General features: G+C 39.7%; 18 protein-coding genes across 61 annotated transcripts; 8 read left to right on the top strand and 10 right to left on the bottom strand.

Moving 5' to 3' along the window:
- Nucleotides 1-35,437: 35,437 nt before the first annotated feature.
- On the top strand, nucleotides 35,438-48,076 carry LOC127941882 (myosin heavy chain, fast skeletal muscle-like). Its single transcript, XM_052537329.1, has 39 exons — nucleotides 35,438-35,650; nucleotides 35,737-35,880; nucleotides 35,945-36,101; nucleotides 36,492-36,519; nucleotides 36,623-36,734; nucleotides 36,824-36,916; nucleotides 37,010-37,073; nucleotides 37,168-37,266; nucleotides 37,349-37,452; nucleotides 37,622-37,760; nucleotides 37,843-37,961; nucleotides 38,065-38,214; nucleotides 38,302-38,472; nucleotides 38,547-38,847; nucleotides 39,117-39,184; nucleotides 39,265-39,352; nucleotides 39,432-39,549; nucleotides 39,638-39,761; nucleotides 40,232-40,368; nucleotides 40,453-40,708; nucleotides 40,793-41,035; nucleotides 41,118-41,294; nucleotides 41,392-41,537; nucleotides 41,624-41,714; nucleotides 41,819-42,208; nucleotides 42,286-42,412; nucleotides 42,500-42,618; nucleotides 44,580-44,776; nucleotides 44,868-45,051; nucleotides 45,135-45,300; nucleotides 45,398-45,522; nucleotides 45,725-46,033; nucleotides 46,140-46,343; nucleotides 46,437-46,562; nucleotides 46,705-46,875; nucleotides 47,327-47,431; nucleotides 47,521-47,616; nucleotides 47,727-47,858; nucleotides 47,974-48,076. Exons 1-39 carry the CDS (start codon nucleotides 35,450-35,452, stop codon nucleotides 47,989-47,991), a joined length of 5,799 nt encoding a protein of 1,932 aa, XP_052393289.1. The 5' UTR covers nucleotides 35,438-35,449; the 3' UTR covers nucleotides 47,992-48,076.
- A 26,080-nt stretch (nucleotides 48,077-74,156) lies between these two features.
- Nucleotides 74,157-86,791, bottom strand: LOC127941821 (myosin heavy chain, fast skeletal muscle-like). The gene is made up of 39 exons (XM_052537263.1): nucleotides 86,579-86,791; nucleotides 86,349-86,492; nucleotides 86,128-86,284; nucleotides 85,710-85,737; nucleotides 85,495-85,606; nucleotides 85,313-85,405; nucleotides 85,156-85,219; nucleotides 84,963-85,061; nucleotides 84,777-84,880; nucleotides 84,469-84,607; nucleotides 84,268-84,386; nucleotides 84,015-84,164; nucleotides 83,757-83,927; nucleotides 83,382-83,682; nucleotides 83,045-83,112; nucleotides 82,877-82,964; nucleotides 82,680-82,797; nucleotides 82,468-82,591; nucleotides 81,861-81,997; nucleotides 81,521-81,776; nucleotides 81,194-81,436; nucleotides 80,935-81,111; nucleotides 80,694-80,839; nucleotides 80,517-80,607; nucleotides 80,023-80,412; nucleotides 79,819-79,945; nucleotides 79,613-79,731; nucleotides 77,455-77,651; nucleotides 77,180-77,363; nucleotides 76,931-77,096; nucleotides 76,709-76,833; nucleotides 76,198-76,506; nucleotides 75,888-76,091; nucleotides 75,669-75,794; nucleotides 75,356-75,526; nucleotides 74,800-74,904; nucleotides 74,615-74,710; nucleotides 74,373-74,504; nucleotides 74,157-74,256 (listed from the first exon to the last, which is right to left on the bottom strand). Exons 1-39 carry the CDS (start codon nucleotides 86,777-86,779, stop codon nucleotides 74,239-74,241), a joined length of 5,799 nt encoding a protein of 1,932 aa, XP_052393223.1. The 5' UTR covers nucleotides 86,780-86,791; the 3' UTR covers nucleotides 74,157-74,238.
- Nucleotides 86,792-99,938: 13,147 nt separating this feature from the next.
- On the bottom strand, nucleotides 99,939-117,833 carry LOC127941505 (la-related protein 1). 2 transcript variants are annotated; one of them, XM_052536586.1, is made up of 19 exons: nucleotides 117,320-117,833; nucleotides 113,684-113,745; nucleotides 112,800-112,865; nucleotides 112,452-112,599; nucleotides 112,222-112,356; nucleotides 111,406-111,558; nucleotides 110,607-110,769; nucleotides 109,553-109,697; nucleotides 109,297-109,471; nucleotides 109,069-109,226; nucleotides 108,242-108,610; nucleotides 106,246-106,369; nucleotides 105,490-105,677; nucleotides 105,306-105,412; nucleotides 102,980-103,137; nucleotides 102,758-102,902; nucleotides 101,710-101,819; nucleotides 101,493-101,620; nucleotides 99,939-101,378 (listed from the first exon to the last, which is right to left on the bottom strand). In XM_052536586.1, exons 1-19 carry the CDS (start codon nucleotides 117,567-117,569, stop codon nucleotides 101,178-101,180), a joined length of 2,985 nt encoding a protein of 994 aa, XP_052392546.1. In that variant the 5' UTR covers nucleotides 117,570-117,833; the 3' UTR covers nucleotides 99,939-101,177. The 2 variants fall into 2 exon arrangements, with proteins under 2 accessions (XP_052392546.1, XP_052392547.1); XM_052536587.1 differs by having other exon boundaries at nucleotides 108,242-108,607; nucleotides 117,320-117,804.
- Nucleotides 116,557-125,538, top strand: wdr55 (WD repeat domain 55). The gene is made up of 9 exons (XM_052536588.1): nucleotides 116,557-116,630; nucleotides 122,852-122,950; nucleotides 123,086-123,228; nucleotides 123,938-124,038; nucleotides 124,127-124,214; nucleotides 124,311-124,490; nucleotides 124,581-124,680; nucleotides 124,847-125,016; nucleotides 125,119-125,538. The coding sequence occupies exons 2-9, from the start codon at nucleotides 122,912-122,914 to the stop codon at nucleotides 125,462-125,464; spliced, it is 1,167 nt and encodes a 388-aa protein (XP_052392548.1). The 5' UTR covers nucleotides 116,557-116,630; nucleotides 122,852-122,911; the 3' UTR covers nucleotides 125,465-125,538.
- Nucleotides 125,539-126,161: 623 nt separating this feature from the next.
- LOC127941507 (15-hydroxyprostaglandin dehydrogenase [NAD(+)]-like) lies at nucleotides 126,162-131,870 on the bottom strand. Its single transcript, XM_052536589.1, has 7 exons — nucleotides 131,726-131,870; nucleotides 131,046-131,169; nucleotides 130,429-130,535; nucleotides 128,815-128,911; nucleotides 126,884-126,960; nucleotides 126,620-126,783; nucleotides 126,162-126,529 (listed from the first exon to the last, which is right to left on the bottom strand). Exons 1-7 carry the CDS (start codon nucleotides 131,816-131,818, stop codon nucleotides 126,379-126,381), a joined length of 813 nt encoding a protein of 270 aa, XP_052392549.1. The 5' UTR covers nucleotides 131,819-131,870; the 3' UTR covers nucleotides 126,162-126,378.
- Nucleotides 131,871-133,777: 1,907 nt separating this feature from the next.
- Nucleotides 133,778-141,626, bottom strand: kif20a (kinesin family member 20A). Its single transcript, XM_052537731.1, has 19 exons — nucleotides 141,456-141,626; nucleotides 141,002-141,186; nucleotides 139,629-139,742; nucleotides 139,425-139,544; nucleotides 139,209-139,347; nucleotides 138,959-139,134; nucleotides 138,704-138,809; nucleotides 138,328-138,540; nucleotides 138,139-138,250; nucleotides 137,914-137,988; nucleotides 137,657-137,800; nucleotides 137,414-137,582; nucleotides 137,189-137,332; nucleotides 136,708-136,847; nucleotides 136,537-136,639; nucleotides 135,876-136,125; nucleotides 135,716-135,807; nucleotides 135,475-135,612; nucleotides 133,778-134,740 (listed from the first exon to the last, which is right to left on the bottom strand). Exons 2-19 carry the CDS (start codon nucleotides 141,173-141,175, stop codon nucleotides 134,414-134,416), a joined length of 2,736 nt encoding a protein of 911 aa, XP_052393691.1. The 5' UTR covers nucleotides 141,176-141,186; nucleotides 141,456-141,626; the 3' UTR covers nucleotides 133,778-134,413.
- Nucleotides 141,627-143,582: 1,956 nt separating this feature from the next.
- On the top strand, nucleotides 143,583-148,287 carry si:dkey-71d15.2 (SH3 domain-containing kinase-binding protein 1). 4 transcript variants are annotated; one of them, XM_052536318.1, is made up of 6 exons: nucleotides 143,583-143,891; nucleotides 144,164-144,246; nucleotides 144,572-144,679; nucleotides 147,019-147,194; nucleotides 147,267-147,330; nucleotides 147,662-148,287. In XM_052536318.1, the coding sequence occupies exons 1-6, from the start codon at nucleotides 143,867-143,869 to the stop codon at nucleotides 147,698-147,700; spliced, it is 495 nt and encodes a 164-aa protein (XP_052392278.1). In that variant the 5' UTR covers nucleotides 143,583-143,866; the 3' UTR covers nucleotides 147,701-148,287. The 4 variants fall into 4 exon arrangements, with proteins under 4 accessions (XP_052392278.1, XP_052392281.1, XP_052392280.1 ...); XM_052536321.1 differs by having other exon boundaries at nucleotides 143,584-143,891; nucleotides 144,118-144,250; XM_052536320.1 differs by having other exon boundaries at nucleotides 143,585-143,891; nucleotides 144,164-144,250.
- Nucleotides 148,288-148,327: 40 nt separating this feature from the next.
- lipia (lipase, member Ia) lies at nucleotides 148,328-158,189 on the bottom strand. The gene is made up of 11 exons (XM_052536313.1): nucleotides 158,051-158,189; nucleotides 155,465-155,513; nucleotides 153,950-154,320; nucleotides 150,567-150,675; nucleotides 150,374-150,475; nucleotides 150,148-150,237; nucleotides 149,731-149,898; nucleotides 149,563-149,652; nucleotides 149,364-149,472; nucleotides 149,111-149,284; nucleotides 148,328-148,773 (listed from the first exon to the last, which is right to left on the bottom strand). Exons 1-11 carry the CDS (start codon nucleotides 158,051-158,053, stop codon nucleotides 148,686-148,688), a joined length of 1,353 nt encoding a protein of 450 aa, XP_052392273.1. The 5' UTR covers nucleotides 158,054-158,189; the 3' UTR covers nucleotides 148,328-148,685.
- A 1,096-nt stretch (nucleotides 158,190-159,285) lies between these two features.
- Nucleotides 159,286-161,637, top strand: rbm11 (RNA binding motif protein 11). Its single transcript, XM_052537999.1, has 5 exons — nucleotides 159,286-159,516; nucleotides 160,402-160,558; nucleotides 161,163-161,254; nucleotides 161,394-161,525; nucleotides 161,614-161,637. Exons 1-5 carry the CDS (start codon nucleotides 159,379-159,381, stop codon nucleotides 161,635-161,637), a joined length of 543 nt encoding a protein of 180 aa, XP_052393959.1. The 5' UTR covers nucleotides 159,286-159,378.
- A 3,310-nt stretch (nucleotides 161,638-164,947) lies between these two features.
- Nucleotides 164,948-267,712, top strand: tmprss15 (transmembrane serine protease 15). Of its 29 annotated transcripts, none has more exons than XM_052536301.1 (26): nucleotides 164,948-167,021; nucleotides 239,250-239,653; nucleotides 239,745-239,884; nucleotides 241,190-241,257; nucleotides 242,053-242,201; nucleotides 242,329-242,370; nucleotides 248,096-248,224; nucleotides 248,323-248,431; nucleotides 248,518-248,627; nucleotides 248,701-248,838; nucleotides 249,320-249,469; nucleotides 251,390-251,495; nucleotides 254,080-254,227; nucleotides 254,312-254,453; nucleotides 254,543-254,632; nucleotides 254,741-254,866; nucleotides 255,403-255,543; nucleotides 255,626-255,736; nucleotides 255,814-255,946; nucleotides 259,816-259,911; nucleotides 259,994-260,043; nucleotides 260,131-260,335; nucleotides 260,422-260,603; nucleotides 261,324-261,419; nucleotides 261,504-261,643; nucleotides 265,979-267,712. In XM_052536301.1, exons 2-26 carry the CDS (start codon nucleotides 239,533-239,535, stop codon nucleotides 266,156-266,158), a joined length of 3,102 nt encoding a protein of 1,033 aa, XP_052392261.1. In that variant the 5' UTR covers nucleotides 164,948-167,021; nucleotides 239,250-239,532; the 3' UTR covers nucleotides 266,159-267,712. The 29 variants fall into 29 exon arrangements, with proteins under 29 accessions (XP_052392261.1, XP_052392260.1, XP_052392241.1 ...); XM_052536300.1 differs by having other exon boundaries at nucleotides 164,948-167,220; nucleotides 239,473-239,653; XM_052536290.1 differs by lacking the exons at nucleotides 239,250-239,653; nucleotides 239,745-239,884; nucleotides 241,190-241,257; ... (16 more) ...; nucleotides 259,994-260,043; nucleotides 260,131-260,335 and adding exons at nucleotides 167,493-167,632; nucleotides 167,848-167,915; nucleotides 168,680-168,828; ... (16 more) ...; nucleotides 200,842-201,046; nucleotides 201,130-201,226 and having other exon boundaries at nucleotides 165,640-167,401; nucleotides 260,519-260,603.
- On the top strand, nucleotides 212,410-220,536 carry LOC127941336 (uncharacterized). 4 transcript variants are annotated; one of them, XM_052536317.1, is made up of 8 exons: nucleotides 212,599-212,731; nucleotides 215,023-215,122; nucleotides 216,862-217,014; nucleotides 217,352-217,508; nucleotides 217,599-217,662; nucleotides 218,636-218,732; nucleotides 220,174-220,305; nucleotides 220,394-220,536. In XM_052536317.1, exons 3-8 carry the CDS (start codon nucleotides 216,958-216,960, stop codon nucleotides 220,490-220,492), a joined length of 606 nt encoding a protein of 201 aa, XP_052392277.1. In that variant the 5' UTR covers nucleotides 212,599-212,731; nucleotides 215,023-215,122; nucleotides 216,862-216,957; the 3' UTR covers nucleotides 220,493-220,536. The 4 variants fall into 4 exon arrangements, with proteins under 4 accessions (XP_052392275.1, XP_052392274.1, XP_052392277.1 ...); XM_052536315.1 differs by lacking the exons at nucleotides 215,023-215,122; nucleotides 216,862-217,014 and having other exon boundaries at nucleotides 212,410-212,731; nucleotides 220,174-220,277; XM_052536314.1 differs by lacking the exons at nucleotides 215,023-215,122; nucleotides 216,862-217,014 and having other exon boundaries at nucleotides 212,410-212,731.
- Nucleotides 267,713-268,220: 508 nt separating the features above from the next.
- cct6a (chaperonin containing TCP1, subunit 6A (zeta 1)) lies at nucleotides 268,221-275,359 on the bottom strand. Its single transcript, XM_052536311.1, has 14 exons — nucleotides 275,108-275,359; nucleotides 274,244-274,307; nucleotides 273,434-273,568; nucleotides 273,185-273,358; nucleotides 272,955-273,058; nucleotides 272,723-272,833; nucleotides 272,468-272,627; nucleotides 272,225-272,307; nucleotides 271,453-271,549; nucleotides 271,218-271,365; nucleotides 269,436-269,569; nucleotides 269,230-269,332; nucleotides 268,755-268,827; nucleotides 268,221-268,494 (listed from the first exon to the last, which is right to left on the bottom strand). Exons 1-14 carry the CDS (start codon nucleotides 275,242-275,244, stop codon nucleotides 268,422-268,424), a joined length of 1,596 nt encoding a protein of 531 aa, XP_052392271.1. The 5' UTR covers nucleotides 275,245-275,359; the 3' UTR covers nucleotides 268,221-268,421.
- Nucleotides 275,360-276,779: 1,420 nt separating this feature from the next.
- Nucleotides 276,780-285,949, bottom strand: rnf14 (ring finger protein 14). Of its 3 annotated transcripts, none has more exons than XM_052537836.1 (8): nucleotides 285,803-285,949; nucleotides 284,339-284,499; nucleotides 284,125-284,255; nucleotides 283,023-283,520; nucleotides 281,996-282,224; nucleotides 281,730-281,902; nucleotides 278,757-278,887; nucleotides 276,780-277,249 (listed from the first exon to the last, which is right to left on the bottom strand). In XM_052537836.1, the coding sequence occupies exons 2-8, from the start codon at nucleotides 284,487-284,489 to the stop codon at nucleotides 277,189-277,191; spliced, it is 1,374 nt and encodes a 457-aa protein (XP_052393796.1). In that variant the 5' UTR covers nucleotides 284,490-284,499; nucleotides 285,803-285,949; the 3' UTR covers nucleotides 276,780-277,188. The 3 variants fall into 3 exon arrangements, with proteins under 3 accessions (XP_052393796.1, XP_052393798.1, XP_052393795.1); XM_052537838.1 differs by lacking the exon at nucleotides 285,803-285,949 and adding an exon at nucleotides 285,639-285,725; XM_052537835.1 differs by lacking the exon at nucleotides 285,803-285,949 and adding an exon at nucleotides 285,373-285,526.
- A 9,011-nt stretch (nucleotides 285,950-294,960) lies between these two features.
- LOC127942048 (gamma-aminobutyric acid receptor subunit gamma-2-like) lies at nucleotides 294,961-340,911 on the bottom strand. 4 transcript variants are annotated; one of them, XM_052537576.1, is made up of 10 exons: nucleotides 340,535-340,911; nucleotides 333,969-334,111; nucleotides 331,688-331,755; nucleotides 328,156-328,376; nucleotides 325,788-325,870; nucleotides 319,239-319,376; nucleotides 301,144-301,296; nucleotides 299,257-299,462; nucleotides 297,933-297,956; nucleotides 294,961-296,428 (listed from the first exon to the last, which is right to left on the bottom strand). In XM_052537576.1, the coding sequence occupies exons 1-10, from the start codon at nucleotides 340,648-340,650 to the stop codon at nucleotides 296,150-296,152; spliced, it is 1,431 nt and encodes a 476-aa protein (XP_052393536.1). In that variant the 5' UTR covers nucleotides 340,651-340,911; the 3' UTR covers nucleotides 294,961-296,149. The 4 variants fall into 4 exon arrangements, with proteins under 4 accessions (XP_052393536.1, XP_052393535.1, XP_052393537.1 ...); XM_052537575.1 differs by having other exon boundaries at nucleotides 294,961-296,431; nucleotides 340,535-340,909; XM_052537577.1 differs by lacking the exon at nucleotides 297,933-297,956 and having other exon boundaries at nucleotides 294,961-296,431.
- LOC127942047 (uncharacterized) lies at nucleotides 313,332-316,483 on the top strand. Its single transcript, XM_052537574.1, has 2 exons — nucleotides 313,332-315,731; nucleotides 316,274-316,483. The coding sequence occupies exon 1, from the start codon at nucleotides 313,429-313,431 to the stop codon at nucleotides 315,391-315,393; it is 1,965 nt and encodes a 654-aa protein (XP_052393534.1). The 5' UTR covers nucleotides 313,332-313,428; the 3' UTR covers nucleotides 315,394-315,731; nucleotides 316,274-316,483.
- Nucleotides 340,912-356,367: 15,456 nt separating the features above from the next.
- LOC127941317 (gamma-aminobutyric acid receptor subunit alpha-1-like) lies at nucleotides 356,368-380,223 on the bottom strand. 3 transcript variants are annotated; one of them, XM_052536261.1, is made up of 10 exons: nucleotides 379,620-380,223; nucleotides 377,702-377,802; nucleotides 375,173-375,279; nucleotides 373,701-373,768; nucleotides 372,206-372,426; nucleotides 371,271-371,353; nucleotides 370,783-370,926; nucleotides 369,612-369,764; nucleotides 361,487-361,689; nucleotides 356,368-359,954 (listed from the first exon to the last, which is right to left on the bottom strand). In XM_052536261.1, exons 2-10 carry the CDS (start codon nucleotides 377,779-377,781, stop codon nucleotides 359,637-359,639), a joined length of 1,377 nt encoding a protein of 458 aa, XP_052392221.1. In that variant the 5' UTR covers nucleotides 377,782-377,802; nucleotides 379,620-380,223; the 3' UTR covers nucleotides 356,368-359,636. The 3 variants fall into 3 exon arrangements, with proteins under 3 accessions (XP_052392221.1, XP_052392219.1, XP_052392220.1); XM_052536259.1 differs by lacking the exon at nucleotides 379,620-380,223 and adding an exon at nucleotides 378,972-379,321; XM_052536260.1 differs by lacking the exon at nucleotides 379,620-380,223 and adding an exon at nucleotides 378,855-379,083.
- Nucleotides 380,224-399,066: 18,843 nt separating this feature from the next.
- Nucleotides 399,067-424,097, bottom strand: gabra6b (gamma-aminobutyric acid type A receptor subunit alpha6b). Its single transcript, XM_052536232.1, has 10 exons — nucleotides 423,881-424,097; nucleotides 423,659-423,777; nucleotides 423,386-423,453; nucleotides 422,688-422,908; nucleotides 420,997-421,079; nucleotides 420,768-420,911; nucleotides 420,445-420,597; nucleotides 413,260-413,495; nucleotides 410,935-411,185; nucleotides 399,067-401,737 (listed from the first exon to the last, which is right to left on the bottom strand). Exons 1-10 carry the CDS (start codon nucleotides 423,913-423,915, stop codon nucleotides 401,728-401,730), a joined length of 1,320 nt encoding a protein of 439 aa, XP_052392192.1. The 5' UTR covers nucleotides 423,916-424,097; the 3' UTR covers nucleotides 399,067-401,727.
- A 14,632-nt stretch (nucleotides 424,098-438,729) lies between these two features.
- On the top strand, nucleotides 438,730-508,567 carry LOC127941325 (gamma-aminobutyric acid receptor subunit beta-2-like). 2 transcript variants are annotated; one of them, XM_052536271.1, is made up of 10 exons: nucleotides 438,731-438,913; nucleotides 439,028-439,119; nucleotides 439,621-439,688; nucleotides 463,731-463,951; nucleotides 475,666-475,748; nucleotides 489,584-489,721; nucleotides 491,887-492,039; nucleotides 497,801-498,045; nucleotides 500,960-501,100; nucleotides 503,382-508,567. In XM_052536271.1, the coding sequence occupies exons 1-10, from the start codon at nucleotides 438,831-438,833 to the stop codon at nucleotides 503,727-503,729; spliced, it is 1,572 nt and encodes a 523-aa protein (XP_052392231.1). In that variant the 5' UTR covers nucleotides 438,731-438,830; the 3' UTR covers nucleotides 503,730-508,567. The 2 variants fall into 2 exon arrangements, with proteins under 2 accessions (XP_052392232.1, XP_052392231.1); XM_052536272.1 differs by lacking the exon at nucleotides 500,960-501,100 and having other exon boundaries at nucleotides 438,730-438,913.
- Nucleotides 508,568-509,002: the final 435 nt, after the last annotated feature.

The following is a 509,002-nucleotide window of genomic DNA, read 5'->3' as shown; positions in this document are numbered from 1 at the left end:
ACCTTCCCAGCCCTGTGTGTGTGTTAATTAGAGAGCTCTCTGTTACAGTGAGTCAGGTTCTCCTTCAGAATAATTAAAGGTGAAAAGGCTTGAGAAAAGAGCTTCACAATCGGAGACTTTCCTTTCTGTCTTGGTTCCTGATGGAACGCCCACTGCGGTCACTCATTGTTCACTGCTATGACAAGCAAACACTTTGTAGGGGCATGTAGACACACCTGGTGCAGTTATGTTGGCTGAGAAGTGTTTGGTGCTTTTCTCTGTGGCTCGTATGAGGGGTGGGAGCCTCGGCTCTTCTGCTCATCAATGGAGCTCCGGAGCTCAGTCAAAACAAAAGTGGGCCTCGAGCGAATCTGGCTTCAAGACAGGTAAAACCTGAAGACCAGCTGAGCTGTCAGTCACGCTGAGACATCTGCCCTTCGTCAGTCTGACAGCTGGATAATCTCCCCTCTCCGGTAGCTCCTTCCTTTCGCATTACAATCTCGGCCCATTATCCAGCCTCGCACATGAGCACCTTTCCTCCAGTGACATTTCACTCAGATGCCGTTAGGAGATGCGTCCTGGGATTCTTTTGAACCCTACTAAAGGAGTTCACATGTGTGCGCATGTATGTTTGGTAAGACTTTATTTCAATAGTCCTTTTTAGACAATCTCAAAAAAACAAAAAATGTTTATTTATTGGCATAAATGGTTCCAGAAGAACCTTTAACAACCATGGAATCTTTCAATTATACCATAGGTTCTGGTGGAAAAATGTTCTTCAGAAAACGTATTCTTTGAACAACCTTTACTGAAAGGTTCTTTGAGGAACCAAAATGGTTCTATGGCATCACTGTAAAAACGTGGGTACATTATTTCATTTGAAGTTCTTAAAGGTACAGTACATCTATTAAACACAAAAAAGATTTTCTTGAAGATCTCAGTGGGGTCTGAATGGGGTTTATGCAGAAGGCTTTTAGGATGATGAGAAACATAAATTCAGGTGATCAGATTTATAGTGAAGGGCTGTATGAATGCGACCGAACGTTTCCCACATGCAGCGCTGCAGTAGAATGCGTTCATTCATGCACTACATGCCGTTTTAATCAGGTCACACGAAGAGTCTTCATCAGCAGAGGTGATTGAATGAACTTGAAAAGTGAGCTGGCTTACAGTAAATGCCTGATGAATGTACTTTTAAGACGTGGAAAAGAAAACACTGCACTCTTTCACTGTGACCGCACCTAGTTTTGTGAAAGACCTCCCGTAGAGTCTGCGCTCCACTAGATCCCATAATCCCTCAGTTTGCACTTTAAGTAAATTATGAGCTGAGTTGCCAAATTGACCATATGAGAGTTTTGTCTCTATCTGCTTAAGAACGTCAAGACATCGCGGCTTATATAGTCATGCATGCGTGATTATGTCAAATGCCAAAGTAGCACCAAAGTGTTTAGATATCTGTGGCACCTGTACAAATGCAACATTTTTATTCCACATATCCCGTCAGGATTTACATCCAAGATCATGCTAAACACCATCAAAGAGAGTCACGTTTGACGTTTTCATTTCAGTCTTGCTTTTCGGAGGTCTGTATGTTCGGTGTTTGATTGACAGCAATAAAAGTGGGGGGAAAACAAGTCAAATGTTATATCAAATTGCATTTGTTAGCCGGAGCGGGGCCATGCCTGACCGTCCCCGCAGGGATTTGGGATAAATATACATGAGAGGTGCAGCTCCAGTCTTTCCATCTAATTTGTGAGAAAAGGTGTGGATGTGCGGGGAACGATGAGCCGTGGATCTGTAATGGGGGCCGCTGTCCTAACAAGCTGCTTCTGAAGGCTTACGCTGGGGTAAATCCCACCGTCCCGCTCTCTTTACCTGAATCTCCTCCTGCCGTAGGCCGGCTCACGTCAGTTTTTCTCATTTGTGAAACGCTGTTGGGTTTTACATGCTTTGCTCGCCCTGCTCCCACATTAGGTTGCTGCCAGTCGTCGTCCGACTCTTTTTGACATTCACTTGTATTCACACAAAGCAAAGCACGTCCGTCTACAAGAAGCCCACGGGTTTTCAGCATGTGTGTTGTTTAGTGTAAATTGGGTGGGAGATTCAGCATTGTGTTGGTACTAATGTCAACTCACCAGCTGTACTGCTCCAGATTCAGGTCTTGGCCCTTGGTTTTCTGAGCATCTCTCATGCATATTTCACAGATTAACATGCACATCAGTCTCCAGATAAGACAGCTGCAGGTTGCATCCATCCATAAAACAAGCCTTGTTTGATGAGCTACATTTCAAACGGTTCTCAATACAAAGGTGAGATTATGCTTTGCATAAACCGTTAAATCCAACGATACGAGCTTCTCTACAGGACTCTGTGACTCACGTCTATCTGCAGTTCTCTCAAATACCTGGACGACTTTTCTACTCAAACTGTTATGCTATTCTATTCAAGAAGACTTTGTTAATGAGATGATTGCCAAACAGAAGGATTTTCTGTGGTGGTCTCAGACCCTGTGTCATGTGCAGCAGGTCAAACATGTCACGTAATACAAGCGTCTGTCTCTCACGCATCAATCTCAAGCAGCAGAAGGGCCACCAGGAAAACGTTATGAAAAAAACAATTACATGGCAACAATATCCTTCGCGTTTACAGTCGAGTGGACATGCATGCGGCTGGAGTTTGTTCGTTTCAATGGACAGGACAAATGCATATACAGACGCAATCACATTTATTTACACTCAGACATAAAGCACACATTTGTCAGCCGGAGGTATTGCTACCAAGAGAAAGTAAACGAAAGGAGAACGTCGTTTGTTGAATGGGTGGGCAAGCTCACACACGGCTCTCAGCCAACACAAGCCACTCAATAGACTGCTGAGGTATTTCTTGAAACGCCAAGCTCAATGATCTTTCATCATCCAGCTCTGATGAACACTCCACGCCGGCCAAACTCACTTGTGAAAGAAACATCAACACTATCTTACGTTTATACATGAACAGTAAGGAAGCTGAACATCTCATGTGTGATGTTACTCTCATTGCTCTCATTACTTTAGCTTAAAGGGGATGGTGGATGGTACATCCATAGGTTGATTTCCCTAAAAAGCACAAACACTTGCTATCGAAACATCATTCTGTCTGTTTCAATGTTCACGACACTGCAGCAGTGTCTTGACCTTGGCACTTTTTACTTTCGTAATTGATTGAATCCAAACAATTCATAGAATTAAATACAATCAATTGCACAAAGCTGGTTTGCCACAGTCAGTCGGCAGCTTTCTCATGAATTCAGTTGACATCTCAGGAACTTCAGTTCTGTTGCCACTAGACCATGACGTTTCAAAGTCCACACCTTAACCTAACACACAAAAACAACATCCTCCATCTTTGCAAATGTCATCAGCCTGAAACTTCAACTTCAATGTGTGATAAATGTCATGTTTTCATAGTCCTGAAGTGCACATGTTGAGTCAGGCTGTCTGATGGGCTTCTTAATTATCCTGTTGTGCGATCGCTTGTGTGACTGCCGTCCTCATCGGTGGATAGGCTATGTCTGTAATTTGTTTACTAGACATCTCTGAATTAATATGAAAGACATTTGACAGGTAATGAGGCATGACTGCTTTGAGAATGAACTGTTGTCAGCAGGTATTGTTAGTCACAGCCATTCAAAGATTCAACTTGTGCCAACGTTCATTGCTTAATTTCATACACTATGAATGGCTACAAATTACAGAAAGAGAATAAAAACTACCATATAACCTCTTTAACAGGCTCAATACTGAAAGAAGAAATCTGCAGACCTTGGAAAGTATGTAGACACAGAATTCCTGTTAGTCTACAAAAAAATAAGCTTAATTTATTTCCCAGACATAACACTGAAAATATCGCAGGTAGTTGTGCTTGCAGATGTCTAGTTTACTTCTTTAATCGTCATCTTAAACAAAACTCTTCAATTATTACTTTTTATGGTAATAATTTCTTATTATTTTTATGGTGCTTATAGGTACTTTTAGCCTGAGCTGTGAAAATATGGTTTCTACAGGTTAACCTATTAAAATCTTCTGGAGAAATGATCCTCTCCCACCTCAGGTTAGGATTATTATTGTTAACTAAAACTTTAACTGAAACCACAAATAAAAAATGTGGGTAGTACTTGAAATAATATAAGTCTTAGCTGAGATAAAAAAAATATTTTTCCTTCCAGCTAGTTAGCAACAAAACATTTCTTTTTCTCCAGTTTTTATTTTGTTGGGTAACACTTTAGAATAGGGAACACTTATTCACTATTATCTATGACTTTTCCCTCAATAAATTTGCTGCTTATTAATAGTTAGTAAGGTAGTTGTTAATTTTAGGGTAGGATTATATAAAATAAGGCAGTAATATGTGCTTAATTAATTCTGACTCACAGCCCAGCACCCTGCAGCTCAACTCAACTCTAGAACTGGCAGATCCACCACTGGCAGAGGTGGGTAGAGTACCCAAAAACTTTACTCAAGTAAAAGTAAAAGTAATTATAGAAATATTTACTCAAGTAAAAGTAAAAGTACTAGTCTTGAATAGTTACTTGAGTAAGAGTAAAAGAGTATCGGATAAAAAATCTACTCAAGTAGTTAGTTACTAGTTACTTTGGGTCATATATACGGAGCCTTTTTTTATATAGATATATAGACAAAAAATGTATGTAATGTATGTGTGTGTGTATAAATGTATATATTTCATCAGCCTTTAATCCAATTTATGTAATTTATTATAAAACCCTGTCTGTTTATTTAAGTAACAAATATAGGTGTCATGCCATAACATATTTTTAATACGACTGACTTTATTTTAAATGTGAATTTAACATTGAAAGTTAATGTGATATAAATATTGCTACTAATCTTTCATTGTTCAGAAAGAGAGCAAATAACATTTACATTATTAAACATAATTTTCACTGACAGTCTAGATTTCATTCACTCTCAGAAACTACCATTAAAATCACTGAAACTGTTAACACTGTGAAATCAATATCTTAATTATAGATTCGTACACACATCTGCACTTTGTTGTTTCTGACGAGAGAATTCGGCAGAAAGAGGTATTCAGTAAGTGAGCGAGTGAAGGAAGCACCGGCATTTCAGCGATGACACATCGAACACCTCTGATTGGCCATTGCATTCAAAAGCTCAACAGAACCGTGTGTGATTGGTTAATGCGCAGCGCTGTAAAAACGCGTCTGTCTCTGGCTCAGCGCCAGCAAGCGATCACAGATCTGAATTTAGCAGCTGATGATATGACTTGCTGAACGTACTCGCACTGGTGTGATTGTATTAAAATTAATAAAATCTTAATCGACTCTAGTCTTTTGGAAGCTGCATTCAACCTGTTATAAGCCACACACGTACAACAAACTAATGTCACAGTGGTATCGTGTACTGTAATCGAATGTAGCCCAAGTTATTACCTGTTAAACAGTAGACAGCACACGCGTTCATCTAATAAGGATCTCCATCGCAAGCAAAGAATAGCCTTTGCAGATTAGCTTTCAATTCAGTGCAGTTCCATAGCCCCGTTTTCAACGCTGCTAATATTCTTAAACGTTACAACTCAGAGTGAACCGCTTCAGAGCTCAGCGCGTGCAGCATGGAACTGAACGACTCAATCAAACTGATTCATGAACCAATTCACTCGTTTGCCAATTGGTTTGATCAAGCCTTTGAACAGAGTTGACTCAAAAGAATGAATCATTCGCGAATGGGCATCGCTCATTGTCCAGAGAAAAGTAGACGGCGCGTTTGGAATAAACTGAAGCATTTATTGCATTAAGATAAAGTAACGAGAGGGGCGTCGCCCACAGTAACGAAGTAAAAGTACAGATTTTTCCCAAAAAATGTACTCAAGTAAGAGTATAAAGTACCCATCTTTAAATATACTCCGAAAAGTATTCGTTACCCCGAAAAATTACTCAAGTAAATGTAACGAAGTAAATGTAACTCGTTACTACCCACCTCTGACCACTGGTGACCCGTTCTCTTCATAGATGATGATGCAGAAACGTTAATTCATGCGTTCATGTTCTGCACAGTTAATAAACAATCTCCGGCTAGACCAAAATGCGGAAGCTAGAGTTCTTACTAGAACCAGGAAGGTGTGTTGAGTACTCGAGACTCTGTCTTGAACTCGGTCTCAAGACCATATTTTAATAGTCTTGGTCTTTTCTTTTGACTCAGTATTGACTCGGACTCGAACATATAAGGAATCGGACTAATTCCCGAGTCTACTCGAGTCCCAATCAAAATATTTAATGATTATTACTGTATGTTAATATTTCTATAAATTGATGTATGTTCAATGACTGGTGATTTTCTTGTGACGTGAGATGTAAGCGTAACGACAGGACTCATGACTCAGGATGTCTCATGAACTTAACACATTAACTTTTTAAACCATCTGTTACATCATCTATTATTCAGTTTGCATATAAGAGCCACAAAGAGTTTGTGTGCATTAAGAATCTCAAAAAGAAACATATGTGGCCCTTTTACCCTTAACTGATAATATTTTAAATGTAAAATTTTACATTCTCTTGAAGACTTCTTTAGGTCTTGTCTCAGACCCAATCTCTCTGGTCTCGGTCTTGACTTGGTCTGAATGAGCTGGTCTCGAATACAACACTGCCAGGAAGTGTGACCATATTAGCCCGGTCCTGTCAACGCTGCACTGGCTAATAATGAATACTGGTAATGAATACATTTTAAAATCTTGCTAATTAATTATAAAGCCCTGAATGGTTTAGCTCCACAGTACTTGAGCAAGCTCTTGTTACATTATAATCCTCCATGTCCACTGCGTTCTCAAAACTATTTGATTACACCTAGAATATAAAAATCAACGGCAGGCAGCAGATCCTCTTCCTATTTAGCGCCAAACTGGATTCACTAATTCACGCTTACATATAATTAGCTGAAGTATGGTAATGAATATTTGGAGGGATGCTGATAAACCATCAGTGGATAGAGGTGAGTCAGCTGTATTTATACCATGGTGTTGATTAACTTGAGTGTGCTCCACCAGTGTTAATTAGGCTAAGTACCTGACACACTCCTCCCGAACCTTGTTAATAAAACATTGTATAACCTACCTAACATTGTTCAGGAGGCAGACACAATGTGTCAGTTGAAAGACCCATCTCTTTAAGCTGGCATACACATAGCATACTAATATGCTTTTAATATCCAAATCCATTAAATAATTTTTAGGCTTCATTAATTAGGTAAACTGGAACCGGGAACACTTCCCATAACACCCTATGTACTTGCTACATCATTAGAAGAATGGCATCTACGCTAAGATTAGTCTGTTTCTCTGCAGTCACCCGGATCCAGTACGTATCCAGACCAGATGGTGGTTTGTGAACTGGTCCCCAGACTGAGCCTGGTTTCTCCCAAGATTTCTTCTTCATTTCTGTCACGAAAGGAGTTTTGATTCCTTTGTCTTGCTTAGCTGTGGACGTTTGACTGATTGCAGAGACACTATTAGAAGAGAGCTTAGCTGGATGATGACATCACTGGATCATCAATGAACTGACTTTAACTAGAAAAATTACTCTTTGTTATCATCTTCTTGCATCATTGACAAACTATTTTCCTGTTTAACACTGTAAAGCTGCTTTGACACAACCAGTATTGTATAAAGCGCTATAAAAATAAAGGTGACTTGACTTGACATGAGAGCTGGTTCACACTGTGCATGTGTGAAAGACGAGAGAAAGACTCTGGAGATACCGTGGAGAAAGTTATGCTGCATTGTTGAATGTTGCCACATTATTTTATTGTCAGCAAATTACATAAATACAAGTAAAGATTTTCAACTTAAATATTTGGTTCATCAGAATTCCCATAATTTGTTTGAGAAATACATCTATACTGTAAAATGCTACTTACAATGCTAAATTTTTAAAATAAATTCATGAACATTTCATGATGAATAATTATTAATTTCACAAGAATAAGAGCAAAGGTTTTTGGGTTCAAGTTTATTCACCTACGCCAAACAGGATCTGACCTGACTAGTTTTTACGAGGCTGTTTGCCCCACTCCTGCCAGCAAGATTCATGCAGCACTTGTAATGCAGTACACAATATTCAATCTTTGGCATTATGGCCTTTCTCTTTTTGATTTCCTGTTCTGTTTCTGTTCAGATCTGTTTTGAAGAAACACTCTGATGTAGGCCTGATCGCTTCTCTCCTTCTTTACTATAACAGACAGTCACATATAGCTGTCTAACGCATGTTTTCATGCATGAAAATGGCTGCGCTACACTAAACTGAAGGCACGGTCTCTCCTGCAGCATGACCGAGGCAGGAAAGTGAGTAGTTTTCCACTCAGCCTGAAGTTCCCAATGGTTTTCCAGGAGGAGTGAGTAAGACAGATGGTGTTTAAAGAGGCTAATCCTGAGTCCCCGCTGTGCAGGAGTCATGATCTGTAGATCTAAATGAGATGGAGACACGTATGATCTGAGGATGATGCTCCTGTGTGCTTGTGAGCAGATAATGGTAGAAGACCAAACTGCTGAGAGTATGGTGTGAACTGTACATCAGTTTTGCAAATGCATGCTTTAATATTTCATGCTTACAGTTTTCAGGTCTGACTTTACTCAGATCAGTTGTTTATCTGCCATGTTAGAACTAATGCATGTGGAGATCATTGTGCACTTTCTATTTTATAGAGTGTGAGTGTTAATTATATGCTACAAATGCATTATATTTTGACAGTGAGAGAAGCTGGAAACCCCTCAGTCTGACCTGAAATCAAACAGACTAGTGATCTAAATTAACTGTATTTGATTGAGATAATGAGTTCAGAACACACCAAATGTATTATCAAGAAATTACTTTGGATTCATCTTTTTGACATGTGGAGGTATTAATTACATTTCTCTTCAAACTCCCAATTCTATTTTCTCACAAAATGTGTTTTCTTTGCCTGTAATATACAAGCATGTCACTGTCTGTACAAGCATGCTGTTTACTGTCAAATGAAATGGTTATTAAAAGAACTGACAGATAACTTAAGAATACAGGATGTTTTTAAACAGGTTTTGTAACTGTGTTCTGGTTAATCACTCATCTTGTATACAGTAGCAGTTTGTTTTTCTGGAGCTGCTGCTGATTGGATGTTTTCATTGTGTGACAGTGTTGACATACATGTTGGTGAATGTCAGCATAATTATCTATTTCTAATTAACTAATTACCTAAATACTACACTTATATTGTACTATAATTATATTGTATCATGACATCATTTATAGTTGGTGCAATATGGAAAGATGATCTTGACAGCAAGTAGGGACACTGTAATGTCAATTTAAGCAACTATTGAATCAGTTTTATTTTCAGCACTTTTCATAATGCACTTTGATTCAAAGCAGCTTTACAAAAATATTATGTTTAAACTTGATATCTATGATATCTTCCCACCTATAATATTTTGATGTCAGGGTCGAGGAAGCAAGAAGAGCTGAGTACAGGTTTTTAAAGATAGAAAACAAAACTAAAGGAAAACAGGAACACATTGAACAAATCAGAAGAAAACACAGGGCTTAAATGCACAAGAGTAAATAGGTTAACAAGACACAGGTGTGAACAATGAGAGAGTAATGAGGGACACCACTATAAATCAAACAACCAGAAGTTTAGAGTCCAAAACAACACAGAACATATATAACCCATAAAGCAGTTGAGGTTTGCTATGTATATGTATAGTATATATGGCTTTATGAGAGTGTACTGTACGAATGGAGGTGAAGTTGGACATGTTTACATATGATACTGGTATAAGGTTTACTTGTGACCGGAAGTGCGTGTGGCCATACTGGAATACTGTACAATACAGTTGGGACACTGTACAAACTGTTAATAAAAAAGGAATGGAATGATTTACAAATCTCATAAACTTATATTTTATTCACAATTGAATATAGAGAACATATCAAATGTTGAAAGTGAGATATTTTGAAATATCATGCCAAATATTTGCTCATTTTGGATTTCATGAGAGCTACACATTCCAAAAAAGTTGGGACAGGTAGCAATAAGAGGCCGGGAAAGTTAAATGCACTTATAAGGAACAGCTGGAGGACCAATTTGAAACTTATTAGGTCATTGGGAACATGATTGGGTATAAAAAGAGCCTCTCAGAGTGACAGTGTCTCTCAGAAGTCAAGATGTGCAGAGGATCACCAATTCCCCCAATGCTGCGGCGAAAAATAGTGGAGCAATATCAGAAAGGAGTTTCTCAGAGAAATATTGCAAAGAGTTTGAAGTTATCATCATCTACAGTGCATAATATCATCCAAAGATTCAGAGAATCTGGAACAATCTCTGTGTGTAAGGGTCAAGGCTGGAAAACCATACTGGATGCCCGTGATCTTCTGAAATGACCAGCCTGCAGTCCAGATCTTTCACCCATAGAAAGAATTTGGTGCATCATAAAGAGGAAGATGTGACAAAGAAGACCTAAGACAGTTGAGCAACTAGAAGCCTGTATTAGACAGGAATGGGACAACATTCCTATTCCTAAACTTGAGCAGCTTGTCTCCTCAGTCCCCAGACGTTTGCAGACTGTTATAAAAAGAAGAGGAGATGCCACACAGTGCTAAACATGGCCTTGTCCCAACTTTTCTGAGATGTGTTGATGCCACGAAACTTAAAATCAATTTTCCCTTAAAATTATACATTTTCTCAATTTAAACATTTGATAAATCATCTATGTTGTATTCTGAGTAAAATATTGAAATTTGAAACTTCGACATCATTGCATTCTGTTTTTATTCACAATTTGTAGTGTCCCAACTTTTTTGGAATTGGGGATGTATAAGCACTGAAGAAGCGTCTGTAAACATTTTGGGACATGAAAAGTGTGACAGAGCATGGGATTTTAACTTTGCCAATTGTAAACAATTGTACCAGTGGATTTGTGGTTGGACAGCCAGTGAAATCAGCTTCAGCTGAAGACTGTAATATCACTGTGTTGCAGATGCTGTGTTGACAGACCTCAGACACTCCCCACGCCCACACGAACACACACATGCATGTTAATACCACGCTGATCAATAATTCAATCATCTGAGAGCATTATGATCCTTCAGTGTCATATTTTTACATTCTAATGAACTCACTGAAGATCTTCTGAGCGAACGACTGGATGCTGCTTCTGTTCTCCTGTTGTTTCACCAGTGTGTGTTTCAAATGTGTCTGTCCCTGCATGTGAAAACAATCTCGTTCCTGTAACAACTGTTTCTTTGATGAACCTGTCATGGCTTGCAGCGCTCAGATATTCAGAATAAGTAGTGAAACTGCAAACAGAAGCGGAAGGACAGCAGATGAGTCACAGTCTGTTACAGAGTCGCAGAGAGCTTTCTTCTCCTTCTACAAGAAGATCTGAAGCTGCTGCACGTGTCGACAAGCACTTACAAGGAGCTGGTTAAAATGCGACCGACAAGCAAGGGTTAAAATATAAGTTACATTTAACCTAGTGTGTGTTTCTGCCCAGCGTTGTTTTGACATGACAGCTTTATACTTTGTTCTGAACATTTCAGATGTACCAAAAATGTTGGTGACTGTCACTTTCTACTCTAGCAGTGTTTCAGAGAGAAGGTATGGTTAAGTGCTGCATTTACACGGTGTTCACTTATAAAAGCTTCCTATTTAAAAAGCGCAATAAAACAGCCCTGATTAAATCATTCGAGCAGTGGCCTGATCCCGTAGAGCTTGACCTCTAATTGAACTGAGCCTGTTTTACACCTTCAGATTATACATAATTGATCTGGTACGCTGTCTAATTGTTTGCCCTTCCACATTCAGGCTTTAGCTAAATGCGACGGTAGATTGGCCACATTTCTCTCTCAGTAGGTGCTAAGCCCTTTCCTTGCTTAGCAGTGCACTTTCTGAGCTCCACACTTCAGCTATTGTGCAGTTAGCATGAGCGTGTAGCGGTTATTCGTCTATTTCTGAGCGTGACATAGGATGCAAACAAGTTTGTCTCTTTCTCAACACATATATAATATAATAATCAGCATTTGTTGCTTTATTCTACTTCATTTGTTGATTTATTTGATCTCGTTTATTATGTCTTCAGGTTCTTTCACACAGAAGCACCGTATGGAAATAATCCAGCTGCAGTTCATGACTCGCGGCTCTTTTCCACTTTAACATAAAAAATAATAACATTTGTGTTTGAATGCAACTACATTTTAGCATTAACAATTTGAAGTGCCATATCAAAATAATCTCTTTAAATGATTGTTGCATGCAGGACAAAAACAGCATTTAAAAAAAGAATGTAGTTCTTTTAATGACTTCACACAAGGGCAGTTTGAGAGTTATTCTGATTCTCTCTTCTACATTTACTACAGAACATTCAGCATAAAGAGCTGCAGACACTTCATTCTTCTAGATGTGTGGATGTGTTTAAAAGCTAATTCTGTGATGGTATAATATAGAAACGGCTCTCAGCAAGCTCTGCTTTATTGGTGCTTTGCTTTGTTTCTTCTATAGACTCTCCTTCAGCTGCAGGTCTGGAGCTCATTAAAGCAGGAACATCTGTGCCAGGACCAAACCTCCATTTTATCCCCTAAAAGTTTGGAGATTAATTCTAATTACCAGATATGTATGCATTTAATATTATGGTACAAAAACATTCCCAAACAACTGCTTTTACTATTGCAACAACAGCCAGAGACGATATTCAGTCTTGTTTTCTGATGTATCGAAACAAAACATGAACAAATAGCAGTCATCGGGGGCAGAAGAATCAAATCTTAATTCAAAAGGAAAACAAGTTTGTGTTTCTAAGACCACTCACACGGCTTTTTTCTTGTTTTAAGCAAAAACTTAATTTATTTTGATACATTTTTCAGAAAACAGGACTCTATATCCAGTAAATGTCTCTTGATTTAACACTTTAACATTAACCGATGGAACCAAGTGTTAACCTTGTTTTCTGAGAAATTGATCAAAATTTTGTTTGTTTTCTTACACCACTGGTAGATATTTTTTTTAATGACTTATTTAATTTTTATTGTCAAGTATGTGCTATTCTAGAATTTGTATTTGTATTTTTTTATTTTATTTTTTTGTTGCAGTGTATGAACTTGAGGCGTAATGAATGAATAAATTAAAGTGATGTCTGATGTGTTTAACAAAGATTTCACGACTGATGAACCCAAACGCTAGCGACTATTAATTACAACAGCATTTAGTAGTAACAAATACAAGCTATAAGTTACATGCTAAAAACAAGAGCCTTTCAATCCACATTGTGTTAACATATGGAAATGTCAAAGGATTAGTTGATCGTTGCTAATGCAATATTAATGTTTATTGAAGAAAAAGTGCATGTGTCCATTTGCACGACTAAACCCGGAGCTCAGAGAAGAGCTGATGATTACAGGCCAGGAGAAGCTTGTGACAGCTGGACAGAGTTTGATCATGATTCGGTGAGAGAAACACCGATAGAGCCGCAGGTAAGGGCTTCTCTGCTCATTTACTCAGCCGCTGCAGTCTCTCAAAGCTGCGCGCCATTTTGTGATTATAATAAGACTCTAAATCCCTGTGTAGATCTGACCTCTGCTCTTTCTATTTTAAGCGCTGGTGTGAGGTATAAATGGTGAGCTGTGTGTTTGGACTGAAGTGAGTGTGAGGAACTGAGGAAACACACAGACGGTGCTGGAAAACCAATCACACGGTTCTTGAACATATTCAGTGATTCAGTCAGACGGAAGGTTATGAAAACATTTGTAGTCTTTTCTTGGTTGTGTTTGGTTTATTATACGAAGCTTTCTTTCAGAATCACGCACTAATCAAACATTTGCTTTAGCTGTAAATATGACCTGAATGTTCACATCACAAATCAAACCAGAATCATCCGAGTGCACTCACAATGCTGTAAACACTGGGGTTAACTCGTTCACTCGTTCACTCATTATTTCACTCGTTCATTCACTCACTCGTTCACTCATTCACTCATTATCTCACTCATTCACTCACTCACTCATTCACTCACTCATTCACTAATTCACTCATTCTTTCACTCATTCACTCGTTCACTCGTTCTTTCACTCATTCACTCGTTCACTCGTACACTCATTCACTCATTCACTCATTCACTCACTCACTTGTTCACTCGTTCACTCATTCACTAACTCATTCAATCGTTCACTCACTCACTCATTCTTTCACTCATTCACTCATTCACTCATTCTCTGGCCCTAGCCGAGTATAAGTCTCAGACAAACTGTCTGCTGTCGCCATCTGTTGGTTGTCTGATTCTGCCTTGGCTTGAAAACTTCAGAGACGCAAAATACTAGAATAAAGTTCTGATACAATTCAAATGTGTGTGTATCAAGGCCCCAAATTCAAATATAAAGAGAATATATTCCCAAAAAATATTATTGTTAAAACATCATAAGAATAGAAGTAGTGTCTCTCAAACACACACACACACACACACACACACTCACAGTGTCTGAGGTCTGTTCACTACAAACACTGCATGAGCAGATCTGAAGCGGTTCCTTGATTTACACGGCCGAGGTCAGAGAGAATGCATTAGAGAGAGAGAGAGAGAGATGGGCCTTCATAACAGTCACAGGAAGAGTCACACACACACACACACACACACACACCTCAGCTCGCATGCACCAGCTCATTTCAAACTGAACAAATATCCACATTCTCATGAGAATTCATTTAGAGATTTATTGAGGCACAAAGTAAAAAAAAAATCAGGGTGATACTTGGAAGAAAGCTAACAAAAGTGCCTCCCTGCGCATTCATTTGACAAACATGCCAAATCATATTTCTGTCTATTAAATAAATGTCAAACGGGATGATTTGACTGAGAGAAACTCCTCTGAAAACCTCACAACATTTCCACCGCAGGATAACAGAACTGGAAACACATATTCACTATTAAGAGTTTTCCTCAGTAAAGTAAGTGAGCTAGTTGTTGAGCTAGTTAGGGTTATGGGCTCAGGTTCAGGGATCTTAGCATATGCTCATGCATTAATATGTGCTTAATAAGTACTAGTAAACAGCCATGTGCTAGTAATATGCATGCTAATGGACAACTAGTTAATAGTGAACAGTGTTCCCTAATCTAAAGTGCTTCTACAAAAATAAAATAGATTATAGAACATTTTTGAAAAATAAGAACGGCAAGATTTAAACTCTGAATTGTTAGAAAAAATAAAAAAATGTTAAATGTAAAAAAAATAAGAATTGTTAGATAAAAAACTTTTTTTATTTTTTATTTTAAAAGTCAGAGAAAAAGAATTCAGAGAAAAAAAAGGCAGAATAATCTCTCAAAATGATGAATTATATTATGACTAGTTATGAGATAAAAGGCACCATTAGCTGATTTCGTTCTTTATTGGATGGCATGGCTTCCACGGTGTGACAGTCCTGTGAGCGCTTTCCAAAACCTTAAAGACATTTATGAATGAATAATTTACAGTTTTAAAAAACATCCTTAGGAATATATTTAAATACTTTTCTCTCATATAATGACTTGGGATGTTTCCAATCGTGTTCAAGGTGGACAGAAAACATGCTCTTTCTTTTCACACGTGAGCCTTGACTGGAATGTGTTAGTTTTTGAAATCATGTGTTCTTTCTTCATTTAGTCACTGACTTCCCCTCAGCATTTGTTGAGAGTCAATCAGCAGATGTTTGTTAGAGTTTCCTCACAGTGAGCGTGAGCAGCGTAACGAGGTGAGTCTGGATGATTCCTCACTCGTGTTTTACAGCTGGAGTCTGACAGGCTCCGGAGAGCACAGATCTGGACAGAATCAACATTTACTGACCACATTAGAGCCACATCAAAGCAGCGCAACACTTCAGACCAACGCTTATCTCTCCCACACACACTCACACTCAAACAAATACAGAAAGATAGATTTATTTTCAGCTTTAATAACTCTTTAGCCTTAATAATTCATATTCATTTCTGCTTTCTTCTGTATAGTGAAGACCGTTAACTATTAAAATGATACTGTGCCATCTGGATCATGTTAAAAAAGCCCTATAATAAATGTTCAGAAAGTGTCCCATTTTCCATATATTCACCTAAGAGAGATATCAGCAGCCTACTGAGAAAAAACAACTCTAAGCAGATGAAGCACTGCAAAAGATCTTGTATTTGTCCTCATCAGGTGTTTAAAACATATCTAGCATCTGCAGCCTTTTTTCAGATTACATTCATATGTATTTACTGTATGTTAATAATATTCATTTGAACAATAAGCAAAAAGATACATTCTTGTGGTGCTTTAATGCTCAAAGCAAGAAAAACTGAATTAGTCTTTCTCAAAAACGTACTCCAATAAGTTTATGTTTTAATTACAGCTAAATGTATATATATATATATATATATATATATATATATATATATATATATATATATATATATATATATATATATTAGGGATGGGAAGATTCCCCGATTCGCTCGGTGCATCGGCTTAAAAAGTTAAAGATGCGATGCATCTGTTTAAAAAGTGTGCATCGGATTCAAATTGGCTTTTGTATCGCGATGCATCGTTTCTAACATATCTGCATCGGTAAACCCAGATTTATTTCTTTATAATTATTAGTAGATAACTATACTTTCATTATTTAGAAAAGGAATAATATTTTTAGATTGTTTTCACCCTTCTAAACTGTTTTTCAAGCACGTCTCTCTTCACTGTTGCGTGATGACGTAGCCTTTCACAACACCACAGAGACCGGGGCGTGTCAAGAAAGTCACATAGATTAACATGGCAGAGGTAGAGCAGTTGCATCCTCCACCAAGTAATTATAAATCCAGTGTGTGGAAACACTTTGGCTTTAATAAGAAAGCTGGAAATCTTGATAAAACCCATGCAATTTGTAAAATATGTCGTGCCGCTATAAAATATACAGGCAGCACGACAAATCTGCCAATGAACCAATGGGAACTAAGCTACTTAAACGTTGGGCTGTTGTTATGCATGTTTACATTAATGGGATTCGTAATTTTTGACGATGAGTAATTTTCAGATCGTATCAAATCATTTAGCAGCATTAGAAGCGCTTTGGCTGGAAATGTTAACTTATAGTAACAGTAAAATTGGATTTTGGCTTGCAAACAGAGGTCACAAGTTAACACGGTCACAGTTCCTTGATTCAGCCCGTTTCACGATGTGACGCCGAGAGTCCTGTGTTGAATCCAGAGATCTGGAGCTGCTTATGTGAAGATCGATGGCTCGGTGGTTCGTGAGTGTCGTCTCGCGGCGCGTCGTATTTTAGCGCGTGTTCGAAACCCGTGCCAACACAGATGTACTTTATTTTATTTTTTTGTTTATCCTACTTACTTCAGCCGCTACGGGCGATCATACCTATAACTTGTTATCTCTGCAAGAATATCAAAATCATGCAATGAGCAAGTCTGCGTTTATTAGACACTTAATATCACGTCAGTTTGTGCTTTCAGAATCGGCGAATCTGCTGCCGTCGTTCCAGCACATCTGCAGCGGAGACCTAAACAGGAAGTTGGTCACCAGATAACACGGTAACCAGTTAAACCGTAACACCGGCCGCCTCCTCCTCCTCTTACTCGGATTTAGCTGAACCTGCCACTGCTAGTGGGACGCCGGGTGAGCAAACGATCAAAACTTTTTTTCAATCGAAGTTGCCTAACAGTTCTGCTCGGATCAACTGATATTTCTTAAGAAAAACCTTAAAAGAGCATATTTAAGTTCAATTTAATCTGATGAGTCTGGTTTACAGCAGCCTGTGACTGCCTATACTAGTTTATTTTATTTTCATTATTTTTTTTTTTTTTACATTTGAATACAGTTATGAAATAACTGACAAATTTTTTTTTTTTTTTGGTACTTCATATTATTATTGGTTATGTCAAAATAGCACCTGTTTTCTGTTCACTGAGTAAGCCTGTCTGCTGAAAGCACATTCATCTGCTAGCATGTTATGGAACATTTCTTCAGTTTACCTCTGAGCAGCATCCTTAAATTGTTTCACTGTTAAATGTTTGAGCTTTTAAAAGTTTAAGTAGGGACAAAACAGGAAAAAAACATTTGGTTTTATTTAATATTTTTTTGCACTACCAAAGCCTATTTGTATAAGGGTCATGCACTACAAATCAGAAGGCACTTAAGTTAATTTATGATTTGTTGTCTGAAACAAAGAAATAAAAGTATCTGTAACATAATGAAATGCATATCATGATTTGTTTCATTGCATCATACCGCATCGAATCGTGTTGAATCGAATCGAAATCGGATCGCACTGCATTGTAACAGAGGTGTATCGTATCGTATCGCATCGCTAGCTGCTTCATGTATCTTTAATGTATCGTATCGTTGGCTATGCATCGAGATGCGTATCGCATCGGCCTCAGTTATGGAGATGCACATCCCTAATATATATATATATATATATATATATATATATATATATATTGTTTTTTTTTTTTTTGGTCACACTTTATTTTAGGGTCCAATTCTCACTATTAACTAACCATTAACTATGACTTTTGCCTCAATTAACTCCTTGTATGCTGCTTATTAATAGTTTATAAGGTAGTTGTTAAGTTTAGGGTATTGGGATTATGGATGTCATGCATTATATGTACTTTATAAGCACTAATAAACAGCCAATATGTTAATAATAGACATGCTAATAAGCAACTAGTTATGATTGTGAATTGGACACTATACTAAAGTGTTACCATTTTTTTTTACAGTACACTATTCATTTTACAGTTATCATTTTTACATTTTCTTTCTGTCTGAAGTCATGTTCTGTGCATTATGATTGAGTGTTCAACCTGAAAATGTAGTTTGTAGAAAAAAAGTTTCCCTTCCTTCTTAATTACAGCATACATTATATAGATGACATATTTGTTTAAGAAGCATACTTATGATTGTACTATTTATTGTGTTCCAAAAATAATTGATATAAAACTGAGACCATGTTGTTTTAAAGGTTTGTTTGATCCTGCTTTGAGTTATAAAATATTCTCCTTAAAAAGTGAGAGCTCAGAAAGTCATGTCTGATTTTTACTAGAAAATAAAAATGCAAAATATATATATATATATATATATATATATATATATATATATATATTGTAAACTAAGATATTGCTATTATAAAAATCATCAGTGCATCAGCATCAAGCAATTATTAAGAGCTAAATGTCTGCAGGGATGGACAGCTTTCCAAATACATGTATCTGACATTTAAATACGTTTAATCTTAGTTTTTTTATATATATATATTCAGAATACAAAAATACTAAGATTAAATGTATTTCAATACAAAATAGTATTCCAAATACATGTACTTGAAATACTGAAATACTCTCTTTGATCAGGTGATTAATCAGTATAACATGAAAATAGAGTGTGATATTCCCAGATCCAGGAGGAGATGGGTCAGCTGTGTCACTCTTAGGTCCACAGTAAACATCACTTCAGCTCCTTCAGACTGATCCAGGGTCAGATCTCTAACATCCATCAGCTTCACACACATGTTCTCAATAGAATCACACACAAACATCTGATGATTGCAGCCGTCGAGAGGTGGGGAATGAAACAGATCTTCTGAATACTCTCATTGAGCGAATCTACCTTAACTAGGAAACTCAAGACGCCACAATTCAGAGCAGCTGGACTCTCTAATCCATTAACTAGTGCAGATCCAGTCAAATTGAGCATTAATCATACACAATATCATTTCCAGCTAGACGTGATTGCGGCCTGATTCCGTGGCGGTCTTTGTTTAATGCTCTTGATTAGCGACTGCACATTTGTGTCTGATCATTGTTATTACAGTTAAGCCAATGAGACGAGCGGCGTGCAGAACTCACATCAGCTCTCATGAGATCTAACCCTTCCAAACACATCCGTGCATCAACACTTCACTTTAACACAGCAGTGTGCCGTCAGAGACTCATGCTGGTTTGTGCTGGTTCACACCGCATCAGAACGGTCCACTTCACCTGAATGTGCACGGTTAGGGTTAGAGTCGGGCTCGTTCACTTCTAGTTATGTTTAGCTGTATGAAACAGCATGTTATGCTGCAAATTATTTTAAATTGTATTGTATTGTTGTAATAATAAGAATGGCAGGTTATTCTTCTAGTTATTTACCTACAGTGGCTGATGAACTTCTGCATAATAAGGTGGATTTCTATCTTACGTTAGTGTACTTCAGCTATAAACACGACTCCATGACATGTACCTTTGCTCATGTTTCTGAGTTTGTATGTTGTTTTTCATGCATTGGTTTTTACTGGTCAGTAAATCCCTCACTGCTCAGTATGGTGCAAAAGCTTCAGAACGTGTACACCGAACCACAAACAATAGGATCCGACTGTAAGCGCTCTTCAAAGATTTCTACTGGAGTCGATTCTGTGATTCTCCTGTTTATTTCTGTGAAGCTGCTCTGGCGTGATCTGTATTGTTTAAAGTGCTTCGGAGATAAAGCTGATGTGACGTGTAGGAATTCTGTAGATCTTCGTATTCTAACACATGTGTTGTGCTTCCTGAAGGATGAACCGCCGCGGGAGAAAAGCGCAGGAGATTTATACACTCACAGATATACGTGTTTGACCCCGCGTCTGTGTTCATAACCCTAAACCCAATCCAAACACGATCCCAATCAAATGCTTCTGCATTATGATGGAATGCACAGTAATCTAAGGTACATTTATCAAAACAGATATTGCCGGCATTTCAGTCGTGGAGTCATAAAGCTCAAGAGAAAACAGTCCAGGCCGGCTGTACCAGAATATTTCAGAAAGAAGTTCGATTAGATTATGATGTTTTAATAATGTTGTAATGTGTATAATACAATGACTATGTTACATTTCTTTTTTTATGTTTTGTTCTAACCCTGTACAAATGTTTTGAGGCTGAATGTTAATGTTACAGAGCAGAACAGAAACAGAAAGAGTTAGTTTTGCTCTTAATTAGAGTATATTTGAGTAAAACAGATGTCAAGGGTTTCCTGAGAAGGACGTCACACAAAACATTTCAAAATTCAGACAATGAACTCCTCATTCCTTTCCAAAACTAATAAAAGAACTTGAGTCCGGCTCAGAATCCCTGCCTCCTTTATTACCAAGCAAAAGAAAAGAATAAAACAACAACAACAAAAAACTAAAAATAAAGCTCAAATAAATCAAGCTCTCAAACACACACAAAAACAGTAAGGACGTAACACACAAAAGTACTGACTCATCATTTCCCCTCTTAATTAAAATAGATTTTTATATCATTCCTAGTACAAAATTCATCCTTAATTTCAGCATCATCTGTCTACACCTGCGATGTGGAAACAATGACTGCACAAAAAGGACATTTTTAAAGGAATCATCGAAATGTAAATGTAAAAAAGAAGCAACAGAAGCAACTCTTTTTACAATGGCGTTGTGACAGAATGCATCGCAATGTCTCCGGTGTTTTGAGTAGCTTCAGCGGGGATCAGAGGACATTGTGACATTAATCCATGGAAGCCAAAGCCACCCTGAGAACTGTAGCACATCTCAGGTTTCAGACTGATATTACTGGGATTACTGGCTCTAGCCTCTCAGTCTAGACAGTGTTTGAGTTCTGCTCCACACAGCACATGACTCTACAGCAAGTCCCACGTTTGGAAAAAGTCTGCATCAGTGTCAAAATTTTTATAAAGTAAAAGCTGAAGAAATGTAAAATATTTACTCAAAAAATGCCTGTGCATGTGACTGATAAATATGCATTGATCAGCTTTACTGCAGATCACTACAGACTCTATGTTGTGTATCTGCTTTGGACTCGGATGACACACTGCAAGCTCATATTCTCCTATAAGCTTTTAATCATCCTCCATTGTTCCTGTGCACTCTGAACTCTGTGACATGCATGAGTCTTCTCCTGCATACCGTAGACAGGGAAAAGTCTTTGTCATTCCCCGTCAGATTCCCAGCGCTTTAGCAGGAGCTGAAGACACATAACCTACATTCAAACAGCATCGATCTGTTCAGCATTAAAGGAATAGTTCGTCCAAAAATGAAAATGCTCTAATCATTTTCTCTCAAGTTGTTCCAAACCTGTTTGCCTACACACATTCTTCAAAATTCACTCTTCTTTTCTCTGTTCAGCAGAAGAAAGAAACTCATGCAGGTTTGGGTCTTCTATCGAGGAACGCTTCACTAGATGTTGGTGGTTCCTTCATAACAGAACCGTTCTGTGTTGAGATCTGCAGAGCATACAACCTCTCAGCCAGCACCTAAACCACAGCCATAAGCCATCTAGCTTAAAAAATAAATTAAAATAAAATAAAAAATACAGTAGTAATGTTTGACCTTTTTTTTTTTTTTTTTTTTTTTTTTTTTTTTTTTTTTACAAAATCTGATATTCAAAAAAAAAACATATTTAAAATGTTTCAATGTTTAAATTATTATTAGATAAGAATAATCTCTATCACTTAAAATAAATTAATTAATTCATTTGAAAAAAAGTGTTTCCACTGCTTTGGGATTTCATGTTACTGGGATGAGCTCAGTGCAATAGTGTTGAACAGTTCAGTTTAACCTGAATATGATGAAACACAGATAACTGTAAAAGACCATGTGATCAAGCAGATGTACAGTGAATGTAATGATGATTAAAATGTTGGTTGATATTCCAGTGAATAAAAACATTTAGGAAATCTAAAATATTCTTGTTCTTATGCATTAAATTCAATAATCTAAGTTCAGTGTTCAACTGATTACTTCATGGGTCACAAATGGCACTATTTGCTTGCTGTTTTTTTATTATTTAAACGCTTGAAACGGAGCTGTTCAGCCTAAACACAGGCTGCCATTTGTTCTGCTGAATTTCCTCTCTGCATTACACACAGTCTTTACTTCCTGATGTCACTGCGTCATTCTATACACCATAACCTGATGTTTATTTCAATTCAGAGTCTGATTTCCGGCACCAATAACAGCCGAAAGGAAGCAGAATGAAGCATTCCTGTAACACACACGAGCTCAGAGACTCCTGCAGGAAACACACAGTCACAGGAAGAGATGAGCGGCTTCAGTCACTGCAAGTCCTGAACGGCCCCCAGGCAAATGTACATACAGCTCTTCTGTTTGTCTGTGTGTGTGTGTGTGTGTGTGTGTGAGGTTGAGCTGGAGGTGTCGGGCTTCCTAATGAAGGACGTGGACAGTCACACCATTACAGACGACACAATGCTGTAGACTCTCTGGATTAACGCGGGTCGTCCTGATCCACCGAATCCCTCAGCAGACGGACTCATCATGATGGCACAAATCTACTTCCACAGACTCCACAGATGATGTTTAGCTTTACACAATGGTTTAGTGTGAGGAACAGACCCATGTGAGCGGTTATCTCCTCCTCTCTGCAGCTCTCGAACGTCTCTTGTGCGTTCACGTGTTCAGACTTGCTGTGTGAAGATGCATTGGTTCCTCTGCAGTCAATCACATTGTGTTTAACCATTTGCAGATAGCAGGGAAAAGCTGAGGGGTCAGGCCTTATCTGTGGAGCTGACCCTTAGATCTGGCCTACAGATTAACCCCTGACGCACAGAGACCCCAGAATCACCTCCAGACCCTCGCAGCCCAATAAAAGCTCACCGGACCAGGAGGATTGTGCAAGCTGTGGTCTCCTGCAGCAGGATAAGGTCCACCGATGAAGCATCGCCGACACTGAATGACTCTGAGAGATGTGTGACCGTGTTCCTAACTTCCAAAACAACATTCAGTTACTGCAGGAATGTGCCAGTGAAATTATATTCAGTGTTTTTAATGTAACTCTTGAGTAAAGTGGTGTGTTTTCTGTGATAACCCAGCATTTGAAAAACAACTGAGCTTCCGTTTTTTAGACAAATAAACCATACAACAAAACCAAACACATAGTGTAAGTGGCAAAAGCAATGAGTTTGAAAACTGCAGAAAATTAAATAACAGCTTGGTTGCAACTTTCAATTTTCTTGATCCCATTTTCTCCAACTACAAGTTTTGAAAATTGATGAAATTTGGTGTGCATCTTAAAATGTTCCTGGTGTGGATGTGTACCAAGCTGTGCAAGTTCTCCTGAATGCATCAAATGCCTTACAGCAATCCTCATGTATAATTATTCAACCCCAGAATCAAGATAATAAGGTTGCATCATGTGTTCCTTCAGGACAAATACTCTCTATTCTATGGTTGCCTGTAATGAACTAGTCTGAAGACTGAACAAGGGTATGTTACGAAATATATGGGATGCTCAAAGTGCAAAAATGTACATATTGAGTAAATCACCATAGTTTCACCAAAAGGAGGTTTACAGTTTTTTGGAGAATGATTATATGCTCGTCCACCCCAGCGTTCATCCATCAAGCTGCTGTGTGTTTTTCATGAGCACAGCTTCAGATTTGAGCTTTAACACTACAAGTGCCCTATATGAGTACATATAGTTTAAGAAGTGAATTCATACCACATGAGGATTTTCTCTGTTTGCTGTGAGTATATTGGGTCGACATTCTTCACGATTATGAGCGATCAACAAACAGATTCACCTCTGAGACCGAGCATCCACTCAAAATGACGGATATATTGCGCTCCTTTCATGTAGACTGGCATGATCTTTGATGACTGGCTATTTACCCTCCCTGATCCCGCTGATGTTTGCTTTAATTTCATGTAGTCCTCTGCCCCTCTGGGCTAACTTTCTACATGCAAAGAAAAAAACATCATCTGCTAGAGCTCTGGGAAAGTGGCCCTTTTCCAGCCCGTGCCTACAGATGCTTTGAATTTAGGGAGATTTTCCAGCGAGGAGACGAGGAGAGAGCTGCCCGTGTTTCCTGTGGATTAGTCGTCAGATGGTGGAGGTCTGTGCTGGGAAACTGACCCGCTGCTGACTGCAATAACCCCGGGATAAGAGCTGAGAAACTGAGCTACCCAACATACAGAGGACTCTAGTGTTCATCTCTGATCAGTCCAGAGCTATGATTCACACCGAGAAACATCACAGGAGCTGAAAGAGGATGTAGGAAATAAACTAACTAACTTATACAAATGTTTCCTTCATAAGTTCCTCTTTTGTCCATATTGAATGTAACTGAGCCTCACTTTAAATATAATACTGGTCAGTGGGCTCCATCTGCTGGCAACAGTCACAAATTACACAAGTTATACAGTTCATATATATATGCTGCACATTATGCTTTCACAACCACCTGATGGCAGTGCAGTAAAAAAAAAATAAAAAAATTAGCATTTAGCAATTAGGAATGACTTTGTATTTCTTGATCTCAAATGTATGAGAAAACTACCTAGTATATTATTTTCAAACTTACCATTCTGTACATTTTCCCATTTCCCCCTTATATTATTAATGAACTAAAAAAAAAAAATTCTGCACGACATGCATTTCTTTAAAACACTAACCTATTTAATAAAACCAACCTAATATATATATTCTTTGTTTAGTAATTTTTTTCCTATATTGTGATGTACATTCAAATGAAAAACAAAAATCTAGGGCGGGACTTGGTTCTATGCATCAGTTGTTGATTGGATGTTGCAGGAGTGGGCGTAGCTCTTAACGGGCGGAGTTTAAGATGACAACTGTGGTCAAAAAAGAGAAAAGATTATTGACAGTAAAATGCATTTAAATAATCGGTTGTATTGAATTTAGTGAATTTTTCATTTGCATTTCACGTCACCTTTAATATCAGGCCAGTGTATTACTTATATTTCTATATTTATTATGACTAAAGTTTTACCTGCTGAATGTAAGGGAAGGCCACGAGCCAGACAATGCTTCACAGTCGTATTACACAGATTACACAGAAAACTGTGTAGTGCATGATGGACTTGATCTTTTAGCATCCAGACTGTGACTGTGAGGACATCAAGTCTAGGTTACTTATCTTAGGTAAAGTACTCTGACTACTTTTTAGAATACTTTTTTTTTTTTATCTAACTTGTTTTAAACTTACCATTATCAAAAATAAAGAAAATATATTCCATTTTTTTAAATCAACATCATAAAAACATTACATTACAGCAAGGTTTCCCAAACTGGGGTTAATGTAAGAACTGTGATCGGTTTGTGAGTTGATAAAAAGATAATAATTAAATCATGACAATGTAAACAATTATTTAGACATTTGATATGGATCTAAATCAGCCTAAAAAAAATACATTTACAAAACAAAATTAATAAATGCACAGCACAATTAACATTGACAAATTCTGATTCGTAAATTCAAAACACAATTCAATAAAAATGTAATTGTGTTTTGAATTTACTAATCAGATTCGCAGTAACCTTTGATCAGGCATTAAAAACAGCTACCACCAATCACCGAAGGGAGATTTCAAACACGGTTTAACACACACTGAGAGATTTCAGCATGTACGATGAAAACCAGACTCAACGAGTGACTATCTGAACATTTTCCACATTGGCAGAATTTTCCCTGGACCACCTCTGTTACACTCCTCTCCGTGACCATTGTATTCTGTGGCACTAGTAGCACTGTTGTCTCTCTTTGGCCTGAACTCGATCACATACTAGTGCAACAAGATTTAAAATGCAGCACAATGGAACACACACACACACACACACACACACACACACAAAATCTATCCTTTCCACCCTCAGGCCATTAAATAAATATATGACTTTCATTTATCAGACGAACACAAAGTGTTATTCTTAAGCGAACAGATAAATACAAAAAATACAGATAAACTTGACCGTCGTGTTGACTTTGTGTGGTTTATGGAGTGGTCCTGTCCCTTTGCACCATGAGAAGAGGGTAACACTTTAGAATAAGTTCCATTAGTTAATGAAAATACAGTTATTCATTGTTAGTTCATGGTAATTCACAGTGCATTAACTAATGTTAACAAGCACAACTTTTGATTTAAATAATGCATTAGTAAATGTTGAAGTTAACATGAACTAAGACTTATAAATGCTGTAGAAGGATTGTTCTTGCTTAGTTCATGTTAACGAAAGTAGTTAACTAACATTAACTAATGGAACCTTATTCTAAAGTGTTACAGAGAAGAGTCTTAAACTGAAGTAGAAGTGTGTGTGTGCTTGATGTGTGAAACAATGATCTGTGGTTCTCACGTCAAGCGCACGCATCTGAACTTCTGTTCACCATATTTATTGTGCATAAGATAAAATAAAAATGTAATGTACTTTTTAAGATGAAATAGAATCGTACAGAGATTTTTCTCCAGAAATGTAAGCAAGTAAAAGTACAAGTAACCAGTTTAAATGTACTTGAATAAAGTACAAATCCCCCAAAATAATACTTAAGTAAATGAATCAAGTAAAATTACTCAGCAACAAAGAGTACAGGTCATTTTCTTTTATTGTGGGAGCGTTCAGGTCATTTTCACTGAAATATCACATCACAGGCTTAGTGACTTTAGCCTAACAAAATAAAAATGAATAAAAATACAGGCATCTTCCCTGTATTCCTGCCTGCTCCAAAACACAAGAAAATAATAATTCCTTCAGAAAATATACAAAAAAAAAAAAATACAAGGTGAATAAAAAGGTTCCTGTGTGGAATGTTTCTGTTGAAATGCTGATTACTCATCAGGATTATTAAACTAAATAAAAATCATAGCATGAGAATAAACAGTGTAGTTGTTTGCAGAATAGCCTGTTTTTGTTTCAAAATGCAAAAACCATAATAATTCTTCACGAAGCTAACATCACACAAGAAGCAGTTAAAGCTTTCACATTATAAGTCAGAGAAGAAATAGAATGCAGATCAAGCATTTATTGATATATTTTGTTGTATAACTGTGCAAATTTCTCCAAAATGTTCCAATTCATAGACTATTTTGATGGGAAGCACATATTTATTCACATGACTGAGACATTATTTAAATAATAAACCCTTTAGTTCTTGATATATTTCAGTGTTGTATTTCAATATGTATATTTTTTGAGAAGAGAAGTTTAACTGAAATGGTTTGATTGTCCTGTCAGGAATTATTACTGTACATAACACATTAAATGCACTGAAATAAGATGAAGCAGGTCTATAATATTTTAAATTCATTGGTAACACTTTACAATAAGATCACATCGGTTAATGTTAGTTTAATGTATTGACTAACATGAACAAACCATGAACAGGACATTTATTACAGTATTTATTAATATTTGTTAATGTTAGTTAATGAAAATACAGTCATTCATTGTTAGTTAATGTTAATTTTCAGTGCATTAGTTCATGTTAACATGTTAACTTTTGATTTTAAAAATGCATTTATAGATGTTGAAATGAACTTTAACTGACATTACTAAATGTTGTAGAAGTATTTTTCCTTCTTAGTTTATGTTAACTAAAGTAGCTCACTAATGTTAACTAATGAACCTTGTTGTAAAGTGTTACCAGTTAATTTAATTCAAATACATAGTGATCATACGAGAGGGAAGGAAAGCAGTCATTTACTAACAAACTGTCACAGGACTGCAAAAGACACTACATTACTTCATCAGTTAAAGACACTTGGTACTGAGTCCTCTACATGTGATCACAGATGTGTAGATCCTGAGGTATTATTAATGAACAAAACACAATCATATGAGGAAACAAGGGCTTACATGTAAAGTATTTTAGAATCTGTACTAATTCGTTAATTTGTCTTTTGAGCCGTTTAAGTTAACTGTCTTTAGTGAGCTATTTGAGTTTCTTTGTTCATGTCTATGGAAATCAAAACTTGGAAGAAAAGACAAGAGATGGGTTGTTTTTGCATCTGGTTTTAAACTCTTGGTCTGCTTTCATTTTAAAAGGGTTTGTCGTTAATTCCCAAGGTTTTGTAAGATTACTTTTTATAAAAGTGGATTCAGAAGTTAACATACAGTGTTTCATAAATAAATAAATTATATATATATATATATATATATAATAGGACATCACACACTATATCAATCAATTCTGTTCCTATACTAACACATGCAGAAACACACAGCATCAGTTCTTGTGTTTGAACTGGAAATAAAGTCAAGTCTAACATTAGCTAGTGATATCATTATTCATTTCATTAATCATTCACAGTGCTTCCTCCAAGTGCAATAAAGAGATGTAAAGCTGCTTTGGAACAAAATGCATGTATCCATAATTCAATTATTTAATATAAATGCATGCAGAGTTGCTGTTCTCAGATAACACCTAAGCCTATTAGTTTTTATTCATGTATAGTAAAGCTGTTTGAATGATTAAACACTGACCTGTTTGGTTGATGTATTGTTCAGATGAGAGTGTTGAATTTTTCACAGTCTTTTTACAGTTTGAGAGCAAGTAATATACAGTAATAACCTGGCAGCGTAGACAGTGTTTCCTCTGGATGTCCTCAAGAGCAGGAAGTGGTTTCCCTGTGATGCGTTGGGCAGTTTTCAGCACCTCTGCAGTGTCTCGCGGTCAGCCACTGAGCAGTTCTGTCAGTGTCCACATTCAACACTCCTTATATTCTGTGTCTAGTTTTATGAATTTCCAGTGACACAATAAATGTTCTCAAATCGGGATCGACCTGAATCGAGAAATCTGTGTTAATACCCAGCTCTATATGAACTAGAGTCATGTTTTGTGTATATAGGTATATATTTGTTTATGCAATGATGTCTAACAAACTTAAAACACATCCTGATGTTCACTATAGATCAAGTCTGTACTCGATATACATTATGTGTCCTTTTGTTCCTGGAGGCCACCCAACAGAAAACTTTTTGGAAGTCTCCCTGATCTGAAACAGGTCTTGAAATGTTCAGCTATCAAGATGATGAAACCCTAGAAAGCTCTATGTGATTAGGCAGACTGTGTTTAAATGTTGATAATTGAACAGTTGCTGGTCCTCATTTACTTCCACAGAATGAAACAACTCTCCGCACAGTATTGTCTGGCTGCTCTTCACGCTGCTTCACTAAAGATAGGCGCCATGTCTGTTTTTGACACATGCCGTGTCCAAACCGCACAGCAAATACAAGATGGAAGTAAAAAAATAATGTACATTTAAAACTAAACACTCTGTTTCCTAATCATATTTCACATATTCTTGCTAGACGACCAGAAATAGATGACGAGAGGCTCATCCTCAAAGTTGAAAGATTACTAAAGATCCTTTTAATTAAGACAATTAAAAAAGGGTGTGGTGTGAAGTTTAATTGTAGGATTTGTCGGAGTGAAATAAACAGAATTAAACCGGATAAAACATTAAAGGGTACATAACACTCCAACCTCTCTCATTAGATCCACGAGAAAAAAAAAAACGGCCGAAACTTGTACCAACCCGGAAGTATGATTTTCGGCACAGAAATTCTCAGTCATTTTTCTATATTATTTTTTAAAACTTTGGCCATGTGTAGCATGAAAATCCATCTCTTTAACACTGTGAACAACTTTACACAAAACACCATTGTACCCCCCCCCCCCTTTAACATTTAGCCAGCAATGTTTGAAAAGGCAAATCATGTGCCTCTGATCCGTTTCTGGTGTGAGTTGGCACCATGTGGAGGACAAAGCAAAACTCTTCGGAGCCGTAATGCATAACAGATGCATGCAGTGGAATGCATGTGTAACAAGTGCGTTACATCATCGCTACAGTGTTACTCTGCACAACCTGGAATCCAGTTAGCTTGAAGAAATCCCAAAGCAACTGAGTTTAAAGCATGTCTTTCTTGATGCTTGTGTTTGTGCGCTGACATTTCATCATTTGATCGAAACAAACATCAGACAAATAATTATGCTATTGTGAATAAGTCTAAAAGCTAATTATCTAATTATGTAATAATAAGTCAGGAACAATAATTTTCAAAATTTTTCTAAATTAATCACCTGTAGTTTCTGTTCCTTGTTCAAGCTCTTGTTCTGTGGCTGGACTATTGCAATGCCCTCTTGGCAGGTCTTCCAGCCAATTCTATCAAACCTTTACAATTAATCCAGAACACAGCTGCAAGATTAATTTTTAATGAGCCAAAAAGAATACACGTCACACCTCTGTTTATCAATTGTCACTGGCTTCCAATAGCTGCTCGCATAAAATTCAAGGCATTGATGTTTGCCTACAAAACTACCACTGGCTCTGCACCCATTTACCTAAATTTGTTACTTCAGATTTATGTGCCTCTAGAAGCTTGTGTTCTGCAAGTGAACGTCGCTTGATTGTTCATCCCAAAGAAACATAAAGTCACTTTTACGGACTTTAAATTAAATTAAATGTTCCCTTCTGGTGGAATGACCTTCCCAACTCAATCTGAGCAGCTGAGTCCTTAGCCATCTTCAAGAATCGGCTTAAAACACATCTCTTCCATCTTTATTTGACTATCTAACTTTAACACTCACTATTCTAATTCTATTTCTTAAAAAAAGACCTCTAACACTAGCTTGCTATATTCTTTTTCTATTACATCTGTTTTCTTTTTATTTATTATATTATTTAAAATCCCATTCTATGTGTTCTGTGTTTAAGCTAACTGAGACTTGTTATAGCACTTATATATCATTGCTCTTTTTGTTGTTTTTGATTGCTCCTACTGTTCTCATTTGTAAGTTGCTTTGGATAAAAGCGTCTGCTAAATGAATAAATGTAAATGTAATGTCAGGAAGGTTGTGTTATTTCATAGTGTTGATGACTTTACTCTGTTATTATGTGAAAAGTAGAATATATAAGTGTGTACAAGCCTTTCACTGCTTGTGTAAAAGTGCAAAAACCAGTTCGATTATAAAGGCTCCAATGATCAAACATTATGCATTAGTTGAATTTTAATCACAAGCATGTTTAGACTAGATGGGGATGGGTTAAATTCAGAGTAGATTTCCCTACATGGATCAGTAACAGTAATCCATCTATATACAGGTCACTATGAACATTCACTTCACTCTAAAATGACCACAGCAGCAGAACTGTACAAATACTGGACATCCACACACCACACCACAGTATTATCACCATACACCTCCATAACAATATGCATGATTCAATACTCGTCAAATAATAAAGCACTCACCTGTCACTTGTAAATAAAGTCCATGCGTCTGTCAGTCCATGTCCCTTTCCTCATATATAAACAAATAATAATAACTTGATGTGCTCAGTGCTAGCTGTTAGCCACCCGTAGATGCAATCTTTGAAATGGCTCAAAAAAATGTTGTTAGCTAGTTCAGTTTAAGTAGTTTATCCTTCAGTTATTCCTCTTTTGTCTGCCACAGAGCATCTTGAAAAAGGAAGATCGGCAACAAGATCCTGTGTAGAGGCGCCGGTGACAGTGGCTTGGATATTCCCAACTAAACGATGGACACAGTTTTGCCAAATTGGGCTACTTTACCAATGTTGCAGTGTGCTGTTTTTCATGTCTGCTGGTTGAAGTGACTTCAGTGACGTGACATGTAGCCTCTGGAATGTGAATTTTACCAGGAGAACCCTGCCAAAAACTTGTTTTTAACTCCTGGAACACGATTTTTAATGGGGAACACCTCGAAACGCGATTGGGTGGTTTTTGTAGAGAAAACCTGGCAACCCTAGCTGGGGGAAGCACTGGGCACGTAGCTGGTCCCAGAGGACGTGCTGTCATGGAACGTCAAACTTTGATTGGCTGATGATTCTGTCACTAAAGGGAAGCACTATCTGTAGAGCTGGTCCTGTTATTACAGTATACAGGCTGGATGCAGACCTTTTTTTAAAGTTGGATATTCCAGTTCAATCTCAACTAAACTAATCATAGGCCATTTTTGGACATTACACAAATGAAAATTATACCTAAATAATAATAATAATAATAATAATAATAATAATAATAATAATAATAATAATAATAATAATAATATATATATATATATATATATATATATATATATATATATATATATATATATATATATATATATATATAATTTTACATAATTTTATTTTTTATAGGGCAATAAGAGAAGGCCCTGCTGGCCCACCACTGCTAATGTTAAATAATGAACCTTATTATACAGTGTTATTGAATCCTTCTTTGATTTTAATGTATTTATTATTTGAATGGTAAATTTCCTTGAAGCCTTGTAATTACATTAAAAAAGTTTTGTGACTCACAAGCATTAATGCAGACATAATTTAATAACATCTGTTTAAACATGAAAAGGATTAGATTATTATTAGTTTTGGTAAATTAAATTCATTTTGGCAGATATTTTTGTTTTTAAAATAGTTTTTAGTAAACAAGGCTCAATATCTGAAGTAATTTTGTTTCTCAAGTAAATACATCTTAATGCAAGAATGTTCAGATATTTGTTCTAAGAAACAAGACAGAAATACTGAGAAAATATCACTTCCCTAAATCCTGGATCAACAATCCAAAAACTGTATTCAAGACAAGTCAATGATTTTGTGGTTGGATGCTTCATATTTGTCTTGATGCACTTAGGACAGACGGGTGTGATTACAAACCTTACAATATTGGTTAATGTAGAAATGGATCTGGCGATGTAACTCACCACGCTCAGAAGATGAATAAGTACTACTCCACATGTTGACTGTTGTCTGTAAATTTATATTTAAATCGAGCTAAATTCTCAGGTTTTTGACTGTAACACAAAGTCTGTTAATAATCTACAACAATACTAAACTGGAGCAGCTGATAAATGTTAACATATAAACATAAATCTAGAGAGTCTAGAGCAAGTCAAAAACATTGTTTAATAGTTTTTATTTATTCATTTATTTCAAAGTTACAGTAAACTGAAAAAGCAGTGTACTTACTGAGAAATCTTACAGTAATGTGATGATAGGTCAGATAAGTCTCGTTGAGTAACCTAAACTTCATGATTCAAACATGAGGTCTCTCTGTGCTATATTTATGATTTGTCCATATATGAACATGCTGTTTATAACTTTGAGAGTCATTATATGACCATGAAATAAGATTCATATCTGGAGTGATCACTGAGCTTTAATTGCCCAATAAAAATCTGACAGAGAGGATTTTATTTTATTTTTTCTTTCATTTGAAAGGACTGTTTCAGTCCATCTTTGGTAATTCATCTAAGTTTTTAAGTGTTCCTGTGATTGAACTAGATATTACATACAGAAAGCTCTTTGTGATTTTGAAAAACATTTACATATGTCAAGGTCAAGGTCAAGGTCAAGTTGATTTATTATGTGTCCAGAAGTTACAGTGTCCATTAAATGTGAAAACTGTAACTTTCCTCAGTTTGCAATTGAAGAGGAAATAATAGAGATGCTAAATGTCCAAAAAGAAATGTTGGAAGTGGCTGAACACAGGAATGTATCTGGTAAAACAGAGGAAAGAATGATAAATTACATCATGTGATTTAGAAATATCAATCGTTATATGACAGAAAGTTGCCCAAACATAAGTTGTATATGACCTTTTATCAAAAGTACAAACTTACAGTCATCACATTGTTTCCGTCTTGCTGTCACCTCTAAAATGAAAGAGCAGAGACAGCTGACTGCTTCTTCACATCTCAAACAAGTTCCTTCTCTTTGCCAAGATTAAAATAAGAAGCAACATTGAAATAAGATCTCAGTGAAATCAAATGAAATATTGTAAACAAACACACACACTCAGCAAGAAAGCCGACATTAAAAAGAAGAGACACAACATAAGAAAACAGGCTGGATCATCCAAATATCTATGATTGATATGTTATTGCTTTAAAATTAAAACATACAGTATCAATATCATGATTTTTTGACTGATTTTTGAAAGTAGCTTTGACTGCTTTTATTGTCCTCGTTTGTAAGTCGCTTTGGATAAAAGCATCTGCTAAATGACTAAATGTAAATGTAAATGAATGTAAGTATAGAAAAGCTGTTCAGTTGATGTAACCCATGAGAATAATTAAAATACGACATGCCCCAGCAAACCAAAAAAACAAATGAAGGTCAAATGAAGGCCAACATGTTGCTATTTTCCACCAGGACTGAGATGCATCATCATAAACCATGTAGAATAACATTACCAAATCCAGCCGGACAGTTCAGCTGAGTCTTCAGTAAAGATACTATATAAATGACAAGCTCTGATTGAAGCACAGTTGACACCAAAACTGGTGAGTCACTGTCTATCTATCTATCTATCTATCTATCTATCTATCTATCTATCTATCTATCTATCTATCTATCTATCTATCTATCTATCTATCTGTATAATTATTATTTAGTATATAGTCATTTATCTTTCTTATCTTATTCTTTTTCTTCAGAATCCTGAACTGGACAGCTGAGATTTCTATCTGAGTGTAACAGAAGGTAAAGAAGTTCCCAACTGATGGTGACATTATGATCTGTTTGGAGGTTTCACTGATTTGAATGTTTTAGGAGCGTTAGAGTTGACAGTTAGACATTGAGAATCAGAAAGTGAATCTAATGAAGTTTATCATCATGGTGATGTCTGTTGTGCTCCACAGTGAAGTACAATCATGGGAGATGGTGAAATGGAGTGTTTCGGCCCGGCGGCCATTTACCTCCGGAAGCCAGAGAAAGAGCGAATCGAGGCTCAGACCGCCCCCTTCGACGCCAAAACAGCATTCTTCGTGACAGATGCAGCGGAGATGTACTTGAAAAGTACTCTTGTTAGTAGAGAGGGTGGCAAAGCTACCGTCAAAACTCACTGTGGGAAAGTAAGTATCATAGATTGAAAAAAAACGTTTTGATATGTTACAGTGCTTGTGTTTTCTCTTAAATAATGAAACAATGTTCATTACAGACTGTCACAGTAAAAGAAGATGATATCTTCCAAATGAATCCTCCCAAGTTTGACAAAATGGAGGACATGGCCATGATGACCCACCTCAATGAGCCTTCTGTGCTGTTTAACCTCAAAGAGCGTTACGCAGCATGGATGATCTATGTAAGTACATCATCATTTATTCCTGGAATAGGGCAGCAACACTGTAAAACGATCTCCATTTCAGACCTACTCTGGCTTGTTCTGTGCCACTGTCAATCCATACAAATGGCTCCCAGTGTACGACGCAGTTGTTGTGGCTGGATACAGAGGCAAAAAGAGGATTGAAGCCCCACCTCACATCTTCTCCATCTCTGACAACGCCTACCAGTTCATGCTCACTGGTGAGTGGACTCCAGCAGTCACTGAGAAAATACACTTTATAATATCTAGTGTGAAGCAATAACTCATTGTCTATAAATTGCTGTTTTGGCAGAATTCATAGAAAAGCTAAATCCAAATCATATGTATATATGAAAGACTTTAGTTAACAACTTCTCAGTAAACGATACCTAAATTAAGTTTACAAGCTGAGGAAACTGAGTGGTAAAGTTCAAATTAATGTTCATTTAGTGAGTGCTTCATAACCATTATTTTACATTATTGTATTAAAAGTTACCTTCTTCTATATGCACTTATATGAATATATAAAAAAAATGGTGACACCTATTAAAATAATACCAATGCTAAAAGGAAAAAGTTAATCCTGTTAACATTTCACGGTTTAATTTCAGATCGTGAGAATCAGTCTATCCTGATTACGTGAGTAAATATTCTTCTGCTGACACAACCTGAAGTTTTTCAGTTATAATTGTAAATCAGTAAAAGATTCATGATTAAATGATGATCTGGTATATATCTCCAGTGGAGAATCCGGTGCAGGAAAGACTGTGAACACAAAACGTGTCATTCAGTATTTTGCAACCGTTGCGATGTCTGGTCCAAAGAAGACAGAGTCCGCCTCTGGAAAAATGCAGGTTAGTGAATCTCTATTCTAGACGATGTTATTGATGACAGTGTTTGTGATTCACCTCCTGACTCTCCACTGTGCTACAATTACATCTAGGGATCTCTGGAGGACCAGATCATTGCAGCCAACCCTCTGCTGGAGGCTTATGGTAACGCCAAGACTATAAGGAACGACAACTCCTCTCGTTTTGTAAGTTGCACCTATGAATCATCATTTATAACATCATACATACAATTTCAAAGCAGGCAAACAGTTGAGCTTTTATCAATGATTTCAATCTAGGGTAAATTCATCAGGATTCACTTTGGGACCACTGGTAAACTGGCCAAAGCAGATATTGAAACTTGTGAGTCAACACTGTTTTAAGACAAACATTTTATTTGGAGGCTAAGATGTGGGTTAATCAATTAAATACAATGTCTTTTTTTTTTCTTGTAAAGATCTGCTAGAAAAGTCAAGGGTAACATTCCAGCTGTGTGCTGAGAGGAGCTATCACATCTTCTACCAGCTCATGACTGGACACAAGCCAGAGCTGCTCGGTGAGGAATCTACACGATTGTGTTTTCACTTATTTCTATGTTTGAGAGCACTGGCAACATACTGCACATCAATTCTTTACAGAGGCCCTGCTCATCTCCACCAACCCTTACGACTATCCAATGATCAGCCAGGGTGAAATCACTGTCAAGAGCATTGATGATGTGGAGGAGTTCATTGCCACAGATGTATGTGGACAACTGCAATATCATTATTAGTAGTAGTATTTTTTTGATTTTATGCAACATTTCTGAGCAAACAAACATCAGAAAATCACCAGTTCGAACTGAATACTGCATGACACATTATAAAATACTTCAATAAACCATATGATTTATTTGGTCTGTGTAAAAACAGACTGCTATTGACATTCTGGGCTTCACTGCTGATGAGAAAACCAGCATCTACAAGCTGACAGGTGCTGTGATGCATCATGGGGCCATGAAGTTCAAACAGAAGCAGAGAGAGGAGCAGGCCGAACCTGACGGCAATGAGGGTAAGATCACATTTTAGCACAAATGAACATATAATCAGTGACTTAATTATCAACAATAATGCATAAAACTCTGCTTCCTTAGCGGCTGATAAAATCGCCTACCTCATGGGCATCAACTCCTCTGACATGCTGAAAGCTCTGTGTTACCCCAGAGTGAAGGTCGGGAATGAGATGGTGACCAAAGGCCAGACAGTACCACAGGTGAAGACTTCATCAACACATTTAAATGTGGATACAGTGAGAAATGTCATAGTCATCGTGAGAAGTAAGGGTCAAAATATAATCTACAATGACCTTTTCTCAGGTGAACAATTCAGTCTCTGCACTCTGCAAGTCTGTCTATGAGAAAATGTTCTTGTGGATGGTCGTCCGCATCAATGAGATGTTGAACACGACGAATCCTAGAGAGTTCTACATCGGTGTGCTGGACATCGCTGGATTTGAGATCTTTGATGTGAGCATCAGTCATTAATGTGTCTGAAAGAATCAAGACATACAAGATAACAGTCAGTTGCAATAATTGCCTCTGTTGAATTATCAGTATAACAGCTTGGAGCAGCTTTGCATTAACTTCACAAATGAGAAACTGCAACAGTTCTTCAACCACACCATGTTTGTTCTGGAGCAAGAGGAGTACAAGAAAGAAGGCATTGAATGGGCGTTCATTGACTTTGGTATGGACTTGGCTGCCTGCATTGAGCTCATTGAGAAGGTAAGAGGATATTCAGTCAATTAAAACAACAATCTCACTGTGCCTGTACTTGAGTGTGAATATTTCTTCAACAGCCAATGGGCATCTTCTCCATCCTTGAAGAGGAGTGTATGTTCCCAAAGGCTACAGACTCAAGCTTCAAAAACAAGCTGCATGACCAGCATCTGGGCAAATGTGCAGCTTTCCAGAAGCCCAAGCCTGCCAAAGGCAAGGCAGAGGCCCACTTCTCTCTGGTGCACTACGCCGGCACTGTGGACTACAACATTACTGGCTGGCTGGAAAAGAACAAGGATCCACTGAACGACTCTGTCGTGCAACTTTACCAAAAGTCAGCACTCAAAGTGCTGGCCTTGCTGTATGTCACTGTGCCAGAAGGTATAAACATCTGCATTTCCTCAGTTCCTTTGTGTTTGAATGATGTACAAGACACCTCCTTATGCAAAACCTTAAAAAAATAATGAGATAATCAGAATGCAACAAACTATGTGATCAAGGGTTTTGGAGTTTCAAAATAAGAAGTGTATATATGCAAGAGAACAGTTAGATTCAACAAGAGGTAAACAGAGATTTATTGAAGGGGTTAATGGAAAGCAACACAAGATTAACAAAAAAACAAAAAACTTTCTGTCATTGATATAAAACAGAGGGAGGTGGAAAGAAAGCAGGCAAGAAGAAGGGTGGTTCCTTCCAGACGGTGTCTGCACTTTTTAGGGTAAACAGATTTTCTCTCTTATTGAAGTTTCTTAATTGTTTCACCGTTACAGATTAGAATAATTATAAATGTTTCCACAGGAGAACTTGGCTAAGCTGATGTCTAACCTGAGGAGCACCCACCCTCACTTTGTGCGCTGCTTGATTCCTAATGAATCCAAGACTCCAGGTAATCTTGATCCCTGAAGACTCAAATGCATCACAGTTTTGAAACAACACCTGAAACCTTAAGAATATTTGCATTTCAGGTCTGATGGAGAACTTCCTGGTTATCCACCAGCTCAGGTGTAATGGTGTGCTGGAGGGCATCAGAATCTGCAGGAAGGGTTTCCCCAGCAGAATCCACTACGGTGACTTCAAGCAGAGGTAAAGATACTTAGAGATGATGTATCATCTAATCTTCACTTCCTTACATATTTCACAAGAATACTACTCTCCCCTAAATGTCCTCTAGATACAAAATATTAAACGCTAGCGTCATCCCTGAGGGACATTTCATTGACAACAAAAAGGCTACAGAGAAACTCTTGGGCTCTATTGATGTTGACCACACCCAATACAAATTTGGACATACCAAGGTGAGCTGTTCACCAAATACACCATGTGGACAAAACTATTTCAGTGCTTTCCTTCTAAATTTTGACTCTGCTACAGTACAATGACATTGTAGAAGATTCAGTCCATCCAATTGTCCTGCAACATTCTTAGGAAGGAAGGTGTGAAGCTTTTGAATAGGCGTTCAAGTCTAGGCTTTGTGCCAGTGAAGTTATTCCACACCAGATTACACCAAAAATTCCTAGATGGACCCCTCTTTGTGTACTGGACACTGTCATACCTCCTCAAACTGTGACATCAAAAAAGAAAGGACATAATTCTCTCAAATGTCATTCTATACTATAGTATAAAACATAATAGATTTTTCCCCATTGAAATTACTAGAACAGTCAAATTCAATTATTATTAGGGCCATATAGTGTCATCTACTCTGAAAATGATGTATTAGCTTCTTCAACACTACGTCTGTAATATTTTCCAAATGTTCTTGTAGGTGTTCTTCAAAGCTGGTCTGTTGGGTACTCTTGAGGAGATGAGAGATGAGAAACTAGTAAATCTGGTTACCATGACTCAGGCTCTGGCCCGAGGATATGTCACGAGGAAGGAGTTTGTCAAAATGATGGAGAGGAGGTACAACTTACAATAATGTTTGGAACACAACTGTCTAGTAGCACAGCGTGATAAAGGCTGATATACTGATTACAATCTACACAGGGAGTCAGTTTTTGCCATCCAATACAACATCCGCTCATTCATGAATGTGAAACATTGGCCATGGATGAAGGTGTACTTCAAGATCAAGCCTCTTCTGAAGAGTGCAGAGAGTGAAAAAGAAATGGCATCAATGAAGGAGAACTTTGAGAAAATGAAAGAAGATTTAACAAAGGCATTAGCTAAAAAGAAGGAGCTTGAGGAGAAAATGGTGTCAATTGTTCAGGAGAAAAACGATCTTCTACAGCAAGTAACGTCTGTGAGTATTTCAGCTCTTATTTATCCCAATATGATCCTACAGCTATGAACATAAGTCATTAACTATATCCATGTCAATGAACAGGAATCTGAAAACCTCTCTGATGCTGAGGAGAGATGTGAAGGGCTCATCAAAAGCAAGATCCAGCTCGAGGGCAAACTCAAAGAGACAAACGAGAGACTGGAGGATGAGGAGGAAATCAATGCTGAACTGACTGCCAAGAAGAGGAAACTGGAGGACGAATGCTCCGAGCTGAAGAAAGACATCGATGACCTGGAGCTCACCTTGGCCAAAGTGGAGAAGGAGAAACATGCAACAGAGAATAAAGTCAGTCTTTTATATATGTATATATTGCAGATTGTGATTTGGGCTCTTGATAATGAAAGCATTAATCAATGTTTCCATTTAGGTGAAAAACCTGACGGAGGAGATGGCCTCTCAGGATGAGAGCATTGCTAAGCTGACCAAAGAGAAGAAAGCCCTCCAAGAGGCACACCAGCAGACTCTTGATGACCTTCAGGCAGAGGAAGACAAAGTCAACACTCTGACTAAAGCTAAGACCAAGCTTGAGCAGCAAGTGGACGATGTAAGATGTTTGGCATAAGAATAAGACCGTGAATCAATAAGAAATCAAATGTATTGCTCTATACCAGATTTTAATGTTCCAGTTTCTGTAACAATAGCTTGAGGGCTCATTGGAGCAAGAGAAGAAGCTCCGTATGGACCTTGAGAGAGTCAAGAGGAAGCTTGAGGGTGATCTGAAACTGGCCCAGGAGTCCATAATGGACCTGGAGAATGAAAAACAGCTATCAGATGAGAAGATCAAAAAGTGAGTGGCCATCAGATTTTGAACTTTACACAATTACACAAAATAAGTATTTGGCACATTTTAAAAAACAACACTTTAATAAACAGGAAGGACTTTGAGATAAGTCAGTTTCTCAGCAAGATAGAGGATGAACAGTCTTTGGGAGCACAGCTTCAGAAGAAGATCAAAGAACTTCAGGTAACACTAGCTCTAATCTTTCTGATGTGAAATGGTGAAGTGGACGCATAGCTGGAAAAATCCACGTTACAAATATCAGTAAAGAAGTCTTTTTTTACATTCAGGCCCGTATCGAGGAGCTGGAAGAGGAAATTGAGGCAGAGCGATCTGCTCGTGCCAAAGTGGAGAAGCAGAGAGCTGATCTTTCCAGGGAACTTGAAGAGATCAGCGAGAGGCTTGAGGAAGCTGGTGGTGCCACTGCTGCTCAGATTGAGATGAACAAGAAGCGTGAAGCTGAGTTCCAGAAGATGCGTCGTGATCTGGAAGAGTCCACCTTGCAGCATGAAGCTACAGCTGCAGCTCTCCGAAAGAAGCAGGCAGACAGTGTGTCTGAGCTCGGAGAACAGATCGACAACCTCCAGCGGGTCAAGCAGAAGCTGGAGAAGGAGAAGAGTGAATACAAGATGGAGATTGATGATTTGTCAAGCAACATGGAGGCTGTGGCTAAAGCAAAGGTAATGTCACTAGATGATTATTAATAAGTACAAAATCATCTTTACAAACATATTCATATAATCTCTAATCTATTTAGGGTAATTTAGAGAAGATGTGCCGCACTCTTGAAGACCAGCTGAGTGAAATCAAGGCCAAAAGTGATGAAAATAGTCGCCAATTGAACGACATGAATGCACAACGAGCCAGACTTCAGACTGAAAATGGTAAGAGAGTAATCTACACTTTAAAAATCTTAAAACAAAATTGAGTTAAAAGATTCTGTTATTATATATCTGTAACCTGTTTCTAAGGTGAATTTAGCCGTCAGCTGGAAGAGAAAGAAGCACTTGTTTCACAGCTAACTAGAGGAAAACAGGCTTTTACTCAGCAAATTGAGGACCTCAAAAGACATGTTGAGGAAGAAGTCAAGGTAGAGTTGCAAATATTGAAATTTGCTTCTGAAAGGGTGTGGCGCAAGTCCAAAAATACTACTGACCTTATTGTGTATCAGTCACTCCTATCTTCTTTCTCTGGTAATGTCTCGTCTGCTAAAATGACATACTACCATAACAAAATTAGCAATTCATCTAACTCTCGAATGCTTTTTAAAACATTTTCCTCACTTCTTTGTCCTCCTCCTCCCCCTCCTGTTTTATCTCTAATAGCTGACGACTTTGCCACGTTTTTCATTAATAAAATTAAACACATTAGTGCACAATTTTCCACACCACAATCAGTCAAGCTCATATCACCAGCAAACATACACTCATTTACATCCTTCTCTTCACTCTCTGAGGCAGAAGTGTCAAAGCTCATCCTTTCTAATCACCCTACAACTTGCCCACTTGATCCTATTCCATCTCATCTCCTTCGAGCCATTTCTCCTGAATTGTACCTGCACTCACTCACATCATCAACACTTCCCTCCAAACTGGTGTTTTTCCCTCATCATTTAGACAGGCACGTATAACTCCACTACTTAAGAAACCCAACGTCAACACATCTCTTTTATAGAACTACAGACCAGTTTCCCTTCTTCCTTTTTTTGCAAAAACACTTGAACGAGCTGTGTTCAAACAAGTCTCTACATTTCTCACACACAACAATCTCCTTGACAGCAACCAATCTGGCTTCAGAAGTGGACATTCAACTGAGACGGCCTTGCTCTCAGTTGTTGAAGCTCTAAGACTGGCAAGAGCAGAATCCAAATCTTCAGTACTTATCCTGCTTGATCTGTCCGCTGTCCGCTTGATCTCCCGCTTCCATCACAATTTCACCATCAAGTTAGGCACATCAACCATAACTCCTTCAAAAACAGCTAGAAGCCTTGGAGTTATGATTGATGATCGGCTGACTTTCTCAGACCACATTGCTAAAACTGTCCGATCCTGCAGATTTGCTTTTTTCAACATCAAGAAGATCAAGCCCTTTCTTTCGGAACATGCTGCACAACTCCTTGTTCAAGCTCTTGTTCTGTCCAGGCTGGACTATTGCAATGCCCTCTTGGCAGGTCTTCCAGCCAATTCTATCTAACCTTTACAATTAATTCAGAACGCGGCAGCAAGATTAATTTTTAATGAGCCAAAAAGAATACACGTCACACCTCTGTTTATCAATTTGCACTGGCTTCCAATAGCTGCCCGCATAAAATTCAAGGCATTGATGTTTGCCTACAAAACTACCTCTGGCTCTGCACCCATTTACCTAAATTTGTTACTTCAGACTTATGTGCCTTCTAGAAGCTTGCGTTCTGCAAGTGAACGTCGCTTGATTGTGCCATCCCAAAGAAGCACAAAGTCACTTTTACAGACTTTTAAATTAAATGTTCCCTTCTGGTGGAATGAACTCCCCAACTCAATCCGAGCAGCTGAGTCCTTAGCCATCTTCAAGTATCGGCTTAAAACACATCTCTTGCATCTTTATTTGACCCTCTAACTTTAACACTCACTATTCTAATTTTATTCTTTAAAAAATCGAACTACCTTTCTAATCTTTTTGTATTCTATTTTCTTTTCATTTATTATGCAATTGTATATGTATGTGTGTGTGTATGTGTAAAGACCTCTAACTAGCTTGCTCTATTCTTTTTTTTTATTCTATCTGTTTACATTTTATTTATTATATTATTTAAAATCCCATGCTACATGTACTGTGTTAACCTAACTAAGACTTATATATCATTGCTCTTTTTGTTGTTTTTGATTGCTTCCACTGTCTTCATCTGTAAGTCGCTTTGGATAAAGCCTCTGCTAAATGAATGAATGTAATGTAATGTAAATGTAAATATTACTTTGTTTTGATAATGAAATTATGCTTAAAGTTTTTTTTTTATATCTAAGCCATCGTGTAGATGGTAGAGTGTTTAAAATCCCCAAATGTGCCACCCTACAGGCCAAGAATGCTCTGGCCCATGCGGTTCAGTCTGCCCGTCATGACTGTGATTTGCTCAGAGAGCAGTATGAGGAGGAGCAGGAGGCCAAAACTGAACTCCAGCGGGGAATGTCTAAAGCCAACAGTGAGGTGGCCCAGTGGAGAGCCAAATATGAGACTGATGCCATTCAACGCACTGAAGAGCTTGAGGAAGCCAAGTAAATACAGCAAAGAAAAAAGTCTTCAGTACCCTACATTTCATATCACAAATTTTAGTAAGATTTCATCATTTAATACTCCTTTCTTCAGGAAAAAGCTGGCAATGCGTCTGCAGGATGCTGAAGAATCCATTGAGGCAATGAACTCCAAGTGTGCCTCTCTGGAAAAGACCAAACAGAGGCTTCAGGGTGAAGTGGAGGACCTCATGATTGATGGGGAGAGGGCAAATGCACTGGCTGCCAACCTTGACAAGAAGCAGAGAAACTTTGATAAGGTAAGAAAGATGTGGATAATCTTCAAATCCAAACCTTGAACCATGGACTTGGCTAGTTAACAATGACTACATTTCTTCTTCAGGTCCTAGCAGAGTGGAAGCAGAAGTATGAGGAAAGCCAGGCTGAACTAGAAGCTGCTCAGAAAGAAGCTCGTTCTCTCAGCACTGAGCTTTTCAAAATGAAGAACTCCTATGAAGAAGCTCTTGACCACCTCGAGACCCTGAAGAGGGAGAACAAGAATCTGCAACGTAAATGGCACTTTTATTTTTACAGCAAGGATTTTAAAGAACAGAGATGCATTTAAAAACAGAAAATGATGTACAATTGATTTTTAAATACTTTCAGAGGAGATTTCTGACCTCTCTGAGCAGCTTGGAGAGACCGGAAAGTGCATTCATGAGTTAGAGAAAGCCAAGAAGACAGTGGAGTCTGAGAAAGTTGAGATCCAGACTGCACTCGAAGAAGCAGAGGTGACATTCCTTTGCTACAATAACATCACACCAGTGCTTTGAACAATATTAAAATATTGTACATGTAGTGGTTCAAAAACTTAAAGGAATGTAATTATTTCCTTCTTAAACAATCACAGATGTACTCCCATAACTCTGGAGGCATAAAGTACATTTTGACAAGTTTTAAATTTGAGTCAATTATTTCCTTTTTGCCTTGCAGGCCACCCTGGAGCATGAAGAGTCCAAGATTCTCCGTGTGCAGCTGGAGCTGAACCAGGTGAAGAGCGAGATTGACAGGAAGCTGGCAGAGAAGGATGAGGAGATAGAACAGATCAAGAGGAACAGCCAAAGAGTGATGGATTCCATGCAGAGCACTCTGGACTCTGAGATCAGGAGCAGAAATGATGCCCTGAGAGTCAAAAAGAAGATGGAGGGAGATCTGAATGAGATGGAGGTCCAGTTGAGTCATGCCAACCGCCAGGCTGCTGAGGCCCAGAAACAGCTCAGGAACGTCCAAGGACAGCTCAAGGTATCTCTCTGTAGAATGAGGAGTTTAAATGTTTCATAATATGAATATGATACACAAAATAACTGAAGCATGACATGCAACTAACAAAGAAAGAACATTGCCACAGGATGCCCAACTGCACCTTGATGAAGCTGTCAGAGGACAGGAGGACATGAAGGAGCAGTTGGCCATGGTGGAGCGCAGGAATGGCCTGATGCAAGCAGAGATTGAGGAGCTGAGAGCTGCACTGGAGCAAACAGAGAGAGGCCGCAAAGTGGCTGAGCAGGAGCTGGTGGATGCCAGCGAACGCGTGGGACTGCTGCACTCACAAGTACTAAAGATGATTAAATACTAACAACAAATTCAGGTAACATGATAATGTTTTAGTTAAATATACACTAAACTATCTGCTTAAATCCTGCAGAATACGAGTCTTATTAACACCAAGAAGAAGCTTGAGACTGATCTGATCCAGGTTCAAGGTGAGGTGGATGATGCAGTCCAGGAGGCCAGAAATGCAGAGGAGAAGGCCAAGAAGGCCATCACTGATGTGGGTGTTTGCAGTCTGTTGCTCTCTTCTAATTTAAACAGTTATTTGACTTTGTTTAGCTGCATGTGGTAGCAAAGAGAACATTCATGGAAGCTAATTCTATCTATATTGGTAAGCTGATTTCCATTGTCTTATATTTCAGGCTGCCATGATGGCTGAGGAGCTGAAGAAGGAGCAGGACACCAGTGCTCACCTGGAGAGGATGAAGAAGAACATGGAGGTGACTGTCAAAGACCTGCAGCACCGTCTGGATGAAGCTGAGAGTCTGGCCATGAAGGGTGGAAAGAAGCAGCTCCAGAAACTGGAGTCCAGGGTAAATTACAGACTAAATACAGACTTAGGGTGAACTCATACTAGGAACGGTTGCCTTGTGATGAACCAGAGTGCGATTATAACAGGTGACAGTGATGGAGGAATTTGCAGCTATACTCACAAAGTATAAATACTGTTTATCAATAAGGTGAAAACTGGACCTGTTATAAACCTACTATACTCAATACTCAAATTAACTTTCCAAGTAGTTATAAATGTTATTTGTAGAAAATATGACCCAACTGAACCATGCTCTGGCTGACCTCTTCAAGCGGGCCAGGACAGGGTTCAGTGTACCGTGCTCAGATATGGTACAGAGTGATCACACTAGTCAAACAAACCAGGGGGTGGTTTGGGGGTGCTCGGGCATGGTTCACCTAGAGAGGGAAACCTTTCGATGAACTGGCCATGGTAGAGATTTGACAGGTGATAACAATAACTCTCTACTGAAGGTGCATGAGTTGGAGGCTGAAGTTGAAGCTGAACAGAGACGTGGTGCAGAAGCTGTGAAAGGAGTGCGCAAATATGAAAGGAGAGTGAAGGAGCTCACCTACCAGGTAAAACTACACAAGAATTAGATATTTAACACCTTTCATGATGATATACATAGATTAACCAAGACCATGAACAATTATTACTCACAAAGACTGAGGAAGACAAGAAGAATGTGACTCGACTGCAGGATCTGGTAGACAAGCTGCAGCTGAAAGTGAAGGCCTACAAACGCCAAGCTGAAGAATCTGTAAGTCTAATGTCAATGTTTTGAGTGTTTTGACATTTTCTATTCAATACACTCAGTGCCATGAGAACAATGCTCTGAAAGGGGTTGGATATCTTGTGTAATCCTAACAGGAGGAGCAGGCCAACACTCACCTGTCCAGATACAGGAAGGTGCAGCATGAGCTGGAGGAGTCTCATGAGCGCGCTGACATCGCCGAGTCCCAGGTCAACAAGCTGAGAACCAAGAGCCGTGAAGCTGGGAAGGTAACAACAGATGATGATTATTTAGAGAAAAATGACTTATATATATATAATCTATTAAATATTTTCAATAAAATCTAATTTTTTTAATAAATTGATCTTTTTTTTCATTTTCAAGACTAAAGCTGAAGAATGAAGACAAGACAAAACACCTACAAGCAAGCATATGACTGACTTGTCCTGAGTTCTTCTGTGTCCATTAAATGGCAAATTAATTGAAAGCTTTATTGTCCATTATTTTTTCCGCTTTCAAACTTTTATCATATACTCTATCACTATTTTAAAAGACAACTATGAGGCATGATGTGGTACAGAACAAAAAAAGAGTTTACTGAAATTGTGATAGTAACATTAAGAAACCAGAATAAAAAAGCAGGGGGGGAAAATGAAAACCGGAAACAGCCTGAACTTTTTAACAAAAATGTGAACTTATCTGTGTCTGTCGCTTTGGATAAAAGTGTCTTCAAAATGCATGAATGTAAATGTCCTGGAATAAAACAAAAGTCACTGGAAAATAAAAACACAGAACACAAAATCCTCAAGGAGACAAATAGAAAATGGGTATATTTCCCACTGTAAAAAGACATTAGATGAAACAACAGAGGAAATACTAGAATACACAGGGGGGAAATGTGAACATAGAAAAAGCAAGACCAAAACAGTCAAGCATATCACCCTGCAGCCCAAGACTGGTTGCCCGCTGAAGCTGAGCAGGGTTGAGCTGGTCAGTACCTAGATGGGAGGCTTCCTGGTGTTAGGGAGTCCAGCAAGGGGTGCTCACCCTGTGCTCTGTGTGGGTTTTAGCACCCCAGTATAGTGACGGGGACACTATAATATAAAAAGCACCATCCTTCGCCTGAGACTGAGGTCCTGATTCTCTGTAGTCATTCAAAATCCCATGGCACTTCTCGTAAAGAGTAGGGGTGTACCCTGGTGTTCTGGCCTTAATACCCTCCACTAACCCTTGTCTATCATGGCCTCCTAATAATCTCTATCCACAGAATTGGCTCTATCTCTCTCTCCTCTCCACCTGTAGCTGGTGTGTGGTGAGCGCACTGATGCCATTGGCCTGTGGCTGCTGTCACATCATTCAGGTGGAAGCTTCAAACTGTTGAAGAGAGACCCCCTCATACGATTTTTTTTAGTGCTTTGGGTGCACAGCAATACACAGTAAAGTGTTATATAAATGCCTCATTCATTCATTCATTCACAACAATTCTTCAAAATAAGTTTGCTTTCAAAAGGCAGCATTCCAAAGCATGCCAAAATGTATCTATATGTTAAATGCATAGCCATTTAAAAAGTTGCTACATGCTTTCTGCTCTTGCTCTTGAGAACACTTTATGATAATTTTTAGGTAAATTGAACTGTGTTATAACCAGCAGACTATTGAGAACGCTTGGGCCAAAGTCTGTGTCTAATATTAAAAAAAAAAACAAATTCTGTGAAGTAACTCTGTAGTTTTTTATTTTGGTGCCCATTTGACCAAAAGATTTTGACACAGGTTGCATAGTATTTTCTTTTCTGAATTTTGCCAGTGTACCCACCTTGTAGTTTATTTTGGTCCCTTATTTTGCCCAAAGAAATTGAGACAGGCTAAATAGTGTTCTCATTTTTTATTTTTTACATTTCACAATTGACCATTGCCACACTCACACATACATTCCAACCATGGCCCATACCCCTCAATCACAATCCACTTTTGTGGCAATTGATCCTCCAGATATTGCAACCCCCAAATGGCCCCTGATGCAACGAACTCTGCAGCAACCCAGACAACCGCCTTCTGTTGCCACTTTCTGCTCCACTCCTACACAGTTACACCCTCTTACTCCAAGAACCCATGTACGATTTTCTCCTCCACAAACAGTAGAAAGGGCTCCTCGTCCACCGACTAGTGACATACAGTTGTGCACTTCCCCGGAACTTACACCTCCTTCAGAAACACAGCATGACTTGCCTGGATTTCTCCCGACCCCTGGAAGAGGAATGTATCAATTATCCGAGTAAGTACAAGGGAACTGGGATATTCTGTTTAATTGCCTCAAACAGCAGGACACAGCTTTGAAAGTACTCACCCATGAACTGGCAACTACCACTTCAGTATACATTACAGTATAATGCCAAGATTGAAACCTTGACTGCTTAGATTAAAACCAACCATCAGCAGATTCAGGCCTCGATCACTGATAAAAAACGACATGATGAAGAGTACACTGATCAGCTGACAAAAGCCATGATGGTGATGGTGACAGGAGAACTGGAGAAAAATGAGCACACAATAATCTCTGAAGTCCGCAAACTGAATCTCTGAAAATTGCAACTAGAGGTGCAGAAAGACATCCAGGTCAAATCCAGGAAAGACAAATGCAGCACAGTACTCAAAAGGATCGTGGTCAACTTTTCCAGGACATCAGTCAATGTAGCTTCTAATTGAATACCGTAAGCTACTCCTTGAAAGAGCTGAAATCAGAAATATGCAGTTACTTCAAATTTCCTGGGAAAACAGTGACTGACTTTCCCTCGATGACAGTAAAATCACCTCCTCATTCCACTGCTGCAGAAGGTGAAACGTCAACACCCCAAACATCCGTGTCTGTACATCCACCTCCTTTGCACCCAACATCTGTGGTCAAGACTGATCATTTGAAACTAACCTTCCCAACCTTTGGCAGATCATCAGATGATAGTGACCCTCTGTTATTTCTGTTATTTAACTAGACGTCATGACTTTCTGGCATTACACCCCTTAGAGGATACAGTTCTGGCAACCTTTCGCAATGTCCTTTATGGAACAGCAAGGGACTGGTGGGAGGTGGCCAGATCCTCTGTTCGAACCTGGAATGAGTTTGATACTGCATTTCTCGCAGCGTTTCTTTCAGAGGATTATGAAGACGAGCTAGCTGAGTGTGTCCGTACCCGAATTCAAGGGGAAAAGGAGTCCATTAGAGACTGACAGAGTATGAGTTAGTTAAATTGATACTAAAAAACATTAAACCATACCTTGTCAGTCAACTTCGCAGCAGAGTAAATACAGTTGATGAACTGGTAAAACTTGGGCATCAGTTAGAAAAAGACTATGTTCATCAGCTGTATTATGAAGGGCAGACAATGACTTCACTTATACCACAAAAACCTACCTTTAACCATCAAGGTGAAAGACCCACTGTCCAATGCTGGAGATGTAAAGGTCAGCATCCACCTGGAAACTGTCCACAATACTCCACTTCGCCTCACACATCGCCTCAAAGTCTTTTCAACCTGCAGGAAACAAGCAAAATTTCCCAGCACGAAAAACAGGAGGAGCACCATCAAATAACGCCCTGTCTGTTACACCTCCATCCCAACCATCTATTGTAACTGCATCTTTTACTTCTAAACGTGAGTCTATACCTCAACTGTTGGTCATCCCGATTCCCATTGGCAGTTGGACAGGAAAGGCTATAGTTGACACCGGGGCAAGCTATAATCTTTTACAAGAAAGCTTATGGACGGAGCTTGCATTCTCTGATCCACTCCAGACTTGGGCTCTTGGTCCACTCTACTTGGCAAATGGGGAGACCACTGTACCAGTAGGATGGACAGACATCGAAATAACACTCCATAAAGTTTTTTTCTACCGGTAGCCATCCTTTCTACCAAAGCTCTAGCATACTCTGTGGTTTTAGGATTGGATTTTATATTTACCAGTGGTCTCCAGATTAATGTTGCAGATAGAAACTATTCTTTCAAGTCAATTCCTAACCAGAATTATCCTTTTCAGCCTGGACAAGCTAGTACTCCCATTAGATGTATCCAGCAACTGAAAAAGAAAGCACAACATAAAAATGCAGAGCAAACTCTCACATTGTTCAGTTCTATTCCTCCAAAGCAAATGCCACTGGTGGTGTCTCAATCCCCAGATAATCTGGATGGAAAAACTTTAATGAAAACCCTGGTAGACTCAGCACACTTACCACCCGAAGGAAAGTGCCATCTGTTCCACCTCTTGGAGAACAATCCTCAAGTCTTTACCCTCCAGCTTGAAAGAACAACAGTACTCCAGTATTGTCTTTATCCTGTCCATCCTGTAACCATCAAACAGCATCCATACATATTAACACCAGAGAAACAAGATATGGTAAAAGAACAATTTAAAGAAATGTTGAGGAATGGTATAATCAAACCATTACACTCTGCTTGTGCCTCCCTTATTGTCCTCGTCCCAAAGAAGGACGGCAGCCAGAGATTCTGTGTGGATTATAGGATGGTCAATGCTATCACTGAGAGAGATGCCTATCCTCTGCCTAATATCACAGAGATCTTGGAATCCTCCAGCATTGATCTCAACAGTGGGTACTGGCAGGTGACAATGGAACCTGAGAGCAAGTCAAAGACTGCATTCATTGCCCCATCTGGCTTATACCAATTTAATGTCATGCCGTTTGGGCTGAAAAAATGCTCCAGCAACATTTCAGTGGTTAAAGGAGACTGTCCTAGGTGAGCTCCGAGGAAGAATTTGTTTTGTGTATATCAATGATATTATAATTTATTCCCCCTCTGTCACCCAAGACTTCAAGGATCTTCAGACGGTCTTCGACTGATTGCACACAGCTGGTTTAACCATAAACCTAAAAAAGAGTAAATTCTTCCTTCATAAGTTAACCTTTCTGGGACATGTGGTAAACACAAAAGGCATCTCGGCTGACCCCAGCAAGTAGAGGCCATTCGCTCCTACCCTGTTCCCAAGAATGTTAAAGAAGTTCAATGATTTATCGGGTTGGCGGGATGGTACCATTGGTTTGTGCCCAATTTCTCTCTGATAGCTGAACCTATAAATGCTTTTAAGAAAAAGGGACGCCAATTCCAGTGGTCACCACAGAGTCAACAATCCTTTGAGAAACTGAAGACATGTCTTACCTTACCCCCCATCCTAGGTCATCCTGACCTTCAACATCCTTTTGTTGTCTACACTGATGCCAGTGACCCAGGGCTCGGTGCAGTGTTGACACAAAGAAAATTGCATGATTTGGAAGAAGTCAAAGCCCATGGAAGCCGAACGTTAACCAAAGCAGAGATTAATTATTCGGCTATAGATAAAGAGTGTCTGGCAATAGTATGGGCGCTAGAAAAATGGCAATATTACCTTGAACCAAAACTCTTCACAGTACTCACAGATCATTCAGCTCTACAGTGGGTCATGAATTCCACAAAAACCACGGGACATCTAATCCATTGGGCACTCCGACAAAAGCAAAAGGCTCTCTACTCAATGCATCAGCTACAAGGTTTTTCAATCCGGTTATGTATTGTATGTCAAATTCAAAAGGGGCCAGCTTCACAACCTATCACTGCTCACGGCATCAAGCTTCAGTTAGGTCAAGATATACTTTAGCGGGTTGTTAGCCGTTCAAACCATAAACCTGTGGCCATGAAGCCAATGACTGAATTTATTGCAAATGGCCCATTTCATAGCCAATAATTTGAGCCTATGACCCGGATATTAGACTGAGCATGATTAAGTGACTTTGATGCAAAGACAGTTGGCCTTGCAAACCGCATGACCCTCCTGAACTTGGGAGAGCATGGCTCCGAGTCCACTCGTCGAAGCATCAACTGACAGTATAAATGGTCTTGAAAAGTTGGGGTGAGAAAGTAAGACCTGATTTACCAGCACAGTCTTAAGATTCTCAAATGTCCCTCTGCATTCATCTGTCCAATCAGCAGGGGTGAGTTTACGGATAGCCCCCGGCCTTTTTCCAAAACCCCTCCCTTTCCTAGGTCTCTTCTGACTGGTCATCAGCTGAAAGAGAGGCTCACATTCATAGAACAATTTTCAATGAAATATTGATAGTATATTATCATGCCCAGAAATGACCTGATTTTTTCCACAGATGGGTTAACACCATAAACTTACATCAAGTTTTTCTCTGACACATTTACGATAGCCTCTACCTTCATAGGATCACTAGTCATCCCGTCTTGTTAAATAATGTAACACAAAGATTTGACTGATCTACGCAGAAACCTACACAAGTTTTGATCTCAGAGACATTTAAACACCAACTCCAGTCTCTGTAAACTTTTTTCCTCAGTCTTACCAAAAATGAAGAGATCATCCAGGTAACAGAGCAAACTCATAAAATTTTCATCACCGAAAATGGTCAACATCATTCTCATGAACATCGCAGGACTGTTGCAGAGCCTTTGCGGTAACTGGTTGTACTCATGCAAACCAAGAGGGGAACTAAAACTGTAAATTTCCTATCCTCCTCATGCAGAGGAATGTTGTAGTATGCAGATGTTAAATCCATGGTACAAAAAGCATTCCCCCCAATGCACTAGAACATTTGCTTGGTGAGGGAGAGGATGTCCTCCACCATATGAGCGTTAAGCCACCAAAAGTCAGTGCACATTTGTTAATCATCATTCTTCTTCCAAAACTAAAACTAACAGTGAGGAAAACTCACTGGATGATTTCTTGGTTGTTTCCATCTGTTCCATCTTACTGAGCATCTCCTTCCACTTTTGATAGTGTGCCAGGGAAACTCTATGATACGGTAACCAGAAGGGTCTGTCATCAGTCAACCGAATGCGGTGACAGAACGCCTTTGCTTCACTGCAATCCAATAAGTGCCTAGAAAAAACACACTAATATTTCTTTATCAGATCAATGAGTTTGCTTCTCCAAAAAGGCAACACCTCACAGTCATTTAAGTTTAAGTCTTTGAGGCTCATCTCATCCAACCGAATATCACTGTGCTTAGCACTAGACACTGAGCTCTTGGCTGATAAACTACCACAATAACTGTCGCTACTCATTGCTACATTCTGGAAAACTCTTTGTTCTTGCACATGATCAAAACCTTCTAAAGTGATGCATGGGGTAGACATCAGCCAATTTCGCATTCTTGCGTAGCACAATTTCAGATTTCGTCGGGTTTATAATTTTCACCTGGAGCCAACCTTCACCCCACAAAGGCGAGATCACTCTACCGATTAGTACATTACTATGGATGCAGCAAGAAGTACTAGTTTCAATCATAACTGTGCTGCCCACTGTGATTTAGTTTCAGCCCTGGTGGCAGCCGACCCCAGACAAGGTGCTCACTCATTGGCTGCAAAACCACAGCAGACTTGGACTTAAAGTACCAATCATGTCAGGGATAGTACTACCCCTCCACCTCTAGATGCATGAAAGCATACGCAGAAACTGACAGTCTTCACTATGATTTAATTGGTCTGGTTCATCTAGAACTCTCCAGAATCCCTCATTTGATTTCATTTCTCTGATTAGAGGTTTCAACACATTGGTACCAATGATAAGCTGGTCCACCTGTCCACTCACAATAAGGACTGGGACACTAAAACTAAATCCATACACCTCAAGTTTCAGATGACACATACCTTCAGGACTAGTCTGCTTCCCAATGCACCCAACCAGGACAATGTCTGATGGGGGAATAAACTCCTGATCCAGGACTCCAGCTTCTCTCAGTTGAGGTACCACATTGGCACTCAAAGTAGTCAGCCATAGAGCCACTGTCCAGCATCCAGTAGTATTGTGAAACTTCATCAAATATAACATGGGCGAGGATGAAGTTAAAGCCCAGTAAGTGCAGAAGCATCTCCATCGTGAAAGGACAAGTCAAAGACCAAAGATTTCATGTCGGTGGAATACCTGTACCAACAGTCTTAGAAATGCCAGTAAAGAGCTTGGGGAGATGGTATGATACAAAACTCAGAGACACCAGGCAGTTTGGACATCTAAAAAATGATATCAACATGTATATGGAGCGCATTAACAAGACATTGTTACCAGGAAAACTTAAGGTGTGGTGCTGTCAGTTTGGCATACTCCCAAGACTCTTGTGGCCGTTAACTGTGTATGAGATCCCCATCACAAAAGTTGAAAAGTTGGAACGGCTGATAAGCACACAGTTGAAGCAGTGGCTGGGAATTCCACGTTGTCTAAGTTCCGTCGGACTTTATGGACATGGCAAGCTGGAATTACCAATCACAGGGCTTGTGGAAGAGTTCGAATGCACCAAGGCAAGGCTCATCATGACCCTGACCGAATCCGAGGATGCAGTCATTTGAGCAGCGGCCCCCCGAGTGGTAGCAGGGAGGAAGTGGACTCCATCAGAAGCTGTTCAAAGTGCAAAGTCTATGCTTCACTTCAGAGATGTGGTTGGACAAGTACAGCATGGGAGGGCAGGGTTCGGACTCATCCCAAAAACTCCTCTGTGGCACAAAGCAACATCAGTGCAGAAGAGACAGCTAGTGGTAGAAGAAGTTAGGAGACAGGAGGAGGATGAGCGACATGCCAAAGCTGTCTCAATGGCCAAGCAGGGGAAATGGACCAGCTGGGAGGGCCTTGAGAAGAAAAGGTTAAGTTGGCGTGACATCTGGCAAATGGATGGAGCACGGCTGAGTTTTGTCATTAGAGCCACATACGACCTGCTACCATCCCCTCAAAATATGAAACAGTGGTATGGAGAAGATCCCGCCTGTTCCCTGTGTCAAGTACCTGCATCCCTAAGGCACATTCTATCAGGGTGCACTACAAGTCTCACCCAAGGGCGCTATACTTGGCGACATAACCAAGTACTTAGAGAACTGGCATCAATACTTGAACAGAAATTAACCACCACAAACAACCTCCCACAAACATTGGCAGGACAGGTCTACTTAAAAAAATTTGTACCAGCTGGCCAACATCTAGAGCATCCTATAACACCAAAAGTTGCAAGCTTCCTGCAATCAGCACGGGATTGGAAATTGGAAGTGGACCTTGATAATAAGCATGTGTTTCCCCCAGAAATAGTGGCTACAACACTCCGGCCAGACATGGTCCTGTGGTCTCTAACATCAAAGCTGGTATATGTTGTCGAATTAACAGTACCATGGGAAGAGGGGGTCGAAGAGGCTTATGAGAGGAAAAAGAGCAAATATTCTGACTTGGCAGCTGAAGCATCCCAGAACGGCTGGAAGACTAGCATCTTTCCAGTAGAGGTGGGATGCAGGGGATTTGTTGCAACATCTACCACCAGTTTGCTAAAAAAAAATAGGGGTGAAGGGTCGCTCTCTCCAACAGGCCATCAAGTCCATATCAAGTGCTGCTGAAAAAAACAGTAACTGGCTCTGGATCAAGCGCAAGGATCCCATCTGGGCAGTAAGGTAGCGACAGATGGTATGCGGTCAGGTTTAGGCCCAACTCAGGGAGAAGGACGCCCCTGCCATGCAGAGCCCATCAGGGACATAGAGGGTATGGCATGGAGGGGGGTGTACCTGGGACGCTGCGTACACTGTTGAGCCTTCTGGAGATGTTGTGGGCTTAAATCAATTAAACGTTGATGAAGCAGGGATCCCACCTGATGACCCCAATGACATACCTTACCCTCCCTTTGTTTTTGTTTTTTACAACTCAACACCGATTGCTACTATCAAGAGTTTCCTTCTAAAGGGATTGAAACATCTAGTTCTATTAGCTTTACTGATCTTCTGGAAGAAAACCAGCTTTACAAACTCTAAATTCACTGCTCTGTTTGTTAGAATTCTTGGGCCAACCACTACGCACAGATTGTGCATTGCACACAAGAGCCTTTTCCAATATGATCAGACTTTGTCTAAAGTACTATTATCAGTTGCTGGTTTGGCTGTTTTTGACCTGTTTTGGATAATCAATGGGCTCCAGAATCTTGACTGTTTGTTGACATGCAACTCGCTTTGTCATTTCTGATCCCTTAGCATCTCATCCAATCTCTCTTGGACCTCAGAAGCTGTCCATGCCTTTGCAGGTTTGGTTTTGAACACAAAAGACAGTTCCTTATCAGGACAATGTCATATAATGTCATATAGTTACTGTTACCTACCCTCTTGAAATACATTACATAGTTGTCTATCAACCCCCAGGACCACTGGGTAACTTTTTGGATGAATTACATGTGCTGCTCTCAACCTTTCCTGAGGATGGTACTCCCCTAGTTATGCTTGGAGATTTCAACATCCACCCAGATAAACCTCTATCTTCTGATTTCCACACTCTGGTTGCCTCATTTGATCTCAACTGAATATCAACTACTGCTATTCACAATTCACGGAACCAACTGGACCTTATTTATAGATGACACTGCTCCACTGATCATGTACTGGTTACTCCACTGCACACCTCGTATCACTTCCTCCTCACTCTTTACCTCAACATGGTCCCCTCCACATCACTTACCCCTCCACATGTCATTTTTCGACAAAACCTAGGCTCAATCTCACCCTCTCGGCTATCTGCAATTATTTCATCTTTACTTCCTTCCCCTAAACTACAGTGCTACAGCGTTTGGAAGCTGTGACATTACCGTGAGGGAAAAACCATCATCCAAAACAAACCATGGCTTACAGTCAGATTTAGCCATTTATTTATGATCCAGAATCAGATCCCGAGGCTGAAACTGAACGAGACCAGCAGCAGCAACGACTCGCTCTGAGCGGGGCTCGAACCTGGGTCTCTGGCATAGGAGGCAGACGCACTAACAAGGAGGAAAAGATATTTTAAGCAGTTTTACTCACCGCCTGCGGTTCCAACACATGATCGTGACCCTTTTTCGTTGGGATTGCATCATCCTTAAGAAATAAACGATATGCAAATCCGTCGTCAAACTGGGCCTTGTTTGTAAAACAAGCATCTTCGAAATGCAGGGGAACAAACACAAACACTTGCACAGCTCCGTTGATGCTCTGTAAAAATAAACTCCATCCACTGGTCCCTTAATGCTGTTTTTTTTTTTGGTAATCTGTGCAGGGTTGTCTTGCCCTGGCAACCAAAAACACACTCCTTTTGTGACATTTCATGACGCTCTCGCTCTGATCAGTGAATGCCTGTTGTGCTCTCAGTGCTCTGCTCTACGGGAGCGTGCGCTCTTCCGGCAGACGTGCCCTTAGGACCCATATAAGGAAATTCTGCTCCATCTAACGTCACACAGAGCCATACTCGAAAAAAACTTTCCGAAACTTGTGACAAACCGGAAGGAGTATTTTGGGAACAAAAATACTCCTTCAAACGTACAACTTAATTTTTGAAACTTTGTCCATGTTTAGCATGGGAATCCAACTCTTTAACAGTGTAAAAAACTCAGTATGCATGAAATAGCATTTCACCCCCCCTTTAATGTATATCAGTCACTCCTCTCTTCCTTCTCTGCTAATGTCTCCACTGCTAAAATGACATACACTACAAAATTAACAATTAATCTAACTCTCACATGCTTTTTAAACATTTTCCTCGCTCCTTTGTCCTCCTCCTCCTCCTGCTTCATCTCTAATAGCTGACGACTTTGCCACATTTTTCATTAATACAATTAAAAACATCAGTGCACAATTTTCCACACCACAATCCGTCAAGCTCATATAACCAGCAAACATACACTCACTCACATCCTTCTCTTCACTCTCTGAGGCAGAAGTCTCCAAACTCATCCTTTCTAATCATCCTACTACTTGTCCGCTTGATCCTATTCCATCTCATCTCCTTCATGCCATTTCTCCTGCAGTTGTACCTGCACTCACTCACATCATTAACACATGCCTCCACACTGGTGTTTTTCCCGTCAGCATTTATACTTCTGTTCCCTTTGAGGTGTAACCTCCCTGATCTGGGACCTGACTTAATCATATTCCAATTGTTAGTTTCTGTCTTCATCTTGGGGGATGTTTGTCTTGGGGTATTTATAGGATTGCAGAAAAAGGATCAGGGCGATTCTGTAGCCAGAAAGCCTGTAGTGTGTTGAGTGTATCTTCACTTCTTACTATGTATTTTCTACAGTCAGGTATGCATATTTTACTTTTAGATTCATCTTTGCGAATTTGATGTTTTATATTGATATGATTTGATATGTTTCAATTAGATATGTAATTGGCAGAATACATATTTACCTGACTGATAATAAATTGTTACATTGGATTTTATTCTGTTTTACTATGTAATTATTGACTCTTCAAGATTACGTTGTATCTTTGTTAGCAACATGAGCACCCAAATGAATGAGTTAATATTAAAGTAAAGAGTTAACTAGAATGGGGTGTCAGGATAGACTCAGGAGACAGAGGTATGTGAATTCAGAACAGGATCATTTAACTCTAATACTTAGAAACCCATCCTCATCCCATCTCTTTTAGAGAACTACAGACCAGTTCCCCTTTCTTCCTTTAATTGCAAAAACACTGTGTTGAACTAAGTTTCTGCATTTCTCACACAGTCGGACCATCTGGACTGAGGGATGACTTCTCCCTAAGAGAACAAAGGACTTTCTTGATAATTAACATTCTCCTGAACACCCTCCTGCATATGTAACAGTGCCATCGGAGACGCACCACTCCTAGCAGTTCACACCACACCACCACACTCCCTCCTCACACTATGTTCCCCATCCTTTCTCTCTCTCTTACCTAAACCTCACTCTAAATCTATGCAATGTTAAGTGTATACAACAGGTGACTATACATGTTTGGTGTCATTTGAAATGTTTCAGTGTGCCTGGTCTAAACCTTACAAAAGTAGACAGATCCTAAGACCCATATGGACAGAACATATATGAGGATATATGCGCATATATGAAACCAATATGCAGTTTATATGCACATATATGCTGCATATATACAGCATATATGCACATTTATGATAATATATATGCTGCATATATGCGTATATATATGCCACATAATGGCGTCAGTCAGAGAGAAGTACCAGTCAGGTAAGAAAATATAAAGTTTTTCAAAATCTTTCATTTCTCTTTGAGTTTCTGCTTTGGGGTGCTTTTGTTTTGCATTCTAGTATTGTGTAATCAGTTTATTGCACTGTTAATAGATGATTTTGAGAAGTTGGGAGATGTGAAAGACTCTCTGTTATGTATTGACTTTAGTATATATGTACTAGGGCTGAAACAATTAGTCAGCATTATCGACAACGTCGCCAATAAAACAAATTGTCACCAAATTTTTTTGAGTAGTGGTTTGATCTCGTAATCTACCTAATGTGAGAGCCTGCAGTAATGCAGTTTGACCAGTGTGGTGCTGTAGCGCAAGACAGCTCTCCTGATTAAGTTCAAAAGAAGAAGAGCGCTTCAGTAAACCTGAGAACCTGATGCTGCTGAGCGGCGTTTGGATGAATATGTAAATATATACTGCAAGCCTTCCTCTCATTAACTAAATAAACACAACAAAATCTGACCACGATGTAAAAGCAGCATTTAAGAACACATTTGATTACAAAGATGTGAATGTTTGCACAAAGGTTGGGTACTTCAGTAAAGAAAAGTCCACCCACATGGAAATAACCTATATAAACATATATGTTTTAATATAGGTTTTAATATATGTGCATAAATAAAATTGCCTGTTTTCCTATATTATATGTACATGTATGGAGGAGGAATAGTAAACAGGTGAGCCTGCTTGATTCAGGAGTGTCAACGACACAGTCACAGATAACTCACTTATATTCTCTTCCTTCTCAGATGCCGAAGACAATACCACTTTGGGATAATCACAGGAGACTACACTAACCATCGAATCACAGGTGGCTATCAGGTGATCCACGGTCCTGAGGGCAGCAGAACAAGGACACAGGTTAGTGTAACACAAAGATAAGTATAAGTTACGTCTGGATAGCAGGAACTCAGGAGGCAAGTGCAAGGAGACTTTTCCTGTTGGAGGCTTGACAGCGAACTGAGGTACGGGTGAGTGTTTTTATAGTGCCTTTGATTTGATCCATGATGCGGGGCAGGTGTGACTGGTTAATACTCAGGGGTCTGTGAGCATTGATGATTGGTTGAGACCGGGTTTCCCAGATCCCTGACACTACCCCTCCCCCCCCCCCACCACCACCACCCCAGGGTCCACGCCAGTGGACCTAACTCTTCGACGCTGTGGGGGGTCTGCCTCTGGGTCGTGGAGCGGATCTTTCCGGATGCTGGGTATGAAAGTCTATGAGCAGGTTGGGATAGAGGATATTCTGACGAGGTACTCAACATCTTTCTTCTGGTCCATAATCCTCCCAGTCTACCAACTACTCCAGTCACCCACCACAATGTCGGGAGTCTAGAATCGCTCATACTGTGTACATGGGTTCCACATCAATGGGTGGCAACGGGGGGTTGTCTGTGGAAGGACCAGAAACAGGAATGTGATGGGGTGTTAATATGGAAACGTGAAAGGTGGGGTGTATCTGATATTGAGCGGGTAAGCGTAGGCGGTAAGTGACAGGGTTTTTTTTTTTTTTTTTGTCGCTCTACTGGAAAAGGTCCTATATACTTAGGGCTTAGTTTCCTGCAAGGTTGTCTCAGACTGATGTCTCGAGATGAGAGCCAAACCAGTTGTCCAGGTTGGAATGTGGGGTTCAATCATGGGCGTAGGTTTAGGGGGGGACGCTAGGTACTAGTCCCTATCAATATTTAGCAAGCTCATTTGAACTGCTGTTTGGATCTTTGCACTGCTATTTGGATCGATTCTAACGGCCAGGACGACGACAGTACCAGAAACGCCGTAATTTGATTGGTGGGGGCCGGGACTACTTTTGTGCTTGCAGTAGCAGCGAGTGGGTGGCCTGTGTGCGCGCGCATGTTGACGACGCTGACGGTAAGTTACAAGGGCTGTCTCTCTGCCACATACAAAGGCCAGAGTAAAAACATTTTAATATTCCGTTTGTTTGTTTTTTGCCCCTTTTTGTACTTTGTAGATGCCACCCAAGAAGAAGAAAGTGGACATAGGAAGCTTTTTCATAATGCAGAGTCAGAGTGTAAGTAGGCAAAACAACGGTGGTTGGGGTGGGGGTTATGGGGGTGTCCCCACCAAAGCTGAGACCAAACCTATGCCCATGGGTTCAATCTTCGGTGAGTATTGACAAGGTGTTGGTGGCGATTCATGGCCTGTTGAAGATGATGGTGGGCCTGGTTCCATACCCTCTCACTGTTTTGGAACCAGGTGTTTACTGCAAGAACTTCCGAAGGCTCACCGGACCAGGGGAACAGTGGAGGTTGATACTCTAAGATACATTGGAAAGAGACTAGGTTGGTGGATGACTGTCAGAGTGAATTTTGTGCGTATTCTGCCCAGAATATGTAATGGTTCCAAAGGTTTTGGTTCTGATGGCAAAAGGTCCGAAGGAAGGGACTGATGTCCTGAATCTTGCATTCAGTCTGCCCATTGGTCTGGGGATGATAGCCGGAAATGAGACTGACTGTGACATTGAGTAGAGAGAAGAATGCCTGCCATACCCGTGAGATGAATTGGGGTCCTCGATCCGACACAATGTCTTCTGGGATTCCGAAGTTCCGAAACACATTTTCGAAGAGCAGTTCTGCAGTCTCAAAGGCTGTGGGTAAAGCTTGTAACGGGATTAGTTTTAGAAAATCTGTCAATGGCTACTAAGATACTTGTCTTACCATCGAAAACGGAGGTCAGTAACGAAGTCTACCCCGATATGGGACCAAGGGCAATGTGGAATCGGCAAGGGGATTAATTTTCCTGTGGGTAACTGTCGTGGGACTTTGGTCATGGCACAGACGACGCATCCCCGGATGAATTCTTGGACGTCCTAGTGCATTCCGGGCCACCAGTACTTGCGCTGCAATGAAGCAAGAGTCTTATTAACACCAGGGTGACCTGTTCCTACTGAGGAGTGTACCTGGAAGATAAGGGCCCTGCAATGGTCTTCAGATACAAATATCTTTCCAGGTGGACATGCAGGTGGAATGGGTTGTTGTTGTGCTTGTTTCATGGAGCATTTCATCTAAGTCCCATTGAATGGGATTGAATTTAAATTTGGTGGGCAAGATGGGCTCTGGCTCCTCATGGGTTTCCTCAAGTGCGTGGAGAAGGGACAGAGTATCAGCTTTGGTATTCTTAGATCCGGGACGATAGGCTATCTGAAAGTGAAATCGGGTGAAGAATAAGGCCCACCTGGCTTGACGAGGGTTGAGTCTCTTGGCTTCCTTCAGATATTGAAGGTTCTTATGATCCGTCAGCACGAGAAATTGTTGTCCGACCCCCTCAAGCCAGTGTCTCCATTCTTCAAGCGCCAATTTCACCGTTAGGAGAAGCAGTGGGGCTGTGGTAAAAGTGGTCTTTAAAGCTTGGAATGCTTGTTCAGCTTCGCGGTTCCACTGGAGGGTCTTGGGTTTTCCCTTTAAGAGAGAGGTAAGGGGTGTGGTAATCATACTGTATTGATGGCTATATCTGTGGTAACAGTTGGGGAAACCCAAGAACCTTTGAAGTTCCTTGATGGTCTTGGGGGTTGGCCATGATGTGATTGCTCGGGCCTTCCAGTCATCCATCTTCACCCCTTCCTTGTTGATAGTATATCCTAAAAATTCAATGGATTGCTTTTCAGCTTTGACAAATAGGGAGAATTCTGAGATGTTGGAGCACTTTAACAACATGACACTGGTGATCCTTTTCAATGGGTGAGTAAATGAAGATGTCATCAATATGGACAAGAGCAAATGGTTCAGATACCGTATTTTTCGGACTATAAGTCGCACCTGAGTATAAGTCGCATCAGTCCAAAAATGTGTCATGATCAGGAAAAAAACGTAAATAAGTCGCACTGGACTATAAGTCGCATTCATTTAGAACCAAGAACCAAGAGAAAACATTACCATCTCCAGCCACAACAGGGCGCTCTATGCTGCTCACTGTAGGCCACAGGAGCACTGAGCAGCATCTCTGGCAGCATAGAGCACCCTCTCGCGGCTGTAGACGGTAATATTTTCTCTTGGTTCATTTCTCTCGGTTCATGTCAAATTAATTTTGATAAATAAGTCGCACCTGACTATAAGTCGCAAGATCAGCCAAACTATGAAAAAAAGTGTGACTTATAGTCCGGAAAATACGGTACTCGTGAAGGACTTCATCCACGAAGCTTTGGAAGACTGAGGGGGCGTTTACTAGACCGTACAGCATCACCAAGTATTCGTAGTGTCCAGCGATGAAAGCCGTTTTCCACTCATCTCCCTCTCAAATCCTGACCAGGTTGTATGCGCTCCATAGGTCTAATTTGGTGAAGACACGGCATTTCAGAGCTGTTCGAGAGAGGATGAGATTAGTGGAAGAGGATAACTGAATTTTACTGTTATTTTATTTAGAGCTTTGTAGTCGATGCATGGTCGCAACCCTCCAACCTTCTTCGGAACAAAGAAGAACTAGCCGTTGCTGGAGAAGTGGATGGTCGGATGTACCCTTGCCTTAGGGTTTCTTCCATTTATTCTTTCATGGCCTCTTGTTCAGGGATGGATAGGGAGTAAATTCGCTCCTTAGTAATGGTCCCTCCAGGGACTAGATCGATTGAGCAATCCCAAGGGCAATGTGGTGGAAGCTTGGAGGCTGCTAGGGGGTTGAAAACATCTGCAAAGGAGGCATAACAAGGTGTGACATTGAGAGATTAGTTTTCCTTGGGGCTCTCAATTGACGTGGAATTCAATGACATGGAGACAGGATGGTTATCAACAGAGGGCATGGAATGTCTTACTTGGGTGACATTTACAACCTCACCTAAGTATTTTCCCGTGGTTAAGTCTATATAGGGCTGGTGCTGGATCAGCCATGGGTGGCCTAGTATCAGTTCTGCATGGCTATTGGCAAGTATGAATGGTGTGAATTGTTCTTGGTGTTCATGCTCAACACAGAGGACGATTGGTGCAATTTGAGATGTCAGGTACCCCTTATATATAATTTCTCCTATGACTGCGTAGATGGAGTATGGCTTTGGAGTTTTAGTCCTGGAGGCGATGGGTCTTAACGAACTTCCCTGAAATGAAATTTCCAGCTGATCCGGAGGTAACAATGGCGGTAGCCTCAACATCGAGGCCTCTAAACTTCAAATTCACAGATATGGTTAGTGGGATTGAAACAGAGAGTTGATGAAGAAATCATTTGACGATTTCTTTCCTCCGCAGATAAACATTGGGGATCTACTTGCATCTTTTCTGGTTGTGGCTCAGGAGCTTTCTCAGGTACGCATCGGCGAGGAATGTTATCTACAGGGTGTGCTTCCTGATAGCAGGATTGGGACACCAGGTGAACACGGAGAGCTTGCTGCATGAATTTTTCCAATCCCAGATTATCATCATATTTGGCGATTTAGAGTCAGAGTGCAGGTTTTAGTCCTCGTCGATAAACTGTTAGAAGAGCCTTTTCATTCCATCCACTTGCTGCGACCAAAGTGCGAAATTCAAGGGAATACTCTGAGACGGTCCTATTACCTTGTCGCAGGTTTAAAAGCTGATCGCTGACCGAAGAATCCCCCACCGTCTAACAGACATTTCTTGCTGGATGAAGGACCATCACCTTCAACTCAACCTTGCCAAGACAGAACTGCTTGTGGTTCCAGCAATCCCACCATATCATCACAATTTCACCATCAAGTTAGGCACATCAACTCTAACTCCTTCAAAAACAGCCAGAATCCATGGAGTTATGATTGATGATCAGCTGAATTTCTAAGAGGACATTGCTAAAACTGTCCAGTTCTGCAGATTTGCTTTATTAAAAATCAAGAAGATCAGGCCCTTTCTTTCAGAACATGCTGCACAACTCCTTGTTTTAAGCTCTTGTTCTGTCCAGGCTGGACTATTGCAATTCTCTCTTGGCAGTTCTTCCAGCTAGTTCTATAAAACCTTTAAAATTAATACAGAACATGGCAGCAAGATACATTTTTAATGAGCCGAAAACAATACACGTCACACCGTCACACTGTGTTCTGCAAGTGAACGTCACTTGATTTTGCCGTCCTAAAGGTCACTTTTATGGACTTTTAAAATAAATGTTCCCTCCTGGTGGAATGACCTGCCCAACTCAATCCGAGCAGGTAAGTCCTTAGCCATCTTCAAGAATTGCCTTAAAGGTACAATTTGTAAGATATTTGCAGTAAAATATCCAAAAACCACTAGGCTAGTGTTATATATTTTGTCCAGCTGATTACTAACAATGTCTCTAATGTTTTCAACTACTTGTAAATCATGAGAAAATACCCATTCTAAACAGTGACAAGAGGCAGTGCAGTTGCCTGTCAATGACGTTAGTTACCCTTTGTTACCGCATTTACTGACGTAGAAACCACATGACAACATTGTCGTGGACAAATGCGGAAGTAGTGTCTTGTGTCCAGCAAACCACTAGTTTGCTTCAAGCAGTTCCTTATTTACTTCTTCTTGCACATTTTATGCTGGATTGTGTTTACCGTCTGCCCCTGGTTCTGTCAACAAGGACAACTCCCGTATACTTAAGCATACGGGCCAATCAAGAGGAGAGAAAGAGCAAGCATCAATATCATTGTTGCATTTTCTAGATGGAGAGGGCTTAACGACAAACTTCAACTAGAAAGAGATGCCGATCTTGCTTGCATTTTACTGAACAGGTGAGTTGCTTTGATTCGTATCCTTACAGAAAACATATGCTATTGGCTACGTGCACAAGCATAGTGACAAACTTCCGCTATTGTCAAAAGTCAGCATATAGGTTTCCGGTTTACTTCACCCACATCCGCTATAAACAAACAACTTGAGTGCTGCTGCTGTTGTACGAAGAAAGAGATATAATGTTCGTGACACATCGAAGTTTCTAAAAACTGTAGGTTGATCTAAGGAGCACTGCTGTGTGCCACTTTGCTCTGCTTCAAGTCAATATAACACCCATTTGAGCTTCAACAGTTCCCAAAGGACACCCACCTTCGTGCACAGCGGCTGCACAAAATAAGGAGGGCACAATTTTCAGTGACCCACCCATACTAAGGTATGCAGCCGACATTTCCACGAGAATGAAATTCACACTACTGCTAAACGTAGACGGGTTTTAGCAGTAAGCTCATTTCCATCGTTATTCAAGTGGAATAATTACACTATGGTGCCATGGGCCGGTATTTGGGAGCGCCAATCTTGTCCACAAAGTCCAGAACCTGACCCACCGGGGCCTAATGAAGACATCAAGGAACCCATCATGGTCCCAATGGTCGTGGACCATGACTACGGGGCCAGTCGTACTGTATGTGTGGACTGGGAGTGGTATGAAGATGTGTTGAAGGAAATCGAGGTGCGGAAAGAGCAGCTCCAAACATTTCATTTTCATCACTCCTTTGGATTCGTCGCCTGAAGACATCAGATTTTACACCATGTAAGATAGTGGTAATATCAACATCTCATAACTGTTTACTGAATGACTGACTGGTAAGTAATTATTTTTTATCCCTCTTATCATTCTTGAGCTATGGCTAGTCAGCTAATTTCAATTGTAATACTGTATTTTAGATTCCCCTCATACAAGCATCTGATGGCGTTCTGGAACCTGATCAAGGCAGCAACAGCAAAAATTGTTAGGGTCACCAGGGCAAAGAAAACCTATGCTACTACCACAACAATTGAAAGCCCTTTAACCAGACCAAATGTAAGTTTTCTTTTCTCTCTCTCTCACACACACACACACACACACACACACACACACACAGATATACAGAAGCATGAAAAGTATGGTTTTGAACTGACACTCATTATTAACATGACACCCTCATTTCATGATTCAATAGATATAGCTTTATTTTATATGAATATGCTTGCACTCTGTCACATTTGGCATTGTAAGGACCCTCAATATATATATATATATATATATATATATATATATATATAGAGAGAGAGAGAGAGAGAGAGAGAGAGAGAGAGAGAGCAAGAGAGAGAGAGAGAGAGATGTATGTACTGATGTATTGATTTTTTTTATATCAAAGTCATTTTCATTTTGGGTGAATTATACACAAAACAGGTATTCACTATCCCTGATACATATTGTTGTTCCATTTTTGTATTGTGGTATATTGGTACATCCCTACTCATTAAACTAATCTCCCCCCAGAAACTGCTGCCGATCAATGAGTTCATCCTCTTCCTCACATACCTGTCCACTGGCTGTACCCAGGGAAGGTTGGGTCATAGATTCAACATCCACAGAGTAACAGTCAGCTGGAAAATTGTGACCTGGGCCAACTTCCTCTACAGCTTACTGGGCTCGGTCTGTGTATGGATGTCTCCTGCAGCTGTGAAGGCCAGTCTTCCTCCCGACTTTGATGGCAGCTACAGCGACACACAAGTAGTGCTTGATTGTACAGAGCTACGGTGTCAAACACCTTCATCCCTTCTCCTTCAGAGTGAAGTTTTTTCCAACTACAAGTCCCACTCCACCTTTAAGGCCATGGTGGGCATGTCCCCTCACGAAGCCCTGACTTATGTGTCAGCACTCTTTGAGTGTTCTTTGAGTGACAGGGAGGTGTTTCGTCTGTAAGGTATTACATCATTCTTTACACCTGACATGGCCATAATGGTGAACAAGGGATTCTTGGTGGATGACCTTGTACCTGTGCCTGTTCATTGTCCTGCCTTCCTCTCCAAGAGGGCCAAAATGTTAGAAGTGGATGTTCTGAAGACGTAGTCCATTGCCCGTTTGAGGATGCACATTGAAAGGTTAATCAGAAGAGTAAAAGAGAATAAACTGTTTGATACCACTATCCATTTGCATTTTACCTGGAGGGGACCAGCTTGGGAAACTCCCATGCCTACAATAACTTTTTTTAGTTAGATTTGAGTTATATTAAACATGAATAACCTTAGAAGTCCCCAGGAACATCAGAAACACCAGGTTATAATAAGTAACAAGCTTATAACATGAACAAGAACACAAAAAGTAACCCGGATTGGGACCTGCAAGGTCAACTCACCTGCCAATTTTAGCCTCTCTTTTCATTAAGTCAAGTTAAGTCACCTTTATTTATATAGCACTCTAAACAAAATACATTGCGTCAAAGCAACTGAACAACATTCATTAGCAAAACAGTGTATCAATAATGCAAAATGACTGTTAAAGGCAGTTTATCATTGAATTCAGTGATGTCATCTCTGTTCAGTTTAAATAGTGTTTTGTGCATTAATTTGCAATAAAGTCAATGATATCGCTGTAGATGAAGTGACCCCAACTAAGCAAGCCAGAGGCGACAGCAGCAAGGAAACGAAACTCCATCGGTGACAGAATGGAGAAAAAACATTGGGAGAAACCAGGCTCAGTTGAGGGGCCCGTTCTCTGACCAGACTAACTTCACAATACCCTCAAATTCTGAGGTTTCTCTGCTTTCCTCATGGCCTGTAGCACAACACCCTGACAGTGACTTCACCTGTGCCCTGAACTTTATTGGAAACTGAGAGGAGAGCAAATTAATACAATTGATATTACAATTATCACAAAAAAATAACGAACAGTCTGCGTTTAAAACTAAGAAAAACAAGCTTTTATACTACTAACATTACATTAAAAACTAGCTTAGCCGCTATCTGCCAGCACACCACATTAGATTAAAATACCCTCGTAGTTGTGCAGATAACTCAATTTGTAGAGTTTAAAGCCCTTGTCCCTCTTGCTTGTCGGAGCAGGTGACCAGGCATCAACAATGCGATGAACATCGCTGACACTTATTTTTGGAAGATCCTCGAGACATAGAGTAAAAAATTACATTTTCGGCGACACACAAGTAAACCGGAAACAGATATGCCGACTTCTGGAGACAGCAGAAGTTCGTCACTACACTTGTGCACAGAGGCTATTATAACGATCAACAAGATTAGAATTTGGGGCATACACGCCAAACGCGGGGCATCGCGTCTTTTTGTTGTTTTTGATTGCTTCCATTGTCCTCCTTTGTAAGTCGTTTTGGATAAAAGTGTCTGCTAAATGACTAAATGTAAATGTATCAATATTACAGCCAGTTCTCTGCTTCTATTTTTTAAGGTTCTGCCCTCCTCTCTAAGGCTTTGCTCAGCCACCTCAGCGAGCTCTCATTAGAGTAAGGTTTCACAGAGTAGAAATCAGCTAAAGGCATTCCTGAGCAACTGGACTCACTAAAATGGTGTCTCAATACTGTGAACACAAGCATCTACAGTTGGAGTACCTATTCTGTTGCTCAGCCAGACCTTTATGATGTCTCTGACCCTCCCCATTAGTGTGTTCATTACTTCTTCAACCCTTTTGGAGTCTACCACATCTTTTTTTGTTTAAGTACACTCACATCAGTTCTTCAAACTCATCATGGAACACTTATCCGTACCATCTCTGCGATAATAAGGAGGTGCAATTATCTCAGACTTGAGTACTAACTTTAACTTTGAAGCATCTATAATGGTTGCATTCACCATCTTAGTGTCAGAAATGTTAGTGTTTTCTCCAAAACAACCACTAAATGGCAGTATTGAATGTCTAGTCTGCAACAAACTGTCCCTGATAGCTTCACAGTTTTAAGATCCAATTTGTCTGATGAGGTTACTCATGTCATTTGAGAGTCTTGATTCATGTTTGGTACACTTTGGTACCAGGTTTTGTTATTGGCCTGCAGCTTCCCAGCAGGCATAGTATAAAAATGTGACGTCAGGAAGACGTTGGACTCCAACTAATCCAACGTCAGTCAGACGTCATATTTTGGTTGAAAATGAAAGTCGGGTTGACGTCTAAACCCAACTTTGTTTGACGTCAAACTCCGACATCAGACAGACGTTGAATTTTGGTTGGAATATGTACCACACTGCAACAAAGGGTGAAATGCATGGCAGCACATTAAATATCTCAAGATCTCAACAGAGAAGGATTAAACAACTCCATAAACAGCATTACCAGCTTCACTTATTACTAACCAGACTGACTTTATTTCTGTCAGACGTCTACAAAAGCTCTTATTGAAAATTAACAGGGGTTTAACTCTAATGTGTTTAATTTCCATAACATATAACAGTTAAACACCATAACAGTGATTAGTGTTTCCATTAGTTGGGCTCTTAACACTTATTATATCTTTTGTCTTCGCTGTGACAGTTGTGTGTCAAGCACATTTTCAGCATCAAAGAAAGCTAACGTGACATGAGATCAGGTGATGGCTGTTATCTGTTAATGGTTTTATAATCATAAAATAACCTGATTCACTGATGTTTTTACGTTCATATTACAAACACTGTGTTTCTGTCACATGAGATCCCGTGGTATTATAACAATCAGTTAAAATCTTTTAAACATGAGCTCAAAAAACTTAACCTACGCTGACACACACAGACATCAACAATCAACGTATGAATCTCAACAATGGTGACATGCTTCATGCAGCAATGCATGCTGGGAGCCATGAGTTTTATACTATGGTGTCTCCCAGCATGCATTGCTGCATGAAGCATGTCACCATTGTTGAGATTCATATACTGATTATTGATGTCTATGTGTCTCAAAAGATTTTTCTCTCAAAATGCATTTTAAAAAAAAATCAGAATGTCTGATCTGAAGGAAGAAAGTATTGTTTTTTGAACATTGTTAATTAACAATTGGGTCAATGACAAGAAAAATTATCCTCAATCATTTTTCTTTATGATTATGAAAACTATATCACCTTATATTTGTTCATGGCTCCTTTTATAACAAATTATGTGTTTTGGTAAACACTATTACAAGAACCACAAACTTACTAAGCCAAGAGTCAAACTACCCAACTAAAGCAAACACTGATCACAATAATGGTGATCAAACATTTTCAAATAAAACCTCAACATCTAAATCTCTGTTAATTCTCAAAAATAACTTCTGTAGACGTCTGACAGAAATAAAGTCAAACTGGTTAGTAAAAGTGAAAGTGAAGTGACATTCAGCCAAGTATGGTGACCCATACTCAGAATTTGTGCTCTGCATTTAACCCATCCGAAGTGCGCGCGCACACGCACACACGGTGCGGAGCCCGGGGAGCAGTTGGGGGTTCGATGCCTTGCTCAAGGGCACCTAAGTCATGATATTACAGGTGGAGAGAGAACTGTACATGCATTCCCCCCACCTACAATTCCTGCCGGCCCGAGACTCGAACTCACAACCCTTCGATTGGGAGTCCGACTCTCTAATCATTAGGCCACGACTCCCCCTTAATAGTAGTAATAAGTGAAGCTGGTAATATGTGTACTGCCATGCATTTCAACGTTTTTTATGATTTTATGACACACACAAAAAAGTCCTTAAAGTCAAATGTCCATATTACTTTCTTCTTTTACTTTATTATTTTAAATAATGGTTTCTCCTGTCAGCATCGTTTCATTAGGATTTAAACTAGAGTAATCACTGAGACATTTATGTTCTTTGATGAATTGAAGAGCTTATCATTGGATCTCACAGCGATGTTTAGGGGCAGCAGCTATTTGCACTAAGTGAAGATAGCATATTTTCTTAGCGATAGATGCTATTTACACTATGTGCAAATAGCAGAATTTTTTTGTGATATGGTATTTACACTAAGTGCTAATAGCAATAGATACTATTTATACTAAGTGCAACAAACTATAGATTATATTTACACTATGTAAACATTTTACTACTTATTGCAAATAGTGGCCATTATCTGCACTATACTATTGTAGCACATTGTAAAACAGTAGTAACCTTTTGAGTGTAAATTTTAATTTTAATTCAAATTAATAAATGTATGCCATCCTATTGGAACAATAAAGTCCTCCATACACCTATCCTAACTCTACCCGATACTTTATTTTCAACTTTTATTATATTTTTCATTTTCATTGAAAATAAATGCTTTTCTGATGTGATTTGAAAAAGGAGAAAATAAGTTCCCCAAAAGGCGGATTTGAAACCAGGTCGATCAAAGCCAAATGAACATATAATACAATTTACCATCTGCGCCACTAAAGCTGATAATTGATTGTTGTCTTTTGTAGTGTTCACTAGCTGAATCACACATTGGTGGGTCAAGTTAGTGCAAATAGTTTCAGCCAACAAGGCGGGCTATTTACACGTAGTCTAAATGCATTCCACTATAGAAACTCCCTGGATCTCACTAATTTTCAAAGCCTGGCCATGCCCTTTCCCCGTGTATTCTGGTATTTCCTCTGTTGTTTCATCTAATGTCTTTTTACAGTGGGAAATATACCCATTTTCTATTTGTCTCCGTGAGGATTTTGTGTTCTGTGTTTTTTATTTTCCAGTGACTTTTGTTTTATTCCAGGACATTTACATTCATGCATTTTGCAGACTCTTTTATCCAAAGCGACAGACACAGATAAGTTCACATTTTTGTTATAAAGTTCAGGCTGTTTCCGGTTTTCATTTTTCACCCCTGCTTTTTTATTCTGGTTTCTTAATGTTACTATCACAATTTCAGTAAACTCTTTTTTTGTTCTGTACCACATCATGCCTCATAGTTGTCTTTTAAAATAGTAATAGAGTAAATGATAAAAGTTTGATAGCGGAAAAAATAATGGACAATAAAGCTTTCAATTAATTTGCCATTTAATGGACACAGAACTCAGGACAAGTCAGTCATATGCTTGCTTGTAGGTGTTTTGTCTTGTCTTCATTCTTCAGCTTTAGTCTTGAAAATGAAAAAAAAAGATCAATTTATTAAAAAAAATAGATTTTATTGAAAATATTTAATAGATTATATATATATAAGTCATTTTTCTCTAAATAATCATCATCTGTTGTTACCTTCCCAGCTTCACGGCTCTTGGTTCTCAGCTTGTTGACCTGGGACTCGGCGATGTCAGCGCGCTCATGAGACTCCTCCAGCTCATGCTGCACCTTCCTGTATCTGGACAGGTGAGTGTTGGCCTGCTCCTCCTGTTAGGATTACACAAGATATCCAACCCCTTTCAGAGCATTGTTCTCATGGCACTGAGTGTATTGAATAGAAAATGTCAAAACACTCAAAACATTGACATTAGACTTACAGATTCTTCAGCTTGGCGTTTGTAGGCCTTCACTTTCAGCTGCAGCTTGTCTACCAGATCCTGCAGTCGAGTCACATTCTTCTTGTCTTCCTCAGTCTTTGTGAGTAATAATTGTTCATGGTCTTGGTTAATCTATGTATATCATCATGAAAGGTGTTAAATATCTAATTCTTGTGTAGTTTTACCTGGTAGGTGAGCTCCTTCACTCTCCTTTCATATTTGCGCACTCCTTTCACAGCTTCTGCACCACGTCTCTGTTCAGCTTCAACTTCAGCCTCCAACTCATGCACCTTCAGTAGAGAGTTATTGTTATCACCTGTCAAATCTCTACCATGGCCAGTTCATCGAAAGGTTTCCCTCTCTAGGTGAACCATGCCCGAGCACCCCCAAACCACCCCCTGGTTTGTTTGACTAGTGTGATCACTCTGTACCATATCTGAGCACGGTACACTGAACCCTGTCCTGGCCCGCTTGAAGAGGTCAGCCAGAGCATGGTTCAGTTGGGTCATATTTTCTACAAATAACATTTATAACTACTTGGAAAGTTAATTTGAGTATTGAGTATAGTAGGTTTATAACAGGTCCAGTTTTCACCTTATTGATAAACAGTATTTATACTTTGTGAGTATAGCTGCAAATTCCTCCATCACTGTCACCTGTTATAATCGCACTCTGGTTCATCACAAGGCAACCGTTCCTAGTATGAGTTCACCCTAAGTCTGTATTTAGTCTGTAATTTACCCTGGACTCCAGTTTCTGGAGCTGCTTCTTTCCACCCTTCATGGCCAGACTCTCAGCTTCATCCAGACGGTGCTGCAGGTCTTTGACAGTCACCTCCATGTTCTTCTTCATCCTCTCCAGGTGAGCACTGGTGTCCTGCTCCTTCTTCAGCTCCTCAGCCATCATGGCAGCCTGAAATATAAGACAATGGAAATCAGCTTACCAATATAGATAGAATTAGCTTCCATGAATGTTCTCTTTGCTACCACATGCAGCTAAACAAAGTCAAATAACTGTTTAGATTAGAAGAGAGCAACAGACTGCAAACACCCACATCAGTGATGGCCTTCTTGGCCTTCTCCTCTGCATTTCTGGCCTCCTGGACTGCATCATCCACCTCACCTTGAACCTGGATCAGATCAGTCTCAAGCTTCTTCTTGGTGTTAATAAGACTCGTATTCTGCAGGATTTAAGCAGATAGTTTAGTGTATATTTAACTAAAACATTATCATGTTACCTGAATTTGTTGTTAGTATTTAATCATCTTTAGTACTTGTGAGTGCAGCAGTCCCACGCGTTCGCTGGCATCCACCAGCTCCTGCTCAGCCACTTTGCGGCCTCTCTCTGTTTGCTCCAGTGCAGCTCTCAGCTCCTCAATCTCTGCTTGCATCAGGCCATTCCTGCGCTCCACCATGGCCACCTGCTCCTTCATGTCCTCCTGTCCTCTGACAGCTTCATCAAGGTGCAGTTGGGCATCCTGTGGCAATGTTCTTTCTTTGTTAGTTGCATGTCATGCTTCAGTTATTTTGTGTATCATATTCATATTATGAAACATTTAAACTCCTCATTCTACAGAGAGATACCTTGAGCTGTCCTTGGACGTTCCTGAGCTGTTTCTGGGCCTCAGCAGCCTGGCGGTTGGCATGACTCAACTGGACCTCCATCTCATTCAGATCTCCCTCCATCTTCTTTTTGACTCTCAGGGCATCATTTCTGCTCCTGATCTCAGAGTCCAGAGTGCTCTGCATGGAATCCATCACTCTTTGGCTGTTCCTCTTGATCTGTTCTATCTCCTCATCCTTCTCTGCCAGCTTCCTGTCAATCTCGCTCTTCACCTGGTTCAGCTCCAGCTGCACACGGAGAATCTTGGACTCTTCATGCTCCAGGGTGGCCTGCAAGGCAAAAAGGAAATAATTGACTCAAATTTAAAACTTGTCAAAATGTACTTTATGCCTCCAGAGTTATGGGAGTACATCTGTGATTGTTTAAGAAGGAAATAATTACATTCCTTTAAGTTTTTGAACCACTACATGTACAATATTTTAATATTGTTCAAAGCACTGGTGTGATGTTATTGTAGCAAAGGAATGTCACCTCTGCTTCTTCGAGTGCAGTCTGGATCTCAACTTTCTCAGACTCCACTGTCTTCTTGGCTTTCTCTAACTCATGAATGCACTTTCCGGTCTCTCCAAGCTGCTCAGAGAGGTCAGAAATCTCCTCTGAAAGTATTTAAAAATCAATTGTACATCATTTTCTGTTTTTAAATGCATCTCTGTTCTTTAAAATCCTTGCTGTAAAAATAAAAGTGCCATTTACGTTGCAGATTCTTGTTCTCCCTCTTCAGGGTCTCGAGGTGGTCAAGAGCTTCTTCATAGGAGTTCTTCATTTTGAAAAGCTCAGTGCTGAGAGAACGAGCTTCTTTCTGAGCAGCTTCTAGTTCAGCCTGGCTTTCCTCATACTTCTGCTTCCACTCTGCTAGGACCTGAAGAAGAAATGTAGTCATTGTTAACTAGCCAAGTCCATGGTTCAAGGTTTGGATTTGAAGATTATCCACATCTTTCTTACCTTATCAAAGTTTCTCTGCTTCTTGTCAAGGTTGGCAGCCAGTGCATTTGCCCTCTCCCCATCAATCATGAGGTCCTCCACTTCACCCTGAAGCCTCTGTTTGGTCTTTTCCAGAGAGGCACACTTGGAGTTCATTGCCTCAATGGATTCTTCAGCATCCTGCAGACGCAGTGCCAGCTTTTTCCTGAAGAAAGGAGTATTAAATGATGAAATCTTACTAAAATTTGTGATATGAAATGTAGGGTACTGAAGACTTTTTTCTTTGCTGTATTTACTTGGCTTCCTCAAGCTCTTCAGTGCGTTGAATGGCATCAGTCTCATATTTGGCTCTCCACTGGGCCACCTCACTGTTGGCTTTAGACATTCCCCGCTGGAGTTCAGTTTTGGCCTCCTGCTCCTCCTCATACTGCTCTCTGAGCAAATCACAGTCATGACGGGCAGACTGAACCGCATGGGCCAGAGCATTCTTGGCCTGTAGGGTGGCACATTTGGGGATTTTAAACACTCTACCATCTACACGATGGCTTAGATATAAAAAAAAAACTTTAAGCATAATTTCATTATCAAAACAAAGTAATATTTACATTTACATTACATTACATTCATTCATTTAGCAGAGGCTTTATCCAAAGCGACTTACAGATGAAGACAGTGGAAGCAATCAAAAACAACAAAAAGAGCAATGATATATAAGTCTTAGTTAGGTTAACACAGTACATGTAGCATGGGATTTTAAATAATATAATAAATAAAATGTAAACAGATAGAAAAAAAAAAAAGAATAGAGCAAGCTAGTTAGAGGTCTTTACACATACACACACACATACATATACAATTGCATAATAAATGAAAAGAAAATAGAATACAAAAAGATTAGAAAGGTAGTTCGATTTTTTAAAGAATAAAATTAGAATAGTGAGTGTTAAAGTTAGAGGGTCAAATAAAGATGCAAGAGATGTGTTTTAAGCCGATACTTGAAGATGGCTAAGGACTCAGCTGCTCGGATTGAGTTGGGGAGTTCATTCCACCAGAAGGGAACATTTAATTTAAAAGTCTGTAAAAGTGACTTTGTGCTTCTTTGGGATGGCACAATCAAGCGACGTTCACTTGCAGAACGCAAGCTTCTAGAAGGCACATAAGTCTGAAGTAACAAATTTAGGTAAATGGGTGCAGAGCCAGAGGTAGTTTTGTAGGCAAACATCAATGCCTTGAATTTTATGCGGGCAGCTATTGGAAGCCAGTGCAAATTGATAAACAGAGGTGTGACGTGTATTCTTTTTGGCTCATTAAAAATTAATCTTGCTGCCGCGTTCTGAATTAATTGTAAAGGTTAGATAGAATTGGCTGGAAGACCTGCCAAGAGGGCATTGCAATAGTCCAGCCTGGACAGAACAAGAGCTTGAACAAGGAGTTGTGCAGCATGTTCCCAAAGAAAGGGCTTGATCTTCTTGATGTTGAAAAAAGCAAATCTGCAGGATCGGACAGTTTTAGCAATGTGGTCTGAGAAAGTCAGCCGATCATCAATCATAACTCCAAGGCTTCTAGCTGTTTTTGAAGGAGTTATGGTTGATGTGCCTAACTTGATGGTGAAATTGTGATGGAAGCGGGAGATCAAGCGGACAGCGGACAGATCAAGCAGGATAAGTACTGAAGATTTGGATTCTGCTCTTGCCAGTCTTAGAGCTTCAACAACTGAGAGCAAGGCCGTCTCAGTTGAATGTCCACTTCTGAAGCCAGATTGGTTGCTGTCAAGGAGATTGTTGTGTGTGAGAAATGTAGAGACTTGTTTGAACACAGCTCGTTCAAGTGTTTTTGCAAAAAAAGGAAGAAGGGAAACTGGTCTGTAGTTCTATAAAAGAGATGTGTTGACGTTGGGTTTCTTAAGTAGTGGAGTTATACGTGCCTGTCTAAATGATGAGGGAAAAACACCAGTTTGGAGGGAAGTGTTGATGATGTGAGTGAGTGCAGGTACAATTCAGGAGAAATGGCTCGAAGGAGATGAGATGGAATAGGATCAAGTGGGCAAGTTGTAGGGTGATTAGAAAGGATGAGCTTTGACACTTCTGCCTCAGAGAGTGAAGAGAAGGATGTAAATGAGTGTATGTTTGCTGGTGATATGAGCTTGACTGATTGTGGTGTGGAAAATTGTGCACTAATGTGTTTAATTTTATTAATGAAAAACGTGGCAAAGTCGTCAGCTATTAGAGATAAAACAGGAGGGGGAGGAGGAGGACAAAGAAGTGAGGAAAATGTTTTAAAAAGCATTCGAGAGTTAGATGAATTGCTAATTTTGTTATGGTAGTATGTCATTTTAGCAGACGAGACATTACCAGAGAAAGAAGATAGGAGTGACTGATACACAATAAGGTCAGTAGTATTTTTGGACTTGCGCCACACCCTTTCAGAAGCAAATTTCAATATTTGCAACTCTACCTTGACTTCTTCCTCAACATGTCTTTTGAGGTCCTCAATTTGCTGAGTAAAAGCCTGTTTTCCTCTAGTTAGCTGTGAAACAAGTGCTTCTTTCTCTTCCAGCTGACGGCTAAATTCACCTTAGAAACAGGTTACAGATATATAATAACAGAATCTTTTAACTCAATTTTGTTTTAAGATTTTTAAAGTGTAGCTTACTCTCTTACCATTTTCAGTCTGAAGTCTGGCTCGTTGTGCATTCATGTCGTTCAATTGGCGACTATTTTCATCACTTTTGGCCTTGATTTCACTCAGCTGGTCTTCAAGAGTGCGGCACATCTTCTCTAAATTACCCTAAATAGATTAGAGATTATATGAATATGTTTGTAAAGATGATTTTGTACTTATTAATTATCATCTAGTGACATTACCTTTGCTTTAGCCACAGCCTCCATGTTGCTTGACAAATCATCAATCTCCATCTTGTATTCACTCTTCTCCTTCTCCAGCTTCTGCTTGACCCGCTGGAGGTTGTCGATCTGTTCTCCGAGCTCAGACACACTGTCTGCCTGCTTCTTTCGGAGAGCTGCAGCTGTAGCTTCATGCTGCAAGGTGGACTCTTCCAGATCACGACGCATCTTCTGGAACTCAGCTTCACGCTTCTTGTTCATCTCAATCTGAGCAGCAGTGGCACCACCAGCTTCCTCAAGCCTCTCGCTGATCTCTTCAAGTTCCCTGGAAAGATCAGCTCTCTGCTTCTCCACTTTGGCACGAGCAGATCGCTCTGCCTCAATTTCCTCTTCCAGCTCCTCGATACGGGCCTGAATGTAAAAAAAGACTTCTTTACTGATATTTGTAACGTGGATTTTTCCAGCTATGCGTCCACTTCACCATTTCACATCAGAAAGATTAGAGCTAGTGTTACCTGAAGTTCTTTGATCTTCTTCTGAAGCTGTGCTCCCAAAGACTGTTCATCCTCTATCTTGCTGAGAAACTGACTTATCTCAAAGTCCTTCCTGTTTATTAAAGTGTTGTTTTTTAAAATGTGCCAAATACTTATTTTGTTTAATTGTGTAAAGTTCAAAATCTGATGGCCACTCACTTTTTGATCTTCTCATCTGATAGCTGTTTTTCATTCTCCAGGTCCATTATGGACTCCTGGGCCAGTTTCAGATCACCCTCAAGCTTCCTCTTGACTCTCTCAAGGTCCATACGGAGCTTCTTCTCTTGCTCCAATGAGCCCTCAAGCTATTGTTACACAAACTGGAGCATTAAAATCTGGTATTGCACTACATTTGATTTCTCATTAATGCATGGTCGTATTCTTATGCCAAACATCTTACATCGTCCACTTGCTGCTCAAGCTTTGTCTTAGCTTTAGTCAGAGTGTTGACTTTGTCTTCCTCTGCCTGAAGGTCATCAAGAGTCTGCTGGTGTGCCTCTTGGAGGGCTTTCTTCTCTTTGGTCAGCTTAGCAATGCTCTCATCCTGAGAGGCCATCTCCTCCGTCAGGTTTTTCACCTAAATGGAAACATTGATTAATGCTTTCATTATCAAGAGCCCAAATCACAATCTGCAATATATACATATATAAAAGACTGACTTTATTCTCTGTTGCATGTTTCTCCTTCTCCACTTTGGCCAAGGTGAGCTCCAGGTCATCGATGTCTTTCTTCAGCTCGGAGCATTCGTCCTCCAGTTTCCTCTTCTTGGCAGTCAGTTCAGCATTGATTTCCTCCTCATCCTCCAGTCTCTCGTTTGTCTCTTTGAGTTTGCCCTCGAGCTGGATCTTGCTTTTGATGAGCCCTTCACATCTCTCCTCAGCATCAGAGAGGTTTTCAGATTCCTGTTCATTGACATGGATATAGTTAATGACTTATGTTCATAGCTGTAGGATCATATTGGGATAAATAAGAGCTGAAATACTCACAGACGTTACTTGCTGTAGAAGATCGTTTTTCTCCTGAACAATTGACACCATTTTCTCCTCAAGCTCCTTCTTTTTAGCTAATGCCTTTGTTAAATCTTCTTTCATTTTCTCAAAGTTCTCCTTCATTGATGCCATTTCTTTTTCACTCTCTGCACTCTTCAGAAGAGGCTTGATCTTGAAGTACACCTTCATCCATGGCCAATGTTTCACATTCATGAATGAGCGGATGTTGTATTGGATGGCAAAAACTGACTCCCTGTGTAGATTGTAATCAGTATATCAGCCTTTATCACGCTGTGCTACTAGACAGTTGTGTTCCAAACATTATTGTAAGTTGTACCTCCTCTCCATCATTTTGACAAACTCCTTCCTCGTGACATATCCTCGGGCCAGAGCCTGAGTCATGGTAACCAGATTTACTAGTTTCTCATCTCTCATCTCCTCAAGAGTACCCAACAGACCAGCTTTGAAGAACACCTACAAGAACATTTGGAAAATATTACAGACGTAGTGTTGAAGAAGCTAATACATCATTTTCAGAGTAGATGACACTATATGGCCCTAATAATAATTGAATTTGACTGTTCTAGTAATTTCAATGGGGAAAAATCTATTATGTTTTATACTATAGTATAGAATGACATTTGAGAGAATTATGTCCTTTCTTTTTTGATGTCACAGTTTGAGGAGGTATGACAGTGTCCAGTACACAAAGAGGGGTCCATCTAGGAATTTTTGGTGTAATCTGGTGTGGAATAACTTCACTGGCACAAAGCCTAGACTTGAACGCCTATTCAAAAGCTTCACACCTTCCTTCCTAAGAATGTTACAGGACAATTGGATGGACTGAATCTTCTACAATGTCATTGTACTGTAGCAGAGTCAAAATTTAGAAGGAAAGCACTGAAATAGTTTTGTCCACATGGTGTATTTGGTGAACAGCTCACCTTGGTATGTCCAAATTTGTATTGGGTGTGGTCAACATCAATAGAGCCCAAGAGTTTCTCTGTAGCCTTTTTGTTGTCAATGAAATGTCCCTCAGGGATGACGCTAGCGTTTAATATTTTGTATCTAGAGGACATTTAGGGGAGAGTAGTATTCTTGTGAAATATGTAAGGAAGTGAAGATTAGATGATACATCATCTCTAAGTATCTTTACCTCTGCTTGAAGTCACCGTAGTGGATTCTGCTGGGGAAACCCTTCCTGCAGATTCTGATGCCCTCCAGCACACCATTACACCTGAGCTGGTGGATAACCAGGAAGTTCTCCATCAGACCTGAAATGCAAATATTCTTAAGGTTTCAGGTGTTGTTTCAAAACTGTGATGCATTTGAGTCTTCAGGGATCAAGATTACCTGGAGTCTTGGATTCATTAGGAATCAAGCAGCGCACAAAGTGAGGGTGGGTGCTCCTCAGGTTAGACATCAGCTTAGCCAAGTTCTCCTGTGGAAACATTTATAATTATTCTAATCTGTAACGGTGAAACAATTAAGAAACTTCAATAAGAGAGAAAATCTGTTTACCCTAAAAAGTGCAGACACCGTCTGGAAGGAACCACCCTTCTTCTTGCCTGCTTTCTTTCCACCTCCCTCTGTTTTATATCAATGACAGAAAGTTTTTTGTTTTTTTGTTAATCTTGTGTTGCTTTCCATTAACCCCTTCAATAAATCTCTGTTTACCTCTTGTTGAATCTAACTGTTCTCTTGCATATATACACTTCTTATTTTGAAACTCCAAAACCCTTGATCACATAGTTTGTTGCATTCTGATTATCTCATTATTTTTTTAAGGTTTTGCATAAGGAGGTGTCTTGTACATCATTCAAACACAAAGGAACTGAGGAAATGCAGATGTTTATACCTTCTGGCACAGTGACATACAGCAAGGCCAGCACTTTGAGTGCTGACTTTTGGTAAAGTTGCACGACAGAGTCGTTCAGTGGATCCTTGTTCTTTTCCAGCCAGCCAGTAATGTTGTAGTCCACAGTGCCGGCGTAGTGCACCAGAGAGAAGTGGGCTTCTGCCTTGCCTTTGGCAGGCTTGGGCTTCTGGAAAGCTGCACATTTGCCCAGATGCTGGTCATGCAGCTTGTTTTTGAAGCTTGAGTCTGTAGCCTTTGGGAACATACACTCCTCTTCAAGGATGGAGAAGATGCCCATTGGCTGTTGAAGAAATATTCACACTCAAGTACAGGCACAGTGAGATTGTTGTTTTAATTGACTGAATATCCTCTTACCTTCTCAATGAGCTCAATGCAGGCAGCCAAGTCCATACCAAAGTCAATGAACGCCCATTCAATGCCTTCTTTCTTGTACTCCTCTTGCTCCAGAACAAACATGGTGTGGTTGAAGAACTGTTGCAGTTTCTCATTTGTGAAGTTAATGCAAAGCTGCTCCAAGCTGTTATACTGATAATTCAACAGAGGCAATTATTGCAACTGACGGTTATCTTGTATGTCTTGATTCTTTCAGACACATTAATGACTGATGCTCACATCAAAGATCTCAAATCCAGCGATGTCCAGCACACCGATGTAGAACTCTCTAGGATTCGTCGTGTTCAACATCTCATTGATGCGGACGACCATCCACAAGAACATTTTCTCATAGACAGACTTGCAGAGTGCAGAGACTGCATTGTTCACCTGAGAAAAGGTCATTGTAGATTATATTTTGACCCTTACTTCTCACGATGACTATGACATTTCTCACTGTATCCACATTTAAATGTGTCGATGAAGTCTTCACCTGTGGTACTGTCTGGCCTTTGGTCACCATCTCATTCCCGACCTTCACTCTGGGGTAACACAGAGCTTTCAGCATGTCAGCGGAGTTGATGCCCATGAGGTAGGCGATTTTATCAGCCGCTAAGGAAGCAGAGTTTTATGCATTATTGTTGATAATTAAGTCACTGATTATATGTTCATTTGTGCTAAAATGTGATCTTACCCTCATTGCCGTCAGGTTCGGCCTGCTCCTCTCTCTGCTTCTGTTTGAACTTCATGGCCCCATGATGCATCACAGCACCTGTCAGCTTGTAGATGCTGGTTTTCTCATCAGCAGTGAAGCCCAGAATGTCAATAGCAGTCTGTTTTTACACAGACCAAATAAATCATATGGTTTATTGAAGTATTTTATAATGTGTCATGCAGTATTCAGTTCGAACTGGTGATTTTCTGATGTTTGTTTGCTCAGAAATGTTGCATAAAATCAAAAAAATACTACTACTAATAATGATATTGCAGTTGTCCACATACATCTGTGGCAATGAACTCCTCCACATCATCAATGCTCTTGACAGTGATTTCACCCTGGCTGATCATTGGATAGTCGTAAGGGTTGGTGGAGATGAGCAGGGCCTCTGTAAAGAGTTGAAGTGCAGTATATTGCCAGTGCTCTCAAACATAGAAATAAGTGGAAACACAATCCTGTAGATTCCTCACCGAGCAGCTCTGGCTTGTGTCCAGTCATGAGCTGGTAGAAGATGTGATAGCTCCTCTCAGCACACAGCTGGAATGTTACCCTTGACTTTTCTAGCAGATCTTTACAAGAAAAAAAAAAGACATTGTATTTAATTGATTAACCCACATCTTAGCCTCCAAATAAAATGTTTGTCTTAAAACAGTGTTGACTCACAAGTTTCAATATCTGCTTTGGCCAGTTTACCAGTGGTCCCAAAGTGAATCCTGATGAATTTACCCTAGATTGAAATCATTGATAAAAGCTCAACTGTTTGCCTGCTTTGAAATTGTATGTATGATGTTATAAATGATGATTCATAGGTGCAACTTACAAAACGAGAGGAGTTGTCGTTCCTTATAGTCTTGGCGTTACCATAAGCCTCCAGCAGAGGGTTGGCTGCAATGATCTGGTCCTCCAGAGATCCCTAGATGTAATTGTAGCACAGTGGAGAGTCAGGAGGTGAATCACAAACACTGTCATCAATAACATCGTCTAGAATAGAGATTCACTAACCTGCATTTTTCCAGAGGCGGACTCTGTCTTCTTTGGACCAGACATCGCAACGGTTGCAAAATACTGAATGACACGTTTTGTGTTCACAGTCTTTCCTGCACCGGATTCTCCACTGGAGATATATACCAGATCATCACTTAATCATGAATCTTTTACTGATTTACAATTATAACTGAAAAACTTCAGGTTGTGTCAGCAGAAGAATATTTACTCACGTAATCAGGATAGACTGATTCTCACGATCTGAAATTAAACCGTGAAATGTTAACAGGATTAACTTTTTCCTTTTAGCATTGGTATTATTTTAATAGGTGTCACCATTTTTTTTATATATTCATATAAGTGCATATAGAAGAAGGTAACTTTTAATACAATAATGTAAAATAATGGTTATGAAGCACTCACTGACTGAACATTAATTTGAACTTTACCACTCAGTTTCCTCAGCTTGTAAACTTAATTTAGGTATCGTTTACTGAGAAGTTGTTAACTAAAGTCTTTCATATATACATATGATTTGGATTTAGCTTTTCTATGAATTCTGCCAAAACAGCAATTTATAGACAATGAGTTATTGCTTCACACTAGATATTATAAAGTGTATTTTCTCAGTGACTGCTGGAGTCCACTCACCAGTGAGCATGAACTGGTAGGCGTTGTCAGAGATGGAGAAGATGTGAGGTGGGGCTTCAATCCTCTTTTTGCCTCTGTATCCAGCCACAACAACTGCGTCGTACACTGGGAGCCATTTGTATGGATTGACAGTGGCACAGAACAAGCCAGAGTAGGTCTGAAATGGAGATCGTTTTACAGTGTTGCTGCCCTATTCCAGGAATAAATGATGATGTACTTACATAGATCATCCATGCTGCGTAACGCTCTTTGAGGTTAAACAGCACAGAAGGCTCATTGAGGTGGGTCATCATGGCCATGTCCTCCATTTTGTCAAACTTGGGAGGATTCATTTGGAAGATATCATCTTCTTTTACTGTGACAGTCTGTAATGAACATTGTTTCATTATTTAAGAGAAAACACAAGCACTGTAACATATCAAAACGTTTTTTTTCAATCTATGAAACTTACTTTCCCACAGTGAGTTTTGACGGTAGCTTTGCCACCCTCTCTACTAACAAGAGTACTTTTCAAGTACATCTCCGCTGCATCTGTCACGAAGAATGCTGTTTTGGCGTCGAAGGGGGCGGTCTGAGCCTCGATTCGCTCTTTCTCTGGCTTCCGGAGGTAAATGGCCGCCGGGCCGAAACACTCCATTTCACCATCTCCCATGATTGTACTTCACTGTGGAGCACAACAGACATCACTATGATGATAAACTTCATTAGATTCACTTTCTGATTCTCAATGTCTAACTGTCAACTCTAACGCTCCTAAAACATTCAAATCAGTGAAACCTCCAAACAGATCATAATGTCACCATCAGTTGGGAACTTCTTTACCTTCTGTTACACTCAGATAGAAATCTCAGCTGTCCAGTTCAGGATTCTGAAGAAAAAGAATAAGATAAGAAAGATAAATGACTATATACTAAATAATAATTATACAGATAGATAGATAGATAGATAGATAGATAGATAGATAGATAGATAGATAGATAGATAGATAGATAGATAGATAGACAGTGACTCACCAGTTTTGGTGTCAACTGTGCTTCAATCAGAGCTTGTCATTTATATAGTATCTTTACTGAAGACTCAGCTGAACTGTCCGGCTGGATTTGGTAATGTTATTCTACATGGTTTATGATGATGCATCTCAGTCCTGGTGGAAAATAGCAACATGTTGGCCTTCATTTGACCTTCATTTGTTTTTTTGGTTTGCTGGGGCATGTCGTATTTTAATTATTCTCATGGGTTACATCAACTGAACAGCTTTTCTATACTTACATTCATTTACATTTACATTTAGTCATTTAGCAGATGCTTTTATCCAAAGCGACTTACAAACGAGGACAATAAAAGCAGTCAAAGCTACTTTCAAAAATCAGTCAAAAAATCATGATATTGATACTGTATGTTTTAATTTTAAAGCAATAACATATCAATCATAGATATTTGGATGATCCAGCCTGTTTTCTTATGTTGTGTCTCTTCTTTTTAATGTCGGCTTTCTTGCTGAGTGTGTGTGTTTGTTTACAATATTTCATTTGATTTCACTGAGATCTTATTTCAATGTTGCTTCTTATTTTAATCTTGGCAAAGAGAAGGAACTTGTTTGAGATGTGAAGAAGCAGTCAGCTGTCTCTGCTCTTTCATTTTAGAGGTGACAGCAAGACGGAAACAATGTGATGACTGTAAGTTTGTACTTTAGATAAAAGGTCATATACAACTTATGTTTGGGCAACTTTCTGTCATATAACGATTGATATTTCTAAATCACATGATGTAATTTATCATTCTTTCCTCTGTTTTACCAGATACATTCCTGTGTTCAGCCACTTCCAACATTTCTTTTTGGACATTTAGCATCTCTATTATTTCCTCTTCAATTGCAAACTGAGGAAAGTTACAGTTTTCACATTTAATGGACACTGTAACTTCTGGACACATAATAAATCAACTTGACCTTGACCTTGACCTTGACATATGTAAATGTTTTTCAAAATCACAAAGAGCTTTCTGTATGTAATATCTAGTTCAATCACAGGAACACTTAAAAACTTAGATGAATTACCAAAGATGGACTGAAACAGTCCTTTCAAATGAAAGAAAAAATAAAATAAAATCCTCTCTGTCAGATTTTTATTGGGCAATTAAAGCTCAGTGATCACTCCAGATATGAATCTTATTTCATGGTCATATAATGACTCTCAAAGTTATAAACAGCATGTTCATATATGGACAAATCATAAATATAGCACAGAGAGACCTCATGTTTGAATCATGAAGTTTAGGTTACTCAACGAGACTTATCTGACCTATCATCACATTACTGTAAGATTTCTCAGTAAGTACACTGCTTTTTCAGTTTACTGTAACTTTGAAATAAATGAATAAATAAAAACTATTAAACAATGTTTTTGACTTGCTCTAGACTCTCTAGATTTATGTTTATATGTTAACATTTATCAGCTGCTCCAGTTTAGTATTGTTGTAGATTATTAACAGACTTTGTGTTGCAGTCATAAACCTGAGAATTTAGCTCGATTTAAATATAAATTTACAGACAACAGTCAACATGTGGAGTAGTACTTATTCATCTTCTGAGCGTGGTGAGTTACATCGCCAGATCCATTTCTACATTAACCAATATTGTAAGGTTTGTAATCACACCCGTCTGTCCTAAGTGCATCAAGACAAATATGAAGCATCCAACCACAAAATCATTGACTTGTCTTGAATACAGTTTTTGGATTGTTGATCCAGGATTTAGGGAAGTATTTTTAGAGAACAATTGTGAAAGACTGCAAGTGAAATAGTCAAGTCATAATTCAAGCGACTAAAAATGTTTTGGTATGCTATGAAAGTTACAGGTCAGAGAATAGTGGCAAAACATCCAGTCAGCTTTGTTCTGTTGCTGTGGCTGGAAATGCCTTAATAATGACTGATCCAAGGTGAAGGGATGAGTGGAAAGTGTCAGTAAATGATTGTATTTGTCAGTGCAGTGTAGTTCACTCAGACGCGGGTACAACAGCAGGAGAGTCCCATCAGCTCAGAGCAGGACACTGATGCACCAAAACTGCACAGTGGATCTCTGAGAGAAGTGATATGGTTCAGTGGCACAATGTGCAGCCAATACCTCTGCAGCAATTCCATTGGGGATCTTTAAGTGTTGCCAAACTTAGCTGACTTCATCCTTTAAATAATTCAGGCTGTTATTAAAATAAGAGTGAGGGGGAGGAGTCATGTGATGAATTTAAAGACACACCTCTTCTGCAAGCTCTAATCCACAACCATCCAAAGACCGAAGACATGGTCTCCAACTCATACACCTTCACTGGAGAGCTATTGACACCTGTCATATCTCTGCCATGATGAGTTCACCCTAAGTCTGTATTTAGTCTGTAATTTACCCTGGACTCCAGTTTCTGGAGCTGCTTCTTTCCACCCTTCATGGCCAGACTCTCAGCTTCATCCAGACGGTGCTGCAGGTCTTTGACAGTCACCTCCATGTTCTTCTTCATCCTCTCCAGGTGAGCACTGGTGTCCTGCTCCTTCTTCAGCTCCTCAGCCATCATGGCAGCCTGAAATATAAGACAATGGAAATCAGCTTACCAATATAGATAGAATTAGCTTCCATGAATGTTCTCTTTGCTACCACATGCAGCTAAACAAAGTCAAATAACGGTTTAAATTAGAAGAGAGCAACAGAATGTTCAAAAACAGCACTTCAATGTTTAATTCAATATCTTGAGTATGTAAATATTACAAATGTATTTAAGACTTGGAGCAAACGATCAGTGAAAGCAACACCGAACAGAGCGTGTCATGCATTTGAAATCTTTTAAAAATAATAAAATACATTCATCAGAATCCATAACTGCTGAGATATTTGCAGGTCAGATGGAGAGGTCAGGCTCATGGTACACACAGTACATACAGCCGTACACCTGCAGGTGCATCTGGACTGGGAGATGTTCCCGGCTGCTTCTGATCAAGACACTGAAGACTACTCAGACACCAGAGTGTGTTTCAACAAGAAGTGTGTAGAAGAGGTGAGTAGTAGATAGGGGACCACCAAATGTCAAAAAAAAAAATATATATATATATTATTGATGATGACCTCTGACCTGTTTCACCTCAGGACCCCTGTGACACGTTCACCTTTCACCTATTAATAATCTCCAGATGTTAATATGTCATATGGCTTTAGCATAATTTGAATTTCAAGGTTGTCCCAGCATTGACCCAGCAACCCAGGGATCAATATGAAGACAATATGATCAATAAGTATCTGTTGACCACATGCAGGCATCCAGACAGATTCAGTCACAGGGTGTGTTATGGCTTCTCCCCCTCTCTCTCTGCGGGATGTGAGAAAAATAAGATTCTATAGGTATTACTAAAAATATAGAAATGTCTTAAATTTTTCCAGGAGCAGGAAAAAGAGTTTGTCATGTATGTGTTTTTCTTCATCATTATTTTTCTTTCTTTTATGTAAAGCACTTTGAATTACCATTGTGTACGAAATGTGCTATATAAATACCCTTGCCTTGCCTTGTCATGTAAGAAAAAGTTACCGGTCAATTGTAATGAGGAACCTGTGATGTCAAAATAAGTAAAGGGAAAATAATTAATTTTATCAGGGGATTATCATAAGGCATTATGTAGACCCAAACATGTCTGTACATTCCATGTTTTATGGAGGATTTCAGTAGACATAATGATTTTAATACGGTATCAGCCCCTAAACCTATCCATCACAGTAAACCTTCTGCATTTTGATGTTTTCAAAAACATCATTTAGCATCATTTATCATTTAAAAAGCTGTCATGCTCATGGGGATCATTTTTGCTCATGTCAATCATTAATGTATTACTTAACAATAAGGGGGAAGATGAACCACACACACACACACACACACACACACACACACTGGTTTGTGGGGACACTCCATAGGTGTAAAGATATTTAGTGTAGAAATTGTACACCTATCCATTACACAAACATGTCTGCATTTTTCTATTTTTTTATGTTTGTAAGCAATTTTAATTATGAGGACTCAAGAAATTTCATCATAAACCATATTTACATTTTTATATCAGTGTAATATCCATGTCATTATACAAATTTGTGTCCTGATAAATAATATACACAAGTTTAAGGTTCCTAGAGCTTATTCTGAGTTTGGCAAAACTGCCTTTTCCTCCTTTGGTCCTAGGTCACTGAATGAAATGCAGAGTGTTATGATGTTAGAAGCAGTCCCATCTTTAAATATGTTTAGAAACCTTTTGGAGTCCTGCCTAAAGGAAACGTGTGAATGATTCAGAATCAGATTGAGCTTTATCTCCAGGTATGTTTACGTGTGTTGACAGAAGCTCCGCAGTGCAACAGAATGACAGCGACAGAACAAAAACACAGGTAATAAAATAATAAAAAATAGAACAAGTAAGCAAGGAATAACAATATACATAAATAGAACTGTCTATATTGCAATAGACAGTTCTGTATGTACAGGTATATTATGTGCAATGTGAATTGTACACTAAGTATGTGTGTTAGATAAATAAGGTGTGTGTGTATATAAATATAAAGTGTAGTGTGTTCGCCGTTATTATCAGCTGTTCATAAGATGGATTGCCTGAGGGAAGAAACTGGTCCTGTGTCTGGTCGTTCTGGTGCTCAGTGCTCTGTAGCGTCGACCAGATGGCAACAGTTCAAAGAGGGAGTGTGCTGGATGTGAGGGGTCCAGAGTGATTTTAACAGCCCTTTTTCTCACTCTGGATAAGTACAGTTCTTGAATAGAAGAGAGGGTTGTACCGATGATTCAGTTCCAGGTTGTTGAGACTGCACCAGACAGCCAGCTCTTTTACCTCCTGTCTGTAAGCAGACTCGTCACCGTCCTGAATGAGGCCGATGAGTGTAGTGTCGTCTGCAAACTTCAGGAGCTTGACAGAGGGGTCTTTAGACGTGCAATCATTAGTGTACAGGGAGAAGAGCAGTGGGGAGAGAACAGAGCCCTGGGGAGCTCCGGTGCTGATTGTACGGGTGCTGGATGTGTATTTTCCCTGCCTCACTAACTGCTGCCTGTCTGTCAGGAAGCTGTTGATCCACTGACAGACGGAGGTGGGCACGGAGAGCTGATTTAGTTTGGGCAGGACCTCTTTGGGATGACCGTGAATCAAGGATCCTCATGAACATAATGTTGCAGAACATAATGTAATGTAAGTAATGGTTCTGCCACCCACTTTTCAACAACATTAGACCTTGCTGAAAGAATAATTACTGGTCTATAATTGTGTTTTCATTCCTGATCAAGTTTTATATTTTTAACTTGGCTTTTTATAATTTCCTGTTAACCTTTTGAAATTATCCCATATTAAATTTGTATTTCCTTTTCTTTCCTCTATTACAGAGTTATACAGTTTTGCTTTAGCTTTTCTAATTTCACTAATTACTTTATTTCTTAATTTATTTAAGCTTCACTTCTCATATTCTAAACTAGAGTTAAGATACTGTTTCAGTGCATTAAATAACCTCTGTTTCATAAGTGACTAGATATTTTCATTTAGCCAAGGTACAGAAATTTACTTTTCTAGGTCTACGGTTAATATGCCTCATAAAACTGTAGTGTATTGAATAGTGTCAATGTAAAATTCTACACAACTTATATCTTCTAGTGCCTCTAAGATTAAATTCTCTTTTTTGTATTCTAAAATCACATGATGTTCTGATTATAGTCTGATAATAATAATAATAATAATAATAATAATAATAATAATAATAATAATAATAATAATAGGTACATTACTAAGACTTTTACTAAGATTAAGACATTTGTTGACATTTGAAGACAAGGTGACAGAGAAATGTCTAAAACAATACATCAAAATCATGCACTTACTTTGTCTCTGCATGATATGAATTGCATGATTGAAATAATTTTCTTCCCCTCAGAACTGGACTGAACAATTCTGAGAAAATAAGTCAGAATTACAAGAAAAAAGCCAGAATTGTGAGTTTTATGGCATGCAGTTGTGAGAAAAACAGAATTGACATTGTAGCAATAGCCAACAATACATTGTAGGCCTATGGGTCAAAATTATAAATTTTTCTTTTATTGCCAAAAATCATTAGAATATTGAGTAAACATTACAAACTTTGGCATGTGAAAATGTAATTTTTGATCAGTAATATGCATTGCTTAGAACTTAATTTGAACAACTTTAAAGGCCATTTTCTCAGTATTTTGGTTATTTTGCACGCTCAGATTCCAGATTTGTATCTCGGCCAATATTGTCCTATCCTGAAAAAATATACATCAATTAAAATATTATTTATTCAGGGTTAGTGTAAATATCAATTATCAAATACAATAATTGAAAATATTTTTTAGACTGGTTTTGTGGTTCAGGGTCACATATTTGTTTGTTTTTTTCAGTGTCAGAAACAGGCTTCCATACATACACACACATATATGTTGCAAAATATTTCTCCTCTCTATGTCTCATCTTTACCCAGAATTTGCTCAGTCTCTTGCCATTAATTATGACTTATATTTAAAAAAAATATTTTATAATATTTTAGTCTCTCTCAACCCTGCAGGCATTCATGTGGTAGTTTGATACAGTGTAGTTTGTCTGTGTTTTTTTTCTTTATTTATGCAGTTTTTCTCTGGCCACATTTGGACTTTGTTGCCATCTCGTGGAGAATATGATTGCTGCAGTCACTAGTGTGTGTGCTAGTCAGGGGATGAAATCTGCATGTTGGGTAAAAAGCAAGGGAGGCTGGGGATGTTTGAGACACATCTGTAACTCAGTGTTTTTCTGTACTGCTTATCTCAAATATATCTCACTTTAATCATTTCCTCCCAATGATCTGCTTCAAATGAGGGCTGTTGTGAAATCACCAACATCTGTGCAAATTAGTCACATACAAAGGGTTTACAATTTTCACATGCATTTTTGTTTAACGAAATGTATCTTTTGTTCTAATACAGCAAACAAACAAAATATTTAGAAAAAATAAATAATAGATTAACCTTAAAAAGTACAAAATAGACAATGTGTGTGTGTGAATGTGTTTGTATAAAAGTGTGTGCGTGTGTGTGTGTGTGTGTGTGTGTGCTCTTGTTTTTGTGTCATATCAGGACACAACTCTGTATAATGACATGGGTATGACACAGGTATTACAAGGAGTGGGTGACTTATGAGCACATAACCCATGTCCCCATTTTTCAAAACACTTATAAATCATACAGAATGAGTTTTTTTGAGAAAGTAAAAATGCAGAAAGTTTCCTGTGAGGGTTAGGGTTAGGTGTAGGGTTGGTGAAGGACGATAGAATATACAGTTTCTACAGAATAAACACCATTACACCTATGGGATGAACACACTTTACACAGAAACAAATGTGAGTCTGTGTGTGTGTGTGAGTGAGTGTGGGTGTGTGTGTGTGTGTGTGAGAGAGAGAGAGAGAGAGTGTGTGTGTGTGTGTGAGAGAGAGAGAGAGAGAGAGGGACAGAGAGAGAGAGAGTGTGTGTGAGTGAGAGAGTGTGAGAGAGAGAGAGTGTGTGTGTGAGTGAGTGATTGAGTGTGTGTATGTGTGTGTGTGAGAGAGAGAGAGAGAGAGAGAGAGAGAGAGAGAGAGAGAGTGTGTGTGTGTGTGTGAAAAATATTTAGAAATATTAATATATATTATATTAAATAGTATATATAGAAATATTCTGTTTGATTATTAACAAAAGATTTAAAAAAATTCTCAAAACCCACAAAATCTTGGAAAAAAAGTCTAATTGTATTTCTGTCCAAACACAGAACATCTGACCACATCCACTCCTCCACACCACTGGCGGCGCCAGGGGGGGTCCTGGGGGGTCTCAAGACCCTGCCAAAAAACGCCTTGACCCCCCATTTGACCCCCCACCCTCTTCCTGATTATATATTTTTATATATATATATCCGGGATAAATATAAACAAAATTATCTCCAAACTAAGCAGAATAATAATAAATAATAATTAGTTCGACATTTATTCGTACACTGAACGAGAACCGTTTCTGTTGGACGCGTCTGAATCGAGAACCGAGGAGCTGATGATACTGCGCATGTGTGATTCAGCGTGAAGCAGACTGACTCATAGCTCGTCTGAACCGAGCTGATTCTTTTGATGATTGATTCTGAACTGATTCTGTGCTAGTGTTATAAGCGCGGGTAAACCGAAGGCTTGAATGAAGGGCGGTCATCGCGAATGACATTACATGGAGCGCAAAAGATCCGGTGAACCGTTTTTTTTCCCCAACTGGTTTTATTTGATCGAATTGTCCAAAAGAACCGGTTCACTTGAGCACCTGCTCCTTTGCCCCTTAATTTTTTTTTGTAATAACATTCCCTTTTGTGAATGCCTGCCCACGCCCAATCATAATATTAGTACAATTTCTTAATAATAATTTAGCCGTAAATAAAATGACCAACATGATGATCTCATGACCTCATCCGACCGGGACGATTCCTCACGAGCATTTTTTAATTGCTAAAGGATATTTTCAACACCGTGGCAGCTGGTAAGTGGTGTTTCATTCTCAGCGAAGTGATTTTGATTTACTTTTTATTATTTTACAAGAACGATGTGATGTGAGAACATGCAGATATGTTTGTATATATTGCTGTGTGTAGCCTGTAGTGTAGAAGAACACTAGCGTGCTTTTTGAGGGAGAAAAGTTTCAAAGGCATCGAGGGGTCTGATCTTTTTTATGTTATTTGACTAAATTATTATTATATTACAGTACTTATTTATTTTTTAACACATAGAGTGCCTTAAAAATAATTATCACAACACTGGTAAGGCTTATTCAGATGTTCTCATTCTCTGAATTATCATTATAAAAATAAAAACAATTCAGAAATGAATTAAAATATAATTATATTTTAAATGTGACGCAAATTATTTTTTTTCTACAATAGCAACAGTGTTTACCACAGCAAGACCACTTTAACCTGTAAACTCAATAATATCTCTCTGGAAAAAAATGTAAAAATATCAATGTCAATAAAAACTGCATAATATACCTGACATCAAAGTGCAGTGTGAAGGATATGAATAACAAATGTAGCCTGTCATTTGTTTACATTGCAAAGGTGTTCGATTTTAGACAACAACAACTACAACAGTAATAATAATATTAATCACTATATTCCAGTGTATCAGTTTTTTAATGTTTTGTATCAATATTTAAGGTGGACTTATTAATTAAGTGCAAGAGTAGTAGTGATGGTTAAAATAATAGATTAATGCTGAAATAGTAAATAGAGCCTTGTTCCTAGATGGACAGAGAGTGGAAAGTAATAGATCAAATGAGGAGATGGAGAAAGAGGAAGAAAAAGAGGGAAATGTAGAGGCACAAGTGACAGAAAGAGATCAGGTAACAGCAAGCCAGGAGACAGAGGCTGGTGAGAAAGAGGAAAATGTAGAGGCACAGGTGTTTTCTATAGTTTTTATTATAACCGCTGTTCTTAATTATTCTGTAGAACAGAGAAGAAAAAGCCATCAGGTTGGGACAATTTAAGACATTTCAGTTTCTAATCCCAGAGGTATTATTATTTTAAACTTAAAAGTGTCTTCTCTATTGTTTCTTTTTCAAAACTGCATCAAAGCATTTGCAAAATATATTGCTGTATTGATATTTTGAGCAGCGTCATTTAAAGCCTTATTCCATGTGCCCCTTTTATACTTTGAGCACCTGCCCCTCCAAAGGTCTCTGCACGGCCCTGTTCAGAGGGAGTGTCAGCCACGTTAAAAAAGTTAACCGCTTAAGTCATTTGTGGATTAATGCGTATTGGTGACGCGAACCATTTAAAGCGCCAACCCTTTAAAGTTTGAGCATATTGTTTGCAAACTGCAATTGATTAATTAATTAAATTATCAACAAAGTAGTTGATATGCTGTGTTGTTTTTGTTGTTTAGTAGCAGTAATATGCAGTTATTAGCCGTGTCCACTGTATTTTTTGTTGGTTTTCATGAGACCCCCCTTGAAATGACCAGGACCCCCCCATTGCCCCCCCAATCAAAATTGTCTGGAGCCGCCACTGCTCCACACTGTCACTGATCGACATGTATACCAAAATAAATCCAAAATCTTCGCTGGCTTTTTTGACTTTGATTTGATCGGGCATTAATAAAACTACTGGAGAATGGGATTGGAGGGGAAACTTCTGATTTAATCAGCACCATGTACTGTTTTTATCATTGTTATTACATGTGCTGTAAAAATGAGGCAAAAAAGTTGTTTTCAAAGATGAAGCCATGGGTCTGTTGAGCACTGTTGAACACGCAACATAACCAAAGACACTAACACTTCCTTTATCTACATACATGCACCTGCAGAAATGAGTCATTGTCCACGCATCAATAATAAATAATCTGAGATGAAGAATACAACGTTTAATGATGAAACCACATATAGACTTGCACACACACTTACACGGAGCAGTGTGACAGATGATGATGTCCTCTGGTTACTCTTAATACTCTTCTTTCTGTTTAAATAATTACACGTATCAATCTATATATTTTAGTCAACCATAAGCATCATTTTTTAAAGTGTGTGCATTTGAATAAATTCATAAGGGAAACCCAGAGTATAGGTGTCCCAAGTAAACCTCACAGAAAAGTGTATAACTAGTGTGTTTAGTGCATTCTTACTGAAAATGCCAAAAAGAAAAAGTGCACTTGAAACACCTGGATGCTGCACTGAACTGAAAACATGAAGTGTGGGATGATGGACACGTCCTGCACTCAGCTGTCAGCTTTAACTGCACAGAGAAGGGGAGGTCGAGTATATAGTGTACACTATAGAGTATAGTGCGTCATTTGGGACCTGTGAACCTGTGATCAATCAATCATCAAATAAAGCAAAATGACAGGGTCCTTTACAAAAAGGATAGTTTCCCTCCTTGGTTCTGATTGGCTGAGCCAAGTTCGAAACTGTTGTGAATTACTCTACAAAGTAACATACACCTCTGTTTACTTCTGTGTGTTGCTTGGCAACCACTTTGTTGGAATTACATTTGTTGGAATAATGTTTTTATTAATATCCTTACACTTTATTTGATCGGTTTCATTTTGTGATAACTTACTGCATATCTGGAATAACAGTTTTATAAAAGCAGTAATCCCCATGAAGCTGTGGTTTACAGAGTTTTTAACATGCTTCTTGGAGTTTATTACTTAAAGGGTATAGCAGCCATCTTCAGAATTGTGTCTTTAAACTTCTTGCAGTAGTGCATCTCTGTAAGAGAGTAATTAGCTGGTAAAGTGGCTATGTTAGTACAGTTTGGGGAAACGGGGAGTTTCACCGGTCAGTGTGGAGCTCCAGAACAGCTGTCATCAGATAACCCTGAACACCCGGATCGGCTGATTCTGCTGCTTGATTGGCTGGAGCTCATGCTGTGTTTGTGAACCTCCCTCCGGAGCTGATGATCTGAATCAGGAGTGTGAAATAAGGAAGACATACAGCATCAGTGGAGCCCAGGCCTGAACTGAGACAGTGAGATGGAGAGAGTTGGTCAGGTGTGCAGAGTTCAAATCCCTCCTCACTGAGTAAAAGATATGTGCTAGTGTTTGGGAATACGATATATCACGGAAATGAATATGCACAATATTGTTCTAGTGGGCACTTCTAAATACAGTGAATAATTCTATAATACTAATTAAGAATTTGAGATGCATTTTAAGAATATTTTCCTCATCAACTGGTCAAAATGTATGCAGCCCTTTCCCTGGAAACCCCATAAATAAAGCAGATGTGCTACTTTCTAAAATGTATTTAAATAGCCATTCAGATTTGTGGATTTACTATGATGTTCCTCACAGCCAAATACTTAAGTATTTAGACTTAATAAGCTATTCATTTAAAAAAAAAAAATTCATTTCAATCTGTGCTAACATGCCCTAGATATTGTTTGAACGTGCTTATTCTGTATTGTTCGTTCACACTTTACATTAGGGCTTCATTAGTTAATTCATTCGTTACTGCCAATGAAAAATCCTTCTGAACATTCATTAATCTTCGGTATTCCAATATATAACGTTGTTAAAATCGAAAGTTGCAACAGTGTTATTTAATGAGCTCACATGAACCAATAGTTTTTAACAAAGATGAATAACTTCTGTAGCAAATGTAACTATTGCTTATTGTGAATGTTAATGCATTAACTAAGGTTAACTAATGAGGTCTTATTGTGAAGTGATAACTATTGGTCTTTATAGTTATTTTGCACTTTAATCGGTGTAAAACTTTTAGCTATATATTTTTCCGTCTTCTTATAACTACAATAAAGCAAGTTATCAAACCTGTTATACTGTCTATTATGACCAATTTTTTTTTCGCCCAAGTTTCAATAATGTGATAACACCATATCCCACAACAGAAGCATCAGCAGTTAATGGCAGCATGGTTCATCCTACAGATCATCAATCCTCTGCTCAGACAGATGGTCTTAAAACAGTTAAAAAACAACAATGAAACTGGAAATCTGCAGGTAGCTCAACGGAAATTTGCTTTTAGGGCTTTTGACCTTTTAATTTTTTTTTCCATTAGTAAAGAAAAAATACTACAAGTTACAAATCCCACGAATAGCAATCACATCTACCTGTAACTGAGATGAAGTGTTACGATACAAGATTTCAAGTATTTCACAATTCCCAATCTTCTTCTCTCAATAAGCCGAATATACATTTATATGCACCAGGGTAACAAGAGTTATTTATACATCTCCATGAATGATTTGTCTGAATCGGATTCATACGGACGAGAGACTTCTCCACACCGTTTAGTTGAATAAAATGTTTTTAATTACATCAGTGATCACAAGATGTTCCTCATCGAGATTTGATCACAGCTACTCTGAATGAAGAAGCCTACCGAGGGAAAGCAGGAGAAGGGAACTGCTAAGTGTGTCGCAAGTTAATACAAAATAAAATCTAAATCTGAATATTACCAGAGAGATGGATTGAAACCAAAACATCGGAGCAAACAGGAGGATGTTCATACGGCAGCTAAAGTCCACGAATCAGGTCAGCGACTGGAATATTACAATCATCTTCATGATCCTCAGAAGCTTTGCGTGTCTTCACATGATTCCAGTTGATACCCTGAGGTCAGTTTCCCTTTAGTCAGACCGTCCTGCTGTTTGCATGAAGAAAATCAAGAAGTGATACTAAAAGATACCCAAAGTAAGGCCGAGCTCGAGCGCAGAAACTCAAACGCATTCGGGTGAGCATAAAAAGATGAACACGCAAGGCAAATATATCTCTATGAACAATAAATGACACGTACAGCCAGGTGGAGTAATGTCTCTTCATTTCTTGAATTCATATGTACACTATAGGATTAACACTCTGGTAATGATTCCCATTCGCACTAGATGTGAGAATGTGTGGGTGAACGAGGGACAGGAGAGAGTCTCCCATGTTCCCCGCGTCCCGTCCTCGCAGGACGATGAGCTGAGGAATGACTGGTCCAGGTCAACACAACTGACCGCAGGTGGCTGAGGCTAAGAGAGTCGACGTCTTCTGTAACAGACTGACACGAGGAAGACCACGAGAGGATCTGACGAGCGTTAGTGTCACAGTGAAGCCCGAGAAACACAGGCCACATGAAATCATCTCGCTCAAACAACTGCAGATCACATGATTTTCTGAGTACCTACTCTAGTCAAGAGCAATCTTACCCTTCAACACAATCCTTACGCTCTACGAGAAGAAGAGAGAAAGGTCAGGGTGGAATCACGCGTCGTTCAGCCAAATAAAACTGAGAGGATATAAAGCAGAAAGATTCAACAAAAGCCTTTTTGTACCCCCAAAGATACAAGAGGAATAAAACTTCAAAGTCTTTAATAAAACAAAGAATGGAAGAATTTCTCATGCCCTCTGCTGTCCGTTTGTGACGCACAGATGCCGTGAACGAGGAGGAGGTGGAAGAGCCTTGATTGGACGATCGTGAGCCGTTGTGTCATGCTTGTGCGGTCGGTCTGACCCCCAGCGGAGCGCCGGTGGACGGGTCAGACGCTCATTTGGGCGGCTTGGCGTCCTGCGCAGCTGCTCGCTGGCTCGGGGGTTTGGCCTCATCTCTGGTGGGAGGAGCTCCAGCAAGGGGGGCGGAGCCTGAAGCGCCCTGTGTCTGGGCTCGGTTAGACTGCTGGGAAGGATGACGGCGACGGCCATCTCCGCTGGAGGGGTGTCTCTTACGCCCTCCGTCCTCCATGGGGGGCTAGAAGGCAGAAATAATGCAGCGTTAATAACACAAGACAAGAAACACCATTAACATCAGGACTGAGCTGTGCTGTCGAGTCAAACAGCCTGCATGAGAGTCACTTGCACTCACATCCACCCTGAAGTCCTCCAGACGCTTGAACTTCCTCAAATGCTCCTGCAGCTTGGGCTCGATCTCCATGTTCTTTGTTTTGGAGTATTTCAGAAAGGCCCAGAACTTCTCGAGTCCGTACAGCTGGCCTGTCAGGGCACATGAAGGAGAATTACACAAGCGCTCCAATAACTAGACGTGGTTTATTCCAGGTGCATCTGCTGGCGGACTCACAGACCTGCTTCATAGTCTTTAATGGTCTCCTCTTGAAAGTCTTTAAATACGTCCGGTCTGAACTTCCTCTCGAGTCCATAGCTGTAGAACCGGAAGAGACACTCCAGACCGTACCTGAGGAACAGCACACAGCGCCGTCATTATTAAGAAACATAAGATCACACTTAAAATGCCATGCATGCAGACCATGACTGTCAAAAACGGTGGTAGGAAGTATTTAGAACATATAAAAATAAAAATAATTCACGTTTTTGATTGCAAGGCAGCGATTACTGGGCCTCAAGCACTTCAAGCTATTAAAGCACATGCGAATAGAGACATTACGTACATATTTAGCAAGTCTGTAACCAACTAAATTATTAAAAAGAGCGCTGGCGCCTCTACATCCTGCAAAGCGTGCTTTTGTGTTCACTCTCCGCACAAACTATTGAATATAGCGCACATTTATCTAGGTTTAACGTTTGTTATATGCTTGAACTGTTTTATATCTATAGATTTTATTTTAGGCAAGTCGTGATGATTTGAGAAGGCTCACTTTAAAAAACTAAAACTTACATTTAACAAACAATATATGCTCCAAATGTTTTTCTAAATTAACTTAATAATGAAAAGAAACAAAATATAATTACTTCATTTCATACAAAACTGAACCATTATAATATAGCTGAAAATATATGAATTTTTTTTTTACAGCTTATATTTTAGTACATTTATGTAAAATCTAAAATTAATAAAAAAAAAAAGTTATTTTTTTAAAATTGTGTTCAGCATGGTGGGACACATTTGAATTCGTGACGGGAGCGGGTTGAGAACCACTGCTCTAGAACGACCAAGTTGTGATCAAATTTAGTTTCATTACAATGGCTCCTTGTAAACAGAAGTAGTGTTGATTTTGATTAAACTGCCACACGACCTTGAGGTCGATCTAAAAATAACAGGTAATCTGGCCCAGATCTCTCTCAAAACGCATTTTCAATTAAAATCACATACCCCCATTACATAAACACCGAGGCTTTTAAAAACTGAAAGAAATATGCTGATTATTTTCACACCTGTAGCCTTCCTTCCCGTCCTCCACCACCAGCTGTCTGAATTCCTCGTACATCTTTCTGTTGAAGTGATCTCGCAGGAAGAAGGACCAGAAGCGGAAGAGCGTATTCATCTCCTGAGACTGACCGATGCCCAGCCGCTTGCGCTCTGTGGGGACAGCAGAGAAGTGAGCGCGAGGCGTTTGAGGTGACAGGCGAGCCGAGGAGAGCGGGCGTCAAACTCACCGTTCAGGCAGCGCCGCCGGTACTTGTGATAGACGTGCTGCGTGAATCCGTTCTCCTTCAGTAACTCATGCGATGGATGCTGGAACTTGGGGAGAGACTGAGGAGTGCAGCCGTAATTACCCATCGCTGCGGTGCCTTCAGACGGACTCGCATTCGAGCTGCAGAGAAACGACAAAACTATTCAGTGATCAAGTCTTGAAGGGGGGAAAAAACCTCAGTTATAATAGCTTTTTTTGTTAATAAAATTAAAAACATCAGTGCACAATTTTCCACACCACAATCAGTCAAGCTCCTATCACAAGTACAATGTAATACTAATTGAGACAAAAACATCCACAAGCAAATGAAAGGCGCTTCCCAAAGCTGGTCACTCTAGCGAGGCGTTATCTCTTTATTCCCGGGACATCTGTGCATCGAAGAGGGTGTTTTCTGCCACGGTCTGTCCACAGGCTGCGCTCCAGACTAACTCCACATCACATCATGACATGCTACATTATTTACATAAAAATTGAAGAAAAAAAAATATTGCGGCCGAAAATATTATTGAGCTCATTTTTTTTTATACTGCGATTAATTGATTAATCGTGACAGGCCTAACCACCAGATCCTCCTATCAACCCTACTGACAAAGGGCATCTCAGGAACCACACTTCAATGGTTTGAGTCTTACCTATCAGATAGATCCTTCAGAGTATCCTGGAGAGGTGAGGTGTCCAAGTTTCAATATCTAACTACTGGGGTGCCTCAGGGCTCAGTTCTTGGACCACTTCTCTTCTCTGTCTACATGGCATCATTAGGTTCTGTCATTCAGAAACATGGCTTTTCATACCACTGCTATGCTGATGACACTCAACTCTACCTCTCATTCCATCCTGATGATCCGACGGTAGCTACTCGCATCTCAGCTTGTCTAACAGACATTTCTTGCTGGATCATCGACCATCACCTTCACCTTTCATCACAATTTCACCATCAAGTTAGGCACATCTCAGGCAAAGATCAGCTGACTTTCTAAAACCACATTGCTAAAACTGTCCAGTCCTGCAGATTTGCTTTATTCAACATCAAGAAGATCAAGCCCTTTCTTTCGGAACATGCTGCACAACTTCTTGTTCAAGCTCTTGTTCTGTCCAGGCTGGACTATTGCAATGCCCTCTTGGCAGGTCTTCCAGACACTTCTATCAAACCTTTACAATTAATCCAGAACGCGGCAGCAAGATACATTTTTAAAGAGCTGAAAAGAATACACGTTACACTTCTGCTTATCAATTTGCACTGGCTTCTAATACCTGCTCACATAAAATTCAAGGCATTGATGTTTGCCTACAAAACTACCACTGGCTCTGCACCCATTTACTTAAATCTGTTACTTCAGACTTATGTGCCTCTAGAAGCTTGTGTTCTGCAAGTGAACTTTGTTCATCCCAAAGAAACATAAAGTCACTTTTACAGACTTTAAATTAAATTAAATGTTCCCTTCTGGTGGAATGAACTCCCCAACTCAATCCCAGCAGCTGAGTCCTTAGCCATCTTCAAGAATCGGCTTAAAACACATCTCTTCCATCTTTATTTGACTCTCTAACTTGTTATAGCTCTTATATATCATTGCTCTTTTGTTGTTTTTGATTGCCTCCATTGTCCTCATTTGTAAGTTGCTTCAGATAAAAGTGTCTGCTAAATGCCTAAATGTAAAATGTAAATTAATTAATGCATTTGTTAATTCCAAAATCTACGGACAGTCTGACAGATCTGAACTTAAATGGTTGAAATCCATAAATGCTTTGGAATGGAGACCTAAGGTGGCTCTTTTTTTTAACTTTCAGCCTTTCAGCATTGCTAAATTTTGCTGAAAATTAAAGTGTAGAAGCTACACAAGTTTAAATTTAATGTAAGGGAAATGCACTGTAATCGTTTATATATATATATATATATATATATATATATATATATATATATATATATATATATATATATAATAAATTAAAAAATTAATTTGGAATCAAATATTGTTAGAAACTCAAAGCCATATGTAAAAACTGAGCTATGTTCCACATTTGAAGTTGATGTCACAAAACCTGAGGCTGAGTGCCATACCAAAAACAACCACTGCGTAACACCAAATCTCCTTTGAATTTTTTAAACACATTTTCCTCTTACAAATGTATACTTTTTCTCACAATATTATTCCCATCTCAAAATAACCACCAAATATGGACATTTTGAGATTCAGATCTAACATGTTTTGTCAAGATTAGAAAAAGTTTTGATTTTAAAATACTGTAGTAGATGTAGTAATATAACACCGCCCACTGGGGTGTCTGCTGACCTGACGGAGGCGGTGCGTGAGCGGTGCTCTCTGGAGTCCATCACCCAGCCCACGTGACACTCCATGGGCGGATTGGAGCTGTGGCGCGTCTTTCTCTTGCGCGGAGTCTGAAAGAAGAGATCGTCCACCGGTCAGTAAATGACATGCGTGTGCATGCTTCCAGTCTGTAAGAGCGGATACGTACTTTTGCATCCAGCGGTCGTCCCTCCTTCACCACGGGGTAGAAGCGCGGCGTCTGCATGGGGTCCTTGAGCCGCGGGGTGCGAGGCGTGCGGTAGCTGGGCGAGTCAGGCACTGTAGTTGGAAGAGAGCGGGCGATAGCTGACGGTTCAGGTGCTCCAAACAGCTTGTTGGCCAAGGCTTCTGTGGGGACTACAGGAGAGAAAACATTCATGCTTTAAACCCACTGAGCAGATCCAGTCATCATGCAAAGCATCTCCACATCCCAAAGTTAGCTCTCAAACTACAGCAAAAAAAGATGGTCCGACATATTCTGATTTCAGTTTATTAAATGTTTAATTATCAGCAGGACGGCTCAAGTAACATTTCATTAACCATCTGGTTGAAGCTTTATTCCAAGTGCAGCACATGTGAAGTGCTCAACAGTGTAAACATAACATATATTAACAAAAAAACATGAAGGCAAATATTGTGCCAACACATCCTATATGTTTAAAAAGAATGCAAAAATGCTACATATTTCTTAGCAAATGTGGATACTAAGTTTTAAAAGGGCAAGTGAAGCTCAACATGACAGTGGCAGCAGTATCAGTGATTACTAAGAGCAGCTCTCTGTCTGTCAGCATCTAATATCAGTCATACTGGAGTAGTTTAAAAAGAACTAAAAATAGTGATGAACTCATGCTGAAGCTTTATAATGTCCGAGCCGTAGTGTAGCGGTGTGTGTGTGTGTGTGTGTGTGTGTGTGTGAGAGACTCACTCTGCTGGGGGCGCGGCGGTCCGGGGGGAACCTCCTGATGGGGGTCGACGGGCGGCTCAGGGGTCAGACAGTCGAACTGCTCTCGGCTGATCAGGTGCACCTTCTTAAAGTTCTCCACCTCTTGCTGTGGTTACAATATAACACAGTTACAACCAGATTTACAAGCACAAGCACACACACACACACACACACAGCAGGACAAATATTAAAGACACCTGTGACCCGGAGCACGCCATGATCCCCGAGCTGTGGCTCTACCAGCCGGCAGCCGAAGCCAACACTAACTGGCTTTTCTAGCAGCGCTGGCCTTACTGGACACAGCACGTGAACCACACAAAGAGCTCCACACAAAAGAGCACAACAAACGCTCCGCTGCAAGACCTTTCTGTCCCGTCCGTCCAGAAACACGGCGCTAAAGAACACACTCTCACGGCCACGAGAAGAACAGAAGAATGGACACACACCCAGAATCTGACAGAAGCCGTGACAGAGAACACAATCAGAGCACGAGCGATGACTTCTATCTGCTGAGACTGAGCTGATGACCACGGTCACACGACTCTCACAGTTTCTCTCAGTGCACTTTTAATAACAGGTCTCTAGTGTTGTGTTCCAGTCTCACACTATCTAGGATTAGACATGCTCTCGGTGCATTATAGCAGAGCTCTAAATCAAAAACAGAAATCAATCTTCCTCAACAATTGTCACGGGAGGAGCACAAGACAGACACAGTGGGCGTGGCGTCAGGCCTCGGAGAGGCTTTTATTAACAGAAATAATAAAACACAGGGAATAAAAGTGGCCAAAGGGGGAAGTGTCCAAAATAACAGGGAATCTGGTGTCCTCGTTGTGCTGCGGGGTTCGTGTAGGTCGGGCAGTGTTCATCGAGGAAGGGTCCAGGTAAGGGGCGGAGTCCGGCGGCCGCACGCGCTCCCCTCCTTGGTCCGGGGCGCGAGGGGCGGCGGCTTCCTCTAGCGGCCACATCTCTCTCGTTGGCCGCGGTGCTGGCAGGGGATGGACGGCCCGGCATCCTGGCCCGTCGGCCGTGTATACGGGTGCGGTTCCCATCCGGATCGCGGGTCCGGCAGCTCACGTCTTGGTGGCGCGGGAGTCCCTCAACGCACCCTTCCTGGACCCACGAGGACACCAGTGTGCATGCACGGGGAAGAGACCGGTCTCCTGAGGAGAGGCGCGTTGGGCTTTTAAACAGCGGCGGTAATGAGGCTCCACTTCCTTCAGGTGTGCCCCATCACACGCCGCCAGCCCTGACTCGTCCAGCGCCCCTCCTCTCACACACCCACTCCAGTCGGGAGCCTGGTGAAGGGCGGCGATTTAGGACGGGGTGCCGGTGATAATCAGGGAGGAGGCAGCTGACTCGTCACACAATATAAATCTGAATTATAAACATTAGAAACTGTAAAACACAAATACACCGGATGATGAAACATTTAGGTTGGATGACTGTAGTTTGAAAATGTCTAAAAAATACCCTGACTCCCCCCTTAAATGAAAAAAATCCCCCATTTAAGAGCCACCTAAAGAAGGTATTCCCCCATATTCTCCAGATATATTCATAAAACACCCGTGTGTTTGATTAGAGATGTGCAGCAGATCAGCTGTGACTTTGTTTGATACTATTTAACTTGATGAAACCGCAATCAGACGAACAGTGTCTTTATAATCATCAAAACGCTGTCTCTCATCTCTCAAGCTTCACTTATAATCAATGAAGCTCTACACTAAGATCAGAGCTGAACAGAACTGCAGTGTTCGGAGCGGTGAGGGGACACGGAGCTGAAACTCCTCTGATTGGCCAGTGCGTTCAAGAAGTCAACAGATGTGTCTGTGATTGGCTACTTGGCTCAACGCTGCAGAAACGCTCCGTCGCTCTCTGTGCTGTGACCGGTGTCATCTCTCTATTACTGGTTCAGATTGCTATCTTATTATCTAACGCGGTTCTGAACTAGAGAACACGCATCAACAGCACACCAGCTCACCTTGATGGTGGCGTACTCGGGCTCGTACGTGTCGTCCCACAGGTCTTGTTCGTAGTAATACAGGCCGTCGTTGATGACTTTGACCAGTTCGCTGGTCAGTTTGGAGCGTGAGGTGTGGTTCCCGGTGCGGTCTCCTCCGGGATGCTTGCGCAGGTACGGCGGCGTCTGGGTGACGATCAGGATCTTGTTGACGTCTCGGTCGTCGATCTCACAGTCCGAATCTTCATCGGACCAGTCGGTGAAAGTGTTGCGCCGGCCGTCTATCTGCTCCATCTCCTCGTCGAACATGAAGTCCAGCTCCTCGGGCTCGTCCTGCTCCTCTCCGGCGCTCGGTGCGCTCTGAACCGGCGTCCGAGCCTCCTCCGTCTTCTGAAACACACCTCCATCACTCACACATCTGCTTCACACGCTCCAGATCTAAGACTACTCATGCTCAAGAAACTAAAATATGACTGATATTCTTTATTTAGTAACAACCGACTGAACAGGCTGCTTTAAAAAAATATGCTAAATCGATGTTTTAACTTAATTATGCTACATGCATTAAAGTGCAATTAAAAATCTGTTAGTAAAACTGACATTAACACACTGAGAGCGGATGCTACTGATTCTGAGAGTAATGTTGAACAGTGATTGTAAATGCAGTCGTGCTCAACTTAAAGCAGGTAGAAAGAATTATAACAACGTGAATGTGAAGTAGTGATAAGCATTATATTATAAAGCAAAACTGTGCATCATTTAGGTACAATCTGCATTTAAATGTAAATAGCACAGTTCGAACACATCTACTTCCTGTCGCTGTGACAGTGGGTGATCGGTGTGTGCACCTTGGGTCGCGCCGGAGACGGCCGAGGCCTCTTCTTCACCTCGATCCATGACTCCGAGTCCAGATCGGGCAGACTGGCGGACAGACCCTTGGGCATCATCTTCAGGTTACTCACATCATCGGTTCTGGACTGCACCGGCGTGGAGGCTCTCGGAGACCCTGCAGGTCACACGCTCCGTCAGAACGGTCCTTCATTACCTACTACAGCTCACACCACAGCTCATCTCACCTGTCTGCTTCTCCACCACACTCCTGGGAACAAACTCTGGGCAGTTGATGAACTGAGAGAAGTCTGTGTGAGAATGGTCTGGTAAAGCGAGGCCGGGCAGTGGCCATTTCTCCGGCTCGTCCTTGCAGCGAATCTTCAGATCGATGATCTCCACCACCTTACTGTCCTTCAGCGCCTGGAACAGAAGCAGAGGTCACAGGTTACAGACGCAGCGGCTCGTCACACAGCGGTGCGAGCGTCCGGACGAGGATCTGACCTCTGTGATGAGGCTGAAGTCTGTGGTGAGCGCCTGCACTCGGTGGAAGCTGGCGATCAGAGCCAGCGGCAGGAAGCCCTCCTCATCCATCTTCCTGCGCAGGAAGAAATCCCTCTCCAGGTTGTCCACGCTGAAGTAGTATTCACTGCAGAACAAACATAACTCCTGCTTTTACTGACGGTGTTCATTCCTGTGGTTGAACGCACAGCTTGAATAATGCAGAAACGGGTCAGATAAATGAAACGCCCCAAATCAGCAACATGGGAAGATTGGGAATCGTTCAACTCGGTATGATACACGGAGTCTAAAGAGACACATCTTGGGATTTTTGGCCAAGCCATTCAGGAGTAATAAGTAAAAACAGCCATTTTCCTATCTCCTGGCCACTAGGTGGCACTGTGCCGAAACTGTGCAGGTAGCCTCAGGTCATGGTTATCATCACACACACCAAGTTTGGGCTCAATAGGCTAAAGCGTTGAAGAGATATAGCCTCACGTTCATTTTGGCGTGCTCTTCGTCAAATTCATTCGCGTATCATTTGAGAATGCTTCGACTAATCAACTTTATTCCATCTTTTACTTCAAATGAAGACGATCAGAGCCGATTTTGGTGACAATAAAACAAACCATTTAGGACAAGTTCAGAAAAAAAAAAAGTAGGTTTTCAGAATCATAAAAAATTTGGGGAAAATCTTGACCTGTAGAAATGTTAACGTTGGTGTGCGTTCGACTCGGCATGAGCCAAAGAATCACAAGAAAAGTAACTTTGTTTCTAGCCATTATGGTTCAAAAGTAATTTGTATAAACATGAGGGCAACTTTGAACCATTGGTGGCGCTAGAGAGTTTGAGTTAGAGACTCCAAACGTGCGGTGGTTAATGTTGAGACTGTGCTCTATCAGTGAGCCAAATTTTTAATCTTTCCCGTAAGCGGATGTATGAGCGACCATAGACTCAAGAGCAGAAGAATAATAACAAGGACACACCTTCAGTGCTTGGCCACTAATAACAAAGCCATGCAGTTAACAAGCAGAAGTGTTGAGCGTGCTCCACTCACATCTGTCTCTTGATGTAGTCCTTCAGCAGGTCCTGGTCCACAGCGTACAGCTCAGCGCTGCTCATGCTGTCGTAATAATAGGTCACTGTGCTGTTGAACTTCTGACCGCAAGCTCCGTCCTTCCCATCACCGCCTTTATAGCCATAGTAGTAGTCATAATGACCTGAGGAGAGCAGAACAACAGACCGGGTCAAACTCAAGCCACAGGACTGAGAGGAAACACCCTCTGATGGTGTTTGTGATGGACAAATTACCAAGTTTTGTTTTGTTTTTTTTCAGTGAAATTAATGTGCTATCTTTAATTTGATAATATTTTATGTTTTATTAGATTTTACTTTATTAAATTACATTTATGGAATGGATATGATCCATTTACTTGATACTACACTATTTGAGCATAGAGCCGTAAAATATATGAAATGTATATTTTTTACAACTGTTTTACTCTGACACTGCAAGAAAGTCAAAGAAATCTGAAAAAGTTGCGTTCCAAATTTGAAGTTGATATCACAAAAAAATAAGCCATATTTAAATCATGAACAATACAAGTGTGTCTATTTTTTCAGGACCATTTAACCTTTTTAAATCACGTCCATGATTTTGAACCTTTTCAAAGTTTCATACCATTCAGATGGAGAAAAAAAAAATGGTTTTGGTCAAAAATGAGGGTTAATGTTAGTTCTGGTGCCTGGGAACAAGACAAGCAAAAATGAGTCTGAACAGAAGCCAAACTATCTCCGTGAAGAGACTCTGATTCCCGTGTGAGGTCTGTGCAGGAGTCGAGTCCGTGTGTATTGACCTCTGCTGGCTCCTCTGCCTCGTCCCCGTCCTCGTCCTCGTCCCCGTCCTCGTCCCCTCACAGCACTTCTGTACGGCGCGCCCTCGCTCTTCACGCTCGACACCTCGTCATGGTCGTCCTTGAACTCATGATCGTACTTCCCACTGTGCCAGTCTGCAGACACAAACACAATCAGCTGCTTCAGTGAGGAACACACACACCTTCACACTCCACAGCGGCTTGAAAATACAGTTAAAAAACTTGAAATATTATCATGTAAAACCGTTGTTAAAGTGTAATGTATTTCTGTGATGCTCCGCTGTATTTTCAGCATCATTCCTTCAGTCTTCAGTGTCACATGATCTTCAGAAATCATGAATATTATGATGATTTATTATCGTTTTGCTGCTTATTAATTTATTTTTTTGGAAGCTGTGATGCTTTTTACAGGATTCTTTGATAGAAAGTTTAAAAGAAGAGCATTTATTTAAAATATAAATATTTACTAGTCTTTACTATCACTTTTTTTTGTTATCAATTTGACACATTCTCACTGAATAAAAGTAAAAGCTCATTTCAGAAAAAGAAAGAAAAATGACTGACCCCAAACATCTGAATGCTAGTGTAAGAATCAGAAATGTGTCTTGAGCAGTAAATCATCATATTATTCTGATTTCTGATTCTGATATTTTACTGTTTTTAACTGTATTTTTGATCAAATAAATGCAGTCTTGAGCAGAGGACACTTTTAAGATCTGAATCTTCCCGTCTGGTTTAACAGGCTTCTCTGAGCAGTAGGATCAGGAGTGTTTGGGGTGTGTATGGTGGCGTCCGCACCTCTCAGGTCGTTCCGGCCGTTCGGAGGAACTCGGTGAGCGTCGAACTGTCGTGTGTTGTTCCTGGAGGCCGAGCGCTCTCGAGGACCCTCAGCCTTCACCTCGATCATCAGAGGAACCCACTTGTGCTTGTTTCCTGCAAACACATCAACATTAATGTCATGGTTCATCTCAAAGCTGATACGAGCAGCACATCCCAGAGAAAGCTCTTTAAAAACATGACTAAAACACCTCTCTTTCTCTGTCCATTCCTCTGCGACTCCTCGTCAGCCGTCTTCTCTTCTCCAGAGTCGTCGGATTTGGCTTTCAGGTTTTCTTTACTCTCTTCGTTTTCCCTCTTTCCTTTGGACTCTCGTTTGACCGTGGACTTCTTCAGCACCTGACGAGGCGATCAAAGCACACACTCGAGTCATTTCCAGGAACCCGTGTGTCGTGACACTAGATCAGCGCTGTATGAAAGGAACCGGTCTCTACCTGAGAGCTTCTTTACTTCCAGAGTCCAACAAAGCCGTATATGCATTCAGACAGAAAATCATTTGGGTTTACGGTCAAGATTGAAGATTTCTGACACTGTTGTACCTGAACTTCCTTCGTGGCGATCTCTCCAGGTGTGGGCCAGTTGTTGGTGTCTCCGAAGTCCCCCACCTTCAGAAACAGTGTGAAGGTTACAGCTAATCACAAGAGCGGAGTCTAACCCCCCCAGCGCTTCTGGAGAACACTCAGACCTCAAATATCACACAGCTGCTGGAATCTATCGCCAGAACACCTGATTCAGGGGCCGCAGGCTTATGGGGCCCAAACAGAAATTAAGCAAATACTCAGCACAATTTGTTCACTTAGATTCCATTGGAACTTATTTTTCCGTTTTTTTTTTTTTTTTTTTTACTGATTATTCCCCTTTTGATTTTTTTTTTATTTAATTTAATTTTAATGATATAAAAATCATAAAACACATAATTAAAAAATTCTTCAAGTTTTAACAAAAAATATATTTTTAAGGCCATATGAAACCTGCTTTATTTTTTTCTCAAATTCATGTTTTCCGTTTAATTTTTCATTTTTAATTTAATTTTTTTAAATTATATATATATATATATATATATATATATATATATATATATATATAATTTTTTTTGTTATTAACATTTTTACCATTTGAAATATTTTATTTTTTTCAGAAATTGTGTTTGAGTTTTTTTGAATTTATAATTTTATACAAATTTATCATCAAACCTGTGGTTATCAAATGAAGGCATAAACATTAACAACTGAATATATTAAAAAGTAATGAAATTCAAAAGTAACAATTCCTTTAGATTTCTGGCAAACAACGAGACAGTAGTAACAACGTACAGCAGAGATTTATTGAAAAGTGAGATTATGTAATTTTACTTCTAAATGAAGTCTTACTGCTCATTATAAATGTGTCTTGGGTCAAACACCGAGAGATGAACGTCACTCACCTTCCCGCCGCGTCTCATCCTCGCGTTTCCCGCCTTCACAACCTTCGTGGGCACAGGATGCTCTAGAACAGCAGAAGAGAGAGCAGACGATCAAAAACAGCTCAAATTACAGCTTTAACCCTTGATAGCACACTAACAAGCTAAGGAACCGAAGAGAGAAATGAAATGCTACGTGATGTTTGGTTTCATTGATGTCTTTCCGAGGTTGAAACGCTGATTGAGTGATTACACAAGCGTGAGATGTTCATTCATGTTTATTTCATGTTAAAACTTGTAAAGAGGAAGAGATGATGGTTTATACAGAGACCTGACACTCACTACACATCACAGAGCATCAGAACTGCATTTATTGTTCAAATTTAAGAGGAGACTACTTCTTTCTTTTAGACGTTTCTAATCAAAAGTAACTATTTCTAAAACTGGAAGTTTCACTCGTGCGGTGGTTAAAACAATGCTGTCTTTGTTCGGTACACAAAGACCCATGAAATTCTGTCATCAGTTGCTGGTAGACATTGACTTCCATAATACAACAACCGTGTCTTCAAATATGATCTTTTGTGTTCAGATGTGTTAACAGAATTAACTCATCCTCAAGTTCAACACATCTGAACACAAAAGATGATATTTAATGAAAAAAGATCCATATTTAAAGCTTTCTAAACGGTTCACGAGAGAGCTGTGTCCCAGCGGATGACGTATGTGTAGCGTGAGCTCCGGTGAGAATATGCTAGTCTGGCGAGAACCATCTTTTGTTTACCGCGCAGGAAGAACATTTTCCTTCCGTGTTTGTCACTTCTCACTGGATTTTAAGTGTGAGTCTCTTTCTTACAGAAACACATGGCTTCACTTAAGAAGGCCTTCATTCACCCCCGGAGCAGTGTGAGGCACTTTTTATGATGGATGGATGCACATTTTTGTGTCTCGGCACCCATTCGATGCCATTATAAAGCTTGGAAGAGCTGTTGTATTTTTAATATAACTCTGATTGTATTCGTCTGAAAGAAGAAAGTCGTAAACCGCTATGGATTGATGGATTGAGAGGGAATAAATCATGGGGTGAATTACATTTTTGGGTGAACGTTCTCTTTAAGATTTACTGCTAAATGTTTTGCTCCCAGATATTAATATTTGGCAAAGTGACCGCAGAGAATGAAATATAAATGAGATCTGATTCATGGTGTAAGATCTGATATCAGCAGCGTCTCTGTTTGAGTCTAATAAAGCTACTCGAACGGTTTTGGTCTTAATTCCAGCTGCTGTAACCAATAACTCTAAACTTGACCTTTCATCTGACCCTAACTCAGTCCTCAGATTCCCCGGCAGGAACAAATACATCCACATCTAAATGTCACTGCAAAGGTCAACAGGCAAATCAGTTTAATTTGTGAGCCAAGCACTGAATGAACGATTAAACACATGAGCGATGCCTGAAGCAGCTGGATGCGTTATTAACATTACACACCGAGAGGAGTTTTCACTGGTCAGACTATTGCTGATTAAACAGCATTTCCCATGAATCCCATAGTGTGGTGTTCATAAGCACAGCGGTGAACGAGGAAACGCTCAATCTGCTGTCACAGAAGCGCCCCCTGCAGGCAGAGGCTGAACCTGCGTCTCATTCAGTCCATCTGCTGTTTCATGTAGAACAGATGCACAAAACTAAAATAAGAGTATTACATTTTTGCTACAAAATTATAAAATCTGAATTTGAATCAAAAACTGCCCACGTATGCAGCATCTTTGGTTGGATCGTGATTAAAATAAAGTGGTTGGCTATAGAAGACTGAAGTTTTGTATCTGACTAGTCTAAAAGCAAGAAACCCCCAAAAGTAAGAAAAATATATTGTGCGTGAATTTATATAATAGCCTACAATTGAAACACTTATTTTATGAATCACACTGTCAAATCCCTCAATCACTTTATGTGGGGTTAAATAGGGTAAGCTTTAACCCACGGAGATGAAAACCGCCAGCAGCAGAAGTGGACACTCGCCCAACTCTGAGGGAAAACTGTGGACCTGGCAACACATGTGCAGCACGCTCTCATACAGAAATCAACACAGAGGACCTAAAGCAAGCAATTATGTGCTTCTTCATAGTGTGATCTGCTGCAGAAGCCAGTGAAACTGAAGAACGTGACCGAAGGTAGACTCTGGGTGACTCCTGTGGATCTAGAGAGATGTGACGGTGTAATTCTGAGAGGACCGTAGTAAAACATCTGACCGGACCTGAAGTGTTCACACGGTCATGAGAACACCACATCTGAGCAAAAACAATCTGATTTGGGCCACATTTGCCTGCAGTGTGAACATATCCTTAATATCACTACTGTATTGTTAAAAAAATAGAAAAAAAGAGAATATACAGTGCTGCCATTCTAAAGTTTGGGATCAGTACGATATGTAATGTGTTTTAAAGACATCTCCATTTAAAATAATGATTTTCTATTTTTTTCAAGTCTTTCAGATCTTAAACTTTTGAACAACAGTGCAGTTATGAATAATTATTTTTCCCTTTATATTTAAAATTACAGCTGCATTACAATAGAGTACTGCCTTAGAGATAATCAATATATAAGTGTTGTCATTATTATTATTATTATTAATTGTCTGGATTTCTAATGTTAAAATCGAACTAAAAACAGTTGTCTTGGTTTACAACTAAACCTGAGCACTCATACATCTTCTAAAGGTGTAGTAAGTGATGTAAAGGGAGTGTCCCCTGCAGGCCCCGGGGCCCATCCACACACAGACACTGCTCATTTAAACCACTTCACTGTGGAGCAAGCAAAGACAGTCTGCATTAATGATGAGAAACACATCCACAGGTTCCTGCGGGTCACATGGCATGAACCACGCGAGGAACTCTGGGATAGCAAGCAGCTCGACGAGCTCCACTCAACCAGACCTTCATCATGTGGCTGCTTTAAAGCACTGCGCTCAATCAGGTCCGCCTGCACGTTCAGTGTCAACCCAACAGATGCATATTCACCAGATGCTAACGGCTAACAAGATCAAACATCACGACAGACACGAAAGAGCCGCTCATAAAGCCGTGTTTGTGACCGAATAACGTCATGCTTGAACTCGAATCCGAGCGAGTTCGCGACAAACACGTGGATCTCACACGTGTCGCCGGATGAACGCACGCGCTCGGCCAATACAACCGAAATCACGAACACAGTCTCGTCTCATCTGCTCTGACGATAAAACGCTCATCTCTGAGGAGTTCTGGAAGCTCTTTGTCGATAATGATCGTCCTGTCAGACGAGCTCGAGCACGACAGGCCGCTGATGCTAATGCTAACCCGGTAGCCATTTGTTCAGAAAAGTAGCAGAGGCGAAGAACGGCGGGACGTTCCGCGTCTCATCGGTAATAATAACGTCAAACAACCCGATTTGCGGTGCGTCAGCACGTCCTTCGAACTCGACGAGTCATAAATCACGGAACCGAGGCCTACCGGAGCTCAGCGTTACACCGCTGTCAAGCGCGTCTGTTAGGGAGAGCTGAACTGATAAACGCTGACATCTGGATGCACGTCTGGAGCCTTAACTAGAGCAAATCTGAGGCAGAAACAATGACATGTCCGATCCGAGCACACACGCACGGGTCCGGTGGTATCGGTAACGTTACTGACCGTGCGGTGTTTGTCCATTCAGCCCGCTCATCTTCTTCGTCCACGGGTTCACCTTGGGCGGCGGAGCCTCGGTGAACTCCCTCTGAGAGGAGTCTTCTTCACACCCCGGGCTCAGGCTCTCCTCTTTCGCCCGTTTTAGGCTCTGCTCGTTCTCCAGGACCCCTCCGTGTTTCTCGGCCCGGCTCCCGTCCTGCTCCTCCGGCTCCAGCAGCGGGTTGCTCGGTGGGAGAGTCTCCACCTCAGTGGCCATTTCTGCTCTCACAAACACCTCAAATCCGCCGCAGTGTGCTGCCAAGAGATCTGCTGCTGCCGCCACTCCACCCCTAGACCAAACGGCTTCAGTCTAAGACGCAGAGTGGTTGGGTTCAATTAAAACATGTAAAAGAAACGCCGGGAACCTTTAAAAACTCGGGCTGGGTTTCGCTACTTGCTGCGGTGTGAAAGAACCACGCGTTGAACGCGAGCGCGCACGTACGCGCAGCGGGGCGTGGCGACTACAGACCGCGACGTCACGTGACTGGCCTCCTGGTTCGCTCGCTCGCGCACGCAGCGTCACGCATCACACAGCTCGTTGTGAAACGCTCTTAATAGGCTTTCTTTCCAAAACGCAACTCTGTTATAATGATGAGAGGAATTTGTAAAACAAAAATAGCAGCGCTTATGAAACAAACAGGATTTTTCTGAATCAAACGTAAGCTGCATTACAAGTCTTGTCTATGATGCAACTTCTGGTGCAATCTCTTCTGTCACTTCAGTCATACTTAGTTCTACTTTAAAACAATGCAGTACAATTTAAAGATATTTTTAGTTTCATTCAAATATTTTTGTTGGCCAGATATGTTTGAAAACAATTGTTAAGTCATATTTTAAGTGAGTGTCTCTATTTTTGTTCCTGAATAATGTTTGAGCACTTTTTAAATTAATTGGAGAAAGAGGTGTGTGCGCGCGCGCGTGCCTTGGATTCTCTACATTATAGGGACCAAATGTCTCCACAAGTATAGTAAAACCAGTCATCTTTGACCTTGTGGGGACTTATTTTTATTTTTATGGTCCCAATGAGGAAACAAGCTTATAAATCAAACAGAATTAAGTTATTTTGAGAATGTAAAAATGCTTGTAGCTTTGTGTGAGATGTACAGTTAGTGTAAGGGGACAGAAAACAGTTTGTACATTAGAAAAACCATCATGCCTTTGGAAAGAATCCATGCAACATGCAAACTCAATGTGTGTGTGTGCGCGCCTCCTTAATCATATTTTGGGGACAGATTTGTACACAAAAGTGAGCTAAACCTGACAAAATCTTCAAAAATTAGAACTTTGGGTATGTTCTCATTTGTTAAACTGGTATAAATATAAAGTAAAAAAGTTTTATTTTATTTCGTTTTTATTAAAATGCAGAATATTTTGTGTAGGATGTGGGTTAGGATTAGTTTATAAAATGTATAACTGGATATAAAACAATAGAAGTCTAACTATCTAATGACCCTATTTAGATAGTTATGTAAACGTGTGTGTGTGTGTGTGTGTGCTGTAGTGAGAGCAGTGCATTAATACAGAATAAAATGACTGGAACTACTTGTGGAAACACAGTATTAGTGATTTAGTGAATGATAAGATATAAACTTCTCAATTCTCAGTAAAACTTTAGCTGGACCTTTCATTGGAAGCTTTCATTATGGATGAATTATGGATCTAAAGGAAATGAAGTAGGAAACTGTGGAGTTTCTAGTGATATAGAGACTCTTGTCATCGATGGTGTGACTCTGCAGCTCTTCTCTGAAAGCTCTGACACGTGTGCCGTGAGCTCTGTATTGTTGAAGCTCTTCAGCGGTGAATCGGCTCCCAGCTCCAGAATAAAAACTCAACTCAGCAGCTGGTCAGCAAATCACAGCCTGGCGCGTTTACCGTGGATTTGCTTGATAAGCAGTGCATGCTGGGAAGGGCAGCTTCAATCCATTCAGCCAACAAACACCAGCATGTCTCACTTCTCTTGAGTCTTATTGCTGTTTGTTTCAGACTCCCTGACATGTTATTTCATAATTACAGGCTGAGCCCCGAGGGTACTGTTAGTCCTACTGTTTTCTTCATTATTATTCTCCCTCTTGTCTTCCCGAAAGGGGAGTCTACCGCAGCCCTATGAGCGGACCAAAGGAAAATGATGAAAATCGGCACCCTTGGGTGTTTCTCAACAGAACCCTGGACAAATTTGGGGTCTCTAGGACCAACTATATCACGCCACTCCAGTTCAACATTTCACTTTTGCCGTTTTTTTGCAGTTATAACTTTAAAGGGTTAGTTCACCCAAATATTAAAATGATGTCATTAATGACTCACCCTCATGTCGTTCCAAACCAGTGGGACCTCCGTTTATCTTCAGAACACAGTTTAAGATATTTTAGATTTAGTCCGAGAGCTCTCAGTCCCTCCATTGAAGCTGTGTGTACGGTATACTGTACATGTCCAGAAAGGTAAGAAAAACATCATCAAAGTAGTCCATGTGACATCAGAGGGGCAGTTAGAATATTTTGAAGCATCGGAAATACATTTTGATCCAAAAATAGCAAAAACTACGACTTTATTCAGCATTATCTTCTCTTCCGTGTCTGTTGTGAGAGAGTTCAAAACAAAGCAATTTGTGATATCCGGTTCTTGAATGAATCATTCGATGTAAACGAATCTTCTTGAACCAGTTCACCGAATCAAACTGAATCGTTTTAAACGGTTTACGTCTCCAATACACATTAATCCACAAATGACATAAGCTGTTAACTTTTTTTAATGTGGAGAGAGAACTGAAGATGAACACCGAGCCGAGACAGATAACGAACAAAAGATTGACTCATTCACGAGTCAAGAACAATTTCTGTCAGACGCGTCCGATTTGTGAACCGAGGAGCTGATGATACTGTGCATGTGTGATTCAGCGTGAAGCAAAGACACACAGAGCGTCTGAACTGATTCCTTTGGTGATTGATTCTGAACTGATTCTGTGCTAATGTTATGAGCGCGGGTAAACCGAAGGCTCAAATCAAGGGCAATCATCGCAAATGACGCCAAAAGAACCGGTGAACCGTTTTCTTCAACCGGTTTATTGAATCAAACTGTCCGAAAGAAGACTCGAGAACGAGTCAGTCTATTGTTCGTTATCTGGCTCGGCTCAGTGTTCATCTTCAGTTCCCTCTTCACATCAGTTCAGTCAGTGTACTGTTTGAGTAAATGCATTACTCCGGGATATTGGTTTGTTTGAACTCAGAGGGAGTGTCAGCCACATTAAAAATATCTTAAGTCATTTGTGGATTAATGCGTATTAGAGATGCGAACCAATTAAAACGATTCAGTTCGATTCAGTGAACTGGTTCAAAAAGATCCGGTTACATCGAATGATTCGTTCGCGAACCGGATATCACAAACTGCTTTGTTTTTAACTCTCTCTCACACAGACACGGAAGAGAAGACAATCCTGAATAAAGTCATAGTTTTTGTTATTTTTGCACCAAAATGTATTTTCGATGCTTCAGAATATTCTAACTGACCCTCTGATGTCACATGGACTACTTTGATGATGTTTTTCTTACCTTTCTGGACATGGACAGTAGACCGTACACTCAGCTTCAATGGAGGGACTGAGAGCTCTCGGACTAAATCTAAAATATCTTAAACTGTGTTCTGAAGATGAATGGAGTTTTCTCGGGTTTGAAACAACATGAGGCTGAGTTATTAATGACATCATTTTAATATTTGGGTGAACTAACCCTTTAAGTTAATCGTACGTCTGTTTATTCTCATTACGATCAGTTTATAAAACTGAAATAAAACTCTGTATGCTTCATCAGCACCGTGATCTGAGGGCAAATTTAGAATCTGGGAACAGTGTCAACTACAGGTCACGAGAAACCTCAAATGGACATTTGCTCATAAGTTTTGACCAGTTTTTCGTATAGTCTTGGTTTTTGTGGATTCCTTGGGATGCACTGCCTGTCCAACATTTTAAACTTTGTCATATACTGGAATATCTTTGGAACCATTTGATACATTGGCAAAAAAATTGGTAGGGATCATTGAAAATATGTCCAGAAGGTACCTGAGAAGTTTGAACACAGCGCCACCTAGGGTTCCAACGATTTAAGGATTTTTGCATAAAAGCTTACAATATTGAGGAACATAATTAAATTGCACAATAAATGTAACTGTAATCCGTTACAGTTACTGAAAAAAATGTATAATAAAATTACAGTTACTTATGAAAATGTTAACAATTACAATGTTGGGTTACATCTGAATATTTTAATCCAATCTTTTTTTCTATCTTCGTGAGGACATTGCTTCCATTGATTTTATATCAGGTTAATGATATTGTCTATCAGCTAACCCAACCCTTACCCCTACACCCCTCACAGAATCATCTGCAGAGCACGAGATTCAAAGAAAGACATATTTTGTCTGATTTAGAAGCCTTTTTAATCAGTCTAATGTCCTCACTAGTGGGTTGTCATGATCTTTCACTACGTAAGTGAGAACATTAGGTCCTCACAAGTATAGTAAAACCAATACACATACACACATACACACACAGACATTTTAATTGATTTATTTTCCAAATTGCATTGACTGCTCTAAAATATGAGACACCAATGTTTCAGGAGTTCAGGACACATGCTTATTCGAGAACTTTTTTTATTTTCTATTTCAGTTTATGTATATGCTTTATTTTTTTTTTTAGATTGACTGTTTTTTTCCAAGCCATTGTTTGATGACAGTGTTCTGACATATTTGCTATGCAAAGATTTGATTTCAAAAACAGAATCACTGTTATTAAACTACACCTGGTTATGATTTTAAATCCGTATTTAACCTCTTAAAGTAAAAGAGGTGCTAAAGTCTGATTTTGTGGTGGCTGTGTTTTAAAATTAGATTATTATAATCTTAATTCAAGTGGATTCATGAGGATTTTGATACTAATCAGTGCTGAGGTTTACCCTGCTGGGTTTAAATGTTTGAAAATGATTAACAGTTGAAAATATTCATTAGAAATTTAAAAAGTAATCAAATGTAATACATTAATAAAGTAATTGAAATAGTTTCACTACTTATTACATTTTAAATTGGGTAACTTGTACTCTGTGGCCTATCATATTTCCAAAGTGGCCATCCCAACACTGAAAGCTTTAACTCCAACAGTTTTGGATATGACTGATGGACAAAAATACAGTCAACAGGAACCAAATCTGTTTGTTTACCATCATTCTTCAAAATATCTGTCATACAGGTTTTATGATTGAGTTCGGTATGCTGCATTGCATATCTTCTGTCTAAACTATATGTATTATTATTATGACTAGTCTAAACACAGTGTTATATGTTATTACACACACACACAACACAATTATTATAATTCTTAAATATTGAAGCATAACTATATAATCCTCTAGAGTAGGTTCTGCATTTGAATAAATCATTTTGATTGTAAATGTCTTCTTGTAACCCTATAGTAAGGAAAACTAGATTATTATTTGATATATTTTCCTGTGTAAGAGCGACTCCTGCGGTTCGTCCAGAAGGCGGAAGTGCGAATTAACTCCGCCCACAACAAAGATGGCGTCTCCCACGGAACACGAGGATTCATGTGAACAAGTACGTGTTTTTGTTATACAATATCGAGCGTTGAAGGTCCATCATTAATATGAATCTGTCTTAATATATATTCATGATAAGCTGTGAGAGGAAGGCTAAAAGGCAGTGATGTGTCGCTGTTTGTGTGGGTTACAGGAGGAGGCTGCAGAGGAGCCCAAAACACCGAAGATCCGGGACACTCCTGAGGACATCAAACTAGAGGCCATCGCCAACACGATCGCCTTTCACCCGAGCCGAGACATCCTGGCAGCGGGAGACATCGACGGAGACATCTACCTGTGAGACTGAGATCCACTGTGTTCATGTTCTTCAGACAAATACATTCACAGCTGTATTTCCAGCATCATTCCTCCAGTCTTCAGTGTCACATGATCTTCAGAAATCAGAATAATATCATGATTTACTGCTCGAGAAACATTTCTGATTATTATCAATGTTGAACACAGTTGTGCTGCTCAATATTTCTGTGGAAACTGATTTGTTTTATATTTTTAGATTCACGGAGGAACAGAAAGTTCAAAAGAACAACATTTATTTGATCATTTGTGACATTATCAATGTCTTTACAGTCACTTTTGATCAATTTAATGTGTCCTTGATTAATAAAAGCATTATTTTTATTTTGTAAAAATCACACTTAGCCAAAAGTTTTGATTGATAATAATCAGAAATGTTTCTTGAGCAGTAAATCATCATATTTTCATGATTTCTGAAGATCATGTGACACTGAAGACTGGAGGAATGATGCTGAAAATACAGCGGAGCATACACTTTAACACAGATTCACACAGAAAACAGCAGATTTACATTCTAATAACATTTTACAATTTTACTGTATTTTTGAACAAATAAAAGCAGTGTTGATGAACAGAAGAGACAAAAAAAAAGTAGTGTGTGGAACTGAAATCTGGAAGGATCGGACCGTTCTGATCCCAGAACAGTGTTAATGCTCTCAGTCTGATCTGAGTCTGACTCTGTGGTTTCCAGATTCTCATACTCCTGCACCGAAGGAGAAAACCGAGAGCTGTGGTCATCAGGACATCACCTGAAGTCCTGCAGGAAAGTGCTGTTCTCCGCCGATGGACAGAGTCAGTGTTCGTCTCCTTTCATTGCTTCCTCATCCTTCAGTTCTTTACTGCCGCAGCTCGCACTGATTCTCTCCTCTGTGCTCCTCAGAGCTCTTCAGCGTGTCTAAAGACAAGTCCGTTCACATCCTGGACGTGGAGGCTGGGAAACTGCTGACACGCATCCCCAAAGCCCACAGGTACCTCACACTCCCCTTTATTTCTTAAAAAGCCAGGAGGAGCTATAAGAGGAGAGCTGGTGAAACGTGACCGGTGTTTTTGATCTTTCTTTCCAGCGCCCCCATCAACGCCCTGCTGCTGGTGGATGAGAATATCTTTGCGACGGGTGACGACGAGGGGACGCTGAAGGTCTGGGACGTGAGGAGAGGAACCTCGTTCATGGATCTGAAGCAGCATGAGGATTATATCAGTGACATCACCATCGACGAGAACAAACGCACCCTGCTCACCTCCAGGTCTCCAGCTCACGCTCTCCTTCTGAACTAGAAACGCTTGCTCTTGTGACGTGATGTTTGAGTCGCTGACGTCTGTGACTCTATTTGCAGTGGCGATGGCACTATGGGAGTGTTCAACATAAAACGACGGAGATTTGAGCTGCTTTCCGAGTTCCAGAATGGAGATCTCAACTCTGTGTGCATCATGAAAGTGAGTCTAAACATCGTCACCGAAGCATTTCACACACAATCAGACTTCACATGCGCTACAAATAAAGAGCAGTGAATGGTGAAGCATTGCCATGTTCATGATAATGAGGTTGTATCATACGATTAGACTGTTTTAGAATCATGAAAAACCTGTGTTTGTCTCACAGAGGGGCCGTAAAGTTGTTTGTGGATCCGGCGAGGGCAAGATATACATCTTTAACTGGAATGGTTTTGGAGCCACGAGCGACAGGTTTGCGGTTCAGGCCGAGTCTGTGGACTGCATCGTGCCCATCACTGACAGCATTCTGTGCGCCGCGTCCACCGACGGCGTGATCAGGTGACACACGCTCTCATTGCTCAGCATCTGTGTGTTCAGCATCATTCCTCCTGTCTCTGAGTCTCTTCTCACGAGACTGACGCTTCAGTGGTGTGTCCGCAGGGCTGTGAGTGTCCTGCCCAACCGTGTCCTGGGCAGCGTCGGGCAGCACCTGGGCGAGTCCATCGAGGAGATCGCTCGCTCCAGAGACACGCGCTTCCTGGCCAGCTGCGCTCACGACCAGCTCGTCAAGTTCTGGGACATCTCCAGCTTACCGGACACCAGAGTCAGCGACTACCGGCGGAGGAAGAAGAAAGACAGACGCCTCAAAGCTCTGAGCAACAAAGCTTTCGACACAGGACAGGACTTCTTCTCTGGCCTTTTAGACTCGACGGAAGAGAACAGGAAAGAAGAAGATGATGATGATGATGAAGATGAGGAGGAGGAGGAGGACAGTGGGAGCGACTGAAATACTCCTGCAATACTGTGCTGTATAGTTCATGTATGTTTTCTGAAACAGTTTCATTAAATTATATGCTATTACACATGTATTTATGTAATTTTATAATACATGCAGTGCTGTCATTAACTTTGTTACATTCCTTGCCCAAAAAACAACAAATAATATGTTCAAAGTGTTTGAAACTGAAGATTATATCATGTTTCGTGTTCTACTCCTCTAAGGAGCACAGCACTAGTCACTAAAATATTTTTTTTCTTTTGCAATTGAGGTGCGAGATTTCATTGCAATTAAATGTATGCATTTAGCAGATGCTTTTATCCCAAGCGACTTCCAGTGCATTCAGGCTAACATTTTATACCCAACGTGTTCCCTGGGAATCGAACCCACAACCTTCTGCGATGGTAACACAGTGCTCTATCACTGAGCCACAGGAATTTCACCAGAAATACGTAGTACCTTATTCAACATATGTTTTAAAGCAAACCACGTTTTTGCACAGTAAACATATAAATGCATGAATATAGAGTACAGTGGAGTCCTAGGATGCGATGTTTCCATTTATATTTGGACATTACAGAACTATTTTCAGATGCTGCGCTGTTTCTGGTTCTGGAACATCCTCAGATCGATCTGAATAACTCAAATGCTGAAATTCATAGTTGTAACAATTACAAAGAAATGATCTCAGATCTTTAATGTTTGATTAATCTTTATTCTGTCTTAATATCTTTATATGAAGCCATTCTTTGTGGAAGCTCTCAGGTTGACGTCGTGTCTAGATCTCCAGGGTTTGGTTGGATTTTCTTTAAAAACTTATTTTAAGATGTCTGATGAATCCTTGAATCCCAAACCCATATCCGTCCACACACACGGATGCTCAGACAGGAACGCCGTCAGCGGATGAGGATGAAGCTGATTGGCTACTGGAGACTGACCGGAGTGCATGGCATGTTCTTGCCCTGTTCGGGGAAAGAGACAAAAGCTGCCCCCTCGGGATCAATCATCAGAACATCTCCATTCTTACTCTCATCTTTCACAAGAACAAGAAAGGCCTTGGCAACAACATCCGCCCTGCGATGAAAACACAATTATATGAGCGAACAAAGCTTCCTCAGTCTTGATGATTTAACTCAGACGTGATATGAAGAATTGTAAACTCACTCCAGATAGCCGCGACTCTCCATCATCACGTCTGCTAAACCCTTCAGGGGAAAGAAGCTTCCAGTATGCTCTTCTGAACTCATGACGGACAGAAAACTGGTCTTCACAAACCACGGACAGAGAATGTTGATCCTCACCCCATAGTTAGACAGCTTGGAAACGGCCTGGTGATGAGCAATTAAAGAAATACAAATCAGAGACTTTCAAATCAGAGACTTTCTCTTTCACAAAAGAAACACATTGCTTCATATATGAGATACGTACTGCCATGGCACGACTGAATCCCACCACGCCGTGTTTAGTTGCTGTGTAGATGGGTGCCATCGGCAAAGGCCCCAGACCTGCGGCCGACAGGCGAACATTCAGTCACATTTACCTCAAAAATGGGATCAAAAACATCTTTGGACCCCATTGACTTACTTTGCAAGGACAAAAGCAGTGGAAACATTCTTTAAAGTATCTTCATTTGTGCACAACAGATGAAAGTCAGTCATATTGGTTGTATACTAGGTTTACGAAGGTCTTTACCGTTTTTCTCAACTGCTTTGGCTCAATTCAAACAGATTTATGCAAGTGTGTTTTTTTGCACGTGTGGTTACACCAACTACATGCACATGGGATGTTGATCAAAACTGATGAGCTGATTCTCAGTGGAATTGTCAAACTCTTCACAATTTCTAAACTTTTTTTTTTTACATTGCGTGAGCCATCAGATGCAAACTGATCCATTCAGTTATCAATAACCAATTTTTGACAAGGGATGGTTGTAATGTCTGCTAATGGCATGCCACTAGGGTTACAAAAGGACAGACATTTTCCAGAAACTTTGCAGGATCTTTTGGAAACTGTTGTACATTTTCTGAAACTTTTCCACCCCTTTGCAAATCTTCTTGCAATTGTAATGAAACAGGAATCACAATCTTGCTCATCACTTGAGTTTGGATGAATATACATGGAGCGTTGCACAATCACGACTATTTCAGAACAAGGAGGAACTTCACAACAGCAGCACTGTATGAATACGTTTATTTGTACGGTACATATATCTGTTTAAATGGTTCATGTAAACTGAAAATTCATCCTTGCTTGTCTTGAAAGAGGAAGTCATGTAAGACCAGTGGAGCTCTTAGGGGAAGCAATGGTGAATTTTCAGTTTACATGTAACACATTTCTACAAAAATTAATGTACTGTATAATTAAAAATCTGGATGGGATGTGGATTTGATAGAGTGGAGGTAGGCAGGTGCTGATCAGGAGCCTGTGGCTGTTCTTTCTTTATGCCATCATTAATGTCTTGAACTTTAAAGTGTTTAATGTGTTCCTGTAGCTCAATTGGTAGAGCATTGCGCTATCTAGTGCAAGGTTGGGGGGTCGATTCCCTGGGAACACATGCACTGGAAGTCGTTTTAGATGAAAGTGTCTGCTAAATGCATAAATTTAATTTTACTTGATGTGAGCCTCAACCAGCAGCTAGTGCAGGGAGATAAAGAGAGGTGTGACGTGGGCTCGGGCTCAGTCCAGTCGTGCCGCTGCATTCTGACTCATTTGTAGAGGATTGAATGTGATGGAAGTCAAGCCAGATGAGCATTGCAGTAGTCCAGCCTAGAAATGAACATTGCCTGGATAGAAGTTGTGCAGCACACTCCGTTGGAAAGGGCCTGATCTTTCTGATGGTGTGCAATGGAACCTGCGGTTTATGCAATGTGGTCTTTGAAAGTCAGCTGGTCATCAAAGATTGCACCAAGATTTCTGACTGAACTTGGTGTAATTGTTGAGTAACACAGCTGTCTGGATGGTGAAATCATAGAGTCAGAGTGGCACAGACAAAACTGACACTCTTGTATAGAATAGAAAGCAGTCTGTCAACAAATCAGTTTAAAAAAAATGAACGTAACAAGATTGAATTTGCATATACCATGGAATGAAAGTTGCATGTAACAAATATGTCCATGCTGAAAAGAAAGTGTGCCTCACCATGACAAAAATCATTAATCATGATCATTTAAATCACGAGGCATGAATTAAAAGTTTTGGGTGAGTTACTACATCTTGCAGGCATGCAATACAGTTCTGGTGTTCCAGCAAACACTTACAGTTTAGAGAATGTTAAGACTGTTTCAAAAAATGTGCTGAGCGATTAAAAAAAACAGTAATTGTTTAATCTATGTTTATTTTAAACAGAGACAGTATCAAACCTGCCATAGATGAGATGTTGACAATGACTCCTCCATTACCACTGTTTTCCTTCTTCATATGTTCTAGAGCGAGATACGTTCCTCTGACCACTCCACCCTGAGATGAGCACAAAACACTTCAGCTGAAAACACAGACCGACAGATGGAAGGACGGACAGATGGACAGAGAGACAGAAAAAGACAGAAAGATGGACAGAGACAGAAAAAGACAGAAAGATGGACAGAGAGACAGAAAAAGACAGAAAGATGGACAGAGACAGAATAAGACAGAAAGATGGACAGAGACAGAAAAAGACAGAAAGATGGACAGAGAGAGAAAAAGACAGAAAGATGGACAGAGAGACAGAAAAAGACAGAAAGATGGACAGAGAGACAGAAAAAGACAGAAAGATGGACAGAGAGAGAAAAAGACAGAAAGATGGACAGAGAGACAGAAAAAGACAGAAAGATGGACAGAGAGAGAAAAAGACAGAAAGATGGACAGAGACAGAAAAAGACAGAAAGATGGACAGAGAGACAGAAAAAGACAGAAAGATGGACAGAGACAGAATAAGACAGAAAGATGGACAGAGACAGAAAAAGACAGAAAGATGGACAGAGAGACAGAAAAAGACAGAAAGATGGACAGAGAGAGAAAAAGACAGAAAGATGGACAGAGAGACAGAAAAAGACAGAAAGATGGACAGAGACAGAAAAAGACAGAAAGATGGACAGAGAGACAGAAAAAGACAGAAAGATGGACAGAGACAGAATAAGACAGAAAGATGGACAGAGAGACAGAAAAAGACAGAAAGATGGACAGAGAGACAGAAAAAGACAGAAAGATGGACAGAGAGACAGAAAAAGACAGAAAGATGGACAGAGAGAGAAAAAGACAGAAAGATGGACAGAGAGACAGAAAAAGACAGAAAGATGGACAGAGAGAGAAAAAGACAGAAAGATGGACAGAGACAGAAAAAGACAGAAAGATGGACAGAGAGACAGAAAAAGACAGAAAGATGGACAGAGACAGAAAAAGACAGAAAGATGGACAGAGAGACAGAAAAAGACAGAAAGATGGACAGAGACAGAATAAGACAGAAAGATGGACAGAGACAGAAAAAGACAGAAAGATGGACAGAGAGACAGAAAAAGACAGAAAGATGGACAGAGAGACAGAAAAAGACAGAAAGATGGACAGAGAGACAGAAAAAGACAGAAAGATGGACAGAGAGACAGAAAAAGACAGAAAGATGGACAGACAGAATAAGACAGAAAGATGGACAGACAGAATAAGACAGAAAGATGGACAGAGACAGAAAAAGACAGAAAGATGGACAGAGAGACAGAAAAAGACAGAAAGATGGACAGAAAAAGACAGAAAGATGGACAGAGACAGAATAAGACAGAAAGATGGACAGAGAGAGACAGAAAAAGACAGAAAGATGGACAGAGAGACAGAAAAAGACAGAAAGATGGACAGAGAGACAGAAAAAGACAGAAAGATGGACAGAGACAGAAAAAGACAGAAAGATGGACAGAGACAGAAAAAGGCAGAAAGATGGACAGAGAGACAGAAAAAGATGGACAGAGAGACAGAAAGATGGACAGAGAGACAAACAGTCTCACTCATACCAGGTTGATTGCTATAGTCTTTTCCCAGTGCTTTTCATTGATGATCCCTGCGTTGTTGCAAAAAATGTCTATGCGGCCAAATGTTTCAATAATTTTTCCCATGACTCCTGAAAGGAAAAACATAAAACATTCAGACCATATCCACACTCTCTTTTCAAGCTCTTATAATTCACTTGAGTAATAGTTCGGACTCATGCACACACTCCAAAAGCGCTTCGTGGTGCATCCCAAAGAGGCACAGAATCCCTCACAGACCTTTTTCTGGTGAATGACCTGCTGATCTAAATTCCAGCAGCACAGTCTTTAGCCATATTCAAAAAACATCTAAAGACACATCGTCAGCACCTGACCAATTAATACTAGCACTATTCTTTTCTATTCACTCTAATTTATTTTAAATAATAATAATAAAACACCTTTTTATGTGTAGTGTCTACTAGTGTGCTAGACTAAACAAGACTCATCACATCACTTTGGTGTCGGTATGCCTGCTTCTGTTGTTCTCCTGGATAAGAGTGAGTAATAGAGCATTGTGACGCTGTAAGCCATATCAGTCAGAGGCGCATGCAATCATCCCCAGTGCCAGACAATAAAACATCTCTGAGTTTTGGAAAGACCTTTGAAGTCTTCCTCTGATGAGACGTCAGCCGTGTAGAACTCAGTCCGGTCACGTCCATGTTCCTGATCAAGTGTGCTCTTCAGTTCCTCTCCCAGAGATGTATTCACATCGATTAAAGCCACCTGTCATCACATGCATCAGTGTGAGCTATGATACAGGACTGTGAGATACAGAACAGGGCCCTGACGGTCTTTACATTCCTCAATAAGATGACTTTGAAATAAAATTATTGCTCATTTACAAATAAGCAACTAGTGTAAAGACTTCGTATTGACTAATAAACTAAAACTAAAAAACACAATCAGATCTGACGCCACAGAACAGTTCTCTGCCAGTTTTTCACTTAGGTCTGAATTTTGATGAACAGAGATTATTTTAGCCTGTTTACTTTTTATCCCAGAATTTTGTATTTATTTATTACTATTATTATTTATTTCTTTATTTTTGTCATCGCAACAAGACTTTTAAACGGTTAAACGTTTCGAGGATGCTTCACATTTTTTAATAATTTAATATTAACTTTTTCCAACGTTTCCTAGGTTTGTGTCAAACTATACAGTTTTGCATATGTGGATAATTCTGTCTAACGATGCTTTTTCTACCCAAGCTCGTGTTTTTGTCATAATATAATATAATCGAAAGGGTTTATAATTATTTGTTTAAATGTATTCACTTTACCTTCGCTCCGTTTTTCAGGAGTATTTCGACAAAGCTCCTGCCCAAACCCTGAGCTGCTCCGGTCACTACAGCCACTTTCTCCTTCAGATCCATCACAGCACACACCCGTTAACCCGTCACTCAAACAGCGTTACTCGGGTGTTATAACACCGGCAGCGTGACGAGCTCAGAGAGGGAGGAGCTACAGCAGCTCTGTGCACGCGGCGAAGCGTTTGAGTTCTAGATCAGGCTTCCTCAATTAGTTTTCTCCGGGGACCGAATTCCGGTATATAGGGCCACTGACCTATATATAGGCTATATATAATTATAATTATTTTTATTTAAATCATTATATTGTTGCTTTTGTTAAAATAATCAAAAGATGGTCACAAAATAAATATTCAGATATTCAAACAATTTAGATACAGAAGAGCTTTGCCTGTTAAATAGGCTATTAAAAATATATGAACAAACAAAAAGATCTGGATCTCCATGTCTTCCATCTTCCAATCAAGGGCTCCTCTACAAACTGGATCATACAGCTAAGTTTGGTGACCCATACTCAGAATTCATGCTCAACATTTAACCCATGCACACACACACACACACACACACACACACACACACACACACAGCAGTTGAGGGTTCGGTTTCTTGCTCAAGAGCACCTCAGTCGTGTTATTGCCAGCCCAAGACTCGAACCCACAACCCAGGTTAGGAGTCAAACTCCAACCACTAGGCCACGACTTCCCCCAGTGCTGACACACTACAGCAAAACATTGAAATAAATGACTTAAAACCATTTTTGTTGGTGAAAATATGAATTCTTTTGAGATCGAGATCACCTGTCTGCTGCAAAGCCCTGTGTAACGCATGGCCCTGTAATGATCATTTCACAGGCTGGTTAACCATCATTTCCAAACAGATACGGTCATGACATTTATAGTCTACAAGACCTTTAAGAACTTCCTCCAGTGAATGACGTGTAAATCTTATTCAGTGCTTCTTCTGAAACTGAGCTCAAGCACATCTGATCCAGGAGGACGAAGCTGTTCGGAGTTTGGTTTGTAGGCTCTCTTTAAAGCCCAGAGATGAGGGATGTGTGCTGTATGAGCAGGACTATACTCATCCAGTGCTTCTCATGATGTGACAGAAGCAAAACAAGGAGCTTGCTGATGATAATTAACAACAGACACAATGTTTAACCCTGTTCCTCTTTGTTCAGGAGTCACACTTGGCTCCTTCACGATCAAAAGGGATAAAAAAAAAAGGAATACATTTTTATTCAGTAATATTTTCTGATTATTTAGAATTTTTGGGGATGATACTATGCAATATCGATACAATTGTAATAAATGCTGATCTTTGGATCTTTCTGTTCATCAAAAAACCCTGGAAAAACATTGATCATATCAGAAATGTTTCTTGAGCAGTAAATCATCATATTTTCATGATTTCTGAAGATCATGTGACAGTGAAGACTGGAGGAATGATGCTGAAAATACAGCGGAGCATCACAGAAATAAATAAGAATACTGAAATGAGAAACATAGGTATATTGATATATGAAACCATAATTTTAGGTCATCTAATTAGTCATGAGTGACATTATTGTCTTTATTCCTAAAATTAAATCTTGTTCCTTTAATTCACCGTTACACATTCACCGTTACCTGACCATACATTTCTGTGTGTGTTTAGACACTAGTTTATTGGTAGATCAGAATAAACATGACAAGTCCAGGAAGCTGTGGTTGGGGTGTAACCTACAGCAAAGACTACAGACCCCACGTCCAGAGAAGGAAACGCTTTGGTTTCATGTTAAATAATTCCTCTCTGCACTGTGGAACTAAACGGCAAGCTGAATTAATCCTGTAACACGTGTTTGGGTTCAAGAGCCGTCATCCACAGACCTGTCTTTACCTGCTTCTTAAACCCACTGAACACCAACACCACACCCATCAGGAGACGGTGTCCGCTCGCCCTGTCCTCCATCTCTCACACACACACGTCTTCCTGTAAGCACACTTAATAACCCTGTATAATGGAGCCTGTCAAATAAACGGATGAAGCTTTAACAGTGGAGTGTTTTATTACATTCACACTCGCTTCAGTTGAGATTATACAGTGGAAAGACATTTAAAAGTGACAAACAAACATCTCTAACCTTCCCAAACTAATGCAAAATGTGCAAAAGAGGAGCCAGAGCAAGAATGTAGTGATAAAATCTGCATTAGGAAACTTAAAACACACGGCACAAAAAAAAAAAAAAAAAAAAAAAAAAAAAAAAAAGTCTTGCGAGTGCATTCGGTGTCAATAACACTGAACTCCTAAAGCATCACACACTCAAACTCTGAAACAAGCAGCAACCCATGAAAGATTTACAGATTGAGTAGTTAGGTTCAGCTTCATGTACAACATACTTTCGGAAGACAAAGGAATACAAGTTACGATTTGGAATCTATATTGCTTTTACATTTTGATTTGGTTTGCATAATATACCACATAAAAATTAAAAAAAAAAACTAATGTATGAGAAAAATAAAATATGTAATAGCCTTTTAAAATGTTATCAAAATGACAAACATAAAAAGAAAAAAAAAGGGGAAAATTCCCATTAAAATAAATCCCATTCATGCATCAAACGTGCACCTGATTATATTAAAGACAGAAGTATAAACTGTCGGAGGTGAAGCTGGTGTCTGTCTGCTAGTACTGGAAGCGTCGCTGTAAGGGGGTGGATGGGGGGGACGGCTGGCGCGAGCGCAGCACACGGGTGTACGGTGTGCCCACCTCCGGACGCTGACGCGAGGGCGTGCGAGACGGGAAGAGCGAGCGGAAGAAGGGACGCTTCTCCGGAGGCTGGTTCTCCACAGGAGTCACGGCCACACCACATCCTCTCTTCTTACAGGAGCCGGACGCTGCAGGCGCTGGAGGAGGCTGGCTGCGCTGGAGCTGCGACACAACATCCTCCTTCTTACGCAGCTCTGCTTTGACCAGCTGCAGACTCGTGTGCAGCTCCACCAGCATCTGATCCTACAAACACAGCCAGCGGGGTGAGCATGCTTCATTTAGTCCTTATCAAACCAGGGACGTTAATACAATTAATAAAAGCAAGTAGTTTAGAGGAAGGGATGCACGTGAATCTTGTGCATCATCATTTGGATTTTGCTAGTAAATGTATTTAATCTAAATTAGTGTGAAAGGAGTAAAAGAGAGAAGACAGGAAGAGACGTTAGTGTGGAAGAATCCAGCTAGACACTGTTGAATATCAGTAATAGCTCAAGTAAATTTACTTATTAAATAAAGGATAATCCACGGCTACTTGTGCATTCAATGATTTTAATGAGGAGCCACAGAACCACCTGACGCGAAGCACGTTAAAATCATATAATGCACGGCTAGCTGTGGATTATCCAGATTATACAATGATTGTTACCAGCATTAATGTTTGTAACACAGTATTACACAGGAAGGGTAAAAATTCCATCAATTAAAGCCCGTTCACACCAAGCACGATAACGTTATATAGCTTTAAAAATCATTTTCGATATAAAATAGCAGAGTCCACACTACAACTAAATGATATAATTTTTAGAACAATTTGACAGCCAATCAGAATGCATCCTGCTGTAACGAGCTCGAGAATTTAAAGACGCAAACGCACGTGAATAAACAGGATATCGTTCTTGGTGTGAACCGCTTTAGAGCTGCGTCCTGTCGGTTAAGACCCCAGCTCAGTCTGTTGAAGTTCTGTTGTGTGTGGTCACCTGTTTGGCCAGTTTGCCATCAGCTGAGGACAGAGCGTGTCTGAGCTTCTCTCCGTCGGTGTTACGACAGCAGGCTCTTTCTCCAGACTGCAGCTTCACACCCAGCATCTGGAGCTCCATCCGCAGCTGCTTCAGGTTCTACAGCACACACACACACACACACACACGCTCTAAACCTTCACATTACGAGCCCTCCTGGTGTTCACCTGATGGTCAGTCAATGTAAATGAGAAGCACTGACCCGCTGGCCCTCCTGCAGCTTGCGCTCGGCTGTAGAGGTCAGGGTTCCTGTGGTGCTCGTCACAGGCAGGTTCTCCTGGAGACGCTTCAGTTCTGAACCAGAGTGAGGGTTTAGTTGATGAACGATCTGTGAATCCTGAGACGGTTGTTTCTGCTCTTACCCAGAGTCTTGAGACGCAGCTCTGTGTGTCTGAGGTCCAGCTCCGCTCGGCACTGCTCCAGCTCAGCCTTACACTGCGTCAGCTCCACGCTCTCCTGCTCCGGCTCTCTCCTGTGTGTGGAAGCCAGGCGCCGCGAGCGCCGAGGACCGCTGACGTCACTCAGAGGAGGGAAGATGGGCGCTGGGCCGGCGTGACCCTCGTCCTTCTCCTTCAGAGCAGCACACAGCTCTCGGATCTCCTCGTCTCGCTCCTTCAACACCAGAGCAACACACTGAAACATCACGTCCCCTAACAGAGATTACACTCATTCTGTTCATTATGTATTTAATAATCATCTATATAGCAAACGCTGTCCTTTTGAACTTTGTTCATCTGTGAATCCTGAAATACATCAATATTGAGCAGCACATATGTTTTCAACACTGATAATAATCAGAAGCAGTAAATCATATTCTGATTTCTGAAGATCATGTGACACTGAAGATGCAGCATTTCAGCGTTGATCACAGAAGTCAATGATATTTGAACAGATATTCACACAGGAAACAGCCGTTTTATATTGTAATAATATTTCACAATTGTTACCATATTTGAATCAAATAAATCAAGCCTTGGTGAGCAGAAGAGACGTTTCAGACCGTGTTCAGAGCAGATGACTGACCTCCAGCTCCTGGCTGTAGTATTTCTTCAGGCTGCTCTTCAGGTTGTTGAGTTTGTTCTCACATCTCTTCTCCATCAGGTCCCTCTCGGTCTCCAGCGTCTCGCTGCACACAGAGGGAAGTTAAATCATCACCACGTCTCACACACACACACACACAGCAGCGGTCAGCACCTGAAGTCGTCCTGCATGCGGCTGATCACCTCCATCATCTCCGCACAGACCTGCTCTCGCACCGAAGCCTCCAGCTCCTCTTTCTCCTGCCGCTGACGCAGCACTTCACGCTTCAGAACATCGATGGCCTTCAGCAGCGCCTGCACAGCACAGACATACAGAACAAACCGCTCTAACCTTCAGGACATCACATGAGAATACACAGGTCACATGGGAACTGCATTACGGTATCAGATTCCACAAATTACATTCAGCTTTCAAATGTTCTCTTCTAAACTATCCTGCTGCTTACAGTACACTCAGGAAGTCTTCAGGACTGCTATTTGAAATGTTTTGATGCAGTTAATTATTAGCTAACAGTTCCTTCAGGAACCCCAGTTTGGGGAATCTTGACGACGAACAGAACACATCGGACTCTGTATTTTTATATCAGCCAGTCCTCTCGCCTCTCTTATGAAGAATCAAGTGAAGCTGTATTTACTTCAGGATCAAACATGGTGATGTCTCCTTCCTCATCGCTGTCCTCCTCTTCCTCCTGCTCCAGGACAGTGGTGTTGGGATGCTGCTCTCGGAGCAGGGACAGGATGTAGGCCACGCGTGTCTTACTGCACGGGCCGTGCACCAGCTGACACACACACACAGAGAGAGATGTGTGAGTGGAGGATGTTCTCCAGAGAGGAGAGACTGAGCAGGGTGTTATATTCACCTGTGTGGCGATGGCAGAGAACTTGAGCGCCTGCAGCGTCTCGTCGTATGTGGAGGCGCAGGGGTTAATGTTGACCAGCATGCAGGAGCGGCCGTGACCACAGAAGAAGCTCTGCAGGACCCTGGTTAGCTTGCTGTCTCTGAAGGGCACCACCAGCGGAGGCCGTGACCTGTGATGATGACAGAGTCAGTGGACCGGGCCCCAGCGAGCCTCCTGCTCCTCGTTCGGTGAAGCAGCACTCACCTGTTGTTCTGGTTGTGTCTCAGAGCAGTGATGCAGCGGCCCAGCGTCAGCAGAGACGTGTTGATGTTGTTCGCCTCCTTCATTCTCTCGCCGCTCTGCTGGGCTTTACAGCGCTCAGATCCTGCCAAGTCACACACCGAGAGCCTGCCGGACCAAACAGAGGACAGCTCCACCTTAAATCTACAGGCTTCAGTCCAATACCACAACTACAGAAGACAGCACTACTGAAGCAGCCGACCGTAACGTGAACGACTCACTCGCTGATTCTGGTCACGTGTCCCAGCTCCGCTTGAGGCTTGACATGAAGAACACGGATGGTAAAGATACTATGGCTAGAAATGGCAAGAACACACATCATTATATTATTATAGTTTAAATGACTTTGAGCTCAAGTGTCACAATGCTTCATCCTACTGTAAGGAGACGCATGATTGGATGAGCTGCTCACAGTAAGACACGTGTAAAGAAGCGGTGATTCGTACCTGCGGCTGGAGTTGTGGTTTAGGTGAGTGCTGGCAAAACTTTGGTTGCGTTGTCCAACTTTCAGCACTTTCCAGGCCTCTTCTGCACTTTGAACCTGGATCCAGGTCAGATCTGATGCAACGACACGCACCGTTCAGTCTCATCAAAACACATTTAAATCTCAGTTCTGTTGGGTTTGTGATTCTCACCCTTCACGTAAGGGTTTCCGTGTTTGTCGTCGCTGAGGCGTAGCGTGGCTCTCTTGTGGGACTGCAGTGAAGGTAACGTGTCCAGGAGATCGTAAAGAAACTCGTTGTAGATCTCATAAAACGAGACCCAGATGGAGAACTGCACACCCTCCTCCAGATCCTCTCCACCGCTGAGACACAAACCATTCGTCTCCAGACACACTCCGTCCGAATCTGGAGGACAAACACACACCGCGCCGAAGCAGGGTCACGTCAGGATCTCAAACACATCTAGCAAGCAAAGCTGGAGTCTTTAAGTGACCTAACATCAGCATTCATCAAACCCAAGTCTGTGCTGCGAGTGACGTAGCTCTGGGTGGATGTGAGAGCGGCTCACCCTCCAGCTGTGTTGTGATGTGACTGGTCACTGAGAGTCCACTGACACCGCTGTCCCAGGACAGACCCGCTCGCAGCCGGGACGCAGCTCCACCGCTGCTCTCCACCTGAACAACACAAACACACAAACACTCAGACCAGCAACTGCTTCTTATCACTGATCGCTCATTCACACATGTATCCCACTCTTGGCTCTTAATATAATGACTGACAGTGAGGATTTGACCCTCCTCAGAGGGTTGTAGATGTGTGTCACCTCTCTCAGCAGAGCGTCCCGCCGCATCTCCTCAGCGCGGACCTCTCGAGCGTCCAGTTTGCGCACCTCCTGGCTCAGCACGGGCTTGAGGTCCATGGCGGAGTACAGGCGTCCAGACAGCTTCAGGAAGACGGAGACCAGCGCTCGGGGCAGCAGACCCACCTCTCCACCGGCACCTGCTCAATCACACACTCTTAACACCGTCCAGCTGAACACACACACACACCGTGCGGACCGGAGGACGTCTCACCCTGTATGGTGTAGGTTTTGCCCGAGTTGGTCACGCCGTACGTGTAGAGGAGCCGGTTCTCTCCACGCAGAACGTCTCGCACCATCTCCCGTACGGTGTGATCGTACACCTCCTGCTGAGAGCTCTGCGGCCCAAAGATCTGCTCGAGTGAGAAGAGTCGTGTGATCCGGGGGGAAGCTTGCTCTGTGAGGACTTCCTCGAGGGTGGACGCCTTACCTTGGTGAAGCTGAACTTGTGCAGGCTCTGAGCGACGCCTCTCTCGGCACTCTTCATGTTGCGCGAGTCTTTCGGCGCTCGGAGAAGCAGACTGTCCTCAGACTGAACATTCACACAACCCTGAAGAGCACAAAGACTTCACTGTCAGACAAACATCCCTTCCTCAGTTCTAGAGCGTCAGAAGAGTGTGCCTCGCTCCTTCACCTGCTCCTCTCCTCGCTCCTTCTCTGCGTCAGTAAGAGGACGGATCCGCAGGAAAACCTTCAGCTTGTCTGAGCCGTCGTCAGCGCTGCCTCGTCTACTGACATCAGCCGTGATCTGCACAGACCAACAGATCCATCAACATCTGAGCCCCTGAGCACTAACACAGCGGGAAACATCTCCTACAGCGCTCTCTAATGAATACAATCAGTGTGAGGAGCTGCTTCTGGCAGTCTGATAATGAGAGACACCAGAGCCCACTACACAAACATTCATATGACTGGATGAATAAATCAACAGTAGTGCAGTACAATACATCACATTATATACTAGACTGGCGTCTAGGAGTATTACACTGAAAGAAAAACTGCTATTTTAATAGTATGTCTGGATTTCACCATTTCATTTGATAACTTGTCAAATCATATACACACAGAAACTCAAAGGTCTTCACAACACCCCACCAAAATAAAGTGAACCAAAATAGTAGTGATAACTAAAACATTCTTTCATCCATTTTTTCATTTCAACAATAAACCTTTGTTGCACACTTAAAAGAAACTTTAAGTTTTATGTGTTAATTTAATTACTATAATTTAAGATGACAGCTATTAAATAATAAGACAACAAATATAAAACATTTTATAGGGCCCCATTATTGTTCATTTGAATCAGGCTTTTGATTATTGAAACATAACGGAGTCATTAAAACATAATTCTGTAATAAAACTGAGCTCATAGTACTATTTTCTGTTTATAACACTGTAAGTGTAGTAACCAGGTGTTGTTTTGTGCCGTCTGTAACTCTCTAGTGATCTGGAGGAGCTGGATCGACTGGTTCAGGTGTGTTTGGAGCTGAACCCAGAGATACAGTTCGGTTACTTGCAGTAAAAACAATGTTAACTTCCATAAGCACTTCTACTTTTAGTTAATTGTTAAATAATGTAAATCTAAATCTTGGATTGGTCAAAAAAAAAAAAAAAAAAGTAGTCAGAGCGTCTACCAGAAGAGGAGAAGTCCAGCTAGTTAATGTTTTTTTTTTTTTTTTTTTAAAGAAAATGACCAGTGTTTTTTCTAGATAAGACTCTTATTCCTTGGCTGGGATCATGTAGTTAGAGCCCTTTAAAGCTGCACTAAAACTGTGATCTGGACCTTCAGCCCGTTGGTCCCCTCTGAAGTCCATTATATAACGTTACTGAAAAATCCTGGAATGTTTTCCTCAAAAAACCTTCTTCATTTCTTTGCGCAGAAGACAAGACATGCAGTAAATTACCAGGAGATTTCTATTCTGTAAGTGAACTGCCCCTTTGAGGGACAACACTATGGAAGGGAAGTCACCCGTTATAAGCCCTAAAGAGTCCAGGAGTCAGTCGTACCTCTGTGGGGTGTGTACGGGGGTCTGCCCCGGGGCTGATGACGGAGATCTCCGGTAGAACAGACACAAAGCGCTGAGATCTCACCACAGATCCCAGATCAGCAGCAGTGGACTCAAACACAGCCCCGCACTCTTCCTCATCAGACAGGAGCGCGCACGGAGAAGCCAGAGCCATGATGACACACACTAGACACGAGAACGCGCACAAAACAACGAACATTAACATTACTGTCAGGACGGTAATGCATGGGCAGATAAAGTTAACTAACGAAACATTAGTCACTCGGCTCAAAGACTGACTTGGGAACATACATTATAGCTAACAACAAAATACAAGAATAACCGATAAACATTTCGACAGAATAACAGGATTTATTTTAGTAAGCTAACGCTTTGTTTGCTCTTAGCAGTTAGCATTGCATATTCGCAAACACTCGGCAAATGCATTTTCGTACCTTGATTTATGACGTCCACTGGTTCCAAACGTAATTTTACAGTTATATAAGATATTCCTACAGTTAAACTAGGATCAGAACACCTAACCTGGACACAGTTAGTACTGTAAGTAACCTAACCTAAACTCGTCCGTCCACCTGCACGACTCACTAACGGCTCTCTAACAATAAATTCGAACGCCGCGGTATGCGCGCTCCACCAATCACCGCGCACCGGAGGCAACTCCAACTGTCCAATCAGACACGCCGGAAGAAAATACTTTCCTTTTGATTGGTCAGTATTTCATAAAGCGCTTCCCCTCCCTTCGGGGGAGGCGTGGCAGCTAACTAGAAAACTGAGTCTCTTATTTAAAATGTAAATATTTTTAAATGGGTAGAGTTCAATACTAAATGGTGCAAAACGTATAAAGTGTGAAACGAAGCGGTGTTGCCAACCAATTTTCACTGTAAAAGGCAGGTCGATTTGTTGCTAAAAGCCGTTAAAATACGTTGTGACATCGTAGCGCGATGACGCCATTACGTAACCTTGACGGAAAACTGCCATTGATTGCATAGAATACAAAATGTGATGGGAAATATGCTTCGACTTGCATACAGATTAAAATGTCCATTGCTAGGTGTGTATGAGCACATCCAAGTGGATGTATATGGATAGCTATATTTATGTGTGTGTGTGTGTGTTTGTGTGTGTGTGTGTATAATGTTCAGGCAATATTTAGTATACAATATGTAAGTTTTCCCAGTTACTGACTGACAGCTCTCCACTCCTCACTGCTGACCTATTCAAACATAAGCACAAATGCCTTTAGATAAACATAACATTTGTGTTTTATTGTTCTGTGATTGAGAAGAAAGTGTTGAAGTGTTTGAGTTCTTCATGCAATCCAGCAGTTTGAGCTTACATTTCCTTCAGTCCGGTTCTTATTTATTTCACTTTTAGTGTGAACAGGCTTTTACATTTGCCAGAAATATAACTTTCTATATTAAAAACAAAAAAACCCAATATCAGATGAGAAAATGTGATGCACAAGAAATGTAACGCATTGCTTTCCATAAAAAGTAACTCAAATAGTTAGTTACTTTTTTTTATGGAATATTGTAATACATTACATTTGAAAAATAACTTTCCCCAACACTGCTAACCATAGTTTAAAAGTAAAACAACACATGGTTACTATGGTTTACTATAATACAACCATGGTTAATTTTCATAAGGGTAGCTATATGTTTAAATGTATAATGATCAAAACAGAGAGTGAAATTAGTTTCAGTGTTATGTGTGAAAGTGATGACATGATGTCCAAAATGGTTGTTAATTCATTGCTAAAACTGAGTTGTTTGTGTATTTGCATATATTTGCATAGCTCGATGCCTGAGTGTCACATTACTCCAGTTTTGATGAATGATGTTGTTTTCAAGCACAAATGTTTTCTTCATTCTCTTTTGGTCAGTCTGAATGTGTTATTAAACCGTCTGTGAGCTTCTGAACTTCAGGACCTAGACGTCCCACAAAATATGAATGATGTGTGAAAGTCAGAGTCCAGATGCTCAGGAAGTTTAGACCGACCAGTCGTTTGCATTTGTCCAGTCTGATCAGCAGTTCTTTAGTCATTTAAATAAATAAATAAATGAATTTCCCCCATCATCATAAGAAGACAGTCTGTGAGGATTTAGATGTTGTTTTGCATGCTGCATTACCAGTGAATGATAAAATCAGACATACACAAGTCACGCAATTAGTGTTTTTGATCTAAAAGGCTTTAGGTTTAGGTTTTATTCTATAGGTCTGTTCACTCACACAGAGAGAGAATCAGTGGGACGAATCAGAGACAGATGTGTGGGACATGTGCATGCTGCAGTCCCGTCTGATTGGTGTCTCGAGGGCTCCATAGAAGGAGCGAGTATCACCAGAAACACCAGAGCATCAGTACACAAGCATCACAATGAAAAGTTGCTAAACAGAGACGTGTGAGTTCCCCGGGCCAGACCTCGAACCCCACAGTGTTTTATCACTGGACTTTGGAAATACAATAATATGCTTTAGATGCATCTGTAACTCTAATATAATGTCTGATTTATCACTAGATTGTTTGTATTCCTCAGACTGGATCAGACGAATGAGTGAGAGGTTGTGGCTAAACTCTGTCTGGACAATAGTGTCTCTGTCATGAAGGTGTTCAGTTACAACACAGTTGGTGTGAGGAGTCACTATTTATAGATTAATGTAGTGACCACAGACTGGCAAGAAGCTGAATGCACAAAAACAAGAGTTACAAGTGCACACGGATCCCTCCACAGGCTGAGAAATACAGAAATGATTCCCCAAATGATTCTTCAGTGAAATCTTGTTTTATATTGTGCATTTAGATTATTCTCTTTGTGCTTTTGGAGTTTGTTCTCGTCTCAGATCCATGGGCAACTACGCATTTACTGCGGGTAAGACATCTGTCTCTGTGTTTCTTTACTCATTTACAGAATACACGCCTGCATTTTACATTTTAACTTTTTGAGTAAGTGCTCTATTGTGCTTGATATGTTTGTTTTGTTTCTCATTACTTATGATTCTAGATCATAAGTAATAATCTTTCTATTATTACTTATGATCTAGAATACTGAAGGACGGTCATTTATAAATGATAGACTGGCACCTTGTATTCCCCAGAACTGTGTGTCCATTATTTTCCACATTTTGCGTCTCATCGTCACAGATGTTGAAGATTTCAAGAGCCTCGTGTCGACTCTCGAGAACCAGCGCCTTCTGACCGAACACAGCAGACTCTCTCTTAATCATGTCAGTAAGTCAGTTATCACGTATTAAATGACTGCATGTCATCCAAACCTGCTGTAGCTCCTCAGATACACAGAACCTGTGTCATGTTTTGTCCTTGAGTTATATTTAACTTCTCGGTCTTAATTGGTGTGTATGTCACATACTGCACACATCCTAACAGCTCACACACTGTGTGACTGATACTGTACAGAACAGTGTGATGGTTTCCTAATCCATTAAATTACAGTATTACTGGAATACTAACCCTAAGATGAAACCGTATGAACAAAGTCTCATGCTCTGTGAAGATATTGAGTGTTTTTGTGTTTATTACTTCTCTTTGCAGGCTGTTGAGGAAGAACCAGGACAGGAAATGAACGAAGTGAATCAGGAACCAGACTTGCTGGCCCTCAGGTTTCTATATAGTAACACAGAAGCCCCGAAAGACACCACAGTAAGTCTGTTTGACAAGAAAAACTTTATTTTGCCAAACCTCTCTCTTATATTGCAGTTGTGTCATAAATCATGATTGTGATTTGATTTTAATTTCAGTGTCAATTATTAGCAATAGGAAATAGTTTAGACTATGTTAGTCTAAAAATGTTGATTAAAACAGTAGTCAACAAAATTTGATTTTTTTAGGCCTAACGCTCACCTTCAGGTCCCTATTAGCAGTGTTGCTTGTATTGCATTACTTAGTAATTAATTAATGAATATATATCATTAAATTACATTTACATTTATTCATTTAGCAGACGCTTTTATCCAAAGCGACTTACAAATGAGGACAATAAAAGCAATCAAAAACAACAAAAAGAGCAATGATATATAAGAGCTATAACAAGTCTCAGTTACACGTAGCAAGGGCTTTTAAATAATATAATAAATAAAAAGAAAACAGATGTAATAGAAAAAGAATATAGCAAGCTAGTGTTAGAGGTCTTTTTTTAAAGAATAGAATTAGAATAGTGAGTGCTGAAGTTAGATAGTCAAATAAAGATGTGTTTTAAGCCGATTCTTGGAGATGGCTAAGGACTCAGCTGCTCTGATTGAGTTGTGGAGGTCATTCCACCAGAAGGAACATTTAATTTAAAAGACCGTAAAAGTGACTTTGTGCTTCTTTGGGATGAACAATCAAGCGACGTTCACTTGCAGAACGCAAGCTTCTAGAGGCACATAAGTCTGAAGTAACAAATTTAGGTAAATGGGTGCAGAGCCAGTGGTAGTTTTGTAGGCAAACATCAATGCCTTGAATTTTATGCGAGCAGCTATTGGAAGCCAGAGCAAATTGATAAACAGAAGTGTGACGTGTATTCTTTTCAGCTCATTAAAGATTAATCTCCCGTTCTGGATTAATTGTAAAGGTTTGATAGAACTGTCTGGAAGACCTGACAAGAGAGCATTGCAAAAGTCCAGCCTGGACAGAACAAGAGCTTGAACAAGGAGTTGTGCAGCATGATCCGAAAGAAAGGACCTGATCTTCTTGATGTTGAATAAAGCAAATCTGCAGGATCGGACAGTTTTAGCAATGTGGTCTGAGAAAGTCAGCTGATCATCAATCATAACTCCAAGGCTTCTAGCTGTTTTTGAAGGAGTTATGGTTGATGTGCCTAACTTGATGGTGAAATTGTGATGGAACGATGGGTTTGCTGGAATCACAAGCAGTTCTGTCTTGGCAAGGTTGAGTTGAAGGTGATGGTCGATGATCCAGCAAGAAATGTTCTTATGCACAAGCTGAGATGCGAATAGCTACCGTCGGATCATCAGGATGGAATGAGAGGTAGAGTTGAGTGTCATCAGCATAGCAGTGGTATGAAAAGCCATGTTTCTGAATGACAGAACCTAATGATGCCATGTAGACAGAGAAGAGAAGTGGTCCAAGAACTGAGCCCTGAGGCACCCCAGTAGTTAGATGTTGAGATTTGGACACCTCACCTCTCCAAGATACTTTGAAGGACCTATCTGATAGGTAAGACTCCATTGAAGTGTTGTTCCTGAGATGCCTTTCGCCAGTAGGGTTGATAGGAGGATCTGGTGGTTAACCGTGTCAAAAGCAGCGGTCAGATCAAGCAGGATAAGTACTGAAGATTAGGATTCCGCTCTTGCCAGTCTTAGAGCTTCAACAACTGAGAGCAAGGCCGTCTCAGCTAAATGTCCACTTCTGAAGCCAGATTGGTTGCTGTCAAGGAGATTGTTGTGTGTGAGAAATGTAGAGACTTGGTTGAACACAGCTCGTTCAGGTGTTTTTGCAATGAAAGGAAGAAGGGAAACTGGTCTGTAGTTCTCTAAAAGAGATGGGTTGAGTCTATAAATATATATATAATTACATTTGGCTTGAAAAAGTAAAATAAGGGACTATTCTTCATTTTTCTGTAAAATGTAATTAAATTAAATATTTGATAGAATATAGAAAAATTCTATACAGAATAATAGTGGATTTAACACTTAATGTTAAAATGCATGTTTTTAATTTAACCTTCTCCTTTAAATACTTTGGTCAGCTGAAAAAATAATCTACGCAGTTTTAGGTTATTGAATTAAAAGAGCAGTTTCATGTCTATCATTGTACTGATCGAGGCTGATATTGGATTTAAAAAGTAATTATTAGTTAAGACAATTTTTTTTTTTTTTAGTTATGCATAACTTCTTAGAGAGAGTAATTAGTACAGTAATCTACTTACACTGTTGAACTCAGCACAAGGCTTTTGTGGCCCCTGACAGTTTGAGGGCCCTAGAGGACAAACTGCTCACAAATGAAATGTTTAGGATCGTCCCTTTGGTTTTGTTTTTCAGGAGCCTGTCAGCGGCTCTTCTTCTGGCATGACTCAGCTCCCAGCGTTTCTCTCGCAGTTATTATCCTCTAAACCTCAAGCGGCCCCGCAGGGCCCCGTCACTATGGAGCAGATGAGAGCGGAGCTACAAGAGCTACGAGATGAACTGGACACGCTCAAGACTCAGCATAAGTTTGTGTAATATGAATGCATGCTGTTGTGGGATTCTTACCCTTGTATTTCTGTAAACATAATGGCATTGTGTTTCAGAAAAGAGATCAGACTGCTCATGAATGAACTGGATGAAGAAAAGAAGATGCGTTTGTCGCTGCAAGTAAGCGTGAGGATGAGCCAAGAGCCTCTAGATGTTAAACATTACTTTTGCATTACTTTTTGACATCTGGGCTGGGGTGAAACAAAAAGCAAAGTAATATTTTTTCAACTGTAAAGGCATACGTAAATTGAAAAACAGTAAAGTACCTTACATTAGAATTTGTTTTGAAAATGAAGCGCAGATATTTTGTTGTAAATGTAAAGTAGTACATCTCTTTACTAGTTAATTGAAAAGTGTAATCTGATATCATAACTTGTAATGTATTACCCCAGCACTGTTCTTATTTCATAACCTGACTATCAACGCTCACTTGTGCTCTCTCACACTTCAGATTGATGTAGAACGCCTTAAGAAACGCATGTCCAAGTGAGCACCTCTGAGGTCTCCAACACAGCTCGAAGACGACGGACACGCCACAAACTCAACGAAGAACACAGATAGAGGAGAGATCCTGTGTATCAAGACTCACTGAACACATATTGAGTTGCATTGTGTGTAAAACACCTTTTGGGTTTTAAACCATCAAATGCATTGATTGGTTAGACTAATTTACACCTGACCTTACATTTAATTTCATCTTTATACATTTTCTTTTTCCATCTTGTGTGAAGGAGGATTCTGAAGCTCAACGAATACTGTTAGGCTCCAGGAAGACTTTTTCTCCAGGGCTGCATTTATTTGATAAAAAATACAGTAAAAATTATGAAATATTATGTTAATGTAAAACATCTGTTTTCTGTGTGAATCTGTGTTAAAGTGTAATGTATTTCTGTGATGCTCCGCTGTATTTTCAGCATCATTCCTCCAGTCTTCAGTGTCACATGATCTTCAGAAATCATGAAAAATTATGATTTACTGCATTTCTAATTATCACTATTGAAAACAGTTGCTTCTTAATGTTTGTGTGTGATACATTTATTCAGAAGTCTGATGAACAGGAAGTTAAAAAAATAAATACAAATAATATAAATGTCTCTTTTGATCAATTAAAAAAACAACAACAACAACAACAAACAATAGGTACTTGACCCCCAAATTTGAAATGGTAGAGTGTTATGTATTAACATTGATATTATATTTATAGATGCATGGATTTATCATGATATCATTTTAAATGCAGTGGGCAGAAAGGCAAGAAGTGACGTGATGTAAAAAGGGGTTTTGTAGGAAAAACACCAGTAACAACTCAGACAATTAAAGTAATACCATAAATATCACTGATACACATTTACAAAAATGTTTACATAAAAACAAATAAACAAGTTCCTTCACGAAGAGAATAAAACACAGTAAATCACAATTCTGAAGGGCTGACCCGAGAGGAACCGCTTCAGATCGGACAGAGAGAGTCTGGATCAGAAGTTCGAGTCTTCACAGGGAACCGGTCGGAACGTCACGTCTTTATTTTCCTCCAGCAGAAGATCATAGCGACACAGAGCACCGCTGAAACACAAGACAACCATTCAATTCATCTTAATTAATATTGGCAGTGTGAGTGTAATTTATTTCTGTGATGCGCAGCTGTATTTTCAGCATCATTACTTTAAGTTTTGAGTATGTTTGGTTTTACTTCCATCATCAAACACACACTTGTATGACACCATGGTCTCATGCTTGAATTAAATGAAGCACAGATAACTGAATTCACAGAGCTGTGGTTTGGCCTGAAGTCTTCTAACAGACAACAGAGCAGCTCCAGTCTCTCGATGCACAACAACAGCTCAGACGCTTTCTGCAAGAGTTTCAGATGAACTGTTCCCTCAGATGAAAGCACACAGACCTGAGCTGGTTCTGGAGAGGAGTGAGCCGGATGCTCAGGAGCCGGAGTTTCGTCCGCGGCCGGAGTCCTTTCCCCGTACAGAACCGGAGCGTGATCTCTTTCACAGGCTGGACGTCTCGCTCAAACTGAGCCAGAACACTGCTCTCCACAAACCTCTCAAACATCAGGGTCTTACTGGAAGAGAGAGGACCAACATCAGCATCCAGAAGATCGTTCTGGGCATACTCCTGATACGAGATGCTCACACACTTACTGATTGAGCTCAACTTGCACCTCTTCCTTTCTGTTGCTTAATTTAATGGTTAAATGTCCCCAGTGTGTTTTCTGGTTCCATGTGACTATATCGACCTTGTAGCCGAACTCTGGTGGAGTCAAAAACTGTTATATCTATATCTCAATGCTGAACCTAGTCACAGTTGATGTTAATAATGCAAGTAACAGAAGAAGCTCACTGCAGAATGGAAACTCTTTATTAGTTTGGAAGAAAGTCCTGGTTTGTCCCAGCTGCAGCAGACGGTCTCTCCAGCGCACAGCATCATAACCTGCACACAGCATTAAAACACATCTGTCTCAGAACAAGCCCCTGATCACACAGAGTTCACTCAGTGTTCAGAGTTTACCGAAAACAGGGCATCCGTCCGGCGCGAACTTCCCACAGTCCATGCACTTCCCGTCCTGGAAGAGTGTGTAGGAGTCACAGGGGTACGCAGTGATGGGACACGAGCCGTTCAGTGAGCTCATGTAGAGGAACACGGACCTCTGATGGTCACACTTGAAATACTGCGAGCCTGTGGAACATCAGGAGTTTTCGGAAGAATGAAAAATCTTTAGAAACTACAGACTAAACACATTTCATAATATTAATTTTCTTCTGTATTTTTAATCAAATAAATTCAGCCTTGGTGAGCAGAAGACACTTCTTTAAAAAAAAAACATAAAAAATCTTACTGATCCCATTCTGTATGTGCGTGTGTTTGTGTAATACTATTTTTCATTGAGGTTACATTAAAATGCAATTATAATGGTAAAAATCTGACCTGAAAAGATGCTTCTTGGGCATCCAGGCTGATCCGCTCCTCCGTTTGCATAATAGTCGATGTGACCCAGGAGATCACGATAGCCCAGCGCTACAAGAAAACGACGATGAGTTAACTAGCTCTAGATTTACATGTAGTATGATGCTGGTGGTGTTGGGCAATGAAAGCTTCAGTGTTAGACTGCTGTGATTGCTTGTTTCCTGAAGAGCTTGTGTGAGAAACACACCGTCCATGTCTGTGTGCAGGGCCTCCACGAACTGGGCATCAGTCGGGTCGAGACGTTTACTGGGAGGCTGACCGTTAAACTTCGGCCCTGCTGGATCCAGCGCTGAGTGAGACACGGAAACATCATAGTCAAATCACACACACTGAAATTGAAGACGGCTCGAAGCTTCAGGAGGAGAACGGATTATTCTCACCTGTAATTCTGCCAATTCTCCCATTAAAATTGGCCCCAGTGAAACCTGAAATGTGTGCCCCTAAACTGACACCTATCATGTGTATAGAGCTGAGATTGGCCCCGTTGACCTGTAATGTCCACACACACACACACACACACACAACTCAGATGAATATGAAAGAAAGCCACAGAAAGTAAAAGTCACGGGAAACTCATGAAAGATGATACAACATAAGAATGGGTCTCTCATTAGGCTAGTTAACATCTTGAAAAAAAAAAAAAAAAAATTTAATTCTTAGTCTTTTCTTATAAATAATTTATGTGTGTTTTTTATCATTATTGTTCTGTTTTGAAGGAAAGGAAAGTGAAGTGAAAGTGAAGTGACATTCAGCCAAGTATGGTGACCCATACTCAGAATTTGTGCTCTGCATTTAACCCATCCGAAATGCACACACACAGAGCAGTGAACACACACACACACTGTGAACACACACCCGGAGCAGTGGGCAGCCATTTATGCTGCGGCGCCCGGGGAGCAGTTGGGGGTTCGATGCCTTGCTCAAGGGCACCTCAGTCGTGGTATTGAAGGTGGAGAGAGAACTGTACATGCACTCCCCCCCCACCCACAATTCCGTCCGGCCCGAGACTAGAACTCACAACCCTTCGATTGGGAGTCCAACCCTCTAACCATTAGGCCACGACTTCCCCACATTTTGATTAATGTACCAAAATATTGTTTAACTCTTTGTATTGTGTTTTTTGTTTGTGTAAAAAAAAAAAAAGAAAAAAAAAAAAGTGTATGCTCTCATTCACTCACGCAGACGCACAGACTCACACACTCAGCTCACACTTACTCGCTGACTACCTTGCTCACGCACAAACTCACTCTCTCATGCTCACACATGTACACTTGATCACTCGCTCACACAATCTCTCGCTCACTCACTCAAAAAAACACACACACACACACACACACACACACACACACACACACACACATACAATTGCTCACTCACTCGCTCGCTCACACACATGTACTCTTGCTCATTCACACACTCTCTCTCTCTCTCTCTCTCTCTCTCGTACACTTGCTCATTCACACTCTTGCTCACTCACCACACACACACACTTGCTCGCTTACTCCCCTACTCGCTTACTCTCACTCACTTATACTCTCACACACTCAAACACATGTATGCTTGCTCGCTCACTCACACTCATGTACACTCGCTCACACACACACACACACTTAGCTATCTAAACCTAATTCTATAGGTGTAACGGTTTTTATACTGTAAAGACTGTATATTCTACTACACCAACCCCACACCTAAACCTAACCCTCACAGAAAACTTTCTTGATTTTTACAAAAAAAATAAAATAAATAATAATAAATATATATATATATACACTTTTTGTTTTACAAATGAGGACGTCCCCAAAGGGAAATCTTTTGAGATTTTTGTCAGATTTCGCTCCGTTTTAGGTACAAATTTGTCTCCAAAATATGGTTAAGTATGTACACACACACACACACACACACACACACACACACACACACACACACACACTCACACTTGCATACGTACACTTGCTCACATACTCACTCACTAACTTTAACTGAAAGCAGAGGTCAGTGTATTTAAGGATAGTTGTACAAAAACTGTTTGTTGTTCTGCTTCATATTGAACAACTGTATTCATTATTATATTATTTAATTGTATTATGATAATAAACACACTGGTTTGTACTGCAAATAGTTTTTATGTTTATTTTTGCTCTTATCATCCGATCGTGGTTGTATCTTTCTATTAGTGCTATTGGATCTTAGGGCCCTGTTCAACACTATTGATCACAACATTCTCTTGAAATGTGGTTTTATTAAAGTTTGGGTGGAGCACGATCAAATAATCATCCAATTTGGCACAGGTGCATCTCGTTTAGCTAATCAGCTTTACTAGCACACAAGCATATATATATAGGGAGTTATTTGGGTTCAGGCTATGCTCTGGGCCCGGACCCCTCCCCCAGGACAGCATGCCAAAATATGCCTACTATTCACCTTCAGATTAGATGTAAGGGTGAACTCGTGAATAGACTAGAAAACTGGAATTAATGGAAGTGCATTAGCATGGTTCAAATCGTACTTCAATGACTTCCAACAATTCGTTGCAGTGAACGAAGAGGTATCCTATCGATCACAAGTGCAGTATGGAGTAAGTCAAGGCTCAGTGCTAGGACCATTACTCTTCATACTTTACATGCTATCCTTGGGAGATATACACCAGACGTTGCCTCGTTGACCTCCCCCCAGACTGTTTCGAGCGGATCGGTATGGATCTGTTGGGACTGCATCCTGGTTGAAAGGTTTAATTAGATGCTGAGACGGGAGACTGTGAGTTAACACAGGCTTCCATAGGCTTCACCACTTTGAACTGCTGTTTGTGAGGCAACTCAGGGGCCTTCCAGATGTTGCACAGGAAGCTTGGGAAAACCATCCAGCCCCACTGCGCAGCCTAGTCGAGCATGTGTAAGAGATGAGAGAAAGAATCAGAGTCATGCCCCTAGTGAAGGAACCCCTCGTGGCAGCCCAGCGCGCCCATCAATGCAATGATCTTCCTGCCCAAGCCCGATGTTCCAGCCAGGGGAAAGGGTGGTGGTTCTGGTCCAATCTGGTCAATCTGGCAGGGGCCTTACACCGTGGTGGAACAAATGGGGCCGGTTATGTACCATGTGCGGCAGCCTGGCCACTGATGAATAGAGCAGATCTATTATGTGTACCTGCTCAATGGGCTCCCGGCCAGAGCAAATAGCCGCACTCGCCCACACTGCCCCTCCAGTAGTGGACCTGGAGCTGTCAGCGACCCAGAAGACGGAACTCGAGGTCCTAGTCCGGCAGTTTAAGGATGTGTTCAGTGAAACCCTAGGTAGAATCACCATCATCAAGCACGAGATCCGCTCGCCACCAGGAGTCATAATCCGGCAGTGCCCCTATCGGATACCAGAAGCTTGCTTGCCAGCTATAGAGGAGGAGGTAAAAAAAGATGCTCCAACTAGGAATCATTGAGCCCTCCTGATGGTTCTTTGCAGACTTCTGCTTCCAGGTGCAATATCGGGCCGGGGGCGACCACAGGGATGTGGATGGACTCTCCTGGGCAGGTCTGGCAGGTAACATCAACCCCCCCCCCTCTTTTTTGCAGTGAAAAAGATGTCCCAGATGTAAATAATAAACATTCCAGCCAAAAACAAAACCAATAAATAAATCCTGACAGCATCCAGTTACAATTTCAATTAAATATACCATAATCATTGCAGAGTGGAACACTTGATAATACTGAACTGATTTAAGCTGAATGATGACGTTATTGTATCATGAAGCTGGTGGGGAACTGTTCTTTTACCTCCATTTTCTGGATGAGGTCTGTAAGGTTTGCAGCAACCTTGCGTGTGTTATCCACCACTTTCCAGTAGTTAATGTTGGTGGCTCCACGGTTCCAGTCCACCACGATGACGTTCATGTCGCGGCGCTGCAGGAGGAGCTGCACGAACTCTGTGAGCCAGAGGGGGGGCGAGCCGGTGGGCCGGTAGCCGTGGATGAGGAAGGTGCTCGGGGAGCTGAGGTTGAAGCGAGGGTTGCTGAATGGCTCTTGGTGGGACAGCAGATGACCGCAGGACAGATTGACCCGAGTGTAGAGCAGTAATCTCACGCTCAGAGATGTCCCGGTCAGAGAGTCCTTCAGATCCAGGTCGGTCATCTCCGTACACTCCTCAGCTGCAGGGAGAACACAAACAGTGTTTCTCATGAAGCACAAGTCTTCTGCTGCTCGCACACATCCATCAAAGCTTTATTTGAGTGATATGACGATTTCTGACCAAGTAAAAAAAAAAAAAGTCTCAGATATAAATTATTTTTCAAATGCCTTTGCGTTTTTAATCATTTTTATTTATTAATTTTAGTTCGTTTACTTGTAGTTATTTTAGTACTTCAAGTTAAACTAAACAAAAGTGAGTAATGTTGCCGTGGTAACTAGATGAAAAAGAAAACTTTAATTTTTTACTGTTCTAGTTATCTATATTAACCCCGCCACGAGAATATGGGAATACATTTTACTGTAACTTCTGATCAAAAAGTGCTGTTCTTCCTCTGGATTTTTTTTTTAAATCTTGTTTTCCAGTGCAGATATTCATAAATCAAGATACATTTATATGAAAATCAAAAGTAACTTGAGGATATATCTGCCTGTTGACTGGCAACTTGAATCAACTGTAGCATAAATTCATTATAATTTAATTTTGCTAAATGTACAGATGCTAAATGCAGATGTTCATTCTGCATCTCAAGCAAATTTATTTGCATAATACATTTAAAAAAATGTATTATGCATGATAAGAAATTAAAGAATAGGAATTGTTATGGTAAAAACAACAAGCGATCCCAGCCCAGATGAGAAAAAGTAACACAAAAGTAACATAACGCATTACTTTCCATGAAAAGTTACTAAGTAACCCAATTCGTTACTATTCCAGGGAGTAACACAATATTGTAATGCACTGGAACATTTCCTAACAACACTAATGGCCTAACATACAGTCTGTTTTCATCTAAACTGCATAAAACTAAGGGGGAAAAGGTATGTGTGTGTTATGATATTTCCAAGGAAAAGTGGGAGTAATCCTACATCTGTGACCTTGTGTTGATATTAAAGAGAACTTCTTCAGAAACACCCACCATATGAGACAGCACCCACTGTGAGTAATACAGAAACTCACAGCTCATTGCCTCATGCTGTTTCAGCCTGCGATGGTTAACCACGACGAAATGAGAGATTTGCAAGAATGTCATGTGGTTTCCTTTAAACAGTTCATTACAAAGACAAAGGCGACATGGAAGGCAAGTTGATGTGGACCAACATTACCTCTGAGAGCGTCAAACATCAGCAGCAGCACATACACGACCCTCCAGACCTACAGAAAGAGAGAGAGAGAGAGAGAGAGAGAGAGAGATTTAAAAATAAAAAATAATCTGTTCTATATTCTATGTAAACACTATGCTTTGGCAATACATTGTAACAACTGTAATGCCAATAAAGCACGTTTAACTGAATTTAATTGAAATAGAGACCGAGAGAAAAAGAGAGACAGACGGACAGACAGAGGGACAGACGGATAGAGAGACAGAGAGAGAGAGACACAATGTCCTGAGCCCGAGTCAGATTGGCTTCCTTCCAAATCACAGAACGACTGACCACATTTACACACTACACACCCTAATCAATAAACACATTAAACAGACCAAAGATTTATATGCTTTGTTGATTTAAAAAAAAGCATTTGATTCTATTTGGCACGACGGATTATACTATAAACTTTTACAAAGTGTTGTGGGGGTAACGTTTTTGACATTATAAAAATCAATGTATTGGAACAACAAATGTGCAATCTGAATTGGCAACAAACATACAGAGTTCTTCACCCAGAAAAGAGGAGTGCGGCAGGGCTGTAGTCTGAGTCCAACGCTGTTCAACAGCCCCTGGACTCTCTCCACAAGACAAGAACATGAAGCTATTGCTGTACACAGATGATCCTCCACCCCACAGGGACTACAGCAGCAGCTGGACCTGCTGGACAACTACTGGCAGTAAACCTCAACAAGACCAACATTATGGTCTTTCAGAAGAAGCCCAGATATCAGGAAATATTGAAATACCGCTTCCAATTTGGTGTAAAATCTTTGATAGTGTGCTTCAGCCCATAGCGCTGTATGGAAGTGAGGTTTGGGGTCCACTCAGTGATCAGAGCTACACTAGATGGGACAGACATCCAACAGAAGCCCTACACACAGCATTCTGCAAAATGATTCTAGAATTACAAAGAAGAACACCCAGTAACACATGTAGGGCAGAATTAGGCCGATTCCTATTGATGATCAATATGCATAAAAGATCCCTCAAATTCTGGATGCATCTGAAATCAAGTCCCACAGAATTGCTACATTTTAAAGCGCTACAAACCCAAGAACTGAACCCTGAAAAGAGTCCACTCAGTCAGCTAGTTCTGAGACAGACAGAGGGACAGAAAGACAGACACACACACACACACACACACACACACACACACACACAAACACACACACACACAAACACACACACACACACATTCCATGAAACTCATCCATTACTGAAAAACAGGGTATGTGCTATTTTGGTCTCATCGATATACCATTATAGTTTTTGTTTATATTTTGAAGGGACAGGGACAGACATATATAGAGGGACACACCAACAGACAGAGAGAGGGACAGAGGGACAGACAAAGGGACAGAGAGACAGAGGAACAGACAGACTGAGGGACAGACAGAGGGACAGAAAGAGGGACCTCAGTCTACAGCGGATCTCACACACTTCTCATCTTTGCAGCATTTTCGCTCTTTGTTGTATGGTTTTATAGAACAGCAGTCCAAATATCTTCTGCTTTTGCTTTCATTGCTAGCCAAATAAAACTATAAAGCAGTGTTTGGAAAGGCACACATCACTTACTTTGCTCATTATGAAACTAGAAGTTTCCACTGACCCCTGCTCACACACACACATACACACACACACATACACACAAACACACACACACACACATGCCGACACACATGCACACCCACATATACACACACGTGTGTGCATGCAGACACCGACACAGACTCACTTTCTTACACACACACACACATTTTTTAATCTTCAGTTTTTGGGTTCATTTGAAAGCTGTAGTGATTGTGTTGTGTTTAGTCTATTATTTGGCTTTTATACATGTCTGTATAGTTTTCCATTAAGTTCACGTTGTTTATTTTTTCATTTTAACTCAAATAAATGTATCTGTTTGTTTGTTTGTTTATTTCTTTAATAACTTGCTCATTCATTTATTTTACTTCATTTATTTGCGAGGTTTCAGTTTTAGTTTCATCATCCTGATGTCAGTGTGTGTGTGTCAGGCTTTGCCTACATTTGGGACCAAAACTAAAAGCATTTCCCACGAGAAAAACAGCTTACTAAAGACAAATAACGTTTACTGCAAACATTGAGAAATCATGTTTACATTAAAACTGAAAAAATGCAAGAAGGTCCATGTCAGTAACAGGTGTTGGCATACAAAACAAACTAAATATTTAAACCACAGAAGTCAATAGAAATTCACATTATTAAACAGTAACTCACACAACCCGTCTGTATATATTATTGTTTTAAAGTGTCATTGTGTGGCTGTGTAAAGGGACTCTTCATTAGAACCGGATGAAGCTGAAAGAACACAAACTTGTTTGAAGTCGCAGTCACAGAGAGGGAATGAGATGTGCTTCATTCAGAACAAACAGAAGAAATCCCACGAACATTTACATCAACCACGTCCTCAGATCAAACACGAAACAGCTCTGACTCCGACAGACATGACCTCACATCATAAACACTCCCTCAAACAACACATCATAACATATCATGTGTCACATGAAGATGTCTTACCATGTCGGACGAGTGAGCAGCAGTCTCTGTTTAAACTCTCGGCTCTCTAACAATCATCTGAAGACTCCAGGAAATAGTGAGATGACAGACTTTTAAACAGCTCCTCCTTCACTCCAGCTCCACCCATGATTCCTGCAGACATCCACCTACAGGAGGCATATTCCTCAAATCCCTCTGCTCCACCTGCTGCGAGGAACAGAGCCGACGAGCAGCTCGAGGAGATGGAGACCGCCCCGAGGCTCGAGGCTCAGGTGGATCGCGCGCATAACTCATCATTTTTTAATTTGCAAAAAGTTTTTATTGGTAATTAAAATTCAATGTTTATTATTTTCGCAGCTGTTGCCAATATTTAGTGAAGTCAGGTGATTTATCAGAACCACGACACAAATTAAGAACGTTTGAAAACCCCTCGCAGTTCAGATGGAAAGTACGTGTTATTTTAAGATGTATCTCAATATATTTAAATCAGTAGCTTTCAAGGAGATTTTTAGTGGATGACGTCACTCGATAAAACCAAAATTAGTTTTAAACGGACTTGAACTGATTGGTAAAAAAGAAAATGCAATAACGAACATATTTGTACTGTTTAACAAAAAATAAACAAATAAAATAAAATTACACCTAGAGTATTTTTTTTGGAACTATATTATTGATAATATTAATTGGAAGACTTCTTGGTTAATCCCCTTTAAATATTGTATTAATAACGAAACTAAAGAAATACATTTTCAAATGTTGCATAACATCTACCCTATTAAATCAATAATTTCAATGATTTATGTTCTTTTTGTAAAAATGCGAAAGAGGTGGTAGCAAATTAATTTAATTTTTATTGTAAAATAACCCAAAAGTTTTGGAAGGAATTGGCAGATGAAATTTTTTATCTAGTAAAGGATAAATGCTGTTTTTCTTTAAAGCACATTATTGTGTACTATGAAAATAATGTTAACAAAGGTCTTATACATTGTTAATTTATTCATATTGCTGGCAAAATTTTATAAACATAAACAAAAATGCTTAAACTACAAAGTAATTAATATGTTTAAAGTATTATGACATTATTTTTAGATCTCCTGTTACTAATTAATGTCACACATTGTATTACACTGACTGGCTTATGCTGTGCTCTGTATGTTATGTGTTCTCTGTTTAATAATAAAATAATAAAAATAAAAAAAGCGAATGACGTCACTCCACACAACAGCAACAGCACGTGTGAGCGGGAGGAATGACGCGTGTTCTGTCGCCCTCTGGTGGCTGACTGCAGCACTGCGCTGTCGCAATCCTCTTCATCACGACAAACCAAAGCGCCCTTATAAACCGGGAAAATGTCCCAGCGCTTCCGTTCCACAGCCTTTCAGTCGCTTCAGAGCATGTTTGATAGAGACAGAGATCTCAAGACGATCCTCGTGGGGAACATCCACAGCTGTGTGACAGAGGAGATTCTGTTCGAGCTGTTCCTGCAGGTGAGCTCATCATCATCTTCATCATCGTCATCATCATCATCATCATTTCAATTGTTAAATTAGACAAGCTTTGTGGGTTTTGATGGAACAAATTGACCTAAACATGAATTCAACTTTTAATAAGCAGTGTTTTTGTCTTCTGTAAAACTATAAAGTTTGTTTGTTGCATTTGTTTTTTTTTGTTTTTTTTCGTGGCAAGTTTCTGTTTCAGTAAAGGTAGGAGACAAAAGTCTTGAATATGTATTTTCCTGCAGGAAGAGCTCTGCAGTCATCAGATCATTCAGGGCTGGCTGTAGATTGCAACAACGAGGAAACACTCAAACTCAACATTTATATCTTGCTTTGATCTCATCTCATCTCATCATAATGCATATTCAGCATATGTCTATTTAATGTTCCTGACTATATGTCCTCCAGATGTGTTTCTGAACAGCCAGGATTTCTAAGAAACTAAAATAACATTTCTGTCTTGCTCACAGACACAAACAGATTTGTGATCTCTCGGCTCATTAAAAACTCACTAACAAACACTCTTTAATACAATAACATTTACTCCAGTTTCTTTAATGTCATTTATTATTGTTAGTAGCAGCATTAATGTTTTATTTATTTATTTTGCTTGTAATTTTATAATTGTTATAATAACTAGTTATTTCTTTAGTAATTATTAGTAGTGTTGTTGTTATTTAAATTGTGATGTATTATTATTTATATATACATATTATATTTTGTTTGTTCAAATGTAATTTATTATTATAATTAATCATAGTTTATTATTAGTAGTAGTATCATCAATGTTTTATTTTTCACTTGTCATTATTTGTTTGTATTTGTTGCTGTTGAAATGGGAAATGTGTGCTCCTCTTCTCAAACCCATGTTTTCAGGCCGGGCCGGTGGACGAGGTGTGTATCTTCAGAGATGGACAGCAGGCTCCGTATGGATGTGTTTATTATAAGCACGCTGAAGCTGTTCCCTACGCAGTCGAACTTCTCAATGGAATCTGGCTCTATGGGCAGCCGATCAAGTTACAGCGTAAAACCGGTGGGTAACTTCTGAAACCTGTTGACTTGAAGGTGGACCCGATATCTTGAACATCCACGATGACAGAACGCTTGTGCTGTGCTATTTTAGATGGACTTTATCATAGAAACATTATTATAATATTACATTATTAAATTAAAATGTATCACAGTTTATACACAGAAATATTGTGCAGCACAACTGTTTTCAACATTGATAATAATCAGAAATGTTTCTTGAGCAGTAAATCATCATATTATTCTGATTTCTGAAGATCATGTGACACTGAAGACTGGAGGAATGATGCTGAAAATACAGCGGAGCATCACAGAAATACATTACACTTTACACCGATTCACACAGAAAACAGAAGTTTTAGATCATTATAATATTTCGGAAATTTCACTGTATGGTTGATCAAATAAATGCAGCCTTGTTGAACAGAAGAGACTTCTTTCAGAAACCGGCCCCAAACTTTTGAATGGTATTCTTTTTGTAAGAAAAGAGACATTTAGCTTGTTGTAATGTCATGTGTCATGTTTTCATTGTTTTTATTTTTTATGTGATATTTATTTTGATCTCGCACACTCTGTTATTTCCTGTCATTATTTCTCCTACAGTGCAGATGCTGTACAACGGGATGATGTGGTTTTGAATTTAAATCGCAGTCAAAGTGTGGAGATCCAATCTAATGAAGCATACAGCTGGAGTGACATGGTAAAATACTCAGGGAGAAAATAGAATAATAATAACAATAAATAAAAACTATTATTGTGTATATAATAAATAAAAACGTTATTGTCCTGCATAATAAGTACAGCTCCAGATGTGTGTGTGTGTGTGTGTGTGTGGTCAGGTGTACAGCAGACGTCTGCAGGTGTGTCCTCCAGCTGTGTGGTTCTTTCCTCCGCTCCAGCTGTGGCATAGCTCTGGTCACTCATCTGGGACATCTCTCCACAGGTCAGCCAGCAGCGCAGTGGGTTGTAATGTAAGTGTAGAGAATAAATATTGAGGAAAAACACCTCATGCAATCCTTACTTATTTTACTGAATATAAGCTCTGGATACGTGTTTCAGTTTCAGAAGGTGCTGTACGGATAGCGCTGTATGAGCATCCTGACACCATCTGTTCCTGTGAGCGCTTTTATCAGCTCTGATTCAGACTGCAAGCTCTAAACCAGTCATATCTGTGCATGCTCTAATAAAGCCATCTGAATGCACCCTATTGTCTCTGGAAGTTTTGAAGCACAAGTCCCATCATCTGAAATGATTATTTTCAACTTAATCTTGCATTCACGTCTCGCGCAGAATCTGCTCTGTGATTATAATCCCAATATTTGAGCTCAATGTTTGATGAATTTATCATCTCCAATGACATTTTCAGAAATGGATAAAAGCTTAACATCACACAAAATGTCACATTTATGTTGGATGATAATTTCTAACATCTAGCGTTCACTTTTATTACCTGGTATGACCTTCAGCCAAAGCCCTTCCCTCTCTTGAATTTTAACTAGTATGATAAGATGCAATAACTATTAACCACAGACTTTAGACTTAAAAGGAGTTCACCAAGTACAAGAGTATTTCAGTTAGTGCTGGTGTATAAAAACATGTTTTGTGTCAAATAAATTCTGAACTTTCTATTCATCTATTTCCAAACAAATATTGAGCAGCACAACTGTGTTCAACGTGATAATAATCAGAAATGTTTCTTGAGCAGTAAATCATCATATTTTTATGATTTCTGAAGATCATGTGACACTGAAGACTGGAGGAATGATGCTGGAAATACAGCTGCACATCACAGAAATAAATGTAATTTATTAATAAGATTCGGGAGGAGCACATCGGATACTTAGCCTAACCAACACAGGTGGACCATAATCAAGTAATCAATCCCATAGTATAAATATCGCTGACTTACCTCTATCCATTGACGGTTTATCAGCATGCTGGTTCGCTTCGTCAGTCACCTTATCACAGACCCAATTTTCGTAACCAACGAAGAGTGCTACACAGGGGATTTATAAGACCTGCTGCTTTTGCTGGACCCGAGATCATTTCTACCCAGCCAAACACGGCCGTCGAGCAGCATTAAGCATCATCGCGACAGCTGCTATCCTCGCCAAGCCACACATCGTGGCCAATAGACCGTGCAAGCTCCGAGCTCGCCTCGCTCGATACAACGATCACGCCACCCGAGACCGAGCTCTCGTCGAGTGCTGGATTGCAGTAGAAAGAATCCAACCAGCCTGAGCTGAACAGTTCTCGGCGCGGCTCAGTCTATCACCCCCGCGTTTCGTCCGAGCGGCAGTTTGAGGCCGCTTCCTCTAGCGGCGCAGACCGCGCGACGTTAACCAATACATTTCCAGGCGAAGACGCTAAGAACAGGTTCTTCTTTTTCTTCATTGGATTTTTACGGCAGTTGGCATCCAAAGTGTTGCATCTAAAAGCAGGTTCTACTAGTGTTTCATGGCGGTTTTGGCAAACCAGCGTAAAGGTGCACTACCGCCACCTGCTGATCTGGAGTGTGGATTGCGCATAGATTTGACCTACAGATACAAACGTTCCGTCCTTGGAAGTGAATAGCACATAACTGCTATTAACCCATTTGCTGCAAGCATCGCCAATGGCCCCAGTCTATTATCATTTCACTTTCACAGCACGTTAAACGTCACTCTCTTACTTGATCTGGATAAACCACGCATCAATTGAAAGTCTAAAGACTTTGGCTTTTATATTTGACTCATATTTCGATAAAACATAATTTCAGTGATAATTTTCCATTATGTCAGGAAAACTATTCCTATTCCTGAACGGTAAACGTTGAAGTGTTAGCTTCTGGACAAATGTTGATCATGGATCTAGTCAGAAAGAATCATGAACAGAAACATCTTTATTTTGGGTTTGTAATTTCTGTCTCCATGCCAAAAATGGGGGGTGACTGGTAAGGGGTTTTAACGTTACTGCTATAATCATGTCTTTCAGTACAACGTCTTACAAGACTAAACATGCTTCATCGTTTCCAAAAGCCTCTGTTTCCATAGTCCATACTACAACATGAAAACAGCGTTCCAAACGTTTCTACTACTACATCTACAGCAGCCGAAGCAAGTAGCCTTTCCTGTACCTCCTCACTGCCGCAGCAGTGTCTGCTCCCGCAGGAGCCTTTCCTATACCTCCTCAATGCCGCGCAGTGTCTGCTCCCGCAGGAGCCTTTCCTATACCTCCCCACTGCCGCAGCAGTGTCTGCTCCCGCAGGAGCCTTTCCTATACCTCCTCAATGCCGCGCAGTGTCTGCTCCCGCAGGAGCCTTTCCTATACCTCCTCAATGCCGCGCAGTGTCTGCTCCCACAGGAGCCTTTCCTATACCTCCTCAATGCCGCAGCAGTGTCTGCTCCCGCAGCAGCCTTTCCTGTGCCTCCTCAATGCCGCGCAGTGTCTGCTCCCGCAGCAGCCTTTCCTGTACCTCCTCACTGCCGCAGCAGTGTCTGCTCCCGCAGGAGCCTTTCCTGTACCTCCTCACTGCCGCAGCAGTGTCTGCTCCCGCAGCAGCCTTTCCTGTACCTCCTCACTGCCGCAGCAGTGTCTGCTCCCGCAGCAGCCTTTCCTGTGCCTCCTCAATGCCGCGCAGTGTCTGCTCCCGCAGCAGCCTTTCCTGTACCTCCTCACTGCCGCAGCAGTGTCTGCTCCCGCAGGAGCCTTTCCTGTACCTCCTCACTGCCGCAGCAGTGTCTGCTCCCGCAGCAGCCTTTCCTGTACCTCCTCACTGCCGCAGCAGTGTCTGCTCCCGCAGCAGCCTTTCCTGTACCTCCTCACTGCCGCAGCAGTGTCTGCTCCCGCAGCAGCCTTTTCTGTACCTCCTCACTGCCGCAGCAGTGTCTGCTCCCGCAGCAGCCTTTCCTGTACCTCCTCACTGCCGCAGCAGTGTCTGCTCCCGCAGGAGCCTTTCCTGTACCTCCTCACTGCCATAGCAGTGTCTGCTCCCGCAGGAGCCTTTCCTGTACCTCTTCACTGCCGTAGCAGTGTCTGCTCCCGCAGGAGCCTTTCCTGTACCTCCTCACTGCCGTAGCAGTGTCTGCTCCCGCAGCAGCCTTTCCTGTACCTCCTCACTGCCGCAGCAGTGTCTGCTCCCGCAGGAGCCTTTCCTGTACCTCCTCACTGCCATAGCAGTGTCTGCTCCCGCAGGAGCCTTTCCTGTACCTCTTCACTGCCGTAGCAGTGTCTGCTCCCGCAGCAGCCTTTCCTGTACCTCCTCACTGCCGCAGCAGTGTCTGCTCCCGCAGGAGCCTTTCCTGTACCTCCTCACTGCCATAGCAGTGTCTGCTCCCGCAGGAGCCTTTCCTGTACCTCTTCACTGCCGCAACAGTGTCTGCTCCCGCAGGAGCCTTTCCTGTACCTCTTCACTGCCCCAGCAGTTTCTGCTCCCGCACAAGCCTTTCCTATATCTAAACATATATTATATATAAAAAAAAAACCACATCACCTCTGCTTAAAGGTATGCCATGCATCCTAGGTTGCGGTGATAGCATCATGTATCAACAATAGCCAAGACGATATTAGGCCCATTCTCCAACCAACGTTTTTTATAATAATCATTAGACGGCCTACCATAATTCGGCTATCAAACCGCTCCGTTATCCCATCTCAGCACTGCATTTCACGCTCGCCCGTGCTCTCCAAGGATGATGTGAGCCTGTAGGTGGCAAAAAAGTCTCCATCTCAAATAGACATACATCGTTTGCAGATATAAGGTATTCCATCGTACTTTAACAGGTAATCCTTATATGTGCCATATTTTAAAGGAGCTCTCACTAACGGAGTTTAATGCCACAGTTACTTTAGAACGCATCTCATTCTGGTTTCTGGGGTGGCGCGTCGGTCCCATCATGAGGCATGTGGTCCGGAGCGCGTACGACCAAGGCATCATTTCAACCAAACTCCATATTAGGGTTAAGTCGTTGGACTTTAAATGGAATCTACTATCGTAAAAAAAAATTCACAGGACAAGCGAGATGACAGTAGTGCCAACTACATGAACAAGCAGTTTTACTCTACGGTTCGGCGAGGCTTACCCGTTCGATGCGTGTGCTCCCTTCGGGCGTCGGTAACAGTCTCTCGGCCATGCAACTTACCTTTCCATTTGACGTTAGGCAAGGCTTAACCGTCCGATGCTACGAGTCTCGTCCTCTCGCCAAATCCTGCAAAAAAACAACAACAACAACTCTCAGCTACCTTCAGCTACCCTCACATCTTTTGAACCCCGCCTGGCGAGGCTTACCCATTCGATGTTCTGAGTTTAATGCCCCATCGGATGCCGTGATAGTCCTCCCAGTCGGGTTTTCCTTTCCACTCTCCCCGTCCGGCGAGGCTTATCCGTCTGATGCATGTGCTACCTTCAGACGTCTGGCGAGAGTTCTCCCGGTCAGGCCTATGCTTGCCGGCCGCAAGTGAGTCTCATCCATCCGATGCCGTAAGTCGGGATCTCCCTTCGGATGTCGCCAGAGTCCTCCTTGTCGGCCAGCACAAAGCTTTTTATCTGCCAAACCGAGAGGACCCAGACGTCCGTCATCCTGAGTCTCAATCTCCTGTCGGAGGCTTCATGGGCCCTCTCGGTCAGCGTTAGGCCCTTCACCCACTGAATAGCAGGGGCTATCAGCCAGTAGGGCCCGTACACCGACACCATGACCTATTCCGGTCGAGGCAACTCGGGTCCTCCCGGTCGGGCACCACAACCACGCTGCTCCTCCTCATCGACCGGTAGGGCTCACCGTTCCAACGCCAAAAAGCTACAGTTGAGCATCGGCTCGAGCCCTACCGACCGGGCGCCAACAACCACGTAGTTCACTAGCTGCAGCAGGTAGGGCCTACTCTCCCAACGCCCAAGTCGCTCCCTCCGGAGTACGTAGGCCCTTCTAGCCTGCCAACGAGATGACTTCTCAGAAACCAAATCAGCCCCCGCCAGTACTCTATGCTATTTTGGGGGGACATTCTTTAAACTGGCGGCTGTCCTCTTGTACATTTGCCTTTTTGGGGGGTACTCTAGGTTTGGGTCATTCCCGAGCTGGGAGCCCTTCCCCGGACAGCACGCCAAATACGCATACCATACCTCAGCTAATTATATGTAAGTGTGAACTAGTGAAATTACACTTTAACACAGATTCACACAGAAAACAGCTCTTTTATATTTAGAATAATATTTCACAATTTTAACTGTATTTTTAAAGAAACAAATGCACCCTTGATAAGCAGAAGTTTTTTCAGAAACATTGAATCATATTACAGATCCAAACTTTTGAATTGCAGTAAGCATATTATAATTTTTATTTAAATACAACAATTATAATTAATCAATTGTGTAAAAAGAAAACAACTTTACTGTATTTTTTAAAATGCTTTCTTCTCCATTTCTCCCTCTGGAGATTGATGTTTATATATTTGTCAAAGAGGAATACTTCCTAAAGGTTAATATGGGAGAACAGGTTAGTTTTCACATGAGATGGTGATTCTTCATTCTGGAATTCATTTGGATATCTAGAGGAAGGATTTGACAGTTATAAAAATGATATTTACAGCCCAAGCGCTTGAACATTGTTACTCCCCAATGCTTTCTGAAGAGGCTGATAAAATGGTACTTCTTTCTAATCAAATTTGTTGCCTTCAATAAAAATTTATTGCTAGGTTGTATAGCAAGGACAAAAGCATGTTGGAAGCTGTGTGAGTCTTCAGTAAGAGTCTGAGATGGCCAGAAGAGTGTGTGATTTGTCGTCCACGGAGCTGCTGCTCACTGCGCTGCTGGTTCTTCTCTTCGGGGTCTGTGTGGGACTCAGTGTGGTCACATGGCTCGCTCTGGACAACAGAGGTCTGAGACCCTTCCCTTCATCTGTAATGATTTCTGCTGAAAGCTCCTGCTGCTCTGTAGTGATGCTCTGTGTGGTGACTGATGGTTTCAGCTGCGGCTGGTGAAGGAGATGAGAGCGGCTCAGAGTTCACCGGGAGGCTCGTCATCTCTAACGGAAGCATCTTCACGGAGGAGCTGCTGAACAAAAACAGCGCGAAGTTCAAAGCTCTGGCATATGACACCGAGCAGAAGGTATGTCAGCTACTTTCAGAAATAAATGTAGAAATCCTGTCATCATTTAAAAACCCCTTTTCTACGAAAAAAATCTATATAAATTGATTTACACTTGTGGGCAGTATTGGGGGTAACACATAGATGAGATAAATGATCTTCTGTGAGTTCCTGACTGACTGATATGATCAGTATTTTAGTGCGAGGATGAAGCAGTTTTTAGTGTTTCTCTGCAGATCGATGACGCTTACAGTCGTACGTCCCTTAAAGAGCAGTTCAGGAGCTCTAAGGTCATTGAATTCAGGTAAGACTTTATAAATTAAAGCTATAAAGCACAAATCAATAATAGTATGTGCATGTATTAGGTTGTAGAGATGGGGTTTGACCTCAAAAAGATCAAAATTTAAAAGAACTGACAGCAGAAATGTATTTTTATTTTAAATATATATATATTAAAAAAACACACATTTACTTGAGATGCATTTTGTTGTAATTTAATGCATGTAGATGTGTCCCTGCAGTCTTAAGTCTCTGAGGTATGTTTGTAGCAATAGACAACAATACATTGTATGGGTCAAAATGATCAATTTTTTCTTTTATGACAAAAATCATCAGGATATTAAGAAAAGATCATGTTCCATGAAGATGTTTTGTAAATTTCCTACCGTAAATATATCAAAACATAATTTTTGATTAGTAATATGCATTGCTAAGAACTTCATTTGAACCGGTTTAAAGATGATTTTATCAATATTTAGATTTATTTATTTGCTCCTTCAGATTCCAGATTGTGAAATAGTTGTATCTCAGACAAATATTGTCCTCCGAACAAACCACACATCATCTGAAAGCTGAATAAATAATCTTTCCATTGATGTATAAATCTCAATAAAAAAATTAAATAAAAAAAAGTACACTTAAGACACATAAGACAACATCAGATACTGTATAGCAAAAGAATAGTAAGGTTTATGCTTAGAATTCAGTTTGGATCATCAGAATCACCGGAGATGAATGCAGGTAGAAGTGTGTGGTTGTTTGAGTGCTGAGGTCTGTCTCTGGTGGCAGTGAAGGCAGCGTGGTTGTTTTCTTCGATCTGGTCTTCCGAGGCGCTCCGGATCTGCAGACGGTTCAGGAGCAGCTCGTGGATGGTTTACAGCAGGCTGACGGAGCTGATGATGGACTGCTGATTGACCTCGACAGTGTGCAGATCTCAGGTCATATCATCAATCAAAAGACCTAATTGATTTAATTCATTTAATAGACTTAATTCTTAGTTTCTACTCCATCAACACTGTGTGCAACAATTCAGTAGATTATATAATAAGTAATTTATTCCCTTAGATAAACCAACTACAACCCAGAGACCGTCCACAGCAGAAGCAGGTGGGATGTGTTTTATCTTTAATTGCTCTCTCACTATGACTCGCTAAATCTGACTGGGACAGACGTCATGTCAGGGGCAAAGTGTGCTTTTTATTGTTGTTTTGATTGTATCTAAATTATACAAAAGATATTTATTATGATAATGTTAACTGTGGGATGGATGTCATATGGATGAAAAACAAAATAATAATAATACAAAAAGCAATAGAAAAGTCAACATAAACTTGACTTTTGCGTCCCAAAATTAAAAATCAACATCAATATTTTTGGTTAAAATAGATTTATAGGAATTAGTGGTGCGACAGTACACAGATTTCAGTACAACAGGAACAAAAAACAAATCTACATAAATATTCACAATTGTGAATCACATTTTTTTTTGTCCTGCATTATGATACATTACAATTTCAAAGTTTACATTTTTGAATGAATAAGAGTTTATTTATTCTGCAGTTGCTGGTCATATAATTACAATATCATGAAAAAGTTTTATTTCATTAATTCCATTAAAAAATTAAACTTGTATATTATATTCATTCATTAAACGCAGACTAATATATTTCAAATGTTTATTTCTTTTAATTTTGATGATTATAACTGACAACTAAGGAAAATCCCAAATTCAGTATCTCAGAAAAGAAAATTTGAATATTACTTAAGAACAATACAAAGAAAGGATTTTTATAAATCTTGGCAAACTGACAAGTATGAAAATGAAAAGTATGAGCATGTGCAGCACTCAATACTTAGTTGTGGGTCTTTTGTCTGAATGACTGCAGCAATGCGGCGTGGCATGGAGTCGATCATCACTGCTCAGGTGTTATGAGAGACCAGGTTGCTCTGATAGTGGCCATCAGCTCTTCTGCATTCTTGGGTCTGACATATCGCATCTTCTTCTTCACAATACCCCATATATTTTCATTTTGCTGGCCAATTAAGGGCAAGGGATACCATGGTGTGCAGGTGCCAAGTCCTATTGGAAAATGAAATCTGCATCTCCGTCAAGTTATTCAGCAGCAGGAAGCATGAAGTGCTCTAAAACTTCCTGGTGTATGGCTGTGTTGACCTTTGACCTCAGAAAACACAGTGGACCAACACCAGCAGATGACATGGCACCCCAAACCATCACTGACTGTGGAAACTTTACACTGGACCTCAAGCAACGAGGATTGTGTGCCTCTCCTCTTTTCCTCCAGACTCCAGGACCCTGATTTCCAAAGGAAATCCGAAATTTACTTTCATCAGAGAACATAACTTTGGACCACTCTGCAGCAGTCCAGCCCTTTTTGAAGCGAGACGCTTCTGACGCTGTCTGTTGTTCAAGAGTGTCTTGACACAAGGAATGTGAAGCTGAAACACATGTCTTGCATTCGTTTGTGTGTAGTGGTTCTTGAAGCACTGACTCCAGCTGCAGTCCACTCTTTGTGAATCTCCCCCACATTTTTTAATGGGTTTTGTTTCACAATCCTCTCCAGGGTGCAGTTATCCCTATTGCTTGTACACTTTTTTCTACCACATCTTTTCCTTCCCTTCGCCTCTCTATTAATGTGCTTGGACACAGAGCTCTGTGAACAGCCAGCCTCTTTTGCAATGACCTTTTGTGTCTTGCCCTCCTTGTGTGAGGTGTCAATGGTCGTCTTTTGGACAACTGTCAAGTCAGCAATCTTCCTCATGATTGTGTAGCTTACAGAACTAGACTGAGAGACCATTTAAAAGCTTTTCAGGGTTTCTGAGTTAATTAGCTGATTAGAGGGTGGCACCAGGTGTCTTCAATATTGAACCTTTTCACAATATTCAAATTTTCTGAGATACTGAATTTGTGATTTTCATTAGTTGTCAGTTTGAATCATCAAAATTAAAAGAAATAAACATTTGAAATATATCAGTCTGTGTGTAATAAATGAATATTGGAATTAGTGAAATAAATCAACTTTTTGATGATATTCTAATTATATGACAAGCACCTGTACGTGCTTAAATTTAGCACACACACACACAAACAGTTTAAAACAGTTTTAGATGGAGTATAGCATGTCACGCTGCAATAATTTCATAATATATATATATGCATTTAAATGTTTGTAAAAATGAGAAATATGTTTAAAAAGTGAACATCTGTGTAGTTGTTGGTAATATTTGTCCACCTGCTGTCAGTCACTCCAATCAGATGTCCAGATGGACAGACGGCATGTTCTGATGGATCAGCGTGTTTTTCTCAGTGGGACCTCTGTGATGGAGCACAAGACTGTGCTGACGGCACTGATGAGAGTCAGACTGTCTGTGGTGTGTACTTAGGACCTTTTTTAATATATCAGTGTTTTTAAGATGCATTTATTGCGACAGATAAAGACATTATTTTATGTGTCTTTCATGCTGTATAGCAACAGAGTGTGATGGTCAGTTTCTCCTTCTCGGTCCGACCGGATCCTTCCACTCTAAGAACTTTCCCGAGGCCTATGACAGTCCCACAGCCTGCCGCTGGATTATACGGTAATATGATTATATGATAAAATCACACGCATCTAGGCACACATTCCAACCCTAACTCACACAGACTTTCTTTTCACCCGCAGAATGACTGAGGGCTTGGCCATAAAAATAGTCTTTCACACTTTTCACACGGAGCACGGCATCGATGTTCTGAAGCTGTTTGAGGGCACGGGCCCCATGAAAACACTGAAATGTGAGATTCAACCATAAAACAGAATTACGGGAAGGTTACAGACTTCTGAAGTAAATGTAAACATCTCTTTCAGACTCTCTCTCGGGCACATCACCTGGAGAAGCATGGCTCCTGTCTCATGAAGCCACCATTGAATTTAATGCAGACAACAGCAACAGCCTTCAAGGATTCAGCGCTTCTTACACAGCAGAGGACTTCAGTCACCTATCCAGTGGGTTCTGGTTTCAACCAACCCCGAAATTACGATACTGCCAATGAATGAATCTTATTTCAGCATCTGTGGAATGTTCTACCTTGACTTTTGTAGGCCAACTTGGAGGTCTTATCACAGAAAATAAGCTCTGTGACCTTATGTTTTGCTTACCAAGATAATCTTCACAAATGCACATGACTTTCATGAATTTTAACACCTCTCCAGAAGTAATCTACAAGTTTAAGTTAGAATACATTGCACAGTTAGAGACATAGCAAGGCTGTGAAAGTGGCAACCTTTAATGTCTCCAAAAACCTCTGTAGTCCCATTTATACACGTTAGCACCTTTACAAAGTCACACAGGAGTATTACTGTTGTGTTTGATGTTGTAGTATAAAATTAGCTTTTATTTAACACACTTCATTTAACCAAAAACTCCCCCAAAATGCCAACCTACTTTTTAAAATCATATTGTGATTTATTACCGAAATGTCAGGTTTTGATTGAATTCTATGGTCTTTGGTAGATGAAGAGAAGATAAACTGCTCCTTTGAAGAGAACTTTTGTCTCTGGAGGCAAGAGTTTTATGATGATGGCGACTGGTTACGAGCTCAAGGCGCTGTTCCCCCATACAACACCGGCCCAAGCTTCGACCACACGATCGGCAACGAATCAGGTGCCATCAAATACAGCAGCTATACTCTAAACAATAAAAGACTGAACTTCCTCCTCCTCAGCTGTTGCTTTTAGTCTATGATCGCTCATAGAACGCCTTGTGGGAAAGTTGTGAAATTTTAGCACTCGGATAGAGGATAGTCTCATCATTAACCACAGCAAATTTGGATTCTCTATCTCAAACAGTCTAGCGCCACCAACAGTTCAAATTCAAATGGCACCTTATGATGTAATTTTCCGTCATGAAAATTATCCCGCCATTTAGAACTTCTCTTTAGACTGTTGCTCCAATTTTCATAACAACTGGCCCAAATGATCTTCAGAACATCCTGGCAAAAGTTATGGTATTCAAGTTGATTAGTCATAGCGTTCTCGAATAACGAATGTACGAATTTGATGAAGAGCATGCCAAAATGGATGTGAGGCTAGAGGCAGAGACTGCAGTGCTTTAGCATATTCAAACCAAACTTGGTGTGTGTTATAATAATCATTACCTCAGGCTTCCTGCATAGTGTCCACACAGTGCCACCTAGTGGTCAGGAGATAGGAAAAATGGCTATTTTTGCTTATAACTTCTGAATGGTTTGGCCAAAAATCATTAGATTCAGTCATACCAGTCATACCAAGTAAATTTTGCAAAGTTGGCCATTTTACATTTACATTTAATCATTTAGCAGATGCTTTTATCCAAAGCGACTTACAAATGAGAACAATAGAAGCAATCAGGTCAACAAGAGAACAACAACAGTATACAAGTGCCATGACAAGTCTCAGTTAGTCTAGTATAGAACGCATAGCCAGGTGTTTTTTTTTTTGTTTTTTTTTGTAATAAATGAAAAGACAAGAAAAGGAAAAGTGCTAGTGTTAGTTGGTTAAGTGCAGGCGAAAAAGATGAGTCTTTAGATGTTTCTGGAAAATGAGAAAAGACTCTTTGGGAAGTTCAAAATCACTCTCATGGACCTTTTCCTGGACTGTGCCCAGCTGGTGGAATGACCTCCCAATATCAATTCGTACTCATTTGAATTTTGTTGTGAAATGCTATATTTTATGAAAACATTGGCATATTGTTACGTAAGTATGTGTGTCCAGCACCATGCCCTGAATGTACTCAGAAAATTGTGGTAAACATTATAACAAAATTATAAAAAAAGGCTCATGTTATTGATTTTGTGTCGATAGATGAATACATTTTCGTTTACCGTAAAAACAAATTTGCTGGCATGATTTCAAAATGCATCTTGTCAATGCTTTGACACCAAACTTTATGTGTGCCGTTAGCTGTGTTTCCACTGTCGGGCCAAAAGCGGGCATGCTAGTGTGTGCCAGGGTCTTCACTTTTTCCACTGACATGTCCGGGACTTGATCATGCCTTGTCGGTGCTTCCTCTGGGCCAGGGTTTTTTGGCCTTGGTTTTTTTACCTTGGGCCAAAGCGGACCAGCTGAGGCTAGAGGAGTGGTTATGAACAAAGGCTGAGTTTCCCTGGGCATGGAGAGCATCAGCACCACAGATCATTTCATAAAGCTCGCAGCTATAACACCAGCATTAAAAACTTTTTTAAATTAGTTGAGCTCAAAACTAACTTTCAGTCAGCAGCGAGTGCTTGAAATAATTTGATCCTATGTGGATTATAATCACCAAACAAGGCAGAAATATTTATAATTGATGAAAAAGACTATGCACGCTAGGCATTAACATTACCATAGTAAACATGGTGAATATGACCACTTGATGAAATCAGATGTCAGCTTCTTATTCTTGACCGCAATCGTATTTATTTAGTAACATATTTTATCCGTCATAAGTCTTGTCTTGAGAGTTTAGCTCCGCGTAGCCTATGCCATAAAAAAAATATATATATTTTTTAGCTTTTATAAACTTTTTATAAAATGTATAAAATTTTAAATTATCATTGTGAAGTACGGAGTGCGGGAATTATCATTCCCTTTCAGTCGGTCACGTTCTACGTTACGTCTGAAAGAGACTGATGAATGGGATCTCGGCCAAAGCCCAATCACCTTCGAGTGGTACAAAACAAACCAATGGTACACAAAGTACCTTGGTCTGCGGAATTTGCATCGCAAGCTCCACCCCACAGAGCAGGTATATAAGGAGCAGTGCGAGCAACTCGCATTCAAGCTTTTGCTTCGGAGCCGGATCCACTTCCGCTCGGCCACAGCAGCAGCCTTCACCCCGGCCGCAGCTAGGAGATGGCCGTAGACGGGCAGCGCAACCCTTCTCTGCCCCTAGACCTGCCAAATACCAGGCCAAGCGGCGTTCCTGAGACAGGCAACCCAGAGTTGAAGATGTCAGCTCGTCAGGAGATGGCAGCAGGACCACTCCTTTTGTTCTCGTTTCCATTTTGTTCCGCCACTGTACCCAAACCTTCTCTAAAAGAGCTGTTTCCTCAACCTCCGGTTCCGGAGAGACCACGAACGTCAGTTGGCGACGTGCTTCCTCGCCGCTCTCGTTTCCCTCTCCCCTTGCCAGTTTCCATCAAAGCCGGCTCGAGAATGCTTCGCCATCTCATGCCCTCTTTGCTACTTGGAGTCAGAGGCCCGGACTCCGTCCCCACTAAGGGATGCCATGCCTCCCATGCCGGGGCTGTCTGCCCCACCACGCTGCCCCACCGTGGGTACCTGTAGTCCCCTTGACCCCTCTGGTTTGGTTTCTGGGAGCCTGGCTAGAGCTTCCCATGCCTTCCCGCTGGCTCATTGGATGCTCAGGCTCGGCTACGTGAATCAGTTCACCTGGTGTCCCCCCAGGTTTCGGGGTGTCCGTGTGACGATGGTGGGCAAAGATGCCCCTGTCATGCGCGCGGAGGTCGCGACCCTGCTTGCAAAAGGCGCGATATAGCTGGTCCGACATGAAGTCCAGCTATTACAGCCCTTACTTCATAGTACCCAAGAAGACAGGCGGGTTACCACAAATCCTGGACTTGCATGCCTTGACTCCCATTCAGGATGCTAACGCTCAAGCGCATTTTCGAATGCATTCGTCCGATGGATTGGTTTGCATCGATCGACCTCGACACAGACCGTTTCTTAGGTTTGCTTTCGAGGGACAGGCATTTCAGTACAAGGTTCTCCCATTCGGGTTGGCCCCGTCTCCTCATGTCTTTACAAAGGTCGAAGGTCACCCTGGCTCCTCTCAGGGAACAAGGTGTCCGTATCCTCAACTACCTCAATGACTGGCTGATTCTAGCTCACTCTCGAGAGCGGTTGTGTGAGCACAGGGATCTGGTGCTCAGGCACCTCGGCCGACTGGGTCTTCAGGTCAACTGGGTAAAGAGCAAGCTCTCCCCTGTGCAGAGGATCTCTTTTCTCATGATGGAAATAGACTCTGTCGCCATGTTCGCGCGGCTAACAAACGAGCGTGCAGTTACTGCTGAATTGCCCGAGACAATTCGGGGGCAAGAGAGAGGTTCCGATGAAACTGTTTCAGAGGCTCCTGGGGCATATGGCATCCACGGCAGCAGTCATTCCACTTGGGCTACTCCATATGAGACCAGTTCAGCACTGGCTTCACGACCGAGTCCCATTTCTGGCATGCCCCTAGAACCAGTGTACAGAAATGTTGTTGTGTCAACAGATGCCTCTGCCATGGGCTGGGGTGACATGTGCAACGGGCATGCTGCGTCAGGCTCCAGGACGTGACCCCGACTTTAGTGGCATGTCAATGGCCTCGAGTTGCAAGCAGTATGGCTTGCTCTGCACCGCTTCAGGGCCCTGCTGAAGGACAAGCACGTTCTGGTCTGTGGTCTACGCCACATGTCGCAACTCGCTTGCCATCTCCTCTTGTGGAGTCAGAAGCATCTAAGGTTGCTTCGTGCCATTCACATTCCGTGCAGGCTTAATCGTGCAGCCGACGAGCTCTCACGGCAGCAGTCTCGCCCCGGCGAATGGAGACTCCACCCCCAGTCGGTTCAGCTTTGAGAACACTTCGGAGATGCTCAGGTAGACCTGTTTGCCTCTCCAGAAAATTCACACTGCCAGTTGTTTTATTCCCTGACCGAGGGCACTCTTGGCACGGACGCCCTGTCACACAGCTGGCCGCTGGGCCTGTGCTAATATGCGTTTCCCCCAGCGAGCCTTCTTGCACAGACGTTGTGCAAGATCAGGGAGGTTGAGGAGCAGGTCCTCATGGTTGCGCCTTTTTGGCCCGGCCTGACCTGGTTCCCCGAACTTGTACTCCTCGCGACAGCACCTCCCTGGCCAATTCCTCTGAGGAAGAACCTTCTTTCTCAGAGATGGGCACCCACTGGCACACATTTCCCGATCTGTGGAACCTACATGTGTGGGTTCTGGATGGGTCACAGAAGGTTTAGGTACCTTTCCACCACAGGTGGTAGCTACCATCACTTTAGCTAGAGCCATGTCCACCAGACACGCCTATGCTTTGAAGTGGAACCTCTTCGTCTCTTGGTTGGCCACCGGAGGAGGCAGACCCAGCCCTGGCACTGCTCTGTCCAGTACATGTGCTCCGCAACCTACGTGAACAGAACTCAGTGCCTTAGGACCTCAGACAAGCTCTTTGTCTGTTATGTAGGCCAGCAGAAGGGAAAGGAAGCCTCCAAGCAGAGGTTATCCTTTTGGATAGTGGATGCTATTGTACTGGCTTATCAGCCTCAAGTCCTGCCATGCCCCCCTAGGGGAGAGAGCTCACTCAACTAGGAGTGTAGCTTCCTTCTGGGTGCTGATGCAAAATGGTGTACAGGCTGGGTACCTCAGAGTTCATGTGTATCACCACCTTGGTGTATACCTGCCTTCTGTAAGTCCTCCTATGAGCAGGCAGACTGATCGCATATGTCCAGCTGGAGTATGCTACCCAGTGTGTTCTTTGTAAGGTATAGGCCTTAACTTGTGTTGGCCTCACGACAGGGTGCTATCACTCACACCTGTTACTGGAAGATAGCCATGTGGCATTTTGTAGGGGACCTTATTCGTCAGTCTCTTTCTGACATAAGCAGAACATGAACGACTGAAAGGGAATGTCTCGATTTACGTATGTAACCCTCGTTCCCTGAAGGAGGGACGTTATGTCCCCTTGGCACATCGCTGTTCCGCTGAACGGCAGGGTCACTGGCTCGGCTCCTCTGCGAAGACTTGAATGACCGTTGCTCACACTGCTCCTTATATACCCGCTTTGCGGGATGGAGCTCGCAATGCAAATTCCGCAGACCAAGGTACTTTGTGTATCAATGGCTCGTTTTGTACCACGTGAAGGTTATTGGGCTCTCGGGCGAGATCCCATTTGTCAGTCTCTTTCTGACATAATGTCTCCGTTCCCTCCTTCAGGGAATGAGGGTTACATACGTAATCGAGATGTTATTTCTAAATGTGAATCAGCAAATAAACAGACACAGACTTGACTGAATAAAAGTAGGCTTTTCAATCCTGATAAATGAATTCATTATGATCAGTGTAAAACTTATTAAAGTAAAACATAGATGCTTTGGGATTTAAATATTTAACAAAGCGTGCAAACAAATGGTCACTTTTATCAAGTTCATTTTGTGATCGGGCTAGTTCCAGTGACTTAATCCTTCTTATTACATGGCTCTGTGGAATACTTGATTCTGATTGGTCAGTTGTGACATTCCAAGGTATGTTATCCCTGGATAACAACCAGTAAAAGCTTATAACACAGGCTCATCCGGGTAACAGCAGTCGACGCTGTACTCTTGTTTGAACAATTTTTTTTTCTTGATGGAAGCTTTGTGTTTTGTTGTAGGATGTAATGGATTATAAGAGAATTAACAAACTGGTAAGATTTCTTCAGGCTGATACAACAACTCTCCGCTTCGCGTTGGGGTCCTGATCACCCTGTCAGGGTTAATTCTGCGAGAACAACTGGCTGGATTTACATGATCCCTTACTTAGTTTTTTGATAACTTCTCTTTGTTGTTGAAATGATGGGGTTGCGTGACTTTGTTCCTGAGAGATGTGTAAAGAGGGTGTTTTAGTGAAGAGCAGTGGAGCTTCTGGCACGACGGTTGAAACGCAACTTTATTTTGGCCTCGGTGCTACAGGTTTGAGGCTATTAGCCCTCCCCGGCCTGTTTAAAGCACTGGCTCACACTGGACCAACAGTGGAAAAACTGCTATTGTCACCTCACACTGGACACAACACATACATTTGACAACAGCACCACCTTTTGGTAAAAAAAAATGTTAAAATATTAAATTCATATCACTAATTGCTGATTTTTCAGCCATTTTGACTTAAAATCATCTTAAAATGTTTAATGTATTTTATGTATATTTATACTTAGATTTATTATTGCTCAAATTTGTATACCAGATGTACTGTAAACAAGCTTCGATTTTTATCGGACAGGGACCTACATTGTGACCCCTATGACCCCTGGAAGTTGGCAGAAAAGTTTCCGTATCTACAGTCTTCCTCTGACTCCAACAAAGGAATCAGTGTGTCTGCAGTTCTGGTTAGTTTTTTCTCCCCGCGGTAACATTTGGAAATATTTAACTTATTTGTGCACATCCTATGAAAATGACTTAAGCTGAATTAAGAGGATACAATGCTATAATTAGTCAAGTATGTGTGCATTTTAAACTATACTTGCATATAATATAAATGAGTATATTGGAGAAAACATGCTTTTTTGACCCCGTAAGACTAATTACTGTAATATAAATTTATGTAAAATATATATATTTTTAATTGTAAAATCACGCAGTAGTCTGAAAATATTACAAACAGCTCTCATTTCAGTAGTAAAATCCCTTATTGAAAAAATGCTCAGCTGTAAGCATTTCTGACTGTCCCTGTGCTCTTTGAGGTATCATATGTTTGGCGTGGAGGTTTGGCGTCTGACGGTCACGGCACAGAAAGGCTCATCCATCACCGACCTCTTCCAGAAAGAAGGGAACTATGGTGACAGCTGGAATTACGCTCAAGCCACGCTAAACATAGATGCTGAGGCTGTGGTCAGTTCATGAACAAACCAGGATTAAACTTCATAATGTAAGAAGATTAAAAAAGTAATCAGATGGCTGTGTGGTTTGTCTTTAGGTGGTGTTTGAAGTAAAGAAGAGGGATGGATTTCGGAACGACATCGCCCTGGATGACATCAGCATTGTGTCTGGTTCTTGTGGAGTGGCCCCTCCGGAACCGACCCCAGTCCCTACTCCCACCACTCCTCCTTACATACCACGTGAGCCATTATACCTGCTGCAGTCACTCATATGCCATGTTTATTAAAGGAGTTGCATTTATGTAACGAGTTTAAATGATTTATCATAGAGGACTGTGGGGGACCCTTTGACCTGTATGAATCCAACTCAACATTCAGCTCTCCAAACTACCCCAACGGCTATGGACACAAAGCTTCATGTGAGTCCTTGAGAGAATACATTCACTTTTAGCCATAATCAGTAAGAATGCAGAACAATTTATGGAAGATTGCACTCCTATCTGTTTCGGTGTATAAGTTTTGGTCATGATCTTGTTTAGGTATGTGGACTTTACATGCTAAGGAAGGACAGAATATCCAACTGCATTTTCAAGACTTTGCTTTACAGATGGCTTATGATGTTTTGGAAATCCGAGATGGAGTGACAGCCAACTCAGAGTTGATAGGTGATGTTGCATATATTTACAAATTATTTATTTATTTATTTATTTATTTATTTTATTTATTCTTATTTATTTAGGCACGCATTAATATCATAGATAATGGAGGGATAAGTGTTTTAAGAAAAACTCTCGGTCTCTCTCTCTCTCTCTCTCTCTCTCTATCTATCTATCTATCTATCTATCTATCTATCTATATATATAAACACTGTGTGCAGAATTATTAGGCAAATGAGTATTTTGACCACATCATCCTCTTTATGCATGTTGTCTTACTCCAAGCTGTATAGGCTTGAAAGCCTACTACCAATTAAGCATATTAGGTGATGTGCATCTCAGTAATGAGAAGGGGTGTGGTTTAATGACATCAACACCCTATATCAGGTGTGCATAATTATTAGGCAACTTCCTTTCCTTTGGTAAAATGGGTAAAAAGAAGGACTTGACAGGCTCCGAAAAGTCAAAAATAGTGAGATATCTTGCAGAGGGATGCAGCACTCTTAAAATTGCCAAGCTTCTGAAGCGTGATCATCGAACAATCAAGCGTTTCATTCAAAATAGCCAACAGGGTCGCAAGAAGCGTGTGGAAAAACCAAGGCGCAAAATAACTGCACGTGAACTGAGAAAAGTCAAGCGTACAGCTGCCAAGATGCCACTTGCCACCAGTTTTGCCATATTTCAGAGCTGCAACATCACTGGAGTGCCCAAAAGCACAAGGTGTGCAATACTCAGAGACATGGCCAAGGTAAGAAAGGCTGAAAAACGACCACCACTGAACAAGACACACATGCTGAAACGTCAAGAATGGGCAAAGAAATATCTCAAGACTGATTTTTCTAAGGTTTTATGGACTGATGAAATGAGAGTGAGTCTTGATGGGCCCGTGGCTGGATCGGTAAAGGAGAGCTCCAGTCCGACAGCAAGGTGGAGGTTGAGTACTGGTTTGGGCTGCTATCATCAAAGATGAGCTTGTGGGGCCTTTTCGGGTTGAGGATGGAGTCAAGCTCAACTCCCAGTCCTACTGCCAGTTTCTGGAAGACACATTCTTCAAGCAGTGGTACAGGAAGAAGTCTGCATCCTTCAAGAAAAACATGATTTTCATGCAGGACAATGCTCCATCACACGCATCCAACCTGAACCTGTGGTCCATCATGAAATGTGAGATTTACAAGGAGGGAAAACAGTACACCTCTCTGAACAGTGTCTGGGAGGCTGTGGTTGCTGATGCACGCAATGTTGATGGTGAACAGATCAAAACACTGACAGAATCCATGGATGGCAGGCTTTTGAGTGTCCTTGCAAAGAAAGGTGGCTATATTGGTCACTGATTTGTTTTTGTTTTGTTTTTGAATGTCAGAAATGTATATTTGTGAATGTTGAGATGTTATATTGGTTTCACTGCTGAAAATAAATAATTGAAATGGGTATATATTTGTTTTTTGTTAAGTTGCCTAATAATTATGCACAGTAATAGTCACCTGCACACACAGATATCCTCCTAAAATAGCTACAACTAAAAAGCAAACTAAAAACTACTTCCAAAAATATTCAGCTTTGATATTAATGAATTTTTGGAATCATTGAGAACAAAATTATTCCTCAAAAATACAACTTGCCTAATAATTCTGCACTCCCTGTGTGTATATATATATATATATATATATATATATATACATACACTCTCCTTAAGGATTATTAGGAACACCTGTTCAATTTCTCATTAATGCAATTATCTAATCAACCAATCACATGGCAGTTGCTTCAATGCATTTAGGGGTGTGGTCTTGGTCATGACAATCTCCTGAACTCCAAACTGAATGTCAGAATGGGAAAGAAAGGTGATTTAAACAATTTTGAGCATGGACTGAAAGCTTTGACTGAAATAACCACTACTTACAACCGAGGTATGCAGCAAAGCATTTGTGAAGCCACAACACGCACAACCTTGAGGCGGATGGGCTACAACAGCAGAAGACCCCACCGGGTACCACTCATCTCCACTACAAATAGGAAAAAGAGGCTACAATTTGCATGAGCTCACCAAAATTGGTAAGTTGAAGACTGGAAAAATGTTGCCTGGTCTTATGAGTCTCCATTTCTGTTGAGACATTCAGATGGTAGAGTCAGAATTTGGCGTAAACAGAATGAGAACATGGATCCATCATGCCTTGTTACCACTGTGCAGGCTGGTGGTGGTGGTGTAATGGTGTGAGAGATGTTTTCTTGGCACACTTTAGGCCCCTTAGTGCCAACTGGGCATCGTTTAAATGCCACGGTCCTACCTGAGCATTGTTTCTGACCATGTCCTTCCCTTTGTGACCACCATGTACCCATCCTCTGATGGCTACATCCAGCAGGAAAATGCACCATGTCACAAAGCTTGAATCATTTCAAATTGGTTTCTTGAACGTGACCATGAGTTCACTGTACTGAAATGGCCCCCTCAGTCACCAGATCTCGGTTGTAATGAGTGGTTATTTCAGTCGGCCCATTCTCTTCTGACCTCTAGCATCAACAAGGCATTTTTGCACACAGGACTGCCGCATACTGGATGTTTTTCACACCATTCTTTGTAAACCCTAGAAATGGTTGTGTGTTGGAATCCCAGTAACTGAGCAGATTGTGAAATGCTCAGACCGGCCCGTCTGGCACCAACAACCATGCCATGCTCAAAATTGCTTAAATCACCTTTCTTTCCCATTCTGACATTCAGTTTGGAGTTCAGGAGATTGTCATGACCAAGACCACACCCCTAAATGCACTGAAGCAACTTCCATGTGATTGGTTGATTAGATAATTGCATTAATGAGAAATTGAACAGGTGTTCCTAATAATCCTTTAGGTGAGTGTATGTGTGTGTGTGTGTGTCTTCTGCTCAAGACTGCATTTATTTGATCAAAAATACAGTAAAAACTGTGAAATATTATTATAATGTAAAACAGCTGTTTTCTAAATGTGTTAAAGTGTAATGTATTTCTGTGATGCTCCGCTGTATTTTCAGCATAATTCCTCCAGTCTTCATGTGATCTTTAGAAATCATTCTAATATGCTGATTTACTGCTCAAAAAACATTTCTGATTATTATCAATGTTGATTCACAGATGAATAGAAAGTTAAAAAGAACAGCATTTATTTGAATCAGAAATCTTTTGCATTATAAATTATTCTGATAAATTAAATGCAGGCTTGATGTATAAAAGTATTAGTTTCTTTAAAAACAGTTTGATATTCTGATATTTTAATAATAATTGTAATATTTCATTGACCTCTGATAGGTTATATACAAATAACATTTCACATTATATTTTTAAATAATGCTCAGTTCCTGAGTAATGTGTGTTTTGGTCATCGAAGGTGTCTTAACTGGGGATCGTTCCTTCCCGGATCTGTTTTCCACAAGCTCTCAGATGACAGTCAGGCTTTACACGGATGTGTCAGGCAATGACAGAGGCTTTCTCGCCAACTTCAGCACAGGCTTTAACCTCGGGCAGCCAGGTTTATTTTCTGTGTACTATATGAGCATAATCACATGGAGAGATGGCTTAAGAAATGACGTAAAGCTGTGGTCACTATGCAGATCCGTGTCCCAGCGGTCAGTTTCAGTGTGGCACAGGAATGTGTGTGTCCAGCTCAGGTGTGTGTGATGGAGCAGAAGACTGTGCTGATGGCTCTGATGAAGCTGACTGTGGTGAGCCAACAATCTGAACCATAACAGATCCAATCAAGCCGTTCATGCTTGTGACCACAGGCTCTGCTGTCTTTCAGTGCATATAATCAAAGATAACATCACTGCATCTGAACGACTGAGACTTCAGGTCCAGAATCATCTTTACACAGTGTGTGCTCAAGACTGGAGCTCTCAGCTCTCACACTTCTTCTGCCGATACCTGGGCTACAGGTAAACACCTAACCATTGAATACAGCAGGAAAATTAACATAAGATGACTGCAAAGCCTGACATGTGAAATTATTATTAAATATTACACGGCTATTACTTGGTCAGTCATTACATTCTGAGGTATGTTATCCCTGGATAACAACCGGTAAAAGCTAATAACACAGGCTCATCCGGGTAACAGCAGTAGACACTGTACTTTTGCTTGAACTATATTTTTCTTGATGGAAGCTTCGTGTTTGTTTAGCTAACAAAATATTAAAACTTGATTCAAAATGGTGTACAATTGTTTAATTATGTCATCCTGGTATCGCAGATTCGCTCTTGTTTCATACAAATGCAGCTGCTGCCTTTTTGCTATGACTGTTGTATATGCTTTAATAGATTATAAGATAATGTCTTAATTATTTTATTGCCTTAATTATTTTGTGGTGAAATAATCTTAATTCCTTACATTTATATAGCGCTTTTCTAGGCACTCAAAGCGCTTACATTGTCAGGGGGTATCTCCTCATCCACCACCAGTGTGCAGCATCCACCTGGATGATGCGACGGCAGCCATAGTGCGCCAGAACACCCACCACACACCAGCTTACTGGTGGAGAGGAGACAGAGTGATGAAGCCAATCAGCAGATATGGGGATTATTAGGAGGCCATGATGGCCAGAGGTCGATGGGTGAATTTGGCCAGGATGCAGAGGTCACACCTCTACTCTTTTTGAAAGACATCCTGACCACAGAGAGTCAGGACCTTGGTTTAACGTCTCATCCGAAGGACGGTGCTTGTTGACAGTATAGTGTCCCCATCACTACACTGGGGCACTAGGACCCACACAGACCACAGGGTGAGCGCCCCCTGCTGGCCTCACTAGCACCTCTTCCAGCAGCAACCTCGTTTTCCCAAGAGGTCTCCCATCCAGGTACTGACCAGGCTCAGCCCTGCTTAGCTTCAGTAGCCAACCAGTCTTGGGCTCCAGGGTGATATGGCTGCCGGCTGATCACGACCCGTTGATCAGGAAATATTGTGTAATAAATAGTTTGACTGCACCATTTCCCTTAAATGTCAGCTTGGTTTGAATTTGCTGCTTGCTTGCAACTGCTGTCTTCACGGAAACTTTGCGTTCAAATATTTCAACTCAATCAATATTTGGCTGGATGTACTTTATCTCTTACATATTGAACCTTTAGACAACATAATTATTTGTATGTGTTTTTGTTAAATATCATATTTGATGCATCAGGCATTTATTATGTGTATAAATATAGTCTAAAAAAGTGAGAATATGGATTTCATACTTGGAAAAAACAGCTCAGTTATTATTATAAAAATTGCTCAAACTGAGCATAACTGTTTAAGTGATATCTTTCTAACAGTACAGCAGGTGTTTACATACTATAATGCTATAAATATGATTGTTAAATTATTTCCTACATTTAATATACAAAAATCATTAAAGCTTTCACAGAAAAAGTGAAAAGTGATTTTTAGTGAAAAAGTGACGTGACATACAGCCAAGTATGGTGAACCATACTCCGAATTCATGGTTTGCTTTTAACCCATCCAAAGTGCACACACACACACACCATGAAAACATACACAGCAGTGAACACACACCTGGAGCAGTGGGAGGCCATTTATGCTGTGGCACCCAGGAAGCAGTTGGGGGTTCGGTGCCTTGCTCAAGGCCACCTCAGTCATCTAAAAAAAAACTCTGAATTGCAAGATTTAAACTTGCAATTGTAAGAAAATATTATATACCTTTTGAATGTTTACTCTCATTATGTATTGGAAAACATGATTTGTTCACATTTGTGTAGCTGCACAAACCAATGGCGCTTCAGCCCACCAAAAGGGGCAGGGCCAGCATTCATCAGATTATTCTCCTTCAGCGACGAAGATCATCTCTTCGCTGACTCTTCTGCAAGCTAAAAGCTGTGAAGAAACTCCAGCTCTGCTCACCGCCATGGAAGAAGCCAAAAACAGCTATGTAATTATTATTGCAGGCATCCGGCATCCAGAGCATAGAGCAAATTTTCTACGGCAAATTTCAGCAAGTGTTGCTTCAAATGTCAAGGCGACAGTGTGGTTCGTGCAGTGGACTCTTGCACGATTAAGACGGGCACAGCGAGTGCACCGCCTACCTCGGTCGCGCCCACACAGAGGGTACGCTCGCTGAGGGCTTGTGCTCTTTTTCTGAGTTCCATTTTCTTGTTCCATCAAGGCAATCCCCTTCCGCTAGGCCCTCCCATCTTTTTCCTCCCTCTAATGCCAGTGTTAATCAATCAATCAATCAATCACCTTTATTTATATAGTGCTTTAAACAAAATACATTGCGCCAAAGCACTGAACAACATTCATTTGGAAAACAGTGTCTCAATAATGCAAAATGATAGTTAAAGGCAGTTCATCATTGAATTCAGTTATGTCATCTCTGTTCAGTTGAAATAGTGTCTGTTTTAATTTGCAATCAAGTCAACGATATCGCTGTAGATGAAGTGACCCCAACTAAGCAAGCCAGAGGCGACAGCGGCAAGGAACCGAAACTCTATCGGTGACAGAATGGAGAAAAAAACCTTGGGAGAAACCAGGCTCAGTTGGGGTCAGTTCTCCTCTGACCAGACGAAACCAGTAGTTCAATTCCAGACTGCAGCAAAGTCAGATTGTGCAGAAGAATCATCTGTTTCCTGTGGTCTTGTCCTGGTGCTCCTCTGAGACAAGGTCTTTACAGGGGATCTGTATCTGGGGCTCTAGTTGTCCTGGTCTCCGCTGTCTTTCAGGTCAGTAGAGGTCCTTTCTAGGTGCTGATCCACCATCTGGTCTGGATACGTACTGGATCCGGGTGACTGCAGTGACCCTCTGATCTGGACACAGACTGGATCTGGTGGCCACGGTGACCTCGGAACAAGAGAGAAACAGACAAATATTAGCGTAGATGCCATTCTTCTAATGATGTAGAAAGTACGGTGTTATGTGAAGTGTTCCGGTTCCAGTTTACCTAATTAATGCAGCCTAAAAATCCTTTAACGGATTTGGATATTAAAAGCATATTAGTATGTTATGTGTATGCCAGGTTAAAGAGATGGGTCTTTAATCTAGATTTAAACTGCAAGAGTGTGTCTGCCTCCCGAACAATGTTAGGTAGGTTATTCCAGAGTTTAGGCGCCAAATAGGAAAAGGATCTGCCGCCCGCAGTTGATTTTGATATTCTAGGTATTATGAAATTGCCTGAGTTTTGAGAACGTAGCGGACGTAGAGGAGTATAATGTAAAAGGAGCTCATTCAAATACTGAGGTGCTAAACCATTCAGGGCTTTATAAGTAATAAGCAATATTTTAAAATCTATACGATGTTTGATAGGGAGCCAGTGCAGTGTGGACAGGACCGGGCTAATATGGTCATACTTCCTGGTTCTAGTAAGAACTCTTGCTGCTGCATTTTGGACTAGCTGTAGTTTGTTTACCAAGCGTGCAGAACAACCACCCAATAAAGCATTACAGTAGTCTAACCTTGAAGTCATAAATGCATGGATTAACATTTCTGCATTTGACATTGAGAGCATAGGCCGTAATTTAGATATATTTTTGAGATGGAAAAATGCAGTTTTACAAATGCTAGAAACGTGGCTTTCTAAGGAAAGATTGCGATCAAGTAGCACACCTAGGTTCCTAACTGATGACGAAGAATTGACAGAGCAACCATCAAGTCTTAGACAGTGTTCTAGGTTATTACAAGTAGAGTTTTTAGGCCCTATGATTAACACCTCTGTTTTTTCTGAATTTAGCAGTAAGAAATTACTCGTCATCCAATTTTTTATATCGACTATGCATTCCATTAGTTTTTCAAATTGGTGTGTTTCACCGGGCTGCGAGGAAATATAGAGCTGCGTATCATCAGCATAACAGTGAAAGCTAACACCATGTTTCCTGATGATATCTCCCAAGGGTAACATATAAAGCGTGAAGAGTAGCGGCCCTAGAACTGAGCCTTGAGGTACTCCATACTGCACTTGTGATCGATATGATACATCTTCATTCACTGCTACGAACTGATGGCGGTCATATAAGTACGATTTAAACCATGCTAATGCACTTCCACTGATGCCAACAAAGTGTTCAAGTCTATGCAAAAGAATGTTGTGGTCAATTGTGTCAAACGCAGCACTAAGATCCAATTAAACTAATAGAGAGATACACCCACGATCAGATGATAAGAGCAGATCATTTGTAACTCTAAGGAGAGCAGTTTCAGTACTATGATACGGTCTAAATCCTGACTGGAAATCCTCACATATACCATTTTTCTCTAAGAAGGAATATAATTGTGAGGATACCACCTTTTCTAGTATCTTGGACAGAAAAGGGAGATTCGAGATTGGTCTATAATTAACTAGTTCTCTGGGGTCAAGTTGTGGCTTTTTTATGAGAGGCTTAATAACAGCCAGTTTGAAGGTTTTGGGGACATGTCCTAATAACAATGAGGAATTAATAATAGTCAGAAGAGGACCTATGACTTCTGGAAGCACCTCTTTTAAGAGCTTAGATGGTATAGGGTCTAACATACATGTTGTAAGTTTAGATGATTTAACAAGTTTATACAATTCTTCCTCTCCTATAGTAGAGAATGAGTGGAACTGTTCCTCAGGGGGTCTATAGTGCACTGTCTGATGCGAAACTGTAGCTGACGGCTGAATGGTTGCAATTTTATCTCTAATAGTATCGATTTTAGAAGTAAAGTAGTTCATAAAGTCATTACTGCTGTGGTGTTGGGAAATGTCAACACTTGTTGAGGCTTTATTTTTCGTTAATTTAGCCACTGTATTGAATAAATACCTGGGGTTATGTTTGTTTTCTTCTAAAAGAGAAGAAAAGTAATCAGATCTAGCAGTTTTTAATGCTTTTCGGTAGGATATGCTACTTTCCCGCCAAGCAATACGAAATACCTCTAGTTTTGTTTTCCTCCAGCTGCGCTCCATTTTTCGGGCTGCTCTCTTTAGGGTGCGAGTATGCTCATTATACCATGGTGTCAAACTGTTTTCCTTAACCTTTCTTAAGCGTAAAGGAGCAACTGTATTTAAAGTGCTAGAAAAGAGAGAGTCCATAGTTTCTGTTACATCATCAAGTTGTTCTGAGGTTTTGGATATGCTAAGGAATTCGGATACATCAGGAAGATAACTTAAAAAGCTGTCTTTTGTGGTAGAAGTGATGGTTCTTCGATACTTGTAACAAGAAGTAGAATTTACAATTTTGGCTATATGAAGTTTACACAGAACTAAATAATGATCTGAGATATCATCACTTGGCTGAATAATTTCAACACTATCAACATCAATTCCATGTGACAGTATTAAATCTAGAGTATGATTTCGACAATGAGTAGGTCCTGAAACGTGTTGTCTAACACCAATAGAGTTCAGAATGTCTATAAATGCTGATCCCAATACATCTTTTTCATTATCGACATGGATATTAAAATCACCAACTATTAAGACTTTATCTGCAGCCAGAACTAACTCGGATGTAAAATCACCAAACTCTTTAATAAAGTCTGTATGGTGCCCTGGTGGCCTGTATACAGTAGCCAGTACAAACATAACAGGGGATTTATCATTAACATTGGTTTCTCTGGATAATGTTATATGAAGCACCATTACTTCAAACGAGTTATACTTGAAGCCTGCCCTCTGAGAAATCCTGAAAACGTTATTATAAATTGAAGCAACACCTCCCCCTTTGCCTTTTAGACGCGGCTCGTGTTTATAACAATAATCTTGGGGGGTGGACTCATTTAACATAATGTATTCATCAGGTTTTAGCCAGGTTTCTGTCAAGCAGAGCACATCTATATTATGATCAGTTATCATATTATTTACAAAAAGTGTTTTCGTAGAAATGGATCTGATATTCAATAAGCCAATCTTTATCATTTGTTTATCCATATTGCATTTGTTTTTTATTTGTTGAACCTCAATTAAATTGTTAACCTTAACTTGGTTTGGACGTTTTTTGTATTTTCTAGTTCGTGGAACAGACACAGTCTCTATAGTGTGATATCTAGGTGAAAGAGTCTCTATGTGCTGAGAATTAACTGACCTCTGTGACGGGATGCAGCTAGCAGACGGTCGGTTTAGCCAGTCTGTCTGCTTCCTGACCTGGGCCCCAGTTAGTCAAGTATAAACACTAAGACTATTTGCCATATTTCTAGACAGAAGAGTGGCGCCACCCCAGGAGGGATGAAGACCATCTCTTTTAAACAGGTCAGGTCTGCCCCAAAAGCTCATCCAATTGTCTATATAACCTATATTATTCTGTGGGCACCACTTAGACATCCAGCCATTGAGTGATGACAATCTGCTATGCATCTCATCACCACGGTAAGCAGGGAGGGGACCAGAGCATATTACAGTGTCTGACATCGTGCTTGCAAGTTCACACACCTCTTTAAAGTTATTTTTAGTGATCTCCGACTGGCGAAGTCGAACATCATTAGCGCCGGCATGAATAACAATCTTACTGTATTTACGTTTAGCATTAGCCAGCACTTTTAAATTTGCCAAGATGTCAGGCGCTCTGGCTCCCGGTAAACATTTGACTATGGTGGCTGGTGTCTCTATATTCACGTTCCGTACAATAGAATCGCCAATAACTAGAGCACTTTCATCAGGTTTCTCAGTGGGTGCATCACTGAGTGGGGAGAACCTGTTTAATGTTTTGATCGGAACAGAAGAGCGGTGTTTTGACCCACGACTACGCTGCCTCACCGTTACCCAGTTGCCCTGCTGCAGGGGCTCTGCTGGAACCGGACAATGTACAGGAATCCCTGAGCTAGACGCATCCAAAGCCATATCTAGAGCCCTAACATTCTTACTGTCCTCAATTAAAGTTTGGATGCGTGTCTCTAATTCTGAAATCTTCTCTGTCAGCCTAACTGTTTCCCTGCATTTATCACATGTGAATCCCTCATCAGCGACAGAGATAGATAAACTGTACATGTGGCAAGAGGTGCAAATAACAATTGTAGGAGAAGCCATTACTCACCGTGCTTGATGAAATATTCTTACTGCGGTTGTTTGATGAACTTGTGGAAAACTGCGAGTGGCGCCACCCCAGGAGGGATGAAGACCATCTCTTTTAAACAGGTCAGGTCTGCCCCAAAAGCTCGTCCAATTGTCTATATAACCTATATTATAGGCCGTGGAGGATCTGGGCCTCGAGTGGTCAGCTCCAGATGAGCCCGCCAATGGCCTATTGGACGAATGGTTCCTGCCAGAGACCCGCCAGAAGTCTTCCCGCCAGCGCCTAGCCCCGATCTTGCCAGCCATCCATGACATGCTTACCAAGACATGGCGAGCCTCCTATTGCAGCAGCTCTCACCACCGTTGACAGCACTGACAACTGACAAAAGTCCCCCCCTGGAGGCAGCAATCACATCACCTCTATGCCCAGCATCTGCCCTTGGCTTAATAGGCCACATTGGCCATGGTCAACAGGGCTTACACAGCAGCCGTACTGGCCGCCTCGGCATTGCACACAATGGCAATCCTTCAAGTGTTTCAAGCCAAACTTCTCAGTTGTATGGATGAGTCTGGCCAAGAGCACCAGGATGCCTTTAAGTAGATGCGCACAGCAACAGATCTCGCTCTGCATTCTACAAAGGCCAAAGCACAAGCAATTGGCAAGACCATGCCTCGCTGACAGAGATCAGGGATGCTGAGAAAATGGCCTTCCTCGACTCGCCAGTTTAGCGGGGCTATTCAGCTGCACTGTAAGGGAAACCGGTCAATTTAGCTCAAAGGGAATCATTTAAGATTTTAAAGGGAATTTGAACAGAATCACTGTTTCACGGCTGATCACTGAGTCAGCCAATTATCAATTAGCACAGTAACAAGATTGGAAGTTTAAGACATTAACTTGTAAACACAAAACAAAAAATACTTAAAAACAATAAAGATAAATCTAAGACATATAAACAAATCTAACACATAAGCACACACACTCACACATTCACATTCACAAGTTATCAGGAGAAAATGCCTCATAATGCTTATATGCATTAAATGACTCCAGAGGGTTAAACTGTCCTTTTGGCCACACCTATACCTATGTTATCTTGACTTAGATATTTGACTTGAATTAGATATTGTCTTTGCTCGGGGGATCATAAATCATATGTTATCTAATCAAGCACATGGTCCAAATTTTCCCACTCTTGCAGGGTATTATTTTGTACATGATTCCTATAACAAGAATATGATACATTTGACAAATAACTGATGGTCAGAGATGTTTCAAGCAACAAGACTGGAACACATACATACTAAACATGAATATGATTCCTTAAGCTATTCAATAGTTATTAAAAAGACACAATAAGTGATTTGAAACATGATAGTCAAATGTGTGGGTTACACATAAATGAATATGGAGTTAATCAATGGACTGATATTCATTTATAAGTCATTTTGAGTTCATTTTGGTGCATCTATATTTATAAAAGACAGTTCCTGTGCCATTCTCTGACATAAGGATGTTCTGTGGAGACCAGAGGTTAAAAGGTCCCCTTAGGAATTTCAGTCTGGTTCTCCTAGGTGGGGGGAAGTCAATCCAATGATCTTGTTTACTCTCATGGGTGATCAGGTTGTGCATCTCTTTGACCATCTCTTTTCCGAATTAAAATTGTCAATAATTGTTCTAATGGTATTAATGTTGAAAGCTGTTCTGTGAAAGAGTTGGTTGGTTAGTGGACTTGCTTCTGACTTGTGGCACTAGGAATTGATTTATAACATCCTGTTGCCTTTCTGAGGAATTCGGCTCCTCATGTTTCAATGCTCCTGATCGAATCTTTAATTTGTCTGGGTCGGGTCTGATACGCTACATGGGTAGAAGAGCCCCGCTGCTCAGCCTGCAAAGACAGCGCAGCACCAGTATCAGTGGAAGATGGAGCCTGGGCTGAAACCGCAATCCAGGCCGGCGAAACGCTTCCCCTTCCTGAAGCATCAAGGTCCCCGCCCACGAGTTCTGCTGGATCCTGAGCTGCCGAAGCTGTCCTGAGGCACAAGAGAGGAAAAGGAGGGGCCCCATTCTCGCCTCAGCCAGAATGCCCTCCAAAACAGCTTGACTTTACTCATCACATCTTCGAACACCTCTGAGAGACTTTTCGGCGGGTCATGTCCTGCAGGTGCAGTGAATATTTTACTGCTGTGATAGCAGACCCACATACTTTAAATAGCAAAATTCCTCATTCTTTCTCAATCACTTATAAGAACGTAGATTCCCCATTTTTTCAAGGCGAGCTCACGTTCGAGAAAATAAAACCTCTCGCCTTCCATTATATGGACTGGGCAGACATTTTGGGAATCTTGAGATGGGTTTTGGAAACAATTCAACGAGGCTACTTGCTGCAGTTTGCTTGCAGACCACCTCACTTAAGAGTCGTTGTTCTATCCTCTGTCCCGGACAACGAAGCTATTGTTCTATGACAGGGGGTGCAAGCACTGACTGTTCCAGAGGTCTTCTTAGTAGCTCTGCTCTGGAGGAACCAGGCTTGGTTTCAAGAGATGATGCAGCTGGTGACAATGGCCCGTGGCCCATCCCTTTGAGGAGGGACTTTCTCTCACAGGCAAAAGGCATGATTTGGCATCCCCGCCCACAGCTGTGGAGCCTGTGTCCTGTTTAGATGACTCCCTTCCCATAGCACTGACCCCAATCATAATGAAGTGCTTTGAGAGGTTAGTCATGCACAACAACAAAACCAGCCTCCCCAATACACTTTACATATCGTCCAAACCGATCTACAGATGATGCAATTCCCTCCACCCTCCACCTGGCTCTTACCCACCTAGAAAATAAAGACTCCTATGTTAGAATGCTGTTCATTGACTTCAGGTCAGCATTCAACACAATATTCCCTCAACAGCTCTTTAAGAAACTAAACTTGCTGGGCCTTAACAATTACCTCTGTAATTGCTCCTGGACTTTCTAAATAGGAGACCTCTGTCAGTCCGTGTCAGCCACAACACCTCGAGCATTACCACACTGAGCACAGCTGCTCTTCACGCTGCTGACCCACGACTGCACTGCCAAGTTCAGCTCCAACCACATCATCAAGTTTGCAGATGACACAACTGTGGTAGGTCTCATCAGCAACAGTGATGAAATGCACTACAGAGAGGAAGTGGCACAGCTGGTTGAATAGTGTGGCACTAACAACCTGTCCCTCAATGTGGAGAAGACAAAGGTGGTTGTGATGCACTTCAGGAGAAACTCCGTTGACTGCATCCCACTGGTCATCAACAGCTGGACTGTGGAGAGAGTCAGCAGCACTAAATTCCTGGGCCATCCTGACCACTTCTTACAGAGGAACCGTAGAGAGTGTGCTGACCAGCTGCATCACTGTCTGGTACGGGAACTGTAGTGCAGCAGAACGCAAGACTCTCCAGCAGACATTGAATACAGCTGCAAAGATAATCAGTGCCCCTCTCCCCTCCATCCTGGATATTTTCTTCACACGATGCTCCAGCAAAGCTAACAGTATCGTGAAGGACTCCACCCATCCCTTCCACAGTCTCTTCCAGCTCCTACCATCAGGAACACAGTACCGGAGCATCAGAGCCCACTCCGCCAGACTGCTCAACAGAAGAGCCCTGAAATCAAACCATCCCACCCTCCTCTGAATCCCACACAAACCCCCTACCTCCTGAAACATGGACCACCTCACCTCCCCACCCCCACACCTTTCCACATCACAGAAAAAAATTGTCTTAAACAATCCAATCCAATTTTTTACAAATAAATTCTCCTCTATGCGCACTAGACACTTTTTGTCACGAAGGTGCGGGGATGAACTCAGGCGCAGACAGAATGCTCTGCACACAAGGTTTATTAATGACAAAAGGGGAAAACAAAACCCACGAGGGGGAAAACAACAACTAGGGAATAGACAAATAACTTAACAAGACTTGGACTAGACTAGAAACAAACAAAAAAAGACTCTTCACTCTGGTACTCACACAACAGAAATACAATCCACAGGTCTCCAGTTGACTGAATCCTCCCCGCCCTCGGACTGTGCCATGTTGGGAATTATCCAAGATCCCAGGGGCCCTAGAAAGGCCCCCATTTGAGCCACTCAGTTTGGCTGACTTGCGGCCCTTATCACTTAATATGGCCCTTCTCCTTGCTTTGGCGTCGGTTTAGCATGTTGGTGACTTAGAAACACTGTCGGTCTGCGCCTCATGTCTTGAGTTTGGGCTCAATGACTGCAAAGTCAGTTTGAAACCGAGACATGGTTATGTTCCTAAAATCCTTCTACTCCCTTTACAGCGCAAGTAATATCCTTATTGGCACTCCCCGCTGCAGACGGTGACCAGGGTCCAAATGCCTTGTTAGGGCTCTGAGAGCATAAGTGTAACGTTTTAAATGCTTTAGGCAGTCTGTTTGTTTGCTCGCTGGATTGTTGATGCAATAGCTCTGGCTTACGCACCAGAAGGACTGGAATGCCCTATTGGTGTTGAGAGCACACTCCCTTGGGGAATGGCCTCCTCATGGGCGTGGACCAGTGGCATATCTATCAGTGAGATCTGTGTGGCCACCAGCTGGTTGTTGCCATCCACTTTTGCCATATTCTATAACTTAGACATCCCCACCCTGCAGGCATAGATTCTATCTGTTTAAACCTCCCATGTGGGTAGTGGTTTCTCATGCCCTCGGCTAAGTTTGAGGCGAGATAATGCCTAAGTCCCTTAGGGCCCTTATTAGTGTTCTAACACTAGGCTCGCAGAACAGCCTGTAATTGTTGCTCGTAGTGCAGCGTGATTGGATTCGTTTCAATACATAATGAAAGTGAACATTCTAAATGGACGCTTCGGTTATTTAACTTAAAGGTGCCATCTGTAATGTTTGGCAAAAAAAATCAAGTCATACTCCACATTCCATAACAGATGGGGGCAGTATGCCTTAATAAAGTGAATTGGTCTACTCTAGAGTAACAAACGAGAAACGGCATAGTCTCTATGCTCCGCCCCTACCTTCACAACAACACTACAGCCATAGCCGAAGCCTAACTGTGCGTTCACACCGCCGGCGTCTAGAGCGTCAAAAATTGCTCTTGCCGCTCTGCTCACGACGCTGCAGAAAGATTTGTGAGCGCTCAGACGCTCAGACGCTCTGACGTAGATCGAATGCTTATTTTGTATTTAAAGCAGCCGCAAAGCAAACAAGACTAACCACAAAGAGTAATAAGTTAACCTCATTAAATATTGTTGTGGACAAAATATTAGGATCATTTACTTAAAATGAACAATCTCAGACACCTTGGTCCACGTATCACTTTTAATTTATTTTTTATGTCCCTGTACGCAAACAGGGACACATAATAGATCAATACAAACGCTAAACAGCAATAATCAACCTGTCCTTTATTCTGCTTGGGAACTGATGTGCCAACTCTCAAGCATTCACCGTGAGACACACGCAATTGACTCTTTTCACACGCTTTCACGCCACACATCAATTTTTTCACGCACAGAAAAACCACGAAGCAAAGAGGACACGGAGACCAACATACTAGACAGAACAGGTTAGTTATGATATAATAAAATGGGTACAGTAAGTTATAGCTAACTAATTATCAAATGCAGCTACGGTTAGCCATCGCTAACATTAGCACGTTTATCGAACAGCCTTCGATATATTGCTATGTTATCACTTCCCGAAAACAAATACACAAACATATAAAACAAGCTTCTAGCGAAATACTAACAGCATCTAACTTACTGTTAGAAATAATGCAAGTTCGGACTCGAGCCTCATTTCTTTATGGTCCATCAGTTGTCTCCAGCGATTGAAAGCAGTGCCGATGTTTACTCTGATTCGGCTCCTTTTCTTATCGGATTTGATTTGTGATTCCGAGTGCGGTTGTTTCCCTGTAGTGGGTGGTGGTGGTAGGGGTCTCTTGCCAAGGGCTTGAGACATCATTTCTCTCTCTTCCCTGAACTGAAATGAAGTAGGGGGCTGTACTTTCCAAACGATTGACATCAGGTTAAAGTACACGCCCACAAGCCGTGCGAGTTATTCGTGTATTGCAGGTTGGCTGGTGGTTATGTTGCCCGCATACCGCCTCCCATGGCCGAAACTGGTATTACGACACCTGTCGGGCCGGGGCTAGTAATGCTAATGCTAATTAAGGTTGATATCTCTGCAGCACTATAACTTGAAATTTTTTTATGACATCATCGCCCTTATTTCTTCTCATTCTTTTGATGCGTGTAGGTAATGTTATAGATATTTTTACCTCAATTTTTGCATATGGCACCTTTAACCTTGGTTACCTGAGATAAGGGAACAGGCGTTATGTCACTTGCTGCACTACAAGCTGCATGAATCGATGATCGTCACTTCAGAGGAATGATCTGATGAATGGTGCTATGGACCGACTTATATGGCGGCTGCCCTTGCCCCTTTTGGCAGGCTGAAGCGCCATTGGTATATGCAGCTACGCAAACTTAAACAAATCAGGCTTCAGCAGAAAGGAAAAAAAAAAAGTTTTCCCATACATAACCCTTGACAATCATCGATTCATGCAGCTTGTAGTGCGGCAAGTGACATAACTAGGGCTGGGACAACGCCCTAAAATATGCGCATCGATTCTTCGACCTGTTTTTATTTCTCTAAAAAACGTTTGCAAAATGTTTACCTTATGTGCGCTGAATATATGCGATGGCCGGATCAACATTCTGTCCAACAGTATATAACCAATTCAGGTCAATCCAGGTTTTTCTGCATTTATCTTTTTTTTTTTTTGCCACTGTCAAAGCCTTATTTGATCGGTGAGTGATGTAGAATGACAGGGCGCGTACGAGAGAGAGCCCCGGCTGCACTCACAGTCTTCAAACTACACGAGCGCTGTCTTGCTCTCTCTCTCTCTCTCTCTCTCCCTCGTGCATATTAACCAAAATCATTAGACACGATAGGAAAAGGGCGGAACGCCAAAGTTTCACGTGGAGCATTCTGAGAATTTTTTTATTATTATTATTCAAAGGATTTCTCCATTTTTTCCACTCAATAGTCTACAATACAATAGCGTAGCATATAAGCGTAGTGTAATTATAAAAATAAAACATAGTAGGAAATTCAGCGATATTGGCTGTGCAATATCAACTTTTTTCATTGGCCAATACCGGCAGACTGGAGCCAATGGAAATGCTTCTCCTTCTGTGCGCGTCTTATTCCTCTGAGAACTTTGAAGCAGACCGCTTGAGGTAACTTAAATTATTTGGAATGATTAATTAATTTGCGATGCTTGCCTCTTATGCCACACATCAATTTTCTCACGCACAGTAAAATCGCAAAGCATAGAGGACCCGGAAATCGACAGACAAGACAGAGCAGGTTACTTATGTTATAAAAAATAATCTAAGCTCTCAGATTCTGTCAATTTTATTAGAAAATTCAAGTAATAAGTTTTGCCGCTTGTAAATGTGACGTGACAGATCCTTATAGTGGCAGGATCATCTCTAGCTAATAGTAAATATACACCAATATATTCCTCCTCATATCGATCAATCAGTTTGTTCCAATGCCCAAAGAGGTCAATAAAACTGCTGGAGAACAATTATGTCACAACATTTACCTCAGGAAAGCCATTTAAATACCATATATGTAGCACGTTAGTTGGCTAGAAAGCCAATTATCTAGCCAATTAGCTAATTATCTGTATGCCTTCTATATTACATATTTATTATATTTTTCAGTATATTATTAAATACAGTTGTTGTTATAATCATGGCCGTAGCCAGCTATGAGGTCACCGAGGTCCGGACCTCGGTAAATTGTTCATGTTCGGAAAAAAAATTGTTCTCTGATTGACTAATTTTCTGCTAAACTCCTCATATGAATGTCTGCATGTATAATTCATAATGTTTAGCGTCCGTGGTATGAAATAATCGCTGCGAGACGCTTCTGAAGTGAACGAGTCTTCAGAGAGTTGAGAGTGAGAGACGCAACATCTATGTTGCCAGATCCAGCTATTATAAGGGTTTTTTTAAACTTGTTTTTCCACTTAATTTAACACTTTTGAAAGTTAATAAAGTAGGGAGTTGAGGTTTAGGGTCAGCGATAACTTTATAATTTCCAAAATATCTTAAATAATTTCAGTCCATTTTATTTATTTATAGGTTTTTGTTTATTTTAATAGAAAATCTGGCAACATTCCTTTGCCCTGCATTAGTCTGGGAGTTATCAAAAAAGTGAGCGGTTATTTACACTAAGAGCAAATATCAATAGATTCTATGTATACTCTATTCAAATAGCAGGATTTTCTGCTGTTTATACTACTAGGCTACTTACTTCAAATAGTGGCAATTATCTGCACCTCAGTATTGGAGTACATTATAAAACAGAATGCAATAATAACTTATTGAGTGTAATTGAATGGATGTCACCTTATTGGGACAATAAAACCCTCCCTACACTCCCAACACCCTCCCTCCCTTAACTTTTTGATTATTTACTTCATTTACATTGAAAATAGATTTGAACCCGTGTTGATCACATCAATGACACACAGTTTATCTTCTGTGCCACTGGAACTTAGTTAAGAATTGTCTTTTGTAATCTTGACTATGCAAAAAACACGTTTGGTGGGTAATATGTATGTTAACAAACTTTGATGCAATAAACAGGGCATGATTTAAAAAGAGCATCCCTCCAAAAACATCTACATTTCTGTCTCTTTTCAAGTTTAAGAGAAATATAATTAGTTGAATTTATAGGGGTTATTATATCACAATTCTATAATAAGGGGGTTATTATAGAAACTCCCTGGACCTCACTAATTTTAAAAGCCTGGCTATGGCCATGGTTATAATAATAAACGCAATATATTTCAGTATTTGAACCTCATAATTAAATACAAACGATGGAGAAAAACTGCAAAAAGGTCCACTTTTTTAAAAAAAGAACCTCCCCTTTCAATAGGCTGGCTACGAACCTGTAACGCTTGTTCCCTTCTCTCAGGGAACAGAGGTTACATTAAGTAACCAAAGCATTATCCTTTGCTACTCAGAATTTTGAGTTTAGATATGTCTCAAACTTCTGAGAAAAGTTGTCAGAATTGTGAGTTATGAACTTTCAATTATGAGAAAAAAAAGTTGCAATTGCCTTTTTAATTTTTTTATTCAGTGGCAGAAACGGACTTGTAGTAGATTCTGAACATTTATTTTGATCTTTTTAATTTAGAGACTTTAGAGAAATTTGTATGAAATATGATACAGTAGCTTTATAGGATTAAACTTAAATGCAATACAAAATTGATTTCTATAGCACATTTAAAACAACTGCCACTGACCAAAGTGCTTTCCAGCATCATTACATAGTCACACAAACAAAAAATGTAAATAAATCCTGATCACCCTCTATTTAAATTGATAAAAGCTATAGTAAAAAGATACAATCTCAATCTAGACTTCAAAGCATCCACAGAATATTATTGTCTGCAGGTCAGGAGATGCTTGGTTCCCCAGCGCTGTGGATGCAGATGCTCCTTTTACAACTGTGAGTGTGAATTCCAATGGCTCACTGGATCTGAAACCCAGGTAATCACTTAAATAACCATTACTTTTTATTTCTTATTAGCCTATAAAATCTCATAATTGATTCTGTTGTGTCTTTTCAAAGTGACACGTGCCTCAGCGAGAAGATTGTGTCCCTGCACTGTAACAATCAGCGTAAGTTTGAAAGCTGCAGCTCGACTTCACAAACTCACCATTAAATCAGGAGAAACCCAACCTGTCTTGTCGCTTACACTGTTTCAGCATGTGGCGCCCGTAAAGTGCCCTTAAAAAGAGAGACTGAGGTGGAGACAGGAGGAAAGCAAGAGGGCAGAATCGTGGGCGGGCAGGATGCTCAGAAAGGGGCGTGGCCATGGATTGTATCTCTGCGCTGGTTGGGCGGTTACGTGTGCGGAGCAACATTGATTGACAGGGAATGGCTGATTACAGCCGCACAATGTGTTCATGGGTAAGCACTGAATTTTATGTAGTCAGTTTAAAAACAGGAGCATGCAGTGAGTCTAAGAAACTAAAGAAAGTTTGATCCTGTAGAAAGAACGTGCACCTGTCAAACTGGGCAGCGGAATTGGGTCTTCACTCTCGGATGGGCCCTGATGACTCAAACATACAGGTCCACGCAATAGATCAGGTGATCATGCATAAACACTATAATGGGAGAACCAAGGAGTCGGACTTTGCTCTGATGCATTTACAGACGCCTGCCAACTTTACAGGTATGCATGCAAAACTTCTTTTGTTTACACAAATCTTGCATTTTACGATGGTGCATGTTCAAGGTGCATTTATGTAATTTGTCTGTTTTTTCCCAATACAATACAACAATGGTCTTGTGTGGATGCAGCATCGCACAGAATGTTTCTGCAACCTCCCACTCGCTCATGAAGCCCACACGGAAGTGACTTAAACTGCAATTCATCGACTGGCCGCTAAAGGCTGGCTGCAAAAGGGTGTCAATCCCTTAGACTCCCCATGTTAAAATGGCCAACTTTACAGCAGAATTTTTTTGTTTTTTTTACAGCCTGGTTAAATTTTTTTTTAAAGATTTTGGTCTATATAGCTAATTTTGCCCTTCAGGACAACTTTGAGGGAGTGAATTTTTTTTTATAACTTATCCGTTTAAATTTTATTAAGCTGTAAAGTTCTGCATAATTAAGGGCGCAGCCACTTGAGTGACAGGTGGATCAACGCTGTCGAGCTAAGTGGGTGTGGTTGCAGCAACCAGCTCCTGCCTGGTTGCACATTTTCGATTATCCGGGAGTGATGCTCGGTGATGCACTGCCAAGATGGCGATGGCTGCCTCCGCCCACTTTTGGCTTCAAAAATGCTCTTCGGAAACCAAATGGTGACATCACGGACACTACGTCCATGTTTTTATATAGTCTATGGTTTCCAGCCATTGCCATTGTGGTCATACCTTACTCTACTGTTCAAAATATTTATTATTTTTAAAATAATTGAATACTTTTAATCAGCAAGGAAACATTAAATTGATCAAAATCATTGATAATGTTACAAAATATTTTTATTTCAAATTAAAGCTGTTCTTTTGAACTTTCTATTCATCTGCGAATCCTGAAAAATGAAATGCATCACAGTTTCCACGTAAATGTCATGCAGCAGACTGTTTTCAACACTGATAAGAATCAGAAATGTTTCTTGAGCAGTAAATCATCATATTATTCTGATTTCTGAAGATCATGTGACACTGGAGACTGGAGGAATGATGCCGAAAATACAGCGGAGCATCACAGAAATAAATTACACTTTAACAGATATTCAGATATTCACGTGAAGTAAAACTGCTGTTTTTAAAATGTAATGCTGCTGTTTCATATGAAAGTATTTAGCGTATTTAGTATATTAGATTATTAGTATATTATTAGAAATGATCTGCATAAAGAAATTCAAACCAATTTTTGCCTTTATATTCTTTCGATTCTGAGTGAAACATGACCTGAACATTTCTTTGAGGGATCGATCTTTATGATTTTTAAGTGCACTGATTGGTGTATATGTTCTTGTCTGATTCGTAAGGAATGATCTGGCAATCAGTAACAAGATATTTTTCTTCCAGATTACATTCAGCCCATCTGCCTCCCAGATCCCGGCGCTCCGGTTGAAGAAGGGAGGAAGTGTTTTATTGCTGGCTGGGGATTGCTGGGTGAACATGGTCAGATATAGACCTCTGTACATTAACTTTAAAGTTTTTCTGAAACAAACTGAGGTTTATAAGAGGTGTGTTGTTGATCTCCAGGTCCCGTAGCTGATGTGTTACAGGAAGCTGTTGTGCCGATTTTAAACAACAAACAGTGTCAGGAATGGCTGCCGGGGTACAGCTTCAGCGAGCGGCTGCTTTGTGCTGGCTACGCTGACGGAGGAGTGGACACCTGTCAGGTGTGTTCTCTACACTATATATATATATACATATGCCAATAAATTTTTTTTTTTTTTTATTGATAAAATCTCAACATGTCAGATTTGAGAAATGTATGGTATTCGTCTGTAATCTGCTGAACAAATTTCTGAAATGTAATTGATAAAAAATACATAAAAAACAGTAAAAGTGTGAAATATTGTTACAGTTTAAAGGTCCCGTTTTTCGCGCTTTTTTGAAGCTTTGATTGTGTTTACAGTGTGCAATATAACACGTGTTCCTGTTTCGCGTGTAAAAAAACACAGTATTTTTCACATAATTCACCTATCTGTATACCACTGTTTTCACTGTCATAAAAACGGGCTGATGACTTCCTTGTTCTATAAAGCCCCTCCTCCAGAAATACGTGACGAGTTCTGATTGGGCCAGCGGTTCCTGTGTTGTGATTCGACAGCAGCTGATAGCATGCTGCCCTCCTGGAAACACGATTGGACTAGAACACACGAGCTGGAGATGTATTTCTAGTCACAGGATGGTTTTTACTGACGAGATGCGCATTTTGCACAGCCCTAACATCTAGTTAACAAAGCTAAACAGCGTTGCCCTTTGTGTAATAAGTTACAGAAGCTGTTAACCGCACCAACTTAAATAATACAATACACTTACCGGTTGTGGTCCATAAACAACACCTTCTCCAGACAAAGAGGGAACTGCTCCATCTTTCAAGAATAATCTTTTTGCGAATCCGGCATTAAACTGATTGATATTGAGGAAGCTGTCCTCAGCAAAATGAGCTGCACATAGTTTTACATGTGGATTATGATTTTCAGGAACCAAGTTAAACATAAATTGTAACCATTAATCTCAAAGTACAGCGTTCCTGGGAAGCCCAAACAAAGATGATTGAACTCCGAGATGAAAATAACAGCGTTTCAACGAAATGTCGAACACAAACAAAGCTCTTCCTTCTTCTCCGTCGGAGCACAACAAGACCACGCCCCCTTTTTGTGAATTCATGTGGGTGGAGGTTAGTCAAAAAACTGTTTTAGTGACGTCATTACTGCAGGAACTAGAGGGATGTAGTCCAAACGGGTCGTTTTTTGTATACGAATTCTGTTAAATAAAATATCTCGCTAAGCATTGAACTTTTGAGCTTTAGAATTTTACAGATATTATTTATACTCTAACAACAACATTACACACTGACTAAAGTTTAAAACATGAGATCACGAAGAACAGGACCTTTAAAACTGCTGTTTTCTGTGTGAATCTGGGTTAAAGTGTAATGTATTTCTGTGATGCACAGCTGTATTTTCAGCATCATTCCTCCAGTCTTCAGTGTCACGTTATCTTCAGAAATCATGAAAATATGATGATTTGCTGCTCAAGAAACATTTCTGATTATTAGCAATGTTGAACACAGTTGTGCTGCCCAATATTCTTGTGGAAACTGTGATGGATTTTATTTTTTCATGATTCACAGATGAATAGAAAGATGGAAAGCACAGCATTTATTTGAAATATTTTGTAACAATATACACTTATATATACTTTTATTCAGCAGGGATGTTTTAAATTGATAAAAAAAAAGTGATAGCAAAGACTTACATTGTTACAAAATATTTCTATTTTGATTAAATGCTGTTCTTAACTTTTTATTCAACAAAAAATCATGAAAAAATTATCACAGGTTCCAAAAACAAAAACAAAATTAATCAGTACAACAGTTTCCAGCCCTGATAATAAATCATCATATTAGAATTATTTTTGAAGACTGGAGGAATGATGCTGAAAATTCACTTGTGCATCATAGACATAAATAATATTTTAAAGTGTATTAAAACAGAAAACAATTATTTTAAATAATAATAGTATTTCATATTATTATTATTTTTTTTTATCAAATAAATGCAGCCTTGATGAGCAGAAGAGACTTCTTTAAACTAAACTTTTTCAGTATATGTGTGTGTTATTAAAAGTGGATGTTTTGATGTGAATTAGTAAAATTCTTGTATTTATGTGTGTGCTCTTGGCAGTATGACTCTGGGGGTCCTCTGATGTGTGAAGAGGCTGGCAGCTGGGTTCTTGTAGGAGTCACATCGTTTGGTATCGGATGTGCTCGACCGCAGCGGCCCGGAGTGTACACTAGCGTCAGTCAGTTTGTTCAGTGGACGGCAGAGAAACGACGCCTCTATTCAGACTGGAGAGGCTTCTAATCATTCACCTTTTACAAAAAGTTGTCTTTGAGAATGTCTAAATATAAATATAAATCCAAATCCACAACTTAATAAAAATAAGTATTTATGTCTAAAAACACAGAATTTCAGAGGTTTTTATTTTGTAACTCCCACCAGATGGATATAATCTGCCTTCAAAAATTTTCTTTTAAAGGCATTGTCTCTGTTTTAACGTGAAATACTGCCATAATTGAAAATATTAGAAAGATATATTTTTTTTTTTCAATGGAAAATATTTATAATAATTATTGCATAAAAGTACCATGAAATTCTCTCAAAATACAAAATAATAATAAAATTATCGAACAAAAACATATTACATTAATTAAATTTAAATTAAAAATTACATTCCATGTGTTCAGTCACGTTTGACTGTGAACAACACAAGTGTGACTCCCAAATGAACAACATAGGGTTAAGCTAATTCATTTCTTTATTTCCATTGGCTTATGCTCAAGATAATCTTTGCACTTTACTGTCATTACAAAAAAAAGTAAATGTGAAAATATAGATGAAGCGGTGCATTTCTCAATCCAATACACGCATGTTTATTTTTTATTTATTTTATTGTATAATGATTTTGCAAACCAACTGCAAATGTTTGAATGAAGTGTAAATTAAAAAGAAAAAAAAAAACATCTTGTTTTGCTGGGTGTGTTTTTGTGCCAGTATGTTGCTGTTTTATGCCTATCGTGAATAAATATGACACTGTAACTGCCAGTAAGTGGCAGCAAAAACCTTAATGAATGATTCACTGAATCATTTGTTCAAATGCCAAAACAGCCAATTAGTTTAGAAACAGAGCAAGCAATTGTCTTCATGAATTTATTATTGATTAGTTCATAGATTGAGTTGCTCTGAGATGCACAAATGTTCTTTGTTTGGAATGGTTTTCAGTGGTGAAATATTGTGTAAACTATTCACTTCATATTTGTTGAATTTCTTTATAAAATCAGCATCACATTCATGATCACACTTGCGTGCTGATCTTCAGGAAAACAGGACTTTTGTTAGTGTGATCTTATAAATATGCGTAAAAACCATACAGGAATATTTTCTCACTATTATTGATAAATTATTTGGCTGTTTAATACCATAAGCTGCTTTGACAACCAGTATTAAATAAAGCACTATACAGATAAAGGTGACTTGGCATACTAATCACACAGTCAGTGCTTTTGGAATCTAAAGATGTGTTTTTGTTTGTTCTCTTTCATCTTCTCGTGTTCGAGATCCACCTATGGGAAGTGCATCCGTACCTGACCTCTGCAGAAGCATCCAATTGCACATAGTCTGGCTAGACAGACAGAAGCACGCAGCCAATGCCAGGTAAGGTCCCGCCCCCTTACCTAGGGGTATATAATGGCTGCAGCGCTGCTATTCTCCAGTTGACATTCGCTTCTCGTGATCTCTGCATTGACACAGTTCGGCTGGATTACGTTGCTCACCTTCGTGTCTTTAGGAGGACATATCGCTTGATCAGCCTCCGCCAGACGTGACTGTCATGTTCTCAGCCTTCTGCTGTGTTCTGCATTCAGAGCCGCCCGCGCTCTCATCGTTTTCACCAGCTCCCACGGCTGCCCGCCACAGATTTTTCCAATTTCTTCTCCGGTATGTCGCTTTCGAAACCTACCGCTTCTCCGGGGAATAGCCTATCATGGGCCTGCCTAGCCGCGTGTGGAGCACTCATTGCTGCTAAGGACCTTCACCCGTTCTGTGTGGTTTGCTTGGGCCTTAAACACACTCAAGAAGCCTTGGAAAAACCAGAAAATTGCAGTCATTGCCTTATGCTGCCCAAAAAGCATCTACGACGCCGCCTTAAAGTTGAAGAGACCCAGTGCTCCGAGCTCGGCCTTTCTGACTCAGATGGGGGACACAGTGCCGACTACGCACTACCGGGGAACTCCCGGGGCTCCTCCTCACTTGTTTGGGCTGACCAGCCCAATCCTGCATTCCCCGAAGAGGACATCTTTGCGGGAAACCTTATGCTCGCCGACGAACCGGCCGGTTCCGGCGATGATGATGATGCGGCCCTTCTCGGGGTCTCAAAGGATGAGGAGGCCATCCCGCCCTCTGGCGTTCCTCAGGCTAGCGGCCACACAGCCCTGCCTCAGTTAATCCTCCTGGAAGTGTGTGAGCGAGCGGCCGCTCGCCTCAACATTGAGTGGCCGGCTCCACAGAGCGCCACCGACCAGGAGAGGGATATTTACGACGGAAAAGTGTTGGGACCTCCTCCCGGTTCAAGGAAACTAGTCTTGCCCATCCCTCCAGTGTGCGCTAATCACATGAGGCACAATTGGAGCGAACTGCTTGACTTCAAACACGGCCTTACGGGCCATACAGTAAAGGATATGGCAGCTAATGGTATGGGTGACAACACCCCCCTCCCCCCGCTATCGAGCCTTCCATCGCCAGGCACCTTAACCCCGCTCCGGGGGGCTGCTCGCTCCTCCTAAGCCGGTCTTGCCCAACAAGATGGACCGTTTTTCTGCCTCAGTTTTGGACGAATTAGGGCAACAGCTGGAAAAGGGAACTCCTTCTCTACCCTTGTGGTAAACTGACCTCGTCCTTCGTAACGCTCGGTAGGCTGTCCAAACAGGTGCTCTATGGCGCTTTCTGTGGTGGGAGAGCGTGCGCTCTGGCTTAACCTGTCAGGCCTTCTGACAGTGAGAAGCGGCACATTGCGTGTGTGTCGGTGGAGCCCGGCCGGGCTTTCTTCGGCCCCGCCGTCGCATTGATGCAACAACGGTGTTACGACAAAAAGGAGGATGAGGCCTTCTAGTTATGCCTTCCTAGGAAGGCGGCCCCACGCAAGGCACCCCCTGCGCGTTTGCCTAACACTCCTGCCATGGGACGACACTTACACTTGGGCAATGAAAGGCCCCGCAACAAACCCCCTCCATGGCAGAATAACCCACTGCCTGCTAAGCACTGGGGAAAATCGACTCCCGCCGCGGCCACGGCTGGAAGACCATCTTACCCTACCCCCATCGACTCGAAACTTAAGCGACCTGCCTGATGTTCGGTTGATGGGGGCATCGAGTCTGTGTTCACGGGCCACAAGCCCTTCGGATTCCCTTCCTATCCCAGGACCCCCGTTCAAATGACTCAGGGTCTTCCGTGGATGGATCAGTTTCTCTCCGTTCGAGGCTGCACAGCCCATGTGTTTAATGAACATTGTGTGTTCCCCCTCACGTTCAGGGGGTCTGTTGTGAGGAAAAGAGCAGAAAAAATGAATTAGTTATGGAGGGAGGATCTCTCTCCGCATAGAGAGTCCATCTCCCGGCGGAGAGAGGAAACCTGTTTGAACCCTTGCATGTTGCCCTGGTGTGTCCACTAGATGGCGCCATTGCATCACAAATAAACCAGCTGGGCTAACACAGCTCCACTGCGGCTCGGGTGGGAACACTCGCGAGTCACGAATGGGCTTTGGCAAACTGTTTTGGCTCCCGAGTGGGTGATGCGTACTATAATGCAGGGATACAGACTGCAGTTTGCAATGAAACCCCCGCATTTCAATTGCCTCACACATTCTGAAAGAGGAAATATCCTTCCTCCTAAACAAGGGAGCAGAACTACTGGTTCACATCGGTCGACCTGAAAGATGATTTCTTCCATATAAGCATTTATTCGCCACACAGGAAGTTTCTTCATTTCGCCTACCAAGGCACATGTTACGAATTCACAGTTCTGCCATTTGGGCTCAGTCTAAGCCCCGGCTGTTTCTGTCTGTGTGCGGAGGCGGGCTTAGCACCCATGAGAATGTCAGGTCTGAGGATTCTGACATACATAGACGATTGGCTCATTATAGCCGAATCGAAAGAGAAAGTGTTGCAGGACACCTGCCGTGTGCTCAGGCACATCACATCTCTCGGTTTCAGAGTGAATGTGAGCAAGAGCAATTTTATACCCAGTCAGAATGTCATTTTCTTGGGTTTGAGTTGAACTCAGTCTCCATGCGAGCCCGTCTCTCAAGAGCGCTCTCTCTCTTTAATGAACTGTCTGTCGCAGTTCAGAGAGGGGGCGAAAGTACAATACCGCACATGCCTCAGGCTGCAGGATCTTATGGCTTCATCTATCCAGGTTGTACCGCTGGGACTCCTGAGAATGAAAGCATTCATGAAATGGGTTTTGTTATTACATTTCAGCCCGACGCGTGATCTTTGCCGCTCTGTCCGGTTATGATGCGGAAAGTTGTGACGACAGATGCGTCCTTAACAAGCTGGGGCGCCACCCAGGAGGGCAGAACGTTGAATGGTCTGTGGCCGAGCAGACTATGTTCAGCGCAGATAAATTATTTAGAGCTTATGGCCATATGGAAAGCTCTGAATCATTTTCTGCCTCGCCTGCAGGGACATCATGTGCTCGTACGCTGCGACAATACCACGGCAGTGACTTATATCAACCGTCAGGGCGGCGTGCGCGCGTCAAACTTCACATTCTAGCTTACAAGCTTTTAGTGTGGAGCAGACGGGTTTTCCTGTCATTACGCGCGACTCATGTTCCCGGCCTTCTAAACAGAGGCGCGGATCTTCTATCAAGGGGAAACTCAATCTACGGAGATTGGCTCCTTCACCTGCACATAGTGGATATGTTATGGATGAGATTCGGACAGGAAACCGTAGATCTATTCGCCTTGCGTGAAAACTACCATTGTCCTATGTTCTTCTCGATAAAGGATGTGGACGCTCCCCTCGGGGTAGATGCACCGGCCCACCCGTGGCCCAGAGTGCTGCTGTATGCCTTTCCTCCTCTGTGCCTGATAATTCCTTCACTGACCAGGGTGAGAGAGCAGGGCCTGTCTCTCATTCTGATAGCGCCCAGGTGGCCCAAATCACCATGGCTGGCGGAGATAATCCCTCTGTTGTATCCCAAGCGAACGTGGGAGATTTATCACCCGCACCCAGACAGGACGAACCTAAGCACACTGGGGCTTTCGCCGCGTGTGATTGCTACTATATAGAATGCCAGGGCCATTTCTATGTGATTCTTGTGTGGCAGTAAGTGGCAAGTGTTTGAAGGGTGGGGTGATGGGCATGGTCTCACATCTTATCAGTGCTCAGTTCCTGATATTTTGTGTTTCCTCCAAGACCTCTTGGAAAAAGGCAGGTCTTTTTCCACAATTAAGATCTACTTGGCTGCGATTTCGGCCTGTCATGTGGGCTTTGAGGGCTCAACAGTCGGGCAGCATCCACTAATCTGCAGATTTATGAAGGTTGCCCGTTGCTCCTTGCCAGTCATCAGGAGAACTGTTCCTGAGTGGGACCTCTCCATGGTGTTGGAGGCTCTGTCTCAATATCCTTTTGAACCTCTGTGAAGTATTTCCCTAAAGCTTCTGTCCTTCAAGACAGCTTTGCTCTTGGCCTTGGCATCAGCCAAACGTCTGTCAAATGCTCTGTCAATTCTTCGTCATCAGTTAGGAACCTAGGTGTGCTATTTGATCGCAATCTTTCCTTAGAAAGCCACGTTTCTAGCATTTGTAAAACTGCATCTCAAAAATATATCTAAATTACGGCCTATGCTCTCAATGTCAAATGCAGAAATGTTAATACATGCATTTATGACTTCAAGGTTAGATTATTGTAATGCTTTATTGGGTGGTTGTTCTGCACGCTTAGTAAACAAACTACAGCTAGTCCAAAATGCAGCAGCAAGAGTTCTTACTAGAACCAGGAAGTATGACCATATTAGCCCGGTCCTGTCCACACTGCACTGGCTCCCTATCAAACATCTCATAGATTTTAAAATATTGCTTATTACTTATAAAGCCCTGAATGGTTTAGCACCTCAGTATTTGAATGAGCTCCTTTTACATTATACTCCTCTACGTCCGCTACGTTCTCAAAACTCCTCACCTATAGCTAAGGGGGTATAATAGGGGTAAGCAAAAACATACATTCAAAACTTTTATATTTTTTTAACTGGAGTCTTTGCAATGACTCTAAATCTGGATCTGTCATCATTTGCAGCTCTAAGCTGTAGTCAGCCAACTCTTTTATTGGCATCATTGTTCTTTTACTCAAAGTTTCCTGTTCCCACATCAATTTTATCACAGTTCTCATTTTGAAGTCCATATGGTGTTGATGTTCCAGGTTTCTTCCTTGCTCTGCAATGGTTTTCCCCTTTCGCTTGTTTTTTGACTTTCCTGTTTTCTTCCATTTGTAGCCCTTGAATGATGAGATCACCAAAGTCATTTATGTTTACTGCTTCACAATTCCCTATAGATATCGGCCCAGTCGGGAACTGATCTACACATATGTCTCCTTACTAGGAAATAACACAATTGGTTTTGTAAATAAATACTTTTGAATTTCATCTTCACCTTCTGAGTCTTTCTTTCTAAGGTTACCACAATTCTCAATTAATGTGTATTTCTCCTCTCCCTATTATAACAAAGCCAGATAAATGACAATGCACTGATTTTCAGAGAGTTTGTGAGTTCAGTGCCCTCCAGAATAAAAGCCCAGTCCTCACCAGTGTGTGTTCGTAGACGAGCCCCGCGTGTCCCAAACACTCAGCCGTGAGATCGTCCACAGAGTTCATAGCCACTCCACCACATGCCAGAGTCAGCCTTACGGGAAAACAGGGTTTCAAGTCATTTCAAGCCATTTTGTCCTTTTAATTTACAAATAAACAAACAAAAAAGAAAAAATGCTGCAAGCTCCCATTGAATAATATCCATCACTCTGTTATTGGGCAGACTTTAAACATTAACTCTTTCCTGCCATTGACCGAATTATCCAAAAAGAGTCCTGAATCTACAGATCAAAACAATGAATCAGCAGAAACAAACGAATTTTTATAAAACTTGCCCACATTCCAAGTGTTGATAAATGAAAGCATAAAGCTATATTAAAACTTTTTTTTTTTTTTTTAAAGCAGAAGCTCTGATCTTTTTGATATATTGCACATTCAGATACTCATACAACACAACTTTCCGCAGGCCGTCACATTTTGTGAAAATGATCAAAGATACTGGTTCTCGAATGTGATTTGTTATTTTGTAAATAAAATGTGAAAATATTTAAACTTGCTAAGATTTAGATGGCTACTTAATGTAAAGATACAAAATAGCAATGGTTTGCTTATTTTTGAAAGTGATGTCACTCCAAAGAGGTGATTTTTTTTAGTGGATGACGCCACTACACACAGGTGATTTTTTTTTTAATGGATGACGTCACTCCACACAGGTGATATTTTCAAATGGATGACGGCACTCCATGCAGGTGATTATCTGAGTGAAAAGTGGCTTCCAACAGCAACAGCACTTGTGAGCGGGAGGAATGACGCGTGTTCTGTCGCCCTCTGGTGGCTGACTGCAGCACTGCGCTGTCGCAATCCTCTTCATCACGACAAACCAAAGCGCCCTTATAAACCGGGAAAAATGTCCCAGCGCTTCCGTTCCACAGCCTTTCAGTCGCTTCAGAGCATGTTTGATAGAGACAGAGATCTCAAGACGATCCTCGTGGGGAACATCCACAGCTGTGTGACAGAGGAGATTCTGTTCGAGCTGTTCCTGCAGGTGAGCTCATCATCATCATCTTCATCATCATTCACCTGTTCAGAGACTCTTCCAGTGATTATTGATGTGCAGTGTCTGGTTTTCCTGACAAATCTATTTTTGCAGCCCATATGTCTTTGGCTCATCTACTGGAGTTTACAGCATCAGGCCGAGGAACTAATCATAATATTTGATTTTGAATTGTTAAATTAGACAAGCTTTGTGGGTTTTGATGGAACAAATTGACCTAAACCTGAATTAAACTTTTAATAAGCAGCGTTGAATACTTTTGTCTCCTGTAAAACTATAACGTTTGTTTGTTGTATTTATGTATCTGTTTTTTTTCGTGGCAAGTTTCTGTTTCAGTAAAGGTAGGAGACAAAAGTCTTGAATATGTATTTTCCTGCAGGAAGAGCTCTGCAGTCATCAGATCATTCAGGGCTGGCTGTAGATTGCAACAACGAGGAAACACTCAAACTCAACATTTATATCTTGCTTTGATCTCATCTCATCATAATGCATATTCAGCATATGTCTATTTAATGTTCCTGACTATATGTCCTCCAGATGTGTTTCTGAACAGCCAGGATTTCTAAGAAACTAAAATAACATTTGTGTCTTGCTCACAGACACAAACAGATTTGTGATCTCTCGGCTCATTAAAAACTCACTAACAAACACTCTTTAATACAATAACATTTACTCCACTGTTTCTTTGAATGTCATTTATTATTGTTTATTTTTATTGGTAGCAGTAATGTTTTATTTTTAGTTTATAATTGTTGTAATTATCTTTTGTTTAGTTATTATTTTTATTATTGTTGTTATTTAAATTGTGATGGAGTTAGAAACAAGCTGGGATATTTATTAAACAGAATGGATGAGTAATGAAATGTAATGGAATATAAAATCAATGAGGGAGAATGCACATAATTCAGGTACATGGCTGGGGAGGTTACTTTTAAAATGTATTTCACTACAGATTACAAAATACAAGCTTTAAAAAGCAAATTTAGTAACATATTTAAATTATTCAGGTTTAATAACTTAAATACCTTAGAATACTTAGAAATACTTAAGCTATGAAACACAAAAGAACATATTAACTTGATGTCTTGTTTTTATACTTTCTGACATCTACCAGCTATAAGATTTGTTGTCTTTACATTTTATTTTTAAGAACATCAATTTTCCACAGAATTTTTAGGAACAACAACAAAAAAAGTTAAGTCATTTAAATATTCCAATTAATATGAATTCAATTTGAAAACAATTAATCGGATTCCATGCTGTTTCAAGCTGCATTCCAAGCTTCAAAGCAAATCCGGATTACACCATACAATTTTCTTACAATTTATTTATATATTTATTTATGTTTTACAAAAAGATTTAAGACATAAATGAAAATGTGTCTTTTTATTATTAGACAAAAGACAAAATGCTGCATATTTCTTTGTTAAATTGAAATGTAAAAACTAACTTGAAATTTTAAAACAAATCCTAAATCAAATAAAAAAAAAAAAAAATCATACAACTAAAATAAATATTTACATAATTTTTTTTTTTATCTGTGCTCGATTTTAAATCAGAGGAAACCATTTGAATTACTATCCAAAAAAAAGATGCTAAATACATGTTATTTGGATTGTATAATTAAAAAAAAATTTGAAGCAAAAACAAAATGGTCTGATTTTACTTTTGTGAATGAGACAAATGTTACTCTCTGACAGCAGGTGCCACTAATGGAACACCAGTTATTTAAAGGCTGCTGCCCCTTTAAGACCAAGTGCACGGATCCAGTATGATAATGCACAGGAGATTTCTTTCTCCACTGTATAAGTTAATTTAAGACATAACCGACTGTTTATGAGAGTACTTGCAGAGTCAATTATTCTAAGATAATTTGAGTGTTCATTCAGAAGCAAGGATACGCGAAAGATGAATCAGTCTGTTAACTGAATGCAAAAAGTGAATTCTAGCAGAATGTATGTGTCATGATGATGAGCATGTATGCACGCTCCCTAGGAGTTGCTTAATGAACAGCCTCTCTGATAGAGCCATGCACGCAGTTTTTTTTTTTGTTTCAACAGAGGATCAGTCGCTGTATTGGTTGAAATCCCCAAACTGTTTACTTAAATATTAAATTAATAAATGACATCAAAATAGAAATAATCACTGGTAATCTAAAATAATTTTCAAATGTATCTGTAATCTGTTTACACCTCATTTAAAATGTAATTATAATGAAATACAGTTACTCATTTTGTATTTTAAATACGTAATGCCGTTACATGTATTTCGTTACTCCCCAGCGCTGTCCAGGTATAGTAGCAAGGGGAGACAACGAAGGAGAATTCACTGAAGGAAGGTCGGGATATCTGAGGGCAGAGAAAACACAAGTTTAGTAGAGAGGTGTCTGGAGACTGTTCAGCTGTGTGAACGGTAGATCGGACACTGGAGCACTGGCATGATGAGGTTTTATAGTTGTGGGTGAGGGTTGGGTCCAGGTGATCTCTGGCGATTGAGATCGGGAGTGATTGGGACCAGGTGCAGGTGATGATTGAGGTGGCTGTGATGGTGAATCTCCTGATGCCATGATGTGACTATGAGGGCGACCTCAGCCTCTCTGGATGCAGGGACGCTTTGGATGGACTCGATGGAATTCCTTCAGTAGCGTGGGATTCAGGATGTTGTCCCGGGCCACCCAGGAACGCTCCTCTGGTCCATACCCCTCCCAGTCGACCAGGTACTCGAGCCGGTCACCCCGTCGTCGCGAGTCCAGAATGTCCTTGACTTTGTATATTGATGGCTGGTCGAGGATCTCCTGAGGAGGGGGTTCCTCTGCTTCCGGGGTACCTGCAGTGGCAGGAGAGAAGGGGTAATGAAGGCAGTCTTCCACTTGTCACCTTTTCAAATACCAATGAGGTTATAGACGCTCCGCAGGTCTAGCTTCGAGAAGATGTGGGCTCCACACAGTTCCTCAAGGGTGGCAGGGACCAGGGGTTTGACCGTCTGGGAGTTTGACCGTCTGGGAGTTCAGAGCTCTGTAGTCTATGCAGGGCTGCAAGCCCCCGTCCTTCTTTCTCACAAAGAAGCTTGAGGCAGCAGGTGAGCTAGATGTCTGGATGAATCCCTGATAAAGAGCCTCCTGGATGTATTCCTCCATAGCCTTGCACTCCGGGATGGACAACGGGTACACTCTACCCTTGGGGAGTTTAGCTTCAGGAAGCAGGTCGATGGCACAGTCCCATTTCCTATGAGGGGGTAAATGGGTGGCTGCCTGCTTTCTGACATCATCCTGGAACGCCACATAATCCGATGGCATCGCTGGAGCCAGATTTGGCTTAGGGCTCACTATGAGCGAGGAGTAACCTGACAGTGTCCCTCCACAAGCCTGCGATTGCGTTAATTTGCAGATAGTTTGGTAGACTCCATATTCATGGGCTCAAGTACTGGAGGACATCTGGCAGGACAGCCAGATTGGTTAATGGCATCTTTGGTTTGGCAGGGAGCTAGGTGTTGTGAAATTTGGTTGGCTTTCAACATGAAGTTCTCCAGTCCTGTGGAATCCATTTGAGACCTTGACGATCGGCCCTCATGAGAGCTGCCTCATTCCATCTGCCGCCAGACTCCAAAATTGAATGGTGTACTCACTTGTAGATGTCTCTCCCCGACGCAACCCCAGCAGTTGATCTGTGCCTGAGATCTCACCAGTAGCGGAATCAAATACAGACTTCAACTGATTAGTGAAAGCTTTGTAAGAGTTATTTATAACACTGGATACACCCAGACAGTAGTGAACATGCCATGGGACTGGCGAAAGCAGGTTGAGGATTGGATGTTGACGCTAGCGTGACACGGAGAAGGTTACCCCGCTCCTGTAGAAGGTCTGAAGGAGTGGGAGACTGGGGATCCATAGAATTGTCTATTGAAGGTCCAGTCTTCTGTCACAAACCAGCGTGGCGACAGAGAGTTAGGAACAAGATGGGATATTTATTAAACAGAATAGACAAGTAATGAAACGGGAATATAAAGTCACTGACGGAGAATGCTCAGAGTCCAGGTATAGTAGCAAGGGGAGGCAATGAAGGGGAATACACAGGAGTAAGGTCAAGATATCTGAGGGCAGAGAAAACACAAGTTTAGTAGAGGAGTCTGGCAACTGTTCAGCAGTGTGGACGGTAGACCAAACGCCGGAGTACTGGCATGATGAGGGCTTTATAGTTGAGGGTGATTGCTGGGTGTAGATGCAGGTGATCAGTACTCCGGCGATTGAGATCGGGAGTGATTGGAACCAGGTGCAGGTGATTATAGAGGTGGAATTTATTATTATAATTATAGTTTATTATTATCATTAGTAGTAGTTTCATCAATGTTTTATATATTTTTCACTATTTTAATGGTTATATATTTATTTAGCCATTTATTATTATTATTATTCTTATTAATGATTTGAATATTTTTCATTATGTAGTGTCATTTATATGTAAAGGTAATTTATTTGTTTAGTAATTATTATTAAAATGTTAATGTGTGTGTGTATGTATATAATATGTGTTTATTTATTACTATTTATTGATTTGTATTTGTTGCTGTTGAAATGGGAAATGTGTGCTCCTCTTCTCAAACCCATGTTTTCAGGCCGGGCCGGTGGACGAGGTGTGTATCTTCAGAGATGGACAGCAGGCTCCGTATGGATGTGTTTATTATAAGCACGCTGAAGCTGTTCCCTACGCAGTCGAACTTCTCAATGGAATCTGGCTCTATGGGCAGCCGATCAAGTTACAGCGTAAAACCGGTGGGTAACTTCTGAAACCTGTTGACTTGAAGGTGGACCCGATATCTTGAACATCCACGATGACAGAACGCGTGTGCTGTGCTATTTTAGATGGACTTTATCATAGAAACGAGGTGTTTTCATACCACACGGGGAACGGACTAATAGCAGACAGGTGTGTCCCATTACAAAAACACTCAGAAGCTTCTGTTCATGGCTGGGTTTGACATGATGGTGATTCTAGTGATCATTTGTAAACCCTAACTACAGACTGGAAGGATGTACTTCATTGCTGAGTGTGTAGTATGTTCATATGCTTATACTCGGATATAAAAAAAAAATATAGCTTTGTGGGAAATATTTGCTCCAAGCATGAACAAATTAACACTTCAGTATATCGCACATACAAATTATAATATTTCAGACTACTTAGAACAGAAAACATGATTTGGGCCAGTCTTCCCTTGATGTGGATTGTTTAATGAGGATTTTATCCCTAACACTTCCTGTAAATCAGATTCAGTTTATATTCATACACGCACTACTGATCAGAGGCTTGGGCTCAGTGAGATTTAGTTTTAAAAGGAATTAATACTTTTATTAAGTAGGTTACATTTACAACAGTTTAAATTAGTACAACAGATTTGGGTTTTAAATGAATGCTGTTCTTTTAAACTTTATGCATCTGCGGATCCTGAAAAATCTAATGTATCAAGGTTTCCACACAGATTTTGTGTAGCACAGCTGTTTTCAACATTGATAATAATGTTCAGAAATGTTTCTTGAGCAGCAAATCATCATATTAGAATTATTTCTGAAGATCATGAGACACTGAAGACTGGAGAAATTATGCTGAAAGTACAGCTGTGCATCACAGATATTCACATAGAAAACAGCTGTTTTAGATCATAATAATATATATATTTTTTAAATTACTGTATTTTTTATCAAATAAATGCAGCCTTGTTGAACAGAAGAGACTTCTTTCAGAAACCGGCCCCAAACTTTTGAATGGTATTCTTTTTGTAAGAATAGACATTTAGCTTGTTGTAATGTCATGTGTCATGTTTTCATTGTTTTTATTTTTTAAGTGATATTTATTTTGATCTCGCACACTCTGTTATTTCCTGTCATTATTTCTCCTACAGTGCAGATGCTGTACAACGGGATGATGTGGTTTTGAATTTAAATCGCAGTCAAAGTGTGGAGATCCAATCTAATGAAGCATACAGCTGGAGTGACATGGTAAAATACTCAGGGAGAAAATAGAATAATAATAACAATTAATATATATATATATATATATATATATATATATATATATATATATATATATATATATATATATATATATATATATATATATATATATATATAAACTACGGAAGTTCTAAACAGCCATGCATTATAATTTTTTTCTTCTTGTTTTCTCGTTATAACGACTTAATTTTCTTGTTATCTCGACATAACGAAGTTCGTTTTCTCGTTATAACGACTTAAATTTTCTCGTTATCTCGACATAACGAAGTTCTTTTTCTCGTTATAATGACTTAATTTTCTCTAAGAAGTTACAAAACTGTGCCAGCAGGTGGCACTATAGACCTGAATATAACTGAGGTGTGTTGCATACTATCCACTTTACCGTATCACCTTCCTCCTGATCGCTATAATTTGTGCAGTCTTGCTCATTACTGACATTTAATTAATTCATAAATGTTAAATGCTTGAATCAATATGGTTATTTTGTGTATTAAGTTCCTGCTAAATGCATGAGTTTCACCAAGCGTTCTGTGTCATAAAATAACTGCTTATCAAAACCAAGGTTGACGTCACTGTAGTCTGTTTGCACCTGTATCTTTATTTATGCTTCTTTAAGGCACATGATTAATAAGCGGAGGTGTTCTGTTTATCTACTGCAGGGCGGGATTTAACGACGTAGGCTGATGTGCTTCTTTTCCTTATTACTAATCTTTATTGTTAACCATATTGATGAGAAATGTGATGTATATGTAAAATTCATAGGCTAATTTAATTCAGTTTTGTTCTATAATGTTGTAATCGTTTTTTTCTACACACACACACACACACACACACACACACACACACACACACACACACACATACACTACACGTACACATGGACGTTCTTTTCAAACGGAAGCTTATAACACACATGGTATCTGCCACATCATATAATGTTTACTACAAATTACAAATTATATATAATTTTATTTAAAATAAAGGGAAAATTAAAAGTGAGTTTAATCCAAGCAGCTCTAATGGCGCAGTGTTGCCATTTAAAGATGTTAATTACAAAAACAAAACGTTCATTGTACTGTCTCTGGAGAAATCAACAGTGATTGATCAGCCTTTATTTATATATTGTGTAGACGTTATTACCTTGGCGAAGCAAAATTTGCTGAAATATATGCTACAGTAAGAGCGTCTGCATGGTTGTCCATCAGATGCCTGTCAAAGTTGAGTTTGTTACTATAGCAACAGTAAAACTGTCATGTCGTTAGAATGAGAAAACAAACTTTCGTTATGTCGAGATAACGAGAAAATTAAGTCGTTATAATGATAAAACAAAAAGGAAAAAAATTATAATGCATGGCTTCTTAGAACTTCCGTAATAAACTTTATTGTCCTGCATAATAAGTATGTGTGTGTGTGTGTGTGTGGTCAGGTGTACAGCAGACGTCTGCAGGTGTGTCCTCCAGCTGTGTGGTTCTTTCCTCCGCTCCAGCTGTGGCATAGCTCTGGTCACTCATCTGGGACATCTCTCCACAGGTCAGCCAGCAGTGCAATGGCTTGTAATGTAAGTGTAGAGAATAAATATTGAGGAAAAACACCTCATGCAATCCTCACTTATTTTACTGAATATAAGCTCTGGATACGGGTTTCAGTTTCAGAAGGTGCTGTACGGAGAGCGCTGTATGAGCATCCTGACACCATCTGTTCCTGTGAGCGCTTTTATCAGCTCTGATTCAGACTGCAAGCTCTAAACCAGTCAGATCTGTGCATGCTCTAATAAAGCCATCTGAATGCACCCTATTGTCTCTGGAAGTTTTGAAGCACAAGTCCCATTATCTGAAACGTCTTGCACAGAATCTGCTCAGTGATTTGAACTTTAATAACTTAATGATTGATTGATGCATTTATCATCTCCAATGACATTTTTATAGAAGTATAAAAGCTCAATGTCACACAAAATGTCACATTTATGTTGGATGATAATTTATAACATCAAGCGTTCACTCTTATTTTTCCTGGAATAGCCATCAGCCAAAGCCCTTCCCTCTCTTGAATTGTAATGAGTATGATAAGATGCAATAACTATTAACCTCAGACTTTAGACTTAACAAAAGGAATTCACCAAGTACAAGACTATTTCAGTTAGTGCTGTGGTATAAAAACATGTTTTATTTCAAATAAATGCTGAACTTTCTATTCATAGATTTCCACACCAATATTGTGCAGCACAACTGTTTTCAACAATGACAACAATCAGAACTGTTTGTTGAGCAGCAAATCATCGTTTTGATTTGAATGATTTCTAAAGATTATATGACACTGAACGCTGAAGTAATGATGCTAAAAATTACAGCTGCACATCACGGATATTTTCACCGAAACGGCTGTTTTACATTATAATAATATTTCGCAGTTTTTATTGTATTTTTAAACAAAAAAATCATCTCAGGTTACAAATGTAACCATGGCTCCCAGAGTAGGGAATGAGACACTGTGTCCTCTAGGGGTCGCTATGGGGAATGCCTCGTCATGAGCCGTGTCTGAAGCATATAATGAAAAAACACAAACATGTTGGCCGGTGACAGCCCGTGACGTCACTACCGGTGCCATGAGAACACGTCATTCACTTCTATGTCTGAAGCTTGCGTGTAAAGCGTGGTAGGAAGTTAGAGGATGCAGTGTCTCATTCCCTGTTAAGGGAACTATGGTTCGATTTGTATCCTGAGACACTCCCTTTCAAGGGAACTTCAAATTGCATCCTCTAGGGGTTGAGCACTAAGTACCAAGTCTACCATTTCCATGGGAGTTACTCCTGGGATGTTAGGCCTAGGCTACATACCTGACTTAACTGTAAGGGCCTTGGCCCGGGGAAGAGCTCAAGGCTTGGAATCAAGAAAGATTCCTTTAAAGGGATATGGCAAAGAGCTTAGCATTTTATACTAAGTCTTGCTACATGTAGGATGTTAGAGAGAACAGCAGAGTACTAGCGTGCAAACTTACCACAGTGTGGATTTTAGAAAGTGAGCAAAGAAAGTGCGCAAAGTAAAGAAAAAAAAAGCACCAGGCCCAGATTATGTTACACCAGCCTGTCTGAAATCCTGTGCTGACCAGCTGGCCCCAATCTTCACACAGAACTTCTATAGATCACTGGAGCTATGTGAAGTCCCTTCATTTTGTCATTTGAAAAACTGTTGCTGGCCCACCTGAAGGACATTACTTGACCCTTGCTGGATCTTCTTCAGTTTGCCTAAAGAACAAACAGGTCTGTTGACTATGCAGTAAACACTGGACTGCATTATGTTCTGCAACACTGCGGAGCTTCTGTCACGAAAACAATTTCCTCGAATGTGTAAATCATTCTGAATTCTTACTTCACGTGCACACCTACCATAACATGGATTTTAGATACTGTTCTAGGGGGGTCTCGTGGCACTCTGAAAGAGCAGCTCATAGAAGGAATGGTGCATCCCAAAAACAATATTTTTGAGAGGCATCAACTCGATCTAGGGTAATAATGCTGGGCACACATCCAGCTCTCAAACAGGGGGAACTCGACCAACTGCAAATTCCAAGTTGGAACAGCTGAGAGAGAGAGAGCACAACCCAACTCTCATGAGAGAGGGGGCTTAACCTGCAATTCAGAAAGAGAGAAGCATGCTCACAGGAAATCCTTTTTGGTAAAGGGGAGTGCTGCTAAACTACCATGAGAACTGCCCATAGAACAAGGAATTGAACTCCGCGCAAGTGGAGAGAACTCGGGCACTTAAAAGAGAGCCAGGCTCACATTAGCCCTTCATGTTGAGGGAAGCGATGCTTGAAGTGTATTAATAAAAACACACTGGTTGAGTGGAGCCCAAGGAACCAAGGTCTAACTTGAAGAAAGAGAATGAAGGTTCACTTACCACCTATGTAGATTTTAGAAAGTGCGCAAAGTGCTAGCATGCAAACTTACCACTGTATGGATTTAGAAAGTACACATACCCCTATACTTCCCGCTCGATACGTCAGCAAGAAGGGATATCCAGGTGGCCAGGGAGCCCCTTAGGGCAACCCGGACAGACATCCTTAGTTTTACAATAATGATGGGAGTGATGCTTGAAAGTGTGTTACTAAAGACACACTGGTTGATTGGAGCCCAAGGTACCTAGGTCTAACCAACTCAGAGAAAGGGAACGAAGCTGAGTACGTAATTCTTACCGTGCAGGATTTCAGACAGTCCGTCTTGTGTGCACACTAACCACCTATTTGGATTTTTAGAAAATTGTGCAAAATGTTCAACGTGCACACTTACCATCATGTGGATTTCAGAAAGTACACAGAGCTTAGCGTGTGAACTTAAAGCTTCCTAAGCATCACAGAGGTGCTAAACTAAATGCGAGAGGCAACCTCAAATAAATCCTTCTAAGGTGAGGGGAGCATTGCCTGAGACACCATTACACAGGAAGATTCTATACTTCCCACTCGATGCATAAGCAAGAAGGGATATCCAGATGACCAGGAGGGCCCTCAGACGTGGCCAGACATCCAGGAAATTCTTGCAGTGCCGAGCCAGGGGCCTGATGATCAACAAGGCTCCCGTGCAAGACTAAAACCTGGCTGCATGATCCTGGAAGCATGAAGCCAAAAATAAGAGCTATCATACCAGCACCTGGTTCTGAATCCAGTCCGGAAGAACACTGCTAAGAATCTCAGAGGATTATACAGGCATAACCACCAAATTAATACACATACATACATAAAATGGATCATACTCACCCACCCTGCTTCCCGTGCTGGAGCCCCACTCAAGAGGAGACTGTAATGCAGGAAGTGCATAGGTTATAGGGGAATTAGGAAGGGAAAGATAAGGGCAGATGTATAATCCCAAAAGGGAGTGAGTAGATACTCATGTATCACTCTGATCCGGACAAAAGCCTTACTTTCTTCCTGATATCTGCCAGGTTCCCCAAAAGATGTCTCCCCATTACTACCAAGGCCACCATAGACTTGCCAATGACAGAGGCTGCCTGCTTAGTAGCATGGAGAATGAAATCCGTGGTGCGGCGCAATTCAGCTACCTCATCCTGAAACCGTTTTTGTGCGTCAACTCGATAATGCATACTCGTATGCTGGAATCGATTGATGCATAAGAAATCCTGTACGGAGATCAGGAAGAAATAGAAGGCTCACATGAGCTGGAGGGCTATGGCCAGAAAGATAACGCTGATCATTCAAACATACAATAAAGAGATTGTGTATGTCATTGGGTATCAAATAATGATGACATGGATGTTCACATCCTGTAAACATTTTGCCAGTGCTCGCTTTTCATGGAGGAAGTCTTAATAGAAGACTTCTCAATGTGGTTATCTTGATGCACAGCATGCACTCAGCTCCGGCGGGAACTAAACATGCTCAGTTTTTGCGAACTTAACTCCCTGAACTCCTCAACCACTGTCTCCACATAGGTATCAAAGTTTAAAAGGAGAGATGTACTCATGCAAATCTACTACAAACTCAGGTAAATGGTGAAATACATCACCTCAGAGTCTCGCGTATGCATCACAATGAGCGCAGCAGAACACATCCAAATCCCTTCAAACAAAACAGGCAAAGATGAAAAGAGTGACATGTTCTCCCCACACCTATTTATTTATAGTCACACCGGTAGTGACATCAGGGCCATCGCCGGCCAACTTGGTGTTTTTTCATTATATGCTTTAGACGTGGGTCATGACCAGGCATTCCCCATAGCAACCCCTAGAGGATGCAGTTCGAAGTTCCCTTGAAGGGAATCAACCTTGATGAGCAGGAGAGGCTTTTTATGAAACATTAAATAATATTACAGACCTAAACTTTTGAATAGCAGTGTTATTATTATTATTAAAACAATTACAATATTGATAATAAATTGTCAGGGATCTGGAAGGAGGACCCAATTGCAGAGTGTGATACCAAGGGTTTGACAATACAGACTGATACAAGAGATTAGTGAAGTGCACAAGAGATACCACAACAGGAACACAGTAAACAGAAACAGCTAGGGAAGGCCACTAGGACAGCTTCAGAAAACAACTGGCAGAATACTTTGGCAACAGAGGGGGCGGCAAGACCAGGCTGATGGAGAAGACCACACAAGGCCCCATCAGAGCTCAGACACTTGTAGACCGCAGACTCTGAAGAAGACAAAGTGCCAGGAAGGTAGTACCAGGGAAGGACACACGGGAACAGGTCAGGAACTCTTAACACAAGACTAGACAGGACAAAGCTCCACAGAAACACAAATTAAACCCAAGGGAAAATAAACTAATAAAAAATAAAGCAACAAAATAAGAAACTATTAGCAATTTAACCAACATAGAACAAACAAAACCAAGAATCAGACGAGAAAAACTAAATGAACTATTACAAATAGGAGCAAAAAGCAAGAACAAAAGTCTGTGTCATAAGCGGCTAGCACTGGGCTTGAGCAGACTGTACAGGAACATCTTCAGAGGTCATGACTAGAGTAGTATACTTGGGGAAAGCCTCCACAGGTGAAACATGACTAGCTGGAACACACTGAGGGACTCGTTAGAAGCAGCAGATAGCTGGTCTGGCATGATGTCAGTAGCGCAACTTCTAGCAGGAATAACACACGAGGGACTCATCAAAAGCAGCAGTCAGCTGATCCAGTGGCCCAACTTTCAAGGATGACCTCAGAGGACAACAAGACCGACAGGAACATTTTATATGACCGTAACTTGACAGGCAGGCACACAGTCTAAGGCCATAACTCAACTGGCAGAAATCACCTTTGTAGGCCTGACAGGACAGTCCGGAACACTTTGCATGGCCCAGATGTGATAGGAAGAAACACGTAAGGACTTGAAAAGACAAGAATAATCTGTATGGTCATCACCCAACTGGTAAGGACTACCTCCGGGACGTAACAGGACAGATAGGAACATTTTATATAGCCATAACTTGATAGGTAGGAACACATTCTGTGGCCATGACTAAACTGGCAGGAACAACCTCTGTAGGAGTGACAGGACAGACAGGAACATTTTGTATGGTCCAGACATAATGGGTAGGGACAACCTCTGATGGCATATCTTAATAGACAAGACTAGTCTCCATGAACATGACGGGCAGGAATCACTTTGGTGAATCGGGTATAACAGGCAAAAAACCTTCTCCATGGACTGGATATGAAACCAGGAGTGATATCTGGACACTTGACAACATCTGTGGACATGACAGGAATGATCTCTGGACACAACAGGAATATTGTGAATAAGACAGGAGTGATCTCTGGGGGACTTGTCACACGACTGACAGGAACATTTTCTGTGGATATGACAGGAGTGACTTCTACAGGCATAACTGATAGGATAGGCTTCTGATGTTGTGATATGAGGGTCTAGAACAGTCTCTGGTATACGTCTGTAACAGTCAAATAGGCCAGAAGGTTTGGGAGTATACTCTTGTAACTGTGACTTGAGGTACTAACAAGGCCACTGAACTAGACACCACTGGACCAGGTTCCAAAATAGACTGAAGACGACTATTGGCTATTGAAATACCCACCTGGCCACAGGAAGAGACTCAGGAACTGACTCAGGAGCTGACTCAGGAACTGACTCATGAACCGCCTCGGGTGCTGACAAACTCCTCTCCATGGCTGCAGGAACTGACCCTTGATGGGGCTGGAGCTGACACTGGAACGAGCTTTGTCGCTGGAGCCGACACTGGAGCGAGCTCTGTATGGATAAACTATAATTATCTCAAGAATTATTTGAACAGTCTTGAATCAAGGATGACTGCAGCAACCTCAGGAGTTTGAAACTGACTTGACCATAGAGAAGGAGTGTTTGGCCATCAGGTGGGCGGTTCTCACCCTTCGTTACTACCTCCTGGGACGGGAGTTCGCCCTCTGCTCGGACCACGCGCCCCTCCAGTGGCTCCACCGCATGAATTCATGATTCAAAAATGACCATTGTTCAGGAGAATTTGGTACAAACTTGACTAGATCATGGATAGCTGCAGCAAATTTGGTCAAATGAAAAGGTGCCTGGAACTGGTTTGACTGACCCAGCAACCACAGCCAACTCAGGGGTATTTGAAACCGACAAGACATGATTAACAAGTCAGGGCAAAAAATAAATAAAATCTTTAGATAAAAGAAAAAAAAAAAACTGGAGAAGTGAAGCTCATCTGCTGTGTCCTAACAGGGGCTGGTTCATAATGTCAGGGATCTGGAAGGAGGACCCAATTGCAGTGTGCGATAACAAGGGTTTGACAAAACGTACTGATACAAGAGGGTAGTGAAGTGCACAAGAGATACCACAACAAGTATACAGTAAACAGAAAGAGCTAGGGAAGGCCACTAGGGCAGCTTCAGAAAACAACTGGCAGAATACTTTGGCGACAGAGGGGGCAACAAGACCAGGATGATGGAGAAGACTGTGATTTATTTCTCTGAATTTGAGTTTATATATGTAACTGGTGGTATTTATGCTATCTGGGATATTTTTTTTCTTAAACTTTTGACAGGGTTACTCCTGTCTGGCGCCCGAATTTAAGTTTGACCTAAAAAGAAAATCATTGGTTTGAGTTTCTCAATTTATTATCGGGTCACCACCGTTACGGAAGTGGCCCCCGAACAAGGACATGAAACATAAAACTTGAAACATGAATTGAAATATGAAATTTGTAATCTGAAAACTTGAATATATTACTGTATCTTTTGAACTGTTTTGTTTTGGGTTTCTTTTTTCTTGTGATTATCGACATTTTTGCTCGTGAGAACTTTTTCGTTATTAGAGTGGACATTTAACACTTTATGATCGTTTTTATTTTGCCCAAAGAAATTGAGACTGGCTAAATAGTGTTCTCATTTTTTATTTTTTACATTTCACAATTGACCATTGCCACACTCACACATACATTCCAACCATGGCCCATACTCCTCGATCACCATCCACTTTTGTGGCAATTGATCCTCCAGATATTGCAACCCCCAACTGGCCCCTGATGCAACAAACTCCGCAGCAACCCAGACAACCGCCTTCTGTTCCCACTTTCTGCTCCACTCCTACACAGTTACACCCTCTTACTCCAAGAACCCATGTACGATTTTCCCCTCCACCACCAGGAGAAAGGGCTCCTCGTCCACCGACTAGTGACATACAGTTGTGCACTTCCCCGGAACTTACACCTCCTTCAGAAACACAGCATGACTTGCCTGGATTTCTGCCGACCCCTGGCAAAGGAATGTATCAATTATCAGAGCAAGTACAAGAGAACTGGGATATCCTGTTTAATTGCCTCAAACAACAGTACACAGTTTTGAAAGTACTCACCCAGGAACTTGCAACTACCACTTCACAGCATGATGCCAAGATTGAAACCTTGACTGCTTAGATTAAAACCAATCAACAGCAGATTCAGGCCTCGATCACTGATAAAAAACGACATGATGAAGAGGACACTTATCAGCTGACAAAAGCCATGAAGGTGATGGTGACAGCAGAACTGCAGAAAAGCGAGCACACCATTATCTCTGAAGTCCGATTTATGGTGGAACAATTGCAACTAGAGGTGCAGAAAGACATCCAGGAAATGCAGCACAGTACTCAAAAGGATCGTGGACGACTATTCCAGGAAATCAGTCAATGTAGCTTCCAATTGAATACCATAAGCGACTCCTTAAAAGTGCTGAAATCAGAAATAAGCAATTACTTCAAATTTCCTGGGAAAATAGTGACTGACTTTCCCTCGATGACACGAAATCCCCTCATTATTCCACTGCTGCAGAAGGTGAAACGTCAACACCCCACACATCCGTGTCTGTACATCCACTTCCTCTGCACCCAACATCTGTGGTCAAGCGTGATCATTTGAAGCTAACCTTCCCCACCTTTAGCAGATCATCAGATGATAGTGACCCTCTGTTATATTTAACTAGATGTCATTACCTTCTGGCATTACACCCCTTAGAGGATGCAGACATCCTGGCAACTTTTCGCATTGTCCTTTATAGAACAGCATGGGACTGGTGGGAGGTGGCCAGATCCTCTGTTCGAACCTGGAATGAGTTTGAATACGCATTTCTCGCTGCATTTCTTTCAGAGGATTATGAATATGAGCTAGCTGAGCGTATCTGCACCCGAATTCAAGTGGAAAAGGAGTCCATTAGAGATTTCGCTTTCACTTACAGAGCTCTATGCAAGCGCTGGAAACCTTCACTGACAGAGTATGAGTTAGTCAAATTCATACTAATAAAAAATATTAAACCATACCTTGCCAGTCAACTTCGCAGCAGAGTAAGTACAGTGGATGAACTGGTAAAATTTGGTCATCATTTAGAAAAAGACTATGTTCATCAGCTGCATTATGAAGGACGGACAATGACTTCACTTATACCACAAAAACCTACCTCTAACCGTCAAGGTGAAAGACCCACTGTCCAATGGTGGAGATGTAAAGGTCAGCATCCCCCTGGAAACTGTCCACAATACTCCACGTCACTTCAGACATCACCTCAAAGTCCTTTTCAACCTGCAGGAAACAAGCGAAATTTCCCAGCACAAAAAACAGGAGGAGCACCATCAAATAACGCCCTGTCTGTTACACCTCCATCCCAACCATCTATTGTAACTGCATCTTTTACTTTTAAACGTGAGTCTATCGTGAGTCCTGCTCCACCTCTTGGAGAACAATCCACAAGTCTGTACCCTCCAGCTCGGAAGAACAACAGTATTCCATCATTGTCTTTATACTGTCCATCCTGTATCCATCAAACAGCGTCCATACAGATTAACACCAGAGAAACAAGATATGGTACAAGAACAAGTTAAAGAAATGTTGAAGAATGGTATCATCGAACCATCACACTCTTCTTGTGCCTCCCCTATTGTCCTCGTCCCAAAGAAGGACGGTAGCCAGAGATTCTGTGTGGACTATAGGAGGGTGTAATGAAGGTTCAATCAGAGTAGAGGAAGGAGACCAGAGTCGGCGTACGGGGCTCGTGAGAGGCTTTATTCCAAAACCAAAACAAAACAAATAAACAAACAAACAAGCGCGGCAGGTGCGCGCACTCTCTAACAGCACTTCGGCCACGGATACTGCGTCTGGTTTGCTCGATCGCTCTCCAGCTTCCTGCGCTCACGAGTCCCCGTCTCTCTCTCCTTTCGCCGGCTGTCGCGCTCCTTAAATGCGGGTTCCCCACGCCAATCACTGAAACGAGATCCAGGTGTTACTTGTTTCTCACCTGAACCACTTATCGCCGCTCGTCTCTTCACTCGCTCTCCCGTTGCAGACTTCGCTAAACCACGCCTCCGCCACATACCCCCACCGCCCGACTCAGGCCGGGGAGCCATCCGGCCTGCAGCCCCCCCCCCATTCCTGGAGAGGAAATCGGCCACAGCCATCTGCGCCCCCGGCCTGTGAATCACCTTGAACTTAAATGGCTGTAAAGCTAGATACCAACGGGTGATTCGCGCGTTGGTATCCTTCATGCGGTGGAGCCACTGGAGGGGCGCGTGGTCCGAGCAGAGGGTGAACTCCCGTCCCAGGAGGTAGTAACGAAGGGTGAGAACCGCCCACCTGATGGCCAAACACTCCTTCTCTATGGTGCTGTACTTAGTCTCCCTCTTGGAGAGCTTCCGACTAATGTACAGCACCGGGCGGTCTTCCCCCCCCACCTCCTGGGACAGGACCACGCCCAGCCCCCTGTCCGACGCGTCGGTCTGCAAAAAAAAGGGGAGAGCAAAGTTAGGAGAGTGCAGGAGCGGCCCGCCACACAGGGCCGCTTTAACTCGGGTAAAGGCCCGTTGGCACGGCTCCGTCCACTGGACCGTATCTGGTACCTCCTTTTTAGTGAGGTCAGTCAACGGGCTGGTGAGGTCCGAATAATGAGGAATAAACCTCCTGTAATATCCCGCCAGCCCCAAGAACTGCCTCACCTCCTTTTTGGTCTTGGGCCTGGGACAGGTTGCAATTGCTGCCGTCTTATCAATTTGGGGACGCACCTGCCCGTGGCCCAAGTGGAAGCCCAGATACTTTACCTCCACCCGCCCAACTGCGCACTTCTTCGGGTTGGCCGTTAGCCCCGCCCGTCTCAGCGCCCTGAGGACCGCCCTCACATGCTCCATATGCCGCTGCCAGTCCCCACTATAGATGATAATATCATCCAGGTAGGCGGCGGCATATGCAGCATGGGGCCGCAGCACTCGATCCATGAGGCGCTGAAACATAGCCGGGGCCCCGAACAAGCCGAACGGAAGCGTAACAAATTGGTGTAATCCAAACGGCGTGGTGAAGGCGGTCTTTTCTTCAAAATGGGAGATAAGGGGATCTGCCAATAACCTTTGGTTAAGTCCAATGTCGAATAAAAACGAGCCGTGCCTAACCGATCGAGCAACTCGTCAATCCGCGGCATTGGATAAGCATCAAATTTGGAAATTGCATTCACCCTGCGATAGTTTACACAGAACCGTACCGAGCCGTCCGTTTTGGGCACCAAAACTATCGGGCTCGCCCAATCGCTGTGTGACTCCTCGATTACTCCCATCCCCAGCATAGCCTCTAATTCGGTCTGAACTACCTTTTTTTTTGTGTTCAGGCAATCTATATGGCCGGCTGCGAATTACGACTCCCGGCTCTGTCTCAATGTGGTGCTGAATCAGGTCCGTACGGCCGGGTAGGGGCGAAAACACGTCTGCAAATTCTACCTGCAACTGCGCGATGTCAGTGAGCTGCGAGGGGGAGAGGTGGTCCCCTCCTATAGCCAGTGCAAGGGGTTTTCCTTTAATAATCGCCTCTGGCCCGAGATCCTCCTCCCCACTCACTACCATCGCTAGCAACACTGACTCCTCCCCGCTCCATTTTTTAAGGAGGTTGAGGTGGTAGATTTGCCGTGAGTCGCCTCTATCTGTCCGTATTACCTCATAATTGAGATCTCCTATCCGCCGTGTGACCTCAAATGGTCCTTGCCACTTGGCTAACAATTTGGAGCTAGAGGTTGGCAGTAAAACGAGCACTTTATCTCCCGGTGCAAATTCTCGTAGCTTAGTTCCCCGGTTATATAGCTGGCTTTGTCTGCCCTGGGCCTGAAGCAAATTCTCCATAGAGAGCCGCCCCAGTGTATGGAGTTTTGCGCGCAGGTCCAGGACATATTGAATTTCATTTTTGCTATCCGAGTGTCCGTCCTCCCAAGTTTCTCTCAGGACGTCTAGCACCCCCCTGGGCTGACGTCCATAGAGAAGCTCGAAGGGGGAAAACCCCGTGGAGGCTTGGGGGACTTCGCGCACAGCAAATAAGAGGGGTTCTAGCCAACGGTCCCAATTTTTCGCGTCTTCATGTACGAATTTCCGGATCATGGTTTTTAATGTGCGATTAAACCGTTCGACCAGACCGTCCGTTTGTGGGTGATAGACGCTGGTACGCACCGCTTTAATGCCCAATAATCCGTACAATTCGTTTAACGTGCGCGACATAAACGCGGTGCCCTGGTCCGTGAGAATCTCTTTTGGGATTCCCACGCGGGAGATTAAACGAAACAAGGCATCCGCCACACTTTTGGCTGAGATGTTGCGGAGCGCCACTGCTTCTGGATACCGTGTCGCGTAATCCACTAAGACTAACGCGAAACGGTGTCCCCGTGCGGATCGCTCTAACGGCCCGATCAGGTCCATACCAATTCGCTCGAAGGGGACCTGCACTAGAGGAATAGGGCGCAAAGGCGCTTTTGGAACGGCCGGTGGGTTTACCAGCTGAAATTCCCGACAAGACGCGCACCACCTGCGCACGTTCTCGTGAATGCCCGGCCAAAAGAATCGGGTCGTTAGACGATTTAGTGTTGCTGCTACTCCTAAGTGCCCTGCCATAGGATTACAATGCGCCGTCCGGAAAAGCATTTCCCGACGGCTCCGCGGTACTAACAGCTGGGTTGTATCTTCATTTGTCTGAGCGTCGTGGGTCACTCGATACAACCTGTCTTTAATAACGGCAAAATACGGGTGGGATAGCGGACGCTCAGGGTGGAGGACCCGCCCATCGATCGAGCGGACCTGCTCGAAGGCATGCTTCAGCGTCTCGTCATGGGGATTGTTCCAGGGGAAAGTCATCGTGGCCGGCAAGGTTTAGCCTCGCCATGCCGCTCGGTTCCCCTGAGACCGCCCCGCTAGGCCCCGGGACAGATTCTCCCACCTGAGCGCTCGCCCCGCCCCCCGGCTGGTTCTTTCCCCCGACGGCACCCGCTGTCAAACACCCTAGTAAATGCTGAAATGCTGGCCAATTCGTCCCCAAAATTAGCGGATGCCGGAGGCGCGGACTAACGGCCACCTCCACACTATGCTTATGGCCCCGAAATTTAATACCAATTCGCTCGAAGGGGACCTGCACTAGAGGAATAGGGCGCAAAGGCGCTTTTGGAACGGCCGGTGGGTTTACCAGCTGACATTCCCGACAAGACGCGCACCACCTGCGCACGTTCTCGTGAATGCCCGGCCAAAAGAATCGGGTCGTTAGACGATTTAGTGTTGCTGCTACTCCTAAGTGCCCTGCCATAGGATTACAATGCGCCGTCCGGAAAAGCATTTCCCGACGGCTCCACGGTACTAACAGCTGGGTTGTATCTTCATTTGTCTGAGCGTCGTGGGTCACTCGATACAACCTGTCTTTAATAACGGCAAAATACGGGTGGGATAGCGGACGCTCAGGGTGGAGGACCCGCCCATCGATCGAGCGGACCTGCTCGAAGGCATGCTTCAGCGTCTCGTCCTGGGATTGTTCCAGGGGAAAGTCATCGCGGCCGGCAAGGTTTAGCCTCGCCATGCCGCTCGGTTCCCCTGAGACCGCCCCGCTAGGCCCCGGGACAGATTCTCCCACCTGAGCGCTCGCCCCGCCCCCCGGCTGGTTCTTTCCCCTGACGGCACCCGCTGTCAAACACCCTAGTAAATGCTGAAATGCTGGCCAATTCGTCCCCAAAATTAGCGGATGCCGGAGGCGCGGACTAACGGCCACCTCCACACTATGCTTATGGCCCCGAAATTTAATACCTATGGCTTTTAATGGATATTCCCTTATATCCCCGTGCACACACCTCACCTTAACCATGCGGCCCGTATCCAATGCCCCGGATTGTATCAGGCTTTGATGGATGGAGGTCTGGTTACAACCTGAATCCACCAGAGCCTGATAGGTACCCCCCTTAATACTCACGGGTATTTGGTACAGCCCGGCTTGATCGGGGGCAGCCTGCGGGTCATCCGGGATCCGGACCAGTGTCCCCACCTCCATCATTGGGCACCTGTCCACAAAGTGGCCCGGATCCCCGCAACGCCAGCAGGCTGGCCCGGGTCTCCCCGCTGCCCTAGTGGCGGGAAGTGGCTCAGGGGATTGACGTGGGGAAGCAGCCGGAGGGTCTTCACTCCCCCGTCGCTGGGGAGCGGCCATCCCTCGTGCGGGACCTCGGGCCCCGGCCGCAGGCTCCATCGCCACCCTCCAGCGGGGCGCAGCCCTCGGTGGTCCCACCCAACGGGACCTAGGGAGAGGGAGAGATTTCGGAGTGGGGGGGGAGGGGGAAACAGAGAGAGAGACAGCAGGGAGGGGGTCGCCGACCCCGGAGCACGCCGCCAGCTGATCCTCCGCCAGTTGGATGGCCAGATCCAGCGACGCCGGGCGGTGGCACTGGACCCACTGGGCGGACTTCTTTGGAAGGCGGGAGATGAACTGCTCCAGTACCACCGCGTTGATGATGGATTCGGCGTCGCCGTCCCCGGCCAACAGCCATTTGCGGCACGAGTCCCGGAGCTGCTGCGCCAACACAAAGGGTCGGCCTGCCTCGGCCAGCTCCAGTGACCGGAAGCGCTGGCGATGTTGTTCTGGGCTGAGGCCCACCCTCTGGAGGATGGCTCGTCTGAGGTCGGCGTAGACCAGGAGGTTCGGGACGGGTAGTTGTTGGGCCGCCTTCTGGGCCTCCCCCGACAGCAGAGGGATCACCCGTACGGGCCAGCTGTCCACCGGCCACCCACACGCCTCCGCAGTCCGCTCGAACAAGTCAAGGAAAGCCTCCGGGTCGTCAGTGGGTCCCATCTTGGGGAGTGGCATGTGAGGGGGCGGGGCGCTGGGGGAGGCCGTCCCCGTCCGAGCCTCCCGGTCCAGCAAGCTCCGGACCAGCTTGCGGTCCTCCTGCTGGGCCCGCATCATCGCCTGGAACCGGTGGTCTTGGTCGGCCCGCAGGTCCAGCAGGGCCTGGTGGTGTTCTTGGTGCAGGCCCGCGAGCGATGATATGATGTCCGCAAATGGCGAGGCTGATGTAGCTGACGGAGTCTGCATGGCGAACGTTCTCCTTCCTCCCGGGTTTTGGCACCAGACGGCTCCACGGTACTAACAGCTGGGTTGTATCTTCATTTGTCTGAGCGTCGTGGGTCACTCGATACAACCTGTCTTTAATAACGGCAAAATACGGGTGGGATAGCGGACGCTCAGGGTGGAGGACCCGCCCATCGATCGAGCGGACCTGCTCGAAGGCATGCTTCAGCGTCTCGTCCTGGGATTGTTCCAGGGGAAAGTCATCGCGGCCGGCAAGGTTTAGCCTCGCCATGCCGCTCGGTTCCCCTGAGACCGCCCCGCTAGGCCCCGGGACAGATTCTCCCACCTGAGCGCTCGCCCCGCCCCCCGGCTGGTTCTTTCCCCTGACGGCACCCGCTGTCAAACACCCTAGTAAATGCTGAAATGCTGGCCAATTCGTCCCCAAAATTAGCGGATGCCGGAGGCGCGGACTAACGGCCACCTCCACACTATGCTTATGGCCCCGAAATTTAATACCTATGGCTTTTAATGGATATTCCCTTATATCCCCGTGCACACACCTCACCTTAACCATGCGGCCCGTATCCAATGCCCCGGATTGTATCAGGCTTTGATGGATGGAGGTCTGGTTACAACCTGAATCCACCAGAGCCTGATAGGTACCCCCCTTAATACTCACGGGTATTTGGTACAGCCCGGCTTGATCGGGGGCAGCCTGCGGGTCATCCGGGATCCGGACCAGTGTCCCCACCTCCATCATTGGGCACCTGTCCACAAAGTGGCCCGGATCCCCGCAACGCCAGCAGGCTGGCCCGGGTCTCCCCGCTGCCCTAGTGGCGGGAAGTGGCTCAGGGGATTGACGTGGGGAAGCAGCCGGAGGGTCTTCACTCCCCCGTCGCTGGGGAGCGGCCATCCCTCGTGCGGGACCTCGGGCCCCGGCCGCAGGCTCCATCGCCACCCTCCAGCGGGGCGCAGCCCTCAGTGGTCCCACCCAACGGGACCTAGGGAGAGGGAGAGATTTCGGAGTGGGGGGGGAGGGGGAAACAGAGAGAGAGACAGCAGGGAGGGGGTCGCCGACCCCGGAGCACGCCGCCAGCTGATCCTCCGCCAGTTGGATGGCCAGATCCAGCGACGCCGGGCGGTGGCACTGGACCCACTGGGCGGACTTCTTTGGAAGGCGGGAGATGAACTGCTCCAGTACCACCGCGTTGATGATGGATTCGGCGTCGCCGTCCCCGGCCAACAGCCATTTGCGGCACGAGTCCCGGAGCTGCTGCGCCAACACAAAGGGTCGGCCTGCCTCGGCCAGCTCCAGTGACCGGAAGCGCTGGCGATGTTGTTCTGGGCTGAGGCCCACCCTCTGGAGGATGGCTCGTCTGAGGTCGGCGTAGACCAGGAGGTTCGGGACGGGTAGTTGTTGGGCCGCCTTCTGGGCCTCCCCCGACAGCAGAGGGATCACCCGTACGGGCCAGCTGTCCACCGGCCACCCACACGCCTCCGCAGTCCGCTCGAACAAGTCAAGGAAAGCCTCCGGGTCGTCAGTGGGTCCCATCTTGGGGAGTGGCATGTGAGGGGGCGGGGCGCTGGGGGAGGCCGTCCCCGTCCGAGCCTCCCGGTCCAGCAAGCTCCGGACCAGCTTGCGGTCCTCCTGCTGGGCCCGCATCATCGCCTGGAACCGGTGGTCTTGGTCGGCCCGCAGGTCCAGCAGGGCCTGGTGGTGTTCTTGGTGCAGGCCCGCGAGCGATGATATGATGTCCGCAAATGGCGAGGCTGATGTAGCTGACGGAGTCTGCATGGCGAACGTTCTCCTTCCTCCCGGGTTTTGGCACCAGTGTAATGAAGGTTCAATCAGAGTAGAGGAAGGAGACCAGAGTCGGCGTACGGGGCTCTTGAGAGGCTTTATTCCAAAACCAAAACAAAACAAATAAACAAACAAACAAACGCGGCAGGTGCGCGCACTCTCTAACAGCACTTCGGCCACGGATACTGCTTCTGGTTTGCTCGATCGCTCTCCAGCTTCCTGCGCTCACGAGTCCCCGTCTCTCTCTCCTTTCGCCGGCTGTCGCGCTCCTTAAATGCGGGTTCCCCACGCCAATCACTGAAACGAGATCCAGGTGTTACTTGTTTCTCACCTGAACCACTTATCGCCGCTCGTCTCTTCACTCGCTCTCCCGTTGCAGACTTCGCTAAACCACGCCTCCGCCACAGAGGGTCAATGCTATCACTGAGAGAGATGCCTATCCTCTGCCTAATATCACAGAGATCTTGGAATCCCTCTCCGGTGCAGGTATTTTCTCCAGCATTGATCTCAACAGTGGGTACTGGCAGGTGACCATGGAACCTGAGAGCAAGTCCAAGACTGCATTCATCGCGCTTATACCAATTTAATGTCATGCCGTTTGGGCTGAAAAATGCTCCAGCGACATTTCAGTGGTTAATGGATACTGTCCTAGGTGAGCTGCGAGGAAGAATTTGTTTCGTGTATATCGATGATATTATAATTTATTCACCCTCTGTCACCCAGCACTTCAAGGATCTTCAGACGGTCTTCGACCAATTGTACACAGCTGGTTTAACCATAAACCTAAAAAAGAGTAAATTCTGCCTTGATAAATCCGTCCTTCGGATGAGACGTTAAACCGAGGTCCTGACTCTCTGTGGTCATTAAAAATCCCAGGATGTCTTTCGGAAAGAGTAGAGGTGTGACCTCGGCATCCTGGCTAAATTCGCCCATTGGCCTCTGACCATCATGGCTTTCTAAAAATCCCCATGTCTACTGATTGGCTTCATCACTCTGTCTCCTCTCCATCAGTAAGCTGGTGTGTGGTGGGCGTTCTGGCGCACTATGGCTGCCGTCGCATCATCCAGGTGGATGCTGCACACTGGTGGTGGACGAGGAGTTACCCCCTGACTATGTAAAGCGCTTTGAGTGTCTAGAAAAGCGCTATATAAATGTAAATAATTATTATTATTATTATTATTAAGTTAAACCATCTGGAAAAAATGAATCTCTTGGAAATTTTCCACGAATCCCCGGACAAATATGAAGAGTTCATTGGGTTCTGACAATGCTACTCTTTTAACAACCTGGGGTTGTTTATTTCCAAGGGGGAGGAGTGTGGCGAGCTAAAAACATTCCAAGATTTAAACATTTAATCAATGTTGTCTCCGCCCATTTTCGTTTACCAAATGAGGAAAAAGGAAATGAGGTAATCTAATAAAAGGAAAAATTTTAAACTGAAGGAAGAGGGGAGTAGGTGTTGAAGGAAACGTGGAGTGTTGTTGTTAGTGCGCTTTGGAGATGAGAACCGGAAAGCCTCAATGGAAGCCGAACGCCATTTGAAAATACTCAATAAATGAACTGCTGGCTGGTAGTTGGACGGATCAGAAACTATTAAGGGAGAAAGAAGGTGTCTACACTTGCCTGTGTGGCAGTGATGTAATCCTCTGCGGGAGAACGCTGTCTTTGCCGGAGTGGATGCTAGAGAGTGGACCGCTCTCCATGGCAATGTCTTCAGCGCAGAGCGTTTAAAAATTCCCGAGCGAGCTGTTAACGACCTTCTGGATCTTGGTTGTTTTCATTTACCACCAATACAAGTTCACCAATTACTGAAGGTCGTGGCTTATTGGATACGTGGCTGGTCTTATCCCAAAACACTCACACAATTCATCTCTGCACTTTCCACACCCACATTTAACCAGGTTCCTCTGGTTAAATGTTTTTTTCTGTTCTTGTGAGAAATACAGTTGTCTAAATGGAATCCTATGACATTTGTAATTAATTTCTCTGAATTTGAGTATATACATGTAACTGGTGGTATTTATGCTATCTGGGATTTTTTTTTCTTAAACTTTTGACAGGGTTACTCCTGTCTGGCGCCAAGACAGGGGGTGAAAATGACCACGAACCAGCAAACAAAAATGGGTAAGGGGCACTATAAATAGGGAGGAACACACATGAGGAACAGGTGAGCACAATTAGACAAACAAGGCTAACAAGAGGGTGTGGTAAAGAGGAAATAAGAAGGAGGGGCGAAGGAGAAAACAATTAACAAGACCATGTGCTGACGCCAGAAACAAAACAAACAGAGAGATACGAATTGTGCAAAAAAAAAAGGACAAAAACACATTTTTACTGTATTTTTTAAAATGCTTTCTTCTCCATTTCTCCTTTAAGAAGTATTTGTCAAAGAGGAATACTTCTTAAAGGTTAATATGGGAGAACAGGTAGTTTTCAAAGGACATGGTGATTCTTCATTCTGGAATGCATTTGGATATCTAGAGGAATGATTTGACAGTTATAAAAATGATATTTACAGCCCAAGCACTTGAACATTGTATTTTTTTTGCTTCCTCTTGTGTTACTCCCGAATACTTTCTTAAGATGCTGATAAAATGGTACTTTGTTCTAATCAATATTAGTTGCCATTCAATAAAAATTTATTGCTAGGTTGTATAGCAAGGACAAAAGCATGTTGGAAGCTGTGTGAGTCTTCAGTAAGTGTCTGAGATGGCCAGAAGAGTGTGTGATTTGTCGTCCACGGAGCTGCTGCTCACTGCACTGCTGGTTCTTCTCTTCGGGGTCTGTGTGGGACTCAGTGTGGTCACATGGCTCGCTCTGGACAACAGAGGTCTGAGACCCTTCCCTTCATCTGTAATGATTTCTGCTGAAAGCTCCTGCTGCTCTGTAGTGATGCTCTGTGTGGTGACTGATGGTTTCAGCTGCGGCTGGTGAAGGAGATGAGAGCGGCTCCGAGTTCACCGGGAGGCTCGTCATCTCTAACGGAAGCATCTTCACGGAGGAGCTGCTGAACAAAAACAGCGCGAAGTTCAAAGCTCTGGCATATGACACCGAGCAGAAGGTATGTCAGCTACTTTCAGAAATAAATGTAGAAATCCTGTCATCATTTACTGGGCTTAATTTCAGCCTCATCAGCTCTCTGTACAGTGACATGTCTGGGTCATATTTTACCTCGAAATAAATAAAAAAAACGTATATTTTATTAATATTTTTTTGTATACATTTGTATACCAAAAATGGTTTACATTGTGACATGATTACTAAAACCTTTTTCTATGAAATTTTCTTTTATAAATTGATTTAAACTTGTGGACACTGTTGGGGGTAACGCACTAAAAGTAACTATGTAATCAGATTACATTTTTCAAGTAATTAGTAAAGTAACGCATTACTTTTTTTTAATTTACAAGAAAATATCTGAGTTACTTTTTCAAAAAGGTCATGCCAGTCACTTTGTTTTCCCATTTATTGACTGACAAATCTCCTGTCCCCATATTGGGAGAAATCTGAAGTACAGAGGCATTGTCTGTGCTGTTTGAACATGATGTAAAGCTAGACTAAATGTGAATGTGCATTAATTCATGCCACTTGTAAAAAAATCTGATTTAGTATTCATCAAAATGAATTAAAACAGTGAAATGCAAAAATAACACAAATGTATCTAATTTCATTTTATGAATTAATGTCTTTGCTGCTGACCTTTGATGATCCAGTTCAACCATACCAATAAGCAAAAATGACTTTAGATAAACTCACAATTGTGCTTCACTGTTTTTTATATTGCTGAAGAGTATTCTTTTTTCACACCTTCTTCTCCTATGTTTAGAGATGTGAACTCTTCCTTCAGCCTAAGGTTTATTCATTACACTTTTTGGTGTGAAAGGGCTTATATTTGCTAAAAATAGAACTTCTTGTATTAAAAACAGTCAAGCCCAGCTCATATTTCAAAAGTAATGTGAAAGAACGCAAAAGAAACGTAACATTATTTTTAATAAAAAGTAACAAAATACTGTAATTAGTTTTAGGGAGCAATGCAATATTGTAATGTATTACCTTTTAACCCCAACACTGCTTCTGGAACATGACATTTTACTGCCTTTAAGATTGATTCGACTGGAAAATCACACAAATTCTTTTACAGTAACACAATAGAAAGTGCTTTATAAAGTTAATGAGACAAAGAAAAGTCATCACTGATGTAAAAAAAAAAAATCCTTTAGAATATTTCATGAGACTGAATTATATTAATGCTTGCATAACTTTTTTAAACTGTGACTGTATAAATGACATTCTGTGAGTTCCTGACTGACTGATTTGATCAGTATTTTAGTGCGAGGATGAAGCAGTTTTTAGTGTTTCTCTGCAGATCGATGACGCTTACAGTCGAACGTCCCTTAAAGAGCAGTTCAGAAGCTCTAACGTCATTGAATTCAGGTAAGACTTTATGTATTAAAGCCCTTATGCTATAAAGCTCAAATCAATAATATTTATGTGCATGTATTTAGGTTGTAGAGATGGGGTTTGAACTGAAGTAAAGGTGAATATTGAAAAAAAGATCAATATTTTAAAGAACTGACAGCAGTGAGATTGTGAAATACATAATCTTAATGAGAATTTTTATTTTAATTATTGTTTTTTAAAACAACACATTTACTTAAGAGGGATTTTGTTGTAGTTTAATGCACACACATGTGACCCTGCAGCATAAAAGCAGTCATAAGAAGCACAGGTTTATTATTGTATTATATTAGCAATAGCCAAAAATACATTATATGGGTCAAAATTATCAATTTTTTTTAATGCCATAAATCATTAGGATATTAGGTAAAGATCATGTTCCATGAAGATTTTTGTAAATTTCCTACAGTGAATATATCAAAACTTAATTTTTGATTAGTAATATGCTTTGCTAAGAACTTCATTTGAACAACTTTAATGGTTATTTCCTTAATATTTAGATTTTTTTTCTCCGTCAGATTCCAGATTTTCAAATAGTTGTTTTCGGCCAAATATTGTCCTCCTAATAAACCATACATCAATGGAAAGATTATTTATTTATCTTTCAGATAATGGATAAATCTCAATTTCAATAAATTGACACTTAAGAGGTAAGGTTATGTACAGTAAGGGTTATGCTTAGAATTCAGTTTGGATCATCAGAATCACCGGAGATGAATGCAGGTAGAAGTGTGTGATTGTTTGAGTGCTGAGGTTTGTCTCTGGTGGCAGTGAAGGCAGCGTGGTTGTTTTCTTCGATCTGGTCTTCCGAGGCGCTCCGGATCTGCAGACGGTTCAGGAGCAGCTCGTGGATGGTTTACAGCAGGCTGACGGAGCTGATGATGGACTGCTGATTGACCTCGACAGTGTGCAGATCTCAGGTCATATCATCAATCAAAAGACCTAATTGATTTAATTCATTTAATAGACTTAATTCTTAGTTTCTACTCCATCAACACTGTGTGCAACAATTCAGTAGATTATATAATAAGTAATTTATTCCCGCAGATAAACCAACTACAACCCAGAGACCGTCCACAGCAGAAGCAGGTGGGATGTGTTTTATCTTTAATTGCTCACTCATTATGACTCGCTAAATCTGACTGGGACAGACGTCATGTCAGGGGCAAAGTGTGCTTTTTATTGTTGTTTTGTTAATTTTGAAAGATATAAAGAGGTTCATTATGATAATGTTAACTGTGGGATGGATGTCATATGGATGAAAAGCTATATAATAAAAAGAAATAATAAAAAATGTGATTACAGTCAACATAAACTCAGGCTCAAGATTTTTGGTTAAAATAGATTTATAGGAATGTGAATGTGTGCATCTTTAAAAATCAATAAATTTAATCACTTTTTTTTTGTCCTGCAGTATGACAGTTACATTAAAATGTCAAATCTTGCAATTTTTTAATTAATATTAGTTTATTAATGCTACATGCTTAAAGTTAGCATAAAGTTGTTTAAAATAAAATGTTGCTCAAAATGTTGGAGTCCGTAATAAATTTTATTTTATTAAATTTTATTTTAGTAAATAAGATCTTTTATTTAGCAAGGTTGCATTAAAAGGATAGTTCACTCAAAAAGGAAAATTATGTCATTAATAATTTACCCTCATGTCGTTCCAAACCCGTAAGCCCTCTGTTCATCTTCAGAACACAGTTTAAGATATTTTAGATTTAGTCCGAGAGCTCTCAGTCCCTCTATTGAAGCCCGAGGGACTGAGAGCCCACAACCGTCTGGCTAAAAAAAGACACTCAAGACAGTTGACAGAACGTTGCTGGTGTCGTCACGAAAGTGTATAATTTTCACGTGCTATTAAGCCTTGCCACCTTCCAATTTAACCATTCAAAATACTTTGAAGCGTTAAAACACAAGACACGGAAAAGCCTAATAGAGTTGCTGGTTACTCGCGTGCTGTGCTCGGTGCGCATGAGAGAGAGAGCCGCGTCTCACAGACAGCAACACTGAACCGAGCTCTCCTTTAAGAAGTTCTCCTTTAAAGTTCTCCTGCACCTGAATGAATAAATCGCAGTTTAAACAAACAGAAAAGGATGTGTAAGAGCCCAATACAGCACTGCGGTGTTCTGCTGTTCAGGCTCACGCAGAGAGAGGCATTTCAAAACACTTGAACGCCGGAATTATCTGTTCTTGCTCTTGTACCGACATATACATTAAATTTTTTTTCAAAAGTTAAAATACCCGTCTTGGATAATATGTTGGAAAAACTGTCGGTTATGCCTTAAGTTAAAGTAAACAGTTGAGAAAAAAAAACATATATGTATTATATTGGAGGGAAACCCAACCCAGTGTATATGAGTGGCAATTACTTCCCTTTGGCACAACTTGTTCACCATGTTGTGGTACTTATGCACTGCAGCAGCATGTCATTGAACAAGGGCAGTCGGAAAATGTATGCAAAGCTGTCCAGCAGCACTTCTATGTTGACAATTGGTTACAGAGCTTTCCTTCAATTGAGATAGCCTGAGCTCTTGTGGACAAAATAAAGAAGCTACTTGCTGAAGGAGGTTTTGAGCTAAGACAGTGGGCTAGTAATGTTGCAGGTATCATTCATCATCTGCCGAAGGAAGTATTATCTCAGAGTGGTGAACACTGGCTTAATCAGAGTGATATGGATCCTCAAGAACCAGCTTAAGGGCTTCGGTGGCTGTGTCAATCAGACACTTTGATATATAAGTCTTACACATTAAAATCATCCCCCATCACTATGAGAAATATTTACAGAATGATCGCCAGTTTATGACCCTCTTGGATACATCAATCCTTTTTCTACAAGGGCAAAATAATTGTGCAGCAGTTGTGGAACAAAAAGCGAGAACTCTACTCTACTCCCTGGTGACCTCTTAGAGGCTTGGAAGATATGGGAAAGGGAGCTCCAACACTTGAATGAGATCCGACTTCCCCGGTGTTACGTGAGTGCTGAAATGGACCAAACTGATTGTGTGCAAGAAATTCACATATTTTGTGACACTTCAGAACGTGCCTATGGATGTGTGGGATACTTGCGAACAGAAGATCCATTAAAACGGGTAGAGGTAGCATTCTTAACCGCACGCTCACGAGTTGCCCCAAAAAAGCAGCTATCAATGCCAAGATTGGAATTATGTGCAGCACTGACAGGAGCCCAACTTGCCCACCTGTTAAAAGGAGAGCTTACTATCAAGATATCTGGAATTCATTTATGGACAGACTCTCCAACTGTGTTGACTTGGATTCAGTCTGATTCATGTCATCTCAAGGTATTTGTTGGAATTGCAGAAATTCAAGAACTGACTGACTCCTGAGATTGGCATTATGTAGATTCATTGAATAATCCAGCAGATGATATTACAAGAGGACGGACCCTACAGGATCTTAGAGAAGACAGTAGGTGGTTCAAAGGTCCCCCTTTCTTACATTTGTTGCCAGAATACTGGCCAAGAAATCCTTCAGCTTTGAAAAATGATGATACAGAAGAACTGCGCAAACCAGTCACTTGTCTGAATCTAAATGCAATCTCATGCTATTCAACTCCAGAGCCTTCAGCTTCAACACAGCAAAATCCCCAGTGTTAATTTAACACTCTGAGTGTGGACTCATATAAACACTGAAGCAGAGTTAAAAGTAACACTGAAGCAGAGTTGAAGTTAATGAGATAATTAAGAAGTTAATTTAGTTATGATTGACCATTATTGAAGACACCTGATGTTAACAAGCAGACTCACCAAACGAGAAAATCACAATTTGTGTGTCACCATTATAGTGATCAGTGTTTTTGCTGTGGAGGATCTAGTTTATGCTACCGCAAAATCCCTTCATGGGGTGGCCTCCATAGAGAATCAAAGTCCTTCTGCCAGGCGGAATTAATGATTTTAAGATCTGCACAAGGAGACAGTTTCCCTGAAGAGATTCAAAGTCTTAGCAATGGAAAATCTCTGTCATCATCAAGTCGTTTGGAAACATTAGCCCCAGAATTTGATACGGTAATGCAAGTAATTCGAGTGGGAGGAGTGCAATTGCAATCAGTTGGAAATAGAGACACTTCATCCAATAGTTCTGGATTCAAAACATCCAGTTACCAAGCTGCTTATTCAAAAATATGACAGTAACTTAAAACAACCTGGTGCAGAACGTTTGTTTGCAGAGTTGAGGAGGAAATTCTGGATTCTCAGAGGAAGAGAGGCTGTGAGAAAAGAACAACGTAACTGTACAGAGTGTCAGAAATGGAGAGCTCAACCAATACCTCCACGAATGGCAGATTTACCTCCAGCACGTTTACGTTTATATCAACGACCCTTCTTCTCTACAGGGATGGATTGTTTTGGGCCACTTATTGTCAAATTGGTCAGAAGAAACGAGAAAAGATGGGGAATATTGTTTAAGTGTCTAACCACAAGAGCTGTACACATTGAAGTTCTAACCAGCCTCGATGTTGATTCTTTTCTGATGTCTTTAAGACGTTTTATCTCCCGAAGGGGAAAGCCTGCTGAATTGTTCTCTGATCAAGGGACAAATTTTAAAGGAGGAGAACGAGAACTTAAAGATGCATTCAACGCCCTGCACCCAGACCTGAGAGTCAAATTAGCTGAGTATCAGATCAAATTTTTCTTTAATCCACCTCATGCACCACACTTTGGAGGCTCTTGGGAGAGGGAGATTCGGTCCATTAAAACTGCTCTAAATGTTACCTTGAATTCACAGACTGTAACGCACAAAGTTTTGACCACCGTCCTTGTTGAGATTGAGGGGATTTTAAATTCTAAACCTTTGGGTTATGTGTCCACTGACGTGGCCGATCCGGATCCTATCACCCCAAACCTTCTTCTAATGGGGCGGCGAGACCCTTCACTTCCGCAGGTCATGTATCATGAGTGTGAATTACTCAGCCGACGAAGATGGAGGTCCTGTCAAATCCTTGCTGATAGGTTTTGGTCACAGTTCATAAGAAATTATCAACCCAGTTTGCAAACCAGGGTAAAATGGCAAACTGACACTGATGCACTCCAGTTAAAGGCTGTTGTCCTAGTGGTGGACCACCAGTTGCCTAGAGCACTTTGGCCTGTAGGTCATTTTATAAAGATGATTCCTGGTAAAGATGGAAGAATACGTACGGCAGAAGTGAGAGTGAAAGACAGGACGTATCTTCGACCAGTTAGTCGGCTGATATGCCTCCCTGCTGTCCCTAACAGTAATGCTTAGTTTAACGTTATTGCAAATTTGTGGGACAAATTTGGGGGCGGCTGTTCTGAAGGAACTGAGCCAGTAGAGGGTGATACTGACTGTTATATATGTCACTCCGCTTCCTTTAAATATGTCACCTCACTTCCTCTTTGAGCACATGGGCATGATGGAAGCCATTTGAATGGTAATTGAGGCCTAAGAGCAGTGATGGCCTTTACAGGGTTTAATCATGAATAAAATCATCACCTTTGTAATCATGCTAATATTTGGAGAAAAACTGCACTCTTTGTGTAATATTGGTTAATATAGATATTAAATTATATAAATATGTAATATATACAGGGGCATATTTGAATTCTGAGGCATTAAGACTAAATCACGTGCACAAATCTAACCTACTAGACTACATCACGTAGTGCATGCGTGCACAGAATGGGTGTGTTTTTGTTAGTTTTTTTGTAAAGTGAGATGCATACTCGATAATATCAGATCGTTAAATCAACAATTACGATATCATAGACTACATATAATGCACACCCAACAGCACTGGCCTGATTGGGCAAGTGACCATTCTGTCTACTGTCCAGACCGTCATTCACACTAGCCTCGGGTAATCAGGCAGTCCTTATTGTCGAGCCCTGGAAGGGCTCCTCAAGAGATAAAGCCCAGGGGCCCCTTATAGTTTTAATGCGGCCCTGCCAATGACATCATGACGTCGAGCGCAAAAGAACCGGTGAACCATTTTCTTCAATCTGTTTATTGAATCGACTCTCCGAAAGAACCGAAATTCCCATCACTACTGGTGATCCAAAAACCGATGCAACCGGATCTTGACTCGAGAACGAGTCAATTGTTTGTCTGTTATCTGGCGGCTCGGCTCGTTGTTCATCTTCAGTTCTCTCTTCACAGCAGTTCAGTCAGTGTACTGTTTGAGTAAATTAATTACTCCGGGATATTGGTTTGTTTGAACTCAGAGGGAGTGTCAGCCATATTAAAAACAGCTTAAGTCATTTGTGGATTAATGTGTATTGGAGACGCAAACCGTTTAAAACGATTAAGTTCGATTTGGTGGACTGGTTCAAGAAGATTCGGTTACACGAGTGATTCGTTCACAAACCGGGTATGACAAACTGCTTTGTTTTGAACTGTCCCACAACAGACACGGAAGAGAAGACAGTGCTGAATAAAGTAATAGTTTTTGCAAATTTTGGAGCAAAATTTATTTTCGATGTTTCAACAAATTCTAACTGACCCTCTGATGTCACGTGGACTACTTTGATGATGTTTTTCTTACCTTTCTGGACATGGACAGTAGACTGTACACACAGTTTCAGCTGTTCATCACAGAAATAAATTACACTTTAATAGAGATTAACACAGAAAACAGCTGTTTAAAGTTACATAAAAATCCAACAGTATTACTGTTTTTAATATATTTATGACCAGAGAAAAGAAGACTTCTCACTGGCCCCAAACTTTTGAAATGCTAGTGTATATTATATATGTGTTTAAATGTTTGTAAAAATGAGAAATTTGTTTAAAAAGTGAACATCTGTGTAGTTGTTGGTAATATTTGTGCACCTGCTGTCAGTCACTCCAATCAGATGTCCAGATGGACAGACGGCATGTTCTGATGGATCAGCGTGTTTTTCGCAGTCGGACCTCTGTGATGGAGCACAAGACTGTGCTGACGGCACTGATGAGAGTCAGACCGTCTGTGGTGTGTACTTAGGACCTTTTTTAATATATCAGTGTTTTTAAGATGCATTTATTGCGACAGATAAAGACATTATTTTATGTGTCTTTCATGCTGTATAGCAACAGAGTGTGATGGTCAGTTTCTCCTGCTCGGTCCGACCGGATCCTTCCACTCTAAGAACTTTCCCGAGGCCTATGACAGTCCCACAGCCTGCCGCTGGATTATACGGTAATATGATTATATGATAAAATCACACGCATCTAGACACACATTCCTATTTCACTAACTCACACAGACTTTCTTTTCACCCACAGAGTGACTGAGGGCTTGGCCATTAAAATAGTCTTTCACACTTTTCACACGGAGCACGGCATCGATGTTCTGGAGCTGTATGAGGGCACCGGCCCCATGAAAACACTGACATGTGAGATTCAACCATAAAACAGAATTACGGGAAGGTTACAGACTTCTGAAGTAAATGTAAACGTCTCTTTCAGACTCTCTCTCGGGCACATCACCTGGAGAAGCATGGCTCCTGTCTCATGAAGCCACCATTGAATTTAATGCAGACTACAGCAACAGCCTTCAAGGATTCAACGCTTCTTACACAGCAGAGGACTTCAGTCACCTATCCAGTGGGTTCTGGTTTCAACCAACCCCAAAATTTCGATACTGCCAATGAATGAATCTTATTTCAGCATTTATGGAATGTTCTACATTGACTTTTGTAGGCCAACTTGGAGGTCTTATCACAGAAAATAAGCTCTGTGAAAAACAACAGCTCTTGTGTTTTGCTTACCTAGATCATCTTCACAAATGCGCATGACTATGACTAGAATAGTTTGCACAGTTAGAGACATAGCAAGGCTGTGAAAGTGACAACCTTTAATGTCTCCAAAAACCTCTGTAGTCCCATTTATACACATGTTAGCACTTTTACAAAGTCACACAGGAGTATTAATGATGTGTTTGATGTTGTAGTATAAAATTAGCTTTTATTTAACACACTTCATTTAACCAAAAACTCCCCCAAAATGCCAACCTACTTTTTTTTAATCATATTGTGATTTATTACTGAAATGTCAGGTTTTGATTGAATTCTATTGTCTTTGGTAGATGAAGAGAAGATAAACTGCTCCTTTGAAGAGAACTTCTGTCTCTGGAAGCAAGAGATTTATGATGATGGTGACTGGTTACGAGCACAAGGCGCTGTTCTCCCACCCGACACCGGCCCAAGCTTCGACCACACGATCGGCAACGAATCAGGTGCCATCAAATACAGCAGCTATACTCTAAATAATAAAAGACTGAACTTCCTCCTCCTCAGCTGTTGCTCTTCAGTCTATGGTCGCTCATAGATGGGCCTGTGGGAAAGTTGTGAAATTTTGGCACTCGGATAGAGGACAGTCTCATCATTAACCACAGCAAATTTGAAATCTCTAACTCAAATCGTCTTGCGCAACCAACAGTTAAATTTCAAATTGCTGCTTATGATGTAATGTTCCATCCAGAAAATTATCCCGCCATTTAGAACTTTTCTTTTATACTATTGCTCCAATTTGAATGACAATTGGCTCAGATCATCTTCAGAAAATCCTGGCAAACAATAATGAAATTCATGTTGATTAGTCGAAGCATTCTTGAATAACACGTATGAATTTGACGAAGACCACACAAAAATGGACGCGAGGCTATATCTCGCAGCGATTTAACGTATTCAAACCAAACTTGGCGTGTGCTATCATAACCATTACCTGAGGCTACCTGCACAGTTTCGACCTACCTAGACCTACTTTTCGCCACCTAGTGGTCAGGAGATAGGAGAATAGCTATTATTTCGTATAACTTCTGAACAGTTTGGCCAAAAATCACAAGACTGGCCTCTTTAGATTATCAAGTTAAATGATACCTATATTTCACAAAGTTGGTCATTTTTTATTTTGTTGTAAAATGCTATAATATAATGAATGCATTGGCATATTGTTATGTAACTCAGTATGTGTGTCCAACATCATGCCCTGAAGGTACTCAAAACATTATAACAAAATACATTTTAAAAAGCCTCATGTTATTGATTTTGTGTTGATAGATAAAACAATTTTAATTTACCGCATTAATGAATTTGCTGGCATGATGTCAAACTCCATCTATATCTCTGCAACACTTCCACATATTGAAACCAAACTTTATATATGCCATTGGCACTTAGATACACTATTGAATTCATATCACTAATGAATGATTTTTCAGCAATTAAAAAAAAAAAAAAAAAAAAAAGTTTAATTTTGTATATTTATTAGGGCCGGGACTCGATTAAAAAAATGAATCTAATTAATTAGAGGCTTTGTAATTAATTAATCGAAATTAATCGCATTTGTATTGTATATAAATATTTGACCTGAGAACAGTGAGAAGTAATTTTTTTCACATGGATTTATAGTATACCACTGAATAATGACTGAATACATAAGCTTAAGCAACAAAATATTGTTTATTTTTGTTCAACCAAGTCTAGCAGACCAGTGCAATTTTTGCCATGAAGTGTAGCAATAGCATATTTAGAAACAATTTAGAAATAGTACATTTCAGAAATTCAGGAAGCTTATAGGTGCTGGAACCTTCTGTAAAGTGTTTTTTAAGTAAAACACAATACTGTCAACTACATTCAAAACATTGGAAACACTGACTATTAGACATTTCTCTAATAGACTATTAGTCATTTCTCTGTTGCTTCAGAGGCCATAACATACTAAGTCCAACTCTCAATAACCTTGGCCAAAACAATAAAGAGTTCAACATTAACTGCCAATTGCACCAACAAAATAATACATAGTTCAACATAAAGTGTAAAGTCCACGCTAGCTGCTATATGTTTTGCGTTGAGGTGATACTTAAGGCTCAATGTGCTGCGGTGATATGCGAACGCTAGTTGGTGCTCCAGTATAATCGGTCTGCCGAAACTCATCCAGTGAGAAACGTTCCGCGGTGCAAAAATAAGTTATTAAAAATGCGGGAATTTTTTTCTGTAATTAATTAATCTTAGTTAACGCGATATTTTTTGTGTAATTAATTAATCTCAATTAACGTGTTAAAGTCCCGGCCCTAATATTTAGGATACTTGGATTTCTTATTGTTCTTATTTGTATAACAGATGTACTGTAACAAGCATAGATTTTTATCTCACAGGGACCTATATTGTGACCCCTCGGACCCCTGGAAGTTGGGAGAAAAGGTTCCGTATCTTCAGCCTTCCTCTGACTCCAACGAATGAATCAATGTGTCTGCAGTTCTGGTTAGTTTTTCTCCCCAGGGTGACATTTGGAAATATTTAGCTTGTTTGTGCACATTCTATGAAAATAACTCATAAAGGTGAATTCAGATGATATAATGTTAGAATTAATCAAGTGTCCATTCTAAAATATACTTGAATATAATATAAATGAGTAAATTGGAGAAAGCGTGCTTTTCTGACCCACAAGACTAAAGTTCAGCTTATTTAATATAAATTAATGCAAAATAAAATAAAAAATATTTAATTGTAAATATCATGCAGTTTTCTGAAATGTCTCAGGTTACACATGTAACCATGGTTCCCTGAGATTAGGGAACGAGACGCTGTGTCCTTTAAAGGGTGCTATGGGAACGTTGTCAGCGTGACTGGTGTCTGAAGCATGAATGAAATAATGACAATGAACTTGACATTGGCAGGCAGAAGCCTATGACATAAGCAAATGAGCGACTGCTGCTATAAAAGGGGACCTGTAGAACACATCATCCTCTTTTTTTGTCCTGAGACATTCCCTTTTGAAAAAGAACTCCATGCTGTGTCCTCTAGAGGGTGCTATGGTAACGGTATACCAACGCTGTTCAACCAAGGGATACATACTTAAGTAACTGTTTCCCCAAGTCAGGACTTGAGGAACAGCATCCCTACTAGCGAAAGTGCTAGGCTCTACGACAGGCTCAAGCTCCAATCATCATAGACTAACTCACCCGCCAGAGTCTGGAGCTCTAAGAGTGGAGGTCTCAGCATAACGACTCTAAACCGAGAGGAGACCTAGCTACACTCAACGCCAGAGGCAGGTGAGGCTCAAATAAAAGAGCCTACTACTCACATTACTACCTAATCTGAGCTATGGGGAGTGGAGGCTTCAGCAGAATGACTCTCTAAAATGAGAGGAAACCTACCTGCTTAACCCTGGTCGGTGAGCTCTTAAGAGTGGAGGTCTCAGCATAACGACTCTCTAACTGAGAGGAGACCTGGCTCCACTCAGCACCAGAGGCTGCTAGTGAGGCTCAAAGAAAGAGACAACAAACTCATATCACTGTCCATGACGTAGCTCTGAAGAGCAGAAGCTTCAGCAGGATGACTCTCTAAAACGAGAGGAAACCAAACAATGCTCAACCCTGTCAGGGGAGCTCTTAAGGGTGGAGGTCTCAGCATAGCGACTCTCTAGAACGAGAGGAGGCCTGACAAAACTCAGCGCTAAAGACAATTAGCGAGGCTCACAAAAAGGAGCATACAAACCAATATTGCTGTCTAAGTGGAGCTATGAGGAGCAGAGGCTTCAGCAGGATAACTCTCTTAAACGAGAGTAAGCCTAACAACACCCAACCTATTTGAAGAGCTCTTAAGAGTGGAGGTCTCAACATAACGACTCTAAATCGAAGAGATCAGACTACTAAAGCTAGACACAATTAGTGAGTGTCACAATAGAGCCTATATACTAATAGTTCTGTCTAAGTGGAGCTCTAGGAAGCCGAGTACACTGCCAAAGACTCAGAAGCTAGAGAACTATGCTAGGAGTACTAACCATGCTCCTAAGTGTCGTAATCGGAATGAAGGCCCTCAGATGCGGGAAGTACTCGAGTTGCCTGAAGAGCCACTCCTCAAGGAGGCACACAAGAGCCTAACAAGCTAGCAGCCACAGAGCTCAGTTGAAAGAGCACTAGGAACTGTGATCTCAGCACAGCAACTCTCAAGGGAGGGGAGCTACCAGGCTCAAGAACAGCTGAGAGGATGAGGAGGCTCAGAGGAGGCTCAAACGAGAGCCTAACAACTCAAAAAACTTTTTTTTTTAAATCCAAGTCAGGATCCTCCTTTACCAATAATGTAGATAACCCACATTATACACAGTTATTATACAACTATTGTGTAAAAAATGTGGGCAAAAATTAATTCTGGAAGAAAAAGCATTCCCCGACAGATTCCTTCCATGCCCCACCTACAATCCCAGTGATCAGCCTGATCAACTGCCTTGGCAGCCACGAGACCCGATACACAGGTGAGAGGCGCTAAATTCTCAAAGAGAATCAGGCATTGTCAATGCAATCACATCTCGCAGCATGGCTATCTCACATCCGAGAGCCGTACACACTCTGTTCAAACACTTAATTCCCTCGAGAATCAGGCAAGAACAGAAACCGCGGCGAATGCATCACATTAAGCTCAAACACGCTCATGCAAACGCTGGCAAAAAGCTTGAGTACAGACCTCTGCTCTAGTAATTCTGCGAATGCAACAGTGAGTGCACCGTTCTCTCTTGTGTATCAAACACATATGTGCTTCGTACACAAGGTCTCTAAAACAAAAAAGAGGATGATGTGTTCTACAGGTGCCCTTTTATAGCCTCAGTCGTTCATTTGCTTAAGTCATAGGCTTCCGCCTGCCAATGTCAAGTTCATTGTCGTTACTTCATTAATGCTTCAGACACCGGTCATGCTGAGAGCGTTCCCATAGCACCCTCTAGAGGATGCAGAGTGGAGTTCCCTTTCGAAAGGGAACATTACATCCAGCTCACATTCCATTAGTAAAATCTTTTATTGAAAGCATGCATAGCTGTAAGTGTTTTCAGATTTTCCCTGTGCTCTTTGAGGTATCATATGTTTGGCGTGGAGGTTTGGCGTCTGACGGTCACGGCACAGAAAGGCTCATCCATCACCGACCTCTTCCAGAAAGAAGGGAACTATGGTGACAGCTGGAATTACGCTCAAGCCACGCTAAACATAGATGCTGAGGCTGTGGTCAGTTCATGAACAAACCAGGATTAAACTTCATAATGTAAGAAGATTAAAAAGTAATCAGATGGCTGTGGGGTTTGTCTTTAGGTGGTGTTTGAAGCACAGAAGAGGGCGGGATTTCAGAACGACATCGCCCTGGATGACATCAGCATTGTGTCTGGTTCTTGTGGAGTGGCCCCTCCAGAGCCGACCCCAGTCCCTACTCCCACCACTCCTCCTTACATACCACGTGAGCCATTATACCTGCTGCAGTCACTCATATGCCATGTTTATTAAAGGAGTTGCATTTATGTAACGAGTTTAAATGATTTATCATAGAGGACTGTGGGGGACCTTTTGACCTGTATGAATCCAACTCAACATTCAGTTCTCCAAACTACCCCAACGGCTATGGACACGAAGCTTCATGTGAGTCATTGAGAGATTACATTCACTTTCAGCCGTGATCAGTAAAAATGCAGATCAATTTATGGAAGATCGTTTCAGTTTATACGTTTTGGTCATGATCTTGTTTAGGTATGTGGACTTTACATGCTAAGGAAGGACAGAATATCCAACTGCATTTTCAAGACTTTGCTTTAGAGATGGCTTATGATGTTTTGGAAATCCGAGATGGAGTGACACCCAACTCAGAGTTGATAGGTAATGTTGCATATATTTACAAATGTCTTAATTATTGAGGCATGCATTAATATCATAGATAATGGAGGGATAAGTGTTTTAAGAAAAACTCTCTCTCTCTCTCTCTGTTAAAGTGTAATGTATTTCTGTGATGTGCAGCTGTATTTTCAGCATCATTCCTCCAGTCTTCAGTGTCACATGATCTTCAGAAAGCTTTTCCAATTTGATGATTTACTGCTCAAGAAACATGTCTGATTATTATAAATGTTGAAAACAGTTGTGCTGCACAATATTTTTGTGGAAACTGTGATGCATTTGATTTATAGGATTCACAGATGAAAAACATTTATTTGAAATGGAAATCTTTTAGAACATTATCAATTATTTTGATCAACTTAATGCAGCCTTGATGAATAAAATAATTAGTTTCTTTAAAAACAATTTGATATTCTGATATTTTAATAACAATTGTAATATTTCACTGACTTCTGTAATGAAATACACACATACTATTCCAGTATTCAGTACCTGAGTGATGTGTGTTTTGGTCATCGAAGGTGTCTTAACTGGGGATCGTTCCTTCCCGGATCTGTTTTCCACAAGCTCTCAGATGACAGTCATGCTTTTCACGGATGAGTCAGGCAATAACAAAGGCTTTCTCGCCAACTTCAGCACAGGCTTTAACCTCGGGCAGCCAGGTATATTTTCTGTGTACTATATGAGCATAATCACATGGAGAGTTGGCTTAAGAAATGACGTAAAGCTGTGGTCACTATGCAGATCCGTGTCCCAGCGGTCAGTTTCAGTGTGGCACAGGAATGTGTGTGTCCAGCTCAGGTGTGTGTGACGGAGCAGAAGACTGTGCTGATGGCTCTGATGAAGCTGACTGTGGTGAGCCAACAATATGAACCATAACAGATCCAATCACGCCGTTCATGCTTGTGACCACAGGCTCTGCTGTCTTTCAGTGCATATAATCAAAGATAACATCACTGCAGATGAACGACTGAGACTTCAGGTCCAGAATCATCTTTATACAGTGTGTGCTCAAGACTGGAGCTCTCAGCTCTCACACTTCTTCTGCCGATACCTGGGCTACAGGTAAACACCTAACTGTTGAATAGAGCAGGAAAATTAACATAAGATGACTGCAAAGCCTGACATGTGAAATTATTATTAAATATTGAACCTATTGATCAAGATTTGTATTTGTTTTTGTTAAGTATCATATTTGATGCATCAGGCATTTATTATGGGTCATATAGTCTAACAAAGTGAAAATATGGATTTCATACTGGGAAAAATAGCTCAGTTATTATTATTAAATGGCTCAAACTGAGCAGAACTGTGAAATTTGGCGCAGCTGCTGACATTCATATGAACAAAACATAAGATGCGTGTTAACAATTCATCTAACTCTTGCATGCTTTTAAAAAAAAATGTCCTTGCTCCTGTGTTCTCCTCCTCCCCCTCCTGCATCAACTCTAATTCCTGATGACTTTGTCACATTTTTCATTACTAAAATTAAAAATGTCAGTGCACAGTTTTCCATACCACAATCCGCCAAGCACATCTCACCATCAAACATAAACTCATTCACATCCTTCTCTTCACTCTCTGAGGAAGAAGTCTCCAAAACTAATCCTTTCTAATCATCATACTACTTGTCTGCTTGATCCTATTCCATCTCATCTTCTTCAAGCCATTTCTCCTGCAGTTGTACCTGCACTCATTCACATAATCAACACATCCCTCCACACTGGTGTTTTTCCCTCAGCATTTAGACAGGCACGTATAACTCCATTACTTAAGAAACCCACCCTCAACCCATCTCAATTAGAGAACTACAGACCAGTTTCCATTCTTCCTTTCATTGCAAAAACACCTGAACGAGCTGTGTTCAACCAAGTCTCTGCATTTCTCACACAGAACAATCTCGTTGACAGCAACCAATCTGGTTTCAGAAGTGGACATTCAACTGAGACTGCCTTGCTCTCAGTTCAAGTTCAAGTTCAAGTCTGCTTTATTGTCAATTTCCAACAATAAAGGGGGGGGGGGGGGGGGGGTTCATAGTTCAGTGGTGCCTGGGGAAGAAGAGGGGAGGGGGGGCAGGTTCGGGAGGGAGTTCAGCTTCCTGACAGCCTGGTGGATGAAGCTGTCCTTCAGTCTGCTGGTCCTGGCCTGGAGACTCCACAGTCTCCTCCCTGATGGCAGCAGGCTGAAGAAGCTGTGTGATGGGTGGGTGGGATCACCTGTGATGCAGAGGGCTTTGCGGGTGAGACGTGTTCCATAAATGTCCTGGAGGGAGGGTAGAGAGACACCAATGATCTTCTCAGCTGCTCTCACTATGCGTTGTAGAGTCTTTCGGCAGGACGCGTTGCAGGCGCCATACCACACAGAGATGCAGCTCGTCAGGATGCTCTCGATGGTGCCTCTGTAGAATGTGTACATGATGGGGGGTGGGGCTCTGGCTCTCCTCAGTTTGCGGAGGAAGTAGAGACGCTGTTGTGATTTCTTGGCCAGTGCTGCGGTGTTTTCAGTCCAGGAGAGGTCCTCTGTGATGTGCACACCCAGGAACTTGGTGCTGCTCACTCTCTCCACAGTCGCACCGTTGATGGTCAGAGGAACGTGCTGAGTGTGTGCTCTCCTGAAGTCTACAACAATCTCCTTCCACCCAGCCAGGCGGCTCACCTCACTCCTGTAGTTTGTCTCATCTTTGTTGCTAATGAGACCCACCACTGTCGTGTCATCTGCAAACTTAATGAAGAGGTTGGAGCTGTGTGACGGTGTGCAGTCATGGGTCAGCAGAGTGAAGAGGAGGGGGCTCAGCACACATCCTTGGGGGGCCCCAGTGTTCAGTGTGATGGTGCTGGATGTGTTGCTGCCGACCCGTACTGCCTGAGGTCATCCCGTCTGAGGGAAGTTGAAGCTCTAAGACTGGCAAGAGCAGAATCCAAATCTTCAATACTTATTCTGCTTGATCTGTCCGCTGCTTTTGACACGGTTAATCACCAAATCCTCCTATCAACCCTACTGGCAAAGGGCATCTCAGGAACCACACTCCAGATAGGTCCTTCAAAGTATCCTGGAGAGTTGAGGTGTCCAAGTCTCAACATCTAACTACTGGGGTGCCTCAGGGCTCAGTTCTTGGACCACTTCTCTTCTCTGTCTACATGGCATCATTAGGTTCTGTCATTCAGAAACATGGCTTTTCATACCACTGCTATGCTGATGACACTCAACTCTACCTCTCATTCCATCCTGATGATCCGACGGTAGCTATTCGCATCTCAGCTTGTCTAATTGACATTTCTTGCTGGATGAAGGACCATCACCTTCAACTCAACCTTGCCAAGACAGAGCTGCTTGTGGTTCCAGCAAACCCATCGTTTCTTTACAATTTCACCATCAAGTTAGGCACATTAACCATAATTCCTTCAAAAATAGCCAGAAACCTTGGAGTTATAATTGATGATCAGCTGACTTTCTCAGCCCACACAGCTAAAACTGTCTGATCCTGCAGATTTGCTTTATTCAACATCAATAAGATCAAGCCTTTTCTTTCCGAACATGCTGCACAACTCCTTGTTCAAGCTCTTGTTCTGTCCAGGCTGGACTATTGCAATGCTCTCTTGGCAGGTCTTCCAGCCAATTCTATCAAACCTTTACAATTAATCCAGAACGCGGCAGCAAGATACATTTTTAACGTCACACTTCTGTTTATCAATTGTCACTGGCTTCCAATAGCTGCTCGCATTAAAATTCAAGGCATTGATGTTTGCCTACAAAACTACCACTGGCTCTGCACCCATTTACCTAAATTTGTTACTTCAGACTTATGTGCCTCTAGAAGCTTGCGTTCTGCAAGTGAACGTCGCTTGATTGTTCATCCCAAAGAAGCACAAAGTCACTTTTACGGACTTTTAAATTAAATGTTCCTCCTGGTGGAATGACCTTCCCAACTCAATCTGAGCAGCTGAGTCCTTAGCCATCTTCAAGAATCGGCTTAAAACACATCTCTTCCGTCTTTATAATAATTTTGTATTAAATCTGTTTTCTTTTCATTTATTATACAATTAACAAAAGAAAAAAGAAAAAGAAAAAGAAAAGAAAAAAAAACTCTTAACACTTAAAAAAAAGACCTCTAACACTAGCTTGCACAAATATTTTTCTATTCTATCTGTTTTATTTTTATTTATTATAGTATTTAAAAGCCCTTTCTACGTGTACTGTGTTATGTTAACTGAGACTTGTTATAGCACTTAAATATCATTGTTCTTTTGTTGTTTTTGATTGCTTCCATTGTCCTCATTTGTAAGTCGCTTTGGATAAAAGTATCTGCTAAATGACTAAATGTAAGTGCAAGTGTTTAGTTTTATGATCAAAGCTCTGTAGTATTTTTAGTGGGGGAAAATATATAATGCAATGAAATCCAATGTCTAAATATAAGAGGCTTTAGTCTAGTAAGTGTTCATCAGAAAATATTACTAACAATGTGAAATTATTTCTAACATTTAATTTACAAAAATCAGTAAAGCTTTCACAGAAAAGACTTGTGGCACACAAGCTTGATTTTAACAATTAAACTACAATCATTTTACTTGCTAAAAAAGTATACTGTAAATAAAGTTCAGAAGCGTTTATCTCACAATTGTAATATAAACTAACAATTCTGAGAAATAAAGTCGCAATTATGAGGGGAAAAAGGGAATAGAAAAGGAGTCAGAATTGTGAGATAAAAATAGCCTAAAAAAGTTATTTTTAGTTAACTTAAATACAATACAAAATTGATTTCTATAGCACATTTAAAACAAAAGGCGCTGACCAAAGTGTTTTCAAGCATTATACAGTCACAAAAAATTAAAATAAATCTTGATCACCCTAATCTATTTAAATTGATAAAATCTATACTAAAAAGATACGATCTCAATCTAGACTTCAAAGCATCCACAGAATATTATTGTCTGCAGGTCAGGAGATGCTTGGTTCCCCAGCGCTGTGGATGCAGATGCTCCTTTTACAACTGTGAGTGTGAATTCCAATGGCTCACTGGATCTGAAACCCAGGTAATCACTGAAATAACCATTACTTTTTATTTCTTATTAGCCTATAAAATCTCATAATTGATTCTGTTGTGTCTTTTCAAAGTGACACGTGCCACAGCGAGAAGATTGTATCTCTGCACTGTAACAATCAGCGTAAGTTTGAAAGCTGCAGCTCGACTTCACAAACTCACCATTAAATCAGGAGAAACCCAACCTGTCTTGTCGTTTACACTGTTTCAGCATGTGGCGCCCGTAAAGTGCCCTTAAAAAGAGAGACTGAGGAGGAGACAGGAGGAAAGCAAGAGGGCAGAATCGTGGGCGGGCAGGATGCTCAGAAAGGGGCGTGGCCATGGATTGTATCTCTGCGCTGGTTGGGCGGTTACGTGTGCGGAGCCACATTGATTGACAGGGAATGGCTGATTACAGCCGCACACTGTGTTCATGGGTAAGCACTGAGTTTTATGTAGTCAGTGTAAAAAGAGGAGCATGCAGTGAGTCTGAGAAACTAAAGAAAGAACGTTGATCTTGTAGAAAGAACGTGCACCTGTCAAATTGGGCAGCGGTGTTGGGTCTTCATTCTCAGTTTGGCTCGGATGACTCGAACAAACAGGTCCACGCAATAGATCAGGTGATCATGCATAAACACTATAACAGGAGAACCAAGGAGTCGGACTTTGCTCTGATGCATTTACAGACGCCTGCCAACTTTACAGGTATGCATGCAAAACTTCTTTTGTTTATACAAATCTTGCATTTTATGATGGTGCATGTTCAAGGTGCATTTATGTTTGTTTCCTATACAATAAAACAATGGTCTTGTGTGGATGCAGCATCGCACAGAATGTTTCCAGCCATTTCCGTTATGGTCATACCTTACTCTATAGCGTTCAAAATATGTATTATTTTTAAAATAATTGAATACTTTTAATCAGCAAGGATGCATAAAATTTGATAAAAACATTGATAATGTTACAAAAGATTTCTATTTAAATTAAATGCTGTTCTTTTGAACATCATGGAATCTTTAACACTGAAGAGTGGAGTAATGATGCTGAAAATGCAGCTGCGCATCACAGAAATAAATGACAGTTTAACAGAGATTCACACAGAAAACAACTGGTGGTAAAATGAATGTAATGATGCTTTTTCATCCATGATTTGCATATGACAGTACTTAGTGTAAGAAGTATACTTTAATATTTGTGTATTAGTAGTAATTAATTGCATAAAGAAAATCAAGCCCATTTTTGGCCCCCCTTTATGACGTTGTGACTTGATTTTCATGACATTCCCCTTTAGATTCTGAGTGAAATATGACCTGAACATTTCTTTGTGGATTCGAGAGTTTTAAGTGCACAGATTTTTGTACATATTCTCGTTTGATTCGTAAGGAATGATCTGACAATCAGTAACAAGATAATTTTTTCTTCTAGATTACATTCAGCCCATCTGCCTCCCAGATCCCGGCGCTCCGGTTGAAGAAGGAAGGAAGTGTTTTATTGCTGGCTGGGGATTTCTGGCTGAAGATGGTCAGATATAGACCTCTGTGCATTTACTTTAAAGTTTTTCTGAAACAAACTGAGGTTTATAAGAGGTGTGTTGTTGATCTCCAGGTCCCGTAGCTGATGTGTTACAGGAAGCTGTTGTGCCGATTTTAAGTAACAAACAGTGTCAGGAATGGCTGCCGGAGTACAGCTTCAGCGAGCGGATGCTTTGTGCTGGCTACGCTGACGGAGGAGTGGACACCTGTCAGGTGTGTTCTCTATACTATATATGTGTGTCCCTGGAGCACAAAACCAGTCTTAAGTGGCTGGGATATATTTTTTTAGCAATAACCAAAAATACATTGTATGGGTCAAATTAGATATTAAGTAAAGATCATGTTCCATGAAGATATTTTGTCAACTTCCTACCGTAAATATATCAAAACTTAATTTTTGATTAGTAATGTGTTTGCTAGCTTTTATATGATTTATAAATCTCAATTTAAAAAAAACCTAACACTTAAGACTGGTTCCCTCGAGAGAACAGTCTCTCGACATGGCATTAACTACTTGGGGACTCCTTTCCTTCCTAAACTGCCTGAAATCTTATTGCACAATGCCAGTGAAGTTGCAACAATCACTGGCCAATGCCAGCCAAAACGGGGAATTGGGGCAGGGCCCCGCCACAATATGATGCAGGATATTGGCTGCATAAACTCAGAATCTTCTCTTTCTTGCGTCTCTCAACTTTCTCTTCACAATATCCCACAGATTCTCTATGGGGTTCAGGTCAGGAGAGCACAGTAATACCATGGTCAGTAAACGATTTACCAGTGGTTTTGGCACTGTGAGCAGGTGCCAGGTCATGCTGAAAAACGAAATCTTCATCTCCATAAAGCTTTTCAGCAGATGGAAGCATGAAGTGCTCCAAAATCTCCTGATAGCTAACTGCATTGACCCTGTCCTTGATAAAACACAGTGGACCAACACCAGCAGCTGACATGGCACCCCAGACCATCACTGACTGTGGGTACTTGACACTGGACTTCAGGCATTTTGGCATTTCCTTCTCCCTAGTCTTCCTCCAGACTCTGGCACCTTGATTTCCAAATGACATGCAAAATTTGTCCAAAAGTCCAGTGCTGCTTCTCTGTAGCCCAGGTCAGACGCTTCTGCCACTGTTTCTGGTTCAAAAGTGGCTTGACCTGGGGAATGCGGCACCTGTAGCACATTTCCTGCACACGCCTGTGCACGGTGGCTCTGGATGTTTCTACTCCAGACTCAGTCCACTGCTTCTGCAGGTCGCCCAAGGTCTGGAATCGGTCCTTCTTCACAATCGTCCTCAGGGTCCGGTCACCTCTTCTCGTTGTGCAGCGTTTTTTGCCACACTTTTTCCTTCCCACAGACTTCCCACTGAGGTGCCTTGATACAGCACTCTGGGAACAGCCTTACCCTCTCGCTTGAGGGTGTCAATGATGGCCTTCTGGACAGCAGTCAGGTCAGTCTTACCCATGATTGCGGTTTTGAGTAATGATCCAGGCTGGGAGTTTTTAAAAGCCTCAGGAATCTTTTGCAGGTGTTTAGAGTTAATTAGTTGATTCAGATGATTAGGTTAATAGCTCGTTTAGAGAACCTTTTCATGATATGCTAATTTTTTGAGATAGGAATTTTAGGTTTTCATGAGCTGTATGCCAAAATTATCAGTATTAAAACAATAAAAGACCTGAAATATTTCAGTTGGTGTTCAATGAATCTAAAATATATGAAAGTTTAATTTTTATCATTACATTATGGAAAATAATGAACTTTATCACAATATGCTAATTTTTTGAGAAGGACCTGTATCTGGCAATACTCATGCCTGGTGTCAGGTGTTGGACCCCTGCAGCCGCGGCAAGCTCTCGACATCTCGCACACACCAACGTGCTTGTTGCTCAAACAGATGCACCACCACAGAAACAAGAATGAGATGTATTATAACATAACTGTGGCATTAAACTCAGTTTGTGAGGGCTCGTTTAAAATACTGGACATATATAGGTCGTTCAGATTACTTGTTAAAGTGCAATGCAGTACCTTATATCTACAGACGATGTACGTCTGTTTGTGGATGGAGACTTTGTAACGGCCAAAATTATGTATTTTGCATGCATCACATTATAGTGCGGCAGATCAAACATTTCATCCATAGTGTTTCTCATGTAGTCCTTCTACGTCATCACCATATAGTGAGTGTTATAAATTAAGTGATCAATCTTTAAGAGAAGGACTACGTGAGAACCACTATGGATAATTTCGCTCTGCCGCCTTGTTATTATTTTGTCTTTATTTGAAAGCCAAGAAAGAGTTAATCTCGTGTATGAAAAGAGCGCGTTGCCGTGTAGCAGCCATTAAATCCAAGTCAAAGAGGACAACTTCAGCGACTAAAATCTCTAATCTTCTATTGCGTGCTCTAGCACACGTTGTGTGTGTGTGTGTGTGTGTGAAATATGGTGCTGAAATGAAATAGCTGGGAAGTTTCATAGTCGAATTATAATTGGCCTAATAAAAATAAAAATAGTTATTATTATTATTATAATCTAATACATTCATAGGGGAATAAGCCTAATATCGTCTTGATTATCGACAGAGAAATCGGCACAACCCTACCGCCCTGTGTCTTTTTGTGAGCTTCAGTTTCGGCGCAGACCACCCTAGTTCAATCTCCTCACAAAACACACAATAGAAGTGGTCCCACCTAGCGAGAGAGAGAGAGAGAGAGAGAGCGGGTTTTACATCCATTACTTTGTCGTTCCGAAGAAATATGGTGGTCTCTGTCCAATACTACATTTGAGACCCATTAAATTCAGCGCACTGAAACCATGGCAGAACCCCGACTTGTAAAGACGTCAGTGTTTTTAGTCACTACGTACTGGCCGAACAGGCCATGGTTTCTTGATCTTCTGGAAATACTAGTGGTTCCCCCGTGCCCAATCCCGCTAAGATGAAATCTCCTGTCTTAGGTGGAGAGCTTGATATAGCACCCCAACCCAAAATAATGGAAACTTCAGGTGTGGTTGGTGTGCGGGAACCAGTAAACCCGGGTTCGTTGTCTCAATGCGTGATGGACACGATTGCGGAGGCGCGAGCCCTTTATTCAAGATGCCTGTACACTTGTAAATGGACAGTGTTTGAGAGATGGTGTGAATCCAATGGTCAGGACCAGGGAAACTGCCCTGAATCTGACATTCTGGATTTTGTGCAACAATGAATGGACGGTGACAATATGCCCTCCATGCTTAAGGTTTACGTTGCAGCTATCTCAGCCTTTCACGCTGCTATTGATGGGTGCTCAACTGGGAAACACTATCTATTGATCAGATTTTTGAGAGGCGCAAGAAGACTAAAACCCTCCTCCCCCCCTACAATGCCATCCTGGGATCTGGTTCTGGGAGCACTAGCCCTCCCACTATTCGAGCCACTTAAGTCTTTTGGCTTGAAGGAGCTCTTGCTTAAAGCCATGCTGCTCCTTGCCCTTGCTTCGTGGCCCTTGCTTCGCTCTCTGTGAATGTGGACTGCATGCAGTTTGGACCAGTTGATTGTAACGTCACGCTCAAGCCAAAATTTGGCAACGTTCCTAAATCACTCTCGACACTGTTCAGAGTGCAAGGTGGCTCTTTCTGCTTTCACTCCAGAGTCTGACACTTAATTGGATGTAGCCCTGAGTCAGGTTGTGTGTTTAGTGAGGGCTTTACGATTCTATATCATCCACACAGCTCAGTTTCGGCAATCGGAGCAGCTGTTTGTATGCTTCGGAGGCAGCGGCAAAGGGCAGCCTGTCTCTAAACTGTCCTATTGATGTCAGAGCCCATTCGACGAGGGCTGTCGCCTCCTCGTGGGCGTGGACTAAGGGAGTTTCTATCAAAGATATTTACATATGGCGGTTGGATGGTCTTTGCAGAATACCTTTGCCAGATTCTCCAATTTGGAGGTGCAGTCATTAACCTCACAGGTCCTATCGGTGAGTACGAGCCGTGGTTCTACCTGCAACCAGTTTCAACTAGTTCCTGTAAGGAGATCGCGAGTGGGACCATCGTCAGGTTCAGACTGTGGCACATCGATGCGCCATTCTCTATGTGTGTTATATTGTGCCCGGCATTTCCGCTTTTCCGTTTTACTACATGCTTGTATGTGTTCACAAGATTGTAATGTCTTATCTTTGTATGGCAACGGTGCTGTTTCTCTCTCTCAATAAGAGACCTGTCTTCAGACATGGATTCTAAGTATTGAATCCCTATTCGGGATTAGCCTTTTTACTTTGCTGTTTCCACTGCGTTGTTCTACACAGTTCCCAAAGCATTAATGCTATTTGTCCAGAGACTGTTCTCGAGAGGGAATGTATCCGGTTACTATTGTTATCAGATTTTAAAACAGAAAACCATTATTTTAAATAGTAATAATATTTCACAATATTACATTTTTTTCTGTATTTTTGATCAAATAAATGCAGCTGGATGAGCAGAGGATACTTCTTTAAAGTAAACATTTTCATTGTGAGCTATTAAAAGTGGATGTTTTTATGTGAATTTGTACAATTCTTGTATTTATGTGTGTGCTCTTGGCAGGGGGACTCTGGGGGTCCTCTGATGTGTGAAGAGGCCGGCGGCTGGGTTCTTGTAGGAGTCACATCGTTTGGTATCGGATGTGCTCGACCGCAGCGACCCGGAGCATACGCTCGTGTCAGTCAGTTTGTTCAGTGGACGGCAGAGAAACGACGCCTCTATTCAAACTGGAGAGGGCTCTAATCATTTCCCATGCAGACACAACGTATCCCTCGGCTGTTGTTCGGTCATTTCAGACCGAAAAAAAAGTCTTGATGACTTTTATGGCAGTCACTATGTGAACACTAAAGATACCCATGGACTTGGTTTGAAAAAGCTACATGAAGCTAAATATTCCAAGAAATTGTCTTTTAGAATGTCTAAATATAAATCCAAATCCACAACTTAATAAATATAAATGTTTATGTTTAAAAACAACTAGAGCATTTATAAGTATTTTATATAGAGCTCTACAGGAATCTAGTGTCTAATCCATGGAACTACAGGAGTTTTTATTTTGTCACTCCCACCAGATGGACCTAATCTGCATTCTAAAACTGGATTTTAAAGGAATTGCCTCTGTTTTAACATGAAATACTGCCATAATTGAAAAATATTAGAAAAATATAAGAAACAATTCCCCAATGGGAAATATCATAATTATTCCATAAATATTCATTAGTACTATTAAATTCTCCCAAAATACAAAATTAAACTTAAATTAAAACATCAAATGTAATATTGTAAATAAATCTGAAATGCTAATTTTGCACCAGTATTTTTTACGGTACATCATAAAGACTTAATTTCTTGTGACGTTTTAGATCTGTTATGTTAAATTAAAAAATACACACCTTTGACAATTAATGAAAAAATATAGATGAAGCAGTGCATTTCTCAATTGACACACATAACAGATGATTGTTTAGTATAGATTGATAATTTAATAGGAACAGTACTGTTGGATTTTAGCGCCGAATTTGTTGAAATGGATCATAAATTATTGTTGGAAATATCAAACTGTGCATTGGTTTAAAAGTTATCTGACTAATAGGAGGCAGTGTGTATTTTATAATGGAAGTTATTCAGAAGTGAAAGAGTTGCACTGTGGTGTTCCTCAAGGAAGCGGTCTAGGACCAGTTATTTTCTACTTTTACCAATGACCTTGCTTTGGTTTTAAAGTGTGCAAAGGCAGTTCTGTATGCAGATGATACAACATTATATCTACCAGCGACATCGATTGATAAATTATCAGTGGATTTAGATGAGGAATTACAATCAGTGGTAAAGTGGGTACAGAATAATGAGATGGTTCTAAATTTGGCAAAAACTAAAAGTACGGTGTTTGGTTTTAATTTTAAACTTAAAACCACAATTAAAGTGGTTTATAGTTTGTATTGTAATGCATGTCATAAATTTAACACCAGGCATGCATAAAAAGGATATTTTTTGCTTCTCGTTTCAAAAACAAATGTTAAAGCAATGGACTGTAATGTACAGAGGAATGAAAATATGCAATGAACTATCATCGGATATTACGTAAAAAAAAATTGTTAAAGAAAAATTTAATGGTACAGTACTCAGTAAATTGATGATTTTTTTTTTTTAATGATTTTTGGGTTTTTATTTTTTATTGGATCGTTTTTTATTGTTATGTATTAATGTAATGTAATTTTGTTTTACTTGTCAGACCACAGGAAGAATAGCCACTTCCTGGGTAGTGGCTAATGGGGATCCAAATAAACAACATTCAATACACGCTTGTGTTTTATTTGTATAATGATTTTACAAGCAACTGCAAATGTTTGAATGAAGTGTAAATACATCTACAAATAATTAATTGTAGATGTGTTTGAATTCTTTTGTACTATCTGAATAAAAAAAATTTACATAAATAAAAATGTCCATCTTTACTACTCCGAGGATAACTAAGGGACTCAGATGCTCCAGAATGCAACATGATGCATTTAGAGCTGGAGGGTATAAACTTTCTGAATTGGATTTAATTAAATTGTCCTTATTTCGTCTTCTAGGAAACGCATGTATTTATGCAGCTTCTGTGAAATGGTAAATCAAAATAAGACCATTTACACACCATCCTTTTCCTAAATGCAGGATTCATGTAAACTGACCTTAAAATCTGTATTCAGACCAGATTTTTATTGACAGTGCATGAATCGAGAAGGTGAATTATGCACTCAAACGGGTATATTGTTGATTTGACTCAAACATGCTAAAACATTCAGACACAAAAAAAGCAAACTGATTAATGGGTGTAAAGAAAAGCGTGTATTGCAATTCAGTGCATCTGTAACACAACCTCTAACATAAACCTACTGACTGCAGGGGAGAAACATTTCCTAGCTCATAAATACAATGACAACAGTATGGGATTGTAGTCTTGAGTCCAGACAGGATGACTTCGTTCTCCTCTCTGAACTAGCCGTTTCTTGATGGAGGAGCAGATTTAGCCTTTAAGAGAAGACATGCCGGCTCTCATGATCTCATCCACAAGGAGGATGTTACTGGCGATGACAGTGCTGCGCAGACGAGAGAGAGACAGATGAGATAACAGACTAACATATGGAAAGGGTGGCACTAAATATTAATGAACAAGAAAAAAAAATTGACACTGAAACCGCCAGTAAGTAGCTGCAAAACCTTAATGAGTGATTCACCGAATCATTTGTTCAAATGATTTGCTCGAAACAGCCAATTAGTTTAACTATTTCAATTTTGTAACAATTTGTGATGTGTTGGTCAGTCATGTGAACTCCTGGAACAGTGGTGTTTGACTCACCAGGAGTGAAGCAGCTGCTTTTTCACACTGTAGTTATCCCACACACCGACCTCTCCTGCGATCATAGGTTCACCTGCACACAGAACACAGCACACTGATGTGTTACAGCCGGAGGAACACACACAGGGGTACCAGCATGTCAAACTGACTCACAGGAGCAAGACATTCACAAAAATCTGAGGGTGCCAAAAAACCTAAATATTGAGAAGATCATCCGTTGTTGTCCAAGCAAATTCTTTGCAATGCACATTGATATTTGGCACGAAAGAAAAATGTATAATTTTGACCCGTACAATGTATTGATGGCTATTGACACAAATATACCCCAGAGACTTAAGACTTGTAGGTAAATTTTACTGCTACTGTGAATATCCTTGATAATTTAGTGAATAATGTCTTTAATTAGATTTTTATATTATTGTTCATCTTTAAACACTCAAATCATCACTATGATGTGAGCCGTCTCTCCACGTGCCTGTGCTCAGATCCACTCCCACCAGTTCTCCAGTCTCTTTGAGCTCACTCTGCAGCTTCACTAGAGTCTCTTGAGGGTCGAAGCCTGAATTCTGAGCCAGAACCTTAAAGAAGAAGAACTTAAGTCATTCAAAGGCACCTTTACACAAGAAGCTTGGCAATTCACATTGAGGATGTATTTTTAAAAGGGACTTCTGTTTCCAGTACCTTAGGGATGATGAGGAGGGCATCAGCAAACGCCTGCACACCCAGCTGGGCTCGGCCCTTCACTTTGGGCTTGTGTTTAACCAGCGCATCTGCCAAAGCCACCTCGAACGCACCACCCCCTGGCACTACTGAACCTGTGAGAACACCACAAGAATACTCAACATCAGCCCAGTGGCAATTCTGATGAAGAATTAAATATTTTCTTTAAAAGAGTGGGAATGAATGTGTTAAAGTTATATAGACATTTTAAATGAATATGCTTAGGTTGCAATTAACTATGCAGGGAAAGGGAACAAATGTAGCCTAAAACTAGCCTAGACCAAAGCTATCACCGTCACAGGGGTCATGATATTAACAAACTGCAAGTGTAATTATTGGTAGGGCTGTAACTTTTGTGAAAAAATCATTTTCGATTTTTAAGATATAAGTGTTCACTGAATCAATTTTAAAATCGATTTTCCGTGTCAAAAAAACAAAACAAAAACGTTTCCTTTTTCAACGTCAAATAATGAACGAACGTAAAGAGAGCGTTGGAAACACACAAGTCAGCAATATTTCTTATTTATTGGCATTAAGTTTTGTGCAGAATAATGAACAGCAACAGGAGTGCAACATTCTCGAAAAAATATAAATGCAGAGGGGAGGGCTTCCATAAAAGAAAAACATCATTGCAGGCTTCAACCCAGCTGCTTTTATGATTTAGGCAATTCAAAAATCTCTAGGATTATTTTAAATAATGATTCAAACAACTGTTCAAAAAATGAAACTTTAAATTGACTGCCATGTGTGTTTTTTTTTAGAACGTAACCGACACTTAGACTACACGGCACTATGCAGGCATGAAACGCACAAAAAGGCTAGGGCCATTACAAATTTTTTTATTCAGCATTTTTTTCCAGCTGTTGAAAAGATGCGCTCCGACCACACTGATGTCCCAGGGACACTCAGGTGCAGTTGCTCAAGGTGAGGGTATTATCAGTCGCTGTCAGCTTGCAATGGTCTTTTTCATAACTCAGAATCTCCTGTAACTAGATGCGCGAATGAGGCTAATTCGCATCTACCTCGCCGCGAGACCTCCAGACGCGCGTAAACACGTCTTTACATTGACTTAACATTGAAATAATTAGCGCCAGACGATCTATTCACGTGTGAACGCAGGATTAGAGGTCGCTTTCGACGTCACTGGGTCTTATAGGAGAGTAAAATTGTTGGTATTTTTGGAGGTCCGTCAACCTACTGAGGGCCAGTGGGGGGGGGGGGGGGGGGGGGTCCATCAACCTACTGAGGGCCAGTGGGGGGGGGGGGGGGGGTCCATCAACCTACTGAGGGTCAACGGGCAGAGCTGTCAACCTAAGGAACGCCAGTGGGAGGACACTATGGTGCAATAATAGGTGTGCTTAACTTTGGCTAGATGTATTGGGAGAGACAGTCATGTGACCTTTATTTATATAACACTTTCATCAATCGTCTGACTGCACAGAATGAGCTAGCTAGTGGCGCGTGAACGTGGTGCTGCAAATCCCACCATTTCCAAACAAGCCATACTTGGAACCCAGTTTATACTGAGGGAGAAAGTGCAAGCTGTGAAACTCACATGCAGGATATTTCTAAGGTAAAAAAAAAACTATGTCATAAACTCAATGAGTCTTATTCTAATAGCATGACCACTTTGATAGGATTACTAGAATTCTTCAAAATGAACCTGTATATTCTCCTCTTTTCACTCATCATTATTATACCCAACATTTTATTGTTGTTGTGTTGTAATGCTGGTCTCCCTACCGTCTTCGATGGCGTTTTTGACGGCTCTGAGGCCATCTCTCACAGCGTCTTTGATCTGAGTCAGGGTGTGCTTGTTGGGTCCTTTCACCAGCAGGGTCACGGAACGAGGGTTACCACAATTCTCAATGAACGTGAATTTCTCCTCTCCCTGTTATAACAAAACCAGATAAGTACACTAAACATTTCAGAGAGTTTGTGAGTTCAGTGCCCTCCAGAATAAAAGCCCAGTCCTCACCAGTGTGTGTTCGTAGACGAGCCCCGCGTGTCCCAAACACTCAGCCGTGAGATCGTCCACAGAGTTCATAGCCACTCCACCACATGCCAGAGTCAGCCTTACGGGAAAACAGGGTTTCAAGTCATTTCAAGGCATTTTGTCCTTTTAATTTACAAATAAACAAACAAAAAAGAAAAAATGCTGCAAGCTCTTATTGAATAATATCCATCACTCTGTAATTGGGCAGACTTTATACATTAACTCTTTCCTGCCATTGACCGAATTATCCAAAAAGAGTCCTGAATCTACAGATCAAAACAATGAATCAGCAGAAACAAGCTATTTTTGTTTTGATTTTTAATGCATGAAGCTAGATTAAAACTTTTTTTATGTTTGTTTAAAAGCAGAAGCTCCGATCTTCTTGACATATTGCACATTCAGATACTCATACAACACAACTTTCCATGGGCCGTCACATTTTGTGAAAATGATCAAAAATGCTGGTTCTCGAATCGTGTTCTGTTCTTACACTTATTTTGTAATAAAAGGTGGAAATATTTAAACGCTAACTTGCCAAGATTTAGATTGCTACTTCAATTAAACATACAAAATAGCAATGTTTTGCTTGTTTTTTGAAAGTGCAATAGTAAAAGGAATATAATTTTTCAGTTTTCTCTTTATTTGTAATTAATTAGCGTAGCTAGCATTTCGTGTACACAAGCAACCCCACAGAATCAAATAGTTCGATTTAAAAGTGGTTTCAGCACACATCTCCCTGACATTCGTCTTTTACCTCTCCATGTTTCGTCTCTTTGCTCGACGCAGGGCAACGATGCCCTCTTTAGCCATCGCGTCCAGAGAGAATGGATCAATACCCTGAACACAAGAAAATATCCAGCATTAACTGAGAGATCTAGCAAGCGGTGCAAGCTTAAAGACTGAGACTCCTCTGGTCTGCTGCTAATCAATACTATCAGTGATGTTTGCCTTAAATAGAGAAAATATTCTATAAACTAAAGAGATGAGTATAATTTACCTTCTGGTTGATGACCACAAAGCCCTTCTTAGTATCTCCGCACACTTTATTCTTCAGCTCGATTATTTTCATCACACGATCTTCGATGAACTTCCTCTCGGCCTTCACCAGCTTGTCTCTCTCGCCTGCGCTCTTGTAGAAGAACCCAGAGTTCACTTCTCTGTGAAAACACAACGAGTACGATCACAGATTTCATCATTCACAGAAACACCCAGCGGTCTACTGTAAACAAACGTGGACATTCGCACAGCCTACGTTTTCTCGTATTCCAAGGAAACGTTGCAAGTGAGAATGAAAGCGTCCTCCACCCTCTTCTTCATGTCAGGATGCCTGGCTCCATGATCCAGCACCAGTCCTCTGATCAGCCTGAGCATTAACACACAATGAGATTAACATATGACTGCAGCTGGGAAACAAGGAAGCCAGCCAGGTTTGAAACAACTTCCCATTTTTACATGAATGAAGCCCAAACGAGAGAAGATCTTACTGTGTATCGCTGTCAGTTTTGTGCTTCATCTCCATGATCTCCACCATGTAGAGGTCGATGGGCTCGTTGGGTTTCTTGATGGCCAGAACAGCATCCACCACAGCCTGAGGAACACAAGGCATGTCAACACAATGTGCACATCAAGAAAGATCTGCACAGCTTTTGGAGATGGACTATGTTTCTATGCATGATTTGTTCTGCCTGTCAGAACTCTAGATGATGTTTCTCACCTCTGTTAATAAATCGGCCAACTCCCTGTGGACCTTGGTTCTGAGGGAGGTGCGGGCGACATTGATGAGCGTCTCTCTGTCCATCTCCTTCACCACCTTCACCTCCTCCAGCACCTCCAGAGCCTTCTCCTTCGCAGCCTCGAAGCCCTCAGCGATCACCCGGGGGTGAAGACCCTGCAGACAGGAACAAGACTGTTTAAAAGCTGGACATAGCTTTTAACTCAAGTAGGGTTTGAGTAAGAGCAGAACCTCGGAGACGTAGAGGTCGGCCTGCTTGAGGAGCTCTCCGATGATCAGCACATTGGACGTCGTGCCGTCTCCGGTGATGTCATCCTGGGCCGTGGCCACCTTGGCGATCAACGAGGCAGTGGGATGCTGGATTTGCTGGAAACAAAAAAAAAAAAATCTAAAGATTAATGGAGGTGCATTGTGTCTTAAAGTGACAGCAGCGCAGAGTTAGATTTTTTCGTTCTTTGACTTCAGGGTGATTAACTTATGGGCTAATTTTCATTTTTGAGTGAACTAACCCTTTAAGATCCAAAAAACAACAACAAAAAAAAAACCAACAACATTTTTTTTGTGCTTTAAACCATTTATAATTCCTGATTCAAAAATTATCATAATCAGTCCTTGCTGTCACTAAAATGAAGAATGGCACTGAAAATCTCAATTCATGTGCATTCATTTAACTAAAACTTCTTAAATCTTAAATTTTAATTACAGAAAGCTCTGACTAAATTAAAAATACTGTAATTTGTGTTTCAAAGAGTAACTAACGTTCCATGGGTTTGGAAAGACAGGAGTATGAGCAAATGATGACAATTTTCTTTTTGGTGAAACTCTAATTAAACCCAGAATGATAGTTTGTAACAGCAGATGATATATTTAGTGATTGGGGTGTATAATAACTAATCAGATGATGATTCAACACGACTGAGCAAATGCATGCTGAATCAACATCTGAGACTAAACCCCGCGAGACACTGACTCTGGGTCAGTCTGATATCTGGAGAAGCATCTGCAACATGAGGTTTCACAAATCAACACATCAGATATTACCATCTCATGCAGAAGAACGTTCCCATCTTTGGTGAGCTTGATGTCTCCTGCGCCGGACACAAGCCTGCGGAAGGAGTTTGGGGTTTCATTAGCAAGAGCATAAGAGGAACACGACTCAACAAACACCACACCTTCAGCAAGTGTGCTTTCACTTCACATCGGCTCACGTCAGAGAGAAAACATTTATAAAATGCTCAATTCCTGACTTTGGTTTGCTGAGGCAGGTTTAAAGCACACCTGTAACATCAATGCATCAGTCCAGAACTACACTCAATAAAGAACAATCAATCAAAATTCATTCATGTCTAACATGTTTAGAGATGCAGCGGATGAGAGGTGAAGGCCCATGAGAGGAAGATGTGCTAACTGTTCTGTTCCAGTCTGCAAAGACCATTTCACATCATCTGCGAATCCTCTTTTGCGCTGAAAAACCTTAACTGTATTTTAAAAACTTTAGAATTAATTTATTCTGAATTTGTGAAGTATTTGGTTCATGCTTTTTTGGGTTAAATGGATGGATGCAACCAGACATGTGATGAGATACCGACATAATAATAAACAAAAATCCTAATCCATAGCATAATTAAAATCTGTAGCTCCAGGACATCGGAGGTTCACTGCCATGATGAGTCAGTTGTTAGCTCCGATGCTAACTACAAAGCGTTACTCGTCTCAAAACTACACTTTCATGTAACTTTCGTTCATAAACATGTTGCTAAACACTGTAATCTGACATTAGCAGCGACGGCTGTGTTCAGATCTGCACCGGTTAACAGTTAGCTGATAGCACAGGAGTAACTAATGTTACCGACTGACAAACACGTGCTAACAAAGCCGCTATTAGCTGCTAGCAGACAGACTCACATTTTCATCGTGCCTTTCGGCCCCAAGTTACTCTTCAGCACATCCTGGAGCCCTCGAGCGGCGCTGATGTTCACCGCCAGGGCCGCTTGAGCCCTGGCCACCTCTGCTTTCGGGTTAAGGGCTTTTACTGCGGACATTCTGCTGGGGACCGGAGCACAGCGTCGCGGGAGAAAAGGAAGAGAAGCTCACACGCGCTTCCAGAAGCTTCCTCTGTCTGCGCGCTCCCGGCACCGCCCAAACACGAACACGTGACGCGTTCAGATGCCGTGGCCACGCCTTGATAATTTTTTTTTATATATAATTGTATATTGTATATTATATTATATATTATTTTTACATATACTATTTTTCAAAATAGTTTATAAATATATTATAATTAAATAGTTTTTTTATTTTATATATAAATGTTGGCTTGACAATTTAATTAATCTTATTAGTGGTTCTATTGTAATCTCACATCAGGGCAGTCAATATATCATACTATTATATCAGACTCAATATTATTATTATTAATAATGATAAATGTTTCTTGAGCAGTAAATCATCATATTTTCATGATTTCTGAAGATCACGTGACACTGGAGACTGGAGGAATGATGCTGAAAATACAGCTTTTTTGTTTTAAAAAAATGTTTTGGTAGAACATACCTTTTTTCTTTACAAAAACACAACTCACCTGATCATTCCCCAGACAGGATGAAAAATAAATAAATAAACAAAAAAACCTTGAAAAAAAAAAAGACACAACAACTGTAAACATATATTGATTTATATCAACCAGTCCCCATAAACGTTCCTACATTCCATAATTTCAATTTTTTCCACAAAGTCCAAAAACACCTCCCAGATATAAAACACTTCCTTATTACAGCTTTTCAAGAACCAAACACTATAAACCACTTTCCAGCCAACATCAGGCAAAAGTCCTCAGCTTTCTTTCTTTAGTAGACATACTCAGTGCTCGGTGCACACAACTGGAGATGAACTGAGAAACATGAGTCACCCCACACCAAAACATCCTGTTTTTGTAATAAACAATGCTAACAGTTGTTAATAGTCTTTTATTGACTTGTTTAGACCTCTATAAAACAAAAAAACCCCTGCAAATTAAGAAAACGTTACACAGACACTTCAAATTTAATGGAATTTGATAAATTAATTGCATTTAATATATTATACTTTCAATTCCATAAAGCATTTGAACTGGGTTTGTAAAAGCTGTATTTATGCATGTCTTGGCCTTAGTTTTTGTTGCATTTACAGAGAGATTCACAAACGTTTCAATTGATTTAAAGATTGACAACACCGCATCAGTTTAGAGCCAGCGCCACCTATTGGTCAAAAACTAATATGCTATTGTATTTATGGGTCATTTGTTAACCATTCTGCCTAAATTGATCCAGAAATAAGTCTTTAATTACCTTTTTTCCAATGCATGTATTAATTCAGTCTGGCTCTTATGTGACATTGTGTCTTTACACAGAATTGTTAGTTAATAATAATAACCAATGCACACACTAATATGGAAATATTGAGCTGTACTGTGCAGTGCCAGCAGAATTATTTCAGCACGTGCAGTTTGTTTAGCTTGAATATATTAAATAAAGTCCTCTACATGTTTAATAACTATAACCTAAAATCTTGATAATGTGTCACCCAATCAAAGACAGTATTCATGCCCCAAGAACTCATTTAACATTTATTTTCCTGCTAAATCCATCCACCTTTGTCCAAAGGATGACATGTACATTATTAACAATGACAGCAATAGCTGAGGATACCTATATAAACATTACATCTTCTGAAAAGATGGTAACATTAAAGAAAACCAATTCATTAACTATATAGATAGAGGATATACGGGGTGATCTCGTAGCAGTGAAAACGTTTACAATCTACAATAAAACTATTTGAAGGGATGCTTGTGAACTGGAATTTGAATTGCAAAAAAATGCAAATAAAAAATATATATATATTGCTAAAAAATGGGTGACACTGTGGTCAGGTCTTGGGCTTGGGGTTCTGATCCACTGATATGCAGAAAAACACTGCCATCCTTTAAACATTTCATTTACAGTGGGTCAGTTATCTTCGTCGCTCCCAAAGCCTTCTTCCTCGTCCATTTCCACTCCTTGAAACAATCTAGAGCAGAAAATACACGAATAAACAGTCAGCAAGTGTGTCAGTCAATTCATCAACCTTTAATCAAACAGGTACAGTACGGACCAAAAGTTTGGAAACATTACTATTTTTAATGTTTTTGAAAGAAGTTTCTTCTGCTCATCAAGCCTGCATTTATTTGATCAAAAATACAGAAAAAAATGTAATATTGTGAAATATTCTTACAACTTAAAAAAATAGTTTTCTATTTGAATATACTTAAAAAAATAATTTATTCCTGTGATGCAAAGCTGAATTTTCAGCATCATTCCTCCAGCCTTCAGTGTCACATGTAACATCAGTCGATCACATGATCATTTAGAAATCATTCTAATATTCTGATTTATTATGAGTGTTGGAAACAGTTCTGCTGGCTAATATATTTGATCAATAAAAGGTTAAAAAGAACTGCATTTATTCAAAATATAAATAAAAATTCTAATAATATATTTTCTTTACTATCACTTTTTATCAATTTAACACATCCTTGCTGAATAAAAGTATTGATTTTATTTACAAAGAAAAAAAAATGACTGACCCCAAATTACTGACCAGTAGTGTATCACATATACAGTAATATATCACAATATTTTTTTTTTTTTTCTGTATTTTTGATCAAATAAATGCAGGCTTGATGAGCAGAAGAAACTTCTTTCAAAAACATTAAAAATAGTAATGTTTCCAAACTTTTGGTCTGTACTGTAAGTAAATAATAATAAATTCTGTCAATTTTGGTAATATATTGATTTATTTTAATATTTGTAGTCAATTTGTCTCCACACATTAAAAACATGGTTGAAATTTGCACATAACAGGACGGTTAAAGATTTGTGGGGTAAAAAAAACAAACAAGTTTTATCTTTTATTGCTTTAACTCTGGAGCATAAATTAGTAAAAGTTCAGAAAATAATTTGCTATAGTACGTAATTACCCTGAAATTTACCATTTACATTTATCATACGCTTTTTTACAAAGCAATTATTATTTTTTTTTTTACCAGTATGTGTGTTCCCTGGGAATTTGACCCATGACCTTTTGCACTGCTAACACAATGCTCTACCACTGAGCCACAGGAACTTTAAGTCTAAAACGTTTGTTGGGCAAACACACATTTCAAATAACCTGCCACCGGACACATAGGTGGTGTGAGAGATCGTATCCCTTATAAAGAGGCCCATGTCTTATTAAAGGGGTCATGAACAGACTGTCTGCACACACACAGATCAGCACCAACTTCTTCATCACCGTCTCTTTAGCGCACACACTGCAGATACTAACACAGCAGCACCTGCAGGCCTGAAGATGGATTTAGATGCCTGCTGAGTTTCCCAAATGCTGTGCAGTTCTTAGTTATGGAAGAGCATCGTCTCAGCATGAGCGTTAAAGCTCTCTTTCGGTTATGTCTTAAGTGTTGGGTGCGTGTGAGACTGTGCATGCACTGGAGCTAGCTCTGGAACACATTTAAGGGCTCGTTGTAGACGGTACTCACTGGTTATAGCAGGGCGAGCCGGGGTTGTTGAAGTGGCTATAGGGGTTCACCTTGCTGAGAGCTCCCAGACAGATCCAGCAGAAGTACTTCTGACAGGACGAACAGGTCATCTTGTTACAGCCGTGCACCTTCTACAGGAACGGGAACAATCAGAAGAGTCATTCAATCCATGCACAGAGTCATTCAAGCACATCTTTCTGAGAGTCTGAGCGCACCTCTGCACAACACACGAGATCTCAGTTTGTGGAGGGTTCCCACAATTTTTCTCCAATTAAATGATTTATAGAGATTTCTGAGGCAGTTTTTAATTTGAATGCCAGGTAAAAAATAATAATTGAATAGGTCTATATGATGATATTTACTACAACTATATCAGTGACTGGTAGTTTTCCACTAATAGGTCTTAATTACTGGACCAAAACTATTCCATTTTGATTATTCATCTTCGTTGGAAAGTTATGACTGGTAAATTAAATATAATGACTAAGTGCTTTAAATATAAAGCACTTCATCAGCACCTGCTTAATTTGGGAACAGCACCACCTACAGGTAAAAAGATCTGCTATTTTTGATCAAAACCTATATATATATATATATATATATATATATATATATATATATATATATATATATATATATATATATATATATATATATATATATGAAATCAATTCAACAAAGGCATCAGTAAAGTATTAGAGAAAGTTTGTTAATACACTTTTGAGAGATTCATTATAAAATTCTAATTGGCTCCAAACATTCATGTTCAAAATTATTCAACCCCCTTTGTGCAGAATCCTTTATTCTTTAAAATCACCAGTAAACACTGTCTGTAAGTGTTAGAAGCTTCTGTCACCTCTCTACTACAGTTTTGACCCATTCCTCGCATGAAAAAGCTTCCAGATCACTGATAATCTTTGGTTTTCACACTGCCACTGCTTTCTTTAAATTCAACCAGATATTTGCAATGAGAGTTAAGCCTGGAGACTGAACAGGCCACTCAAGAACATTCTGTGACTGATCCCTGAACCAAGCAGAAGTAGATTTGGACGTGTACTTTGGGATGACTGTCCTGCAGGGAAGTCCATTGATCATCAGCTTCAGTCTTTGCACCAAAGGAATCACAATTCTTGTCAAAATGGCCTGACACTTCAAAGAATCCATGATGTCCTTCATACAGTCATGATTTCCACTTCCTTCTACAGTAAAGAAACCCCATAACAGGACTGATCCACCTCCAAGTTTGACGATGGAGATGGTGTTCTTCTGCTTATGAGCTTTGCCTGTTTTGCAGCAGACACACCGCTGATCCACGGGTCCAAAAAGTTCCAGTTTGGTCACATCACTCCATAAAACATTCCTCCAGAGCTCCACAAGTCTACACAAATGAACTTTAGCTAGTTCATGTCTGCTTTTTGTTCTTCTTGATCAAGAGTGGTATTCATCGAGATGTCTCAACATAAAGGCCATACTTGTCTAGTGATCCTCTTACACGCTGCATTGAAATGGTTTTCCTCCTTTCATCGGGTCATCTTGCAAGTCTTTGGCTGTACATGGCAGGTTTTTCTCAGTTGCGCTGATTAAACATTTTATGATATTGTGGTTTTACTTCAACAACCTCAAAGGTTTTCTAGTAAAACACACTTTAAGCTAAGGAATAAGACTGAGAGTTGTCTTTAGGAACATTTAATGTCTTAGAAATCTTCATACAGCCTTAGCCTTTCTAAAGTAATACAATATTTATTCTCTATCGATTCTCTATAGCTTTTGTGATATCTCTGTTGACTTTGCCAGTTTCCTACTCAACTTCAGCACATGCATGGAAACAAGTCACTTAAAAACAGCAATGTTGAAGAGGGGTTGAATAATTATGATATAGCTCTGTTATTACTACTACATTAAATATTAACAAAATATCACTTTTAATATGCCAGTGAACTGTTATAGATGCAATTTGATTTTATCCTGGATCTTCAGAAAAGCTTGCATTTGTAAAGTACTTCAGTCTCTGAAGGGTTGAGTAATGGTCTATGGATTCCTTGGTTCACGCTGACGATTCTATAGAAAGTTACTTAAAAATAATGCATTACTCCATGAAATAGTAACTAAATGTGTTTTTATGGAAAGTAAATGTATTACGCTACTTTTGTGTTACATTTTGTCACCTGGGCTGGGCTTGCTTATTTTTTATTTTATTTTTTTAACAAGAAAAAACGCAAAGTTTTATTTTTGGCAGCTGTAAAGGTCCTTTCACACCAAAAGTGAAATTAATAATCCTCAAGCTGAAAGAACGCTCTCAGTGAATAAATTGGAAAAAAGAAAATTGTGTAAATTATTTGAAAAAAGTAACTAAAATATTTCATGGTAAATATAAAAGTAATACACTACTTTACTAGTTACTTGAAAAACTAGGGTTACTTATGTGTCACCCACAACACTGTACTGTAGGTATGCTTTGGCTGTTGGAAAAAAATATACAAAGTTACACAACATCAAGTATTATTTGGTTCAATCTCAAAGTAACTCATGTGATATGTAGGGGTAGATTAAGTGCGATCTGCTGTGATGTCACAATAGTGTTGCATTGTGGGATATGAAGCTGCTTATGAATCATATATCAGAGTAGGCTCACTTCCTAAGTCAAACTGTAGTCATTTATGCTTGTCAATTTGAAAATATGTAGTATTCACACTAGGAGTTGACCGATATGTATTTTTTAGGGCCGATATGGATACCGATTATTACAGATCAAGTAGACCGATTTTTTTTAACTAATATATATTTCAGGTATGAAAATGAAAAGTAAAGTCAAAATTAAGAATAATAAGGGCTCTGACAAAAATTTTCTTTGAATGTTGCTAAATTATTTTATCGGCAAATTGATTTGAAAATGACTGATACCGATAATCAAAAATGCTTAATATCGGTGCCGATAATCGGTCAACCCCTAATGCACACATCCTTAGTACTGACCTGTATATTAGTGCCACAGCAAGGGCACTGTTTACAGTTATCCTTCAGCCAGTCTGTGCTGAAAGACTCCTCCACCGCCTTCTGAATGACACGCCGACCAAAACGCTTCTCAAGGAACTTCTTCCCCTCTTCACTCACAGACATATACTCATCCCGCAAATTACGAAGCTCATCTGTTAAAGAAAGGCACAGCTTATGATCTCTACAGAGAGAAACAAACTGGTCAATGAGCATCTTATATATATCCTATATGCAATACATCTTACCAGCAGTCACTATGCAGTGAGAGAGGCCGTGATAGCTCCTCTTACAGAGGGTACAGAAGGCGTATCTGCAGGCGGGACAGATGCCCATGGTGGAGTCAGGCTCCACCATCACAGCCATACAGCAGCTCATACGAGGACAATACACCACATCCGCCATCAGGTCCAGACTCGACTGCAGCAGGAGACGATCATAGCGTGCAAACTCATCTTCGCCCACGAGAAGTTTCACCTGTTATATGAACATACTGATGTCAGTCTTAAAACCATATTCAGAATACACAGTCATAACAGGGCTCAATTATATTCTGAATCAGGCATTTTGAATGAATCCTTTGAATGAATGAGTCAATTAATAACTCATTAAGACAGGGTCAATATTTTCTATATCTGTCAATATCACACACCACTAGTTTCAAGTGAAATTTAGACAAATAATCGGTCAGTAATAAAATTATGACAAATTACAAGAAATGGCAAAAATAAATAAAACAAAGATGCACATGAAATAAATAGTGGAGAAATCCTACAGAAACTGATTAATCAAACACCCCACAGTCTTCACTGATAGACAGATCAAACAGATTAATGCTTTTAAAGCGACAGAAGTGATTCAGATGGTATCTTTTTCTCTTTTTGATTAACATTAACGACAGCTGCATGTATATGACACCGCACACATTAAAACCGAATGCATAGATGTAAAACATTGACATGCGTCAGATTTTCTCCCAGAGGATTGTGGATGCTCGTCAAAGTGGGCATTCTGACATAATTTTGTGGTATTTTTCAGTTCAGGCATGATCAGATCCAAAAGAAAACTCAGTAGTCTCTGAACAGTACTATATGCAGAAAAGACTGAAGAAAAGCGGAGTTATCTTCTTGTGTGTCTTCTATAAATCAACACTGGCAACTTTAAAATGTGGGAAATATAAACCGTCATCTGTCCTTTCAAGTGCGCCCGAGTCCTACATAACCTATCCATACTCACACACTAAAGCACAATCACACGAGAGCAGACAGAAGATACCTGTGAAGGAGTGGCCATGGACATGCACTTTGGTTCAGGGCAGTTAAGGCACTGGACTTTTCCGTCTCTAATCTGGATCTGAAAGTATTCCTTCATGCAGGCCTTGCAGTACACATGCTGACACTCTTTGAAGAGCAGAGAGTCGGATCCGAGCTTCTCGGAGTAACAGATGCCGCAGCAGAACACCTTCCCATCAAACACCTTCTGCTTCTGAGCTTCGTCAAAATCCAGCAGCTGAGTCAGTATGTCTGTGCGAGCGTCGACTTCTTGCACGGCTCTGGGGTCTAAATCTTTACTTTTTTCCCCGGGGACGTCTACAGCTTGTTTTGGGCCAGACTCACACTGAGGCTGGCTCTCAAGGCTTTGGATTTCCAGCGGTGACTGGATTCCCAAAAAGTCTAGGGTCTCTTCCTTTAGAAACTGCATCCAGGTAAAAAGAACCACGTTGCCTTGGTTCTCCTCCCAAAGCTCGTCCAGTCTCCTGCAAAGTGCAGTGATCTGATGGAGAGAGAGCGGAAGGTTATCACAATGCTATAGCAGATCACCAAATACACTGGCTGTTCTCCCAAATATCCTCCCAGACTTGCACTAGCTGAACAAAACGATTCCCCCCAAACCAACAGCATGCACCAAAGCTGTCAAAAAAAAAAAAGAGTCAAAGCTGCTATGATCCTCTGGTTCCCATCCACTTTTGGGATAGTTGGGAAAATAACTTTTCAATTTGTGATCCAATGAAGAAACTCATGCAGGTTTGCAATGACCTTATTCAGTGTTTACACTACATTAGATGTTTAAATAAAAGGAAAGTCTGTTCGCTCCCAGAGACGCTGTGTTAGAAACACCCTCGCATTAGCGTTAACTAGTTTGATGCAAAGGTCATATAATACAAAGAATAGTGTCATAAATGTAGTGAAGTGATGTATGTCTAAATGAAATAGTTTATACAACTAGAACAAAAGTTTAGGGTGAAACTTTAATCGAGTGGTTGCTGATCTGACTGTTACAGAGTAACTGCATCCTTTTGATTCAATACCACCAAATCAAAACTATTAGAACAATAAAAAAGCAAAATACATAAATAGCATTTCTAAACAGGACTCACCTGGGCTCTCCTGAGCCATTTGGAGCTTATAGTAAAAAGCGGCGCTGATGCTGAAGGATAGTCAGCCGGGAACTCAAAACTCAGAACCAGCGGAGGTAGAAATGACACATGATGCTCTGTGGAGGTCTGTCCTGTAAATCAAGACATAATTCTAGCGTTGTCAGAACTCTATGATGTTAGAACAAAGTCTGAACTCCTGCTTATAAAGTCTCACCCTTAACTAGCAGTTTGAAGCTCGGAGGAAGCTCCAGGCACAGATTAATCTCGCCCTCTTTTCCTGATTCGGCTCTGCGAAACTCGTCTTCATCATAGATGCTCGCTAGAGCAAGCAGTTCATCCTCCTGTGCTTCCTGGTCGGCTGACATTGGAACATTCCTGAGATTAATATGAAATCAAGCAACATTTATGTTTATGTTTCGTAGAGCCCCTGGAGAAACGGAAATACTCAAAAAAACATAAAAATAGACAGCTTCTACCAGTCACTGGTAGAAGTGGATTCTACGTCCCAACACATTATAGAGGTTATGGTTTATAAACTTTAAAATATGATATTTTCCTAACTAAACGCATTGATTCGCTTCATGAGGCCTTTATGCACCCATGGAGCTGTTTGAGGCACTTTTTATTATGGATGGATGCGCTTTATTTTACGTCTTTTGGACTACTGAAAAACAACACCCATTCACTGCCATTATAAAGCTTAGAAGAGCCAGGATGTTTTTAAATATAACACCAATTGGATATGTCTGAAAGAAGAAAGTCATATACACCTAGGATAGCTTGAGGGGGGAGTAAATAATGGGGTAATTTTCATTTTTGGGTGAACTATCGCTTTAACAATTTTGGCTTTGAGTGACTTGCATATTATGAATCATCAAAGACCGTCTTTTGCGTCCTACTAAAGAAAGAAAGTTGCCTAAATCTCGGTGACAACAGTCTTTTTTTTGGTAAACTGTCCCTTTAAGTGTGACAGGATGATTGACAGCCCGGATTATGCTTATGGTGTATCATAACTATGTGACAGAGCACAAATGAATGACGTGGAAGTATTGTCCCAAAGCTTACTGCAGACTCAAAAGTATATATGTTTTCTTCACGAAATAAATAGTTTATACTTCAAGGGCAGAGAAGGCGATGATTTTCTACTTGTTAATAGGTCTTGTTTGACCACACGTGTTTGAAACTTATAACTACTATATTTCCGACTCCATCCAAAGGAAAACACATGCGCAAACACGATGTACTAACCTAGATTAATGTTAAAAAACGTGATAAACACTCTCAAACAGCGTCGTTCGATTCACGTTATTTCTCCTTCTGTTCTGGAGAGGTGACAGTCTGCAAAGATACCAATACCGCAGTAAGTTTAAACAATATTCAACTATTGTATACGAACCCGCTTCTTATAGCCGTATTTCAATACTCACGAATACTCTAACTATCAAAGCCCATGTAAGGGACCATCTCAAAAAATCCAATCACCACTGTTGTATTAAGTATTGGACAAGGCTTACGTTCTGTACCGTGGGTGGAGTTTTTAGTCGGTCCCTTACACAGCACAGCTGAATATCGAGCCTGACACTAGTAACTTTACCGCGCTGTGTCCCCCTACAATCGGCTCTTTCCTTTTTTAATCTGAATTGTGACCGATTAAGATATAAACTTATAAAACACGTACCCTTCTCTATTCCCAAAGCAGCTCTACAGTTGACAACTGCAGTCTCACAGCAGGCCGGATGGGAGGAGCTTGTGTTTGACAGACTGCTGCTGCTTCCGGTTGGCAAACCCGCTTTTGGTGCAGATTCTGCCACCTACTGAGATGGAGTGTGGAGCAGTTATGTTCAGGGAATGAGAAATAAAACAATTTATGTATTCACTCTTAGATTCTGTTTATTAATCCCATATCTTTTAGATATTTCTCACAGTATACTGAACACTCATGAATCTTTATTCAACAGATTGGAACTAGGGAACTAGTAGAGTCATTTGAATCTATACAAAGTGTTTCCTTCATCGTGTGAACTTCTGAGCATGACCTGTGGCGAGTATCCTCTGTGTCCTCTGTGTCCTACTTTCTCTTGTAAGCACAGTTGGATCTCGCAACCTGATGAGTCCGGCCTGGTGCGGAGAGAGAAACAAAATACAGCTAGTAAAATGCCTTGGTTATTAGAGAAGTTGTTCTGAATCCTCTGTACTGACTGACTGGATCCTCTCCTGGAGTACAGCTCAAACCAGACGTGACAGAGCTAATTCAATTATTCTTGAAGCCTGTGCGTCTTCTGGAGAGAGGTGCTTCCTCACTAGATATCTGTATTAGCAAATATACAATAGCTGCAAATGACTATTCAGTACAATATCTTACAGAAACCGTAAGGGATGATAGATCCATTTCTCTTTTTATTTTTAATTCTATGCATAGTACTTTAAAACAGTGTCTATGTAATCAATTATTTATATTATATCTTGGTCCATTGGTTACCTTCATAGTTGGGGTCTTCATGATTGAATCCAGGAACTTGTGGTATTATTTCCAATCCTGTCATGACATATTAGATGTATTGAGTCTAGTTGAAACTAAATTAGGTGACATGCAGAGGAAGGTATGTTTAACATCAGGTGTGTTTTTGCTGCTTTTCTATGTGGATGAATCTGATGGTTTACTTTCTGAAAACCTTTCACATTTTCAGTGTTTCGCCGCTAGGAGGCAGTCTAACTTAACCCAGGAACCAGTGCCTACATGTCTTTATGTAGAAGTAGTAGTAGTAGTAGTAGCTTAATTATTGGCACAACTAGCTAACCCCTCCATAACACACAAAACAAGGCCTACTCTCAGAAAAAAAGGTACAAAAGCTGTCACTGGGGCGGTACCTTTTCAAAAGGGACACTTTTGGACCTTTTAGATTCCAATTTGGACTCTTTAGGTACAAAGTGTGCCTTTTGAAAAGGTAATGCAGCAGTGACAAGTTTTGGACCTTTTTTTCTGAGAGTGTACAAAAACAAAAACAAAAAACAAAACAAAAAAAGTGCTGTTTTGACCACATTGAAAGAAATTGGTTTAGTTTATTCATTGTTTTGAAAAACTGAACCAACTGAGAGTCACTCCCTGTTTGAACAAAGTTCAACTAAACCAGACTTCTCTCCGAAAGTCTCAAGCTCTTATTAAAAATTTATTGGATGAAGGGGCAAGAACATGGCATTTTTTTCTATGCGCTGGTATTCTTTTAAAGTTAAAAGAAGAAGTCTTCAGCACTCCATCTTTAGATAAACAAAATGATGCATATTAACTGATTTCCTACCCAAGAAAATAATTTGTTTTGAATGATGTGAACAAAGGCAGTCCTGCTCCATCATTGTCATCAGTAAAACCTGTCAGATTCAATTGCTGGTTATTATGTAAACGCCAGAACAGATGCTTAACCAGAATATGGACCTCGATCAGAAAATGTTAACATGATTAACAAGTGAAGCTACAGTTATTTTCATTTCTTAATGCAGTCTTTGACCTTATGACCGTAGGTCAACACACATAAAATAGAAATGCCTCTTTATTAGTGTAAAATGTAAAGGATGTAACAGAAACAGGTGTTAACTCAGTTATTCTGTCATAGAGATCTGCTGTAATTTATCCCATTGTCCCAAAGCTCCTCAATCACAACTGAAAGTTCTCCATCGCCTTCAATCTTTTTTTATTCCTTAAGGATTTAGTATAGGTGTTAAAATATAGACCTGCTATTCAATTCTAAATTAACTGCTTTACTCAACATACAGTGACTTAATGTTTCTTTAAAGAAAGCTGATTTTGATATGAAAATAGCCTCAAAATAGCCTAAGAAGAGAAATATATTAAACGATTAATCGGTTCCAATATAAAGGTTTTTGTTTACAAAATATATGTGTGTGTGTTTTGTATATTTATTATGTATGTATAAATGCACACACATGCATGTATATATTTCAGAAAAATAGGCTATTTTTATATATTAAATATATTTATTTATAATATAACGTATTTGAATATAAATATGGACATGTAAATAGTTTCAGAATGTAGACTGATTGTGTATATGTGTGTGTGTGTGTGTGTGTTTTTATATACATAATAAATATCCACAGAACACAGAGATATATTATGCAAACAAAAACTTTTATTTTGGATGTGATTAATCGTTTGACAGCACAAATGCAAATCAAAGAAAATGAATGAAATCATCTGTTGTTTTCAGAGTGCAGTTTTGTTTTTTTTAATGATACATTTAGAATGAGATTCATATATTTAGTTTCACTTAAATATTCTCTTATTTATTAATTTTGGTCATGTTAGTTACACAGGAGTACAGTTATAACAGGGCCAGCTGCTTCAGGAGTTTCCTACAAACTCACAATCTTGTAGAAAAGGTTATGATGAACTGGGGTGAAATGGCAATATGTGCATAATTGTAATAAAAGTTACGTGCTGGGGAATGCATCTCTTTAATGCATTAAACAGTACAAGGACCAGATGTGGAAAGCAGCCCAATCACTACAAAAACCAGTACAGAAAAAATATTACCATTAAAAAAAACCCTGAGGGTTATTAATTTCACTTTTGGTGTGAAAGGGCCTTTACAGTTGGCAAAAATATAACTTTTTTGTTTTTCGTTATTAAAAAACTGATCAGCAAGCCCAGCCCAGGTGACAAAAAGTATCACAAAGAAGTAATTCAATTATTTTCGTTTTAATGAACTAACGCAATATGACAAAGCACTGTTTTTGACAGTAGTTTTCCCCAACTCTGATCGGAGCAGAATCACAGAACATCTGTGTTAGACCAAACAACAAGTCCCATGAGCAGTTTTATTTCTTTATATATTGTGAGATTTAGTTGAGCAGTGTGAGAAAGAGCCTGAAAGCATGTCGGCAACCCTGATTTTATGATTAGCTTGAACTGCAGCCAGAGATAATAACAAGACAGAGAAACAATCGACTAACTGAACCATTATCTAGGCCTCTAAACATGAAGAAATGTTTCATCACACCTTTTGTAGAGTATATATAGTATAATTGCATAAAAAATATTTTATGCTGTAGTGCACAACATATTTTATCCACAAATAATATATGTTATGTATGTTTATAGATATGTATATTTTATATTTATCTTTCATGTGGCACTTCATGCCATAATAAGCCAATATAATTGAAATAAAATCAAATACAGAGATAGACACAACAGCCTTTGCACAGTCTCATGCAGTGTTGATCACACCTTTTAAGACATTTAATAGCAAACATGCTTTTCAGAGAATAGTAACTCATCAAATTTGTAAAATTGTCCTCTACAGGAGAAGTTCAGCATTTTTATGGTTGTTATCACATTTCTGAAAAATGTAAAGTTAGTAGCACTACTGCATTTATCCACTGAGTGGAGCAAATCTGCTGTGCATTGCCAGAATGACTTGAGTGACTTGTGTGCTTGAGGAAGCTGTTGGTTTTTCAGCTGTAGTTTCCAGTGCTGCTGAATGACAGCCCATGTCCGACAGCAATCCTCACTGTTTGTATTTGTTCTCAGATTTGTCTCGCGGCAAGCACGTTTAGTCATGTTCCTGTGGAGAGCAGCGAGAGGAAGGTGGCTCTACCCTCGCCTTGTCATCTGATGAACGGAGGATGCTTTTATAAAGTGTTTTATTGTGTAAAGCCACTGCTGACAAGCCCTGGCAGTCAAATCCACAGAAAATGGAAAAAATTAATGTCATCATTTACTCATTCGTTCCAAACCTGAATGCATTTCTTTCTCCTGTGGAACACAAAAGAAGATTTCTTAACAATACTGGAACCCACACTTCTCCCCTATATAACCCACTGAATGTGTGACTGTGTAAAGATTCAATTGAGATCAGGAGGATAGTTGCTCAGCTTTCTAACATAAGACCTGAGACAAACATGACTTGACAGTCCAACAAGAAATTCACTGGAAACAGAATATGCACAGCTTTCTCTCTGCCAGTCGAGACTCTTAAAGGGACAGTTAACACAAAAAAGAAGATTTGCTGCAACTTTCATCATGCATCTCTCTTCATTTCCCATTGAAGGTTGCCAAAGGTGAACCTATGAAGTTTGGCCTGCTGTGTCTGTTCTTTGTGACTGTGTTTCTGGGCAGTTTTCTGCAGTTGTTCTCAGAAGTCATGGTGGCTGACAAAGACATGCTTCTGTTATCGTCCTCGGCATCCGCTCGAACATAAGTGTGAATACAGTCTTTTCAAAATCGTAACTGAAGGTCACAAGTGAATGGCTTTGAAAGCTGTGGCCGCCTCACATTATACTGTATGTTCCCGAGAGTCCTATTGACTCATTTGCTAAACCATTTCCAATAATTTTTGAAGGCCAATCAAGTTCTTAGTGATTTTACTTTCAAAGTTCACATTTGACTTTGAGTGTCTTAAGTAATTTTAAAAGCTCGTCTCAGACAAACAGATAAATTGCTATGTGGTTGCTATTCTGAGGTGCGTTACCCAAAAACATCATTAGCAAACTACGATCGCAAGTTCCACTGAACTCTGTTAGTAACGAAGGAACTTGTGACCATAGCTGTTTTTTTCTAGTTATTTTTTAGGATGTTCCTAACCAGTTGCTATGGCATTTATCTAGAAAACTACAGACTGGTATCCCTTCTTCCATTCATTGCAAAGACACTTGAGCGGGCTGTGTTCAACCAGCTCTCTATGTTCCTTGGACAGAACAACCTCCTGCACAGCAACCAATCTGGCTTCAAAAGTGGCCACTCAACTGAGACTGCTCTGCTCTCGGTTACTGAAGCCCTGCGACTAACAAGAGCAGCTTCAAAACCCTCGGTACTCATCTTACTGGACCTGTCTCTGCTGCTTTTGACACTGTTAATCACCAGATTCTCCTGTCCACCCTCAGAAAGATGGGAATCTCTGGAACTGCTCTCCTGTGGGTTAAGTCCTACCTCTCTGACAGATCATTCAGTGTGTCTTGGAGGGGTGATGTTTCAAAGTCACACCACCTTGCTACTGGGGTTCCTCAAGGCTCAGTACTTGGACCACTTCTCTTCTCCATCTACATGACATCATTAGGATCTGTCATTCAGAAGCATGGCTTTTCTTATCACTGCTACACTGATGACACCCAACTCTACTTCTCATTCCAGCCAGATGACCCGACGGTAGCTGCTCGCACATCTCTAGCTGGATGAATGACCATCACCTTCAGCTTAACCTTACTAAGACAGAACTACTGGTGATTCCAGCTAACCCATTGCTTCATCACAACTTCTCTATACAGCTGGGTTCATCAACCATTACTCCTTCGAGGACAGCCAGAAACCTAGGAGTTGTGATGGATCATCAGTTCAGCTTCACTGACCACATTGCTACAACGACCCGGTCCTGCAGGTTTGCTTTATACAATATTAGGAAGATTAGACCCTTCCTGTCAGAGCAAGCCACACAACTTCTTGTCCAAGCTCTTGTTCTCTCCAGACTGGACTATTGTAATGCTCTCTGGCTCTTCCTTTTCTTGTCTATCCTATTCTTAAAACAAAAAAAAAAACAAAAAAAAAAAAACACCCTGGCTCTGTGTTCTGTACTAGACTGAGACTTGTCATAACACTTGTATACTGTTGTTGTTCTCTTGTTGATCTGATTGCTTCTGTTCGCTGCCAGCAACTCTCAACATGCTTCAAAATATCTTCTTTTGTGTGTGACAGAAGAAAGAAACTCATACAGTTTTGGAAAGACACGAGGGTGAGTTGACAGAATGTTTCCATTTTGGGGTGAACTATCCCTTAATCTGTTTTTGTGAGGCACTTGTTGGTAATATGAGGATGGAATATTTTCTTACTGTGTTTTATGTCAAAATAGTGCAAGATTGCACTATTTAAATGTATGTGGCATCAAAAATAATATAAAATTTAATCAAAAGTAGTCAGATTACATAACCAGAAATGTGTAATCTAACAGATTATGTCATTGACTACAGTAAGGAAAGCAATTCAGAAGTAATTTACCCAGTACCGTATTTATTAACACACAAAAGATCTGCCATGATCACTTCAAGTGCTTACTTTAACTTTAATTCAATGCCTGCTTTCATGGGCAATAATAAATGAATGTTTACAGCATCAGATAAAAGAAAGTTTGTCAATCTTGTGCATTTCATAATATGCTTTATTTACATAGAAACAGCAGTTTTGCCTCTTAACCTGGACCCAGTGTGTGAATAAGACACATTGTATTTCTCTTAATATTGTATTGTAATAGTCTCTTATAATTATTCTCTGTTATGAAATATATCCATATACCTTATAAATGCAACATTTTATTGAAAAATTACACAGCTCTGTGCTTTTCCTTTATGAAAAGGATTTTCAGTTCATATAATAATATAATGCAAACCCTTACATGAGATTATCAGTGTCCTTTTAGTACACTGCTCCATAAATATCTAGATACGCTGAACAGCTGAGAGTTTCGTTTCAGTCTCTTTGCTTTGCAGCTCATTACTGATAAAGAAGCATGGTCAATGATTTAGTGTTTCCCAAGTATGTAACAATATTTATTATTTACATGTGCTCTTCACAAATGTATTTGTTACCAAAACACTTTCAGTTTGTGAGATTTATCCATTCATACATGTGATGATATTTGTGCAGTTGAGTGTGAAACTGGGACATCACCCTGCAGGGGTTAACAGCTTTAGACTTTAACAATGCTTTATCAGACCAATGTGTTTAGTGCAAACCCAAACAATCAACTGAGAAATCATATAACAACAATTGAAATTGAACAATTTAGATCAAGTGTTGAAGATGAAGTAATAAAGCTCACACATTTTTACAGTTATTGTACTACACAAACACGATAAAGGAAAAAAGATACTACATTAGATCAGATTTCACACTGTAAAAAAAAAAAAAAAAAAAAAAAAAAAAAAAAAAAAAATATAATGCATCTTTTTTACTTGAAACAAGTAAACAAGTAAACAAGTTTACTCTCTCTCTCTCATGCACACACACACACACTTACTCACACACACACACACACACACACACGCACACACACACACACACACACACACGTTTGTCTGGTCAGCTATCCTTGTGGGGACTCTCCATAGGTGTAATGGTTTTTATTCTGTACAGACCATATTTTCTATCGCCCTACACCAACCCTACCCCTAAACCTAACCCTCACAGGAAACTTTCTGCATTTTTAGATTTTCAAGAAACTTCATTCTGTGTAATTTATTAGCTTGTTTACCCGTGGGGACCTCAATTTAGGTCCCCACCGTGACAAGAGTCCCCATGAGTCTGTGTGTATTCAGGTTTAAGTCCCCACCAGAATAGAAAAACAAGTACACACACTCACACACACACTCACACACACACACACACACACACACACACACACACACACACACACACACACACACACACACACACACAATTTTTAAAACCTTCAACTAAAATGATTTTTTATCTGAATTAACAGAGTTCCAAGTTAATCCAAGTTAACAGAGTTTCAGCGTGTTTGATCTGAACTAAAATCTAAATTGTCCATCTTCATCTTAAGGTTTGTAGCAGATAATTGAGTATTGTGATATTGTAATATTATTATTTTTTTGTATGTGTTAGAAACAAATATTCATACAAAATAAAAAATAAATAAATAAATAAAACAAATCCTCAAAACAGCATATCAACAAAGAAATAGAGAGAACAAAAGTGCTGTTTAGCTCAATGAAAATCTCCAGCAATGTCCTGTTGTGGGATGGGGGCAGTTCAGAGTGAGCCTTTATTAACCTTTTGACAGTAATAGTACTTATATTAAAGCTTGCTGAAATAAGCTATTTAGATGGTAGAATGCAGAATGGTTTATAGTTTGGCAGTACATCGATCCACATTCACATAGTTCCTATCGCTACACATCCGTGTCGTCCTACAGTAAATAATAAACAGCACATTACTCGTGGCTAGGTGCTGTCTCTGGGGTGTGGCTGGTGACTCTCAGTATCAACATCCAGAATATCAACTCAGAAAACAAAACTAATCGAGCTTCACAAATATGATTATTCTAGTGGAGGTGGCACACAAACAGCAAACGGATTCTAGGGCTGACAGTAGATTTGATATTTCTCAAAAGATGATTTTAAGAAGACTCCAATGACATCTTATTTTAATACGAGTATAAACTAATCAAAAATGAACCATGCTCACATGTATGGTGGAAAAATATAAAGATGCACACATAGCCACAGAAGGCAGAAGCGTACCGTATGCTGCTTTGTTCGGCTGGAAGGATGATGCATAGGGATTGGAAATCAAACTGTATTCAGGTCTAGATTATGTGTCACTGAAATATTTTACTTATCTGTCATTTTTGCTACCAAACAGTTGCATTTGATTTTTTATTTTATTTTTGTACACTTGATTATATCCTCACACTTTGGCCCATCTCAGATATTTGTCCACAGTGTTTTAGTTGCATTTGTTTTGGTGGTTTTTACTCATATATTTCTCAGTGATAACACTTGAGCATATACTTGACCTGGGGTGAGACTTCTGAAGTTGATGGTTCATTAAAATAGAAAGTTGGCCGTGCATGCATATGTTACATTTTATTAATGCTAGTTTGTTATTTGTTTCCCCATGTATGCGTATTAATGTTCTAAAGATAATATTTACTACATGCATACATGCCATTTGCTAAATGCAACAAAACTGAAGCAGAGTAACACACACATTAACATATACATCTACAGATTAGTTACTAAATTCACTGAAGCTCAGTTTTTGTCAACTGAAATGTATAGCATAGAGTGCAATGGTGACCCTCCTCCTATGTTTTTAGCCCAGTTTATTACAACAACATAAATTAATACATGAACAAAAAATAAAAATGCATATAGACATTTTGTTTGACAACATTCTGTTACATGTTTCTGGAAAACTTAAGACGGTGCTTGTAAACAAAACCATCTTAGTTTTAACAAAATAAAATAATAAAGACACTAATAATAAAATATGACTATAGTAGACTAGTATCAGAATACTCACCTCAGCAACTTGTTTAAACTGAAAGATGAGTTAACTTCTGGTTAATACTTATTCTGTGGGTATATACCACACTCATACCAATACCCAAAATGATGCAAAAAATTGAATACAGTACTTATTTATACATGTAACAATATCATTGTGCATTTACTGTATAAATGACTGACATCCAGTTGTGGCAAGAAATGTGGTAAAATGTAGCCTGAACTGTTCAAGTTGAGTTTTCCTGACTCTTTTTTGCCTTTTATAAATTGATGACAACAGAAGACTTTTGCTTATTTTTGGCCTAAAAGGTGCATGCAGAATGATGTATATCACTACATTATACAACTATTTACAACATTTGTACAGGTGACCATATGTTTCACCAGCCATGACCAACTCATGAAAAACTGCAGGGTTACAAATGGCATAAACTGCAAACACTTGTACATTTGTGCTTTAGAATGCACAAATAATTAGAAATGATAAGAGCATGTACAAATCAATCCTCTGACACATTTGTTAATATTTGACTGATTGCTTTTTCCTCATATAGGCCTGACAGCCATGCATTTGAAGAAGGTTCCCAAAATCTCTTTAGTGATTGCTCTTTAGGGGACATGTAGCCATGCAATACTCAGGTCTTTCCGCTCTACATGATTCTGGAAATATCAGGAATAATCTTACAGACGCTGGTTTCACTGACTTTCCCTTTCCCCTTTTTTTTTGTTTTGCTACAGCTTTTGCTTTATGCACGAGATATGATTTCTTGAAAACAATTAAACAATTCACATATTACGTAAGTGCACGAAAAAAATAAACAAATCCTAAAACGAGATTTAAGAAAAAAACAACAGATGATAAAAACAACAGCACAATACACCTTAAATGTTTTCAGTGGGTTAACGTTTTCAAGAAAGGGTCTTGCTGGAATCTGTAACATAAAATAAGGCCAGCCTATTTAAAACAAACAAACAAACAAACAAAAAATTAAAGATAGAGATAGGAAAACCAGTAAACTACGTTGAATAGACCAAATGCGGTAGGAAAGAAAATGCGGGCGTACGAGTCTATCTTAGTGACACGGATGTGCAAACGGCCATGCCGCCACGCTCCTGAGCGACAGTCCTCGAAGCAGCAGAAGAAGCTGGAGCAGTCCTTCCCATCCAGACACTCGTAGCCGTACTCCTCGTCCCGCTCCTGCATGTGGGTGGCGTTGTTCATCTGGATGGCCGTCGCTGAGCGTGGGCGAATGTCCACAGTGGGGGCCTGCTTTTAGAAGAGAACACGAAATCAGCAAGAGTCCCGTTAAATACACAGCTGTACGGAGCTGCGCTCAAACGTCTGTCAGTGATACTTTGCACCTAATATTACAAGGAGAATGCATTCTTAATTAAATGCAATAGTTGCTTTTTCTTACTTCCTTTAATAGTTAAATAATAAAATATATTTCATATGTATAATGGCTGTTCATTGCACATTTATCTGTCTGTGTTAATGTTGTGCAAAGATTATTTTACACTAGTATATGCATCATGCAAAAATAATAAAGCATAACTGCATCATTAATTCAGTCACTACATCAACGTTTCCCACGTGAGACCACATGGCTCTGTCTAACATGGCATTATGTGTCAACACTGAACAGATAAATACTACGGTATTAATATACTTTCAGTTCTGTATCTTGGCCAGTAACAGTATTACAATATATGTTTGAATATACGCTTGAAATGCACAAATGTTACGAGACCTGCATGTAAATATTTCCCATCAAAATCATGGGATCATTGGGACATATCCACATTTCTGGATTCGCAATCATTTCGCCCAGCACTGGAAGAGTGCTTCAGATCCCTTTGTAAAACGAAGCATGAGCAGCTGTTCACGCTCGCTTCTCTGGGTGCACAGTACGTAGCATTTAGGACAGAGTCACCCGAGGCGGAAACGGTCATGTGACTCGCTTCTCAAAGGGTTTCGCAGAAGCGTTTGGAAAGCACAAGAGCACAGATAGCTTGGCATGTGGAAAGAAAGAAATACAGTGGAATTCACAGCTTTAACTGAATGAAATACAACAACGTTCAGAGACAAAGAGCCTCTTCTGTCTTACATTAGTTATATACATTCATAATGTTATTTATTTTGTTTTTAACTGTGGTTCTCAACTGGTGGGCTGTGACCCAAAAATAGGTTGGACATCTGTTTCAAAACCCTTTTTAATTTCCTTTGGTTCACTGTCACTTATTTAGCCAACTACAAATTCATTAACACTATTAGTGGCAAACACTAATAATTTGTCAAACACTGAATGAATAGTCTGCTATGCTAAAATGCACATTGATCTAATTCCCTCTCTTCTGAATTCTTGAGAACTATCTTTTAATCCATAATAGAAGCTAAATGTAGGCTTCATGCACAATGACTTTTGAAAGATAACTCTGACTAAATCTGCCAAAGCCATCACACTCATACTCTTCAACTGGGATTAAGATAATCAGTGTGGTTGTCTATTTCAAGCTGTTAAAGCTCTGCTGACTGTTTCTGTCAGGTGTAAAGCCTCAAACACGCAGAGGAGGAGGAAGACAGCCGCTTTTTAGTTAAAAGAATGATGCAAGTTTTTCAGCCAAGGCTGTTGTTTTATTACATTAAAGTAAGTGTGTCCCACTGCCTAGTGTTAAACTCACTAGATGTTAGTGCAGTGAATCTAAAGACCAGACACAAGAGCAGAAGGCAGAAACATGCATGATTAGTAAACTTTACATGTGCAATATACCTTTGAGGAAAAGAGCCGCAGGAGCTTTTGTCCACACAGGAAACAAAAAAATATTAGAAATTGAAAAGAAGAAAACAAACAAACAAACCAACAACATGAGACAGACATACAGTATAATGCAAAAAAGACTCTGAAAGTGGAAAGAGAACAAATTACTGCAACCTCACTAACATATACATAGACACAGAGGAAGGGTGTGCAAGGAAGCATATATTAACAGGTTCATGTCTTAAAATACAGACTAGAATGACTGCTCAGTCCTATGGAGAACACATCTGCAAAGTGCATTCACAAATACATTTAGATATTATGTAAACTTTTAGGCATGATAGGAGGAGACTCTCAACTCTGCAGAGATCAAAACGCTTCTACAGCAAAAGCTTCTTGGTGTTTTATTTGAAGAGTTTTACTCCAGAGCGTGCCTTTGACTGGGAACCGAACTGTCGAATTTGGTTTGAGAATCAGTACACATTCATCTGCCTGACATTTTTAACCCTGAAATAAAATAAGACATTTCTGGCACCCCTTTAATCATCTGAAAGTGGAACGACCCCATTTGCTGAGATCAGCCCACCTCGAGCTACAGATGTGAGCACCACGCTGAGATGAAAATCTAAGGCTGCGCTTCAAACCTGCTGCTGAACTGATTCAGATTAAGGGCATCACTGCTCCGTGACACTGTTTGACACAAGTGGTCCACGATGGCAGATCTGACCACATGGAGAAACTAGAGAAAAAAAGCTTCTAGCATGCACAGTTGCACATTATGTTCCAAAACCTAGTGAGCCGTCACCGCCTGCATAGGCGTAATGGAAACTCATTAGTGACTGATTAGAAACGCTCTTCATGGACAACAGCTAACGATCAATTAGGTGCATCGCAAATAGCTTTCCTCACATGAAGCACACAAGACTCATCTAGCACTCAAAGTGGATTCCTGCAGAGTTAACAATAAAGACCTAATTGCTAAGCTAACAACACAAAACTGCAGTAAGCACATGTAATTCACATGCTTGCTCAACACTTTCTGGCAGGTTTATTTAACTACAAAACACATTTTTAGTCAAACTTTAGACTGATTCGTTTATGAATACATACACTACTTGTTTCTTTACACTGAACTCACAAGAATACTGTCTGGGATTGATGCTGCCTTAGAATTTAACCAAAGCAAGGTACCATCTTCACATTGGGTACACATCAAGCCTATCTATCAAATCTTTCTCTCGATCTTAAAATTAGAAAAATACTACTAGTATAACAACGTTCTAATATTGTTGTAATGGTAGATGATAATGTGAATTGTTTTAGAAAGTGTACTCACAGGATTTTTCCTCTTCTTGTCTTTGTTTTTGCTGGGCTTGCGGTTGCTCACAAAGTAGTGGAGCGTTCCGTACTCAATCAGAGCGGCGAAAACAAAGATGAAGCACACCGATACGAAGAGATCCATCGCGGTGACGTATGACACTTTGGGTAAGGACTTCCTAGCAATGGTACTCAAAGTGGTCATGGTAAGCACAGTCGTGATTCCTGGGGAACAATGTAAATAATACTGAATAAGAACATGGAGATTGCAATGTCTGTTACATATAGACTACTTAAGTTATATCTGTGATATTTATGGTGCATGCTTGTGGTTTCGATTTTCGAAGCATTAATCACTGAAGAGTCGGAATAGGCCCAAACCCAAAGCCTCCATATGTATGGCAGAGGATGCCAAAACATGCATTAGGCCAGAGAAATCAGATCTTTCCTGAAGCAAAGCTATAGAGGTTCCTCCAGAATTGACACTTGAACTGAGAACCAGGCTTGAGATGCCCAAAACTGAACCACCAGCAGGAGGCACATCCTCTCCTGCTTGACTCTCCGAAAGGCTTCTGTGTGGAGGCTCACTGCCGTAAAGGCATACAACTTGGCACTACACTTCGAATGATCTCCATGATTAGCCTATTTTTGGCATGTCATGCTTTTCCCTGCTGGAGAATTTCTGTCCAATGCAAAATGGATGAACACGTGTGGTTTTGTTTGCAATTTCTGGCTCACTTGCAAAAGGGGCAGTGTGAAAAGCTTCTTTCACACTGCGATTCCGGCAAATACACGGGTAAAGTGTCCCGGCTATTGTTCCCTGGTCGCTAGATTTTGCACTTTCACACTGCCAGTGATTACCCGGGATATGTGCGTGCTTTCACACACAACCCTTGAAGATCCCGTAATGACACGTGACATCAGCGTGTGACGTGTAATGTACGAGTCGACAACGCTAGGCATGTCATACTTTAACTGAAGCAAGCGAACGATCTCGGCGTCAGCGCGGAAATTGAGGAACTAACTGATCTCTGCTTCATTTCAGTTTGCACATATTTTTTTGTCGTGGATGTTGGTCTTCCTTTAAAACAGCCGGTAAAAGAGTCACGCGATAACGCACGTCATCACTTCGACACGGCATTAGATCTGGCTTTTGTTCACACAGCGCTCGTCCCGGGATTGAACCCGCCAATGTTACTAGGTCCAAACTTCCTACAGTGGAGTTGAAACCTGGGAGGAAAAAGTTCTTCACCGTGGAGTCCTCGACCCTTGCTGAGATGGACAATTCACTAGTCAGACTCCATCAAACCCAACATCAGGACCTCTTGAATCAAGCCCAAGTAGCATCTCAGCAGATACCTGTGCAGAACGTCCTGCATTACAAACCTCAAGCAGGTCATCCTGTGTGGTCCACACCCAAGAGCAACAGCAGCAGTGTTCTGTCCGTCGAGCTGGGGAAGAACAGTAGGCCATTCATGATGATCCATCAGCTCTGTGACACCAGACGATCTGGTGGTCCTTGAACAGCTCATTGCTCAGCTTCCAAAAGATGTGGCCAAGTGGGTCTGGTGCCAGGCACAGATGTGGTCTCAGTTGCATTAATCTCTTATAGCAGCAATTTAAAATTAACCCTGGAGTAATGGTGTGTCCCTTTATAGCCTCTGTCCAAATACAAGACCGCCTTCCCTTTTGATTACATCCATTTGTGATGGGTTCTTTCGGGATCTTCGGGATACTCACACCCACCACCTTAGCATCTCATGGACAGAACTCTTTTTGTATTCTCAAGTAAATTTGTTTAAAGGGTGTTAATAAAAAAATAGACAGAACAAATGTTTAAGAAAATAGGGATAGTGTCACAACACAAAGCCGGTTTATCATGTAGAATATAAACAGAAGGTCTTACCCAAAGAGGTCCTGGCTGGCACGGCATCCTTGTTGATCCAGAATGAAACCCAGGACAGGACAACGATCAGGGTACAGGGGATATATGTCTGGATGGTGAAATAACCCATCCTTCTGCTTAAGTCAAAGAAGACGGTCAGAACCACATAATCTCCTGCGGACAAAATAAAATGTAATGTTATTAACAATAGCACGCACCTATTCACTCATTATTTCAGTTTTCATTAAAAACATCCATCTTTTCAGCCCAGCACATTATATTAACCAAGGTGTATCCTGATGCTTAACAACACTACCGAGTCACCATGCTTTCCTTTAAACCAAAGGATCACAAGAATCACAAGAAACAAAGTCAGTTAAGTGCATCCAGATATTAGACTGGTGGGGTACCTTTGACCGAATGGGGAGAGACTGTTGGACACAGGGGCTGCTGTTACAGCAATTTGACTCATCCAAATAAGTGGGTGCTACAAAAAAGACATGTCCTCCTTGCTGCAGAACAGGCGCTCACAATACTTGCAACGGCCAATGTATTCACAAAACCAGAACCTCGGTTTTATTAAAGATACCATTGTGAGAGCAAAGCCCACTCCAAATGACGTTCATTACCCTGTTTGGTAGATGTGAATTCAACAATCTATCATTTGGGATGTTGGTGGCTTCAGCATCCCATGACACGACATTTTGATGTGAAGATGAGGGCTTGATGATAAACAGGTAGTGTGTGTATGCTTTGGACAACATTATGTTTATAAGGCACCAGATCCATGCAAAGTCAAGGAGATTGTGGAGATGCCTGAACCAACTGGAGTGAAAGGTGTAAAGAGAGTGATGGTGATAGCTTAATTCTTGAACAAAATTTTTACCCCTCCTTGGATGTTATACTAGACAACTCAAATATCTACTTTGTGAGAAAAATCTGCACAACTACAAAAAGGGGTGTTTGAGAAAGAGGTCCTTTCAGACATGGGCATGAGTCAGTTTACCTCCTGGAGCTGGATCTCAAGACACTGCTGAGCACCAAAACACTAGGTGAACTCCCACCACAAAAACTGTGGTTTCAATTAAAGCTGTTAAAATTCACTTTTGACATTGTTCATGTGTTGGATTCAATTTAGACACAATATCAAGAGCTCATGTAAAGCACATGTTCACAGAAGCAGAAAATTATAATAAGGCAAGGAGGGCACTGCCTCCAAATATTAACAAATATGAAATTACAAAGCATAGAAATCCCTTATTTTTCTAAAGTAAATCTGTCCAACAGTGAACAAAAAGAACAAAAGTGTGTTCTGAAGTCTGAATGAACAATAATGGCGTTAATGGGAAGACTAATGAAAATGTAAACAATTCACACACTTGTATATCAGCACTTTGTCAAGTCAAAATCAGTGTGAGAGTATGTTAAAGTGTTATGGATGCTGTAATTCAAAGACATCCTGCTCCAGAAGCAAGGTTTATTGTGATAATACAGACTCAGAAGGCTGACCCTATCTGTGTTAAACTTATCCAGATCTAGACTGGCTTGAAAACTTTTCTATGTCTGAAGACCTGCTCCTCGGGGGCCAAAGAATAGTGACTTCACACTGCATGAGGCAAGAAATCATCCATAGCATACACAAAGTACAACAAAGTATTGTCAAGTCTGGAGATTGGTACTGTCAGTTTGGACTATCCGGACTTTCCTTGCACATCAGTTGGAAAACTGCAGCACATGTTGAGAGTGTAGGGCAGAGGTCAGAGAGGCCTTGTTGACCACTCCAGTGACAGAACGACACTGACAACAAGTGAGCACAGGCTTGTTTTTCTGGGGGAATAACTCATATCTCCTTGTTGAGGATTATTTTTCATGCTACACTGAAGTGACACATCTTACTTTTTGCCAAGTAAGACATGTTCCTGGATCAACATCTTCTGATGATCCCGGATCAACATTATTGTCCAAATATATAGACTTAACCCAATCCCTACCCCTAAACCTAACCTTACCCATTATTTATTCCTAAAATCAGAGGTAAATCACAGTTGATTAACAAGGGTGTGGAAGCACCTAACCCTGATCATAAGCCTGAAACAGATATTTGCTGAAAAATTAGATCTCATTTCTGATTGGTTGATTGGAATGTTGTTCCATGATCAACAAGGATGATGATCCAGGAGCATGTCGTACACTCAGCGTTTACTAATAAGGCACCTCCATAAGTGTCTGATGGGTTTTGCAAGACTCATTAGTATAGACATTTATCTTGAGGGAGCTAACTGATAACATTCAATCCCATTAACCCATGGCTCAACAAAGTATTGCAGATGAAAGGAAAATAGCCAGATAGCTTTGAAACTGAGAAAGTCAGTATTTGCCTCACACAGTGCAACACATCTCCTTCACATAGAGTTAATCAGGTTGTTGATTGTGGTCTGTGGGATGTTGGTCCACTCCTCTTCAAAAGCTGTGTGAAATTGCTGGATATTGGCAGGAACTGGAACATGCTGTCATATACGCCGATCCAGAGCATCCCAAACATGCTCAAGGGTGACATGTCCGGTGAGTATGCTGGCCATGCAAGAACTGGGATGTTTTCAACTTCCAGGAATAGTGTACAGATCATTGCAGCATGGGGCCGTGCATTATCATGCTGCTACATGAGGTGATGGTCGTGGATGAATCAACAATGGGCCTCAGGATCTGGTCACGGTATCTCTGTGCACTCAAAATGCCATCAATAAAATGCACCTGTATTTGTTGTCTATAACATACGCCTGCCCATACCATAACTCCACCACCACCATGGGCCACTCGATCCACAATGTTGACATCAGCAAACCGCTCACCCACACGACGACATACAAGCTGTCTGCCATCTGACCTGTACAGTGAAAACCGGGAATCATCCATGAAGAGAACACCTCTTGAATGTGAGCATTTGCCAAACTCAAGTCAGTTACGATGACGAACTGCAGTCAGGTCGAGACCCCGGTGAGGATGATGAGCAGCAGATGAGCTTCCAAACAGATTCTGCAAACCGATTGTTGCAGAAGCTATCCAGGTGGCTGGTCTCAGATCTTGGGGGTGAAGATGCTGGATGTGGAGGTCCTGTGCTGGTGTGGTTACACGTGGCCTGCAGTTGTGAGGCTGGTTGGATGTACTGTGTAATAATAAAAACTTCCTAATCGTCCGGAAGAAGGAGGCGGGAACCGGCGCACAATCAAAACGAAACTTTAATAATTCAAAATAAACACAAAACAGCGCACCTGCCCCTCACGGACGACTGGTGCGCATAAATAAAAAGCAAACACATAAAATATGGCCCAGGCCTGGTCCTCTCTCGTCCTTCACTGCCGTCGTGGGACTCCAATCACTACACCTGGCCTCACTCCTCGTTCCCACGCCTCTCGGCCCCGCCCCACTCGTCACATACTGCTAAATTCTGTCTTTGGAGACGACTTATGGTAGAGAAATGAACATTCAATTGAATTGTACTGTGTGATAATACTGCACATTTTAGAGTGCCATGTTATTGTGACCAGCCAGTAATAGCCAATAATCCTGCTGTCTAATCAGCATCTTGATATGCCACACCTGTGAGGTGGATGGATTATCTCGGCACAGGAGAAGTGCTCACTAACACAGATTTAGACAGATTTGTGAAAAATATTTGAGAGAAATAGGCCTTTTGTGTAGATAGAAAAAGTCTTAGATCTTTAAGTTCAGCTCATGAAAAATTAGGGCAAAAACTAAAATGTTGCGTTTATAATTTTTCAGTGTAGTAACTAGTTACTATGGGAGCAAACAAGGTAGGGGTGTGGTAATTACTAAGGCAACCGTTGAGGGTAACTATGGAGACAAACAAGGCAGACAGCGGCAAAGCACAAACATGAAACATGTAACAACTTTCTCTTTTTAAAACTGTAACCACTTAATAATGAATCTATACGTCTATAATCTATAGTGAGCTAATGTAGGAAACAAAATTGTACTACATGATTGGTACAGCTGCAATTTCTGAAATATATAAATCTAAAATAAGAGAACAACAATAAACAATATACTTCTGCAAAACAAGAATGTTACATAAAATCATCATATTCGCAACCATCGATACGAGTATGTTCTGTTAAAGAATTTGAAATGTGATTAATTGTTTTGTCCTTACGCATAACTGATCAGCCATCGTTCAAAGCTGCAAAGGCACAATGTGTTTTTGAAACTGTTGCTATTTTTTGTCACATTGCTTTTTTCCAGCTGAAAAACGGATGCTGGTACAGGGCAGTGAATCAGTCCTCTGCTCAGATGCAGTGAATGTTTGACTGAAGTAGCTGCGTCATCTCATTGTGTTAATTTCATTCTCAGCTCACGGACTTCAAAGCAGCCCAGTGCTCAGATTGTCCCTAATGAGAGCACAGCGCAGCACCTCAGAGATCTCATCTGACAGTCTGCTGGCCTGTGATGGAACAAATGGTGCAAGGATTAAAGAAAGACGATGTGAGATGTCTGTTTGCCTTTTATCTCTGCACAGTAGGAACATTCCCAGACTTCTCTTTGAGGGCAGCATTTTTATAACTCTCTTTTCCTGCATTGTTGAGACCTGTATGCACATCACAAGCAACCACGTATAGAAAGATAGCTTCAGCACAGGCCAGAGACCTCTATGTACAAATGTTGCCTATGCACAAAATGGGTAGTGATCCCCAACTTCAAGGAGACCCTCATCATTGCAGATTTTGTATGTCTCCCTAATGAGACGCAAAGTGCTGTAAAAATTCTAATTTTATTAACAGAAAAAAATTCATCAGTACACAATACTCACAGTCAAGCGCATTTTAAGGGCCTTTTTTTAATAGGAATTTGGTTGACCTTCAAATTGGGAGAAACCTTATTTTTCCTCTTTATTACCTGTAAGCTCCATAACATATCATTTTTTAACTGGTTTAAACGGGGCTTATCTTCACAGAGCAATCAGGGCACTGATAAACAAAAACCCTGGATGTGCTGGGGACAGAAAAATAATAATAAATGTGCAAAGACAGGATCTAATTAGCGAAAAAGCAAAAGTGCCGCAACTTTAGTCACAGACTCTCGTCTTATTCATAGAATATGTAACAGAGGCTGGGATACTGTGGTATGCTTTCTGAATCTTATGTGGAGTAAAAAAAACAAACAAAGAGGGATAAAGTTTAGATATATCTGGCAGAAATTAGATCGTCAATGCAGATGCTTTGAGGACCAGTCTGCAGTGTTTATTCAGTATTCTATTACAGAAGAAAAAAAATAAATCTCAAAGTTAATAAAGTGTTGATGTTGTAAGATGAGATTCACTGTTGATTGAACATAAAGAAGCGGAGGTGAAGGCATTGTTTACAGCTGTCCCCGGGATTATCTTATTGCATAAGGAAGCAAGAAAAAGGCAGGGATTTAGACTCAAATAAAAGTATTAGATTCTCACTCTATCAGACAAAACGATGGTTTTAAAAATGAGAAACTGAATAGAAAATCTGATTTAGTCCGGTTTATTTTGGTTGTACTTGTCACCAGGTTTTTCACCTGCATTAATGTATTAAAAAGAATAATAAAAAAGAAGGACTGATGAGCTTAGGAAGTGCTTTCAGCCAGACTGACTACAGAAGACAACAGTCTCATTATCAAAGTCCAGAGAAGTAAAAACAGAAGGTTCAGCCAAAACATAAAAAAATAAAAAAACCCTGACCAGTTCTTAAACAAGATCCTTTGGACAGATGGAACTATGGTCCACCATACCAGAAAGATGGGAAGACTATAGAGAAGGATCATAATCCGAATGGAACATGGAATGGGTGTGCATGGTCGACAATGAAATTAGTGTTTAATGAGTGTTTAGAACTATATCAGCTCAGATTCAGTCACATTCTACCAAACTGATACGTACAGTACAGATGGACAATGTCCTAAAACACACCACAACATTTACCAAACATATTTTTAAGACAAAGAAGTGTAATGTCAAGTCAATCATCTTACCTAAACTAAATTAAACATGCATTTGCCTTGCTGAAGACAAGCCTTAAAGCAACTTTGGTAAAACATCACAGGAGAAAACCCAGAATTTGGACATTTACCGCAAATGTTTTTGAGGTCATATATATATCCTGAATAATTTATTATTGCATTATGTGAGCTTCTAAATAATAATAATAATAATAATAATAATAATAATAATAAAGATACATTGTTCAAATGCACTTTGGATAAAAGCATCTGCCAGATCAATGAATGTCAACAATGTATCTCTGAGAGCAGAAGTGATAGACGCATTATCCCTTATGCTTAAAAACTTTTAAATATTTTTCCTACACTCCAAATCCCATAACTATAAAGCACAAACACACACACACACACACACACACACACATATATATATATATATACAGTACAGACCAAAAGTTTGGACACAGCTTCTCATTCAAAGAGTTTTCTTTATTTTCATGACTATGAATATTGTAGATTCAGACTGAAGGCATAAAAACTATGAATTAACACATGTGGAATTATATAAATAACAAAAAAGTGTGAAACAACTGAAAATATGTCATATTGTAGGTTCTTCTTTTGCTTTGATTACTGCTTTGCACACTCTTGGCGTTCTCTTGATGAGCTTCAAGAGGTAGTCACCTGAAATGGTCTTCCAACAGTCTTGAAGGAGTTCCCCGAGAGATGCTTAGCACTTGTTGGCCCTTTTGCCTTCTGTCTGCAGTTCAGCTCACCCCTAAACCATCTGGATTGGGTTCAGGTCCGGTGACTGTGGAGGCCAGGTCATCTGCAGCACCCCATCACTCTCCTTCTTGCTCAAACAGCCCTTGATGCCTTCAGTGTGACTCTACAATTTTCATAGTCATGAAAATAAAGAAAACTCTTTGAATGAGAAGGTGTGTCCAAACTTTTGGTCTCTACTGTATATCAATGAATCAACGAACAGAGGGCAGGTTGAGAACCGTGATCGTACTTTAGGTAAGGGAAATCGAAAACGACAGTAGACATGGAGACACGAGATGCTATTCGAAGAGAATTTGTTTTGCATTTTGAATGGAGGTGGTTTGGGACCTAATTGCGACAGGTTTTGGGAAAATCTTAATTTATCAACTGTTACCGATTGTCAGCAAGAAACTGGGGTGGCCAAAGTCTGGCAGGGTGATAATAGTGTAGAAAAGGCCCCAAAGTTATGTTATTGTTGCTATTATTTAGTACAGTTGACCATAACGTGCTTTATGTTTCACTTTACTCCCGTTTATTCAGTGTTTGTAATAGGGTAGCAAAGGCGCGCGCTGGTTTGTATATTATATCTGACGTCACGCAGTAGTATGCAGTACGATAGAGATGGTCAGTCGGTTGTCACGCAGTTAGTATTCAGTATGATAGAGATCATCGGTCGGTAAAATTATAATTGTGAGTGACACTTTCCTCAGCGTGTGCGTGAATGAGAAAAGTAAGTAAATCTGCTGCATTACTCGTGATATTGTATTTCTTGGACAGCTGTTATTTCTGATGTTCGATATGGATGAGAGTTAGGAGTTTAGGGGTCGTTACACGACCGCTGTGTTAATTATAATCACGGTTGTACGTTACTTTCTAGCTTCGGTCCACCTGACTCAGTACGTTGGGTTAAATGGGTCACATCGTGTTCAGACATGTTTATTTTATTCAATACTTGTTGTTATGAATGTTAAGTGCTCTGTGGCTGAGTAAAATATGAAGTGGTGTTAAATATCATTATCTGGACCGCTATTGATGCTTTAAAGTATATTATAGAAGACAGAAAGTTCTATCTACGTTATTGATAACTTAATGCATGGTAGAAAATCTGAGAAGTGTCTGAATCCTTTCTCTCTGCTTACATTTTAGGATTTAAGAGATATAGTCATATTCTGACTACTGTTTAATTTATGTTTGTAATGTTTATTGAATGAGTGTTGAATGAGTGTATGCATATGTTTCCTTTATTCATTTGTATTTGTTCTCTCTTTATAGAAACCACACTAGAAATTACTCTCACCTTTAAACTCACTCATACAAGAAAGAGGAGGAATAAACAGAATAATAAGAATTATCTCTCCGCTCTTCATTTCATACTCTGGAATATTTGGCCTTAAGTGGTGTTCTGGCCGACACACCTGAGTGAACCTGGTGATAAACCCAGAATTAGCACCTAGACTGAGTGTTTAACCATTATCTTCACTTCATTGATGGTCCTTCGAGCCGGATATTACTGGGTTTATGTCAGAGATGGAATTACATCCAGAGTATGATGTCTGTGGTGCACGTCCCAAACGGCACATTCGCCCACCTGTGCGCTATGCAGATTATGAGGTTGATTATAGGGGCTACATCGGTGAGAGGTACAGAGAGGAATTAGAGAGTACTCACCAGGAGGGAAATGCCAGGATGACACCCCTCTCCTCCCCTTATGACTCTTCCCTTCGCCTGCAGAGGCGGGATGCTATTCTTCAGGAGATGGACCTGGGCTATAGGGCGGAGAACCAACAGCCCAGCCAGAAGAATCAGCTAGCCCCCCAGCGGTTTCCAGAGAGAGAGTTTAGGGAACAGCTACGAGACTACTGTACTCCCCTGCCTTCAGTGCTGCACCCCATACATCCACAGGAGGAGAGCCGAGTTGAGTTAGATGACATTCGTCATGAAAGACACCTTCTGCAGCAGACACAGCGGGACATGGCATCAGACTTAGTCGAGCTAAGAGCATTGCGAGCAGACATGAAACAGTTAGTAGATGCTGTTCGCAACATGCAGAGTCCAACCTCTATTCATACCAGAAAGCCAGAGTTAACGGTGATGTCGCCATGGCCACCTGTTGAACGCAAACCTAAAGCTGAGGAAGAGGATGATTGGCCTGCACCACCACCATGGCCAGACCCAGAATTGGACGAGCCTCTCCCTAGTGTCCCACCTATAGCACACTCGCTTATCAGTAGAATAGATGAGGTTCCAAGAATTAAGGAAGAAGCACCACCAGCCCCAGCTCCTAACATGTTTGTGGGCCAGCCACAAGTTAATCACTCAGCACGTGAGGCCCTTCCTACCGTCAGGCCATGGGAGGACACTGCCCGTCATCCACCTCCCTGGTTCAAGCCCATTCAGTTTTTGCCGCAGACACACAGATTACCTTCAGCTGAGCCCAAGTACCCTACTGCTTATGGTGGTCAACGGAGTGAGCTTGGCCCCAACCTAACGCCCCAGCAGCGCCATCCAGGCATGGCATGGACACAGCCCCCGCCTTTTAGCTCACCTCAGGATCGTAACTACAGCATCCCAGAACCAAGTTACCGTGGGCCACGCCCAACAATCCGCAACTTCTCAAGTCGGGACCCAAGTGAGTTCGCGCGGCTCAAGATCTCATTGGAGAACCTCCTACCACATGATGCATCTGAGCTGTTTAAATATCAAGTGTTGGTCGATCACCTGCAACTAGAAGAAGCCAGGTTAATAGCAGATGCTTACCTTAACTCCCCAACACCCTTCTCAGACACAATGGTTGCCCTCAATGACAAGTTCGGCCGGCCACATCAGATAGCGCTGAGGCGTATTGCTGCTGTGATGGACTCACCAGACATAAGGCGGGGAGACTTTGCCGCCTTTGAGAAGTTTGCACTCCAGATACAATCACTGGTGGGGATGCTGAAGACGCTTGGCCACGAGGGTGAAGTGGAACTACAATGTGGCTCACATGTTGCTCGTCTGTTGAGCAAGCTGCCGCCTGAGCAGAGAGCAGAGTTTCGCCGCTGCATGTACCATCAGGGCACACAAACCCACACCTTAACTAATCTTTCAGATTGGTTGAAATACGAGTCTTGGTGCCAGGACTCTGAAGGACAGTTAGCTGTGAGAGGAGCTCGGGAGAAGCCGGTGTCCAGATATGAGGGTAGGAAGGGTAAGCAACCTACTACTGTCCTCCATGGTGTGAAGGACACTGCTAAGAAATCTGAGGCTCCAGTTCCAAGCAGCTCCTTCACAAGGATCAAGAGCAAGCCATATTGTCCATTCTGCAATAATGAGGAACACTACCTTAGCCAGTGCACAGAGGTATCCAGGCTAACAAAGGATCAGCTGACCGAATGGATAAAAAGTAACAAGAGGTGTTGGCGATGTGCACGGCCACACCAGGCGGCCCAGTGCAACTTAAAAAAAACATGCAGCCTCTGCCAAGGGAAACATCTCCAGGTTCTGCATGAGGTGAATATGAGGTCATCCAAGGAGGCAGCGTCAACACCGGCAGTGAAAAGCCAAGGCACCAGGGGGACAACAGAGGTTCTGTATTTAGACAGACCCACTGAAGGCAGTCGGGTCCTTCTGAAAGTTGTCAAAGTCCGCCTTCACCATGGTGACCAATCAATCAACACCTATGCCATACTTGATGACGGTTCTGAGAGAACTATGCTGTTGTCAGATGCTGCAGAGAAGCTAGGTGTGCAGGGGATTAAAGAGGACCTACCACTACGTACAATTAGAGAGGAAGTGCAGACACTTCGTGGTGCATCAGTGTCGTTCTTTATTTCTTCGCCATTAAACCCAAAGACCAAGTTTAAGATTACAGGTGCATTCACTAGTGATCGTATTGGACTAGCTGTCCATACTTACCCCATGGAGCAACTCCGGAACACCTACAAGCACCTCACTGGCCTTCCCATACGGACTCTTATAAATGTCAAACCCCTGCTTCTCATTGGGAGTGACCATCCCCATCTCGTCACTCCCATTGAACCTGTCAGATTGGGACCTCCAGGTGGGCCTGCTGCCATCCGCACAAGGATGGGCTGGACTCTGCAGGGCCCATCGAGTGTAGTCCGTCACCACGCCCAATCACAGCAGTGTCTATTTACAACAGTAACACCCCAGGTGAGCGAGCTTATGGAACATGTTGAGAGATTATGGCAGGTCGACATTGTTCCATTCAGAAGCGAGAAACTAGTTACTCGTTCAAGGCAGGACCAAGAGGCCATCAGCATCCTGGAGACCAAAACCATCAGGGTAGAGGTTGATGGCATTCTCCGTTACGCAACCCCACTGCTCCGCCGGAAAGACATGCCGCTCCTTCAGGCTACCAAAGAAGCCGTCATGCCCTGTTTACGAAGTGTAGAGAGGCGACTTGCCAGAGATCCTGCACGAGCAGAAGCCTACAGAGTGGAGATGGAGAAATTAATAAAGGCGGGCTCTGTCATCAAGTGTGGACCGAAAGTTTCAGACAAGGAAGGTTGTGAGGAATGGTATATCCCTCACCATATGGTGAGCCATAATGGCAAGAATAGGCTGGTATTCAACTGCTCCTATCAGTATCGAGGGCAGAACCTCAACGACCATCTACTGCCTGGGCCGACCTTAGGAGCATCACTCCTGGGAGTTCTGCTAAGATTCAGAGAGCATGCAGTTGCAGTTAGCGGAGACATTAGAGGCATGTTCCACCAAGTTCGCCTCCTCCCAGAGGATCGTGCTCTGCTCAGATTTCTTTGGCGCGACATCAGTCAAGAAGGACCTCCTGCAGTGTACGAGTGGCAGGTGCTACCGTTTGGTACAACGTGTAGCCCCTGCTGTGCCACATTCGCCTTACAGCGCCATGTCTCTGATAACAGCCAACCAGATGAAGATGTGAGGATATCAGTTCAGAAATGTTTTTATGTAGATAACTGCCTCCAGAGTGTTCCCACAATTGTGGAAGCGAGGCACCTAGTCAACAAACTACGAGCCATTCTTGCGTCTGCAGGCTTCGATCTACGTCAGTGGGCCAGCAATGAACCAAGTGTAATAAGTCACCTACCAGAAGAGAGCTGCTCTGCTAGTGTTGAGTTGTGGCTGGCTCAGAACAAGATCGATACCCCAGAATCTACTCTAGGGCTAAGCTGGCTCTTCCACACGGATGTTCTTGGTTACAAGCATCGCCATGTGGAGTACGGTGTCCCCACGATGCGTAATATCTACAAGGTGCTGGCGAGTCAGTACGATCCACTCGGCTTCATCCTACCCTACACCACCAGGGCTAAGATAATCGTCCGACACCTTTGGGACAAACACAGGGGATGGGATGATCCACTATTACCGCAGGAGCTTCTGCAGCAATGGAAAGACTGGGAAGAAGAACTACAAGTATTACTTCAAGTCACCCTGCCCCGACCGTACTTGTCAAAGTCTGTGGACATCTCCGGTCTTCAGAGAGAGGTGCATGTATTTTGTGACGCCTCAGAAGAGGCGTATGGTTCAGTGGCGTACCTCCGGACCACTGACCAACATGGTGAAGTGTATCTGTCATTCCTGATGGCCCGTTCCAGAGTCGCTCCTAAGCGATTTCACTCTATGCCCCGATTAGAACTCTGTGCTGCCCTTACTGGTGCACAGCTCTCTCAGGTGCTGAAGAGGGAGCTTACCATCCACATTGATCGGACAACCCTTTGGTCAGATTCCACAACGGTGCTGACATGGCTGAGGTCTGAATCCTGTCGGTTTAAGGTCTTTGTGGGCACCCGCGTGGCCGAGATACAGGAGCTGACTGACGGGCATGCCTGGAGATATGTTGATACCGCAAGAAACCCTGCGGATGACGTAACACGCGGAAAGAAGCTGCGAGAGCTTATTCAACCAAATAGATGGAGCCTGGGACCAGCCTTCCTCCTGAACAGTCCAGCCTCATGGCCAGAGGACCCCACTGTTGACCAAACAGAAGATACCTCAGAGCTACGCAAACCTATCTTCTGTGGGGTCGCCGCCGTTGCATCAAGCCAGTCAACTTCAGAACTGGGCCAATACAGCTCGTGGAAGGAGTTGTTGGAAGGGACAGTGCAGGAGCTGCATGGGGCGGCCAACTCTAATGATAAGCCCACAGCTGAAGACTACCGACAGGCTGAACAGTTAATATTTCAGAGGGCTCAGAGGGATAGTTTTCAGCAGGAGTACCACCTTCTGAAAGCTGGTAAACCTGTCCCCAGCTACAGTCGACTTCGCATGCTGTCTCCAGAGCTGGATGAAAAGGGAGAGCTCATCCGTGTTGGAGGACGACTCCGTCGAGCAGAAGGTCTAGAACTGACCACTCTTCATCCAGTCATCTTGGACCCAGGTCATCGAGTAACTACGCTCTTGATTCAAGACTTTGATAACCGCCTCCACCACCCAGGACCAGAGCGGGTATTCGCCGAGCTTCGACGCTCCTTCTGGATCCTGCGAGGACGTGAGGCTATCCGGCGCTACCAGTATAGCTGCGCTGACTGTAGACGATGGAGGGCAAAACCTGCAGTGCCGAAGATGGCAGACCTGCCATCAGCCCGTCTGCGCCTTTTCAAGCCTGCTTTCTATTCTACGGGGATGGACTGTTTTGGGCCATTTGAGATCAAAGTGGGCCGGCGCCGGGAGAAGAGATGGGGGATCATTTTCAAGTGCCTCACAACTAGGGCGGTGCACTTGGACCTCCTTACTGCTATTGATACGGATGCTTTTCTGATGTCCCTTCGTCGGTTCATTGCCCGTAGAGGAACGCCTGCAGAGCTGTTCTCCGATCAGGGGACAAATTTTAAGGGAGGTGAGCGGGAACTCCGTGAAACTTTCACTGAAATGTCTAAAGAACTACGACATCTCCTTGCACCACAGAAGATCTCCTTCCGCTTTAACCCCCCAGCAGCTCCCCATTTCGGAGGGGTGTGGGAGAGGGAGATACGCTCAGTTAAGAGCGCACTCTATGCCACAGTCGGTGCTCAGCCTGTTCCAGAAGAAGTGCTTCGGACCGTACTTACTGAGGTGGAAGGGATCCTTAACAGTAAACCCTTGGGTTATGTGTCTTCAGATGCCAGTGACCCAGATCCAGTGACTCCCAGTGTTCTTCTCATGGGGCGGCCTGATGGTTCGCTACCTCAGGTAGTCTACCCCGAAAGTGAGCTCATCTGTCGCCGGCGTTGGAAGCACTCCCAAATCTTGGCTGATCACTTCTGGGCCCGTTTCATCCGACTCTATTTGCCGAGTCTACAAGCTCGCCAGAAGTGGCAGGCTACACCAGCTGATATTGCAGGGGACTGTGTAGTGATGATCGCTGATCCGCATCTTCCGAGGGCCCTCTGGCCCATTGGAAAAGTAGTCAAGACTCATCCCAGCCCTGACGGGCACATCAGGTCCGCTGATGTAAAGGTGAAGGAGAGAATCTACACCCGGCCAGTTGCCAGGCTGGTTGTTCTCCCTGCACTTCCTTCTGGTGAAGATGGAGATGGTTTCACTCCTGCCACTACACCCCAGCCATAGAACTTTGTTGCCTTTAGTGATGAGCAAATGTATTACATACATTTGGGGGCGGCTGTAGAAAAGGCCCCAAAGTTATGTTATTGTTGCTATTATTTAGTACAGTTGACCATAACGTGCTTTATGTTTCACTTTACTCCCGTTTATTCAGTGTTTGTAATAGGGTAGCAAAGGCGCGCGCTGGTTTGTATATTATATCTGACGTCACGCAGTAGTATGCAGTACGATAGAGATGGTCAGTCGGTTGTCACGCAGTTAGTATTCAGTATGATAGAGATCATCGGTCGGTAAAATTATAATTGTGAGTGACACTTTCCTCAGCGTGTGCGTGAATGAGAAAAGTAAGTAAATCTGCTGCATTACTCGTGATATTGTATTTCTTGGACAGCTGTTATTTCTGATGTTCGATATGGATGAGAGTTAGGAGTTTAGGGGTCGTTACACGACCGCTGTGTTAATTATAATCACGGTTGTACGTTACTTTCTAGCTTCGGTCCACCTGACTCAGTACGTTGGGTTAAATGGGTCACATCGTGTTCAGACATGTTTATTTTATTCAATACTTGTTGTTATGAATGTTAAGTGCTCTGTGGCTGAGTAAAATATGAAGTGGTGTTAAATATCATTATCTGGACCGCTATTGATGCTTTAAAGTATATTATAGAAGACAGAAAGTTCTATCTACGTTATTGATAACTTAATGCATGGTAGAAAATCTGAGAAGTGTCTGAATCCTTTCTCTCTGCTTACATTTTAGGATTTAAGAGATATAGTCATATTCTGACTACTGTTTAATTTATGTTTGTAATGTTTATTGAATGAGTGTTGAATGAGTGTATGCATATGTTTCCTTTATTCATTTGTATTTGTTCTCTCTTTATAGAAACCACACTAGAAATTACTCTCACCTTTAAACTCACTCATACAAGAAAGAGGAGGAATAAACAGAATAATAAGAATTATCTCTCCGCTCTTCATTTCATACTCTGGAATATTTGGCCTTAAGTGGTGTTCTGGCCGACACACCTGAGTGAACCTGGTGATAAACCCAGAATTAGCACCTAGACTGAGTGTTTAACCATTATCTTCACTTCAAATAGTGACTGTGTCCCCCTTGGTTGCTCTCATGCAGGATCAGGTTAAAGAGGCAGTGAAACTCGCTCAGTGGTTTTGTTTTCACAGCATTCCTGTGTTTACAGTGGAAGTGTGAGGCAGTTGAGCTGGTGCATAACACACGTCGTAACCAAACATTATACACGTCGTAACTCCCCCCCCAACAACATTGCACATTTGAGTCATGCAGGGGTTTACTCTCAAGTCGCTGGATGGCCACAAGGGAAGCACTTGCTGGAGATGGTCTTCCACTGCCAGAGCTTTTCTATAGTAAGCAGCAGGCTTTAAGCTTCTTCCTTTCAGCTTTTTGTTTCTTCAGAGTCAGTGGGGAGATGATATTCGCGCTGAAGGAGAAAGATAGCATGCAATGCAACGACAGAGTCAGTTCGAAAGGGAACTGGCGTTACTTATTTGGAAAAAGTAAAAACAGAGGATTCAGCAGTGGTAAGCCTCAAGAGCAGGAAAGCCAAAAATATATATATATAAAAAAACCCTGCCCAGCATTTTTTGTCAATTAAAAAGTAATGCGTTAGTTAATCAAGTTACTTGAAAGTAGTAATCTGATTATGTAACTCCCAGTACTTGTAATGTCTTACCCCCAACACTGGTTGATAGTATTTGTATCTGTAGTTACATAGTTCGGTTGCACTTTATTTTACAGTACGTGTGCTTACATGTACTTATATTGTACTTAGTGTATTTATCTATCTGGTAATACAGGGTAATACAGGGTAACTACATTGGGTATGTTTAGGTTTAGGGGTAGGTTCAGGGTTAGTTCCTAGTTATTACATAGTTATTGTAATTACTATAATAAGTACATAGTATGTACATGAGAACTGGACTGTAAAATAAAGTGCTACCCATAGTTCTACAGTGAGAAACTTTAACTCCGTAGGCAGATTACATAAGTGGGCAGAATGTTTTACGGCTTGGGAATTCTTTAATTTAGCTGTCTTTGTAAGTATAGTACTACCCATCATTTTCTCACTAAAACAATTGTTATTTAAGAATAGGTTGTCGTCATTTTATGTGAAAGCTCAGGGGCAGCCTAATTACCTGTAGGTATACTTTAGTTCTCTGAGAAGGGAAGCTATACTTCTGGCATGCCTTTGAGTAACTTACTTCACCCGATCAGAAGCTGACCATGTTATGATTCTGCTAGACAGCCTAAAGTTACACAGTATAGATTTAATTATGATCAATTATAGGCATTTGAAACAAGCAACTGTTTTGGGTTAATGGCAGAATTATTCTTAGAGATCCAGCCAATACTTGTCCAGCCAAAACAATACTCTGTATTTGTTAAAAATCAATACAGAAGAGAATTACATGAGGGCAATAAAACAGCTTTGAGGGATCCCATATGTCAACATTTATTTAGTGGAGAAAAAAAAAACAAAAACAGACACAGACTCTAATTCAGTCGAACCAACTGAGGGCAGAGTCCCCTGAATCAACAGATAACAATATAAAGTTGACACATAACAGCAGACTCTTACAGGTACTGTGGTGCTTCCTAAAGCCAGAGATCCCAAACACACTACTGGACGCAAAACAAACAAATACTCCAGACAGAGATCGCTTTTTCTAAAACTTTGGGCACAAAAGCTAAATTAGAAATTGGCCTATAATTACAAAAGACTTTTCCACCATGGGTCTAACAATTCTGGGTTTGAATTGCTGTCAGAAAACCAGGGACCACTCCTCACCTGTGCAATGGCATCTAAACAAGTGAAGGATGGTGGTGTTTTTCAGCAAACTAAAGTAGAAGATATTAGTCTCTATGATGATAAAGGGTATTTAATATCTTGTTAATTTTGGATTAATCAAGAGGGCTGGGAGCCTGAATATGTTTTTAGAGTCCAGTGCTCATGCCCTCAAAAAAAGAGGCATATTCATTCACCACCACTGCCTCCAGATTAGCACTGCCAAAGTCTCATCTGCAAACCGTGGGTATCTGTAAACGGAAGAGGAAGTTGATGTGTCCCAGGGCATTCATGACTCAAACCAAATCACACAGACCGATGCACACAGACAACAGCACGACTGTGTGCCACAGCATCAGGTCACGCTAAGAATAGCTCTACCCTTAAAAGGGAAGTGTGTATCTATACTAACACGTTTCATAATCTTTTTTTATGCAATTCCCATGATGCATTAGGATGCTGCAAACTGCTGACTGCCTCCACAAGCCAAGCTCCCTCACTGATCTCCCCGGTTTCTTTTGTCTCTTTCTCACTCCACCTTTCTGCTGTGCCTGATCTTGCTCCACCCTGCAATGTTTAAATCTTAAGCTACACACTGTTAAATGGGATCACACTTGCTGTCGTGAAATATGGCTCTGTATCACCACAGCTGTGATTCAGCCCTTTGCACGTGGCCACAGGCCAATGCATTGATCTCTGTGAAGTGAAGCATTAGATACACCCCAAATTAATGATATGTCATGTTTAACCACTACAGAAACATCTGAGCCTGCAAAAAATGTCAGAAAGACTTGCCATGATAAGGCTGTTCTTGATGGAGTACATGAGCGCCAGCTGTCTGGTGATTGCTCAGCCCTAGCCCTGATATACACCCATCAAGCCACTAGACTTGAAAGCTATTTGATCAGGCAACCAGGTACACATAGCATAGTGTATCATAAAAGACCCACTTGCGACATTTACTGGCCATATAAAACACAAGGAAAAAAGTATGGCAGTGTTTAAGATGTAAACCTGAAACTGTACCTGACACAGTCCTGACAACCTCTGTGGTATTTCTCAGGCCAACAAAGGAGAACTGGTAAAGACGCCAGGAGCGGATGTCTCCAATCTCCACTGAGCTGCGCTTCCACTTGTATACAATCTCCTCCTTCGGGTAACCATCTGCAGAAACAAACAATTGAAAATAATAAAAAAAATATATATATAGCTACATAGTGGCTATTGGAAAACAAAACAAAACAAAAACGAAAAACACTTTGCTTTTATGTCTTATAAACCTGACACTGTTTATTCACAGAGAGTTTGTTTTACATTTGGAAATAGTAGCAAACAACAAATAGCTACATAGTGGCTATTGGAAAACAAAACAAAAGAAAAAAGCCCTGTGCTTTTATGTTGTTCAATTGTGAAACTTTTGTATTAAATAAATGAAATGAACACAGACTGAAATAAGTAAGAATTTTGGTTCACATTTAACAAAACCCCACTGTGATGAGTGGGGCAGGGCCAAGAGCCATGGGAATGGAGAGAGGACGGTGGAGTGATTGGGAAATGAGCGACACCTGCTCCACTCACCGATCTCCTCCGTGGGACTCGGCACCGGTGAGTGGAGCAGGTGTTGCTCATTTCCCAATCACTCCACCGGCCTCGCTCCGTTCCCATGGCTCTCGGCCCTACCCCACTCTTAACACCCACCAACAAATTAGAACATGGTGACATGCCAATCAGCTAATCAACTAATCTCTCAAATTTAGTTCACTAGGCTACACAATCATGTTGAAGACTGCTGATCTGACAGTTGTCCAGAAGACAATCATTGACACCCTTCACAAGGAGGGTAAGCCACAAACATTCATTGCCAAAGAAGCCGGCTGCTCACAGAGTGCTGTATACAAGCATGTTAACAGAAAGTTGAGTGGAAGGAAAAAGTTTGGAAGAAAAAGATGCACAACCAGCCAAGAGAACCCCAGCCTTATGAGGATTGTCAAGCAAAATGGATTTAAAAAGTTGATTGAACTTCACAAGGAATGGACTGAGGCTGGGGTCAAGGCATAAGTTACATTTACATTTATTCATTTAGAAGACGCTTTTACCCAAGGCTTGAGGTCGACGGTAGTGTCGACTGAGGGAAACCACCTCCCTGGTCATATCTGGACATCCAGAACTCTGGGATTGGAGCGGACTCATGAATTAACTCTGGGAAGGAATTCAGGGATAGTAGCCATCTCTGAACAGTGCTTAGGAGCTGGAGTCATCACTAGACTATGGTCAGGGGCTGGAGCCAACTTTAGGCTCTGTTCAGGGGTCAGAACAGACACTGGTCTGTGGTCAGAAACTGAACTTGCAAGGGACCATTTCTTCTTCTTTTGCCTCTTCTTTTAGGCAGCAGTGAAATAAATTCTGAGGTTTTAATAGTCTCCAGATTTGGCCCAAACTCTGGAGCAGGCTCATGGGTATAAGCAGATTCTTGAACAGATATGGAATAAGATGATCGACACTACCGTAGAACATAATTGCTATATATTTTCAAAGAACATATCGTTGCAGCCATTGGAACTTGTAGATAAAGGCGATCATCCACACCACCCAAAACTGGGTCATCATTCCAGGGTATTAGATATGAGCGCTTTTGAAATCGAGAGATAATCAGGTCTGCTGGATCTATGGAGTGAGGAGAATGCTCATGTTGTACTTTTAACTGCTATTGCTCATTAGTGCTGAGTATGTATATATAAACAGATGGAGAATGGCATAGACAGTCTGAAGCCCATTAAGAATCGTGCCAGATCATTGTCTGGTGGTGCTAGTACCTCCTTCCAAGGTCCCGTGTCACCAGTGTCTCAAAAGTTCCTTCTTCTGGAAGACGGTTTATCTGCCCATGCTATGAACTCGGGACGGTCGTAGTGCAATGTCGTCGTGCTGCCACGAGGCTATCAGTGCTGACTATCTTCAGAGTTTCATTGTGTTTTAGTGACTCAATTAAAGTGGACTCTGTCTTCCCTTACTGGTGCATCTTTGGAGGATATTTGTGTGGTGAGATGTTGGACACTCTTTTATCAGATTTTATTATCTAGATGTTCAAGACCTCAAAGCCCTTGAATTCCTGTCCTCCTTTCTGTATCAACAATCCATTTGAAAAAAGTTGCATGGCATGCAGACCAAGTATAGTAGTGAACACACACAGATGCTGTGGACACACACCTTGAGCAGCGGGAAGCCATTATTTTCTGCTGCACCAGGGGAGCAATTGTGGGTTAGTTGTCTTGCTCAAAGGCAACTCAGTCATAGGTACTGAAGGTGGAAGAGAGCACTGTTCATTCACTTCCCCCACCTACATTTCCTGCCAGTACTGAGAATCAAGCTTGTGACCTTTGGTTTATCTATCACACGACACATCATTTTATGGTGATAGTCAGTATCCTTGCAGCAGCAATTGGCACAAAGATGCAAACAAGAAAATTATTACCGACAGATTCCATAATAAAGGATACAGTAATCCATACAATGCATGAACAACTGTATTCAAATCTTTAAATGATCTAAAAAGTTTTACATTAACATTTATTTATTTGGCAGACACTTTTATCCAAAGTGACTTAAACTTGATAAAAACAGCAAGCGATAGAGATGGCAATAAACATGAGACGTGCCCGTTATAAATGGTTTCAGTCTTCGTTCACTTCATAAAGGATAGTAATCAAATAGATAAATTGAAGGCATAGAATTTGTCTTGTTTTCAGTTGTTTCTAGAAGATTGTGAGGGATTCAGCTATCCGGATGGAGTTAGGAAGATCATTCCACCAACTGGGTGCAGTGAAAGAAAACATCCACTCATTTACCGCAGGCTTCTGGAGGGGATGTAGATGAGTAAGAGACAGCAGAGGTAGAAGGGTGAGAAGCCTGTGGCTGTTCAGTAGTTAAGCACCAATGTCTTGAACTTGACACAAGCCGAGACCGGAAGCCACTGCAGAGAGATGAGATGTGGTGTGATATGGGCACTCTTGGTCTCATGGAAAACAAGACATGCCACTGCATTCTAAATCAATTGCAGAGGTCTGACTGAATATGATGCAAGTCCAGCCCGAAGAGCATTGCAATTCTCCAGCCTAGAAATGACAAGAGCCTGGTCCTGATGGTATATTGCATGCTCTGTTAGGAAGAGTCAGATCTTCCTGATGTTGTGTAGTGCGAACCTGCATGATTGTGTTTTTTTTGCAATATGATCTTTAAGGTCAGCTGATAATGAAAGATCACCCTAAGATTCCTGGACGAACATGATGGGATTTTCAAATCACTACACAACAGAAAATCTTATTAAATTAATGGACCCCATTGAAGAAGGCCTTCATAGCTGGAACTGTTAGTAGGCAAGACTGAATCAGTTACAATGAACATCCTACCACTCTCTCTCGTTTTTATTTCATACTCTTCCCGTTTTCAAGTCATTTGATGCCATTATATCTTTGACAGATTGCACAGACACTACTGGAAGAGAGCTGAACTGGATGATGACATCAATGAACTAACTTGAGCTGAAAAATGACTCTTTGTTATCATCTTCTTGCATTATTGACAATCTATTTCCCTGTTTAACTCTATAAAGCTGCTTTGACACAACCAGTATTGTATAAAGCACTATACAAATAAAGGTGACTTGACTTGACTTTGTATATGTGGTCTAGTAAACTCTTCAAAGAACCAAACAAAGAGGGAATATTAGGGAATGTGAGTGAATGGGAATCAAAAAACAAAACAAAACAGAGGCATTAGGTTGGCACAATATCTTAATTAAATGTTGAAAAAAGTATTTGGACAGGTCCAAGTAATAGATGGACAAGCCATTAAGGCTGGATGACTCCTCACGCATCCCTGTGTTGCAGATATTATATGCATTAACATTTGCAGATGGTATGCACTGTGCTGCGAACACAAAAAGGAGTCATTACCCCAAAAGTGCCATTGTGTCCTTTCCCTTTGAACGAGGTCACATTCAAGTGCATTTGTATGGACAGTCAGCACAGGAACATCACTTTTCGCTTGTGTTGGCAGACTATGCAACCTGGTACACAGAGGCAATAGTGCTCCGTATCTAAATATATACCAATCATAAGGAACCGGGATATATTTGTAGCAATAGCCAAAAAAAACATAGCATGGGTCAAAGTTTTTTTTGTGTTCCAGGGTCATATATATGTATATATATATATATAGATATGCACACATCATGTATTTTCCCCATCCTCACTTTGTTTTTGTGTACTTCATACTAAATATTTTATATAAACAAATGAAATACAAACATAACACAAGGTAACATGATTTAAAAATTTTTTTAAAGGGGTCATGTGATGCTATTTTTAAAGATCATCATATCAAACAGAATATTTTTACATGCTTTAATGTTAAAAAAAAAATATTTTTCAAACACTGTTTATTATTGTGGGTCCTCTATGCCCCGCCTCTCTCAAATGTGTCGTTTTCTACAAAGCCCCTCCTTCAAACAAGCACAGTCTGCTCTGATTGGCCAGCTGACCCAGTGCATTGTGATTGGCCAAACTCTTCAAGCACTCGTCAGAAATGTAAAGCCCCTTTCAATAATCGCGAGCTTAACTTTCAAAATAAATGTGAAGACAGTTAATAATGTCCTTAGTTTTACCATCAGTTCAAGCTGAAAGAGGAACAGAGTCATGACAGAAACAGTGATGAAGCCCGTATGTGTTTGCAGAACACAAGACACAGACGATTGTACGGCATTACGCAAATATTTCCACATTGTGACGTAGACATGTGGGGCTGTGTTTAAACAAGCCGTTTGAGTGGGGTGTGGCAAAATCTTATCTTAAATTTTGATTAATATCATCTCTTTGGATTTTAGACTTTAGTCTTAACAACTTCAGGGATCTTATCTGAGCAGAATCAGCTTGTAACATTCCACAGATAAAATAAAACTTGCATCATATGACCTCTTTAAGCATTTTGATCATTTAAAAATGTAAAACAAATTGCCCCTTTAAAATTAAACTCTGGTTGTGCCACCTTTAGCAGCATTTAATGCAACCAAATACTTTAGTTTTCACAGTGCCTTTTGGCTTACTCATTTTGCAGAACTACTTTAGTTCAGCCGAACTGAGGGGTTTTTGAGCATGAACTGTCAATTTAAGGTACTGCCACAACATCTCAATTGGGTTTAAGTCAGGGCATCGACTAGGCCACTCCAAAAGTTTTTGCCATTCAGAGGTGGATTTAGTCCTGCATCTGTTCCTCCAATGTTGTCCTTGGGGCTTTTGTGACCTCCCGAATCCTCTGTATGCTATTGGAGGAATTTCAGAAGGTCAACCACTTCTGCAAAAGTTTCTAATACTTTTTTTTTTCTGGAGAAAACGGCTCTTACTGTGGTTCTCTGGAGTTCAAGAGCCATTGAAAGAGCTGTATAACTCTTTCCAGACTGATGTGTTTCTATTACTGTCTTACTCATAATTTTGTGGAATTTGTTGAACCTAGCACAGTGTGTAACCAGGTAAAACACTTTAGCCAGCTTCATGCTATTGATGAAGTTTTATTTAAGTTTTCATTCAATTGAGGAGGGCTAGCGGTAATCAGGCCTGGTCGTGTCTAGTCCAGTTGGGCCCCATTATAAAAGCAGTTTCGGTAACACTTTAGTATAGTGTCCAATTCACACTAATAACTAGTTGCTTATTAGCATGTCTATTATTAACATATTGGCTGTTTATAAGTGCTTATAAAGTACATATAATGCATGACACCCATAATCCTACCCAATACCCTAAATTTAACAACTACCTTATAAACTATTATTAAGCAACAAATAAGGAGTTAATTGAGGCAAAGGTCATAGTTAATAGTTAATAGTGAGAACTGGACCCTAAAATAAAGTGTGACCGCAGTTTCATATATTTGTGAATTAGTAACTGCAGGGGCAAATGCATTCTCACGAAGGCCCAGTTGGTAAAAGATAACTTTTTTTGCTTCAGTAAATAACATATCATTTAAAACTGTATTTTGTGTTTACTCCTGTTGCTTTTTTTATGTTAACATAGAATTAACCAAATAAAGTCAATGAACAAATGAATGTGGCACTGAATTGTAGCAGAATGCATAGTCAGGTCAGAAAGATAAATAAATCTTTCTTTTGTATGAAAACCACTTTTTTCCATTTCTTTTGAAACTACAGATGATGTTATCCCATTAGACTGTCCATGCCACATCTGCTGTTTCATTATTACCATCATAAACCATTTCCCCTACATCCTCTCCAAAGTCTAAGGACAGGAAGAATACCACGGTTTCTTCCTGTCACAGCTTGCCCGTGTAAGCATGTAAAAACATGTCTCTCCACGTTGGGCCAAATTGTCACTTTCCTCATTATCCGTCCTTCATATTTCAAGACGCAAAGTGAAATGTCTTTATTAGCATCCTAAAAATGGTTTCCATGCTCTCAGCTGCATCTGAGCATGGAAGCAGACTCAAGGTGTAGAAAACTGGATAGAAAAAGTACTAAAGAATGGAAGAGATGTGGATGGATATGCATGTTGAGCATATGGCCAGACTTACAGCTTGAGAACTCCAGGGGACATGAATGTTCATCCATCGGAAAGTTATTCAGTTTAAGCTGGCACTCTGCATCAATGGTCAACCTACAGACAGAAATTTCATTAATTAAAGCAATATAAGCAAGTAATCAGTTGCATAAAGAATCAATCAATTAAAGCGTGATCAGCTGTTAAGTGTTTGGTACCCAGATAGCAAGGCCATGTTGAGTCCTCATCCAAACTATTGTTTTGTTTGAGAGTGATATTTCAATGTCTAAAGCATTTTGAATCATCATTGAAGTTCTGATGCAAGAGCACACATGAGTGGACAGTGACACAGAACTAGCATTGATTTATAGCTGACGACCACAAGGCCATGCAGGTAATTACAGTATCTCTGCAAAATGCAGGCGTTCACAATCAGAGGGTCATCTTGAATCCACAGGGGGCATTTACTTTACTTGATTTGCTCTGAACCACTGGGGCTACAGTGGGTGTAAGGATGGGCCTTCAAGATTTTAGCAAGTAAAGTAGTTAAAAAGCCCACCATGTGCTTTATATGTACTAATAAACAGCAAATAAATAGTGAATTGTGTTCCCTAATATAAAGTGCTTTCATTAAATCATATATTTTCTTACACACTTAAAGTGCATCATATTTTGATAAGCTTTATTCAGAAAGTTCCAGTAATATTTAGAAAATTGTATTTATAATTTTGTTTGTGTTGAAAAATTAGAAAAAAAAGTGATTTATATTGTGTTTAACACAGTGCTCAATATGAGGGATAATACATGTTCCTTTTTCTAAAAAAGACCACAATTCTATTTTGATTCATAGCATTGTGTATTATGTAAAACATTATCATGCTGCAAATTATAAAACTCTACATATGGTTATTTACAAAATTCAAATAAACTGAAATTGTTCAATTACAGATTGATATTCCAGTGAGCTGTGCAATGCTCAGGCAATGGTTATGTAATGATTTTGTGATCTTCAAAACTACAGGTGCTGGTCGTATAATTAGAATATCATCAAAAAGTTGATTTATTTCACTAATTCCATTCAAAAAGTGTTTTTTAATTTTTTTTTTATGTTTATAACTGACAACTAAGGAAAATCCCAAATTCAGTATCTAAAAAAAATATATATATATATATATTGAACATTATGAAAAGATTCAATATTGAAGACACCTGGTGCCACACTATAATCAGTTAATTAACTCAAAAACCCTAAAAAGGCCTTTAAATTGTCTAAGTCTAGTTCTGTTGGCTACACAATCATGGGGAAGACTGCCCCCCATGACAGTTGTCCAAAACTTGACTTGATATGTTGTCCAAAAGACGACCATTGACACCTCGCACAAGGAGGGCAAGACACAAAAGGTCATTGCAGGCTGGCTGTTCACAGAGCTCTCTGTCCAAGCACATTAATAGAGAGGCGAAGGGAAGGAAAAGATGTGGTAGAAAAAAATGTACAAGCAATAGGGATAACCGCACTCCGGAGAGGATTGTGAAACAAAACCCATTCAAAAATGTGGGGGAGATTCACAAAGAGTGGACTGCAGCTGGAGTCAGTGCTTCAAGAACCACTACACACAGACGAATGCAAGACATGGGTTTCAGCTGTTGCACTCCTTGTGTCAAGACACTCGTCTCGCTTCAAAAAGGACTGGACTGCTGCTGAGTGGTGCACAGTTATGTTCTCTGATGAAAGGGTCCCAGAGTCTGGAGGAAGAGAGGAGAGGCACACAATCCACGTTGCTTGAGTTCCAGTGTAAAGTTTCCACAGTCAGTGATGGTTTGGGGTGCCATGTCATCTGCTGGTGTTGGTTCACTTTGTCTAACATTTTATTTCAGCAGTTTTTAAAGTTGTTAAAACAACAGTGATTTAGAATCACAGTATAATGTTGATTCAGTCACACCCTTATACATTTTTGTAACTATTTTTGTTGACATTTTAACATTATTTCAACAATATCTGTGCAAAATTCAGTAACACTTTAGTATAGGTCCAATTCTCACTATTAACTAGGTGCTTAACAGCACGCTTGTTATTAACACTTTGGCTGTTTATTATTCTGCATGAGCATATTCTCCATCCCTAATCCTACCCAATAACTAAACTACCTTACGAACTGTTAATATGCAGCGATTAGGAGTTTATTGAGACAAAAGTTGAAGTTAATAGTTTGCTAATAGCAATAATATGACCTTAAAATAATGTGTGACCCAAAATTGATATTGGGCCACACTTCACACTTTCAATTTAACCCCATGCCGTTCAGCATTAATTTAGCATTGTTTTAAGGAGCATTGGTTGTTTGTTCTCTGGGTGCGCTCAGTTTATGCATGTTATCTTAATCCAAAATTAAAAGTGCATTTACCTTAAAGTGTACAGTATACGCCCGTCGTTCCATATCCGAAGCATGCGATTAGGTGTGGTGATCCAATGGGCATCTGCCTTCTTAGAGTTGCGGAAAAACGTGTCAGGGATCCAGATTTTTCCCACCATGTTGCTGTTGAGACGCAGAACCTTCATGGTGCTGTTGAACTTCAGGCGCCTGTCATACCACGTCTGGGCGAAGAAGATGTCAATCGTGTACTCCTGAGGGATCGAAAAGGGCAGCGCTTTCAGACAAAACCAATGCAACCCCTTTGTTCCAATTAAAATATTATACAAATTCCACTTTGTTTGGCCTTTTTGGCCATTTTAGGCCAACAGAAGGATCCTGAAAGCCAGACTCAAACATGTGCACTATTGGCTATTCTATCCAAGTTGGGTGCAAATGAATCAATAAATAAGATGCATACCATACAGAAATAAATGTAGCAAGCAACACTTGTGTTTATTTGGAGGACAGTCCACATCTCCAATAAACTCTATGGCAACAGGCCAAACAGCGTTTTTATTAGTCAAATATACAGAGGTGGAAAGAGTACAAAAATATTATACTCAAGTAAAAGTACCATTACATGAATGAAATTTTACTTAAGTACAAGTAAAAGTACCAGTCTAAAAATCTACTCAAGTAAAAGTAAAAAGTAGCTTGTTTAAAATTTACTCAGAGTAAAAGTTACTTAGTTACATTTTAACAGTGGAGGGGAGTCAAAAATGGGACAGGCCAGGGGTGTTAAACTCAGTTCCTGGAGGGCCACAGTCCTGCACAGTTTAGATATAACCCTAATTAAACACACCTGATCCAGCTAATCTAATCATTTAGGTTTATTTGAAAACTACATGATATGTGTGCTGGAGCAGGGTTAGAACTAAACTCTGCAGGGCTACGGCCCTCCAGGAACTGAGTTTGACACCCCTGGCACAGGCCTATTAATCTCAAACTAGTTGTTTTTAATTAAAGGAATCAGTTATTTAGAAGAATAAGACATTTGGGCTGTTACCAGGCAAATCAGTATCAACAAACTCATCTTTTAATGCAGAGGAAATGCAGAAGATTCATTGGAAGTGGCATTTAGATGTATTACACTGTTTAGTGCAGGACAAGAATGCATTTAACCTGAAGTTACAAATGCATGAATAATGTTTTCATATACAAGGCATAAAATGTTGAATACTCATTTGAAATGATAAGAAATTAATTATTTTAAAAAAATCAAAAGATACTTTAAATGTGAAATTAAAATGGCCAGTACGTGTCAGCAAGTCACTGTTAATAAGTGAGTCTTTGCGATTGAACCAAATCATTTAAACGGTTGATTCATTCAGGAACGAAACACTGTCACGTTGCTCAGAGACGCAAAATTGTGCTTTGGTGGCTGTCTTTGGAATTATTTTCTGTTGTAGAAATAAAGCTAAAAAGGCAATATGGTGTCTAAAACGCAAGTCTCTTAATTAACTTGTTTACTGAACTGTTATATATTTGTATGTATATATTCATAATGATTTTTGGAGGAAAAGACGGCATTCTTTGTGTGATTCTGATTTAATATATGAAATTATATAAATATGTACATTTTCTGCCCCTATATCTTCAATTTTGTGATCACTCTAATTGCGCTTTACAAGACTGAATCACACAGTGAAGGAACGCACTATAAATGCGCGCGCACATTGTTAAAACAACAATGATATTATCGCAGACGATATATATATCTCACACTCCGCACCACTGTCTTTTTGGCAAATTTGTGCAAAACCTCTTGCTAAAATGTCAAAGCTTCATTTTAACCACCAATGCAACGATGCAATCATTTAGCTTACCTCTACATTCTTGCTAAGGGTTGATGTCGAGATTTTATAAGCTGCTAGTTTGGTGTCTCTAGGTAAGTACAGCTTACACTGCATAATAGAGCATAAATATGGCCAGGGGTTCACTTCATTTCCTTCGAGTTAGACTTCAGGATATGACTGGGTTTCGTTTTCAGTGGTGTCTGCACCACTAACGCCTGTTTTGTCCGTCTGCAACTTTCTTGTGATTTTAGCGCCAGTTTGCCCTCCTGCCCATTATTTATTGACGTAGTTTGCAGGGAGCAATTTTTTTTTTCTCAGTAATTAATGTGTTTTCAAATGTAGCGAAGTACAATGCTTCAAACAAAATATACTTAAGTAAAAGTAAAATTACAGATTTTAAAAATTACTTTAAAAAGTAGAAGTACACAAAAAAGCTACTCAATTACAGTAACTCGAGTAAATGTAATTCGTTACTTTCCACCTCTGCAAATATATTATAAAGTACTGTATCTCTAGGTTCATTTATGATTTGAGCTTCATCCTATGCGATCCGCCTCGCTGCTGTAGGGAATGAGACTCGATTACATTCATTTCCAATGGATTTGACATTATATATGCATATTGAACTGAATTCAGTGCGCTCATTTCTATTTTGTAACTTGTTTTATCAGTAGTCAAGGTTAAAGGTAAAAGACTTCATCATGTGCGTGCATCAGAAATAAAGCACAATTATATTTACTGAAATGTTTTTTTTTGTATTTGTTGTCAGACTTCACATTTATCTTTTATTTCTTAAAAGAATATTAAATGTAATGAGATTATAATAATGAATCCCTTACATTTACAGCAAACATAAATGAGAGCAACATGTTAAAATCTTCAGAAGACTGAATGTGTTATTACACTTTGTAATTTTATCCTGTCCTGCTGCTTTTAAACTGTGTTCCTTATGCATTATGTTAAAAGTGCTGTTTATAACATAACTAATATTTGGGCTCACAATGTAAAGCATACAGCTATGCATTAACATTTTTCTTCTTCAGTAAATTATCCCTGAGTGTGATATATAGTTCACTTAAGTTAGGTAATTTAGTTGCTTGTTATCTCTTGTGTGTGTGTGTAGTCATATGTTTCAGTTCATCTTTGCTAATTTGCTTAGCTGTTACGTTTGTGGTTCCCTTAGGATCGTCTCTTTGCTCCTGGATTATCTTTGTGTCTGATGAAAATCTGCAGTTAGATCCTCTCCTCACCGTTACACCAGTGTTCACTATTTAATTGATTATCTTCCAGAATTACCTCTGTTTGGACACATGAATTAATGTTCAGTAACTGCAGATATTCTGAATGGGATGATGTCTTATCTGGATTTAGAAGAAAACTAAATATTGGCTTACTACTGTAGCTTTGTTGTTATTTTCTTAAACAAGATTTTATGCAAAATACAACATGCAGTTCTATGGAAGCCCTTTTCCATCACTATACAAAAAAAGGTAAATGTCACAATTGCGAGTTATAAAGTCAGAATTGTGAGATATTAACATAAATATCAGCTTAATAGCTTTTTAGTTTCTTTAGTTTCTAGTTTCTGATATTAACATTTGTGTATAAAAGCATGCTAATTATAATACAGTCTAAAATAAAAAAGCATTTCCTGATGGACACACAAATCTTTTGGTTAAAGAAAGAAACATGATGTTCTTTTATATTCATAAAAGCATTTCTCTTACCATGTTGATGGCATTAACTGGACCAATACTGTTGACAAACATGTCAGTTTGGATCACTGTGGGTTTGACTGTAGAGAGCAGGGCAGAGAAACAAGAAGAAAGTACAATTAGTTTAGTTAGCTAGAGTCAATTTAATGAGATTTATTAAAGTAATGACAATAAGAGTAAGGTTGTTTTAAACCCAAACCGATCAGAGCACTTGAAAAAAGCCAAGAAAACTTTTGTCAACACTAAATCTGTTCCTGTGTGATTTAAAACAAACTTCTGTTTATAAAAATATTTTGTTTGATATTTTATCTAATGCAATGGAATTCAAATGACAGAAAAATCTACATGTACATATTTAGATGGAGCATGAATACTAAATATTTAGAATGTAATCAACCATTAAAGGAATAGTTCACAAAAATGTAAATTAGCAGAAATGTAAACATTTGTGATGTTTTTATCAGACTCTCATTCTGACGGCACCCATTCACTGCAGAGCATCCATTGATTAGACACTGATGCAATGCTACATTTCTACAAACCTGATCAAGAAACTAACTCTACATCTTGGATGGCCAGAGTGTGAGTAAAATTTTCAAATACAAAAACAAAATTTTTTGGATGAAGTGTTTCTTTGATTTCTGCCTTTTTTTAAAGTGGTTTGCAGAGTTCTGTTTCAGAGACCGATGGCAGGTCATAGCAGATGAGCCCAGAAAACTACATAGATAAATAAATGAATAAATGAATAAACAAGCAAGCTACTTGCTCGCACAGCTGTCTCTCACGAAACAGATCATGATGTTAGCAGTATTTAGACACTGCTTCGTCATGAACCAGCAGTCGCCAGCATTAAGATCACAGCACAGTTTACATTCACAGTTTTCACAACAAATTCACACAACTAAAACTAACTTTAGTTCCCTGGTTGAAGTGAGATTTGAATGGCAAGGGCAGAATAATAATAATAAATTGTTATTTGGTTTGAGTGAGGTAGTGTGAGACTGAGCTTGAAAGTGTGCGTCATACGGCAATCATTCTCTAGTTTTGATTTGGAAATGAATTAGTACAACACCTCTGTGATTTACAGAAGCAAAGGAAATAATTATTAAATCTTGGGGAACAAATTGTTAAATCAAAATCCGTTTGACTCAAAAACCCATGGGTTCACATGGCCCTGTGTTAAATGATGTTGAGCACAGAGACAGATAATCAGGAGTTTGTGTAATCAAATCTGGTCTCGGGTCGCTGTGATACTATATCTTTATTTCTGTACGTCCATTATTCTGAGTGCAATGTATAAAGCGCTCTCATTCTCTTCATAGTGAAGATGTAGACCGCAGAAGGCTGTGCTCTCATCCGCTGCATTCATATTTTACTATTTTACCGTGGAAACTATATAGATAGTGTTTAATGATGGTTTGATGTTTTTGGCTTTGTCTAAAAATTTGAATTTTGAAGGTTTTATTGTCAGACAGACAGGAAAATCAATAAACACTATGAACACCACATTAAATCAGACCCCAATAAACCTCTTCATGATTCTAGGCATAACTTGCATGTTTGTAGTAGTTGTACTATCATGTACCTGAGTGTTGGTAGAAATTGTAAGCAAGCCAACAAGGGTTAAAATTTGTCTGCATTTTTAAAAAAATGCAAAAGTTAGTCAAAGTGATACATGTTTGTAACCAACTCTATAGCGTTCAAAAATATAACTTTTCGTTTGGTTAACTCTTGAACCCTTCGTCCTAGAAACAAACACAAAGAGATCTGAAGTTTATCTGATTACTTTCCTCAAGCAACATCCATTGCGGTAGAAATGTACTGTATTCCATTTTTTGCTACTTCTCCTTCAAAAATTTGCCATTTACTCGTTAAGATTCGGCTCAGATGAGTACTGGATCAATCTGCACACAATTTAATAAACAGCTTAAGTTTAGTTAGTCTTTATGCTGTCATATGTTCATAAAAAGCTGTGTCATTTTATTATGAGATGCACATTTGTTTGGGAATGTGACATCTAAGTTGAAATAAAACGCACAACAAAGTCAACTTAAATAAAATCCTATTGAACGAGTAAATCAGAGAGATCCGGTATTCCCACATCATCTGTTGCATGCTTGGGCAGTAAAATGGACCTAATAGTTTGGTGTCTTTTTATTAAATCAGAATGTAACGGGGTTCAGAATTCTTGGAGATTAAACCTGTATTTGAGCCAGATGTTGAACAAAACGATGCACGCGGAGAACCACCTTCACCAGCTCAGGTCTGAACATAATAAAGAAACTGAACCTACCTCCGATGTCTGGCCGCAGCTTGTTATCGTAGCCGTCCAGTAAACTGTTCAGAATATGTGTGACGTCGCTCTCGTACACTTTGGGGGTCAGAACCCACGTTTTGTTCGTCACTTCATCATCATCACTTTCCAGCTGGACAGAGCTAATGGACGAAAAACCAAACAACAACAAGAAATGTAAGTGTAATGTAATGTCTAATGTAGTTGAAGATCATGTTCTGTTCATATGATCTGGTTCTGCTATTCTACAGCATTTCCTTAACAAGCCGTCAAGCGAGTATACACTAAACCTTTATTTCCAGCTGGAAGCAGACACATTTGGCTGAAATCTCTTCCAAGGAGTGACCTATGATGTTTTTTCTCAGTTCCCCCTGAATTGACACATTTATCTAAAAGAAGTATTGTGTGCTCAGCTGAGGAAGATGCTTCAATGTCTCTCAGATGAAGAAGTCATTCTTGTACACAATCATGATGTTTCTCTTATCTCCTTGTTAAGTTTTGTGTGAAGCTAAAAGAAAATATGAAAACGCTTAGGTTAATGTATATACACCAGCAGCAGTCATATATTAACCGCTGGTGTATGGTAGAGGCGCTAGTACACATCTACAGAAAGAGATTGTTGGATCAAAACACAGCAAAGAAGCTGCAGAAATCAGAAGCATATGCAAAATATAATTAAACAGCATATAAATCAAAACCGCCTTCCATTACTGAACGAGATGTTGGTGCAGGAAGTGGTTTGGGACTGTGAAGATTTGGATGTGTTGAAGTGATAGACTCCATCTATGTTTTGATCACCAACGTAGTCAATTTTCTCAGCTTTCTGTTCACAATGTTGCTTCTTACACACATTCAAGAGTTGATCAAAAATATTGCATGAAGCTAGAATAAAACTTAAGTTTTTTTTTTTTTAAAGCAGATGTTCTGTTCTTTCTTTTGACATATTGCACATTTAGATAACCAAACAACTAAATATTCTTCAGCCCATGAACATTTTGTGAAAATGATCAAAAACGTTGTTGGTGGCTGGCAACGGGGAACAAGTTAATTAATTAACCACAGTAATTATTTCAAGAAGACTCGACTGATCTCTGAATCTTTTGCATAAAGCACATGGAGACGCTAACAGTGTTTATCAAACGCAAGGTATCTAAAATAGCAATTAAAAATGATAAAAGCCGTTGTAAACCGATTGAAGATACATGTTTTATTACTCTACCGAACTGAAAATGGCTGCTGTGCTTTTCATAATCAGACATGTGACCACAGCAACAAATAAAGTTTTTTAAAAGATAATTTAACTAGAACCTTAAAAAAGGCTGTCATCTAGAGGATGTTCAGTCATGGATGTTAGCGTGGGTGTGATGCTGGAGGCTGGAGACAGACAGACAGACAATAATAATGTTGCATTAGAGGTGGAAATGTGCTCACGCTGGCAGATTGTGAGGAGAAGGTGCGACAAACGCAAGCCTCTGTTTTACATCTACAACATTATCTCATGTGTTCTGTGTGAACAGGCTATAAATCAGTTTAATCACACGCTAATGTGTTTTATAAACTACCTTGGCTTAATAGTAGAGTTTATGTTTGTATATCAGTGCTTATCCATCCATCCATCTCCAGTGAATGCTGTCAGACAATGCACGGTGTGAGGCAGTCTCCATGGAGTCAGTCGAAGACAGAAAACATATCCTTGAGAGAAGCATGTGACTGACAGCTGTGCATGTTGACAACTCCAGAAAGATTTCAGAAAGACGAGACTGGAAGCCTTTAATATGGTGAGAACACACCACATCATGGCAGTCTTTTCAACAACACATGACACCGTTTGAAAAGCTTTTGAACACCTCCCATCTGAACTCCTTTTATATATATATATATAGTTCTTTAAGCATCCAGGAACAATTTAGATCATTTGCAATGATTACATAATTCTCTCATCAAGATTTTAGTGGATTATTACAAAATATCATGATCATTGTGCACTTTACATTTCAGTTCCACATTGCATCGCACGTGATGGACTGAGCACAGACTCCTGCGTCCCTACAGACGAAACCCATGGACACTGAACTGCAAATACATGATTTTCTAAGTGAATACTAGAATGCTTTGACATTTCTCAAGTTATTTTAAATGTAAAGCACTACAGGTTTACTGGACTGTCACAGCTGTTTAATTCCAAAACATTCTGATCCATTATATGTTACCAAACTAATAACAGAACATGCAGCAAAAAAAGGAGATTTATCTTTAAAACAGAATGATATAAAATATAACATAATGTATATGTATATAACTACATTATTATTACAATTAAATGATCGTATAAACGGCTTAGTTCTGTGTTGAGAAATAAGGTAGATACGTTTATTTTTAAACAAATGTTTTCAATATCAATAGGACAAAAAATATTTATCATTTAATGATCTATAAGCATTTCAGACATCACAGATTTCTTTGTAAACTGATCTCTCTCTCTCTCTCTCTCTCTCTATATATATATATAAATACACTAGATATCAATATACTGAACTATTTTTGGAGATTTAAACCTGAGACCTAAAAGGATTTTCTATCCTGTGGTTTCCGATGACGGACAACATTAGTTTTACGGCCTAAATCTCTCATTCCCGTTGATATAAATGGCTGATCTTTTAGTAATAGCTGTTGGGAAAATTCACGAATTTTATTATGTTTCTTCAGAAGGTCCTGTTGTGCATGTGTGCCAAGTTTTGTGAAGTTTTTCAAGTAACAGGAAACAGGCGAGACTTTTTTTGTGAGGACATAGATCGAATAGCATCAGCTGATTTGGGGCACTGTAGTGTACCTGAAATGCAGACCTTCACCAGGTTATGCTAGACTTAAGAGAAACTGCACATAACCAATCACAGTAAAATAACAAATGCATGTACAGAACAGAAGTACAATCTGATGATTTTTCATTAGTAGGCCTACCACACAAACATTTATTCAGAATCAGTGTTGGGAAAAGTTATTTTTGAAAAGTAATGCATTACAATAATGCACTTTCATGCCATAAGTGAAGAGAATAAGCCTCAGGCTGAAGGAGATGTAAATACACATCAGTACAGTAGAGGATGCAGGCAATAAATAATGTCATGTTTACCTAAGGTTGTTTTTGCTAACTAGCCTGGTTTAACTGGATCACTCAAGGTCAGCAGCAAAGGCACTGGTTAATAAAAACATAACAGATATTAGTGTTAATTAATATAGGTATTTCACTGCTTTTATTGATTTTGAGGAATATGAATGTAGACACAGTGCTCCAGCCGTCATACAGTAGAGCAAATGTGTGTGTGGGACAGAAGTCCATCCATTCCTTTATAGGAAACGTTTCAGTAAAGAAGAATAATTGTTGTCATTGTAAATAGGCTACTCAGTTTTCCACGGCCACGGAGGAGAATCAGAGATTGTGGGTCATATTCAGCTGATTTTATTTTATATTTATTTCAACAAATGACAACCAGAAATCAAATGGCTGGGAGCTTGGTAACAGTTTAAATCTTCTCAGTATGGTGGATACACAAAGACGTCTAGAAATGGAAAACAAAGTGACTGGCACTACTTCTTTGAGAAAGTAACTCTTTCTTGTAAATTAAAAAATGTATTGGGTGACCTACTTCTAGTTGCCTCAAAAAAGAAATCTGATTATGTACATTTAGTTACAGTATTTTGGATCCATTAACCCCAACACTGTTCAGAAGTCAATGCCATGAGCTGTCAAGTCAAATGTTAATAACACAACGTGCCATTCATAACGGGTTGCAGCCAAAGTAAAAATGCAAAATGCTAAATATAATACTAGCTTCAATTTTGCAATGACTTGCAAATAACTTGAGTGCTTGGGCCAAATGGTTTCTGTGTGGTGGTGAGAGCCATGGCATCAAATTTTCATATCATCCCGAGTGTAATGAAATAACATCTCTGCTTATTGCAAGTCGATAATCAGTCCATGCAGCAATGCAGCAAAACGCTCGCAGTAACCCTTCCGTGATGCTTCGCAGTTTAAGACAGCACATCATGCAAAGGAGATGATATTTCCCTTGATTCTTGTTTATTAAGCCCAGGTCTTCTGCTGAGTTACACCATCTGGTGCATGTAGAAACCAAATGTCCCTGAAGACAAACCTGTACCTGTGATGGACTTCGGCTCCATGATTAGATGACCTTTGAACAGTCTGGATATCCACTGATCATCTTGAGACTAACTATGTGAGATTGCTCACACTTTATTTGAAGGTCAAATTTTCACTATTACTTAAAATCAACTACAGCTTTTGCCTCAGTAATCTCCTAATTTGCTGTTTAGTAATAGTTAGTAAGGGATCTAAAATAGCATTAGCTAATAAACAGCCAATATGCTAGTAATGTGCATGCTAGTTAATAGTGTGAATTGGTTCCTTAATATAATAATAATATAAGTGTTACCATAAGATCAGTTTGAAGTTTAACTATGATTAGACTTTGTATTAAAAAATAATTATTTGAAAAAAAAGAAAAGAAAAAAATAGATACTTTATTGCAAGTTTGCAGACTGCTTTTGCTCCAGGCTTGTTTATTTTATTTCCTAACTATGCATGATTGTTATATTTTTGTCCTGCAACTCACTAACTGAGAACCACTGATTTATGAAACTGGAACAAATTAGAAAAAAGCAGAAGTAAAAAATGTCTGTACTTGAGATAGCATCTTATATACAGTAAGTACAGACATTTTTTACTACTGCCTTTTTCCAATTTGTTTTAAGCAAGGAAATCAACGACAAAGCAAATATTTGCATTTATGCATCAGTAACACATCAGTAAATTGGCTTCCATTCGTGTGGAAGATGAGAGAGGAGCTTCTGAATATCATAACGTACATCTGCGACACACCGCATGCGTTTAGGATTGTCGGGTCAGCTCTCAAACACCTGGGCTTTGACTCAGAACATCTTCCGTGATAAGGCTGAAGTGTTACTACAGGCCTTGCTCTTAAACCAGCATGCTGAGTGCTATCAAAGGCAGCAGACATCTTTTCATCACACCACTAGTGAGTGTATTAATCCCTGTGGTGCGACTCCAGATGAAAATGTCATAGTCTCGGGGCGCAGCCGACACGACACCGGTGCCACACTGATCCTCCTGAATCTGACACCTGCTTGGTCTATTCCTCCTTATAGGTTAGAGAAATATGCCCACACATCATTCAGACGACCAAATGAACGAAGTAATTTAGTTGTAAAATAGTAGAACACCTACGGTCTTCAATTTCAAAGTTCAAGTAGATTTGGGAGATAACCCTGAGTGACGGCAGCAATTGAAATCTCTGCTCTTAAGAGTGCACAGCTCCTGTATTGACCGTGTGAATCCCTCACTAACTGTCCCTTCACCGTCAGTGATCACCAGCCTAATCCCAAATAAGGCCCAGCTCTAAACAGGTGCCTTTCTGGATGGATGCATGTTTGGGATGTATGATAGAAACTTGTTATGATATCAAATCTGTGTCAGATAGGAAAACTATTTATTGCATTATCCTGATAACAGAAAGCAAGTATTATATTACAAAACACTGGTTAAATATAAGAACATAAGCAGGCTTTTACCATAATTACAATAAATGCTCTTGTCAGTAATCTCCTTGAATAAAGAAAGCCCATGTGACCGATGATGCTCCGGTCAATAAAAGGTGATGAAATGCATATTTTAATTTTAAATATATGCTTATACTGTACCATCCCTCCTCAGTCAAAATCATGTGGGTCCCCAGAAAACTAAAATATGTAGTGTACTGTGTGATCAAAAGGGTCAATAATGTGTGCCTATGGGGGTTTGATTAGGTCAGGGATGCATACTAAAATAACAGCTTTACTTTTAGCATGTATAATACTGGGATCTCAGGGAACCTAACATAACGTAAAGCCAACCTCAACAAAACATGACAGCTGAAACCCCCTGATAATCATTTATTTGTGTGATCCGTTACGTGTCCGAGCTCTGTCTGTGTAGTTATAGGCCAGAATTGCTCCTGAATCTTCATCAGCAGGTGGAGAGGAGGAGTCAATCCCTGACTTAAATCTTCTTAAACATCTTGACTGAAATGGCGTCATGCAGATGACAGAGCTTTGAACTTTAGCCCTAGATTGAGTAGAATCAGAAATAGCATGCATAGTTCATTGAGGAACAAGACTCACCCTTGATTTGGTTTAATGGCTGTTTGAATCATGACACACATCCTGACAGAATACGGTCATTATATAACTAGTATTCGTTATATATTTATTACTAGTTTTATCATTACTATTCAATAGCCTTTTATAGGGATTTTCTGGAGCGTATTTGAAGGGTTTTAAAACCAGCAACGTACAAAACCGTGCAATCCCCAACGTCGACATACAGTGTATTCACCAGATCTTCATTCTGTTACAAAACACATATCCATTCCTAGACTCCGAGCACTGAGGCAAACAGATTAGAGGAAACAGAGCACTGCAGACACGCGCAGAACATATCACGAGCGCGCGCCACAACACATTCGCATGAAACATTCGTGTGATATTCTTACCTCAAAGGAAGATGTGCGATTAGAAAAGCCCACAGAAAGAGCCTGGGCGTGATCGCGGGGATGGCCATCGCTCTCAAGCGTTTAGAGGAGAACAGAAAGGAAGCCATGATCACCATCTTGCTCTCTGTATTCACGCAGACGGACGCGTCTCCTTTATTTACTGCCGTTCTTCGCTGTGACACATAGCAGATCGCGTCTCAGATCCGCAACAGAGCGCGCACAGACAGCGAGCACGAGCTTCCTGAACAACGGCAGATATCTGGAGAGAGATGAAGAGATGAAGGCGATCTATCCGGGTCCAGCGGAACTGGAAACCGTGTGAATGCAGATGAAGTGTGTGAAAGCGGATCTGATGCACGTCGCCGCAGCAATACAACACATGCGTGGTAGAGATGCAATGAAAACTCACATGCTTCTATTAATAAAACCCCATAAAACATAACGACGCAAACAACATCTTATATAGAGCATCCACTCACGCATTATATGGAGTCTGAAATGTGTTGTTGTTTTTATATTAGTCTCTGATATTATTATTATTTTTAAATAGAACAATATTAAATAAAAGGGAATAAACGAATCTTAAATGTAGGCTGTTAATAAACAACTTAATAAAAATATGCGATATGATTTTAGTGTCGAACGCGACTTATCCAATCAGAATTTACATTCTGTTTTACATAGGTTATTTTATTATTTTTAACGTGTTAGAGGCATTTATTAATAGTAACATTTAAATACTCTAAGTTATTCTTAGACGAATTTTATCCGTTTTTATTGTATTTCACATTTAATATTTGCTAGCTTGTAAGGGGTAAATGGATTTGGAGATTTGTGTAAGAATTATTTAACGTGTCCATAAATTACTAAATTAAAGGTCCTGTGTGTTTTGGAAGTGTAGATAGCACTAATGTGTGTTTGGAGAGAGAGAGAGAGAGAGAGAGAGAGAGAGAGAGAGAGAGAGAGAGAGAGAGAGAGAGAGAGAGAGAGAGAGAGAGAGAGAGAGAGAGAGTAATTCCTCACAGCATGAGGAAGAAGAAGCTCATGGTAATTCCACGTGATGTAGGCGACCAATCACTGCTTACGGCTCACAGATGTCACATATGAGTCTATCTTGTGTTTCAGGACCACGGACAGCTCCTTATCTATCTATCTATCTATCTATCTATCTATCTATCTATCTATCTATCTATCTATCTATCTATCTATCTATCTATCTATCTATCTATGCATGCATGTGCTAATTTATTTATTCACCAGTGTTTTCCAACTTTTATAAAAATAAAGAAATAAACAGGCCAAATTAATGTAGGTTAATTTATCCTCTAGCTATGCAGAAAACATTAGAATATCCTTTATATAACATCATGTGTCTAATGAATTATCTACTGTTTTTAAGCGAGACATTGTGGCTGAATGGTCCATCCACTTCTTTTAGCCACCGGGAAGGAATAAAATGGAAAACAGATTGTAATTCACGCTCCTGGCCTGTTGTTCATCTTATGCCACGTACGCTCAGTATTAGTGCTCAGCACAAAAGTTAGCCGCAGGATGTTTAGTTCCTGTGGTCATGCTTGGTTTACTGGCTCACTTCTGAGAACATGCATTCATTTTCCTCTAATCTGTTAGCAAAAATCATTTACTGTAACAAATAAATGTTGGTAACTCTTGCCCAAATGTACTATGGTGTCTGTGAGACCATCGCTTGCTTATTAAATCGTTGGGCTTTTCTGTGTTTTCATATAATCATCACCTCACTTCTGAGTTTTAGAATTTCATTGGAGAGGTAAAAGAGAAAGTTTGCACAACAATGTTTAGATGAAATAATAATAAAAACAGATATAATATAGAGATGGCATACAGTGTAAAAGAGAAGCTTACTAAAACATGTTAAACCCATGTTTCCCAGCTAAAGAACGAAATGAGCATCTGTTCTGGAAAGAATTCTGCATATAAATAATAATAATAATAATAATAATAATAATAATAATAATAATAATAATAATAAAATATAATGATAACACCTTCATCCATTTTTTTTTCAGAAATAATAAAGTTCTAAGTTCTATAATTCTAATGCTATATAAATTGCTTTCAGGATAATAAGGGCTTTCCTCAACAAAGATGCAAATTCATGCAACGTTATAAGCTCCTCAGCCTGGCCCTAGTTATTTTACAGCTTCTATATATTCATCTGCTTGAATGTGTGGACAATGCAGCAGCTGAAACATTGTTTTAATGTGTGAGGTAATAACAAATGATCCAGCAGCGCTTTTCTTAACATTGTGTATTTTGAATCCATTTTGATTTAAACGGTGGTCAAATTAACTTTCAATGCAACAATATAGATAACACTTAATTCATATGCAAACTGACATGCTGTAAAAAGCCACAGAACTTTCCTGTTCATAGAAAATAAAAAATACACACTTCTCAGCTCAGCTGTTTCCAAGTATTTATACTCTACTGTTTTTCATTTATTTCTAATTATCAAGTTTCTAAATCGATTCACAGTCCTAATTTATTTCAGATCTTATGGGTAATACGATTCATAAAAATACATATGATAATGAAAACATTTGTCTTACAGGAGACACTTTGAGAGACAGATCAATGAGATGTGATGTGGCTGGATATATTTCTAATGAATAATACAACAATGTGGGGTTTAAAAATGGAGATACTTACAGTATGCAGTCATAGATTTTGTATTAGCCATGTCCACATAACCTCCCAGTGCTAGCTGAAGAGGAGTAAAACACTCTATAAGTTAGACACTGGTACAACTAGCTTATTTTCTTTCAAGTGAACATACCTGACCGTTTGGGACTCTCTAGCATTAGGTGAAATTTGTTCATTGTAAACTGTTTAAAGTTGTTTATGTTGTAAAACTTTTCAAATCTGAAAGTGGCCGACAGTTTAACACAGTATTTTGTTAGAGAGTGGGGACTGTGCATTTTGGCCAGAGGGTGGTGCTTGAGGAAAAGTCATGTCTTCAGAAAACTGAGACGGTTCATATACTGAGGAGCTTGAAGCTGCTCACTAATTTTGTCTATCTATCTATACAAAACAATTATGTGTTTATATAATGCACCTTTTTTTAAAGGCCATTATAATTTAGTCATAATGTAATAATAAAGGAAATGACATTATCACTGATGTTTCTTTAACTAAAGGGGTTTCTTGCAGCGGGGTACAGGATTTGGGGATGCTAACTAAGGCAGATGACATACAAACAAATAAATCCTTGCAGCTGAACATTAGAGTTTGTTCTTGTGCTTCACTTCAAACTTGTGAAGAGTAGAGCATCTCTAAAGCTCAGCTCGTAAATCATTCATATCATCATCTCTGCAGGGAAACATGTTAAATATTTATGAAAGATTATTTGAAAGCGAGAGGGAAAGAAAGAAATTATGAAGCTTTAATATCATAGGGATGAGAATAAGATGATTCATACCCAAAAGCTTGGGCACAGATTCCAATGTTAGATCCTGTTCAAAAATAAGGCAGTGATTATTTGAGACGCAAGTAAATTAAATTTGATACATTGAGCAAGTATTCAGATCCCTTCTTTTTCACATTTGACTATATTGTAGCCATGTACTAAAATGTTTTAAATTACTATTATTAAGAAGCAAAGATGCTGTGTGTATTTTTAAATGATCATGGATCCTAATTAATCTAATCTTTACTCCAATAATGAACATACAATAAATAAAATAAAATACAATATCAGGTCATTTATTTTTTGAACTTGCAATAAATCTATTTCTATATATATCTTTATAATATATCTATTTTCTTTTCTATAATTCTTCATTTGAAATATATTAAGTAAACAAATATGTAATAATACCAATATAATAAAAACATTTTTTTTTTTTGAAAAGTTTTAACCATTGCAGAATCTAAGCTACACATGTAAAATATTAATAAGCATCACACACACATGCATGATTTTTCCAGACAGCCTTTTGGGAGAGCAGTGCCTCTCTAACACTCTGAGCGGATGTCTCTAAAGATGAGTGCATTCTCATGTCCTCTGCATCCTTAACATATTAAAGATGTGCAGTCTCTTGCTGACTGTCACCGAGTGTTGTCTAAAAGGCACTGAACTTTCAGGAAAGCCACGTAGGCCATATTTAGTATCATGTTTTGGAGGAGAAGAGGCACTAACAGGAATGACCTGGAGCTAGGCAAACTGGACCAAAACGAGAGAAACAGGACACAATAAAGCAAGACCAGACATCGCTGAAGAACAGAAGTGAATAGCTAGCAGGACTGTCTTGCATTTTACCTCTCAAAAGGATGCATGTCATTAAAAATGTGGCGATTAGCAGAAATGCAAAGTTAAAGCAACCTCTTAATTATGTAAGGAAAATATAAAGCTGCTTGGTTTATATATTTATGTGTATATATGTATTTTACACATATTTTAAAATTGTATTGGATACTTGTTGCTTCCATAATAAAGACCCATTTCAAATGTTTATGTGCTTTTCTTCTTCTTTTTATTTTCAACAGCTCCCACTCGCTGTGATGGAGCATTTGTAAAATATTGTTCTTGTAAATACTTTCCAGCATTTCAATAATCAATATGCATGAAAATTACAGTGAAGTGCAACAGTTGCTGTTGGTGTCTGGCAGTGGTCAGAACGGGTTTAAACAATACAATTTGAGATGTGGATTCAGTTAAATTACCACACAGACTTGGTGTTTGTCAAAAATCAGTAGGTAATTCAGCTGGGATTTTTACATGGGCAATAAAATCACAAACTAACCCGTGTAAATGTTGAAATAGCTTATGTCCCCATGAGAAACAATTACCATCTGAATCAGGCTTAAGACGGACACACCAAATGTGCAGAGCAGTGGCTCCCTTGGACTGGAGCTGTAGGATTACAAATTTATTTACATGGTGTAAAAATATGAGGATAATTTTCCCCAGTGACGCTAATAAAGGTCTTATAGTCACAGAATATATACAACTGTAAACAGGCAATTTCAGGATTACAAACAGCATTAATGTGTGACAACAGATCAGACCAGTTATATTTCTAAATAAAAATCACATAAATAGTATCAGAAGGTTTTGCAAAAGCATATTTCTGTAAATCTTTGAAGCAGAATACAAAGCTACACATAACTTCAGGCTTGTTTTTGCATGTACTTGAATTTATTTATGTGTTTGATAGATAATTAAATTTATTTGTAAAATTTATTAAATTGCCACTGGTGCTTTTTTTGTGGCTGTATGAAGACAGTTGAAATGGCAGCCTCATTGACTGCTATGATAGAATGCAGAGCACCATTTCTGATTTGTAGGCACCAGCCCAACCACCACCTCAAGGCTTCGTTTTACTCGGCAGGCTGTCGACTGACGGAGAATCAAATATCCTATTAACAGGGAAGCCAAGGGCATCAATATCTCTGCAAAGCCCTGGGAGCTTCCCCACTAAAGTGCTGTAGGGAAGCTCAGCTTTCCAGCTCCGGAGAAAAGGTGAGAGGATCCATGAACCTGAAAAAATTAAATAATCCATCTTAGGTTTGAAAATGTTCCAGAGAAAACATTAAAAAATTTTAACTAAATCCATTATGCTTCAGTGAGGCAGTTACCTCTGTCTAAATTGGATCACAGGACCGAGTAATTGCTCTCTGGCTTTAAGAAAACTGACCCTTCCCTTTCCTGGATGTTGTAGCTATTTGAGTTTCGGATCAATTAGACAGAAAGCATTTAATGTGGAAAGACATAGGCTTGTCTAGTTTTATGAAGGCCAGGATGGACACATCAAGATGTTTTTCCATTTTTTGAATATGGTAAACAATAAGTTTTAGCACTGACACCCAAACCATCAGAACAGTGCCTGAGAAATATTTTCAGCTTGCTAGTTTACCGTTTATATAGATATATATGAAGATAATCTGTACAGTACATGACCTGACCTTTCCTTAACAATCAGTCACTTGTGTGTCATGCCCATGCTCATACATATCCAGTATTGAGAGAAGTCACAGCGAGCTCAATCCACAAAAGAAAATAACAACTCCTTTTTCATAAATGTGCATACATTTTCACTGTATTTCATAACTCTTTTATAAGTTTCGTTCCGATGTGAGGGCTGTCTTTTTTTCCACTGGAACGCTGCCTCTGTCACAGGGCTCCAAAGGATCTTCTCAAGCTACCCCTTCCTGGTCAGGTCTGTCAGAGGAGAATCTAAGGAGGAGAAGTTAGGGATAAAGCAGCGGTAGTAGCCCGCCAACGCCAAAAAAGGCCCGTACCTGAGTCTTGGAGGCAGGTCGCTGCATGGAGAGGATAGCTGCCACCTTCTTCTCTTGAAGTCTTATAAGGCCGTGACCCAACTGGTAGCTCAGGTACTTTGCTTCAGCGAGGGCCAGGTGACATTTCCGGGGGTTAGTGGTCAGGCCACCCTGGCGTAGTTCCAAGAGCACCTTCCGCAGCCGCTCCAGATGGTCTTCCCAAGTCTCCAAGTGGATAATGATATCATCCAGGTAGGCAGCCACGTAGGCCTTGTGCGGCCGCAGGAAGACGTCCATTAGACGCTGGAAGGTGGCTGCGGCCCCGTGCAAGTGGCCAATGGCCGTCTTCAGTTTGGCCTGTTACGTTAGGGGGACCTGCCAGTAGCCCTTGGTGAGATTGAGGGTCGAGATAAAATGGGCATCAGGTAGCCATCGAACACGGAGACTTTGTTTAGGCTGCAGAAGTCATCAAGCTTTGACACCATGATGATGGGGCTGGACCATGGGCTGCATGATGGTTCGATGACCCCTAACCTCAGCATTTCCTGTACCTCTTCCGTGATGGCATATCACCGAGCTTCCAGGACATGATAAGGCCACTGCCGGACGATAACCCCAGGGGGTGTGCGGCCGTCGTGCTCAAGAACGTGGGTCCACCCAGGCTGGGGGGAGAACACATCAGAAAACTGACTGACCAGGTGTTGTAGCTCCGACTTTTGGGGTCCATGTCCACAGCCACGGGAGGCAAGGCAGAGAGCTGGGGCCCGACCCAGCACTTCAAGAGATTCACATGGTACAGCTGATCCACTTTTCTTCTTCCTGGCTACTGCACACAGTAGGTGATGGGGCCGACCTTCTCCGTGATGGTCTACGGCCCCTGCCAGGTGGCCAGGAATTTGCAGGTGGCAGTGGGGACTAGGACCATAATTTGGTCTCCTTGTTGGAACTCCCGTGGTTGGGCCGCCCAGTTGAAATACCGTTGCTGGGCCTGTTGGGCCTTGGCGAGGTGTTCCTGGATGATGGGCATGACTTGATCGATCCGCTCATGCATCTCCTGCACATGCTCTACCGTGGTTTGGTGTACCGCTGGTTGTTGCTCCCAGGCCTCTCTGGCGATGTCAAGCAGGTTGTCGGCCGAAGAGGAGTTCAAACGGGGTGAATCCAGTGGATGCTTGATGGACCTCTCGGACACTAAAGAGTTCATATGGCAGCATTTTGTCCCAGTCCCGCTTGTCTTCGGTGGCCACTCGTTGCAGCTTTTGCTTCAGGGTTTGATTGAACCATTCGACTAGCCCATCGGTCTGGGGGTGGTACACCGTGGTGCAGAGCTGTTGGACCTTTAGGAGCTTGCACAGGTCAGCCATCATCCAGGACATAAAAAAGATGTCCTGGTCAGTCAGTATCTGGGATGGGATGCCAACCATGCTACACAGTAGAAACCACTCCTGGGCAATAGCTTTCGCTGTGGCCCTACGGAGGGGGATGGCCTCAGGGTAGCGGGTGTTGTAATCCACGATGACAAGGATGTGTTCATGGCCCCAGGCGGACTTCGACAGCGGCCCTAACAGATCCATCCCGATCTGCTCGAAGGGCACCTCATGAGGACGAGGAACGGGTGGCCATTTATTTTCACTTCCACCCGTGGCACGTTCTCAGTGTGCACGGCGCAGCATGCCAGCCAAGGTCATTCAGGAGAGCGGGGTACTTCGGTGGCCGTGGGCATGGGCTCATCTTGCCAGCCGGGTACCGCCGGCCTGTTTACTGGTCGCTGGGTGCCCTCTAGCGTGTGTCACTCCTGGACCACCCTTCGGGGAAAAGGCGGCACTCGCTCCCCAATCTCCCGGTGTTGGGCAGCCTCCGCCAGCTTGATGGCCTCGACAAGTTCGGAAATGTTCGACAGGTTCCACATGCCGGCTGCCTGACGAAGTGGGCAGGGAAGGGCTCGAAGGAGGTGGTTAACCACGATGAGCTCAGCTACCTGGTGTGCGGTGGGACCCCCGGCCAGTAGCCAGTGTTTGGCAAGGCAAGAGAGGTTGGTGGCTTGTGCCGTGGCCACTCTAAGGTCCACTCGTGGAAGAGATGCGCAGCGCTGATCGGGGATAGCACAACCCGGCCCAGGATCTCCTTCCTCAATTCTTCGTAGGAAGGACTCCATTCCGGTGTAAGGGCAAAGTACACCCGTGGTGCTTCTCCCGTCAAGAGCGGTGTAATGAACCTTTGCAAGTACATTGCTATGTCATCGCTGGCAGCAACTGTGTCACCTGGACATGGGGGTCAGGTAGCGGAGTTCGCTGGGCAGCAGCGATGTGGAGCACGGCAAGCTTGCGTTCGGTTTCCCCTTGTCGGGAGGCCATGTGCTCCATAATTTGCTGCTAGCGGATGCTCACCTAGGTGAGGTGCTTCAGGAGATCTTCCATCTTTGGAGGAGGAGCGCAACCTGGGGAAACAGAGAGGGTACGTGAGCCAACAAAGAAAAAAACGTCCGGATCAATCCAAGAGGGATGACACTGAATGTGGAGGGGTCTTCACTGCTATTCCCGCATTCTCCACTAGTGTGATGAGGTGAAAAAGCACACGACACGAGGATGCAGATAAGTTTCCCGAAGGGTGGATTTTATTTGTGGGGTGTTGGGGAGAAAGTGCTAACATGAGGCGTTTTGGTACTCGGTGCTTGGTGCTCGGCTTTTCTCTCTCTCTCTCCTCTTGTGGTGCGCTATGCTGTGTGGGTCTGTGCGCTCCCTTCATGCTGGGGCTGGCGGTCACACACTGCTCTCTGCGGGAACAATAGAGGAAACTGTTAGCTGAATCTTGTGGAGACATCTCTCGCCTCTATTTTCATTTGCCAGGTTTATAAAGCCGGAGCTTGATGGGACGCAGGTGTAGCCGCTCGGCCCGTCATGAGCTTTCTAATCTTTATGTATTCTACCTGTTTTTTTTTTTTTCATTTATTATATTATTTAAAAGCCCTGGCTACGTGTACTGTGTTTAAGCTAACTGAGATTTCTAGCGCTAATAAATCATTGCTCTTTTGTTGATTTTGATTGCTTCCATTGTCCTCATTTGTAAGTCGCTTTGGATAAAAGCGTCTGCTAAATGAATAAATGTAAATGTAATGTAAATGATTACTGTCATTGATATAACTTGTATGGTGTATTAAAGCCATAAGGAATCAATTGCAAACTTAGTACAGCTACGGAAATCATCCACCTAAGAAATAAGTAAATGTGGAAAGCTTTTATTTAAGCCTTTACTCATGTGCGTAACTTGTCGCCATGTTCTCAGAATAATTACAGACTGCTTCCTGCAGCAGCTTGTGTTTCTCTCCTACATATGAATGCAGGACTTTTAAACATGACACTTATAGTTGACACCAGGTTTTATGGTCAGAATGTGCACCAGACTTTTTCCAAAGGACTGTCTACACAAGACTGCTGACAGGAACTCAAATGCTGAGAACTTCAACTCAGTTGAAGAACTGAAGAACACAATTTTCCTTTTTTTGAGTAAGTTTATTTTGTTGCTTGTGATGTTCCGGTTAAATGACACAATATGAGAAATGCTGATATTCAGTCTCAGCCTACGTTTGTGTTTCATTCTCTCAATGGTTGCGTTCCCTTTATTCTTTACTTTAGGTGCTTGCTTTAAGGACTTGGTTAAAAGTCCTTTTGGTTCTATCTTTCTCTGTTTGTGTGTCTTTGTCTCTTGCCTGACAGTCTCTGTGGTATTACCGGTATCCCCCTGCTGGAGGCTCTGCATCGACATGCTTATGAAGAAAAGGAGCTAGCCAAGTCTCATTCCCTGTAGCTCTATATCTCTCTCTCTCTCTCTCTCTCTCTCGCTGTCTTCTCATACAGGTTGTTCTAACACACCGGTTTGATATGCTCTCCATGTGCAAACAGAGATATTGGTTTTTGGACAGCACGGTATCTAATGCAATCAGTATGCTGGGCTGTTGTTTGTCAGCACTGTCCATTGCTCATATCTCATTTCCCTTTCTTTTCTTTTCTTTCTTTTTTTTTCTCTTCAAAGGGCACTCAGAAAGGGTGGGTAAATGCAGAATTTCCATATTTATGATTACAGGCGGCTTCAAAAATGTGTGAGGGAACCAAAATGATGTCTTCTTTTTTCTGTTTGTCTCACTGCTCCTCTCAGTCAGTCATTTGCATTCTCCCTGCAAACCTGGTGACCGTAGCACGCGCTTTCTAAGCAAAGTCAAAGGTACAGATGGGATGAAATTCAATTTTGCTAACATGATAACGATTCCAATTGGTTGCCTTTCATTTGCTGCCGACTCATTCACTGTTGGTTCAGTGTCTAGTTTCAGAAGATATGAAGTGACTGAATTAAAAACCTGTGAAGAGACACGCTGAGTCAATAATGTTTTGAATTAAAGGTTAGGAAAGGGGACGTGCCCAACAGCCCTATGGAGAAGACCTGCTTAGACCAATATTGGAAACCAGTATAAACTTATCCTAGTTGTTGGATCAGTGTAGCCCTGCTGTTCATCCATGAAGGGAGATTTGTCTCGGACTCATGCTGCTCATATATACAAAATGTTCTGTTCTGCTATAATTAAGCAATATCACACGTATGATCGCAGATGCCACCACTAACTAGCAGTTCAGTTATATTTAAATCATTAATCTCATAATATTATTCATGCATTTGCAGAGTAAATAGATTTTGCTGATTGTGATTTCGTTAACATAGTGTAAAATATTGAACAGTATGTAACTTTATATGTATATTCCCATCAGTCTGGAGTGAGTCAGCTCCGAGCCTGGTCTCTGTTTCTGTTTAAAAGGCTTGTTTGCTTCGGCTCTCCTCACACATCATCTCGCCAGCACCAGCCAGATATTTATGTGGGATGGCAGCTCTTATGACTCTTTGTTTTTAAATGTTGTTTGGCCTCCAACTATGCCTCAGTCCAACAACCCCTGTTGAGAATTATTATTGTTAAGTCTGGTGCGAAGAACCATGGAGCACAGAAATAAGTCATTAGAGTCTGAGCACATCTCCACTGTAACGTTTGGAGAACTCAGAGACAGGGGAAAGCAGGATTCAAATGCAGTTTTATTAAAGTAATATAGAAAATACGATTAAATCAGGAACTGGAAAACAAAACACAAAGAGACCAAACTGCACGATAGCACAAACACAGCAAACAATCAATTTTAGCCTTAAGATAATGCAATTATGTTATTCCTGTTTTGAAGGGAAGACAGACCTAGAATATGATTTGGTCAATCTCCAGCACTTCAACTTTCCATAGAAAATGTAATATATTACATATTGCTGGGAATCAAAGGTGATAATTTCACATCTTGCATCAATCTACGACACCACCACTTCTCTCTACAATTCAAAGCGTTATCATTTAAAAATGTAATATCAACGTACAGTACTGTATATTGACAGGCTTAGACATACATAGATGTTACGTTTTAAGAATACAAATGTACATATGCATAAAAAACATTACTTTTATTTTAGGCACTTATTTTTAAACTGTTATAACTTGCTAACGTTCTCAAAATGTTTCTGACCATTGCCTGAATGTTCAAAATATTGTTAAAAAAAAAAAGTTTCTTTTTTTTTCTTGGTTATATGAACATTTGATCATTTTGCAAACATTATGGGAATGTTACTTTTGAATGTTCACTAAACAAGTAGTATAGCAAAAATAACAATAATGCATTTTAGTAAGGCTATTACATAAAATATAACTCTGAATAAACAGTTCATGAAACTTACTGGAAAATGTTTTTAAAAACATTTAAAAATTTGAATATTTTATTTGGAAACACTAGAAGAGTAAAGTGTGGGAGGGTTTGTTGAAGAACACTGGCATCTATCAATGCCTTGGAACAAATTAAGAAATTATTAATTTAACAAACTTAAGAAAAAAAAAAACTAAAATATTACAAATGAAAGCAAAGGGCAAGAACAAACAAATTACTAAAACAAGGAGCAAGACAAGAATATAGAATCACAAGGACTAGACAAAACAAGGGCACAAGACCAACCAGACAGGGAGACACAGACACATATTCAGCCACATCCACAGACAGAGGGGTGAGAATGACCATGGACCAGCAAACACAAAAGGGTAAGGTGGTCTATAAATGGGGAGGAAAATACATGAGGGACAGGTGAGCACAATTAGACCAACTAGGCTAACAAGAGGGTGTGGTAAAGAGGAAACAAGGGGGAGGGGCTAAAGGAGCACATGGCCGAGAAAATAACTAACAAGGCCATGTGCTGACACTAGACACAAGAAACAAACATAAAACAAAGTCACAGTGCAAAACCCTGACAAATAAAGCACATTTATATAAACCCAAATAGGAAATAAACCAGTTATTAAATTAGCATGTGTCCTATTTTGTATCCTAAAATCTCTTGTTATGAATAGAGATTGTTAAATAAATTACTGGGGATGCACCAACAATTTTCTGATTTCTGGTTTAAATGATTATGACATTTCCAGCACAAGGAATTTTTTATCACTCGCTATGGTGGCAACTCTGAAACAACCTAAATATAAATAAAAAAATAAAAAAAATAAAGCTGTAAGAGGCAATGTGGACTGATGCACTTCAAAAACAGCTAATGCTATGTTATATTTTATCTTAAGATGTCCTTATTACAGTGTAATTATACATTTAAGTACTGAGTAATATTAATTAACTGCATGTACTGACTATAGGGTTAGGATTAGAGTTATTTGCATGTAATTATGCATAATTAATTATTATTATAGTAGTAAGTATCTGTAATGTTTAACAAGGACACCTTAAATTAAAGTGTTACTGCAATTTGTAATTAATTTACATAATACTGTTACATGCAACTAGTTGCTGCCGAACACTGCAAGTGACTAGTTAATTTCTAAAACAAACATATTCAGTTACACAGTATTTTACATGTCTGCAAACGATGCTTGAGTGCTACAAAGTGTGCTCATTCCACATGACAGGTACATTATGTCACAGTTCCCGTCTCCAATACGCATTAATCCACAAATGACTGTTAACTTTTTTAATGAGGCTGACACTCCCTCTGAGTTCAAACAAACCAATATCCTGTGTCGGTCTGCTTCACGCTGAATCACACATGCACAGTATCATCAGCTCCTCGGTTCTCCAATCGGACGCTTCCGACAGAAACTGTTCTTGACTCGTGAACGAGGATAACTTCGTTATCTGGCTCGGCTCGGTGTTCATCTTCATCTCTCTCTTCATATCAGTTCAGTCAGTGTACTGTTTGAGTAAATGAATTACTCCAGGATATTGGTTTGTTTGAACTCAGAGGGAGTGTCAGCCACATTAAACAAGTGAACAGCTGAAGTCATTTGTGGATTAATGCGTATTAGAGATGCGAACCTTTTAAAACGATTTAAAACTGTTTACATCGAGTGATTTGTTCGTGAACCGGATATCACTACGCTGCAGTGAACTCTCTCACAACAGACCCGGGAGAGAAGACAATGCTGAATAAAGTCGTCCTTTTGCTATTTTTGGATCAAAATGTATTTTTGATGCTTCAAAATATTCTAACGGACCCTCTGATGTCACATGGACTACTTTGATGATGTTTTTCTTACCTTTCTGGACATGGACAGTAGACCGTACACACAGCTTCAATGGAGGGACTGAGATCTCTCGGACTAAATCTAAAATATCTTAAACTGTGTTCAGAAGATAAAACGGAGGTCTCAGGTTTTTGGAACAGCATGAGGGTGAGTCATTAATGACATAATTTTCATTTTTGGGTGAACTATCCCTTTAAAAAGAATTCTGCTTTTAGTGTCGAAAAAATTACATTATAAGAAGACCTCGGGGGAAATTGAAATGATTAAAAAATGCTATCAAGCTATCAAGCCGTAATCATTTTAGGAGAAACCACAAACCTGACCTCAGACCAGCATTTAAAGAGGACATTACCTGCTCTGATAAGCACCCTAAATACAACCATTTTCCTCTCATTAGGTTCTTATCATGAACTAACCAGCACACTGATTTTATTACACTGTTTGTCATTTGTGTACTAGTGGAGTCTGTGTAATAACGGCCCTCAGACTCCCTCCTCTGATTCCTCTTGAGGGCTGGAGAAGATGAGGTGGGCACAGCAATGCTTGACTTCAGGAGAATCGTGATTTCATGAGCGTCTTCAAGCATGCCTCGGCTGCTCTGGAGGAAGCACAAGCTGTTCTTCGCCTGAGATGGGGGTTTGCTCAGGCCTCGTCTATGGGTCTCTACCAATTAACACTTCGGTGACTTAATAATGTACTTATTCACAGAGTACATGACAAGATAACAGAGAGAGAACTGTAAGTACTGAGAATGAAGGACCTTCAGACAGTTCAGGATTGACAACTCTACTTTTTACTATCACCAATCAGCAGTAGTTAATGCCTTCTTAAATGCAATGTTTTTGATGTATGGAAAATAACACAGGACAATTATTTTACAAATATTTGAATTTTTTGGTTACAAAAAAATTGCTAACTTCATAAGATCACACAGCCACTTTAATTATGAGGTAAACATAAAAATATCATGCAATATCATGCAAGTTTACAGGACTTTCAAAGCCGATGCTTCAAAAACTACACAAAGTAAACCTGACAAAGCACAGAGAAGCGAAAGAGAAGCACAGATGACATTGTTTCACAATGCACTGATCCTGCTGCAAATCGTGCTGACAACATTTGCATCTAAGCGTGAACTCATGAACCCATGTATGTCATTTGGCCAGAGCCGATGGTTTATGCTGCACCGTCATGTGAAAACACCCACAATGGCTGCAGTTCAGTAGTTCAGCGTAGTTAAGCAGTTATATTACCCTACATGCAGATAAACTATTTCTCTATTTCCCTAATGCAAGAATAAACTGAATATAAGCAAAGGATTGTCACAATAAATACATTTATATAAATATGTCAGTAATCACCTAACCTCACCTCCGGTCTGGCATGCTAAGGTTTGGGCTTCAGCAGATAATCAGAGTAAGTCTGACCACATTCAGACACATTTCTGGTGCTGAATGCGGCTCTAGTTGTCTCTTATGTGACCGGCACAGACACCTGGAGGGCAAAACATTCATGATATTGCAGCAAAGGCCAGTCAGTTTTCATTTACTCGTGTTGCTGCTATAAAACGAAGGCTTTGCACCGTGTGAAAGATATAATTTCTGTTGCTCATCAGGCATTTGAGTTCACTTTGCCTTCTAGTATTTCAGCTCACTACTAGGAGTGTTGCTTCTTCTCTGGCTTTATCTAATGGTGTGTCTTTGGAGGACATTTGTCTGATTCACTTTTATCAGATTTTATAATCTGGACATGGATTTGACTCATGGTTCCCTCCTGTTTAAACAGGTGTCAGTTCATATTCCTCTTTTTACCAGTGGTTTGGTTCTAGCATTAGCTTCTGACACAGAGTCACATGAAGCCGTGAAAGGCAACGTCTAATGAAGGGCTGTGGAAGAACACAGCATCTCGTTCCCTACTCAGGGTTACTCTTGGAAAACAAGGCAAGCGTATGCATTAAAGCAACAGAAATGAGCAAAACCGATTGATTTCTTTTTTCTTTTATTGTATGACTAATGAAGATAATCAAATTCTACAGGGCCATAACATTTAATTAAGAAAGCAAACCTTTACAAAGACGATTTCCCAGTGTACAGTACAGAATAAATCAATGCAATTTGTCTCTGGACTTGTGCACATTGCTGTTTGCGTCTATAACCATTTATGCACACGTTCATCCTTTGAGTTAGTAGTTTCTTCAACTTCTGTCAAGCACAAATGCAGTTTTTTTTTTTTTATTACAGTATGTGTTGGATTTCTTCAGTACATTGCAAAATCAAAAATTAAACCACATTCACAATCTGGTATGCAAACGAAATGCTATAATCCCCCATAAAACAAATGAAATAAAAGTACAATTTCCTAATCCATAACACAGGTCATCAAAAATATATTATGAGATGCAACACAAATCTAAATATACTGTATATATTATTTGTTGTGTAAATAATATAACACACTAACTGAAATATTCTTTTAAATCCATCTTTTTTTATTGCCTTTGCCATTACCCTGTCTTTAAAATAGATGATTTCAGATCTGAACCACACAACTCTACATGCTTTCAGAGAGACAAACAGTCCCACAACTAAATAGGGTGCACAGTTTGTAAATGACGTTTTACAATATATATTGGAAACGACAGTAAGGAGAAGTGTGAAGCTAATTAATATGGTTCAAAGCTATCCTTGCATAGCACAAAGCTGACTACATAACTATCAATTATGCCTATAATGTGCAAAATGCATAACAAGAGGTTGGTACAAATAAAAGGTCACATCTTTAGAACAGGTATCATCATGGACAATGTGTGTGTGTGTGTGTGTGTGTGTGTGTGTACATAAATATAGACACACACACAGACTGAACTCATAACTTTCACCACATCCACAAAAGTCTGGCTCCAGAGAAATCTATGACTGTGCATTTGCATACTGTTTCCACACATATCCCAGAGTAATCTGGCACAAACTCTGCAAACTCCAAAATATTCAAAAAGCTCTAAAATAAAGAGGAGGAACATGACATTTATCCACATCATGTAATCCAGATAATGTGACCAAAATATCCTGATCCAGTGGCATACCCCAAAAAGCGTCCATTTCAAAATTTTGTGTATTCATTCTTTTGAAAAAGCTTTTCAAAACAAGGAAAGTAGCAAATTGATGAAACAGGAGTACTGCAAACTTATAAGAGCTTCTTATAAACAAACCAAGAAGAGCAACTCAAACTGATCATAATGGTGTGCCTTTTATCACTTCGATCACAATAAAGCCCTTACTAATCTATATTGCTACATCAAAGTAAAGTATGATCACGTGTAAAAGTTCCTCATTTAAGAGAACTTCTTTTCTTTTCTTTTTTCTCTCAGTCCAAAAATAGAGAGGATAGTCTTTATAAGTTTGGTTTCTGTTCGACAGGTGCTTGAGGAGCAACTGACATGCCACAAACATAAAAAAATTGGCATTGTAATAGCACTACAAGACATATTTACTGTATATGTAGAACAGTGTATTCAAATACATGGCTAATCGCTAGACATGTCTTCTTTTAGTTTTCATTAACGAGCAGAGACAAAGACGTCTGGAATGGAATATATGTTCACTATGGGCTGTGAGACGAAGGCAGTGTGGCTGATACGTTCTTCACTGATGTTTTAGAAAGGTTGCCCATATCTAATTCAAACAAACAAGGAGAACACCTTCTAATAAAGTAGTCTCTTAACTCACAAATATATACAAGGCACTGCTCTTGATCCGCTCGGACTCGTCCACTTTAAAGTGATAACTCTAGTGCCATCATTTTTATATCCTGTGAGCGCCACAATTTCTCTTTCAAAAAGCATCGACCAGAATAAAGAATATTTTAATGCTTAATATAAAATTGTAATCTGACACCAATACAATCTTTCTAAGCATCTACTTTAGTCTCTCTTTTAAATGGTTTTCATTTATATGTATCGGCACATGCTTAATCATCAAAAGTTAAATCAAAACTTGACTACAAATAAATAAATCAAATAAAACATTTCTATTCCCGAATATCCTCAATGATCTGCATGAATCGAAACATAACGCTCTCTCTCTCTCTGTCAAGCACTGAGTTTGTACCTTGTAGTTATATTTAGCAAAGCTCAAAATGAATATCGACATCTCTAAGATTTCAAAATATTTACATGGAAACAAAATAAATAGTATGCTTTATGATATACACATAAATCTTTTCTCTACACTTTTTATATCCATGTGTAAATGTTTTTTTTTTTTTTTTCTCACTGAGACATGTTTTATTGCTGTTAATGGAACCCTAGTAGAATTTAAGGTCAAATAACAGAAGATCCAGAACACAGGCTAAAGAGAAAAAACAGAGGAAATCAAGCTGTTAACTGGGTACAGAAAGCTTCATCATGCAAACTTATTCCATGTACATTGCTAATGTAATGCAAAAACATTTTACATTTTATTTTTTTTAAAAGAATAGTTCAACCCATTATATATATATATATATATATATATAATTTCACCCTCATGTTGTTTTAAATCTGTTGGCTGTTTGTGTGTGTTTTCTTTTTCTTCTAGAACACAAGAGTTGAACATTCTTCAAAATGTTTCCGCATACAACAACACAGTCAGCACATATGTCCAAAAAGGACAAAAATAAATGTAAAAAGCGGCATAAAAATACTGCATACATCATCTATAGGTTTATGTGGTAGATTCATATGAGGAGCAGGACTTCAGAAGATGTGGAATAAAGTGCGTGGAAACTTTTGTAGTTGGTTTGGGTCCTGCCAGATGTGACATAGCTGCTAAACTGCCATCGAAACGAGAAGAGCAAAGTGTCTCCTTTTGTGTTCTACAAGAGCATACAGCACTGGAACAACATGAGGGAGAGTATGTAATGACAGAATCATTGCTTCTTTTTTGGGGGGGTTTACTATTCCTTAAGCAGGGGAGTATTAAACTATAATTCTATGTGCATTTGCAGAATAGCATTTCTCAGGTCTGATATACTGTCGGATTGTATATATATAGTAAGTATGAGTTCCTTCCAGTGCAGTGGTTTGTACATAATCCAGTCCCTCGGGTTATCATAGGTATATACAGTGTGTTACATATGCTGACACAAACTTGAACGTGGGAGCTTGACTACTAATGAAACATATTTGAGACAAATTGTTTTGTTTCAATTTTTTTGTTGTTATCGTTTAGAAACATAAGAAAGAAAGAAAAGAGAAAAACTGGGGAGATAGAATTAGTGTGGCTGCAGGGCGCCCTGTATTTTGGGTTTTTTATTCAAGTAAGTTGCCCAATACACCAAGTTAAAGGTTCCGAAGAGCAGCGGGAAAGCTATTCTGGCGATCCTGTCGATCTTGCTCACGCTGTTGAAGGTCTTCTTGGCCTCGGGGGCTTTGGGTTTCGGCTCTTCCTTGGGCTCGGTTGGTGGAGGGGGGGCACTTTTAGCAATAGTTGCCAAACCAGGGTCTCTGGCAATGTTCGGAGCAAACGTCGTCGCCGTCGCAGCCGTGTAGGTGTTGTTCTTTTTCAGCAATGACTCCTTCTTCTTCTTTTGCTGTAGAGGAGGTCAACAGGAAATATGTCATCAGTTGTTACGATCACGCAGTATTTTATGTTTTCTCATTATTTTCTGTTTCTTCTTTGGATTAAGAAGATTTTACATAAGGATAAGGATTTATAATGTGGTGTCAAACGATTAATCGCGATTAATCGCATCCAAAAATGGTACGTTTTTGTTTACATGATATATATGTGTGTACTGTGTATATTTATTATGTATATATATAGTATACATTTTGAAAATTTTACATGCAAATATTTATATTCAGATAATTTTTCGTAAATGTCAACAAAAACTTATTGGATGCGATTAATCGTGATTAATCATTTGACAGCACTAGTTTAAACGTTACATTGCAATTAATCTTGAGATGAGTAAGAAATGCTGTATGTTTGAGATCACTGCTGTTAAACCTGATGTCTATAAAGTTTGAACAAATCAATCCAATCGCATTCAGTCATTGGCAGTTGCTTGGTTATAATTACTTAACTTCATGAAACCAGTGTTGGGTGTAGTGCATTAGTAATTAATTACTGTAATTTAATTAATTTTCCCTTGAGTAAAAAGTAAGGGGTTAATTAAAGGGGTTTTTACTGTAATTTAATTAGTTACTTCTGCTGTAAATGCATTAAATACTGTATAGACTTTAGAACAACTCTATATAAAGCAATAGTGGATTTAACATCAAAATGTAACATCTAAAAAAAAAAGAACAATTAAATAAAATACTTTAGATTGTATGTAAAATATAGATTATACATTTTATTTCAATGAAAACAACTACTGTACACGCCATGTTTTCACATTTATCCGGCTTTATCCAGTGGATGTCACTAGTGTAACCTAATGTCACCTCGTCTGTTTCTTACATTAAGTAATTATTAGTAGGAAATTAAATATTATGAACAAATAGTTTTTTTTACAAGATACTAAGTCATTATGAGAAATTTCATCATTATGTGAAAGGGTAAAATTTTTACAAGAAACTAAATCGTTATTATGAAAATCTTCTAACTTTTTAACTTTTTGTGAGCAATCTTATATGAGATACTAATTAATTTAATGTTAAATGAGATTTTTCTGTATTTAAGTCATTTTAAAAGTAATTTCTTAATATTCAATTCAAGTTTCAATTCAATTCAAGTTTATTTGTATAGCGCTTTTTACAAAACAAATCGTTACAAAGCAACTTTACAGAAAATTATGTTTCTACAATATTTAGTAGTAGCTTGTAGTTTGTGCACATTTGACAGGATTTTAGAAAAAATAATAATAATACAAGACGTAGTCAGCTAGACGATGAACTATCAATATTATTAATTAAGGTATTATATGATTCAGTCACACATTTAGCAATAATTAATATAATGTTGTAAATAATAATAATAATAATAAAACACTTTCAGTAAATGTAAAACAGTAGCTTCGGACAATATCAGTACAGTTTTCATTTTTATGAACGAATACTTTAATGACATTTTGTTACATTTAGTTTTCCTCTTAACTGAAAGCTGAAAAGCCTTTACCTTCTCGGGCACCACACTTTTCCCGTCCCAGGCGTACCCCCTCTTGGTGAAGTAGTTTACAGTGGCAAACTCAATCAGAGCCGAGAAGACAAAGGCGTAGCAGACGGCGATGAACCAGTCCATGGCTGTGGCGTAGGCCACCTTGGGCAGAGAGTTTCTGGCGCTGATACTCAGGGTGGTCATGGTGAGGACAGTGGTCACTCCTGCAGCGGTCAAAGCATACGGAAAACACCTGCATTAAACCACTATAGGCCATCATTTAATCAATCTGCCAGAAAACAAAATAGTGTTTAAGTTTAATAGTGCTGGGCCCCTTTTGTCTTCATTCCTCAGAGCAACAACACTCAGACAGGCTGTGGTGTTTAAACTCTGCTCAAATGGTACAAATGGTTCACACTAATAACTAGTTGCTTATTAGCATGTCTTTATTAACATATTGGCTGTTTATTAGTGCTTATAAAGTACATATAATGCATGACATCCATAATCCTACCCAATACCCTGAACTTAACAACTACCTTATAAACTATTAATATGCAGCAAATAAGGAGTTAATTGAGGCAAAAGTCATAGTTAATGGTTAGTTAATAGTGAGAATTGGACCCTAAAATATAGTGTGACCGAAAAATGACCTACTTGAAGAAATTTTGAGAGTTTTTTTACTGTTTGTGACCATGCATCCTCAAAGAGAGCTCCTGTAATGAACAGTGACAGCTGGCAAACATTCATTAGTATGAATTATGTGTGGTGTTGGACATAATTAAATTGAAACTGTAGTGCATATTTAATTCCTGCTGTCTCTTCTGCCCAAAACAAGCCTGAGCCCTCCTCCTGAAGTCAGACTGATCCTCTCGGCAAACACTGATTCTCACAGCATCATTACAAATGTTTGCTATTTGTTCTCAAGCTAAGTAATACCAGACAAACCCCAAACTGCAATGATGTGTCTTTGCTACTTTTATCACTATTCAAAATAAAAAATAGCTAACTATTTAGGGCAGCTTTTGCTTAAAGTGTCTATGTGAAATAACTGATGATAGCCTCATCCTGCAGAGATACACCCAACGGTTAAAGCTCTAATTAGGTTAGTTAGCATGGTTATTAAAATGTTCCACTCACTGTGTCTAAATACTGAACATTTGTTTATATGAGCCATATCTTTTAACAACATTTTCCTTGACACACACAACAGGATGGGAGACAATGAATAATGAGAGTGCAACAAAAATTACATTAACTCTCAAAGGTGTTCAATAACGTGGTTAGGGAAAGAAAGTCTGTGGAGACTAGAGAGAGAGAGAGAGAGAGAGAGAGAGAGAGAGAGAGAGAGAGAGAGAGAGAGAGAGAGAGAGAATACAAGCTTATTTTCATTTTGGCAAGCATTAAATAAAAAAATAAAGAGTTGATAAAATAAAAAAGATTTTTGTATCCACATTATGTCTTGTCTGAAATTATTTGCATGTTATTTACGTGTGTGTATTATATATATATATATATATATATAGGGCTGGTTATTAAACGCATTAATCAGATGAATTCATTATGGAAAAAAATTAAGTGTTAAAATTATTAAGGTATTTGACGCACTAGACCTATGTGGATCGATTGATGACTAATGAGGAGCCTAGAAAATGTCCTGAAAATTCAAGATATGGGACTCATTGTGTCTCATATTAACATCACATACTTAAGAAATATTACACGAGAAGTAGGCTAAGTGCAAAATGTGATACTCATCTTATACAACAGTTCATTAAGAAATTAATCTTGTGTTATTTTAGACACAATGCTGTCTGTTTTGCTCAGGGCTTAAAAATGAAAAAAAGAAAGAAAATCAATCGGTTCACTCTGAGCAGAATCAATATTTTAACGTTTCTGTTCTGCGTTCCTCTGATATTATTACCATTCCGAAAAAATAAAAAAAAATATATATATTATTGCATTTTGAGAGTAAAAAAAAAAAGAAAAAACGTGGCATTTTATTAGCCCTATTACTTCCGAAATAATAAAGGCTAAAATGCCTGTAGTCTAGAACAACATATTTAAAAACATTATAAAAAACAGTTATTAGTTTAGGCTATGAAAACGTCAATCCAAAAACAAATTAATCTCTCTTTTGGCACAAATCCAAATGTTCCCATGTTCCCGACGTATCTGGATGCAAAAATGTTTTTAAAAAAAATCATTTCAATTAACAGTATTTAGAAAAGAACAGGAATTAAAAATATAAGAAGCTATAGCAATATTAACAACAAACTAAAACCTATTAATTTAGACTAAAACGAAACTGAAACCAAAGCTGGGTTTTTCATTCGACACAAAATCAAAGTTTCCGTATTCGCAATGTATTTGAATAACAAATGATTATAAAAAAATAGCCTAATGTTTGTAAACAGATTAGCGTATTTTAACAATGCAGCAAACCTTTTTAAATATTTTGATAATTTACTGAAAATAAATTAATTACTTTTTAAACCGTTTAAATGATTATTAATCGGTCAAAATGAGATGATACAGTTTGCTGCATTCATGCGCACTCAGAAACCGGTGACTGTGAACGAATCAGCAGAGCTTGTACGAGTTTTTGTCATCGCTGAATCTTTCTCAGACGTTTCCAAATGTCGAAATTGGTTAGCGCATCTATCTATGCATGATGGTGTCCACTGCCCCTGGCGAGCGGAGCTTCTCAAAGTTGGAAATAATCAAAGGACAGCCGCGGTCCTCAGTTGGGCAGGAAAGGCTAAGCCTGCTGCCGCTTGAGTCTCGAATGCACATTCACCAATGGTGAGAAAAAAAGGCCCTTTTTGCGCTGCGTCATCAGGCATAATTTGGTCTTAATCCGGCCCTGAAGGCTGTGCATTGCCATTTAGACTTGCCTATGATGAGTTGTAGCCTGGTAATACCAGACTCTGCTACTTCACTTTGCTTCGTAGACAGAGTCTGGAATGGCATAATACAGAAGTGTTTTCTCTCTCGCTAGGGGGGTGCTTGTCTGAAGTTTAAAATCATTGGTTACCCGTAAGCCAATCAGATACGTTTAGTTATGACGTATGTTATTCGCCTGTACAGCCGCATCGAAGCACAGACATCATGCATCGAACTCAAATCTATGATTGAATTTCCACTGTAAACCTGTTGTAAACACATGATGATGTGAGCGAAATACCGGAGTGAACATGGCTGTAAATGACTTTTGCAGTTTGAAAAAGAGTTGAATGTTGTCCATAACAGAGCGAATTGCATCCCGTGTCTCGTTTCCCATTTCCGCGGTCGTTTCGGTTTTCGATTTCTCTAACCTACAATGTAAATCTCGGCCCTTAGCATCTACGTCACGGCTCTCAGCCCGTCCTCTGTTCGTTGATTGGCTCGGCTGTTTCCAGACCGGTGGCAAACAGAAAGCTCTGACGCTGCATCAGACTGAGTACAGAACAAGGGGCAAGGAACTCGACCGGAAGTTGAAGTCGGGTGGGGGCTGCCATCTTTTAGCAGAACTTCACTTGCGTTAGTATTCCCATTGACTCCCATTCATTTTGGCGTCACTTTGACAGCGAATAACTTTACATCTGAGGCGTTTAAAGACTCTGTTTGTCCATTATTTATTTCTAAAGATACACGACAATGTATAAAGGGCTCCATTACCTTCTATGTTACATTATGGCCCCGTAGAAACAGTTTTTGTAAAAAATAGGCTAACGATTGCGTCATAACCACTCGTCTCTCTGTCGCATTACCGTACAGACAGGAGGATAAGCTCACAGACAATTAACTTAATATGGCGTACTGGCGTTACATTTTAAAATACTATACAAAATAATTAATCAGAATACTTACTCCTGCTCACTCACGCCAAAGAACTCCCCGCTCAAGCTCGCCGTCTCTGCAAGATTAACGATGGCAGTTTGCACACACAGCTACTAGAAGATTTACATCTGGCAGACAGGTTGCTGACGTCGTCAAGCTTCGTTTGAGTCTGCGCGTCAGAAACGGAAGTGCTAAAAAACGCTAAAACTGGGCTTCACTTGTCTCAATTGAGTTCCAATGGGGTCGCTGTGTCCATTTCTTTTACTGTCTATGATACAGAAGCGAAATGAAATTGAGCGGAAGCAGGAAGTCTGATGTAGTCAGGCTAGATGAGTTCACAGCTGAGCCGACATTTCACTCACTGACTTCAGAGTCATATTTGCATATGCCGGAGTCTGCTGGAATTCATGATTGGTTGACAGCAAATTTCAAATATTAAATGGAACGATTAAATAACGTTATTAACCGGTTAATGGTCATTTCAAATTTTCGATTCTGTTCGGAACTATAAAATTTGGTTCTGTTCCTGTCAAAATTTCATTTGTTTCCGGTTTTCGTTTTCCGTCCCTTGAACTGGTTCGGAGCCTTGGTTTTGCTCTTTTTTTTCATAGTGGCGTTGGCTTTGATGTGGCGCTGCACAGAACGATTGGTGTGTGACATTGTCCACAAGTTCTTGCAGTTCTTTGACGTCACACACCGATCGATCTGATGGTGATGATCTGCTTCAAGTCGAACAAGCTTAATGATTCAATGAACCATTCATAAAGAACCTTTTACTTCACTCCTAGATGAATAAGCCATTTGAACGAATCAAACGAATGAATAAATGACTCGATGACTTAATCATTAAGACATGTACCACCACCTACTGGCAGTTTTAGTTTATTATTTGCAGTATCATTTTAGTAAAGAAATAATTTCATATTTTCTTAGTAATAATAATACAATTAAAAAGAAATTATTAAAGTTTTAGCTCACCCAACCAAAAATTTCAATTCTGTCATCATCCAAAAGAGTATATTTAATACATTTTATCAAACAAAATATTTCTTGCTGAACCTACTTTTTGTAATCTCTGTTTGATGTTTTGCACAACAATGACTTTAAATGATCTTTGAGTTATTTCTCCAGATTTGATTTGCAATTAATTAATCACCAAATCATCTAATTAATTAGGTTAGGTGAGTGGCTGTACAAGTGAACTTGACTGTGCTGGTCATGAAGATGTACAGTAACCCTGTGGATGCACTCTTTCCATTACAACACGCTGAAACGTTTGAATATGGTTTGAATATTGTTACACCCCTAATGTATATATTTTCCGTGGCATTACAGTGTTATTGCCCATATGGTTTTTGAACATCTCTACCAAACGGAGACAACAAAGCTCAAGCAATGGTGTGAGTCTTGTGACGAGAATATCAGTCTAAGTAACCAACAGAAGACAGAGGAGTGTTCCAGAGACATGTTTGAAATAATTATCTTTCTATTTATGTTTGGTGATGCTAATGAAAAAAATCAATAACTTTGAGAAGACAGGAACAAATTCTAGTTTCTTCTGCAGTATTCAACACTTTCTTTTCCAGAAAAGCATGGTGAAATTGAGTTTATCTGTGGTGTTGAAGGCTACTTCTTCAAAGGGCCTTTTCAGCAGTTTTGTTCGGTGTAATTTCAGTTCTGTGCTGTCTTGAGTTATTTAGCCATTTCTCTTTCTCTCTACACTGATAATATTAAACTTACTTCTGTCTCAACAAAGTTATCCTGGTCTTGAGACATTTCCAGCAGCAATATGAATCTTCTCTCTAGTTTAATTTGCTTCAACCCCCTCAGGTCTCTGGAGGAATATCTTCAGCACAAGATGTTGTTGCACTTCTTCTGTGATTTACAGGTAGTTCCTGCTATGGACCCATAATACTGCTCATCATTTTCCTTTAACATCATAGTCTTGTGACATTACTGACTTCTTCACACCAACATAAACCACACTATCGGCACTAAGCCTTGTTATAGATCAAGTTATGGAACTGCAGCGCCATTCGTCAGTGTGTTGTTAAAGGGATAACTCACCGAAAATTAAAATGAATGATAAAATGATTTATCAGAATGTTCCAGGCTACAGGAAGTGGACAGAACAGTGGTGGTCTCATTATAAGGAAAGGAGCTGCTTGAACATTCTGCTACATATATTTTCATAGTGTTTCATGCAAAGAAGAAAATGATGCAGTATAACATAAGGTTGAACAAATATTGACAGAACTGTACCCTTTGGGTAAGTTTTTAACTTCAATCAAGTTTGTACAGAAGGATTATTATTTATAGGTGATGAACAATGCCGATGTTTTTTTTTTTTTTTCTCGTTTTGGCTATAAGCTTGTATACCAATATGTTTTCTTTCGCTTGGAAACAATAACCAAGTCTCTCATGTGCAAAGATTATAAACATTATTTGAAATTTTGGTTAATGTTGAGCAAAAACTTGCTTGTTTGAACTAAATAAACTGTAATAAAGTTATACTGCGGGTACAAGCTGCTGTTTACAATTGAATTCTGATAACGTTCCAATAATATCGTGCATCCCTACTATTTATGCTCCTTGTATTTATTCAGGTCTTAAGTGCTTCGGTCCTAACACTTGTCGTGTAGTTCAGTGTCATGAATCAAGATGTGTCGAAAAGAGAAAAATGACAGATGACGTTCCTCAAGATGATAAAGCTGCATTATGGGAATACCCTTTAGGTGGGACAGTTGTCTGCAGACCAATGAGATTCTCGTTCCAATTCATTAGCTTATGACATTAACTTAATATATTTAAAATAATTTTTATACTAAGTATACTTCAAATGGCGTATCACTTAAAACTTACTCATAAAAAATTATGTCACTTTATTTGGAGTATTTCTTTATCGCACAATGCACATTTCTTAATATTATGCTAAAAATGTGTTTTAAATTCCTATAAATAAGGACTGTATGATCTTTTTATAATATCAGTCTTTAAACGCACTATATTTAAAGTGTACCTGAAGTATACTTGCAATAGTTCCCCTTTAGCACAATCAAATGCATTTATCTTTAGTTGGACCTCAGCACTACTTCTGCACAGTTAAACTGGATTACGCACAACATTAATTGTTCCAATTTAGTAGACTTTAAAAATACACGTTTAGTATACCAAAAGTACAATTGCAGGGTATTTTTATGAAGCACATAAATATGTTTTTTTTTTTTTTGGAAAAGGGGAGATTTAAATTCTGGTCAATAAAGAAATAAATATATATAAAAAAATAAAATAAAAAAAAAACAATTGTGTCACATCCTTGGCCCTCTAGTCATGTTTCAATCTAAGTGCATTTGTAGAATACAAGCTTTTAGAATTGAGAATATCAGTATAGTTTTGCAAGGCTGAGCAACCCAACTAAGGCACAGACGGCTCTCAGATGCTATTTATTTGTTATTATGTTTGTCTAAGATGCAAACGCCTGGGAATCCAAAGAGCCCAGTCAGGAGACTTGATTCAAGGGTAGCCCAACAAGCTGACAGAAAAACAAAAATCTTTCCTCTCCGACATGTGCTACATAATACATCACACAGACGCACAGATTCCTCCCGGCACAGTTTAAAACTTTGAATACTGTTGTGCTCACTGTCAAATTAAGAATGTATGATTGTGCAGTTTGCATGCTCCTTCTAAAAGCACTAACAATCAATGCATGCAGCCTTTTAATAAAGGATTGAGGAAAACTGTAAATAAAGACAGACAACCTTTTAAGACAAAGAAACAGAAACTTTTTTATTTTTGAAATAAAAAAGTGTGGCTCAAATGTGTTTTATGTGACATGCATGCATTAAGTTACGAGGACGGACTGACTGGTGCACTGCCTATGTATTGCACATGGGTTCAAGCTATTTTTCTCAATGGCTTTCAAAAAGTGGTGGAGAAAATATTGGCAGGAAATTGGTGGGGACAAGTGTAAAGTGTACAAGGAAATCCCAGAACGAGCTAAATAATATTTGGAAGAGCTTAGAGAAACGCAGAACATTTTTATGCTTATTTACATATATTTTTATGCGTTGAACATGCTAACATCAAAGTCTCCGGCATCAGTTGTGAGCGGAGTGTTTTGTGTGTCTCTTGAGGAACACTGTTTGTGTGGTGCAAGCAGTTGCTGTCTAGCTAGATTATTCCAGATCAATCATTTATGAGATCGTGTTTTGGAAAGTAGACAGTACAACAGTGCACTAGATTTAAAGATGTTGGAGACTGCTGCAAAGTGATGCTAACAGTGCATCGATCGCTTAACTTACAGATCAATTAGGACACTCACCAAACACAGTTCTGGCGGGGACAGATTCCCTGTTGAGCCAGAAGGACACCTGGGACAGGATCACGGTCATGATGCACGGCAAATATGTCTGGATGACAAAGTAACCGATCTTCCTCTTGAGGTGGAAATGTGTGGTCATCACAACATACTCTCCTGGAAGTGAAAGAGGAGAAATATATACATTAATGAATGAGTATTAGGACAGTCAATTAGACGTGTTAATTTAATTATAAAGAAATTAACCCAAAATGAATGCAACTAATCATGCAAACTAACTGCAGCACAGAATACTCATTTAGGGACTTTTCTCAGAATATACTGATATGCAAGATTGAATATAATGAATCTGAATGGATATCATATAGTTATTTTATTCACTATTCCTTTACCCTAATGTATATAACAATGCATATGCAGTATGCATTTATTTTTATGCCAAATCATTATTCCTAATTAATCACTGCACTGCATATTTTTTTTTTTTGTTAAGTTATGTTTTCTAATGGATTGTCTATATCGGTGTGTATAGAAAACATACTAGTGTTAATGCACTTTATGTCTGATGCTGCTATCCACACCTGAATTTCCCACATGGGAACAAATAACCATATAGAGCTCATGTGCTGCAGCATATGTGTTTTCATCTGGAAGAAGTGATATTTAGAGCATTTGCTCAAGTGCATCATTCCTAGTTGATATTAGAACGATTCATGAGATTTAAGAATCTATGATGTTTATCAGATGGTTAATATGCAAATATGGTGCTTTAAATAGAACACGCTCTTTCCAGATGATGCTCTTTTTCACATTTGTGTATTGTGCTCACTGAGATGCAAAGTAGTATTCCTGTTGTAGTCTAAATCAGCTTTCAGTAACTGGCATCACAGATTATATTCACATACTAACAAATCTGAGAGAATAGTAATCTACCACAATGCATTTCCTGCAAACCATCAAAAAAACGACTGATTGATAATGACGGGGAATTCACTGTCTGACAACTAAATCTACCAAATCAGATTACTGAAAAGAAGGTAATCCAGTTAACCCACTTTGGACCCTTTAGTTAAAGTACCTGTATCGATTGGCGAATAAAAAAATTCTGGAGCAAGCTACTCTGGCTAAAATGCTACAACATAACCAAAGGCTTGATTTCTAAACATGAACACACCAGTGCTGGACTGCACCACACCCGAGTCGACCGTCTGTCCCATCAAGTCATACTGGTTGAGACGGGAGCCATCGTCAGCCACGACCACAGACTGCGCCGCCCCTCGCGTCCAAACGTACACCACCTCAGCCCTCGTGTAGGCGTCTGATGCAAACAAACAAGACACAACATCAACTGTGTGAAGTCAAAGAGCTTGGCAGGGTCATACACTGCAGTGGAGCGGAGACGCAGCAGACACTGAAATATCTAGAGCCTCGTGGCACTGAGTCACAAGCTTGTTTTTTATTCATGCCCCCCCCCCCCCCACCATTCTTCCTCCAGCGCAGACGCATCTGTTCTTTCTTTTCAAGGATTAGTTGGTAGCTAAATGCATTCGGCTGGTTGTGTGGACTCGGGTAAGTGATGCATTGTCAGAGATGATCTCTACGCTCTGTGAAAGTCCCCGTCTGAGACTCTCCAGGGAAGCGTGTGAACGTCACCGTACTTACAGCTGCCGTATTTGAGAGGGCAAGCATGGGCGTCCATCGGGAAGTCCTCCAAGTGCATTGGACATTCAGCTCTGACTGTAAGCCTGAGATGGAGAGAGAGACAGCGGGATACAATATTATAATCCTGACCGTTAGAAAAACACATCTGGACAGTATGATGATGCATATAAATATGTATAACTTGTATGGAATTGTTATTAAATTAAAGCAATGCATTGAAATGGAATTCAACGGAAGTGGAGTTGCTGCTCACCCATTCTAGATCTAAAGATGTAATCATATATTTGACCATTTGTGTTAGTATTTAATTTTCTAGGTTATCTAGATACATGCATTAAAATGCTGAGTGTGCAGTCCATATATATGTGTTCTAAAAACCCAAACAATTCAGATAATAAGGGATCCAGAAATATTGACGTATTTTGAAGTGCCCATGATAACTGCACGCTCGCTCATTGTTAAGCATTAATGCACAAGACTGACACAAGCAAACTTTAGCAAAGCTATTATTATTAGCACGCATTACTGTCTGGACCCCTGTGCAACCGCTTAGATCACTTATACACACAGGAATTACTACAGCTCACATTTACAGTACAGACGCACACACATGCACAGTCTCACTCCAGCTTGACAGCGTGATAAATCAGTAAATGTCATGCCCCTACGGTACATTCCTCCCATTTTTCATTTAGTTGACACAAATATGAACTTCCATCTTCGCCCTAATCTACTAATTAAGCAGAATGACGGATGCTTTATAACCTGACCGGTGCTTTAGGCACTTGAGAGGCAGATGTCTATGTTATTCATGTCAAACTAATACTCTTGTAAATATATATTTGAGTGTATTTCTATACGGAGAGAGATGGAGACCCAGATCACTTCAGGTCAAACCCCATCATTAGAAGGAAATGCACCATCAGCAGCTTCACCTCATGGTGTACAGCAGCGTTCCTTCCTCTTTGATCCGCAGAAGTTTGTTAGGCATGGTCATGTTATGGGCGACTGACTTCTTTCCGTTGTGGAAAAACGTGTCGGGCGTCCAGATTTTGCTGGCCATGAGATTGTTGAGACGGAGCACTGCCATGGGACCTTTAAACTTCAGCCTCTCGTCCTTCCAGCTCTGCCTGAAGAACACATCGATGGTGTACTCCTGCAACATAACACAGCCTTTTCTCATCCCACGCACAAATAGTTAGTGAAACATGTTCATGTGGCGTTCATACTTCATCCAAGGCATTTTATGATAGCGTTGCATTTGCATTTTCACATTTTTTCCAACATGCTTGCATTTGTGCTGCTGTTTTGCAGTTTATTTTGGTTATACTCTTGTCATACAATTGTAGCTCATAGTGATCAGCTGCGGTCAAGCTCCAAATTTGACATAACAAGCCCTTTTTCATTTGTCCTCAAATGCTTTGAGGATTCTAATAGAGACTTGTAGTTATAGAGTAGCTTTTGTGTAATAATTTCAGTAAAACCGCAGTCATCTAGTGGAGCCGTGAGCTTTCTGAAGCAGTGCTGGTCATAATTAGCTGCATGAATCATTCTAACAACCGCTGATCGTCATAGCTGTGAGCATTTATTCATATTCACACGATCATCCATTATGACTCAGACACAGCCGGTTGTTCTAGACAGAGTCACATGACTGGGTGAATGAAATGTAAAGCAGAAAAACAACAACAATCCAACATCACTGCAGCATTTGAACCTTTTTATGACATTAGTAGACTTAGTAGACAAGCATGGATAACATGTAGAGATGCTTCATAAATGAACTTATGTTTGGCAGGATATGCCATTATGTTATAAAAAGTATATACAGTGGCTTCAATATATGACTGAAGATAAACTTATATCTGAACGTCATTTCACTAGATGACATCACTAAGTGCAAACAGATGAAGCTCGAGCTCTACTCAGAACTGACTTTCCTGTTTCTAAAGGTATTTTTTAGTAAAGGTACGTTCCCCTCACAGACATCGGGTTCATCACATCAGATATGAACATGTTTCACTAACTCTTGAACAAACAAGAGTCATATTATCGTTTTATGATTTAAAATATTTTGTGAAATGTTCTGCTTAACAAGCTTCTTGTGCTTAAATCTAAATAAATAAATACATATCACCTGCTTTGATATTTTAATGTATTCCAAAACATTCATCTATTTTTATTTATTTATTATTATTATGTAAAGAAGTGATAAGAAATATGGGTTATGGTGTTATAATCAATTAGTAATTTCTTCCACTATTAGTGTATACTGGATCAGGCTTCAGATTTACAGATTATTTACAGATGAAATCATCACATTTCAAGCTTGTCATTGAGGTGAAAACATTGAAGCAGATGTAGATGAATCTTCTGAACACTGGCTACACTGGAAACCTGTGACATTTATACAAAGTAAAACAGTTTTACCATGTCATGGTCCGAGACCGGCCCAATACTCGTCACGAAAATGTCAGTCTTGACTTCGGTTACACGCTCTGTTGAAGCAAGAAATGAGGAGTTTGAGTGTCAATCAGTGCTGCTCATTAGTTTAACATCACTTTAATCCAGAGGTTCAACCTGTCTGAGTCCAGAAAACTCTTCACACTCCACTTTCATGCCTTCTGTCTCTCTTGCATCCAACTTCTAATAATAACTGGGATATTTTTCCTTTCCTTTCCTTTCCTTTCCTTTCCTTTCCTTTCCACAGAGCATTTAAATCCCCAATCACGTCAAGCAAACCTTACTATAATCTATAAATAAGTTGGTGTCATTTACTAAGAAATGCACTTACTTTCTTGCCTCAGTGAAAAACAGCATGTCTGTGTGTGTTGGGATGATGACTGATGTTGACAGAAGTTGTTAGTCAGCTTTACTTGCTATTTATGACATGTTTTCACTTTGTGGATGCTAAGGTAATGCTAGTAAGGTCAAACAGATGCATGGACAAATAATACTATTTTAGTTTTATTACGTAAGGTGTGCATTTTCAAAACTCTTTGTACAAACTGATCAAACATCCAAACCTGATCGCATATTTTAATTACAGTTATGCATTTTATCAGTCCTCATAATCAATGCTGTAAAGCACTAGATTATTATATGTAATGAGAATGTTTGGTTTGATCACTGAAACACAACAGTAGGATCTTCTCTTCATTCAGTACCTTCACAATAAGCTCATTCAAATGCAAACACTGAAAGATACTCTACATGTTTCAGATGTTACTGTTAAAGATGTTACATTGTTACATTAGGAAATAAACTTGCATTACTTATGTTTTGCACTGACATGAAATCCATATTGTAATATAATGTTTGTATGGTATGTTTGCAATAGTATAACACACACACACACACACACACACACACACACACACACACACTTTAAACATTGTGGTTATCATCTACCAAAAATAATTTATAATATTACAAAAACTCCTTATATTTTTTTTTGTTTTTTGTTTTTGTTTCAACAACTGCAAACTAGTTTTCTAGAATCCAGATTTATAGAAATATAAATATACTGTACCAATAAACTGATTGACCAAACATCTGTTGGATTTAATGACCCAAATGTATTAAATTGAATGAGACTGAAGAGATGAAAATGAAAAGTTACACATAAGGTGAAGCAACTTATTCATTTATAAAAGGTGAACGGAAACTGTTTCCTCTGCAGGACATTACATTTAAATATAATAATAATAATAAAAAAACCTAAAACTGCTATATACGTAAGTGAATTAGAAACCTATTTCGAGTGGAGCATGATTGGTTACTGATTTATTTTCCCGATGTGAAAAAGTGCTGTTACATCCGTCTGAAGATGTAAGTTTAGAAATCTCCCACAGGGCTGAAAACTGGGACACGAACACATGAGGCCAAACTTCTTCACGTACCTCCGAGCCCAGGCCTGAGACGGTTGTCGTAGCCATCGAGGAGGCTGTCCAGAATCCTGGTGAAAACTGTGGTGTTGTCTTTCTGCTCATCTGCGCTTTGACTGGAGCTGACAACACACAACAGCAGACCTTTTACTCAAAACACACCATGTGTGTCTATAACACACCCTGATGTGAAAAATCACTGCAACACCCTCCTCGGTGTAACTCTGAAACATCCAGCCGGTTTAAAGAGAATTTGCAATGCAACAGCCTGCAGATGAACAACAGCTCTCCTTCCGTCTTAGGAGCAAAGGGGGATATATATATATACACAGGAACAATGCATTATTAATTAGATAAAATACTCTTTTAGATGCAAATAAGCATGAGTTCTAGCAACACGAAGCCAAATCCTAAAAGACGCACCCATGGCTGCAAAGAGAATGAACTCATCAATATTTCAGACAAATGATTAGGAGCAAAATGCAGTTTAATCATATAGTGTAAAATGAACAAGAGCCTGTGAGACAGTGGCCAAGTTGTGTTCCTCTAAAAACAATCACCGTCTGACCGTTCATACATAATTGCTTGCTTTTTTGGTAATCGCTATCACTGTTTTTCAGCTGGCTTGTGTGTCTGCAGACTCAATAAACACTGTCCACGGATGGGGGTGTTTTCAAATAGAGAAAAGTGAGAGGTTGAGATGCAACAGACCCCAAAACAGAGAGACATCACCGCACTGAACTGCAGGTTAGCCTTGCATCCTGTGTTTTTGATATCGGGCTTGTATTATTGCAAGTAATTCCACTATAAATCTTCCAGTAAAGCAACATGGAAAACTATTGATTTAAAGCAGTTAAATCAAATTTAAACACAATTGTCTGATGATATATGCTCACCGTCGCTGAGAAGAACAGTGCACGCTTTTTGTGCTCATTTCAATCAATTGTAATGTCTCCCAGCAGAACATACAATGGAGTCTGAAAGTCTAAGACCAGGTTTTCTCTGTGTTTTCAAAGAAAACTATTTCTAGGTTACTAATCAAATGTAAGCAAATTTCGATATTGACCCTCCTTTCTACAAAGATCAGATTTACTTTTTTTAACTAAAACATATTTTTTTTAAATCATACTGGTTTGTGCAAACTTGCAGACTTTCAAAAAAAAAAAAAAAAAACATTCCCATCAAATTCTGATTAGTTTGTATTTTTGTTCTTTTATAAAGATGCAAAACACAGGCATTTTCGCAAGTGGGCTCTCACACCTTTGGACCTCACTGGATTCAACCACAGGCTGGCTCAAATACAACGAGAATAAAAATATAAGGAGAAGACCTCCACCCTCCCCCATCTGCGCAGAGAGACATACATGCACACAGACCCCATGAGCGACACGGAAAAGGGGTCATCAGAGGAAAACCTAGTCTCATACAGTATATTACGCATGCATGCCAGAACAACACTGGTAATGCCAGCCTGACCCAAAATTACCTCAGAGAAAAATGCACAAAAAATATTTATTTAGTAATAATGAACTCAAATATATTTTTGGCAGACCTGGTGATAGTAGGTTGAAAGAGGAACCATACAGACATGAATAACACACTGCAAAATCCATGTGGTTATGAGCAGCATACAGATCCCCATTAAACATTGTACAGCAACCCCATCTACAGGTCATCTGAACAGCAACAGTGTGAACGCATGCTGTCACAGCACAGCTTACAAATGAGACGCTGTGTGCCTGTGGCATTTTTAAAGTATTGTTATAAAATATTCATGGGTATGTCAACACCGCTGTGACGGTCACCTGTCTGAACGTATAAAATAAGTCTAAAGCAAGCAAAATGTTGCATGGCATTTGTAATCACTTTACACGCTTTATTTTACAACCATGATCTTTTCAAAATGATTTCATGATATGCATCATTAAAACATGCCCCCCCCCCCCCCCCCCGAACATCTTTATATATTTTTATTGTAACTAATCGTTTAGAAATAAATCCACAGAATGATTCTCTGCTAACAGTAAGCTACATTCATGAAACTATAAACTCATTGGTTACTATTACACTTTAGGACTTTTAAGCCAAATCCTCTCAAATAAATATTTATGTTTAGTTGCAAACCTCTGCATTTGTCCTTACATTCAAAATAGCACTTGGATGTAGTTTTAGAAATATCTTGCTACATGTTTTTGTCTAAAAAAAAACTATTTCAGTGATATTGCTTATTGATAATAGACATGCACAGTTTTAATTTCCTGCTTCAAACATATGCAAGCAAAATTCACCTATGAAGCATGCAGTATAACCGTAAAGAAAGTTGTAGGAGAATGAAAACCTTAATGAACGCTTCATTAGCATGACATCCTCTCTGAGGTCTGAGGTTCTGATCTCCGTCTGTTAACTTTATAAGAGCTACATTTAGATCAAAGTCCGTAGATATTAACTAAACACTAGAGCACAGAGAGTGCTCTTTATCAACAGCAGAGAATGTGTTGATCATTTCAATATATGAGTGCATCAACCTCAGGTGCACAAACATACCTTTTCCCAGCCAGAACGCTGGACACCAGTAAACAGGCCCAAATCCAAAGCCAAGCTGCTCCTCTTCCACCCCACATCATTCTCCAAAGGATGTATCCCCACTAAAGAAGACAAAAATACATTCATTAAAAGCATCATTCAAAGAAGCCCAAGGTTTTCCTTTCTCTTTTAACTGAGGTGGAGGAATTACAGGAAGAAGTGAGGTATGTGGTTGTCAAAACCCACACCACGATTGATTATAGGGAGTATGTGCATTAATATACCTCAGAAATATAATTAAACATATGTTTTTAGACAAACGTTTTCAAAAGAAGTAGGTCTTTAGTGTCAGCTGACATGCAATGACTCCCACAGTTACCAATCAATGTCTGTCTATGAGGATACCTGTAATTGTATATTTATATGAGTCGCAATAGAGCGATGTGATGCAAGACATTTAATCATCTAAATACAAATACTGAAAGCAGTTTAACAGGTGCTGAACGAAATGTTACTATTTCCCCTTTTTTATCCTGTGAATGGATGCATGCTGTGTGTTGATGAGGTCCTGACCCCTGTGTAGTTTACATATAGTGCGGATTAAGACTAAGGCAGTGTAAACAGAGTAAACAAATAACAGTTTTGCATGATACAAAACGACAGTCAGCTCATTACATATGCCACAAGACCCACAATGCAAATACTCAATGTTTAATTGCACTTTGGCAAATTTAGGAACATTAATCTGTGTTTATATACATAACAGAGGGCTATAGATGTAAAAATACATCGGTGTGCTTTCATTCCGCCGGGTGGCACGCATTAACGCAAATCAGTCCACACACAATCGGCGTGTTAATCCTCCATTAACATCATGCAGAATGATTTACAGCTCCGTGTAAAAACCGTGATCACTCGCCGAGGCTCTCTCCGTGATGCCCACATTCAGATCGCACGAGAGAGATTTGGACGAAATGCCCTGACTTCCCAGGGATTATATCATCAAAAGCACGATTTAAGGCATCTCGTTATCAGTATTGGGCGTGCGCCTCGGGGTTGCTCCGGTGTAGTAATTCAATTGGAGCAATTAAGCAAACAGTGTGCATCATTTCAGACCATCGCCAAGTTCACAGCAATCATGCATACCACAAACATCGTGCAGAGATAAAAGTACCTCATAATCCATTTTAGGTTCCCAGAATATGGCACTACCTTTATGCAGTTGCGATCCCTCAACCCACGGTTTTACAATAGGACATAGGCATCAAGACTTATGTTAAATCGATCGCACCTTATCGTCAAACTTTCGCACACGTCTTTTCTGTCTGGATGCGAGGAGAAGATGCTCTGAGATGTGAGCTGTGCTGGATTTGAGCTCGAGGCTGCTGCTGCTGATGATGATGCTGCCGAGCGCGCGCAGCTCTCGCGCACTCTTCATCGAAACTCTTCCCAGTTTACAGCAAATTAGTCATCTACCAAGCCCAAATCCACAAGAATAAAGCTTTACTACAGCAGAACAATGGTGCTATGGCCATGAAATGAGATCACCTGAGTGCATTGCGATTGTGATTCAGAATGGAAGGTGGTGGTAGCTACCAATCTCACAGAGAAAGACCAATCCGTACCATTTTTTATATGCAGCACAATTTCACTTGCGCTGCTGTTGACTTAATCTCTTTCAGTGGTGGGGAAATCAAATCCTCTTACATTTTGTTACCCATATCTCGCATCTCTCTTGCTCTCTTGCATTGCGTTGGAACAATAATACACCGCGCATCGTCTCCTTCACGATTACACATGCTATTAATTATTACAGCAACGTTGTCGAGCGCTGCCACGTTACAGGCATGCCAGGCACACATTTAGCAATATGCACGCCGATCCGCAGTGCATGCACATGCATACAACCCAAATAAAGTGGAATGCATGCATCTCTCACCTAAAAATCCGGATGGCTCGAATCTTTCCCAAAATTACCTTGAAGCAGTCTCTAAGACCCCTCGTCTCACCGACTCACCCAGCGCCTGGAATATCGCGAATATCGCACAGATATGTGTTAAATCAAACGCTTAAGGAAGATCCGCAGTCCTAACATCGCGTCTGCAGAGCAGCTTTTCTGATCATTTGCGTAGTGAGGACACAAACTAAAAGCCTGGGTGTGTTTTAAACGTGACATTAACGAGGGAAATAGCGCAGCTTGTTAGAGGCCACGTCGCGAGCGTTGATCTCAGCCTGTTGGGTGTTGGAGAGGATGCTGAGACGATCTGAAACATAGCACAGCTTTCATACAAACTCCACAGCGTCTTGACGTTTATGTGTCCGTGTGCATGTTCATGCATGCGCGAGACAGGATTTAACAACAAATCATGATGAGCAGACTATAGCTTTTGCCTCTTGTGCTCGCTGCTATTAGTTCCACTTTAACCTGATGCAACGCGAGCAACAGCTGCAACACAAATAACTTTAGTTCTAAAGGTTTAAAGAGCACGCAATTCTACAATACAATGTCTTCGTTTCTTAAATTCCCCGTGTTCCCCTCATGGAACTTCTTAGGCAAAGGAGTCGCGGATCTCGCGCATCACTGCACGTTTCGCACGTGACCGATCATTCAGTCCTGCCCAATATAAAGCAGCACTCATTGCACTGTCCCAGTAACCATACTTTCGGCATCCCTCCACCTCCCCATCTCCTCCTTTCTTTCTGTATTCTCCCTCTATACAGTCCCACATGGGTTGAACTCAGAGCTCAAGCAGAGTATCGGGTTTGAGCCTCCACCGAGGACAGCAAGGTTCATGTACTATTAACCATCAGGTCTGTACTTAGTATTGCTCAGAATAACCTTTGTTTGGATATGCTGAGATATAAATTAATGTTTTCATTCTGTGTGCTCATCATTCTTGAAATCATTGTATCAGAACTTTGACTGTACAATATACTTAATTACTTAGTTACACTGTTGAAGTCAATGCAAAGCAATGCATGTGTTGTTCTTTTCTAATGCACATTATACATATTGTGCATCATATATTTTAATAACACAATCTACCAGCACAACCTTTGTCCTTTGACACAAAGAAGGCTGGGAAATGCTGCATGTGTAGTATGCCAAGAAAATACGCCAACGGCCTTCATCTTTTGATAGTGTGCATTGGTGATGTTAACTGTTAACTGTCAGGCTGTGTATCTATGAGGGAGTAGACAGGGAGCAGTTTATGTTTTCTCAGGCCATCTTTTACTCTTGCTTTTCTTCCTTAACATTTAGTATTGTTTAGCATACATGAACAAGTTTTCAGTGTTTGTATAATTAGGTTAACTTAAACACTAACTTTAAAGCTGAAAGTAAACTGATTTATGAGCACTTGTTTCAGCTTGTTCAATAGAAAAGTAGATTTCAGATTCCCAATTCTGAGTTATCAGTGTGTCACTAGTATTGGCCTGAATGTATGACAGAAACTGTCAGCCCACGCTCGAAATAGGCAGAGAAGGACGAATCTCAGATTCTTCACGCCTGTAAATGAAACACTGGAAGAGGTGACATAATCAACACCTATGCACTTCAGCTGTTCACGACTGCCAGATCTGTCACTATTTTGGGAGAACCGGCAACCAGGCTTCCTGGTTTCTGAAGTGCGAGATATAGCATGATGGGTATGAAAGCGTCAACAGGTAATCATAAGATTTGCCTGCTGCACCAGGTGTGAATGTCTTTAGTCAGGACACCAACACATGAAATTAATTCTGAGATGAGACAGAGAAAGATCATAAAATATAGAATCTGGCTTTGCTGAATCACTGTATATATATTTTTAACAGTCTAAAGAAGAGTTATGGACAGTGAAATTAAATCGAAAGGCTGACAGCCCCTATATGATGCATATTTAGCAATGATTTCGAAACTTTGATGAAACTGTGTTATCTAAAGAAAAGAAAGTCAAGGTGGAAAATGTAAGGAGTTTCAGTGCTGAAGTGTTTTGCGATCCCTACTTCAGAGATAATGCTGGTGTGGAGCTCTCCGTGGTCCTGAACGCTGAGCACTGTATACACTGTCCCCGACCGTATGACTGTCGCTTTCTGTCGGTTCTGGGGATGACAGGGTCTACAGCAAGTTGTCACACTAGAGTGGCTCATCTCAGCATGGGCCTGTCTCATCAACCTCCAGCGGCTCGGAGAGTACCTCTACACACGACCTTGCAATGCAAAGCCAAGCTTGTACTAGAGACAGACAATTTGAGAGCTATTTCAGTCTAGTCTGTGGACCGGGCACTGACAGCTATCATGCAGTAGATAACAAAGAAGAAAACATATGTTGTCATGTCCTGTCATAAATTAGGATTTTAACAGTGTATATATTTGCATGAAATCGAATCCTAGTGGGCTGCCTCTATTGGCACTCTCCTTATTTCGCGGAATTGTCTTCTCGGTAAAGCCATGCATCCAGCTCAAAAATACATTTTAAAAGTTGGACAAAGAGAGTGTTGTGTATTTTATGTTTATTGTTATTATTATTATTATTATTTATCTTACCAACATGTCAACTAATAGTGTTTTCTAATTGTACTTGGATATTAAAAATGGAAAATGGACATAGTGGGCACTCGTGCAGCATAATCAGTGTCGTACACCCGAGTCAACGAGACGGAGGGAAGGGCATAAACAAACCGTGGAGGGACCACAACAACCCTGACTTCAGAATCCAAAATGGATGCTCAGTGCATCAACCAAATGTGTCCCACATGTCCTGAAAAGTGAATTCACAATATTTCAGTAGCCTTCTGGAGGCTGGCTGCGGTATAGGTCAACCCTACTGCCCCATCCATGTAAACAAACAGGAAATGAGCCGAACTTTAAAATCAAATTACACTTCAAACATGTACATGGACATGACATTTTTGTGAAGCACTGATTTATAACATGTAATGCTTTATGACTTGTAATGCTAACAATGGATGCATCCATTTCGTTTTTTTCCTACCTGTGTATTGTAACGCAGTCATACAATATCATCTGAAATTTAACTTCTGATGAAAATGGAATGCAACAAATCCAAAAAGTTTACTGGAAATACACTACATGGCTTTGTCATTGCTGAAACTGTTGACCTCTCTCGATTTATCTCCTGCGCTGTATCACCATCATCATGTCTCCTTCGTTGTATTTCTTGTGTGCTCCACCTCAGTAGTTCAGAAGCTGACAAATCTGCAAGGACATAGCAATCATCCTCAAGACTGAATCATCATTAAATTATTGAACTGTCACTAACCTGTTTGCCTCCCTTCTGCAAATAAACTCCATTCACTAACAAGACAGCTAACCAGGTTTTTAGTTTTTTTCACCTCGCTGCTTGTCATCATGCTTGAATCAGTGAACATCAAGCATGACTGGTCTCTCCTTGAACACAGTGACCACTTGGATAAATACCTCAATACCTTTTTTTTTTTTGCTGTACTGTGTTTGGGTTGTGTCCACTGGCTGTGCATGTTCTACCCTTTATCTATTTCTAGCTCTCACCTCTTTTATCACCTCTTTCCATTATTTAAAGCTAAAGCACTTGACATTGCTCATCCCAAATATAATCAGTTCAACATGGGAACACAGAATTTTTTTTTTTTGTGAGGCCTTTTCTCCTTTTCTCATTCTGTTGTCTCCACACTTAAATGGCAAAGGGTGAAATGCCCCCTAGTGTGCATTAAATACCAGCCTGTCAGTGATTAGAGCTGGGCTCAGTTAGGTGCAAGCAACAGTCAGAACCCTTTATATTGCTGCTCGGTTTTAACATTAAAGTGTTTTGACTGTATAAAAGAGCCACGGGTTAAAGCAATATATTTAAAGATAAAATTCAGCTTGTTTAATTTACTAGACACTTTTCACTATGCCTGCAGGAAAAATAAAACAGGAGACATTTTTAGATGCATATAATACTGATTCATCGATACATATGGATAGATGCCATTGGTAAAGATAAAACATAAACCAAATATCACTACTATAAAAACAACATAATGAAAAAAGGGAAAAGATAAATCTTCCTGCTTTCAAGTGAAAAAGATGATTTAAATAGATTAAAGTACTTATTATAATGACGTTTAAGCCTCCTCTGCCACTGTGGTAAATATTCACAGTGAGGAAATTGATGAAGATCAAGAGTTTAGACGAAGGCTGATTCAGGCTGTGTTACTTGTTCGGAGCCCAGCTTCATCATCCAAAGCGACTGTTATAGCGTTAACACATAATTTCCTAAACCTATAATCTCTAATTGAATAAACTCTGTTGTAAGATGATAGCGCTTTAAGCACTTTCCACAAATATGGTATATAATAAGAACTAAAACTAATAAAACATTATAGAAATAGTTCACTCAACCATGAAAATTCACAGAAAATTAGCTCATCCTCAGGCCATGATGAGTGTGTTTCTTCATCAGGTTTGTAGAAATGTAGCATTGCATCAGTGTCTCATTAATGGATGCTCTGCAGTGAATGGGTGCCGTCAGATTGAGAGTCCAAACAGCTGATAAAAACATCTCAATAATCCACAGAGCCCCAGACGCCAGAAGATAAAAGCTGCGTGTTTGTAATAAACATTAATAATTCATCATTAAGATGTTTTAACCTTCTGGCTAAAATATGAATCCATAATAATGCTTCTTTAAGTGAAAAAGTAATCTTGTCTGAATCAGGAGAGAAATCTGCACAGATTAAGCACCTTTTACAAGCCAAAACAGCTCTAAAACAGTACATGGCAGGATTTTGATGTGAGAGACAACAGGAAATGTGCAATCTTTTTTTTTATTTTATTTTTTTTTACTGGAGGAAGTATTATTATGGATTATGGATTTTAGTAAAAAATGTCTTAATGGTGAATTTTTTTCCCACAAACACGCAGCTTTTTTACTTCACAAGACATTAACTGATGGACAGGAGTGTACTCCTGCAAAATGAAAGATATAATTTATATGCTCACAGTTCTTCTTTCAACAACTTGGATATGAAGAAAACAATCAACACTTCAGTTTGTGTAAAACTGAATGAGAATATTTAATTACTCGTCCTACAGTGGTGCAGAAGTTTTTTTTTCTTCTTTTTTTTTTTTTGTAATGCAGAAAATCAAGGAAGTAGCAGATTTGAGCACAGCATGTATGCAGTAGTATGTTTCTTCTACCAGATTGACAATCACCTACAGGATCATTTATCTATCTAGATCATTAGTATCATCAGCATCAAGCAAACGACTGCAGGCTGTGTCAAGATCATAAGCATTTCATATTCCACGATGCATGCAATAATGCATGAATTAATTAAACAAGAGTAATATACTAACAAACATGTGACTATACTTCATTTTCCCTGTGACTCTACTCGCAGAGGTTCATGGAGAGATAACAGCTGCTGACAGGCGCTAGAAGTTTTACAGAAAGTTAGATCGAGCAGATGGAACCAGCTCCGCTCCAGTGTGTTTCCATGGTAATGTGAAGTTAACCTTATTTTCATGTAGCATTTCTCATTTCTTTCACAACACAGACAAATCACACTTACACTCAGACACTTGAGCTAAATGTGTCCTTGTGTCACACTTACACAAATAACCCAAGGGCGTTTTCTTCTACATTAGCATAGCTTCTGTCCAGCGTACTCAAGGTGCTTTCAATCATCAACAGAAATATGCAAGCGTTTGCGTAAAGGGAAAAGAAGGAACATCCCTTTGATCTAGATGGATAAATATCGTAATGCTCCTCCAGATTATAAGAGCACAGCGTTTGCTATCAGTGTTATATCTTAAACTATTTTGCATAGTCAAAAAGTGCAATTCTTTATTATTTACATTTCATCCATCACTTTAGACAGATATGCAGAGATAAGAGATACATGAGATTCACAGTCGCTTACATCAAGAGATGTGAACTGTTATGCATGTAGCATAAAAGTGTTCTTCCCTTGCACTTTTGGCATTGGAATTCAAGGTATTTAGTTATCTGCAGCTATAGATTTATGTAGTTTAATGCATATATTTATATCATAGCTTTGATATTCAGCATGATGCAATGTGAAAAAATTACTTTGTCTGACTAAATCTTACAAAACCTGATAATCAGAAGATATTACAAAATAGCCATTCATCAAATGTGTCCAGATGCTTTTGACTTCCAAAGAATGAAATAAAAATACCACGGATGTCGATAGTAAATGTTTGGTTACCAAAATAATATCTTTTGTGTTCTGCAATTCATGCAGATTTGGAACTTAATGGTGGTTAAATGATGACAAAATGCAAATTTTTGGGTGAACTGTCCCTTTAAGATTCAAAACGTCTTTAATTTAAGTATAATGTCAAGTTCTTTAAGTATGTTGCAAGCTGGTCAACTTTTACAAATTTATTTGGCTTCATTAAAATGCATTGGCCAAATGCATAATTTTATATGTGTATATTTTTAAATAACTTATGACAACCAATCCCAAAAGCATAAATGTTTTCAGATGCCCCCAATCAAGACCAGTAGAATAAGCAGGTAATCATTAATGTGCAGCCATCCTAGTCCACTGTGTATTTACAGTCAGCTCCCACGCACAGGCAGGAAGTATCGGTGCTAACTGCTGTCTCTCCAGTGATCACATGCTCGTTTAGGACAGACTCTGACCCAGCTGGTAAACAAGACTCTTTAATTCACACCGAGAGATCATTAGCATTTCCTTGCTACTTTAATTGCTTAGCTATTAGAGAGGTATTGTCCCTCTACTAACAATATTTAACACAAAATGCCTGAGGAGGGACAATTGCTCTCAAACACTGTTCAGCTCTAGGCAGAAAAGATTCCTCAGTGGGTTTGAGGACAGAAAAAAGCAGAGCAAAACGGCAGCTGCACGAGGTAGAAGAAATGAAGTATTAACTGCAGGAATTCTGTCACACTGTTTTTTTCTATTGCACGTTCTATAGTCATGAAGACTTTTAGGTTGACTTTTAGTGCGTTGTCAAGAAGGCACACCTTTGACACTTGCAAAAAATGTAGGCTGGATTATAGTAAAGAAAAAAAAAGGTTACACTTCATTTTGAGGTGGCTTTGTTACATCTAAGTACTGAGTAATATTAATGAACTACATGTACTTACTATATGTTAGGTTTAGGATCAGGGTTTGGCTCAGGGTTACTTGCATGCAATTATGCATAATTAATTGTTATTATAATAGTAAGTACATGTAACATCTGTAACAAGGACACCTTAAAATAAAGTTTTACCAAACAAACAATATATTTCATTTAGTCTGTTGGATGCCGGTAGAACTGAAACATGACAATTGATGCAGTTTCATATTTTTGAATTGTTGTGTATGATTGACTATAAGTTCTCACTGAACAGAAAACTTGCTAGTATTTTGACAGAAGGTCCAGATTTACTATACAATGCGAGAACCCAATTCCAAAAAATTGTCTACTGAAAATACACAAATTAAAGATCACAAACACAACTAATTTCCTTAATGATGCATATTAGCATAAGAATATGTAGTGATAAATTCTTCCTCTAGCATTTGAAATAAATTTAGATGCTCTCTTCTCTGTGGGCAGCAACAATCACAGCCATGTATAAAATGGGTTAAAACATGTTTTTTGTAGGGCGGTAAATAATACCACAAATATCAGTAAATCGACTACTGCAAACCATAGTAAATCGTGTTGTGTAATTCATCTGAATACTTTCCACCTACAAATGCATATGCAATAAGTTCAGCTGCAAACATGGCTGTGTTCATCGCAAGTTTTTCACAGTGTGTCTTTAGTAAATCCTTAATGCCAAAACAGGGTTTGTGCAAGCTGTTAGTAAAGCTGTCCCTTAGGGTCTTTTGAGAAGCCGGGTGTTCAGAAGGGAGGGAGCATAGTGGCTGGGTGCAGATGCTGAAGTGTTCTGAGGAAACAGCCCCCTTTGTTCTGTGTGAACACTGGCCCCAAACACTAATCTTCCATGGCCAGTGCAAAGCACAGTGCTTTTCATCATGGCCAGACTGAGTAGATGGACTGCATCATTAAATGAGAGACCGTCACAAAATATTATTGCTCCCGTTGAATCATGGGAAAGACAAACATGGCATGAAAAATATCACCCACAGTCTTCAAAAAAATAAAATAAACAAATAAATAAATTCAGGCTGCCCGGTCTACAGACTCCATTTTCCAACATACACTACAGCCTCCATACGTGACCGCTGAAAAAAACAACAACAAAAAAACCCTAAATCTGTCTACAAAGGACACTTCAGATTTAAGGGTCATTCCAATCAGAAGTGATCAAAGTTGGCCACTTCGAAAGACCCTTTGGAATGAAGGATTTCGAAGAGTACAACTGATGCACACTTTCGCTCCCATGATTTTTTTTTTTTTTTGCGCAGGTTTAAATTTGCAAAAATTGAATTGACCTATCGGTAAGACCCCTCCCCCCCTCCAGTTACTTTGCTAATTTGAACAAACATACGGAGTTGCTAACATTCTGACAATGACAGCTGTCAGTGTGAACACCTTGTCCTAAGATGTTTTTGATTAATTTTTTGACACAGAAGGACCACCTCTCATCTGGGAGCATTCAAGTGGGACTTAAATATGGCATGGAGGGATGTAAACGGTTTTAAAATAAATATGATTAATTTGGAAGCGAGGGTTTGCGGATTACAATGAAGCAGGGGAAGCCTCATGTTACAGTCATCATGATCGCAGATTACAACAGGATCAACATTTCATGTACCGCAGGGGGAGATTATATTAATTCACATTTAACAAGGATGTAAAGGGTTAGTTCACCCAATAATTAAAATTATGTCATTAATAGCTCAGTTTATCCTCCGACCTCCGTTTATCTTCGGAACACAGTTTAAGATATTTTAGATTTAGTCCAAGAGATCTCAGTCCCTCCATTGAAACTGTGTGTACGGTCTACTGTCCATGTCCAGAAAGGTAAGAAAAACATCATCAAAGTGGTCCATGTGACATCAGAGGGTCAGTTAGAATTTGTTGAAGCATCGAAAATACATTTTGGTCCAAAAATTGCAAAAACTATGACTTTATTCAGCATTGTCTTCTCTTCCGTGTCTGTTGTGAGAGAGTTCAAATCAAAGCAGTTTGTGATATCCGGTTCATTGACAAATCACTCGATGTAACCGGATCTTTTTGAACCAGTTCACCAAAATCAAACTGAATTGTTTGAAACAGTTCCCATCTCCAATACGCATTAATCCACAAATTACTTCAGCTGTTAACTTTTTTAATGTGGCTGACACTCCCTCTGAGTTCAAACAAACCAATATCCCGGAGTAATGCATTTACTCAAACAGTACACTGACTGAACTGATGTGAAGAGAGACCTGAAGATGAACACCGAGCCGAGCCAGATAATGAATAAAAGACTGACTCGTTCTCAAAGCAGTCCTGACAACCAACATCAAAAAGCAGAACCGCTAAGGGTGACCCCTACTGGGGAAGAGCGAGGTGCACCACATTACACGGTGTCTGTCTCTCCTCAGAGCCATTAACAGCAGTTAGTTCAGTTGTTTCCTGCCGGTCCTCCGCTTCAGTGCACCAAGCTAGCAGCTCAAAGTACATCAGAGACCAGTTTGGAGAGACTGGTTCCCTTAGTAGACTATTTAGCAGCGTGGAAGCTACTGCCAAATGTGTCTCATTGGGTCCTGCAGACTGTATTAAAAGGTTATCAAATTCAATTCCGGTCTCCGCTGCCACCTTTCAACGGGTCTTTCCCACACTAGTGGGCCCGAGCAGGCTCTGATATTGGAACAAGAAGAAATACCCTCTTGAGGAAGGTGGCCATCGAGGTGCGTCCCTCCTCACAACGGAGAGTCTGTGTTCTACAGCCGATACTTTATAGTTCTAAAAAAGGATGGGGGGTTGCGTCCGATTTTAGATCTGCGTCAGTTAAACCGCTCAGCCATGACTGAAGTTTAAGATGCTTACTGTCAGGCAGGTCGTGTCTCAGATCAGGTCCGAGGACTGGTTTGTCACCATAGATCTAAATGCTTATGCTTATTTTCATATCTCTATTATTCCCAATCACAGGAAGTTCCTAAGGTTTGATTTTTTAGGGGCAAAGCTTACCATCTTACTTTTATCGAGTTCTTCCTTTTGGACAAGCACTCTCACCCCAAACTTTCACAAAGTGTGTGGATGCTGTGCTGGCTCCACTGCAACTCCAAGGCATCCGCATACTAAATTATATCAACGATTGGTTGATTTTGGCTCAATCACACCAGATGGTTGTTCGGCATTGTGATATTATGGGGTGTGGTCATAAGTGGCCACCCTGCCCGCGGTCTGTGGAGTGGTCACCGTCTGACATGGCATATCAACTGTCTAGAGATGCTAGCAGTGTTTCGAGCATTGAATCATTTTCTCCCAGACCTAACAGGTCATCATGTGTTGGTGCGCACCGACAACATAGCGGTGGTCTCTTACATCAACCACCAAGGAGGTCTGCGTATGCGACCCCTGTACAAGCTGGTGCGCCAGATCCTTCTGTGGTCCCAGGGCAAACTCCTTTTGCTAAGAGCAGTACATATTCCTGGGCATATGAATGTGGGAGCAGACGTCCTGTCGAGACAGGGGCAGAGGCACGGGGAATGGAGGTATCACCCCGAGGTGGTGAAGCAGATATGGACTATATGTGGTCAGCTTCAGTTGGATCTGTTTGTGACTCAGATGACATCGCACTGTCCCCTTTGGTTCCCTCTAGTTCATCCAGCTCCTCTGGGACTGGACGCTATGGTGCAGACTTGGCCGAGGCTTTGTCTGTATGCTTTTCTCAGTTCTGGAGAGAGTGCACCGGGATGGGGTCCATCCTCTATAAGTAGCCCTGTTCTGCCCAGGCCGAGTATAGTTCTCAGATCTGATCTCGCTCCTCGATGGCTCTCCATGGGAGATTCCCGTCAGGAGAGATCTCCTCTCGAAGGCGGACGGCACAATATTTTATACCTGCCGGGAGCTAGGGAAGTTATGGGTAGGGCCCCTGAGGGGGCACATCTCGTAGCTTCTGGTCCCTCAACCGAGGTTGCTGAGACCATCCTCCAATCCAGAGCTCCCTCAATGAGGAAACTGTGTGCCTTGAATTTGGAACCCTTCTCTTCTTCGTGAGGAGATCGCCAATTTGACCCAGTTAACTGCCCAGTTGGTACAGTACTGGAATTCCTGGAGTCCCATTTCTCTGCAGGGTTGACTCACTCCACCCTGAAGGTCTACGTGGCGGCCATTGCAGCCTACCGCACCCCTCTTAGTGGCCAGTCAGTGGGCAGACACCCCCTAGTTTTACATTTCCTCTGTGGTGCACTGAGGCTGAGGCCTCCAGTACAATCTCTTGTCCCCACGTGGGACCTGGATTTTGTGCTAGAAGGTCTTTGTAAGCCTCCTTTCGAGCCTATTGAAGAAATTTCTATCTCATGATTAAGACTGCCTTCCTTCTAGCAATCAGTTCTCTAAAGAGAGTTGGGGATCTTCAGGCCCTCTAAGTGGCCCCTTCCTATTTTCCAGTGTGAGCAAACGCAAACGTCCACAGAGATGCCATGTGGAGAAAGGCGGACCCACTCCTAGTATGCTATGGTCCCCCTAAGGCCACAAAACAGACCTTCAGTCGGTGGACAGTGATTTTACTGTTTAGATCATCAAGCCACTCCTGGCTCTTCTATTCTCTTGCCTTAGCTGTGCTTCTTGTATACACACTAGGCAGGGACTTGCAAGTCTGACGGCATGGGCATTCTCATTCCCAAAAGCTTTCTTGGATGCAGCTCGAGTTCCTGAAGGGGAACGTCCCAGGTTACGTATGTAACCATTGTTCCCCAAAGAGAACGAGACACTGCGTCTCAAGGCCATTCTTCCGGCATCCCTTCCAGAGTTTGCTTCATTCCTAGAAGCTGACGCTCGTTCCACCTCATGTGCTTTTGTAGTTTCCTGGTCGCCACGTCACCTGCCTATGACGTCACGCCCATTCGTGAAACTGATTATACATATTATTCAGAGCTGGTCACGCTGAAGGGCATTCCCAAAAGCGTTTTCAGTTGCAGTGTCTCATTCCCTGCAGGGAACCATGGTTACATAGGTAACCTGGGACGTTCTCCATAACGAGTCTGAAAGCAGCACTGGGATCACACTTGAATTCAGGTCAGATGTAAACCTTTTTAATTTCTCCAAGCAACCACTAAGGTCTCAGCAGTGTGGGTCCCAAAGTTGCAGTATGCTAATGACTGTTAGCTTGAGTCTCACAAACCAAAGACCTACAAGCTACAATCCTTGCTGCTGTGAAGGCCTACAACAAGCTTGGCCTGTCAACCACTAAGACTGGAGTGGTCCATTATGCCTGTTTTTACCGTACAATTGGTATTTTTATTAAATATCATCCTTTCATAAGACTGCAATAATATTTATGAAATCCACAACCAGATAAAATCTATGGCTTATGCAGCCTTTGGCAAAATCCAAATGATGCTTTCATATATGATGCCTGCAGTGAAATCCCTGGGATCATATAGTATGATCATGAACATCTTTCTAGGACAAACTGCAAGGGCATGGAGCCCACATTTAATAAACACCAGCTGTGCTGGCTTGAACATGTTATTAGGATTTCTCAAGATTGCCTGCCTGTACAGAGTCCTGTACAGACAACTTTATCTGGTCACTGGTCTGCAGTTGGGGTCAGAATATATATGAAAGTTATACAGGTATAAAAAACACCTTTAAAGAAATATAACATATTCCCATAACAAGCAGAAATTAGAACTAACTCTTCCCCTAGTGACAGCTTTCATAACTCGCTGGTTAACCAGCAAAGTACAATGCATTGTACAATTAAATTAAAAACGCCACAGTTTAGTGAAATGTTCACATATTCAAGTGCTCACAGCATGGACATGATGATCAATTGAGAACATCACAACACAAGCCCACCATCTCATAAGCAGGGAGTAAACTGCAATCAATTCACTGGAGAAAGTGTGCAAGTATAAACCAATCTTTTATTAGTTTATGAATGAATACTCTTTCACAGCAGGCTATAGTACACACAGCCTTAAAGAAAGAAAATTCTGAATGGATGATGCCATACTTTTACTTATAAAGACACGGCTGTGTCACACACAGTGCATTGCATCATCTGTGGGAAAAGTGATTTGATTTTGTATGAGTTCCCACTACATCATCTACTGATGCATTGAAGTTCCTGAGTTGAAAGAGATTCATTTATTATTAATGGTGTTATACTTTTGTACATGCCTTATATTAGCATGATGATGTCTATGTAGCACAATTCTAATCAGGAAGACAGGTTTACTAAAATGATCGAAATCAAACAACACCATATCAAAATCACAATTATGGTGTATGGACAACTGGCCTGTAAGACGAGACGCTGGTATAAACGGGTGGATGGATGGTGTATGGACATTTATATGGTGCTAACTACAACAGATCAGTCATGCATCTTCAATATAGCTCAGCAGGACGCATGAGGATGTGTCGCTGCTCACAGCTTATGATCAGATTGCGTGTCACTCCTTTGAATGCCTTAAAATGGAAGATGGTCATAAGACGCTTAAGCCAGATTGCAAGGAATTTTATTCATGAGCATTTGCAGTGTTGATGGACAGGGTTTGGCTTAACCACAAATTGTATTGATTCTGCATATCATCCTCAACATCAATATGCATAATGGCCCATTAAATGAGAAGCCTCTGTAAAATATTTTCATAAGACTGTTCTAGATTTGTCTAGGTTGGTGAACTCATTTGTACACTTATGGCAGTAACTGATGCCATTTTAATAAAAACAAACCAGAAACATTCTCCTATTATATCATATTATAATGGATTTCATTTAAAATAACCATCATTATTATTCAAGTGGCCATTATTACAATAATGTACAGCTGATACTGTGTATGAGAAATAAACTCACCAACTTGTTTTTGTCTCTCTAATGAGACCTGAAATGGGCCTAAATACCCCCATGAGGTGCATATATCTCTGGTTGGGAATCACTAGTTGGATTATGTCAAATCAAGTCACCTTTATTTATATAGCACTTTTAACAATATAGATCAAATGAACAGCATTAAATAGAAAAATAGTATCTAAATAATGCAAAAAGGCAGTTCATCATTGAATTCAGTGATGTCATCATCCAGCTCAGTTCAGTTTACATTAAATATTTACATTTATTCATTTAACAGATGCTTTTATCCAAAGCGACTTACAAATGAGGACAGTGGAAGCAATCAAAAACAACAAAAAGAGCAATGATATATAAGTGCTATAACAAGTCTCAGTTAGGTTAACACAGTACACGTAGCATGGGATTTTAAATAATATAATAAATAAGAAAACAGATAGAATAATAAAAAAAGGATATAGCAAGCTAGTGTTAGAGGTCTTTACACACATAACTTTAAATAGTATCTGTGCAATCAAGTCAATGATATCGCTGTAGATGAAGTGACCCCAACTAAGCAAGCCAGAGGCGACAGCAGCAAGGAACCGAAACTCCATCGGTGACAGAATGGAGAAAAAACCTTGGGAGAAACCAGGCTCAGTTGGGGTCAGTTCTCCTCTGACCAGACGAAACCAGTAGTTCAATTCCAGGCTGCAGCAAAGTCAGATTGTGCAGAAGAATCATCTGTTTCCTGTGGTCTTGTCCTGGTGCTCCTCTGAGACAAGGTCTTTACAGGGGATCTGTATCTGGGCTCTAGTTGTCCTGGTCTCCGCTGTCTTTCAGGGCAGTAGAGGTCCTTTCTAGGTGCTGATCCACCATCTGGTCTGGATACGTACTGGATCCGGGTGACTGCAGTGACCCTCTGATCTGGACACAGACTGGATCTGGTGGCTACGGTGACCTCGGAACAAGAGAGAAACAGACTAATATTAGCGTAGATGCCATTCTTCTAATGATGTAGCAAGTACATCGGGTGTTATGGGAAGTGTTTCCGGTTCCGGTTTACCTAATTAATGCAGCCTAAAAATCCTTTAATGGATTCGAATATTAGAAGTGCATGACTACCCACACAATGTGACTGAACTGTGTCAGTGTCACGGTTTTACGCTGCCTGAAGGAATACGGAGTCGAGGATAAACGGAATAAGGTTTTTAATATATACAACACAGGGGATATCCAACATGGAGCACAGAGGTAGACACACGTAAGTAGCAAGTGAAGACCCGACAAAACAGAACTGAAAGGACAAGGCTTAAGTACAAAGGATAATGGGGAAACACAGGTGGATGGAATAACTAAATTAACAGGGACATGGAACACATGAGGAAGATAATAGACACACCTGGGAACTAATCAAACTAAACACCGAAGACACAAACTGGGTCACGGGCAAAAACACACTAAATGAGTCCAGGTGTGTGACAGTACTCCCCCCTCCCGGTAGGTGCGTCCTCGCACCGTAGAAACAACAGGGGGAGGCGTGGGTGGGAACTTGGGAGGAGGTTCCGGTGGAGGACGGACTCCCAGGAGGGGGCCAGCAGACAGGGACCACAGAAGGAGGAGCCAGGGAGGAGACGGAGGAAGGAGCCAGGGAGGAGACAGGAGCAGGAGGAGCCAGATGGTCCACCAGAGACCAGCCAGGACGGAGATCCAAGGTGGAGTCGACGGCGGGAGGAGCCATGGTGAAGGAAGGGTCGACGACACCAGGGGGCCGACAGGCGGAGACTGCACCGGTGGGTGAGGAGCCCAAGATGGAGCAGCACAGCCGCAGAGCCAGGGTGACGACGAGGATCCGGAGGGCCTAGGTGGAGCTGAAGGCTCAGGCGACCAAGGTGGAGGCGGGGTCCCGGCAGACCGCTGTGGAGCCGGAGTGACCGAGGATGGAGGTGGAACCGGAGGGAAGGAGGAGCCTGACAGAGCCGGAGGGATGAAGTGACGAGGTGGAACCAGAGGAGTGGAGTCCCGAGGCGGCGGATGGTCGACGACTGACCAAGGTGGAGCCGGAGGGACGAGGGAGCCCGGTGGAGCAGGTGGGATGACAGGCCACGGTGGAGACGAGGGACCTAAGAGCCAAGGCGGAGCCGCTGGGTCGAAGGACCGAGGAGGAGTCCAGGGCTCGGAGGCTGGAGGCGGAGACAGGGCCTTAACACGCCAAGGCGGAGCTGGAGACTGGCAGTCCAGCGGCGAACCACCGCGCCCCGATGGCGCGGACTGAGGGTGAGCTGCGGGACTGACTGGCACCAGCAGGGATGGCGAGGAACTGGCTGGTCTAGGAGGAGGAGAGAGGAGAAGGATGGGAGGAAGGACAGGAGGATCAGGACTGGATGGAACCAGCGAAGGAGTAGAGGGACCAGCAGGTTTGGGAGGAGGCGGGAGAGGGAGGCTGGGAGGGAATACAGGAGACACAGAAGGTTCAGGGCTGGGCGGAACCAGCGGAGACACAGAAGATTCATGGCTGGGCAGAACCCGCGGAGACACAGAAGATTCAGAGCTGGGCGGAACCAGCGGAGAAACAGAAAATTCAGGGCTGGGCGGAACCAGCGGAGAAACAGAAGATTCAGGGCTGGGCGGAACCAGCGGAGAAACAGAAGATTCAGAGCTGGGCGGAACCAGCGGAGAAACAGAAAATTCAGGGCTGGGCGGAACCAGCGGAGAAACAGAAGATTCAGGGCTGGGCGGAACCAGCGGAGAAACAGAAGATTCAGAGCTGGGCGGAACCAGCGGAGAAACAGAAAACTCAGGGCTGGGCGGAACCAGCGGAGAAACAGAAAACTCAGGGCTGGGCGGAACCAGCGGAGAAACAGAAAACTCAGGGCTGGGCGGAACCAGCGGAGAAACAGAAAATTCATGGCTGGATGGAACCAGCGGAAATGGAGCAGAGGAAATGACTGGAGGAGGTAGGAGTGGGAGACTGAGAGGGTATACAGGGGAATCAGGGCTGGACGGAACCAGCGGGGAAACAGGAAAATTAGGGATTACCTCCATAGACCAGTCCATCAGATCCAGAACTTGCTCCATATGACTTTCAGAGACTGTATCCGGCTCACCCTCAGTCGCAGGAGTGTGGGCAGGGCTTTCCTCCATGCCCTCGATCTCCACGAGGACTCCCACGATGCACGGTGTTGCCGGCTCACACACCTGGTCAGTCGCGCTCTCGAGATCCGGCTCCCTGTCAGTGGATGGCTCGGGCTCTGCGGCTGCGGTGGGCTCTGGCTCCGTGCGGCGTGATGGTGGCTGGCTGGTCTCTGGGTCAGGAGTGGGACTGGCGAGATCCTCTATGGGGCAGATGGTGAAAGATGAGCCATTTCTCGCCAGAGTCCACTCCACGAATGCGGCGAAATCCTCTCGAGGACCATCTTCGGACGACAACGCTCTGCATTTGGAATTCAGGCTGGTGTTGTAGAAGGTGCAGAGCGCGTCGTCCGGGTAGCTGGTGGCATTAGCTAATAGGAGAAACTGTCTGGTATGGTCCTCGAGAGAACGTCCTTCCTGCTTCAGCAGGAGGATGAGGAATTCGGGACGATAGAGGGGATCCATAGAACACTACGAAACAAAAAGACTTTGAAAACACAAAAACAAAACGGAGGAAAAAAACACGCAGTTTTCTATTTTCTTCTTTAGGTCGGGTCTTCTGTCACGGTTTTACGCTGCCTGAAGGAATACGGAGTCGAGGATAAACGGAATAAGGTTTTTAATATATACAACACAGGGGATATCCAACATGGAGCACAGAGGTAGACACACGTAAGTAGCAAGTGAAGACCCGACAAAACAGAACTGAAAAGACAAGGCTTAAGTACAAAGGATAATGGGGAAACACAGGTGGATGGAATAACTAAATTAACAGGGACATGGAACACATGAGGAAGATAATAGACACACCTGGGAACTAATCAAACTAAACACCGAAGACACAAACTGGGTCACGGGCAAAAACACACTAAATGAGTCCAGGTGTGTGACAGTCAGATTGTTGGAGGGTAATGGATGAGGGCACGTTTAGTCGTAGTCTACTGTAGAGTGCATCTGGACTGAGCTGGATTCTGCTGTCTTGTTTATTGAATGACAGCTTGGCATTTGAGGCAAAAGAGTCTGCCATGATTCTGCATGTGTGATTTTCTATTTATTTACCCTTTTCTCTCTCTCCCTCTAGTCATTTTCTCTGCTTTTGCGACATCAGAACACAGAGTGGATCAGACAGTCTGCTGTTGGAGCGGGGCTGAGCTAACTTTGGCATGGTTTTGAAATTTTTTTTAAACAAATATCCTGGTTGTCATCACAAAAAGAAAAAAAAAAAAAAGCTAAATTCCTAATTCATAAAACATATGCAAGGAGTCATACATTGATGTGGTAGCTGACTGTTGATTGGGTTGATCAGTCAACACAATAGAGCTTCTTTAAAAACAGAAAACAATGTTCTTTATTCTGGTAATGTAGTGTTACACAAAAAATACTCTGAATCAACCCATGGTGCCTTCTGCACCTCTTCATCAGCTATCTCTTCTACCAAACGCACTGCTCACCATCCCAAACAGCACAAAATGAGCATGGGAAAAAAAGTTGCATACCTGCTTGTGAGCATATACACATGCATATTCATGCAGGTGGAGGAAGAACGGAGGAGTAAGTGCACAGGGCAGGTTACAAACTGTGTACCAATAGGTGGCACTCTACCCTTTTTGACTAGAAAGGGCAACCTCGAGCATTTGGGCATTGGGAGGGAGGGGGGATTGAATGGATTCTGGCACACTTGTGCTGTTTATCCATACACACAAGCCTTGATAATTCCAACGTGGGCTGTGTGTGGAGCTGTAATTGGATGGTTGATGTTTATGAGCAGAATCTCATGCCATTTGGCTGTAAGAGAGACAGAGATAACTGCCCAGACCAATATCTACTTACTCCATGTCAGTACATGAGTCACTCAGTCTGAGACATGACCCCGATGATAGTTAGAGAACTTACAGAAAATGCACATAATGTACGAATAAATGTGAATGTGCATTTGAACTTTTTCAAAACTTTATATATATCTCCCAAAAATGTATCCCAAGGAAAACAATATTGACTAAATGTGCTAAAATTGACAAAATGTGCTTCCAAAGGGTCATAATTTCGGTCCATGGACTCTGTTACATATAATAATTTCTGTTTCAGTATTTGAATTGTTTTTAGACTAGGTACTATTTTTCCATCAGCAATTAACATCACAATTTCCATCCTAATTAAATGGCAAAATCATAAATTTCAACAGTATTTTTGAAGTCAACTTTTTAAGCAGTTTTCTCATTTTTAAACTTTTTAATATAAACTAAAAAAAAAAAAAAAAAAATAAAATACACATATATATATAAAGCAACAAATATTACAATTTCTGAATTGAAATGAGTGAGAGGAAGCATTTACAAAAACAATCTACATGCTATGAATACCAAAAAGGCTTTAATAGAATTAACATTTGACAGCATATTACATAGACATACTAAAATTGACTTTATTGTGACCAGTAAACAAATAAAACAAACAAACAAACAAAAAAACTTTACGATGGAACTCAGGAAAGGAAAAACTATAAAAAAAACTATTAAATGATAAAAGAAACACGCTGAGGATAAAATAAAGCTCTCTGCACAAAAGGGGATAAAAAGCCATAAAATCAACATAAAAGTCAAACATCATATGGAGACATCAGTGTCATATTTTATATGAAGTTATTAATATATATATATAAGGTTGTGCTTTCATCATGTTATCTCATCTCTGCATTTGCTTTATGGTGACAGGCTCAAAACTCAGCAACGATTGCTTTAGCAATGCATCTCTCTCTCTCTCTCTCTCTCTCTCTCTCTCACACACACACACACACTCACTCTCACATACACATACACATACACTCACCCATCACTCACACATCACTCTCACACACACACACACACACACACACAAATCAAACCCTCTGTATGATTTGTATTTTTCTCTTCAGATAAGACTGCATAATGTGAAGATAAGCGGGTCAGATAACCTGTCCATCAGTGTGCAGTATGTGTGCATGAGAGGCCATGCAGTCCACAAAAACAAACCAGAAATTAGTCCAACAGTACTCTTATGCAGATAATAAATAACCCATAGTTACACATGTACGTACAGCCCATAAAGTTGCATGCATTTGGCCAGGGACAGTTTTCATGGGTAGGTCCCCATTGTCGCAGGACCCAGTTATCCCCAGATACCCAACCTCCGAATTAGCAGTTACTTAGTCTAAACTGGAAATTTCAGTTGATTTTGAGTTTGATTAATGTGCTCTTATTAAAAAGCATATTATTAGGTGATAATGTACTTGAGCATTCAAATGCAAAGATGGCAGTCAATATACCTGATCATAAGCTGAGAACTGAACATAATTTCTAGCACATTTATAAATAAAAATCTAAATATGGTAGTCTGAAAACTGAATAAATAAATGAACTCATTTCACAGCCGGTGGACTGTTGCCAGGAAACCCTCTTCAGATGCTGGTTTCTGCCAAAGCAGGCTTGGACGGCGATGCATTCAAATATAAATGTTAGAATATTCTTTGATGGAGGCCAACAAATAAATCATCTTCAATTATTACAGCACCTTACATAAGAATAATAATTTATCAATTATCAATGATGAAAAAAAAAAAAAAAGGCACAGCAGCACTGATTCTGCTAATACACTCTTGAAAATGGCATATCTGTAGGAGTAAGGTGTTTTCTAGAAGTGTGTAAATAAGTCAGCAAGACACATACTGTACACAATCATAATTTCCTCCAGGAGTTCTAAATGAACTCTCTCCTAAAAGACCCTCATCAGTTCAATGAAGCAACAAGAGTGGGACAAAATGATTCAAGAAAGCAACTACTGTCTGAAGACAGCACAGATTCTTTGCCCCAGGTGGACTCCAGTGTCTGGAAAGACTTGAACTGTTTGCAGTTGTGTAGAGGAAGTGGACCAAATAATGGAAACGCCACAATAAATAAAGCACCTTAACACTGAAAATAAACCACAACTATAAATGCCATTGCAAAGATGAGTCACATTAGGCTGGCTGTCAGTTTGCAGTATGTGTAAGCAATAGAGATAGAGGTAAAGGAGGCTAAACAAATTGCAGGTGCATCAGCTGCTTAAACTGCAAAAATATTCAATGTGCCAAGAGGAAAATCCAGCACTTCTTGTTATGCATTTACATACAAAGTAATTGTAATAACTGTGTAATAACTAGGTACTAACCGTAAAATAAACCTAAACTCGTAGTTACGTTATTTTATTCAGTAGTTTGTTTTGTAAGTAAACTGTACAGTAAGTGCATGCACTTTCAAATATAGTGCAAATGAAAATTCCCCTAGGCACAGATGGACTAAAGGGACACCTGACCGAGTTGTTGCTAAATTCCAAAAGGTATCGTCAATTGTGTACCTCATAACCATCATACATGTCTCAGCACACTGGAAGATCTGTAATGGTTTGGACATTTACAAAACAAAGTGTAACCTACGAATAATACTAGTAATAATATTTAATGTAAAATGGTTCACTAATGGTTCACTCGCTACACACTTGTACAGTACGCTTTCAAAAAATCGACTCAAGCTGGTGCTTGGTGCTTCTGTTCAGGGTAAAAGTAGCATGGGTGCTATAAGGCTTACAATTGCTGGAAAGTTTTACCTGCACATTATTGTGGGTGTCTGAAGAGTAGTTTTTATTATTATTATTATTTTGTGTGAAGGGAAAATGTTGAGTGTGTAATTACGTGACAATGTCAAAACAAGAGTGCCACAAGAGCCATTGCACCTTCACTGTCTTTAGGAAGTAGGAAAATCATTCTGCAGTCGGAGAGTTTCGTACCAGAGTGATGAGAGATCAATACATGCTATTGGGCTGAAGAGAGGGAAGGGGAAAAGATGAAGAAGGCTATCATTGTCCCCTTGCAGTCACAGTTTCATCTTCAGCAGCAGACCCTGAATGTGTCTCTCATCCACACATCCTTCCATATATCCATCTGTCAGTTTGTTAGATGACCATGTCTTCAGTCGCCTTTCTCTGTGGCTTCTAACATAAGCTCACACCTCCCTGAAAGAGAGAGAGAGAGAGAGAGTAAAGAAAAAAGAGAAAAAAATAAGAAAAAGGCAGGGACTTCAAGTGCCAAATGTAAATAAAATGATTCACATGCATGAAGCTACAGTATGGGTTATCAACTATGGCTGTCTTTGCTAACCCATCACAGAAATATTACATTTTAACTCTCCATAGTTCTTTGTTTTCAACCACATTTCACATTTAATATGCCTTGAAACAACTACTAGCAAATATAACCGAGTGTCAGCTTTTATTATCCACATAACATTGATTTTACATCACACTGTCTAGAGTTCATCAACAAAGCAAAAGGAATATCCAGTTTATAACTGAGAAGTGTATTTATGTTCTGAATAGAGTCATAGATTTTATTTATAGAGCTTATTTGTGTTGACAGGTTTTGGATATAAACCTTATTTGCAGCAGGCCTGCTTCTTTCCAGTCATGGCAGAGTTACAATGTGAGGGATCCTAGGTGGAGGATAGATGGATGGATGGATGGATTTATGGATGGTTAGATATGGAAATGAAAAAGGCTCCCTGACAAACCTGTTTATCAAAGCTTATGTCTGGTGGCCAATCTTCTATTCCCCCCACCCCAGTTATGCTATTGCGTTCCCAGTTCCCTCAGAACAGGGGTATTTTGAATAAGCAGTGGATTCAACAAGCCCACAGCCTATTCCTAAATGATGATGGCGCTCAGCCGGGTGATGCTGCTTCGAATGGTGCTGGTGATAATTCAGGGATCTGTGAACTTCCATTGACTTAAGAGGCAAACTGATGTAAGGGACAACATTATTACATATACAGCCTTCTAACTAATTTAAAATTTGTGGTCATTGTTCACAACTCGTACTCCTAGTTCTCATTTCGATACTGATTATGTTTCCAGGTTTTTTATTGTGCACACCTGTTTCTTGTTTAACCTCTTGTTATCCTTTTGTGTGTGTGTGTTTATATATATATATATATATATACAAGGGTGTAACTTTGGTATGAGAAGTGGGGGGGACACAAAATGGGAAAATTTTTTTCGATTTGAATCCCATTTCCTCCATTTACATACAGTTAGAGACTGTGTTGATACAAAATCCAGGAAATAATTAAGTTGTTTATAATGATAAATTCTGCCAAAAAGAATAATAGGCTACTATGTATGAGAAAAATATGTCTTACTTTATTTATTGTTGAATAGCCAAGACTTGAGAGAATAATTTTATACAGGTCCTTCTCAAGAAATTAGCATATTGTGATAAATGTTCATTATTTCCATAATGTAATGATAAAAATTTAACTTTCATTTATTTTAGATTCATTGCACACCAACTGAAATATTTCAGGTGTTTTATTGTTTTAATACTGATGATTTTGGCATACAGCTCATGAAAACCCAAAATTCCTATCTCAATAGCTCAAGTTTAGAAAAACATTTATTATTAAGACTTATTTTATTTCTGCATCTGAGTATGAGTTGAGTAGCTTATAACAGCAGCCAGAGTCTGCTTGACATTCATTGCTGACAGAAAACGCTGCTGTTTAAAGTGGACACAGAATGTTCTACGCAACATTAAATGTTTAGGTAAGCTAGCTAACGGTCTGAAGTTACCTAGCAACACTCTATGTTATCGTTAGCTCATCAACAGGTGTAGACCAAAGACTGTAAAAAAATAAGTGGACAGACATTTTGATTACTCTAGCCTGAGCTAATTTACTGAATCAACCAAATCACATCTCCTTTCTTTTTTTCATCCATGAAGACATTAAAGTCATCTGTTGTTGGTGTTTCATGACTGACTGTGATACCGGCTGCTCAGTAGAACTTTCAGTCCACTTACACTATTTAGGGTGTGTAAGAGACGTCCCTGTGCGCATCGACACAGACAGGCAGGATGTCTGTTCTGCTCGGTCCTCCTTCTCCATGACGAAACGATGACGGCGCGCAGTTAAAAAGTGGGGGGGACATGTCCCCATAGGAAATTACGCCCGTGTATATATATATATATTAGGGCTGTCAAATTATTACAATTTTTAATCAAATTAATCAGAATTTTCAGTGGATTAATCAGGATTAATCACTATTTGCAATTACACCTGAATCCTAACCTTTTATTTTTCTGAAATGCATACCAAAAGATAAATAACAGGACACATATACACAATTTTCATGTATTGATTCATCAATATGTGGTTCTTTTTTTCTGAATTTCAAAAGTTTAACATTTACTTAGATCAAATTTACCTGAGCACTATATCAAACCATGCCATTTAACTACAGACCAAGGAAACCAAATAAAAATGCATATGCTTTTCCAAACAGCTGTAATTTTCGCTGCATTGCATGTAGATGGAAAGTTTCAGTATAAAACTCTGCCGGATTACTCTACAGTCTGCCACAAGAAACATTACTCTTCATTTAGTCTGCCACAAGAAACAGCAACATTAAAATCATGAACTCAAATGTCATTGTTTAAAAAAAAAAAACAATGACTGTAACAGTGCGTAAATCAGACCTTTCTGTAATGCTAACGTTAATAAGCTTAAACGAAAATAACGAAATAATTGTGTAGCGGAGTATTTTTTGTACACAGTGCCGCAAACTGTCAATCACTCCTGTACGCGTGCATCACTGTCCTCCTCAGCTGCAGCAACTTGCGCTCTCTCTCTTCATCAAGCTTTAAAACAAAAAGGGGACAAAAAGATCATATTGTCTTTGTGCATAGGCTATAGATTAATTAGATAAATGAATATCTAAATTTGTGCCTTGCCGTCTACGGTATTTTTTTAGAACTTAGAAAAAAGATGCTGCAGCCAATGAGCAGCCAGCGGGGGCTGCAGGACGACTCAACCTCCACAGACAGTTTTTAATGTTTATCAGACAATAAATACTCAAGTTTTTTTTTTAGTATAACTCACAACGAGTTCCACACACCTTCTCCGGCCACGTTGAGTTGTTGACACTAACAGTGGGAAAGCGACACATGCGCTATTCACTTGTGTAACTTAAGGGTGAATGGGTAATGTAGTTTCTGCTCTCGGTGGGATGAATTAGGAAGCTTACATTGTGAAGGGCGCTCTGAAAATCGGCAGTGCAGGTAAAAGATTAAAACCTCTATTAAAACAGATGTCCAAATGAGCGTACCGGTACACTACAAGCACGTTCTGGGCGCACGGAGAGGTGGCGGTACGCTCAAGAGCTATATTTGGAAGTGGCGGTACTGAGTACCGGTGCGTACCGGCCCACTTAAAGCACTGGCAATGACTATACTTTGGAATTTTTTTGCAGTCCACTTAGAATTCAACATGGAAATCAATTTTGTTTTTTATTGGCATTGATTGTTTTGAAATTCAAATGGTACTTACATGCCTGTGTTTTTATTTCTGTAATAAATATGGCTTTCAAGCCAACAGTTAATTTGGAGGATATTGATGGTTTATTGCAGGTATGTTGTTTACATGAGAAAACCTGTGTTACAAGTTAAACAAAAATTCCAATAAACAATCATATTTTGAATTTAAATAGTTTCTTTGTCTTGAGTTTACATTAATTATTTACATTTTACATTTACATATCCAAAAAGTTTCAGTCTTTTAATTGCGATTAATCGCGATTAATAGCGATTAATTTAAAAAAATTGTGCGATTAATTAGTAATTTTTTTTTAATCGATTGACAGCACTAATATATATATATATATATATATATATATATATATATATATATATATATATATATATATATATATATATATATATATATTAAGGGTGTCCCCGACTAAGGATTTTCATAGTCGAATCGGAATTTTCGAATCTTGCTGATACTCGACTGATAGTCGAATCATATGTTTGGGGGCGGGGCAAAATACATTGAGTCAAGTCAGACATTCGACAGTCATAATTACTGATGTTAACACACAGGGAATATGTGTAACAAATGCCTCGCAGATACAAATGGGGTAAATAATGTTTTTATGTTTTGATTAAAAGATAGTTTACACTAAACGTCAGCGAAACCCTAACAATTCACAATTTTTACAATAGTGCTCTCATTATAACGTTAGCCTATATGACAGTAGTTATTAATGTGCTGCATTTCTGTTTTGAGCTGTGTGCGCTGAAGATGACCAGTAGACTGAGCATTTGATAGCAAGTTTTTAATCATTGGGATTAAACTCATAATTTCTTGTAGAATACGCTTCGTTATTTATACAACATAACGTTATTATTAGGACTTATAGGCTATCTGCAAAAAAAGCTGAATGCAAATGAACGTGTCTGCGTGGCTCTGAATGCGAACTCTTTTTGTAGATGTGTTCTTCATGAAACAATGTGCAGAAACACGGCAGCTAAACTCTAAACATTCACAGCGTTTTATTATAATGGTGTTCTCTTTATAATGGTATTGGTGTGACAGTCCAGTCATAGTTATTAATATTCTGCATTGTAGTTTGTCCTGCTCGTGCTGCGTGCTGAAGAGATGAAGTGCTTGACTCAACCAAATGCTCTTATATGAGGTAAATAATATATTCACAATATATATACACCGGCTGAAATGTTTTAAAAACACTTAAAAAATCCAGTCTGTGCCTGTGTCATTTTGAGTCTTGGTAAAATTTTAAATGTCGCCAAGATGCTCCTCTGTCGGTCACGGATTATGAAAAGTGAAACATAAATCTATATGGGTGGTTGTATTTATTCACGCAATTTGTCTCTCTTCTTCAGCTCACTCCACTTATTTTCTATATGGTTCAGATCAGGTGACTGGAATTGCCATGGCCGAACTTTCATTCTATGAACAGTGACCCATTTTTTGCATTGATTTTGATGTTTGTTTTAGATAATTGTCCAGATGGAAATCCAGCCATGGCTCATTATAAAAGTTTTATACATTTTCTTACAGTCATATGTTAATGTGCAAAGGCTTGTGTGTAATGTTTGTGGGCTCTTAACTAACATGTTTTATCTATGATAAAGTATTTATTATACATATTTGTGGACCTTATTGTTTAAGTGTGACTAGTAATGGGTAGTAACTGATTGTATGTAATCTGGATTACATACTTCTGATTACATTTCAGTGCATTTTAAAGTACTTGAAATGAGATTACAGTTACTTAAATGATTACATATTATTTGCACAATAGCAATAAATTATTCATATAAATTATCCGGTAATTATTTTTTTCATCTTTTAAATGTACCTTTCTAAAATAGCTTACCACTTGTAAACATTCAGATTTTTTTTTCAGTGTTAATAAGTGTTCATTTTACATTTTTATGATTTGATTAATTATTAGCATTCAATTAAACTCATGAACACCCTGCTGCATCTTCATGAACCCCAATTTGGGAAACCATGACACAATGTAATATTTAGTGCACTTCATATTGTTAGTAACAACAAGAGGAATATAATTTCATTCCCTTTGTATTTTTTATATCAATATGGTACAATATTATCCTATTTCAGTCAATGTGATAAACAAGTTAGGCCAAAAGTAATCTAAAAGTAATCAAAATGCAGTCCAATTACATTACCTAAAATGTGTAATGCAACCAACCAATCAACCAATCAACCAATCAACCAATCAATCAACCAATCAACCAATCAACCAATCAACCAATCAACCAATCAACCAACCAATCAATCAATCAACCAATCAACCAATCAACCAACCAATCAACCAATCAACCAACCAACTACCAACCAACCAACCAATCAACCAACCAACCAATCAACCAACCAACCAACCAACCAACCAACCAATCAACCAATCAACCAACCAGCCAATCAACCAACCAATCAACCAATCAACCAACCAACCAATCAACCAACCAACCAACCAATCAACCAATCAACCAATCAACCAATCAACCAACCAACCAATCAACCAACCAACCAACCAATCAACCAACCAATCAACAAATCAATCAACCAATCAACCAATCAACCAACCAACCAACCAACCAATCAACCAATCAACCAACCAACCAACCAGCCAATCAACCAACCAATCAACCAATCAACCAACCAACCAACCAACCAATCAACCAACCAACCAACCAGCCAATCAACCAACCAATCAACCAATCAACCAATCAACCAACCAACCAATCAACCAACCAACCAACCAATCAACCAATCAACCAATCAACCAACCAACCAATCAACCAACCAACCAATCAACCAACCAATCAACAAATCAATCAACCAATCAACCAATCAATCAAATAATTGGATGCCCTGGAAAGACATAGATAACAAATGCAAACAGAAACACAAACACACATACAAACATCTACTATGGTTCCTCAGACTGTGCTATGTGAGTGTAGATAAGAGTGAAGTGAGAATCCATAAAGATATAATAGATCTGGGTCTCACATCCAACATTTCCAGACATATCTAAGATGGGCAATAATTGAATGATCCTTAAAACAATGTTATGGGCAAAGGCTTACGTGAAAATGGGAAAATGGGGGGTTTCGGGCTGCGCTGACTTTTATTGCCTTTGATTTATGAGAAAAGCGCTTCCTCTCGCGTCAGGCTCTCCAGTGGGGAATAAAGCGGAGAGCTTATCACCTGCAGGGAGCTGAAGCTGCCACACATGTGTGAATACACACAAGCCAACTCAGCCAATGTGCCTCCTTCATGTCTGCTCCAGAATGGAAGTATTCATTAAACAGCCACCGGCAGGCTGCAATGCCCACTATGATTTCTATGTCAGACGCACTGACATACTGAATGTGTGTGTATGAGAGACTCGAGGTATCCTTTTGTCCCGTGGCAGCGCTTTCATGGAGGCTTTGAGGCCTTTTTCTTTCACTTCCTTTTATCTCTGGATTTGAAAAGAAAAAAGGTGACATGAGGACGGGGAAAATCTGTCCTATGTTCAGTTTGGGAACGAAAAGCTAAGTGTAAATTAACTTGTTGGAACAAAAGTCTTTCTCATTTTAGACATTCACATTTCATATTACAATATTTATCTCTAGAATATTATGTAAACAGTGACAAAAACATTTCAATACAACAATTTTTTAGGTCAGTGGAGTTTTTTTTTTTTAAATGGATTTTTCATGTAGAATAATGAATAGAATAAAAGGCTAGGTAAATCCAATCCTTACATTGTAATCATAATGATCACAAGCTTTAAGCTGCTTTGAAATACTACTGCCATAAGGATATACATCTCTGACCGGTTATGAGTTTACTTCCGGATTGTACCAATGATTTAATGATTTAAGCTGCTTCAAAAAAATATGCGTTGTAAAAATTGCTATACAAATTGAATTGAGTTTACCTAAAATGTGTTTAATGGGATAAAAAAATTACAATTATCAGCTGCTTCAACCCATACATGCATTGAACTTTCTCACAAGTCATGGACCTAACAGCAGACTTTATTAGGAGAAGAAGATAATCCAGTGGAATCAAAAGAAAGAAAGACATGCGAGGAAGGTTTAAACTTGCGACGTCAAAGAACTATAGCAGCGATGAAAGACAATTGTGATGTGGCCTAGCATGGCCTGCACCTGCGCCTAAATGTTGCGTATAAACACCACAAACACTACAGCCATCGGCCGACTAGCACATACGCTCTGCGCCAGTCTACACCAGCAGGTGGCAGTCGTTTATTTGTGTCATTCTAAACTAAGCAGCATTTTATTACGATTTTGAATATGCATCATGTTGATAGGTTGATCTTCATCTTCCTCATTCCAGACTAGAATATCAAATAATCATCTATTGGAATACATAGAGAAGATCAAGGTCTTTCTGTGTGTGCCTCTTTACTTCATTTGCTTTTTCGTTTCTTCTCGTGCACTGAGCTGAACAGCCAATCAGAGTCTTCTGTCTCAACCCTGATTCAATACGCTCAATCAGCCAAAAACACGGTGAGGAACACTGAGCTGACAGACGCTCACTGACGACCGACTGTCGGTTTGCTGTGTCACGACCTTCAGAACAGACTGGAATTTAAGTCGTTTTTGTATGATAATCTTCCCATCTGCCCAAACTCTGAAATCTTAGTTATGTCAGAGTGAATATTCAACAAAGAAGCACCACAGCAGAAGCACCAAACGGGGCTCTTGTGTGTCCCCAAACTGAACAGAGAATTTTATTCTAACATCAAATGACTTCAGAAGACTTGAAATATATCACAGGACTCTTCTGGATTATATTAATGATACTTTTATAGCTATTATTAGTATTATTATTATAGAAGATGTGGTCACTATGAACTGTCATATGGGAGGCATCTGCATAAATTGACCTTAATTATACATTGGAAAAATAACAACATACAGGATTATGAGCTAATCATTACATAATGTTTTTCTTTCTATTTGGGTGGGTGAGCTATTAGTTTCTTTAATTTCAGATCTTGCTCAGAAACAGCACTCATATTATCAGATGATAAGTGATCATGACTTCAGGAGAAACATGTGATAATAGAGAGTAGGAGGCAAACAAATGTGCTCCATGAAACCCTAAATCTGACTCAGCATTGGCCAGGAATAACATTTCCATTAAATATACATGTCCTATAATAAAAAATCACACATTTTCTTCTGTTCATAGCACATAAGTCATTAATACATTTCTGAATTCTATTCAGTCGTTGACACGTCTAATTCATACTGTTTAAGGAGTTGTGAAGGACTGTCCCAAATAGCCAAGTGTGCAATAGTAGATTACTGCTGTGCTTCTATGTAATTACTTTCTTTGCATGGGAAATGAGAGGTGACGATTAATAGCTATCCTACTTCCTCCTCATTGACGCTTTTGACATTTCCTGGGTTCTCTGAAGCTGTAGTCATCATAGTTGTGTAAACCTATAACAGTGATGAATGCATGAACAAAACATTAAATAAATAAATAAACAGACTGAGTTTGCCTAAAAAAATAATGAATATAACACAAAGTATAGTGCTTTACAAATATAGGATATCGTAACTAAAACAACAACAACAAAAAATTGTATGATGTTAATAACTGAATAAAAAGTATACACAAGCATGTATTTCCAATGAGCCTGGGTTGGGTTTCTGCTTTGCAGTAGCAATTTTGCTTTGTTTATTAAAGGGTGTGCACAGGCCATTTTTGAAGTCTGGACAAAATAAATAAATGAAAAATAAAAATTTTGACTTACACAGATCCTTATCTTCTTAAAAAGACCAACAGAGCTCCTACCTGGACTCCATGGTGTCTTTGGTGAGATAAACGATCCAGTAGACCAGGTTGAAGGCCCCAAACGACAGAGGAAAAAGGATGCGTGAGTACTTGTCAATAATACTAGTTCCTGTCAGGAGGTTGTTGGCAGGGACAGTGGAACCTCGCTGATGGAGATCAGGCTGTGGCGGTCTGGAGAACCTGTCAGGAGCATCTCTTTGAGAGAGGGAGTTAGGCCTTTTCTTCAACACACCTCCAGGGTCCAGAGGATTCTACACACAGACAGATTCGTTTGTGAGACGAGAACAAGCCAACTTTTTGACTGGTGACACAATGGACGCTTTTCTCCTTTGAGTTAAGAACACGGACTAGCAGGGAAAGTGCAGCGGTGTAACGACAGACCACAGAAAATGTTTTTACAGTGATCCTTTTTGCTCCAGTGATACAAGCAAACAAATACAGCATGGGAAATAATAATATTCACTCTTGTTGTGTTTCTTTTGATTTTGTTGCAAAGGTAAATTTGTTGTAATAGAAAGCCACTTTAGGGAGGGTTGTGTAGTGATGTTTTAGCAGTGCATACTAAGAGCTGTGAGAGTTATACTGCTACATTAAAGCAAACTTGATCAAAAAGGATCGTTAAAAAATATGCATTTTCCAATTGATGCACTATGCTATTCTTTGGCTCTGTGTTCATTTGTTTCAAGGAGCCCCGGTATCTGCAATTTAATTTAATTTAATTTAATTTAATTTAATTTAATTTAATTTAATTTAATTTAATTTAATTTAATTTAATTTAATTTAATTTAATTTAATTTAATTTTATTTTATTTTATTTTATTTTATTTTATTTTATTTTATTTTATTTTATTTTATTTTATTTTTATTCTCCAGAGGCTAACTCACCAACTTCAACCAGTTAATGTCTCTGTAAAGAACTGTAAGTCACACTTTATTTTAAGGTCCAATTCTCACTATTAACTAAGACTTTTACCTCAATAAACTCCTAATTTGCTTCTTATTGATAGTTAGTAAGATAGTTGTGAAGTTTATGTATGGGATGGATTAATGATAGAAATTGGTAGAATATGGTTATGCGGAATAAGGCATTAATATGTGCTTATTAGTACTAATAAACACCCAAAATGCTAGTAATATGCATGCTAATAAGCAACTATTGAGAATTGTTCCCTAAAGTGTTACCGAACTGCTGTATGCAATGTAGCTAATTGTATGTGATAATCTAATATTATTATTAGGTCGTAACCACTAAATCATATTTAGAGCAGGTGGGCAACAATAGCATCTGTAAAATGAACTTTAATCAGTCTTTACTCTGAGTGAACAAGGTTATTTAAGGCTCATGTTTTCAGCGCCTTAGGAAAGTTTTGGCATGGAGCACCAGCTTTGACTCGGTTCCATCGTGAGCAGGTTTCCAAGCTGTGAGAGTCAGCTGCAGACCACTGTGTCGCCCCTACTGCAACGTGAATTCACCCAGGGAGCACCTGGCTCACGCTGCCAAAATATCGCAGCTATTTTTGACACCGCAACAGGCAACACCTAACTCAGACTAAATACCCAAGGCTATGGGACATTCACACCCTTCTCTGGCTCTTTACATGTAGTTCATTAATGTTATTCGAAAGAGCCAGCATGCATGCTTATTTCATCTTTATTTGACATGTTAAAGCACTGTGTTTTAAAGAAGCCACAGTGATCTGTTCTGGAAATGTATGCAAATTAGTGCTTATTGAATTAAATAATGCCATTTCCATTTCCGAAAACTTGTAATACACTGCAATTTTCTGCGATTGATCAACTGGGTAAATGGTGATATCTTAGTAATTAGCCCAATCATTCAGGAAACCTGCTAGAAAAACACCGGTGTAAAAACAGTTGTATGGGACGATCATGTTATAAACCTGTTACTGTAAAGCTGTTTTTACACCAGCCTCTGACACTTAGCTTCTTTATAAGAAGCACTTCCATTCCACACTGCTACAATTCAGAGTTTATACCATGCACAAATCTGAGAAACCGTCTCTGTCATTATGCCTTTGACATTACAAGCAGAACTCAGACTGTGACTCCACACATTAATTTACTCGCTCCAGGCAAGAGTACGATGGCATTGCGTCTAGCGCCTCCAGCAATCATGCGAGACACAGAGGATAGATCTCCTCGCTTTGAGCCTGGCATGCTTTCGCTCGGATGTTTTGCTACATTAAACTGATTATATAATCTGCGGCAGTAAAATGGCTTGGGAAGCCGCTGTCTCCTTTCGTCTAGTGTTCCTGTTATCAGCTAAGATTGAGAGGGAGAGAGAAGAGAGGCACAAAGAATTACCGTAACAGGTTCTCCATCACTCCTGCCCGCGGCACAGGCCCTGTTGACCCGCCGAAGCTCCTTATTGGCCTGCAAGGTGGAGAAATAGTTGACAGCAGCAAACTCGATAAGGGATGAGAAGACGAACGCGAAGCAGACGGCGATGAACCAGTCCATGGCGGTGGCATAGGAGACCTTGGGTAACGAGTGACGAGCGCTGATGCTCAGTGTGGTCATGGTTAGGACTGTGGTGATGCCTGTCCAGAATACATGAAAAAAATAAAGAAATAAAGAATCCAGTTAGCGTGACTGAGCTTAGTAAGTCTAGTTATAATTCCTGTTCTGTTCTCAGTCAATTAGGTTCAACTTTGCCTCAGTTCAACCCAATCCTGATATGTAATGAAAAAAATAATAAAATAAAAATACAGAAAACTTTATGAACTTGAAAAACTCTTGTTTTGAAAATTGTAAATTATTAAAATCACTTCACATTTTAGTTTGGGGGAACAATTCTCATATTAATTAACTACTGACTATGACTTTTGCCTCAATAAACTCCCAATTTGCTGCTTATGAATAGTAAGTAAGGTAGTTGTTAAGTTTAGGTATGGGGTGGATTAAGGGGTCTAAAATGTGAACATAGAAATATGCTAATAAGAAGCTAGTTAGTAGTAAGAATTGGTCCCTAAACTAAAGTGTTACCGAAAATTGTCTAGGATTATTTTTCTGTTAATGCATTTCACCAGACTACTGACACTGTCTCAGACAACATGAAGTTAAGGACATATACTGGAAGTGCAGCTTTTTTCCCGTGTGTTTCCTGTGTTTCTGCTCTGGTCGTGTGTTTGTATGGATGTCATGCTGCTGAACTTATTTCTGTTTCTCGTTTTGCATTTTTCTTCACTCTTGTTATTATTATTAAAAGGATATGGAGTTGGATCATTTCTCCCATGCTTCTGAGCACCATCACAAAAGGGCTGATGGGAAAATGTGAGGTTGGGAGCAGTGTATAGTTATTTCCTAATGGATCAGAGAGACCAATGGGCCGCTGCCGCGCGTTGGCTCTATTGAACAGGTCATTTACTCAAAGCTCTGTATGAACTCCTGTGGAAAAGCTCCAGGATAAATAACAGGCATCAGTTCAGTAAGGGCTGAAAAGCCTTTGAGATTCAAATGGAAGAGATGGCGGATATCATCATTTAATAACTCATCATCTAAAGCAGTGCATCTGTTTCACAAGTTTTGCTTCATTTAATACATTATATTTATAAAATAGTAACCCAAAGGCAAGGGATTTTTATTTTATGAGGAAAGAAGAGTTTTCTCTTCTTTTTTTTTTTGAATGTTTGGAACAATAATGTTAGATACACTGATGACTTGGCTCTTATTTCTTGTCAAATGGATGTCAAAAGTCCAACTTATTTCGAGTACTTTGGAAATCTTGTTAGGTAGTTTGACAATAGTAATCTACTTTTGAACGTAAAAACACACTTAAAAAAAAAAGGAATTATGTTGCGGGGATCAAAGAAGGACAAATGTAGCAATGCAAAGCAAGTTTCAAATTCTAAATATTTGGAACACGTACATAAGAAGGCAAGACAATGTCTAGGTCTACCCCGGAAATTAAGGATTTTTATGTTGATAGGAGGACCCTGACCATGGTTTATAAAGATCAACGATAGAAGGCATTCGCACTGTTAAAAATAGCTGTTAAAAAATGGCCAAATTTCGACAGTAATATACTGTTTTTAATTAAAACAGTGCATTCTGGGTAATATTCATCATTTTCGAGAAGGTAGCCTGCTGCTATATATCGTAAATTAACAACTTTCAAAGTTGACACTCAGCGGCTGTGTTTCAAATCACACCCTACACCCTCATTCACTATTCCACATGAGTTTACTAATATAGTCCACCTGACAGAGAGAATGAAAATTAATGAGTGAATTCAGACAATGATCAACAGCTGCTGTTAATGAGTAGAATCATTGAACAAAAGAGAAACAAGACAAACACAAGAACTACAACTGACTTCAGCCACAGATTAGATGAAATCAACTGAAGATTTACCAACTTCACACATTACTAACCAGACTGACTTTATTTCTATCAGATCAGAGATCAGAGATTGAAAGATCTTATTGAGAATTACAGAGATTTAGATGATAATGTTACTGTTTCGTTTGATGTTACCATTGCGGAGATCAGTGTTTCCTTTAGTTGGTCTCCTGACCCTTGACTTTTTGCACTTTAAATTTTGTTTCAATGCTGTATTTGTATCTTCATGATACATCTGTTACAGCAGTATTAATTTTGATAGTCAAGTGATTATGGCTGTTTGTAACAGGCATGATCTACTAGACTGACTTAAAGTGTTGCTGTAGTAATCAATTATTAATTTTTTGTTTTTTCAATTTTGTAAGATTGAAAAGTAGTGTGATAACCAGTATTTATGGATTTAATGACTAGTTTTAGTTAAAACATATTTCGGGCAGCAGTCCCCACAACACTCAAAGAGAGAAATCAACAATGGTGACAATCTAAAGGTTCATGATGCAATGCATGCTGGGTACCAGCACAGGATAAAACTCATCCATGATTCCCAGCATGCATTGCGGCATGAATAAATTATGCCCCTGAATTGTTCACTTATTTTCTTGAATTCTTATGTGCTTATCATTTTGCATTTGTTTTAAGTTTTAGTAGCATGTGTTGTGATGTTCAGAGCTGATCTGTTCATTTATTTTGTGGATTGTCACCATTGTTGTGATTCATACGCTGATTCTTGATATTTCTGTCTAAATTTCAGCAAAGGTTTTTTTTTTTATGAGTGACATTTTCTTAACAGTCTTTCATAACTTACGGCTCAGCAGTGTTCCTTCTTATGCTGTAGTATCAATATTCAATAAGAGAAGAGACACAGGATTAGATCAGAAATAATAGTATTTGATCTTGTCAATCTATAAACAACAATATCAGATTTTTTTTCTTCTGTGTACTTTTGTTTTGCTATAACAGGTTCCAAAAGCGCATTGTTACAGTATGTAAAAAAAAAAAAAAAAACCTTAGTTGTTGTAAAGTCACGTTCAAGAGCCCAACTAAAGTAAACACTGATCTCAATCATGGTAGTGAAAAAAACACCTAAACCTATTTAACTCTCCATAAGTTCTTCTGTAGACATCTGACAGAAATAAAGTCAGTCTGGTTAGTAATGCGAATCTGGTGAAGCTGTTTTATGAGTTGTTTAATCAGATCTTGAGAGATTTGATGTATTCTTTTATTCAGTTGATTTCATCTAAGCCTGTGGCTGAAGTCATTTGTAGATTTTGTGTTTCTCTTTCCTTCAGTGATTCTGCAGGTGTTTATCACTTATGCTCAATCATCAATTAATCACCGAATTATCTCATTAACTTCACTAATTCAGTGTTATTCAAACACTCTGTAGTGTGCACACATTATAAGTGTTCATTTAAAACTGATGATTTTCTTGTGGGGTTTAAAGGGTTAAAGATTTAAGATGAAGAAAAAACAGCATGGAACATAATTTAACAGTAATAAACTGTAATTAATTTACAGGAAACAAACTGTAGAAAAACAGTTATTTACTGGCACCCCTGCTGCCAGTAAATAACTGTTTTTCTACTGTTTCTTGCCATAAATTAATGGTTGCCAGCAAAAAAAGGTGTTTTTCTACAGTTTGTTGCCGTTAAGTCAAGGAAAAACAGTAATATACTGTAAAATGTAAACGTCAGCTTTACCAAATGAAAAAAAAGTTAATTTAACTAAAATATTTGTGAACATCCATAGAAAAAAAATTAGGCAAAGTCATACACTGATACTGAACTGATACTGACTGTATTAATGTGTGTTTGCACAAGAGAGATCGTTTAGTTTAATGTAGTTTTGTTGTTCACCATTGTGCTGGAGAGTAGAGCCTGTGCTTCAGTCAATGATGAGCCACAAATTCTGATTTTCTGCTGCTTTGTATAAAGGCAGTAAATGTGGAGTCGCTGATACAGTGATGATCTCTGTGTTAAGTACGTCAGCACATACATGTGTGCTATAGCTGACAATGAGCTGCAGTGATTTGAGTAAAAGTCATGTATTTAGTTACTTTATTACTGCACATTAAGTGTTTGCATCGTTATGTTAAGAAATATTCCTTCTCAGTGGACTCAAATGAAATAAGTTCATAGTACTAACATCGCAGGAATGCTAGTTTTAAAAACTCGAACTGTTTGAAGCAGTGGGAGTGGAGTTAATTTCCATGGTAGAATTTACGGTGTAGTGCAGACACACAATATTGTTTCGTGGCATTGTAATTTAACAATGATATACTGTATGAACACAAATAATTAAGGAAGCAAATAAGTTATCTAGTTGTCAATAAGATGTGGTTTGCCAGTGTCAACGATGCGTTTCTGTTTGGTGAAAATCGGAACAGAAAAGGTTTAAGTAAATTAAATCCATAACTGCAACATTGCTTAGATTACTGAATGAGCCTGGGTTGCAACTTTCATTATTTTCTGTTGAGAGCAAGCTCTATGACAAATCACATGCTGTCACTTTACTTTCCATTTTGTAAGGTTCAGTTTTAAATATACATCTCACATAAGTAAAACAAATCTGGTCTTTCTGCTTTTTTTCACCATGCTATGCCCCATCTTCTCAAAACCTGTTACTTTGAGGGCAAAGGTATTGCTGATACAATCTGCCAAGCTCTCCACATCAGGACAGGCTTGCTGTGTTTTTGATGGTCTGCTGTGGGTGATCTATAGGGCAGCTCATGGTGTCAATGGGCCGAACAGATTAGATACATTTCCTCACCCAAGGAGAGACTACATTTAAGAGAGGGAGTATCTGCTATGAGGACAGTAACGATGAAACATACCCAGGTCTTAATAGAGATACTGACATTATATGGCAAGCACAAAGCTTGATTCTAGATGACTAAGCCCTGTAGAGACATAACAGCAGTCCATTATAAATGGACCTAATGGGAAGCTGAGCTGTCTAGGGATCAGGTTTGCATGTAACGCCCAGTCACTATAAACAGAGCTGAACAAACATGAACATAAACACTAGGACTCAAAGAAATATCCCACCTGAATCATCATTTATTAACTCTCATGTGATTCTGAACTCTTTTCTCAGGTGCTCAACAGAATCTGATAGATGTCCCATACACAGAGCTGTGTTTCCCAAAACCATCATTAGCCTAAGTAGACTGCTGAAGCTACATGCATCAATGATCTCTACAATCTGCACAAAATGATTTTGGGAAATGCATCCCAGTTTAATTCCGTACAGAAGAGACATGAACACATTATGTCTAAAAGCAATGCACTTGAATAGTTCAACTCCAGTCTCATAAGTAGCACTCATAACTACTATAATAAATATCAACAGAGCTCATTTACTCTTTTCATCCTCATGGTCCTATCAAACTGATGTCTTTCACAGATAAATACAACTTGAGTCTCCACAATCTAGTTTAAAAACTCATTGAATATTCAACTTCAGCTTCAAATCAAAGGTTATGATCTAGACAGATCCGATTTACAGGAGAACACGTTTTACGGATCCCTAGCATGACTGGAAATGTATAAAGCAAAGGCACAAACACAACTCTTTGGGGCAAAATAATGCTTTTAAGGGCAAACAGTTGGTGCAAATGAACCTCAGTCAGTTCCATCTCTGAACCCAATGCTTTGGGACATTTCAGCTTTTAGTTGAAGAAGACTGTGATGTAGAGCAACTACAATGGATACGGACAGTGAGTGCTTCCAACTATTCATTTGTTAGAACAATCACTTCATTTCTTTTTACACCGTATTCAGTTTTCTTTCACATCTCTTTTCACGGGAATAACACTTTCACCTCAGAAGTGAGACAGAACTGAGAAACATGCTGTAGGTGACTCACCTCTCCACATGAGCGGTGTTTGCTTGCAGAAACATCTCACACCTCACTAAGAGCGAAGCCATTTATTTATCTATTTTTACTCAAGTTGTGACTTTATCAGCAGAACATGAACATATCGCAATTAGCCCTTTTTAAAGAGATTGCTCACCCAAAAATGAAAGATCTGTCATCATTTACTCAACCTCGTGTCGTTCCAAACCTGCATGAATCTTCTGTTGAACACAAAAGAGGATATTTTGAAGAATGTATTTTTTATTTTTTTTTGTCAGTACTATAGAAGTCAATGGCTACCGTCAAGTGCACACAATCTTCAAAATATCTTCTTTTGTTTTTTAAAATGACTTCAGGGTGAGCAAATGATGATCATTTTTGGGTCTTTTAGGGAACATTATTGACCGTTGGGTAAAATATTTTTGTTATCACAATCTTTGCATTATTGTGTATGAGAGTTTAGATATATTGTGCCCCAAACAAGACGCCTTTCATTAGAAAATTCAAATATGAATCCAAAACAGTTTCACCCTCTTATGCAAATTGAATATGACACAGATTTTAATTGTTTCATGCTGATGTGTCTTTCATACAGATAAACTTTAGGTTACAGACTGATACACTCCTAATTGCCCAATAAGATCATTCTAATGGCCCCATTCAAACACAAGAGGGAGATCACAAAGACATATGCTTCATTCATACATACCAAATTAATTAGCCGAAAAAGCAATGAGGACGAAGTGAAAGTTAAGAGCCAGCACCTGCTTTCTGTGGCTCAGTTCCTAAACTTAGTGAGCCACCTCGTACTCTACAGCCTACATAGACAGCTGCCTTTTAAAGCAGAATCCTAACCGAAACTGAGCCTCAAAAATGTCTAAATAGCCTTATTAAAATAATTCAGTAGTCTCAATATACTATTGAATTGGTACTGATGATGGTACTGAATTGGTACTTTCTATCACTTCGTCCACTGCCTGGATTGTTTTCACTGAGCTTGTTGCTATGCATGCTAGGATTGCATTCTGTGTGAATAAAACACAGGAACGGAATAAATAATGATCTTAGCAGAAATAATGTTGCTGCCTGCCGTTCAGAACAACCGTGATGTCAGGAAACTATGATCTTGCCATAAAATGATGCAGCTCACTAAGTCTAGAATACAAGGTCTCATTTCAAATCTGATTTTTTATGCATAAAATGCCATGCACTTTAGTGTTAGCATACTGGTGCCTGTGCAGTGAGCTCAACTAACGGACAATTAAAAAGGAAATAAAAATAGAGGCTTACCAAACACAGTTCTGGCCGGTACTGACTCTTTGTCGATCCAGAAGGAGACCTGTGCCAGGATCACAGTCATAATGCACGGGATGTATGTCTGGATCAAGAAGAAACCCATTTTCCTCTGCAGGTGGAAGTACACCGTCATGACTATGTATTCACCTGTGAGAGATCAGTGGAATAGCAGAAATACATTCAAGACAAATAGAAAAATCCATCAACACAGATTCAACCCACATGTTTGGCATTTATTGAAATCATGACAATGTTTTAAGAGGTTGTCAGAATTGGTGCTTGGCAAACCACTGAATCATCTGTCCCAAAGCTCATACCTGTGTTTGACTTCAGCCTCTCACTAGACACCGTCTGTCCAATCAGATCATACTGAAGCAGGCTGGAACTCTCCTGAGGAACCTCCACCGAAAATAACGGCCCTTTCTTCCACGTGTAGACAATCTCACTCATTGGATAGGCATCTATATTAGACACAGATCCAGACTGAAGTCAGTCTTACCAGTAGATCCCTTCAGAGGGAATATTTGCCATTGTAAACATACTTACAGCTGCCGAATTTCAAAGGACATGAATGTCCATCCATTGGAAAATTGATCAGCCGCATGGGACACTCAGCATTGATAGTTAACCTGAAAACAGTAAAAGCATAACTTTTAATTTATATCAAACAACAAATAGTTAAACTATATACAGTGAGCACCCCATATTGGTAAAACCTTCATTCTGCATTTGAATTAAAGGGACAGTTCACCCAAAAATCTAAATTCAGATTTTTTGGTAACCAATTCTCACTATTAACTACACTGTAAAAAATTTCTTGTTGTTTTTACAAAAACTTTTTGGCAGCTATGGTTGCCAGAATAATTTTGTAAAAATACAGAAAACTGTAAACACATTTACGTCAAAAACTGTTAATTTTACAATATAAAGCTGTAATTTACAAACAAGAAAATGTGAATATAAACCAGTAAATTCAACACACAAAATTAAATCTGTTTTGTACCTTGAAAATACTGACAACCACCATAATAATAAAGATGGTACTGTATAAGAGAAAGCCACATGAAGTATCAAAGCTCATCACAAGTAGCTTCACCACAAGCAGAAGTATATATTAACATATAGAAGGTGCACATTTATGGAAACACAAAACACCATCATGGTAACACACGTGATACTTAAATAATGCAAAAAAACTTTCATTAAGCAACAGAAGATGTAACATAAAGCTCAAATGTACATAACTGATAACAAGAACTATTTAAAAACATGATTATTTAAACAAAATACTTTCAAACGTGGAGTGTCATGCAGGGAATTCTGGGAATATCAGTTTACAGTTTTAGACTGTAAATTATACATTGATTTGTTCTTTTTTTACTTCTAAAAGCTGTATAATTAACAGAATTTTACTGTAAATTTACATTAAATGCTTTGTTAGATCTTTTACAGTTTTTCCCTGTATATAGTACGGGAACTTACTGTTAACCTAGTATCAGTTTTTTTCCGTAGCGTTTTTACAAAATTTTACAGTTAAAATTACACTTATTTTTTACAGTGTAGTTGCTTATTAGCATACATATTATTAACATATTGGCTGTTTATTAGTTCTTATAAAGTACATATTCTGCATGATCATATTCTCCTTCCCAATATCCTACCAAATACCTAAACTTAACAACTACCTAACTGTTAATAAGCAGCAAATTAGAAGTTTTTTGAGACAAAAGTCATAGTTAATGGTTTGTTAATAGCCAGAATTAGACCTAGAGAAAGGAAGTCTGTTGAACACAATTCAAGAAATTTTGAAGAATTTTAGAAACAAAACAGTAACTTGTAGCCATTGACTCCAATAGTATATACTGTATAGGCAATGGCTACCAGCAACTGCAACATTCTTCAAAATATCTTCTTTTGTATTCAGCAGAATAAAAATAAATAAATCGTATAGGTTGGGAAAAACACGAGGGTGAGTAAATGATGACAGGGCTGAACTATGTGTTTAATGTTGTTTTGCACTGATTTGATACACTTTCCCCTAGAACCTTTATTATCAGCATTATATTACAGTCACAGTTAACCTGTACATTGTATATGATAGAATCGACTGTATTTTATTTTATTTTTCTGCTAAGAAAGAAAGTGTTATTAAGTGTTTAATTTCTACTGCCATTGTAGAGAGCAAGTGTGCAGTGCATCTTTGACTTGGAGAGCAAATGTGTTGGCACGCAGGTTACCTCATGGTGTACAGAATAGTTCCGTTCTGCATGATGCGGAACAGCTTGTTGGGGGTGGTCATGTTGTGCGAAATAGAACGTTTGCCATTTCGGAAGAAAGTGTCCGGTGTCCAGATCTTGCTGACCATCAGGTTGTTGAGTCGCAGGATCTCAATGGGGCCCTCAAATTTCAGCCGGTCGTCTATCCACGTTTGCCGAAAAAACACATCCATTGTGTATTCCTGAGAGATTGTTTCAAGGGTTTTATAAGATATACACATGGAGGAAGTTTTAAATCAACACAACAATGCAGACAATGTGAAAAACCATAGCACATCAGCAAACTGTCATCGGGTATGTATCTGATTCAGGCTGGTATACATTCACTCTGGAATGGTATTTTTTATCTTTTTCTCCCTGCTATTCTTGGCAGTGACTTGTCTTTCGGATTGTCACAGTGGATCACTTGAAAAGTGAGGTGGCTTTGGACACTGTAGAAAAATAGTGTAGTGTGTAACAGAAGTAAAAGCCGAGCCGGGACCCTAACTGTCAGGGATTGTCAGACAGATTAAAATCCCTAAGCTGCTATAATGACATCCTGTACAAATGTCAGAATAATGAAGCCAGGGCCGGCATGACTAGAGGCAGTGGGCATAGAAAACATTCAGTTACGGTGGATTTATGTTTGCATGCTTGTATCATACATATGATTGTTTTACCATTTCCACATCAGAAACAGGACCAAAGCTGGTGACAAAGATGTCCGTTTTAACCTCTGTGACAGGTCCTACAGTTTATAAACAAATAATGACATTGAATTAGTTTGAAATAAAGAAAAACCCTTAGTTTATTCACTACACATACTTTAAACAAAACAAACTTGCAAAGCGACAAGACACCATTTACAGTGAAATTTAATTTCTGTGAAAATTGGATTAAACATTCCCTAAAGTAAGACTTTAATATGTAAAGTGATTCCAGTGCTTGCCTACCTCCAAATCCAGGTCGGAGTCTGTTGTCATATCCATCTAATAATCTATCCAAAACGCGCGTAATGTTATCCAAATATACCCTCGTCTCGGTTGGCGGATTTGCCAACACCTGCCCAACACTGCAAACAGACTTGAAACTTTATTTTCATTTTCACACATGAACAAGCAAAGCAGAAAAACAAACACGCATGCAAAGTCCGATAAAAGCAGTTTGCTAATTACCAAGAGAGGAACAAACACGAGCGAATCCAAGCCATGCTTTGCGCGCGCTCTATCCAAGTGTCAACTAGTGTTAGTTGTGCGTCCCATAATGTATGCGCGCGAAACGAGCAGGTGCGGTCGCGAGGCTTGTGTGCGTAAATCCCGAAGCTTTTATGCGTGAAGTCTTCCTGGAGTTCCTCAGTGGGGTTGCGCTTCTTCCGACTCACGCTGATGGAAAACTAAAGTGCTCTCAAAGAGGCGGAGTAGATGGAACCAAAGGACTTTGACAATGACCGAATAAAGCATCATTAGAGATTGGAGGAGAGCTATAGTTTGGTCAGGAAATTATCCAAAGATGCGCAAACGTTCAGCTGTTTGGGTGCTATTTTATGCGTTTTAACTCTCACAAACTTTGATCATTAGTTAATGTACATTCAAATACTGAGAATTTCGTGAAACTTTAATTAATACCTCTTTATATTCATAATTACTTTTTTAGGTATTGCATAATATTTTCAAATTTCATCGGTTGTTTAAAAGAGTTACCAAAACGCATGTTTGAAACAGATAGCCAACATCTATTTAAATTCTAATCTATTTTAGAGTTTTTATCAAATCATTAAAAATAGCTTCTAGGTTAGATTTCAGCAGTTCTTGTGACAGTTTTCACTTGTTTATATTGCTTACAGTTAGGGTGAGAGTTTATAACATTAAAAAGAAATATATTGCCGTTATTAGTTTTTGTTCTCTTTGTCATATTGTTGCAGAAGACAATATTGCATTCTCGAACAGTGAATTCATTCGGGTCACTAACCAGTCAAACGATTTTCATAAAGAACTGCGTATGAGGCAAAATGTTATGCATGGTGAGATAAAAGTTTATGCACTGTCAAAAAATGCACAGTAGTTGTGGATGAAATATGAGTGTTTTTATGAAAACTTTTTTTGTGTGTGTGATTATTTCATAAAAAATCACTGATGCTATAAAATTTCATTGCCAGTATTTATAGCAATGTAATGCAATGGCTATAAATGGCTCTCTGTATGCTGATACAATCTTTTTCACTCACTCAGAATGGATGGGATCAGATCTGCACTATGATTGCTCTTTCCACAGGAGCTTAGTCAAATGACACTGTTTGAATCTTCTTGGCATCACTGTAACAACACTGGGCCATTATCCTAATCCACAGTCATAAGGTTTTAATGCATCATGCCATTATACATCATCTGATTCATCTCAGATTTGATGGGCCCTTCAGTGTGCATTGTCAGGGAAAGACAATTACACGCTGATGTGGGATTTAAGGCAGGATTTATCATTCTGCCAGTAGAAGTTGCCACCAGGTCACTCCTTCCAGTTGTTGTCCACTCCATGGAATAAGGTCGGCTTTATCTGTACCAACCATGATAATCGTGGAGCTTTTAGAACATATAATGATGGCAGAGAAGGTTTCTGATATGACCGCAGAAAAATGAGATTGCTGGGATGTGAAATACCAGCAGAGGCAGGCCTGCTGAGCACTGAAGCATAGTGAGAACTGGGAGACAAAAACCAAGCGGAGCTCGAGCATGAACGGGAGTAAAGGTGTGCCAACAGACATGGATACTGTGCTTCTGGTCACAATAACACTATACACCCAAGCAAATGTTCTCTGTTTGGTCAGTATGGAACTCTGTAAACAGCTGTGTAGCACAGAGGGGGAAATATGAACACTGCACTCATGCAATTGTGTAAACATCACACCAACTATTAACTCTGAGTTATGCAGAATGACCTTGTATGTGAACCCCAACCCCCCCCCACCCCCCACCCCCCCACCCCCCAAAAAAAAAAAAATAAAAAAAAAATAAACCTAACTCTTAAACCTAAGGTCTGGCCTAGTGGTTAGAGAGTTTGACTCCTAACCCTAAAGTTGTGGGTTTGAGTCTCGGGCTGACAGTACCTTGACTGAGGTGCCCTTGAGCAAGGCACCAAACCCCAAACTGCTCCCTGGGTGCAGCAGCATAAATGGCTGATCTGTGTTTGTACTTTGGAAGGGTTAAATGCAGAGCACAAATTCTGAGTATGGGTCACCATACTTGGCTGTATGGTACGTCACTTGCACATTAGTATACATATTTTTTTATTTTTATTTTTACCATGCTCATTTATGGGTTTGGGAGAGTCTGTTTCCTTTTTAATACACACTTATCATTAAAGTATCAGGTTAATTCATCCTTTCCAAATCAACTCAACCACAAACAGAAAATTGGATGCTAAAATTATACCTAAGCTTTCTTTAAGCTTTCTTAAATAATGAATGTATTTTTTTTTCTTTTTTTTTTTTTTTTTACATTTCTTTCATACTTTTATTAACATCTAAAATGTCCTTATATTCAAGATAAAGGGGCAAAAAAAGGCCCATGTACAGTATAAAACTATTATGGCTCTCAAAAGTGACAATTAACCCCTTCAAATCTGTTGTGTTTGTGTTTGTATGTGTGTGTGTGCGTGTACGTTTGCTGGTTGATTGAATAAATATATTCATAATATATATTGAAATATATTATATAATTCAAAATCACTCTCACGGACCTTTTCCTGGACTGTGCCCAGCTGGTGGAATGACCTCCCAATATAAATTTGTACAGCTGAGTCTTTACTCATTTTCAAGAAACATCTAAAGACTCATCTTTTTCGCCTGCACTTAACCAACTAAAACTAGCACTTTTCCTTTTCTTGTCTTTTCATAAAAAAAAAAAAAAAAAAAAAAAACACCTGGCTATGCGTTCTATACTAGACTAACTGAGACTTGTCATGGCACTTGTATACTGTTGTTGTTCTCTTGTTGGTCTGATTGCTTCTATTGTTCTCATTTGTAAGTCGCTTTGGATAAAAGCATCTGTTAAATGATTAAATGTAAATGTATATGATTGTGAGCACTGTAGCATCAAGGAATCAGTGTGTGCCGTACATTATTCTCTACATCATAAACCTCTTCACTGTCTCTATAACAACTGAAAAAACTGAATTACAAAATCATATTAACACTCAATAAACTTATAATAGAAAAAGTATTATTATTATTATTATTATTTTTAATTTATAGCTCCTTATTTTAAAATGCTTGCACAAATTTCACAACCTGGCACACAACTACATTATGAGGTTCCCACTTACTACATATATATATATATATATATATATATATATATATATATATATATATATATATATATATATATATATATATATATATATATATATATATACAGTAGAGACCAAAAGTTTGGACACACCTTCTCATTCAAAGAGTTTTCTTTATTTTCATGACTATGAATATTGTAGAGTCACACAGAGAGCATCAAGGGCTATTTGACCAAGAAGGAGAGTGATGGGGTGCTGCTCCAGATGACCTGGCCTCCACAGTCACCGGACCTGAACCCAATCGAGATGGTTTAGGGGTGAGCTGGACCGCAGACAGAAGGCAAAAGGGCCAACAAGTGCTAAGCATCTCTCGGGGAACTCCTTCAAGACTGTTGTAAGACCATTTCAGGTGACTACCTCTTGAAGCTCATCAAGAGAAAGCCAAGAGTGTGCAAAGCAGTAATCAAAGCAAAAGGTGGCTACTTTGAAGAACCTACAATATGACATATTTTCAGTTGTTTCACACTTTTTTTTGTTATGTATACATTTTAAGTTCATATATAATTCCACATGTGTTAATTCATAGTTTTGATGCCTTCAGTGTGAATCTACAATTTTCATAGTTACAATATATACATAATAGTCCTTTATTTTAACGATTTGATCTATACTAGTACTTGGATATCCTATTAGAAAGTAAAGTGCATAAAAGTGCATACAAATAAATTATATAGTTTTTGGAGAGACACATTTTTTTGTGCAATTTTGTATGTGGGGAACATTTGGAATTATGTATGCAATAATAATAATAAAAAAAAAGTTGATTATGTCAAACTCATGTAATAACTGTCCTGAAGGGTATTGATTTTGGTCAAACATAAGTAAAGTCAACATAGCCTTGAAAAAGACACCAGGTGGCCTCTATTCCGGCTGGGAGGCAGGTAATATGGTATTGAAGCTGGCTGATAGTTTGCTGTCAAGGTTGAAGACTTCAGTGGTATTGGCATGGACACATGCAATTCTCATCCAAAATTAGAGAGCATCAAAGCAAAGGGAGAACACATGGCCAGAGGGCAGAAGTTGCAAGTTAACTACATGAATGCAGTGTGTGACTTACAGGATTTCAGAAAGCTCAAGGTGAGGTCAACAGCTTACTCTTTCAAATTCCACCTAAAAGAGAGCTTTACTTTAAAGACATACAGAATTCCATACACTGAAATATTGATCTGTTATCAAAAAAACGTCCATGTGAAATGAACATTTCTATAACTTAACTGATACATTGCCAACTATCTTACAGGACGAACACAGTGTGTGCTTTTAAAGACTGTACTTCATCTATTTTGTCAATTTCTAAAGGTGTCCCTCAGGGGTCTGTTCTAGGACATATTTTAATTTCCTTGTTTATAAAAAAAAAAAAAAAAAGAAAATATGTGAAACCATTCCAAATGCAAAGTTACATCTGTTTGCAAACAACATTGCTATTTGCTGCTGTGCTCCATCAGCTTCACAAGCACTCTTTACAGTCAACGTTTGATATTTTGGGCATTCTATATGATAGTCAGTTAAATTTTAAGCTACATATTGGTAATTTACTTTTAAAAAACTTAAGCTCAAATCGCAGTTTTACTACAGAAGTAGATCTTTATTTTCTTTTAAAGCAAGGAAATATTTGGTATCTGCTACCCTTCTTACCACTTTTGGATTATGGTGATCTACTGTATATGAATGCCCCAGGATATTATCAAAAATATCTTGATCCAGTTTTTCATAGTGTTTTACGTTTTATTACATGTTGTAGTTATCAAACACAAAATTGTATTTTTATGAGAAGGCTGGGTAGCCACCGTTGTATACCCGAATAAGTTTTAATTGGTATTGTTTTGTTTATACATCAATTTATGGTCTAACTCCATCTCATTTGTCTTTGAGTTTTTATAAATCAAAGGTACACTACAATCTACGTTCAAATGATCAGTTATAATTTAAAGTCCCTCGGGCTAATGAAAAAGGGTTTTGGATATAATGCTATTGTGTATATTATATTAATCTTGTATTTGTTGCTGCTTTCTTGGCCAGGTCACTCTTGCAAAAGAGATTTTAATCTCAATGAGTTTTTAACCTGGTCAAATAAAGAAATTAAATGAATAGTTATACATTTACAAATACTCTAAAGTTTATCATTGTCATCTCTTAAGTGCACACGTCAAATAATTTATCTTTCTTGGGGGGAGATGCCACTTCAAGTAGATGCCTGAAGAAAGACCATTATTCTTTAACACAGATTTGTTTTGGTTTTAAATTGTATGAAAAGAATTTAAGATCAGAATAAGTCAGAATACATGCAGTCAATGACAATAAGTGTGCACCCTCACAACATCTCAGCCTGAGAAGTCACATCAACTTAACACAACTCTGATGAGGGTAAGGCTACATGTATGTACATTAAATGATCCAGTTTTCATTTCAGGGCTCATTTTGTAACCTTCCATGTGATGAACATTTATATAACTTACTAACTGATACTTTGCCAACTATCTTTCGAGACGAACACAGTGTGAGCTTTTAAAAGACCGTACTTCATCTATTTTGTCTCTTTCTAAAGGTGTCCCTCAGGGGTCTGTTCCAGGACATATTTTATTTTCCTTGTTTATAAAAATATTTTTTTGTGCCACTGCATGTCACGGTTGGTAAACCGTGATCTCGGATTGTTTACACTTTGTGGTGAATTCTGTGTGTTCTGCGTCTGCACTGATTAGTTGTGGGCGTCTCCGTTAATTGTATCAGCAACAGCTGCCACTCATTACTCATCCACTATATAATGGCTTGTCTCACGTCTTGTGTTTGTGAGATCGTTGTTTCATGTTGTTGTGTTTACCCCCGTCTGGCTTCTGTGTAGTTTGCGTTTGGATGTCTGTGTTTCCCCAGAACCTCATCCACTCTCCGCATGATCACTCAGCCATGGACACTTACCTTCGGATCTGTTCCCCGCAGTTCCTGTGCCACTCTCTCCTGCTGCCTCACGCCGTCAAGACCCGGACTTCTCACCTGCACTCCATTACCGTCTGGACTTCTCACCGCCTTAATCATCCCTCTGGAGTGTTCCCGTATCATCGTCTTTGTGTGTCTTGGTACTATATCTCATCATCTCATTAAACTTTGTTAACTCGCTATTGTTTCCAGACTGTCCTTTCACCAGCCATCACAGAACGATCTCACCAACATGGAAGCAGCGAGCACCAACACCTTCACCGATTTCATGCACCACAGCGTCAAGAGAATGGATCAGCAGCAGGAGAGCATCTCTAACCCCGGACGCGCTGTCCAAGCGCTGGTGGCACAGGTGTCCGAGCTCACCCAGCAGATCCATCAGCTCGTCTCCCACTGCGCCCATCGCGCCGCCTGCGCCGACCGGTCCCCTGGGGATTCCCCAGGACCACTTCCGGCCAGAGCCGCGACTTCCGGCACCGGAGAATTACGCTGGTGAGCCAACTTTTTGCAGAACATTCCTTAACAAGTGCTCTATGCATTTTGCCCTGCAGCCCCACACTTTCGCCACAGAATAATCCAAGGTAGCGTTCATGCTCACCCTTTTATCGGGCAAGGCTGCCTTATGGGGAACGGCGGTGTGGGAAAATCAACATCCGTGCTGTGTCTCATTCCACCTCCTATCTGACGAGATGAAGAGAGTTTTCGACCGGCCGCGACCGGCAGGGAGGCCGCCCATCGCCTCTCGGAACTCCGACAAGGACATTCATCTGTCACCGAATATTCCATCGAGTTCCGTACCCTGGCGGCCACGTGCCAGTGGAACGAGGCGGCGCAGTGGGATAGATTCCTGTGTGGGTTATCCGAACGTGTTCAGCAGGAGATCTACCTCCTCAAGCTGCCCCCTACTCTCAACGAACTCATCGCCCTGGCGTTGCGGGTGGAGGCCAGGTTTAATCGCCTGGGCCGCCAGCACAGTCCTTCCAGACTTCCATTCTCTCCCAGTAGGGGGCGCTTGAGTCGAGAGAACACGGTCGGTTCTGTCGACGATCACGAGCCCATGCAGGTGGGTCGAGCTCGGCTGTCACAGAGGGAGAGGGAACGGCGGAGGTCCCAAGGGCTATGTTTATACTGTGGAGGCTCTGATCATAACAACTACTCTTGCCCGGTAAAAGAGTCAGCCCGATAGTAAACCTGAGGCTACTATCGGGTGGGATCTCCGCTGAGAAGTCCTCACCCACATCATCGACCCTCCTTCCGGTGAAACTGCGGTGGAAGAATCACCATCATGAATGCCAAGCTCTTCTGGACTCCGGAGCCGAAGGTAATTTAATTGATTCTTCACTTGCACATCACCTGAACATTCCTGTCCTTCCTGTGTCTCTCCCCATCCATGTCACCACACTCAACGGCCAGGAACTGCCTCATGTCACCCACCATACTGAACCCATCACACTCATCACATCCGGCAACCATTAAGAAACCATATCCTTTTTTCTCATAGACTCCGCTGTTGCTCCCATTGTTTTAGGTCACCCCTGGTTGTTCAAACATAATCCACGAGTGGAATGGGGTTCTAACACTATCACATTGTGGAGTGAAAGTTGTCATGAGTCTTGTCTGGTTTCTGCCTGTCCTGTTGTTCGTGTTTCTGTTTTTCAGAAGGAGACCATGGCATTGCCAAACGTGCCCGTTGAGTATCTGGACCTGAAGGAAGTGTTCAGTAAGTCCCGTGCTGTTTCTCTTCCTCCGCATCGTCCCTACGACTGTGCCATAGACTTAGTGTCAGGAAAATCTCCGTCTAAAGGCAAGTTATACTCTCTTACTATTCCTGAGAGGGAGGCCATGGAGAAATATATTTCTGATTCATTTAGCCTCTGGGTTCATCCGTCCTTCCTCATCTCCAGCAGGGGCAGGGTTCTTTTTTGTGGGTAAGAAGGATGGTTCTCTGCGACCTTGTATTGATTACCGAGAGCTGAACAACATTACTATTAAGAATACTTATCCATTACCACACATGTCTTCAGCTTTCGAGAGGTTGCAGGGAGCATCCGTATTCACAAAATTGGATTTACGTAACGCTTATCATTTGGTCCGCATCAGGAAGGGGGATGAATGGAAAACTGCCTTTAATACCCCTAGAGGGCACTTTGAATATCTGGTTATGCCGTTCGGGCTCTCCAACTCGCCCGTGGTTTTAAAAAGCACTCGTGAATGACGTGTTGAGAGATATGGTAGATCTGTTTATATATGTTTACCTGTATGACATACAGATTTTTTCTTCATCTCTCCAGGAACATGTTCAACACGTCAGACGAGTGCTCCAGAAGTTATCAGAGAATGGGCTTTTTGTCAAGGCGGGGAAAAGTGCGTATTCCATGCACAGTCGGTCCCCTTCCTAGGGTTTATCGTGTCGTCTGAGGGAATACGAATGGACCCTGACAAGGTAAAGGCTGTGATAGATTGGCCATCTCCAGATTCCCGTAAGGCCCTACAGCGGTTTCTGGGGTTCGCCAACTTCTATTGGCGTTTTATTCGTAATTACAGCCAACTAGCCTCACCTCTGACAGCCTTGACCTCCCCCAGTACTCCGTTCAGGTGGTATGACGCAGCTGAGACTGCGTTCTCTAACCTGAAGAACCGCTTTGTTTTGGCTCCCATCCTTGTAGCCCCTGATCCCACACGGCAGTTCGTGGTGGAGGTCGACGCATCAGAGGTCAGGGTAGGAGCAGTGTTGTCCCAACGTGCTGCTTCAGACGATAAGGTCCACCCTTGCGCGTTTTTCTCTCATCGATTATCTCCTGCCGAACGTAATTATGACATTGGCAATAGAGAGTTGTTGGCGGTCAAATTAGCGTTGGATGAGTGGCGCCACTGGTTAGAGGGTTCAGGGGTTCCCTTTATTGTTTGGACCGATCATAAGAATTTAGAGTACATTAGAACTGCTAAAAGACTTAATTCGGCCGTTTTGATTTTACCGTATCGTACCGCCCGGGTTCCAAAAATGTTAAACCCGATTCTTTGTCACTTCTTTTTGATCCCTCCGCCCGTCCCGTTACTCCCGAGTGTATTTTGCCTGAGAGATTAGTAGCCTCCCGCCCTCTAATGGCATGACAGTCGTTTTGACTGTATTACCGACAGCCAAGGAGACAGCGGTTACTGTTTTAGATCACATCTTTCGGCTCCATGGCCTCCGGGTAGACGTGGTTTCAGACAGGGGATCCCAGTTCATATCCAAATTTTGGAAAGAGTTTTGCAAGTTATTAGGAGCGTCAGTTAGCTTGTCGTCGGGTTATCATCCCCAAAAGCAACGGACAATCTGAGCGAGCCAACCAATATTTAGAAAGGACGTTGAGATGTTTGGTCTCCAAGAATCCTTCTTCCTGGAGTCAACAACTCTCTATGGTGGAGTACGCCCACAATTCGTTGCCAGTGTCAGCTACGGGCCTCTCTCCGTTTCAGTGTAGTGTAGGGTACCAGCCACCAGCATTTCCCAGTCTGGAATCTGAAGTCGCGGTCCCCTCCACTCACATGTTTGTCCAAAGGTGCCACCGCACCTGGACCAGAGCCCTTGAGACTCTGCTCCGGGTGAGGGAGCGCACTAAGGCCAAGGCCGATCACCACCGGTCAAAGGCTCCCGTCTACGTCGTGGGTCAAAAAGTGTGGCTTTCTACCAGTAACATTCCATTGCGATCTGTTTCTAATAAACTAGCTCCCAAATTTATCGGCCAGTTCACTATCACCAAGATCATTAGTCTGGTGACAATCCGCCTCAAACTACCTCCTGCGTACAAGAGGATACACCCCGCCTTTCATGTGTCCAAAATCAAACCTGTGTTTTATGCACGTATTAATCCGCCTACTCCGGTTCCCCCGCTGCCGCGTCTCGTAGATGGGGAACCATCGTATTCTGGACTCGAGATGGAGGGGACGAGGATTCCAGTATCTGGTGGACTGGGAAGGTTACGGTCTGGAGGAGAGGAGTTGGGTACCTGCTAGGGACATATTGGATCACTCCCTTATTGATGAATTCAATCAGCAGTTAAGCCCTTCTGGGAACTCCAGGAGGAGTTCTTGGGGGGGGGGGGGTACTGTCACGGTTGAGCCTCGTCATGTCGAAGCTGAATTTTCAGAGCCTTGTCACGTCAAAGCTGAATTTTCAGAGCCTTGTCACGTCTCAGCCGAACTTCCAGAGTGCTCGTCCTATCCTGTCGTGGTCTGGAGGACATCCATGAACTCACCACCTGCCCTGTCATGGCCATGGTAGCCATTTACCATCTCATCATGGCCACGGAGGCCATCCTTAACCTATCATTTCATTCTCAACTGCGAGTATGTTAAGTTTGTTGAATTTACTTAATTATGAAGAGATATTTTGATATATTTTGTAAGGTAGTATAATACACTGAAAAATAAATAAATAAATGCAACACTTTCTTCTATGTCCCCATTTTTTTATGAGCTGAGACCTATGCACATTTCAGAGTGGCCTTTTACTGCATCTTAATATGACACACCTGTGAGGTGGATGGATTATCTTGGCAAAGGAGAAGCGCTCATTAACACAGATTTACACAGATTTGTGAACAATATTTGAGAGAAATAGGCCTTTTGTGTACATATAAAAATTCTTTGATCTAGAGTTCAGCTCATGAAAAGTGGGGGCAAAAACATAAGTTTTGCATTTATAATTTTGTTCAGCGTAACTGAAGTTTTTTTTTTCTTTTTCTGTTTTAGAATTTTTTTTTTTTTCATACTTTATGGTTGGTATCTATGGCAGCATTGTGGATTGAATTGGAATGTTCGTGGTGGCACTGGCAAGGACTAAAGTCGACCTGTTTGGTTCCCTATAACCAAGGTGCTTCAAGGACTGTGCTCTACAATACAGATTATAATTGTGATTCAAAGACAACATTTACTTCAGTTGTCGTCTCCACTGGACTCCTTCAGTGTTTAACATAATCACAGATGAGACTGGTTTCTTTGTCTTTTAGGCTTCGGGTTTTTACACAAGGACTTGATTCATAGTTTGATCAATATGAGTCAATTTTTGAGCTCAGATGAACAAGTGAGGTTTAGTTGACATTATCACTGTTATATTTGGTGCCAAATGTGTATTGTTTTTCTATCATTTCAATTTAAATCAGAATCAAAATCAGATATATAACTATCGTTGGTTTGAATATTAATCGGGGGGTTATACTAGTTAAAAAATGAGAATCAGTCAAACATTATGAAAAACTCTAGATGCAGCCATGATTACCATTGATGATTGAATGGTAGGCAACTTGTAAACCCCAATCCCAACCAACCAACCATTTTGTTTTTCAATGCAGCGTACATGGCTTAAGCTGTTTTGAGCTTAAGCTTTATTTAGACAACTGGCAGTTCCTTCTCCTCAGAGCACTGGGGAAAGATGGCTCTCAAAAATCTGTGTCAGACAAGATCCCCAAATCATTACAGGGTGCTGGCTGCCCCCTATTAATTGTGTAGTGTATAATTGCCACACACAGAATTTTTATTTTTTTTTATTTATTTTTAAGCTTCAGACTCTGATTCCGTCCTGTTGGAGGATATAAAAGATGTTTGATATTTTGAAAGAAAGTTAGGTCAGAGGAGTTGCTTGGATAATCCTGACAAGTGCACTGAGATTGCCTCTTGGTTGGATGGCTTTGTCTGTTGTGAGGTGTTTTAGAATGAGAGGACAGATCTTAAATGATTCAGATAACAGTAAATAACCGTACTGTCCTTGTGCCTCAGAAGAACTCTGTGAATCAGATCACCCCTGGAATGTTGTGTCATGTGTTTAGCTTTCTACCTACCCACTGCTTTGAGTTTGGGGAACACCACATAGCAGCGAGGAATACCTACCATAAAAAGACAATACAGAGTACACACAGTATTAAATTGAGTTATTCACAAAGGTTTTTTTTTTTTTTTTTTTTTTTTTTTTTGCCTACTTACCAGTGCTTTTTGTTGTTGAACTTTCTCATTGTTCCCAAGTACTGTCAACTGATTACAAGGAAGCATTGAGGGTATGTGAAGGAATAGGCTTTTTGGACATTATTTCAGCAGCACTGAATGGAAAACTTCAAGCTTTCCTAAACAATATATACGATTAGCACTGTGTACATGGTTTGTAGAGTAGCATGCTTTATTATAGTGTAATCTTACCAGAAAGCTTGAAGAGAGCCATTTTACTAAGTTTCAAGGGTCTGTTATGAATTGAAGGCTTGGACATCTTTTTCAAGACATTTCTTTCTTCTGTGCTGGTCAGAACTGAGCTCACTATGCAGACATCTTTGTTGGTCTCCAATTTAGTCCAGTTCCTCAGTCCATGTATGAACCCAACAAATGTGATTTAAAAGTGACTTCCACCTTTCGATCAACACTTTTGATTAAAATTTTCATCATCTAGGTGGAACAAAACTGATATCCTTCTTTTCTGATGGAGGATCTAATGAAAGTATGCTGACATCTAGGCCAGTGCTTCCATCAGGCTCTTCTTCACACTGAGCTGGTTCTGAGCTGAGGATAAGTACAGGTAAGTACCATTTTAATGAACAATAAAACACAGGCATCCTCACTCTCCATTGTAAACAAACAGCATCAGCTTATGTGCGAGTATGCGCCCGTGGATATGTCATAGTACAACAGTTATGAGCACTGTTTGCCCAGGCTGTGGATTGAAGGTAATAATATTCTAAATAATGTTTAGTTTCTTGCACTGACCAATTGTTTCACTTCATAAGACCTCAATATATTTTCAGGTGCCACAGGTATTCTTTTATTCTAGCCTGTATAAGTATTTTTTGACTCCGAAAAAACCAGCAGCCACAGACATGCAGTGTATGAATTTGCAAGGACCACAGTTTTACCTAAAAATCTCTAGGGTTCTGCTGATGGAAAAAAGTCACCTATATCTTGGATGGCCGGAGGGTGAGTAAATTAACTGCAAATTTTCATTTTTGTCTAGCGTCGCTGTGAGGGTACCTGAAAAGTCTCCTGTTGTCTAATTAAATTGCTATTTAAGATTTCAGAGACGGGAAGTTCTTCAGTGTTTAGTGAACAGTACCAGTATTTGGAATGTGATGTTGGTGAGTCACTGTATTGAGGGATTGTATTTGTTAATCTTTCCATTGACGAAAATGTTGTGGTCTCGAGTTTGCATTTTCATGGACACGGGAACATTTGTACTCTGTCTTAAGTTTGCATCAGTTTCAGAGGATCATGCAGCACTGACGTGAAACCAGGCAACTCACCTGAGAATTGGCGTTAAAACTGTGATAGGTTAACTGAAGTGTACTTTATATAGTGCTTTGTTCAATAAAAGTGTTATTTACATGTTATCACTGAATACCAAATTTTTTCACGAAGCAGACAGGGACGTAATATTTTGAATTTTTACTGATGATGGCACAGAGGTTCACACAGTGTTCTAATGAATGCACCAACAAAGGCTTTTAGCTGTACAACAGTCTCTGTTGAATGCACTGGTGTCCCAAAGTAGGTGCTGCATGTGTTGTTTATATAGTGGAACATCAGGCAGTTCTTTAAAATTTCTTCTTTTCTCTTAATTATTTTCCCCGATCTCGTAAATACTGACAACTTCTTACATACATTTATTGTACACTTGAATAGACCAGCATTTGTTCAGTTGTGTGCACCAATTGAACAGATTGTGCTGCCCTATTTGTAAATTAACTCTTTCACAAAGAATAACTAGAATAACCAGAGTGTCGAGGACCTTCTTCAATGACTTAAGAACCTTCTCTCCATCTGCTGATCGGCCAATCTACCTCAAAGCCTGTGTCATATATTTGATACTAACATTTTAACAATATTTTTTCTAGTTTCTTCAGTATTGTTAGTATGTATCTGAAAATATTATAACAGTGTTAAAGGTATTCTTATGTTTATTTATCAAATTCAGTAAATGTTTCAAAGCAGAAATTTTATTTATTTATTTTAATTATGGGGTCCTAACTTTCCTATTATACATGATATATAATAATGAAATATATAGCAAAATACATGAAATAATTATGTTAGAAGGGAGGAGAAAACACGTCCCTCTGTTATCATATTGTGGTTGATAAACAGACCTAATCTTCATGACTGAAGTATTATTATTATTATTATTATTATTATTATTATTATCAGTATTATTATTTATTTATTTTGTCTTTCTACTATGGCACATAACAGCTCGTATGCCTATATAAACGAAGCACACTTTAGTTTATTTATTTATTTATTTCTTTATTTATTCAACTCCTTCCCTTTAATGCCGTGGTTTGCTTCGGATTCCCCCTGTCATGTTTCAGAGGTGCAATCTAGAGGTTTAGATTCCTATATCGATCCTTTGAAGCATTCCATTTGTCATCTACACCTCCCCAGATGATGGACAAATAAAAGTCGATTAACTTATAAAGTTCCGTTTAAAATGTTTTTTTACTGTTAAGAAAAGCCTACTGCTCCACTTTGTGCAAGACAAATTACTTTTGTGCCTCACGTCCAATTAAAAGACCGAGGAGAAAAAAAGACACCGAGACAGCTCATGAAGTGGCCACTAAAAGCCCATTTAACAAGAAAGAAACGCTTTTTCTATGATGCACAAAGACTGTAGTTTTAATGCCGTCCGTTTTACTTTACACTTTGGTGTTTTCGTAGTTTTCCCTTTAATATTTCCCTGCCTCTGGTCGGGAAGTGCTCCTCCAGCAGCATCAGCACCACACCGCTCCTGGATGCTGCGCTGGAGTATGTACGCATGCGCACCACAGTGGGATTACTGCACAGCGCACTCTAAGTTGGATCTTCTCTGTCTTCACGGAAACCAGAAAACATAAAAGTATGGCGATCTTTAGAATAAGACAAAAGAGCTTCGTGCGCGTCTGGACGTTAATCGTGATAGTGGCCGTGGTGTGCGCGCAAAGGTAAGTCTGAACCCAAGCTCTCCTTACTTCACAAGGCTGTCTGTACTCCACACACAGCTGAGATGATCTCTAAGGATGCATCTGAATCTAACGCTGCATTTTCCCTCTTTGCAGTGTCAATGATCCAAGCAATATGTCTATCGTAAAAGAAACTGTTGACAGACTATTGAAAGGATATGACATTCGCTTGAGGCCAGATTTTGGAGGTAACGCACGTTTTTGATTAAGTCCGTCATGTCAGCCTTTTAACATCACCTCTGAACTTTCATATAGTAAAATCCCAAGCGCGCCATTGTGCAGGGTTATGCGCGAATGTATCCCAATGATCTCGGCTTTGGAGATGATCGGGACACTTTGCTTTGGCTAGAATCGATCGCTTAATCTGCCGCACGCGGTGTTTGATTAGGGATGCTTTGCAAAGTTGACAAACGAATGTAAACCGACATGGACATCTGCACGTATACCATATGAACTAATTAATCAGTAATAGTCATATCAGTGAACAGTGACGCTCATGAGGACGACTCCATACATAGTGAAATCAGTGTGTTTAGATGATATTTGCTTTACTTTTCACCTCATCCTGGATGTTATCAGGCTGACGTTGAGTTAATAATGGCTCGTGCGTGACATGGCCATTCGTTTGAGTGTACAAAACAGCATCAATCAGCTGAAACGTCATTGGTGTGATTTGGTTTGGTTTCTAGGTCCTCCGGTGGGAGTGGGGATGAATATAGACATAGCCAGCATAGACATGGTCTCAGAAGTGAATATGGTAAGTCTCTTATCTTGCTGTCCTGTTGGAGACACCCCCCCCCCCCAAACGCTTTCTATTTCTGGTAATTTGTTTAATTTGAAGGGTTTTAATCTATAGTTTGTCACTACATCTGTGGGTGTGCACTTCATATGTGTGGATTTGTAAGCATACTGTAGTGTTGATGAGAGACGCTGTATAACAAAACTTTTTCAGAGCATGTACAACCTTTTATACTCAGTGTCCACAGATGGACACTAGCAATGGTCAGGAAGATCTAGTGTGGTTTCTATGGCAACATCATTTTCTTCTTCTTCTGCATATGGGCTGATTATTTTGGCTGGGATTTATTAAATCACAAAACAAGTGGATACCAGAGTGAATTTCTCCATTTTGGATTTTTATGCCTTTTCCACCCTTATGGTGATCTGGTTTGACCCCCCCCTCCCCCCTTAGATACAAGAGCATCCCCTAGTGATGGTTTCGAAGCACAACACGTTTTCTGTTGGGGTCTGGTCAAGTGAGGTGATATCATAACAATAACTGAGAACTGGTAGTGGATTTTGATACAGCAGGATTTTTGTACTCTTATTTGTACTCTCATCAGTATTTTGAGACCGGTTTTGTTTCTTTTCTCAAAATAACCTAGCGATATTCATTGTTCAATTTATTGTTTTTATTTCTTCTTCTTCTTCTTCGCTCCAGACTGAGAATATAAGGTTTGAGATGCGAATGCATGGAAGTGTTCTCGCTTATAGTCTTTGGACTCCCATCTCACAGTAATTATTAATGTTTTAAGCAGCAGTGCACGCATACATTAGTACTGTCGAGATGTCTTCAGGACAAAACAATGATTGCGATTTATGCCGTTTCTGAGTGAATGCATTTGTGTGTGTCTGCAAGCTTAAATGATGTCACTACTAGGCCAAGAAAGCACAAATTCACAGATCACTGCTCTGAACCCTTTTAACATTTTCCTGGCTGGGATCTTACACGCATTCATCTGGATTAAACATTCTTTTGCACTGGATAAATAGCTAGAGCGAGTGTCCAAATCACCATGAACCTTGATGTCATGCAGCTCCCTTTGGCAATGGGGAATATTTGGTCTTGGCACATGAAGCAATGCGTCAGCCTGTCGTCATGATGGGAGAAGAGAAGTTGGCCAGGCTTTCCTCTCTGAATAAACAGTAAAAGCTTCTATTCTACACATCTCCCAAGAATGAGAGATACAAAGCTTTCGTGTTTGATTTAGAGAATTTTAGAATGAAAACCATTTTAGTTTTCCACGGTGCCATTAGTAGCCCTTCAGCATCAACTGTTTTTGACTCTCTTAGTTTTGACGAGTCTCTTACGTAGATCATAAAACAAATGTTTATTGAATCTCATGCTCATTTCTGAACAGAATAACCTGTTCCGCTGTTATAATGTTCTTTCCTGTTCTCTGTGTACAGGAGGATATTAGTAATGTGATTTCTTAGAAGAGGCTTTCGTATTATACACACATCATTCTTCTATCTCTGATCTCTATATCCTTTAAGATACTACAGTACACTGAATGTTATATCACAGCTACATGGACCTGAGAAAATAATAATTGTTGAAAAAGCCAAAAAGACATTCATGCATCAGCACGTTTAGATGTGGAACTAGCATCCTAATCTTTTCCCCTCAGGTTTATTCCCCCGTGGATCATTGAGTATGAATGACTCGACTCTCTGAAGTTCGAAGCAGGGTTTTGAAATCTACCCCTTCCATATTGTAGATTTCATTAGCAGAGGAAACATTTCCTCAAAATAAAGTTACCCTTTTCCCGCAGAGCTCTTGCTACTGGGGGCTCCATTGCATTATTAAATTATATAAGAAAAATTAAGGCTTGCTTGGAATCACCCCACTGGAGCTGAGCCCAAGCAAAAAGGCTCTATGCTTTCAACTTATATTCCAACATTATTTTGCTTCTGACTCTTTCAGTTCTGTCCACGTAAAACACGGTCGCATGTCTCCATCATCACCGGTCCTCTGCATCACACACAGAAGGTGTTAGACGGTATAGCAGGTCTGTCCAGAGAGAGGAGCAGAGGTCAGACGTGACTGCGGGCAGTACTCGCCGACATAGACTTGCAAAAGCTTCATCACATTAACAACCTGCCATTTTCTTGGAGGCAGTCCGGGTGCAGTTGTAGGGAAGGTCGTGCTCCTTGCAGCGCCTCGGTGTGTGTGACTCACTGAAGGACAGATGAATACAAACAAAGAGGTGAAAGTGAAACCGAGTGCTAATGAACGGTCTTGCAGCTCCTGGGCTCAAGTGAAGCATGATGCTATTTGATCTAAGGTGCAGACTGATGTTTGCAAGTGCAAGCGTGTTTTTTTCTTTCTGTCTTCACTGTAATCTTGGTTCCTACCATGACCTTGACCCATAAGGAAGACATTTTTACAAATGAGATATTTTTAGCATTAAGTAAACTGTGTCTCTTGCTTCAAAAGAAGTCTAAGCAGTGTCTCAAACAGTGCCAGGATGATTTGAAGAATTTCTCTTATATCTCTACATTCAGTATATAGTTCTTTCTAAATGTTAAAGGTCGTCATGTGTTTCATCTTAGACAAAGTTTATAGCTCATTACATTTGTCGAACAATATAAGATCATCCTCTGAGCAATGGAGTTTTCTTCTGGAGAGCGTTCTGTTATTTCACCAATGCCCTTGTCTACAACTCCACGATTCCAAAAACAGTTCACTACCGACAGAAGTTAAAAGAGAGGGAATGGGAAAGAAGAATGAAAACACATTAATCCTCACATTTTAAAGTATGCTACTTTTTAGTGTAGTAATGCTGATAATAATGTGCTAGTTTGATGATACGTATAATGTGCCTCAAATCCTGTGACATGCCGTTTTGGTGACCTCTGGCTGCTCCGATTGAAAAACATGGAAACTCGTGAGCGTGGAACGGGTGTTTTGGGACGAGCGGCGTGTCTGCTGTAGCTGAAGCATGTGCTGTTGACCCAGCTGGAGCGTGCTGTTTCAGTACGCGAGATAAGGAGCATGTTTGCTCTCTAACATACAAACTGGGGGCACTGCATATGTTTATTTTATTTGGCTATAAAACAGATGGCAGACCTGCATTGCCCTGTGTCATATTAAACGATCTGCTCTTTTCAAGCACCGATAGAACAAGCTTGAACCTCTCAGTTTGTTCTGAACTTCTAAACCTGTGTATTAAACACTATCTAATTTACTCCAAACAGACTATATATATGCACTTTAAATTATTTCCTGTAAAATTAAAATGAATCATGATTATTGTTTGTAAAAACATTTAATTGATGCTAAAAGCCTAAATCCTAAACTTGCGTAAAATCTTATCTCTATGTTTTCTGCCTCGCAAGCATGAGAATTAAGTAAGTGTTACTGTGTTTGAGCGTTTCAGCTGGGTGCTACTGCCCTGGCCTGCCCAATCAGGTCATAACATCACTAATTATTAAAAAAGCAGAACACTAATGAGCTCCAACAAACCCATAGGCATATCATTTTCAAAGTCCATCTTAATGCTGCCTAATTTGTGTGTTTTTAGATCTATAAGTCTAACCTTTTAAGTCGTTTTATTGTATCTCTGACTAAAATGTTCTGGGTATATTAGATAGCAGGAAGAGAAATCTATTAGCAGAGAAGCTCATTTCACTCGTGCTAACCTCTCTTGCTATTATTGATGTTGTGAATAAGAGTGAATCTATATACATATATATAAATACTGAATGAGCAATCCTCTATTGAATTCTGAAAAGAGATGGTAAGATAACAGTTTCTATGCTTGGCATTTGTAATTGTGTTCAGCTTTAACGAACAGTTTCTTGGTTTGAAATTTAACAGGTAATATGTGTTACTTTAGCATTTTTCTAAATGTGTAAATTGGCTCAACTATGGCTAAAACAAAGATGCACATAAGATTACATAAATGCAGTAGAGAATACATAAAACAATACAGGTACCATACGAAACAAAGTTAGATACACTAGTGATGGCAAAGTGCATGCATTATGATTGGAGTGCACTTATGGCGTTTGATGCTCTTGATGGTAGTTGAATGCATGTACTCAAGAAAATCTATGATACATTTTAGGTGTCATCTAACATCTACTTAGAAATGCAATACCTGATGAAACTGTGTGTTATATTATTGGAGTGAACACTTTTTTTTATTTTTTTAAATACCCAAAGAGTTTTGCAGGCATTGCTTGTAGGTTTCAGGTCTTGGTCTTTCAGACGTGTCTTGCAATTATCCAACCTTTAGACATTTACTGATGAATGCACAGCTCTGTACTGTCAGCTTGGTGCAAGTTCAACATCAGTTTTAAAGATAAATACCTCTGTTCCAATCACCTAAATGGTTGTTTCTAAAATAAAAGCTTTAAAAAAAAAAGAGCCATGGAGAGCAAATAGGCATTGTGTGGATTGTGAATTAGATGGGGTTTTTGCATCCGTGGATTTTACAATAGCTTTCATATGGTCACATAATGGCTCCCATCTGTATCCTAATGCATTTTTAATATCAAAAACAAGAGCGGTGCTGGATTGTGTGATGGGCTGCTGGTGAGTAGGCGTTACAGAGAGAGAAAGGCTGGGGTGGACTGCTGAAGAACAAAATATCAAGAACATTGGTGAGCGAGGAAATTCAATTCCCAGAGAAGAAAGAGAAACCCGAGAAACCGGAGTACTTTTATACAGCTATACAGTTCAGTATCTGATTAGTCTCTGTTCACAAGACTCCTCTATTGTGTAGTACATTACTGTGACATTGGATGCTCTACTTTGATATGGACAATCTTTTATGGCATTAACCTCGTGATGGGCTTTTAATTGGTTGAAAAAAACTTCCATTTTCATAAGCGCCAGGTGCAATCAAGAAAAGGCAGCAACAGAGATCATAAAACTGGCCCAAAGTGCAGCGATTATTGAAGTAATCGACTTCAAAACCTGAATTCTGTTAATTTAACTTGTTCCAAATCTTGTTACATTGGAAGTATGCACCTCTTAAACATACCTAAACATATGAATCACTGCAGTTTTCGGTTGAAATAAACACTAGAGGCAGTTAAAACAACTTTTATCCCTTTTCACAAAGAATGATTAACAGGGCCAGAGTTTCCATTAAGAAAGCCCAGTTTCCCACAATTCCTTGCACAATATTACTATATCCATTATACTAATGAGTACAAGGTCTACAAATGCCATGTTTTTTGTGTGTGCTTTGATATCAGTGTTATATTTCAGCAGCTTTGATCATGTGTTGTAAGCTTTCCAACATATCAGCACTGAAGCCCTGTCATTATTACAGCTAATGAAACAACTGCTGGTTTTATTTCATTCAAGAGGCAATGACAGCCTCCGATTTGGAAAAGGTAACACGTTTCCAGTGTATTATTAGTTTTATTGGATTACTTAACGGTCGAATCAGTCCAGCTACATTTATGAAACTGCAAATAGGTTATTCTCTTAAAAACTCTCTACAGATGTCTTTGTTGTACAATTCTTCTGATGCTAATACAACGAAAACTTCAATAGAGTACAACACTACTACAATTGTTTACATTATTAACAAAAAGCATACATAAACATGCATTTAATGAGGGAAGTCATCTAGGCGCACTTAGGATATTAAATGAATGCTTCTGCTCACTGAATTGTCATACTAAGGATTACTTGCATACTTACTGTAGTACAGTACATATATCTTATGAAAAGTATGAAAAAGTGCACTAATATTGCAAATATAAATAGTTCACCATCCAGACACTACTGCATGGTATACCAATGCTACAGTTCAAATTCCCACAATTAACTTATTACTAACTACAACTTTTCCCTTTATACACTCCTAATTGCTGTTTATTAATAGCTAGTAGGTTAAACATGATCATACAGGGGCTTTATATGCACCAATAAACAGTCAATATGCTAGTAATATGCATGCTAATAAGCAAGTAGTTAATAGTGAGAATTGGTCCCTAAACGAAAGTTTTACCGTTTCTTATATATTTTATTTGTTATTAATAACCATTGATATGTATTATTATTAATAGTCACCTTTAAAAACTCTCACTCTAAAGATCTTTTCCGGCAATTTAAGGTTCATTTCAGTTTGGATGTGTTTAAGTCATGCTGTCAGATTGTGTCTGTTGATTTCTTTGTATTTAGACTTGTTGTTTTTATTATTATTATTTGGCCAGGTTTTACCCATTCTGGCTGATTTGCACATATAAGAAAAAACCAGAGCCCTCTCTTAGAAACCGTATCCACTGATGTGGCTGTTGTGTCACTTTAGAATAATTAGAGCATTGTGCACTAGTTAATACCATGCACTTTGAACTTTGGCTCATCTTAGAGGTTGTTAACAAACATTTTTTGTCTGTCTGCACTGTTTCTATTATTATTATTATATATTTTTTTCCTCCATGTACACTTGTGCTTGACTGACATAGTCTTGCTCTTCTTTTTTTTTTTTTTCAGCATCTCTCAACATGAGCCACTGTGCCAAAACATATAAAAATGTTACTTAACCCTTAAAAATGTCTTGATACCCTTGTGCTTTGTTCAATTTCTTTATCCTTTGTCCATTGTTTGTCTTTTAAGGCAAGAACGTGTCCTGTGTGAATGGCTCCTTAGAGAGGTCTGGGTTTGTATGTAATGCTCATCAGTTCTGTAAAACCGCTCTGAGACCCCGAAACAAACCTGTGTGCACCCTCCCCCCTCACTCTCCTTTTTCCCTTTACAGTTTTTCTTTCTCTCTTTCTGGAAAGGAACAACAGCACATTAACATGCTGTGGGTCTTGCACAGTGTATATTATGGGACCACACATGTGACTTTAATTGCAAAGAGTTTAACAAGATCATATCACATTATTAATACCATCAGAATGCTGTAATTCTAATTACGCATAGTATTTAGGACAGATAACCAACATATAAACTGGTATACAATGTGGGTTTACACTGTTTAATTAATAGTAAATTAACTGATCCAAATTGTTGGTTGACAGCTACATTAAAACATTTCATTATTATGGGCAATAAAAAAAGAAAGACGACCAGCCTTTACACTGTCTGCCATTCATTCATTCATATTCACTTGTGTCAGTAAAATATTACAGCAGCATATAGTTTTCCCCTTTAGGAATTGATCAATAGTTGTTGTTTTTTTGTCTGTTTCTTGGCCAGATGAAATATTGATCACACTCAATTGCTTTTTAATCCTTATCGTGCACACACTATCTAACAATGCCATTGTTTGATGGATTAGAGAAAGTTACCAGAAAATTAAACTCATTTATGTTTATTTTAGCTTCACAGCAAAAATTCACACAAAGGAACATTTTAAGACTGTAATTATCAAATCGGTTCACGATGGATATATTCACACACAAACACATTATTTGCGTGACTATTTTAGCAGTTACATAAGGTGTGCAAGTTTGATTTGATTCCTCATAACATATGAGCTGTCATTGCATTTCTTCACAGTCCTGGCAGTGAAATGTCAGCTGGTGCATGAGTTTATGACTGGGCCCAGATCACGAGGTGTATGGTTGCTGGGAAACAAGTGTCAGAGACTGTCACAGCTTCAGTTGCCGTCCTCTCAGAGCCGATTTGTTTGATTTGTTAGAGAAGCATTGTCTTAGCATGCTGAGAGAACCTCCCTCACTTAAAAGGATCCTTTTGTGTCTTTTCTATAGGACAAATGCAATAGTGGATCTCCTTTAAAAGATGTTTTGAAACTGTAACATGCCAAGCTACTTATAAAAAAGTGATGTTGTTTCAGCAATACAGAACTGTTAATGATGTCAGGTGTTGTTATTGAGGTGGTGGAACAGCTCCCATTAATTAACTGGTTCACAATCAAATGCATTGCAGTTCATTACAACATTCATTTATGTGTTGACAGATATATGCACTATGTATTTGCCATACACCTTACTCAATATATGCAGTTTCTACAATTAATTTCTGGTGTTGCTATAAATAACGAATGTCATCTTAAGTTTACTTTGTTATTTTTGAGGTCTCTGTCTCCTTCAAATATTATTTAATTCTAGGTGTTTGCTTCCATCGTGGGTTCTCTTGATGTCAAACTCTACAGTACACCAGAGGTAGAAAACATACGTACTTTACATGCATTGCATACACTTCAAACACAGTGCTTTCAATTCTCGAGACACTAAATTCTATACATGGAATGAAAGATACACTGACCACCAGCATTAAAACCACCTGCCTAATATTGTGTAGATTAAAGTGTTGCGGCATGGACTCCACGAGACACCAAGACATTAGCAGAAGATCTTTTAAGTCTTTTAACAACATAATTACGGTGTTTTCAGGTGAACTAATAATTCAAACATTCAGCTGGATGCATGACACTACTTGAAAGACACATTCAGGTACAGTATGTGGAGTATATAGCACACTTTTGTATTTCAAATGTTCCACTAACATGAAGTCTATGATTTCCCTCTCCCCATGACGGCGGTGTTTTAGGCAAATGTTTGTATTTCGACAGCCGTTGCTGGAGAGTAGAAGTCAGGGGAATCCAGCCCCTCTGTTTGCTGAGGCAGCAGACTGGAGATGTATGGGATGTTGTCCAGAATTAGATATTATCCTCTGCTGGAGCACAGGAGGAATGCTCTAATACAGAGAGGTCTGCTGAAAGATCCCCTCTTTGCTTTTCACTGGTGTCTTAAGAACTTGTTGAATAGTCTCAGAAAGCAATAATTCCATTTAAACAACACTGACTAACAAAAGGTACACTCTATTCAGGTGTTAGTCTCCAAAATTCAGTTTCATTTATTTGAGTTATATGAGCACAATCATATTAAACTCTGTAAAGTGAACCGTAGTTTGCTGCTGTGTGATAGATTCACTTCTGGTTTCTTCATCACCATCATCTCTCGTCCTGAGCTCTCCCCTTCACTCTCTATCTATATCCTGTCCTCCTCTGCGTGTTCACCACATCCTGCTGTGGCTCTCATCACTTCCTCTGCTTCTGTCTTCCTCTCTCTCTTCATCATCCCCCCAGCCCCGTTCTCGAGAGCGCTTTGATCAGCAGCATCTGAAAGCACTCATGGATTTTCAGCTGTGAAATTAAGCCGCCTTCCAAACCATGTCCAGGGTTTTTAATTAAAGATTTAAAATGAGTTTTTTTTTCTTTCTTCACCACATCATTCTCAGGAAACATTGAAATGGCTGTGACACATTCAAAAACTTTGACTTCATTTTACAGACTGGAGTCACCAAAAAATGTGACACAAAGAAAAGCAAATCCTTTTCATTATATAGCAAAGAGTCATATTGTGTTGTTCATAATGCGTCAAGATTCATCACTGGTTTGATGGATGTCAAGCAAGCTTATCATTTGCCCACAATTGTTTAATTATTGATTCTTTCTTTCTTTCTTTCTTTCTTTCTTTCTTTCTTTCTTTCTTTCTTTCTTTCTTTCTTTCTTTCTTTCTTTCAGCTGGTAACTGTTCTCTAACACGGTAGATGATTTCCATCTTGTTTTAAGACTTTAGTTTACCCCATACCTAAACTTAACAACTACCTTATTAGCTATTAATAAACAGCAAATTATGAGTTTATCGAGGCAAAATTCACAATTATTAGTTGGTTAATAGTGCTAATTGGTTCCCAAACTTAAGTGTGATCAACTGTTTTTTAAGACCAGCTAATAATCTTCATCATGTCTTAAAACACAGCTTCCAGTTTAAACCAAATTTTCCAGCAGAAGAAGAAAATGTGGATCCAAATGCACTCTAAAGTGTCTAACAGATTGGCTTCAAACACACCTGGTTCTGGGTTTCTCTTTACGCTCCCAAATGAATGGGAATATTGTGAAGATGAATTGCACCAAAAGCCTTGATCCAACTAAACACTGGGATAACTGTGATCCCTGTGCCATGGTTTACTGTATTTAATAGGCCTGTTAAGACTGGATTAAAAAACTCATGTGTAATTGGCTAATACTAAGAGAATGGCTTTATTTATTTTTTTAATTTAATTATTTCTTTATTTAAACTGGAAATCTGTAAGAAGTCAGTGGACATATTACCCATAAACCATCAGCAGAACTGCAGTGCGTCTCTGATCATCACACAGCGGTGATTCATTTCTGAATGAATTCACATTTACTTCATTCCCGAATGATTTAGCCATTTGATCGAATCAAATGAATGAATGACTCAATGGCTTATTCATTACCGCCACCTATTAGCTGATTTATTTTCTGACTTAGAGAATAATTTAATAATAAAAAAATGCTTTTAATGCTTTTCTCATTTAACACATCTTTTGGACATAATACCTACGACAAATTTGAATAATTTTCAATTAATTAATTGGCTTATGGTGTAATTAATTACAGTAAATTAGTTTTAATCGTTTGATGGCACTAGTCAACATAAAATCATTGTAATATTTGTGAACACATCTCCGTGAGTCACGGATTTGTGAATTTTGTGAATGTGATATTGTTTACACATTTTGTTATAATTTCAAAAATTCAAAGTTACAATGTTGCTTGGCAACCACAAACAGCTAACATTAACAGATTTGAACAACACATCACAGTTCGTCCGAACTGCTTGCACTATAATCAACAAAGCTCTATTGTACACCGGAGGTATGTTGTCTGCAACGGTATACAATATGCTTTTCTTCTCTGTGCTGAATTTTTCATATAGCTTGCAAGAAGGTGCTGCAGAATCATTTTCTGTCACATCATTTCTACCATCATACTGCCTAGATCTAAGATGCAGGTTGTATTCAGGACATGTTAAATGGCCCCATTAGAGAGCTCATTTGTATTCAACCACATGAGGACAGAGTAAATTTTGATTTTGCTTTGGAAATGTAAGATGGCACTATGAAGACCCAAAGTCGAGTGTCTTGCTGGGACAGCGTGTTTCATCCCTTTGAGACACACGTGCTGAATCACAATTTCTTAGCTGTCTGCTGCACATGTGCTATGAACTGGAGGCAGATGTCTCAGTCACTTAATGACAAAACACTAACACCCTAACAAGAGTTTATGAGGCCTTATTACAAAATGATTCAGCTGCTGCTTGTCAGTCAATTAGCTCCAAGCACTTCCAGCATCCAGGCAGAGGGGTGCAGAAATAAGCTGCAGAAATGGCATGTCGTTTGGCAGTCCACTGCCTGCGTTTTGCTGACAGTGAAAGATGAGTACAATGTGCAGCCATCAGCATCTCGTAGACTCAGGCTTGTTTGTTTGTTACGAGGGCAACTGCTGAGATTGACAGCATATTGTTTATGCCATGCTAATCTCCCACCTGTCTGCTGGACCGCATGCGCTAATGGCACAAATGTAGCATCAGTGCTGGGTAGATTACTGAGAAATTGTAGTCCGTTACTGATTACAGATTACTTGATGAAAACTGTACATTGCATGGCTATGTGCATTCTTTTTCTGCGTTGAAAAAAAATTGGGTAGGCCCATCAATCTCATATTGTTCTGTCGGCTTCTGCATTCCACATCTTCAGCTTTGTTTGAAAGTGTTTTAATAGTGTTTTCCGATGTGCTCACTTTGGATATTAGCCCATTAAGATTGTCTTCAGCATCAGAAATACGTTTTTTTTTCGCATGTGCTGTGTGCCCTGTGCATTCTTATATCTCTTTTCTTACCTCTGTAAGTGTTGTTTGCACACCATCAATTTTCTAATAAAGTAGAGGTGCACAATAAATATCGTCCGATAATAAATGCGCTTCTCGTAAGTAAAGCCGGTTCTCTATCCAGCGGTAAATTCCATCAGGTGTGTGATTTTACATAGAACAGCTGTTACTACACAGAGCCATTGTTAAATGACAAGCTGCACAAATCCACGCTGATCATGAACATGTTTTTCTGCAGCCAGTCAGTCTGCATTTGTGTTTTCATTTGGACAGAGTTTTTTTTTATTTTTATTTTTTTTTTATTTATTTTTTTTTTTAACAGAAAGAGGAAAACTAAGTTTTTTAAAATATCCTTGTACATGTGGACATGGCCATAATCTTTAAAATCCTGGTAAAAGAAAACAATATCTGTTAAGGATTAATAAAAATTAGACACAGTCTTCACTAGGTTAATTGGTCTAATCATATAGACAGAATATTTTATTTAGCCATGTATGAATCAAGTGTTAGTCTGACTTTTTCCACTTTAAAGAAAAAATGTTGAGTGTGGTGCAAAAATATCATTTTTTTATAATAATAATAATAATAATAATAATATAATAATAATAATAATAATAATAATAATAATAATAATAATAAAATAGTTAATAAATAAATACCTACATACATACATGCAAATGACTGTCAGGGCATCTAAGACCTTTTCTTTTTTTCTACAGGAATTGTAAATGATGATCTGATGCAATGGAGATAGAAGTTTAGTAAATGATGCTTGGCTAGCTTGTAGCTTAATAGGCTCATTTCACCGCAGATATTTTTAGTAATGAATGCATTGAAATGGTAATGACACAAACAGTTCAGAACAGCCTTTTGCTTACTGCAAGCAGTGTATCTTAATGGGATATGGAGGCACGATTAAACATTTGTTTTGATCCAATTGCCACCTGACTAATGGTGAACTGTCCTTAATCCTAATACAGAGTGTGTTAATTTTAACACCCAGATATGATGGCGTTTAGGAAACTGTGATGATTTCACATCCCCATAAATCTGTATGGCTCAATTATCTCATGTGGTATAAAGCTGCTTCACACAGTTACTGTGATAAAAAAAGGAGACCTGTCACCATGCAGTTTTTTTGTGCGCCAATATATGTTGGGAATTGTACCCCTGTTTATTTTTAGCAGATTAATAGTTTTAGTGTGCAAGGGTGAAATAACGCCCTCCGCTGATCCATGCTCTTGATGGCACAAACCTTAATCTAAAAAAAGAGAGATTGTTTTTCAGATCCTAATTGTGTCTTTGACTGGTGTAAGATACAAAGGTGAAAATTACAGTGTCATAGAGAGTGAGAACGTGGTGTTTTCATCATTCTGGTTGTCTTAACTCATTAAATCCTTATCGAATAGTGACACTGGTGTTGACACACTGCCTAGGCACCCATCTGCTGTAGTGTTTTTATTCTTTGGAGAATTTCATAACCAGTAAAACGACTGTGTTATATTTCAAAGCATGACATTACTGTGTGTGTGTGTGTGTGTGTGTGTGTGTGTGTGTGTGTGTATTTATTTATTTAAATATTTTATTATCCCAGATTGTTCACAGAGTACAAAATTAACAGCCACCACATGTTTGCAACATGTTTGTCTTGACAAGGAATCTCATTGCTTAGACACAGTTGCATGCGTTTGCATACATATTAGATTATATTTTGAAGAACGGACAGAAGAAAATCCATTGATGACTGTCTGATTTGTTGTATACAGTATGTTCAGATGTTCGGAGGCAGGCATGAGTGCTTCTCTTCTCACACCATGCAAATGTGAAGAGTTTTTACTCTTTCTCTTCCCTTGTGAGCACCGCAGATATTCTCAAGAGATGCTTTGAGTTTAGTGTACTCTATGTCCAAGAAGCATCTATGTATATATATATATATATATATATATATATATATATATATATATATATATATATATATATATATATATATATTTTTTATATATACTATTGACATTTTTTTAATTTTTAACAAACAGTTCTTTAGTAAATTGTATAGGTGTCGTTTGCATATGCAACGCAGTCACATGAGAATTAGTATGTATTTTATGTAAAATGTTTTCAACCAAACCTAATTTTATTTACGTTTGTACAGACACTAAAACATACAATACTAACATATTTGCAGCATCTAAATGTGCAATGCTGACGTACTGACAACACCTAAAATGTAAATTATTTATGCATTTACACCTTAACAGATGTACTAATTAATACTTATGAATGTTGAAATCGCGCCGTTCTATTATATTGTATTCAGTTGACGTCAATGGCATTATGTTTTCAACTGCATTATTAAATGAAGTTTACTCATTTACTTAATATGAAATGATAACATTTTGTTTTTCTGTGTGATTTCTGTTGCCAACCTGTTTAGAATATTACACTATGTTAAAAAAAGCTACACTTTAAACCCTTAAAATAAATAACATTTCTGCATTCATTTAACCATTACTTATCATTCAATGCTGTGACTGACAGTAGAACCATAAAAAGGCGCAAAATAATTACAAAAGGAATCAATTTTATTTGTGTGCTGTAATCCACATGACTGCGAGGAACAGAACCAAACAAAAGCCCTTATTCAGTGATCTTAATCTCCACCCTGAGCAGTGACCATAAGTGGTAATACCTGTGCTGAAATGCTCGTCACGAATATAAAATTTGCAGCTTAAATAAACTTTACGACAGGTTTTACGGCATTAAAATCAAACACTCATTGGGTCTCACATGCATTGTCACAGATTACTATCTGAATTGCACATGGATACAGTATCATTCAGTGCAGTCTGTGCCATAGTAACACATTCTATATAATGCCATCACTATACCATGGTACTATGGCAATAGGCTCAAACCATTGCTACTCGTTACTTGAGTAACTCTGACTTAAGTAAATGTTTTTGGTTACTGGGGGTATCACTCACTCGGTCACTCACTCAAACAATCACTCACTACTCACTCACTCACCCATTTACATAATCACTCACATCTCACTCAGTCACTCACTCACTCACTCACTCACTCACTCACTCAATCACTCACTCAATCACTTACTCACTCACTCACTCACTCACTTACTCACTCACTTACTCACTCACTCGGTCACTCAGTCAAACACTCACTCACTACTAACTCATTTACTCAATCAATCACTCACATATCACTCAACCACTTACTCACTCACTCACTCACTCACTCACACACACACTCGCTATTCACTCACTCACTCACTCACTTACTCACTCACTCACTAATTCACTCACTCACTCACTCACTCACTCACTCACTCAAACACTCACTCACTACACACTCACTCAATCAATCAATCACTCACATCTCACTCAACTCACTCACTCACTCACTCACCCACTCACTTAGTCACTCACTCATTCACTCACTCACTCACTTTGTCACTCACTCACTCACTCACTCAAACACTCACACACTACTCACATCTCATTCAACTCACTCACGCACTCACTAATTCACTCAATCAGTCATTCATGCAGTCACTCACTCACTCGGTCACTCAATCAGTCACTCACATCTCACTCAACTCACTCACTCACTCACCCACTCACTTGGTCACTCACTCACTCACTCAAACACATTTACTCACTACTCACTCACTCACTCACTCAGTCACACACTTGCTACTCACTCACTCACTCACTCACTAATTCACTCAATCAGTCACTCATGCAGTCACTCACTCACTCGGTCACTCACTCACTCACTCAAACACATTTACTCACTACTCACTCACATCTCACTCAACTCACTCACTCACTAACCCACTCATTCACTAATTCACTAACCCACTTACTCACTCACTCACTCACTCATTCACTCACTCAAACACATTTACTCACTACTCACTCACTCACCCACTCACTCAATGATTCACATCTCACTCATCTCACTCAACTCACTCACTCACTCACTCATTGCCTGCCTTAATTACAATGAATGCACTAAACCACAGCGTTCCTCAAACAACTGTTATTATTACACGGCTCTGTGGAATAATTGATTCTGATTGGTCAGTCATTATGAGATACCCATCGATAACCGCTGCCATTTTTCTACAATTGTTTTGTGCACTATAATAGATAACACGATAAATAATAAACTGGTAAGATTTTTTTTTTTTTTTAATTTTGTCTTAAATCTTTTATTGCCTTAATTATTTATGTAGTGAAATGTTGTGTAATAAGTGATTTGACTGCACTGTTTCCCTTAAATGTCTGTTTAGTTTGAACTTCACGGAAGCTTTGCGTCAATATTTCATGTCTAATTATTTGTGGCAAGTAGCCGTGTAATAAACAGTCAGGTTTTGTTCACCCTGTCGGGGCTTATTCTGAGAGAACAATCAGCTGGATGTTCAGTATCCCTTACTTATCAACCCATGCATGTTTATAGTGCACATTAATGTCTCTGTTATGTATGGTAACCTAGGGTGACCATATGAGCCATTTTCCCAGGATGCGTCCTTGACAGGATTTTTATATTGCCTACAAAAGTTTGTGCTGTGCAGATCGATCATTGTATGACATTCATAAGAACTATAGAGAGCAGAGCAGACGGCTCCTTACGCATTCAAATCACTCTCTTGATAATTTGGTGTCATACAAAGATCGGTGCTCAGCGACGCTTCAAGTTGAATGAACAAACAAACACCTAACATATACGTGTATTTGCATTGATTTTATCGTTCTCCGTAGATCTCACCTTCTCACATGCCACAATTGGTTGATTATGTAACATACCTGCTTGTTATTGGTGAAACTACTTTGGATGTTTTAGGCAATAAAACTGGGAAAACATGCCTGTTCCACTTCCACTTGTTGCACTTGATCGGCACTAGAAAGTATGGATCCTTCAGGTCAATCACTGCAAACCAATCTCAGGGACGGATGCACCTGAAGAGGCATCATGTTTCTGCATCAAAATCTTGAATGATAACCAATGAAGGGCCTGGTTCAAAACTTGCAGGTCCAAGATTGGCCGTAACACACCACCTTTCTTGAGTACAATGAAGTAAGGGCTGTAAAACCCTGACCTCAATTGGCTGGAGGGGCCAGCTCCATTGCATTCTTTGCCAATAGGACTGTGAACTCAGTGCGCAAGACAGGAGCATCGGCCTCCTTCACTTTTGTGAAGCGGATGCCGCTGAATTTGGGGGAACGCCAGGTGAACTGAATCGCATAGCAGAGGCTGATGTCCACAGAAGCCAGTGAGACAGGCTGGGTAGCACTAGCCAGGCACCCAGATACCGTGCAAGGAGGACCAGCGGAACCACCGCCATACCTGCAGTAGGGAAGCGAGGTGGAACACAGGGACCCTACTCAACTCGGGCTGCTTGTGACCGGACGAGAGAGGGTCTAAGTGTGCAATACGCTTACTTTGATCAACAGTTTGTCAGAGGGTGCATGAGTAGGGCCATCGTTTGATAATCTCAAACCACCCGCTACTACTGGCTGTTAAAGTAGGAGGACTTTCCATCTTAACATATGGTGCGGTTGATAGAGAGAACTTGCATGTTAATAAAATATTTAGTGAGAGCTGGATGGTTTGTTGCACTCATACACAAAACCTTTGATGCATCTAATACAGAACTAAATGCATTAAATACTGTATGCCAGCGTTTCTTGCCAGTCTGCTGCTTTATGCACTTTAGCAAACGAGAAAAACGAGGCATTGTTGTTTTGAAGCTCTTGGTAATAATAGCCTCAAGCTTTTTGTTTGTGGGTGTTTTTAGCTAAGGGTCATTTTAAACCCTATGTTTTGACGATGTTTGGGAATCCCTGCTTTACATGTAAATAAGAAATAAAGTGAATTTATGCATTTTAATGTGTTTGAAAGACAAAAAAGCCTTCAAAATACAAAGATTTGTGCGAATAATATGTCAATGATAAAAAAGGTAACTGTAGTCTGATTTTGAGTATTTTAATATGTAATTTAATCAAATTGTAAGTATTTATTATTATTATTATTGGAATCTGATTATGTAATCCAGATTACAGTTTGTCAGTTACTACCCAACAGGGTACATGGACAGTCAAACTAAAACAAATTACATTTTAACAATATAATTATAAGAAAAAATGGTTACACGTTATGTTAAGGTCCAATTCAAGCTAGTTGCTTATTATGATGACATGTTATTAGATCTGCCAGTGCACAAGAACAACGGCACTGGTAATAAAACAGCACAATACTCTGTGCATGCTGACAAACTACACTTTCACAACCTGTTATTTTATACAAATTGAAATTTTTATTTTGTTAATATTTACAGGACATAAGTTAATGCATTTCTTTCACTGACAATGTTAACTAATTGAAACTTATTGTAAAATGTTTTTGTGGGTTTGTTTTTATTTATTTATTTTTCTCACTCAGCCATCAGAGTGTGTCAATGCATCATCATCAGCATCTCATGCGGACCCCACCAGTGCAGGTCACTCCTATAGAGATGGGATATTGCCTCCTCAGGGGTGTCCTTGTCCAAGGGTGTTTTGTGTGTGTGTGTGTGTGTGTGTGTGTGTGTACAAGCATTCACACACATACGCCAACCTCAAACATGCTCCATTGCCACTGAGGCAATGAGCCCAGAACAAATGTCCTTTCATCAAGAACAACACAAACAGACATATCATATCCATTATTTTCCTCAATTCTGTTATCCTTTTTTTTTCTTCATCAAAATATCGATCCATGGACGTGAAGAGGGTTGTGTTATATCTCATTTTCATCAATAGATGAGGCTGAGGGAGAGGTGGGCAGCATACTAATGGCTCGTCCCAGGCAACAGCAGGACCTAGAAATCGCCCACAGCGACATGTAGAACACCCGCTGCTCGAAGTGCATGGTCACGAATACATCAGCGCACATATTCCCTCATACCTGACACCCACTACATATAATAATAGACTGCACACAGTGTGCATGCAGAAAGACATTAGTGGATGCTTCACACAGCCACAGAATTTAGGAGAAAGACACAAGACGTCGTTTACTTTCATTTAACTTTAATCATTTATAGGGTGAGCTGTAAATCACAACACAATACTTTGATATTCAATATTCTACTCTTTCTTTCAAAGCTTTGGTGTCTTTGTCAGATCTAGTACAGTCTGAGACATTGTTGAAGTGTTTTATTAACCCTCATGTTACACGTCAGTTTGACCCTGAGAGAATTTAGTTTTCCCCCAAAATTCTAGTTAATGTTATTTTAATAAAACCTGAATAAAATGGACTTCATTCACACAGGTTTTAACGCTACTACTTTATATTATTATCAAATATTACATTCAAACCTTTATAAACTTGTTTTCTTTCAACTAACACAGGCTTTGTTTTCCTTTTTGGAACAAACTGATTTAATGCAAAACCTGTGCTAATTGCAAGAAAAGGTGATAATAAGATTTTTTTTTTATTTATTTTTTTTTAATTTTTCTTTTTATAACATAGCATGGTTAGAGATGTATAAGCAAATAAGTTAGGTTAATGATTTTCTGCAGACCACAGAGGAAGAAATAAGTTAATATAGATTATGTGATATTTTTGTATAATTTATTTAGAAGTCTCACAGACAAGATGTTTAACCTTAGAATGCATGACCCCAACAAACCTGCATTTAGTCATAAAGGGGGTTGAAGTAACTCATTGTTTCTCATTGTTTCATGTGACCACCAGCAGGCCATGTCAACAACACAAACATCTTCACACATGTACGTGTTGGGAAAGCTGTATTGTTAATTTAACAACTCAGTCTTTGCACATCCTGTGCACCACAAACAACTAAAAGGACTTTATTGATATTAATTGCCAAATAAATAAATAAATACGTAAATCGGAGAGATTGCATGTGCCTGAAACATGCATATAGACAGCTGATCAGCCTTACAATGTGTTTTGTGTGCCCCCCCCCCCATTTTAGAGACGTAGCAGTTGTGAGATGCACAGGGGAAACATATGGCATTTCATTATAGAGCCAAAACATAGTGTGTACAATCTGCTTGAAGACTGTGTAAATCCTGTGGCGGCCCGCTACATCTTCATCTCTGAGAACAGAGGGAGCTGCACAGAGAGCTAGTTTATGTGCCTTCCCACTCTGATTGTGTGACGTTTCACTCGCCTGTCCTGCTGTGACTTCAGAAATATCTAGGGTAAATCTCAGCTGGTGTGGGAACAGCTGGTCTTCTTCCGTGAGATGAATCTAAAGGGATAGACACTATAATAGTAATACAATTAATCAAATGAATGCTGCCAGTTATTATTATTAGTAGTAGTAGTAGAAGTAGTATTAATCATAATAACTTCATGATATTTTAATAAGTGCAGTTAATCAATAATAATAATAATATTTGCTGAGAAATCCTTCCAGAATATCATATTTTATGTCAAATGAAGCATTAAAAATGTAAAAGGTGGTTCAAAAGTCAAAATATATTTTTCTTTATTTCTTTCTTTTCAAAATAAATGATTAGTCATTCTTGTTAATTATCCTGCTATCTACAATCCGTCTATTATAAAATGCAAAATACTGTAAGTCTATCATCTGTTACAGAGCTGTGACGGTCCTGCATAACAGGAATGAATAATATAAAATAATAATGCAACTTATTATTCACATAATTGTCTGTTAAAAGGAATTACATTGAAATAGTTATTGTTTATTTTGTTTTATTCAGCTGTGAAGAAAGCAGATTTTAGACGGAATAAGTATTTCACTTAGCAAAAATATTCTCCTGCTGCTGAAGCTTAATAAATGGAAGCCTTTTTATTTATTTTTTCCCAGCAGAGAATATTAGAGTCTCCACACTTTTCCCTGTAGTCATTAAGGAGCTGTCATTTCTTCTCCTGGCCAATGCACACAAATCATCAACAACAAAAAAACCTCCCTCAGAGAAAATACACAGTAAGACAGAAGCGCGAATAGCAGTCATTTACATCTCAGGCGCTCTAAGCTTCCAGTGCCTTTCAGATTCTGGCCTCTTGATTTCACCAAGCCCTGCCATGAAACAGAGAAGCAACTTCAAATGTAGATGTGTCAAGAGGATAATAAAGTAGTCAGGTCATTCCAGGCTTGCCTTCACGTCTCCCGCAGAATCCAGCCTGCACTGCTTCCTTCACCCAACAAGGTTATATATATATATGTAGAGAAAACTATTTATTGCCAACACATGGCAGGAGGAAGTCAACCAAGGCAAGCTGTCCTTGGAACAGGAAAGAACAGGACCAGTAATTTAGGTCACAAGGGGGTTATAAAGCCATCAGCCATGACTGGTCCCATTTAAATTCCCCTCTTTTGGCGTCCCTTAGACCTCTGCTCTTGGGTTGCCCATGGTTCAGTGTCCACACTGTGGAAATTGTTGGTGCCGGTTGAGATACTGCTGTTTAATTTCTAAAAAAGACCAATTTAGACTATTGTGAACTTCTATGTTTGTCTATTTTCTAGGTTGGATGGCTCAAAATGAAAGGAAATATTCTCAAAGGAACTCTAAGATTTTGTAAACTGGATATTGTTTACATCTGTATTAAATTGTAAAGCATTTCCATAAGATAGATGTGAGAGCTACTGTAAATGAAATGGAAGTTGACACTGAAATGTTAAGTCAAACTACTGAAATATCAACCTTGGTAATAAACTCTACAACTACATATTACTTACAAAGTGTAGTCTGTTACTGATTACAGATGACATTATGAAAACTGTAGTTAGTAAAATAATCTAGGTTACTTATTTTACGTTATGTATTCTGACTACTTTTTTATTACTTTTTATGTGACTTGTTTAAAACATCGTTAAACATGCAATTTTGATATAAAGAAAAGCAAAGCGAAAGAAAACCCATTCCATTTTTTTATTATCAACATCATAAACTGCATTAAACATTGCATTACATCAGGACTTTCCAAACTGGAGTTAATTTAAGAACTGCAGTGGGTTTGTGAGTTGATAAAAAGCTAATAATTAAATCATTAAAATTAATAAATTGAAATATTTAATTTGTTTACCAGCATTTCAGCGTGACAGATACAAACTGCCAGACAAACTACAGTACAGACAAACTGTAAACATGTGAAAGTCTTGTTAAATTATTGAAATAATAACTAAATATTTAATGTCAAAGGGGTTAGTCTAGCAAAAATGTTTGGGAAACCCTACATTAAATGAATAAACATGAAGACAGCAATGACATTTCCTGCCCAGAGTCTTCCAGGTTTAAAAATATTGTGTCCAGACTTCCAGAATCAACAGTTACCAGAATTGAGATTATGTGTAATCAGTTTCTATTTCTATTGATTTAATTGTAGGTTTATGCACAATTCCTTTAACAAACTAAGACGTTTATATACACTTACTGTACATTTTCGGTGTGTGCACCCTCTCCAGTCAGAAGCATCAACCCTCCTCACCCACACACGCTTACTGTACACCCTGATGCTCATTAGCTCCATGCGTTTGACAGCCACCTCCACTGAGAAAGTGTAGAATTGCAGTGGTGACAGCTATTTTTACATTGTTTGCTGCCTCACTGTAGTGTTTCTGATGATACACAGGATGTCTATAACTTTCCCAAGCTCTGAGCCACACTCAAACTTCCAGCCGGAGTAAATGGATTACAGGTATCCTGATACGAGACAGCTCCCTGCCTCCAGGATCCCAATACCTTCCCTGATAAAAGCATTACCAGGAGAAGCTTAGAACCTTAAGAAGTCTTGCTGATCATACAAAACAAGCTCGCTAAATCCCAGAGACTCGATATCTTACAAAACTTTCCCGAACTTCCTTTAAGGACAGAAAGAGAAAGCCATGAAAGCCTGCCTGGTGTTGCATGGCATTTCATAATGATATTTACAGCAAGAGGGCAACACTGAGATTGGGTTTCTCAGCATGTAAGCAGAAACATTTCATCATCAGCTCCGAGGTGCACTGGACTGGCGTTTAACACCCGGTGCCACAGACAGATTCCCACCGTCTCTTTTAATGATAAAGGGTTAAACTACTTTTTAAGACTATACTGGAGTTTGTTGCTCCCTATTCTGAAGTGTTACCTTTTAGTTTATCTCGGGCTTATTTTATCTGACCGTAAAAGCTAAAGTGTGGCAAAAACTTTTGAGTAGTTGTTAACTTTTTAAATAATATTTATCCTGGAACCATGAAGATTCCCTAATTATCTTCCTCAGCATATATTCCCTTTCTTTTCTTTATCAAAGACATTTGCCTAGATTGAACACCCCGGGAAGTGCTGAATAAATCATTCCAATCCTAAAATTTCTATCACGGCTCCTGATGAGTGACGGGGTATGGTTTGGAAAGTGCATGCTTTGCGTGTGGGTGCGAAGGAAGAGGAAAGGGAGGACCGCTTATTTCATAAGGATGAACAGGGATGTTTTTAGAGAAATGCTGAAGCTTGGCTGATAGGACATGGTGTTCTAGATATTGTGTGTTAAATTGCATTAAATATTCATTTGTGGAGCGTTATGATTTCAATGCACTCCGGTTCTTTGCGTCCACGTTAATACTATTTTTACTGTTTTAAACTTTCAAAATAAAAATGCTTAAAATGAAAATGGGAAAAGATTGAGCTTGACGGAGGTTGGTTATAAAAAGAGCAAGGTTGCTTGTTTTGCAAAATAAATGCAAATGTAATATTAAATGATGCATGGGTTTTCTAATAATGTTACATTTCACCTCATCCACTGTCACTAATTATTTTCATATTTCACAAGTTGTAGATTTCAGAATAACTTTAATCTGCAGCTGACATAATGTGGGGACATTATAAGTTTGAGTTACACACATTAAAAGCAAAATGTGCTGAAACTCTCCCGAGTCTCCCGTATACTGTCACCTGCCTGGATCTTTCTCATGTGCGTTTGCTGCACACTGATGCATGCTTTGTGCTTTAAAATGCTTATGCAAAAATTATCATTGCTGTTTTGAAGGTTAATGAGATATACGACGGTCCAAAATTAGCAGCATGCAGGTTTTTAATGACATGAGGGCATTTTAGGCTGAATGCTGTCTTTAAAGAGTGACTGAAAAGGTTCATTTACATACTGTTTTGTTGAGTGTGCTTTCCTTTCTCATTACACCCGTATTCGTCTCCTGGGTTTTCCTTATAGATCTAATCCCCTTAACGGTTATTTTCAACCTGATGTGCACTATTGTGCTTTTATAATTTAAAGCCAGTCATGTAATATTAATCCCCAAAAGATTAAAAAATATACCCTCCTTTCTACAATGTTGTGATATTTCTCTTAGTCCTGGTAACCCATTTATCTTTCTTCTGTGTGTGGTTTATTTTCAGGACTACACACTGACTATGTATTTCCAGCAAGCCTGGCGAGACAAACGTCTGTCCTATTCTGAGATCCCTCTCAACCTGACGCTGGATAACCGTGTAGCCGATCAGCTCTGGGTGCCGGACACGTACTTCCTAAACGACAAGAAGTCATTTGTACATGGTGTAACAGTGAAGAACAGAATGATCCGTCTCCATCCAGATGGCACTGTGCTTTATGGGCTCAGGTAACAATTCGTAACAATTAAAAAGCTGCTACTGTATTTATCACATAATAATAATTTCATTTTTTTTTAATCTATAATTTAGTGTTTTGCCAAAGCATACACAAAATACACAGAACAGATGCTCTTGATTTTCAAGTAAATTAAAACACTGTAATATTTTATTGTGTATTATTTATTTATTTTTAACATGTCATGTTCTTTAGATGTGGACAACACCGAACTGATCGAAATAGACAAGACTTACAGTATATATGTGATACAATTACAACATTATGTGTATAATTAAAGTGACAAATTAATTAAATTGAGGATTGCATCTGATGCGGCTACTATAGAGACCGTTCAGAACAGTCCATGATGAGACGTTACTTATTGATTAACATTTTTATTTTTACTTAAGTCAGATAGCCTGTGGTACTTAAAAGTTGGCATAAATGTCAATGTGAACATGATGTGTCATTTAGCTTGACTTTCAGACGGGCGTACACGGTGCGAATTCGGATGGTCGGAAGATCGTATGTCCACGCACACGAGTGAGTTTATCTGAAAATCGTACGGACGAGATGATATACGACATGATTTTACAACCTACGAATTCCAGAAGCAATCGCACAAAGTTGCACGCACAGAAGGTTCACTGTATGACATTAAAGTACCGTGAGAGCGATACAGAGCACACATATCCAATGCATTCGAATCGCTCTCGCTGTACTTTGAAGTCATACGAGTGATCATTCTGTGCAGCGCTGCTTCAAGTCGAACGCGCCTAATATAACTGCTCTCCCGCTCTCATAACTGCATATAAAATATTGATACGAGCCTTGACTGTGTCCTACACGTACAGGTTATTTTTCAGCAATAGGAAACCGGGACGTTTGGTCACCCTGTGTAGGTGTGTGTTCTTGTATATGGTTTATAAATATCTGAAATAGGTATTACAGTGTAAACATGGTTTGTGAGGACAATTCCTGTGTCCTTGTAAACCAAATGGCTTTAAAAATACTGTACGGTGTTTAATAGAAATTTTAATCATGCATTTTCCGTGATGGATAGAGGTAGACCGTGTATGGGGATATAGAGTATAGAATAGCATTACGTCTATGGAGAGTCCCTGTAAACTACATACGGTATGCATGTGAGAGAGAGAGAGAGAGAGAGAGAGAAAATGGTAAACTAAAAAGCATGGTACACGTTGCTAGAAACATCATACAGCGCTCGCTGTTCCTGTCAGACTTCATCGAGTTTATCCTCCATGGTCAATAGTCCATATTCGCCGTGGCGCTGCCGTCTTCGTCTTTCTTCTTCTGTGGTTTTCCTAGCTCGTGATTGGTCAACTTCAGATAAATCAACAAATCGGCTCGTTCAACCGCACACATGGCACGAATTCAAACCGACAGCTCACAAACTTTTTAGACATGTTTAAAAATGATCGGGAGGTCGGGAAGTGCTCGTAAGCCACTCTACAAGCATACGCGATTTCCACACGATTTAAAAAAATCGCATGCGAACTCCTACGACAGCCGTAAGATATCGTGGTTAAAATAAGTTATGGGAAGGGTTGTGAAAAATAGACTCCCGACATCGCAAAATTCCCTATCCTAATTTGTTTTGATTCCCTTACGGTTATCAAGGTTTTATAGCATAATTAAAACAAATTTAAATCACCAGATGAAACTGTTCGGAACCAAATAAAGCTTTAGAATCTCTAGAAAAAAAAAAAAATATATATATATATATATATAATTTATTATAGTTTGATGTTGTTGTTTATTCTCTACTCTTAAGGTTATAATGTTGTTTCTTTAGGAATACACACTGACATTTTAAGAAAAAAAAAAAAAAAAAAATCATTAAAATCTCTTAAAATCATTAACATCCCTGTTGGTTTAATGGCCAGCTGTCTTAAATACTTTTGTCCATACAGTATCAGATTGATGGGAAAGACAGAATCCTTTGAAGGTATGAAGGAAATACAGTTGACCCAGCTGACTCACAGATTTACTCTTGGCATTGAAATGCTTCTGTTAATGAGAAACTAATTAGGATTTATTGAAGTACTGCCTTCCTCCAAACTATTAACTACTCCAGTAAATATGGAGCTTAATAAAGCTGCCGGGGGAAAGAAGTTAATTTCATAGCTCCTCTCTCTCTCTCTCTCAGCTTGACTTCAGGATCTTTTAGCACATGGTTTGTTGGCTGTGCACTGGCAGTTGGCATTACATAACCTCTCATCTCCTTTCTCTGGAGCAAAGAGCAATTAGCCAATTGTTTTAGAGCATGATTCATGGGTTATTAAAATCTGGGATATTATTGCCGGGGCCATTTAGCTCTTCGTTTATTAGAGAGCTAGTGTCCAATGCAATCTCATCTGTCACTAAACTGTGCAGTCCGACCGAAGGACTTCAGCTCGGCTTCAGCTGATTTGTTGTTCTCAGATTTACATATTTGAAGAAAATCCTGCCAGGTTTTGAGTCACCGCAGTGCGTCAGCGTTCATTCGCTCTAAGACCTGTCACATTTTCCTTCATACTGCTAAACCTGATGTAATTTACTGTCATTAACACAGAATATAAGAGTGTAATGCCTTTGAAACACAACAGGGATTGTTCAAATAAAATAGCATTTGAGCAGCGGAGAACACTCTTTCATGAGATGAGTTCAATTCCTGAGTGTAAAGAAGTTTTGTTATGAGTGACAGGAGGATATAACTTCCATCAGGAATTTCCTGTTGGGAATTTTATAGTGGGATGTCTCTTTTTATACACCTGCACATAAGCAGTTGGAAATGCTTTGGCAGATGACAGATGAATCCGGTATACACAAGACAACAGTTTGTCTGTCTTTGGTATTTTAAAATGATTAAAGTACATTTATGAGAAATGTTTTAGCCTTTAGCATTGTTTATATACAGCTACAAATCATATATGTTCTAATGCATTTTAATGCATTAACGAATAACTAATGATTGTCGTCAGAACAGGTGTGTATTTCAACAATATGCACTGCACTGTGATACTGAATAGTTACTGTAATGCTTCCTATTACAGCAGCCCACTTGCATTTTACATACACTTTAAACAGATGCATGCAAAAAAAAAAAAAAAAAAAAACCTTGCCTATACACAGTCATGTTTTTTTCTTCATCCAATGACATTGTACTGTAGTTTGCACTCTTGACTGGTAAAAGTGCAATTGTAAATCCTGTCCAGTTTCTTGCAATCAATATCCCACATATATTAATGTGCAAACTTGTGCTTTAGACACCTGATATATGGCATATAGAAAAATGCAGCCATGTGCATTTTCTGTCATTGTTTTAAAACTGTAGCCATAGCTGATATCAGGAAATACAGTCAGAGGACACTGTTATATTGAGAGCATGCATATGCATTATGACTACAGTGTGTTGTTTGTGAACGATGACACAAGGGCTTGTCATTCTGATGAGACTGATAAGCTTACGGACATAAACACTTTTGGGAGATGAATTAAAGATTTCGAGAAAAGTCGCAGGCATTTGTTTGGAGCCGTGAATGAATTATTTTGAGAAAAACAAGGATGAGTTGAGAAATACATGAGTGAAACAGAAAAGATCACATTTTAATGCATGCGATACATTTGAAAAGAAACCCACCCAGTGTGTAGTGCATGTAAGGAATCTCATATAAACTCCAGTGAAACAAGAAGAGAGAGGTGGTTAATGACATGTTTAATGACATTCAAGAGTTTATGTGTTATGTGTATGTTGGCTCAATCATGAGCATTTTTATTTAGATGTAGATGTGGTTACACTTTCGTATAGAAAACAAATAAGAGGTTTATTGAGAAAAGTTGTAGTTAATGGATTGCTAATAGCAAGAACTGGAGCTTCAAATCAAGCGTGACTGATAGCAGATAATGGACACAGTCCTTGGATGTTCTCTCAAGAGTAATTCATTTGCCGTTGAATAGCCAGTTTCTCCTGCAGTTTGTGCTGTACCTCGAGCACATTTAGTGTTTCTAATTTGTCCCTCAGTAACGTTTCTCTGCGTCTGGAGGTGATGGATGCTGGTGCAGGCCGATCTCATTTGTCTTACTCAAAGCCTCTCTGCATTACAAAAGAACAAGGCATATTAAAGTGGACATTTAAACCAGACAGTAAATAAATCAGCAATAAATGCAATGGATACAGCTACTGAATAAGGAAGTACTTCTTATTATATTTTGTGTATACATATATAGCTATTTATTTATTCATTTAAGTAAGTTTCTTATTTATTACGTGCAGTGGAATTGAGTTTTAAACAGAGGCTGATAAATGTATTCTTATTACCATCGTAAAGTAAGAGCGTGAATTATATATTGAACATGTTATATCCAACATATTAAAGGAGAAGTAACGTTTTCATCATCATCACTATATGAGACGGCTGTCCTGAGCTCGGAGCTGGAGCTATTGCAACTTTTATTTATTTTTATTTACCATTTAGTATTGTTATTTTAGTTATATTTACCAAAATTGTGTAATGTAATACAATTATTTTGTAAATTACACAAGACACATTCACTAGAAACTATAAAGAGAGCATTCCTGCACTAAAAATACTGTTTCATGTAATGTTGACTCTGTGTATGTTTGTGTAAGGCATACAACCTACTGAATAAATTAATTAGATGCAGTTTTTGAAATGCTTTTGTTCTTTAATTAAACCGAACATTAACAAGTTATTCTCATGGCAGTCAAGCATATTTTTGTAAATTCACCATCATTTATCTCAACATTTTACTTTTGAGGTTGTTTGTAACAATATATATATATATATTTTTCTTAATAGTGATTTTCATTGTGTGTGTGTATATATATATATATGTGTGTGTGTGTGTGTGTGTGTGTGTGTGTGTGTCTGTGTGTGTTTACTCTCTTTACAGTTTTATTATTATATTATTAAGAATTGCATGTGCTTACATTTCATGAAAATAATAACAAAATGCAAATCATAATGGTTTTCAAAGGCTTTATTTTCTTTAATTCTTTAATTTTTAATTCTTTTTCATTTGAGGGTAAAATTTGACATGGTTCTGACAAGTTTTATTTCAGAATCAGAACGAGATTTATTGCCAAATATGCGCATACAATGAATTTGTTTTAGAGACAGCTTCCAGTGCAAAGAGACAACAACACACAGAAAATAATAGTAATAAAATGCTCATAATACATTGTATAAACAGTTGTGCAATAGATGATGATGGAATAGAATTGAGTTAGAAGCAGGGATGTACTAGGACTAGGACTGTTTTGTCTAGTTTTTTTTAGATTCATGCATACATTAAATGTGTATGTAACAGCATAAATGCAGGGTGGAGAAGCAGATGTTTAAAGATGCTTTGATTTAAGGCCTGAAGCTACAGGCGCAGAAGCAAATCCCAATGCACACCTGTGCTTCACATCACTTCTGCACTTCTGCCCCTGTTCCTCAACACTGCCTTCATCTTGAAAGAGAAGTCAGAGACATCAGCAGAAAAACATCCTGCCAATTTGATGCGTGACATTTGGGCTCAGGGAGCTGCACACCTTGGGCTTGAGAAAACGCAGTCTTACGCTTAGCAGAAAGAGAGTTTAACAGAAGAGTGCTAACATTTCTTTCTGTTTAGATTTTAGGTTAAACTGGAAGTATTCCTCTACATCAGCGTTTGTCTTATCTGACTTTCAGGTCTTGTCTTCTGTGTAATGAACTGATGAGCTGAATGTGTTTGATTAGAAACGGTTTGATTTGATAAAGTGTTGGTGTGTCTCCGGGAACAGGGCTGGGAAGCGTCTGTAATTAGTTCCTGTTTTGTCCCGTTTTCTGTTAGATGCCCTCAGTTACTAAGCACTTAAAAATGAAAAAAATTAAATAAAATGGAAAAGGAAAAGGAAATTTAATTTGTTACATTGTAACATAAGAAATATGTACAACGATTGTTATAATTGTTAGGTACTAATACGCATTTTTTTTTTTTTTTAGGAAACCATTTTTATTATATATTTTTTTTGTTTTATCTTTTTTTTCATGTGTAATTAAATATAATTTTAAATAAGCACAGTGTAAGTATTTTGTAACAAAATTATTTAAGTGCATAGTACTAAGACAAAATATAAAGTTGCCTTTAATAAACCATTTTGCAAATATTTAGTGTAGTACAATTTCTGTGCTTGTGTCATAATAATAATAATAATAATAATACTAATAAGTAACATTTTTGTTTGGAATTGTTTTAAAGGCACATGTCCCACCACAGAAACTCATCAAAGACATTTAATGCCATCTACCTATATATTTAAACTGGTATATCAAAAATACCATTACTTTGGACAAAATCAGTGCTGGATTATGAAAGATTGACATACAGTGTATTGATCCAGGAAGCTGATTTTGACAGGTGCACTCTTCACTAATAAAGTTAATAATAAACTGATTTGTAAACCAAAGGATGTGTCAGATCTGCACATTAACACTTACAGTAAAAATATAGACCTCCTGCTATCTGTTATTGATGAAAATCAATGTTTATTAATTTGAGAAACAACTGAATGTTGCATTTCATCATTTTAACAGAATTTATTTTAGAATTTAACTTTCAATATGAATAGACATGTCTGTTCGATAGCATATAGTGTTTGCAGTATTGAAAACTGCTTTCAAGAATCCTTGATATTTTGACTGAAATTTAGATTTTGATTTGATAGAGATGTGATGTTTGCCACTAATGTTTAATTACTGGTTAGATGAGTTGAGTTTCTTCATAGAGCGAGTGAGAGCCTTTGACTTCACCCACACTCTTTGGCTCTTTACATGTAAGATATCATGCTGTTATATGAACTCATGCTTAATTATATAAATATGCATGAGAGCATCTTCTAATTAGATTGAGATATGCTCTCTATGTATAACTAATTATAATATAATTAGCCCTACATTAGTTGAACTGTCTTGCTAAAGAAAATAAATGCAACGTTAAAATTATACCATCAGTTACCAAGTGCCTCATAAATGTGCATTAACAGACTGAGAGTATAATATTGTATACATCATAGTTTGCTGCTTTTCTATTACTTGAGGTCAAACGCATCATTTGTGGGGGAAAATGCTTCCTTGTTATGCCATTATATATAATCTGCAGTGTTAAATAAAGATCGTTTGACTTTGGCATTCTTGTGACCCTACAGTAAAACCGATGGCTTCGTTGTCTACGGGGTTAATAATAATAATAATAAAATAAAAAAATTATGTTTTTGTCAGAATGATGCAATGACAATATTATACTCTCAGTCTGTGAGAGTATAATATAACCATATAACCATATTTGCATTAAACTATGGCATGCATTGCCTTTACTTGCAATAAATAGTCATGTAAACACCTTAATTCTTACTGTTTCTTCATCCAGAAATGCAACAGCAGCGAAATCAACCCCATTCCTACCAGCATTGCTAAGCATGTTCATCACGGCACCAAATAATATCCAAAAGGTCTATAAAAATGTTTTGCATTTGATAGAAGCAAACATCGGCAAAAATAACCACACTTCTTTGCAAATTATTATGTACAGTACTGTATGTACAGTAAGCAGGAGTTAAAATATAGTGTACAATGCAAACCTAGTGTCCTGGATGAACACAATGCGGTAATGCACCATGCACTGATGCTTTGAAACAGCAGGACAGTTGAAAGATCTGCCATCCCAATCGGTGTGTGTGTGTGTGTGTGTGTGTTCACTGCTGTGTGTGTGCTCTTCGGATGGGTTAAATGCAAAGCACAAATTCTGAGTATGGGTCACCATACTTGGCTGTCTGTCACATCACTTTTTATTTCACTTTATTGAAATCCAACCAGCCGCAGACCACAGAGGACCATGTGTGTCCTCTATTATCATTAGTGTTACTGCATCCTTCCCTTACAAATGTGGTGCCTTTACACAATTATTTTTTGTTAAAACGGTGGTTCATTTAAACAGTAACACCAAGTGCGCTTTATTCTGAGGCAAGTACTTACTCTGCTGATGGAGAGAAGTCTTCACTTATGTCAAGTTGTCTAAGTAGTCTCTACCACACTATTACCTTGAAACTCTCTCACTAACACCATTGCTACCTTAACAACAGCTGCCAGCGCTGCTAGCAAATTTAGCAATCTGAACAAGCCCTCCCTGAGGAATTCATATCATTCTCTTCCCTCTTTGTTCTCGCAGAGGCTTGGCAGTCCACTAACACACCCAGGGCCCTTCTTCTGCTTGAGCGATTTTGGCAGGTTATAACTTTGAAAGGTGAAAGAGTACAGCCCTAGACAGGGCCAGCTGTCTCTCATTGCTGTTTCCTTTCCAAAATGAATGTAATGTTAATTATCTCACCAACCAAAGCCAGAACAGGCTTTATTGAAAAACTAATAGCTTTTCAATATTAATAAGCAGACCCCAGGAGCCTTTTTTAACTCAGAAGAAAGGTGTTTTGTAGTCTCTTTCTTTCTACGGTCACTTTGAATGACATTAATGATGTTAGGGTAATTATTTGCATTTCTTTAGGGTTAAGTCTGTAGTTTTGAACTGAACATGAGTTTATTATTCAGTGCCTTTGTTCAGAAAGTCATTCTGCTCTCTTTTTTTTCAGATTCATCAGCATTTTTTAATGAAACCTTGATATTAAAGGAAGCAATATACAAGCCTTTGGGTAGAAGTCTCTGTTAGGTGCACCTAGACTATTATCAATGCAATGCTTGCCCTCTTTTTTGTTTTTGGTATTCCCACATGCAATGGAAACCACAGCTACAGTACTTTTTTTCGCTCATCTATCGATACCTGCAAGAGGATTTCTCTTGCATCTACCACTGCAGTAAATGCTTGCAGCGCTTTCAACACTTTCTCCTAGTTCAAACCCTCTTTACTGCTCATTTAACATCTTTCTTGTTTTGAAGAGGAAAACACAGACTATTCAGTTCATTCAAAGTAAAAAGCTTCATAGGCTAGACATGCAGTCATAAATTCAAAAGGAAGTGCAGTGAGGTGGTTATATTAACTTTAATTCTCTGCTCAGCTATAAATAAAGCACATCTTAGTACTCTAAGAATGTCAATCTCTGTTTTGTGGCAGCAGCAAGCAGGGCCGTGCACAGACCTTTTGAGGGGCATGTGCTGAAACTGAAAAAGGGCACCCCCCTCCCTTTTTTTATATCAAGATTATTTAGTAAGCCTGCATAACAGGAAGAAATGGTCACATCTTCATGACAAATTCATTAACACAAAATAATAGTCTCAAAAGCTTTAGATTTATTCACGATTAATAACAACCATAATAATAATATTAGATAATTAGATAATATAGATAAACAGGGTTTTAAGGGCTTCTTTGAACTTATTACAACAGCTCTTGTGTACTCCCTCTTTTTTAAAATTGCATTTATAGCGAAAAAAAATACTTGACTCATACATAAACATGTAAACCAAATAATACAAATTAGCTTATAACACCAAACAGAATCCAAAATCTTTTTTTATTGAACTTTATGCACTTTTTTATGAACTTTGCAAAGAAAAGAAAAAAATTTTTTTTTATATATATATATATATATTCTCTTTTTTAGCTATTCGGTTTGGTTTTATAAGCTAATTTGTATTATTTGGTTTATATGATTATGAATGACATTGAGAAGAGGGGAAGGTGAGCAATGAGTCAAGTATTTTTGACAAACTTTTTTGAAATATAATTTAATTATGTCCAACTCAATTCCAGATTATAAGAAACTATAGCCATACCGTAACTATAACATATCCAACATGTATCCGCCTACCATGTTTTACTACATTTTATACATGTGAAGACAAACGGAGAGTATACCAAAACATGATTAGGCTAAATGTTAATAAATTAAGTGTATCAGCAATCATAAATCAAAGAAGAAATTTCTTAGAAATATATTTTATACATGTTATCTAGGTGACGAGGATCACTCGCTGCTTTGTGTAAGTTCCAGTACGAAACAGCGAGGGGGCGCACCTGTTATGATTTTCTGATGGTAAAAACAAATTATATGTTGTTGTATTACTTATCAATATATAGTTTTTGACCAGCGAATGTGTGCAAATGTGAATTTTTTTTTGTCCGTCATTGAAACGGCGACGGTGCCTGCCGCTGCCGGCATCACATTACACTTTAATCTACAGGTTACAAACTAGTTTTTGTAGCTATATAGACGGAGCGCTCGGTTTTTCCTGTGGTAAAATGCATTTGGCCAAAATCACATTTTATAAAAGATTAAATGCTACTGTATGCACAGGCCATTTAAGTGTTGGCTATGTATTGGCTATGATTAGATGGCAAATGCTAGCCCTCTCTCTCAGGCGACGTCCCACATGTCTCAGTCAGTCAGTCAGACATCAAATAAATAAAATATGAGCCTTTATAGACATAGTGTTTAGTAGTACTTATTCAAACAACAAGATATTTATTTACCCTTCGCAAAACTTTGTTCAGCTCAGCTGTTGTCTACTGTGCGGCTGATGTGGAACTTCAGATGATTTAATGAATATAGAGGGGGCGGAGTTATCAGCTTACTGACAGCTTGAGGATCGAATAAGATTTACACAAGCTCGTTTTAAGAACTTTCATTTGCTAAATATTTTTAAAACAGACAGACAGATGTAAAGGGTGACCAATAGCATTGATAATTTTTTTTTTAAAAACACCACCAAAAAAAAGGGCACTTCGGAGTGTAAGGGCAAAAAGGGCATGTGCTCTGCACAGGTTGAGCCCTACCTGTGCACGTGCCTGGCAGCAAGTCTCTGTGAACCCACACATCTTGCAGATCAACACCAATGTCGCATATTTCTTTTTAAGTCATCTTTACTCTGGAATATGTGACACTGGGTTGATTTTAGCCACCAGTAATGGACTGGATCTGTAAAGTCATTAACCAAAAGTTTACATTTGCATGTGATTGTGGATTTCAGTGAGGTCATGCTGGTGCATGATCATTTGATTCAGGTAGAACATAATCAGGATTTATTTTGAAGCTAGTGCTATTTTAATTATTTGTGGGCTTTTAAAACCCTTAGTTGTGTTAATGCACCTAATACATTTGAATTGCATCACTCCAATTACATTATAATCAAGGTCATATTCTGCAGAAACTTGCACGTTTTAACCCTCTGTTGTTCACATGGTGGTCAAAAATGGGGTTTTATGTTACATAACGTATATTTATGGAATAGATTGGTCCATTAAACTGTGTTAAATTCTTTGTTGCACAGACTAAAGTTTGACCTTAAAAAAAAAAAGTTCCAAATTTGAGCATGATATCTAAAAAAAAAAGTAATAATAATTGCGGCCATTTTTGGTCAACAAGAATGCAAGTATTGCTGTTTTTATCAGGAAAATGTAACCCTCTCAAATCATATACATTATTATTATTTTTTTTTTCTTTCTTAATTTCTTTCTTTCTTACAATAATAGTAATAAAACAAAATAAATAAATAAAAATATTTGGTAAAAAAACAACAACAACAGTCATCTGGAGGTTTGGAATCATTTTTTAACACTTTACCTTGAAAAGAAATTACATAAAACATGGAGAAAAAGAAAGACATAGAAATGTCGAGGAGTATGTTGAAAATAAATCACTCTGGTATGGACATGGATAAACATATAATGAACAGGATGCTAGAGAAATAGTTGCTCATAGTGACTAACAGTACCACTCTGTGTGCGCAGGATTACGACCACAGCCGCCTGCATGATGGACTTGCGCAGATACCCGCTTGATGAGCAGAACTGCACGCTGGAAATCGAGAGCTGTGAGTGTCCTATGAGACATTTTTCTTTCTTTCTCTTTTTCATATTCATCTGACATAAATGCATTGTATATAGTGTTTTTTTTTTCTTATTCAAGACATTGTTATATTGTATCGTTTTGCTACATTGATTCGAATTACTTTCTCCACTTCATTCTGCACTCCATAGCCCATAATGACAAAAGAAAATCACAGGTTTGTGATAACCTTGCAAACTGCAAAAGATAGGGAAAAAACAAACAAACAAAAACAAGATTATCACGTTGCTTAAGTATTCATACCCTTAACTCAGTACTTCGCTGAAGCACCTGCAGCAGCGATTAAAGTCATTTGCGTGTATAATAGGACACGCTTTGCACACCTGGATGAGGGAGTTTTCTGTCATTATTCCCCGCAGATCCTCTCAAGCTCTGTCAAGTTGAGGGGGGACTGTTGCTGGACAGAAATTTTCAGATCTCTTCAAAGATGTTTGATTTGGTTTAATTTTGGGCTCTGGCTGGGCAACTCAAGAACACTCAAAGACGTGACACTAAGCCACTTGCATTATCTTGGCTCTTTGAGATCCAGAGTGTTCTTCGTCAAGTTTTCTGTATTTTGCAGTGTTCAACTTTCCTTGACCATGACCAGCACCCCAGAGCCTGCCTCTGAAAAAAAAAACACTTTTCTAAAACATGTTTCTCACAGTTTAAAAGTTATGTAGGTGTTTTTTTTTCTCTCCCTTTTTTATTTTTTGAAAATTCCAAGGGGCTTTTTTAATGTGTCTTCACTGACAACATACTTTCGTCTGGCCATTCAGTCATAAAGTGGAGTAATGCAGTGATGGTTGATGGTTCTTGGTCAGCAGGAGACCAGCTTTTGGAAGATGTCTTGGTTGTTCCAAAGCTCTTCCATTTAAAAGATATGTAGGCCGCTCTGCTCTCGGGAATCTTTAACGCAGTAGGATTTTGTACCCTTCCCCAGATCTGTGCCTCAGTCTCTGAGCTCTGCAGGGCTGATCCTTTGACTTGGTGTTTGGTCTGATATGCATTTTCATCTTTTTGACCTTATAGACAGGTGTGTGCCTTTCATGTCTAATGATCTGAAATTGCAGCAGATGAATAAGTTCCAGTCAAAGTGTAGAAACATCTCAAAGATGATTTCCCCCAAAAAGGGATGCAACCTAACCAACCCTTTTCACTAAATTTCAAGAATCATAGCAATGTGATGTGTATATATATATATATATATATATATATATATATATATATATATATATATATATATATATATATATATATATATATATATATACATTTTGAGTTGTAGATTTATGTGAAAAGGTAAGTGTTTTGGCATGAAGTAGCAGCATACTAAAATGTAAAAAAAAAGGGGGTTTGAATATTTTCACAAGGCACTGCATACATAGCATTTTCTGGAGAGGATCAGTTTAATTTCCAGGACATGTTGAGTCATGAGATGAATGATATCAAAAGTCAATGGATTTTGCATGCGTCGTGACTGTGATACTCCGAGTCTGAAGTTTGCTGAAGTATCAACATACTGTATCCTCCGAACTGAGGTGGGAGACGTGTCACATTTTAGAAAGGGATAAAAGGTCACAACAACATTGTTTCCATCCCGATAATAGGAATAATAGTATTATTGCACAATATTTGTTTTTTTAATTCAATTATAAACAAAATAATAAATATTTGTAATGCATTGTATTGTAAATAAATATTATTGTCACTATTATATTTTAAAATAAAAAAGTATTAAATAAAAAATACAATTGCTTTATAGCACACTTAGAAATATGCTAATAGTTACATTTTCATTTTCTGTTATTTCTTTTTTTTTTTTTGTATAAATATTCATCGTTTTAAACTTGTCTGCAAGTAATTTATATGTCCTAGTTTTGCATTTTGCACTCAAACTGGCAGAGCATAAACTAGATTTATGCTTTCAGTTGAAATGTAAGTCTTGTACAGTATTAAAATTAGTTGAATTGGTTTCAGTTTTATTTTTCTAATAGAAGTTTTTCAGTTAATATCGGAGATCATTATTTGAGTGAGGTTTTTTTATCATATGGGGTTCCTCAGGGATCTATTCTGGCTCCCTTTCTTTTTTCCATATGTATGCACTCACTCGGTTCTACAGGAAGTATGGTCGATAATTTCATCATTAAGATGATGACACCCAGGTTTTTCTGCCTTTAAAATTTAATTTGGATGGTCTGGATACTCTCATGGCCTGCTTGTCAGATGTAAAGGCTTGGTTGACTCTAAACTTTAAGAATTTGAATGAGAGTAAAACATAAATTATTGTTTTTGGACGTTCAGATTCAAATCATAGTCCCATCATAAATCTTGGTGGGCTGTCTTCTTGTGTGAAGACATCTGTGAAAATCTGGGTGTTGTGTTTGATGAGTGTCTGAAATTTGATGAGCAGATAAACTAAAATCATGTTTGTTTGTTTTTTTGTTGTTGTTGTGAATGCAATCAAAAGTGAAGTAAAAACATTTCATGCCTTTATTTATTCCAGGCTGGATTACTGTAATTCTCGTTATGTTGGGACTAGCCAGTCAGCTCTGTCACTATTACAGTTAGTTCAGAAGCAGCAGCCAGACTGCTCACTTCGACTCGAAAACGGGACCACATCACTTTAATTTCTCTTCACTGGTTGCTAGTGCACCATATTTTAACATACTACTTACAGTAGAGTGTATAAATCTTTAAATAGTAGGGCTCCATCTTACCTCCCTGACCTATTGATCAAATATTTTCCAACCAGATCACTTCGGACATCCAACCAGAGACTGAAGGTTAATCCTAGGTTGATGTATAAGTGTAGAGGTGACTGTGCCTTCTCTATAGTTGCCTCCAGTCTCTGGAAGGACTTACCCATCACAATCAAACTTGTTTCGTTTTTAAGTCTAGCTTGAAATGCATTTGTTTGGTAAAGTTTACTATCTCTATTAATGTGTTCCTGCCTTATGATGTTATTGCTATTTTAATGTCTTTTGTCAAATTTTATAAGTAAATATGTTTTGGGGTTTTTATTTTTTCTATTGCTGTGAAGCACATTGGACAACCATGGGTTGTAATTAATGGTGCTATATATTGATCTGAAATAGTGATTGTGCATTTACAGCAGTAAGCCATGTCGGTACACAAATGAGTGATCTAAACTTATATCATTCCCTGATTGTACAGTTGTCCTCTAACAGACAAGGTAAGGATATAAAGATACAGATACATAGTTTCAAGAATGAGAAAATTCAAACAGATCAACTGCAGTGATCATTTTGATTTGGAATCAAGACCAATTTAGATTATTTCTTTTTTCTAGAAGAAACACAAGAGAGATTTCAGAGAGCACAATGTGCATGTAGAGAGAGCCAGCGGTACTCTACCATTACCTTAATTAGGATGACCTTCATCTCCATAAAGCCAGGAGATAAAGACAGCCAGTAAGCATTGGTGCTACACAGCGCCACGAGCAGAAAAGGCCTAATCAACTCTAATTGCCACTGTATATGTGGTGTATGCTGGGAAAGAGCAGAAATCCAGCAGGAATCCTCCAGCGTCTGCTGTTACTTACGGCCCACTGGCTGCTGCCATTAAAGCAGAGAGACGGAAAGCTAAGAGCTCGAGGAGATCAGGAGAGGGCACGTGTGTACACTTGCTAATTGTGCTCTTGTGAACTCCAACACATTGGATGCATTGAAGCTTAATGCTTAGACAGTGACATTCCTTCTTGTCAGTGGTTTCTCAGCTGAGAAACATTTTTATTTCTTTGTTTTTTTCCTGCAAGTGTTTTAATTGTGAAATGGCATTCTATATTGACATCCATATTGACGACCTGTCAGAAAACATAATGTGTCTGTAACCTCAAATCCTCCGGGAGTCACATGAACTTTTATCTTATTGGTTTTTGCTGTTTTTATCCCCCCTAAGTTCTGTCCAAGTTCCTCAGAAGTTTCACTTTCATTCAAGCAAACTCCGCAGAGGATTGTGAGAACACGGTGTGTGCCGAGAGCTGCACACCTGTACTCCACCTATAGCAATTCCAAGCTCATGGGTTCATTTCCCAGGGAGCACATATTGATGAATGTGTATACTGAATGCACTGTAAGTGTCTCGATGCAAAAATGGTTAGTGGGGTCAGATGGCCAGGCCATCCTCTGAAGACTCCCACAGTCTTTTCATGCAAAACACCCATACTGTAAAATGGACTGAGCAAGCCGAATACTAGCTGGTGCTATGCAACTTTCAGAGTGTGCAGTGTTTTACCAGTGTGCCTGCAGACATGCTCCACAGCGAGCACTTCTGAGTCTGAACACACAGGATCAAAGGGTTTCTAGGTTAGTTGCATGAATAATGTGTTCTGCTCCATCATTTTGAGCGTTTTGACCGATCAATACATTTTTGAGTTTCTTACTTGCACTTAATAATAAAGTCTCTGCTTTCTAATAATGTATTTTATTATGATTCTACTCCCAGTCATTGTCAAGATATTGTCGTTTAAAGGATGTCATTAAAACTTGTAGAGAAAACAGACTCTAAAGATTTCAAACAACTTTCCTGTGTTAAATTAGATGTTCAACATTTATTGTTGAAATTTCATAACATGTTTTTTGAGTTTTTTAACATACATACTTAAAAATATATTAATATTAAGACTTGACTTCCAATTGATAAAGTTATGCAAGTTTACTGTTTCATAACCATGTTTCTCCACAAACGGCTCATTTTAACATCCAAATTATAATTATTAAATGTACCGCATACTGTATAATCACAGAGAGTTTTAGCACTTAGCCGTTATGCTAGCTATCCACAAGCATACCTTAATCGTGTGGTTTGTTTTCTTAGTTTTACCAGTGTACTTATTACTTTTGTAAGAACAGGAATCCAGAGGTGTGACTTTCATTAAGTCTTTATTTATTCATTTACTTTACTGTGATATTTTTTTCTGCAGAACTGCTGCTTAACAGCACATAAACATGCAACAAACTGTGACTGACAGCTTTATATCTTGGAGAAATGGTCTACATTTGTTGTTGACCAGATTTCATGCAGAGAGTAAAAAGTCTATGAGATCATGTGGCAAGTGGATTGACGGCAGTCCAGGTAGATTGTGGCTCACAGTGTGTTACAGACACCGAGTGCATTCATGGAGAAACTCACACAAAGAAAGACTTTCTGACAGTTGTGAAGAAGTTAAGATCAGCTGTGCCTGACCACGCGCTGTCTGTTGTGTTGTGTTGTCACGAGGCTGTCATTGAGCTCAGACGTGGGATGAATGTCATGGGATGACACTGATGTGACGGGAGGCAGATGCACCTCTCTAGTTCAACTGTATGGGAAAGGCAATGGCACTCGTGTTACAGCAACAGCTGTGTGACATCAAGCTTGTCCTAAAAACACACATGGATGGAAATCCAGCCTTCTATCTAGCTTTCTATTATCTGTGATTTTTATTGGCTTATGGAAAATTTGACATGACACAAACTGATTATTCAGTGCATAAATGCAAAAATAATATAAAAATATGAAACCATACATTTGATGTTAGGTTCATATGAGACTTACACATTATACTTGCAGTATAAATACTATTAACGTAGTAAATTTAGGACGATGTGCATTGGTTGGTTGTTTTAAGACAATGAGGAAAGGAGATTCAGCCTTCTTATTCTTGGCTGTTAAACTTACCCGCAGGCTTTAGCTTATGGAAAGTGCATCTGTTCGTAGTGTAATTTGGTCATGGCAAGGGACTTATTTGTTACCCATGCATTTTTGTCTTGTTTTGAGATTTCACACCGTATGTTTGTAAATAATCGCTTTTTTTTTAAGTTGGCATGGAAAGAAAATTGTGATTCCCTATGGTGATGTATGTCATGTGAAACAGTTTACTATTAAAGATTATGAGGAAACATTAAAAAAGTAAAAACTTTATTTTTAATTTAATGCCTATTAATTAGATTAATGACACTGAACAAGGGAAATGTGAAAGAAGAAGGATTATATCATGAAGGTGCAAGCATGCTCTCAATTGCTGAAGAAAGAAAAGAAAAAAAAAGAAAAGAAAAGAAAAGAGAAAAGAGGCACAGCACCTGGAACTGCTGACATGAATATCTCATGAATATTTAAAAAGGCAGGCATTGGGAGAATTTATGATTGGATGTGTAAGCAAATGTTACCTTGTTAACTCAACTATATAACAGCAGACTCTGAATCTTCAGCATCTGGGAATTTTTAGTTTTTAAGGCTACAAGCTTCAGATTTGACAGTCTTGTGAACAAATGTTCTGTATTTGTTTTATGACCTTATTTCAGTGACTTCAAAATTGTAGTTTTTCACTAACCACGCATAAACATTGTTTTCTCAAAATCACAACCATGTACATACATGCTATTTATATATTATTGTAGCCCAGTTTGTACTGAATACTATGTTTTCAGACTTTAGTTATGTATATGTTTGGAAGCCACTGAAAAATAAAAAAATCATATATTATATATAAACCAAATAGGAAATTAAACAGTTGTCCTATTCTGTGTCCTCAACTCCTGAAACATTGATGTCCCATATTTTAAATCTGTATGTTTGTGAAAATATTCAAAGGGAATCTTAGGTTATCATAAGTAACTGTAATTTAATTACCCATTTCTTTCTCAGTAGCTCAGCCAGATTACAGTTACATTTATTTTGTAACTAAATTACGTAATTTAGTTATATGTAACCAGTTCCTCCCCAACACTGCCTGGGAATTGGAGGGAAATCACCTCAAAAGGGCATGAACTGCATCATAATTACTGTAAACAGGAACCCAAAAGTTGCAGCATACACATTTTTCCTTCAAGCCTAATTGGACGTAAGAGGTGCGAGTAGAAACAGTGCAGCTTTGCAAAACATACTGTAGGTCACAATAACTAGATGGCCGGGATTACACTTTCTGTGTTTCCGGGAATTTCAGTGCAGCTCCTACTTCATCAAAGCCCCCCAAACCCACCCCCCATTTGAGCTGTTGGGTGCTCTGTCTACGTCTTGAGAAAATGTCATGCATGGAGAAATGAACTGTGACTTGGCCCTAAGGAGAGCTACAAACCGAATATCTGCCATGATGTATGACCAGACTAAATGTAACTCTAATAAAGGTACAATAACAAATTAGCAACAGCACGAATGCATTCATCTACTCACTAATGAATGCAGAAACTGTGACAGCAGTTGTCTAGTCAAAGCTGAGACCTCCAGTGATGCACAATCCATGGTCAACAAGAGAACAGTAAAGGCCTGATAGTACTTAAGTGACATTCCAAAAACATTAATAAATATACTTGCTTCGATCATAAACTGTACACTGTAAAAAATAAGTGTAATTTTAACTGTAAAATTTTGTAAAAACCCTACGGAAAAAAACTGATAATAGGTTAACAGTAAGTTCCCATACTATATACAGGGAAAAACTGTAAAAGATCTAACAAAGCATTTAATGTAAATTTACAGTAAAATTCTGTTAATTATACAGCTTTTAGAAGTAAAAAAAGAACAAATCAATGTATAATTTACAGTCTAAAACTGTAAACTGATATTCCCAGAATTCCCTGCGTGACACTCCACGTTTGAAAGTATTTTGTTTAAATAATCATGTTTTTAAATAGTTCTTGTTATCAGTTATGTACATTTGAGCTTTATGTTACATCTTCTGTTGCTTAATGAAAGTTTTTTGCATTATTTAAGTATCACGTGTGTTACCATGATGGTGTTTTGTGTTTCCATAAATGTGCACCTTCTATATGTTAATATATACTTCTGCTTGTGGTGAAGCTACTTGTGATGAGCTTTGATACTTCATGTGGCTTTCTCTTATACAGTACCATCTTTATTATTATGGTGGTTGTCAGTATTTTCAAGGTACAAAACATATTTAATTTTGTGTGTTGTTGAATTTACTGGTTTATATTCACATTTTCTTGTTTGTAAATTACAGCTTTATATTGTAAAATTAACAGTTTTTGACGTAAATGTGTTTACAGTTTTCTGTATTTTTACAAAATTATTCTGGCAACCACAGCTGCCAAAAAGTTTTTGTAAAAACAACAAGAAATTTTTTACAGTGTACAGTAGTTTCACATAATTGTAACTAGAGCTCTTCAGCGCACAAGAGAAATGCTGTATCGTGTGAGCTACTGAGCAAACCTACTGCATTAGAAAACCTATACATACAGTATGAAGTTGCATATGTGATGCTAATGGTCAAAAAGTATCCGTTTTCAAATTTCACAGCATGCTAATCATTTTGAAGTCATGAAATAATATTGTGCAAGGAATTGTGTGAAAATTAGGCTTTCTTAATGGAAACAAACAAAAAAAGCTAGTTTCTGGTTATTTGTGTTTTCATTGTGATGCAGTTGCTCAGAAACACTGCATCACAGAGAGGAGCTTAACCTGTCTGTCCCTTTATTTGCATTTAACAGTCTGAATAAATAATATGTATAATGATGTAAGGTTTGTTATGATAGGACAATATTTGTCTGAGATACAACTATTAGAACATCTGGAATCTGAGGGTGCAAAAAAATCTGAATATTGAGAAAATTCAAAAGTTACGTTTTGATATATATTTACGGAGGGGAATTTTGAGAAAATGATCTTAATGGAACAACGGGAATATGGAATAATATTTTTTTGCGTAAAATAATTTTGACCCATACAAGGTATTGTTGGCTATTGCTACAAATATACCCCAGAGACATAATACTGATTTTGTGATCCAGGGTCACATATAAATATATCTTAATCAATTTTTTTTGTATTATAAGGCAGCATGAATACCATTATGCATCGCAGGTTAAGCTGAAATTAACTTGAAATGCAATATAAGCGGCATGTGCTCTGTGGCCTCTCTAGATGTTAAAGAGTTTTGTGTTGAGAGATCGATACATAGAGTGTGAAGTGTCATTGTACCAGGTGCTGATCTTTACTCTGATGGCAAACCACCAGACAAGGGACAGACAGGTTAAGCTCCTCATTGAGAACCGCTGCCTCTCTGTTCATTTGTGCTTGTCTTTCTAGACTTCAGCTTAATTGGAGACAACATTGGTAGAGAACGTCCTGGCAAACTCACCTCATTACAAACTTTCTTGTTGTCAAGTTTGATCTAAATATATCAGGCATCTACACAGAGCACCAGGGACTGTGATAATGTGTGCATGGTTGCATATTAATCTGTTAAAGGAATATGTTGGAGAACTTTAGCATTGGAGGAAGTGTTATTATGAATTTTTGAACTTTTCTTTTGTCTTTACCAGATGTTCACTGATGGACTGGACTGGTTTTTATCAGCTGTTTGGAAATATTAATATGCATGCTAATAAGCAACATCTTAATAGTGAGAATTGTTACCTGAAGTGTTCCCTAAATAATAATAATAATGATTCAATAAATATTGTAAATGGTTAGGAATAAATACAATGTACAAAGATTGAATAAGTGTTGAAAATCAATGATGAAGGCATGACAAAAAGTTTCCCAGACTATTTGAATTATGTGACAAAACAAATAAAAAATTGTCCTATAGCTAAAAAACACAATGTTATGCTTGAAAATAATCAATATTTTTAATCACGCCTCAAATTAATTTTTCATGCATATGAAAATGTATAATCAGTGTAATTTGTCCACAACATTTCCAGTGCTTATTTCGTGGTAGTTTCAGCCTCAGATGTCACGGACCGTTGGCTAAATGTCTGATGCATATGGGACACAAAAGTGGAAACACTTCAGGAGTTTCGAAGTCATCATCGGATTTGTTGAATTATACTGGATTTCTGGAAGACGTGTGTGTCGAATTCTTTAATGTTCTGCCTGGAAACAAACCGTGGCGCCAAACCCCCCCTACTAGAAAGTAGCCTGCAGAGCGTCCAGGTTGAGTAATGTTTTTGTTATGCAAAATCTGTTTTACAAATAGAGAAATGGAATGTTGTTTTACTTTTATTTTACTTTTGATGGCCTAATCTGGTCTTTTCAGGCCCTTGTATATTACTCAAATGTTCTGCTCTGTCGAAGCCAGCAGCCGGCAGAAGCAGTTCTGAGACTGCATATCTCCTCTGCTGTATAGAGAGGCTTGCTTGTGTAGATGTCTTGTTTTGACTTAGATTCTCCTGTGCTTTGTTTGTGCAAAGTTAAGGAGATGATACACCATGTGTGAGTTCAGGGACACTTTTAATTGCACGCTAGAAATAGGATTAAAGAAGCTTTGAACTGTCTAGATCCAGCATTTCTACAGAGATGCTGAAGACTTTCCCCATCTAGATTTGTTTTTCTTTCTTGTTGAATGTGCTAGCAGGCGATTCCATAATATGCATATGAATAAGAATCAGAAGATATATAACTAGAGGGCATTTTGCTCCTCGGGTCCCACCTCGACACTCTGGGGTGAGGTTTGATATTTTTTTCTCCATTCTTTTTTTAGACAGACCAGCCCTTATTAAGAGCAGTTCAGACACTATTGAAGTGCATCCTAACTGCAGGTTATTTATTTTTTAATCCTTATAAATTTCCATAATGCTTTCATGCGAGGCAATTTTCAGAACGTTTGTTTGCATGCACACATGAGATATTTCAGCAAATTTCACAGCATGACTGTTTACGAGTCATGGACTAAACGCTCTGTGAGCTGCCTAACTGGGCAGCATTTTTTGGCATTATACTCTAAGCTCACATAACATAAAGCCTTTCCAAAACTCTTCTAAGATACTGTCATTTATGTCATTTCTAAGGCACTTTCACATGTCAATCCTTGATTTTGACAATGTTTAAGTCAGGTAAATTTTAGAACTTCTATGAAAAATGATTGTATTTCACCATCATTTTTATTTCAGTTGTGTCATTTGCAGTTCTTCAGGGGATTATTTCACCTTTGTCTTTTGTCCAATTATCAAATTTTGCTTTAAATAAAAGTTATGATATGTAAAGCTGCTGTGATTTACCACCTTGCTGCTGGTTGGTTTGGCTATAACACTTTAACCAAACCACTGTAAGGGAAAAAACTGTTACCCATTTAACCCATTATTTCAGTGACCATTATGTGCATATGTAAGCAGTATGCTAACAGCGAGGTATCCTATGTGCTTTGCAAAAGAAGTTTAAGAGGCAGTTAAAAAGCCGTAAACAGTTAACTAGGTTTTGTAAGAGATGACTATTGAATTAGCTGAACAGTATTGAATTGCTCTTGCTTCTCCTCATGCATGCAGTGATGTAAGAGCCCTGACAAGAATGTTAGCAAAAGCTTATTTGCTAAACCGGGCTCAATGACATAGAAACAATGGAGTTAAGTGGCTTTGAATGACCCAAATAACCACACAAATGCCATTATTCCCTGCAAAACAATATGATCTTATGTTTTCTGTGGTGTAATGTTTGAACAGAAACAAGTGATGTAGTGAAAGCTGAATCAATCTGGAACTTTAGGCACTTAATTCACGACTGGACATTAAGACATGGATCATCTATGCTAACATTTCACAAACAAATGTATTGAATTAATACATTATGTATTTATTTATATACATATTTCCTTAAAATAAAAAAATGTTAATAAAATAAAAGAGGAAAAGGATGTAATTTGGGCTTATGGTATAACCGAATTTTGGTCACACTTTATTTTAAGGTCCAGTTCTCACTATTAACTAACGGTTAACTATGACTCTTGCCCAATAAACTCCTAATGTGCTGTTTATTAATAGTTAGTATTAGTATGGTTAGTATTAAAGGGTTAGTTCACCCGAGAATGAAATCTGTCCATCTTCTACTCACCCTTGAAGCATCGTAGGTTTGTGCGACTTTCCTCTTTCAGAATAATACAAGCAAAGTTATGTTTAAAACTGTTCTTGCTCTTCCAAGTCTTGCAATGGGGGTAAACGGGTGTTTGTTGTCAACAGTTCAGAAGACGTGAAATAAAGTGCACGCATCTATAATAAAACGTCCCTCACACGGCTCCGGGGGGTGAATAAAGCCCCCTGTCGTGAATCCATGCGTTTTTGTAAGATAAATATCCAGATTTCAAACATAATAAACACTTGTTTTTCTCACTTCTGCAGACTGTTGGGAATTGGTAGATGTGCGTGCGGATGTTAGTGGTTAGAGAGAGAACACAACTAAATGTTGGTCATGAATTAGAAGCACAAAATGAGGATTTGTAAAGATTTCGAAATCAGCCAAGAGGAGACTTGCTGTCCTTTGTTATCTTACAAAAACACATGGATTCACCCTTTATTCATTGCAGGGGGGGCATTATTCACCCCCCCGGAGCTGTGTGGGGGACGTTTTATTACAGATGCGCGTACTTTATTTCACATGAACTTCTGAAAAATGTCCATTCTTGGGTGAACTAACCACATTAAAGAATCTAAAATATGCTCATACAGAATACGACATCATTTCAATATGTGCTTTTTGAGCTCTGATAAACAGCCAGTATACCAGTAATATGCATGCTAATAAGCGACTAGTTAATAGTGTGAATTAGAGCCTAAACTAAAGTATTACTGCATATTTGCTTTACTTTCTTATAAATGTAACCACACAATATATTAATGTGCTCACAAACCCTTGGAGAATAACAGCACTTGCCAAAAACCATTGGTCTGTTGTATGTTTTATGTAATGCATATGTAGAATGACTCAAGTCTTGTGTGCTGGGTAGAATACAGCTGCTTTTTCAAAATGTGCTTATTTTGATGAAACATCTTGCTCTTTCATAATCTTTTGTAGCTTGGGTGTTTACGTGGGACCGCTGTGCTTCATTGACTCCTCTCTCATTCTCCTGCTTTGGATCTTTTTCTCTGATCTACTGTTCTCTCGTGTTTTGGCCATCAGTCTGATAACTGGAGGATCGTCCACGAGTGGATTATGCAAGGCCAAGAGAGTTTTCTGCTGTTTGCCCCGATAAAATAAGATGTTTCTTAATCATTTATGGCTGACTTCATGGGCTGCTGTTCGTGTTTCTGTCTGTTTCAGCACAGAGAGCACTGAAGCAAACAAAATACCTCATGTTTTGCTTGAATATTTATGATGGCTTTTTTTCTGCAGCTGAGCTCAGAAACATACTGCCGTATGATTTGACTTGACAATGAGTTTGACCCAAGGCTTGCATGCGCTTATCCTGCACTCTCTAATAACACAGGTCCAGCTTGGCCTCAAGTCCACAAAAAAATAAAACAATGAGGCACAAACACGTTACACATAAATCATATCATGGCATTTCAGAGCTCGTTTCAGATGTAGTAGATGTTCACAGCTGAACTTGAACACACTTTCATCATTTAGAATTGTACACATCTTAGCATTTACATTTTAAGTTATAATATACAAGGTTTGTAATGAATAACAACATTGTAGCTGCTGTCGTTTATTTTGCAGTTTGCTTTAAATGTCTGTTTATGACCTGGCAAAGTTGTCATTCTTTCAACCATGTAAGAAGAAGTAAGAGCTATTTCATATCTTTCCTAGTGTTTATTGTTGTTTAATGTGGCATATGTCCAGGCAACATCACAGCTGTGAGTGTAGTTTTATAAACATCTTGTTTTTTGGGTCACTAACTAATCAACTTATGTTAGCTGTGCAAGTGTGTGTTCATTTGTGTGATGGGCTGGGAATTGCAAGAGAATGCGGACTGGCATAAACTGGGACAGTGAGCTGGATTATTTATTTCATGGCCAATAAATGACTTATGATTTTATTAATTGGTTATGTAGCATTCTTTTAGGCCTTCAGAGCAGCAAATGAGCCCTCAGTTACATGTCATCCCCCCAAATCTGTTTTACTATCTGTCTGTGTTTCCCTCAGATGGCTACACCACAGATGATATTGAGTTTTACTGGCGAGGAGGAGACCATGCAGTGACGGGGGTTGAAAGGATAGAGCTCCCTCAGTTCTCCATAGTGGACTACAAACTCATCTCTAAAAACGTGGTGTTTTCCACAGGTAATAAATCCAAACTACACAACACTTCAGGAACAAGCTGAGAACTGAGATAAATATATGATTAAGAGATAACCAGGTGAAGTTTACTCTTTACTTTGCTGAAAATACCAATTAGGTTTTCCTAAATGCATTATGTTTTCAACTTCTCCACTTATTAGGGAACTCTGAGGTTGAGAACTATTCTCATTCAGGCACATATACTATACATATCATACTCAGGCTCATTGGAAATGCATGCCTCTGTCTACATTTCTGCAAAACTTAAATCACTGCAATTTCCAGCTGAAATGAACACTAGAGGCAGTAAAACTCAGACAACTTTTATCCCCTTTTCACCAAAGTTTCCATTTAGAGAGCCTAAATTTCACACAATTTCATGCACAATATTACGTTATGACTTCAAAATTATTTTAACATGCTGTGAGATTTGAAAATTGATACTTCTGACCATTAGCATCACATATACAGCTTCATATGTATGGGTTTTTTAATGCATTAAGTTGTCAGTGGCTTATAAAATACAGAGTTGCACTTGAAGAGCTCTGGTATGAAAATCAACCCAAAGCAGATTATAAGGAAGTTAAAATAGCACAGTTGCATCAGCGAATGTGTTTTATATCACTTTTGCTTTCATTAACACTATCAGGTAGGTCTAGGGTTGGGTTTGGTGGAGGGGCTTTGTTTTTTTTTCCCAACATAATAAAGCATTAACCTTTTAATAACCCTCACTGTGCATTTTAATTCTGGATCGCCAGAAAACGTGCCTGAAGCCACTTCATAAAAATGTGTCACGGTCAAGTGTTGAATGTGTGTTTTAGCACCACTCACTAGACATTTCACTTTGAAACTGACGCAAAACAGGCAAAAGGGTACATAATATCTGTGTTGCAGAAACTTCACCACAAGCACATATTTCCTAAATTATATATATTTCCTTACATCTCTAAAAAAAATGTCGGGATTGATGAACCGTCTCATTTTGGCATGGCGAGGCCTCCAGCGGCTGTAAGACGTAACCTTGATCTGAGAATAAAACACACACACTAGAAACAAGAAACAGAGTGTTCTTATAAGTTATTTACCACAATGTTGTTTGATTTATTCATTGAGTGCATATTCATGAATTTGTCATGCAAGTCATGAGGTCAGCTGTAGACACAGTCTTTGGAAATAATGTCTGGGTCAGCGTGCCTAAGGGGATGAAGTTAAACTCTGACCACTCTACCAAGCTTGCTGGTTTTTAAGAATAAAGACTACACCATTCAGTCTAGGTGCCGATCAACATGGAAAACCTTTACTCCATTATTATGTTTTGTGACAATCTAGAATCTTAAATAAATCGTTCTGAAAATGTACAGTAACAATGCATCATTATATCTCCTATAACTAAACCTAACCCTAAATAAGTTCAATTCTAGCAGTGTATTCCAAAAATGGAAAAGGCAGTACTAAAGTGGTTTTGCATTTCTCTCTCATTTTGGCTGATGTACAGAGTAACATTTGTGTTGTTCATCACTAAAAATCTTTTCCTGATGTACTTTTGTGAAGGCATGCATATATAAAACATGCTTCTTTGCTCGGTAGCTGAGGATGTAGATGTGGAATAAGGATTTGAATTTGGTTCTGTCTCTCAACCAGTGCACAGTAAACTTTGATTACAGCGCAAGAATACAATGGATTACATTTATGATCACTTTATGGAAAATTTCCGTTGTATTTTAGGTAATCTTTGCATTTGTAGAGTAATGTTAATGCACATTATTTCTTGACTTCATCAACATGCAGTAACACTATTATTGGTTTAAAGTCTTCTCCCGATCCTCTCCTCTGTTTTTCTCTTTTGTCTTTTCTGCCTCCCCTTCACTGTATTATCCTGTAAAAAGGCGATATAGAGATATTTGCATATATAAATTACCTTAATAAACCGTAAAAGTAATAATTTGAATGTGTTTGAGCATCACTTTCATCCTATGATATTACGAAGCCTTGATGCACAAATGTGAATATCACGTATAGTAGAGTGTCTAGTCCAAATAGATGCTTAAGTATGATTGACAGAGCAAATTGTGAGTGGGACTTATTCAGTTTCTAAAGCAAAATATAAAAGGCTTTTAAAGTATACAAAAAACATTTAATGAATCTGGCTAATTGCTATTTTCATCCAGGTTCGTATCCTCGCCTCTCCCTGAGCTTCAAGCTTAAGAGAAACATCGGCTACTTCATTCTGCAGACATACATGCCTTCCATCCTAATCACCATCCTGTCCTGGGTATCCTTCTGGATCAACTATGATGCCTCGGCTGCCAGGGTTGCTTTAGGTAGGCGCTAATCTAACAAACCTTTCTCACAGCTGGTGACTTTCATTATGTATATATACATTCACTTCAAATATATGAGTTAAGACTGCAGAAAGCATGATTTGTTTGTTTGAAGTCTGCTTCTAAACAGTTGATGGAAAGATCAGATGTATGTCTATTCATGCATCATTTTGGTATTGGATGCTTGGAGTGGTACTGTCTGTTCTCTTGAGCTGTTCTCCATACACAGCTGTCAGACACACTCCACTGAGCCTGTCCACCTACAGTAACTTCTGCTGTATCTGTAGTAGAGCGTCCTGTAATAGCGCAGAAGTCCTGCTCTTCTTATGGGTAGTTCACTCTCTGATCTGATCATACAAAAAAATAAAAAAATAAAAAAAAATACAATAAAAAATCTGCAGATAAACATCTGACATCTGCATTTTTAAAAAAAAAAAAAATATATAAATAATAAAATAAAGAAAGAAAGAATAAAAAATACTAAAGAATAGGAATACTAAAAACACCTTTACGCTCTAAGTAACAAATAAAACCATTATCCTGTACAATACAATTATTATTATTATTATTATTATTATTATTATTATTATTACATCCAATTTTTAAAACACCTATTAGTTTTAATTTTATCAGCATTTAATTTGGTGTCAAATGTCCTATTTATTTATTTATTTTACTCTAGTTTTAGACAATTAAAACCTAGCAATGTGCTCCATAATAGTTCAATAGATAAACACAATTAATTTGCAAAAAATCACAATCAGGATTTCTGATCATAATTGTTGCCAACTGTAAAATGTAAGCATAATTTTTGCACTTCTGCCTACATTAGCACAAACAAAGATAATGTTAACTAATATAGGGTTTATTTTACCTCATCTACTTTCCTTAATTATTAGATTATCAGTAACAATTTAGAACAAGAAACACATTCACTATTAACTAAGAGTTTTCCCTCGATTAACTCCTAATTTGCTGCTTATTAATAGTAAGGCTGTTGTCAGTTTAGGTATGGGTTGAATTAAGGGATCTAAAATATGGTAAGCAAAATAAATCATGAATATGTGCTTTACAAGTTCTAATAAACAGCCAAAATGCTAGTAATATGCATGCTAATATTTAATAGTAATAATAAAGTATTACCAAATCATTCATGTTTTTATAGTACAGACTTATAGTCGTTTGGCACAATTCGTAAGTGCATTTATTCAGCAACCTCAATCACTAACAGTAAAGTGGAGATTCATGGTTGGATTAATACATTTTAATACACTGAGCGTCTGTACTGTACATACTATAATTTTATTTGAGCAAACTTACGCAACTTACTGTAACTAATTTACAGCTTTTATGTGTGTCAATGTTTTCAGCTCATCATTTTCTTTTAAACTACATTTAATGTATTGCATGTTGGTATACAGTTACAGTATGCAAGCAGTTGTAGCGAATCAGCTCAAATGGGGAATATTAATAGTTAATCATAACTAGTTAAGGGAAATAACTTTCTTTTACTCAGAGCATGTTGCAAAAATCTGCATGATTAGGCACTCCAGTTATGAGCAAACAATGAACAACATCAAGTGTGATACAAGTAAAGGCCCGTTCACACCAAGCACGATAACTATAAAGATAACGATAAAGATATAGTTCTAAAAATCGTTCTCAATATTAAAGAATAGCAGAGTCCACAACACAACTATAACGATAAAGGCATAGAGAAACGGTATCATTGGAATCATTTTCAGAACAATTTTTTTCCAGCTGATGAACGATATAAACATTGACATCCAATCAGAATCCATCCTGCTGTGACGAGCTCGAGGATTTAAAGCGGCAGACGCACGTGCGCTCAGAATAAACAGACGATATCGTTCGCTGGTTTGGACGCTAATATCGTTATCTTTATAGTTATCTTTATAGTTATCGTTCTTGGTGTGAAAGGGGCTTGAAACTTTACTTACTACATGAAAACTTAAACTAGTTAAACACACACACACACACACACACACACACACGCACACACGCACACACACAAATGCATTGAAATAAAAACACAAAGCTATGGTACAATTTGATATTCAGCAGATCTACAGCCTTACGTTTCTTAGTTAAAACACACCTTTGTAAAAGGTGCAAATGATATTTGATGTATCAATTAATAAGATACATCATTAATTAATAATATTAGAGGAAAAACCTTTATATCATAAAGAGCACCCCAAGATTAGATTTAAGTAGATGTTTTAAATATAAGATCAAAACTGTATATATACTGTATGTATATGTGTATGTTGTTATTATTATTATTAATAGTTTTTGTCTTATAAAGCAAAAAAAAATATTTCATTAACTTTTTTGTGTACTGATTTGATTTTGTCTTTTTTTACACCACACATCTCCCCCTCTCCATCTTTTTTTCTTTCTCTTTTTCTCTTTTCTTGTAAGCCTCCACTTTTTTCCCGTCATCTCTGATTATGTAAGGCTAATGTAGGCAGCGAGCGTGCAGGCTTCTCAGTGTGAATAACAGGGCACTCTTCGTGATTGCTGGCTGGCCTGGCCTCATTCATCCACACAAGTGCAGAACCGCTGTAGCATTGAACAGAAGGCACAGCGAGTGTGGATGTATGGGACGAGCAGATTTTACTGTTCGAAACTGATCCTGATTAGAATCATTAGGTGTTTGATTGCAGATGGGCATTTACATGGATAGACCTAGAAAAAGGCCAGTTTTCCTCACTGTACTACCACTGTAGAGAGTATCTGCTGCATAAATCTCTGGTTTAGCCCAGATTTAATCATGATTATATTGGTTCCATATGGAAATTACAGACATGCTCTGCAGCCAAGAGAGGTGATGATGGGGAACAGAGAAGGATGAAATGTTCCTAGACAAAGATATTTTAGTGGCATCACCTTTAGCTATAGTGCTTGTAATAATGATAAAAAAAAAACACAATGATTTATGGAGAATAACTCTCCACCTCATAAGCTTTACAATACCTGTCACAGGATCTTCAAGAAATTTCATGAACACTGTCAGAATGACATCGAATGGACATTTCAATGCATAAAAAGACAACTATTTTTTAATCAGCGGTTAGCTGAAGGCAGTCTTTGTGTTTCACTGATTGAGGTGCATAACTCCCACTCCGCCAGCTGAAAGCATGATAAATCATACAATTTTAAGATTCTGAATCATCAGCTGAAAGAAAAGAATGGTGATAAAGCTGCACAAATGCACACATGCACAAATGTTTTCCTAACGTTCTAAATGAGGACACATTCACATGCACACACTCATCTTGTTTGATATTCACAGAATGTGAGAGCACTTAACAGTTTTCAGTTGTTGAGATAAAAATATATCACATGATATCAATACATGGACAGCTTCAACACATTTCCCCCCAGTCTATTTAAAACCATGCAATCACTTTTAAAGCTAAGATATGGGTTTACAGAAAAGGGTCCACTTTAGACATTCTGCTATCTTCTTGCAGTCACTAATTTCATTCCTTAAAACTCATCGTTGATAATCATAAATACACATATGAATGTTTTTTCCCCAATAATAATTTATGTTTTAAAATGGTTTGAATGTATCCCTTCACCCTTATCTCATTAAGTATAGGATTAAACCATGAATATACAAATTAGTCTTGTCCTCCGCCCAATCACAGCAGCTCAGACCTGCTCCACTTTCACTGTTAACTGAAGTGGTGAACGCTACACAGTGGCAAGTGGCAATATTGGATAAATGGTTTCGGAGAGTGAATGCGTTTATTCAAATTCACTCTGGTATGAATCCCATAAAGCTAACAGAACAGCTCAAACTCACCTATAAGGAAAATAAAACAGCACGTTTGCATCAGTGAATGTTTTTTAATTATTATTATTATTATTATTATTATTATTATTATCATCATCACTTGCATTCGTTAATACTGTCGGGTAGGTTCAGTGTTGGGTTTGGTGGAGGGGGTTTGTTATTTACCACTCAATGGACATTTTAATTCTGAACTCTTGCAATACGTAACTCAACAACGGAATAAAAACACGGTTTTATCAATGTTTAAAACATGATTTTAACTGCAATGGGTCTTTAAGTAACTTTACTACTACATGTCACCTGTCTAATTAATCAAAATAATTTGCAGCTACAGGTCAACTAATTCATTCTCACTCTCTTATTCAATCTCAATAGCATAGAGTATTACTAGACTCTTAGGTTAGGGTTAGTAGAATAAGTTGACATGTACTTGCAAAAATTACTTCTAATCAGTAGAATATCTGTCAGGGGACCATTAAAATAAAAGGCCGTAGCATACACCCAGTGCAATGTGGCACTAAGGTTGGGTATCGATTGGGGTTTTTATGATACCGGTGCCATTTACGGTACCGGTGCCTAAACAGTGCCAGAACAGATACTTATAAAAAAAAAAAATTAAAAAAGCTTCAAAAAATTATGGATAACATTAAAGAACATACAAAATATTTAAAATAAATCCATAGTTTTCACACACTCCTTGGATGCTCTCATTTCCCAAGCTTCCCTTACTCTAAGCCTAATAAATGTATTTCATGATCTGGGTCATTGTTTAATATAAAAGCACACATAATGTTTCTACTGTATCTCTGTCACTCTGTAATGATGAGACAGAGACGTTCGGATCCATGTGCAGAACTTTAATGATGAGAATGGTCAGAAAGGCAATGATCAGTAATGGCGTCAGGTATGTAGGGATAATCAGAATCGATAACAGAAACAAGCAGATGTCGGGGGCAAGCAGCAGAGAATCAGAGTCGGTATAAACAATCCAAAGGTCAGGTACAGAAGGAAAACACAAGGAAACCACTCGGAAATGTCAGACTGGCTAAACAAGACTTCGCAGTGAGTGAGAGTGAGTGTGCTGCTTATATGTGTGTGTGTGTAAATGAGGTGCAGGTGTGGCAAGGAAATTGGCTGATGAATGAGGTGCAGGTGTGGCAGGGTGATTGTGATGCAGAGACTTATGGGTAATGTAGTTTGGGTGTGGTGCAACAGTATGAGAGGTGCTAGTGTCCAAGTGACATCTGATGGTTGATGGGTGGAATGGTCCTGAGTGGAGTGCCCTCTACTGAAGATCATGGGCACTCCATCTAATGATCGCGACACACTCACTCTGATATTAAGTTAAGATGAGTGCTGTCTGTCACTGTCTTTTAATCAGTTCTGTGAATTACTGTATGCTCATTCTTTATAAAGTAGCAACAACGTCGTTTGTAAAGTACAGGACTGTGCAAAAGTCAGGCACATTAGTATTTTCACCCCAAAAAAGGGTTTTTTAGCCAGTAATTTATATACTTTGCTGTAGTATGTCTGTGGGAAATATCAGTTTACATTTCCAAACATTAATTTTGCCATTAATTGTAATAATCATCTAGTAAGATTTTTTAAATCATAAGCAGATCTCTCTGTGTTGCTATTGTCAGACCGCTTGTGCATTCAGAAATCTCATTAGATGATTATTAAAATTAATGGCAAAATTTGGCAAGTACTTATATCATTAAAATAGGGCCCAAAGTGTGCGCATATATTAAGCAGACAGACTACTAATACTCTAATGACTGTTAGTTGACGTATTTGCAAAGTTACTTATAGTTAGTTGAATGTCTAAAAGTGTTAGCCAGAAAGAGATCAAACAGTCAGTCTTTGTAAATAAAAGAGTTTTTTCATTTCTTGTCATTTGCATGTTTAACAATGAATCTCTCTTGACCGCAGGTATCACCACTGTGCTGACCATGACCACCATCAACACACATTTGCGGGAGACGCTTCCAAAGATCCCATATGTCAAAGCCATTGACATGTACCTGATGGGTTGTTTCGTCTTCGTCTTCCTGGCTCTGCTGGAGTATGCGCTGGTCAACTACATCTTCTTTGGCAGAGGACCACAGCGGCAGAAGAGAGCTGCAGAGAAAGCCTCCACAGCCAACAATGAAAAAATTAGGATGGACCCTAACAAAGTATGTTTGGAATTCACACACTACCACAGTTTATAATAGCTGCACAGCAACTCACGCAGTTATAAAAAGGCAAATTATAAAAATAGTGATAACACTTTACAAGCATTTTGTTTCGAATTAGTGCTACCAAGAGAAACAATGCCTTTTTGCCACGCATTAGGCTTGATTTGACGGTTTTACATTTAATAATGAAGTTATAACTTTTTATTTTCATTTAATATGTAACACTTCCAAGGTTCCATGGTTAATATTAGTTCATGTGTTACCTAACATGAATGGACAATGAACAATACATTTATTACAGTATTTATTCATCTTTGTTAATGAAAATACAGTCGATCAGTGTTAGTTCATGTTAATTTACACTGCATTTACAAATGTTAACAAGCACAACTTTTGATTTTAATAATGCATTAGTGAATGTTAAAATTACCATTAATTAAGATTAATAAATTCTGTAGAAGTATTGGTCATTCTTAGTTCATGTACTCAACTAATGTTTACTAATGAACCTTAATTAAATTAATCTGTTAATATTATTTAATGGACTAACACTAACTTAAACTAACAATTAAGGGTTGTATTATTAAACAATTCATGAACAAATGCATTGTCCATTAGTTATCGGGACCTTGTTTTGTTAGCAAAATAGTATATTATTATTATTATTTTAAAGTGGCTCTTCAGGTCTTCTCAGAATATTTTTTTTTCAAACTATTGTGCTTTCTATGTTAAAGGGTGTTCACAAATACAATAATTAAATTACATTGGATCACAGCTGAATTGTATCAAACTGAAGCTAAAATCACTGATGATGATTTTAAATGAATGATTTCAGGTGGTTTTGTCGTTACAAATCGATGTCAGTGTCAGTGCCCTGTACTTGTGCATGGAGCTTTTGATTGTTCTGTCTAGTCTGTGTTCATATCTTCACTGCAATTTCAATGTCTGACATGATTGTAACTAACATGCCTTATAAAAACTGTACATTAGAGTAGTATGTTTGTTTGACAGTGGAAGCCATGGTTGTTTCTTAACCTAGAAGTTATCTCATGACTTCAGTCAGATATCAAGGTTGTTCGGCTGTTGCAAACATCAGATGTGGGCTTATGTCAGGGTTGAGGTAGTTTGTGTTTATAATCTTTACTGTCAGTCAAGCCTCTTGCTTATCTTTTTGTTTCAACTAAAGGCATATAAATCTACCACCATTATATCAGTATATGGCATGAGTATCATGAGGTGACAACAGATCTAAAACATCTTAATAACAAGATAAATATACAGTGACACGAATACGTTTGTGAACCCTAAATATTTTACCTGGATTTCTGCATTGCTTACTCATAAAATTATAATTATAGACACATTAACAACAAGTCATAAATATAAACAAATTGTATTCCAATTTTAAAAGAAACACACAAACAGTTAAACTTTTCAAACTGTTCGACACTAAGAGACCATTGACCAAGAAACTTCTCCAAAAGCTAATTGGAGTCGATTAGGAAGCCTGTTGTAAATAACTGGCACACAAAGCCTGGTTACTGACAGATCCGCTCTAGGAGAGAGTTAATGTGACACAATGCCAAAAGCTTTGACAGGCCCTTAAAACCCATTACAGTGATGCACAAAGCTGGAAAAGGCTAGAAAACACATCCAGAAAAATCTACTAATTTTGAAAAAAGTCTTTGTTCTTATGTCCACTGTAAGAAAAACACTGAACATGAATGGTGTTCGCGAAAGGACAACACATGGGAAATCAGAGCTGAAAAAGAGGAACTCTAAAAGCTCATCTCAGCTGTGAGGACTGGTGCAAGGGTCATCATGGTTTAGTGCTGCTGTGTTGACTTGGGACACTTTGCAATAATTAAAGGAAGAAGGAGTTCAGAAGTGCATCAAGACATTGACTTGAGTCAAGGGGACATCGTATGAAAGTTTCACTTGTTTTTTTTTGTGTGTATGAGTGTTTGTGATATCGGAAAACCATTTTCCACAAGGATGATTATTTAGGGTCTTCATGAAAAGTCTATAACATACTTTAGTAAAAAATTGCTCAATGGTCATGTAAAACCACACCGTTTTTACCTTGTTAAAAAAAAAAACACTTCACAGCGAGCTGTTTTGGTGTGCGTCTCTTTAAATGCTAATAAGTTCTGCTCACCTCGCCCTCTCTTCCAAAAAAGGCAATTTACAATTAATAATAATAAAAAAAATTAAAAAAAAAACTTGTTTGTGCATTATTGGATTAGTGAAGTTGTTTATTTATAATTATTGGTTAAATTAAGGCCAGACCACATTTTTCATTATAAACAATCGATGTAGAAACCCAAGTATTTCAAAGGGTTCACAAACACATGCTTGCCTCTGTATGATAAATGGGACAGATGCTTGAAAAACAGTTTAGAAGAAGCAGAAAAACAGCACTCAAGCTTTTTAAGAGTGCTTTTATTTTATGTATTTCTGGTCCTCGTCTATCATTATTTCAGTAAACGCTGAGTGCTTATTTCAGAGTAGTGCTGGCTTACTGTAGTTAGAGGATAAACTAATGTTTAGTTGTTTATATAATTTATATAATTATAACACCAGACTTAGGGATTTGATATTAGGCTTTTTATTATTGGCATCTAGAGTTGTTTTCCCCTGGATTTCAGAGACCTTATTAGAATAGATCTTTCTTTCTTTCTTCAAATAATAACAGCACTTATAGAACTGGTCAAGACTTTTTATTTGTTGAAATTCTGAAGGTGTTTTTCTGGTGCTCAGATGTATTCTGAATTTAGGGCAGCGCTTTTCTTTGAGGCATAATCCACAAAATGCCAGCATTGCCTCACACTCATAAAGGAGCCCAATATGTAAGTTTCACCAGCTTTCTTGAAGTGACTGCTTTGACAGCAATGATTTTGTATGCTTTCAGTGGTTGGTGGGAAATGTAGTTCAGAGAGACGATGCTCTATATGCCAGAATGAAACAGAGGGATATTGACGCGCATGACTCCATGTGGGAACCCATCTTTGTGGATGATGCAGCATTAGGACTAGGCGATTCAAAAAATAAGGTACTGAAAAAGTTCATCAAGAGAGTAATGGCATACAATGCTGCAACTTTATTTATTTATTTATTTATTTTGGTGCAATTCCTTATTTCGTCTTTCTCTTGACCCAAATAGAGAATTCTGTCCTCATTGCATTGCTCTCATGCTGTCTAATGACTTTCTTCTTAAGGGAAGGTCTATCAGTCGCAAAAACTATTATGTATGGATTCAGATGACTTTACACAAGTCACACAGACAATGTACTTTTTTTTCTGTTGGAGCTTGTCTACTTTCTCTCTTTCTTTCTTTTTTTTTTCTTGTAAAAAAAGAAAGGTTTAAAATTACATGAGGGTGATTAAATCAAGACAGATTTAGGTTTTGTTTTTATTTTTTTTATTATTCATTTAAGTGCACAATTTTATTCCCCATAGCCATCATCACCTCTCCTTTCCTCTCTTTTGAAATATATATTTTTTATTTTAAATACTATTAAAAACATTTTTTTTTTTTTTTTTTTTTTTTTTGATGGAGATCAGTTTTGCTTTTTTTTGTATGTTTGTTAGATTTTTCCACAATTTGGTTCAGCATCTAAGAGATTAAGAGATGCCCGATTATTTTTCATGAAAAGGTTACAATTTTCTAGCAATAAATAGCATAAATACCATCATGTGTACCACCATGCCTTACCTTACTTTGCTTTACATCTCCATGTGCACCGACCCATTTCCATCAGACTGTGTGTTACTGGAACTGTGTTGGTTTGTCTCAGTAAGTGTTAAATACTGTCCTGAAGTTTAAATCATAATTCTTGAAAAGCAATTGGTAAGACAGCATTTGAATATGTTGTTATATAATTGTGACTAGTTTTATTGGTATGGATGTTTGTTTTTGCCACTAAATAATAAAAATAATAAAAAAGTTAATTGCAATGTTTAAGCTCACAATTCTGACTTTTTGTAAGATAAACACTTATAACTGTAAGTTATAAAGTCAGAAATGTGTGATATAAACTCGCAATTGTAAAAAAAAAAAAAAAAGATAATTAGACTTTATAACTCACAATTGCAAGTTTATATCTCACAATTCTGAGAAAAGAAGTCAGAGTAACACTTTATAATAACTGCACACTACGAATCATTAGTTAAGCATTAGTAAAAAGTCAATTCATCCTTTATAAAGCATTGTTACAACACTGATAGCTATTAGTAAGCATTTTATAAATACACCTATACATGTTTTGTTCTTGAGCATATAATAATATTATTATTATAATATATAACATAATATTATTATATTATAATGTTTATTAATTATATTTTCATACTGTATTAATGATCAATTTATAATTTCTAAATTATTATGTTATTTGCACACCAGTTATTTAGGAGTTGTCAGTGATTCATAAGATCATCAAGAAAGTATAAGTAAGTGATTAATAATCTATTTAAATGTACATATGTAAATCTTATATTTTAGACACATCATAAAAGTTGCTCAGTGTGTTAATAACTGCTTTATTAACACATATTCCTGCTGTAATTCATGATTTAGTCCGATTTTTGTGAGCTCATCTAAAGTTAGGTGTGTTTATAACTTGTAAATCATTTACAAAGGAGATAAACCTGAAAAATGAACCTCTGAATTTTCAAAAAGTGTACAGTTGTATATTTTTTTTGTTGTTGCTTTTTTTGCTTTTTGAAATAAATATTTCTGAGTTTTATATCCCTCTGTGTTTTTTGTTTTGTTTTGTTTTTTTGTTAAGAAGATAACATCATTTAAATAGATTCGTATTTGTAATAGATATGCTTATAAATCAAGAACAGTGCATTTATAGATGTATTTACTGTATAAACTGCTTACTCATGACTATTAATGTTGGGACAATGCTTTATAAAGGATAAACTGACTGTTTACTAATGCTTACCTTATGATTCAGAGTGTGCAGTTATTAAGTGTTACCAAAGTCAGAATTGCCAGTATATATTTTGCAATTCTGACTGTATTTCTCACAACTGTAAATTGAGTGTACTGTATATCATAAAATTATGATACTGAGAAAAAAAAGTTGGAATTACTAGAAAATAAGTTACACTTACCTTTCTTCAAATTTGTGTTCAGTAACGGAAATACGCTTCAATATTTTGGTTGTGTGGTAACAAAAAAAAAAAAAAAAAAAAACGCAAGCAAAAGAAGTTGACTATAAGAATCAGTAATTGTTCTGACTACTGAAATCATCAATACAAGAAAGTTACAAATAACAAGTCTGTTATCAGTACTAACCTACTGATGGGTCTTTATGTCTTAGATGGACCCCCATGAAAACATCCTTCTCAGTCCTCTGGAGATCAAGAATGAAATGGGCACATCGGAGCTGACCCTGAGTTTGGGCGACCCCCGTGCAACCATGCTGGCCTTTGACAGCTCCTCGCTGCAGTATCGCAAAGCCGGCCTGACCAGACACAACTTTGGACACAATGCGCTGGAACCTCACGTGGCTCAGAAGAAGAGCCGACTACGACGGCGCACTTCACAGCTTAAAATCAACATCCCTGACTTAACTGACGTCAATTCAATCGACAAGTGGTCGAGAATGATCTTCCCCACCGTATTTTCCTTCTTCAACGTCGTCTATTGGCTTTATTATATCAACTAACTGGATATCGGGGCTGTCCGAGAAGCGCCACTTATTTTTATGTCAGTATACTCTTCCGTCTGATTTCGCAATACAAGCAGGACTTACAGTACAGTGTGTTGACAAATTCAAATCAGGACTAATTCTCTTTGACCCTGGGTTCACCTTAATTGCTGGCTGACACCGATCCTCTAAAGAGGTTAAGAACAAATGGTGCCTGCTCTAAAATTCAGTAGTTTTTAATGCGTTTGAAGGTGTTGTTCAGAGTTTCCTTTGCTAGATTTATTTATTTCTTTTAGGATTTCTTTTAGAGCAAGATGCATTGTTTTGTTGCAAAATTATCAAAACAGTTACTGCCGAAAATTATCTTTATACAAGCAGAAATATCGAAGTCTAAAGACGAAAAGTGGATGTCTAGAGTTCTTCCACCTTTTAAACATTTCTAAAAAGAGCAGCGCTTGGTAATTTAATATTTATATACCTATATTTATTTGTAATGTTTATTTTTTTTTCACAGTCTATTGAGTGAAGATACATTATGAATAATTCTAACATTTTCTACTTCTCTACTCACAGATGATAGTTTATTTATCCAAGACAATTTATTATACACTTTTATGTAACTTCATATATTTTGATAAAACTTATCACTCAAATCCTCTAAATTTTATTCTCACCTTAACCGACTTTATATTTCCACTATGCTTGTATCGAGTTTAATTTCGATATCTAGCGTGCCATGGAAATTAAAGACATTAATACTAATAACACAAAATCAGTTTCTTTATAGTACTCATGAATTTAATTTGTTATTCAGCTAATCTGTCCGTTAGCATTCCCACTCATCTTAGCATTCCCATGAGCACTTGAGCTGTAAATGCCATGCGAATGATTAACATTCTGTTGTAAAGCGCTTCGATAAGCAGCGAAAATCCTGCGCTGTGACATGAATGGCAACAGACAAGGGCAAAATAAATTAAAGAACATGGCACTTGCAAAACAAATATTTGACATTTCATAAGATTATTTCCTTCATTTCTAATAGCCCTCAATTGAGAAATATGCATTTGTCTATAAAACGATATAGTTACATCTACCAGCGTGGGCTAGCCGAATGCTGACCGGCCAAAGTTTGACATCTTGTGTGTAGCGTCATCCTATCCTCACTCCTGCCCAAAAACAGACTCATGGTCAAGCGCCCTGAACATCACTATTAAAACACTAACGGTTCCCAATGCCATCACTACATAGACAAACTACTGTAGGAACACCATTGATTTTAATGAGAAACCTGTGATGGAAAATACATTGTTATGAAATTACATTTTGGTGCATTTTTATGACATAAATATTTTATTATAATTAATATTATTTTCAGTTGAAAACCCAAATTATGGTTAAATACTTTATTTTACATTACTGTACTTACCCAAGAAATTATTGGTAGTATAAGGTAGCTGGGTGGATTCAGGTTAGGTTTAGGGGTCGGTTCATTGTTAGTACCTAATTATTACCATTTATTGTAATTATAAACTTATAAATATATATACAATTAATTTCTACTTTTACAGATGTATGCCAAGTTTTAAATGCATAATCGATTTGGGTCCTACTTTATATGAGGTGTCTTTAAATAATATTTACCTACTTACCACTAAAAATTATCTATTGTTACAATTTATTTTATTTATTGATACAATGTGCTTATTGTGTACATGTTTGTATAGCAAAACACATTTGCTGCTATTGATGCGGGATACTATTAATGTAAGGGACAGGTTTGGTGGGAGGGTTTGATTTTTGGGTGAGTGGCTTAATTATATTATGCAACTACAGAAATTATAAATGTCTCTACATACATTTGGATATATACATGTATGTATATAATAAGTACATTGTATATATTAATCTTTTTTGTATCTATTGTACTTTTATTATTATTATTTTTATTTATTTATTTGTTTTGTGTGTGAGAACAGGTTGGTATTCAGGCTACTAACCATGTGGTCCACAAAGTTAATTTTGTCCAAGCATGACATGTGAGGATGACAGACAGTTTTCTTGATCATTGTGTAACATTTCGGAGGTAAATCTGACATAAACAGCACAGATGATTCTTTGGACTGTTGTACGGAAACATTGAAGAAATTAACAGAGATTGCAATCAGCAATGTGATCAGAACTTTCAACTCTCCAATAACACATTATTTTTACAAATAACACACACACACACACACACACACACAATCCAAGCAGATGATACAGTTACACTGGAAGATGTCTAGATGATGTCTTTTTCACAAGTATTTCTCCTTCTCTAGTATAATCTGATAACACTTCTTCAAGCAGTCTGTGGCGTCTGTATGCAGTCTAAGGCTGAGACTAAGATTCAACTCTATTCTTTCTTGACATAGGCGCTTTACACATATTGAAGCATTGCTCATTTTCACACTGATTTTGTTTGAAAAAGCCAGCACTTAAGGAAACTTCCTCAAAGAAAAAGAGTAAACAAAAATGAAGTCATTCCTTTGTGTACTGTAAATATATCTTGTATAGGATTGTTAAACATGCTCTTTGTATTCAGAAGAAGAGAGTAGCTCTGTGTTTACATATGATATTAACTGAAAACAGTGAATTATTGAGATGGTGGAGGGTCTTGTGGTGCAGAACCAATATTGCAATCTTACCAAGAAACATGATGAAATGCATCTAAAAGAGTCGGTCAGAGCTACGCATCCTCCACCAGTGAGAAGGGCATTGGGAAATAGGTTAGCTTTACAATGCTTGAAGAAATATAAAAGCACAATACTGACCAGATTTACATAAGAAGGGTTTGTACACATCTTTATTTATACATTTACTTTTCATTACATGAAGAACTGAATAATTATTATTTTCTTTCTTTCTTTTTTTTATATACAGTATATGGTATAGTGGATCTGTCATAATCATGTATTATTAATTTGTGTAATCCTGATGGATCTGCATGTGAGACATTTTCCATCAAAGTCAGCAATTGTGTTTTTATCATCAGTCACAGAGAAAAAAAAAAACATTACGTATCATGCTCACCGAGATGTATTTGTAGTTTGGCATTTTATATCTCAATATATCAAGAATCTATGTTTTCTGTACTTTTATTTTTAGATGAAAAGACAACAGGGTTTAAACAGCAGAATAAGTTACGAGCTCAAGGAAGTAATGATTTACTGTACATTGATTTTAGCATCTTATCTACCATCTCCTTCAATGGTCAGTAATAACTAAATATGAAATGATCTTTTGAGACATTATTCATAACCAGGAAACTGTGGACTTGAAAGAATGACAGAAATCAAGCAGCATTATTTATTACTCATGTTTAATCATGCATCCCTCACATCTGCATGCAATACTGGTACCAATCATTCAAAACAATATTTTCATATTCTATATAGCTAAATCGATTCAACAGAAGGAACTAGACATAAATTAGTAGTATTTCACTATATGAAGAGATAAAACATGTTATCATGAAAAGCATAGCTTCTGGACTCAAGGATCAGAAATGTGTGAATGCATTGAATTACCAGCCTGTGGACAGTTGAACAGGTTATTAATAGTGATTGTAAATTCATAATGATGGTGATTATGTAACAATTAAGTGTAACAATGTGATATTTTCTGCTGTGCATTTATTGTCACAATTATTTGCGCAATTTTAATTACAAATTATCAAATCAATTCATTTCATTCACATGTATTCATATGTGCAGAAATGTTTTTCTTCATCCTTTGCAAATTGTTGCAAAAAAAGTTTTCAGAATCTGATTTGTTTGATTTCATCTTATCTCTAGAAGATATCTTGATGATATACTGTACATTGTTTATGGAAATGATGTACGGAGAACTTGGGCATTAGGGCTTATTTTACTGAATTCCAAAAAAAAAAAAAAAACATTCTAGATGTAAATATCAATTAAGGTACTAAACATCCAATTGGAGCCGGGTGTTCGTGTAAATACAAAATACTTTCTAACAGTGTGTAATGTAATATTTCTAAACTTTCTGGTTTGTACTTTACTCGTTAAAGCAAAGATTACTACAAAGCAATGTTAATGAAAAATACTTGGTGACAAATCTATAATGTACATAATTAAAAACTTGCCACTTGCTCTCCTTAGTAAACACTTGTTATTATTATTATTATTATTATTATTATTATTTATGCTTGCATATAGTCTATAAGGGAAAGAATGTTCTCATTATAAGTAAATACCTTCTCGTTCTGTTTAATCTAAAATACACTGCCATTCTAAAAGTTCTACAATGGTTTCTATTTTTTTCCCCCATTTGTTTTATTTTGTAATTGTATTTTCCAGCTCAGGTCCTAAAAATGACTGGATGCCAATATTAGGCCTTTTTAGCTGTTTTAACAGATCATTCTGTATTATTGTATTCGTGTGTGGGAGACAGGGACGCAGAAACAATTTAAATGGTTTATTACTAGTTTCTGAGAAGTAGATAAAATGCAAGTGCTTGGTAACTGCTTCGCTTTTGGTTTGTGCCTCTCATTCTTTTATTTTACTTTTTATTTAATTGATTTTTATATATTTGTAATACTCCAACAAAAGCAGAAAGTCATTTAGGAATGACGGAGTAAAGATGGCAAACTGAGAGTGTGTTTTTGCACATGTTCACAGATTAAGCCTTAGCTTCTGTTCACAGAGGAGGCGTATATATCTCACAACATCAGAAAACAGCACACCCTCTCTGACGCCAAGAGGGTCAGCAGATGCATATGGACTGACAGGAACAATTCTTGTTATAATCTTTGAAAATCTATGAACCCTCAATAAATACTGTACAAAACTCCAAAAGCTGTCAGGTTCTCAGTTTATGATGCTTTTATTTTCTTGTGTAATCTTCCTTTTCTGAATGTCAAAGAAATCCATGTCCTCAAGCCAGCCTCACACATTCAGCCACCCACATACACAGCCGATATTGCTGGTCTGAATCTGATGTTATATAAATAAATAAATAAATAAATAAATAAGAGAAAAAAAATGTGCTACACTCAAATTCTCACTTCCCACAATTGAAAATATCAATACACCGATAAAGAAATGATTGGGAAATAATAAAATGTAATACTGAATCTGAGAACTCAAAATCATATTAGGCAATGTCAATGATTATTTGTAGACAAAAGTTGGGCAAAATTACTTTTTTTAAATGTATTTATGTTTTATATATAGGAGGAGTGTCAGCCTTTTAACTAACGAGTTAACTGAATTGGTAAAAAAATAAAAAAA

Source organism: Carassius gibelio, chromosome A21 (assembly GCF_023724105.1).
Source record: "Carassius gibelio isolate Cgi1373 ecotype wild population from Czech Republic chromosome A21, carGib1.2-hapl.c, whole genome shotgun sequence".
Taxonomy (NCBI): domain Eukaryota; kingdom Metazoa; phylum Chordata; class Actinopteri; order Cypriniformes; family Cyprinidae; genus Carassius; species Carassius gibelio.
Note: the sequence above shows the minus strand (reverse complement) of the source record. Positions and strands in the feature narration are given on the sequence as shown.

Excerpts from the sequence above, each read along its gene's own strand:
- cct6a (XM_052536311.1), bottom strand. The coding sequence starts at position 275,244 with ATGTCCGCAGTAAAAGCCCTTAACCCGAAAGCAGAGGTGGCCAGGGCT. Across the intron at positions 269,333-269,435 it reads CCCTCCTCATCATCCCTAAG|GTTCTGGCTCAGAATTCAGG; the intron begins GTACTGGAAACA and ends TTCTTCTTTAAG. Across the intron at positions 268,495-268,754 it reads AAGCAGCTGCTTCACTCCTG|CACTGTCATCGCCAGTAACA; the intron begins GTGAGTCAAACA and ends TCGTCTGCGCAG.
- LOC127941507 (XM_052536589.1), bottom strand. The coding sequence starts at position 131,818 with ATGGATCTGAAGGAGAAAGTGGCTGTAGTGACCGGAGCAGCTCAGGGT. Across the intron at positions 128,912-130,428 it reads AGACTATAGCAATCAACCTG|GGTGGAGTGGTCAGAGGAAC; the intron begins GTATGAGTGAGA and ends TGCTCATCTCAG. Across the intron at positions 126,961-128,814 it reads CAACATCTCATCTATGGCAG|GTCTGGGGCCTTTGCCGATG; the intron begins GTTTGATACTGT and ends TGTCGGCCGCAG.
- gabra6b (XM_052536232.1), bottom strand. The coding sequence starts at position 423,915 with ATGGCTTGGATTCGCTCGTGTTTGTTCCTCTCTTG. Across the intron at positions 421,080-422,687 it reads ACTATTCTGTACACCATGAG|GTTAACTATCAATGCTGAGT; the intron begins GTAACCTGCGTG and ends TACTGTTTTCAG. Across the intron at positions 413,496-420,444 it reads ACCGGCCAGAACTGTGTTTG|GCATCACCACAGTCCTAACC; the intron begins GTAAGCCTCTAT and ends TATTCTGGACAG.
- lipia (XM_052536313.1), bottom strand. Across the intron at positions 154,321-155,464 it reads GATGTTTGACGCTCTCAGAG|CTGAGGAGTGTACGGAGATG; the intron begins GTAATGTTGGTC and ends TTCTCCCTGCAG. Across the intron at positions 150,476-150,566 it reads GAGAATTGGCAGAATTACAG|CGCTGGATCCAGCAGGGCCG; the intron begins GTGAGAATAATC and ends TGTCTCACTCAG.
- kif20a (XM_052537731.1), bottom strand. The coding sequence starts at position 141,175 with ATGGCTCTGGCTTCTCCGTGCGCGCTCCTGTCTGATGAGGAAGAGTGC. Across the intron at positions 136,848-137,188 it reads TCACCATGTTTGATCCTGAA|GCGCTGCTGAAGGCCATCGA; the intron begins GTAAATACAGCT and ends TGTGCTGTGCAG. Across the intron at positions 135,613-135,715 it reads AGCTGCAGGAGGGCCAGCGG|AACCTGAAGCAGCTGCGGAT; the intron begins GTCAGTGCTTCT and ends TGTGTGCTGTAG.
- si:dkey-71d15.2 (XM_052536318.1), top strand. The coding sequence starts at position 143,867 with ATGGGCAACTACGCATTTACTGCGG. Across the intron at positions 143,892-144,163 it reads CAACTACGCATTTACTGCGG|ATGTTGAAGATTTCAAGAGC; the intron begins GTAAGACATCTG and ends TCATCGTCACAG. Across the intron at positions 147,195-147,266 it reads AAGACTCAGCATAAGTTTGT|AAAAGAGATCAGACTGCTCA; the intron begins GTAATATGAATG and ends ATTGTGTTTCAG.
- wdr55 (XM_052536588.1), top strand. The coding sequence starts at position 122,912 with ATGGCGTCTCCCACGGAACACGAGGATTCATGTGAACAA. Across the intron at positions 124,039-124,126 it reads GTTCTCCGCCGATGGACAGA|AGCTCTTCAGCGTGTCTAAA; the intron begins GTCAGTGTTCGT and ends TGTGCTCCTCAG. Across the intron at positions 125,017-125,118 it reads TCCACCGACGGCGTGATCAG|GGCTGTGAGTGTCCTGCCCA; the intron begins GTGACACACGCT and ends GTGTGTCCGCAG.
- LOC127941325 (XM_052536271.1), top strand. The coding sequence starts at position 438,831 with ATGGCGATCTTTAGAATAAGACAAAAGAGCTTCGTGCGCGTCTGGACG. Across the intron at positions 498,046-500,959 it reads TTAGGATGGACCCTAACAAA|TGGTTGGTGGGAAATGTAGT; the intron begins GTATGTTTGGAA and ends GTATGCTTTCAG. Across the intron at positions 501,101-503,381 it reads TAGGCGATTCAAAAAATAAG|ATGGACCCCCATGAAAACAT; the intron begins GTACTGAAAAAG and ends TTTATGTCTTAG.
- LOC127941505 (XM_052536586.1), bottom strand. The coding sequence starts at position 117,569 with ATGGCCACTGAGGTGGAGACTCTCCCACCGAGCAACCCGCTGCTGGAG. Across the intron at positions 112,866-113,683 it reads GGATGAGACGCGGCGGGAAG|GTGGGGGACTTCGGAGACAC; the intron begins GTGAGTGACGTT and ends CTGTTTCTGAAG. Across the intron at positions 108,611-109,068 it reads CGTCTCCGGCGCGACCCAAG|AAGACGGAGGAGGCTCGGAC; the intron begins GTGCACACACCG and ends GGTGTGTTTCAG.
- LOC127942047 (XM_052537574.1), top strand. The coding sequence starts at position 313,429 with ATGGCCCGTTCCAGAGTCGCTCCTAAGCGATTTCACTCTATGCCCCGA.
- LOC127941317 (XM_052536259.1), bottom strand. The coding sequence starts at position 379,118 with ATGAAGAGTGCGCGAGAGCTGCGCGCGCTCGGCAGCATCATCATCAGC. Across the intron at positions 375,280-377,701 it reads AGCGTTCTGGCTGGGAAAAG|CTCCAGTCAAAGCGCAGATG; the intron begins GTATGTTTGTGC and ends GTGTGTTGTCAG. Across the intron at positions 359,955-361,486 it reads AAAGTGTGGTGCCCGAGAAG|CAAAAGAAGAAGAAGGAGTC; the intron begins GTAAAGGCTTTT and ends CCTCCTCTACAG.
- LOC127941882 (XM_052537329.1), top strand. The coding sequence starts at position 35,450 with ATGGGAGATGGTGAAATGGAGTGTTTCGGCCCGGCGGCCATTTACCTC. Across the intron at positions 39,353-39,431 it reads TAATGAATCCAAGACTCCAG|GTCTGATGGAGAACTTCCTG; the intron begins GTAATCTTGATC and ends TTTGCATTTCAG. Across the intron at positions 39,550-39,637 it reads TACGGTGACTTCAAGCAGAG|ATACAAAATATTAAACGCTA; the intron begins GTAAAGATACTT and ends AATGTCCTCTAG.
- LOC127941336 (XM_052536314.1), top strand. The coding sequence starts at position 212,417 with ATGACGGCACTCCATGCAGGTGATTATCTGAGTGAAAAGTGGCTTCCA. Across the intron at positions 212,732-217,351 it reads TGTTCGAGCTGTTCCTGCAG|GCCGGGCCGGTGGACGAGGT; the intron begins GTGAGCTCATCA and ends CCATGTTTTCAG. Across the intron at positions 217,663-218,635 it reads AACGGACTAATAGCAGACAG|TGCAGATGCTGTACAACGGG; the intron begins GTGTGTCCCATT and ends TTTCTCCTACAG.
- rbm11 (XM_052537999.1), top strand. The coding sequence starts at position 159,379 with ATGTCCCAGCGCTTCCGTTCCACAGCCTTTCAGTCGCTTCAGAGCATG. Across the intron at positions 161,255-161,393 it reads CATACAGCTGGAGTGACATG|GTGTACAGCAGACGTCTGCA; the intron begins GTAAAATACTCA and ends GTGTGTGGTCAG. Across the intron at positions 161,526-161,613 it reads GCAGCGCAGTGGGTTGTAAT|TTTCAGAAGGTGCTGTACGG; the intron begins GTAAGTGTAGAG and ends TACGTGTTTCAG.
- tmprss15 (XM_052536301.1), top strand. The coding sequence starts at position 239,533 with ATGGCCAGAAGAGTGTGTGATTTGTCGTCCACGGAGCTGCTGCTCACT. Across the intron at positions 248,628-248,700 it reads CCCCATGAAAACACTGACAT|ACTCTCTCTCGGGCACATCA; the intron begins GTGAGATTCAAC and ends CGTCTCTTTCAG. Across the intron at positions 255,947-259,815 it reads TGCCGATACCTGGGCTACAG|GTCAGGAGATGCTTGGTTCC; the intron begins GTAAACACCTAA and ends TATTGTCTGCAG.
- LOC127942048 (XM_052537575.1), bottom strand. The coding sequence starts at position 340,650 with ATGGTGATCATGGCTTCCTTTCTGTTCTCCTCTAAACGCTTGAGAGCG. Across the intron at positions 319,377-325,787 it reads TCCCCTGGAGTTCTCAAGCT|ATGGTTACCCGAAGGAGGAG; the intron begins GTAAGTCTGGCC and ends TTGTTTCTGCAG. Across the intron at positions 301,297-319,238 it reads GGTTGTCAGGACTGTGTCAG|GAGATTATGTGGTTCTGACC; the intron begins GTACAGTTTCAG and ends TTTTGTCCGCAG.
- rnf14 (XM_052537836.1), bottom strand. The coding sequence starts at position 284,489 with ATGTCAGCCGACCAGGAAGCACAGGAGGATGAACTGCTTGCTCTAGCG. Across the intron at positions 282,225-283,022 it reads CCATGGCCACTCCTTCACAG|GTGAAACTTCTCGTGGGCGA; the intron begins GTATCTTCTGTC and ends TTCATATAACAG. Across the intron at positions 281,903-281,995 it reads TCACTGCATAGTGACTGCTG|ATGAGCTTCGTAATTTGCGG; the intron begins GTAAGATGTATT and ends TTTCTTTAACAG.
- LOC127941821 (XM_052537263.1), bottom strand. The coding sequence starts at position 86,779 with ATGGGAGATGGTGAAATGGAGTGTTTCGGCCCGGCGGCCATTTACCTC. Across the intron at positions 84,387-84,468 it reads CGAACCTGACGGCAATGAGG|CGGCTGATAAAATCGCCTAC; the intron begins GTAAGATCACAT and ends CTGCTTCCTTAG. Across the intron at positions 82,592-82,679 it reads TACGGTGACTTCAAGCAGAG|ATACAAAATATTAAACGCTA; the intron begins GTAAAGATACTT and ends AATGTCCTCTAG.